The sequence below is a fragment of the Schistocerca serialis genome, chromosome 3, assembly GCF_023864345.2.
Source record: "Schistocerca serialis cubense isolate TAMUIC-IGC-003099 chromosome 3, iqSchSeri2.2, whole genome shotgun sequence".
NCBI lineage: Eukaryota > Metazoa > Arthropoda > Insecta > Orthoptera > Acrididae > Schistocerca > Schistocerca serialis.
Window position 1 is genome coordinate 564,929,924 of NC_064640.1, and position 576,716 is coordinate 565,506,639.

The window sequence follows — 576,716 nt, forward strand, 5'->3', positions numbered from 1 at the left end:
TGCTAAAATCAGGCACGCTCGCTCCCTTGTATGCAGCGATCTGACACCCACGACTCTATGGAAGAATCTCCGTAGCTTGGGGGTCGGAAAGGCAAAATCGGAAACTACTTTTCATGTGTCAGCTAACGAATTAAATAAATTCTTCTCTGCACCTCTGAATACCAGCACGGCTGATAATTACCGTCCACAAGAATCCCCAAACAGGATAACTAACAACGATAGCTTCCATCTAAAACATGTAACAACAAATACGGCAAGAAAAGCAATAATGAGAATCTCTTCTGATGCAACAGGCAACGACAGTATCGGTATAACCATGATTAAGAATGTTGCCGATATCTTAGTACCTGTCTTAACTGACATATTTAATTTTTCCCTCGTGAACGGAATATACCCCACAGCATGGAAAAGAAGCATAATTCGACCCATCCCTAAGATCGAAAACCCGCAACTGTCTAGTGATTACCGACCAATTAGCATACTGCCTGCTGTTTCCAAAGCACTCGAATATATTGTTCATGACCAAATCACTGAACACTTGCATGAATTCAGCCTATATGACAAATTTCAATCCGGTTTCCGTGAGCATCACAGCACAAACACTGCTCTAATTAAAGTAACTGATGACCTGAAATGTGCCATCGACAATCGAAAGGCAACGATATTGACGCTACTGGACTTCAGCAAAGCTTTTGACACTGTTAACTTTGACATATTGCTCAGAAAAATGCAACAGCTTAATTTCTCTGATAGTGCAATGAGATGGTTTGAAAGCTACTTAAAAGACAGACAACAATGTGTTGTCTGCGTAAATGAAAAATCTTCCTGGTAACATGTTTCCTCGGGAGTGCCACAAGGATCAGTCTTAGGACCACTTTTGTTTTCTTTATATGTCAACGATATTTCGTCGGTTCTGTCCTCCTGTAAATATCATTTCTATGCCGACGACCTCCAGCTCTACCTAAGCATCACACCTGAAGAAGTAAACACTGCAATCGCTCAGATGAATGATGATCTGTCTTCAGTAGTGACATGGGTGAAAAGCCTGGGGCTTAAACTATATGCAAAAAAGGCGCAAGTAATCTTAATAGCCCATCAGAAAATAATAAGTTCAGATTTCCGCGAACGGCTACCTCCTATTCTGCTCGACGGTATTCCAATACCATATCAGAAAACAGTGAAGAACGTGGGTGTAACTTTGGATGAGCATCTCAACTGGGCGGAGAATACAGTCGCAGTGTGCCGAAAGACGTCTGCTTGTCTCTATGCTCTCAAAAAGTTTCGGAACATATTTCCACAGGACTTGAAACGCCAGCTCGTGCAAGCACTCGTTCTACCGAACCTCCACTATTGTGATGTGATTCAACAAGGCACGAGTAGTGAAAACAAAAGACGGCTAGAGCTAACCATGAATGCCTGTGTGCGTTACACCTGCAACATTCGCCGATATGATCATGTTAGTGCTTCATACTCCGAGCTAGGGTGGCTGCGGCCGGACAAATTGCGTGACTACCACACTCTATGTCTACTTCACAGACTCCTCGTCGCGCAAGCACCCCAGTACCTTGCTTCAGAGATTAAAAACCTGTCATGCCATCATAATCGAAACACGAGGTCACTCTTATTTGGTATCCTAACTGTACCCACTCACAAAACAAAAACTTTTGCAAACTCCTTCTCAGTTGCCGCTGTCCGCCTCTGGAACAAACTGCCCCTTACCTTGCGCAAAATTCAATCTCCTGCTGCTTTTACGAAGAAGTTGAAGCATTTCCTACTATCATACTCATAACGTTCTCCATAAAATTAATGTACCAGGCCAATCCTCTCATCTGTCAAATAGCAAAGCTAGCGTCTCCTATCTTGCTCCTGAGAAGCCTTCCTCTTCATCTATCTCTATTAGCCAGGCAATCTTCTTTTCCTTTATATTTCCTTAATTACACTCCTGGAAATGGAAAAAAGAACACATTGACACCGGTGTGTCAGACCCACCATACTTGCTCCGGACACTGCGAGAGGGCTGTACAAGCAATGATCACACCCACGGCACAGCGGACACACCAGGAACCGCGGTGTTGGCCGTCGAATGGCGCTAGCTGCGCAGCATTTGTGCACCGCCGCCGTCAGTGTCAGCCAGTTTGCCGTGGCATACGGAGCTCCATCGCAGTCTTTAACACTGGTAGCATGCCGCAACAGCATGGACGTGAACCGTATGTGCAATTGACGGACTTTGAGCGAGGGCGTATAGTGGGCATGCGGGAGGCCGGGTGGACGTACCGCCGAATTGCTCAACACTTGGGATGTGAGGTCTCCACAGTACATCGATGTTGTCGCCAGTGGTCGGCGGAAGGTGCACGTGCCCGTCGACCTGGGACCGGACCGCAGCGACGCACGGATGCACGCCAAGACCGTAGGATCCTACGCAGTGCCGTAGGGGACCGCACCGCCACTTCCCAGCAAATTAGGGACACTGTTGCTCCTGGGGTATCGGCGAGGACCATTCCCAACCGTCTCCATGAAGCTGGGCTACGGTCCCGCACACCGTTAGGCCGTCTTCCGCTCACGCCCCAACATCGTGCAGCCCGTCTCCAGTGGTGTCGCGACAGGCGTGAATGGAGAGACGAATGGAGACGTGTCGTCTTCAGCGATGAGAGTCGCTTCTGCCTTGGTGCCAATGATGGTCGTATGCGTGTTTGGCGCCGTGCAGGTGAGCGCCACAATCAGGACTGCATACGACCGAGGCACACAGGGCCAACACCCGGCATCATGGTGTGGGGAGCGATCTCCTACACTGGCCGTACACCACTGGTGATCGTCGAGGGGACACTGAATAGTGCACGGTACATCCAAACCGTCATCGAACCCATCGTTCTACCATTCCTAGACCGGCAAGGGAACTTGCTGTTCCAACAGGACAATGCACGTCCGCATGTATCCCGTGCCACCCAACGTGCTCTAGAAGGTGTAAGTCAACTACCCTGGCCAGCAAGATCTCCGGATCTGTCCCCCATTGAGCATGTTTGGGACTGGATGAAGCGTCGTCTCACGCGGTCTGCACGTCCAGCACGAACGCTGGTCCAACTGAGGCGCCAGGTGGAAATGGCATGGCAAGCCGTTCCACAGGACTACATCCAGCATCTCTACGATCGTCTCCATGGGAGAATAGCAGCCTGCATTGCTGCGAAAGGTGGATATACACTGTACTAGTGCCGACATTGTGCATGCTCTGTTGCCTGTGTCTATGTGCCTGTGGTTCTGTCAGTGTGATCATGTGATGTATCTGACCCCAGGAATGTGTCAATAAAGTTTCCCCTTCCTGGGACAATGAATTCACGGTGTTCTTATTTCAATTTCCAGGAGTGTATTTATGACCGGACTTGTAATTCCTTTAATTTGTATACTTTCTTTGGGTCTACACCAAACCTGGCTTCGCCGCGCGGGATTAGCCGAGCGGTCTAGGCCGCTGCGGTCACGGACTGTGTAGCTGCTCGCGGCGGAGGTTCGAGTCCTCCCTCGGGCATGGGTGTGAGTGTTTGTCCTTAGGATAATTTAGGTTAAGGAGTGTGTAAGCTTAGGGACTGATGTCTATTCTTCTCCTCCCTTCACCATGAGTCTCCCTCATACTCCCTGCTGCCAGCACTCCTATCTAAAATTTGTCTCTTCAATAATGTCTAATTATAACAGTACTTATGATCTACGAATATAAACTCTAAATGTATGTATTTTTCCAGGTGTACCTTTCTAATTGTTTATTTCACTTTTTGTACTAGATGTAGTTTAACAGGCCTACTAAAACGTATGAATGTAAAATAAGTAGAATGCCTGGTTAGATGTAAGAGAGGGCCTGATGGCCCTAATCTTACCAAGTTAAATAAATCAATAAATAAATACTATGTTCTTGTTCTTGGCGCTTCGGTTGCGTTGCCACTGTCGAGCGGCTGACGCCCTTTATTAATTCATTATCACAACCACTCTCATACTGGAGAACTTCAGGAGCATGAGACAAATGGTTTTGACTGGTGGCTGCATAAGCGTTGACATGCCGGTGGTCTCACAGCTTCGCCGACAGGTATCCTGGCCACTCGGCGTTCTATACATTGCGAGTGGACACGACGCGCAGGTTCTTGGCTGCCCATCAAATATTACGAGAGCGCGATAACCGCGAACATTGACATACGACAGAATAAACTTCTGTAAATCTCGCAGTTGTCTGAATCCATACAGGACAGGGAACATGTGATCATGAGGCCACTTTCCTGTGCACGCATACGAACTTGCCAAGCTAAATACACTCCTGGAAATTGAAATAAGAACACCGTGAATTCATTGTCCCAGGAAGGGGAAACTTTATTGACACATTCCTGGGGTCAGATACATCACATGATCACACTGACAGAACCACAGGCACATAGACACAGGCAACAGAGCATGCACAATGTCGGCACTAGTACAGTGTATATCCACCTTTCGCAGCAATGCAGGCTGCTATTCTCCCATGGAGACGATCGTAGAGATGCTGGATGTAGTCCTGTGGAACGGCTTGCCATGCCATTTCCACCTGGCGCCTCAGTTGGACCAGCGTTCGTGCTGGACGTGCAGACCGCGTGAGACGACGCTTCATCCAGTCCCAAACATGCTCAATGGGGGACAGATCCGGAGATCTTGCTGGCCAGGGTAGTTGACTTACACCTTCTAGAGCACGTTGGGTGGCACGGGATACATGCGGACGTGCATTGTCCTGTTGGAACAGCAAGTTCCCTTGCCGGTCTAGGAATGGTAGAACGATGGGTTCGATGACGGTTTGGATGTACCGTGCACTATTCAGTGTCCCCTCGACGATCACCAGTGGTGTACGGCCAGTGTAGGAGATCGCTCCCCACACCATGATGCCGGGTGTTGGCCCTGTGTGCCTCGGTCGTATGCAGTCCTGATTGTGGCGCTCACCTGCACGGCGCCAAACACGCATACGACCATCATTGGCACCAAGGCCGAAGCGACTCTCATCGCTGAAGACGACACGTCTCCATTCGTCCCTCCATTCACGCCTGTCGCGACACCACTGGAGGCGGGCTGCACGATGTTGGGGCGTGAGCGGAAGACGGCCTAACGGTGTGCGGGACCGTAGCCCAGCTTCATGGAGACGGTTGCGAATGGTCGTCGCCGATACCCCAGGAGCAACAGTGTCCCTAATTTGCTGGGAAGTGGCGGTGCGGTCCCCTACGGCACTGCGTAGGATCCTACGGTCTTGGCGTGCATCCGTGCGTCGCTGCGGTTCGGTCCCAGGTCGACTGGCACGTGCACCTTCCGCCGACCACTGGCGACAACATCGATGTACTGTGGAGACCTCACGCCCCACGTGTTGAGCAATTCGGCGGTACGTCCACCCGGCCTCCCGCATGCCCACTATACACCCTCACTCAAAGTCCGTCAACTGCACATACGGTTCACGTCCACGCTGTCGCGGCATGCTACCAGTGTTAAAGACTGCGATGGAGCTCCGAATGCCACGGCAAACTGGCTGACACTGACGGCGGCGGTGCACAAATGCTGCGCAGCTAGCGCCATTCGACGGCCAACACCGCGGTTCCTGGTGTGTCCGCTGTGCCGTGCGTGTGATCATTGCTTGTACAGCCCTCTCGCAGTGTCCGGAGCAAGTATGGTGGGTCTGACACACCGGTGTCAATGTGTTCTTTTTTCCATTTCCAGGAGTGTAGAAGAAAGTCAGGCATAATGAACATAGGCAGAGGAATACGCACGTAAAATCAGGGATACCTGTCGGACCCAAACTGAAATGTCTGAGTACTAAATTTAGGAGCAACATCAGGCACACCACTGCCGTTATTTATGAAAAGCTACTTACAAGTATACAAGTATCTGTACGAGAAAACAGGCTGAGGCAATTCGACGAGAGTCAGAAAACTACCCTGGTAAATGTATATATAACATTCTAACTTCTTACGTTGCACAAGCTTTACCAAAAGAATTATGTCGTTGACAGAAATCTTTGTAAGCCAAGGCAACATTTTCAAAAATGGTTCAAATGGTTCTGAGCACTATGGGACTTAACTTCTGAGGTCATCAGTCCCATAGAACTTAGAACTACTTAAACCTAATTAACTTAACGACATCACACACATCCATGCCCGTGGCAGGATTCTAACCTGCGACCGTAGCGGTTGCGCGGTTCCTGACTGTAGCGCCTAGAACCGCTCGGTCAATCCGGCCGGCAACATTTTCAAAATGAAGTTCGATATACTAACACTTCCCATTACCAAAGGTGGATTGAACCTCACCTACATCAGTTACAAGTTACGAGCGTTGAACGTGTGTCGAATGCACAAGCAGCGAAAACAGTGGCTTAACGGCCCACTTGCTGAACGAAATTGTTCCTCTCAGCCTGCAGCCACCAACAGATGTGTAGCAGTACCGAGTGGTCTTTGTCATCCAAACACTTGTGGTTCAATACAGTTACATGTCATCGAGGGTCTCAAAACAACAGGTGACATATCTGATGGAGACCAAGAAAGGAAATATCACTGAAAGAAATATCGTAACTGTTGTATCTTGGGTGGACACAACAACAGTAATTCGCAGACTAGGAAGCAGGAGACGGACCGGGATAGCTGGGCGCCTTACAGAATATCAATAGACAGCGCTTTAACATTTACTTTTATTTTGAGAAGCAGTCATGTAGAACATAACAAGCATTTCCAATCTCTGAGTAAAATCTTTTGTCAACTCAACAGCAAACTATCTTTCTAGCTACGCTGGTTCTCGCAGATCTAACTAACTGTGCGTCGGCAGCCGCTATCCCTTGGAACTGATGTGTTGAACTGAGGACACGATCTGCGTTGTCCCCAAACGCTGCCGTCGGCGTCCTTTAATCCAAAGCCAGAGTGGGCCTTGGTGTAGTGTAGTCTTCCCTCAGAGGTGAAGTGTGGCGCTTGATTTATGATGACACCACAGTAACAATCACTGGCCTGCAGTTTCGAGAAAGATCCACGACCAGAACTTACCCTCCAAGGTGAAAGCAAAATGATACATTGTAGTCAATAGGAAAATACCAATTAATTCAAAACTGCATGCTATACATCCCGCAAATTCGCTTACGTGCACGTCATGCAACCTTCTTGACCAAGAAGAACACAGATCTGTGTGTGAAAGAGTCAAAGGCATTCGGCATATAGTCAAATAGAAATTATCGATCGTCTTCAGAACCACTCCCAACCGCTTCTGATCTTCTGATTCCAGATTCCGTGCCATATCCTGCAACGAAACAAAATACTGTTAACTAGCTAAAGGGACACACGATGCGTTACATATTGAAGGAACAAAACAACTCAGCTCCATCACCTCACACGCACCAAAAACTAAACAAAAATTTATGCATATTTCTTACGTAGAGTCATGACGCAAAATGCTTCAGAACATTGTTATAGAAAAATATTGATATGGATTTCATAGATTTCATTCTATAACGGTTACATATAACAGGCAAGAGACTTACTTAGATCCATTCAAGAGACAAAAAAAGAGATTAAATGGAATTCCTAGAAATAAGGACAGGACGAATTCGACATGAAGAATTAAAAAACATAAATACACTACTTTTTCATCTGACTTGTTTCATTTTTTTTCATAATAACAGAAATTTTACGTGCTGTTTTAAATTTTAACTTATAATCAGAGGTAAGATTTTACGTTCTCCTTAATAAAGACAAAAGACTTCACACTCAGTTTCTTTTAATATCATTAATTTAGCCATTATTAAGAGGAAGATTAATTTTCTTTGAGAATAATCAAGAAGGAGAATTTATTATCTTTATCTTAACAAGAAGAAAGCATAACCTGCACAAAACACTATAAAAATAAATAAAAATCAAAATTAGTTCCTTGCAAAAATGAAAACCACATACTTCAAAATAGAAACTTTTTAATGGAGGAGAAGCCAGGCCAATGAGGGCAATTTTGGCAGGCTCAATGACGGGCTAGAAGGGGAGAATAGAGGCACGGAAAGAGTTCGGTTGCTTGCGAAAGGTAGAAGTCCCGAGGACGAGTCTCAGTCTGGCACATAAATCAAGGGGGGAGGGGGAGGGGGGAGTATTTCCTGCCCGCCTTCTGAAAAGATGGTAATTTAGTCAGTTACTTTATATTTCAAAACTTGTGAAGAAATATTTATTGTTTTTAATTAAGTCTTCTAGTAAATTTCATTCATGTTTTAAATTTCTCAGTTAACTTTAACCCCAAATTTTCAGTCATTGTACTGCATGTCACTTCTCACAACGAATATCGCATTCAATATTTTCCGGTTCAAAACCCTACTTACACATTAATATCTATTTAAAATGTATATTGTTGGTAAAGGTCAATAACAGGTAACCAAATCTGTACTTTTTAAATTTTTCTTGCAGTGCTCATTAAGTACCCTCCTCGGTTGTAAACATTGTAATTGAACTGGTATTTTTAAGAGCGTGCGAAAAAAATATTTTCAGGTTCTGGACCTTACTTACACCTCAGTACCACTTTAAAAAGAACATTTTTAATTTAACTCAACAGCAATCAACGAATTTTTTTGAAAAAATTTTAAGGTTAGCATAAAGTACCCCGACCCCTTTTGTAAGGCGCGTTATGGAAAATACGTTGATAATATGCACACATTACACTTTGTTCAGTGCAGCAATTTTTAAGCATACTAAATGCATAGCAGTGTGTAACAGCAATGGAAATTCCTGGATGGAGCAATACATAAAATATGGGAAATGCAACCACACACATGCAATAGATTATTGCGTGAAGCACAGTAACTCATAACAGAAAGTTGCATTCACAATAGATTTCAAGCACTAGTTCTTTTCCCAGTAATAGTATCTCTATAGATAATCACACTCACTACCATACAGATACTATGGGAGTGTGCGTTTGGAGTCTGTGTGATTGAACACGTGTACTATTGCTGGAACAAGAGCTAGTGCTCGAAAGCCAGGATGAAGACTGTTTTGTCTTATGTGCTACTGTACTTCACACATCGATTTGCTGTAGTTGGATGGTTGCCTTTGCCATATTTTACGTATTAATACGCAGTAGCGTTTACTTAACCTGTTTTTGAGCACTTTTATATGTTTATTCCGTTTTAGGTGCTCATCTAACCATATTTCCAAAAATTTTGTATTTGGAGTTGATACTATCTACTGTTTGCCTAACTTCACAATTAAATTGGTTATTACATTATTCAGTATGTAGCTTAAATCCATACATAATTTCTTCCTCATTTACCAATAAACGATTATCCCCAAACAATTTACCTGCTTCTTCTGTTGTTTTTTCTACGGTACTTTTCATCCAAATCAGTGCCTACGGAGTATCGCCTCAGTTGTGCGACTGTATTCGTGATTTCCTGTTAGAAAGGTCACAGTTCGTAGTAATAGATGGAAAGTCATCGAGTAAAAACCAAGGAAGTGTTATAGGCCCTCTACTGTTCCTGATCTATATTAACGACATAGGAGACCATCTGAGTAGCCGTCTTAGATTGTTTGCAGATGACGCTGTCATTTATCGTCTTGTAAAGTCATCAGATGATGAAAACGACTTGCAAAATTATTTAGGTAAGATATCTGTATGGTGCGTAAAGTGGCAGTTGAGTCTGAATAAGGAAAAGTGTGAAGTTATTCACATGAGTGCTAAAAGAAATCAGCCAAATTTCGATTACGCGATAAGTCACACAAATCGGAAGGCTGTAAATTGAACTAAATACTTAGGGATTACAATTACAAATAACCTAAATTGGAATTATCAGATAGATAATATTGTGGGTAGAGCAAACCAAAGACTGCGATTCCTTGGCAGAACACTTAGAAGGTGCAACAGGTCTACTAAAGAGACTGCTTACACCACGCTTGTCCGCCCTATTCTGGAGTATTTCTGTGCGGTGTGGGATCCACATCGGGTGGGACTGACGGATGACATCGAAAAAGTACAAAGAAGGGCAGCTCGTTTTGTATTATCGCGAAATAGGGGATATAGTGTCACAGACATGATACGTGAATTGGAGTGGCAATCATTAAAACAAAGGCGTTTTTCGTTGCGACGGGAACTTCTCGTGAAATTTCAATCTCCAGTTTTCTCCTCCGATTGCAAAAACATTCTGCTGGCACCCACATAGGGAGAAATGATCATCACGATAAAATAAGAGAAATCAGGGCTCGCACAGAAAAATTTAAGTGCTCGTTTTTCCCGCGTGCCGTTCGAGAGTGGAACGGTAGAGAGACAGCTTGAAGGTGGTTCATTGAACCCTCTGCCAGGCACTTTATTATGAATAGCAGAGTAATCACGTAGATGTAGATTCTAAGATTAAAGCGCCACGTTGCAGAAGCCTCTTGCGGGAGTTAGGAGTTCTCACACTTACGTGTCAACGTATTTACTTCCTAACGGTATCTGATGTTAACAACAACAGCACGAACGGTGCAAATCACAGCCACAATACAAAAAGTAAAAATACCTTCCGTGTAGTATATGGATCTCTATCTACACTTCAGTATAAATGTTTTATATTCTGGTGTAAACTGCACACTGTAACGTTTTGCCAGTGGACACCAGCCAGGACATTGAAAATCCCCAGGCATTCAAAAACAAAGTAATGAAGAGGAAGGGAATTATTAATAACTCGTCCTACAGATTATCACAATATTTCTACTACAGGATGTTAATTCTGATTGACACTAGTGTCCATATTAAACAGGGTTTTAGCTTATCCAGTATGTAGACAACTATAGTGGTGTTTGAAATCAATAAAATTATATAACACTGGGTAGGAAGTTGCAGATGAAAACAGCAGTTGAGTAATTTAAGGAGAGAAACAGTGTTTTTTTTCAAAGTTGATGTTTCTTGTCTCCTACAATGTACAGTCGTGCTCAAAAGTATCCGAACGAACTGAAATACATTTCGCCTGATTCGCATGCAACCCACATAACGCAGCTGTCTAGCAGGTCCTCTAATCGCTCCTCGGTACAATCGTTTGACTATTGAAAATGGATCCAACAAGTCACCGCTAGAAAATATTGCTCTGCATCGCAATAACTCAAGATATAAAGTTATACCACGATACTACAAATATCAGGGAACACCTTGTCATAGATAAGACTCTTCTTAAGACTTGTAAGCTCACATTTATGAAAATAAATGACATACCTGAAATGTTACCACTCTCATTATTACGTCAGATAGGTAATGCCCGCAGTAAGTTCGTCGTATTCATGATTTCCTCTTCAAAGTAACATACCGTACTTATTATTTAAAACAAAGTGACATTAAAAATTTAAGTTATTCGCGAGCAGCTAGTTCAGAATATGTATGAACTTCAAATGACACGACGAACCGTCACGTTCTGCATATGGATTCAAACCCAGGTCATGTAGACTAAGCAAAGATTCCGTGACTGACGGAAACTAACAATCATTCCTGACTATGCATGCAGAAAGTGATATACCTCGATTTTAGACAGTTTCAGTTGGCAAATATCAACTTTAAATTACATAACGTAAACATTTTTTACGGACTGGAATTCCTACCCAGCATGTATTGTGCCTGTTAACGAACTACGAGAGATATTAAATATTGCTTCTTCACAAGTAACTTACTTGAAATGCCGTGAGGTAAAGCTTTGTGTTGGACAGGGATTCGAACCCAGAAACTAATCACATTGTTATCGAAGCACAATCAACTGTGCATATCGGATTTTCTCTGCAGTAGCTAGAGGTTTTAATCGAAATGACGAGACGAAACAATAATTTTTCCCTTCCCAGGACACCGACCCGACACTTATAGCTGTTATATTCTAGAGCAAACGAACGTTAAATATGGGTTTGTTACACCAGCAGCGACATGTGAGCAGGTTTGAACTAGAAATAATATGACAAAGAGTTCAGTGTTGACCGGGAATCGAACCCCACACATATCGTTGTTGACTGCACACAAAGAGACGCCAGCTACCGAATTTTTCTCCACCAGCGTCCTTGAATTTAAAGTGAACTTGCAAACAGTTGTGTGTCTCACTGGGAGTCAAAAACGTCAGATATCGTTAGTGCTGACAACGAATGGAAATACATTAAAAATCAAGATTATTATCCACCAGCAGACAGGTGTTCTCATGCCAGAGCATGACATTTTGTTCTTTTCAGGTTTAATAGACGGCCAGGCAGCAGATGCATTTCGAAACTTTTGTATTATGTATGGGTAGAGAGCATCGTGACAAAATACGTCAGAAAAGTATTTTCCACATGAGCTGTCGTGTGGTATTAGCATTTTACTCTTCTTCAAACCTTGTTTGACATCTTTAACTCAGAACAAGTTTTCTACATGCATGTAATCAATAAACTGCATATTCATTGTCAGACTGTTATAAAGATCATCAGAGACTACGAATATATCATTGATGATTAATTTCTCTCTCATGTTTACTATTGTTTTAACAACACTAAAAGAAACCTTACAAAAATTGTGCACTGTACTATAAGAAATGAAATGAAACTACCCACGATAACCTTACGATGAAAATCTGTTTTAATAAAACTGACAAGGGAACCTCCCCATCGCACCCCCCTCAGATTTAGTTATAAGTTGGCACAGTGGATAGGACTTGAAAAACTGAAAACAGATCAGTTGAGAAAACAGGAAGAAGTTGTGTGGAACTGTGAAAAAATTAGGAAATATACAAACTGAGTAGTTCATGGAAAGATAGGCAATGTCTAGGACACTGGGAACGCAGGAGCGCCGTGGTCTCGTGATAACGTGAGCAGCTGCGGAACGGAAGGTCCATGGTTCAAATTTTCCATCGAGTGAAAAGTTTAACTTTTTATTTTCAGTTTATGTGACAAACTCTTATGTTTTCATCACTTTTTTGGGAGTGATTATCACATCCACAAGAAAACCTAAATCGGGCAAGGTAGAAGAATCTTTTTACCCATTCGCCAAGTGTTCAAGTTAGGTGGGTCGACAACATATTCCCGTCATGTGACGCACATGCCGTCACCAGTGTCGTATAGAATATATCAGATGTGTTTTCCTGTGGAGGAATCGCTTGACCTATGACCTTGCGATCAAATGTTTTCGGTTCCAATTGGAGAGGCACGTCCTTTCGTCTACTAATCGCACGGTTTTGCGATGCGGTCGCAAAACACAGACACTAAACTTATTACAGTGAACAAAGACGTCAATGAACGAACGGACAGATAATAACTATGCAAAAATAAAGAAAATAAAATTTTCAGTTGAGGGAAGACTTGAACCAAGGACCTTTCGTTCAGCAGCTGCTCACGCCACCATGGGACCACGACGCTGCTGAGCTCAAATTGTCCATGATGTTGCTTATCCGACCCGTGGACTACTTAGTTTGTATATTTTGCTTATTTTTTCACAGTTCCACACAACTTCTTCCTGTTTTCTCAATTGATCTGTGTTCAGTTTATCAAGGCCTATCCACTGTGCCAACTTATAACTAAATCTGAGGGGGGTGCGATGGGGAGGTTCCCTTGTGAGTATCTGTACACAAGCGCCTATATCGGCACGAATTAGTAAAATACTACTCACTTAGATTTCGATTGGGCCTGTGTTTAATTAGTACGCTGTGTCATACTCAAGAGGTATGCAAATGTGGCATTTCATAATGAAGTTATGTATTCCTAGTAACCCAGGATTTACTTGTCAGCAGCGGAAAGAGTCTTTACCTGTTGTGTAGCATTGTAAGTTTTTCACCATTGCACTATGAGCCGAAAGTATTTTCTTCTCGTTTCCTTACCGATGTTTGATCTGACTGCTTGTAGATCTTTCACAGAAGGGATAAAAACGTTACTGTCAGCCAGACTGGAACCGCGAACCACAAAAGACACTTTTTTACGGGTTACAATGTAACCACAGAGCTAGGGAAAATGTATGTCGCTTTTGTTCCTCTTACGAGGGCAATAGGGACTAGAACTCGTAAACAGCTATTTAAAGGACGAGATTAGTTGCGATTTCCTCGTTCAACGACTTTCCTGGGTTCAAAACCGTAAATTTACATTAATTTGTTACACTTCAAGCGATAATAACTCAGATTATTCCATGGAAATATCAAGTGAACTTTGAGGCTTAATTCCATGCACAGCACGAAGTAACTGGTCGATCACAGAATTGCCAAACATACCATGCTCTGTTGCCAAATCTCAGTTACAGTACCAGGAGGAAGAAGACCAACCGACGTGAGCCTACAGCGGGCTGGGAAGTGACCATAGCTTGCGTCTCAAAGACGCAGCTCCTATGGCCTGGGTAGTAGCGTTCTCCTTCCCGCGCCCGGGCTCTCGGGTTCGATTCTCGGCGGGGTCAGGGATTTTCTCTGCCTCGTGATGACTGGGTGTTGTGTGATGTCCTTAGGTTAGTTAGGTTTAAGTAGTTCTACGTTCTAGGGGACTGATGACCATAGATGTTAAATCCCATAGTGCTCAGATCCATTTGAACCATTTCTATGGCCTGGAATACGTAAGGCGTCTGATTCTCATTTCTGGAACTAGGTTTAGGCACTGCAGAGTAGTTACTAATAAAACTCAAAACTGACTGCAAACTATGCATCATAAATCAGTAACTCTCATAGTTGTTTTTATTTTTCAAATGGTTCAAATGGCTCTGAGCACTATGGGACTTAACATCTGTGGCCATCAGTCCCCTAGAACTTAGAACTACTTAAACCTAACTAACCTAAGGACATCACACACATCCATGCCCGATGCAGGATTGGAACCTGCGAACGTAGCGGTCAAGCGGTTCCAGACTGAAGCGCCTAGAACCGCAAGGCCACACCGGCCGGCTTTTATTTTTCTTTCGTAAGTGTACTCATAACCAAGAAACTCATTCACAGACGTTTTCGTGTCTCACCAATAGTCGAAGACAACAAAAAAAAAGTGTGTGTGTGTGTGTGTGTGTGTGTGTGTGTGTGTGTGAGAGAGAGAGAGAGAGAGAGAGAGAGAGATAGAGAGAGAGAGAGAGGGAGAGAGAGGAGAGGGAGAGAGAGAGAGAAAGAGAGAGAGTGAGTGAGTGAGAGAGAGAGAGAGAGAGAGATAAAAATAAAAAGGAATGAGAGAGAGAGTAAAAAATTGTTCTAAAGAAATTGAATCATGGTATGAAAAGAAATCTTTCATTAAAATGACACGTTCCACATCATTTCAAAATGTTGTATTCATGATCTATGGAACAAGTATTAATCTAATCACATCTAATCTAATCTAATCGTATCGTATTGCTAAATAGCCATGAAGAGTCATGAATTACCGAAATTTTCGCCAATATCAGTAACCAAATCTAAACTTGAAAATAAAAGACGACAATTTTTGTAATAAACCAGGACTCCTATCAAGACCCTTTCGTCCCTGTTAACTAACCACGAAAGATGTCTGATATACCTCCATTCAGAAGTAACAAAGTGTGTATGCATTTAAAGATGAAGCGCATGATGTGAAGTTCTGTGATGGAGATACGAACCAAACACATAATAGGACTGTTAACTAAGTAAAATTAAATGTTACTTAACTTTGGAGGAGACCTACAGAAGATTGCAGTATTGGAAAAAGGAAGGAAATGATTGAACTATACTGTTCCAAGAGATTGAGATCCTTGAAAAAAGAGATTCGAATTCAAATCACAATCCAGCACCAAATTTTTCGTCTCTAGTTCAATCAAGTACAAGTAAACTAAGAGCTCTGTTCCTTCAAATGGCTAACAGTTCATCAAATAAAATAAAATTTTCTAATGTAACTAAGTTTACTGGCGACAATATTTCTGTTTACCACGACTTCCGCCTATGGCATTCACCAGCGTAAACCGGTCCTACCCAATTGCTAATGAAGGAACGTGATGTTTAATGCGGATTCTGGATTATAAAGTCTTTCTCTTGAGATTATCAGAGGTATAGAAAATCTGATTGTTCCTCTTACAAGTAAATGTCTGAACCCACGCATTGCACCTGTGATAGCTCGTTCCACCAGACCATTGTGCCCACATTTCCCAGCCCCAGGAGTGAATCGTAACGGATGATGTGCTTAGCTTACAATATTAGTCACGGTGGAAAAAATACGAGTCTATTAAATGGTTAAGTAGAAGTAAGCTTCTGACGCGAAGATTATGTTATTCTCATGTCAGTCGGATGGAAAGACTCTTCTAGGCATCATAGTCTCGATGTGAAGCAATTTTGAAATTTTCCATAATTCAGCAAATTTCTTAGTTCGAGAAAACCGACTGTGAAGTGTGAAGTTGCCGAATAATTTGATTGGTACCGTCATTATTACTATCATTTTCTTCATACCGCTGCTGGAACACATGTGCTTGAAGATCATTTATAGCCTTTTGGTCATTATTAAAGTAGTTGCCCAAGAACAGGTTCTTTCCCTGTCTACAGAATCCTTTTCATGTTAATATCAAACATCAGCAAATACTCGTAGATTACATTAAAACTAAAGTACACTACTGGCCATTAAAATTGCTGCACCAAGAAGAAATGTAGATGATAAACGGGTATTCATTGGACAAATATATTATACTAGAACTGACATGTGATTACATTTTCACGCAATTTGGGTGCATAGATCCTGAGAAATCAGTACCCAGAACAACCAGCTCTGGCCGTAATAACGGCCCTGATATGCCTGGGCATTGAGTCAGAGCTTGGATGAGGTGTACAGGTACAGCTGCCCATGCAGCCTCAACAAGATTCCACAGTTCATCAAGAGTAATGACTGGCGTATTGTGACGCTCCGGTAGCTCGGCCACCATTGACCAGACATCTTCAATTGGTGAGAGATCTGGAGAATATGCTGGCCAGGGCAGCAGTCGAACATTTTCTGTATCCAGAAAGGCCCGTACATGACCTGCAACATGCGGTCGTGCATTATCTTGCTGAAATGTAGAGTTTCGCAGGGATCGAATGAAGGGTAGAGCCACGGGTCGTAACACATCTGAAATATAACGTCCACTGTTCAAAGTGCCGTCAGTGCGAACAAGAGGTGACCGAGACGTGTAACCAATGGCACCCCATACCATCACGCCGGGTGATACGCCAGTATGGTGATGTCGAAACTACGCTTCCAATGTGCGTTCACCGCGATGTCGCCACACACGGACGCGACCATCATGATGCTGTAAACAGAACCTGGTTTCATCCGAAAAAAATGACGTTTTGCCATTCGTGCACCCAGGTTCGTAGTTGAGTACACCATCGCAGGCGCTCCCGTCTGTGATGCAACGTCCAGGGTAACCGCAGCCATGGTCTCCGAGCTGATAGTCCATGTTGCTGCAAACGTCGTCGAACTGTTCGTGCAGATGGTTGTTGTCTTGCAAACATGCCCATCTGTTGACTCAGGGATCGAGACGTGGTTGCACGATTCGTTACAGCCATGCGGATAAGATGCCTGTCATCTCGACTGCTAGTGATATGAGGCCGTTGGGATCCAGCACGGCGTTTCGTATTACCCTCCTGAACCCACCAATTCCATTGTCTGCTAACTGTCATTGGATCTCGACCAACCCGAGCAGCAATGTCGCGATACGATAAACCGCAATCGCGATAGGCTACAATCTGACCTTCATCGAAGTCGGAAACGTGATGGTACGCATTTCTCCTCCTTACACGAGGCATCACAACAGCGTTTCACCAGGCAACGCCGGTCAACTGCTGTTTGTGTAAGAGACATCGGTTGGAAACTTTCCTCATGCCAGCACGTTGTGGGTGTCACCACCGGCGCCAACCTTGTGCGAATGCTCTGAAAAGCTAATCATTTGCATGTCACAGTATCTTCTTCCTGTCGGTTAAATTTCGCATCTGTAGCACGTCGTCTTCGTGGTGTAGCAATTTTAATGGCCAGTAGTGTAATTGATGAAGACGTTATTTGATAACAAAAACGCGCTGCCTTTCTTTATTTACTTGCGCCTAAAAATGGCCGTCGAACACTACCAAACCAAAAGCCAAGGGATCTTACTTCCTTCCGATATACGTTGCTGTCAGTTCTTCCATATGATTTGGTCTACGTCACCTGTTTCAAGTTGTGTATAACAGAGAATGTTTTAGAAAATCAATTGTTTTCCTTTTCAATAAACAGAAAGATTTTCATTGTAAGCTATCCAAGTTCAAAGTTTTCGTAATGTTAGTTCAAATTTAATATTCGCTTCTATAATGTAGGAAAGTATTTCACAGTAGCAAAACTCGCATCCGACACATTGACCTTACACTTAGTAGCTGACCATAAATTCTAGCTCAGAGTGACACCAGTTTAAGTAACCTAATGTACCGAAGACTGTCTGCCAGTGCTCTTTCTCACCGTAAAATACGCAACTCACTCATTGGGCTCCGTAAGTACAGCGTAACAGTAATATCTGTGTGTATGCAATGCACACGGATTGTAGAATTTAGTGGTGCTCTCTCTTGCACTTCTGTATACAATATGCCTGACCTAAACTGTCCCTCTATCATTACAGGCCCTCGGCAGTGATACATCGTACTGACAACAGTAATGTGCTTATACTGACAACCTCACTGTTCGTTTTACCTTATTTTGTAATCATATAAATAAAACAACATGTCCTTCCAGTGGGAGACATTTCGTCCCCCTTTTCCTTCTATGAAATTTGCCAGTAAGCATTTTTGTCTCCCAACCAGCGAAATGCGGCAGAGTACGGCCGGTAAACGATTCACAAAACACGATTTAGTGCCGTTAAGACAATTTCTTTAAACATTGACGTAGCTGGTGTCGTTACTTCTGGTCAAACACGTACACATCTTACTGTTGATGAGTAATCAATTGATACTTAAGCTATATTCGTGAATGATAAAGAAGTACGGTAGGTGTGAGGTTCGATTGTCGCTCAGGCACAAATATTTGTATCCTTATTTTAGATTCAAACACATAGCAGCTGGTAAGAAAAACCGATAAGTAACATTTGATTTTACTTAGTTAACACTCCGATTACGCGTTGGGTGCGTAGCTCTGTCACAGAACTTCACATCATGCGCATCATCTGTAAGTGTATGCACACGTTGTTACTTCTGAATGGAGGTATATCAGACATCTTTCGTGGTTAGTTAACAGGGACGAAAGGCTCTTGATAAGAGTCCTGGTTTATTACAAAAACTGTCGTCCTTATAGCAATATGATTAGATTAGATTAGATTAATACTTGTTCCATAGATCACGAATAAAACATTTTGAAATCGCAACTAATCTCGGCCTTTAAATAGCTGTTTACGAGTTCTAGTCCCTATTGCCCTCGTAAGAGGTGCGAGGTGCCGGGGCTAGAAGTGTATTTAACACTAAATTCTTCTAGAATCCACATATGTAAATGATGCTCTAAGCCCCCCTATTCCCTCTCCGACTTTTGCTGTTGCACAAGGATAAAAAAAATACGCGAACTGACTCTAATCAACCCTGCCAGTGGAGTAGAAGAGTGTTTGGCACCTGCAATAATTTAATTTGATAAATAAGTTAAATAAACGAAGGTTTCATTAACATAGTGAGGAATGATAGGGTTGCTCTACCGATTAACAGAATGAAAGTTTTGTCCAAAATAACAATATAATTTATTAAGACTAAACACAAAATAATAAACAAAAACACTTGAAACCTTTACAATACATCAAATTGACTCAAATTGGATACTCAAACAAACGCTGTGAATGTGAAGTTGTTCCTAAACTAGACTGTGAGGATTATGACGAAGTGGTATGTGGAGCCAATTCCTTGCAACTCAAATCTTAAGAGAAAACACACAGCCAACCCAACATTAATTGCTGCTACTCAAGACAGAACAAAGTTAGGAAAAGACGAACAGGCGCGCTCTGCTGAGCTCTGATTATCACCTAGGAAAATCCCTATCTGCCGGTGCTGCTGCTGTGGACTTACATTACCAAACTGTCTTCTTAACTGCAAGAACACGATCTGGCGTACCGCAGGCGATGGCTGGTTGCTTCGATGTCCTCGACCGAAAAGCGAGAGCCGACTACCTAGAGCACCCGTACAGGCCGAACACACGACATTCCCGCCCCCACGACAGTGGCCGTGGTTAAACGTTCCAATCAGCAACTCGAAAACCGGCGGAAAATTCCACTCCATTGCCGGAGCACTACCATTCCACCAATGGAGATTCTTGGCGCCAATTTCTGCGCTGATTTTGCTACGTCACGGAGCTATGCCCTGAGCAAGCCAATCAAAGTTACTATTTTGCAGAAAGCGCGGGAATTTTCCCGACACAACTGCCTGGGTACACAAGTCATTCCCACGCCTCGCTGGTAGCCCGCCAGAAAGTGTTTTCGCTAAGATTCTGCGAAGTAACGGAACCTCTAGCCCAGCCGCTACTTCAGACCCCTCCGGGCGTGTCTTTAGACAATGTCGGCGTCTGCAAAGCATTCACTCGACTTCCTCACACCCGTCGGCTTAGCAGAGCCCGCCTGTCACCGGACCACCCGGGTGATGAGAGACGCTGCGTGGGAAGTCCGCGTGTGAAGGAATAGCAACTTTTCACCGCATGCAATTAGAGAGGAGAATCGTAAGATAGAAATATGAGAGGGGGCTCATGCCACCTCTCAGAGGAACAGAAGCGACATACATTTTCCCTAGCTCTGTAGTTACATTGTAACCTGTAAAATAGTGTCTGTTGTGGTTTGCGGTTCCAGTCTCGCTGACAGTAACGTTTTTATCCCTTCTGTGAAAGAGCTACAAGCAGTCAGATCAAACATCGATAAGGAAACGAGAAGAAAATACTTTCGGCTCATAGTGCAATGGTGAAAAACTTACAATGCTACACTACAGGTAAAGACTCTTTCCGCTGCTGACAAGTAAATTCTGGGTTACTAGGAATACATAACTTTATTATGAAATGCCACATTTGCATACCTCTTGAGTATGACACAGCGTACTAATTAAACACAGGCCCAATCGAAATCTAAGTGAGTAGTATTTTACTAATTCGTGCCGATATAGGCACGCTTGTGTACAGATACTCAGTTTTATTAAAACATACTTTCGTCGTAACGTTATCGTGGGTAGTTTCATTTCATTTCTTATAGTACAGTGCACAATTTTTGTAAGGTTTCTTTTAGTGTTGTTAAAACAATAGTAAACATGAGAGAGAAATTAATCATCAATGATATATTCGTATTCTCTGATGATCTTTATAACAGTCTGACAATGAATATGCAGTTTATTGATTACATGCATGTAGAAAACTTGTTCTGAGTTAAAGATGTCAAACAAGGTTTGAAGAAGAGTAAAATGCTAATACCACACGACAGCTCATGTGGAAAATACTTTTCTGACGTATTTTGTCACGATGCTCTCTACCCATACATAATACAAAAGTTTCGAAATGCATCTGCTGCCTGGCCGTCTATTAAACCTGGATAGAACAAAATGTCGCAGAAGTTAGCCCGTTTTCCACATGCGACTATTTTGGGTTGAGAAGTGAAGGGAATTGTTTTCAAAGTTCCATTAGATCGATAACTTCAGCACACAGCAGAATTACGTTTTAAAAAATGTAGCGTTGAATGTACTCGACCTCGCGACGTATCATGTACGGTGCGCGACAGTTACAATCTTGCTACTAGCTGCCACGTAGCTATGGTACCTCCAGAAGTCAATAACAAGGCCTCTAGGACCTCCACATTCCACAGTGTTCTGAAATAATGCATATGGCCGGATCTAGACTTTTGAGAGACAGACAGTTACAGCTTTTCTTTTGGGCTGCATGACTTTTTCAACAAACAGATGGCGAAATAGAGTAGCTCAAGTGGAAAGGAACACTTCCTCTTTAAATTTCTGCATCCTACACTGTTGGCAGTTCTGTGTTACGTGATTTTATTTCGGTGATTACAAAATAGAGTCGAATGTATGCACTGGGTAGCTGTGGCAGCTAGTTCATTGCGATTTGGTCAACCAAGTAAATGAATGTACTGAACATGCTGCAAACCACTATAGGGAGGCTGTGTGTCAGAATTCTGATGAAGTGTGGCGCAACGGTGTTCTTAGCAGAGGGTTTGGTAGTACGTTGCGTTGATAATAGGTTCATATGCTTATGGTCTCGGTTCGATTCCAACTTCTGCTGGTCATTTTTGACAGGGAGAGACAGATTCTATTCTCTTCTGGCCACGCGAAGTGAAGAAGGTATAATGGCATTGTGGTCTGAAATTCACATTAATAATGATATTCCTTCTCTACCACGAAAACGTTAGGTTGAACCACAATAAAGTCAAGTGTCGTGACACGCAGAAACTCTATCACTAGTAATACGTCCGCAGCTCGTGGTCGTACGGTAGCGTTCTCGCTTCCCGCGCCCGGGTTCCCGGGTTCGATTGCCGGCGGCGTCAGGGATTTTCTCTGCCTCTTGATGACTGGGTGTTGTGTGATCTCCTTAGGTTAGTTAGGTTTAAGTACTTCTAAGTTCTAGGGCACTGATGACTATAGCTGTTAAGTCCCATAGTGCTCAGAGCCATTTGAACCAGTACACTTTACTTCACTAGTTATTTATTTCTAGTTACGAAACAAAGGCTATGTAAGGTACAGGACGCTTATTCCATGTTTATTTGAGCTTCTGTATGTCTATAAAATTGGTTCTGAACTGGGAATGCAACTCAGACCGCCCTTAACGCGGAATTTGATCCCTTCGTGACAATACAGCTCGACTACTATTTGTTGTTTGTTCAAAACTGCAGATTCTTCAACATCTCTACATATTGCACGTGAATGGGTTCGAATCCTGACCAATCACTAAAGTTTTCAGTATGTATTATTAAGCTCTAGCATGAGAACACCTATCTGGTGGTGGATAATAATTTTGATTTTTAATTTCTTTCCATTCGAAGTCAGCACTAGCGATATCTGACGTTTTTGACTCCCAGTGAGACACACAACTATTCGCGAGTTCACTGTAAGTTCAAGGATGCTGGTGGAGAAAAATTCGGTAGCTGACGTCTCTTTGTGTGTATTCAACAACGATATGTGTGGAGTTCGATCCCAGTCAGCACTGAACTCTTCGTCATATTATTTCTAGTTCAAACCCATATTTAACGTTCGTTTGCTCTAGAATATAACAGCTATAAGTGTCGGCTCGGAGTCCTGGGAAGGGAAAAATTATTGTTTCGTCTCGTCATTTCAGTTAAAACATCTAGCTACTGCCGAGAAAATCCGATATGCACAGTTGATTGTGCTTCGATAACAATGTGATTAGGTTCTGGGTTCGAATCCCTGTCCAACACAAAGCTTTACCTCACAGCATTTCAAGTAAGTTACTTGTGAAGAAGCAATATTTAACAACTCTCGTAGTTCGTTAACAGGCACAATACATGCTGGGTAGGAATTCCCGTCCATTAAAAATGTTTACGTTATGTAATTTAAAGTTGATATTTGCCAACTGAAACTGTCTAAAATCGAGGTATATCACTTTCTGTATGCATAGTCAGGAATGACTGTTTGTTTCCGTTAGTCACGTAATCTTTGTTTAGTCTGCATTACCAGGGTTTGAATCCATATGCAGAACGTGACGGTTCGTCGTGTCATTTGAAGTTCATACATATTCTGAACTAGCTGCTCGTGAATAACCTAAATTTTTAATGTCTTTTTGTTTTAAATAGCAAGTAAGGTATGTTACTTTGAAGAGGAAATCATGAATACGACGAACTTACTACGTGCATTACCTACCTGACGTAATAATGAGAGTGGTAACATTTCAGGTATGTCACTTATTGTAATAAATGTGAGCTTACAAGCCTTAAGGACAGTCTTATCTGTGATATGGAGTTTCTTGATATTTGTAGTATCGTGGTATAACTTTACATCTTGAGTTGTTGCTATACAGAGCAGTGTTTTCTAGTGGTGATTTGTTGGAACCATTTTCAACTGTACCGAGGAAGCGATTAGAGGACCTGCTAGACAGCTGCGTTATGTGGGTTGCATGCGAATCGGGAGAAATGCATTTCAGGTCGTTCGGATACTTTTGAGCATGACTGTAGGTATATATAAAGTAATACAGAAGTAATCCCTATAATAAACAGTGTAAGTGTATTAACACTGGTCACGAACTGTTGATGATTACTTCTCAAAACCGACATCCATTGACTGTTCCTGGTGGCTAAAACGTAACTTGACTCATTACATATTCAGGAAGGGTTTCCTTCACATCGGTTTTACAGAACATGGCTGTTAACGAGGAAGCTGTATGTAGAGATTTATTATGGTTAAAAAAGGTGTTCAAAGAGAAGTTTCAGATCACAAAAGTAAAATTTTTGCAATTTATGGGATGGTGCAGTGCTTTTTTTGTGTAGATTTTTGTGTATTTGAAAGTTCTTCTCATACTGTGACAGTTGATACAAAATTTTATTATAATATGAATATACTACAGTGGTATTTTAGGTAGTTATAACTGTTTAAGAAAATATTAATAAGATTCAGTATTATCCACTATGGATGTGAGGTAGCGGTTGTTACGTTTATGAAATAAAATAGGTAGCACTCACTTGACACTCCTGACGCCCACAGCAGATCAGCAGAACGCAGTCTCGCACAGAGCGCAGTGTAAAATGGACAGCCATTGACAGAAGTCGTCAGTTTTAATGTAAGATGAGGTCCACAACCCAATGTGTTTTTATTCCATTTTATTTTATCAGTGTCGCAATTGTGTTGATAGGCTTTTTAGCATTTTAATCTCATGAGCTAAATTTTACAAACTGGTGATGAGAGCATTGTCTCTCCAAACATGTTGTTGATATGTTTGTAGGACAAAAATATGGTTGACTGTTACTATTACTGTTGTATTTATAAGATTTACGTGTTTAAATCCCATATGTTGTTCTAATTATACTTTTCTCAGGAATTAATGATCCTAGTATCAGTATCGAAATTTCCCAAAATATTACACCATAAGACACTGATGAATGAACGTAGTGTTTATGTACTGATTTATGTCTCCATGTTATTCCTGTTGCAAAAGCAACTAAAGTTTCCGTTTTAGAAATGTCACAGTAAGTAAAAGTTCTTGCAGAACGTAAGGCCTAACCATGCAAATATATAGTATACTGCTACGTTTACTGACTCCTTTAAAGGTGCTGTGTTACTACTAATGCAAGTTTTTAATAATACCCAATTTAAGGATATGCTTCTTTTGAAACATTCAGAGAACGCAGACTCTTGGAAGACCAGATAAGCATATCGCAAAATGTGATTTAAAATTTACTCTGTTAGCACATTTTTTATCTCAGCTGTAATTGTTATATCGTCTACAAAGAGAAATAATTTTGTCATCTGCTTGCAAATATTGTTGTTAATCACTCATTTATGGATAAACATGCTATGATTGCTACCTTTGCCAACAATTCTCTCCAAGTAGATGCTCTGTCTCTAATAAGCTTGAAATCAATGAAATGTCAAAAAACTTAACGTCCTCATCCCTAAGCTTTATATTTAATAGTGACCTTCTGCCTCTAATTACATGAAGTGCATTACTTTTTTGCACTAAGAAGTAAAAGATTCCAGTTTTGAAAAATTTTACAGTAAACATGGTCATCCTCAAGAAAATAATCCACCTTCCTTGATATTGACCTCAGTTCAAAGAGGGCTCGATCAGGATCTCTGTCCATTCAGACATATCATCAAGTAACAATACCTCCACTTCGACAGCTCCCACCTGTTCCCTACCTTCACAGACCGAAATTAATCGTCCCAACTTCATACATATACAAATCTCCTGTACCTTGCCTCTATAGTCCCTTACCTATTTCTCACATTCCACCATCTCGCCATAAAACAGTAATCCCCTCGTGATTCAGTACCATCCAGGGCTGGAGCAACTGAATAACATTATCTGCTAGGGTTTTGAGTACCTCTTACTGTACCCTGAAACAAAGAACATCCTATCCACTACCCTTCTCACCCCTCCCACAGCGATATTCCACCACCCACCGAACCTACACAATATCCTTGTCCATTCTTACTCCACCCCTGTACCCAGTCCCTTGCCTCACGGCTCATATCCCTACAATTAATCTAGATACAAGACCTGTCCATTACATCCTCCCACCAACATGTACTCCAGTCTACTCACAGGAATCACCTATCCCATCAAAGGTAGGGCTATGTGTGAAAGCAGTCATGTGATCTACAAACTAAGCTACTTCTACTGTGCTGCTTTCTGTGTGGGCATGACAACCAACAAGCTCTCTGTCCACCTGAATGGGCACCAAAAACCTGTGGCCAAGAGACTGCTGGACCACCCAGTTGCCATACATGTTGTCCAACACAACATCCTTCATTTCAAGGACTGCTTCACAGCCTGTGCCATCTGAATCCTTCCTACCCACACCATCTTCTTTGAATTCTCAGATGGATCTCTCCCTGTAATATATCCTAAATTACCTTCACCCACATGGCCTCAGCCTTTGCTACTTCCTGTCCTTCACCCACCTATCCCCTTCCTTGTCCTCACTCCAGCCTTACACAGCCTTCTATACCACCGATGCACCCACTAATCTTTCTTCCCTCCTCTACTTCTCTCTTTTCCCACTCCCTTACCTGCCCCCTCAAAACTCCTAACTGCTCCTATCATCTGTGCCCTGTCCTCACCAAGTCTCTGCATGCTCTATAAGCAGCACTACGCTTTGCCCCATCCCTACCTTGCTATCCCTCCCCTTTCCCTTCCCATCCTCTACCTTACACCCACCACGTACGCATTGCTCTTCCCATCAGGCGCAGTTGCTGTGCACAGTCCAGCCTCAGTGGCAAAAGACATTGGTCATGTGTGTGTGAATGATTTATGTATGTATGAGTGTGTGTGTGTGTGTGTGTGTTTTGTACTTTAGAAGCAGGCTTTTTGGCCACAAGCTTAAATGTATAGCAGTACTTTTGTTTTGCCTGTCTGTGACTCAACTTCTCCTCTGTATGATGAGTAATACTCTACCCTTTTTATACATTGTAGTTAAACGTATTATTTTGTAATATGATGGTCAAGTTCATATAATCATACACTTGGAATAAATCATAAAAATTCCCAAGTGTCACTCACTAAATAAGCTTACCAGAGGAAATATTAGTCACTCCCTTAAAAGAGGACACTTGTCGCTTTGGAGCCATATGGATTCTGTAGAATTGGTACCAGGCTGTCATGTGACCCTCCAGTACTGCTGTAAGTCTTGAAAATGAAATAATGCATGTGTGACAGTGAGTTGTATGTAATCAGAACCGTAAGATGGGTTGACGTGGAGATGTGGCAGATTGGTAGAAAAGAACTGCCATGTTTGTACACGCCTGCTACCACAACATGAGTTGCTCGATTTGTTAGTGTATTAGCATGGATGATCCGAATCTCTACAAGTAATGGAGTACCACTCATAGTTATGTAATATGGCATAATAACTGTGGTCGTAAAAAGATCTTAACCAACCTAGACTGGAGACAAGCATCATCCCTAGACAATAACAATCGGTTTCCAACCCAACTGGAGCTGCTACTTTCAGTGAATGCATGTCAGTCCCAACCAGTTGCCATGGAAACACTGTGAAGTACCTTGCAAGTGGCAATTTCTCACAGCTGCACGTCTTCAGTGGGCCAAACGGCACATCAATTAGACAGTAACTGACTGGAGATGTTTAGTGTCATCTGACAGTCACAATTTTACATCTTTTTCTAATGATGCAATGCATCAAGTACATTGATGGTCCAATGAAGTTCACAAACCGCAGTTTGGACTGGAGGTCCTGTTCTGATTTGAGGGTGCTTTTGTGTACCCTCATTTGGACTTATTCATTCAGGTCACTATGAATATTGACGAAGATGTTTATTTCAGAATTCTTGGTGGCAAGGGGTTGCTCTTTCATCTACATCGTCATGATAAGAATGTTGTGACATTCCAAATTTCAAGATGACAACAGCCATATTCACAGGACTACACACATTCATCCCCGGTTTTCTGAACACTCTAGCACCTTATCACATCTCAGCTGACCTGCTAAATCATCCAATCTTAACGCTATAGTAAATGTCAGGGATTATTTGGAACAGTGGTTGAAGCATGTCAGTGAACATCCCCAATATTTGGTAGCTCTGTGGGTTCTATTGATCAATGATGTGGTTGGTATGCTACAGTATCATAACTGACAATATCATGATGTCATAACTATAAAGGTCAAAATTTACAGTATTGCAATAGTTCTAATTGTGATTTGCATAACTTTTATGTATTACACGAAATCCTATATGTCATTTGGAATCACTAGTTATTCAGACGCCCATTAGTTGTGTTACCAATAGTGAATAAGGACTAACAATACACGCAAGACGGTTCCCATGTAAATATTGTTCCTATCCAACATCTTGATCAACTTGTACTCAGTTCACAGCCGACCATCCTAGGGGTAGGACCTGTGTAGTCTTCGAACTCTAATGGAGCAGCGAGTCCTGCTAGGAGGACTTTGCCACTGCAAGCCACAGTGCTGCCCTTCGAGTGAAGACTGATGGGCTCCTGTGGGCGACATTCACACAGGCCTTCTGAAGGAATAACAAGTGGAGCAAGATAGCAGTCAACAGTCGTTATCGTGGAGGAACATGCCACAATCGCCACCTGCCTTCAGTCCTGTTGATGTACTCCGATGCTGTGGATCCTAGTTCTGTCAGAGGCCATAGTGTGACCAAATCCAACATTGCACTCTCCATGCAGGGGCAGTGAGTGCTTACGAGGGTGCTGTCTACAATGTCAGTGAGAGGACTCTGTTAACCGATTGCCCTGAGCTGATAACAACAGAGGCATCACTGACAATACCGGCAGTGCTGCAGCCAATCTGTTGTGACGTCAGGGTGCTGAGTACATGCCCCCAGAAATGCAGCAGTCGAGATGGCGCACCAAGTGCAGATGTGAGTACATTCTAGTGTAGCTAGCGTCCTTTGGTTCACAGCCACTGTTGGTAGCCATGAAGGGTGGCACAGTGTATTTTGGAACAATAAATGCCTGTATGTCACTGATGTTTTATTAGTGCCCTTGGGAACAGAGCAGACCATCTCCTACCAAGCCATGGTTTACCCCCGTGCATAATAGTGTGAGACTGAGTTATGTGTTGGAATAGCGCTGATGGCAGGCATGTATGGGATGTCACTGTAATAATTCAGCGAAGCCGATGCAATGTTATGAGGCAAGTTACGTTGTTGAAACAGCAAACCCAGCAGTACTGCACAGATTAGTGCAACAAGGGCCAGGCAGATTTCCACACCAGCAGTGGCAGTGGTGTTTTAGGATACACGAATGGCAGTGTCGCATGTGCATAACAAGCACAACACAGCTGACTATAAGTACTGGACATTTTTGTAACAAAATTGTGCTTAGTCTTGTGTCCCTACCAGGATGATGGGGCTGTGCCAGATGAGGTCGCCATATGGACCTGTCAGTGTAAGTCAGCGGTTCAAAGCCACATCAGAGCAACAGCTCTATGCCCTAGGTCCCTCCCTGGACTTAGTGCCATGGCACAACTAGTCATCCAAAGTCAAAGCCAGCAGCACAGCCTACTCCTGTCCAGGAGGCAGTCGGCCACTGCTGATAAACACCAGCCATCTACCGCCATTGGAGGATGGGCATCTTATCATGGCAGGCATCCACCATCATGACACAGGTGGATGCCACCTGGGGCCATAGGAGATACAGCAGTGTCAAGTGCACATGCTACTGGCACAGTAACTGCATGACCGGCTTATGTAACAAGGCCAATGGTGCTTGCTGGGGACTGTGTCAGCACTGTGGGCATGAAGGCAGCCAGACCAACAGAATTCAGCCGCCAGCCACTCACTGACCAGGTGTATCGGACAGCACAGAAGCGCCAACAAAGTACTTGTTACATTTGCAGCTGGCATTCTCCAGAGACTCCTAGGGTCGGTCCCACCTCACCTTCATCACCCACTCACGCCATCCTGACCCATAGCTCCTCCTCTCTTCACCGGAAGATTTGTAGTTTGGTATCACAATTTTCGATGTCGTCTCACTCAGCACTGTGTCCGTACCATGACCTACAGTGTCAACAAGGTGTGGCACTTATGAACAATTTAGTTATGTTTTGGAGGGCGTATGTGAGGCACAACTGTAATATTAATTTAAAGGATACCTTGCGAAGGTCAAGGAGCCAACTGACTTGCCTGAGTTTCGGGGTAATTGTAGAGAACAGTGTTTGGGGTCTGTAAGATGTACGCAATGTAACTTACTTGGGCATACTGCATGATACATGGAGCCCATGCCTCTAACCTTTTACACATGCCGTCAATTTGGTCATATTGCAAGGCAGTATATAGTCTAGGTAGCTCATGATATGATGTAAATACTAATTCGGATGATTTTTTTAGAATTGTGAATTCTTGTTGTATTATTGTGTGTATTAGGTAGTAAGAGTATTGCAGTGGCAAATCCAGAGATGAAAGCTCTGCTAGACGTAGACAGATATTCTTAGAAAAATTTGCACGGCTAACAGCAGATAATACACAGCTACATGAGCAGTTGGCAACTAAGGACGAAGAGTTAGCATTGCTACAGGTATCACAGCATGGGTTGGATCCAGCTGCCACAGGATTAATTGTTCCCTTTTCTGAAAAATCCTCTGAGACCTGCGGTTGTTCTTAGGGGACCTTAAAACATCGGCAGAGATGGATGGTTGGACTGATAGTTGTTGCGTGCAGAAAAATTGTGACTATTGGGAGAAGCTAAAACGCACGTGAAGTGTACGAAAGCATTAAAGAATGCAGCAAGCTTTGAACACTTCGAGAAGAGGCTTCTGCAAAGGTATGGAAAATAGGGAATTGCGAGATATTTTCAGGAGCAGTTGAGCAGTTGGCATCCAGTCACAAAAACTGACAGTGGTTAGAAGAGTGGTGTGCTGACCCCATGTCCCTCCATATCCGCATCAAATGACTCAATAGGCTGAGGATGACAAGGCAGTCGGTCAGTATAATTTGGCCTTCCGAGACATGTTCAGATGGCGTTTACTTTTTGTTTTTAGCAGCTGACAGAACTGTGGAAGATTTCGTAGACATGATTAGGAAATATAATGAATACACATACGAGTTGGGCACAGTGAACAGTAAACACAGTGTTTTTCCAAGAATCTGAGCGGAGTGCAATTGCCGTCAGACATGTAAAAAATGGTGCGTACAGGTGCTCCAAAAGATCTGTGTTCTGCTCTTATGTTAGGGTATGAGACAGACGTGGGGTATCTGTTGCAAATATTTAGTGCTACGTTTGTGGACAAATGGGGCACTTTCAGAGGCAGTGTCGTTAGCCACAGGGAAATAGAGGAAATGATGGGTATCAACAGCAGAATTATGACAATGGACATAGGGGTGCACGAGAAGGTGGTAAGCAGTTGTTAAATGCAAGGGGGAACTAGATGTCCACCTAATGGTATTCCTGTTACAAATAAATGAAATGAATGTATATGCAGAGGTGGTGTGTGCAGTAATGGGTTTTGTAAAATATAAAGCGTTGAAGCTTTAGTGGGGCACAGGGGTCTATATCTCAGCTGCCAGTAGAGACTTTGTGAGCCAGAGGCAATGGAACCCACCATACTATACGTTACATGGGATCAGTAATAATGGTGTAAGGACGTTGGTGTCGGCAGATGTAGGCTTTCATATAGAGGCAGTTCGATTTTAGGAGCGTGTAGAGCTATTGCCACATGTTAAGGAGGGCTACATCATGATCCTGGGGTTAGACCTTTTGTACCAGCATTCTGCTAAAATTTGCCTTTGGCAGTGTACAGTAAACTTAGTGGAATGACCTTCCAGGTAGGGGAAGCTGTTGCCATTGTAGAACTGTCATATGGGGCATCTAGAGTATTGGACAAACCAGTGGAGCTGCATACAACTGCACTGAGGCTTGAAATGTGACTGTGTGCTAGGTGGTTCCAGGAAGTCGCTCTGGGTGAATGTGTAACCAGAACTACAGGTGGGTGTATTATTTGTTGTATGGCCTCTGGAAGACAATGATATATAGGATCCAGCAAGCTGTTTTATTAAGAGAAGTGTTGTGCACGTACTGTACCCAGCAAGTTGTTTTATTAACAGAAGTGTTGTCCACGTACAAGAGAGGTAAAGTGGGAGAGTGGTATCCATAAATGTAGACAATTTTGGTGTCAAGGAAGGAAAGTTAAGGAAGAGGGTGCTGATAGCGAGTTTGGACATTCCGGATGAGGATCAGTGTTGCACAAGTAATGTGAATTAAAACATCCGCAAGCTGCTATTAAGACTGCATTATGTAGGAAAGTGGAGCATCTAAAGGGAGTAGAGAGGGAATGCATGGAAGAATTTTTTTCATGGGGTCTGATGCCAGCAACGCCCATGACTCAGTACTGAATACTAACAGGGAACGAAGTAATCGTGCATCAAAGACATATCACGTGCCTAGGTATTTGCAGCTGATGATAGAAAATTTTATTAATCAGCAGTTAGCTGATCAGATAACGGAAGACAATAATAGTCCATGTGGTGGTGGATCCATGCTCAAATCAAGAATGTCTATGGATAATTCTAGACAATTTAGGTTCTGCTACGATTACCGTCGTCTGAACATCAAGACCATAACAGCTGCATACCCCTTCCTCAACGTTACTGAGTCCATCGATAACTTGGGACAATGATGGTAATTTCGACCATGGATTTGAGGATCACTCTTTGCAGAACGTGGATATGGTTGTTATGCTAAACCAGCACATGTGAAGAAATTAAGAACTAGTCCTCTTCATCCCCAGGCCAATGGTAGAACAGAATGGATACATAAAACTATTGTGAAAATGTTTAGTTACTATGTTTACACACATAATAGAGGCTGGGATACATATCCAAGGTATGAGGTGTCAGCACACATTTCAAGAGTACACTCTGTACTGGGTTATCCCCACATGAGGTGAGGTATAGTTGGAAAATGCCATAACTATTCGATTAGATAAGGCAAAGAAAGGTAAATCTGGGGAGTCAGTTCTTCATTTTACGAAAACAGTATGCGAAGAATGGGATCGAGTACAAAAATCGAATAAAGAGACGTTAGAGAAGGAGTCAGTGAAATGTACAAGTTTACTGCAGTAGAAACTAGGAAAAACGGTGGTGTTATCTGGTCCTTACACTCCGAAAGGGGCGACGAAGAAGTGCATAACATGGAATCAAGGACCCGATCAGGTGGTGGAGAGTACTTCATCAGTTAACATGACATTTCAGTTGCCAACAAGAAAGACGATAGTATATACTGGACTTCTATGACTTTTGAGAATAGCCTAGATTTGATTCCAGGAATTGCAAGGATGGAGGTGGGGATGTACATTAGGAGAAGGAATCAGAGGAAGAGACAAGAAGATGGAGTTGACCCTGTGCACAAAGTACCGCATTTGTTAAGTTCATAAAAAAGAAAGGTGTTTGTGAAGGATTTTTTTTGTTTGTATGTTTTCATATATAAAAGACTGTAGTGAATAAGTTATTTTAATGTAAAGATTTTATCCATTATTTTTGTTGTTTGTGAACGGGTCTTCTAGTGGCAGCAGTCGTCTTCTGAGGAGGGAGGAAAGGTGATATTTGCCCTTGACCTCAGGTTGCGATACGTCGAGTGCGAAAATGAAAGGAATGTGAGTCATACCAGTATTACGTTTTGTCACTTGGATGTGGTTGAAGCCATTGCAGAACGAAGACTGGAAGGCAAGAGGCAAGAGGATTTAATAGTTGCCAGCCTTTAGTGGTATTTAAAGCATGGGAAATGCGGAATGAGGTGAGGAGAGGGGAAGAAGCATTGGACAGACTTCGGCAAAGAGCCAAGGGCACGTGGTTACTCAACAAATCCTCAGGAAGTGTGATAAAATGCACTGATTCTACAAGCAACTACGAGAACAAATGGGACAGAGAGTGGAAGTTGCACCATACACACAGAGGAGGAGATGAATGGATGCTGGGGGGTAACATTTTGAAAACAGTGTTTGGAATGGCAGATGAGTGAGATATTAGAGAATTAACCGAAAGTACGGAATCAATAAAAAGAGATTTTGAAGTTTTCTTCTTCTTTCTTCGTTAGAAGTATGATGAGTACGATAAAGTGTTTTAGATGTTTGCTCAACTGCATTTCAGTTCTCTAATACTTTAATTAAGGATGCGATAAAGATTATATAAAATATCAGAGTACCGGTACATCTCCCCCTTGTAATAGACATATGTACGTATATATGCATCTGCAGCCTCCTTTCACTGTTTGTTTTTTCTTCTAATTTTTCTTTTTGCTCTTTTCGTGGTTTTTGTACTTCATGGCATTTACTTCTTTCCCATAAAAATCTCTATTCTTTAGTTACTCACTTATACATGGGTTCTTACTGATACAGGTCATAACACTCATTCATTTTAACTTTATCTAAAGTAATTTACGTCAATACATGTGCTATTTTCGTTAACTTCTTGTATTTGCCCTGTATTGACCCTATTGCTGTCATGAGTTATTAATAACATTTCCCTCCTTCTATTATGCACCAATTGTGGCATGTCCCCAACAGTTACCGGTTTCTTAAGGCAGTTAGCAGTTATGGTTTGCTGCTTCATTCCTTTTGACCATACCTACGTCCCATGGGACTTGTTGGCTCTAGCACCCTTTCGTTAGATTCCACAACATTAGGCCATATCTCACCTATGGATTGCTACAACAGTTTTATATTCTGGTCTGGAAAGGCGCACTGAAACTATCTACATTTTACTGACATGCTTGTTTCCTTATCTTTCTCCACAACTGTTTGTGATGATTCCCCAACGGTTTTGGTTTCTGAGTGACAGTATGCCTTTGCTTCTCGGCTTTCAATGGTCTACTTTTTTCTTGTTTTGAGCAGTCACGCTTGTACAATGCCCACCTTTCATATTTCCAGCTATGTCCCTTCTTATGAAAAAAAATGGTGGTATATATTGACGTGGTTTTGGTTTTAGTGGTCTTGTAGATTTTAGATTTGTATGGTTTCATATGTTTATATCAGTTTCAGTATGTCGTTTGACGTGGTGTGTTACTATTCTTATTGGCTCTATAATCTCCGATAGTTGACTGCATCTTTTCAGTCCCTCAGTTTTGTACCATAACCTCAAATATAACGTCATGTTTCATGTCGTGTACTCCCCATGTTTTTTAACAGAGTTTAAAGGCTCGTCACGTTGGGTATCCAAAGAGTTAGTCGAATTAGCATTTTTTCCTAGACAGCATTGCGATCTCTTTATCATTTTATGTGTCAGTGACATGAATCTCATGACTCTTGTTTAACATATTGATATTACAATGGTTTAATTATTATTAGTAGAGTCTAACATGGGTATCCTGTTTATACATGTTACTCTCAATCTGATATGGATGCACTTTTTCTGATCATTCCTTTTTAGGTTTATGTCAGTGTTCTGAGCATTCATTCACATATGGTAGTTCTATATCATGACCACTGTTGTTGGCTTGTGTACCCTGCTTTTTTTTAAAGATTGGTCTACAGAAAGTACAGGAGCTTGGGTTCCAGTGTATGGTTGTAGACTAATGTACAACATATTGGAAGCTTTACGCTGATGATCATTTCATTCATTGATAATTGCAATAGAGTTCTATTTTGAATTTGTGTTTGGCTGTTTATTGGAATACATTAACATAGTCTCCTGGTTATGACTCAGTACTTATGTTTGCAATGCTTTTATGTGTACTGTATATATGGGATACCACTTAAGAAATGATACATAATTGTAGAGTGTGGTTGTTGTACTTCTTGCTAGCAATTTTGCACACCAGGCATCTAACTACACATGGCATTGTTTTACTGGTCTTCAATATATGTGGGGAAATTTCTTCACACATATTTCTTAGTTGGTTATTAATGTCAGTCTTTTATACTGACTACAACTATACAGTTACTATTCATGATATAGGATTGATTTTTTAATGTTTTTAGTACTTTCTATTTTTTTACAAGTTCTGCATGTAACAAGTTAATGTTGCCTTGACCTAGTCACATGCTTGTGTTCATTCTTCGATGGTTGCTTCACTACATTTTTTGGAATTATGATACTAATGTTGTGAGTGCTTCCCTACTTACATTGTTTTGATGGTATGTGATAGGTGTTTGTTTTCACATGTCTACACTTTCATTAGTTAACGTGGTTATGTTGTTCAGATTACACACCTGTATCTCTCATGCCTTGATAATAGTCGACTTAGTGTTCTGGTATATTACTTGACATCCATATTATCATTTAACCACCTACTCATGAAGATAGCGACTGACATATTACACATTGTATACTGTACCCCAACACATGTTTTTGGTTTAGGGTTGACTGGCTGATATATTTGGGAAACATATTATTGCCATTCTCATTAAAGTCAGATTACTGTTGCCAGTAACAGAGAATAGAAATGTTAAACATTTTCTTACAACCCTAAAAGTGTAAGTATGCTAAAATGAGCATTCCTTAAATTTTTATAATAATTAGTCACAATCTTCTCAGCATGTATCCAGTACTACTTTGCACCCAGACACTTCGAGCTGCAGACACAGACGCAGGCCCCATATGGCAGTTAACCTGAATAGTGGTGAGACGTTGCTAATAAAGCAAGAATGAACAGTGTAGGTGCAAATTTTTTCAATATCATCGGATTTACACTTGTACTACTAAAATGAAGATATGATCAGAAGTCGAACCATCGCCTCATAGGCATTTATCTCACCAAGCTCGAATGCTAATCACTTGACCACTATTAACTCTCACCAAGCTCGAATGCTAATCACTTGACCACTATTAACTCTAATGTGCAGCACCCAATCACAGACACATCAGTTACATAATAGATGCGAAAACTTCTCTTGCGATTTCCTCGGAATTGCCAGAGTGGTGCATCTTATTTACTTGCACATTTTGCTGTTTTAATGACCTACTAAGGGTGTACAAAATTTGAAGTACATCCATGATCCCAACGTCGTGGTCTCCCATTGAAATGTATTGTAACCTGTCTTATTTAAATGTAAAAGAAACTGATTGCGAGTATATCTGCATGTCTGTATCACTGCAGGAGATAAGTGCATACATGCAGCAGTATTTGGCTCAACATCTTGGAAAATTTCAAATGTTACACATTCAGTAAACTGGCCACATGTTGTAGTATCTGCTGTCTGTCAGTAACATTGGCTCGACATTGGCAGTTTACCAATATCGTTATATTAGACTTTAGAGAGATGGTGTCCATCTGTATTAGGCATAAACTGATTTGCTGACAAAGAATTACCACCTCTATATATACAGTCTTAACTAAAATATTATTGTTTGTACCACACTCCACTGCTGAATTAAGTCATTTCCTAAACTATATATCCGCCTATGCTGTGGAATGGGAACCCCTTTACCTAATAATACTCCATTTCTCCTTACAGCACTATCATAGATTATTTTTAGATCACTAGTGTGGACAGACAAGATCCGTGCTTCAACATCAACATGCATGTTCAAAGTAGCAAACTGCATTGTCTCAGAATGATTCCAGACTGTGTCAAAATGTCCCATAAAATACAATCTAACACAATAAATTGTTTCCAAACTACAGCTTCGATCACCGCAGCTCTCAGTGCTCTCACCACTACATGAACATTCCTTGCTAGATGACAATTTGATGAGCTCCAACTGTGCAGCCACATCTCATATGTCACACAGCACTGAATCAGCTATGAATGTCAGAAGGCAACCACATGGCGAAATTAATACTATCCTGTTTGAAAGCGATAATTAGGTGCCGGCCGGAGTGGCCGTGCGGTTCTGGGCGCTACAGTCTGGAACCGAGCCACCGCTACGGTAGCAGGTTCGAATCCTGCCTCGGGCATGGATGTGTGTGATGTCTTTAGGTTAGTTAGGTTTAATTAGTTCTAAGTTCTAGGCGACTGATGACCTCAGAAGTTAAGTCGCATAGCGCTCAGAGCCATTTTTTTGATAATGAGGTTTCGGAATACCGGAATGATGTGTGAAAATGGTGAGAAACATGACATAAAATGCATGTAAGAAACATGTACTTTAACCCATATGGGGAATAACGATGTATCACTATGCATGTTGATTCAGAGGACACATACCACATGGCATAATGCTACTGGAACCCACAGCGATGGCGAACAATGTGGCTGTCGGTGTATCACTTACAGAATGAAATCATGTGAGCATTCAGCATTTTCTTGCGTGGTATCATTAGTAGTCGGTGTTAGCTACTGTGTGATGATGTTAACAATGAGTGGTGGACATGCTTACAGACAATGCACTGGCTCTTTGGAGGTCATTAAAAGTATGTCTGTCTTTATACAGGGTGCACATAAAGTCCAGGAACACTTTCAATTACTTATTGCACAAGAACTAAGCAGTGTACAGATGTCATACATATTGCATTTTGAAGAGAAACTCTGAAAGTTTTTTTTTTTTTTTTTTTTTTTTTTTTTTTGCAAACATTCGATATGCGATCCATGAGTGACTGGCAGATGTCAATACGGTAATCGAATTCTTGCCATACCTGTCCCAGCATGGCATCATCGACAGTGGCAGTTGCTTCCTGTACTCAAAAGTCACACAGTTTCAGATCTGGTGAACTGGAAGGACATTTCATGAAACAGCTGTCCCCTTCTGTAGCATGGCCAATCCATCGACGTGGCAGCTCCGTGTTCAAGTACCCATGAACTTCACAATGAAAGTGGGGTGGAGCCCCCATCCTGCTGAAAGATGAACAGAGAGTCCAATTGCATTTGAGGAATCAGCCATTGCTGCAACATGGCCAAGTAGGAATATGCATGACGGTGCTCTCGGCGAAGAAGAATGGCCCGTACGGTTTTCGACGTAATGCATAAAAAACATTTACCTTTGGGGAATCACGCTTAAATTCAGTGCATTTGTGTGGATGCTTTGTACCCCAGATTCGACAATTATGCCTGTTCACTTTCCCATTAGTGTGAAAAGTGGCTTCATCGCTAAAGATCAAGCGATCGACAATGCTATCCCCATCCTCATTCAATTGTTACAACAGCGAACAAAATTCAGAATGCTTGTCTTTGTTGTCGTCATTGAGCTTTTGCACTAGCTCCAATTTGAATGGTTTCATAGACAGCTTCTGCCACAGGACTTTCCACACTGTCATTGGAGCTATTTCGAGTTCACGGGATGCATGATGCACCGATTTCTTTGGACTCCTTATGAATGTCTCTTGTACGCGCTCCACATTCACTTTAATCACACTGGGACGTTTCTTCTCTTTGCCGGGCAGAAGAACCCGTCATAACGAATTTGTTGTGCCAGTGGTAAATAGCCTTCCTTGTTGGTGGCTTCTTAACTTACTTGGTTCTAAACATCCATTGAACAGCGGTGGCACACTTGTTTTTGTCGAACCCCAATACACGGATAGCACCTGAACTCGCCATGTTTGCGACTAGTGCTGATTATTCGCAAATTACCAAACTATGCTGGGGCGTTATACATGAACAAAAAGTTTCAGGGTTTCTCTTCAAAATAACATATGTATGATGAATGTACAATGTTTGGTTCTTATGCAGTAAATAATTGAATTTGTTCCCGGACTTCATGTACAGCCGCCCGGGTTAGCAGCGCGGTCTGCTGCAACTGGCCATGGTTCGCGTGGCTCCCCCTGTCAGAGGTTTGAGTCCTCCCTCTGGCATGGGTCTATGTGTTGACCCTAGAGTAAGTAAGTTTAAGTTAGATTAAGTAGTGTGATGACCACAGCAGTTTGATCCCTTAGGAACATACCACAAATAAAAAGCAAACCACTTTATGTACACCCTGTAGTTGTGGCATGCATTTCACCGATTGTAGTGTGTTTCGAGAGTTTCTTTGCTGATTTTAGGCTAATTTTAACAGTCACAACTACACACAACTTTTATATTCACGGAGAAGAGCTGCTATTTTTTCTTCTAAACGCACTTCTGCCCTTGTTTTCGCTTCTATGCCTTATGTGAAACTATCATCTTTATCTATTCTGCTTCCCAAGTATCAAAATGTGTATCTCTTGAAAATTCTATTCCCACTTGTGACATTTAGTTCTCCTCCAAGTCCACCTGCGACGCTTTTTCTTATTTAATCTATTTCCATTTTTTAAACTACACCTAGCACAAGTTACCTTATTAAAAACAAAAATTTTAGAAATGCAATTCCTGTTCACTTTTGGCTATGTACCACCACTACATTCTCAGCGTTGTGCTAATTTTCTGTTCCTAATAAAAATCAACAGTTCATTACTTCCATAACTCCCTCTGTGGGGGAAGGAAAATAAACGATTACTCTATGGAGAAAAACTCAACGCATGCACATTGTGCCGCAAAATACTTTTACACCACCAGTATCCTCTAGAGACTTCATTTACTTTTAGTTCATACACGCATAATGCAGTCTAATGAGACCAAAATCGCTTCCTTGCTTTCATGAGCTTCCTTACAACCTGCTAATTTTAATACTTTCATGACAATTTATACACGGCTATCGCAATTATGTACATTACTCAGTCTGGTATGTATGTGGGAAAATACACAGGTGTGTTTACTTTTCTTTTTCAATGAAACTGAAGTACAAGACCAAGTACTAGTATTTTAGTAGATACAGATCGAGAAAGTTGTAGCCTGACATGCTTCTTTGCACTCGATAAACGGTAGCCATTTACACAGTAGTAACGTCATGAACAGGAGGTAAATATTTTGCCATTCTCGTTTAAAGTCAAATTTCTGTAGCGAGTAAGAGTGAATACAAATGTTAAACATTTTCTCACGAGCCTAAAAGTGTAAGTATGCTGAAATGAGGAATTTTTACATCCTATAATAATTATCCATATTCTTCTCAGCATTTTTTGGTAGGCCTAATAGAAAATGAAATATATCTGATAGCTGCTGCAATTTGTAGTGTCATGACAAGTCCGAAATACGACGGCACTTTTATTTTGAATGTGCTTCTGCATTTCATTCACATAGCGCACAAAATCACAATAGTTTCACAGTGTCTATACAGGCTAGCCGCTTGATGGCAATGCAGTAGCAAACATGCAGAAAAACTGTGGCAGCTTCGTGACTCAACAATGAGTGAGAACGAGAATAATGTATTGCACTAGGACTATCTGGAATGTCATACTCATTTTAATTGCATCAATGTGTTGTGGTATCTTTAGTCGTTACAGTTGTTTATGAATAATCACTTTTGATTGTGTATCGATAGTTGTGCGGAATTACGCAGTTATAAGAAAATCATGGAAGTGCAGCCTAAAAGAAAGGTCTACATCTAGAGTTACCGAAAAGAGTAGGAAAAATACGCCGAGTTCAAGCATTGGTTGAAGCCTCTGCCAGCTTACGTGGCTAATGCCTGTTGTAGCTATTGCCAGTTCGAAATCTATGCAAAAATAATTACCAATTTGAAGGAACATTTGGAAACGAAAAACACAGAGCAAAATATGAACTAATTTCTCCAAATAAGCAACTGTCAGTTTTTGCAGTACCAGTGAAACCATGTAATTCTTTCGCAAGAACTGAGTATATGTTAGCTCTGTATTATACATTGCTCAACAGAGCTCAATATCTAACAACGATCACTTGACTGATGTTTGCAAGAAATGCTTTAAAGATTAGAAATTGACAAATGCAATGAAATGACATAGAACCAAATGCACGGAGTTAACAAACTATATTCTGATACCTCTTTTCAAGAAGCTTCTCTTAAGTAACAGATTATCAAAAACATAGTTTATTCGTCATTTTTTCCATTTTCCGTCTTTCCTTCGGTGTTTTAAATTCGTGGAGGTATGTTCCGTCTATGCAACTAACTGAAAGCAGTTTGTTTATTGCCATATGCGTTTTACTTCTTTTATTTGTGAAGCATCTTCAGTGGCCTGTAATACATGTTTCTTTTTATACATATAATAAATGTATTATGTGGTAATTACAATATGTTGCTACGTTACATTTTTTCATGTTTTTCTCTTATTTTGTAGTTGAGAATGAACTTTTATAACACAAATTTCGTGATTTGAAATTATTGTTCGGTGTTACTTACGATTTCCAGCGCTGTTAGGTCATGCGTGTGGTCTTGGAAATGCATTCATTAGTTTTCATGCTCCAGTTGGCCGATTTTCGGCATTCTTTCATCCACGTTTGATTCAGCACATCGTATACATCACTTGCACCTTCCATTTTGTGTTCAACATGTGTGTGTTTTGGGTATGTAGTGCTGCCAACAGTCGTTGTGTGTTTATCGGTTGTCTTTTGTGTGTGTGTGGCTATTTTCATATTTCCAACTTCGTAAATGTTCTTTATATCTAGTATCGAAGTTCCTACCAATCATCCCCAGAAATATTGATTTACTTTCTTGGCACTCTGGTGTACCTGCTCCTTGGTATTTATTTAGTTTGTCTGTTGTTTGTAAATGTGATTCGAGTGTGTTTCATATTCTATAATCTATGTGTTATCCCTGTTTCTTTAATATATTTGCTATTTTGAGTGTTGCTTTGTGTTTGTGTGTAAGTGTATAATTTTTTCTGTTAGTCATGTCATGAGTGTTACTGGTTTGTCTTTCCGAGTGTGCTGTAGTGTCTGTGGGGTTGTTTGGTGTTTGTGTTCTGTGCTTATTTTCCTTTTTTTTAGCTGTGTTTTAATTTTTTGGTTGAGGTTTTTTGCTATATGGTTGCTGTAACCATTGTTTGTTACTATGAGTAGTATTGTTTGTAATTCTTTTCATAGTTTTTTTGCTGAGTGGGATGTTATTTAATCTTTGTGACATGTGTCATAGGGCTGCTAATTTTTGATTTTGTGAATGCTTTAATGATGCACTTATAATTGTGTCTGTGGCTGTTGGCTTCATGAAGATGTCAAATGTGTATTTATTGTTGTCTCTCTTTATTGTTAGATCCAAGACATGTATTTGCTTTTGTGTTCCTTTTTCCATGGTGAACTGAATATTTTTATGTATGTTGTGTATGTCTGTATGTAGTTTATGAGTTTTCTCCATTGGTTCATGCACCATACAGATTATCATCCACATATCTGTACCAGTAAACAATTTTGTATCGTTTCTTTGTGATGACTGTATCAAAAATTGTGTGTCTTATGTGGTTGATGAATATGTTTGCCAGTATTCCTGATATTTAGGATCCCGTTTGAGGCCTATCTTCTTTCAAGTAAAATTCCTTTTCAAATTGAAAGTAATATTGTGGGTGTTTAACACTTTGTATTTTAGCATGGGTTAATGTGGTTAAAGGGGTTTTATGTACTTTATGGGATGCCATGTCTTGGACTAAGTAACTGAATCATGTGTTTTACTGAAATGTGTTAATATTTTGCTTTGTGCACTACTACCCACAAAAACAGTTAGGTGATATAGCAAGATTTTACTTATCTTATTACTCTTTCTCAAATGTACTAAATCCAATTCTAACCCAGGCCAGGAGTTAATGTTCTGCAGTAAGCTGATATATTACGTTTTTACGCAAGTAATTTGATTATCATAGAATTAAGTATTCTGTCATGTGGTTGATGCATTTTATATTTTGGTATTAGTTCCACTATGAAGCAACGAGACTAATATTTTCCAGACAACACTACAAATTTATTTGGGCGCCTGTAAACCATTAAAAGATCAGTGCTGATTCAGTTTGGCCAGCGTCTACTTTCTATGATACTGATTTTAGTACTGAAACAGTAAACTAATAATGGATTTTTTAGTCAACCTAACAAAAACCATAATATTTCTTTCTTCTTTTGTGAAGCTTTCTGGCATTATTTTAATTTACTTTATTTTAAGATTTGATTATATATTCTCCATTAACAGGAATCTCCTTAAAACCGCCTTTCTATATCTGTTATTTTCATCCTCGTCACTACCACTACTACTACTGTTATCTTCTTCGTAACCACTAGTGCCACTTTCCATCTTTCTTTTCGCTCCTTTCTCCGATACCTCCAGCTTGTCTTTCGCCTTTATCCCACAGACGCTTGAGTGTCGTTGGACACACCTGTAAATATGTCTTCCCCCCCGAAATCCAGCTTTTGTCCCTCTTCCGGCCAGCAGGTAGACGGAGCGCGCTCGGTCCTACAGGCGGCCACAATGGGACGGACCAGTTCCGGCGGCGGGCTCTTTGTGGCCCACGCGAACGCTCAGTCGCTAACGGCTCACTTCGACGAGTTCTGTGACCTGTTCTGCCAATCGCTGTTCCATATTGTCCTCGTCTCTGAAACTTGGTTGAAACCAAACATTTCTTCCGACGCTATCCGAATCACTGGTTACTCTCTCCTAAGGGCAGATCGTGAAACACGATGCGGGGGTGGTGTGGGTGCCTATGTTCGCTCTGATCTGAGACCTACTGTACTATGCACATCGGATGCAAAGGGCGAAGGAGAAGCAGAGTTCTTGTTTTTCGAAATAAATACATCAAATCAGAAACTGCTAACTGGAGTAATCTATAAACCTCCAAACGTCGGTGCTATGTCCTCCTTTCAGTCTGCCCTGTCCTCGCTCGTGACACTGTATGAACACATAATCATTATGGGCGACACACACATCGACTTACAGTTAAAATTTCCCTCTGCAGAAAAACTAAGGAGACTGTCCCACTCCAATGATATGAGTTTAACACCGCTGGACCCAACTCATTACACGCCACACAGCCATACACTCATAGATATAATAGCAACAAAGCGACCAGATAAAATAATTCGCGCCAATCAGACATCCGCTCCAGGACTCTCTGCTCATGACGTGATATTCTTAAATTACTCAGTGCATACTACCAAAGAAAAATCTCACCTGGTAACCTACAGAAACCTAAAAAATGTTAACCATGACGCTCTTCAAAAGGATTGCTCAGACATCCCTTGGCATGATATAAGCAATGAACCGACTTTAGACGGAAAAATTCGGGAATTATGTCGCAAAATTATTGCACTGTATGATAAACATGCTCCTCAACGCACTGTCAAGGTAAAAAGAGCTCCCGCTCCGTGGCTCACCACTGCATTACGCCAGTTAATGAATAAACATGATGCTGCACATAGGGCCTTCAAGCGTAACCCAACTCCCGAGGCGTACGAAGCTTATAGGAAACTCCGAAATAGAACCAAGCAAAGCGTGAGGAATGCCAAAATCAGACATGCCCGCTCTGTCGTATGCGGCATAACAAAACCTGCTGCACTGTGGAAAAAGCTGCGCAGTTTCGGTATAGGGAAGCGAAGATCCGACGCTGTTTATCAAGCATCTGCAGAAGAATTAAACGATTTCTTCTCAACAACTGTAAACTGCCACGCAGCGACAAATTACCTGCCCCAAGATATCAATCTTTCGAGAGACAAGTTTTTCCTAAAACATGTAACTACCGGCACAGTACACAAGGCAATTATGAGAATCTCTTCCGAGGCAGTAGGAAATGATGGAGTGAGCATTGGCATGATTAAGAACGTCGTAGACACTATTACTCCAGTTATCACAGACATCTTCAACCTGTCTCTTGTTAGTAGTACATATCCTACTGAGTGGAAGCAAAGTTTAATTCAACCTATACCCAAGACTGACAACCCTAAGTCGCCAGGTGACTACAGGCCGATCACCATACTGCCTGCAATATCTAAAGCCCTAGAATACATCGTCCATGAACAGCTGACGGATTACCTCAAAACTCATAACATCCACAACAAATATCAGTCAGGCTTTCGAAAGCACCATAGTACAGCAACTGCATTAATCAAAGTAACTGATGACATTAAACATGCTATGGACAGACGTGAAGCTACCATCCTAACACTGCTTGACTTTAGCAAGGCTTTTGATACAGTTGACTTTGATATATTACTAATTAAAATGAAGCAGCTGAATTTCGCAAACAGCGCAATACACTGGTTCGACAGCTACCTCAGAAACAGAAGTCAACAAGTCACTTGTGGGTCGGAAAAGTCATCATGGAAAAACGTGTGCTCCGGAGTTCCCCAAGGCTCCGTCCTTGGTCCATTACTCTTCTCACTGTACATTAATGATATTTCTTCAATGATTCACTCCTGCAACTACCATCTATATGCCGACGACATCCAACTGTACATAAGTGCAAGCCCCTAGAACATTGCTGACGCAGTAGCGAGTATGAACGCAGATCTTTGCTCTGTTTCTCGATGGGCACAGAACCTAGGTCTGAAACTAAACCCCAAGAAATCCCAGGTCATACTTATATCTCATCCAAAGTTAATCAGTCGGTACTTTCGCTAAACAGTCCCTCAAATACTCCTCAATGGTACCCAACTACCATACCAAAAAATAGTAAAAGACCTTGGAATACTCTTGGATGAACACCTAAACTGGGAAGAACAGACAGTCACAGCTTGCCGGAAATCGCTCTCCTCCCTACATGCAATTCAAAAATTTAGAAAAATATTTCCAACCCATGTTAAACAAAAATTAGTCCAAATACTAGTCTTGCCTAATCTTTACTACTGTGATGTAGTTCAACACGGCACAAATAGTGAAAATTCGAGATGCCTCGAGCGTTAGATACGTATGCAATATACGGTTGTATGATCATATCAGTCCTTCATACTCCCAGCTAGGTTGGATACGCCCACATAAGGCACGCGATCTCCACACAATGTGCTTACTTCATCGATTTCTTAGCCACTGGTGCCCCCAATACTTATCTTCTCACATTAAACACCTATCATCATTCCACAACCGCAATACCAGATCGGATACGTCTAGCATCTTGGCTGTACCTTTACATAACACAAAATCTTTCTCCGTGTCATTCTCCATCTCAGCCATACGACTATGGAACGCGCTCCTCTGTGATCTGCGTCTTATCCAGAACCACTTAACATTCAAGAGGGAACTCAAGACTTACATATTAGGGACGGTATAGCCACCATTGTTGTGCCCCTCTCATCTTTTTCTTTCTCCTCTCCATCATATCTTCGAATTTTACCATTCTATTTCTCTTCCTCTAACCTATCTACCTCTTCTATATCTCGTTCACCCCATTCTATCGTCTTATGTCTCTGCTTGATGAGAATAACTCACAAGCTGCAAGAATATAACGAGAAAATTCCCAACTAGCAATAGGACTGACATTCATAAAAGAAAAAAATATGTTTACTTTCATATACATAGTCATTACTATTATTATTACTCTTGATTGTTATAATTATTTTTTGATTGTTATACTTATCATTGTACTACTTTTATAATCCGTATTTTTTCTGTAACATTAATACTGTATAACATGTTATATGTCCTTAATGTTCTGTAGATACTGAAATTTGTTGAAGCTGAGTATGCCTGGTTAGGTGTAAGAGAGGGCCTGAAGGCCCTAATCTTGCCAGGTAAAATAAATGCATAAATAAATAAATATGGACAGTGACGATTTCAATTATTACAGGATCTATTGTAATCCTGCATACAACTCAAATTGTTAATATTTTACTATTTTCGTAACTCATGAAATCTGATTAAGCTGACTACATGTAAGTCCCCTCCCACTTACACTAAAAGAAAACAATTGTAACAGATCCCTCCCATTGCATTAAGGCCCTTACTAGGGCAAACCATCTTTCCAGGGAGTGACTGACGTCCTTTTGTAAATAATGTGAGCCACCACTCCTCTGGAAGGAGTAAGGAATGTGCATGGTGGCAGCCAGTCAAGGAATATTTTAGGGAATTGGTTTACAAATTTATTTCGAAGGCCCAGTGAAATCTTCACAAGTTTTCTCCCAGAGTAACTTCAGCTGTGTCTACGTGACACAAGTTGCCTGTCTTCAGAAATGAGGCAGTTTGTCCAGTTAAAGCTGCTGACAAGAGATGCCTTGAGCCCTCTACTGGAACTGCTAGAAAATTCAAGCCATCAGTTTTAGTCAATAGCGTGCTTGGGATACAGGTCATGTGTGTGGACTCTGGAGGTTTCTGCAGTGCAGAACACAGTTGCTTCTCTCTCTTGTGATCCCGACCTCGAGCAGAAAAGATGTCTTTCTTGGGAGTCAGAGCCTCTGGCTCTGCACTCCATGTCCAGGCACCAACGTAAATTAACATGAACCGTCTCTCCTTCTGTTGCTCACTTAATTAGTTGTTCCAACTCCTAGACTGGCCTAAACCTGGTAACTTTCGATCCTAGGCGAGCCCTTTGTATACAGTGTATTGAAATATGTTCTCTTTATCTTACCTAATTTCCTGTTATGTCATTTAACGGCTGCCCTGGATGCCCACTTACAAGTCCTGACCGCTCGACCTCCTGTACATGTCGCAAAAACCGTATGTACCAACCTTCTTCCCCATTTCCTGCCTATGTAAAAGAGAAAGAGCTCAAAAACAGCTTCATTGCTAAAACAGGTAACCACTACACAGAAAATCTGATTGCAGAAACAGAAAACATCCTGACAGAGGAAGAGAAACAAGGAAATAACACTAAAAATATTGGGCTAACACGAGAACTAGCGAAGAAACAAATAAATAACATAATCATCATGTCAAAGAAAGAGCAAAACAGGAAACTTCAAACAGAAAACAACACCAATAAGAAATTAAAAGGAAAACTAGAATCTAACAACATCATAGTCACAAGATCTGATGAAGGGAACAACACAGTACTCATCAATAAGGAACAATACATAAAAAATAATAAAGTTTTCATCTCCTCTAACAATATCACAAAACTGATATCTGATCCAACAGCACACTTCCAGACATAGATAAAAAAAACTACTTCAAAGACATCAGACAAGTACTCACAGACAAACAAAAATAACATGCCACACAGAAGAACCCAAAGGCACCAACACTCAGAAACCAACCCCTTATTCCACTGAGGCCTGTTATTGATTTCATGAACACACCATCTTACCATGTGTAAAAACACATGAACACAAACAAAATCATAATGCAACATTATGAAATGAAAAACAGCAGAACAGTGAAAAATAGAAATGAACTCAAAACTCAAAAAAAGACTTACACATTCCCCAAACATAATCACTCATCTCTTTCAACATAGAGAACAAGTACTCCTCAATATCCATTGCCGGCACAATAAAACTAACTGAAGAATACTTACTGACATTCACCAGCTACTTGCAGACAAAATTAATGAAATAACTAAAATCCTCAAAGCAGTCACACCCACAATGCTGTTGTTGTGGTCTTCAGTCGTGAGACTGGTTTGATGCAGCTCTCCATGCTACCCTATCCTGTGCAAGCTTCTTCATCTCCCAGTACTTACTGCAACCCACATCCTTCTGAATCTGCTTTTGTGCCACATACTCCTCTTCTCCCCAATTCTATTCAATACTTCATCATTGGTTATGTGGTCTACCCATCTAATCTTCAACATTCTTCTGTAGCACCACATTTCGAAAGCTTCTATTCTCTTCCTGTCCAAACTATTTATCGTCCACGTTTCACTTCTATACATGGCTACACTCCATACAAATACTTTCAGAAATGACTTCCTGACACTTAAATCTATACTCGATGTTAACAAATTTCTCTTCTTTAGAAACGATTTCCTCGCCATTGCCAGTCTACATTTTATATCCTCTCTACTTTGACCATCATTTTGCTCCCCAAATAGCAAAACTCCTTTACTACTTTAAGTGTCTCATTTCCTAATGTAATTCCCTCAGCATCACCCAACTTAATTCGACTACATTCCATTATCCTCGTTTTGCTTTTGTTGATGTTCATCTTATATCCTCCTTTCACAACACTGTCCATTCCGTTCAACTGCTCTTCCAAGTCCTTTGCTGTCTCTGATAGAATTACAATGTCATCGGCGAACATCAAAGTTTTTATTTCTTCTCCATGGATTTTAATACCTACTCCAAATTTTTCTTTTGTTTCCTTTACTGCTTGCTCAATATACAGATTAAATAACATTGGGGACAGGCTACAACCCTGCCTCACTCCCTTCCCAACCGCTGCTTCCCTTTCATGCCCCTTGACTCTTATAACTGCCATCTGGTTTCTGTACAAATTGTAAATAGCTTTTCGCTCCCTGTATTTTACCCCTGCCACCTTTAGAATCTGAAAGAGAGTATTCCAGTCAACATTGTCAAAAGCTTTCTCTAAGTCTACAAATGCTAGAAACGTAGGTTTGCCTTTCCTTAATCTTTCTTCTAAGATAAGTCGTAAGGTCAGTATTGCCTCACGTGTTCCAATATTTCTACGGAACCCAAACTGATCTTCCCCGAGGTCGGCTTCTACTAGTTTTTCCATTCATCTGTAAAGAATTCGCGTTAGTATTTTGCAGCTGTGACTTATTAAACTGATAGTTCGGTAATTTTCACGTCTGTCAGCACATGCTTTCTTTGAGATTGGAATTATTATATTCTTCTTGAAGTCTGAGGGTATTTCGCCTGTCTCATACAAACTTTTATTATACTGATAAAATACTGGAATTATAGATGAAGTTAGGGGATAGCAAAGGCTACACATCAAAATCCATGAACTTCTAATATTAACATCCTACCTCCATAATTTAAGATACCTTATATCACCTCGTACAGTAACAGTGCACATATAAACAACATGCTAATATCATGGTTTTGTTGCCATATTGCCTATTGTTTTTTAACATCTGTGATGTTCAAGTGGTTCAACAAAAAATTTTATAGACACATCAAAAAAAGTTTTGCATCATCCCGGTTTCCAGAACTCCTGAAGATAGATGTTGACTGTGGATATTGTATCACAGACACAGTGTCTTTGAATGTTCAGAGATGTCACTAAACCTGCCCAAAGATCTAAACAATCATGCATGAGCAGCACATATTAGATTGGGGGGGGGGGGGGGCGGGGGGGGGGCAGGGGGGGGGTGATAGGGTCCGACAGCCGATCAGCCGATCGAGTCATTCCACTAGGAAGGAGGTACATAGCTCGTGTTGTCTGTAGTTCAACCATGCCAGACAGTCAATACTGCGGTTCAATCACGTCCGCACTGTTACTTTGTGCCAGGAAGGGCTCTCAACAAGGGAAGTGACCAGGCGTCTCGGAGTGAACCAAAGCGATGTTGTTCAGACATGGAGGAGACACAGAGAGAGACAGGACCTGTCGATGACATGCCTTGCTCAGGCCGCCCCAGGGCTACCAGAGGAACCCTGACAGCAACGCCACCATGTTGAATAATGCTTTTTGTGCAGCCACAGGACGTCGTGTTACGACTCAGACTGTGCGCAGTAGGCTGCATGATGCACAAATTCACTCTCGATGTCTATGGCGAGGTCCACGTTTGCAACCACGACACCATGCAACGCAGTACAGATGGGCCCAACAACATGCCGAATGGACTGCTCAGGATTAGTATCACATTCTCTTCACCGATGAGTGTCGCATATGCCTTCAGCCAGACAATCATTGGAGATGTGATTGGAGGCAACCCAGTCAGGTTGAACGCCTTAGACCTACTGTCCAGCGAGTGCAGCGAGGTGGAGGTTCCCTGTTGTTTTCTGGTGGCACTATGTGGGGCTGACGTACGCTGCTGGTGGTTATGAAAGGCGCCATAACGGCTGTACAATACGTGAATGGCATCCTCCAAGCGATGGTGCAACCACACTGGCAACATATTGTCGAGGCGTTCATCTTCATGGATGACAATTCGCTCCCCATTGTGCACATCTTGAGAATGACTTCCTTCAGGATAACGACATCGTTCGACTAGAGTGGCCAGCATGTTCTCCAGACATGAATCCTGTCTAACATACCTGGGATAGATTGAAAAGGGCTGTTTATGGACGAAGTGACCCACCAACCACACTGAGGGATCTACGCCAAAACGTTGTTGAGTAGTGGGACAATCTGGACCAACAGTGCCTTGATGAACTTGTGGTTAGTATGCTATGATGAATACAGGCATGCATCAATGCAAGAGGACGTGCTACTAGGTATTATAGGTACCGGCGTGTACAGCAATCTGGGTCACCATCTCTGAAGGTCTCGATGTATGGTGGTACAACATACAATGTGTGTTTTTCATGAGCAATAAAAAGGGCGGAAATGATGTTTACGTTGATCTCTAGCCAAATTTTCTGTACAGGTTCTGGAACTCTCGGACCCAAGGTGATGCAAAACTTTTTTTGATGAGTGTATATTCATTTTCATCATGATTGGGTATGGTTTGCACACAATGGATGGCACAGTCAAACTTACTTCTGACATCTGGCACTATCTTCTTTTCTTCCATTTGCAACATAATGCTGTTTAAAGCTTTTAGAGAATTGAGTCTCTTTGAGTTACTTGAAGAAGCATCAACAAATAGATTACTGGCACTATTAATGATTAAACTGTAACTCGAATCATAATTTGTTGTGACAAAGGATGTGACACATGGCACTCCCCTATCAACTCTCAACACACAAAGATGCAGTTTGTTGTAGTCATTAATCACTGATCACTTATTAGCACTAATTTTTCTGGTCTCTAAAACTGAACCTGTACCATTTAAGCTTTTTAGTGCGTCCTGTGTGCGGTAGTTCTTATTGGATTCTACATCCTGAATGACTTTTTACAGGTTGCCTTCTTCTACATCATCGGTTTTACAAAAAATTGGATGGCGTGTTTGGAAATATGGTTGGCACGGCATCTTCTGTTAGTTCATGGAAACACTTTTAATTCAACTTTGTCCATAATTCTATCTACTCAAATTGTGTACAATTCGTCGAAATGTTTCATACATACAAGCGGTTGTTTTAGTGTAGAGAAATCTGTAGCGATGTGACGAAACCACACACTATGGCGATTTTCATCGGATGGCAGTGAAAATATTGCTGTCTTCTCAATTTCTGATTTGTAATTCGATCTACATCCAAATACAGTGCACTTGCATGGCATTTCGGTGTTTCACACAATCTATAAGCAAAATGAAATGAAATTAATGTACGATTTTGAAGTACCTGTCACATTTAATTTGTAGTGCTACAGTTTTCTAATAATAAAGTGTATTGTAACTGCTAAACTCTACACTAAACTTTGATTTTACATACCTTCTTGGTATAAGTATTTACTTCCAAGCACTTCGGTATAAAATCACGAAAAGCTGTTGAGCCTTGTGCACATTTGGACAGTCACTGTATTAGTAGTTTGCACAATACGATGTACTTATTTTAAAACTCGCACTCAAAGACATTAGACAGTGAAGTGAAATACACATGGTTGAGGTTATGCACACTCCTGGTTATTATACTTTCACATACACCTATTTCATTATTAAAAAAAAAATTATAGATATGTTAAATGATTTCAGTAGAACAAACGTGAGTGAATATAACTTACACTATAGAACTTCGCTCATACAAGACTCACAAACAAACATGCTCACCAGCTAACGCCAATAACGGAAAATGTAACATCAACACTGGCAGAAGTAATAGGAGCCACATATCCCTTTAACAGGATAAGAATTTAACCACCATGCCATCTGAAGAAGCAGTCAGCATTGGATAACTCATCAAATGGTCGTATACTGAGGAAGAGGAAAGCAGTATTTTCAACCCATCTGCATGATTTTTTTGCTGAACGACTATGAAAACCACAGTAAGATGAGTACAAGTGCAATATTCTTACATATTAATGTGCAGTCTCTTAAGAATAAACTTCATGAACTTCAGTATTGGCTGGAAAACTTAAACTGCATTTTGATTTCAATAAATGAACACTGGCTTAGCAATGACGAACTAAAATTGAATGTACCATATGGATGTGATTTGGCAACATGATGGTGTATCTGAACGTGTTAAAAATAGTGTGAACCTAATCTATGAAGTTATAAATGTAAGTGGGCTGTGCATAGAAGCAAAATTTGAGGCCGCAGCCATAACGTTGCCAAAACAGGAAATTATAATAGCTTCAGTATGCAGCCCCCGAAACACAATGCAGACCTATTTGTGGAGAAACTGATACTCTTGCTACTCAGATACAAAGACTACCAAATACTAATATTTGGTGATGTCAATATAACCATTAGGCTTAAGAACAGAAATGCTGATCACTTACAAAATACATTAGGGTCCCTTAACTTCAGTTGCATAAATGACAAACCCACAAGACAGGAAGCATGCCTAGATAACATAATACATAATTTTCATATAAACAAAACAGAGTTCGATGCAATCAAGCTAGGCATTTCAGATCATGAGGGACTATGGCTCAGATGAACTCTTATTAGTAAAGCAACTGAAACTTCCACAGACTGTAGAAAAATGAGACCAATTAATGAATCAAAGCTAAACATGTTGATAGGTAAATAGAATTTAATAAAATAGGATAAAATAATAACCATTGCAGGTACAAATGAATCAATGAAAAAATTTGTATAACTGTTAATATAAGGCACACAAGCAATCCACCCTGTGGCCCAAGAGGTTGGCGTCACGATAATGCTCCGGGACCTACCTTTCTCCTGGGCCTCGCATAGATTTGAGTCTTAAGCTAGGTTTGCACATGCAATGAAAGTGTCGCCACAGCTAGTGGCATACTGCTGTTGCATGTATGAACTCCCAGTTTTTAGTGGTGCAACTTAAGATACGCTACTTTTGTCACTCCGGAAAAGGTTCACCTCGGTTGTACTTTGTTGCGCAACTTTCCTACCACCACTGCTCCCTGGGAGCATTCTTTGGCAATTATCGTTGTGTAGTTGCTGCTGTACGCCATTCGATTTCAGTGTTTTTTTTTAATTTTATTTCTGAAAAAAATGAAAACAATGGTCGGCAGGTACACTTCCGTTACTATAAGAACAGCAACCCATGTTTGATTTTCTGCAGCAGTGTGTGTGTATGTGTGTGTGTGTGTGTGTGTGTGTATACAGTATTTTTAAACCAATGATGTATCCCACAGTCTTAAAAGATTTTTGAATGTTTGAAGAAACTTAATATGTTGAACCAAAAAAGCGAGTCATATTAATTTGGTAATATTTGAGACCAAGATTATAAAATCTTGGAAGAACGGGGTGTCTGCCAATGTTATTTTCATGCCAGCTCTTGCGTAGTTTGCCACTGCTGACAGCATTTTTATCTCTGAGTGTTGTTTCTTTTATAAACGTGTTTGTTTCCCCTGATTTATCCCTGTGCGAAATCTATTTTCAGATCCAATATTTTGGGTTTCGTCTTCCTTGTATTGAACTCTTTATCATAGTCCTAAGGCCATAATCTGAACTATGACCTTCATAATCGCCCATATGATTTCATGGTGAGTCTGGTCAGTTGCTTAGCTGGGTCAGTGTGGGGCAGTCAGTGTCTATCTGTCCTCCAGAGTGCTAGTATGTGTTAGGCCACCAGACTGCTCAAGTTTGTTCATGCAATGGTCATTGGCGGTTGGATCGATCGGTTGGTCGGTCGCACACTGAGACACAAGATGACTTGCCCGTCTTGAGTGTCGGCGTGTGTGAAGTCGCCATGTCAGTCCAGTGGGCTGCGCTGTATAGCGAGGGGTAGTGGCTTCACGGCTGACATGAGAGCGACAGGAGCCAACCCACAACATCGGCTTGGCTGGTGCGAGCTGCGACAGCGTGAGACGGGAGATGGGTGTGCCTTTCTGCGTCCGTTGAAGCAGCTGGCAGCAGACAGTTCGGGACAGTGTTTTGGGGGTGCTGCACCAGGTCTTCACCAGATATCGCAGTTTATTAGAAGTTAAGTGATTCGTGATATGTTGTTTTGTTTACTTGTTAAATTCTACTTGTTTTCTTGGTCAGTCTCTCGTCCCCAGCTTGCTCGTCTGTCTCCCATCATCATTTGTTAGGCAGTTAGTGTCCGCCTGTCTGTTTGTCGGTCTGCCGTACGTTAATAGCTGCCTCTGTCATATTTGTCGGATTCGGTGTTCGGCTTGAAGTGTAACGGCCGAATTCCTGAAATATGTTTTTATCTGCCTATCAACTTGAGAGGCGGTATATGTGTCATGTAGAGCATGTTTGGCCAACCTTGTATGTTTTATGTAAGACTGAATTTCATGTGTTATTATTTAAATGGTTATTTTAGTATATAAAGTTGACACCCTTCCACCATAAGAGTTTTTTTTAAAAATCAAGTTGCATCTTCGGTGGCAAGTTAATCTTTTAATGTTAGTGTTTTGTACCTTTTCCATCCCTCCTATGGGGTGCATAGTTTATGTGCTTGTGTGAGTTGTTAAAATTTTTAGTTTAAAGTAATCTGGTGTGTTGCAGATTTGCACCAGTGTAGTATTTCAGAGGTTGTTGTGAGCGGTCATGACTACGGCCGTGTCAAAAGGGAGTGGCAAGGTTCTCAGCCCGAAAGCCCATACAGTCAAAAAATTGTTCTTTCTGCCTCTGAATAAATTGTAACTTGATATTTAGATGGTGCTTTCTGATTATAATTTTAAATCTGTTTTTTTAAAAGGTTTTTAGGAATAAAATTTCCATTTGTTGGAAGAAATTTGATTTGTTTTCAACAGTTAGCCACTCGAAACTACTTCCATGCTCACATAGTGTGATTAACTGTGTTAATGTTCTTGATGAATTGCTAGTAAATAAAATAAATTTTTAAGAAAAAGTTTTGAAAGTAAATTCACAGTTCACCCTCTTTCCACACTGACCACCTCCAGAAACTTCCCCGTATCAACTTGGCCCAAAAGTGTCTCTCACACCTTTCCTTACCTCCCCCTCTCCCTCTCAGCCCCAACACTCTCGTCGTCTGCCAAACCTCAATGTCGTGATCACAAAGCTCAGCCCTGTGGTCGTGGAGGCAAAGGTGTTGCCAGAACTGAATGCCCATCCTGTCCTGGAAATCTGCTCAGCCTGATGCATCTATAACAGCTCTGGTCCTACCTTCCTGATGTGTGTGTTCACGGAGTCTGCCTCCTCCATTGATCACTTCCTCACTCAGGGGGGCCTGATTTTTAACTGTCATCACCCCATTGACCCCTCCCATTCCCTTCCACAATCCCACTTCTGCCAATGCTGTCTCCTCTACAATGACCACCTCACCCAAAACTGCAAAAATCCCCCCACCTGCCACCACTATAAAGCCTCTCACAGTGTCATAACCTTGACTATCTTCCTTTCTGCAACATCTGCAATGAACGCCATCCCACCTACTCCTCCAAATTCAAGGCCAAACCCTATTCCACCTGCCTTAATCTAACCGTTCCCATTCACCCATCAGACAGCCCATCCACCCCAATTCCCTTCACCCTCTCCCCATGGTCGAAGACATCATCCATTTCCTGACTATCATCCGCCAGAATATCCACCCCTTCCAACACCCCCACACTCTCCAGCAAATCTCTCTTGTTGCTCATTCCATCTTCCATTTGAATACCTATGCCACATGCTCCAACAACCAGGCCCATTTCACCTTCACCTGCATAGACACCCTCGTTCAAGCCTCTCTCCTCCACCCTCTGCTCCCTTCCCCCTTCCTCCCTCTACCACCAGCAATTACGACGACACATCTACAACCTCTTAACAGCACAGAGACACTGGGACTGACGCCAGACATGTACATGACTCAACTCTGCCCTCCCTGTCAACTCCTCCAAGTATTGGTCTGCCTTCCACCACCTTACTGGTTGCCATCACACTCCACATTACCCCTTCTACAAGTCAAGTGCCCCTTCCCTGACAACCTCAGTAAGGCAAGCCATTTTGATTCCCTCCTCTCCAAGTCTTCACCATTCCCGACGATCCACACTTTGATTACTCCCTCTTCCCTACAGTCCTTCAATGTTCTGATACCTCCCTCCCACCACTCACCCCCAGTTTCCAATACTGGGATCAGTTACCCCACTCAGATTTAAACACTCCCATTACAGGACACAACATCAAACTCGTATAACACTCCAAACACAACACTGCCCCTGGTCAGGATGGTGTCACCTACCACCATCTCAAAGAATCCCCCCCCCCCCTTCCTGGCTATCCTTGCTGCCTTATTTAACATCATATTCATCATCCTCTCCACCAGCTTTTACTGTGATCTGTGGAAGACTTTCTGGGTCCTGTAGTTTCCTAAACCCATCAAATCCCCCTCTGACACCTCTTCCTGTCGTCCCATCTGTCTCACCTCCATGTTCAGTGAAGTCTTTAAGTCCATCCCCTTCCAACATATTCAGCACCACCTTAACCAGCAGCACATCTTTTCCCTTATCCAGCGTGGCTCAACCGATGACCAACTCCTTAATCTTACCAAACTTTTTCCCCCCCCAACTTAACTCCTGCCATTCCACTATCTTTGTTTTCTCGACCAACATGCCTATGAGAGTGTCTGGCATCCCTGGCTCGTCTTTAACCTCCAGACCTATGCCCTTCCCATCAATCTCATTCATCTCATTGCTTCCTTCCTCTCCTGTCATCCCTCCTACTTCACTATCCACAATACCAACTCCTGTACACTCTATCCCACAGCAGGCATGCCCCAAGGCTCCATCTTTCCCCTCTCCTCTATCTCATGTATACTGCAGATATGCCCTAACCACCTCTGCTTGTTCACCTCCTCCAATTTAATGAACCACCTTCCTGCCCCTATATCCTAGCCTTCAACTGTACTGAAGTACCCTTCAAACCCAGCCTATTGCCATGTCTTTATCATTGTGTCCCGCCCTCTCTCCATCTCCATGCCCTCCACCTCTTTTACCAAGATACCTTCCAGCACCTACCCCTCCCAGATGATGAGCTTCACTCTGATATCTACCCCTCGTACCAACTCTAATCCCACCATACCCCCTCCACAGGCCTCCCTCTCCCCTCGTTTTTCCTTCCACTGAGCGGTGTTTTCTTCCCTGCTACACCCCCTCCTTTCCTGTGCAGCCCTTCTGCATCTCTACATTCCCTCCTGACTTTCAATCCCTCTTCCTTTCCCATCCCGCTCGTCTCCTGATCCTTGGTGTAACCCCTGGCACCCTTTCTTTTCATCCCACACTCTCCAGCCTCCCTCCACCGCTTCCCTCTCTTCTCCCCTCTTTTCTCTCCTCTCAGGCCACCCTTCCCTTGGCAAGTCCCTCCTGGCAGTTTTCCCTCTTCGGTGTGTGTGCTCTGTCTCATGCAGTGGTTTTAAAGTGTCGTCATTGTGGTATGTGTTAATACTGTGGGCAACTTTTAACTTGTGTGTGTGACTTCAATACATTTTACATGCTACACACATCGTCAACTGTGTTTTTTATCTTGATGTGGACTTTTTTAACTGTCCCACAGTGAACGTCTCTTTGCAAGTGTATTGTCTCCCCTTATTATCTTCTGACCTCCCCCTTTTTATCGCCTTTTATATGTATCATTTAATCTTTTTATTTACTGTAATGTCACTCAGCTGAAGAGCAGCAGATTGTGCTGCTGACAGCCCTCCCATGCCCAAATGGGGCAGAGGAATGAAATCACAACAAAGAAAATTACCTATGTGAGAACTGGTATGTCAGTCCTTAAACCAACTTTTGGAAGTCGTAGCTTCAGACCACAGTCATGGGCCCTATGTTTTGGATACACATTTGGTTGACTGTGCAAATATAAACCAGTCACCCATGTAATACTCACTAGGCAGAATGAGTTTGTAAAATTTAATTATAAACTGGAACTGCTTTTCATTATTTATACTGATACAGAATGCATATTGGAACCAGTCACTGGTTGTGGTCAAAGTATAGACTGATTTGTATTTTGATCAGATATCTTTACACAAACCATTCAGCGTCTCTTACTACAGACACAGCAGTTATAACTAGGAATCTTCCCAGTTTAAATTACACAGAGGAAGTGATTGCATGCAGTGGTTTAGTCAACAGCTCTTGCAATCCCTGAACCTGTGAATGGTGTTTTGTTACAATATAACCAATGATACTAAGCCCCAAGAAATAATTAGCATTTTTCTGTGCAAAAGTCAGTCACTTTTGTGAGAAACCTTTTGAGGAAGACAATGTGAAGCACCATTATTGTCATTTCCCTGGTGCACACCAATGTGCAGCACACCCCAGCAGCAATGTGCAGCACACCCCAGCAGCAATGTGAATTACAGACATCACTATACTGTGCCAATTGTGTTTCACAATTATGATGGTCATTTCTTGGTCATGGAACTATGTGGAGAAAAGGTATCAGAGGTGATAAAGAAATTAGCTTAAATCCAGGTCGTGTTTCACTAATGCATCAGGAGAAGAGATGCAACATAAATTTTTGATATATTGATCCACTAAACTTTCTGTTGTATTTCATTGAAGGGTGTGCATCTTACCTGAAACCAGGAGAACTCAAGAGAATAATAACATATTATCCCAATTATCGAGAGATCAATTTAGTTAACCAAAAGGACGTTTTTCTTTACAGATATGTAAGCACTGAATCGATTCTTCTGAAAGATCGCCTACCTTCATTCAAGAAGGGTCAGAATTTGCTAAAAGGCGAAACAATAACTGAGGCTGAATACCAGAGAGCCTGTAATGTATGTAACACATTCAAGTGCAAAACGGTCAGAGAATACTCTGATTTATGTTTAAAAATTGATGTGCTGTTCTTTGCTGACATCCTCGAAATCTTCCATGGTCTTTGTCTTAAGACAAATTGACTGAAACCTGCACATTACATTACCTCATCTGGTTTGGCAAAGTAACATCAGCTGAAAATTATTGAAGAGGACTTGTAGATAATAACCACTATCAAACAACTCCAGTTTGTAGGACCATCATGATGAAAACATTGATGAATTTTACGTCTACCTTTATATGAACAGCTTATACAGATAGGCGATATTGTAGTACCTTCCTGTGCCTAATTTTAAATGGCTTCTTTTAAAAAGCATCAAAAATTTTGATGTGGGAAAGGCAGCAGATGGTTCGAACACAGGATACATACTGGAAGTAGATCTTGAATACTTCGAAAGTATTCACCATTTACATTCAGCTATATCATTATTGCCAGAAAAAAATGTCATCACAACCAGAGAGTGAAAAATAAAAGAATTTTTTTTGACTTTGAATGACAAGAAAAATTGTGTCATTCATTACAGAAATTTGAAACAACAGTTGAAAAATATAGGTCTATTGGTTTTAAAACAAAATGTTTAATCTTATCATTTAGGCAAGTTCTGTGGATTAAGCCATACATAGTGAATAACACACAAAACTGCGTGTATGCATGAAATGAGTTTGAGTTAATTTTCTCCAAACTCATGAAAGATGCCATATTCAGCAAGGCCATGCAAAATATGAGAAATATGTAGGACATCAGACTTGCAACATCATGGAGAGCAAGTTTCGGGTGGCTGCATTAATTGCAAAATATAATTTCCAAAGGAGTGTAATTTTTAATGAAAATTTTGTCACCACTGAATTTTGCAGACTAGATGTAGTCTTCAACAAACCAATTGCAGTTGTAATGGGGTTCTTGGACATTTTGAAAACGCTCCATTTTGATTTACATTATGGATGTATACTAAACAAATTTCCGCCAAATTGTGTAAAACTCTGCTACATAACACTGATAGCCTTGTATACCACATCAAGATTACCAGTAGCTATGAGGATATCAGGTGTGTTGTGAATACAAGGTTCGAAACTTCAGGATTCCCAGAGAATAACAAAAACCATATTACACTGGTGAATAAAAAAGTGGTTGTTTTGTTGAAAGACAACTGAATTGTGAGCCTGTCACAGAATTTGTGGACCTGCATGCAAAAATGTATGTGCTTGAGACCCAGCCTGGGCTCATAATGTGCAGAGCAACAGATGCAAAACAGCCATCCGCAAATAAGCCCACCATTGACAATTACAAGCAGTGCGCCCTGGAGTCAGAAGTGAAAACAGCTGTGTAGGTTGTGATTCACTCGAAACATCATGTGTTTTGAGTGTTAAACAACTTAAGCTCTGTTTAACTGCTCAGGGTGATAAGGTAAATGACACTGGCCTGGAGATGTTACCACATACAAAAAATGATGATGATGATCGTAAATCATATAAATTATTGATTGGTTTTTATTGTAAAAATGTAAATAATGTAAATACTTTTATTGTAAAATGTAAATACTTGAAAAAATATATAAATAATGTAAATACTTATAAAATATATATTTAATGTAAATATTTGTAAAAAGTATAAATGATATAAATACTTGAAAAGTGATGATTGTGTATAAATAAATAGCTGTTTGATTTTTATTGTCAAAATGCAATTACTTAAAAAGTGTAGTGTGAATACTATAAAAATGTAAATAATGTAAATATTTGTATGAAAAACAAATTTGTCTGATAATAAATTCGATATGCAATGTACTTTTGTTTCTGAGTATTCCTTCCATATACCTCTACAGTCCATCTTCACACACCAGCGAGTGTCTACTGTCTCAGCTGTGCTGTGTCTTACCAGGATAGATGACACATGCTGGCAGCGACAAGCAAGGAGCTGAAATGACACTTAGTAATATGTGTATTGTGAGCTACTGACAAAAAAAAAAAGTTTGATACATGTAGCATTCATACTTTTCATAAAAAAGAAGTTATGAGATGATGTTCAATGATGAGACAGAGGTGGAAAGATGTGCACAAACACATTCATATGTGTGATGAGATTTAACGTGGAAATATTTCCATTTAAATGACAAGGCAGTTTTTGAAAAAATTCACAAGAATTGACTTCTGACAACATGGGTTTTTAACCAAGTAGCATACTTGATGTATGAAACACAGTGGTATGTGGGGCGGGGGGGACAGGGGGGGGGGGGGGGAAGGGGAGGGGGAGAGAGAGAGAGAGAGAGAGAGAGAGAGAGAGAGAGACGTGTGTGTGTGTGTGTGTGTGTGTGTGTGTGTGTGTGTGTGTGTGTGTGCATATCTTTGACTTTGGACTCATTTCAATATTATACCATAGTGTTTAGGTAAATAATGCATAACTTTGAGTTTGGTTCAAAAATGGCTCTGAGCACTATGCGACTTAACTTCTGAGGTCATCAGTGACCTAGAATTTAGAACTAATTAAACCTAACTGACCTAAGGACATCACACACATTCGTGCCCGAGGCAGGATTCGAACCTGCGACCGTAGCGGTCGCTCAGCTCCAGTCTGTAGCGCCTAGAACCGCACGGCCACTCTGGCCAGCTTGAGTTTGGTTTCACTTTAATATTAGGTCAGATGTATGTGACTGTTATAGAAATAGAGAATATCATTGACTTTAAAGTGAGTGTTACATAATTTTTTACTCCAGATCTGACACATCATTGTAATAATACTCTCAGATTGGTTGGAGACTGGAGAAGAGGGGAAGTATGCATTAGTTAAACGTAATTTTACACCAGTTTTACATATCATTTAAATACTACACTCAGATTAGTTGAAGATGTGGAGGAGAGGTTGAGGTAAGGGGGTATAGAGCACAAGTCTAAGTTGCAAAAACAGCATGAGTTTTACTGACATTTTGCCTTTTTGAGGCATCTTTAGAATTCGTATAGGAACTACAGGTAATACATCAGTCCTAAGACATCGAAATTTTGGTGTACACCTTTGGCGAAGGCATGGAGCTACACTTTGCCAATGGTGCACACCAAAATTTCGGCTACTTGTGACTAATGTGTTACCCGATTTCCTATAACAATTCTGAAGATGCCTCAAAAAGGCAAAATATGTCAATAAAGCTTAAGCTGTCTTTGCAACACAAACTGTTTTTTATACTGAAAATGTATCGCAGTTTCTGTCTATGGCCTTAGAGTGGGGGATTTACATACACAATTGGTTTCTTTCAATTATCTTAAATTTTTAATACTGCAGAATGATTGGCTGGAAGTAAAGAGGGGATAGGAGGTAGGTTTTCTTAATTCACTACTAGAACAATTGTGCTATTTCCTAACACTACACTCTGATTCGTAGGAAAGAGAAGAGATAGAAGGTGTGAAGCAAACAATTGGTCTTTTTCCATCATCTTGCATTTTTAATAGTTGTTTTTATTGGCTGGGGCTAAGGATGGGGAGACAGTGAGGGGGGAAAATGGGGAGACAGGTTTTAATTTTGCACTAACACAGTTGGACTGCTTTCTAATATGACTTGCTCTGTTTACATCATCTTGCATTTTTAATACTGTGTTTGACTGACTGGAGATCACTGGAGAGTACTTTTTCTTTTCTAAATTTTCAGCTGACACAGTTCACAATTGTGCTGTTTTCTTCATATTGATTTTCTTTCTAAGTACCTCTGCGCTGTGTCTGGTTGGAGATAGGGGAGGAGAGGACATTTTTTTTTAATTTCCCACCAACACAATTGGACTATTTCTGCCATCTTGGATTTCTTAATACTGTGTTATGATTGGCTGGAGATAAGGAGAGGGGAAGGGAGATGGAAAGGGGTATGGCTTTCCATTGATAAGCATGATGACATCATTAATAGGAATGCTGATGTCACTACCACTGCCCCTGCATATAGGCAACCCCAGTACAAAGGCAAAAATAGATCACGTACCATAGTACGTATCAACGCTAGTTGTTCCTTTAACTACACTCATGGACAGTTTTTCAAACAAAATTGTGTAATGCGCAGAAACCATCCAAATCAACTTTTGTAAAATGTTCTCTAAAGCAGTGTACAACACCATCTAGTAACATAGAAGTATGTTGGAACTGATTATTTTTGTGTTAACAAATAATGTATCAAATGTGATGAACTTGGAGTTTATTTGGCGCACAGTTATACACACAAACCTCAGAAAAATCAATTATGTACCACAGGAAAAACAAAGCTATTGGGTTACAAAGAAAATGCACACAGCAAAGATTCATGACAATCAAAGAAGATAAATTACTGAGTCTGTAACATATGCAACAAAAATAAATTTGTCTTTCTTTTGCACTTTTTTTTTTTTAATGGCATGGTTAATAAATGTATCTTCTGGTTGTTCGATGGAACGTGTTCCAGTAGAAATTCATTATCTTGTACTTATTATGCACAAAATGATAACATATATCAATATGGTCCACAGCTCGTGGTCTTGCGGTAGCATTCTCGCTTCCTGGGCATGGGGTCCCGGGTTCGATTCCCGGCGGGGTCAGGGATTTTCCTGCCTCGAGATAACTGGGTGTTGTTGTGTCGTCTTGATCATTATTATTCATCCCCATTATGGTCGGAGGAAGGCAATGGCAAACCACCTCTACTAGGACCTTGCCTAGTACAGCGGTGGGGGTCTCCGGCATTGTCCCCTGTATTCCTCAGCGTATGGGACCTCATAATCATCTCATATCAATATGCTCATTCGTCTGGTGAAACTCTTCATGTTTAATAAGTTTCACTGCACTTAAATTGTCATTATTCAACATTGTTTTTATGTTGTTGAACAAAGCCAAGTCATTATGCTATGCCAACATAGCGACGTTTTCACCTATGGTCTCAGTTATCATAATGTCTCTCAAAGGCTCATATCATTTATGCATGATTGACTGACATTTAATGAAAAGAGTGAAATATTTGTGATAAATCTCTCAATAGATGAGTGCAGATGCTAGGAGGGGTAGGAAGGGGGAGAGGAAGAAAAGGCAAGGACTGACTTCCAGAGCCCACTGCTGGAGATACATAAGGTCGGCCAGAAAAATTTGGTGTTGCTGACCAATTTCCAGCTGTAAGACACAGCAAGAACTATGGAGAGAACAAGATCATTTTATTCATCATGACCTACCGAGTTTTTGTCTGTAAAGAAGCTGGCAATATACATGGAGCAAATCACTTAATTAACAGAGACACAGGATTTCAGATCAGCAAACTATGGGAATCAGTGTTAGTAGCACTGAGTCACTGTCAGTCTCAGAGAAAAAAATCCAATGAGACAACACCAAAGGGGTCTCAAAGTCAAGGGAGCTAGACCAAGCATACAGAACCTGTGTGCATGCACAATCTGGCATCTGTGCCTTGAAGCCAAGCTTCTCACACCACACTCTGCTTCACTCTTTCTCCTCGCAGTAGAACTTCTCTAGTGACGTAGCATATAAACTGGCTCCCAATAGGCACATCTGCTGAACATAGAAGGCATCTGCGTCATTGAAATATTCTGCAGTTTCCATGACTGCATCCCACATTACAATATAGCTAATTCACAGGATAAAATTAAAATGATATAGTCAGTTGTGAAGAAAGTGTCTGGTCAGCAGCACAAGGTCGATGATATAAAGTCAGTTCGTAGTAAAAATATTTCTGTTATTGAGAAATCAGATATATGTGCAGTATTTAACAATCATTTTATGAGCATTGCTGGTGAATTAAATAAAAATTTACTTTCTAAAGGGAATCATATAACTCCCTTGGAAAATGCCTTTCTGAGACTGATGTCTGAAATACTCCTCTGTGATACTGACAAGGGGGAGATTGAGTCAGTAATTAAATTACTGAAGATTAAGGACTCTCATGGATATAATGGAGTGCCTAGCAGAATATTAAAGTACTGTGCTGCACATGTTAACCCTGTACTTAGCCATATTTGTAATTTTTCCTTTACGAATGTTCAGTTTCCTGAACGATTAAAGTACTCAGTAGTAAAGCTGCTTTATAAAAAGGGAGAAAGGGGTAATGTAGACAATTTTAGACCTATTTCTATGCCATGAGTGTTTGCTAAAGCTAATGAAAAGGCTGTTTATGTAAGGATAATTGATCATTTTATATCACATCATTTGCTATCAAATGTACAGTTTGGCTTTAGAAGTCATTTAACAACTGAAAATGCTATATTCTCTTTTCTCTGTGAGATACTGGATGGGTTAAACAAAAAGTTTCAAATGCTAGGCATGTTTTTTTTATTTAACTAAAGCGTTTGATTGTGTTGATCACAATATATTGCTCCAGAAGTTGGACCATTATGGAATACGGGGAGTAGCTCACAATTGGTTCACCTCTTACTTACTTCACAGTGTTGAGAATGGCTGTGATGTGGGGTCTGAGTGGTGTATCGTCAAATGGTGTGTGTGTGTGGGGGGGGGGGGGGGGGGGGGCAGGGATCAGCATTGTGGCCACTCCTGTTCCTTATTTATATAAATCTAACATATTTCCGTTTGCTGATAACACTAGCTTGGTAGTAAAGGATGTTGTGTGCAACAGTGGCTTGGTTTTGGACAGTGTAGTACATGGTTTGTAGAAAATAAACTAATGCTAAATCACAATAAGACTCAGTTTTTACAGTTTCTAACACATAATTCAACAAAACCCGACATCTTAATTTCACAAAATGGGGATATGATTAGTGAAACTGACAGTTCAGAATTCTAGGCATTCATATAGATAGCCAACTGTTGTGGAAAGCCCATGCTCAGGATCTTGTTCGAAGACTTAATGCTGCCATTTTTACTATTCAAACGGTATCTGAAGTAAGTGATCGTTCAACATGAAAATTCATCTGCTTTGCTTATTTTCATTTGCTTATGTTGCATGCTATTATATTTTGGGGTAACTCTTCCCATACTAAATATTTTTGGCTCAGAAACAGGTGGTTCAGGCAATAAGTGGTGTAAGTTCATGAAGCTCTTGTTGACCCCTGTTCACTAGTCTGGGTATTTTGACATTGACCTCTCAATATATATATTCTTTGCTGTCGTCTTACCGAGCGAGGTGGCATAGTGGTTAAACACTGGACTCGCATTCGGGAGGACGACGGTTCAATCCCGCGTCCAGCCATCCTGATTTAGGTTTTCCGTGATTTCCCTAAATCGCTACAGGCAAATGCCGGGATGGTTCCTTTGAAAGGGCACGACCGACTTCCTTCCCAGTCCTTCCCTAAACCGATGAGACCAATGACCTCGCTGTCTGGTCTCCTTCCCAAACAACCCAACCCCAACTGTCGTCTTGTTGACAATATCAGCTTATTCCCAAGAATTAGCAGTTTTCACTCAGTTAATACTTGGCAGAAATCCAACCTGTGTTTGGATCAGGCTTCCTTAACTCCTCTGCAGAAAAGTGTGCAGTATACTGCAGCATCCATTTTCAATAAGCTACCTCAAGAATTCAAAGATCTTAGCAGTAATCCACGTGCTTTTAAATCAAAACTGAAGATGGCTCACTCCTTCTATTCTGTTGAGGAGTTACTTGTAAAATTAAGCTGATTGTTGTGTTATATTGTTGACTGCATTTACTGAAACTTATGGCTTGACTTTTTTTGGGTTCATAAACATTTTATTTTTATCTGTTATTAATTTTATGTTGTAATTTCATGAACTGACATGTTCCATGACCTTGGAGATTTGTTCCTCAGTTTGATCCTACAGACCTTGACATGTAAATAAATAAAATAAATGCAAGAACTTTTCCAGCTATTAAGCTTTAATTTGGGCCTGTCTACTAGCGTCTTTGTAAGTCTCCCACTATGTATACTTGTCCGGGATAATATGACAGGAAAATGATGGTAAAGCTGATGTTCACAAGCAGCCTAGGAAAAAGTTCCAGTTTATTTGTTGTCAACATTACAAACAATGATATAGTCTATCATCAACAAAGGAGTTGCTGATGTGGGACTTCGTTAGGGTAATACAGTTTGTAAGCAAAGCACACTTTATCAAGACCACTAAATGCATATGTTCATATTCAGGAAGGGCACTGTTAACCAAGGTGTTGAGTGTTCTAAAGCCAACTTCTTTCATTATTATCATGTTTACAAAATGACTGGAAGAAAAAAAAGAGTTGAATATGAAGTTTATTGTTTGTTTAACCATTGAAAAACTGTGCAAGAGACACATTCTTACAAATCCCTTGGTGATAAATATTATGAATAGGATAATGGTCAATGATTGTACTGACAGAATCACTATATGGATTGCGATTGGTATCCACAAGATGTAGAAAACATATTTTAATAAATGCTTTAATGATCCTTGATATGTCTCACAACAACAGGGGAAACAAAGAGGATGCAGGAATAATAAAAAAAAAATAATAGAATTTAAACTGTATTTATATAATTACATATCACGTGTCTTACAGACAAATATTAAATAATTTTGTCTTTGTTAGTATAAATGATATTGCACTTTCAGATATTCAGGTATATAGTAAAAAATGCCAACCTGAGATGTCCATATTCCACATCTAAACAAAGTCCTGTATCAATATTTCATGTCTTCTTTATAAAAGGTTATCATACTATTTTGTGCACATATGTTCATAGGATACTAGTCGCATTAAGCAATTTTCATTCCTGAACATTGTGTATCAGATATTACAGTTCACGATGAGCAACTGACCAGATACTTTTGTGGTTTGTGAGGACAGTTCTGAATTCTTCACATTACCAAAGTTTTAAACACAATACAGAATACTGACAAATATAATAGGTACAAAGAAATCTTTAAAAAAATAACACTAAATATGACATTAATTTTGATGAACATCATGATGTAATCTCGATTGCAGTGTTATTGAAAATTGATTTACACAAGGTGTATAAAAGAAACTCAGATTCCATATAAGTTACTGTTCATCTGTCCATGGTAATTACAGGATGATAGCAAGTATTCTTCATCAGCCAAACACACACACACACACACACACACACACACACACACACACACACACACACACACACACACACACACACACACACAGATTTCTTATTTCTCTTTATGATTATGAAAATGTACATACTCTTAATACAACTGTACCTCCATGATATTTTTTTTTTTTTCAATTTACAAAAAAAGATTTATTATGTTATATTACACATCAAGATGAAATGCAAATCTAGGGTGTCTACAGACAATAAAATAATATACAAATGATGTCAACCTTACATACACACAACATATCTTTATGCAGAAGTGGTTTACAAAATTTATGTTGTAATTCATTCACACTTTGGTTCATCATTATTCAAAAGTATGTTTTATGAGAATACGCAATAGATCAGATAAAAATTATGATTTGCTTCCTTGTGAAATATGTACAAAACAAGCCTGAGTAGTATGAAGCAGTGTTCCACATTCTTCCCTCATTTCACATACATGAAATAAATACCATTACACTATCTAACAGTACTGGCTGTAATACATTGCACTGATTTGTTAAGTTGACTTTAAAGCAGCAATGTGCCACTTTTCCACCAAGGAACATGTTTTTAAAAACTTCTCTGATGTAGTGTAGGCAGAAAGGGAATGAAATAAAGATGTTTAAACATAACAGAAACAAAAAAATCTGCTTCTTTCTCTAATTTATGATAATGCTGGAGAAGAAAATGTGGACTACACCATAGGATCTCATGCCTGTAATGAATCTGCTGCTGCCGTCAGATAATAAATCAATTTCTGTACCTCATTTATTGTATTTTAATGTGTGGAAATATGTTCTGAAATATCAAGATTTGTTTTCTGGTTGCTGGCTTATTTATTTTTGTGAGGGGTCAGGTATTTAAATGTAGACTTTCTTAGGTTATACTGCTGAACAGCTCTCAAGTTTCCATTTAAGTGGCAAAACTGAAACTCTCTAACAATTCTGGCTAAAATATCAACTTCTAATTGAAAAGGTCTCTAGTTTCTGGCAATATGTTTATTTAGCTACACCCTAGTGATTTCACCACAAGGTCATGAGCATAACACTTATTGAAACATTACACAATTTCGTCACTGCCACCTGGCTGGACACCAGAGAGATTTACAATAAGAAATCAGTATTTTTGGCCAAAATTCTTATTATTTTTATTCCTGCAGCAGCAGGTCATCTAGATCAGTAACGAGCCATAGTTTACATTCAATTCTTTAACATCTTTTACTATCAATATTGAAGTAATTCTCTTAGACACTAGATGTTCCAATACACCAAAATAGTTGTAACACATTTATGTTTGTGTGAGACAAGTATATTGGTAGTAATCTCTTATCCTGTTTTTCTTTCTGCAAGAAGTGCTAGGTGCACTGGTTTAGACAATAGAGTATTTCTGGAGACACAAGTGTTTCTGAAGACATGAAAAGAAAAATAATGTAGAAAACATAACGCACCATAATATTTCTTATAACCGCAAAGTGTTTTGTTGAACAGTGCGTGTAGGATGGTGGTGATTGGGGTTCAAGGATTGAAGTGTTATACTATTACTAAATGTATTAGCGGTACTTGACTATAAAAGTGACTAGCCAACAGAGAGGTATGAGAAGAGTGAGAATTCAGTATCAGTTTCTTGCATTCTTTTTATCATTATTTTTATTATTATTGTAGTAGCAGAGTGATCTACATTGTTACTTAGAAAGATGTACTACACACTGTAAAAGATAAACTGAATGATAAAACATATTTAATTTTTTTGAGCCACAGAAAATGCCAAGTCATCGAGAGGCAATGAGCTTTGACAGACAGTTAGAAATTTTGTGCAAAATGACTTGTGCATATCTTTCAGGTGTGTGTGTGTGTGTGTGTGTGTGTGTGTGTGTGTGTTTTCTGATGTCAGTGCTGTTGCAAACACAAAAATGAATAGGTAGTGAATTTATAATTGGTGTTTGTTAACTAGGCTTTCATAGTTTCATGGTAAATAAAAAGAATTTTCATTCACCAACACTTGACATGCACATTATGTGCAAAAAATAATTCATAAGATGTCAATATTGTCAGTGTTTGGTGTAATAATAAAACAGAGGTTTACTGATGAAACACATTCATGATATATTACCAGAAAACTCCTTCCACTGATACTAAGCGCATGTTATAGGTTCTATGTAATTAACAGAAATGGTTTAAATGGCTCCTGCCATAGGGGATGTGCACCCAACCTGAATTGGGGCAAGGATAAAAGTTGCAATAAAACTATGTTTCCAGACAATTTTCATCTTATAAAAGAAAAATGAAACAAAAACCAAATGCAATTCATACCAAATCATATTATCAAGTCAGATCACAGAAACTAATAATATGTTGCACCAATAGGATATAAAGGGAAATAAAAAGCTAATCTCTTGCCTAAAATGAATTGGTATATCTATTTATCCATGAAAAAAATTGTATGTCAAAGTAATGTATAATGTATACTGAGTTAGGTTCTTTTCTCTGCATTCATCTGCTGACACAAAAATCAAAGTAGTTCCTCATAATTACTCATGTTTCCTAAAGTATAAGTGACTTGTTCTGTGTCAATATTGTTACAGTTCAATTATGTTACTTTGTACTGGGTAATAATTCTAAGATAACTATTTTTTATTGTTTCTCTCTCTCTCTCTCTCTCTCTCTCTCACACACACACACACACACACACACACACACACACACACACACACACACACACACGCATGAACACACACACACACACACACACACACACACACACACACAAGGAATAGTAACTGAGAAAATATTACAAAATAAATGGCGTACAGAGTAGAAGGGCAGAGACTAGGTCAAAATAATATAAATACCCGAATTTATTAATCCTTGTTGTTACAATAACAGTAATAATAATGTGCTGAAATGTTCTGATAATGAAGGAAACTTGACTATTAAAACAAATTCTGCTATCTATGGGGATCTTTTTAGTACTAAAAAGATTAACTACCCTAGTAAAATGTACACAGAATGTATTGCTTTTAATAATGTGACTCTTGCCATGTACATATACCAGACCAATTCATTGTAGGAATTTATTAACATCAACAGCATGCTTTGTGTTCATGGGTTATGCCTTTGGAAAACTAAAGCGGTGTAGATTCCTTTAATTTAATTAATTATTGATAAAATTGTTAACTCTGACTCCATCTAATTTGCATCTGTGTATTACAATGCATAATGCATTAGAAATCTAACACTGCATTATGTGTTGACTGCATAGGTGTGTGGCAAACAATTGATGCAAAACTGCTTACATTATGGCCCGTTGTATGAAAGGATATAGGGCCAAGGCACTGACTAGTCTGAAGTAGACATTTCCCCATTTATTGAAATATGCAAACATGAGAGTGATTCCTTAACAAATAAATCAAGCTCCATCTCAAAAGCTCACTGCATATACTGAACAAACCTTCCTGCAATGTGTTTTCAGTGCATTATGTCCATGAATTAGATTTTATAAACCAAAAAGGGGCTCATATGACAGCTTGAACAGTTGATTGGGCTTAATATTTTGGACTCTCAGGGAACATATTTCAGTGGACTTTAAACTCACTGGGTATTGACATCATCTGTGATCATGTATGTTGATTTCATGTAGTCAGATATTAAGAATTTAGCAAACACTAAACTCTTATGATATGCAGTAAAAGTGTTTCTTAGATAGATTCAGACAATTCAATAACCACGGAATTAAAAATATGTTAATAGTAACTTTCTCACCAACAAATCTGCTAATTACACTTGCAACAAAAATTAAGTTGATAGAAATCACAATAATGTTTAAAATTGAAAAATTAGACACACTGCACAAATTAATGCTCCAATATGGGTAGTTCAACACAAAAGTGAATAAATCTTTAAGAAATTTATGTAACACACATTTCTGTTATGGAATGCTCCTTGTATTATACAAAACTTTTGAAAAATCTCTCTGTTTCTGCATTGTACTTAGAGACACACTGATGCTTAACTTCCTTAGACATAACCACTGATGGTCAATTCAGTCAAATGTATAAGTACATTAATTTCTCCATGCAGATTATTATATCTTAAGAAAATAGACTTTACAGTAGTTATTCACAGTCAGTGTGGAGTGTCCATTGATTGTATATGAACCGCATCTTCTCGATACAGCAATCTAATGAAACCTTCTTGAACCGCTTTGCTTGAAAAGCAGGTACTAGGTGAATATCTTGTGTTCACACACTGTAACAGTCATAACGAATCTTCCATTCTTCTAAAGACTATTTCACAGCTGCAACAGGCACATAACAAAGTTTTGTCTCAATCGTTTAATTTATTTAAATCCCAGAGATGACATTATAAATTTGGACAAATTGATAAAGTCACTGTATTTATACATATACATATATTGTCTCAGGGATTAATCACTTGTCATTGTAAGGATAGGCGGACTTGTAAACATAGCAAGAGTAATTTTCTTTTGACCTTTTCTCTGCTTAAATGCACACAAATGGTGCCAGATGCTGCTGGAATACACATGCACAAACTGTTCTAAAAACAGTAGGTGCGAGTTCCAGGACAAATCCTTCCTTGTGCTTGAGCATCCGGACCATCAGGGGTCCGGACACCCAGCCCACGTCAGCCATAGTAATACTGGCTGTTTGTGGCACGGTTCAGGCTCCGTGGAATTCCACTGCTGCCTCCGAACCGCACAACTTCTGATACACTTGTAGGTGGTGTTCGACCTGGCACATTTGGAGCTTTGGTAGGAACAAGTCCGAGGACTGTGTCTGATCCAGAAACTGCTGTCTCCATTTCTGCTTCACTCAGGTCATCTGTAAAACCATTTGGTAATGTCTGTTCTGTTGGTGGAGCCGAAGGCTTTGGATTGCGCTGGCTTCTACGGCGTTGTAGCAGAAGCCGTCCTATTACCAGTCCCAGGAAGAGGACGAGCCCCGCCGTTACACTTAGGATAAGATACAGGTAGAACTTCTCCTGGTTTCCTGTAAAACAATGCATTTTTAACTAACTGTAATGCAATATATGAATAACAATTATTACTGCAGTAGAATATTTCACTTTTTTTACTGTATGCTGCTCAGTTTAAACAAAACTAAAACATGGAGAATATCTGTGAATATTACTTTATCTATTACAATATATGATTAAGTGATATATTTTAATGGATTGGTTTTATTTTGTATGTAAAATCAAACACCACTACTAAGTAAACATTATTTAACACATATTAAATATCATAAATGGATTCTTTGTCTACTTACTTTTATTTCTAAGAAAGCTATATTGAAGAGAAGTATGAATGACTTAGTATAACATTTGCATCTACCAACAATAGACAAACACTTAAAATAAGTTACAAGTGATTATTTTATCAATTACAGTACCCAAGAGACTTGCACCTCTCATCTTTTCTAATTCTTTTATTTTACTCACGTGAGATGAAATTGTATGCGTTAATCCATTCAGAAATGAAGCCAATCACATTCGTTTTGTCCTCAAGATTTACTGTGATGTTGCAGTTGGTATTTTCAAGGACTTTCTCATCCGAGACATCATCACCTTGCATATCTTTGGTGGTGATAGGGTCCACAGGGGCAGAGGGAGAATGGGAGAACTTTTTGCTTGTAATGTGGGGTTTTACATATGGACCATACTTTTGTATGTCTGTAATGAAAACAAATAATGCTGCCTTTATAAAACTGGCTTGTTCTTCCTCATCTAATCCCAGCTATATATGCAGTTAAATCATGTAAACTATTTTAACATTATTTATGAGTTACAGTTTAATAAATATTTTTTTTATTTTGCTAAATACTTTTCATAGTAACAGGTAAATGATACTACAAAAAGTTGCTTTGTTATTTACAACTCTCAGGGAAAGTGCAATATATGCATAGATGATACCATCCATATTGTGTTTGAAGGAAGCGTTTGTGAAGTGCAATAGTTCTGGTCAAAATTTGCTTTCACCAGATGGTCATCAAGCAATGACAGAAAGAAGAAACAAAGCCTTATTTACAGCAAACAGAACACAGGTGCAAATTTGTATTGAATGCTGTTTGTGGCATTCATGGTGCTGGATACATTTCAGTGAATACCACACCAATACACTACCTTATCCACACAGTAATTAACAGTGCTCCCAACTGTTGATATCTTTCCTAATCTAACTGCAGCTGTTACACAACAGAGAACACAAAATTTCATGCTATTAGCAAAGAAAGGTTAGTGAATCCTTGTTAGTATTTAATAAATGTTGCAGTTTATACAGCTGACAATTACTGAACTCTTTATTTAGAAATAAATCAACTGAGTAATTCCTTCATAAAAGAGAAACTTTCCCCTAATTTTTCAGCATAGTTATTCTGCACTGTATGGCTAACCAGCAAATGAATGACTGTACACAGAACATGTCATTATTGTAGCTCAGCTACTGACTTGCATTCTGCATCACATGTTCTCAGGTAATTCTATTTCAAATGGTGCAGTGTGCAATGACAGAAAAAGGTGGTGTTGCTGCTGGTGATGGTGCTGGTTGGAGTGAGGGGGTTGGGGGGGGGGGGGGGCGGAAAACTTTTGATGAAGCATAACAGTTCGTTTTCTGACTGTTAACATTGTAATTAATCTGTTTTTTGTGCTTCTAACCATCCTTCAAGAATATGTTATTTACCTAATATGATACTGATTACATGTTTGAAGCCAGCGGTATTGCTGTAGTGATAACACCGGTTCCCATCAGTTTATCGAATTTAAGGGCTGTTGAGCTTGGATAGCACTTGGATGGATCAGTGTCTGGGTCTGCTGAGTGCTGTTGGCAAGTGGGCTGTACTCAACCTTTGTGAGACCAACTGAGGAGCTACTTGACTCAGAAGTAGCAGCACCAGTCATGAAAACTGGCAACGGCGAGGAGAGCAGCGTGCTGACCAGATGCCCCTCTGTATCCGCATCCAGTGACAGCTAAGGTCTGAGATTGACACAGTGGCTGGTTGGTACTGTTGGGCCTTCAAGGCCTGTCTGGACAATGTTTGTTTGTTTTAATTACATTTTTAGTAATTTTTCCACAGCCTACAAGATCTTCTCTCTAGTTCATAGATGAGGATCGATGGTAGTTTTCTTTGTCTCTTTTTTCTTAAGAAGTTCTTGGGAAAAGCAGAAGAAACTAGCAATAGAGTATGCAAAATTTTCTTTCTAACTACAGCACACAGTTTTCAAATTAAGTCTACTAACTTTTGAGTTCTAATAATTATTTCTAACTAAAATTGCCACTTTTTTTTCCAATTTTCCACTTTAAAGTGAATCCAAATCTCAAAGTGTGTTCACTTCACCCATCAGTCTAACTGAATTTGATATCTCAAAAGATCTGCCACTGATTTGGAATGAAAACTTATTCAGCTGTTGACTAACTCTTGAACTGCCTGCCAAGGTCCTATAAGGCACACATCACCTCTCTGTTTCCCTTTAGTGTGAGACAGTGACTGATCAGAACTTCATATTGACGAACACTGTTTCATCCACATTGCATTAAGTTCAGTAAATGCTGATTCTTCTGTGGTGCAGAGCATATCACTCAAAAACATTGAGTTATCACTGTAATTGATCTTGCAGTAGTGAAAACACAGTGCTTTATAAAAAGAGTGAAGCAATAACAAGATATGGTGTCCATGTAACTTCATAGAAGTACAGATCATCGGCAGGTATGTAAATGCTTAGAGTTGCAGTTCTCAGTGACAGAGGTAATGGACACCAGAGTGTATTGATGTTCATGTTTAGTATTGTTACGAGGCCTGTTTAGGGTATATATACATTGCAAACAGCATCAGATGTTGAGTGATCACTGTGAAGGACACAGAAGCAGCACATACTCCTGTGAATCAGTGTTATCAGCAGCTAACAGAGTTTGAAAGGGGCCTCACTGTGGGTCTCCATTTGGCTGCATGGTGGAATCATGGAATATTCATATATGTAGGGCATGTATTGTTCACTAAACACATTCTACCCCTACACATCAGTGCCTGAGAACAAGTAATGGAGTCCGTGCAACATTCTGTGTCATCCTGCACCACTGGTCAGAGCCTAACAGTAGCTGGACTAGGGAATTACCATCCCATGCATTGCTGCCACACCACAACACAAATGGCTGCTTTTGGAGTGGTGCTGTGACTGGGATGTATGGGCTGTTGATGAATGCCATCACATTGTGTTCAGTGATGAACTGTGTTTCTGCTCTACCTCAGATAACCATCAAAAGTGAGTATGTCACTGACCTGGGGAGAAGTTCCAGTCCTCCAGTGTTTTTGAAAGGCACTGTGGTGTTACTCCTTTATGACTTCAGGTCATGACTGGTAGAGTTGAGGGAACTATAATCACTTATCAGTATGTCACAGACAGCCTGCATTGTCAAGTGTTAACCCACATGCAACAGCATCATGATAACATTTTTCAACAGGACAAGGATGGTCCACACATAGCATGTGTTTCTGTGAACTGTCTGCATGGTGTTGAGGTGCTTCCTTAGCCATTACGATGTCCAGTTCTGTACCCAATAAAATGTGTGGAACCATCTCATACCGATAAGGGGGCTCATATTGCCAAGTTCTTTAGAAATATGATTTGAGATTGTAATCACCACAGTGCATTACATGACTTCTAAACCTGTGAAGTTTCATTTTGTTTTTTCCTCCCCTTGTGGGTGGTCCACTTTTATGTCAAGCAGTGTATGTTGTAAGGGAAACTTCAACATCAAGAGTGAGAAACTATTTCATCAGAAGAGAGGTGGTGATTTGAAGCTTCTGATCACCAATCTATAACCCATTATACTGGATTTAATTCCGAACCTCTCAGCTGTGTCTCATGAAGTGAGGGCATGTTGGTTGGTTGGGTGAACAGACTAAACTACTGAGGTCATCAGTCCCGTGTTCCATAAACATGTCCATCTCCATTTGCCAGCCACACTACAGTGCACTGAAACCTCCAGCCTAAAAGCTTAGGCTAAAGGCCAGACACATCAGAAGACAAAGTTGAACAGACAATACAAGAGGAGGAGAAACAGTAAAAAAAGCAGGTATGGTGAGGGCTGGGAGATAAGGCCAGGCACCCACACTCAGTTTGAGGGATAAAAAACCCCTCTTGAATAAAACTTAAAACTAGAGTAGCTGTTGAGGCATTGTCACCTAACATAATAGGCAGTCCATCAAGAGATTGGGATAGTCCCACAGGATATGGGCTACTGTCAATTGGGAACCACAGTGGCACTGGGGTGGTTCTTTGTGATAAGAGGAGATGACAGTGAGTCAGCCAAGTATGACCGCTGCAGAGCCAGCAAAGGACACTGGAGTCCTAGCGAGTGGCTCACATGGATGACCTCCACACATTTGTTGTCTTCTTTATAGCACGTAATTTATTTGGTGTAGTTAGAGTGCACCATTTGGCATTCCAGATCCCAAAAACTTTAGAGAGTAAGGCCATTCGGAAATCAATTTCTGGAGTGTAAATCTCCAAAGTTGGTTTACCGGTAGCCTGTTTGGCCAGCCTGTATCAAGTTAATTTCCCAGGATTTCGACATGTCCTGTGGTCCTGATGAAGGACATCAAACATCCACAGTGTTTGAGGGCATAAACAGATCCCTGGATAGACATTAGTGAATGATGGTGAGGGTAGCACTAGTTGAGAGCTTGTAGGCTGCTTAAGGAGTCACTACAGATGAGGAAAGACTCACTGGTGCAGGAGCAGATATGCTCAAGAGCACGAGAGATGGCTACCAATTCTGCAGTGAAAACACTGCAGCCATCAGGCAAGGTACTCTGTTCAGTATGTCCAGCACGAGTGTAAGTGAAGCCAATGTGACCATCTACCATTGAGCCGTCACTGTACACTATCTGTGAGCCCCATAAATTGCTGAGAATAAGGAAAAATTGGCGGTGGAGAGCTTCAGGATGAGCTGAGTCTTTTGGTTCTTGTGATAGGTTCAGACAAAGCTGTGGCCAATGTAAGGACCGTGGGGGTGTGAGTGGATCCAGAGGAAAGGTGGTAGAGGGAAAAACTCAAGTTCGCAAAGAAGGAACCGAACATGGACTGCTATCATAATCCATAATCTGGGCCGCCATTGCGAGAGATGGATTACCCTGTTTGGGAAGAGGAGGCAGTAATTTGTTGGATGCTCAGGTGAACTACAGACATGAGTGACATAATTAACAAGCGGTTGTTGGTGCTGGTTCTGCAATGAAGGCACCTCAACCTTCATGAGTAGGCTGTTCACTTAGGGCTAGTTCAGAAAGCTCCTGTCAGAAGTTGAACCCTGCAGTGGTGTATTGGGTCCAGTATCCACAATGCTGAGGGCAATGCCAAACCGTTATCTGGGCTTCCATAATCAAGGCAGACTGTGTTACTCCTGCAGCAAAGAGTGTTAAAATGCTGTTAGCATTTTTGCTTAAGCTGATGAAGATGGGGAAGCCAAGTTAGCAAGGCATCGAAGACTAGTTACAAAAAGCGGTAAGTCTTCACTATGTTAAGTAGTAAGCAATCAAGGTAAAGTTCTGGATGTGGGTGGAGAGTATGAGGGGGTCAGAAGGGTATTATGCAAGTCTTCGCAGCTGAAAGTTGAAAGCCATGGGTGAGGGCCCATGAAAGCACCTTTTGTATGGCTTCCTGCAGGTGGCATTCAACAACACTGATACTAGAGGAGTAAAACTGAATGCAAACGTCATCAGCATATAGGGAAGGTGACAGCTGCTGCTAGACCATTAATGGCCACCAAAAAGAGAGGAACACTCAATACAGAGCCCTGCAGGACCCCATTCTCTTGGATATGGGCTCAACCATGGAAAGCACTGAATTAAACTTGGAAAGTACAGAGTGACAAAAAATTCTGTATGAAGATCGGGAGTTGGATCTGGAGACACCACTTGTGTAATGTAGTGAGGATTTGATGTCTGCATGTTGTGTCATAGGCCTGAATGCAAACATCATCAGCATATAGGGAAGGTGACAGCTGCTGCTAGACCATTAATGGCCACCAAAAAGAGAGGAACACTCAATACAGAGCCCTGCAGGACCCCATTCTCTTTGATATGGGCTCAACCATGGAAAGCACTGAATTAAACTTGGAAAGTACAGAGTGACAAAAAATTCTGTATGAAGATCGGGAGTTGGATCTTGAGACACCACTTGTGTAATGTAGTGAGGATGTGATGTCTGCATGTTGTGTCATAGGCCTTTTCTAAGTCAAAAAACATGGAAATAAGGTATTGACATTGGGCAAAGGCTGTACGGATAGCTGACTCTAGGTATACCAAATAATCTGTGGCGAAGTGACCAATGCTGAAACCACCAGAGACTCAAGGGGCCAACCAGCTACTAGCTCACCATGTGTTTGAGCAACTTACACAGAACATTGCTGAGTCTAATGGGGCAGTAGCTGCCCATCTCTAAGGGGTTCTTACTAGGTTTCAGCATTGGAACAATAATGCTTTTGCGCCGTTGTGATGGGAACTCACCCTTGCTCTAGATGCAGTTGAAGACTGTAAGGATTGATGCTGGTAATTCACTGAGAGATGTTTAAGCATTTGATAGTGAATATGGTCTGGCCCTGATGCTGAATCAGGACAAGGGGTAAGGGCACTAAGGGATTCCCACTCACTGAATGCAGCATTGTATGCTTCCATATGGCATGTAGTAAAAGATAATCACTTTTCTTCCACTCGCTATTTTAGGATACAAAAGGCAGTTTGATAATTCTCTGATGCAGAAGTTCCAGCATAATGTGCAGCCAAATGTTCAGTGATTGTGTCTGGGTTGGTACAGATAGCTCCATTCATGGAAATCCCAGGTACACCTGCAGGGGCGTGGAATCTCTAAAGGCATCTGATCTATGTCCAAATGTGAGAAGGAGAGGTATGTGATCCACTGGTTGAAACAAACTGTTCCAAGCACTCCTGCTTCTGTCTTTTTATTAGTTGGCAGGCCCCGGCACAGAGCTATTTAAAGGCAATGAGGTGCTTCATTGATGGGTGCTGCTTATGATGTTAGAGAGCCCACCTACAATCTCTAACCGCCTCAGTAATTTCTGGTAACCACCAAGGCACTGTCTTCGACTGGGGGTTACTGAGGAGGAGGGGAATGTCAAGACAGAAGCAGAAACAATGGTCGCAGTCATGTTTGGGATAACCACATCGATATTGCCATATGGTGGAGACCGAATAGTGGCAGCAGATAGGAAAGCATCTCAGTCAGCCGTGTTAAGAGCCCATCTGGGCAGGCGACCAGGAAAGTGATGCGGGGATTGGTACAGGAAGATTGGGAAATGGTCACTACCACACAGGTCATCAAGAACTCTCCAGTGAATAGATGGTAGAAAGCCAGGGCTACAGACTGAAAGCTCAATGGCTGAGTAGATGCCATGCGCCACACTGAAATGTGTGGGAGCACCAGTATTTAAAAGACAAAGATCGAGCTGTGTCAGTAGATTTTCGACATCTTTGCCATGGCCAGTGCTCATGGTCCCACACCACAGAGGGTTATAGGCACTGAAATGACCCAAAATTAGAAAAGGAGGGGCGGGAGGGTTGAGAAACCAGTGCAACCAATACATGTTGAGGTACTTTGCCATGTGGGGAAGACAGACATTGCAGACGGTAATACCTGCGTTGCCCTTGCCCTGACAGCCACAGCCTATAAAGTCGTTTGGAGGTACTTATGAGTTTCCATAGCTCGTACAGGTGGTGGAAAAAACTGCTGCAATTCCACTGGAGGAATAAGCTTTCAGTGTACTGGGAGGGCATGAATACATTGAGGAGGTATTTTATGCCCCAAGGTCACCTGCTGCCACCTGTTGAGGGCTTGTGGTCTCTGTGTCCACCAATTTTGAGGCTCCAGAGAGACCTAGGACCTCCACCTCATCCTCAGAACTGGAGCTTACAGGAAGTGTTTGTGTAGGAGCCACTGGGATCTCTTTTTCTTTATGATTTTCTTTTTCTTGCCCTCTCGCTCTATTTTGCTTTCTCTGGCTGGGAAGGCTTCTCTGAGTTTGTCTCAGCAACTGATGATGATTGCAAAGCCTTATGACCAGAAACTTGTGGACCTTTCAGCCACTCGCTGGTGTCCAGCTTCACAGCAGCAGAAACTTAGGAAGGCAGTGTCCCATGGGACCCCTTCCTTGCAAGAGGAGTTGGAGGAGGCAGTTGCTACTCCAGCTGAGGGGTGGAGACTGATGTCCCTGATGGCAGCAGGGGGGTGGGGGGGGGGCATTGCTCCTGAACTAGATGTTAGGGGAGTAACGGGAGGAGGAGTGCCTCCAACCATCAAGCTGGCTGGTGAAATCAAGCAGCCCTGAGGGCCCACTATACAATGCACAGCAGACAGGCTTGCTGTCACCAGAGAGGGTGACATCATCATAGTTAAAGCATAGGATGATATCATGTGCACAGAGTTTCGCTAGTCATATTTCTTTTTTGCCTCTGTGTAGGTCAGTCTGTCCAGTGTCTTATAATCCATGATATTCCTCTCTTTCTGAAAAAATGGAGCAGTCCAATGAACAGGGGGAATGGTGCTCTCTACAGTTGACACAAATGTGAGGAGGGGCACAAGGAACATTAATGCGTGACAGATGTCCGCATCCCCGACATGTGGGGCTGTCATTACAACAAGAAGACAAGTGCTCAAATTTGAAGCACCACATAGGGGGAGGAACATAGGGCTCAACATCACACTGGTATATCATCACCTTGACATTTTTAGGTGAAGAATCACCCTCATATGCCAAGAGGAAGGGACCGGTAGCAACCCTGTTATCCTTAGGCCTCCCTATAGACAAGCCTGACAAAGTGTAAACCTCTTTGCTGTAGGTTGGCATGCAAATTGTCATCGGACTGCAAGAGGGGATCTCTATAGAGTATAATCCCCTGGACCATGTTTAAGGTCTTATGAGGTATAATGGAAAGCAAGACATTACCCACCTTGTCACAGGTGAGCAATGCACATGACTGGGCAGGAAATGCTGTTTTTATCAGGATTGACCCATTCTGCAATTCTGTATTTAGGGACATTCCCACTGCTTCCCTGAACTTGTCCTCTAAGTGCTCTATGAAAAACAGAGGCTTTGTTGTTAAAAAGGATTCACGATCAGACCTTGCGCAAATAAGAATTGGGAAGAGTGTGTCTGTCATTGATCCTAACCCCTGTGTTTCTCCCATGGTGTAGCCAGGGAAGGGAACAATTTGGGGTCATATCTGTCAGCATTATACTGGCCTTCCCCTTGCTTAGAGACTGCTGGGGCCGTTTGATCACCAGCATCAAACAAATTCATCACCTTCATTGCAGGCGATCTGCCCTGAAGCCACCCACTCCGATCAGGGGCTCTCCCTATGGGCACCTCCCAGCTGCAGCAGAGACCACCTGGCAGGACGGCCATTGTTGGGAGTCCCCAGGTAGACAGGCATCTACTCCTTGGCATATGTGGGGAGCTAGCAGCTCAAGCATCAGCTGTGTGATTCCTGTTTTGTCAGGGGGCTACAACCAAGAGGGTACATGACGAACACCCCCCCCCCCCCCTCCCCTCTCCATGATGGAATGACTACTGTGCTGGATATTGGGTGCAAAAAGATCCATTTTTATTGTGGGTACGAGAGATGATGTGCCCAATGGATGTAACTTATGCACCCAGTAAGACGTCCTTGCCCAGAAGCATGGATTATGGGTGCAATTATATTTCTATTACAATAATAGGTGCAGAAGTTCTCAGTGCACGATGAATACATGATGCACCACATAAGGCATCCTTCCCCAAATGGCCTGCATTTCTGTAGAATTTGGAAAGATGGAGGTCAGACAATAAAAGGGGATCATAATTTATTAAATGGAAAAGGAGACTCCTTGTAGTTGCCTCTTACAACAGGCAGGAACACCTCAGTTCTATTCTAACTCCCAAACCCGCAGTGGTCGGGGGGGAGGGAGGGGGGTAAGGGGGCGGCATGTGAAACTACTACAGTATACACACACATCCATTACATTCACATAGACTCCACAAAGATATATACGACACAACTCTCATATATCCACAAGGAAAGAGCCAACAGTGCATGGATGATGAACACCCTTTCCATTCAGTGACTGAACCACCCTGTGGGATCTCCCAGCCAACAATGCTAAATGATATTTAATTTAATTTAAGCCAACATTTCACTAAGGTAGGAGTGCCAATTCTCAACATATTCTAATAGAAGACATTTTCTTCCTGAGTCACAATGACATACACAGACTGATAAAATTGCAACATCAAGAAGGAGTTGTGCGACATAAAGGAAAGTTGGTAGGTGTGTTTCTGCATCTGAAAGATGATGTCAATTTTGTATGAGTTACGTAAGAGTGGCAATGGTAGCACCACTATGAGGATGCAAATCAGGTTTGCTATAAATACAAGCTGTAATGGTCATGAGCATAAATTAACTTTGAGATTGAATGTGGTGAGTTGATGTGGGTCAAGAATGCCTTAAAGTGTCAGAGATGCCATTATTAACACCCCATTGAGTCTGAATGAGCTAGTGTAACAGGGCTACAAGAAGCTGGATGTTCCTACCGTGATATTGCAGAAAGACTTGGCATGAATGCAGTCATTACACATGTCTGCTGGCAGCAGTGGTCAAGAGAACATACAGTTGCAAGAAGAATGAGCTCCAGAAGACCATGTGGCACTACCTAGAGGGAAGACCACTGTGTTCGGCCTATGGGTCTGACACATCATACTGCAGCTGCATCAGCAATTTGAGCAGCAATTGGCACCACAGTGACACAATGAACTGTTACAAATTGGTTACTTCAAGGATAGCTCCAAGCCAGATACCCTGTATTGTGCATTCCAGTGACCCCAAACCACAGTCATTTGTGACTTCAGTGGTGTCCAGCAAGAGATCATTGGAGAGCAGGTTGGAGGTCAGTTATGTTTTCTGATGAGAGCTGGTTCTGCCTCGGTGGCAGTGATGGCCATGTGTTGGTTAGAAGGAGACCAGCTGCATGGCTGCAACCTGGAGTTATAGTCTGGGGTGCAATTTCATATGACAGCAGGAGCACTCATGTGATTATCCCATGCAAATTTGTACATCAGTTTGGAGATTTGACCTGTTGTGGTGTCATTCATGAACTGCATTCCAAGGGATGTTTTCAGTGGGATAATGCTGACCCACATACTGCTGTTATAACCCAATTTGCTTTACAGAGTGCTGACATGTTGTCTTGGCTTCCTTGATAATCAAATCTGTCTCCAAGCAAGCACATATGAGACACCATCAGATGATAACTCCAGTGTCATCCACAAACAGCATTAACTGTACCTGTATTAACTGACCAAGTGCAACAGACATGGAATTCCATCCCACATATACAACACAATGCATGTATGTTTGCATGCTTGCATTCAACATTCTGGCAGTTACACTGAGTGTTTCTTGATTAGCCTGAGTTGTAAGGGTCAGTTTGCCACATCTAACTCTCATGAGTCATATGTGGACACCATGGTCCAAAATTCAATAATTCATTTGGCCCCTGATGAGGAGTAGTATCGACATGCCCTTCAGCTTGATGGCCCTGTATTAGAGGAAGTTTTGAATACTGCACAGTCATTTGAAGTCTCCATTGTGGATCGCCAATTAGAGGCTTGGAGTGATGCCATGAATTTTGACAGTGTGCAGCCCAAGCCTAGTGCACTGGGGGAAGAGGAGCTAGCTGCAGTACACATGAGCCAACTGGGCTGACACTGGCAAACACATCTTGGCAGCAGGGACAGTGAATGCCATTTGCTTCATGCCCCTTTTGTTTCATAGAGCACGAGTGGGCAACTGGGCCTCTTGTTATAAATGTAAAAAATAAGGGTCACATAGCAGTGGTGTTTCAATCCTCAAGAGTCATTGCAGGAATCGATGAACATCAGCATTTGTATTATTTTGTCATTGTGTTTGCTGTTGTCTGCAGGCCAGAATAAACTTTTCATTGAACTGTGACTGATGGATGAGCCATTATGCTTACAAGTTGACATGAGAGCCACTGTGTCCCTACCCAGTATCCACAAATATGTTAGGGTCAGGTTTCTGGCACTGGTGCACATCAAGTATCGGTTAGTAAGCTGTAACAAACAGCAGATTCCTATTCTTGGACAATTCACAGCCGATATAGTTTACATGTCAGTTGTCCTTCCCATTACATACTTGGTGTTTAATGATGCAAGTACTGAGAACTTTTTTGGGTTAGGCACTTTTCCTACTTTTGGTTTTTCTATTATGAGTCTGGTGCATGTGGTGTCAGATCAAGTATTTCACCATGAACTGGATTCCTTGTGTTCTGAGTTTTTAGATCTGTTTGCCCAAGTGTTAGGTTCTGCAAAAAATTTTGCAACACACATCACTCTCAAACACTCCACCAACCTTGCTTTTTCTGGGTGCAGCTGGTGACAGCAGCTTTACATGACCAAATCAAGACAGAGCTCAATCACTCAATTTCCCTGGCAATGATCAGACTGATCTCCTCAACTGACAGAAAGCATGGGAAAATTGCAAGGCCCTACTTCTGACATTGCTGAGAGAAACACTTAAAATAGAAAACAGCACTCCTAGCTTTCTGAATGATATATTCCTTCTTGAAGGAGGAAAAATGGAATGAGTTGGGAAGATGGATTTGGGGAGAGTTGGGAAGAAGCCAGATTCTAAGCTAAACCACTGGTTATGAGGATGCCTGTGAAATACTGTTAAACATTCATGGAGTGATGTTCTGTTAGTTGCCTCTACTCATTACTAAGCATTCAGTAATATACATCCACTGTCAGCTACCACAGAGACATGGCAGAGTCAATCATGTGATTGAGTCATTGCTAGGCTACAACTGAAATCCCTTCCCTACAAGCGATAGTCATTCAGTATTGAATATTTCCAGTAATTTACCACCACGTTGTAGTTGTGTTAAGTCAGATATTGCCAAACTGTGATTAATTATGTACTTTTATCAGAATACAGTTAAAACCACCATTGTAGATTGCTACTCATGTAAATATATTAGACTCCAAGGAGTATATGTAAGTTCCTGGCCTATGTTTTTAAAGATTAATGAAAAATATGACCTGTTCACTGATCAACATCAAATTTTTACCAGCACATGTGTCCATCCAATGAATTCCAAAGAAAATATCTGAGGAATAAAAGTCAGTGATGTTACAAGGCATGCATTAGGGATTGGCACCTCTTACCACAATACAAAGATAATATTGTATAGAAATACAACAGTACATCTGTGAGTTTATATGAAAGTCTTAAGATTCAGACTGTGATTGTGTGGTGTGGCATTTCATCACATACAATTATCAGGTCTTATCTCCATGAAGACAGGGTTAACAATGTTTTTACTGAGAATACGCAATGTACCTTCACCCTTGCCATGTTACATGTCACTCATGTCCTGCAAAAATCTTATTTCAGCAAGATGGGGTTATATATCACACTTTATTGATTTTCATTACCATTCTAAAGCATCTTTCCTGGATCATATAACGCACAAGGGGGATATTGTTTGGCCTACAAGAGCCTCTTTCCTTCAAATGTGTTATTATTTACTTGGCGTTTATTTGACAACATAAGTTCACAACAGCTGTGCACTGTCCTGTATGACACTGAATGATTTAATGTCAGAAGAAGTCAACTAAATTCTGATATAAATCTGATAAAATTTTATAATTATATTAGAAAATAGTAATCCTAGTAAACTACTAAATGCTGCTCCTTCATAGAGGGGTTGATTGGGAAAGGCTGAAAATGGTCTGGTCATTTGGACACAAGATTGAGAAGGACTCATCGGTTGGGTGAGGGGATGTGGGGAAGCCTCTTCTTATCTTTCCTACAGATGGGGGCCATCTTCACCTAGGGTTCCCTTTTGCCAACCTCCCCCAACCAATTCCTCATTCTTCCCTGGGAGAGAACATGTAGAAATGCCAAAAGTTAGGATTGCAATTTTCTATTTTTTAGGGGTTATTTTAGCTCTAATCAGAAATTATGCTTCCTGAAGTAAGTACTAACCTTACATTCTGTCTCCTCATAATTTTAACTGTAGAAAACTGTGAATATTCCATTTGATGCAAATGACAAAATGTAATTTTCCAGCTTGCCCAAAAGATTCTGAGTTTGTGTTGTAGATACATACCATATTCATGTAACTGTACACGATATGGACCACACGTGTGTCACATTTGTAAGCATCACAAACTGCATGAGGTGTACTTCAATTTTGTACTTGTTTCGTGTTAGTATCAAATAACTGAATGGTATTTTCAAAATAATTTGTTTCACTGATAAGTAGTGCTCTCTGGAAAATCAGATTGAAAATCTGTTCTCAATCAACTGTGGTGATTATGATTCAAAGCTTTATGTCTTACATGATGAGTAATGCTAACATAAAAACTGTGGATTAGTCTCCCAGTTATTTCATCACCAGGAGAGGACTGCTTTAGCACTGCTTGTATGGAAACCTACAAATGTTGCCAATGCCAAATCTCTGTACACCTGCTCGTGTAACTGCCATTCATGTAAAGATGGACATAGAGTGAGTAAATTGAGAAGGAATTACAGAAAGTCAAATGGTCTGTTATTGGGCCCAGTGAAATACATCATAAAGGGGAACAGCATGAAATATTAAACTCTAAACTCAGGAAACATTGTGTACCATTCAGGAGAACCAAGTGGAAGAATAAATGGTGTGGGATTCCTAACAATAAGTAAGAAATAGAATGAATATCAAGTAGGATAACATGGATTGTTATAAAAAATATGAAAAAGATACAAGTTACTAATACTGCAACTGTATGCTCCTACTTCAAGCAGTTCTCATGAGAAAATAGAAGCATTTTATGAGGAGGTAAAGCATGTACATGATAATGAATGGGAGTGTTACTTTAAACTGATAATAGGGGATTTAAATGTTTAAATGCTAAAGTTGGTATAATAATAATAAAAAAACACACACACACACACACACACACAAGGACATGTGTCTGTAGGTTGCCATGGAATCGATGAGAGAAATGAGAGAGGCAGAATGCCTGTTCAGTTTGCTGAGGTGAATATTTTTGTCACCTTCAACATCTTTTTTAAGAAACGTCACAATAGAAAATGGTCATGAAAAAGCCCAGATCACAAAAACCTGAATGGAATAGATTTTATTTTGTAAATGAAAACAAAGTAAGCAAAGATGTTCAGAGTTTAAACCAGTTTCATACTAGTAACAAGCACAGGCTTGTATGAGTGAAAGTAGACATGGGGATCCAACAAGAAAGAAGGCAACTAATACTAGTGAAAAATGAAACTATCAAAATGAATAAATTAAGTGAGAAAAGGAGATTTCCAGAAAATTCTTTCAATGGGATCAGAACAGTCAACAGAATAAGAACTAGCACAAATGATCATGAAAACTGCAAAAGAAATAGGGGGATTAGTGACAGTTACTTAATAACCAGGGAGTTAAATGGTTGAAACGAAGGCCTTACTGTTAAAGAAATGAGAGATGAACATTAAAAACAACAGTTGACAAGACAGAGCATTCACAATTATCTAAGTGTATAATAAGGAAGGAAACAAGTGCTGATATAAAAAGATATAATGAAAATGCCATAACATTAGCACCAGAGAATAAAAAAACTACAAGAAAGTTAAAAAAAAGCTTATGATTGGCAAAAAAATGAAATATTAGCAACTGGTAGTGATAAAGGGCACATAGCATGTAAGGGTGGAATTCTAGAGCATACAGGGAACTGCAGAAAACTATATGAAAGAACTCATGAACTACTAAGAACGTTTTATGCAAAAGAATATGAACTCATGACCACTAGTAACACCTTATGCAAATGAGAATGATGAAGTCTTAGAAACCCTCCCGAAAAAAATAAGAAAAGGATGCCAAAGCAAGAGATTGTGATGGTCTGACAACTGAAATACTTAAGGTTAGTGGTGAAGAAACATAAAAAGACATCTGGCTAGAATCTTTACTTTCCATATAGAAAAAGGCAGCATCACTACCTCACAGAACATAGCAAAGATAATCCTTCTACATGAAATAGCAAGTATTCGTAATCTGAAGAACTGATGTCCCATAAGTTTACTCCCTGTTATCTATAAAGTTTTCACTAAAACCTTGACAGACCACAAATGCTATTGTGGAAAATGCACAATCCTTAGAACAAGATGGATTTCACAGTGTAGTACAGTTGAGCATACACACACCCATCACAAAGTAATTAGCAAGGCCAATGAATATGAAATGCCCCTATGCACAGCTTGTATAGATTTTTAAAAAACCTTTTAATTCTGTCAGTCACACTGCAGTTATACAGCAATTGCCTAGACAGTCTGTGGAAACAAAGTACACAAATAAATTATGTTACATCTATGATACCATATCTCAATGGATTTCTGTCAGCACTGAAAACACATGAGGGAATTTTCCACTGGAATGGGAGCAAAGGAGGGTGACCCTACACCCACAAAACTATTTATACCAGTCTTTGGAATCACTGTGTCCAAAATTATTCGGAAATGAGGGGAAATTAGAATAAATAGGAAAAGACTCACTAACTTGAGATGAGCAGTTGATACAGCAGTCCTGCAAAACAAATGATAGAATTGCTACCCTCTATAAGGATTTATCAGATAATTGTGAAAAACTGTCCTTAAGATAAATCTGTCCAAAACAAAAATTATGCACAAAAAGTGAGTAACTGCAAGGCAATAGTGAACAACAACTGTCTAAAAAATGTTAACAGACACGTTTATCTGGAACAATAGATTGATATCCGAGGGGACTAAAAACCTGAAATTGTCTGCCGTATCAACTAGGTCGGAAAGGTTATGGAACAAACAACTGTTATTAAACTTAATAAACCAAAAAACTTAAAAAAGTTTATTTTCAGACAGGGTGTTCTTCCTGTACTAACGTATGGCTGTGAAATTTAGATTTTAAATGAGTTTTCAAAAGATAACTTCATACAGCTCAGAGAGCTATGGCAAGATCATTCCTATGTCTCACTAAGAAAAATAAAAAATTAGTGAAAGTACAGGGTGATGCAGAAAAATGGGAACATTTCCACAATCCAATAAAATAAAAGTAGAAGTGATGAAGGAAAAAATTGCATTCACAGCAATTGAAACCTTACAACTTTGTCTTTTATGAAACATTGATGGCATTTATCATTTTTTAAAATTATGTCCCTTAGATGGCATCCACCTGTATGAATACATTTGCAAAATCTGCTGTTGAGATTCCTCATTGAACACTGTGAGATTTCAGCTGGGATACTGTGAATTGCATCCAGAATTCTGTGAACTCTCTCCCAGGACATGCCAACCACTGCTGCTTGTTTATGAATTGAACACCATGGGCTCCGTAAGACAGACTCACGTACAACATCAATGTTAGCTGGAGAATGCACACTGCTTGGTCAATCTGCTGGTTTCTTCTTTAGGGCAGATCCAGTCTCTTCAAAGTTATTAATCCAACAATTTATCAAGTGTTTTGACGGAATGGCATCATGATGTCCTAAATTATAAAAACATCGAAATTCCCTTTGTGCTGCTCCAAACTATCACTGGTTTTATAAAACACTTTTATGGCTAAAGCATGCTGTTGTCCATTCCACTGATACATGATTACTGAAATTGTGGACTGTTTACTAGCTAACTGTCATGAACCCGCAGTGCAGCCACCTGCACGTGGCTGCTACTATTCATTTCAAACATTCTCGTTATTCTGTGTCACCCTGTATAAGAGCAATAACAGAAATTCAGGACGTCATGGGAAATGTAAATGTTCTAAAATGGAAATGGGTAGGACATATTGCATGAAAAAATAATGGGATATGGACAAAGACAGTGGAGTCCTAGAGAAATATGAAGTCCACAACGCAGACCAACTAGCTGCTGGGATGAAGAACTAAAGAAAGTCATTGGCTTTGTTTGGTAGGGGATAACAGGTGACAGAGAGACATGGAGACAATAATTTAAATTGTGTTTGTTAGCTTAAAATTAAAGAGGCTACACCTTGTAATGGTTGAAGTAGCTGAACAATAAATAAATATTCCTCCATTCTATCATCTCTGAGTTGACACTGGCACAGTGGTTACTTATCTACTGCCTTTGTCCTTCATATCTCTCTGACAGCTTTCCTTCACCCTTCTCTCCATTCCTCTTCATACTTCATTAGTAATAGTGATCCTCAAACCCCTCCCCTTTCCCTAAATTACACAACTTTTTCCTATTTTGCCACACAGAAGAAAGATAGTTCCGAAAACTAAGAACCCTATGTTTCCATAAATTCAGGAGGTCTGTCAGTTATTGAGAAGATACTATCATATGTAATTATTTTTTACTGTATGCATATTAAAGCTACAACTATACTTTAAACTACTTCTCAACATAATTTCAGGAAACATTATGGAGTTCATCAGAACAGTGAATGAGCTTCTCTGTGTTGTTTTTATAGAACTTCTATGGTAGTGACCTCAATCATGACACCAAAGCATTTTAAAGGTTCTCATCATATGAAATACAGTGTGACATCAGTCATTTTGTGATTCTAGTGATGATATGGGGTGAAAATTGTGAAATCCACTGACATAAGTGACACTGACAAAGGGCACACTATTATGGCCTGGCACCTGAGTATGAGCACCTCAGAAATGGCAAAGCTATTCAGCTGTTCAAGTGCTACTGTCATATGCATCAACAGAAAGTCACTGAAGTTCGGGGAATTTTGAGTATGTAAAAAGGTGTTGGATGTTCATGTCTAATCACAGAATGTGGAGGTCTGAGGCTTGCTCACTCTGTAAATCTGGTTAGGCGACAATCTGTGGCAGATCTGATGACAGAGTGCTGGCACAAATGTTTTGGAGCACATTCTTCAGCACACGTTGCTAAACATGGGTCTCTGCTCCAGATGATCCTTGTGTGTTTCCATGTTGACTCAATTCAGGGAGCACACAATCATCAAGATTGCCCCATTTGTCAATGGAAACATGTTGCCTGGTCAGATGAATCATGTTTCTTGTTACATCTGATTGACGGTCATGTCCCGATACACCTTGACCCAAATGCTCAAAATGTGCAGTGCCAGTGACTTAAGCAGGTCAATATTATGCCAGGGTAGACATTTGTCTGGTCTTCTGTGGACACCAGGATAGCTATGGACTATGTGGACATTACTGGAGACCATTTGCATCCCTTCATGCTTGATGTCTTCCCTGACAGCTATATCATCTTCCAGCAGGATAACTGTCTGTGTCACAAGACCCAAATCATGCTACAGCAGCTGAGGGAGAATGATAGTAAACTCATTTTGATTCCTTGGCCATCAAATTTGACTGATCTGAAGCAAGAGCTATAGTCATTCTGTGGGTCTCATGGATGTAATAAGGAAATGTGGATGTCCCTGGGGTTGCTATCAGGTGCCTACTGCACACCTTGTAGGAACTCTGTGATCCATGCAGAGACACCTGGTGCCAGACACCTCTGGAAATCTGTCAAAAACTTACCAAATCCATGTCACTCAGAATCACTGCTGTATTGCACTCCAAAGGTAGACCAAGATGCTATTAAGCAGGTTATTTTACAGAGGACTTGATGGTGTTTGGAAAGGATAGATTAAATACAATGGGTGGCGGCGTGTTTGTTGTAGTGCATTGTCATCCATAAAAATGAAGCCACAGTTGAATGCACCCCTGAAATGACGCATATAGGGAAGAGGTACAATGTCACAATAATGTTGACTGGTGGTGTACCATGTTCAAAGATTAGGTCAGTATGCCAATGCAACATTATGCCTCCCCACACCAGAACACTTGAACCACTGAAACAATCATGTTCCAAAATAGTCCTGGATGCATTACATGTTTCACCCATGGCCATATAAGGGTACACCCAGAATTACTGCTCAGACTGAAGCTGCTCTCAGAGAAGAGCATGTGACCCCAGTCCTCATTGGTCCAGTCCATTTGCTCTTGGCACCAGCGAAAACAGTGCCACTGATGTACGGGTGTCAACAGAACACACTGTATTGGTTGTCTGGCTAACAGACCATCACCATGCAGTCACCATGCCACTGTGGAGCATGAGATTTTGTGCCTTGCAGTCCTGTTAAATGTGGTTGAAATTGCATCTGCTGTTTGATGTGGGTCCCTTCTTGCCTATTGCACAATGTAGTGATCACCTTCTGCTGTAGTTAATCATGGTCGACCATCTCTTCTCTTTGAGACAGCAGTACCTATGGTTTTAAATGCACCCTACGTGGAACAATGCTGTGAGCAATAGCAAACTCTTGGGCTACACTCATCACACTTCAGCCTTCTTCCAGTTTCCCAATGATTCTTCACTGTGTGAAGTCATCCAGATGTTGCCTGTGGGTCATGTTGTTATTAAGAACACCACCATGGTGCATTGTAAGTGCTCACACATTGACACACGTCTTTTACTGTCCACTCAACAGCCTTGTGTTCTAGGGCCAGCCCATTTGGCATTACAGTCATGCTGACCTCACACTATTTGATGTCCAGCCTTCTGCGCAGGACTGAAAAACCTCTGGCAACATATTCCCATACTATTCTTCATTTCTGCTGAGTTGTTAATATGTTATGTTACCTTATCGACCTGTTTCTTAAGTTTTGAAGCATAGTTTATAAGCTTTTGTGTCAGATTAAAACTGTGTATCAACCTGCAATGAAAACCCACATCTTTGTTATTCAAAGAGAAGTGATACATTGAATAATGTACCCAAGCCCATTTGTCAATTGATGGAGAGAACCTCCAATCTGCCCCTATGTCTCCCCTATCGAAGATGAAGAATGTAATCTACAACATGCATAAAAAAGATGCAAATATTAGAATCAGCTTTAAGGTTCTCCTGAGTTTTCATTCTGTGTATTAGTGTAAGATGTATCTTGAAGGAGGAAGTAATAAAGTACTGATGGTCAATGATAGGAAAGCTACAAGAGAAGAGATGGAAAATTACTGACATATAAGGAAAAGTCCAAACACTGAATGCAGCAAGAACATATTGAAAGTAGGCTAACATGATACTATTATTTTTCCAAGAAGAGAAGCTGACTTCAGGCTGACAAAAAGTTCTCTGAAACTATATGTCAAGAACACTACTGCATGGTCAGAGAAAATAGTTTCATAAATTTTGAACACTGCATGATTCCTCAGTTTAGTGGTAACTCTTAAAATCAGGAAATGAGAATCAAGAATTGGAATAGAGCCACTTGTAAGTGACAGTGATTAATGCAAAAGAAAAAACATGAAAACCATACAAAATAGATAAAATACTATGGCCTTAAAAAGAAATGTGGTAACAAATCAATAAATACCTTCTAGGAAAGTATTGTTACACAGATGCAATACACCAAAAACTCTAATGGTAGCTAGTATGTCAGAATCTAGTTACATATTACAACACATATGCCAATAAAATGTAGAATACTGAAATGCACTCTGAAACCAATGCATTATGGCATATGGCATGAGAACAATTGCTGTTATTTTTCATCATTATCAAACCATCATCTCACTATACTACAAAGAATTTAACTATAAGGACATTATAAACAAAAGAGATACTCCTTGATCCCCAGTTAGGTTAAGCGCTTCTTCTTTCTGGACTATGTATAAGATGTCTTTATTGCATACTGCAGTGATCTGAGACAAGCTCATTGTCTGGACTCCAATCAGTTTGGGAGATATTTTGAAAACAAGCTAGTGTTTACACCAAAGAACAATTTATGATAACAGTTACTCTCTTTCTATATGCATCGTTATCTGGCACTGATGGCAGCATTCCATGATAAGTTTGCTCATTGACATTTTTCATCACTGACATGGTGCATGGCCAATAAAAGTTACCAAATTTAATTATGACTCCAAAGCTTTTCTTAAATTGTAGCCTTTTCATCTCTATATATTCCTGAATTGTGCTGCCTCACAAATTTTGAGCCTGTACTAGAATACAAAGTTAGACATATCCCACCTTGTAGGCCGGCCGTGGTGGCCATGCGGTTCTAGGCGCTGTAGTCCGGAACCGCGCAACTGCTACGGTCGCAGGTTCGAATCCTGCCTCGGGCATGGATGTATTTGATGTCTTTAGGTTAGTTAGGTTTAAGTAGTTCTAAGTTCTAGGGGACTGATGACCTCAGATGTTAAGTCCCATAGCCATTTGAACCATATGAACGACCTTGTAGTTATACTCCAGAGAATTCTTTGATGGCTGATTTTCTTTATAGATCCAGTCTTGGGTATCATTGGTGTTCCCCATACCTTCCCTCAACATTTCCATTAGTCTGCCCCACATTCAATGTGCCACATTGGCAAATGCCACCTACAGAACACAAAGCCTTACAGCTCATTTATGACATCACTTGCTTTGGGCTACACCATTAGTGGCAACTTAATCTCCTGCATAAACATCACACTACCAGTGCTCTGGTGAATGATAAGTACTGGGCATTAGTTTTGCTACACTGATCTGTCTGATACAGATGGGGCTACTCATAACTGTAATTCTTGCCACTAAACTAAATTGCAAGTTGATTTTTTTGTCAAATATATTGAGTGAGACATAAAACAATGAACATCACTGCATGAGAGTTGTAGTTGTACTGATTTTTTTTATTGTCATAACCAAAATTAAAAATTTATGCCTTATACTTGTGAATAATTATCAAACTTCAATCAATATTTTTGAGCAAGTACAAAGCTGCACTAATATGAATTTTAATTGTCTAATTAAACAATTGTCAGCAATGTTGATACTAAAAACAGTGATTTAGAAAAAAAAACAATGGAAAGTCCAGGTTGGGATATCAACAATATTACGAAAATTATAAATTGCTACTTACCATACAGATGACATATGGAGTTACAGACAGGCATAACAAAAAGCTTGTTACACACTGAGCTTTTGGCCAAAGCCTTCTTGAGAAAGGGAATTAAAAACATGCACACACATTCACACAAGCAATCACACCTCATGCACATAACTGCTATTTCCAGCCACTCCACCCAGAATGTAACTGTATTGCTTGGAGTAGAAGCAGCAATGTGGAGCGAGGTGGGGAAGGAGAAGGGATACCAGCATATCAGCAACTACATGTAAGCCCACAAGAAAACAAATCCAAGAGAGTGCTGAAAGAAGTAAGCACTATTATTTGGTTACATCTGTGCCCATTTAGCTCACAGCAAATAGAAGATACTGGGAGTTTTTCAGGGGTGAAACAATTCTATCTGTACTCATGTGTGACTTATTTAATCTCACAATGGAAAATCCACAATTTAATCACAAGAATGTGCAAATGATAGACTGCTACTCACCAAACAGAGGAAGCATTGAGTCATATACAGTCATAATTAAAGACTGCTAACTTTTAGCTTTTGGACAAGAAAGTCCATCTTCAGAAGAAAATACACAAACCCCAGTCACACAAACCTAACTCTCACACACATGGCTACTGTCTAAAACCTCTCAGGCATGAGATGTATATTCCATGTGTTTGAAAAATGTTTTGTTTTGTGCTATTGCTGTTTATGTATTGTATTTTTTCAAAAGAGTGAGGTGTCTGCCATTACCAGCAACAACTACCCCAATACATATTTCTTATTGGTGACTGATGCATTTACATTGGAAGCTCCACTAGTGTCAAATGGCCAGTTTTGTACTTCCACATTCTGATGTGTTTGGTGTATATTGTCCCAAATATTATGATGATCTTTTCCAGATGAATCTCCTCAAATTGTTTTTAACAGTTCTGTCAGCTTAATTGGAAGATAACTGATGTCTGCATTTTAGTGCATCTTTCTGTACCAAACTGATAGTCTTTTAAGTTACATCAGTACTTCATGTTCTCACTACATATTCTACTTTGTTTTTGTGTTGTTCATGTATGTAGTGGTGTATCTTATTTGTGGTTTCTTTTATTCTCTTTTAGCTTATTTCTGTAACGTGCTGTTAGTGTGTGTGCATAGTTGTTTTGGTTGTTAACTTCATACTCGTACTTCTACTTTTTTCCCTTCAATGCTGGGAAACATGTGGAAAGGTCACTGCCTCCTATACAGTATTTGTATAGAATTCAAAACAATTGTTTCTTTATCATCTTATAATACTGGCACTAACTGCTGTTATTGTAACCTTGTCAGTTGGCTGTATGATTTGAAGTTGTCTTTCAAGAACTGTATTATCTTATCTGCAGCTATTCAATATTTCCTTTCAGCATCTTATGTTAGTAGTGTTGCTGCTTGTGGGGTGACAGAAATTCATGTGACATGTGAGTTGAATAGCAGTCTTTGCTATTTTGTCTTTATGTGGTTCTGGGTGAAACATGTTTGCAAATAGTTGGGCAACTGGTACAAGATAACTATTTGACTTACAAGATTGTCTGCTATATAGTTTTATTCAACACTCATGGTGTAAGATTCTCTTCTATTATTATTCCATTTTCACTTGTTTTCGTCCTCAGTATACTTTTGAATTTTATACAATTTTGGTAAACATTTTTGGAATACAGTGATCAATTAATTGTTATATTTAGATTAAAGTTCAGTCTTGATCACGTTATGTCTGTTTTAATGAGTAACCGGTTTCGGTTTTTTCTATAAAACCATCATCAGACCCATTGGCTCCCTTGGGTTGGTAGGTGGAGCTCTCCTTGCTGCTGTGCAGTCAGTTGAATAGCAGTCTTCTACAGTCAGTTGACTGCACAACAGCAAGGAGAGCTCCACCTACCAACCCAAGGGAGCCAATGGGTCTGATGATGGTTTTATAGAAAAAACCGAAACCAGTTACTCATTAAAACAGACATAACGTGATCAAGACTGAACTTTAATCTAAATATTTGAATTTTATGTTGGTCTGAATTCATCTAAATGTTGTTTCTGACAAGGAAAAACATGTTTCCTCTACATATTATGTAATGTTCCTAACCACAGTAAAACATAAATTCAAACTATGCTGAGAATTACTCATTCACCCCATGTGTCTTATATTGAGAGTTTACAAACAGCTAGTATGTATGTGAAAAGAAATTATTTGAAATAAAGTGGCTGGATTTGGGACTTTTACATTGTTAATGGAGTTTGGTTCTTCTACTTGTTTCCAAAAACATAATACCAAATGAGCGCTCCAGCTGTTTTCTTTATTCAAGGCAAGATGTTCATGGAATACACAGATATTGGTCGATAATTTAGTTGTCCTCAAAGTTTTAATAGCTGTGGTTTGTTGGTATTTGGTTCTGTTTTAGGATTTAGCAGCATGTTTTCCACTTCAGATTGTCTTGTGAACTTCAGTGGTATTATATTTAATATTTTCTATATATTTATCAAATAATTATTATGAAAAAGGTAGGGGGGGGGGGGGAGGAGGAATCTGCTCTGCCTGACACAGAGGATGCAGGGACAAGGTGGACAATGTGGCAGGACAAGGATGCCAGTGCAATGTTGGAAGGCTGGTGGGGAGAGACGGGGAGGGGGCGGGGGGATTGGGAGCAGAAAAGAAGAGGAGCACAGAAGGGGAAAAGTCTTCTGGGTGTGTTAGCAGAGGTAATAGGGCAGAAAGGATGGAAACTCTTCGGTGGAGGGTGTAGGCACAGTAGGTCACTGTTGCTTGAGGCTGGTATGATTTTGGGAGCATTGAATGTGTTGAAAGGATTATTCCCACTTGTGCAGTTTAGAAAAGCTGGCAGTGAAAGAGAGGATGTAGATGGCTTGGGTTGTGAAGCAGCCATTGATTCAAGCATGTTATTTTCAGCTGCATTTTGCACCACAGGATAGTCTACTTTGCTCTTGGCCACAGTTTTCTGTGGTCATTGATCCTGGGGGACAGCTGTTTCCTAGATGTAGCAATATAAAAAAATCTGCACAATAATTGCAGCAGAGCTGGTATATGTCATGGCTGCTTTAACGGGTGGCCCAGCCTCTGATGGGGTAGGATAAGCCTGTGACAAGACTGAGAAAGAAAGTGATGGGTCGTTGGACTAGGCAGGTCTTGCATCTAGGTCTTCCACAGGGATCATCCACGATGTTGTAGAGGCTGTAAGGGTGATGGAACACTACTTTAGGAGGAGTGGAAAGGATCTTGGGTAGGATGTCCCTAATTTTGGGGTTGATGATAGATAATTAAAACCCTGATGCAGGATGTGATTCAGTTGTTCCATTCTGTGGTGGTGTTGGGTGATGGAGGAGGCACTCATTTGTAGCTGGTTTTGGGGGCAGTAGGAGGCCTGGGGAAGTGTGAGGATATGGTATGAGAAATCTGTTTGTGGACTGGGTCTGGGGAAGAGTGTCTGTCTGTGGAGGCCTTTGTGAGATATTCAGCATGCTAGTCAAGAGAGTTCTTGTCATTATGGATACACCATCCCTAGTGGCTAGGCTGTATGGGATTTTTTTGGTATGAAACAGATGGCAGCTATAGAAATGCTGGTACTGTTGCTGGCTGGTGGAGTTAACGTGGACAGAAGTGTGAATAGATCCATCAGGAAGGAGGTGGTCAACATCCAGGAAGGTGGCACACTGGGATGAAGAGGACCAAGTGAAGCAGACAGGATAGAAAGTGTTGAGGTTGTGTGTTAGTGTCTTCACTCTGAGACCAGATCGTGGCAATATCATCAATGAACCACCATCATTGATGACATCTTCATGATCTGGAATCAGGGCCAAGACACTTGATTCTCATTCCTTCATAACCTCAACCCCTTCCCTCCCATCCCTCCTAAAGTGGTGTTCTGTAATGCTATAACCTCCACAACATTCTAGTCCATCCTTATGCCACTCCGAATCCCAACCCCTTTCCACAGGTATCATATGCCTGTGGAAGACCCAGATGCAAAACCTGCCGAATCCAACAACCCAGAATTTCCTATTTCAGTCCTGTCACAAGTTTATCCTACCACATCAGAGGCTGGACCACCTGTGAAAGCAGCCATGTCATATACCAGCTCTGCTGCAATTATTGTGCAGACTTTTTTTTATTTTGGTATGGCTAGGAAACAGCTGTCCCCCACAATTAATGATCATCAGAAAACTGTGGCCAAGAGCAAAGTAGACCATCCTGTGGTGAAACATGCAGCTGAAAAAAAAAAAAAAAGAAAAAAACATGCTTCATTTCAATGGTTGCTTCACAATCCAAGCCATCTACATCCTCTCTTTCACCATCAGCTATTCTAAACTGCACAAGTGGAAACTATCCTTGCAACACATTCAATGCTCCCAAAATCACACCAGCCTCAAGCAACAGTAACCTACCGTGCTCATACCCTCCATCAAACAGTTGCCATCCCCTCGGTCCTATCACCTCCTCCCATTTCACATACTCTAACTCTCATTGCATGCTGCTTCCTGTTAACACACCACCAGACTTTTCCCCTTCTTTGCTCCTCTTCTTTTCCACTCCTCATTCCCCCCCCCCCCCCTCCCCCCCCCTCCTGCAACCTCTTAACACTGTGACTGGCATCGTTGCCCTCCTACCACCTAGTCCTTGCATCCTCTGCCAGGCAGCATAAAGTGCCCCCCCCCCCTCCCCAACCACAGCCCAAAGCCTGCTTTCTTTCCATCTTTTCCACCCCACTCCAAATTTCTGCTTCAGCTTGATGCAGTACATTTGCATTTTTGATGGAGTGGACAGAGGTAGCTCACTTGTGGGAATGTGTATTTTCTTTTCCTTTCAGAAGAAGGCTTTGGCTAAAAGCTCACTGTGTAACAGCATCTTCATCGTGCCTGTCTGCAGTTCAACATGTCATCTTTATGGTGGGTAGCAATCTACCCTCTTCATAATAGTGATTTGATGACAATATACAAAATATTAAATATAATGCCATCGAAGTTCACAAGACAATGTGAAGTGAAATACATGCTGTTGAATCTTAAAACAGAACCAATTACCAACACATCACAGTTATTAAAACTCTGAGAACAACTAAAATATCTACAAACATCTGTGTAGTCCATGAACATCTTGCCTTTAATGAAGAAAACAGCTGGAGCACTGTTTTGGTATCATAATTTGGAAACACATAGAAGAACCAAACTCCATAAACAATGTAAAAATCTGAAATTCAGCCACTTCATTTCAAATAATTTCCCTCTTCACATACATACTGACTGTTCGTAAACTATCATTATCTGACACATGGGTAGAATGAGTAATTCTGAGCACAGTTTGAATTTATGTTTTACCCTGGTTAGGATCACTGCAAAGTTTTCACTGTCAGAAACAACATTTAAATGAATTCAAATCAACTTAAAATTCAAAAGCATATTGAAGAGGAAAGCAAGTCCAAAGGGAAGAATGATACAAGAGAATCTTACACCATGAATGTTGAAAAAACTATACAACAGACAATCTTGTACCACCTGGCCAACTATTGTCTAACACTTCTCACCCAACACTGCATCAAGACAAAATAGCAAAGACTGCTATTCAACTTAAACATCACATGAATATCAGTCATCCCACATGCACAAATACTACTAATGTATGCTGCTGAGAGCAAATACTGAATATCTGTAAATAAGAATATACAATTATTGAAAGATCACTTCACATCACACAACCAACTACCAAGTTTAGACTAACAGCAGTTATTGCCAATATTGAAAATAATAAAGAAACAATTGTTTTGAATTCTACACAAATACTGTATAGGAGGCAGTGGCCTTTCTACATGTTCTCCAGTATTGAAGAAAAAAAGGGGAAATAGGTATATCAACGCATTAGTTATCTCCAAAAGTTGACAACCAAAACAACTATGTGCACACGCAAACAGCACATTACAGAAATAAACTAAAAGAGGAAAAAAGAAACTACAAATAAGATGCATTACTACATACAAGAACAAAACTCAAGCAAAGTAGGATATGTACGAGGTGTGTGAGAAAAGTAATGAGACAGATTTTGTAGCTACGAAAGTTTTTATTTTTTTCAAGCAATACTGTCCCCTTCAAAGTAATTCCCTTTTGCACTTATACACTGGCAGAGTCATTGTTCCCAGTCTTGGTAGCAACACTGAAAGGCTTCAAATGGCAGGGCCTTTAACATGGTGGTGTCATTCTTTTGGGTGTTCTCCAGAGTCACAAAATGATGTCCTCCGAAGCCATTTTTCAATTTTAGAAAAGAAAAAAGTCACAAGGACTCAGATCAGTTGAATAGAGGGGCTGTGGAACAACAGTAATGTCTTTTGATGTTAAAAATGGAAGTGACTGTATAACATGGAGCTTTGTCATGCAGCATCCACCTGTCTGCAATGTATGGTCTCACTTGATTCAACCTTTTCCTGAGCCTTTCAAAAACATCTTTGTAAAATACTTGATTCACAGTTTGTCCTGGAGGAACGGTCTCACAAGAGCATGCACACATTCAATGTTTTCATTGGTTTTTGAAATTGATGGTCTCTCTGAGCAAGATTCATCTTCAGTGTGTACTTGGCCTGCAAAAGATTATTTGATATGGTGAAAAAGATGTGGTCTTGATAAGGTATGTTCCCCATATGGCTGTTTCAACTTTTCAAAGGTCATACTCTCGGATTCCCCAAGTTTAACAAAAAACTTGATGGCATAACTTTGCTCTAAATTCTGCTGTTCAATTTTTGTAACACACATCAAATATACAACTTCCCTGGTGGTGCTCTTAAAAATCACCTGATGGCTGCACGGAACTGAAACTTGGAGTGAGCATCTGGAAGCAATGGACACACTGTTCTGCATAAGTAGAATAACACAGTATTGCCAGATTGCTAGCAGTGTTGTCAGCTTCATTACTTTTTTTACACACCTCAGAGTGGAAAGATGAGGTATTAACATAACCTAAAAACTAGCAATTTCATAGATGCATGCACCAAAATTCAGACAAAGTATCTTCCAATTAAGCTATCACTACTGTTAGAAACAATCTGAGGAGATTTATCTTGAAATGGCCAGCAGAACATTTGACACAATAGACAAAGAACAAATCAGAGTGTAAAGTACAAAACTGGCCATTTGAGTACAAAACTGGCCATTTGACACTAGTAGAACTTTTAATTTAAGTACATCAGTCACAAGTTAGAAACATATACAGGAGTAATCATAGGTGGTAACAGCAGACACCTCACTCTTTTGGAAAACTACACTACATAAACAGCAATAGTAATCATAGCCGGTAATGGCAGACAAATCAGACTTCTGGAAAACTACAATGTGTGAACAGGAATAGCACAAAACCATAAATTTTTCATACATGCTGAACATATTTCTTTGCCTGAGTGCCCCTAGACAATGGCCATATGTGTGCAAGTCATGCTTGTCTGACTTTTTCGTCCAAAACCTAAAAGTTTAGCAGTCTTTTCATTGTGTATGTCTGTGACTCAACACCTCCTCTATGATGAGTAGCAGTCTATCCTTTTCATGTTGTTGTAGTTCCATCCTGGACTTTCTACTGTCAGATTAAATGAGTCACACGTGAGTACAGCTACAAACCGTCCCTAAAAAAAACTCTCAGTATAATCTGTTTACTGTGAGCTAAGTGGGCACAAATGTGACCAAATAAAAGTGTTAACTTCTAGTAGCACTCACTTGGATTTCTACTCTTACGGGATTACATGTAGTTATCAGTGTACGGAGCACCAGCAGAAATTAAAGAACTGGCTGGTAGGATTGTAGCAGCCTGTCTCATCGTGCAACAGGCATATTTGAGAAAATGAAGGAAAATTTTATCTGCCATTATATCGTATGCGTTGGGATTAGTGGTCCTCACTTTGAACAAATTCTGTGAGCTTTAGTTGTTACTATAGTTCAATTCTTTTATCTTGGCGGTTCGCGCATGCCCGTCCAGACGCGGGAGATTGCTGCATTGCCAGTTGCACACGACGCACGCGCCAAGAGAAGCAGCGCCATAGTATGGCATAGTTCGCAAGCTTACGTTTAGGGGGGAGAGCGCAGTTCATGAAGTAAAGCCACCATGGCCGCATTAAGCCTTTCGCTGCTACAGAGACGTGCTCCCCGCTTTCCGCGCTGTGCGCGATTTTGTCACTGCACTGCTCGCCTGTGCTGACACATGGTGTTCTGACTGCTTTGACACCCTTATCATTCGATTCCACAAAACCAAACGTGCCTGGTGTAAATAAAACTTTTGTTACAGTCGCGAAAGACGGAATATTTCTCAATATTACATACGACACCTATGTGGTACTTAAATTAAATGAGATACTGTTATACAGTAAATTTTATATGAAATTTAGGTATCTTGTCCACATTTCATTCTCAACATTGTGGCAACTAAAATCGACCATACGGAAAGTATACTGTATGGACTTTTACCTCTGCAAACTCTTAAAAATTTCGTGCAATGGTTTACTATATTTAATGTTGCAAAATAACTGCATTGAACATCGAAACAAAATTAATTCATTTAGGGGGGGGAAGGTATCAGTCAAGAAGATGTGCAAAAATCTAATTTTTGGGCCAAATAGTTTTTGTGAAATCGAATGATAAGTTTGTCGAAGCAGTGGGAACACCATGTGTCTGCACAGGCGAGCAGTGCAGTGATGACAAAATCGCGCACAGTGCGGAATGCGGGGAGCACGTGTATGCAGCAGCGAAAGGGATAATGAAGAGACAAAGCACTAGAAATTTCAAAAAATTGCATTGAAACAAATAAAATTCGTGAAGTAAGACACTTCGATATTGTTTTTAAATAAAGAAAATATTCAGCACCACACAAGGTTTGAACCCTTCACTTTCCACTTACTATCCCAACGCCTTAACCATTACGCTAACGCAGCTCATCACACAATTGAACTCCATGAGGACTCTAACAGGTCACGCAAAATACTGACAAACACTGTTGGTATGACTATGAATTACTCACACTTTGTCAAAGTACAATAGGAAATAAACAATTACTGCTGTTCTTTATTGCGAAAAAGCTGTTCGTGAGATTGATACAAACACCTTTCCCTGCTATCGCCTGAATCAGGAGTCTTATTGCTTGTTTGGTTTAATTAATTAATAGAATATGAAGCAATTGGTAGACACTCATCCGTGCTCTGCTCTGCAGTCGAGATCTGGCAACGTTGTTCTCTGTTCATTGGCTGACTGTGTTTTGTGACGTCAGATGCGCAGAACGAACCTAAACTCGGCCGCCAACATAAATGACACGCACTTTAGAAGATATAAGTTGTTTACATCAATAAAAATAAGTAATATTCACTTTTGACCACTCATTCCCTGTCAGAAGGCAATCATGTAGTAGCCTCTATCATCTACCTACTTTTCACCTAAAGATGTTACACATACATACAAAAGAATTATATTATTAGATTACAGTCAGTGTTCTCCTTTCTGCCACTGACACTAAGTTTTTGTAGTAAAATACTGGGATCTTGGTTACAGTGAATGTTACAGCAGTTCAAGAACACTGCAGTGGCCTTGCATGGTCGTATACAAAAAGTAAGAGGGATTACAGATATACCTCGGAAGAGAAAGTTCTTTCACAATATTTTTAAAAATTTATATATGTATAGGTAAGTTTCAGATCAGAAAATTGAAAGTACAATAAATTAGTATGAGTTGAAGCATTACAAAAAACTACATTATGAGGAAAATAGAAAGCCCCAAGCTTCTTTCCACTATAGGTTACTTCCACCACACACAACTGATGCTAAACAATATCTACAGAAATTCCAAATCTAGTTACACTGTTGATGACAAATGAAATATGTGGATTCTCATGCTAAAGTACTTCATGTTACATTACCTTTAACATTCAATTTTTTCTGTGAAAAATCATGTGTTAACCTTAGCATCTGCATATCTTTCTTGTGAACTATGTTAATGTAAAAGATGAAGGGCTGTACATTTAAAGTTATTAAATCACTTTCAGCTATAGAAAACTTTATGAATAAGCAACTTTGTAAGTCTCAGTAACTGTGTTTCCTATTTCTTTCTTTTTGAACAGGCTGCAACATGCAAAATCTACCTCTCACCCGTGAAAATATGTAATACATGCTTCTGACTATATGTACTTGGTGTATTTTAATACAAGGATGAATGACAAAAAGGAATGACAAAATATGTACACTGAAATACATTTTTAATTAGCAAGTAAAATGTTTGTAATAGCACCAATAAACAAGGAAAAATCATAATCACAATCAGTTCTCAGAAAAGTGTCTACATTCCCGCTATAACATTACAGATGGCACTGAAAATCCACAACTATGGGCTAAAGGGTACAGTCTGCTGTTTGAACTCTGTCTCATTAAACCTATTGCTCAAAAATACACAATAGCACATTTTCAATTCAAGACCAGCATCTCCAATTCATCAGAGCCTCTGATACTAAAGAAATGGCACAAAACACTCTTTGAAAGTTTTAAATCCATTCACACCCAACTTCCACCTGAAACTCTCCTTGTCACTAACAGTATGATCTTGCTCTACACTAACATTCCATGGTTTCTCAGCTGTAGAGCATTACTTGTCCCAACAGCTACCTGAACTTCTCCCTAAAACCTTGTTTATTACCTCCTTAGCCAACTTCATTCTTACCATTAAATACTCCACCTTTGATGGCCAGACCCAAAAACATAACGGAAGTGGGATGGCCGTGTCATACACCATCCTCCCACATGGAAGACACATATTTCAAGACACAGCAACTGCATTCCCCGGCTTGGCACAGGTTAATTGATGATAATTTTGTTCTCCAGACTTAGGGTGAAGAAATATTCCACTTTCTGTAGTAGCTTAACTCCTTTTCCCAACTCCAATACCCAGGATAATTTTCCAGATCCAAAGCCATCATCCCTGTTGTTGACCTACACTTCACTGAAGCCATTACCAAAACCTCAGTTTATGTAAAACCAACTGAAACGGAACAATACCTCCACTTTGACAGTTACCATTCCATTCCCTATAGCGCCAAATGTATGCACCACTGAATTCCTCATTACCAGCACCTACAACTTCTCCCAGGCTTTCCAACTCTGCAACTACCCCACAGAGCTTGTCCACTTGTAAATACCTTTGGCTGTTTCATCCTCTCACTCTCTGACAAATATAGCTCCAGACTCCAAGAAACACAGGAGCTTCTCCCTCACCTTCCAGTAACAGTCAAGCCTCAAATGCATCAATATATTTCTGCATTAAGGCTATAAATTTCTGAAGTCCACACTAAAATGAAATTACATCTTCCTACTCTCCCCAAATCTCCCATTTTCCACTTCTGTCATCATCCTAATCTGCATAAAATCCTCATCTAACTACTTGACATTCTCACACTATTATCACTACCTCTGAATTATTCCTGCTGTAAAGCCTTCCACTACTATTTAGTTCAACCCAGCCATGGATGGCATTTCATATGGGAATGACCACCAACAAACTGACTGAATGCATCAATGGACATTGAAGAACTGTCTGCAACAGCAACATCCTGTACCCAGTTGCAAAAGTGCCGGTTATTTGCAACACCACATGGCCTATTTGGATCCTTCCAGAACTTCAGAGCTGGGAATGTACCTCCAACATATCTCCACATCCCAACAGCCTAATGGACCTACCGTCAACTAATATAAAATCCCATCTCTCCTTTTTATTGTTATTATTTTTGTTACATTTTTGACATGTTTTATTTGTTTACATCATTATTTCCTTGGTTGCTTTTTACTTTTTCAGCTACATCCAGCTGCCTCTTCTATCTCTTTATCTGCTGTTTCTTTCTAAGCTTCCACAACTAAACCCACTTTCCTCCTTGAGGAACTAATAGTTCCAAAAGCTAGGAGAATATTCTGTTCTTTTGTATGTGTCTATTAGCAGTATTAAGACTTTCATCTATTGCAGGAAAATACTGACTATCCATTTGGTCTTGCAATTTTATGGTTTTCTCAATGTATTTTCTTTTTGATACTATCATGACATTTTCTGGCAGGTATTTTCAAAATGATGTGACAAGGTTAGTACCACAATCAAGTTGGTAGCTACATGACAGAAGTCAAAGTTTACATGACACTAAATGATTGTTTAGCATTGTAAACCACAAAAATATACTGCTTTTGATCTGCCTGCATAAATAGCACCATTTTTATTTTCCAGAAGCTGAGTGTCATTTTTATTTAATGATGGTTTCGCTTATTTGATTTTTACCTTCTAATGAAGGCCAGAGCATACAAACTTTTGGCAGGTTATCGACTAGAGCTAACACTCCGACAAACCACCTGCTACTACAAGGTTTCAGACCTGAAATCTAAGTTTGTTAAATTGCCACATGTATTAAATAAAGAAACAAGGTGGTGCCTCTGCCATATTAAATGCCAACCATACTAAATGTCACACAAAAATTTTTAGCATTTTACAGCCATCTACTCTCTACATGTACAAGGAATTTTGTACATTATCAATTTTTTGCACATGATGTTTGTTCAAAGAGGATATCAGGTACATAATTAATGCAGTTAAAAGATTAACTTTTACACGTAATGAAGTATTTGCTGTAAACAAACTGCAACAAAGAAACAAAAATTTTACCACAGTAAGAAGCACATAATAATGACACTACCTGCTTTGAATGACTTCTGTACACTTACATTTCTGTCATAGATAAATGACTCTGCAGTTGGAACCTAATGGGTTTGCATCTCATTACATGTATCTCTAAATATATATTTTTACATTATTACCCAGTACCATCAGTCTTGATAGATTGTCCCTCTGATGATCTACAAAATGTAGGAGAGAATATAGGGCTTATGATGATTTCACTGACAAAGGTATGCACTTCTAGCAGAACCATCTAGGTGAGTACAGCTGTATTTATTTGTCTTCCAAGCTGGGTCTTTATGTAGTACCTGAACTACATGGAAAGTTGATGCCATATCTATTGGATTTTTTGTTCATGCATGTGAAACGATTGGGAAAAAACAGTGGGAAGATAAATGAGACAATGATGTTAACTTTAGTGATTTAGTATTTAAAAAATATGCTTTGAGACATCCTCAGATTTGTGAGCAGAAAAATTAAAGAAAATGGCATAGGATATTTAAAAAGCATGGTAAAGATTAAGAAGCTCAATTTTGCTATGACTTCTTACAGTGAGTGTATCACCAGTCATTTCAAACCAGTAAGTAGTTGCTAACCCACAGCATTTAAGATAAGAAGCTCTTATCCATCTTACTTGTTTGTAATACTGGCCCTCAAAGATGAAGTAATTATTATTTAAAATGGAACTGTTTACAGTGAGTAGGGGGTAAGTCTTTAGTTTGCATTAAGATGAATTTAGGAACAAAAAATGCTAAACAGCAAAAGTGAAACATAGAAGATGGCATAAACAAGATTGTCTATAATGTGGTCAAGAACATAAGATGGGAACATCACTGGTACAAATATTAGGCACTTGAGAATGTTCACAATACTCTCCATCTTGGTGAATAATACTAGGCTCTGTAGTCACAAATGATTAACAGGAAAAAATATTATCCATAATTACACTTGTTAAACCACTTGGTCAGATATTAACAATTTCAAAATACATATCTCATTACCAAATGCTCTTAACATAGTCATTACAGTCACATATACAAAAAGCAGTCACCACATTTGACAGTGGAAAATTACATTCATATGAATAAATATGCCCAACAAGACATCCAAATAATAAGCATGTGCAATATTTATAGATATACAGTATGTGGTTGTAATGATGGTATCAAGAGATTTGAAAAAGAATTACCCACCTTGAAACTGATAATGGCTGAATAAAAATCTTCATAGGTACCGTATAGCTGTGGAAATATATTTTTTTCTGTTTATTCAAAAATGTTGTTTGTGTTCTAAGTTGAAGTTTGCAGATAATGAATTGCAGTCTTCAATAAATAAATATTGAATTATCTGCAATTGAGGCAATAACCAATGACCTTACTTCTGTCATGATGTCTTAGTTAATGTACACATAGATGTCAGGACTGTGAAGTCTCAGGTGGAGGTATGAGAGGATGTAGATTTAAATGTAAGGTTATGCATGCAATATTATGAGATGTCTTAGCAGTGGAGACACTGTGTTAGATACATATATTTTGTAAATGGTGTTGACAAGGAGGTGGTGCAGAGGCTTTTGACTCATACTTACCACAGCCATTGATAACAATGGGAGAATATTAAACATACTGAGTAAAAGATTCAAGGGAGCTAAGTTAGGTACATATATGTGGAGATTTTGATAAAGGACACAGATTTAATGCTGGGTGTTCTTATGTCAAGTTATACAAGTCAAGATGGTGATGGTGGTGCTGGTGGTAGTGTTTATAACAGATTGGAGTGGACTGTGTGGAATTGGAGAAGAAATACACTGCTTGATGTGAAAAGAGAAGCACCGAAAGGGCAGGAGAAAAAAGTGAAACTTCATTGGTTGACATGATATGTGATATTATTGCATTGATTGCAAAGCCAAATCAAGTCTATAAAGAACATGTCAGTATAAGCCCACTTAACAGTATGATGTTGAACCATCTCTTGCCTGGATGCATGCACTGATTCAGTTGGGAAGGGCACCATAATGCTGTTGTAACCTCTCCTGAGGCAAATTGGAAAACTGTTGTCACTAGTCTTTGACATCCTGCATACGGGCACTGGGACGGAATTGACGTTTGAACTGTTTCCACATATGTTCTATTGTGAAAAGATATTGTGCTCTTGCTGGCTACAGGAGTGCTTCAACATCATTCAGACAGTTCATAGAGGCATATGCCATGGATGGATGAATATTAATCTATTGAAAAATGGCAAAATGATACTTTCACATAGCTGTACCACATAAGTATGCAGGATGTCTGGGATGTGGCATCAGAGTTCCCTCATTCACTACAACCCATTATATTAAGTCGTACACGATGACTCACCACACCACAATGGTATGAGTAACAAAGCTATCTCTCTCCAAAACTTTGGAAGAATGAGACCTCTCTCCAGGTCACCACCCTGCTCATGACGATGGTTATCCAGTGTAGCACAAAACTGCAATTCATTGCTGAACACAATGCAATGCCACTCATCAGAAGTCTTTGTTTTCCAGTCAAAGCACCCCTTCAAATGCAGTTATCTGTGTTTTGACATTACCTACAGGCCACACGTGGGATGGTAATTCCCTAGTCTAGCTGCTGTTAGTCTCTGAATAATGCTGCGGGATATTACAGAATGTTGCTGGAGGTCCATTACTTGTAACTTCCTTGGAGATTAGAGCTGTGTGCCGGACTGAGACTCAAACTCAACACCATTGCCTTTTGTGGAAAAGTGCTCTACCAACTGAGCTACCCAAGCATGACTCATGACTCGCCCTCACAGCTTAACTTCTGCCAGTACCTCGTCTCCTACCTTACAAACTTCACAAAAGTTCTCCTGCAAAATTTGGAGGTCTGGAACTTCTGGAAGAAAGGATATTGTGGAGAAATGGCTTAGCTGCAGCCTGGGGGTTGTTTCCAGAATGAAATTTTCACTCTGTAGCAGAGTGTGTGCTGATATGAAACTTCCTGGTAGATTAAAACTGTGTGCCAGACAAAGACTTGAACTCGGGTCCTTTGCCTTTCAAGGGCAAATGCTCTACCAACTGAGCTAGTCCCACAAGTTTCACAGGAGAACTTCTGTGATGTTTGTAAGGTAGAGATAAAGGACTGGCAGAAGTAAAGCTATGAGAATGGTTTGTGAGTTGTGCTTGGGTAACTCAGTTGGTAGAGCACTTGCCCATGAAACACAATGGTCCTGATTTCGAGTCTTGTTCCGGCAGACAGTTTTACTCTACCAGGAAGTTTCATTCCAGTGCACCCTCCACTGAAGGGTGAAAATTTCATTCTGGAGTCCTTAGCCATGAGGAGTGGCCTCAGAGTTTGAGGTGCCACGTCACGGATTGCGCGGCCCCTCCCAGGCGCCATGTCACGGATTGCGCAGCCCCTCCCGCCGGAAGTTCAAGTCCTCCTTCGGGCATTGGTGTATGTGTTGTTCTTAGCATCAGTGAGTTTAAGTAGTGTGTCAGTGTAGGGACCTCAGCAGTTTGGTCCCTTAGGAATTCACACACATCTGGAGTCCTTTACTTGTTCTCAGATGGCAGGCACAGTGTGCTTCATGCACGATATGGTAATCCACCCTTTTGGTAGTCAGTCATGGTCAATCTGACCGTCATGATAATGAGTATACCTGCCTTCATGTTCCCATTCAGTCAAACATACAACAGTGGTCACACTTTTAGCGCCACAAGAATCTAGATACTGGATGATTTGACCAAATGAAGATCCCTAATGAGGCCCCTTTCCAACTCTGTCAGGTGCTGATAATGCTGTCTCTCGTGGGTGCATGGCATCTTCATGTCCTTTACAGCAATGAGTCAACACCTGTCAGTGTTTGTGAACTGTATACACCTTACCTGACCTCGTAAGAACACTAAACATGGACAATACTAATGCACTCCAGTGACCATTATATCTGTCACAGAGAACTGCAACTCTAATAATTTATAAACCTACTGATGGTGTTTATGCATATGAAGTTATATTGCAATCTGACCATGTGTTCTGGGTGCTTCACATTTTTAGTTGGGTAGCGTGTGATCTTAAAGGTATTGTGTGACATGGTTAGACAATTTCTGCTACTACTTTGTAGCCCATTGTTCACACCTACGTATAATGCTTTCAAAGATTGTTAGTCAGATCTGGTGAAAGGAATGTGTTGAAACATAAGGGTAAAATATATGTAAATTGAATAAGTATTAAAGCTAAACTGATGGAGAATCATGAAGATAAGTAGAAGAGTCTCTATGACTGGAATTAGAGAAAAAACTTACGTGGAAAAAGACTGCAACAGTGAAAATGACACTACAGCAGTTAGTTATTTTAGAACAATAACTAAATAAGACATTACATGTAGAGAAGATAGGATGTTAAACTTATCATGTCACTCATTTGGCATCTTCTCTTGTATCACTAGTGTGTGCAAAATCCTGCTATGCATATTGCACTTTTGTTATACACTTAGAATTAACATATGTTAGTCTCCATCTGGTCATTTCCTTTGCTAATTTTCTTTTCTGCAACTTTTCTCAATCCTTAAGGCCTCCCACATTATGGTTTTCCTGCTCTTAGCCTCTGTCTGTTTCATTATCTCCCTGTCTGCAATTTACTGTTTGTCACTTCTTTTCTATCTATTTTCTTCAGCCCTTTATTAATTTATTTTATCATTTACATGTTTTGATTTATGTCTCAATTTCTTCCCTGTCTGAAGTGTGTAATTTTGTTGTTGTAAAGTGCTAGACAGCTGCTTGGTACATCAAGTCATCAGTATTTCCCTTCAAGTTAAAGAAAACCTTTGAACTGGAACGTATTTTGACGCACATGTACATGAGTACAAATCTGTCAACTTAAAATTGTTTCTAAGGTATAAACTGGACAGTAGTGATGTAACAAAATTCACAATTCTTGAAGATAGTTTAGAACCTTGGCTCAAAGAAAGGTATTATCCTTCAACACATGCTGTTCAGTTACTGTTGACCATATATCTTATTCTGAGTATGGCAACACAGCATCTGTTGAGAAGGATAACGTATGACTTTTCTGTGTAGATTTCACACTAACCAGAATGATTGATGTTTCCATCATGTACTGGAGCATGAGGTGAGAGAGTTGTAGGGTCTCTAGCAGGTGCTGCACCTCCTGTTCCCCTGTCATTGAGCCCAGGACCTGCTCCTTGGACATTCGGAGATGGAGAAAAGGCACCTGTTTCGTCTGCAGTGTCATAGGCATCTAGGTCATCTTCGTGATCATCTGCTACTTCATCTGCCTGAGCTGCTTCCTCAATGGCTTCCATCAGAACTTTCCGGGGAACTAAAACAAACCATGCTTTAAGAAGGGGGTCAATGTTTAGTGCATAAAGATAATTGTAAAGATATAGTACCAGTGGCTCTTCCTAGAATTCCACATGACTGATGTACTGCAAAATTCACATAAAAATGCTCAATTAAGGGAAAAATTAGTCAATTAGATGTTTTAAGTATGAGCTCCTCTTTTGGATACACAGTAGCTAAAATGAGCCACATTACTGATGTTGAGTTGTTTTACAATGAAACTGTAACATACAAAATGTTTTTACAACATTCATGAAAGAAAGTATACTACATGGTATATTTTATGTCACCTACATAAAATAAATTTTATAAATTTCTTATGCAGTAAACACAATGCAATTCTAAATCATACATTTTAAACTTGAGTAGAACTGTAAAAGAAAAAGAAATACTTATCTTTCTTGTCATTTAAACTGCATTTGCCACCTAGAAACTATGAAAGTGAAAAATATTTCATTATAACTCTTAAAATTAAAATTCTCCTGCTATGTAATCCCAAATTCCTGGAACCCATAACACATATTGAAATTCCTGCCCTGCAGGAACTTGAGCAACATGCACAACACCACCTCAAAAAGGTGTCCATCCTGCTCACTTCCTACTCCCGCCTCGGAGTACCACTGTCCGCCCCTTCTACAACAACCTACAAACCTCCCCCATGTCCACTCATAGCTGAGAAATCCTGTCTTGCAGACCTACTACACTTACCCCACTCTCCAAAACTCCCTCCCACCAACACACAGAACTCAAAACCTAAGCAAACCCACAACACAGTCATGAACCTTTCCTCCAGAAGCCTTAGTCCCACAGAAATATCAGTCCTTTCCAAAGGCCTCACCTTTTGCCCCACTCCCAAATTCAACCATGCAGGACTAGTTAAAGACCTTCTCTCCTTCTCCCGGTCCCTACAGTGGAAACACTTTTTCACCACCAACCTGACCAATCAGACTCAACCAAAGACCAATATTGAACCTTGCTTAACTCAGTTCACTCCCCCATCCAACCGTGATCCACCCCCACTGCCTCCAAACCACCCCCAGTTAACTTTTCAGAATTTCTTATCCTCAAACCTTGCCTCACCCTCGTTCCCCAAAGCCCTCAACATGCATACTAACCTTACATCTGCAGAAAGAACCACAGTCCACCATCTAAAAACTGATCCTGATCTTATAATCCTACCTGCAGACAAAGGCTCCACCACCGTAGTTTTGAACCGCAAGGATTATGTGGCAGAAGGACTTCTTCAGCTGTCAGATATTTCCACCTACAAACCATGCCACAGTGATCCCATTCCAGCAATCCAGCAGGATCTCCAATCACTACTCAAATCCTTAGGCTCATCCCAGAACCTCTTCCCAGAGTCCATATCTCTACTTACCCCTACCACTCCCTGCACTCCCACCTTCTACATGTTTTCTAAAGTCCATAAACCCAACCACCCAGGATACCCCATTGTGGCCGATTACTGTGCCCCCACTGAGAGAATCTCTGCTCTCATAGACCAACTCCTGCAACCTATTACCTGGAACCTATCCTCCTATATAAAAGATACCAACCATTTCCTCGACCGTCTCTCCGCAGTTCCTTTCCCTCTGCCACATGGTGCCCTGCTCATCATTATTGATGCCACCTCCCTGTACACTAACATTCCTAATGCCCATGGCCTTACTGAAATTGAACACTACCTTTCCAGATGCCCTATGGATTCCAAACCAACAACCTCCTTCCTAGTCTCCAAGACCAACTATATCCTCACCCACAATTACTTCTCCTTTGAAGGCATCACCTACAAACAAATCTGCGGTATGGCTATGGGCACCCACATGCAACCATCCTATGCTAACCTATTCATGGGCCATCTAGAGGAATCCTTCCTAAAAACCCAGAATCCTAAACCCCTCACCTGGTTCAGATTCATTGATGACATCGTTGCTATCTGGATTGAAGGTGAGGACACCTTATTCACATTCCTCCAGAACCTCAACAACTTCTCCCCCATTTGCTTCACCTGGTCCTACTCAACCCAACTAGCCACCTTCCTAGATGCTGACCTCCATATCAGAGATGGCTACATCAGTACCTCCGTCCATATCAAACCTACTAACCACCAGCAATACCTCCACTTCGACAGCTGCCACCTGTTTCATACCAAGAAGTCCCTTCTGTACAGCCTAGCCACCCATTGTCATCGCATCTGCAGTGATGAGCAGTCCCTCTCTAAATATACCGAGGGTCTCACTGAAGCCTTCACTGACCGTAATATCCTACCATCCTTGTACAAAAACAAATCTCCCATGCCTTATCTTTCCAGTCTCCCACCACCTACCAAAGTCCCACAGTCTGGCCACAGAGGAGCATTCCCCTCGTAACTCAGTACCATCCAGGACTGGAGCAACTAAATTATATTCTCCGCCAGGGTTTTGATTACCTCTCGTCGTGCCCTGAAATGAGAAATGTCCTACCCACTATCCTTCCCACCCCTCCTACTGTGGCATTCCACCGTCCACCAAACCTACACAACATACTCGTACATCCTTACACAACCCCTGCTCCCAATCCCTTACCTCATGGCTCATACCCCTGTAATAGACCTAGATGCAATACCTGTCCGATACATCCTCCTATCACCATCTACTCCAGTCCGGTCACTAACATCACCTATCCCATCAAAGGCAGGGCTACCTTTGAAACCAGTCATGTGATTTACAAGCTAAACTGCAACCACTGGGCTGCATTCTATGTAGGCATGACAACTAACAAGCTGTCTGTCCGCATGAATGGCCACCGACAAACTGTGGCCAAAAAACAAGTGGACCACCCTGTAGCTGAACATGCTGCCAAACATGATACCCCTCATCTCAATGACTGCTTCACAGCCAGTGCCATATGGATCCTTCCCACCAACACCAGCTTTTCTGAATTGCACAGGTGGGAACTTTCACTGCAATACATCCTACATTCCCATAACCCTCCTGGCCTCAACCTTCGTTAGTCATTGTCCTCACCCATCCAGCCGCCACCCTGATCCCATTCCGGCACTACACAGCCATCATTTCACCTCCACACTCAGTCTTTTAATTTATTTTTATTTTTATTTCTCTCCTTTCTGATACTTACCACCTCCCCCCTCTGCACCTTCTCTCCTGCCCTCCGTCTAAAGTGCAACACTTCACTGTCTGCCACTCCAACCATACAATCCCTCCCGCTCCCTGCCCCAGCCACCTCCTTACCCCCACCCAGTCACCACTCCCATCATGCACTGGTGCTGCTGCTCGCAGTGTAGTTTCAGTTCTCCAAGACTGCAGACGTGTGTGCAAGTTGCACTTGCGTGAGTGTGTGTGTGCGTGTGTGTATGGGTGTCTACTGCTGAAAAAGCTATGATTGTGTGAATCTTTTTATTGTGCCTATCACGACTCAGCATCTCTGCTATATGGTGAGTAGCAACTTTCTTTCTCTCGTACTGTTACATTCCATCCTGGATTTTCCATTGTTTGATTTCATTATAACTGTTACATATCATTCTGTTTTAACATATCCCCTCCCTCCCTCCCTCAATGAAGACATATATTTGTGGAAATTTAAAAATAAATACATCTGCAGGTAACAGGTATGACATATTTGCACTGATATATGACAATAAAGGCAATGATTCAAAGTGACAGACTGTGAACAGAGTAAGAAACACACATCTACCAATGTGAAGAACTTGTGCATTTAACTGACTCTTAGTGAGCTTATAAACAAATTCTGGGCACACTGGATAAGGTGTGTCATAAATGTATGAATGTTGGTGCTAGTGGGCAACGGAAGATGCACATATTCATTGTCCTGGTTACAAATGGCAGCAGCATATGGTCATTTTGGACCACTGCATCACATGACCATTCTGATGTTAAAGGCAACTACATCACAAATTAGGGTCAATGCTGCACTCAGATTGCCTAGGAGCATCAGCAATTGTTTCCTGGAAGCTGGACTATGAGCAAAGGTGGCACCTGCTATGAATCTTCTCATACTTCATCAGCATTCAACCTCTCTCACAAGATACAATAAAAACAGAAACTGAAAGGTGACTGAAGTAGTTGTGTGGTAAGAGGTGAGAGCAGATATGGTGACATATAGGGCCACATATAGACATCATGGTTTGAAGCCAATAATGATAGTTTATCTCTGATGTCTGTTGAGGGAGCACTGCACTGTAAATCCAAAACTTAATTCAGGAAATTATGTTGCCATTTCAACAATGTGAGGGAGACATAGTCTTCCAGTAGGACAATATCCATGTGATTACTTCTTCTCCACTCTCCAAGACTACTCTGGGCAGCAAGGCCTCCAGACCTTCCCCCTCTGAGAATATTGGGTACGTGATAGAATAGAGCCTTGTTAGTCTGCAATATTGTGATTCCTTGACTAATTGCAACAACAAGGAACACTATCTCCTAAGATGACAAGTAGCAAGGAACACTATCTCCTAAGATGACATCCATTAGTACCATGACCATCCTTACATATGATTTCAGGGTTGCACTGTAGCTAGATGAGGCAATTCAAGATACTGAGAGTGTTTAATGCAATCATAAAGCCTCAAAAATGAGCATTGTATAAAAATCTAGGAATATACTGCAGCCCCATGTTATCAACCCTGTACGGACTCTGAAAACAAAACTACATGAAATACAGTGCACACAAGGAAATTTAAGCAATCATTCTCCCAGTGTCAATGGAATGGAAAGGAACCCTAACATGCATTACAATGGAAATTATCCTCGGCCATGCACTTCACAGTAGAGATTAGAAAGAGAATGAGTATGAGTCTAATGTTGAGGGCTGAGTAAATTAGAAATCAAGGCACCACTGTTAGGTCAGCACTATACTGGTTTACTTCCTCCCCACAATAGTAGTTAAAGTAGCAGTGATGGGGCGATATGGCCAATTGTCAGGATCAGATGACCTCAACTGAAGCTGTGTTTTGTGATACTGTCAAGGATATAAGATTAAAATTAAGTGATGTAGTGTATACAACAGAGAATGTGCTACAATAGAGGAAGAATGATGTCTGAAACACATTCAGTGCTATAATCAACAATTCAGACAAAAAACATACACATTTCATCCAATGCAAATAAGTGTTTGTATTCTTGTTTATTCCACATTCATTATGAGAAAATACATGTATGCAGTCAAGCAAAAACAAGGCACTGAGGAATATCACTGTCCTGTGGCCAAAAGGTGTGCTATTTGTGTATTCTTTTGATCATGGCAACTTGTGTTCATGGGATAATAGCAAGTCATGTAGCTTATCACTCATTTTTGTAAATTTATTTTAATAATTAATCATTATTCATCCTCAAGTCCTGCTTCTTGTACTGTTGACATAGACTTGATAACATGTCAAAGGTGTGTGTAAGTCAACATAATTGTTAGACATTCTATGAATAGAGATGCAATATTAAAATAAATTTACAACAGGCTTCAAAAAGGTTTTACACACACACACACACACACACACACACACACACACACACACACACACACACACAGAGCAGGAGGGAGAGACAGAGACACAGACAGAGAGAGAGAGACAGATACAGAATAATATTCACTGCCAACTGATCAGTCATTGTATTGATATATAACAACTGTTATGTGAACTCTCAGGTTTTCTTGGTGTGACTGATTAATGCCATGCTTCTGTGTGTTCTGCTGAGCTGTTGTTTCTGTTTTATGCACAATATTTTAATGACTGATCCATCCATTTGCTTGGAGGCCAGGTGTCAAATATAAATAATAGCAACACTCGCAGCACCAGAAGAAGATGGCTAGGTTGGTTGTCAAAATATTGTGCATAAAATGAAAACAACAATTTGGCAGAACACCTGGAAGCACGCTATTAATAAACATGCCCAAAGGTTGCATATGTTGTGGCAATGCAGCCAGTCCTCAGCTATACCTCCAAACTCATGTACTTCCTCTCCTTTTTATGCTGGTGTAGTCCACTTGCACCTGACAACTGACTCAAATGGCGAGTTTTCACTTAAATGGGCAGCAGTGGAGACTTGCAACTTGAGTCTCTGAGCTTACAGAGGCTGCAAGTTTTTAGATGACATCATAAAACTGACTGGCAAGTTTAAAGCAAGTATATAGAGCACATTTTTGATCTCTATTTCACAGTGGTTTGCAGAGTATGGCTGTAGATGTATATCTGTTCACTTGCGTATGTATACAGTGCGAAAACTGTATAGTATGTTAATGAAACACAATTTATATTGAGTTATTGCTTCAGGTTGAAAAAACTCATTCGAGGAACTATAAAAAGTGCAAATCTTTCTTATTAACAAGGAATTGCTTCACGCAGTGAGCCTACCACTATCTGAAATACTACACACATTGAAAGGCATGAATAGCTTCATGAGCTACCATTGTTTCAGTTTCAGAAATGTGATGACAATATAGCTCATATGACAATTATTCAGATGACAATGATCAAATTTCTTAAAAAATTTAACAATGCTTTCAATACCAAAGAAGGGAAAAGGTTAATTTCTAATATCCAAGAGGATAAAATCTGCCATTCATTTTATGATGGAGCGTATATAAAAGCACTTGTTTTTAACACATTCAAACAGTGAATATACTAGCAAATTCAAGCACAAATTGCATTGTATGAATGCATGGTCTCACAGCAATTTAAGCTAACAAAATTTTCGTGACCTTCTAGCAATGTCATGTTGTTCAATATCCATGAGCTACCAGACAAGTGCTCCTTTGTCATTCATCACTTGATGTGGGTGGCAGCTAGAGAAAATTTGGTTACAAAAATTTTGTGCAGTTTTCTCCAAGTTTTTCAAGGTGTGCAGTTATGAACCACATAAAGAATTCTGAGAGTAGTAATTGCAATCTGAAAAGCTTTCCTTGTACATCCACAAAGTAGAATGTAGTTATATATGTAAGTATTCCAGAGTTCATATTCTAACCATTAAGTGGTCAAACACTGTGGTGAGTGCAACATGCTTGAATTTGATAGCTACTTTACAACCTGTGCCATCTAGATCCCTCGACCCCTCCCTCCCAATACCAGCTTCTCTGAATTATATAAATGGGAACTGCCCTGACAAAACATCCTTCAATCCCATAATCCTTCTGCCCTAACTCTCAGCTACTCCCTACCCAACACCCACACCCACTCCCGCACCATGATCTTAGCTTCGCTCATCCTACACTCACACCCTCATCGCTGTAGTCTCCCTCTTCTACTGTCAATCGCCCCCTCCCCACACCATTATGCACTGTGTACAGCTCTTCCTGTTTGTGGCAAGAATGTGCTCACCAGTGTCATATTCCTATCCCCTTCAACTGCTGCTACTCCCTCCTAGTCATCGACCACCTTTCCCTAACTCTCCCTCCCACTTCCTGTTTTATTTCTCCCTTCTCTCATTCCATCTGTGCATGCATATGTATGTGCACTTTGTATATCTCTGAAGAAGGATCTGTCCGAAAGGTAGCAACATTCTCAGCTTCGTTTATGAGTCTATCAGTGTCTGAGCACCTCAGGTGTTCAGTGAGTTGTTACCTTTATTCCTTCCATTATTTATATTCCACCAAGGATTTTCCATTACCCTATTTACAATTGTCTTCTGTTAGTCATGAGATAAGAATATGTAATGATGTAAGACTTTCTGTTCCCTTTTCTCTTAGAAGTTAGAAGCTTGTGATATTTGGAACCTATGCTTGATACTCATGTCAGCCTCCAATTGAGGATGAACACTTTATCTATATACAATCTGTACTTGGCCAAAACCCTGTAAGTTCATGGCAGTGGGCACTTGTAAAACATTGATATATTTGTTACTACACTTAACATTCATGGATGGAGCATGAGAGGAGTGACTGTCAGAGTTTTCAATATTTCTATTTCATTTCAGTGAGTAAAGAAAACCCATTTTTAATAACATTATCCTTCTTCATGATTACTAAGTGTCACCCTTTAGCCCAATACTAGATGTATCCATGTACTTGAACAGCATTCATGACAACTAGCAGAAGATCTGACAGAGAACCTGAGAAAATTCTGGTCATATGTAAAATTGCTGAGGGGCTCTAAAGACTTCCATTCAATCCCTTGTTGACCAGTCTGGTGTGGCTATTGAAGATAGAAAAACAAAAGTCAAAGTTTTAAATTTCACATTCAAGAAACTGTTCACACAAGAAAACCATACAAACATACCATCATTTGACCATTGGACAGACTCCTGTATGGACGACATAGAAATAAGCATACCTGGCATAGAGAAGCAAGTTAAAGATTTGAAAACAAATAAATCACCAGGTCTGGATGGAGTTCCAGTTCGATTCTACAAAAAGTACTCTATGGCAGTGGCCCCTTACATAGCTTGCATTTATTGTGAATTTCTCACCCAGCACAAAGTCCCAAGCAACTGGAAAAAAATGCAAGTGACTCCAGTGTACAAGAAAGGTAAAAGAATGGACCCATAAAATTACAGACCAATATCCCTAGCTTCTGTTTGCTGCAGAATCCTTGATCACATTCTCAGTTTGAAAATAATAATCATTCTTGAGGCTAAGAAGCTTATGTTCACAAATTAGCATGGTTTTAGGAAGCATCACTCATGCAAAACTCAGCTTGCTTTTTTCTCACATGATATACTGAGAACTATGGATGAAGGGCAACAGGCAGACTCTGTATTTATAGATTTCTGGAAAGCAATTGGCATGGTGCCCCATTACAGGCTGTTAATGAAGGTACGAGAATACGGAATAAGTTCACATATATGTAAGAGGCTTGAAGACTTATTAAATAATAGAACCCAGTATGTTGTCCTTTGATGGCAAGTGCTTATCAGAGACAAGGGTAACATCAGGAGTGCCCCAGGGAAGTGTGACAAGACTGCTGTTCTTCTCCATGTACATAAATGATTTCGCAGACAGGGTGGACAGCCGTCTGTTGTTGTTTGCTGATGATGCCATGGTGTCGAAGTTGAGTGACTGTAGGAAGATACAAGACAACTTAGACAAAATTTTCAATTGGTGTGATGAATGGCAGCTAGCCCTAAATGTGGAAATTGTAAGTTAATACAGATGAGTAGGAACACAGTATTACTAAAGTGCGCATCATTTATGACGGTGGCTGAGTTTAGGTTCGTTCTGCGTGTCTGACGTCACAAAACACAGTCAGCCAATGAACAGAGAATGACGTTGCCAGAGCTCTACTGCAGTGCAGAGCACAGGCGAGTGTATTCAGTTTTAGAAATGGTCAGTCATAAATAAGGTAATTGAACAAAAGCAATGTCTTGATAGCAGACTTTCTTTTATAGAAAGTTTGGAGAAAGCATTCTTTATACCAATTGCTTCATATTCTATTAATTAAGTAAACGAAACAAGCAATAAGCCTCCTAATTCAGGCGATAGCAAGGAAAGGTGTTTGTATCATTCTCACTAACCACTTTTTCACAATAAAGAACAGCAGTAATTGTTATTTCCTATTGTACTTCGATGAAATGTGAGTAATTCATAGTCATACCAACAGTGTCTGTCGGTATTTTGCATGATATTTTAAAGTCCTCCGGGAGATACGTTGGATGACAAGCTGCGTTAGTGTAATGGTAAAAGTGTAGGGCTGCTGAATGAAAGATTCTGAGTTCAAACCTGGTTCGGTGCTTAATATTTTCTTTACTTAAAAACAATAACGAAGTCTCTTACTTCATGAATTTTATTCGTTTTAATGTAATTTTTTGAAATTTCTAGTGGCAACTAAAATCGACCGTATGGAAAGTATACGCTATGGACTTTTACCTCTGCAAACTCTTCAAAATTTCATGCAATGGTTTACTACATTTAATGCTGCACAATAACTGCATTGAACATCGAAACAAAATTAAGTCATTTATGGAGAGAAGGTATCAGTCACGAAGATGTGTAAAAATCAAATTTTTGGGCCAAATAGTTTCTTTGAAATCAAATGATTAAGTGTGTCAAAGCAGTCGAAACACCATGTGTCTGCACAGGCAAACAGTGCAGTGATGACAAAATCACGCACATCGTGGAATGTGGGGAGCACGTCTCTGTAGCAGCCAAAGGGTTAATGCAGCCATGGTGGCTTTGCTTCAGAAACTGCGCGCTCCCCCCTAAACGTAAGTTTGCCAACTATACTATGGCGCTGCTTCTCTTGGCGCGTCCAACTGGCAACGCAGCAATCTTCCACGTCTGGGTGGGCATGCGCGAACCGCCAAGATAAAAGAATTGAACTATAGTGAGCAGGTTGACACATTCAAGTCATGTAAATATCTGGGTGTAATGTTGCAAACCAATAAGAGGTGGGATGAGCAAGTGAAAACTGTGACAGGGAAGGCAAATGGTTGACTTTTAGGAAAGAGTGGTTCACCTGTAAAAGAATTGCATATAGGATGATGGTGAACCTATTCTTGAGTACTGCTTGAGTGTTTAGGATCTGTACCAGGTTGGATTAAAGGAAGACACTGAAACAATTCAGAGATTTTTTATTGGTACATTCAAACAAAACGCAAATGTTATGGAGATGCTTCAGGAACTCAAATGGGAATCCCTGGAGGGAAGGTAGCATTCCTTTTGGAAAACACTAATGAGAAAATTTAGAGAACTGGCATTTGAAGCTGACTGCCGGGTGATTCTGCTGCCACCAACATACATCATATGTAAGGACCACAAAGATAAGATATAAGAAATTAAGGCTATATGTAGGTGTACAGACAATCATTTTTCCGTCTATTTGCAATTGGAACAGGAGGGGAAATGACGAGTAGTGGTACAGGGTACCCTCTGCCATGCACCTTACGGTGTCTTATGGAGTATTTATGTAGATGTAGATGTAGAAATGAACCATACGAAAATTTTCCTTCAGGACCTGTAGCCTTCTTTAGGTATTTTGCAACATATGAGACTCAACATAAAATGTCAAATCAAAGAGTACTACTTCTCACATTTCATGAAGATCCAAACTTAAATTTATCTCCTTTTTGAAGATAGTTATGAATCATTGCACCATGTTGGTTTCTTGTCACAATCTGATGAAATATTAGAACATTTTTATCAGATAACACTTCTTCATCAAATGATTAGCATATAACCTGAACAACTGTACTTCAGTCACACTTACACCTGAACAAACCAAAAACTACATTTTGTTTATTACAAACATTTATTAAGTTTGAATATAAATGTTTCTCAACCATTGTGTTTTTTTATATTTTTTTGTTCATACTGTGTCCTGCAGTCTATAGATTATTGCATCAGATCACATTTGAAACAGAACTTTTTGAGATGTTGATATTTTTTGGTAACTTTCCTTTATTTTAAGGCACCTGTCTGAATGTTTTCATAAATCATAAATGTTTGTTATTCAGGAAATGTGGGTTCCATAATACTGGGGTTTTATCTGAATTTGATGTGGCAAATAAACCAAGAACATTTTTGCAAGGGCTCCATCGCAAAAGACTTCGTAGCCACATTCTGTAATTTGTATTGGTACCAAGTACAAAAGTTTTATAACATAAACAGTTGATTACATTTTTTGACAGTATACAATAACTATATAACAAAATTTTGAGAACTTTTTTGAAACACTCTGTTAGCTGTTTCCTCTGATAATTTATATATGTCATTCATGCAAGATTTATTCCAGAAAACTGAAACATGTGAATACTCATATTGCCTGTAATGCTCAGAAGAGTTACTGTGCAAAAACACTTTACTTTGCCCAGTTCCACAGCATCCTACAGTACAGAATTATATTACAGGGTAATATGACATCTAATTCAGTCATCATCTTAACTAAAAAAGAACTGTAAGAACAATGCAATATGATTGATAAACAGATTCTTGCAAATCCCTCTTTCAAAAGTCATCATTCCTTCCCCTTCCCTGTATGTATATACCAGAAATTTGTAAATTTGCTACAGTGAATTTTAAAAAAAATGAAAATTTTAATATCCCTGATTGTGATCACAAAGCAAAGGAAAAAGTTTCATATAAAGTCAGTAAGGACATTAGCTTTTAAACTTCCACGAGAAACAGTGTGATACAAATGCATGAAATAATTTCATCATTCTCACTTTATTTGCAAAACCCTAACATTTTTAGAACCCATGAAGTACAAGAGACTTGAAACAAGGCAGTGCAGGTACTGCAAGGACTAGAAACTATTTAATGGAAAAAATCAATTATGTTATTAAATATTACTGTTTCTGTATTTTATGTAAGAGTAAGAGCAAGTGTGTGTGTGTGTGTGTGTGTGTGTGTGTGTGTGTGTGTGTGTGTGTGTGTGTGTGTGTGTGTGTGTGTTTGGACACATGAACATTTGCACACATTCATACACAATATTTATACTGTATTCCACAAGCTGGAAAGACTTTTTGGATGAACAAATAACTAAATGAGCATATGCTTACATTACCTTCTCAGTACTTCACAAATCAATGTGGGGGGCAGGAATTTATTTATATTTCATTTGAAGCCAAAAAATCACAGTTCATCACTACTCAATATTACATACTTTTAATGTGTTATATTTTTCATTCCTTTTTTTCATACTAAATTCATCAGAGGCAGTTATAAAAGACAAAAGAAGCATTACAATATGTGATCATACTTACCACATGTATAAACAACTTTGAGATACATCCGTGAGTCACTTCTGCAGGGTTTACCAAATGTTTCAGAATCAGCAGGAAGTGTGCAACGTCGTTTTCCATGACACATTCTCATGACAATTTCTGTGGCATAGCTCACCAGGCATGCTGCAGTAAAGCAGATAAAATTCAAAATTAGAAGTTTTAGGCTATTGGGTGAAGCATTAAGGATAGAAATTATGTACTGGTATTTTGATTAAGGGTTGTGACATCAAGTTACATTTATCCTATATGTAGAAACTACCTTCACAGCAAGCAGAACACACATTATGCAGCTGGGTATTTCATAGACTGTTCAAAGGAAAAATCACAAAATCAAATCATTTTCTTTCCTCTATGTTTGTAGTACAAGTCATAAATTACTGAAGAGTATAATTTTCAGTTGTGAAACATTTAAATAATGTCAGAAACAAAAACCAGTAGATTTTAAGCATTCTTTACTTTCACAGCAAGTAAGAATTTCATTTGAAATATGCTACTCAAGAAGAAATATACAGTTTCACTGAAGGCCACACAACTTCTTTATTTTGATCACATCTTCTTTAAAAGTATTTTCTCAAAAAAATCTTAAACATGGCTGTAACTTCAGCAACTGTATGACATTAAACTTGGAGATGTTGAAAAAAATCAGCCAACCAATTGCAAATATAGGTTCACTGGAACCTTCAACCTAGGTTTCCACAATTTTAAAATTGCTTTCATCAGCAGGTGTAATGGACCTTGCTACATCACATGCTCATTAAGTACTTCGAATAACACCAAACAGCTTGTCACATGAGACACTCATCTTAAGTGGACCTGAATGTCATGAGGGCCCAAAAAATGATTCTTCAATAAAATTCTGTTTCTTTCTGATTCTAAAAATATGTACTTTACATATATTACCTCATTTTCATGTTTAAATCCTTTTTAAAGCAGATGCAGCATGTGAATGCCTAGCTGTCACGTTACTGCCAAACACAAAACTTTGCCTGCAATGCCTCAAACACAAAACTTTGCCTGCAATGTCTCATAATTTAATTTTGGCGCCATTATTTCCATAGCAACTCATTTACATAATATCCTTGAAGAACATATTGACTATACTACGAGCAGGGATTTATTGTGATTGATTTTTCTATTGATATATGTAGAATACTTATGATTAGTTATGTTTTTTCCACGTGTTTGTGTCATAAGCTTGTTGCTGTCACTAAGTATTTCAATCATTTTGCATCATAAAGTGCCAAAAATGAAGAAGTTTAATTGCAGTAATAAATTTTATGGTAATCAAAACAAGCGTGTTGTTGGAAATCATAAAAACTAAGAAATTGCTACACAGCAGCAAAGTGAGGTTACGCCTAAAAACTCACCAGGCAATTCTTCAAAACACAAGTTGAAACATCAAACCAAAAATGAAGATGATTCTGGTGTTGTAAATAGTGGAAATAATGGTTTTATTTCAATTAGTAAGTGCAAGCTTTTCAGAATTTCTTTTGACTGTTGCTACATGTCAATACTGCAATAGTGAAAAATCCTTTACTTTTAGTGAGGACATAACTAAAAGAAGAAGCCTATCCAGGAAAACTGTAGTGGACTGTCAAGTATGTAAAGTAACAAATGACATTGCCTGTAACATGCCTGAAATAAAGTGAAGTGAACATTCACCTTGATTATTACATGAAGTATATCGTGAAGGGATAAAAAGCAATGCAGATATTCTGTGGATTTCCTACTGCTACCTATCAAATTTGGGAGGTAGTATAAGTATTTGCATTATGCCCTAACAAATAAATGGTAGATATTTGTCAATTTACTGATATTGTTGCTGCACTGCACAGTTTCTGACAGAAAAGAGGTCATACATCACCAAATGGAGTTGTCACAGTTACCTCTGTAGATCAGTGGCAGCTATTCCTTGAGGACTCCAGGACAGAACCCTCCCAATAATATCAATAATGGCAAAAGTTGCAGCATGTATTAATCATGTAAGAAAAATTAACTCAATTTTGCACATACCACCAGTGCATGTATAGGAATGATCAGTGTTTTTAGAATGGGTTGACTACCAGCCCACGTAAGTGAATTATCAATGTTTTTAGAATGGTTCAACTGTCAGATCCTCAGCGAACCACCCTGGCAGTTTAAAGGCAGGGAACACACATGTGTTGGGTGGAGTTAGTGCATTATGTTAGGGCTGCTTAGAGCGATGCCCAAGAAATAATATTTTAACTGCTGGTGATAAAAAATCTTACTTTTGATAAAAAGTTGGAACTGGAAAGGTTAGGACCACAAAGCCCTGATTTAAACATATACAGATTCAAAATACATGCAAAAGCAAAAGTAGTTTTACCAGAAAATTTGCTCCTACTTTATACAAACAAGCAAACTGACAGTGTGGATGTGGAATAAGGAAGGGTTTCTTCTGTTACATGTGTCTGGTAATGCATGTTGCAAAACGTCCTTAGACCACAGATGGGGTATCAGACATTAAACATTTAGCTGACAAAGTTAAGAAACAAAAAATTGAGTGAACTACACATGAACAGTAGCATCAAGTTTTCTGTGCTTGGCAAAGTCAATATAAGGCGTCAGCTGGATACAGCTTACAGAATGAGGATTAAGAAGTTTAATGAAGATGTTTCTAAGAATCTTTACATCCTTAGCAAGTTGATCGACTGTATCAAATCCTGTGGGAAATTTGAACTTGCACTAATAGGACATGATGAAACAGATACCTCAGAGAATTCCGCTTTTTTTTAAGCTTTGGACGATCTACGTTGAAGGAATATATTGAAAAAACCAATAATTTTGTAGTTTTGGGGCTTTCTAAAACAATTCAGACTGAGGTGCTGGTCTCTAAATAAGGTGTTTGCCACCAGCTGATTTCCAAAGAAATATTTCAAGCAGATTACGTCACAATTGAAGTTGATGATATGACAGATTGTCCAACTTTGTCTCACCTTGTATCTATGAACTATTGTTCAATATCAATTAAAAGGGAAATATATGAAAAGTTCATAAATTTCACAACACCCAAAAATCATACAGCTGCAGGAATAAGTAGTGAAGTGTTCAATGAACCTGACAAATTAAACATTGATGACTCTCCAGAAAAACTGATAGCTCAGAGCTATGATGGAGCTTCAATTATGAGTGGTAAGCACAATGAGGTGCAGGAAAAAGTGAAAGCAGTGCATGAAAGAACAAAATTTGTACACTGTTATGCCTGACAAATCAACCTCATTGTAGAGTGCTGTGCAACACAACAAAAAGAACTTTCAATATTTTTAGAAATTTACGGGGATTCTCTATTTTCTTCTCAATTGAGGAAGATGATAGCAATGATTATTCAACGACTGCTAAAGCAGAATGAGGTTTTCACTCTGCAGCGGAGTGTGTGCTGATATGAAACTTCCTGGCAGATTAAAACTGTGTGCCGGACCGAGACTCGAACTCGGGACCTTGCCCGCGAAAGGCAAAGGTCCCGAGTTCGAGTCTTGGTCCAGCACACAGTTTTAATCTGCAAGGAAGTTTCATATCAGCGCGCACTCTGCTGCAGAGTGAAAACCTCGTTCTGTAAACATCCCCCAGGCTGTGGCTAAGCCATGTCTCTGCAATATCCTTTCTTTCAGGAGTGCTAGTTCTGCAGGGTTTGCAGGAGAGCTTCTGTAAAGTTTGGAAGGTAGGAGATGAGGTACTGGCAGAAGTAAAGCTGTGAGGAAGGGGCATGAGTCATGCTTGGGTAGCTCAGGTGGTAGAGCACTTGCCCACGAAAGGCAAAGCTCCCAAGTTCGAGTCTCGGTCGGGCACACAGTTTTAATCTGCCAGGAAGTTTCAACTGCTAAAGCAGTTGGGTTTTGGTAACTTCTTAACAATGACCAAGAGTTTCTCTTTTGGCTTCAGTTTTTCAATAAAATCCCATGAAATTTTGTTTAAGCAGCTGCAACATAGAAATGTAGATAACGGCAAAGCTTTCTGATTTCTAGTCAGTGATAAAACTCATGAGAAATTCTCTTGATCTTGATCAGCACTGCAAAGAGGGGAATGAAAATGAAGAGATCACCACCCAAAATGTTTCCATTTAGAACACTCCTGTAAAACTTGCAGAGGAAGTCTATGACCTTGTTATGACTAACACTGATGAACATTTCCCATTTAGCACCTTTGTCAGTAGCTATATTATTCCAATCCAGTTTGTTTCAAAAACACAAGCTGTTGTTCCCCAACACAGAATTTCAGACTAAAGTTAAATTATTTGACTTAAACGAAAATGAACTGTGGCAGGAAATTATAGCCATAAACATTAGAAATGATTTCCAAACAGCAAATGGAGCTTTAACAGTTATGAATGGTATCAGCAACAATAATTTAGAAAGTGATCCACCACAATCAGTGAAACTTTTATGGATGATTTTTAAAGTACCAATGACAACAGCAGAAAATGAGAGGTGTTCCTCCATGCTGAAAAGAATAAAGACTTTCACTAGAGACATTATAAAAGAAGAGGGAGTGAGTGCATTACCTATATGCTCTATAGAAAAAACACTTTTGAATGTGCAGAATTTTAATGAGCTTGAAATTGTCCACTTTGCTGAAGGGAAGGAGAAGAGAGACCTATTAATTAAGGTAAGAATGTCATTTTAATTGTACTCAGTAAATTACTGTCTTGCCTGCAGGAAAGTTCAAAAACCACATTCCTTTGTAAATTTTTATGCTTTGATACCAAAGTAAAAAATTGTGTTAAATGAAGATTTAAATTACGTCACTTGCTTATACACTAAATGCTGTATTTTCCACATTCAAGAAATGTTCTGAAGAGACAAAATGTTGCACGCCCCTCTTAACCCACAGTCCACCAGCCGTCACTGCTGTTGACAAAGGCAATGTCTGACAAAGCACTGTCAGGGTTGCTCCAGTAGGGTAAATGAACACAAATGTGACAAAAACTTTCATGTTTCAGTGATGGTATGGAAAGCAAGGGGGCAGTCTCTAGTTTTAGTAGATAAACTCCTACATGTGCTGTGTGATACACTTAATAGTTTGGTGATGGTGACTCTCAGAATGGTCTAGCCTTTGAAAAAAACATCAAAAATATGCTGGGCTATGAGATGAGAAAAGTAATTTGAGCAATTCTGTCTCCCAGAATATCCACTGATGAGTATCCACACCATGGCCTCTGCCCAAATGAAACACTTCATGCTAAAAGTATGACAGGTTTGAACAAATTGGTGAAAACATACATATGCATACCCCATTTACAGAAACTGTTCTGGTATAACTAAAACCAATATACAGAGATGCTTCAGATTCTTATCTTCTGTAAAAATGTTTACATGGAAAAACACAGAATCCAAATGAAAACTTCAAAAGTTGTATTTGGGAATACTTGCCAGAACCTGTTTTTGTTGGCATGGAAGTTTTCAGATTGGTGTAATGGATGCCATAATATGTTTTAATGATGGAGTAACAAGCAGATTAAAAAGCATGAGCAAATTAGGCATCAAAACTGGGGACAACATGAAAAGTGGGGTGCTGCGAGTGGACTGACAATGTGTCACTAAAGATGAAGAATCTGCTGAAAGCATGACAAAGGAGGCCAGAAAACAAAGAACAGGAAGAAAACTAAAGAAAATGAAAAGAGCGCTCAGAATCAGCAAGATTACCCAGCTGGAATGTTTTGACATGTTATCACTGAGAAGAAAATGACGTGCAAATATTTAGTTTCAATTTCCCGTGACCAATGTTTTTGCATACTTAGGTTCATTATCCCATCCAATGTTAAAGCTACAAAAACAAAATTTTGCAGGAATAATAAATTGTGCTTGCCTATACAGTGAACCATATTATACAACAATGTATTAAATATTTTAAGCTGGAGCATGTCATATGTCCTTAAATTATTAGGAGAAAAAATTGACTTCTAAGGAACATTTCTTTAAAAATACACAAAACAACAAATTGGTAAACATTCCTGGTTTATTGTTTCAACAAGTTAATAATTAAAAGAATAAAATTTGCTTTGACCTTTTATTTTGAATAGTATGGAAGTACAGTGTACCTAAAATAAAAATTACACATAATTCAGTACATAAATTAAAAATCAATATTCACTCCACTACATATTCCACAGTTTTTAAATTTTTTTGATATGGAGGTCTCAGTATACTACTTATTTGGTTAGAGTTTCATTACAATATCTAAATTTTTTGAGTTATTAAATATGGAGTTACAAACAAAGACTGCAGGCCACAATGTCCAGGTCTACAAGCCATGACTTAGGATTGCACCACTGTACTATTACTGGTGTGCAGATCAAATGTTAAGGGTAGTGTCCCAGTGACAAGAGCCTTTGTCAATGGGCCACTGCACTTAGCATTTGTTCTGCACACATGTAATACTACAGTGCTTCAATCCTAATTAATGGCTTGTAATTATTTGTGTTCTTCAGATGGATGTCTCATACGACAAGAGGTGTTTGACTTTATTCAGGGTATTTAATCAGCATGTGATGTAACAAGACCCATGACATCTTCTGAAGAAGATAATTTTAAAATTGTGGAAACCTAGATCATGGGTTCCAATAAACCTTTATTTGCAACTGGTTGGCTGACTTTTTTGACCTCTCCAAGTACTGTCTCTTCTTAAATTTATTGTCATTTTTCAAAATTTATGGAAGAATTCAAATCTATTTTATAATGGATTATGTTAGTAAAATAAGGAATCTCTCATGTAATATTAAGTTTTTCAACACATATTTTCATGCAATATTCTATTTTGTATAAAAAGAGAAAAAGTGAAAATCATTGCATGGATTCCCACAGTGAGGGGCACAATGAATGAAACAGAAACGAATGATAGCTATTACAATAACTGTCAACAGTTGTCCTCATTCTGGAAGGATGGAAGATTAAAGTCATCAACGGAGAGTGCAAGCTCAAACTGAAAAGAATATTGGTTGTGTCCTTTTCAGAAGAACCATCTCAGTATTTGCCTTAAGCAATTCATAAAAACAACAGAAAACTGCATTCCTCAAGTCTGGATGTGGATAGATATCTGGTTTTCCTAAATGTGCATTAAGGGCCCTGTCAACCTCAGAAGATATGCAACATGAAAACAAAGGTCTCATTTTCTTTAGTAATGTTAGAATGCTTCAAATAGATTCTCACAAACACACTGGGGTAGAATTTTTCTCAGATTTCAGATTGCCTGTCACATAATCCAGTGTGGCTGGTTTTGTTTCAGTCACAAAGTTCTTGTACCACAATCATTTGGCACAGATTCTTGTGTAAGATTCTGCAGACATTGGTGCAACGAAAGTGAAGCATTTAGAGATCTGTTGCAGCTAATCCCTAGAAACAAAACTGAATCAATGACAGAAATATTGCTGCATCTGTACAACTGAATCTCTCTCTCTCTCTCCCCCCCCCCCCCCCCCCCCCCGCCCTTCACTACTAGAATAGTATCTGTTCTGAACTGAAATAGCAGTGTTGCTTTCTGCAGATTTCATAAAGGCTTCAGGATGGATCCAGTAAAACACCAGTCTACATGGGAAGAAAGACTATATGGAAATTATTTTTGTGGTTTATATTGTGGTATATTGTTACATAGAGTCTGGAACAGATTGCCAGTTGTGAGATCATGGTCACTGACAAGAAATAATACTTCTTGTTAAAAGTATGTTTATTAAGTACGCACATAGAAATACATGTAGCTGAGCTGCTTGCCTCAGTATATAATGTTTCTATCCATACATAGGCTCACAGAAAATGTTGTAGTAAATTCCAGTATGTTACAAATAATTAAGTCCCATAACATTCGAGGAATCATGTATGTTAAGTGATAAATAATTGCAGAAGATGGGAATAGAATGGACAATCTATGCACTGCTGGCATGTGACTGCAGCTGCTACACCTTGGTGAACAACCCACAGCATGAGGTTGTATCATAGTTAATGCAAAAGTAGTTATTACTAGGCACAGATAATATTAATGCACAAAAGTAGTTAGTGTAAGCATTTCAACATCTACACTGAGGCCTCTGTAAGTAGTGTTGTTATGTAAAGCACACAGTACTATTGCTGTTCACAATAGCCAAATAAATCCAGTAGTTACTAGCTCACATTACTACATGTCATAATTCTGTGAGAAAATAAGGAGTGAAAGAAAGTAAAATAAGCTAAAACTTTTGTCTGTTGGTCAGCACAATCAGAGGAAATTATAAGTTCAAAACATCTTCTAGTCTAGTAAGTCAATTTATTTATTTACAAGAGCTATCATTTCCATTATCCTGTGCCGAGTGAAAATCTCATTCTGGAAACATCCCTCAGGCTGTGGCTAAGCCATGTCTCTGCAGTATCCCTTCTTTCAGGAGTGCTAGTTCTGCAAGGTTCACAGGAGAGCTTCTGTAAAATTTGGAAGGTAGGAGATGAGATACTGGCAGAAGTAAAGCTGTGGGACCGGGCGTGGGTCGTGCTTCGGTGGCTCAGATGGTAGAGCACTTGCCCGCGAAAGGCAAAGGTCCCGAGTTTGAGTCTCGGTCAGGCACACAGTTTTAATCTGCCAGGAAGTTTCAGATCACATCTTTTTTCTATGTTATAAAACTATTTTGCCTTATTCCTTAAATTGTGGATATTCTGGTAATTTTATTCTGCAGAGGTGTTAAAAACTTTAGTCACTTCAACCAACAAACTTTGCTTCTAGTCTCAGATCCTGTAGTCCAGCAACTATATATTAAATAATGCTGACCTATCATCGTACAAACTAATTAAATGCACAAATTCATCCTCAGCGCACTTCCTGGCAGCTTTCTTCATCTTTTTTTTCTTTTCTTTTTGCGGACACATTTACTGTCATTCACTTCACCATGCAAATCTGTTGTGGAAATAGTCTCATCTGTCCCAGCAACACTAGTACAACTTTGCAGAGCAATTAGTTGCAACACATATGTGATGCAATGGGTACCACACCACTCTTTCATCTGTATCAATGTAGCTTTGAGTCTGCTCAGTGACAGTTTCTTTTTGTTTGTTAATTCTATGAAGTTTTTATAAGTTCTTTGCTGTGTTGTGTTGCTTAAGTCTAGAACTTTTGAAATAGGCTGGCCACTCATGGCATCCATCACCTTCCATTGATTGTGGCAGTACTCATGTGTATCATGATATGTTGTGTGTTTTTGAAAATTTGTGAATGCCATGATAAATCATGCTATATCATCAATATTAAACCTGATGTGTGCTTTTTAGAAACTTTTGGTAACAGTATCCTTGTTCAAAAACAAGTCATCCGCTAATTTTTTCTCATGTACCATAATCATATACATGCTTATGGTACATGAGAAAGATACATACTGACATATGACTTGAAACTGCACAAGAGACTGTCTGTGAAAGACTCAGTATCAAGAGTGGCCACACATTTATAATTGGATCATCCTATCGACCACTAAGCTCACTCTTTAATGTAGCTGAAAACTTCAGAGAAAATCTTAGTTCATTAGTACGTAAGTTCCCCAATTATATGATAACCTTTGGATGAAATGTTAATCATCCAACAATCAGATGGGATAGTTACAGTTCTGTTAATAATAGGCATGACAACACATCCTACAAAGCCACTTAGAACAGACAGTTTGAAATCCCACTCACGATTTAAATATATTGGATCTAACACAGCAAACAGATCTGATCTCTTTGAGGATCTCCACATTAAAACTGGTAGCAGTGACCATGAGGCAGCTGTAGCAACAATGATTACCAAAGAAGAAAGGGCAACTAAAACATGTAGACAGATTTATATATTGAGCAAACTAGACAAAGAGGCAGTAATGTCATACATAATGAAAACTTTGGAACTTTCATCTCATGACAGGAACATGCAGCAGAGCTGTGGCTCAAGTTTAAAAGAATAGTTGATCATGTACTAGACAGATATGTACCTAGTAGAACAGTTTATAATGAATGGGAAGCTCCATGGTGTACTGTCACTGTAAAGAAACTTCTAAGGAAATAGACACTACAGCTCAACAGGTGTGCTGTGTGCAACTAGTGAAGTGATCAACAAATGAAATAGGTTGAACTAGTGATGAGGGTACATTATATGTGCGTAATATCTTTTGACGTTGTTATCTTTGGTTTGCTTGGGTGATTTTATTTGTGATACTTGCTGTATATGTTGTCCTCTTGTATGTAACTAGCATTGTGCTGTGTTAAATAAAGAATGCGTATCAAAGTGCTGTGACTCATTACCCCACATAGGTGTAAAACAAAGCATAGGGTTGTAGATAGGTAGATACCTAAAGAAATGAGCTTGTCTCTAAAGAGGGCAGTGCCTGAAGCCTTCAGTGACTACCGTAGCATAATATTATCAAACGATGTCTCACAAAACTTGAAGAAATTCTGTGTGTATGTAAGGCCTGTTGGTGGCACTGAAATCCAGACACTGTAACAACACAATTAAGTCAAGACATCAACACACACTTTCAACACATAAAGACACAGCACAGTTTTTGTTAACATTAATTTGAGCTCAGATGATAATTCACTGTGAGGTATTTCTGTGTATGCAACAGTGTCTGTGAATACAACAAGTAAGACATTCTGTTAGTAGCACAGGGAACTGTTTGCATAATTGTTGTCATTTTTCTGTCTTTTCAGACCAGTGATTGCTGATATTACTACTCATTTTTGTGATCCATTTTCTCAAAAGTTAAACAATACAGAACTGTGGAACGTTTAATAAAAAGCAACTGAAGTATGTAAAATATTTTAATATGTATGTAAGAGAACTGCACTGGTTAGGCACACATTTTAATTACTGTAATAGCATCAGGAATAGTCTGTGGCTGGTTGGAAACATGGTGAGTCAAGGGGGTTCACCTCCCTAGCAGCGATATAAGTTGGTTGAAGTGCAGTGGAATGGAAAAGTATTACCTAGATGAAAAGCATGACCTGTCATAATTTCAGAGGTGATATATTAACACAGGAAGAAGAAATTTACTGTCCTGGTTGATGAAGTATAAATAGGCCATAGAGATGCTTTAGGGGATGGCAATAATATGACATCCCTTAACACACAAGCTTGTTGATACAAACACTTTATTATATCTTTCCACACCACAGAGCAATATGAAATTCAGAACACCTTAGACCAACAAGAGAGAGAAAGAGAGCTTTGTAATAAAAAAAAAAAAAAAACATGAAAGACATAGATCACCTTAACGACATTCCTCAACTTTATCGATTATCAGCACATCTATCATGTCATCCCCCCGCCCTGCCTCACACACATTCTACAGAGCTATAGCTCAGCCACAACTGCCAACCATTACATATGCATTGATTACAATAATGAAAGTTCATCATTGCATTGATTGCTAAAAACCAGGTGCACCATGAACCCACAAAATCCTGCACATGATCACTATGCAGGATCACACCTGCACAGCTTGTGGAGCAGACTGTGTAGGCATAAGGATACATCTGAATGACCCTGACGTTCACGCATATGTCCCCACCATGGCCCGCACATTAGGATAGATCCGTCATCATCAGTATTAGTGGGCTTAAGATGATTCACCAATACTGTATCCCGTCTTCTGTTCCTATTGATAATTAATGTTGTGTCATTCCTTTCAATTGCTTGAAAGGGGCCAGCATACTGAGGAGCAAGTGGTGATTTGACTGTGTCACCTCTGACCCACACCAGACTACATGTAAAGAGATCTTTATTATAGAAGAAGGGTTGTTACCATGCCATACAGCATTCACAAGTTGGAGACAATGCATGTGCATTTGGAAGGTTCACAAAATATTGGTGTACTCACCAACTGATAAAGTGGGAGAATACATGGGGGAAATGAACCTGCCTGGTATTTTTAAAGTTTCACCATGCCCCAGTTGGGTGGTGGGACATTTAATTTGCTCCTTTCAAACAGTCTCACTATCATCAATGCGTGGCAATGGATAGATATCTTTATTCACAGTTTTATTCAGTCATCAGTAGAAACATCATGTGCCATCCTCCATCTTCACAGTGACCACATGGGAGAACCAAGGCCTTCCTGAATGTTCAGTGCTGTTATCTTACAGCATTCTCCACTTCCGTATTATTCATCATTCAGTCATTAACACATTATATGAATGCTGTAACTGTATTGAGGCTTTCTTGATGAGGTGGATGGAGAGTCTTCAGCAGATGTAGGACTAACTTCAAGTATGCCTCAAGAAACCATGTTGGGACCCTTGCTGTTCATGTTGTATATTAATGACCTAGCAGACAATGTTGCCACAATCTGTAGTGCATGCAGTGTGGTGTATTGGTTTGTGTCACTGGCTGGTGTGTCGTGAGTCATCCATTCAAACCCGACCATTAGCAGTTATTCTGGAATTTTCGAAGTTTGCATAAAGAGCCACACTCAGTTTCAGGAGTTCAATTATGTTCTGGCTGTACATATATAAACATGCTTTCAGTGTTATGTGTTGTATTTCACCGGCGATGCTGTTTTCAGATTTGCACTTGAGTGCAGTTACAACTTGGCATAGTTTGGTGGAGATTCTGAGTACTTCAAAATGTCTACACCACTGTAGTTCCCATTAGGCAACATAAATCGCATCACCTACATGAGCAGGAATTGGAATAAAAGCAGTACATTGTTCCCACAATCCGTATATTCAGGAGACCAATGGGTTCCAAGTCAGCAGTAAGTCAGCTGCAGATTGGAAGAATGATTAGAGTTTAACGTCTTGTCAACATGGAAGTCATAAGAGACAAAACATGAGCTTGGATTACAAAAGAATGGCGACAGAAATCAGCCATGCTCTTTTCAAAGGCACCATCCTGGCAGTTGCCTGGAGCAATTTTGGGAAAATATGGAAAGCCCAAATCTCGATGGTCAGACAGGGATTTGAACCATTATCCTCCCAAATGCAAGTCAGTGTCCTAACTTCTGCACCAGCTCACTCAGTAGTTGACCATCAGGCATCCACCAGTGTTTTCCAGAAATGCTGGTAAGGATCTGACAAAATGGCTGAAAGGATTCAACCGAGTCACCAAATACAATGGCTATCCACAAAGTACATTGTGTTTTGGAATTAAAAATAAATAAAGTATTGGAAATTTTTTTTATTATATACAGATGAAAGCCACACTTTAATACTACTTTTCTACATAGTTGCCATTTAAATTAAGGCACTTATTGTAGCGATGGACGAGCTCGGAAATTCCTTCGTCGTAAAATTCGGCCGCCTGCTCCTTCAACCACATGGTTACCTCTTCTTGAAGCTGTGCGTTGTCATCAAAACGCTGCATAGCCAACCACTTCTTCATTGCTGGGAATAAGTGGAAGTTGCTCAGTGCCAGGTTGGGACTGTATGGCAGATGAGGAAACAACTCCCACTTAAAAGATTTGAGAACTTCACGAGTGGCATTTGCCGTGTGGGCCCGGGTGTTGTCGTGAATCAGCAAGATCTTTGAGCCCAACTTTCCCCTGCGCTTGTTTTGTATTGCTCTTCTGAGGTTGTGCAGAGTTTGGCAATACCTTTGAGAGTTTATTGTAGTGCCTCTTTCCAGGAAATCCACAAAAATCGTATTTCTACCAGGTTACAGATTAATCACGTGGTTGAAGGCGCAGGTGGCCGAATTTTACGTCGAAGGAATTTCCAAGCTCATCCATCGCTATGATAAGTGCCTTAATTTAAATGGCAACTATGTAGGAAAGTAGTATTTAAGTGTGGCTTTCATCTGTATATAATAAAAAAAATTTCCAATACTTTATTTATTTTTAATTCCAAAACGTAATGTACTTTGTGGATAGCCTTCGTACAACAGGTTGAATAACATGATGTGTTTGGCAAATGTGTACTTTTTCTTGTACAGCAGTTTGAGGACAATGACGAGAAGCTAAATAGGTGGGATAAATCCAGGCTGAAGTGGAGAAAACATTTGACATCAATCAGCAACAAAAAAATCGAAGAATAGGTCACTATATAATAGGGAAATGTCACGGTTCTACATACAGAATGTTTTGACTATTCCACAATGTAAATGTGAATATGACAGAAGCTGACAAAACCTCACAACTTCATGAGAGGAGACATAGACGAAGTGTGTTAAACACTTTTGGTAATGGATGTCACACTAACTGAGGAATTCGTCGAGTGATGTCAATGATCTCAACCCCGTTACATGCTAGGTAGTGAGAGAAGAGTTATGACATTTTACAGCAAGCAGAACAATCAAACAGTCATGAATGTCAGCTTGAAATGTCAGGAGGTAATAAAAATGTTTCAGAAGATGTGTATTGATCTTTAGCCCCCACCTCCATCACTAGCAAACACGCCAGAAAAAATTTACTTCGGCAACTCGGGCTTATGCACAGTTACCAAATGACAAACCAGCACCTGACCAACACAGATATCACCACCTCTTCTGCCAAGTATAATACTCTGCAGAAGAACAAACATTTGGAGGATAGAAGATGAAATGCTTATATGTTTCCACTGTTGATGTCCCAGGCATGTTGAAGGCGAGTTCTCGACGATTATTACACTGCCAGATGTCAACCATCACAACAGTTCTGTTATGCCATTCTAATGTAGACAATTACAGTCGACCTGTGGGATGAAGCCCATCATTGTACCCTGGACAAGGATGCTCCACAAATCGCCATAGCCATTCCCCGTCACTGTAAAGAGGTACAAGCCACTCGCCTAGCCACTAACTTCAACAAAACTAAGCAAGGTGATCATCTATGGAGGTGAGGCATCACAGGTCAAAATCCTCCACAGTTGACAGTCATCAAGATGCTAGGAAATTTCATTGATGTAATCATCAACATCTGTCCTATCCAGGTACCAGTCAACTTCGGCTTCCTTTTCTGTAATATTGGATGATTATCATTGTCAGCTAACTATGTTCCATGATACAAAAATGATTGTGTTGAAAGTCAAAAATTGGAAAAACATCCAGCCAACAGGAGCATGTATTGTATGAAAGTACACAGCCCTTTGAACCTGTCATTTTAACAGAATTTAGTCATAACATTATTCTTAGATGGGAATTCTTGCAAGACTCACAAACAATCAAATACCATGGTAGATCAGAGCTCTAGACTCATAAACCTATTCCAAGAAGAACAAATAACAAAGACTGCTCTGGGGAACTGTTTGCCATTGAAGATGTCATTACACCCGCTGTCATCAATGAGATGAATTCCTGTCACCAGTCAAGACACTCAGTTAAACTGTGAAGCTTTTATCGATTGCAAAATCTTACTCAGGCACACAAAAGAAATCTATATGCCAGTGAAGACTGTTGGTAGGCAGAGAAAATTTTTGGATCACTACCTGTCCTGAGCAGCCATACCTCATCGCAGAGACAGTCAAACCACTCCAGCAAGGGCAGCTTAGTGTCACTGATGGTCAACCATGTTCTGCTACCACTACAGATAATGCAGGACAGAAGGCTACTATCGAAATGCAAACAGAATCTCGCCTGACTCAGGAAGCATCGGTGAGCAACAGTCATTCTGCATCAGTTTTTGGATGCTTTCAAATCCAAAGTGGAGAAAAGACAAACCAAACTGCCCATGGCAAAACATCATTTCAACACTGGGCATCATCCACCAATCAGCTAGCATTCATATAATTTGTTGCTGACCAAATGATGAATAATATGGAAGTGGAGAAGATGCTGTAAGATGACATCACTGAACGTTCAGGAAGTCCTTGGTCCCTGTGAAGACGAAGGATGGCACACGGCATTTCTACTGAAGACTAAACAAAATTATGAAGAAAGATGTCTATCCACTGCCACTCACTAACGACAATGAAACTGTTTGGAAGGAGCAAAGTATTTCTCAACTAAGGATGTGCAGAAGGCTACTTACTGGCAAATGGTGATAGCATCCATATCCTCCACATGAAACTCTACTGCAGACCTGAAGTGCAGGTCAGTGATGAGAAATTCAATGAACAGAAGAATCACTTGATAACTGCAAAGCATCAATAGGAGGGGTTATTTTCATTGCTCATCATAGTAAAGAGGAAGTGATGACATGAGCAGAACATGACATTCCATCAATGCTGTCTTACAGAGGACCATTGATGAGATCCAGATCCACAGTGCTGTAGGCAACTCCAATGAGAACTTCTGTTGTTTCTTGAGGGAAGGGCACAGTGCCACAAGCTGTGGTGCAGGCAGTGTGGGGTGGGTAGTGGTTAGTGCTCTAGCTCACCAGTTCAAACTCAACCACCAGCAATTATTTGTTATTTAGTATATATCATTTATGGAACATTCTGGAAATATCTTATGTTTATAATGTTTGTATGGTATGTAATATTTTATCTCTGTGTAAAAAACAGCATTCTGAAATATGTGGTGTTTGTATATATATCAGCACTCTCTGTCGAGGAGTTCAGTACTGTTCTGGCTATACGCTGATGTTCATGACGAATGTACTTTTGGTGCTACATGCTGTGTTTCATTAATGAACCTGCTTTTAAGATTTGGAGTTCAATGTGGTTATGTTGTGACAATATTAATAGTAACTTCAGGCTTTTTGTACACAATGCATTTATCAATAATTAGGTATTGTCTGGAAAAATCTGTGCAGATAATCAGTCAGATCGTGATATGATTTCAAAGTGCTACAACTTGATAACGTTCATTAAATGTTTAGAAGTGTGGGCCTACAGTTTTGCACTTTACAAAATTAAGGAACATAGCATCCTATGAATATAATATCGAAGAGTGGCAGCTAGAGTTAGTCAACTCATACAAATACCTTTATGTAACAGTTTGTGCAGATATGCAATGTGATACATATGCTCAGTCAAAGCAGGCAGCAGACTTCAGTTCATTGGTAAAATGATAGGCAAATGCTATCAGTCTAGAAAGGAAATTGGTTACAAAATATTCTTGTGATCCATCCTATAATATTGCTCTTATGTATGGAACCCATATCAAATAGGACTAACAGGTGGTATTGAACATATACAAAGAAGGGCAACAAAAATGGTGACACGTATGTCTGATGCATGGGAGAGTGTCAAGGTGATCCTGAAGACACTGAACTGACCTTTCCTTCAAGATAGATGCAAACAATTTCAAGGAAGCCTACTTAAAAAGTTTCTAAAATCAACTTTAAGTGATGAATGTAAAAATATGTTGCAATACCCTACGTATTGCTCCTATAGGGATTGTAATGACTAGATTATACTCATATAGTGCACACAGAGGTATTTAAGCAATAATATTTCATGCATTCCATATGTCAATGGAAAGGAAAGAAGACCTAACAACAGTTACAATGGGAAGTACCCTCTGCTATGCACTTTACAGTGATTTACAGAGTAAAGATATAGATTATTGTAAACAAGAACTTTTAAACACTATCTGAGATAGTAAAGGAAATTAAAAGAGAATAGCAAGATTTGTTTTCAAGATATAGAAGAGATATTTCCTGAAAATTTATTTACTTACCTATTTTCATTCAGTTATTTGGGTCTATACACTATCATTCTCACATTCTGATGAGAAGGTAGAAGACTCTTTTCTTTATGAAAAATTACAGAAACTGATACAGCAAATTACTGAGACAAGTGTATAATTGGGGACTTAATTGCAAATGAAGGTAAAAAACAAAGAACTATTCTTGAGTGGGAAATTTTGCCTATGATAGCAGAAATAACACACATCATACATCAGTCAATTGTGCCGAAAAGAATGATATGTTTTGTCCGTAAGACAATCTTCCAGAAGTAAAGAATTAGAAAATGAGCTTGGCAAGAAGATAAGGAAACTAAAATTGAAATCAGATATATTTATAAAGAAATACACAGGATATGACAACGAAAACTACTTCTGAATTGCAAATGGCCATGTGTCTGTTAGATGCAGAGTGAAAGTAGGTACAAAGCTAGAAAGAAACTGACTCGTCAGGCAGTAAGTCACAGATGTATGTTATAGGGATGTATTTAAAACAACAAGCTACATCAGGATAAATTAAATAATGGATATAGCTTCTCAGAAACTGAAGGCTATACAAACACAGACATTAGGGTCAATTTTTTAAGAAATGCAAGCAATAAAATATATTGCTGGTACAAAGGAAATCTCAGCTGCCTTCAGGGAGCTATTGAAAGGGAGGCAAGATTTTCAATTTAATGGTAATAGGAGCAGGATTGAATACAATGATTTACACAAAGCTATTCAGAAATGTCTTAAAGAGGTGTGAGAGGATAGAATGGAAATTTTGTAAGAGAAACAATAAAAGTATAAAAATACAAAACAGAAACTTATATTTAGCATACATCACAACTCACTCATTAAGATCGTAGAGCAACTAACAACAGACACAAAACTTCTCAAGAGTTAAAATTTTTTTTTTTTAAATGTATAGTTGAAGGGTTTTATCAGTAACACAGATAGCTATTAACATAAAAAATGGCATTCCTGACCTAATGTCACACAAGGTGTATGCAGCCATCCCAAGTATAAAGAAACTAAAGATATTGTCACAGAAGAAGCTAAGTAGCAGTCACCGTGGTGTAGTGGTTATGATACTAGACTGTTGCACCTGAACTGTAAAATTTTAATTTCTATATTCAATTTGAGTACATTCTAGAAGTATCCACAATTGTACTGGAATGTTCTGTAACTGTATTTATATCGTATGTGTTCTGGCCAGAGGCAGTTTGCTCCTTGCTCTTGAATGTGCAAGTGCTGAATAAACCTTTGTTAAGTGAAGTTAGTGTTCGCCATTCATCTAATTACACCTTCTTCTACATGACATTATTCTGGTGGAGATGCTGGGTATTGGAACTTGTGATAGTGCACATTATTGATGACACAGTGGTTCCCATCAGGCCACAACAGAGCCACAGTTTACGTGGCGAGAAACCCAAGTTGGAGCCATATTCAACATATCGCCATCTATCGGAGACAGAAGAAGAAGAAGAGGACATTAGACAGCAAGTGTGTGCCACCACACGAGACACGTTGTGTCAAATGAAGGTGTGTGGCCAGACCCAGAAAATGTGAGATCTATAACAGAATTTCCTATTCCTAAAAGTATTAGAGATGTGAGAAGCTTCCTCGGATTATGTTCTTATTACTGTCATTTTATCAAAGACTTTTGTATCAAAGTCAGGCCACTCCAAGAGTTGTTGAAAGCCAATGCTAAATTTATCTGGGGTGGTGCTCAACAAGGTTCTTTTGATGTGATATGAAATGCTCTGATGACTGACCTTGTACTTTGTCTCTATGACGAGAGAGCACATACAGAACTACACATGGATGCCAGTGGGTATGCAATCAGTACTGTTCTGGTGCAAATTTCAGATGGAAATGAGAAGGTTATAGCTTACACTTCTAGGACACTTACAAAAGCCAAGAGAAGCTACTCAACAACAGAAAGAGACTGTCTTGCTGTGATCTGAGCGATGTGCAGGTTTCTACAGTATCTTTACAGAAGGCCATTCACAGTTGTTACGGATCATCATTCACTTTTTTGGTTGACAAGTCTTAAGGATCCAACAGGACGACTTGCCAGGTGGGCACTACGTCTTCAAGAGTATGACATTGATACAGTGTACAAAAGTGGAAGGAAACACCAAGATACTGACTGTCTCTCAAGAAACCCTGTGCAAGACCATCAAGACTTTGATGAAGATAGTGACTGTCTCGCTGCACTCCAGGATCTCTTTGCTGAGCAGAAGAAGGACACCAAGATATCTCAAATTATGCTTGCCTTAAATTGGTCAGAGGATGTGAAAGGACAATTTAAGGTAGTTAATGGATTACTTTGCAAGAAAAACATTGATCCACTTGGGAAGAGGTGGCTACCAGTGATTCCTAAACACATGCGTTTAGATGTTTTACAGAAATTCCATGACATGCCTGAGGCCAGACATTTATGATTTATTAAGACATACAATAGGTTCTGCAACAGATTTTACTGGCCAGGTTTATTTAGGCATGTCCATCAGTATGTGATGCAGTGTCGAGAGTGCCAGAGGAGAAAGGCAGTTCCTCAGAAACCACCTGGCCGACTCATACCAATTCCACCAGCCAAAATGCCTTTCCAGGGTATTGGGATTCACCCCCTCAGACAATTTCCAATGTCTGCTAGTGGCAATAGATGGATTATTGTTCGCATTGATTATCTGACACGCTATGCCATTACAAAAGCCGTGAAAACAGCCGAAGGATTCGAGGTAGCGGAATTCATCGTGGAAGACATTGTATTAAAACACGGTACCCCAAGCTCATTAATTATGGATCGAGGGAATGTTTTTCAATCGAATCTTGTGACAGAGATAAACCGTTGGTGCAACATTACTCATCACATGACAACTGCCTACCATCCACAAACTAACGGGCTTACTGAACGCCTTAATAAGACCTTGGCCGACATGCTGTCAATGTTAGTCAATGTTGAGCAGTGCAACTGCAATGAGGTGCTACCTTTCGTGATGTTTTCCTACAACACCGCCAAACAAGACACTACAGAATTTTCGCTCTTTTTCCTGGTGCATGGTCGTGAGGCAACGATGACGACGATGATGGACACTGTGTTTCTGTTACATCCTGATGATGTGGACAATGACTACATCTGCCCCCCTCCCACCCCCCATCAAATTAGATCCTAACTCTTTGCATTGATCTGTGACGTAAGGGTGTTGGTGTGTGTGACGTCATGACAGCATGGAGTTTAGTTTATGAGTGTGTTGTGTTTGTAGATGTCATCTTGTTGTGGTTAGTGGTGTCCTCTGGTGGTGTGTGTATGGTCGATGTGTTATGTGGTGCATTTGGTTCATTTGGGTGTCAGTGCTTAAGGTGTGCATTTATTGGTCGTGACTGTTATAGAAGGACGGAAATTAGTTTCAGGGAGTTAAGAATTAAATTTCCACTGTGTCTATGTTATTGCGGTGTTATTTGATGTTGTTGGTTTGCTGTCTGTTGTGCAGTTAGTCATTTAATTCAGTTTGTTGCTTCTTTTGTTAGGTATGGATATGGCTTCTTAGTTTAATAGTGTGCGTCTGTGGGCTGAAATGAGGAAAGACATGTTGTCTGTCATTAAGTTTCTGCCATTTTTTGGGCTTGTGGTGGAGGTAGTCGGAACTTTTTTGTGGTAAGTAGTTGTTTTTTTGGGTCTATTGTTTGCGTGTTATGATGTTTTTGTGTTGTTGGGTCTGTGTTATTTAATGCATGTGTTGGTGGTTGATGTTTTGGTATCAGCACTTGTGGTTGATTTATGGATGTTAGAGGAAGTACTTGATTTCAATTTTTTGGTATTGTCAGTTGTATTTGAGCTATATAGGTCAAGGGATGAGTCCAATTCCAATTTTTGGTGTTTTTGGTGTTGGTTTTGTGGTATCAGTAGTTGCGGTGTGATTATAATTTTTGGGGTATTTGGTTTTTATTTTGTGGTATCGACAATTGCAGTTGAGCTATACAGGTGAAGGGAAGTAACCGACTCCTGTCGATATTAAAGTGTAGTGAAATTTGGGGATTTTCTGGTATTTACATGTCGTCATTTTGTGTGGTTCAGAATCGTGGTGTGTGTCTGTATGTGTTTATACTTAGTTTGCCCCCCCCCCCCCCCCCCCCCCAAAAAAAAAAAAAAAAAAAAAAAAATCCCAAGTTGGTCCCATTAGTTTGATTAAATTTTTGGAGGGAGATATGTTTGTTGGTTTTATATGTATTTTCATGTTTATGTAATGAAATCACAGGCACCATATTGGAGACATTTTCATGCTTCTCTAACAGTCACAACCGATAAATGCACACTTTAAGCAACAACACCCAACTGAACCTAATACACCACATAACACACGGACCATACACACACCACCAGAGGACACCACGACATCTACAAACACAACACACTCATAAATTAAACTCCACGTTGTCATGATGTCACACACCACAACGCCCTTACGTCACGGGTCAAAGCCAACAGGCGTGATCGGACGCCTCAATTGACCCTAGTTTACATTATATGTTATAAGCTGTACAAATGTAACAGCAGTTAGTTTAGATGAAACTGTTTTTAATTGTAAGTTACATTTTGTAATAAATTAGCAATGACGACCATTGTTAAATTTGTATATAAAGTACCGCAGTGAGGCTGCAAGGTGGTCAGTCAGTGAAGTCAGTCAAAGAGGTCAATTAGTCAGTGTATTTGTTTACCTCAAGAGTCTGTGCAGTTCAGTTGTCAACTAATGTCAATAAATAATTTTGTGAAGCTTGAAACTTTTGTGATGTTCTCATCAATCATCAATGAACCTCAGGCCATTTAAATTAAATTAAATTAAGCAATGTTTGAAAATATAAGATCATTACATTGGTGGAGCTGAGCTGTGTTAAATGGGTGATTGTTTCAGGCTATGTAAAAATGTGAATGCAAGACAACTTTTTCCTAGAGAATTCTTTGTGGTGACAGTTTATGGAAAGATTGAAAGAAAAAAAATCATTACCTGCTGTGGGAGGATTGCAAATCATCTGTTTTGGATATCAGTACCTGAAGATAATGGCCTAAATTCTCAGACTGCGCCACTGGAATTCAGGTGAGTAACTGTTCTTTAAATTCCTAATTTTAAATAGTGTTGTGTGACAAGAACACGAAAATGAATGAAGAGAAGCCTGTTGGCCGTGAATCTGTAGAATACTTTTTGGACCTAGGATAAAGTATCAGTGAACTATCGTCCAGCAGTTATCCAAGTGTAGATCCAAATTTTGGTGGAAATGGTTCCAGTGAAAATGTTGCCACAAGTACTCCTATTACACAGGGAAGAGTAGGCGGAGATAATTTGTTAATGTTATTAATGCAGCATATGAAAGAAGCAAAGGAACATATGGGACAGATTAGGCAGGATATTGGTCAGCAAAGTCACCATTTAAGTGAACAAATGGCGGAATTAATGACTACTGTTACAGAAAATACTAAGTAGATAAGAGTAATGCAGGAGGGTTCAGCAGCACTAAAAATTACTGTTGAGACAGGACAGAGTGACCTCAATACTCATGTAGGAGCAATAGAAGAACCAGTAGATGTATTAGAAACTAATTTCACACAAGAGTTGTCCAGAAACGAGGAGAGATTTGAAAAGCTAGATTAAGATGTAGAAGCAGAAAATTCTAAACTTAAAGTGGAGGTTGTTCACACTAGGAGAATTTTAGAAGTGCACAATTCACGCCAAAGTCATATTTCCCCCCCCTCTGTTCCACCCGCAGATCGTGCGAGGGAAAAACAACTGTCTGAACGCCTCAGTACGAGCTCTTATTTCCCCTATCTTTGAATGATGATCATGACGCGATTTGAAAGTTGGTGGTAATAATATATGCTCTACATTCTCGGTGAAGATTGGATTTCGGAATTTAGTGAGCAGCCCCTTCTGTTTAGAGCGTCATCTATCTGCAAGTGTGTCCCACTTCAAACATTCTATGAGATTTGTAATGCTCTTGCGATGGCTACATGTACCAATCACGAATCTTGCCACTCTTCTTTTGATTTTCTCAATGTCTTGAATCAGACTCAACTGGTAAGGGTCCCATACAGACGAACAATACTCTAAGACTGGACAAACTAACGTATTGTAAGCTATTTCCTTTGTTGATGGAATTCATCGCTTCAGGATTCTACCAATAAATCGCAATCTAGAGTTCGCCTTTATGGTGGTGTGTGTATGGTCCACGTGTTATGCAGTGTATTAGGTTCAGTTGGGTGTTGTTGCTTAAAGTGTGCATTTATCGGTTGTGTAATCTGATCATTCCGTTTGAGATCATCTCGAATAGTCACACCCAGATACTTCACTGATGTTACTGCTTCCAAAGACATGATCACTTATTTTATACTCATACATTAATGGGGATTTTCATCTTGTTATACGCAGTAGGTTACACTTACTAATATTGAGAGATAACTGTCGCTCATTGCACCACGCATTTATTTTCTGCAAATCCTCATTGATTTGTTCACAGCTTTCGTGTGATACTACTTTCCTGTAGACTACAGCATCATTGGCAAACAGTCTAAGGCTGCTGTCAATACCATCAACCAGATTGTTTATGTAAATCGTAAAAAAGCAGAGGACCTATTACGCTGCCCTGGCCTACACCTGAAGTTACTCTTGTTTCTGTTGAAGTTACCTCATTCAGGATGACATACTGCTCCTTGTCTGTTAGAAAACTTTCTATCCAACTGCATATGTCATTGAATAGACCGTAAGCACGCACTTTTTGTAGGAAGCAACAGTGCGGAACTGAGCTGAATGCCTTTCAAAAGTTAAGAAATATGGCATCAACCTGGGAGCCGATATCTAGAGCCTGTTGTATATCATGCACAAAGAGGGCCAGCTGTGTCTCGCATGACCGCTGTTTCCTAAAACCCTGCTGGTTTCTGCAGATGAGCTTCTCAGAGTCTAGGAAGGTCATTATGTCTGAACACAAAATATGTTCCATGATTATATACCAAATCGATGTCAGTGAAATTGGCCGGTAATTATGTGCATCTGATTTTCTACCCTTTTTATAGATTGCTGTGACCTGGGCCTTCTTCCCGCTCGGTGGAACTTTTGCCGTTCCAATGATCTCTGATAGATGACGGATAAGAATGGTGCTATATTTGTAGCATAGTCAACATAAAATCTTATGGGGTTACCGTCTGGGCCATATGCCTTTCTGCCATTTAAGGATCTTAACTGTTTTACAATCCCAGATACACTAAACACTATGTCAGCCATCCTTTCATTTGTTCGATAATTGAAAGGCGGAATGGTGCTGCAGTCGTCTATCGTAAATGAGTTTTTGAAAGCTAGGTTTAGAATTTTGGCCTTCTGTTTATCATCATCAGTTACATTACCCATACTGTCAGCAAGAGAACGTATTGAATTATTTGTAGTGTTCATAGATTTTAAGTACGACCAAAATTTTTTGGGGTTATTTTTAGAATCTGTAGATAAAATATTGCTTTCAAATTCGTTAAAAGAGTCTCTCATTGTCCTTCTGACAGCTGCTTTCATTTCACATAATTTCTGTTTGTCAGTGGGGCAGTGACTACGTTTAAAACGACTGTGCAAAATTTTCTGCTTTCTCAGTAACTTCCTAATATGTTTGTTGTACCAAGGTGGATCCTTTCCCTCCCCAATACTTTTGCTAGGCACATACTTCTCTAGTACATGATGGACAATACCTTTAAATTCTGACCAAAGATGCTCAATATCTTTGTGTCCCATGGTGAATGCTTCGAGCTGACTAAAGCCACAACGACTTTATGGTCACTAATACCTTCCTCTAGATTAACTTCCTCAAAAAGATCAGGTCTGTTTGTCACAAAGATATCTAATATGTTCCCATCTCGAGTTGGTTTTCTAACCAATTGCTCAAGGTTGTCTGTTGAGAGCACTGCCTAGAATAACTTCACACGAATCTTTGCTTCTGCCCCCTGTGATAAACGTGTAATTTTCCCAGTCAATGGATGCTAGATTAAAGTCTCCACCTATAACTAATGGATAATTTGGATATTTACTTCCTATGTACTCAAGACTTTCCCTGAAACGTTCTGCAATGTTTTGTTGCGGATGCTGGTGGTCTATAAAAACATCCTAATACAATGGTCAATCCTTGTCTGATTGACAGCTTTATCCAGACTATTTCACAGTCCAATGCAGTATCGGTCTCAACTGCATTTAAACAGCTTTTAACTGCAATGAACACACCACCTCCCATAGCATCAGTCTTATCCTTCCTAAACATTGTCCAATCAGAGTTCAAAATTTCACTGCTTTTTATGTCTGGTTTGAACCGGCTTTCAATACCTAATACAATATTGGCATTGCTACTGCTTATTTTGGAGATTAACTTGGGGATCTTGCTACAGACACTTCGACAATTTACTAACATGAGATCAAGCATATTTAAATCCTTTGGAATGACCTGTTTAGGCGAACTAACAATTTTTACAGTTGGCACACCCACATCAGTGTCATGAACTGGTAATTTTTCAGGCCAGAGGTTTGTTCCCCATGGGGAGGAACCTAATCTAAAAAAAAAACCATGTGCACGCCACAAGTACTGTGCTGCCCATGTAGCTGCTTCCTGTGTGTAGTGCACCCCTGATCTATCAAGGGGCATCCTACAACCTTCCACCCCATATCGTAGGTCGAGGGATCTACAACCATTTTCATCACAGAGTTGACATAGCCTCTGGTTTAGATTCTCCACTTGACCCCAAACCAGAGGACCCCGGTCCACCCTGAGTACAATGCTGCAGATCATCAGCTTGGCTTCCACTCCTTGAGAGATGGAAGCCGCCTTCATCAATTTAGCCAGCCGTCGAAAGGACCCAAGGATTTCCTCGGAACCCTGACGACAGGCATTGTTGGTGCCAACATGTGCAACAATCTGCAGCTGGCTGCACCTCACAAGCTCGATAGCTGCCAGAAGAGCCTCTTCCACATCCTGGACAACGCCCCCCGGCAAGCATACTGAGTGAACGTTGGACTTCTTCCCCGCCATAGCCACTATGTTCCTGAGGGGCTCCATGACCCGCCTAACATTGGAGCTCCCAATAACTAACAAACCGCTACCCCCACGTGCCTGTCCGGACCTTGCTGAAGGAGCAGCCACTATCCTGGCAGAATGTGCAGTCTGATCCAGCTCAGCCTCTCCCCCAGCATCAGATAGCACACTGAATCTATTTGCAAAGTGCATAGGATTTGGCAGGAGCCCTTATCATCAGATAAGGGACATGTGGACAGCCATCATGATTTAGATATGATGCTAGAAACTTTATGCGACACTTACAAGGGTTATAGTGAAAGTGACAGAGTAAAAAGGGCCATCAGGATTATTTGTGAAGAACTACATTCCAACTGGGAATGTAGAACCAATCAGCAGGCTTACAGTGAGATCAGTTCTGCGAAAAGTAGACAGTGTGTAAAAGAGGGACACGACATCAAGCAATCCTCTGATGTGGCCCTAAGTAAAATACAGACAAGAAAGAGAAATTGTGCAGGCAAAAAGCATATAAGTAATTGGACTTTAGAGAGATTGAGGATGAATTTTTGCATGAAGATGAGGGAAGCAGGAAGGAAAAAGTTTTAAGTTGCCCTTATATACATATAAAAGTTGCTAATTATGAGGGAGATTGACTCTTCGACATGGGTAGTCCTGTTTGTACAATTTAGAGACCAGATAAGACATAGTGCTGACTTTGAAGAATATCTTGTTATTGGAATCAAAATTTAAGGGAGTAACTGGTAGGCACAGCAAAGTTGTAAACAGGCAAGCCTTAATATCTTTCACTTTTAATGATGTACAGTATTACCAAAGATGTTTTGTAGTCTCTGACCTCAATGAAAATATTTTGTTCAGAATGAATTGGATACAAAAAGTACATGCAGATTTTGACTGGAATAACAAAAAGTTAAAGCTTACCAACCCAAAGACAGATGTAACATGTGTGACTGAACTAATCGTCTAAAATTGCCTAGAGAACAATTTTCAGATTAGAAGAGTGATTTGTGTAAATTAAAAGATTGACTTTAATAAGGAAGACAATGAACAGAATGCAGTGAAGACAAGTACGCTGAATTAGTGGCCACCAAACTAAAGGAAGCTGAGAGTCCAGATAAAGAACAGACAGATCAATTAGGTAGTTTGTTGTGGGAATACAAAAGTGTGTTTAGTGAGAAATCTGGGAAAGTTAAAAGCTATGAATGTAGACTTAATCTAAAACCTCACGAACAATGTTTTATCAGACCAAATGGAGTATCTATCTCAAAAAGAAAAGCTGTGGAGAAAGACTACAAAAGATGGAAGAGTGGGAAGTAATTGACAGGTGCAGTAGTTCATACAATAACCCATTGGTGGTAGTTTCCAAACATGATGGTGGAGTAAGACTTGTGCTCAATTCGAGACATTTAAACAAATACCTTGAGAGGGACACTGATCACCCTCAGAACATAGATGAGTTAGTGCATAAATTTGAACATATGAAGTGCATGTCTAGTTTAGACTTAACAGCAGGTTTCCATCAGGTACCATTGGAGATTCAGTCTAGGAAATATACTGCATTTTTGTATGGAGGAAGATGCTATTGTTATTGTGTTGTACCATTTGGTCTTGATGTATCAGTTGCATAATTTATCCAAGCATTAGATTTTGTTCTAGGAAAAGAGTTGTTAAGCAAACTAGTCCTTTATGTTGATGACATACCTGAAACAGGAAAGAGTTGGGAAGAATATAAACGTTTGTTGGGTGAAGTGTGTTATAGATTGAGAAAAGGAGGTATGTCATTAAAACTAGAGAAGTGCAAATTTGGGGTTAAATAACTCAAATTTTTAGACCATACCATCTCAGAAGAAGGACTCTTGCCTGATGAAGAAAAACTTGAAGCCATTGCAAAATTTCCTGTGCCCAAGACTAAGAAACAAATTGTTCTATGGAATTTGTGGCTACTACCATAAGTTTGTCAGCACTCAAGCTTTAAATGCACCATGTTTGAACAACTTGTTGAATAAGAACACCATTTGGATATGGAACAAGGGTTGTCAGGAGGCATTCGACAACATCAAGAAACAGATGTGCAATAGCAAAATGTTATACAGACCTGATCTTACAGAGCCATTTTGCATTATGATCGACAGTAGTGACTACGGACTGGGAGCTCATTTGTTCCAAGAAAAGATGGTAGAGTGATAGAGCATAGATCAATAGCTTTTGCCAGTAGAACTTTACAAAAACATGAGAAGTCATATACTGTCACCAACAAAGAATTGTTAGCAGTCTATTGGGCTTTAACCAAATTCAAGAATTAGTTATTAGGACATCAAGTAGGAATATACACAGACCATAAGGCTTTAATCTATATAGAAGAGTGTACTTTGCATCACAACAGAATAACCAGGTGGGCACTATTCCTTCAGCAGTTCAGTTATACAGTAAAGTATACAAAAGGTGAAGAAAATCTAATTGCTGATGCTCTATCAAGATTGCCAATGGGAGGAGAGGGTGAAAATAACAGTGATGAGTGTGAAAGGGAATTTTGGATTATGTATCTGAAAGGGGTGAAAGATGAGAATGAAATCAGAAAAATTTGTAATGACATCCGTAGATATCAGAACCATGATCCCAACTGGAAGTTAGTTAAAAGTTATCTGGGTAAGAGAGGATACAAGGAAGTAGAGCAGTAGTATAAAGTGCACAAGGGTATACTTTTCAAAAGATACAGTGCAGACAGTGATGCTTGGAGATCGTGTCACCGAGAGCAGTATATTGAAGTATTGATAAAGAATGTGCATGAGAGATTCGGACATTGGGGGCACAGAAATGTATCCAAAAGATCCAAGAAAATGTATACTTTTACAACATTGCAGGGGAGTGAGTAAGCAATTATCTACATGTGACAGGTGCCAGAGGGTAAAAGTTAGTAATCAAACCTGCAAAGGATATATGCAAAACATCTTGTCAAAAGAACAACTACAACTTGTAGCAGTTGATTTTTATGGATCACTGCCTAAGACTAAAGGAGGATTTTGTTATATATTTTTCATGGTGGATCTTTTTTCAAAATTCATCAAACAATATCCATTTAAGAAAGCAACAAGTAAGAACATTTTGAAAATTAGAAGAGACTATTTCACAAAGGTAGGAAAACCAAAGAGCATACTTTCTGGCAATGGAGCACAATTTACTTCTAAACTTTGGAAAGCATTTGTTGAGGATGAGAACATAAACCATATTCTGATATCTGCTTACCACCCGTCAAGCAATCCGGCTGAATGTTACATGAGAAAAATAGGGAGATTATTTAGAACTTATTGCAACAAAAATCATGTAAAATGAATAGAGTACATAGACAGCTTTGAAGATATACTGAACAGCTTACAGTATTCATCTACTGGGTTTTGCCCATATGAAATAATGTATCACAAGAAACCACCGAATCTGATCAATAAATTAATTGAATTCCCAGCATGTAAGGCTATGAGTCCACAGGAGAGAGAAGAAATAGTAAAGAAAGTAATGGGACAACAAGGCAAATTGAGGAAAAACAGACATGATAAGAAGTTTAAACCTACAAATTTTGAAATCGATGATCTAGTCCTGGTGAAGAAACATGAAAAATCCAATGCTATAAGCAATGAATTAAAAAATTCTTTGGCATCTATATTGGTCCATTCAAAATTCAGTCTATTCTACACCCAAATGCATACAGGTTAGTGCATCCAAAATCTGGAAGGTTATTTGGTTTACTTAACTAAAAAGCTATAAGCAAGTGTCAAACACCAAGAAAAAATAAGAAGATGCAAAAGCCCTCAGGAGGACACCACATCTGTGTGTCAAGTGTGTGGCAAGCACTAGGTCTCCGAGCTATGTAGTATTGTATTTTCTTCCTTTTGTTTTCGGATGCTACATTTTCTGCTCAACAATAAACGTGTAATGAAGTTATCTCTTACTGTAAATACTATCCATTCTCTGTAGTACAAGTTTTCTGTGTGTAAAATGAATATTGAGTGACATTATTTGAGGAATAATTTGAAAATGTAAACTGCGTACTAAATTTGGCGTTCTTACAGTAGTGTTTGACCAATAATTTATAATTATCTTGTAACTCTTAAGGTGTGTAAATAATGATTCTTTAAGCATTTCAGACAATAGCTACTACTATAACAGAAACATAAGCGAAAAGGACATTTTAAAACTAGTCCATAAGAAATGAGTTGTGTAAAACTTAGTGAGAAAGTTACGAGAGCTCTGTAGAGATGGGGATGATAATACACGACTGGCCATTAAAATTGCTACACCAAGAAGAAATGCAGATGATAAACGGATATTCATCGGACAAATATATTATACTAGAACTGACATGTGATTACATTTTCGCGCAATTTGGGTGCATAGATCCTGAGAAATCAGTACCCAGAACAACCACCTCTGGCTGTAATAACGGACTTGATACGCCTGGACATTGAGTCAATCAGAGCTTGGATGCTGTGTACAGGTACAGCTGCCCATGCAGCTTCAACACAATACCACAGTTCATCAATAGTAGTGACTGGCGTATTGTGATGAGCCAGTTGCTCGGCCACCATTGACCAGATGTTTTCAATTGGTGAGAGATCTGGAGAATGTGCTGGCCAGGGCAGCAGTTGAACATTTTCCGAATCCAGAAAGGCCCGTACAGGACCTGCAACATGCGGTCGTGCATTATCCTGCTGAAATGTAGGGGTTCGCAGGGATCGAATGAAGGGTAGAGCCACGGGTCATAACACATATGAAATGTAAAGTCCACTGTTCAAAGTGCCGTCAATGCAAACAAGAGGTGACCAAGACATGTAACCAATGGTACCCCACACCATCACGCCGGGTGATACGCCAGTATGGCGATGAAGAATACATGCTTCCAGTGTGCGTTCACCGCAATGTCGCCAAACATGGATGTGACCATCATGATGCTGTACACAGAACCCGGATTCATCCGAAAAAATGACGTTTTGTCATTTGTGTAACCAGGTTTGTCGTTGAGTACACCATCGCAGGCGCTCCTGTCTGTGATGCAGCGTCATGGGTATCTGCAGCCATGGTGTCTGAGCTGATAGTCCATGCTGCTGCAAACGTCATCGAACTGTTTGTGCAGATGGTTGTTGTCTTGCAAACGTCCCCATCTGTTGACTTAGGGATCGAGACATGGCTGCACGATCCGTTACAGCCATGTGGATAAGATGCCTGTCATCTCGACTGCTAGTGATGTGAGGCCGTTGGGATTCAGCACGGTGTTCCATATGACCCTCCTGAACCCAACGATTCCATATTGTGCTGACAGTCATTGGATCTCAACTAAGGCGAGCAGCAATGTCGCGATATGATAAACCGTAATCGCGATAGGCTACAATCTGACCTTTATCAAAGTCGGAAACATGATGGTACGCATTTCTCCTCCTTACACAAAGCATCACAACAATATTTCACCAGGCAATGCTGGTCAACTGCTGTTTGTGTATGTGAAATTGGTTGGAAACTGTCCTCATGTCAGCACGCTGTAGGTGTCGCCACTGGTGCCAACCTCGTGTGAATACTCTGAAAAGCTAATCATTTGCATATCACAGCATCTTCTTCCTGATGGTTAAATTTCACATCTGTAGCACGTCATCTTCATGGTGTAGCAATTTTAATGTCCAGTAGTGTATGTGCCAGGGGTCCAGATGGAATCTTAATTCAGTTTTACAAAGTGTACTGTATGGCACTGATTTCTTACCTAGCTTGCATTTATCAAAAAACTCTCATAAGCACAAAGTTCCAAGCAACTGCAAAAAAGTGCAGGTTATTCCTGTATGTAAGGAAGGCAAAAAAATGGACCCAAAAAAATACACACCAATATATCTAACATTGGTTTTCTGCAATCTTCAACATATTTTCAGTTTGAATATAATAAATTTTCTTGAGACTAAGAAGTATGCATCCATGAATCAGCATCGCTTGTGTGGTACTCAGTTTGCCATTTTCTCACATGATATACTAGGAACTATGGAAGGGCAACAGGCTGATTCTATATTTCTAGACTTCTGGAAAGCATTTGCCATGGTGCCCCACTGCTGACTGTTAATGAAGCTATTAGCATGTGGAATAGGTTGCCAGATATGTGAGTGGTTCAAAGATTTCTTAAGTAATAGAACCTAATAAGTTGTCCTTGATGGCAAGTGTTCATCGCCAAAAAGGGTACTGTCTGTCAGGAGTGCCCCAGGGAAGAATGATAGGACTGCTGACATTTTCATATACATAAAGGATCTTGAAGACAGGTTGGGCAGCAGTCTGCTGTTGTTTGCTGATGATGCTGTGGTTTATGGGAAGGAGCCAAGGTTTAGTGACTTTAGGAAGATACAAGATGACTTAGCCAAAATTTGTAGTTGGTGTGATGAAAGGCAGCTACCTCTAAATGTAGAAAAATGCAAGTTAATGTGGATGAGTAAGAAAAAACTGGTAATGTTTGGAGGTAGCATTATTAGTGTCCTACTTGACGAACTCAAATCATTTATATATCTGGGTGTAGCACTGCAAAGCAATATGAAATGGAATGGGCAGGTGTAGCTTACAGTAGGAGGGCAAATGGTTATCTTTGATTTATTTGGAGAATTTTGGGGAAGTGTGGTTCATTTATAAACAAGACCACATATAGGGCATTAGTGTGACCTATTGTTGAGAACTGCTCAAGTGTCTAGGATCCGCACTTGGGTGGATTAAAGGTAGACACCAAAGCAATTCAGAGGCAGGCTGCTAGATTTGTTACCGGTAAGTTGAAGCAACACCGAAGTATCATGCAAATACTTTGGGAACTGAAATGTGAATCCCCAAAAGGAAGGCAGCATTCTTTCTGAGGAACTCTTGTTAAGAAAATTTAGAGAACCAGCATTTAAAGCTGACTGGAGAGAGACTCTACTGCCACTAACATACATTTTGCAAAGGGCCATGAAGATATGATATGAGAAATTAGGGCTCATAGGGGTGGGGGGACTAAAGACACATGTTTTTCCTTCCCTCTATTTGTGAGTGGAACAGTATTGGAAATGACTAGCAGTGGGTCACTGAACCCTCTACTACACATAGTGCAGTCGTTTGTGGAGAATGTATGTAGATGTAGATGACACAACTGGATCCTTTCAGGAATGTGTACCTGAGGATCATGAGATTCATAAAGTTCACAATTCCAGCAGTTTTATAAGTACTGAGGGTAAGAAAAAACACCACTCACATATCTGGGAACATATTCCATATGCTCGTACCTTCATTAACAGTCTACAGTAGGGCACCGTGTTAAGCACTTTTCATAAATCTAGAAATATGGGAACTGCCTACTGCCCTCCATCCACAGTTCGAAGTATATCATGTGAGCAAAGGGAAAGCTGAATTTTGCATGAGAGATGGCTAGGGCAGTTCACTGTCACATTCAGGAAGACACTTTTTTGGCCAAAGGAGACTGCTGCAAATGAAACACTGTCACAAGGTTCTATTGTCATAAGAGTAGGGTCAAGTGAACTGTGGACAAAATCATTAAGATTCATTTCACATGATAAAGTACCAAATGGCACAGGGACGTGGGTTTTGGTGAGGAAATGCACAAGAAAGCATGACATTCCAAGAAGCTGTCAGTTTTAATATGCATATTAAAGTTAAGGGAACAAGTGGAATTACAGAGAAATATGTTGTGTGTGGTAGAGCCGTAGGCAGGTTTTGTATGAGCATAATTTTAAGGATCTGTTTTCTGAGGAGACATAAGGGTAATTTTCATTTCAAAGACAAGTTCCGGATGATGTACAATAAATGTGAATTGATAAACCATCTGATGAACAAGGAGAAGCGCCAAGCATGAGAAATTAAATGAGTGGACAAAGCTTATGTTACATAATTTGCTAAGGAATTTTCTGAGAAGAATTTTGGTAAATTTATTTTGCTTGTTTGTTAAGTGGCTATTCATAAGATTGATGTCTATGTGTGGAAATTACATAAGGTCATTGGACTAACCATAGAAAATACTGTCTCGGTTAAGGAACAGCCAATGAACCATGTAGTTTATGCTAAGAAATACAATAAGAGGAGGAAAATCTTTTATTTTTATGTCAGTTAATAAAACATGTGTTAAACATTTGTTGTCCAGATATGAAAACAGTTCACAAATCAGAGACCAGATTTCTTCAAAGGGGGAGGAATGTTGCACCATGACTCCACCAGGTGCAATGTACTTTCCTGCCATGCTCAGCAAAATGACATTCTACAGGGGAAAGCGAGCATCAGCTTAAAGTCCAAACACCATTTCACAAGAAGGTGTATTAAAAGTCAAAGAGTATTTATTCAAAATGCTGATGAAGCAGAAGAAACTTGCTAACTCCTCTAAAGGGTGAAACTGGACAATGTTACAGCTCCAGCTAGGGTCCTGCAGGAGCTGAAGAAACAAGAAAACCAGAACAAATGAAGTCTCACCACCCAATGGTGACACCCAGAAGCTAAGCCTGTTGTCCCTTCTGTGGAGGGGGTGCTGCTGTTGGGAAAGTATTGGTCAGCACACTGCTATAAATAATCCTCACATCAGACCCTCACTCTCAGATGATACTCACTGATATCCTCTGTACATAACCATTTCAGGATGTGTACATGATGCTGAATGCCAGTCTCCAACTGTTATCTTTGATTGGGAGACAACTGCTGTGCCAGTAGCTCTACATGTCCACTTGAGCTGGAGACAGTAGGCAGACAACATGGCTCCTTCACACCAATGGTTCACCTACTGGGGGGCTATGGATTGCCTGGCCTCACTATTGTTGTTGACCAGTACCTGCAGGCCCTCATTGTTGCTGATCACCATCCAGTGTGGGCATATGCTTTTTAACTTCAGCCGTGTCGAGTACACCATTATTCCCGGTGTATTACACAGCAATTATGAGTCAGTCAGGCTGCCAGGAGCTGCGCCCATCATACATCAACAACAGCAGGTGGCAATGTAGGCCTCTGGTGGTCATGTTGATGCAAGTGCCCATCACTGCTGGCGTGTGCTGTCTTCCAGGCAGGTGGTTGCTGGTGTCAGCACGTGGCACATGGGCAGCCAGCTATAGCATTAGGGGCAACAGCCTTCTGCCTGCAGCAGTACTGTCTCTGTATCAACTAATGTGATCAGGGATGTTTCACTAACAGTTTGCCTGGGATGTTTCACTAATAGTTTGCTGTGCAATTTCAGTCACCACCATCTCCACAACCCATGTACAAGTGAGGAAGTAGCACCTTTTCCTGACCTGTGAATAACCAGTTCCTCTGCCACTGTCAGGGCCAGCTCTTGGCCCTAACAGAATGAAGCAATGAGTATGAATTATCATTTTATCTGGGTTTCATTGTCTTTGAGAAAGCTTTTGACTCAATGATAACAAAATCTCTAAAAACAGTTTTGAGAAATAAGGCACTGATTCAACTTATCAGTACCACTATATAAGGACAAGGCATTTAACTTTGTTATCAAAAATCTAAAAAGTTTCTTACTGATTTACTTCAAATTTTTACACAATAATCTAATAAAAATTCAGACAGACAAAAGCTACATATTATTTTGAACAACACTGTACAGATTTTCTGTTAAAGCCAACTGCAAGAAAGAAAGTGATGTGCCATGCTATGCTGCTGAAATGTGCAGTATAGTTTTCTTTCTTGCAGCCAGTTTTAACCAGTATAACAGGGCACGTAAACAGCTAGACAGATTGTTTCTCCAATCTAGAGTATATTCATTCTCATTATATATAATTTTAAACTCACATTGTGAACACAACAATGTACTGTCTTGTTTTCTTCCTCACAGTCACTTAACACAAAACAAGACAGCTGTATTGATGGCTTGTCAGCTTATGATTAGATTATTACTAGGGAATCTGAATCATCCAAAACTTTGTCATCCTACCCATTTGCAGATTAAAACTGCGCAAAATACTGGCATTTAATCTACTATCCTCATAGATCCAGCAGCTGGAGAGGTCTCTCACATAGTGCCTATGCCAGTGATCCCAATTCTCTTCAAGTAACTTCAGTTCCAAATCGTGGTTTTGTTTGCAGTAATACTGAAAAATGCTTAAGGATGGCAAGAGGGGGGAAGAGCAGATGGACAGAAAGGGGGAGGAGAAGGAGGGCAAAATAGACTTGGATGTATCTACATCTACATCTACATCTACATCTACATGACTACTCTGCAATTCACATTTAAGTGCTTGGCAGAGGGTTCATCGAACCACAATCATACTATCTCTCTACCATTCCACTCCCGAACAGCGCGCGGGAAGAACGAACACCTAAACCTTTCCATTTGAGCTCTGATTTCTCTTATTTTATTTTGATGATGATTCCTACCTATGTAGGTTGGGCTCAACAAAATATTTTCGCATTCGGAAGAGAAAATTGGTGACTGAAATTTCGTAAATAGATCTCGCCGCGACGAAAAACGTCTTTACTGTAATGACTTCCATCCCAACTCGCATATCATATCTGCCACACTCTCTCCCCTATTACGTGATAATACAAAACGAGCTACCCTTTTTTGCACTCTTTCGATGTCCTCCGTCAATCCCACCTGGTAGGGATCCCACACCGCGCAGCAATATTCTAACAGAGGACAAACGAGTGTAGTGTAAGCTGTCTCTTTAGGGGGCTTGTTGCATCTTCTAAGTGTCCTGCCAAAGAAATGCAACCTTTGGCTCGCCTTACCCACAATATTATCTATGTGGTCTTTCCAACTGAAGTTGTTCGTAATTTTAACACCCAGGTACTTACAAGGGAACCTCCACATCGCACCCCCCTCAGATTTAGTTATAAGTTGGCACAGTGGATAGGCCTTGAAAAACTGAACACAGATCAATTGAGAAAACAGGAAGAAGTTGTGTAGAACTGTGAAAAAATAAGCAAAATATACAAACTGAGTAGTTCAAGGGAAGATAAGCAACAATAAGGACGATAGGAACGCAGGAGCGCCGTGGTCACAGTCGGCTCGCAGCCGTGCTAGCATGCGGAGCTGCTCCGCGCGCCGTCCGATGCTCTGCTCTCGGCGGTGTTTACTTCCGCGTCGCGGTGTTTGTGTCTATCGAGTCCAGTACTAACGTACTCCATGGCGCACTCGTACCGCCGTGCAACGATCAAAGTAACGTTTCAGGCCGAACATCCACGACCCAGAGCTTTCGAAGTCGAACAGTTCATACGTGAGGATCTACGTTTGAACCCCCAGGACGTAATCGGCATACATTTTTCCATCACTGGAAGTGTTGTCTACATCAAGATGTCGACGGAGGAAATTTGCAATGACATAATTCACCGTCATGCCACCGGACTGAAATTTAAACACTCTGATGGACATATGGGTGCTGTGACAGTCGCCCATGCTGGATTTGGTCTCCGGACATTGCGGGTGTTTGAGCTCCCGTTCGAGGTGCCTCAGGATGTGGTCATTGCCGCTTTCCAACCATATGGCACCATCTTGGGTCACGTCGTGGAGAAGTGGCAAACATTTACGACCTACCCCATATTAAATGGCGTCCGGCAAATAAAAATTGAGCTGACGAAACATGTCCCATCGTACCTGCTGATTGGCGGTGTGAGGGCCATCGTCATGTATGATGGACAGCCACGAATGTGCGCAGGATGTGACCAGGAGGGACATGTACGCTCCGAATGCTTACACCGCCGTTTAATACAGACGCCGTTACGTGAAGAGACCCAGGCTTCGACGGTCACGTCCTTACCCATCACCTACGCCAAGGTTGCACAGGACCCCGTCGTACCAATCTCGATTGCGCCAGCAGCATCGTCAACGCCACCCGCCGCAGCACAACACGCCGAGGACACAAGCACGGCGTCACCTCCAGTGCTCGCTTCAGGACTGTCTGGTTTGCAGACCGAAACCGATGTTCCTGTTGGAACCATGGACGTCGACCTCGGTGTCGTGTCGACGTCTGCCTTTGTCCAGATGGGTTCGGCGTCAGACGACGGGCGACCACATTCTGATTCAGAAGGCCACATCAGAAAACAGCGGTCGCCTCGCAAACACAGGAAACGATGACGAACGCCTTCCGATGACGCCCTTTCTCAGACGGCCCCACGAGATGTCGACCTGATGTCTGACGGTGATCTCCCATATTGCGTCCAGTCATGCAATATGGCAGCAACAGGCGCCCCTCCTGTGACGCCTACTCTCCCAGCCAGGGACGTGTCCTCGCCGTTGTCAACGAATGATGACGGCGGTCCCCCTGCCACTCATGTTGCGGAATCCACAACACCCGTTCCGGAAGTACGTGACCGTCACATGTCCACGTCGTCAGCTTCCTGGGCCGATGACATTGAAGAAGAAGCGGAACAGACTGCCAGCGTGTTTGCACAGGAGTCCACCTCGGCGACACTGGGGCTGGCGCCCCGCCAGTAATTATCACCACTGCGGGACCACCGGCGGGTTTCCACCTGTCGGCTACTTCTACCGCACGTTCTGCAAATACTGAGGATGGCCGCACACAGCAATATCATATCGCCACGATGAATCTTGCCACCATTCGTGCCCCCCATAAACTGCCCATGTTCGGAGACGCTATTTACTCTGCGGATGTAGATATAGCACTCTTACAAGAGGTGTTTGTGGCTGACTTCCTAGTTCCCACCGGATACAATGCCCATGTTTCCCCCGCATTCGATACCGGTAGCGGTGTCGCCATCCTGCTACGCGATGGACTCCCTGCAGAGGACATCATCTACCTCCCCACTGCGCAAGGTATAGCCCTCACACTGTTCGGCGTGCATATTATTAATATCTACGCTCCGTCCGGCACTGGCCGCCGTCATGACCGACAAACTTTTTTTGCCGAAAGCGTCACACCCCTCTTCATCGGTCCGCAGGACGATTTGGTACTCGGTGGGGATTTTAACTCGACACAAGAGCCCGCGGACCAACTCCCGCGACATTCCCCTTGTGCATCTCTCTCAGTGGTCATCAACCGTCTCTGACTTGTTGACACATGGAAGAAGCTCCACGGAATTCAACCGGGCTACACATTCTACACCTCTCATTTGTCAAGCCGCATAGATCGCGTCTGCGTTACCCGCTCCCTTGCTGATGGCACACGTCATGCGGAAGTCTGGCCCTTGGCCTTTTCAGACCATGATGCGTACCTCTGTGACGTTACTCTCGCCCGACAGCAAGTGTGGCATAGTCGTGGTCTGTGGAAACTCAATGTCGCTCACCTGACCTCCTCAGACTGTCGCCGTATGGTCGCAGAAGCGTGGGCACGCTGCCACCATCGTCGAGAAGCCTATGACTCCACCTTATCATGGTGGCTCTCCTGTGCAAAGCCAACCCTCAGGAAGACTCTGATGAGTTTTGGGAAGGAATTAAAGGCGTGGCAAACTAATACCCTGCACTTCTACTACACCATTCTACATGACTGTACGACGATGCCTTTCTCACCAGCCCGGCAGTCGATGGTCCATCGCACGAAGGTGCAGTTCTCCTTGATCATGCGGCGTAACTTGGAAGGCACTGTAGTCCGTTCTCGAGCTTCTAATCGAATCCCTCAAGAACGTCCATCGATGTACCACCTCCTTCAGGAAAGACAACGACGACGACAAGCTCTGATCCAAATCCTCACTGATGTGGAAGGGCACCGGCACGACACCCAACAAAGCATCGGTCGTGCTCTCCATGCTCATTTTGCTGGGCTATACGCAGCCGTACCGCATTCTGCAGCACTGACCACAGAAGTCGCTCAGCTTACTACGAACACTCTTCCGGAGGATCCAGTGTATGACCTCCAAGACGACGTAACCACAGATGAAGTGGTAGATGCTATCAAGGCAGGTTCCGATAACAGATCACCTGGACCTGACGGTATACCCATCGAATTTTATAAAAGTTTTCACTATTTGTTGGCTTCCACGTGGACGGCAATCGCACAAGAGCTGAAGTCACCGACGACAGTGGTCCCGAGCGCCTTTCTAGAAGGAATTATTATCCCCGTACATAAACTGCGCGGGTTTTCGAGGGTCCAGGACTATCGACCAATTACTTTGCTCAACAGCGACATGAAAATATTCACGCGGCTACTGGCATCGCGACTCAAGAAGGGCGCACGTTACGTCACCTCCTGCGACCAGACTTCCCGAGGAGGCGACAACAACATCCGTACGGCCCTTTGCCGTTACAGAGATATGATAGCATTAGCGCATCATCAGCGTCTCCCTGGCGCCTTGACTTCACTGGACTTTAGCCAGGCTTTCGACCGTGTTGACCACTTATATTTACGGACAGTTCTTCAGCATATGGGTTTTCCTGGCGGTATTGTTACAGTGGTTATGCGCCTGTTGAGTAGTGAAACCTCTAAAATCATGTACAATGGTCGTCTTACACCATCCCTGGTCATCGCACGATCTGTACGACAAGGATGCCCTCTTTCCACGATTTTGTATGCTTTCGCCTTGGAACCCCTGCTCCAGGGCATGCGCCAACGTTTGGAAGGCATGGCTGTGCAAGGCCACCGTTTTTGTTGCACAGCCTACGCAGACGACATAGTACTATATCTGCGCAGTGAAGATGAAGTACGAGCAGCACTGACATGGGTGGCGACTTACGGCGAAGCGTCGGGGAGCTGCCTCAACATGTCAAAATCCAAGGTCCTGCTCATTGGTGAGGGCTTGCCGGAGAGATGCGCTGCCCCCCTTAGTGTCGCCGCCACCATACGGTGTCTTGGACTTGATTTCACAGCAGACCTGCGCCGCTCAGCGACTATCAATGGTAGACCCTTGCACAGACAATCAGAGCAAATCTCGCAGATCACCGGCTACGAGCTCTCGACATTATCCAACGCGCGCACTATGTGAACATGTATCATGCTTCCCATATACCACACGTCGCTCAAGTACTACCAGTCCCAAATCTCCTGACGTGACGACTGTTGATGGCTTTTGGCTCCTTCGTCAGCTCGGGGATGTTATTCAAGGTGCAGTATGAATCCCTTGCACTGCCACGAGATCGTGGCGGGGTGGGACCAATCCACGTGCCGACTCGTGTCAAGGCACTATACGTCAGCTCCCAACTAAAACTTTGACATCGTTGCCCACAGAACCTTACTAGCCTCCTGCTTCACAACTTTGCACCAGCCTCCTTGTCCGCCCCAGTACTGGTATCGACCATTCCAACCCCCTTTTATTACATCCAACGATTTTTCCTGGAGTTCAGTTATATCTACCGGTCCTTACCACTTACACGTTTGTACCTCACGAAAACAGTCTCCGAATTGTTACAACAGTGCCGCCCGTCCAACCCCATCGAACGTAAGTATCCACAGTACGTGTGGCGACACATATGGAAGGCGATCCATGCGCGTTTTCTCGAATCAGACGTTCAATCAGCGTGGTACATCACCGTGAATGGCAAACAAGTTAACCGAGATCGTCTGCACCGCATCCATCTCGCCGATTCATCCCTCTGCACCCACTGTGGCGTGGATGACACGGATGTCCACCGGTTCCACTGTGGCACAGCGCTAGACGTCTGGACACTTGCGCTGCGAATTTTGGCGTTTCTTACTCGCCAGACACCGGCTCAGATCGACGTCCACATGCTTTTGTACCCCGATAAGACTTTCTACCCCTCCGCCAAAACTAACTCTGTGAATTGGATCTGTGGCCACACGATCCGCTATCTTTTTACTTCTGGCGACAAGTCTACGCTAGGATATTGGACTTATCTCAACGAACGACACTACGTCCTGATACACAACCCACGCTATAAACAATATTTTTTCCAATTTCTTACGGAGCACTTTCGATGACCCACCTAGTAGCTGGAACGTCCAAGCCCTGAGAAGCTGAAAACTGTATAAAACGAACCGAACTGAATAGATCTGCTACCCAGAACCCACGCCTACGCCATGAGAAGACACGTTTGGACGAGCTGGCATGCTGTAGGCGGATACACTTCAGGAGCTCCTGTAAGAACTGGACTTTAACTACAAGTCGCACAACGACTTAAAAATCTTTTCCTTATTTCTTCCTCATAGTTTGTTCTTAAAGGAAAAAGAAATTTGATTTTGGCTTTGAGAAACTTTTTTTTGTTCCAAAAGATTGCTTCTTCGCCAACAAGATGAAGGAGACTCATTTATGTTGACTGGAAGGAGAAACCAGTGTAATCGGAGTCTTTGTTTTCTTTTGAAAAAAAAAAAAACTTTTCCTTATTTATTCCTCACAATTTGTTCTTAAAGGAAAAAGAAATTTGAGTTTGGCTTTGAAAAAAAAAAAATGGTCTCGTGGTAACGTGAGCAGCTGCGGAACGAAAGGTCATAGGTTCAAATCTTCCATCAAGTGTAAATTTTAATTTTTTATTTTCAGTTTATGTGACAAACTCTTATGTTTTCATCACGTTTTTGGGAGTGATTATCACATCCACAAGAAAACCTAAATCGGGCAAGGTAGAAGAATCTTTTTACCCATTCGCCAAGTGTACAAGTTAGGTGGGTCGACAACATATTCCTGTCATGTGACGCACATGCCGTCACCAGTGTCATATAGAATATATCAGATGTGTTTTCCTGTGGAGGAATCGGTTGACCTATGTTTTCTGTTCCCATTGGAGAGGCACGTCCTTTCGTCTACTAATCGCACGGTTTTGCAGTGCGGTCGCAAAACACAGACACTAAACTTTTTACAGTGAACAGAGATGTCAATGAACGAACGGACAGATAATAACTATGCAAAAATAAAGAAAGTAAAATTTTCAGTCGAGGGAAGACTTGAAACAAGGATCTCCCGTTCAGCAGCTGCTCACGCTACCACGGGACCACGGCGCTTCTAAGCACACTTCGTCCATGATGTTGCTTATGTGGCCCATGGACTACTCAGTTCGTATATTTTGCTTATTTTTTCACAGTTCCACACAACTTCTTCCTGTTTTCTCAATTGATCTGTGTTCAGTTTATCAAGGCCTATCCACGGTGCCAACTTATAACTAAATCTGAGGGGGGTGTGATGTGGAGGTTCCCTAGTTAATTGAATTGACAGCCTTGAGAATTGTACTATTTATCAAGTAATCGAATTCCAATGGATTTATTTTGGAACTCATGCGGGTTACCTCACACTTTTCATTATTTAGCGTCAACTGCCACCTGCCACACCATACAGCAATCTTTTCTAAATCACTTTGCAACTGATACTGGTCTTCGGATGACCTTACTAGACGGTAAATTTCAGCATCATCTGCGAACAACCTAAGAGAAGTGCTCAGATTGTCAACCAGGTCATTTATATAGATCAGGAACAGCAGAGGTCCCAGGACGCTTCCCTGGGGAACACCTGATATCACTTCAGTTTTACTCGATGATTTGCCGTCTATTACTACGAACTGCGACCATCCTGACAGGAAATCACGAATCCGGTCGCGCAACTGAGATGATATCCCATAGGCCTGCAGCTTGATTAGAAGTCGCTTGTGAGGAACGGTGTCAAAAGCTTTCCGGAATTCTAGAAATACGGAATCAACTTGAGATCCCCTGTCGATAGCGGCCATTACTTCGTGCGAATAAAGAGCTAGCTGCGTTGCACAAGAATGATGTTTTCTGAAACCATGCTGATTGCGTATCAATAGATTGTTCCCTTCGAGGTGATTCATAATGTTTGAATACAGTATATGCTCCAACACCCTACTGCAAACCGACATTAATGATATAGGTCTGTAGTTAGATGGATTACTCCTACTACCCTTCTTAAACACTGATGTGACCTGCGCAATTTTCCAATCTGTAGGTACAGATCTATCAGTGAGTGAGCGGTTGTATATGATTGCTACGTAGGGAGCTATTGTATCAGCATAATCTGAAAGGAACCTAATCGGTATACAATCTGGACCTGAAGACTTGCCAGTATCAAGCGATTTGAGTTGCTTCACAACCCCTAAGGTATCTACTTCTAAGAAACTCATGCTAGCAGCTGTTTATGTTTCAAATTCTGGAATATTCCATTCGTCTTCCCTGGTGAAGGAATTTCGGAAAACTGTGTTCAATAACTCCGCTTTAGCGGCACAGTAGTCAGTAACAGTACCATCGGCACTGCGCAGCGAAGGTATTGACTGCGTCTTGCCGCTTGTGTACTTTACATACAACCAGAATTTCTTCGGATTTTCTACCAAATTTCGAGATAATGTTTCATTGTGGAACCTATTAAAGGCATCTCACATTGAAGTCCATGCCAAATTTCGCGCATCTGTAAATTTTAGCCAATCTTCGGGATTTCGCGTTCTGCTGAACTTCGCATGCTTTTTCCGTTGCCTCTGCAACAGCGTTCGGACCTGTTTTGTGTACCACGGGCGATCAGTTCCATTTCTTACCAATTTATGAGGTATGAATCTCTCAATTGTTGTTGCTACTATATCTTTGAATTTGAGCCACATCTCGTCTACATTTGCATAGTCAGTTTGGAAGGAATGGAGATTGTCTCTTAGGAAGGCTTCTAGTGACACTTTATCCGCTTTTTTAAATAAAATTATTTTGCGTTTGTTTCTGGTGGATTTGGAAGAAACGGTATTGAGCCTAGCTACAACGACCTTGTGATCACTAATCCCTGTAACAGTCATGATGCTCTCTATCAGCTCTGGATTGTTTGTGGCTAAGAGGTCAAGTGTGTTTTCGCCACCATTTACAATTCGCGTGGGTTCATGGACTAACTGCTCGAAATAATTTTCGGAGAAAGCATTTAGGACAATCTCGGAAGATGTTTTCTGCCTACCACCAGTTTTGAACAAGTATTTTTGCCAACATATCGAGGGAAGGTTGAAGACCCCACCAACTATGACCGAATGAGTGGGGTATTTATTTGTTACGAGACTCAAATTTTCTCTGAACTGTTCAGCAACTATATCATCGGAGTCTGGGGGTCGGTAGAAGGAGCCAATTATTAACTTAGTTCGGCTGTTAAGTATAACCTCCACCCATACCAATTTGCACGGAATATCTACTTCGACTTCACTACAAGATAAACCACTACTGACAGACACAAACACTCCACCACCAATTCTGTCTAATCTATCTTTCCTGACCACCGTCTGAGACTTCGTAAAAATTTCTGCAGAACTTATTTCCGGCTTTAGCCAGCTTTCTGTACCTATAACGATTTCAGCTTCTGTGCTTTCTATTAGCGCTTGAAGCTCAGGAACTTTCCCAGCACAACTACAACAATTTACAACTACAATTCCGACTGTTCCTTGATCCAAGCACGTCCTGTATTTGCCATGCACCCTTTGAGATTGCAGCCCACCCCGTAACTTCCCAAGGCCTTATAACCTATCCAATTCTAACACATAGTTAATAATTCTGAAGCATTGTCAGTTTCAGTAGTATTATTATACTGAAGAAGATACAAATCTGAGTTACAGCATTCATTAGTCTTTCATCATAATAGTGATAAATTCATAGTTGAGAGAGATGTCAGGCAAGAAAAACTTCACATTTACAAAACTCTTCATATCCATAGTGGAAATTTTCAGATCCTTAATCTGGGAAAATGAAGAAGGAATATGTGGTAATCGAGCATATATGAACTGCTTTTATTTTGGTTATGACACTAGTCTGTTTGCCTTAGTGAATGTAAAAACTTGGTAGAGTCAGTTTGAAAGAAGGCCTATAAATCAATCAGATTGACCAACATATGACACAAATGAAAATAGTAGAATGAAGTCTTATAACCAGTTGATAAGTTTTTGTATGAGGACATGCTCAAAAGTGATGCCTCTTAATTTTTATTCTGTTTTCAACATTAGTTGAAGTATTATATGTCACACATATTACTCAGTCAACTTTCCCATTTCGCTGATGCAAGCTGCAACCCTCTCCTGCTAAATAATATAATTACATTGGTTGAAGAGAAAAAGCATTCTGCAATCAAGTTTCACATTCAAAGAGCTCAACCACGCATAGAGAACCCTCTCCTTTAAAACCAGACCACACATGAGCTCTGCAATGTCTGCAGCAATTCAACACCTTGGGTACATTGTCACTGATGATCCTCCATACAGTCCCAACTTGGCCCCATCCAATTTTCATCTGTTTCCTAAACTTAAAGAAAACTTCTGAGGACTTCACTTTGATAGTGATTAAGTGGTGGGAGCAGAAGTGAGGCTGTGGCTCCATCAATAAAATCAAACATCCTACAGTGAAAATATCTACAAACTGATCTCTCATTGGGAGAAATGTGTTTGTTGCCAGGTGATAATGTTCAGAAATAAATATGTAGACATGATGAATAAATATGTAGACTATTAATAACATTTGCTTTATTTAAAAAGTTTTAAATGTTTTCACATAAAAACTTCTGAGGAATTACTTTTCAACATGCCCATATATTTAGAGCATTTGGAGGAAACTTGAGGATGGGCGGGAAAAGATGTAAACAACAGACCTAACACTGCCTGTTGAGGTTCTGCTAAAGTAAACAGATTTTTCAAACCAGAATGTCTTTTTCCAGTAGTGGATGTAAAACAACCAGTGATGTTATTGTTGTTGTTGGTGTTGATGATTGATGATAAGGGTGATGAATGTAAATAATGACTGAGTCTTTTTCTGGGTAGAACATCTTAACTGAGTATTAAAAAAGGCAGGAAGATTGGTGTTTAATGTCCCTTTGACAATGAGGACATTGGAGATGGAGCACAAGCTCAGATTGGTTAAGGACAGGAAAGGAAACTGGCTCAGCTCTTTCAAAGGAACTGTCCTGGACTTTGTTTTAGGTGATTTTGGCAAATCATCGAAAACCTAAATCTGGACGGTCAGATGTGGGTTTGAGCTGTTGTCCTCCTGAATGTGAATCCAATGTGCTGACCACTGTGCTGCCTCTCATATTTTAATTCCATCTTACATTGTCTTCTGTAAAGAACGCTCTAAAGGGGAAGTTACATATCACCCCAGAAAGAAAATACTGATGGAACTAAGTAAGGTAAGTTATCCTGATGATATACCCTATGAAAGACCATTTGTTGTAAGGACCTTAGAATTCTACTTAGCATACTTAATGTCTTATGCCATTATTGGCATCTCTGTTGCAAGAATGGAGTTTTACCTTTATGACAGAAGGAGAGGGCAATATTGCCAAACTTCTCCTTAGGAATCCTAAGCTCAGAATGGATTAATATAAGAGTCCTGTAAGGAGTCTCCTGTTTTTAATCTACATAAATGACCTTTCAGTGAATTTAAGGGAAACTGGACATCATGGTCTGTATTTTTTACTAGTGTTTTGAAACATAATAACACAAAACATTAATTGATATTGAAATGAAACTTTAACACTTTAACCAAATAGTTAGTTTATTTTAAACTCTGTGTGAAAAAAATTTAAATACTGTGGAATTCATAGTGGAGTGAAAATTGATTTTTATTTTGCATACTAAATTTTGTATAATTTTTATTTTAAGTAGATTGCACTTCTACACCATTCAAAGTGATAGGCCAAGACAAATTTTATTCTTTTAGTTATTAACTTGTTAAAAGAAGAAAGCCGGCCTACTTACCAAGTTCTTGTTTTGTGTATTTAAAAAAAATTAGAAGTAAATTCTTTCTCCTAATAATTTAAGAACATATGGCATGCTCAAGCTTAAAATATTTAATACATTGTTGAATGATCTGGTTCACTGTGTAGGCATACACTGTATTATTATTCACACAAAATTTTGTTTTTGTAACTTTCCAGATGAGATAATGGTACCTAAGTATGCGAAAATTCTGATTATGGAAAACTGAAATGAAAGATTTGCATGTCATTTTCTTCTCAATGATAACATGTAAAAACATTCCAGCTCCATAATCTTGTTGATTCTGAGTGTCCTTTCCATCTTCTTTGGGTTTTTCTCTTTTTCTGTTATTCTGGTCCATTTGTCATGCTTCCAGTAGCTTTTTCAGCTTCAGTGACATATGGCCTGTCCATTTTTCATGTCGTCCCTTGTTTTGATGCCTAGTCTGCTCATGGTTTTTAAACTGTTTGTTACTCCATCATTAAAACATTTTATGTCATTCATCACACCAATCTGAAAAGCTGACATGTTAACAAATACAGTTTCCAGCAAGCACCCCCAAATGCAACCACGGGCTTGAGCCCCGATTTCCCACTTTATGCAAGTCTTCACCACCTCAGCTATCTGGACACATTTCCCTTCCAATCCAAACTCTCAAGTTGTTGCACATGGCAGATGTAGCCATACTGTCTATTATCTTCATTGCTGGCAGCTTTATCTGATTCCTGCAAGGGGTTGGACATCGTATGCATCTGCACTGGAGTTATCATTACCGTCAAGGTGCATGTGTTTGGTGTCTGATCTGTTGGGCATGCACCCTCCTGGAATGTCAATTTTAGAATTTTTATTTATCCCAAAATTTGCACGCATATGTAGAAACAATCATCTGTGACTCAACTAGAAACTTGAGCATCACTAAATGCATTGGGAAACCTTGTGGCTTTGGCAAGTACTACATACTTTAAGTTTGGTTGGTTGTCATGCTGTTCACAGCAAATTGTACCATTTTCAAGTCATGGTGGCAGTTTTGGCTCTATTTTTCTATCATGATGGATGTGAATCTTTATAGAAATTTTGCAAAATGGGATCCCTAGCATTATCTCTGGTATGGGGTCCCTAGTGTTATCTCTGTCAACTGCTTGTACATCCTTTATCAAGGGACAATTCAACACCCATTACAAAATAACCATGTCTCCAACTACCTTTCCCTTTATACACAGTTTAATTACATTCATAGTATACCATCTGTCTATGGACAAAGGAGACCCATCTGGGCATGCTGAGACTACACTAACAGAAAAGTGATTAAAGTAGACTCTGAAGGGCACCACCATGCTTTACTGTGGGAGTATTGATGTATATTCATGCAGGCACTCAAATGAATCATTCAAAAAGAATATGTACAGTACCATATTTTGCATTAGAAGAGAGGAAGAAAGTGTGGAACTTCAAGGTCAAATAGATGATATTTGTAGATGTTGGAACACTTGCAAACTCTGTGTGGTGCAAAACAATGCAACTAGTTTAGACATAGAGTCCTGCAGTCAGTGTGGAAAGGCTTCACAATCATATGTCAAACTGTGGAGATGACAACCATCTTGGTCCAGGCCTAGGCTGCTAAGTTGGTTCTACTGGCCAATTTGAGGGTTGTTTTCAACAGTTTTTCACATTCATCTCATTGAATGTTGGTTCTGGGTTAACCTTTTCCCAAACATGCATGAAAGTATAGCTTTCAGAACACATTTGGTTCAGCTTTTATTATGCCAGTTAGCATTAAGAAATAGAAGAAATAAAAATAATGCATCAGTCCATTAGCATTATTAAATATTAAAATTTGAAGGAAGAAAAAAGCACTAAAGATGGTATCAAAGTTTTTTACTGTTTTCTATTTCTCCACTCTGATAAGAATGAAAATTAATGACTTTTTTGTGGGTTAGGTTATCTTTTTTGATATCTAATGGTATTTCATCAGACTTTTTTTCCATTTTCCATTTTTAATATCAGCCCAACATTATTGGTACTATCGCAGTAAAAATAGCTGTTGTCAACATTTTCTGTTAATTAACTCATTAGATATGATAGCTTTAATCATACTTGAAAATAATTTTGGATTGTTAAGTCATAATGGTGGCATCCATATTTAGATTAATAACATGAAAATGATGTACTTTGCATATGCTGGTGAAATATGCTTGCATTTATAGGTACCAAGGTAGTCTATCTTATGAAAATTGTTTAATAACTATTAAACATTTGAGATATAATAAGTTCCTTGTATTTCCTATCAAATTTAGTTGTTGCAGTACAGCAAATTTCTACACTTATAACATTACTCATCTAAATAATGACAATTTTATAATTGGATAGATAAAATAACTGCTCACCAATCAATGGCAGAACAGACACATAAAAGAAGGTTATAATTAGACAAGCTTTCAGAGCTCATTCTTCAGGCAGAAGGGTTGAAGGGGAAGGCAGACGAGTGAAGGAAAAGGACTAGAGAGATTTACGAAAAGGGGCAGATTTCAGGAAAGTCACCCAGAACTGTCGGTCAGGGGAGATTTACCAGATGGGGTGAGAAAGAAAAACTGATTGTTGAAGAAAGACTGATTGTTGGGGACTGCATGGAAAAGATCTGAAAACCTGAGAGTTTAAACGTGGAAGACAGGGCAACATCCAAGACCAGAGGTGATTGCTTAAACATCATACACAAGTTAATAAGAGTGAAAAGCTAAGTGCATTGCATGTAACAGAGGTAGGATGGGGGGGGTGGGATGGGGGGTGGGGGGGTAGCGGCAAAAATTAGACAGGTAAGAAAATGAAATGTGTAGAAAACTAAAATGGAGTGAAGAAAGGAGTAGTTACTGTGAAGTAAATTAAGGCCAGGTGGGTGGCAAGAACCAAGTATATGTTGTAGTGCTACTTCCAACCTGCGGAGTCCTGAAAACCCAGATGGCACTTGTAGTGAAACAAGTACCGAGGGCATGATTGTCAAGTTGTAGAGTGTGTTTTGCAACAGGATACTGCGTGTTGTCAGTATACACCCTCTGCCTAAGCCCATTCATCCTAAGTGACAATTTGGTGGTAGTCATGCAGATGGAAAAGGCCGAACAGTGTTTACACAACAGCTGGTATATGACGTATGTCGGTTCACAGGTGGCTCTCCCTTTGATAATAAATGGTTTGCCACTTAGGGGGCTAGTATAGGTGGTGGTAGGAGGGCGCACAGGGCAAGTCTTACAGTGCAGATGCTCACAGGGGTAGGAACCATATGGTATGGGGATTGGTGCAGAAGGAGCATAGGGTATAGCAAGAGTATTGTGGACATTAGGAGGGCAGTAAAAAGCTATTCTGGGTGTAGTGGGCAAAATCTCAGACAGAATGGATCTCATTTTAGGGTGTGATTTTAGGAAGTCAAGGCCTTGTCAAAGTAGCTGATTAATATATTCCAGACCAGGATAATACTGAGTAATCAGTGGTGTGCTCTGAAGATGTTTCTTGGAGGGATCAGCAATTCCAGGATTGGATGTGACGGCCTGGGAGATCTGCTTTTGAACTAGGCTAGTGTGGTAATTACTTCCAGTGAAGGCAGAGATGAGAATGATAGTGTATTGCTGTAAAGTGTCTGCATCTGAACAAATATGTTTGCCTTGAATGACAAGGCTGTATGGGAGGGAACATCTGACATGGAAAGGATGGCAACTGTCGAAAAAAGGATGGCAAACTAAGCAGTAATCTCTGTCTTGCATATTACCTTGTCTTCCACCTTTAAGCTCTCAGCTTTTCACATCTTGTATAGTGCAGTCCCCAAAAATCAGTATTTCCTTCTCATCCCATCTGGTAAGTCTGCCCTGATCTGCAGTTCTGGGTGACTTTCCTCAAATCTACCCCTTTTTCCCAGATCTCTCCAGTCTTTTTCCTTCGTACCTCTTCCTTCCCCTTCAATCATTCTGCCTGAAGAAGGAGCCACTGGCTCCAAAAGCTTGAGTAATTATAACCTTCTTTTATGTGTGTGGTCTGCTGCTGCTTGGTGAATAGATTTTTTATCTATCCAGTTATATTGTTTTGTCAAAAACTGATTGATTTCATTGTTATAATGACAATTTTAGAATGTTACTCCCTCTTTATTAAATTTCTGTAGACAAACATGCTTTCAATAGATACTGTTTTGCAGGGCAATACGAAAAAGTGAGTAGTACAAATACTGTGAAAAATAGGTAATCACAAATCTTGTAGAGGCCTCTTCAGTGATCTCGAAATTAACACTATCACTTTTCAGTACACTTAACTTTTAATGTGAATGGTAGATAACAATATTTTTAACTTATTTTGTGTGTGGTTAGTTTCTGTAGTCAAAAAGTCCAGCTGGAATATATAATTCAAGTGGAAACTGTTTCCATGCACTAAATACAGAAAGAAATTATTGCCAAAAGTCACCACTAAGGACACTTCAGACATATATAAATAAAATGAATATGATAGATCCTCAAAAAGCAGTTATAAGTTGCAGAGGCTCTGCCTATACAGAAAGAAAATAACAATTAATTTCATCAAATAAGATGGTGCCAACAGACAAAGAAGACAAAAATTAGATGATGTGTAATTTACATAGCCACAACACAAGACAAAAAATTGCACTGCCTGACAAAAAATTGAAACACCCAGAAGACATGGATGGATGTCAATGTAACTACATACATGTACATACCATTGGGTTGTATGTAAATAATTAGAGTTGCAATTCTGTGTGACCAGTAGGACAACCACCAAAATGCATTGGTGTTGTTCATCTTTAGTGTTGTTACCAGGCCTAATAGGGCATATGGTGGGCATGATCAGCATCACATGTTGAGCGATCATTGCATAGGGCATGGAGATGCTACATATTTGTGTGAGATGGCGTTACCAGTAATAGATTAAATTTGAAAGAGGTGCCATTGTCAGACTCCATATGGCCTGCCGGTTGAGTCATGCAATATTCACATTTGAAAGTGACAGTGGCCTGATGTTAGACTGCATGGAAACTTGAGGGGAGGCACACTCATTGTTATGGTTCCAGTTAATCCTATCTGATCACTACAAGGGAGTATCACAGTATTGTTCAACAAGCAAATTGTAAACCCTTCACATCTATGCCCACCATCTGAGAACAAGTAATAGACCTCCTGCAACATTATTTGTCATGTCGCACCATTGGTCAGAAACTAGAAGGAACTGCAGTAGGGAATTACCATCCCATGCATAGCATGCCATTAACACCACAACGCAGATGATTGCATTTGGAGTGATACTGTGCCAGAGAGGCATGAACTGCTGATGAATGGCATCACATTGTGTTTTGTGATGAACCACAGCTCTGCACTATCCCAGATGACCATGATTGGTGAGTATGGCAACGGCTTGTTGAGAGATCACATTCTTCCAACATTTTGGAGAGTACAGGGCTGTTACTCCTCACGTCATGGTGTGGGGAGCCACTGAGTGTGACTTCAGTTACAGCTGGTGATGACTGAGGAAACTCTGATGGCACAACAACATCCTTCATCCTCATTTGTTGCCTGTTAGATGATTGTATTGTGGTGTTATTTTTCAACAGAACAATGCTACTTCACATATGGCACATGTCTCTATGAACTGCCTCCATGATGTTCAAGTACTTATATGGCCAGCAAGATCCCCAGATCTGTCACCAACAGAATGTTTGTTGGATCATCTGGGATGTCAGCTCCATCCCAGTGCCAGTATACATGGTATCAAGAACTATTTACAAAAGTTGTGGGCCACCTTACCTCAGGAGAGAATACAACTGCTTTATGACACCATTCCCCACCAAATCCAGGAGAGAGGGTGGGGGAACATCATGCTGGTAAGTGGTATCATACTGCCAAATAATATGAATAAATTTTGTAACCAGTGAAATAACACCAAATACTCTTTCAACACAAGAAACTTCATTTTGTTTCCTCCTCCCCTTCTGGATTCTTCACTTTTTTGTCAGGCATCATATTTTTCATGTAGACTTTCTAGTGATTCATGGAAGCTTACTCTTAGGATGAGGTCTACAGAATAAGTTGGATGCATGGATGGATGGGTAAATAAATGAATGAGCAGAAATCACCACTCACTTTTATAGCCAAGTAATGAGTAGCAAACAGGCACTTACAAATATTTATAATGACTAAAAATGTAAATGTCATGTGACTAGGGCCTCCTGTCAGATAGACCATTCACTGGGTGGAAGTCTTTTGATTTGACGCCACTTTGGCGACTTGCACATCGATGGGGATGAGATGATGAAAACTTGAGCATGACTAAACAAGGAAAGGAAAAACTATCAATATTTAAAGATGAGTAATAAGGAAGATATGGGGACAAATCTTAAATAAAGGAGAAAGGAAGAAGAGAGAGAACAAGGAAGTCTACTTCTTGATGCGATGAACAACAATCCTACAGATACTGAACAGCAGAACAATCCAATGGGTGTGTCATGTAGCCTGTAAGCAAGAAGAAGGGCCCATGAAGAAGGCAACTGACGGGAAACCAAGTACCAGACACCCCACAGGACAACCAAGGCAGTGCTGGATGGATGACCTGGTGAAGAATCTGGCAGCCCTGGGACTGAAGACAGCTGGAGTAATCGAGCGCAAAACCAAAAGGAATGGAGGCAATTTGTGGAATCAGTGTGTGGTCTACAGGGTCTGTGACCACTGGATATGTGTGTGCATATACACATCAAGAGCTTTTGGTACACATAAAAGAAAATTTAAGATGCTTTCACATTGCTAAAGAACTTTTAATGTTATAGAATTGATACAAAAACTATAAAATATAAAATATACAGAAATATTGTATGCCTAATGTCAGTGAGGTGTACAGAAGAAAAATTGTACTGCATTAGATTAGCATCAAAATATGAAGTGGATGACATAATTTCAGTGGGTCAGCAAATTAGTCACACGTACAAAGCTCTGGAGAAGAAAATCATTGAGATGAGTCTTGGTTCAAATGTACCCCTACATTTACAAAATCTCTTGAATTCTGTATTTTGGTACTGTGAAAAAATTACTGAAAAGATATTATTTTTCCATGAATGGAACTCACTTTAATTAATTTACATAAAAAGTAATGAGAAGAAAAGTGAACCACAAGAAGGACAAGAATTTTAGTGAGTAAAACAAAAAAGGTCACTGGAAATACAGGACAAACAGATGTTACAAAATTTTGTGTAATTTGTTTAAAGAAACTTGAATACTCACTTTCCTCAGGGACACCCTGTGGCTGTGGACACTGTATACTTTCATATTCAGTGCGTCCAAAGCTTGCTGAGTAGACAGCAATTCGAGCATTTGGATTGCACTGCAGGTGCACTGTTTCACTTTGACATGCAACTTTGCTGCGAAACTCATCTGAAACAATAAATTGGTTTCAAAGTCACAGATATGAAAATGCTGTCAAAAAAGTTACAAAACTACACAAGAACGTTTAAACTGGAGATTTTTTCAATTTTCTCATGTGGCTCATAGCACAATGCAAGCCTTTATATTTGACACCTATTAGCTGGTTATCATATCTGTATTTTAATTGTAACTATTCCGTGCAATGAATGCTCATGTAACTGTAATGTCAAGTTTGTATTATTGTTGTTAGTCTTGATATAGTTGATAATGATATGGGGAGAGGGGTTGAAAAAAAATGCTATTAAATAGTTTAGTCGTCTTAAAAACACAAATATTGACATCTGATGGACAGATTATGCCCCCACTCCAGTATACATTGCAGATATGTTTGAAATTTAACCACGAACATTGGCACAAACTCTTATATTCAGGTATTTTATGCCCACACATCATCTCCCCTTGTCAGCTAATCCTGGTGATGAAAATATTTTCACCTCAAGGATTTCAGCTAATTTCCTCCACTGTAAATTATGTTACACCTTATCAACATTTGTCTTTTCATATTAAATGAAGGTCATTACAAGTCCAGTGCCCTATGATGACAATGAAAAAAGTGACCCGTATAAGTATACCAGGGCTGCAACAACACAATAAGCAATAAACAAAACATTTAAAAATATGTTTTGCAGTAAATGGTCTATGACTTAATGTAGAAAAAACACAGTCATTCAGTTCTGTACAAAACAATATGTATCATCATCACCAAAGATGCAACACACGGGAAATGAAATATATAAAACTGACTTTGTGAAATTCCTGCACGTCTGCACTGATTAAAACTTCTACTGGAAATCATGTACAGGATGTTTGGAAATTTCCATTCCAAACTTGTAAGACTTTTACTGGGGAGTGAGTAGATAATATTTTGAACTTAGAAGCCACAGAAATTGCGCATGTACTCCTTGATAGTTTCTCTTTGACGGAATGCAGTGTGTCCCCTTGCAATATGGGTGTGCAGTATCTCCTTGGAGCACCACAGTCACACCTGCTGCTGATGATGATATTTGGTTTGCGGAGTGGTTGTCAGCACCCATACGAAGTCCTGATTTTTACACAGTCCATTTTCTTTTCACAATCCAATCTAGTCACTCTCACAAATGAAGATGATGATGATGATGATGATGATGGTGATGATGATGATGAAATGATGAGGACAAAATAAACACCCAGTCCCTGGGCAGAGAAAATCCCCAACCTAGCCGGGAATCGAATCCAGGACCCTGTAATCCTCACCTGCTGATGGTGAAAGTACCCTTTCTTGAAGTTGTTGCATAACAGTGGCAAAAAGAGTATGTGATAGAATCAGACTTTGTGGAGATTGGTCTTGATAAAGGCAACGAGCAGCTTTTCCATTACCATGAGCTTCGCAATTCAGAAGAATCATGTCAGCGTATGCTACAAACGTGTACTCAACCATGTTGTTCTAACACTCACACACATGGGAATGAGACTTGAAGTGGGTCAGAGAAGTAGGTTCAATAAATGGTTCAAATGGCTCTGAGCACTATGGGACTTAACATCTGTGGGCATCAGTCCCCTAGAACTTAGAACTAATTAAACCTAACCATCCTAAGGACATCACACACATCCATGCCCGAGGCAGGATTTGAACCTGTGACCGTAGCGGTCACGCGGTTCCAGACTGACACGCCTAGAACCGCACTGTCACACCGGCTGGCTAGAGAGGTAGGAAAGACATCAAATGTCATCAGCCGATCCAACACATCAGCCCCCACCATGACTACCCTATTGCATAACTACCTAGCAAACATGTTTTCATACAGCTGTAGCACTGAAATGGTACATTTCTGGACATGTGCTCCGATTCAAAGCATTATGTGCTTACTATCTCTAAAAGTCCTAGAAGTTTAGAATGGGAATTTCTGTAAACCCTGTATTTAAGGCTTCTCAAATGCTTGAGTTCAGCAATATTTGTTCTAAGTGTAACTGTTGATTTTGGTGATGAAAGCATCAAAAAAATAAACTACTTTGCATACTTCAATTCTTTGCATGTACACATGTTTTCACAGAGAAAATATGTCTTACTTGTGAATCAACCAACATATACCACATCACTGCAAAGTGTTAGGAATATGATGCATGGAACACACAAAAATTTAAACTAAACTAAAACTTTTCAGTATATCCTAGAAATAAATTTCAATCAATATAGTCAAACAAACGTTGTTGAAAATATTGCACACTGTCCCTATGATTAACAGCAACAACAACAACAACCATTTGATATTCACTGCTGGATAAAGTTCTTCTCCAGATCTTTCAGTGTGATACAGTCTGCACATATATGAACTCATGTTGCTCCTGTGTTTTATAGTGTTGTTTACTATCCAGTTGTATTAGATTGCCATTTAGGTCTTATCTCTCAGACGTCAGCAAAGAACTTTCTTTATCCATCTACTGCACACATATCATTTTAATTGCAGTGATAATCACATCTTCCTCTCCATTCTGTTTCTTTGCTAATTTCAGTTTTCATGTCTATCCAAATAAATCCCAACACACATCTCTCCACTGCTCACTGAGAAACCCTCAGATTTTGAAAGTGCAGGTCTCACCAGCATATTCCATAATTATTAATACACATTGATTGTCAGTTTTTCTTTTTATAAACATTGGAAACATAGCTTTGAGTTCTTAAATAACATAAACTCCTTACTAGAGAAGTTTATTTGCCCAGATCACAGAAAATGTGTATACAGAATACTAGTTTCAGTGAGTTAAATTACCAACTTCAGATCTGAAAAAGTATTGCAAGCAAATTTTACAGTCTAATAATCATTATTCATTATGAATAAGAAATTCTAATACACATATTACATACCATGCACAGACATAGAACACTGTGTCATTCTATGTATTGCATGGTCATTTAGTCATGGACATATTTGGGAAAAACAGTAATATAAGTAAAAATTATTATGGAAAAATCCAACACGAAACATTTAAAATGTAACATGCCAGAGGTGAACATATTTTTTTGAAGATGCTCCAGTATAGCATTATACAATAAAACCATTATTGTGCCAAACACACACAGTTTATGACCAAATACATGTGGCTCCTAGGATACTGCCTGCTGTGATTGTGTTGAGAGTTGACCGCACACTGGCAGGTAGCAATTAAATGGGCTAAATAGTGTTTAGGGCTACCACCAGGTGACAGTAGTCTTTTACATGATAACTTAGAAACATAATAAATATATATTTTCATTGTATTGTATAATACATCAAAGGATGGCAATAATCTACTATTGTTGCCAGTGGTGTGGAAGTTGTAGGATCCTCTTAGCAGTGCCAGTTGTGTTGACAGTTCAAATACCACCGTCTATTGCCCGACGAATTTGTAGCAGTTCTGAGGTGAATGCCGTGAAGTGTTTCCTTCAGTTTAGAAATCGAGTTGAACTTATGAGGGCTTAAGTCAGGGTGTGCAGCAGGTGGTATAGCACTTAACAGCCCCATCAGTCAAACAAATCAGTAACAGCTTGCACTGTATGTGCTTGAGCATTGTGCTGCAAAATTAGGGTCAGGTCCTGCAGAAAATGTCATCACTTCTGTCTCTAAGCTGGTCATAGGTTGTGTTCCAAAAATGAACAGCATGGAGACAGAAGTGATGACACTTTCTGCAGGACCTGGCCATCATTTTGCAGGGCAATGCTCAAGCACATACAGTGCAAGCTGTTACTGCTTTGTTTGACTGATGGGGCTGCTAAGTGCTATGCTACCTACGGCATTCACCTGACTTAAGCCCTTGTAAGTTCAACTCGATTTCTAAACTGAAGGAAACACTTCACGGGATTTGCTTCAGAACTGCTACAAATTTGTCAGGCAATAGACCACGCCACTCGAACTGTCAACACAACTGGCACTGCTAAGAGTATCCTATGACTTCCACATCACTGGCAATGTGTTATACACAATGCTGGTGACTACTCTGAGGGTCAGTAAAACTTTGAAACACGTATCTACACTCCTGGAAATGGAAAAAAGAACACATTGACACCGGTGTGTCAGACCCACCATACTTGCTCCGGACACTGTGAGAGGGCTGTACAAGCAATGATCACACGCACGGCACAGCGGACACACCAGGAACCGCGGTGTTGGCCGTTGAATGGCGCTAGCTGCGCAGCATTTGTGCACCGCCGCCGTCAGTGTCAGCCAGTTTGCCGTGGCATACGGAGCTCCATCGCAGTCTTTAACACTGTTAGCATGCCGCGACAGCGTGGACGTGAACCGTATGCGCAGTTGACGGACTTTGAGCGAGGGCGTATAGTGGGCATGCGGGAGGCCGGGTGGACGTACCGCCGAATTGCTCAACATGTGGGGCGTGAGGTCTCCACAGTACATCGATGTTGTCGCCAGTGGTCGGCGGAAGGTGCACGTGCCCGTCGACCTGGGACCGGACCGCAGCGACGCACGGATGCACGCCAAGACCGTAGGATCTTACGCAGTGCCGTAGGGGACCGCATCGCCACTTCCCAGCAAATTAGGGACACTGTTGCTCCTGGGGTATCGGCGAGGACCATTCGCAACCGTCTCCATGAAGCTGGGCTACGGTCCCGCACACCGTTAGGCCGTCTTCCGCTCATGCCCCAACATCGTGCAGCCCGCCTCCAGTGGTGTCGCAACAGGCGTGAATGGAGGGACGAATGGAGACGTGTCGTCTTCAGCGATGAGAGTCGCTTCTGCCTTGGTGCCAATGATGGTCGTATGCGTGTTTGGCGCCGTGCAGGTGAGCGCCACAATCAGGACTGCATACGACCGAGGCACACAGGGCCAACACCCGGCATCATGGTGTGGGGAGCGATCTCCTACACTGGCCGTACACCACTGGTGATCGTCGAGGGGACACTGAATAGTGCACGGTACATCCAAACCGTCATCGAACCCATCGTTCTACCATTCCTAGACCGGCAAGGGAACTTGCTGTTCCAACAGGACAATGCACGTCCGCATGTATCCCGTGCCACCCAACATGCTCTAGAAGGTGTAAGTCAACTACCCTGGCCAGCAAGATCTCCGGATCTGTCCCCCATTGAGCATGTTTGGGACTGGATGAAGCGTCATCTCACGCGGTCTGCACGTTCAGCACGAACGCTGGTCCAACTGAGGCGCCAGGTGGAAATGGCATGGTAAGCCGTTCCACAGGACTACATCCAGCATCTCTACGATCGTCTCCATGGGAGAATAGCAGCCTGGATTGCTGCGAAAGGTGGATATACACTGTACTAGTGCCGACATTGTGCATGCTCTGTTGCCTGTGTCTATGTGCCTGTGGTTCTGTCAGTGTGATCATGTGATGTATCTGACCCCAGGAATGTGTCAATAAAGTTTCCCCTTCCTGGGACAATGAATTCACGGTGCTCTTATTTCAATTTCCAGGAGTGTATTTTGTATGAGCTGTAAATAAATAGCCGCCACTATTAAAATTCCAACCCTCCTACTAAGTAGTATGTAATGCATACCCCTCAGCTCCGATCTATTAAACCTAAATCATGTATCAGATGGTATTGTGCCCAACTTAGTACTAATGTTCTTTATTATTATTACATAGTTCTTTACATGTTGATATTATGACTTAGACTTGGTCCTGTATATTCCACATGATGGTTTGTAATATCACCTAGACCAGGTGCTCTTCGTGGTTTCCATACTGGGGAAGGCTGTGACATTTATCAAATGAAACTGCTACAGATAAGTCTGTCAGCAAAACCAAGATATCGGGGTGGGTGGGGGCAATATTACACTCTAGCCAACAAAAACTAACTTGAAGGCAAAATCTGTAAATAGCTTATTTGTACAACATCACATTTTCTAACAGTTTGTCACAACAAATCACACTAAAAGACATGTGTTGGAGAGATCTTTAATGTGGTGTTTATTAGGTTTGCCGTATGCTTAATGTCTATGGTGTTTGCATTCCTGAACTTTGGATTTATAATGTATTGTGTGCTCAAACCAAAGTGTTTATGAGTTTGCATGATGAAACAGAGAAATTCCCATGATGCCACGTGTCTTGTGCTGTGACTGGTTGAAATGAGCAATCTGATCAACCGCCACATTAATTTGCATACCATATTTTCCCTCGCAGGAGACACCACCTTACTGTAGCACTGTCTGTGTGGATGAAAGGGTTAGCATGTCCCAATGGCAGTGTAGCTGTTGGCATGGTCTCTGAAGCCAGCCAAGCCTCTGCGGAGGAACCAATCAGAGTGCCTCACAATTTCCCGTCCTTCCTATAGCCAGCCCGGATGTTTCATTTCCTTGATTAGTCAGGGTGGGATGGGGTGGGGTTGGGGACAGAGATAAAAGCCCTGGGAAGACAGTCTGTCTAGGGAATGGCAATGCAAAATATTTCCCAGTCCTCCAGCATAGTAGTTGAATTGTTGGGCTCGCTCCCCAGCATTTACAAAAAATTACTTCTTGCTCAACACCTCAGTCAAAAGTCTCAGAAAAATAAAAGGATTGGATCATCACAGAGGTGAAAAAAGGCTATGGGAAAGGACTCTGTTTATAGCAACATGGAATCGGTATAAAGAAGAGTATGCTACGAGTTCATGAGGTTGAAGGTAAACATGTGTGTCCTCAGTGAAATAAAGGTCAAGGGGAACGGAACCGAAAATATAGCAGATTGAGTCCATCTTTACAGTGGCATTAAAAAGGAGAAGGGGCCAAGAGAAGGATTTCAATAGCCAACCTTTTTTAAGAAGCACAGAAGAGAGATTAAATACTGGGAGAAAATTGATGTGAAGATAATAATTGTAGAAATCTCAAAATATGGCCAAAAACTGATCATTGTTGGGGCTTATGCACCTACAAATGATGCTGACAGTCAAAGATAAGTTTTATGAAGATTTAACAAGTGTGCCAGAGAACATAAGTGCCCACAAAGAAATAATTTTAATGGTAGATTTTAATGGAAAGGTAGGAGTGGCCACTGATAGTGAGGCAGTGGGAAGATATGGAGATGGCACAGTAAATGACAATGGAGAAAGGTTAGTGGATACATGTGTGAAACATTGTCATTGAAAATTTTACATGGTCTCTTTTCTCACAAGCAGACCCACAGGTATATACGGGAGAATCATTCCAGAAATATCAGAATAGTAATAGACTATATTATTAAAAATAAAAATTCCAACATAAGAACAAATGATGTTAGAGTCAACATGGGGGTGCAGAATGTTGCTCAGACCACTTCCGGTCAGGTGTAAAGGTGGCTGTAACATCCAAAGGCCAAAGAAAAATTAAAAAGGCAAATATTCCCACAAGTATAGTGGATACTATGAAACACAACTTCTAGATAGATTGAAACAAGAGCCTGTCAGTTTTCTTATAATTTATGATTGTCAAATAAGCTGAGGCACTTAGAAGAAGAAACAACAGAGCATATGTGCTGAGAAACTAAAAATGCATACATGAAGCATCATTTGAAGCAGTGGGGCAGCAAGAGGAAGAAAGAAAGTGGTACCAACAATAGTGGACACAAAGCAGTGAAGAAAAAGTGAACCTAATAAAGATGTTCTGTAATAATTGGTTGAGAACATGGGACGAACATGATACAAACTTGTATGTTAGAATGATTAGAGAAGTAATACATCTACATCTACATCTACATTGATACTCCGCAAGCCACCCAACGGTGTGTGGCGGAGGGCACTTTACGTGCCACTGTCATTACCTCCCTTTCCTGTTCCAGTTGCGTATGGTTCGCGGGAAGAACGACTGTCTGAAAGCCTCCGTGCGCGCTCTAATCTCTCTAATTTTACATTCGTGATCTCCTCGGGAGGTATAAGTAGGGGGAAGAAATATATTCGATACCTCATGCAGAAACGCACCCTCTCGAAACCTGGCGAGCAAGCTACACCGCGATGCAGAGCGCCTCTCTTGCAGAGTCTGCCACTTGAGTTTATTAAACATCTCCGTAACGCTATCACGGTTACCAAATAACCCGGTGACGAAACGCGCCACTCTTCTTTGGATCTTCTCTATCTCCTCCGTCAACCCGACCTGGTACGGATCCCACACTGATGAGCAATACTCAAGTATAGGTCGAACGAGTGTTTTGTAAGCCACCTCCTTTGTTGATGGACTACATTTTCTAAGCACTCTCCCAATGAATCTCAACCTGGTACCCGCCTTACCAACAATTAATTTTATATGATCATTCCACTTCAAATCGTTCCGCACGCATACTCCCAGATATTTTACAGACGTAACTGCTACCAGTGTTTGTTCCGATGTCATATAATCATACAATAAAGGATCCTTCTTTCTATGTATTCGCAATACATTACATTTGTCTATGTTAAGGGTCAGTTGCCACTCCCTGCACCAAGTGCCTATCCGCTGCAGATCTTCCTGCATTTCGCTACAATTTTCTAATGCTGCAACTTCTCTGTATACAACAGCATCATCCGCGAAAAGCCGCATGGAACTTCCGACACTATCTACTAGGTCATTTATATATATTGTGAAAAGCAATGGTCCCATAACACTCCCCTGTGGCACACCAGAGGTTACTTTAACGTCTGTAGACGTCTCTCCATTGATAACAACATGCTGTGTTCTGTTTGCTAAAAACTCTTCAATCCAGCCACACAGCTGGTCTGATATTCCGTAGGCTCTTACTTTGTTTATCAGGCGACAGTGCGGAACTGTATCGAACGCCTTCCGGAAGTCAAGAAAAATAGCATCTACCTGGGAGCCTGTATCTAATATTTTCTGGGTCTCATGAACAAATAAGGCGAGTTGGGGCTCACACGATCGCTGTTCCCGGAATCCATGTTGATTCCTACATAGTAGATTCTGGGTTTCCAGAAATGACATGATACGCGAGCAAAAAACATGTTCTAAAATTCTACAAGAGATCGACGTAAGAGATATAGGTCTATAGTTTTGCGCATCTGCTCGACGACCCTTCTTGAAGACTGGGACTATCTGTGCTATTTTCGAATCATTTGGAACCCTCCGTTCCTCTAGAGACTTGCGGTACACGGCTGTTAGATGGGGGGCAAGTTCTTTCGCGTACTCTGTGTAGAATCGAATTGGTATCCCGTCAGGTCCAGTGGACTTTCCTCTATTGAGTGATTCCAGTTGCTTTTCTATTCCTTGGACACTTATTTCGATGTCAGCCATTTTTTAGTTTGTGCGAGGATTTAGAGAAGGAACTGCAGTGCGGTCTTCCTCTGTGAAACAGCTTTGGAAAAAGGTGTTTAGTATTTCAGCTTTACGCGTGCCATCCTCTGTTTCAATGCCATCATCATCCCGTAGTGTCTGGATATGCTGTTTCGAGCCACTTACTGATTTAACGTAAGACCAGAACTTCCTAGGATTTTCTGTCAAGTCGGTACATAGAATTTTACTAAGGAATTCACTGAACGCTTCACGCATAGCCCTCCTTACGCTAACTTTGACATCGTTTAGCTTCTGTTTGTCTGAGAGGTTTTGGTTGCGTTTAAACTTGGAGTGGAGCTCTCTTTGCTTTCGCAGTAGTTTCCTAACTTTGTTGTTGTACCACGGTGGGTTTTTCCCGTCCCTCACAGTTTTACTCGGCACGTACCTGCCTAAAACGCATTTTACGATTGCCTTGAACTTTTTCCATAAACACTCAACATTGTCAGTGTCGGAACAGAAATTTTCGTTTTGATCTGTTAGGCAGTCGCCTTCTATTACTCTTGCTAAACAGATAAACCTTCCTCCCTTTTTTTATATTCCTATTAACTTCCATATTCAGGGATGCTGCAACGGCCTTATGATCACTGATTCCCTGTTCTGTACATACAGAGTCGAAAAGTTCGGGTCTGTTTGTTATCAGTAGGTCCAAGATGTTATCTCCACGAGTCGGTTCTCTGTTTAATTGCTCGAGGTAATTTTCGGATAGTGCACTCAGTATAATGTCACTCGATGCTCTGTCCCTACCACCCGTCCTAAACATCTGAGTGTCCCAGTCTATATCTGGTAAATTGAAATCTCCACCTAAGACTATAACATGCTGAGAAAATTTATGTGAAATGTATTCCAAATTTTCTCTCAGTTGTTCTGCCACTAATGCTGCTGAGTCGGGAGGTCGGTAAAAGGAGCCAATTATTAACCTAGCTCGGTTGTTGAGTGTAACCTCCACCCATAATAATTCACGGGAACTATCCACTTCTACTCCACTACAGGATAAACTACTACTAACAGCGACAAACACTCCACCACCGGTTGCATGCAATCTATCCTTTCTAAACACCATCTGTACCTTTGTAAAAATTTCGGCAGAATTTATCTCTGGCTTAAGCCAGCTTTCTGTACCTATAACGATTTCAGCTTCGGTGCTTTCTATCAGCGCTTGAAGATCTGGTACTTTACCAACGCAGCTTCGACAGTTGACAATTACAATACCGATTGCTGCTTGGTCCCCGCATGTCCTGACTTTGCCCCGCAGCCGTTGAGGCTGTTGCCCTTTCTGTACTTGCCCAAGGCCATCTAACCTAAAAAACCGCCCAGCCCACGCCACGCAACCCCTGCTACCCGTGTAGCCGCTTGTTGCGTGTAGTGGACTCCTGACCTATCCAGCGGAACCCGAAACCCCACCACCCTATGGCGCAAGTCGAGGAATCTGCAGCCCACACGGTCGCAGAACCGTCTCAGCCTCTGATTCAGACCCTCCACTCGGCTCTGTACCAAAGGTCCGCAGTCAGTCCTGTCGACGATGCTGCAGATGGTGAGCTCTGCTTTCATCCCGCTAGTGAGACTGGCAGTCTTCACCAAATCAGATAGCCGCCGGAAGCCAGAGAGGATTTCCTCCGATCCATAGCGACACACATCATTGGTGCCGACATGAGCGACCATCTGCAGATGGGTGCACCCTGTACCCTTCATGGCATCCGGAAGGATCCTTTCCACATCTGGAATGACTCCCCCCGGTATGCACACGGAGTGCACATTGGTTTTCTTCCCCTCTCTTGCTGCCATTTCCCTAAGGGGCCCCATTACGCGCCTGACGTTGGAGCTCCCAACTACCTGCAAAAGGAAAAATGAAACCTTGATGCATAAACATGAAGAAGTTGATCGATGCATTGGGGAGAGGGGGGAAGCGGGGGAGGGGTAGAAAGCGGTGGCAGCATGGAAAATGATTGCAGGGTTGAGGAAAGAAGTAAAAGAAAGAGCAAACCTGCTGATTATCAGCGTGGTAGAGTGGTAGAAGACTTTTAAAGGCCTGTTAACAACAGAAAGGACAGAGTACAAAGATATAAAGTGAGAGACATGGGGGAACCAGAAAGGTGTACAGATAGAGAAAATAAACTAAGAAAGATGTAAAGAAGGTGGCTACACGAATGGAAATAGGGAAATCATCAGGGTCTGGAAATATACCAATAGAATTAGTGAGGTATGGCCCTTAAGTATTCTGTATGAATATCTAACCAAGTTATTTAATAAATATACTAAGATAGTATCTGTTCTTTCACACATGGCCAAAAGAACAGATACCATCTTAGTGTATATATATATATATATATATATATATATATATATATATATATAGGGTGTTACAAAAAGGTATGGCCAAACTTTCAGGAAACATTCCTCACACACAAAGAAAACAGAACGTACCAGCGTGACTTCAAACACTTTGTTACAGGAAATGTTCAAAATGTTCTCCGTTAGCGAAGATACATGCATGCACCCTCCCTCACATGGAATCCTGATGCACTGATGCAGCCCTGGAGAATGGCGTATTCTATCACAGCCGTCCACAATACGAGCACGAAGAGTCTCTACATTTGGTACCGGGGTTGCATAGACAAGAGCTTTCAAATGCCCCCATAAATGAAAGTCAAGAGGGTTGAGGTCAGGAGAGCGTGGAGGCCATGGAATTGGTCTGCCTCTGCCAATCCATTGGTCACCGAATCTGTTGTTGAGAAGCGTACGAACACTTCGACTGAAATGTGCAGGAGCTCCATCGTGCATGAACCATATGTTGTGTTTGAAAGTTTGGCCGTCCCTTTTTGTAACATCCTGTATATCGGTAAGGCTCACGGGCCACTTGACCATCTTCTTCTTCTGTGCGAATGCACAAACAGTGCCCGAACTCTTATGGGAATCAGCAATGCGCCGCGAGTAATGAGTATAATGGGTGGGGGCACTATGACTGTAGTGCGGGACAATACGTTGAGAATGTGGGTTTCGCAGGAGGTGCACCAGAGATAAATCCCTGCAGTCGTGCTATCCTCTGTGTCCTCGGTGGCTCAGATGGATAGAGCCTCCGTCATGTAAGCAGGAGATCCCAGGTTCGAGTCCCGGTCGGGGCACACATTTTCATCTGTCCCCGTTGACGTATGTCAACACCTGTAAGCAGCTAAGGGTGTTCATTTCATTGTTATTTAATAAATGTATATGGGATGGGGAGGAAATTCCAGCAGAGTGAAACTTAGCATACACAAGCCCTATACATAAGAAAGGAACCGAGAATGTATGTAATAGTTATCATGGCATAAGTGTCACAAGCACTGTTAGGAGGCTGTATGGGAAGATTTTAAAATCAAGAATGGAGGAGTTCGTAAATGAAGTGCAGGAATAAAAGGGGCTTTAGAAGAGGCAGCTCATGTGTAGATAATATCTTTACCCTAACACAGATTGTGGAGAAGAGACTGGAAAGGAATATAAGCAGTCATTTGGATTTCATAGCTCTTGAGAAAGCATATGACAGTACCATTAAAGCTATTGTTCAAGGTGCTATGGTCAAGGGAACTGCCAAAACTTTATGTAAGAATTATCATAAACTTCCACAAGCCAGCAGAATATGTCATTAAAGTATGGAAAGAAATTTCTAGAGATGCCTTCAGAATAAATAAAGGACTGAAGCATGCTGTCTGTCTCCCACGCTTTTTTAAGATGTATGTGCAGAAGGCATTGGATCTGTAGCCATGGGGACTGAAGCTAGGAAGTAGTGTATGTACACACTTTTCTATGCTGATGATCAGGTTGTTGCACCAAATGATGATGAAGATATATCTTACTGACTCGGGAACTTGTTGGAGGAATATGAAAAGTGTGGTTTCAAAACTATGACTGTTTCTGGGCAGTGGATGGTCTCTGCAATACTTTAACTTCTGAGGGGACTTTATATTTCGAGAGGTCTAAATGTGCCACAGAAGAGGACTCTACCTTTTGTCACTTGATTTGCGGAACTGAGAATAGACAGACTGTGAGCTACTATTTTCGTATCATGTGTGATAACTTGTGAATCATCATGTTGAACTCTGAACTACTTAAAGTTGGTAAATGTTCCATGTGTTGTGATTACGAAATGGGGTTAGTTTTCGCTAGTCTTATGTGACTATTTAGTTTGGAGATTTAGCTACCATCCTTGTATAACTCTCAACGTAACTTTCCTGAATTTAATATCGGGATTTTCCGTCTGCATTTGAAATGAAAATCGCAGGACCACTTCCCATTTATTCGAGATGTCCTTTCCTGAATAAACATAATTCAACATAACTCTCTGTCGTCTACATCAATTACGGAAGTCAGAACACAATCCTTGTTATTAAATTAATCAGTTAACTTTTATTTTGTATTTCTGTGTATTTTATTCATTCGCAATTCTAGCCAACGTATAAACTATTTTACTGCAGATTACAGTTATAGTTTATTATTTGCAGCGAATTAGCTGCGAGGTATGAAAGAAGACGTGCGCAGCTCGCCCCTATGACTACATCACGCTTTTCGTTTTAAACTGAGCCATGTATAGCCAAAGTATCTAAGGTACGATCAATATCAGGTAAAGTAGCAACTGGTTTGCTCGTATGCGACGTGGCTAGGCAGAGCAACTACAAAGCAGTAACCATTAGGTACAGTCGCAATTAGTTGTCTTCAACTGTCCTGAATATAAAAAACCCCATAAACTGACTCTATGACTTTATTGGTAAGATGTACTACTTCCTTTCTGAGATATTCATTGCACAATATTTTAGTCTTATTGTAACTGATTTTTCGGGGATATCTCTAAAACTGCTCTATTAAGTTCTTCCACACGTTACTGAAGTTTATCTGCTATAGTAACAGACAGTACAATGTCATCAGGAGGCGACCGACCCAAACGTATTCCATTAGCATGCACTACTCCTTAGTTTCCCACGTTTAAGAATATGAAATCTTCTTCAGGGCTGCTGAGAATAGTTTTTGTGATATGGAAGCTCCTTGCCTCACTGCTCTTTCAATTCTTAAATTCTCATTATACTGTTGAAGTCTAATAAAAGCAGTAAGCACTGATACATACAGGGTGATTCAAAATTCCTGTTATAGGCTTCTAGGGACTGAAGAGGTGACTTAATAGATTTTGTAAAATTAATTTGAGAATCGTATCACTTTCATATCTCCCACTTCATGGTACGTTTACGCCATGACGTACGTGCAACAATTGGTTCTGCTAAGAAATTCATCAATGGAGCATAAAGAATTGGCCACCAATAAATCCTTTAGACTCTTCTAAAACTGAACTTTATTATTAGTTAAATTTTTATGGCTGCAGGCATTTTATTGAAAATGTGTATTGCTGAACAGTGGACACCTTTCTGAACCAAAGAAAGTGAATTTAAAACTTTGTGAAAGTTATTCTTATTTCTAGTATTGATTCTATAAACTGAGATGTTGCTTTCAAAAAAGATATATATTAAGCGCCAAATTTCATTAAGGAATAAATATATTTTGGGGAAGCAGTAGCTGGTATCCCCAGTTCCTTAAGCAACCCTCTGCAGGACGTTCTTGAATTCACACCACAACTAATTCGTATTGTACGTTTTTGCGCTTGGAAAACTTTAGCTTAGCTTTATGGGCTACCCCAGAAAATAATTCCGTTGGACATTATGGAACGAAAGCATGCATAGTATGCTAGCTTTCATTTTTATGTCTTGTATGCCTGACAAATTTGCATAACAAATAGATATTTATTTTGGCGCTTCAGCATTTCTGTTGTATGCTCCTTCCACTCTATAATGCAGATAGAAGTCGTTGACTGTTAATTTCTTCGGATTATAGCTTGATAATAAATTTAACTAGGAGGAGCATACCACAGAAATGCTGAAGCGCCAAAATAAATCTCTATTTGTTAAGCAAATGTTGTCACATATATATATATATATATATATATATATATATATATATATATATATATATATATATATATATATATATAGGCATATACTGGTAGGAAATCTTTTACAAATTTTGAAGCAGGCTGTTGTGGTCGAGCGGCTCTAGGCTCTTTAGTCAGCAACCGCGCTGCTGCTACGGTCGCAGGTTCGAATCCTGCCTCGGGCATGGATGTGTGTGATATCCTTAGGTTAGTTAGGTTTAAGTAGTTCTAAGTCTACGAGGCTGATGACCTCAGATGTTAAGTCCCATAGTGCTTAGAGCCATTTGAACAAGTTCTGAACTGCATATAGTATGTTTTTTCAACGTTTAGTTACAGAGAACTGTGCAAGGAACCATTTATTTATGTCCATGAAAATCTCATTAGCGGGCCTTTCTATTGACTGCAGTAAGTTCTTATTTGAAGAGTTTTCAGTGAAATCTACATTAAAACCACTTGTAACCACTAATTCTTTCTTTTTTGTTGTTAAATATGTCAATAGAGATTCAAAGCGATTTATGAACAGATTAAAATTACCTGCTTATACTCAGTATACCCTTAGTATTGCGAATAATTTATTATGACATTCTACTTCCGGTGCACATGCTTCCATATGCTGCCCTAGGCAAAATTTACGAATGTCTACATTACTAAATTTATGGCAATTCCTGATGAATGTAAGTACTCCTCCATCCCCCATTTCTGTCCTACAAAACCAAGAATGTAACAAAATTCTGTAACACTTAATGTATCTGTAGCAGCGGTACATTATGTTCAGAGAGGAGATTGTGTTAACTGGGTTGGATGACTCTAATTCATCAATTCAGATAATAGTTCATTAATTTTACTTCTTAGTCGTCGAATATTTTGATGCACTAAAGATAGTTGCACTTCATACTGACTGAAATAAAAATGGATGGAAATAAAATTTCTACTAATTGCTGAAAATTTTTAACCAACAGCTGTGTTTGCTGATCCGGTGTGCTAGAATTATGCTGTTTAGTTTCTTTCTCAGACTGAAGGTTCGTTTCAATCCTGACCTCTCTTAGAACTTGACTTCTTTCTGTCTTGCCTATCCTAAAAATGGTGCTGCTCCAACACCTATAACCACTTGTATTTTACCACTCGTGGCAGTGCCTGCCCCTCCCCCTCCCCGCCCCCCCCCCCCCTTCCCTTAAATTTCCTGGTATTAGCCTATTCAGTGTACCCTTCCCTTTTCTGTTGAGGTGTGGGCCATGTCTAGTACAATCCCACCTACTGACAGAATCAACGGGAACCCAACCAATATGTGCCCCCCAGCAGCCCCCTGTATGTCAATATTAGTAAGCACTCTTGTTGAAAGACTGTTTAAAGATTTTTTTGTCAAACAGAGACCAAGTGTATTTTTCATGTATGATCCTAAACAGTATTTGTCCTGTAAAAAAAGAGGTTACGGTACCGTTACCTTCTGTTATTTTAAATTTAGACTTCTTAAAACGTTATTTTAAGGCTTTTCTGAACATTTTAAAAGCGTGAATACAACATTTGTATTGATTAAAAATAAAGTTCTTCCATATCAGATTTCAGAACCTACAGTTCTGATTTCTTTTGATCAGAGCTATCGGTACGGGGTATGCTACAAATCAAGCACTGATCCTAAGTATGAAATATGAAGTACGAGATGCTATTGGTTCCACCCATTTTGGAGATGGCTATTATACGATTTTTTTTTTTTTTTTTAGGAACTTGTGGAGCAATTTTACAAGCTATTTTCACAGTAGTTATGAGTTCACTGCACGGCTTCACGTAATTTACTACCTAGAACTGTTTTAATTATTCTGTTTATTACATTATCTGCATTCTTCTTCATATCTATGGCCATTTGAACTTTAGCTTTCACTGCAACAGTGACTGCTAAAGCAGTAAATTTTCCACTGTGTTTAACGTTCTTTTGTTTTCTCTCTACACCATGCTCTTCCATCCAGAATCCAGTCTGTTCTATGTTTGTATGATAAATTGTCTGGATGTATTGCATAAGTGAAGTCGTGTTCCTTGCACGCAGCATGTAATGGATTGACTTCAACATTACCTCTGTTTGGCTGTTCCACTAACTTCGTTCCTGGCCCACAGTATGAGTAGTCAGGTATACGAAGTTCTATGGGTATTAAGGAGATCCACCCTGCTTCTTCTTCTTCTTCTTCTTCTTTCTCGCTTGAATTCCAGCTTACGAATTATTTAATAGAATGTAGACAATGCTCTTATGTATTAGTTGCTGCAAAGCAGAAGACCCTTAATGTGTTGGAATACGTGATTTAAGAAGCAAGTACTCTAACTTCCCGTCATTCCTACTACAGATGAAAGTGGGTCATACCCACAGTGGTCTCAAATTTAAGATCGGCGTTCTACGGATCAGAGCGTGGAATGTCAGATCCCTTAATGGGGCAGGTAAGTTAGAAAATTTAAAAAGGGTAATCGATAGGTTAAAGCTAGAAACAGTGCGAATTAGTGAAGTTCGGTGGCAGGAGGAACAAGACTTCTGGTCAGATGAATACAGGGCTATAAACACAAAATGAATTAGGGGCAAGGTTTAATAATGAATTAAAAAACAGGAGCGCAGTTAAGCTACTACGAACACCATAGTGAACGCATTATCGTGGCAACGATGGATACGAAGCCCACGCCTACTACAGTAGCGCAAGTTCATACGTCAACTACCTCCACAGGTGACGAAGAGACAGAGGAAATGTATTATGAGATCAAAGAAACTATTCAAATAGTGAAGGGAGACGAAAATTTTGTAGTTATGGGGGACTGGAATTCGATAGTAGGAAAAGCAGGGGTGGGAAAGTGGTAGGTGAATATGAAATAGGGGCAACGAATGAAAGAGGAAGCCACCTGGTAGAATTTTGCACAGAGCATAACTTAATCATAGCTAACACTTGGTTCAAGAATCATGAAAGAAGGTTGTGTACGTGGAAGAGGCCTTTAGACACTGGAAGGTTCCGGATAGATAATACAATGGCAAGACAGAGATTTAGGAACGAGGTTTTAAATTGTAAGACATTTCCAGGGGCGGATGTGGACTCTGACCACAATCTATTGGTTATGAACTGTAGATTAAAACTGAAGAAACTGCAAAAAGGTGGGAATTTAAGGAGATGGGACCTGGATAAACTGAAAGAACCAGAGGTTGTAGAAAGTTTCAGAGACAGCATTAGGGAACAATTGAAAAGAACGGGGGAAAGTAGTAAAGTAAAAGAAGAATGGGTAGCTTTGAAAGACGGAATAGTGAAGGCAGCAGAGGATCAAGTAGGTAAAAAGACGAGGTCTAGTAGAAATCTTGGGTAGCAGAAGAGATGTTGAATTTAATTGGTGAGAGGAAAAAATATAAAAATGCAGTAAGTGAAGCAGTCAAAAAGGAATACAAACGTTTCATAAGTGAGATAGACAGGAAGTGCAAAATCGCTAAGCAGCGAGGGCTAAAGGACAAATGTAAGGATGTAGAGGCATATATCATTAGGGATAAGATAGATACTGCCTACAGAAAAATTAAAGAGATCTTTGGAGAAAAGAGAACCACTGGTATGAATATCAAGAGCTCAGATGGAAAACTAGTTCTAAGCAAAGAAGGGAAGGCAGAAAGGTGGAAGGAATATGTAGAGGGTCTATACAAGTGCGATGTACTTGAGGGAAATATTATAGAAATAGAAGATGACTTAGATGAAGATGAAATGGGAGATATGATACTGCGTGAAGAGTTTGACGGAGCACTGAAAGACCTAAGACGAAACAAGGGCCTGGGAGCAATCAACAGTCAGTTAAAACTACTGATACCCTTGGGAGAGCCAATTCTGACAAAACTACACCATCTGCTGAGCCATGTGTATGAGACAGGCGACATACCCTCAGATTTCAAGAAGAATACAATAAGTCCAGTCCCAAAGAAAGGAAGTGTTGACAGATGTGGAGGTTACCGAACCACCAGTTTAATAAGTCACAACGGCAAAATACTAACACGAATTCTTTACAGACGAATGGAAAAACTGGTAGAAGCCGACCTCGGGGAAGATCAGTTTGAATTCTATAGAAATGTTGGAACACTTAAGGCAATACTGACACTACTACTTTTCTTAGAAGATAGATTAAGGAAAGGCAAACCTACGTTTCTAGCATTAATAGACTTAGAGAAAGCTTTTGACAATGTTGAGCGGAATACTCTCTTTCAAATTCTGAAGGTTGCAAGGTCAAACACAGGGAGCGAAAGGCTGTTTACAATTTGTACAGAAACCAGATGGCAGCTATAAGAGTCGAGGGGCACGAAAAGGAAGCAGTGATTGAGAAGGGCGTGAGACAGGGTCGTAGTCTATCTCCGATGTTATTCAATCTGTATATTGAGCAGGCAGTAAAGGAAACAAAAGGAAAATTTGGAGTAGGAATTAAAATCTATGGAGAGGAATAAAAACTTTGAGGTCTGCTGAAGGAGCAGTTGAACGGAATGGACAGTATCTTGAAAGGAGGATATAAGATGAACATCAACAAAAGCAAAATGAGGATAATGGAATGCAGTTGAATTAAATCAGGTGATGCTGAGGGGGATTAGATTAAGAAAGGAGCCACTTAAAGTAGTAGAAGAGTTTTGCTATTTGGGGAGCAAAATAAGTGATGATGGCCGAAGTAGAGAGGATATAAAATGTACACTGACAATGGCAAGGAAAGCGTTTCTGAAGAAGAGAAATTTGTTAACATCGACTTTAGATTTAAGTATCAGGAAGACTTTTCTGAAAGTATTTGTATGGAAGTGAAACATGGACGATGAATAGTTTAGACAAGAAGAGAATAGAGGCCTTCGAAATGAGGTGCTACAGAAAAATGCTGAAGATTATATGGATAGATCACGTAACTAACGAGGAGGTACTGAATAGAATTGGAGAGAAGAAGAATTTGTGTGCACAACTTGACTAGAAGAAGGGATCGGTTGGTAGGACACGTTCTGAGGCATCAAGGATCATAAATTTAGTATTGGAGGAAAGCGCGGAGGGTAAAAATCGTCGAATGAGACCAAGAGATGAATATATTAAACAGATTCAGAAGGATGTAGGCTGTGATTGTTATTCGGAGATGAAGAAGCTTGCACAGGATAGAGTAGTATGGAGAGCTGCATCAAACCAGTATTTGGACTAAAGACCTCAACAACATATATATATATTTCTTGTGGTAAGCAAGATCATATGAAGGCATAAATTTCCGTGGGTCGCCTTTATGGATGGACAACTTTTATCTAGAGTAGGCCAAATATATAGCAAAATTCCGAAACAATACTAATGTAATTATTCATTTCAGACAAGATGAACGTAATTTGAGGCCTGTATTCAGCGATAATGGTAATCCAGAAATGACATTTGATGCAGTCCTCCAAGTGTGTAAATGAGCGTGGAGTAAGAATGCGTATAATTTTCTGGTTATAAGCAAAGACAATGGTTTAAGTAATGTACACTACGAAATGTCTGTGGCGTGTATTTTTCTTGGGTATGTGGGATAACACTCTTTACTTCACGCCGTCACGTAATACTCTATGTGACAGAACCATCCTTCTGTTACACAACTATAAAACTATGCACAATGGAAATTTGACTATTGAATTAATAGTTTTGGCCCTAATGGTGAAACTGAAGTGGATACAATGTAATAGATTTTCAAATACCACACAAACAAATTTAAACACATTGTAGGTACTGATGTGTATTCAAATGATAAATGTCCATTGTGACTACACCGATATATTGACGAAAAGCACGAGGGTGAAATTCTATGAGCAAACATTAAAGAATACAAAAAGTGCTGTGGTGCAGTTCACAAAGTCAGGAATGAGTGAAGTCCCTACACCTCGGTTCACACTTAAGGGTGTGGATAACACTATCTAGCTATAATTCAGTACATTGACAGAAATTGTGAACAGAAAACTAGGCGTTAGTGGGCCATATCGTGGAGTTCCTTCGAAAAGCACAATCTGCCAAATCAACCAATGGTGGAGTGTGAGCAGTGTTTTTCGTCAATAGCATGTTATTTTAATATCAGGCACTGCCTCTCTCCGACAGATGGACAAAACTTTTTCTACTAGTCCTCTCTCTACTGTGGCATCGAAATCGAACAGGCAACCCCCCTGGTATGCACCTTGACATCACAGTCAACTCACCAATCAAGACGTGTATTCGCCATTCGTGTAGGAACACTGGTGCGAGTGCCTACGATTACCTCAAAAAATGCATCTGTTCTTAGAATTGCCTGTGCAGTGGATACCCGTCACTGCGACCAAAGCAAAATGTTTTCTTTCACAGGCCGCTAAGGCGTTCTCAGGAACGCCCATGGGAAACATTGTCAGGACTATCTGCCGAAGCTAAGGCACGGTCTCTTTTCCGCAGGGATTAATTACTAGCGCACTGTTCAGATGCGATCCAGCCATAGCTCAGGTGCTGGTCCGTGCACAGAAATTCCCCGTGCCCCATTAAACGAGCATCCCTGCTGGGACATAGGCAAACCCCCTGATGCTTAAGGCGTATCCCACACTGGTCCCTCTGAAAGTAGGATATCAGTGACTAAGACTCCTTGCCCGACGCTCCATATACCTGAGCTCAGTACTTTGCATTCTCTAAACTGCAAACAATAAAGTGGCTGTTGTGCTATCTACGTCAGCAGCCACAGCTGCCGCCAACAGCAGCCTTAGCTGTCACTGGGGAAGACGTGCTTCCAATATAAGCGCAATTCCTTCACCTCAAAGTACTGCATGCAGTATTACATTAGAACCAACATCATGCCTAATCGCTGTCAGTCCTCTATACTATTCATTAAGTTGGTCACTGTGCCTCCTCAACATGACACAAGTGCCCTAATCTGGTCATTGCATAGTTGTGATCAGTTAAGTGAAAGAAAGACGAACTCAAAGGACTAGCCACCTTTCAAAAATATCGTATTAATTCAATAAATATATTTGTATTTGAGACTATCTGCTACACGTGAGCTGTGGTATAAATTACTTGTAATCAGTTCAGATGTTGACTGAGCATTACAGCTGTCAACATGTCTCAATTCAATTGAAGAAAAGATTAGTCTTAAAAGTCAGGTGTTGAAATCCCTATGAAATATTCTCAGGAAATTGACATAGCTGAAAAAGGAGAAAGAGTAAGCTGAAGCATAGTCTCTACTGGAAAGAGTATTGAGCATTTAGACTCATTTCTCAGCTGCTAGAGGGATTGGAACAGCTATCCCAAAAGGAGAATTAAACAGACCGACACGAAAGAAACGAGGTGAATGAAAAGAAGGTGTTTATGAAAGCAGCAGAAGAAGAGAAGGAGACTAAAGACGAACAGGAAGATGGCCATGGAAATGAGGAAGAATGTCGATACAAAATTATGCCAGAGGCATAGTGTAAACTGGCAAACAACAGCTTTCACTAAACGAATAGACAAAACATATGACACTCTATACAGCATCTGATTTCATCCATTAGCAGAAATGTGGATAGCTGGAGATTCGGCGATAGATATTGATGGAAATGATTTAATAATATTCACAATGTAATGTAAAGGGGAATGAGAGGATTATATAGTCTACTGTTCAAAATTACACCTTAAAAGCAGTTACACAATACGAGATATTAAACATTATGGTAAAACTCTCAGCTCTACTAGTCCGTAGCTCGTGGTTGCTGCCTCTGGATCACTGGGTTCCGTGTTCGATTCCCGGCCGGTTTGGGGATTTTCTCTGCCCGGAGACTGGGAATTTGTTGTGTCCTCATCATTTCATCATCATCATTCGTGACAGTGGCTAGATTGGACTGTGTACAAAAATTGGACAGGGTAAAAATTGGGACTTCGTGCGGGCGCTGATGACCGCGCAATTGAGCGCCCGACGAACCAAAACATCATCATCACGTCATTAGCACTACTAATAATAATACTCGTAGATAAAACTATTTCTCCCTCATAAGTCATAAATATATCAATATCATTAAGTCTGTTTAAGGAGAAAGTGGTCGTGGATCATCATTAATAGAGAATGATAGATAATATTGGAATGGGAGAGAACGAAAATGTGCTTAAGTTGGAAGATAGTTTTCACCCAGTTGTCTGCACGTGTAACTTTCGTTCACTGGAATAATCAGAATCAGTTGGTAGACAGATTAATATTCTAGCTAGGTTCGGAAACAGTGGGCAATAATTCACATGATAATGAAATAATAGTTATTGAACAGGAGGTTGGTGAATAATCGATTACTGCTTGGTGAAGTTCACGATGGCTGTTGAAAGATCAGTGTATGAGAACATTCCATCGCAGAAAAGAAGTGTGTACAAAAATGACAGTTTCTGTCCAAAAAGTATCACACAGCGGAACTAACAGAGATATTACTATTAGGTACCTAAGAAAAGAGATTGTTGTGGCTCCTTGTTTAAATGCAAGAGTGGTTAATTGTCATTCGCAAGGTCATTGGTTTCAGTTCTGATCCAAATTCTTTTTCTGAAGTGAATGTGAAGATAATACTCTTGCTTAAGAGGAGGTGCTTTAAAGATTCTGTATACTTTGTTGCTTCTGAAGCACGTGATAAGTATGAATTTGCATGTCGTTACTTTAAGGGTAAATTATTCATATCGTCTACAGTTTGCCCACAAAAAGGAATGCAGTGCCGTTTCTATTTTATTAAGGCAGATACAGCAGTCAAAACTTGGCGATCTAGTGGAGATATCTCAAATATTTACTCAAACTGCAGCAAACTACTGTTTACAATAGATGATATCCTAAAGAATGTGGAAGATCATTATTAAATTCCTATGTTTGTACTGTGTATAATAGCATAAAATGTGCTATCATTTGTGTTACAAGTGAAAGTTCACTGTAATTTACTTTATGAAAACTTTTTGTAATAAAATTTATTTTTATAGTATTTTTTGGGTTTTTTTCTTTTTTTACCTCTGTACAATATTATAATGATGATGATGATGCAGATGTGGAAATAATGTTATGTGGCCACACGTGCCATGAAATTTAATGAGGAGGCAGAGGTGGAGAGAGAGAGAGAGAGAGAGAGAGAGAGAGAGAGAGAGGGAGAGGGGGAGAGGGGAGGGGAGGAGATTTACTGCGGAGTACAAATCATAGAGGTGTGTGTGTGTGTGTGTGTGTGTGTGTGTGTGTGTGTGTAGTTCAGAGGCAAATATCTTTGAACACAACACCATTGTATGCACGTATCTTTCAACATGGCATCAGTTTTACGGAAATACTGCATATCATCGAACTTTGCGCCATTTTTACACACTGCAAGTGATTGGCTGCCTCATATTAACACTAAATTGAGTTTGACTGGAGAGAGTGAACGGAGAAACGCATGGGGAAGGGGAGGAGATTTACTGCGGAGTACAAATCATAGAGGTGTGTGTGTGTGTGTGTGTGTGTGTGTGTGTATGCAGTTCAGAGGCAAATATCTTTGAACGCAACACCATTGTATGCACGTATCTTTCAACATGGCATCAGTTTTACGGAAATACTGCATATCTTCGAACTTTGCGCCATTTTTACACACTGCAAGTGATTGGCTGCCTCATATTAATACTAAATTGAGTTTGACTGGAGAGAGTGAACGGAGAAACGCATGGGGAAGGGGAGGAGATTTACTGCGGATTACAAATCATAGAGGTGTGTGTGTGAGTGTGTGTGTGAGTGTGTGAGTGTGTGTGTGTGTGTGTATGCAGTTCAGAGGCAAATATCTTTGAACGCAACACCATTGTATGCACGTATCTTTCAACATGGCATCAGTTTTACGGAAATACTGCATATCTTCGAACTTTGCGCCATTTTTGCACACTGCAAGTGATTGGCTGCCTCATATTAATACTAAATTGAGTTTGACTGGAGAGAGTGAACGGAGAAACGCATGGGGAAGGGGGCGGGTGAGGGTAGAGGATGGGGTACAAAGCACAGCTCGACTAGTGCCGCCATATTGTATTTTTAAATTTCTCGACACCAGTGCCATCTTGCAGTTTTAGAATTTCCCTCTACCTCGCTCTTGCGTTTTTAAATTTTCTGCCACCATCATCTTGCAGTTTTTAAATTTCCAGCCACTGCCATCTTGCACTTTTGAATTTTCCACCACCACCATCTTGGATTTTATGGAGAATGCAGCGCCGAAAAGCGACACAAACTTCAACTCTGGATCAGAACCCTTGTGGATCTACTACTAAAATGGAAACAGTTCATTTTTTTCTAAGTTAGAATGGCAGGACAAAAGCCCATGTATCCTACACCTATCTTCCCCACCAATTTATACTTCGAAATCTCATGTGAGACTACAGGTCTGAGTCTCGATGACGAAAGTTGCAATTGGTTCGCCGGCCGGTGTGGCCGAGTGGTTCTAGGCACTACAGTCTGGAACAGCGAGACCACTACAGTCGCAGGTTCGAATCCTGCCTCGGGCATGGATGTGTGTGATGTCCTTAGGTTAGTTAGGTTTAAGTAGTTTTAAGTTCTAGGGGACTGATGACCTCAGAAGTAAAGTCCCATAGTGCTCAGAGCCATTTGAACCATTTTCTATTGGTTCCATGTCAGCAGATAACGCACGATATTCCATTCGGTTGATTACTGGCACCTGGAATAAGAGTACACGATGTGGGCACGGTACCCGTGTGCTACATTGTCTTAAAAAATGAACTCATCACTGAAATATTGACTTTAAGGACTCGACAATGAGTTGGAGAATCAGTCAGCCTTCAAGTTGCCCTTGATAGTGAAGAGAAATGTCCAGCACTTATGCATGAGGTCAAAAATATGACTGGCCCACTTCCCTGTTGAGTAGTTTGGTCAGCATGCCTGAGATGTGCATTGAATCCTGGCCGCCTCCACACTCTTTTACGACGACCATCAGGTATCACAAATATTCCGCGCTTGTCGCTGAACAGCCGGCCGCGATGGTCTCGCGGTTCTAGGTGCGCAGTCCGGAACCGTGCGACTGCTACGGTCGCAGGTTCGAATCCTGCCTCGGGCATGGATGTGTGTGATGTCCTTAGGTTAGTTAGGTTTAAGTAGTTCTAAGTTCTAGGGGACTGATGACCACAGCAGTTGAGTCCCATAGTGCTCAGAGCCATTTGAACCATTTGTCGCTGAACAGAACTCGACGTCAATGATCCAGATTCCATTTCGGCTGTTCTCCCGCTTCCCTTCTTCCCGCTCCACAAAACTTGGGAATTCGTTCTACTGTTCTAAATACACGCCGAGACACCTGGGCTGACATAGTCCTCCCAGTTGCCTCTGAAAAAACAGCGCGCATTTCTTCTGTATTCTCCTCGACCTACCTCCGAGTCGTCATTTGTAGGCAGCATCACCAGTTAGTGCTATTGAGTGAGGGCAACCTCTACGACTCATCTCTTAAATGTGTTTTGTCTGACGATAGCGGCTGAATCTTCGAATGACGACGCCGTTTGGTGCAACGTTTCGCCGGGCAAGTTCCCGTGCTGACAACCCTTTCTGCTGTATAATACATCCGTGTTCTAGCTTGAAATTACCCTTCGAGACATTTTGAGAGCCTGATCAGTATACAAAAGCTGCATTATTCCATTCATGTTTTCAGACACAGCTCACTCTACTAAAGTCCGGCTCTGTGGTTGACAAGGGGAATCCACAACAGGTCTCTGTCTGACGTATTCGAAAATTCGTTGGTGAAAGAAGGCCGAAAATAAAGGAACACTTATTTTGTCTTTGGTGGCAATAATCAGTAGTTTCTGAGAAAACGACTGTAGAAGTTTTGATGCTACTGCATTAGTTCACACGCATGGTGATATACCAAGCGAGGTGGTAGCGTTGTGGCTAAGAGAATAGTTTCGAATTTTTGCGTTCCGCGTTCAAACTAATCTTACATTGTTATTTTTTTCTTCTTTTGCTGTCGTAGAAGTATGTGACACAATGATATCAAAATTTTGTGAGATCGAGAAATACAATGGGATTATGAGAAAAGAAATAAGTAATTCAGATCTTATTAGAATTAGATTTTATCATCACAAATGTAATATAAAGTTACGTAACTAATAGTAATTGAAAATAAGAAATATAAATTCTAGTATATCAGTTTTTGCTTTGATGTTTACTTTTATACTCAAAGGGAACAAGTGTAATCCCCAGGATGATAACCATCATCAACACATTCAAAGCATAAAAAGTCGAAGCTCCGCCAGCAACGTGCGAAGGCGCATACGGCACATTCACATTCTATAATGCGAATATCTTTAGGAAAAGCAACATCTTTAACGCTGCTAAATACCTCGCTATCTTGCAATAATTTCGCGAAAAACCAAGCATATCAAAGCACTTCCTCAATAGCTGGAGCCTGTAATAGATTACGGATACAGACGTATATCTTATAATTTTCTTCGCTTCAAACATTGTGATTTCCGTTTGCTCTGAGATGAGGATAGTACACTTCTGTAAAAGGCGAATGTAATTCTTCACCGGTCAGTAAAAGTATACGTGGAAGGTTTGACAGAGCGGCATCCACTTTGGAGAAATTTCTTTTAATGGACATGCCGATATTCCAATTTAATAGACAACCAGACCAATTTATAAGGTGGAATATCTTCCCACACCTCATGAGTCAATAACGTACAGAAACAGACCCATTTTTACGAAAGGACAAAAACTCTTTCCAAAATCTGACGATAGATTTCTTTATTTCAGCTGGCTCGCAGCTATTTCTGTAACATTCCTGCCTCAAGAAGATAACATTCTCTTGCTAGAGATGTGATACATTGCGTTTGATCAGTACTTATCCCGAAATCCGGGTTGAATGCAGGAATTATAGTGGAAGTTTGAAGTTGAAAGAATTTGCTGTTTCGAATAATTCATCAGTCGTAAGCTTGTCATTGGTGCTGATGTATTTGGTGACACGACTCTGCAGAACAGGCTATTTTGCTAAGTTAAAAATATGATTTTCGGAGTGCTGCTATTCTCATTGAGCATAACATTTAAATAGCATTTACGAACAATATTCTCACAAAATATCTGTTACCTTTATGTAATTAAAGCTTAAAAATCATTAAGTATAAAGCTATGGTCACTTGATCGATAACGCTCTGTTACTGGCTGATGATTTGGTGGCGTCACAGGCTAGAAGGAAGACGAAGCTATACTTGTGTTATACGAGCATTAGCTGAAGTTACGAGGTTTTTACGTACTTTTACTGCAAACAGTTTACCTTTTTAGTGATGCAAATCGCAATCACAGCTTTTAAGTAAGAATAGAAAGGAATTTTGTGAACGCTGATAATGGAAGCCTTGCGAAAGTTGATGCGATTATGCTCCACCCATTTAGAGCGGCGATATGTGCAACGACGGACATTATTTTCCCTGGCCTCTGTAACATCATTAAAGTCGCTCAAAACTGTGGAATTGTAGAACTTTTGGAAATGGGTCCGTATACTGTAACTAGATTGTCGACTGTCAGTCATTAGCTAAGACCCGAAGCACAACAAAATTATTCTTTACAGAACTTAGTACTGACTTCTTCTGCAGAAAGCACTCAGTCAAGATACTTCAGCCGTCAGGCATTCTGTAGCGTAACGGATATCGCTTTCGACGGCACTGAAAGAAGTCCTATGTTCGAATCCTGAAATGATCTTATAATTTTAAAGGTTTTATAAGAAATACGAAAGTAGCGTTAACAAGAACTGATTGCAGAAGTTGTTTCGACTGCGGGATGTATTATATATATGTATATAGCTTCACATTAGTCTTACTCTGAGAAACGGGCAGCAGAGGATAAATGCATTTACTTTGCCAACAAACAATTCACTGTTTTATAAAGCATTGCTAATAGTGAAGATATCGCCATACGTCCACAGTACAACTAGGCGCAGGACGATGATGATGTACGGAGAGATATATAGAGTGTACAACATGCACGTGACATAAACGTAAGGGCTGTGATGTTTGCTAGTGTAAACTACCGTCTGAATATGTTGAAAGTGAAAAAGTTTAAACAATAGGGATCATACGAAGACAGTATGAAAATAAAAACATTGTTTCTAATAAAGTAAAAAGTGTGTGGTCACATTAGCTAGAAAATATGTTTTTGAACGTGACGTGTGTGAACAACGAATGCAAATGTAAGCGCATGTAAACAGCAAGGAAAACACAATAATATTCTTTTTCTGATCGATGTGGTGACGTTTTGTAATTATGATTTGGTTTTCATATGAGAGGACTGTCGAGCCGTTTTACAAACAAGTAAAAATATTCTTTCGGGTTAGAGTCGAAACAGCGATCTATGGACATCGTCTTACAAAATTCGACGGTTTACCTCCCTAACAACTGAGCTACCGAATAATTGAGCTGTAATTAGATAAAACGACAATTTTAATTAGGAGTTTAATTTCGTTGAATGGCGCTATTCTACGCTGTAGTAGTGGAAGAGCATATCTCGGAGATAAGTTAATGTTAACTTCACAGTGCAACACATTTTTAATTAAGTTTGTGAATTTGTGCTTCGACATGGAGGTAGTTTTCTAGTACAGTGCAACCATATTTTACCCATCTTCTCATTCTCTGGAACACTCAAAAATTTTTCAGGAATTTTTTTATCGATGTATTTGTACAGTATGGTGCTACACACCATTTGTAATCCATTTTGCGAAACGTAAATACCAAAACGAAACATGACTGTGAATAGCCATTGTGACAGTAGGAGTAGCGACCTAGGCGTCACAGGCATCACATGACTCGAATGGAACGTTTTAGCGGGCGTTCAAATTATTTGAATTTCATTTCCGTTTTTATAAAAGACTGCTGAAATTCAAGAGGAAAAAAACATGTTAGGAGCATAAAATGACAGAATGAATCACTTAAGACAATTTCCAGAAAACAGTCAAAAACCATATTCTGTATTTCCCCTTGAATTAATCGCACCAGGTGTTCGAGGCTTTGAATTCAAAACTTTCCGGCAGCAATGAGGTTGATGGAGCCATTATTTGTTGCCAGAATGCTTGTATGGTAACCACGTGTACATTTTTTCTAACCTCAGTAAAACGATCGAACACCCACGAAACAATCATTTTGTATTTACGTCGAGTTGATCCTTCGCTTGTCACTTGGGTCTCCATGGCGATAGCTGTTTTGTAGTTGTGAGCTTGCACACCCGTACACTCCCCAGAAAAACTATTACTAACAGCTTTGGTTTGTCTTAAAGAACAACAAGGTGTAAACTAGTTAGTGGAAAGGCATCGTAATGTCTACACAACAGCCACACAAGTTTACATAAGACACCCATCATCAGTTTTTGGACAAAGTTTTGTGACCTTACATGAAAATGGAACCGCTTCTGTACATTACTGTCTCGTGAGATGGGCAAAGCTGCCCCTCCTTATACGATGAACTGGTCGCCGATGAGGTGTCGACGTGTCCATTAAAAGAAATTTCGCCAAAGTTAATACCGTTCTGTAAATCGTATGACATACACTGTTACTGATTGGTGAAGAAGTACATTCGCCCATTACAGACGTGCCCCAGTCTCATTGCACAGCAAGGAAAAATCATAATTAGAAGCGATGCAGTTAATAAAATACACGCCTGTATCCGTAATCAATCGCAAGCTTCAGCCCTGGAGAAAATGTTTTGATGTGCTTGGTGTGCCGCGAAATTATCGCCAAATCGCAAGGTATTTAGCAACCTTAGCCACGTCGTTTTTTCTAATAGTATCTAAACGAAAATAAATATGTGACTGTGGCACATGTGCCTTTCCACGTTAATCATGGTGCTCTGACTTCTATGTTCGAACATTTTTATGATATTATATGACCCTGGGGGAGACACTGGTTCTCTTTAAGCATAACAATACAAAAAGAAACAAAGAGAAAATTTATATACTGGAATTTATATGTTTCCATACGTGGTTATATAAGATTTGGGATGATAAAATGTATTTTTAACAAGATTTGAAAAGCTTATTTCTTTTCTCAATAGCTCCATTGTATTTCTCGATGTTAAAAAAAATATTGATCATGTCACTGATGTCACATACTTCCGTGACAACAAAAAACAAAAAACATACGATTGTATTTGAACAAGGAGCACGAAAATTCGAAATTGTGCTCTTAACCACTGCGCTAGCGACTCGCTTGGTTTAAGCTATGCGCACTAACTAAGTGATGAATTAGCGTCAGAACTTTGACTGTATTTTCGCAGAAATTATCGAATGTTGGCCCCCAGGGCAAAATAAATACCCTTTCTTTTCACCCTTCTTTTATTAAGTGAAGTTTCGACTGTGTCAGTGAGCAACCTATGATGGCTACCCCTTGTCAGTGGTGCCGGCAGTGCGTTCGGTCAAGGAACTCGCCACCTTCTACAGTAAAAAATAATAAAAATTCTGAACGATGGAATTTGAAGATGTGTTGCGACATCCGCACAGAACCAATCGCGATAAAACTTGGAAAAGTGCGAGTAGGACCCGCGCGCTGAGAGTTCCGTACAAACTTAATTATGTATATAGGTAGTTCATCTATAGGTTTTGATAAGAGAGACTGCGTGTATCAGAAAAGGTGACATAAACGGCCGTATCTTCTGATTGCTTTGACATAAAAGGTTAATTTTTTTACACCGCCAAGACAACGTAGACGTTAGTATTTGGCAAAAGTTTTAACTTGGTACGTCTTCCTGTTCCTGAGAAAAATAATTATGTACAAACGGCCTTATGTTTCGATCGCACTGACTCAGAAGCTTAAATTTTTTACACCGCCAATGGACCAGTTTTAATAGACGGACAGGCAGACAGACGGACGGACTGCGAAGTGATCCTATAAGGGTTCCATTTTTAGCGATTCTGGCACGGAACCGTATAAACGACGAAGAAACAGGTCGATAAAAAGAAAAAAAAGTGGTCAATGATTCAGGCCGATATGCGGGGGACCAGTGTCCGATTCCCGGTAATACCAGAGATTTTTCCTTGTTGGGAAGAGTGAACAGGGGTACATTCAGCCTCGTGATGTCAGTTAAGGAGCTACTTGAGTGACAAGCAGCGGCTCTAAAGTCAGGAAAGCCGACAACGGCCGGGAGAGCGGTGTGCCGACTCTATGCCTCTCCATGCCGCATCCGAACGACGCCATAGTCAGCGGATGGCAAGGTGGTTAATCGGTCCCGATTGACCCGTGTGGGTCACAACGCGGAACTTCCGTTTTCGCTATACTGAACTGCAAGGAGAATGCTTTCACATCGGGCACCCAGTATTCTCCTGTGGTCAAAGGACAAAGAGGTTTACGATCAAAAAAGTGAACCATGCCAGTCATGAGGATGGCGCAAAACTTTCTTTGGCAGTTTATTAATTATTAGCTGCGCAGGGTAGCCACGCGGTCTTGGGCACGTTGCGACGGTCCGCGCGGCTCCCCCCGTCGGAGGTTCGAGTCCTCTCTCGGGCATGGGTGTATGTGTTGTCCTGAGCGTAAGGTAGTTTAAGTTAGATTAAGTAGTGTGTCAGCCTAGGGGCCGATGACCTCAGCAGTTTGGTCCCATGGGAACTTACCACAAATTTCCAAATTAATTATTAAATCCCAGCGCTCTTTTACAATATGCATATCGCAATGCCGTCGCACCTTATAGGTCTGAGGCTCATTAATTATAGTTTGTCTCCTTCTGCTCAATTCATACTCTCCAAATATCACATGAGTGTCTCGCCGCTGCTGAAGCTGAACCCACCCAACTAAATCACAGTTACTCGGTTCTGCGACGGTAATTTCAAAGTGTTTTTAAGCATTTTGATGGAACCTGCGTCGGTATGCATGAGAGAATGTGCTGTTCAGCTACACCACCCAATAGCTATGCAGTGCTCGCAGTGGCGGTGCTGGTATGCAATATGTATCACAAACTTATCCTGCCATGGAGAGGGTCATCCGAAACATTTCCACTTCGTGCTCCTTTCGTCACCAGCCCGCTGAAATTACCAATCGATATACACAGTCAAGTCAGTGATACTGGGGGGGGGGGGGGGGGGGGGCGAACAGCGCGAAAATATGGCAGGAATTCTGGAATTCATATTTAACTGCACCATTCGAGCAAGCGCTACTGCCCAGCAGGTTTTAGCCTGCAAGAAAATAAAATCTTTTAATTCTCGTGTGGTTTGAAATACAGGGCGTCCCAGGAGGAATAGCCAGTATTCAGTGAAATGACAAGAAGCAAAAAACTTCGTATTGATGTACTCCCTATTCCGTATTATTTCCGTGCTAATACACATTTAATATACATTATTACTTATTTCCTGTATTATTCAATACATTATAAGGTTTACACATGTACAATTGTTACTGAACATTACAAAATGTGTTTTACAATGCGTCAGTTGAAAAATACCTTGCCTCGGGCATGGATGTGTTTGATGTCCTTAGGTTAGTTAGGTTTAAGTATTTCTAAGTTCTAGGGGACTGATGACCTCAGCAGTTAAGTTCCATAGTGGTCAGAGCCAAAAATACTTATTTTTAACACAGTCACCTCTAAGCATTATTTTACATGTCACATTATTGCTGTTGAAGAGTTGACAACAAATGTTCGGATATCCCACTCTCAGCTTCAGTGCATTTGTGCACTCTTGGGAGAACATGCTGTGTTGCTAGTCTGAGGCCTCTGCAGACCATTTGATTAGAGCAGGAGGGTCCACGATGCGACCGAGCAGTTCATCTCGCGTAATTAACTTTAGGTCGCATATTCACCTTTCGTTTGCACACTTCAGACTTCACCCAACCCCATAAACAAACATCTAACAGCACAATGTTTGGCTGTCTTGTCGGCTACTTAACTGTACTACAATGACCAATCAATCGATTAGGATTAAGTGCGGTTGCGATGTTCACTCACACGTCTGGTACTATGTGGAAGGGCTCCACCATGCTGGGAGGACACTACAGTCTGCGTGGCCAAATGAACGTCCTCATGATGTTCAGTAAACGGATTTTCCAAAAAATGTAAGTAACTCTGTCCCATCATTTATTGTTCTAAACTGACTGGACCTATCAACTTGTTAGCCATCAAGCCGCACCAGACACTGATCGAAAAACGAAGTTGGAAATTGCTTTCCACCGTAGCGTGTAAATTTTCCTGCGACCATCGACGATTATTACGTGTGTTGTTGATTCCATTCCATGTAAACGTGGCTTCATCACTGAGTAGTGTTAATGGAAGGAAATGACTATTGTCATTTAACCAGTGACAAAATTGAAGTCGTGTGCCCCTGTCGCCAACGTGAAGATTGTGGACACGCTGTATGTAAAACAGGTACAAGTTTTCCGCATGTAATGTTCGCTAGAAACGTGTTCATGGGACATTGATACGTATAAAAAGCTATATAGTGCTGTATAGTTGTAGGACTACGCTGTACCATTTCAACAATGTGTTGCTGTTCCCGCACAAGTTGTTGAACTACACGTTCAGGAGCAAAATGTGAACTTGGAAGAATGCCTGTTTAACTTGATGTGCTGTAAACTCTGGTAAACACTCTACCGTCAGGAATTCAACGTGTTTGAAATTGCAGTGCAGTGCAGTGCAGTGCAATAGCACTACTGTCGCAGAACCCGTGAACGTACACGATACCTGTATATTCTTCATTAGTGTAGAGGTGTGGCATTTTAGTCAGCGCGTGAAAAAAGTCACTTAACCGATGCCTCTCTCTGATACACAATTAATCTCTCACACTACTACACTCACAACATACCATGGGTTAAGCAGGTTAGCTTGATGGCAGAGAGACATCCCGAGCAAAGAAGATGATAGCAACAAGGTAGCCTGGCGTAGAATAAAACGTCGAGGAGGTTGGATGGGTAAGACACATACGTGTTGGTCACTAGCCCCAAAACTAATGTACGTTAAATACGTTCTGGCTCGGAAACCAATCGGAATGAGGCGTATGTCTATATGAAGACTTTTGCTTCTGCACAGTTTTTAGTTATCTCGGAAATCGTGATTTCTCGATAAAATATTAATTGGAGACTCAGACTCTGACCTGTGAGCCAGTCGTCTTAGAATTTAATAGTAACAGTAGTTTTATTTACCCGTAGATCTCTTTTACAGCGATATTGGACATGTCTTGGTAATACAATTTAAGAACAACAAAAATAAAGTAATTCACATATACAGACATTTGCAGACATACAGGTCTAGAATGACAAAGATGGGACAGGTAATCGACCGTAGCCTTGTAGTAGGAACCATACCTCCAGCCTTTGCCAGAAATGATTTAGGGAAACCACCGAAAACCTAAATCAAGGTGGCTAGATTATGATTTGAGGCTCCATCCTCCCGAATACAAGGCCACTGTTTAAAACAGTGTTACCTCATTCGGATTCCCCTACTGTACAATACGGTTTTACAAATGAGTTATTTAATAATGATAAAAGGATAATGCTACACTGTTCATTCATTTCTCTCTCCCACCACTGCACTCATTGCACACCCTATACACACATTGTTTCGTAACAGTACACACACTATCAGCTGATGTCAGGATCATTTTGTGCTCCGCAACTTCCCATTTGATAGCCTGAAAAACTTAGTCGGCATCCTTCTACAACGAGTGACATTTATCTCAGAAAGAGGATAAGGTGTTAATATTATACGCTGCAGAGCTTCGGAGTATAACGAGTGAGAGTTTAAGCTCAGAAAAAAGGTCTAAGTATTATATACTGCAGAGCTTTACAGTAAGTTCTTGTATAAAAGGAAAAAGAGAAAGACAAATGTAGCGTGGAAGTGTTATATGGAATGTTAGATGGTTGAATACCGTTGTTATTAATATTTGTGTCGCAATTTTTATCAAACCCCTACCCTATGTTATGTAAGTTATCTTTCATAGTATAGAATGTATGGAGTAACAGGTACTTTTTAACTGTCTTTTAAATAAGTTTGTTTTAGCGATTTCTTTAATCTTGTTTGGCAGTTTTTGTACAGATTTGTTCCTTGGTAGAAAATGCTGTTTTCAGTTTTACATTTATTCTTCCTTCGTAAATGCAAGTTCAGTCTACATTTTGGTTCAAATGGTCCAAATGGCTCTGAGCACTATGCGACGTAACTTCTGAGGTCATCAGTCGCCTAGAACTTAGAACTAATTAAACCTAACTAACCTAAGGAAATCACACACATCCATGCCTGAGGCAGGATTCGAACCTGCGACCGTAACGGTCGCTCGGCTCCAGACTGTAGCGCCTAGAACCGCATGGCCACTCCGACCGGCCGTCAACATTTTGTTCCATGGTAATGGATAGTGCTGTCTGTGCAGTTATTACCGATGTTACTTTTTGTGTACAACTGTTTGGTAAATGTATTCATACGGCGCAGTTAAAATCACCAATGTTTTGAACAGATCTTTACAATTAGCTCGACAACTATTGTTGGTCATTATTCTTATTGCCCTTTTCTGTAGTTTGCAAACTGTGTTCGTATCTAGTGCATCGGTTCCCCAGAAAAGAATGCCATAGCTAAGAACTGAGTACTAGCATGTAACTAAAAGACACTTGCTGTTACACACTGATCACTGAGCTCTAAGAGCATAACATGCTGATGACTTTCTGTTTGCAAGTTTCTCCAACTGAGATTCAATATTAATTCCTTAAAATTTTTCGTTTGTTATACAGTCTGCAGTGGTGCCATATACATTTAATTCAATAGCGTCATTTTATTTCTTCAAACTGATAGTCTTGACATTTGTTGTCCTTATGTTCAGTGTCACTTTACTGCTTATTGACCAAATGTAAACTTCCTTGGGAGTTTCATTTGCTTCTTCTGCAATGAGTTCTCCTGCTTTCTGAGTGACTATAATAATGCTGTCATCAAGAAAGACAATTTTTCCCCATGACTAAACTAGCACCGAGCGAGGTGGCGCAGTGGTAGCACACTGGACTCGCATTCGGGAGGACGATGGTTCAATCCCGCGTCCGGCAATCCTGATTTAGGTTTTCCGTGATTTCCCTAAATCGCTCCAGGCAAATGCTGGGATGGTTCCTTTCAAAGGGCACGGCCGACTTCCTTCCCTAATTCGATGAGACCGATGACCTCGCTGTTTGGTCTCTTCCCCCAAAACAACCCAACCCAACTAAACTAGTGGAAAGCCATTAATGTATAGCAGGAACAGTACTGGAACCAAAATGCTATTCTGAGGTAGCGGTGAGGAGACGGTCTGTTTGTTGGGGAGTGAGCAGCGGAAGACGGCTGACTGAAAGAACGTTTCTCCGCAGATGAATAATGTCTCAGTTTGATGAATGATTGTCGTCTCTATTAGAGAAACTGGTTTCTGCAGTAACCAGACGACGATTGTGAAAAAGTTTGGTGACGGCGGAGTCCACCGTGAGGAGACATCGTGTTGGATGTTTCTACCCTGTTTGGATGCGGAGAAATACTATTAATGCCCAAGAATACCGAATACAGGTGAGACCCTAAAACCACATATGCTGCTTTCCAGAGATACAATTATTACAAAATTCATCTTCCAATGCAATAATGCCCATCCGAGATCGATTTCTCACGGGTGAAGACACCACCCGTGAAGGCAACTGATCTGGGTCCTGTTTGCACTGAGCAGGGGAGACAAACTGCAGGCCATCACGATTTCCTGGTTATGAGGAATGTGCTCGAATGACAGTAGAGCTCTTGCATCACCTCGTAGGAGTACTTTTTGGGATATTCATACTCTCTGTTAACAGTTCTGTTTTTGTCATTTTCAAGTTCTGTTGCTTTTCTTAGGTATATCTTTCGTGTCTTCGGTCCTGTTGTAACTAGTATTTGTGGTGAGTCTTTTATACCAAATGGCTTGTGGTTATATTCTGCATCTACAACTATACTCTGCAAATTAGTATGAAGTGCAGTGGCAGAAGGTACTCCCCATTGTGTCAGGTATTAGGGCGTCTTCCCGTTCCACCACGTATGGAACGGGGGAAGAATGATTACTTAAATGTCACTTCGTAGTACATTCTCTGATTCCTCACTTAAATCTGGTTCTTGAAATTTCCTAAGTAGATTTCTACGGTATAGTATACGTCTATCCTTAAGCGTCGCCAGTTCAGTTTTTCCAATATCTCCGCGTTGATTACCCAAGGGTCAAATGAAGAACCTATTTTCGCTCGTTCAGTACCCTCCCGACTTCTGTATCTTCAACTCCATCTACATTTATCTGACTACTCTTCGATTCACAATTAAGTGCCTGGGAGAGGGTTCATCGAACCATCTTCAAGCCATTTCTCTACCATTCCACTCTCGAATAACGCACATGACATGGCATATTATGGCAGGGAGTCCCGTTCTGTGGAGTTCGCCAGTCTAGTGTAGGTCTTTTCATTTGACGCCTCTTCGGCGACTTTCGTCTCGAAGATTATAAAATTATGAAGAGTGCAACGCAACTCCCCGTCCCCGAGCAAAGAAAATCTCCGGCCCGTTCGGGAATCGACATGGCCCCCCGTACGGCATTCAGCCACGCTGGCCACTCAGCTATCGAGGAAAACCAACACTTAAATTTTTCCGTAAGAGCTCTTATTTCTCTGATTTTTATTACTACGATCATTTCTCCACATGTAGGTAAGCGCCAATAAAATATTTTCGCATCCGGAGGAGAAAGTTGATAACTGAAATTTCGTGAAAAGATTCTGCCGAAACGAAAATCGCTATTGTTTTAATGAATGTAAACCCCAACTCAGGGATAAGTTGAGACACACTCTCATGTCTCGATAGTGCTAAAGTTTTTTTTAAATCCATTGTGACGATATTATTGTTAGACCGATTTTTTGTAGTGCCCCAGTGATTATACGAGAGTCGCAGAGTGTGGTACGGACGGAGGAGGGTTTCAGAGGGGCAGTTCCTTCAGCAAGGTCGAGGACACGTTACCCACACTTGTTCAATCGACATTGTCTCGAAGAGTAATTGTCCTACCTTCAGACAAGCTCGCAACTTTGCGAAAGCCTCATTTACGGATCTGTGTGAACGCGATCACGAGAGGCGAACGTTGCTGCGCTCTCTGCTTTGTCCTGCCATCACTCGCTCAAACTTTGGCGTGGAGCTGCCCCGCACGCAGTTGTGCTTTGAACTTTGAACATTATTGAAAAGTGCCTGCTTGAAGTACGAGCTTAATAAACGCCACTGAAATTTTTATTCACACATTCGTCCGTGAAACACTGAGCTCGCTTCCTGTTCGCGAGAGCAACTACTTGCCTTTCCAGGCCTCTCTAACTTCCGCCAATGAATTATGCAGCGGCGTTTTGTGTTCCGCGCCTATAGGCTCCCAAAGAATTTATTCCATTCGTATGTACTTCAAGAACCGTTACACGATATTTATGGGATTATGGGTTATCAAGCTAAGCGCACAAATGAAAAACTTGGCTTAGCCACTTAAAATGAATTTTCAGAACTGATGAATGATGGTAGATGCTCTAATTTTGTATTGTTTCGTTCATACTGCCCTATTATTTCGCGTCTCAGTATAAAAAAGGAAGGAAAATTGGGGTTAACGTCCCGTCGACATCGAGGTCATTATAGACGTGTCAGTAAAAATGGTAGTTTCATGTACAAAATTGTTCTGGGAAACAATATTTATCTAGAAAACAATACTTCGTGCATATTACTAGGAGCCAATGTGGACGGTTCTTCAAGCTTCACCGGTGAATAAAATGATCCAACAGTTTTCAGTGATGCAACTGAAACATCATTATTTCTTCTTTTCGATGCTTCGGCTGCAACCCTGCAGTTAATGTCATAGCAAGTTTGTGATAGGTTTATACTTGGTATATTTCTTCCCTGAGATGGTAAGAACACGTGACTAAAGATATGCTACTTATTTATTGACTACTGTATTTTTCAACTGTTTATCTCGGATTACAAAACGGCTTGTGTTTAACACATATAATTTCAGAAACAATGCGTCCACAATTGTTTCAGTGTGTTAAATACTTCAGACAATTAAAATAGCAGAGATTATAATAAACAAAACAGATCAAACGAAAACGTGAGAATGAAGTAGTAACTAAGATTTTATTCAGAACACAAAAACTTCTCTGTTCATTGCCGCTTCAGTACCCAGTGTCTCCGTGCAGTTTCGTGGATTTAAATGTCCTCCGCCGCCGATGACTCTGTGAGACGCTACTGCGAAACGCCGGTACTTCACCAGAAGATGGCAGGTCAGAACATACTGACAAGCCGCGAGAAACTTCATTTGCATATAAAATTTGACTTATACTCTAAGGAAAAAATCGATGAAACAGAGCTTGATGTTGAAATTCCCGACGGTCATGGGGAGATTTGAGTTCTACCATATTATCGTTCGGTATCCTTTTCTGGGGTTACTCATCAGCCCAAGCAAAAGTTTTCAGAGTCCAGAAACGTGTAATACTAATTATTTGTGGTGTGAATTCAAGAATGTCCTACTACCGAGCGGGATGGTGCAGTCGTTAGCACACTGGACTCCCATTTGGGAGGACGGCGGTTCAAATTCGCGTCCGCCATCCTGATTTAGGTTTTTTGTGATTTCCCTAAACCGCTTCAGGCAAATGCCAGGATGATTCCTTTGAAAGGACACGGCCGACATCCTTCCCCATCCTTATCTAATTCGATGGGATCGATGACCTCGCTGTTGGTCCCCTCCCCCAAACCAACCAACCAACCAATGTCGTACTGAGCCCTGTTCAAGGACATGAGAATACTAACTGCCGATTTCCAATATATTTATTCCTAAATTAAATTTGTCGTAAATAACATATTTATTTTATTGAAATCAACAGCTCAGCCCATGCAATCAATGCTAGAAACAAGAACAGTTTTCGCAAAGATTTAGAGTCACTTACTTTGGTCCAGAAAGACCTCCATTATTCGGGAGTACACGTTTCTTTAGCTTACTAGTAGCCATAGAAAGTTTAACTACTACTGAATTTCAGTTTAAATGGAGACTAAAGGATTTATTGTAGGTCAACTGCTTCTACTCCATTCACGAATTTTTTAGTAGATCTGATTGATGTGTATATGTTTAATAATACAAAACAATGTGAGTTCATGTAAAATCCCACTTCTAAACATTTTCAATGCAGTAATGTGATCACAGTAAATAAGTGTTGCAAACTGATTTAATTTTTGATACGCCAGGCTACAACAGCCTAAATTTTCTTATACACCTCAATGTATGGTAAATTTACTTAATTTGTGGCAAGTTTGTTATTACCCCTGAAATGAAAATATGTTTAAGACTTTTTAGGCGTCATACACATCCATGAGGACCATTTCAACTGGGGACTGTGTGATGCACGTTAATATATCTGTCGTTTTCTTCTTTTTGTTGTTTGACATGTTCTAAATCCTTGGAGATCTCCTCACAGTACATCTATTGAACAAAAATACATATAAGTTAATCTAATGTATAATAATATAATCTGCTTAGGGGCCTATTTCCACTTCTAGTAGCAACTAGCAATCTACCGTACCTACCCTCCGCTGCCTATCATAAAGGCAAATGTTAAGGTGCGATCCGCTGCGTTGCGTGCGGCTGTTGACATCACTGTGGCCCCACCACAAGTACATAAAGAATTGTTGGAGGCAAAACACGACGAGCTGCGTACTCCTGTCTCGCTGCAAATACCACTCCACAAATTACGTCAACATTTCCATAGCCCACTCTTTCACAAACAATTAAATAGGACGTGATTATTTGCTCGGAGTTTATTTTTCAGATCGCTATGACGGCTAAAGGAGTATTCACCATACAACTGACTGTCATACTACTTCCCACAGCCCTTGATCCTCAAGTATTACATGAAATTGATGTTCTCGTACAATCTGTACTCTTTACTGGCTGTATAGTGGACAGTAGAAACAAGTAGATCTGGGAATCTGCCATTCTGAGTTCATATTCTTCTCCCTGTCGACGTCGGATTTTGAAGAGGTTCTCAGCGTAAAGACCGTGCCCAGTCAGCAGGTGATTCACACTTCAGTTGAATGATAAATCATGTAGTTGTAGGCTTTCCAGGATCTTTGAGAAGATTTCGTAAACACGTCGAACCTTAACAGACAAATCTCAGCTGCTTCGTTAGGTATGCAGCCGACAATGTCTTAACTTTACCGTCCATTTCGTCAGTAGATAACAGCTGCAAGTTTTTCAGCTTGTTCCTTCGCGTCAGCACGTAACGTCAACATACCTGACGGTATCAGTTTACATTTACCATTGCTCCATCAAAGAATTCATTATCGTTCGTATCCGCTAAAAGGGATACTATCCATATATCCCAAAGTGTCTGGCCACAGATCTATTCATACGGATACAATTTAGTAACATGTTCGTTTTCCATGTGATTTCCCACATTCCAATGTACTACTTTCCTTCAATGTCGACCATTATTGTAACTGCATATTTGAGAACTCAGTTAGTGTCTGATAGGAGACCATAATTAATGGCGTTGTTTATGGAACACCCGATCCTAAAACCAAACTGACACTGGCCGGGAAGTTCCATGTCTTTCTGAAACTAGTCACTCAGAAGGTACTCTTGAGCCCTAGCCAGCGTATTAACGATGCTAATAATCCTGTAGAACTTACAATCTGCTAAGTTCCTATCTTTGGACTTCTTGATCAAATCTTATTTTACGGTTTTGCAGCATTTCGGAACCATAAGCGATGTTAAAGAATCATTAAATAGTTACGTTAGAAAGAAGATATCTATGGTATTATTTGGTGCATTATCTCCGTGGAATAATGGTTTTCTAGAGATTTAAAACAGAAATGTCAATCAAAGGAACATAAACCAATGGAAATTATCAGGACGAAATATAACGATAGCACAGTTTGTATCTATGTTCATGGAAACGTTAAATCACAAGATACAGTGTCTATTAATTCAGACAGATACCGTCATTTCTCAGTTAAATCACGCGGATACACAAATAGGACAGACTAATTCTAAAATTTTTGAGATATGAAAAAGAAAGCCTGACTAAACGTTTGTGCGACATAATACGGAAACTGAAGAAGCGATAGTTGGTACACATTATAATTTTACATAGGAAATGTCTGGTGTAAAGGAAGGCCGGTAATATTTGCCAGCCTACTTAGTGCCGTATACAAAAGTACTGGCTTGGCAGTAACTGGAAGTAGAAAGATGCCTTATTCGAAATGGTGGGACGGCCATGTGATCGCATGTTTCCTAAAAATTACAGAGTGTATCAAATGGTATAAAACCGAAAAATGCGTTTTAAGATAAGGTGGCGAGAAACCGGAAGTCGCGCAATTATACAAAACGCAGAGGGACATAAAAAGAGTGGACACATCTACCCAATAAATCACAGGGATACATTTACAATTTCGCTTTTCAGGAGACAAGAATTGCACGGACAGAAGAACAAGCTATTTGATGCACGGTATAAAGTCAGACATACACAGTATGAATAAGGCAATGATTAGACGACGTTCCAAGTCGTAATAGATGTGATACTGGAAGATTTGCATTCTGTTTTGCATTAACAGAAAGTAGTGAGAAATGAGGAAAATGATAGAGAAATAGAGAAATGCAGCATTGGGGTGATAATTTGAAAGTGAGTGTGAATTTAACGATAAAACTTGAAATGAACGTAAGTGTAGGACATGCACTGCTCGAATTGGAGGTTTGCAGATACATATATAACGGCACAGACCTCAGCCAGGACCAGTGCTTTAGCTGGAACGTTAGCAACCGTTGTCAACGACCTGCCGATATAGGAAACCCAGCAGAAGTAGTTGTCGACATCATCCCCTCCTATAAGGCAACGCCCACGTCTGAGACCTGCCAGAAAGGTTCCATGCTAATCGTCGTGGAGGAACATGGCAGAGGTACATCGTCTGCATGACCCCCAGGACAGCCACCACCTCAAATGGTTCTGAGCACTATGGGACTTAACATCTGAGGTCATCAGTCCTCTCGAACTTAGAACTACTTAACTAACGTAAGGACATCACATACATCCATGTCCGAGGCAGGATTAGAACCGGCAACCGTAGCGGTCCCGCGGTTCCAGACTGAAGCGCTTGGAACCGCTCGGCCAAAATGGCCGGCCCGCAGCGTGGTCAAAGACACGAATGGAGGAAGATCGCCCACCTCTGTCCCGCTAGCTTCCGCCACCGCCTGAAGCAACGCAGCATCCAACGGTTCAGGGTTCATCTTCCAGGGCCCAACTGCCTACTGTCACATCACCAGGACACCCCCGGTAGGCCGGCCGGAGTGGCCGAGCGGTTCTAGGCGTTACAGTCTGGACCCGCGAGACCGCTGCGGTCGCAGTTTCGAATCCTGCCTCGGGCATGGATGTGTGTGATGTCCTTAGGTTAGTTAGGTTTAAGTAGTTCTAAGTTCTAGGGGACTGATGACCTAAGAAGTTAAGTCCCATAGTGCTCAGAGCCATTTGAACCAGTTGAACCCCCGGTAGCTGAGTGGTCTGCGTGACGGAATGCCAATCCTAAGGGCCCGAGTTCGATTCCCGGCTGGGTCGGAGATTTTCTCCGCTCGGCGACTGGGTGTTGTGTTGTCTTGAACCGTTTATGAAATACGAAGATTCTTACGACCTATTGATTCCCCATGCACAGGAAACTATTCCGGTGCGCCGCGAGCGACCCGCCCGCAGATGTTATAACCAAGATCTCAAGAATAAAAAGAAATATCATTCAGCTCTCAACTTCCACTACAATTCAGATATGTTGGCTACATTTCTTACGCAATAACGTATGGAATAAAGCGAACTATACGAAAAGTCTATGGAATGAAATTTGACCTATTCAAACTCTTTAAAAGATTCGTGCAGTTATTTACTTAGTGTTGTGCAGTACAATAATTATGAAGAATAACGAAAATAAATTCAGTCCTTCATCGAGTGAAGATGTCAACCTGTAAGATGCGGAAGAATCTACTTTTCTCCGAATAGTTTTTTTAAAAATCGGATGATAAGTATTTCACAGCAGCCGGCACGTCCGCTCGAGTGCTTTGCCGAGAATACGTGTACCTGTCGCTCTCACTGTCACGCGTGCTGCAGCGACGAAATTCAGACACGTTTGAATTCAGTAGTCGCAGGAACAAGCGGCGCCACGACGTCGTTCACCTAGGACACTTCCGTAACCATACCTGCTGTTGTGTTTTGTCATCTGAAACTGTCGCACGCTGTCGTAGGTCTAAAAGAATAAGAAAGCTACATTCACAGACGTTTTCTGCAGCCATCCACATCGTCCTTCAGTCTCTCACGCCATTGCACGAACCCAGGACAGCCAAGGTGGGTGCCGAACGCCTCCTAACAAACAAGAATACAGCTCCCGCCATCCAGTAGCGGTCATTGCACCCTCGCCCACTAATGTAGCTATATTTATGGTAGTAGGACTCACGGTGCTTGTAATGTATGAGAAACAAATGCCCTGATGATCCATACATATTATAAAAGTGTACGTGTGTGTGTGTGTGTGTGTGTGTGTGTATGTATGTATATGTGTATGCATGTATGTATATACAGGGGATAGGAAAAATAATGTGAACAGTGGTAGTAAATGGATGGTTGTGTTTGACGGTCAACAACGCAGGTAAAGCACGTGTCGTACTGGACTTCAAAAATGGCTCTGAGCACTATGGTACTTAACTGCTGTGGTCATCAGTCCCCTAGAACTTAGAACTACTTAAACCTAACAACCCTAAGGACATCACACACATCCATGCCCGAGGCAGGATTCGAACATGCGAACGTAGCGGCCGCGCGGTTCCAGACTGTAGCGCCTAGAACCGCTCGGCCACTCCGGCCGGCCGTGCTGGACTGTGCGAGTTCAGTACGGGCTAGGCATCAACGCAGCTTGTTTACGAGTAGTGTACACTTCGTGTTTGCATACACAGGCCGAGGTCGACATGCAATAAAAGACCTAACAGAGTTCCAAAGAGGACAAATTGTGGTGGCCCGATTAGTTGGAGGATCAGTAAACAAGACAGCCAACTTATTGAATGTTTCAAGAGCGACTGTTTCAACAGTCGTGACAGCCTACACAAAACATGGAAAAACTTCATCGTGTAAACGTGATATTGGGCGCAAATCAAAACTAAATGACAGAGATCGTCGTAGGCTAACACGAATTTTGTCAAAACAACATAGAACTACAGCGGCTAAAGTGATTGTAGAGCTCAATAGCCATCTTTAAGACCCTGTATCTATCGACGCTGTCCGCCGATAACTCCATAAAGTAAATATTCATGAACTAGCTGCTATACCGCAACCGTTAATGACAACAACCAACGCAAGGAAGCGTGTAAGTAGACTGTATAGGTTTTTTTATTGGTAACGCCACATAGCGCTCTGTATGAGAATCACTGGCTGTGCTGTGTGCAGTCTGTGTCTAGTTTGCATTGTTGTCTGCCATGGTAGTGTTGGGCAGTTGGCTGTTAACAGTGCGTAGCGCTGCGCAGTTGGAGGCGAGCCGCCAGCAGTGGTGGATGTGGGGAAGTGAGATGGCGGATTTTAGAGAATGGATAATCTGGAGATGTGTCCATCAGAGACAGTACATTTGTAAGACTGGATGTCATGAACTGCTATATATATTATGACTTTTGAACAATATTAAGGTAAACACATTGTTTTTTCTCTATCAAAATCTTTCATTTGCTAACTATGCCTATCAGTAGTTAGTGCCTTTAGTAGTTTGAATCTTTTATTTAGCTGGCAGCAGTGGAGCTCGCTGTATTGCAGTAGTTCGAGTAACGAAGATTTTTGTGAGGTAAGTGATTTGTGAAACGTATAGGTTAATGTTAGTCAGGGCCACTCTTTTGTAGGGATTTTTTAAAGTCAGATTGCGTTGCGCCAAAAATATTGTGTGTCAGTTTAAGCACAGTCACGTATAATTGTTCTAACGGGACGTTTCAAGTGTAAAACAAGATGTCAGGAACACAAAACCTGGACGACTGATCAGTGGTAACACGTCATATGGTCCGAGGCGTCAAAATTTTGTTTACTTCCAACATGGGTCCGGGTTTACGTCTCAAGAATGCCAAAAGAAGCCTACAATCCTGATTGCTTGAAACCAACGGTTAAGCGTGGAGGTGGAAGTGTGGTGCTGTGTAGCGCCGGCCGGAGTGGTCGTGCGGTTCTAGGCGCTACAGTCTGGAGCCGAGCGACCGCTACGATCGCAGGGTCGAATCCTGCCTCGGGCATGGATGTGTGTGATGTCCTTAGGTTAGTTAGGTTTAATTAGTTCCAAGTTCTAGGCGACTGATGACCTCAGAAGTTAAGTCGCGTAGTGCTCAGAGCCATTTGAAACATTTTGTGATGCTGTGGGTAGCCATATCATGGTATTCTGTTGGTCCCCTCATTACTCGCAAAGGTCATCTTATAGCCAACGACTACGTAAAAAATTCAGGTGATCAGGTGCACCCTGTGATTCAAATGTTGTTCCCCAAAAAATGGTTCAATTGGCTCTGAGCACTATGGGACTTAACAGCGGAGGTCATCAGTCTCCTAGAACTTAGAACTACTTAAACCTAACTAACCTAAGGACATCAGACACATCCATGCCCGAGGCAGGATTCGAACCTGCGACCTTAGCGGTCGCGCGGTTCCAGACTGTAGCGCCTAGAACCGCTCGGCCACTCAGGCCGGCAGTGCAGGTGTTCACATTATTTTGTCTATCCCCTGTATGTTCCACACCTCTTCCTAAACCTCTGGATCGATTTTAACCAAATAGGGTACACTTACTGTTTAAAAAGAACCACTGTGACGGTAAGAACGACCTACCTCTCAAAGGGTGATGGTGGAGGTGAAAAAGAAGCGTAGTTCACGTCGCACAAATAGCCGAGCCATATTCATTCATTACTTGAGGATGAGAGCATTTAGTGACTTGTAAAAAACTATAGAATAATTTCATACCTTTATGAGACTTTTTCTCTCTGACAGCCCACAAAACGATGAAAGAAAAAAAGTTTATTCCTTACTACAATTTCGCTTCCCATACAGTAAAACTGTCGCATCAGGTTCGAACGTTTAATTTATTACTTCTTTACTAACTGTATTGCAATACATTTTGCAGAGAGTATTCACATATACAACGGATGGACCTGAAAAACATATCAGTTGACGACAAGTAGTTCAGGAAATATTACATCATAAAAACTGAGGCGCTTGAAAAATTGCCATTTCTTGCATGACGCTTTAATTTATTACTCCTTTGCCACTAGCTCCAGCCGCACATATTTCGCAGACTGTGTCCATGTACACCACTGGGGGTATCTGCAAAATTGTATCATTGTACGGTACACAGTTCAGGAAATAGGATGTCATAAACATTGAGATACGTGAAAACGAAACTGCAGAGCGAAATTCGCTAGAGATACCTGTGAAACGCGTGTACAAATTTTTGTGCATAATGTTAAATATACAGGGTGAGTCACTAACTATTGCCGCCTAGAATAATACCGAAAGTATGATAGGTGTTGAAACGTTTGTGGGACAGAAGTTGCATGGGACAACGGGAGCCATAAGATGACGTTGGTTTTTTGTTGCTAGGTGGGGTGGCGTCAGAGATATGATGGTCAACTTGTTTTTCTTAAACGGGATGCTACAGTTTGGTACTTATTTTCTGATAACGGCTATCGAGACGAATCCAGTGATGTGGAACAGTAAGGTCTTTGAAGGTGAACGAAGATGGCATGAACGTCCATTAACAGAAGTTGTTAGAAGTGATGACCATTGGTATCAATGCAGTGCTGCACTCTTCTTATCATGGATTGAGTGGTATTCCTTATCACTTTGTTACTTACCGAAGCAAATGATCTGACAATTCTCTCTCGTATATCGTGCAAATAGTAAATATTCGCCGAATACGACGTATCCATCTAACGTGCAATTGACAAGTAAACACCATTAGACGGTTTCGCTATACAACACTAATAGGAACGGTAAGTCTAGTATCATCCCATCAAGCGAATGTGAATGATGTATTACTTCGAAGACCAAGTCGATATGCTTCTCATTTACGGAGTATGCCAACGAAATTCAGTGAGAGCTAGAGACTTATACGCCGAAAGATATCCTCAATGTACTCGCCCTACACGTCGTACATTTAAATACGTGTATGATAAATTGAGAACAACTGGATCTTTAACGCATCGGAAACATAGCCGGAAAAGAAAAGTTATTAACGAGGAAACGTAATTGGTACTCTTGCCACAGTGATTCGAGATCCTTGTGTTAGTTCGCTTCAAATCGCAAGGGAATCTAGCATGAGCCAGAATAGTGTTGTTCGTTTTCTGCACCGCCATAAATATCATCCTTACCACATCAGTCTCCACCAAGAATTAACTGGTACAGATTGTATGTGCCGCATTGAATTCTGCCGATGGGCTCAACTTCAGATTCAGAGTGATGACATTTATTAATTTGATTTTATTTACTGACGAGACTACAGTCACAAACCATGGAAATGTTAATTTGCATAACATGCGTTATTGGGCAATTGAAAATCCACGTTGGATTCGACAAGCTGCACACCAAATGGTTCAAATGGCTCTAAGCACAATTGGACTTAACATCTGAGGTCATCAGTCCCCTAGACTTAGAACTACTTAAACCTAACTAACCTAAGGAAATCACACACATCCATGCCCGAGGCAGGATTCGAACTTGCATCCGTAGCAACCGCGTGGTTCCGGTCTGAAGCGCCTGGAACCGCTCGCTGCACACCAAACATGGTGGCTGGTGAATGTATGGTGTGGGATTCTGGAGGACAGAATTATAGGCCCCTATTTCATCGAAGGAAATCTTTATGGTAGGATGTTCACCACATTCCTGCAAGAAACATTAGGTCTGTTATTGGAAGAAATACGTTTAGGAAATAGGATCAGACTGTGATATCAACACGATGGCTAGAAATTAGTTGCAGAGAGAATTCCCAAATCGTTGGATTGGACGCGGAGGAGATGTGTCGTGGCCGGCTCGTTCGCCAGACTTTGCGCCTCTGGATTTTTTATTATGGGGATTCGTTAAAGACATAGTTTATAAAGACGTTCGAGCTACACCTGCAGATATGCGAGAGAAAACTGTCAGAGCATGTGCTTCGATAAGTGCCAATGTGATAAGGAATACCACTCAGTCCATGATAAGAAGATTGCAGCACTGCATTGATACCAAGGGTCATCACTTCGAACACCTTCTGCAAATGGACGTTCATGGCGCCTTTGTGACCTTCGTTGAGCTTCAAAGACCTTGCTGTTACACACCATTGGATTCGTCTCGATAGTCGTTATGATAAAATAAGTACCAAACTATATCATCCCATTTAAAAAGACAAAGTTGACCTTCATGTCTCTGAAGCGACCCCACCTAGCAACAAAAAACCAACGTCATCTTATGGCCCCCGTTGTCCCATGCAACTTTGTCCCACAAACATTTCAGTTCCTATCATACTTTCGGATTTATTCTTGGTGACAATAGTTAGTGACTCACCCTGCATATGGAATATTTTAATATTTTGTGACATGTGCGTATATGGGCAAAGTCGTGAGTGAAAAGCTCTTTCTAATCCCTTGGATCGATTCCAACCATACTTGATACACATATTATCTAACATCTGGAAAGAAATACTGTGGGGGGGGGGGGGGGGGAGGGCTAGAACAAGCAACCTGCTATTGGGGTTGGGGTGTTGGGGTGATAGCATCGATAGAGAATGGGGAAGGAAGAGATGGACAGACAGAGAGGGGGAAACAGAGATGTGCACAGATATGGGGAAGGAGGAGACGGACAGAGAGAGGGGGGAGGAACAGATGAACAGAGAGAGAGTGAGGAAAGGAGATGGGCAGAGAGAGGTGCAGGAAGAGGTGGACAGAGAGTGGGAGGTGGAGGAGGTGGACAGAGACAGAGAGGAGTAGGAGATGGATAAAGAGAGGCGAAAGAAGGAGAAGGACAGGGGAGGGCGAAGGAGGAGATGGAGCAAGAGAATGAGAATAAATACAGACCCCTTAACGCCGGGTACTCATTTTAGTAAGATAATACCGCCTCCAGTCTGTGTCCGTATCCTCCTCCTCCTCTACCTGTCCATCTCCTCATCTCCCCGCTTCCCAGTCCATCTCCACTTCCCCTTTCCCCTGTCCACCGTCGCCTCTCCTTTCCCAGTACATTTCCTCCTTTCTCCTCCCTCTGTCCATCTCCTGCTCCCCTCTCTCTGCCCATATCCTCCTCTTTAACTTCTGTGTTCATTTCCTCGTCCACTCTCAGCCTATCCATCTCCTCTTCTCTTTCTCTATCCATCTCCTCCTTCCCCATCTCTGTCTGTCCATCTCTTCCTCTCCCTCCCCCCTCCCCCCTCCCCCCTTGTATCTTCACATTATCACACCCACCCCAATAGCAAGTTTGGTTGAAATCGATGCAGGTCTTTAGGAGGCATTTTTTGCCCACAGATTTGCCCACATATGTAAATTTAAGATGTTACACACATATTTGTACACGTATTTCACGGGTATCTCTGGCGAATGTCGATTGCAATTTCGTTTTCACGCAGCTCAATTTTCATGACGTCATATCTCCAGAACCATATGTCGTACTACAATATAATTTTGCAGGTACACCCAGTGGTATAATTATGCGGATACTGTCTGTGAAATGTATTGCGAATAGAGTTAACAGTAAAGAATTAATAAATTAAAATGTCATGCATGACGCGGCAGTTTTGCTGCATGAACATCGAAAATGTACTCATCGATAGACTCTTTTCCTCACTTCATTTTGTGGGAGGTGTCAGGGAGAAAATGTCTCGTAAAGGTTTGAAATTATGTGTAAAGTTTGTTGCAAGTCATTAAGTGCTCTCATTCTCTACCTATTTACCAATAATGAGCTAAGACACATTTTCATCTTCACCCCTTTGAGAGGGATTCTTTCCAGACAGTAACTGATTTGTGTACTAATTTTGGTTGATATTGATTCAGCGGTTTAGAAGATGTGGAACATAGATACGTACTGAAACTACCTCTTTAATTTTTTTAAAAATTAAACTCTGACCTATAGAATTTTGCCTAACAAAGACAACTCAGACATAACATATTCATTTATTATCCATAATATACAAGCCCAAAGCAATCTGACTGTTATACATTGACAACATGACTTCCAATAATTAACACAAAAGAATGGCCCTGAATTGCAAGAAATCCTAGCAATAATTGAAATCCAAATAATATGGAATTAAAGAAATATGAAACTACCTCCAACTCTGTTAATTGCCTAATCTAATTTAAATAACGAATCCCGATAGTGAAAACCCTATTCTTTTTCATAAGTCACTTACCTCACAGAAAATATTCATAATACGAACTACAGCAATTACAGCAAGTAGCAACAGCTAAATAAAAAGATTCGAACTACTATAGACTCTTACTGCTAGGAGGCATATTGTTAGCAAAAAGAAATATTTTGTTGAAGAGCAAACAATGTATTTAGGAAATTTTACCTTATTCATGTGACGTCCAGTTTCAAAACGTATACAGTTGTTAATAATTCCGCTGCCCAAACATTACCAATCATACATCCATCCTCATACATTTCTTTGTGTATTTGCTTACAAACACATCATTTCATCTCACTTTACAATGCATGTCCTACCAACGCAGAGTCTCCACTAAGAATATCATGCCCATACACTTCCCTATCCACTTGCTAACTGTTAGTCCGCCCCATTCTGCTCTCTCACGATGTCTAGTGACTACTGAGGTCGCTGATATGGAGTACCTGGCAGTAGGTGGCATCAAATGCACCTAATATGGAAAACGTATGTTTTGGGGGGTTAGCCGGCCGAAGTGGCCGTGCGGTTAAAGGCGCTGCAGTCTGGAACCGCAGGACCGCTACGGTCGCAGGTTCGAATCCTGCCCCGGGCATGGATGTTTGTGATGTCCTTAGGTTAGTTAGGTTTAACTAGTTCTAAGTTCTAGGGGACTAATGACCTCAGCAGTTGAGTCCCATAGTGCATTTGAACCATTTTTTGGGGGGTGTCTGGGTACTTTTGATCACATAGTGTATGTGGCATTAGATGTAAACGCACAGGTCATGTAATCCGCGTAAATAACGAGCCACTGACTTGCTTACGAGTGATGGTGCCCGACAACGACCCAGATAGGTTCCATATGATTTACACCAGGTGAATTTGGTCGCCGAGACATCAACGTGAATTCACTATAATTCTCCTCAAACCACTTTAACACGGTTCTGGCTCCGAGGCCGGACAGTTATACTACTGAAAGATGATATCACCGGCGGGGAAGACATCAAGCGTGAAGGGACGCAGGTGCTTCGCAGCTGTCAGTCTGTTTTCGATTACAACCACAGAACCCATGCAAGTGGTGGAGAATGTCTCCCATAGCAAAATACTGCTCCCACTAGCGAGCGTCCGTGACGCGCGGCACGTTTCGTACTCCTGGATGATGGCGTTTGTGGAGACGACCAGCGTTCTAGTGTAGCAAACATGTGATTCACTCGAAGAGCAAACATGTTTCCACTGACCGACTGTCGAATCATCCAGTGTCCACTGTAATCGTAACTGACGATGTCGGAACACGGAGGGGTGGTCTGCTGCGGATCTCCATGTCCAACAATGTACGATGAACGGTGTGCTCTGAAACGCAGGTGAGTGCACCAGCATTGTGCTCTTTCGGCAGAGGTGCCACAGATCGCCATCTATCCTACTTCACAGAGCCGACAAACCTCCGAACCCCTTGTGGCATAACTGCGTCAATGAAACCACTCCGCCGGCCGGTGTGGACGTGCGGTTCTAGGCTCTTCAGTCTGTAACCGCGTGACCGCTACGGTCAAAGGTTCGAATCCTGCCTCGGGCATGGGTGTGTGTGATGTCCTTAGGTTAGTTCGGTTTAAGTAGTTCTAAGTTCTAGGGGACTGATGACCACAGATGTTAAGTCCCATAGTGCTCAGAGCCATTTGAATCATTTGAAACCACTCCTTCCCTTGGAGCGTTGAGTTACACATATTTCGCGGGCGGAAACAATAATTCACAGTGCGATGAGCAACAGGATGACGTTCTTGACAACATCCGACATTGCTGACACCCTCCGAACGATTCAACCCTACTTTAAGGACAACGTGGGACTGCAGCCCCACTGAACGTGATGTGACCCCTTAGGAGTGTAGTGCGACGACAATTTTTGGTCAGGTATGCAGGGTAGAACCACTTTGGATAGTTCAAAACCCTTCGACGAAATTGAAATGTGGTCCGAAGCAGCAAAGGATGTTCACGCTTTTCCAGCCCTCCTATTTTGCGCCCTCCTGGGGCGTGATCACATTGGGAGGCAACATTGGCATGTGCGTGAATAAAACGGCAAAGAGTCCCTCTAGGACCCATCAGTTTGGCAATACCTTCGATGCCACCAATGCACCTTTGTTGAACACCTTAAAATTGTACCTGAAAGAGACTACAAACACTCATTCAGCTGCTCTAACACACGAGGTCAGGCAACTCTTTTGACACCCCTTAGGGCTGGGATACGCGTGAGAGTTTTTTGCTCGCAGACAGTTTGGTGTTCTCAGACGGTACTCGCAGAATTGTTTACACTAGAGGCGAATTTTCGCTGATGATTACTATCTGATAGTTCCTTGCGAGTTCTTTCTCTAAGTGTCTTGCTAGAGCATACGTTGGAAGCGTCAGAAGGGTGAGAGTGACTGTGAGAACAAAGAGATCACTCTCAGCAAGATTTTTCTGTCGTAGTTCTGCGCGTGAATGCGCAAAGAAAACACATAAGCGACGGTGTTCGTGTTGGATATGAAAGTGGATTAGGCGGCGGGATGATGATAGCGACGGAGAAGTAAGAAATATTTATCACAATTGGGCTCGAAGTTGCCAATCCAGATACTATTATGAGTAAGTTCATTAGTGTTAAACACACTTGTGACACTAATATATATATATATATATATATACACACTCCTGGAAATGGAAAAAAGAACACATTGACACCGGTGTGTCAGACCCACCATACTTGCTCCGGACACTGCGAGAGGGCTGTACAAGCAATGATCACACGCAAGGCACAGCGGACACACCAGGAACCGCGGTGTTGGCCGTCGAATGGCGCTAGCTGCGCAGCATTTGTGCACCGCTGCCGTCAGTGTCAGCCAGTTTGCCGTGGCATACGGAGCTCCATCGCAGTCTTTAACACTGGTAGCATGCCGCGACAGCGTGGACGTGAACCGTATGTGCAGTTGACGGACTTTGAGCGAGGGCGTATAGTGGGCATGCGGGAGGCCGGGTGGACGTACCGCCGAATTGCTCAACACGTGGTGTGTGAGGTCTCCACAGTACATCGATGTTGTCGCCAGTGGTCGGCGGAAGGTGCACGTGCCCGTCGACCTGGGACCGGACCGCAGCGACGCACGGATGCACGCCAAGACCGTAGGATCCTACGCAGTGCCGTAGGGGACCGCACCGCCACTTCCCAGCAAATTAGGGACACTGTTGCTCCTGGGGTATCGGCGAGGACCATTCGCAACCGTCTCCATGAAGCTGGGCTACGGTCCCGCACACCGTTAGGCCGTCATCCGCTCACGCCCCAACATCGTGCAGCCCGCCTCCAGTGGTGTCGCGACAGGCGTGAATGGAGGGACGAATGGAGACGTGTCGTCTTCAGCGATGAGAGTCGCTTCTGCCTTGGTGCCAATGATGGTCGTATGCGTGTTTGGCGCCGTGCAGGTGAGCGCCACAATCAGGACTGCATACGACCGAGGCACACAGGGCCAACACCCGGCATCATGGTGTGGGGAGCGATCTCCTACACTGGCCGTACACCACTTGTGATCGTCGAGGGGACACTGAATAGTGCACGGTACATCCAAACCGTCATCGAACCCATCGTTCTACCATTCCTAGACCGGCAAGGGAACTTGCTGTTCCAACAGGACAATGCACGTCTGCATGTATCCCGTGCCACCCAACGTGCTCTAGAAGGTGTAAGTCAACTACCCTGGCCAGCAAGATCTCCGGATCTGTCCCCCATTGAGCATGTTTAGGACTGGATGAAGCGTCGTCTCACGCGGTCTGCACGTCCAGCACGAACGCTGGTCCAGCTGAGGCGCCAGGTGGAAATGGCATGGCAAGCCGTTCCACAGGACTACATCCAGCATCTCTACGATCGTCTCCATGGGAGAATAGCAGCCTGCATTGCTGCGAAAGTTGGATATACACTGTACTAGTGCCGACATTGTGCATGCTCTATTGCCTGTGTCTATGTGCCTGTGGTTCTGTCAGTGTGATCATGTGATGTATCTGACCCCAGGAATGTGTCAATAAAGTTTCCCCTTCCTGGGACAATGAATTCACGGTGTTCTTATTTCAATTTCCAGGAGTATATATATATATATATATATATATATATATATATATATATATATATATATATATAATCATCATCATCAACTACGTTAATCTCTTTAAGATTTGGTAAAGTAAGAATTACGATGAAATAACATTACACTAATTTCATCTTGATACCCATAGACGTTCAAAAGCCAAATAGGATAAATGAAGCATTTCCGGACATAGGGACCTATATTTATTTGAACGCTTCTACTTGTATTAACTTTTGGAACCACTCGTAGATTTCTCAAGTTCTGTTTTCAACACCCAATATAATATAATCCATAAAAGAGAGCATCGCGAGTTCCTGCTGCTAAAAAGGCGAGTACACCGTTTGGTTACTAATATCTTTTCGAGTTTCAAACAGGAGAGAGGTCAGAAATGGATAGGCACTGTGAGTTCTGTGAGTAGATACGAGAGTGTGTGACCATTCGCTCCAAGCTGCTGGCAGTATTGGCTTCCGTCACACAACTTGAGGCTGCTGCGAAGGGGCATCACCGCGAGGGGTCGGACGCGGGGATGCTGTAGACGTCGAGTATGACCCACGTGTCCCCCGATCGATCCACTGCTGTGGCCGCCCCGGGTACTGCCTGCACTGAGATTGACCCCTCACCCGTGGTCGAGTGGGAGATCATTCCAAAGTCTAGCAGGCAGCGAAAGACCTTCCGTGGGGTCGATCGTAGGGCCTCCCCGAGTCGTTTGACGAACAGGTTTCGGGCGTTATCTGTGGCTGGTGAAGTCTCTGAGCCAGATGCTGTCGTCCACCCTGTTCCAGAGGACGCTTCTCGGTCCGCAAGGTCTGGGCATTCATAGAGGGTGGGTTTGCTGGTAGCTGGGAGTTGCAACGTTAGGCGCGTAGTGGGGCCTCTTAGGAACATGGCTGCCAAGGAGAGGAAGGAAGCCAGTGTGCACTCAGTGTGCATACCGGTGGGAGTCATTCCGGATGTGGAAAGGGTGCTTCCGAATGCCATGAAGAGTACAGGGTGCAGCCAACTGCAAGTAGTATCCCATGTCGGTACCAACGACGTGTGTCGCTTAGGATCGGAGGAGATTCTCTCTGGTTTCGGTCGGCTAACGGAAATAGTAAAGACTGCCAGTCTTGCTTGCGAGATCATGGCGGAGCTCACCATCTGCAGCATTGTAGACAGAACCGACTGTGGTTCTTTGGTGCAGAACCGAGTGGAGGGTCTGAATCAGAGGCTCAGGCGGCTCTGTCATTGGGTGGTGGGTTTCCAGGTTCCGCTTAATAGGTCAGGAGTCCACTACACACAGGAAGCGGCTACATGGATAGCGAGGGCTGTGTGGAAGGGACTGAGCGGTTTTTTATGTGAGAGGGTATCAGGAAACCACAGAAATGAGTCCGTCATAAAGGGGGACGGTAAAACACAATAAGGTAATTGTACAGGGTGTTTCAAAAATGACCGGTATATTTGAAACGGCAATAAAAACTAAACGAGCAGCGATAGAAATACACCGTTTGTTGCAATATGCTTGGGACAACAGTACATTTTCAGGCAGGCAAACTTTCGAAATTACAGTAGTTACAATTTTCAACAACAGATGGCGCTGCGGTCTGGGAAACTCTATAGTACGATATTTTCCATATATCCACCATGCGTAGCAATAATATGGCGTAGTCTCTGAATGAAATTACCCGAAACCTTTGACAACGTGTCTGGCGGAATGGCTTCACATGCAGATGAGATGTACTGCTTCAGCTGTTCAATTGTTTCTGGATTCTGGCGGTACACCTGGTCTTTCAAGTGTCCCCACAGAAAGAAGTCACAGGGGTTCATGTCTGGCGAATAGGGAGGCCAATCCACGCCGCCTCCTGTATGTTTCGGATAGCCCACAGCAATCACACGATCATCGAAATATTCATTCAGGAAATTAAAGACGTCGGCCGTGCGATGTGGCCGGGCACCATCTTGCATAAACCACGAGGTGTTCGCAGTGTCGTCTAAGGCAGTTTGTACCGCCACAAATTCACGAAGAATGTCCAGATAGCGTGATGCAGTAATCGTTTCGGATCTGAAAAATGGGCCAATGATTCCTTTGGAAGAAATGGCGGCCCAGACCAGTACTTTTTGAGGATGCAGGGACGATGGGACTGCAACATGGGGCTTTTCGGTTCCCCATATGCGCCAGTTCTGTTTATTGACGAAGCCGTCCAGGTAAAAATAAGCTTCGTCAGTAAGCCAAATGCAGCCCACATGCATATCGCCGTCATCAATCCTGTGCACTACATCGTTAGCGAATATCTCTCGTGCAGCAATGGTAGCGGCGCTGAGGGGTTGCCGCGTTTGAATTTTGTATGGATAGAGGTGTAAACTCTGGCGCATGAGACGATACGTGGACGTTGGCGTCATTTGGACTGCAGCTGCAACACGGCGAACGGAAACCCGAGGCTGCTGTTGGATCACCTGCTGCACTAGCTGCGCGTTGCCCTCTGTGGTTGCCATATGCGGTCGCCTTACCTTTCCAGCACGTTCATCCGTCACGTTCCCAGTCCGTTGAAATTTGTCGAACAGATCCTTTATTGTATCGCTTTTCGGTCCTTTGGTTACATTAAACCTCCGTTGAAAACTTCGTCTTGTTGCAACAACACTGTGTTCTAGGCGGTGGAGAAAGACGACGTACAGAATGGCGCACCCACAGACTGCGTTGTCTTCTATATCTTTCACATCACTTGCAGCGCCATCTGTTGTTTAAAATTGTAACTACTGTAATTTCGAAAGTTTGTCCGCCTGAAAATGTACTGTTGTCCCAAGCATATTGCAACAAACGGTGTATTTCTATCGCTGCTCGTTTAGTATTTATTGCCGTTTCAAATATACCGGTCATTTTTGAAACACACTGTAGAAACGATCGGTATTGTAGTTTTAAATTGTCGTAGCTGTGTTGGGAAAGAACCAGAGCTCCAAGCCCTAATAGAAAGCATTGAACCTAAATAGTTATAGGTACAGAAAGCTGGCTGCAGCCGGAAATAAGTTCAGCTGAATTGTTTTCAAACGATCTAACAGTGTTCAGAAAGGATAGATGAAATACAGTTGGCGGTGGAGTATTTATTGCTGTCAGAAGTAGTTTGTCTTGAAGTGAAATTGAAGTAGATAGTTCATGTGAAATAGTATGGGTAGAGGTTATACTTGACAATCGGACTAAACTATTATTGGATTGCTTTACCGAGCCCCCGACTCAGAAGATATAGTTGCTGAACAGTTCAAAGAAAACTTGAGTCTCATTTTAAACAGGTACCCCACTCATACAACTATAGTCAGTGGCGACTTCAATCTACGCTCCATATGCTGGAAAAATTATACGTTTAAAGCTGGCGGCAGGCATAAAGCGTCATCCGAAATTGTACTGAATGCTTTCTCAGAAAATTATTTTGAACAGTTAGTTCATGAGCCTACTCGAAGGGTAAATGGTTGCGAAATCATACTTGACCTTTTAACAACAAATAATCCTGGACAAATGGGGAGTATCATGAAGTATTAACGAATACAGGGATAAGCGACCACAAGGCAGTTGCTGCTAGGCTGAATACCGTAACGCCCACAACCATCAGAAAGAAACGCAAAGTACGTCTATTTAAAAAAAAAAAGCTAATAAAAATGCTCTTAACGCCTTTTTAAGAGATAGTCTCCACTCCTTCAGATCTGATCACGTAAGCGTAGGAAAGATGTGGAATGATTTCAGAGAGATAGTATCGACCACAATTGAGAGACACATACCACATAAATTAATAAGTGATGGTATTGATCCCCCATGGAACACAAAACGGGTCAGATCGCAGTTGCAGAAGCAACGAAAAAAGCATGCCAAATTTAAAAGAACACAAAATCCCCAAGATTGGTAATGTTTTGCAGATGTTCGTAATATAGCGCGTGCTTCAATACGAAATGTTTTTAATAATTTCCACAACGAAACTCTGTCTCGGAATACCTTCACTGCGCGATAACAACGGTGAAGTCACTATGACAGTGCCACCAAAACACAGTATTAAACACGGTTTCCCGAAACTCCTTCACCAAAGATGAAGAAGTAAATATTCCCGAATTATAATCAAGAACAACTGCGAAGATGACAAACATAGACGTAGATGTCCTCGTTGTAGCAAAGCAACTTAAATCACTTAATAAAGGCAAGGCTTCGGGTCCAGATTGTATACCAGTCAGGTTCCTTTCAGAGTGTGCAGACACAATAGCTCCATATCTAACAATTATATACAACCGCTCGCTCACTCATAGAAAGTTCCGTATCAAAAGACTATAAAATTGCTCAAGTCACACCAATACCCAAAAAGGGAAATAGGAGTAATCCGCTGAATTACAGGCCCATATCACTAACTTCGATTTGCAGTAGCGTTTTGGAACATATACTGTATTCTAACATTATGAAGCACTTCGAAGATAACGATTTACTGACACATAGTCAGCACGGCTTCAGGAAATATCGTTCCTGCGGAACACAACTAGATCTTTATACTCATGAAGTAATGAGTTCTATCGACAGGGGATGTCAAATTGACTTCATATTTTTTGATTTTCATAAGGATTTCGACACCGTTCTTCAGAAGCTTCTTCTAACCAAACTGAATGCCTGTGGAGTATTGCCTTAGTTGTGATTGCCTCAGTGGATTAGTGATTTCCCGTCAGAAAGGTCACAGTTCGTAGTTATAGACGGAAAGTCATCGAGTAAAACAGAAGAAATATCCGGCGTTCCCCATTGCCCTCTTAGATTATTTGCATATGATGCTGGCCTTTACCGTCTTGTAAAGTTATCAGATGACCAAAACAAATTTCAGAATGATTTAGATACCTGCGTGGTGCGAAAAGTGGCAATTGACCCTGAATAAAGAAAAGTGTGAAGTTATTCACATGAGTACTAAAAGAATCCGCTAAATTTCGATTACACGATATGTCACACAAATCTGAAGGCTGTAAATTCAGCTAAATACTTAGGGATTACAATTACAAATAACTTATGTTGGAACGATCACATAGATAATGTTTTGGGTATAGCAAACCAAAGACTGCGATTCATTGGCAGAACACTTAGAAGGTGCAACAGATCTATTAACGAGACTGCTTACACTTGTCCGCCTTATTCTGGAGTATTGCTGTGCGGTGTTTGGAATCCGTATGAGGTGGGACTGACGGATGATATTGAAAAGTTCACAGAAGGGCGGCTTGTTTTGTACTATCGCGAAATAGGGGAGATAGTGCCACAGACATGATACCTGAATTGGAGTGGCAATCATTAAAACAAAGGCGTTTTTCGTTGCGAAGGGATGTTCTCATGAAATTTCAATCACCAGTTTCCTCCTCTGATTACGAAAACATTCTGTTGGCACCCACCTACAGAGGGAGAAATGATCATCACGATAAAATAAGAGAAATCAGGGGTCGCACCGAAATATTTAAGTGCTCGATTTTCCCGCGCACCTTTAGAGAGTGGAACGGTAGAGAGACAGCTTGAAGGTGGTTCATTGAACCCTCTGCCAGGCACTTAATTGTCAATAGCAGAGTAATCACGTAGATGTAGGTGTAGATGTAGAAATACTATATCATATAAAATTATAGATACAGTTATAATACTTGAAGTTAAAAGGCAATATTCTGAATTCCAAAGCGATTACTTTCAAGCATAACTTCACTTGTTTCTCTATGTTAATGAATCCGTTATAAAACTACTTTGACTGAACCTTTGAATTGTGGATATTCTGATAGATTTCTTCTGTGGAGATGTTAAAAACCGTAGCCATATCAGGCAACAAAATTTACTTCTTATCTAAGTACCTTTAGTCCAGTAACTGTGCATCCCATAACGGTAGTCTTTCTTGTACAACTAATTAAATGCACAGTTTCGCCCTGAGTCCACTTCCTGGCAACTTTCTTCATCACTTTTATTGCCGACTCATCGCCGACTTTCATTCATTGTGCGTATCCATCGCGACAGTAGTCTCAACTGTCCCATCAATACCAGCGTATTGAGACAAAGCTCGTTTCAGGACAATTTTTTGGTTCTAGTTGCCTACATTTAGGGGCAAACCTATTGCTCTCCTCTGATTGACAGGCCTGTAACCTATTGTCTATTTAGAGGATTAAGACCTCTTGGGGATAATCCATTCTTCTGACTGACAGGTTATGACACCATGGGGATAATCCTTCCTTCTGAGTCCGCTACCCCTCCCACTCCTCCTCCTCCTCCCCCTCCACCTCCTCCTTCCCTTTCACTCAGGGAACTTCCCTCCCCAATACAAACACACTTTTGATATCAGTTTGGTTGACTAATTAAATCGGTCATTAATTAAATACACCCTCTAGGAAACCCCCCTGCCCTCCCAATCCCCTCTACCTCCCGGAAATTGGTGGGAAAAAGACTCAGTTGATTGGCCATTTGCCAGGAAATCAATCGCAGGGTATGGAATATTGTTTAAACAATTTAGAAAATGAACAAAATATTGTTTATTTAAACAATTTAAGTAATTCAAGGCAGTGTATGGAATATACACTCCTGGAAATGGAAAAAAGAACACATTGACACCGGTGTGTCAGACCCACCATACTTGCTCTGGACACTGCGAGAGGGCTGTACAAGCAATGATCACACGCACGGCACAGCGGACACACCAGGAACCGCGGTGTTGGCCGTCGAATGGCGCTAGCTGCGCAGCATTTGTGCACCGCCGCCGTCAGTGTCAGCCAGTTTGCCGTGGCATACGGAGCTCCATCGCAGTCTTTAACACTGGTAGTATGCCGCGACAGCGTGGACGTGAACCGTATGTGCAGTTGACGGACTTTGAGCGAGGGCGTATAGTGGGCATGCGGGAGGCCGGGTGGACGTACCACCGAATTGCTCAACACGTGGGGCGTGAGGTCTCCACAGTACGTCGATGTTGTCGCCAGTGGTCGGCGGAAGGTGCACGTGCCCGTCGACCTGGGACCGGACCGCAGCGACGCACGGATGCACGCCAAGACTGTAGGATCCTACGCAGTGCCGTAGGGGACCGCACCGCCACTTCCCAGCAAATTAGGGACACTGTTGCTCCTGGGGTATCGGCGAGGACCATTCGCAACCGTCTCCATGAAGCTGGGCTACGGTCCCGCACACCGTTAGGCCGTCTTCCACTCACGCCCCAACATCGTGCAGCCCGCCTCCAGTGGTGTCGCGACAGGCGTGAATGGAGGGACGAATGGAGACGTGTCGTCTTCAGCGATGAGAGTCGCTTCTGCCTTGGTGCCAATGATGGTCGTATGCGTGTTTGGCGCCGTGCAGGTGAGCGCCACAATCAGGACTGCATACGACCGAGGCACACAGGGCCAACACCCGGCATCATGGTGTGGGGAGCGATCTCCTACACTGGCCGTACACCACTGGTGATCGTCGTGGGGACACTGAATAGTGCACGGTACATCCAAACCGTCATCGAACCCATCGTTCTACCATTCCTAGACCGGCAAGGGAACTTGCTGTTCCAACAGGACAATGCACGTCTGCATGTATCCCGTGCCACCCAACGTGCTCTAGAAGGTGTAAGTCAACTACCCTGGCCAGCAAGATCTCCGGATCTGTCCCCCATTGATCATGTTTGGGACTGGATGAAGCGTCGTCTCACGCGGTCTGCACGTCCAGCACGAACGCTGGTCCAGCTGAGGCGCCAGGTGGAAATGGCATGGCAAGCCGTTCCACAGGACTACATCCAGCATCTCTACGATCGTCTCCATGGGAGAATAGCAGCCTGCATTGCTGCGAAAGTTGGATATACACTGTACTAGTGCCGACATTGTGCATGCTCTGTTGCCTGTGTCTATGTGCCTGTGGTTCTGTCAGTGTGATCATGTGATGTATCTGACCCCAGGAATGTGTTAATAAAGTTTCCCCTTCCTGGGACAATGAATTCACGGTGTTCTTCTTTCAATTTCCAGGAGTGTAGTTCATTCATTTAGTTAAAGAATTTGTCAGGACTTCGATTGCAGTGTATGGTATATTGTTTAAACAATTTAGACAACGTGTGAAATATTGTTTATTTAAACAATTTACTAAAGACGAGGTGGTGTTTGGAATATAGTTTATTTATTTAGTTAAAGAATTTTGTCAGTAAATTGAATGCAATGTATGGAAGACAGTTTAATCAAACTATTTACAGGATACAAGATAGTATATGGAATATAGTTTATTTAAAGAATTTGTAGGGTAATCGATCGCAGTAGGGAATATTTAAACAACAGCGGCGCTTTTTTATTCTGATCGCGTGTGGAAACGCTGAGTAGGCTTACTTTACACTTGATTCAGGAGTCATGGATGTTAAGGGTCTTATTATTTATTTTCCTCACTTTCGAAGCACACTGGTGTCTAAGCACAGATGGGAAAATCAGAATAATTACATGTCTAAAAGTTCATGACAGATATCGAAATCCTAAGTAACTTTCTGAGGACTGACAAATTACTATAATGTCAGCGGCAAACTATATTGTATAGATTGAAAAACATACTGCAGTCATATTCCCCTGACAGTAAACCCTGCAAAAGGGTCTACAGATCATGAATGGAGTGAAGTGCGGTATAGTAGCTGCCGTTTGGGGTCTCCTGCGCGTGTCTCTATCGTCAGGGCACCGCAACGAAGGTTAAAACCGACCGATGTCCTAGTTACAGATCACGTTATTACTCGTAAATACCACCGACCACATATCGGTCTCCTTTGATCTCACGGCCCCCAAACAAAGCATCAAGTGACGGCATTCTGTTGATCGAGAAATTCCAGATGCGTTTCCAGTCTCTGTCTCTCTCAAGAGGCCACAGTCTGATTGTCTGTGTGAACCAACATCCCGAAACATGCAGATAGAGGTTGCATCTCTGCTCAGAATACAGTGTTCCTATTCTCTAATGCTTGAGACAAAGGGAGAGATGATACAATTTCCATATCAAAATTAGAGTGAAATAAGCCACTTGCACTACCCTTTCAAGTTAATTGTTTAACAATTTACTGCAGTCAAATAGATCGCTTAGAACACTCACCTCCACCTTATGATGACCCTGCTGTGTAATAAAACATATTTTCAACGTTTGAGTATCACACACAAACTTCAAACAAATCAAGTAATGAAATTTCCACCACAACTAGATCGTAGCGCTAAATAAATCCGAGGTCTTGTACGCACCAGCGTTTGAGAGCACAAACACCTACCTTCTCCACAATGTTCCACTAAACATGTATGATGGGAAAAAAAATCCTACAGATCACACAAACTGGCGACCGCAAGGCGCGTGACGTTCGCCGTCTACAGCGTAGCCACCGTCCACTCTGGCGGGGAGAGAGACCCACACCCGGGCGCATGCGTGAACGCAATACAACTATCTGACACAATAAACTGATCACTCGGGAATTTGATGTCGCGATTGGGTTTTTAAAAGTACTGTAGAATACCCAAATTGGTTCTCTCTGCTTCATTCAGAGGGAGGGACGAAGGTGTGTGATGCAGTAGAGACAACAGCAAATACCACTGCCAGACAGAGCCCACTGTGATGTACTGAGAAGCACTAAACACGGCACACTTAAACCATGATGCAGTCCGTTACAATAAATTGTCATGGCTAGATGTCGTAGATAGCTGAAAACACTCGCACATCCTGTGCGCTCCTGTCTCGAGGAGCACTCGCAGCGAGCCCACCCCCATGTACACCGCCAGCGCCGTGTAGGGAGGTCGGTGAAATTTACCGCCGCGGCTGCAGCCGCAGTCGTGGACGGGCATGTATGCCAGAGTACACCACCCCATGGAGGGCATCCGGGGATGATTGCAGTGGTAGGAATTCGGATGTCATCAATACCTCTAGCGGAAACGTCCATCGTTCTGATTCTTCTCTCACGTAATACACACATGTCCGCTTCTGCCGTGCTCACCCAGCACATTGGCCACTTCGCCAGCTCTCGCTGCCACGGGAAAGATCGCACAGGTAGGTGCATTATTTGTACTCGTCAAGGGCAGGGCTAATCGGTTGCCAACTCCTCGAGGTTGCCCTTGTAGACAGCCGCGGTGCACTGCGAAACAAGCAGCTACAGCGTGGACGTATAGAGTAGTTCTAAACAATTCCACCCCGACATAGACCCACCAGATTAAAAAATCTACTTTACCCAATCCGAGGCAACAATATTGTTGGCTATACACCACGAATTTCTCACGCGAACTGTAGATTCCTCCAGTTTATACGAGCTATTTCCAAAGATAGAAGAAATCGGACAATACACGCGTTTTCACGTCGCTAAAGTATCGTTACTTGCTGTGAAAATTGTGCACAGGACTATGGTATGGGTTATATTTACTGTAAAAATACTTTTATCAAGTCTTTCACACAGATCTCATTCGGACTGTAGTACCTGTATGTACTCATAGTTTGGAAACGTATCGCAATGCTGTACCAAAATCCTCTCCCTTCTATCAGTTCCTGTATGATACGGAGTGTTCCTAATTTTCCCGATAAGAAACACCAGCGTAATTGTTCGTGCTGTCTCTTATACTGCCTTGTGTTGGAGGAGAAAGCTTCGTTTTGGTGCTGACCTTACACATCGTACACCATTGTCGGAGCTACGACAACAGGTTCCCATTTCCACAGAGGTCAAAATTCAGCTAAACCTGTTTCTTCACGGGTTGCAGAAGGTGGTGGATATAGCGCTCTCTGACTTCCGTTGGCCGGCCGCTGGTGGTCGAGCGGTTCTGGCGCTACAGTCTGGAACCGCGCGACCGCTACGGTCGCAGGTTCGATTCCTGCCTCGGGCATGGATGTGTGTGTTGTCCTTAGGTTAGTTAGGTTTAAGTAGTTCTAAGTTCTAGGGGACTTATGACCTCAGCAGTTGAGTCCCATAGTGCTCAGAGCCATTTGAACCATTTTTTTGACTTCCGTTTAGTTCAGACTTAAATTGGGGCGATCACTTAAATTGGGGCGATCACATGGACGAAGCTGCTGGGAGACCGGGGCAGAGACTGACGAACAGTTACAAGATGCAGGGGAATTATCTAAATCCACGTTGGAGTTTTGCTGTATCAGATAGGTTTGAAAAAGGTGACTCGTTTCGAGAGATGAGAGTGCCACGAATACTATTCCCCAATGGCTCTAATCATTAAAAGTAAGTATATGGTTGAATGGCGAGCCTTGATTCCAAATTGCTGACAGCATTTCTTCCAGAAAGCATCACAGTATCAGCTACTCTTGCGTGTGCCTGTAGAACCAAGACTACTTTTTATGCAGAATGACTGTAACATGATCGTTGTGTTCGTTTTTTTTTAATAGTGCGGTCCTTACGCGTAATGTAGAGTCCTTCTCTGTTCAGCTTCAAATGTCGGTTCTCAGTAGCGTGCATCGAAAAGAACATCGTCTTCCCTCCAGGGACTCCCATTTGAACCAGAGTGTGAGTGTAATCCGACTACTGATAAAGAAAAATTACTCGCCATGCGAAGTGACGTTCATGATCAATTTAATTAATTAGCCTATCAGTTTGTTATCAGTGACATGCTACCTGGTGGTTGTAGGCGATGACGAGGGCCCACGGATATGATTGTTCACTTGGTGTTTTTTTCGTTGCGGCGATATCTTTTAACGATATTTCCCTCGTCAACCTGTGCAGGGAGAGACAACCATCGTAATAAAATCAGATGTATTACCAAATTTATAAAGTGATATGTAGTATAAAACTTGTATTTATAGCTTCTCTGTGCTGTTATGTTAAGAGACATCGTATGTGGCGAGACATTTGGTTACCTTAAGAGAGAGTTCGAAAGTGAGCAGGCGTCCAATGACGGTGGTAGAGCTTAGCATTCCGTCATGAGCCAAAAATGAGTTTAATATTCTAGTCCTGTGATGCAGGACGCGATACATAGGGAAAGATATTTTTCTATTTGATGAAAGAATACTTAGAGGGAATTTAGTCCATATCATAGTACTGTACACGATTTTCACAACATGCATCCATACCTTAGCGCCGTGAAAACGCGTGTATTGTCCGATTTCTTCTATCTTTGAAAATAGCTCGTATAAACGAGTGGAATCTACATTTCGCGTGAGAAATTCGCCGTGTATTACCCAACAACAACGTTGCCTCGGATTGGGTAAAGTAGATTTTTTAAACTGGTAGGTCTATGAGAGAGTGGAATTGTTTAGAGCTGCTGTACACGTCCAAGCTGTAGCTGTTTGTTTCGCAGTGCACCGCGGCTGCCTGCAAGGGCGGACACGAGGGGTCGGTGTTGTGGATTGGCAAGAGAGCCAACCCACTATGAGAGGAAGCCGAAAGGCACGCGTTTTCGCTCACGCAGGCTGGCGTGAGGTCTGGAACAGGACAAGGAAGTTAGACTTTAGCAAAAGAAAGGACGTAGCTGTTGGAATACTTAACTTTAATCCGTAAATGGTGAACATCGCTCTTGACGGTACATGTTTTACAGCATCAATAGTAACCGGTAATGGCGCTTTGCTAGGTCGTAGCAAATGACGTAGGTGAAGGCTATGCTAACTATCGTCTCGGCAAATGAGAGCGCAATTTGTCAGTGAACCATCGCTAGCAAAGTCGGCTGTACAACTGGGGCGAGTACTAGGAAGTCTCTCTAGACCTGCCGTGTGGGGGCGCTCGGTCTGCAATCACTGATAGTGGCGACACGCGGGTCCGACGTATACTAACGGACCGCGGCCGATTTAAAGGCTACCACCTAGCTAGTGTGGTGTCTGGCGGTGACACCACAGTCGGCAACAGTAAGTAACTGATTCTTTGACATGTACAAAGAATGCACCTACCTGTGTGATAAGCACACAGCAGCGAGGGCTGGCGAAGTGACCAGTGTGCTGGGTGAGCGAGACAGAAGCGGACATGTGTGTGTTACGTGAGAGAAGATTCAAAATGATGGGCGTTGGCGCTGGAGGTATTGATAACATCCGAATTCCTGTCACTCCAATCATTCACGGACGCCCACCATTGCCAGGTGTGGTACGCTCTGGCATACATGCACGTCAACGACTGCGGCTGCAGCCGCGGTGGTAATTTTCACCGAGCTCTCTACACGGCGCTGGCGGTGTACGTGAGCGCGCTGCGTGTTGACCTCGGGCCAGGAGCTCACGGGGTGTGCGAGTGTTTTCAGGTATCTGTGACATCTAGTCATGGTATCTACTGCTACGGACTGGATAGTGGTTTAAGTGTGTTGTGTTTAGTGCTTCTCAATACATTGCAGTGCACCCTGTCTTTCAATGGTATTTGCAGTTGTGTCTATCCTTTCATGCACTAGAACGTTCATCATCCTCCTCCTTCCGAATGTGAGAACCAATTTAGGTTTTCTACAGTACTTTTAAGAACCTAACCGCGACAAAAAAAGTCCTAACTGATCAGTTTGTTGTTTCTGATAGTTATATTGTATGCACGCATGCATTCGGGTGTGGGTCCCTCTCCACAGCAGTGTGGAAGGCGGCTAACGCTGTAGACTGTGAATAACGCGTGCATCGCGATCGCTAGTTCGTGGGATCGGTAGGATATGTTTTTTTTTTTTTTTTATCAGACATGCTTAGTGGAACATTGTGGTGGCGGAGGGTGTTTGTGCTCTGAAACGTTGGTTCATACAAACCCCGGATACTCTAAGTGATCAAAAGTATCCGGACACCCCAAAACATACGTTTTTTGTATTAGGTGCAGTGTGCTGCCACCTACTGCCAGGTACTCCATATCAGCGACCTCAGTAGTCATTAGACATCGTGAGAGAGCAGAATTGGGCGCTCCGCAGAACTCACAGACTTCGAATGTGGTCAGGTGACTTGGTGTCACTTGTGTCATACGTCTGTACGCGAGAATTCCACACTCCTAAATATCGCTAGGTCCACTGTTTCTGATGTGATAGTGAAGTGGAAAAGTGAAGGGACACGTACAGCACAAAAGCGTACAGGTCGACTTCGTCTGTTGACTGACAGAGGCTGCCGACAGTTGAAGAGGGTCGTAATATGTAATAGGCAGACATCTATCCAGACCATCACACAGGAATTTCAAACTGCATCAGGATCCACTGCAAGTACTATGACAAGTAGCTGGGCGGTGAGAAAACCTAAATTCCATGGTCGAGCGGCTCCTCATAAGCCAGCATCACGCAGGTAAATACCAAACGACGCTTCGCTTGGTGTAAGGAGCGTAAACATTGGACGATTGAACAGTGGAAAAATGTTGTGTGGAGTGACGAATCACGGTACACAGTGTGGTGATTCGATGGCAGAGTGTCGATATGGCGAATGCCCGGTGAACGTCATCTGCCACCGTGTGTATTGCCAACATTAGAATTCGGAGGCGCCGGCCGTTGTGGCCGAGCGGTTCTAGGCGCTTCAGTCTGGAACCGCGCGACCGCTACGGTCACAGGTTCGAATCCTGCCTCGGGCATAGATGTGATGTCCTTAGGTTACCTAGGTTTAAGTAGTTCTAAGTCCTAGGGGACTGATGACCTCAGAAGTTAAGTCCCATAGTGCTCAGAGCCACGTCAACCATTTTCTTAGAATTCGGAGGCGGTGGTGTTACGGTGTGGTCGTGTTTTTCATGAAGAGGGCTTGTACCCCTTGTTTTGCGTGGCACTATCACAGCACAGGCCTACAATGATTTTTTAAGCACATTCTTGCTTCCCACTGTTGAAGAGCAATTCAGGGATGCCTATTCCATCTTTCAGCACGATCGAGCACCTGTTCATAATGCACGGCCAGTGGTGGAGTGATTACTCGATAATAACATCCCTGTAATGGACTGGCCTGCGCAGAGTCCTGACCTGAATCCTATAGAATATCTTTGGGATGTTTTGGAACGCCGATTTAATGCCAGGCCTCACCGACTGACATCGATACTTCTCCTCAGTGCAGCACTTTGTGAAGAATGGGCTTTCATTCCACAAGAAACCTCCCAGCAACTGATTGAACGTATGGCTGCGAGAGTGGAAGCTGTCATCAAGGGTAAGAGTGGGCTAACACCATACTGAAACCCAGCATTACCGATGGAGGGCGCCACGAACTTGTAAGTCATTTTCAGCCAGGTGTCCGAATACTTTTGATCACGTAGTGTATATTTAGCGCTATGATCTATTTGTGGTGAAAATTTCATTACTTGATTTGAATGATGTTTGTGTGTGATACTCAAACGTTGAAAATATGTTTTATTACACAGCAGGGTCATCGTAAGTTGGAGATGTGTGTTCTAAGTAATCTATTTGCCTGCTGTAAACTGTTAAATAATTAATTTGAAAGGGTAGTGCAAAGGCCTTATTTCACTCTATTTTTGATATCGAAATTGTATCAGCTCTCTTTTTGTCTCCAGCATTAGCCAATAGGAACACTGTATTCTGAGCAGAGATGCAACATCTGTCTGCATGTTTCGGAATGTTGGTTCATACAGACAATCAGAGAGTGGTCTCTTGTGAGAGACAGAGACAGAAAGCGCATCTGGAATTTCCCGATCAACAGAATGCCGCATCTTGATGCTTTGTTTGGGGGTTATGAGATCAAAGGAGGCCGATGTGTGGTGGTAGTCGGTGGTATTTAGTAACGTGATCTGTAACTAGGACATCGGGCGGTTTTAACCTTCGTTGCGGTGCCCTGACAATAGAGACACACACAGGAGACCCCAAACGGCAGCTAATATACCGCACTTCATTCTATTCATGATATGTAGACCACTTTTGCAGGGTTTAACTGTCAGTGCAGTATGACTGCTGTATGTTTCTTGATCTATACAAAACAGTTTGCCACTGAGATTATAGTAATTTATCAGTCTGCAGAAAGTGACGGTGGATATCGAAATATGTCCTGAACTTTTAGATATGTAATTATTCTGATTTTCCCATCTGTGCTTCGACACCAGCGTGCTTCGAATGTGAGGAAAATAAATAATAAGAGCCTTAGCATCCCTGACTCCTGAAGCAAGTATAGAGTAAGCCTACTCAGCGTTTCCAAGCGCGATCAGAATAAAAAAAGCGGCGTTATTGTTTAAATATTCCCTACTATGATCGATTTCCCGACAAATTCTTTAAATTAACCATATTCCATATACTATCTTGTATCATGTAAACTGTTTTGAATAAACTGTCTTCGATACACTGCAGTCAATTTACCGACGATAAATAAACTATATTTCAAACACCACCACGTATCGCTTAAATTTTAGGAATAATTAATATGCCACTCATTTTCTAAAATGTTAAAAAAATATTCCATAAACTGCAATCGAAGTCCTGACAAGTTATTTAACTAAATGAATTAATTATATTCCATACACCGCCTTGAATCCCATAAATTGTTTAAATAAACGTTTTTCCATACATTGTCTAAATTGTTTAAACGATATTCCATAGACTGCAATCGATTTCCTGCCAAATGGCCAATGAACTGAATCTTTTTTGGGCCAGTTTCCAGGAGGGGGTTTTCCGAGAGGGAGGATTTAATTAAATGATCGATTTAATTAATTAGTCAATCAAATGTGTGTTTGTATTAGCGAGGGGAGTTCCTTGAGGGATGAGGGAGGGGAAGGTGGAGGGGGAGGGAGAGGGGAAGGAGGAGGAAGGGGAGGGGTGGGGGAACAACAGGTTAATAACCTGTCAATCAAATGCAAGGATTATCTGCTTGGTGTCTTAACCTGTCAATCCAAAGGATGGATTATTCCCAGGTCGTCTTAATCCTCTTAGCAGAACAATAGCTTAAGGACCTGTCAATCAAAGGAGAACACTTGGTCTGTTCCTTAATGTAGGAAACCCACACTAACAAACTACCCTGAAACGAAGGTTGTCCCACTACATAACAGTACACGTTTATAGAGCGTCTCGTTAGAGATTGGTATGGCGCAGTTGGTAGCGTGCTAATCATTCATTCATGTTTCAAATTAACGTGGGATCGAGTCTCTTCTGTGATATTTTTAAAATTTTCGTTTGTTAATTCTATGTGATATGTCTATGATGTTTTTATGCTACTTTCTGTGTAATTGTTGGGTCCATTGCTTTCGAAATGGGCTAACTGCTAGTGCTGTTCGTTTAGGAAGTAAGACGGTCAATTTCTTTGCTAAGAAACATGCCATGGCTACATATAATGGCTCAAAACACGTAGTTTCCTGGGCACTTTTATTTCATGCGCACCTGAGTATGGAAAAATGTACTACCAAGATGTGATAGGGTACAAACTGTGAAATACTACACTAATCTGTGTTGCAATGTGACCACTCAGCACTCTCCGAGTTCTCTCAGCTCTCTCAACAATACCAGTATATTTCTTCATGTCTGAGAGCAATGGTGTGCAGGTTCCGAGAGTTGGAGATAACCATCTATGTTAGAGGTCTGGGCTTGCAGAGAGCAACTCTGTCGGCCACTGACGGCGAGCTGACTCTTGTCGCTTTTAACACGACGCATATTACTCACAAAAGCTCCTGAGAGTGAGCAACTGTCACATGTGCACCTAGCTGTCGGTGGGGTTGCCTGCCCTCAGGCGCTAGTGCAGAAGTGGAGCACCACTCAGCTGAATGGTTGTCGACGTCTCTGTACTGGTACATTTTTAAAGTGCTCAACAAACGTGCGGACAACAGTCTCGAACGTTGTTAAGGACGTCGTCCTGTTGCTGATCACACTATGAACTGTCGTTTTAAACCGCGAAATGTGTGGGAATCAACGTCCCATGAGAAGGGGTGGTTTCATTGATGTCCTTTGTGGCTTTTTCGTGTCAATTCGAAACGGCCATGTGGCTGAAATATTTTCCGCGGCCACCCTACGAAAACCGTGTGATTTCAACGTTGGATGTTGCGATTATGACCTTCATCGCAGAAGCGTCAAAAGAACGGATGAAATGTGGGTAGGAGGGGCTGTGATGACCTTCCCATCATAAGACGCGTCCCCAGAGGCGTTGTATAGATTTGTCGTGAAGTATGGTGCCAACGTGACACCATTAACCCATCTTACACCTCATATGAACTTCTGAGCGGTGGTCTTCGTTCGTACATGTCAACCCCCTGATGTTTGAAGTGTCGCCGATTCCGAAGGTGAAGTCGCTGTGCGCCACGCTTTTGCACCAACGCAGGGGAAGGTCACAAGCATATTTGAGATACTTTTTAAATTTCCGCTTCGCAAAGAAGACAATTACGGGGTTCCTAAAAAGTGATACTTCAATTTTTTGAGCAGGTCAGCGTGAATTACATTTTTTGGACATAGCATTTGTAAACGTGTGAGCTATCATTTGTAAACTTTAGAGTTTCTAGTGGTGTGGGCTATCACGTATAGAATTCAAACTATTTCTGATCGCTTACGCTCAAACTTTAACATGTTTCTAAGGGGTTCAATGAATTTGGATGAAGTGACGCTTGCTGAGAAATATTTCAGAGAATAATTTTCGGCTTTACTAACGCTGAACTAAGTTTCCGGAGAGGAAAGGAATATGTGGAAAACACTCATAAGGAGAAGGGACAGGGTGATAGGACATCTGCTAAGACATGAGGGAATGACTTCCATGGTACTAGAGGGAACTGTAGAGGGCAAAAACTGTAGAGGAAGACAGAGATTGGAATACATCAAGCAAATAATTGAGGACGTAGGTTGCAAGTGCTACTCTGAGATGAAGAGGTTGGCACAGGAAAGGAATTCGTGGCGGGCCGCATCAAACCAGTCAGTAGACTGTTGAAAAAAAAAAAAAAATGAACAGTCTGCAAATTTGAATTGAAGACATGTGCGGAAAAACGGGCTAAACCTCAAATGTAAAAACTAAGAGGTAAGTGTTGCCATCTGTTTCGGAGTACGGTAACTATCAAAACTGACGTTGGTCTCACCCCTAAATATCCCAGTGTGATATCATATTGCTATATTTAGGGGTGAGACCAATATGAATTTTGATAGTTCCCGTGCCCAGCAACAGATGGCAGCACTTATCTCTAAGCTTTTACATTTGAGTATTAGTCCGTTTTTCCGGGCATGTCTCCAATTCAAGCTTGAAACTCGTGAATTACTAACCACAGTTTGGGAACATTACCGACGCTCTTCTACGCCATTGAACTTCTGTGCACTAGACTTGAGCCCACTATTTAGCACTTACCAGCAGCAGTTCACAGTCTTATTTTGTGGAAAATACGAAAAGTAGTCATATAGTTTTAAAATTCACCTCGAGAATGTAAAATTACATAATTAGTTACTTTGTTTGCAAGTAAATGTCTGCTCTCCTGGTGTGTATTGAAATCATGGTTCCACAGTACCGTAACACGCCACTCGAGGAGCCAAACCAACATGGCGCGGCTAATTGATGGAGCGTCGTGCGGTAGTGTGTTTTCGGCAACAGCGAAAATGTCACAGCTGCGTCAGGTCCAACCAGACAGCTAAAGCAGTCATTTGGATTGGTGTGACACAGCGACAACATTTTCGCTGCTGCCGGAAAGGAAATTACGACACAGTACTCCACTCTACAAATGGGCTGCTTATTTTAACTCCCGTAGCGGCGTGCAACAGTACCGTGAAGCAGAGATTTCATTGTGTTCCAGAGCCTGAAATCAATAAAACATGAATTATGTAGCTTCGTGAAAATTAAAACTCTATGACTAACTCTCTTACCATCTCACTAAAGAATGATTCATCATGCGTAATCTACATACCACATTTCCACAGTTCCATTATAACTATGGCATCTGCACATGTAAAGTTTCAGGAACATACCGCAGCGTTGTGTGATCAGCCTTGACAGATTCTGGCTGGTTATAACTAAAAGTGCACCTGCTCACAGAGGTCCAATGTGGGCTGTAATTATCGTACGGCAGCGAAGCTCAGTAGAACTTAGTCTGAGAGTAGACTGGAATAGAAGAGAGAACCGATAGAGGTACTCAAGGTACCCTCCGCTACACACCGTCAGGTGGCTTGTGGAGTATGGATGTAGATGTAGATTCTGATGCGTTAATGGGGAACCGATTTACAATGGGAAAAAATCAGTTCAAATTTTGGTCACCAGGTGCAAACCTGGCGCTGTAAATGCAAGAAAGACGTATACAAATGTTTGCGTATTAGTATACGGGCGGAAAAGGCCAAAAAAATGAGAAAGGTATAATGTAAATATAATTAACCGCTGCTTACACAATTTGTTCAATATGTGCACCAGAGACGTTGACGAGTTGTTGTACAGCTCCAGATTTGCACCTGGAGTTCAAAACTGGAACTATTTTCTTCCAGTGTAAATCGGTTGTGCGTTAACACACTAGAATATGTACCTAGTTTCGCTGCCATACGATAATTGTAGCCCACATTCGACCTCTGTGAGTAGCTGCACTTTAATTATAACCACCTGGTAGTTAGCTGCAGTCGATACAGTGAACCTACAGTATTACCCTGGTGTCCTGGCAAGCTGACTGCACTAATTTTAGCCCAGGTCGGCACGTTCTACTTTAAAATGGCAAACCAAAAACATCATAAAAATCTAATACTTTTCCTGAATTCTATTTGGCGTCATGATTCACTGTCTGCTCTAAATTTGGAAAGATGTAAGTTAATGGAGGTGAGTGCGAAAAGGTATCCTGTCATATTAGAACACAATTTTACTTGCGTGATCCTTTTCACGGTCAACTAAATATCTAGGCGTTACGTTGCAAAGTGGCATAAAATAGGAAAGAGCACCGGAGATCGGTTACAGGGAAGGTGAACGGTCGACTTCGGTTTATTGGAAGGTTTATGGAAAGTGCAGCTCATCTATAAAGGAGACAGTGTACAGAAGATTTGTGTGTCAAAAGTGGCATAAAATAGGAAAGAGCACCGGAGGTCGGTTACAGGGAAGGTGAACGGTTGACTTCGGTTTATTGGAAGGTTTATTGAAAGTGCAGCTCATCTATAAAGGAGACAGTGTACAGAAGATTTGTGTGTCCATTCTCGGGTACTGTTCGAGTGTTTTGGATAAGCCTTGCGTAGGATTAAAGGAAGACATGGAAGCCATTCGCAGGCATGCAGTTAGATCTTTTACCGGCAGGTACAATGAACACGCGAGTAGTACGGAAATGTTCCGTGACCTCAAATGGGAATCCCTGGAGAGAAGAAAACGTTCTTTCTACAAAACACAGTTGAGAAGATTTAGAGAACCAGCATTTGGGACAGACTGCAGAACGAGTCTACTGCCACCAACGTATATCTCGTCTAAGAACTGTGAAAAAAATGTAAGCTTGTACGGAAGCATATAGACAGTTGTTCTTTCCTCGCTCCATCTGCGATTGGAAGAGGCAAGCGGATGAAAAGTTGTGGCAGAAAGTATCCTCCACCATCGTCGTAAGGCGTAAGGTGGCTTGCGGTGTTTGTATGTAGACGAATTCCAGACTTCCTGAACTATATCAGCAATATAAAGCAAAATCTAAATTGAGATTACCTCCAAGAAAAAGTCACAAAGTACCTGAGCATCCTAGATACTGCCAGGATCACAACGTGTTCATCTAGAAATAGAAAAATTAATTCTTTCTGTAGAGAACTGTTATATGTTCTGAAGAGACTAGTAGAAAGGTACAGGCCAGCTTTTACCCGTAATTTATTCGGCAGAAGCAAGAGAAACATCCCTGTTGTTACACTCCTTTTGCAATGACGGCTACGAAATCTTTAACAAAATGCCTTTGCGTTGTTTCGACCTCTGTTCACTTCACTGGCGCCCACGGCACTCCTACTCCTTCTTTAGAGTCTCTTCCGGCTTGGTGTTCGTGGTAAAGGCAATATTGTCCTAACTGTACCGCTCCCTTCCACCTACCTGACGCCCGTGCCTCTCACGCTGGTTCGCGCAAAGCTGTCGACAGCGCGCGTTTATAGAAACAGCACTTACCCTTACGCCCAGGGGCTGCAGTCCCGAGCGACGACGGAGAGACACGAAGAATTACGAGCTCCGTAGAGGTCACAGTCGGCACCTCAGCAGGCTGAATTCAGGCGGGTAGATGTGTTTGTTCTATTTGTTCTAAATATGACGTAACTACACTCTCAGGAGAAAAACTCCCTTAAAATAGTACTCAGGTCGTTTGACCTGTGTTCTACACCATTGTGTAGAACTGCTACCAGACGGTCATGTGACCTTTCACCGCTGACTTGAAGATATGACAATGAAGTGATGTGTACATGACACCTAGTTGCATGGAATCAGCGCAATAATAAGGGTCGACGTACAGGCTTGACAGAGTACTAGAAATGAGTTTTTGGTTTTGGCCATGACTATGCAGTAAATGATATTTCACGATCTGTTGGTGTATCATCGCAGATTCTCCAACGTGTCTACACGGAATGGTGTACCACACGGAGCCAAGTTACACCATGTAAGAACAGTGATGGTAAAAAGATTGTAACCGACATGTAGCAGATAAGAGTGTCAAACCGTGTGAATTGTATCTGATTTCAAACCAGACAGGAGATACTGCTGTCAGTGAATGCAGATCCATCTCAACTTACACTGAGGAAACACAACTCATGAGATAACTCATAATATCGTGTCGGACCTCCCTTTGCCTGGCGTAGTGCAGCAACTCGAAGCGGCATGGACTCCGCAAGTCGTTGGAAGCCCCCTGCAGAAATGCTGAGCCATGCTACCTCTACAGCCGTCCATAACTGCGAAAGTGTTGCCGGTGTAGGATTTTGAGCACGAAATGATCTCTCGATTTTGTCCCATGTCGGGCGATGTGGGTGGCCAAATCATTCACTCGAAACGTCCAGAATGTTCCTCAAACCAATCGCGAACAATTATGGTCCAGAGACACGGCGCATTGACATCCATAAAAATTCCTTCGTTGTTGTGGAACATGTAGTCCATGAATTCCTGCAAATGGTCCCCACTAGTCGAACATAACCATTTCCAGTCAATGATCGGGTCAGATGGACTAGAGGACCCAGTCCATTCCATGTAAACACAGCCCACACCATTATGGAGCCATCACCAGCTTGAACAGTACCTTATTGACAACTTGGGTCCATGGCTTTGTGCACTCTGCGCCACACTCGAACCCTACCATCAGCTCTTACAAATTGAAATCGGGACTCATCTGACCAGACTATGGTTTTCCAGTCGTCTACGGTCCAACCGATGTGGTCAGGGGCCCGGGAGAGGTGCTGCAGTCGATGTCATGCTGTTAGGTTAGGCATACCCGTCAGTCGTCAGCTGCCCGTTAACACCAAATTTCGCCACACTGTAGAAACTGATACGTTCATCGTACGCCCCATATTGATTTTTGTGGCTATTTCACGCAGTGTTCCTTGTTTGTTAGGCCTGGAACTCTATGCAAACGTAGCTGCTCTCTGTCGTTAAGTGAAGGCAGTCGGCCACTGCGTTGTCCGTGGCGAGAGGTAATACCTGAACTGGGGATTGAATTCTCTAATGATTTCCGAAATGGAATGTCCCATGTGTCCAACTCCAACTACCATTCTGCGTTCAAATTCTATTAATCCCAGTCGTGCAACCATTATCACGTCTGAATCCTTTTCATATGAATCACCTGAGTACAAACACAGCTCCGCTGATGCACTATCCTTTTACACTTTGTGTATGCGATACTACCGCCATCTGTATGTGTACATATCGCTGTCCCATTACTTTTGTCACTTCATTCTGTTTCCACGTCAGCACTGTGAAGGGAATTGGATAAAATCGACATTCGGCGTTGGCTACCTCAGAAAAGGGATTTTGTTCACAGCAGCACATAAAGATACACATCTTCGGTGGACCAAAGAACTCAGTAAATAGACAGTAGCTAAGTGGAGGCATGTAGTGTAGTGTGACGAGTCGTGATTGTAAGTAGGCTGTTTATGTGTTTGTATGTTGGCAGCACTATGTAGCGCTCTGCATTAATAACTCTGACAGCGCTGTGTGCACTCTGTTCAAAATGGTTCAAATGGCTCTGAGCACTATGCGACTTAACTTCTGAGGTCATCAGTCGCCTAGAACTTAGAACTAATTAAACCTAACTAACCTAAGGACATCACACACATCCATGCCCCAGGCAGGATTCGAACCTGCGACCGTAGCGGTCGCTCGGTTCCAGACTGTAGCGTCTAGAACCGCACGGCCACTTTGGCCGGCGTGCACTCTGTAAAACACACTCTATGACTGGTTGGACTCGCAGTTGGAGGTGAACAGCCAGCAGTGATGGAAGTTGGGTATGAGCAGACAGCAGTGATGGAGGTTAGAAGGTAATAATTAGCAGTGTTGGAGGTTTGCGGTATTAGCGCTAGCGGACGGTCTGAATGTGTATCCATCATGGAGATTTATTACTGACGATTGTCACTTGATTAAGGTAAAATCTGCCAAATACATTGTTTGCTCTGCAACAAAATTTTTCCTTTGCTAACCACATGCCTATTAGTAGTTAGAGCCTTCAATAGTTATAATCTTTCATTTAGCTGCCTCTATTGGGGTTTGCTGCGTTGCTGTAGTTGGTGTAATCAAGATTTTCTGTGAGGTAAGTGACTCATGAAATATATAGGATATTGTTAGGATTTCTTCTTATTCAGGGCCATTCTTTTGTATTAATTATTTGAAGTCAGATTATAATTTTTTTTTGAGCAGTCAGATTGCTTTGCGCTAGAATATTGTGGATCAGTGATGAAATGATAAATTCTAGCAAAGTGACACTTGCATTCAATTTCAGTCAGCAGCTTCAGCATTAAATTAAGAAGTTTCACCGTCTCAGATATTTCAGTCCAATTAAAAATTTAATAAAGAAGTTCCATGATTTTGCTCCTCTAAATGATGCAAACCGTTGGGTGCACTGACAGCTCTATGACTCGTTTAACCCGCCGAGTGGAGAGTGTTTTCCAGGACGGAGTTTTTTCTATGATTTTTGTGGACATTTTTCGTACCATTGCAACGGTCCACGCATCCAGGTTGCCTTTAACATGAAACACAATGTTTGTTACAACTTTCTGTTTGACGAAGTGTTGCCATTTCTCCAACAAATGGTTCAAATGGCTCTGAGCACTATGGGACTTAACATCTGTGGTCATCAGTCCCCTAGAACTTAGAACTACTTAAACCTAACTAACCTAAGGACATCACACACATCCATGCCCGAGGCAGGATTCGAACCTGCTACCGTAGCGGTCGCGCGATTCCAGACTGAAGCGCCTAGAACCGCTCTGCGGCAGTGTTAAACCGTATTAGTGTGTCGTCTCCTAGGATGACTAATTTTTAGTCTTTTGTGCTTACTACTTGCTATGCTACAATGGAAAACATTTTATTACGTAATTGGTAGTAATATTTATAGCATTCCGTCTGTTCAAGTCTGTTTTGTCACATTATTATTTTGCCCAGCCTTCATTTTCTCAAAAATTCAAGTAGGATTTTTTATTTTGTGATGTGACATAGCGTCAACTACTTCATCTCAATCTTACAATAAAAACACCAATATTTGTAGCTTCCCACTGGTGAAGCATTGTAAGTGGAATGAGCTGAGTAGTTTTCTTCTCTTTCGTTGGCTACACCCTGTGTTGTTTTCTCGTATATTTGCTCCTGCATGAGGGACTTCACGTTCTGGCTGTGAAATACAGCTAAGATCACTATAAACGACACTGTGTGCTATTCGAGAACTTTTATTTTCTTAAGTGTATAGATATCGCCAATAAACCCAAACGCTTCGGAAGCAATTGTGCCACTTTTTCTGTCAAGTTCACAGGATGTTGACTTGATTTGTGGGCCACTGAGCCATGAGAGTATTTCCTCTCTTTTGCTCGTTTCCCATAGATTCTCGCTGACTATGATTAATTTATCGCCATTTTCGGCAGTCACTGCGTGATGAAGACGACGGGCATTGATTCAGCACACTCTGTGTATGGGCTTGCCCATGTTCATCAACTTGCGGTGGAGTCGACGCATGAGCACAAATACCTGCTCACGCAAATGTTGCCACCTGGGACACATCAGTATGCAGCTGCATTCAATTTGATTGCCCTTTATGGAATGTACTTTCGTGACGTTTGAGGCAGATGGTGAATTCCAGCTACAACCCTTCTCAGTAATGGTCCTTGTTTATTATTACACTCTATTTATTCCAGGGAAAAACGTCTTTTTTCTGAGTTTTGCTTTCAGAAGCACTAAAGCCAGTAAAGTAATTTGTCTTTTGGAAGAGGCATAAGTGTGAGCCATTATCCTCGTGGACATGTTTCTGTTCACTGTACCATGCAGTCTGTTACCAAGCGCTCAGTGGATCAGAAACTCTGATGCACCAGAATCAGATTTTAAGTTTTCAACTACAGGAGTAACAATTTCATTTGCATTAACGTTTTTACCTATAACAATGTACTAGCGATCTTGTAGAGCTTGATTGTTTACCATGCCCTCTTATTTTAGTATTTATTTTTTCTACCAGGTTCTGCCTTTAAGTCATGCTCAGCAGAGACTCATTTTGGGTGCTTTTGTGGTAACTTTTCACACTTTAAGCTTCATTCACATTCGATATCAAAGGTGCAGAACGCAATGGAAAATGTCAAGTGAAGGTGTATTCACATTAAATAGAACAATGGCTCAAATGGCTCTGAGCACTATGGGACTCAACTGCTGTGGTCGTAAGTCCCCTAGAACTTAGAACTACTTAAACCTAACTAACCTAAGGACAGCACACAACACCCAGCCATCACGAGGCAGAGAAAATCCCTGACCCCGCCGGGAATCGAACCCGGGAACCCGGGCGTGGGAAGCGAGAACGCTACCGCACGACCACGAGATGCGGGCTAAATAGAACATCATCAAATCACTTTGCTTAGCCCAGCCAGTATGAAAGCATGGAAGTGAGGTTATGAGATATCACGTGTGGAAAAAAAGGAATATACTACCAGAAGTAAGGAAGCAGCAAAATGTCCTTGAAAAAGGTTTTATAGGAAATTTTCACACAGCTGCAAAGTGAAAGAATAGGAAAACTGACATTCAAACAGGTTAAAACATCGGCATTTATTTTTTAGAAGAACTATGTGCAAACAAACACATCAAACATAATCCAGGAGGCAATACTTAGAGCCTCATTAGCTTAGCCATTCTGTTTCTTTTTGTTTTAATGTATGAAATACGGTCAAACACAACTGTATTTTTCTTCTTAAATAGAGCTGACGTTTTCACTGTCAAAGGTTTTTTTAATGGTACTGTTTTACCTATAAATGTTCCTAATTGTTCATGAAATAGGTTTTTCTTTGTCCGTGTATTGTATGACCTGAATAATTTTTCACTTTCAGACATTAGTTCTCTTTTGTGAAAAAACACAGGTACGAAAAAAACAAGAAAGTGTATCTAAAACTAAGCGAACAATAAAAATAAAGACTAAGAAGACACAAAACCCCCTACTATAACACGATTAAGAACAGATTGACTTCCGATGTTAGTAGATCACCGCCAGTCTCCCTCTGCCAACGTCTACGTCGAAACTTTCTTCTCAAGAATCCTTGACGTAGAAGTCCCGTTCTGTTGGCGCTCTGTGTGAATGCTGCCCATTTGAAATTCATTGTGGAATGTTTTGACGTTTCGTTCTGTGGCCTCCAGTGTGAATCGACCTTTAAAGGGAGTTTCCAACAACTCTGAAGTGAAAATGTCCACTTGCGGTTTCCCAACATCGGTTTCTAAAAATTAGAAAAGTAATAATAGCACTTGATTTTTTAAATGTACTTGGAAATTCATTCCTGACATCATCCAACAGCCGCGCGGTGGTAGCAGCGCGGTCTGCGGCGCCTTGCCACGGTCCGCGCGGCTCCCCCTGTCGGAGGTTCGAGTCCTCCTTCGGGCATGGGTGTGCGTGTTGTCCTTAGCATAAGTTCGTTTAAGTTAGATTGAGTAGCCTAGGGACCGATGACCTCAGCAGTTTGGTCCTATAGGAACTTACCACCACCATCATGCAACACTAGTTAATGTCGTAAGCTTAAAATCATAGTTGTCGATGTCATGTGCTCGATCAACACAAACACAGTCATTGTTCCCGCACATCAGCCTTTACCTTTGCGTTTTAATCAACATCAACACCATATCTGTCCGTCTCAGCTCTGAGTAAGATTCGCTGTGTTGTGACAAATTTCAGTGTAACGTCATTCTTGCCCATTTAGCAAGCAGATTCGTTCTAGCTCGGCGTCAAGAACCGAGTATCACCTTACTTCGAGTGCAGCACAAAAACTGATTTTATTTGCGGCATGGGATCATCTAGCGGCACACAGCCGCGGATCACGGTTTGCGTTCTGTGGGTCAAGGGGTCACAGTTTCTTACTTTCTTCCCTCAACCCCTCTCCTCAAAGAGAATATACTGTCACGCCCTCTTTTAACGTATCAAAGTTGCCTAGGATTTAATAACAATAAAATGTGTAACATATTTTAATGTAACAATAATAATTATTTGCTAACATTAACGCTTAGCACAACGCTTTAGCACAACATACAAGATAGTGAATGTACACAGTATAAAATAAAAGTGTGAGCACAGATCTCTTCACTATGGCTATGCGAGAGTGCAAATCAGAGGAATACAGTTTCTTTCAGTTGGTTCTGCTTGCGGTCTGGAATATCAGGGTTTGTATTATTTTTTCCTTAGTGGAGGGCTTTTCCCTATTAGTCTCGTCTCGCTCAGCTTCCTGTGGTTTGCCGGTTGTAGACTCAAGTACTGTGTCGGATAGATGTTGACAACAGGTGTGGCTAGCCTGTGATCATATACAAATACATGACTCAATATTCTCTGCAGCCAGTCAGTTCAGAAGCAGTATCCATGTCGACAAGCCCTCGAGCGGTCAACGTGGGACGTGGCGCCCCCTTCCCCACCTTCGCTTGGATCTGCGCGTGGCCACATGACGTCGCGGCGTCGCTTCCTATCTGTTCGGCTCTTCCTGCTAGCGTTCGGTCTCTGTCGGCAGCACCTTGCATCAGCTGACGATAGAGCTGCGTTGCCAAACGCTCCGCCAGAGCGCAGGCAACGTTATGTAGTAACCTTGCGGGCAACGGGCAGCCCAGCAGATGGCGATCACATTTTTGTCTCCGTGCGGCTGCTACTGCCGCCACCATTGTCAGCCGCTTACGTGTAAGTGGTGTGGCAGCATTTCCTTCATGAGGTCACACACTAGATGCGTACTCTCCTTCCCCAAATTTTTTTACATTAATTTTTCGTTGTTATTGTACTGCAGTGTGCTTACCATAGAATTAGAAATGTTCTGCATAAGTTCTGTCGATGACCGAGCGCTGTCCGAACAGTTTGTGCCTATGTTTCCTTTTCAACAAATATATTAATTTTTTTTTTTAAATTTATTTATTTTGGCTTTGGATTGCAAGGACCATACAGCCAACAACGCTGATGCCAAAGAAACATAATCGCAAAAAAGCGAAATAGCACAAAGTTACGAAGTTAGCATACAAACACATTCTTAGAGTAAAAGAAAAGCTCAATTAGACAAACACCAGTCAGCCAGCGCCAGTGATGACAATGACAGAGCGAACACCGTACGATATACAATAAGTACAACAATAACTGAAGAACAAAATTGCAACTAACATCATATAAGAATATCAGAAATGTAGCATACAGAAAGCCGTCCTCAAAGTAAAAGAAAAATCCAAAATGACAAACACAATAGAACCAACAGTGTGCGCAAGAGCACCAGTAGAACAGTGACCTAAAATGCACACGAGAGCAATAATGAAAACTTTATGTACAACTGGACGTCTGTACGCAAATTTAGACACGAAATTACGCACACGATTACGAACCAGGCTGATGCCATGTGAAAAGAAATACCTCGGAAACTCATCAATTAAATTTGGATGCAGGTGACTTTATAACATTCTGTGGGCAAGTTATTCTTGTATTTATCAAACACTGGAGTAAAACATGAATACTGGTGGGGAGGGGGTAACCTCTCGCAACCAATTTCTTATACAAGTCTGATTGTGCAGTCGTGTACTTAGAACATGCCAATATAATGTGGTTAAGATACACTATTGCCGTCGTGTCCTTATCGTAGTGTACGAGCGTGATAATCTTCAACTGACATTGGCGCGCGGGGTAACCCTCGTGTCCTGGCATAATGCAGATGGTAGAAGTTACTTGACGTCTACGAAGATATACCGGTATGACCACCGGGTGGCCGCCTTTAGAGTGCTGAGAGACATGTCATTTACAGTTCCAAGGGTGATCGGCCGTCTTTCGTATCGTCGATGCGAGATCCGTGTAAGGGACTGACACTGGGCGTAACTGGCCTTCTGTAATACTCCTCTTGGCAAGGAGGTCAACAGTTTCATTATGAAGAAAGCCATGATGTCCTTCAATCCAGAGTAACTGGACGGCAACGCCCAAAGTCTGCGCGTCTCTGTTGGTCTGTTTATCAAACGTGGGATGCTGCAATTTCTGCAGCACACTTTGAGAGTCCCTAAATATCAGGACGAACTTGAATGTCCGGGTGCATGATGAATAGCTCCCCTGATGGCCAGTAGCTTCGCAGTGTAGATGGAAGATTCAGTTGGAAGCGCAGACATTTGGTAGGCGCCAGTAGAAGGATGTGTATCCCACACCCGCTTCAGATTTAGAGCCATCCGTATATATTTGAGCTTGTTGCGGCCATTGTATGCTGAGAAAACGCTCCAGAGCGCGAGAGATGTTCTCCGTTCAGAAATCGTACGGCAGGTATGCTGTTGGGGCTGGAGGGCAGAACAGACTAAACGAAAGGGAACTGATGACCTCAGATGTTAAGTCTCATAGTGTTCAGAGCCATTTGAACTAAACGAAAAACGAAAACAGAGGAGGACGAGTGGAAAGAGATGGCATCATTTCTCGAAGCTGCGAACTAAGAAAGGAGTTCTGTTCATTCGTCGTCTATGAGGTGCCTGGTGTGTGTCTCCAGACTCCAACCACCGACTTAAAAGAGGCACAATCAGATATTGAAGATCGACTGAGGAGAAAAATATCAGACAACATCTGCCGTCTTATAGAGAACGGCGTGACGGGTGCTTTCACTACCAAGGCGTTGGTGGGTGTTCATTTCATGATTTCAAGGACAGTCAACAAACATAAAACTACAGGGTGCAGAGCTGGCTTCAGGTCGAACGGAACCCGATTCACCATTTTTTTAAATGTATTGTTGTACTTCTACACAAGGTGACTATATGTTTTTCACTAACAGGTGCTGTGTAGTTCGATTCTTGACCCATTATCTGACCAACGCAATAAAAATCAGTCAAGACATTAAAACTATCATTTTTTTATTGGCTCCGTTTGAATAGTGAGGAATATCAGTGCTTGGATAAGTCAATAGTCAAATGTTGCCTAGTCTTTTGTATCATTTCCTAACAAGATAATCGTTAACTTGCTGAGCTGAGGGGCGTTCAACAAATAATGCAACGCATTTTTCTTCTCGGACAGTTTCGATTGAAAAAATGCGGAATTTGTTCTAGAAGATCATCGAATATTCCCCCTTCAGCTCCTATAGTTCCACGAAGTTCCGATAAGTGCCGGAGCTATATCTAGCCTTAAAAATCGCGCCTGTAACTGAGAGAGAGAGCTCTTGCAGTGAACAAAAGTAGTGATCGTTGGGCGAGGCGTTTGTCATCATCGCAACAATACTGCTCAAAAATAATCTCCTGTGTTTCGGTCGGCCGCACACAGTTGTGGCTCCTGCAATTTTGAAAGGTGGAGATGCCCTTATTAGATATGATACGATATTGCAGTGCCTGTGTTGTTAAGAAGAGCGATGCTATGTTCCTTCGGACATGCACGCATATTCGAAGGAATACTGCATCCTTCTTCTTAACAACAAAGGCACTGCAATATCGTATTTATACCAGGCAGCGACTTTTCGATTAAAATGTCCTCTCCTGTACGGGAATTGCATAATGTGTGTACGAGTACAGGTTGTAACAGAGGAACGACGACATACGGAAGTTTGGGTCTGGCTGTGAGTCGTGCATGGTCAGCTAAAGTGGTTAAGGTTGTAAGGTTTTGAGGTCAGAACAGCCGGCCGCTGTGGCCGAGCAGTTCTAGGCGCTTCAATCTGGAACCGCGCAACCGCTACGGTCGCAGGTTCGAATCCTGCCTCGGGCATGGATGTGTGAGATGTCAAATGGTTCAAATGGCTCTGAGCACTATGGGACTTAACATCTGAGGTCATCAGTCCCCTAGAACTTAGAACTACTTAAACCTAACTAACCTAAGGACATCACACACACATCCATGCCCAAGGCAGGATTCGAACCTGCGACCGTAGCGGTGGCGCGGTTCCGGACTGAAGCGCCTAGAACCGCTCGGTCACACTGGCCGGCGAGTGAGATGTCCTTAGGCTAGTTAAGTTTAAGCAGTTCTAAGTTCTAGGGGAATGATGACCTCAGATGTTAAGTACCATAGTGATCAGAGCCATTTGAACTAATTTTTTGCGGTCAGAACAACAATTGTGTAAGCAGTAAATATTTTTGGTTTAATGTTGCAATCTTATCACAGAAATACACGCATTTACACAGTTTACAATGTGACAATATTACGACAGTTGTCAAACGAACGCGTCTCGTTCTCAGGAAGTGAAATAATCCCAAACACAACAATGGTAAATTTTAACTAGAAGTTTCTTTACAAAAATATTCTTACAACTACGTCATGATGTTGGCCAGTATTGTGATAAATCATCAGATTCTGGTTCAAAGTTCGGTAATATTTAGGATGACAATCAAGTCTGCGGACGATGGTTAGTTTTGTGACAAGTTGAGCAAAAGGTTACCCAAGGTCGCTCGAGTGTACAGTGGACGCAAGCTGGTGAACCAACAAGTTTATGCCTCTGCTCGCGGTATTTACCTTAGCTGCGATGAGCTGTCGTCTGCATGGCTGCTCTCGTCCTCTGAAATTCCTATAAGAACTAATTAAATCTTTGCTCATTTTTCCAGCAGAAACTCTCCCTATGTTTCTCGTTGTGTGAGAAAATATGTACTCATTCCTAGTCTTGGAATATGGCGATATGCACGCGCATGTCTGGAGCAGCGTGCATATTAAAATGCCCTCTCTGTCCTCGCAAGGACAATTAACTAACTGGCTGGTTCGTTTCTCTACAGTTGGAACTCAACGACGCTACAGCTAATATCTAGCTGAATGTCAGCCACAGTGAACGCCGTGTTCACACAAATTTCTCCTCTGAATCGTACAGAGCGTTTTGCGCTCCATTCTGCACTTGACGCTAGTTCAGAGAAGAGTCTTCGAAAATTTCGCTCTTGTTTTTCTCGTGGCCAAACTGTCTCCCCACCTCGGTTCTTTCGAGTAGCTCCTCGATTCGCATCACGAGACTTACTCCCAGTCGGGAGATGAAGGGAAAATCGCTATCAGCGCCGGAAATTGAGCCGGGTCTTCGCATGGCAGTTAGACACACTCACCACTCGGCTACAGAGGAGGACTATCGTAATTCTTACTTTGATATTTTTCGAGACTTGCTCGTATAGGGATGAAAGGCGACGCGTATACATATTGCAAGCAGACGCTGGTGACTTCCTGGAGGGCTGTGGGGCTGGGGAGTAGAATGCACAGTGCCTGGAAATGAAGAGGACAACAGGTCCGATGTTTCAATATCCAAGCTTCTCAAGCACTAAGACTGCGCTCGCGCTATAGCATGGACGAAGAAAGTAAAACTAAATAGCCAATAATATAACTAAAATATATTTGTAACTGTGTGAGCTTTAATTAATTTCTGACCATGATGCTTGTTTCAGCTAGTGTTGTCTTTACTTTAATAAGAAAAAGTTAGTATGCATACTTGTCACTGTTTTAAGTTTATTTTCATTATGTTTATAATTGTAAAACGTAAATGAATATTCAGTTGAATTTTTAATGTAGATTAGTTTGGTTTTAAACACTTGGTTATTTAAAAAAATATTATCGAATGACATTATGAAGCACAGCACCCATTTGTCTATGTATGATCATATAAAGATGATAATATCATCCATCTGCAACACTTACAAACTGTAACGTGCACGTTCAGTACAGCAAAACTTACGATAGGACACATTTTATATCGAGCAGGGGAAGAATTGGTATGCTTGTGCAGCGTGCCTACATAAGTCATGGAGGCTATACAAATGCATATTTTATTTTTTCTTATGTTTGTTATAATACAATTGTTAAATGCAGTTCTTCTTTTATATCTGCTGTAACGAGATTGAAGATGGCTAACGCCAAAACCGGTTATAATAAAGTGATATGTGATTACTGATTGAACATAATTATAAAATTCCCATAATGTACTCACCCTTCCGTCTATGCAACATCATATTCTACCGCTTCTCTCCCAAACCTATTGCCGATATTGACGTTTAAAGTTTGACAACCGTATGTTCTACAAACCTGTACGTCATTCTTACGACTGGAAAATTTTAACGGCGCCTCAGACAACATACTGTTCAACATTCGAACACCCTTGCAAACTTTATAGTAATGTGTTGAAACGTGGTAGACATACATACTGTAGAGGCACACTGTAGCTGAACTGAACAGCATCGCAAAACAACACTTAAATAAATTATCCCAAACCTTCTGCATCTTCAAATTTTCGCTGCGCAATGACTGTTCCATTAAATCTCGAATGTGCAGCCGCATAAATTCAGCTCCTTCTTCTAATATTTCAGCTGTATATCTTTCAGCCGTCTTTAGAGTGAGCCGAAAGACTGTGGCGATCCTGCCCCCTCTCCTTCCTTTTTAAGCTCTCAGGCACCGCCACTGCGCATGCTATTACATATACACAGGCGTCAGAGATGTTGATCGGCAGCGAAGAGGCAGTGTGTATGAATTATATCTGTGGCTGCGCAGTCGATCCACGCTGGTATGTCGATTTATCACTCTGAGCTGCACTCTCGCGACGTTTTTGTAAGATTGTTACAGAATTCCGTGGCTTATGCAAGATGAAGTCACTATCTCTATTAATTAAATTTATTGCCATGCGAATTCTTTCATGGACTGTACGAATCGTCTGTCCGATTTATGAGAGGCCACATGCGCAGTGGATTTTGTAAACACCAGTCTTCTGAGGCATCAAATCATCTTTAACGGAACCCAACAGTGCTGCTGTCTTCGGCGGAGGACGAAAAATCACTTTTACTTTGTGTTTACTGAGCATCCGTCCTATTTTTGACGATAGTCTTCCTAGATATGGCAGGAAAACCATGGATTTACATTTAAAGAGAGTTTTTGAAGACAATGGGTGTTTTCCACAGGCGATACATCAGGTGCTACGAATGAAACCAAAGGCGGCCATAAGCAATGCAGAAGAAGACACACAATGATTTAAATCCATGGCTTTCCTGCCATATGTGGGAAGACTGTCGCCAAAAATAGGACGGATCCTCAGTAGGCACAAAGGAAAAGGGATTTTTCGTCCTTCACCGAAGGCAGCAGCACTGTTGCGTTCCGTTAAAGATAATTTGATGCTTCGGAAGGCTGGGGTTTACAAGATACCCTGCGAACGTGGCCTCTCGTACATTGGACAGGTGATTCATACAGTCCATGAATGATGTGCGGAATACCGCTCACACACTCGCCTCTTACAGCCAAATAAATCGGTTGTGGAAGAACACTGTACTCGTACTGATCATACTACGTTGTACGAAAACGTCGAAATTTTATTGCCTACGTCACACTTCTAAGATTCGATGGTGGAAGAGGCAATTTAAATTCACTTGACGACGAGTTTAATGAATCGAGATATTGACTTCAGGTTGGAAAGCCACGGAATCCGGCGCTTTCTGTAATAAAGATACAGAGATGACGCCGTAGTGCAGCTCAGAGTGATACAACGACATCCCAGCGTGGATCGACAGCGCAGCCACAGATGTAATTCAAGCACACTGTAATTCTTTGCCTCCAAACAACGTCTCTGGCGCCTGCGCATCTGAGATTGTATGCACAGTGGCGCGGTCCGCGAGTTTAAAAAGTCGGAGCGATTGCTGGAGCGTCAGTCATTCGGCTGTCTCTGAAGATGGCTGAACAATATACAGCCGAAATATTAGAAGAAGAAGCTGAATTTATGTTGCTGCACACCCGAAATTTAATGGAGCTATCACAAACCTTATTTATTTAGCTGTGCGATATTGGGATATTCTGGTTGTCTGACTATTTGGTTGTACCCTCGCACCAAAGGACATAGTGCCCTAAAAGAAACAAAGATTTTTATGCGAGCCTTGTTAAGAATGTGAAGTAAAAAATACCTGTCGGCAATACTGTGGTACTATAGCAAAAAAAAATATGTACATAAAATTCCTGTATCAACTAATTATACAGAAAACTGAATTAAATAAAGTGGAATTATGACGAATATATCCTTAATACTTTTGAAAATACTCTTAATTTTATGTCAACACCTTAATGTTTTCGGTGCTTTAAAGATTCTGTATCATTATGCGCTTCTAATCTACTTGAAAGCTGATACTTGAGGTTAGCCACGTTCCCAAAACCCAGGAAGTATGGCTGCAGCTGCAGTGTCCCTGAAAGCGAGCAATCCGCAGCACGAGCTACAAGTACTATTTGGATAAACCACTGATGACAGAATGCTTCAAAAACATTCATCGGATTTCACAAGACCGTATCTTGTAGATGAATCACGACTGACATTTGGTGTAAATTATTTTTACTTACGCACATGCTTAGAAATGTTTTATATCATTTTGGAAAGAAACATCCTATTTTACAAGAGTATATACTTTACATGAATGCTCATACAATCTTGAGATACCACTTCCAATTACAATTAAGATCAAAGATTATATATACCTTTCAAAAATGTTCTTTTGCCCTCCATCGAACGCACGACACACATTCAGACTGTAGTCGAACTCGTCCCACAGTTTTACGAGTCACCGCTTTCACTGCTGCTGCGATGATGCACTAAAGTCCACAAGTGGAGGCACATAGATGGAGTCTCTTATAAACCTCCACAAAAAATCATATACCCTGAAATCAAACGACGTCTGAGGCCTGCTGTGCAATGCAAGATCTGTACGCCCGTTATGGTAGACCTGTTTTTGACAAAGTTCATTATTAAAAGATGTCCTTACATACATGTGGCAGTGGTGGGATGCTCTGTCGTGTTGAAAAATAAAATTTTGGGCCTATTCTCACATTTGTGGAAAAAGTAAGGCAACGAGTGACAGAACGAGCCAACTGATCGTACCAGGGAGATCCCACCAACAGCCACATGAACCAGCGACTTAAACTGACTTTTACTTTCGATGTGTAAGTTAAAATTTATCCCAAGTTACTATCTTCAGTCATTCAGAAGATATAATCTTGTGTAACCGGACGAATCCTTTTGAAACACTCCCTTTTCTGTACTTCGTAGACTAGTAATTACATTTTCGCTTTCAGTTACGCTAAATGGAGCCGAAGGCTCGAACTTATAAAGTCACCAACAAAGTCCTCGTATTGGTTATTATACGGCGGCAAGGTGACAAGTCACGTCACCGAATATTTTATTCCGTTATTAATATCGGTTGAGGTATTACATGTGATGCATCTTACTCGGTAAACTTTCCCGCTTCGCTGACGCAAGCTGCAACCCTCTGCTGCTAGAAGGCTTCGAGTTATAGCGTGTAAAACGGCGGTGTGTGATATAACTATGTTGGTGCGTGAGAAATAGTGTGCTGTAAACCCTCAGAAAACTGTAAGCACGAATTGTAAGTGTTCGACCACGCGTGGAGGACCCTCTCCTTCAGCATGACAATGCCAAACCACACACGATCGCTGCGACATCTGCAACAATCCGACGCCTTTGATTCAGTGTCATCGACCATCCATCATACAGCCCGACTGGGCCACATCCGGTTTCATGGATTTCCAGAACTCAAAGAAGACTTTCAACGGCTTCACTTGTATAGTGATGAAGCGGTGCAAGCAGAGGTGAGGTTGTGGCTCCGTCAACAAAGTCAAACACTCTACAGTGACAGTATCAACAAACTGGTCTCTCGTTGGGAGAAATGTGTTCGTCGCCAGGGTGGCTGAGAAATAAATATGCAGACGTGAAGAACAGAGAGATGTAGAATGCCAGTAAAGCTTGTTTTATTTAAAAATCTGTAAGAGTTTTCATACAAAAAATTCGGAGACATTACTTTTCAGCACGCCATCGTATATGATTCCATATTTTTAGATTTCCAGAAGGCTTTCGACACCGTTCCTTATAAGCGTCTTCTAACCAAACTGCGTACCTACGGAGTACCGCCTCAGTTGAGCGACTGGATTCGTGATTTTCCGTCAGAAACGTCACAGTTCGTAGTAATAGACGGAAAGCCATCGAGTAAAACAGAAGTAATATCCGGCGTTCCCCAAGGAAGTGTTATAGGCCCTCTATTGTTCCTGATCTATATCAACGACATAGGAGACAATCTGAGCAGCCGTCTTAGATCATTTGCAGATGATGCTGTCATTTACCCTCTTGTAAAGTCATCAGATGATCAAAATGACCTACAAAATGATTTACATAAGATATCTGTATGGTGCGCAAAGTGGCAATTGACCCTGAATAAGGAAAAGTGTGAAGTTATTCACAAGAGTACTAAAGGAAATCAGCTAAATTTCGGTTACGCGATAAGTCACTTAAATCTGAAGGCTATAAATTCAACTAAATACTTAGGGATTACAATTACAAATAACCTAAATTGGAACGATCACATAGATACTATAGTGAGTAGAGCAAACCAAAGACTGCGATTCATTGGCAGAACACTTAGAAGGTGCAATAGGCCTACTAAAGAGACTGCTTACACCACGCTTGTCCGCCCTATTCTGGAGTATGGCTGTGCGGTGTGGGATCCGCATCAGGTGGGACAGTCGGATGACATCAAAAAAGTACAAAGAAGGGCAGCTCGTTTTGTATTTTCGGGGAATAGGGGAGATAGTGTCGCAGACATGATACGTGAATTGGAGTGGCAATCATGGATCTTCTCATGAAATTTCAATCACCAGTTTTCTTCGCCGATTGCGAAAACATTCTGTTGACACCCACCTACATAGGGAGGAATGATCATCACGATAAAATAAGAGAAATCAGGGCTCGTACAGAAAAATTTAAGTGCTCGGTTTTCCCGCGCGCCGTTCGAGAGTGGAACGGTAGAGAGACAGCTTGAAGGTGGTTCATTGAACCCTCTGCCAGGCAGTTTATTGTAAATAGCAGAGTAATCACTTAGATGTAGATGTAGATTATATTATAGCAATAACAGTCGCTCTCTAGACTTCGCCGTAACGTGCATAGATCCGTTCCGTGAGTCCAGGTATTGCCGCGCACAATCACACAGACCAGTTGTCGATACTCTTTTCAGTTTGGAATTCAACTATAATGTTAGCAGAAGCTTTAGAACAGTCTCACTAGACACTGAAATCTACAAACACCCTACACAAAGCATTTCTGTGGATTCTGTGAACGATATTATGATTAAATATGTAAAACTCCGAAAGTTTGCCTCATGATTTCCATAATGAAAAATCACTCGTGCACCAGGTAGCATCCACCGAAAATCTTCACAATAAATATTTGCGCAAAAATGTACGTTCTACATCTACATTCATATACTGAAAAGCACTGTGAAGTGGATGGCAGAGGATTAAATGGTTCTGGGCGCACTGTACGTAGACTGTCTTCCGAGAGTGATACATAGGGGCTGTAGTGTATTCCCACATCCATTTATTAGTGGTTACTGAAACTTCGTTAATAGGAATTCGAATTCGTGAAGGAGTTGACATTTATGTTGAAGTTAATGTATCGGACGGTAATTTTGTTGTCACCTCTGGTAGCCTTCTTTGAAACAGCTGTGATCTGTGCTTTCTTCTACTGGGCACAGTTTTTTGTTCTACGAATCTTCGGTATACTGTGAACAGAAGTGGGACAAATTCAGGTGCTAGTACAGAATCTGACAGAGATCCCGCCTGACACTGGAGCGTCGTTCAGTTTTAGCGACATCATCTGTTTCTCGTCATCACTGATACTGATATTTATAGGTCTCGTCTATCTAACGAAGAGAGATTTAAACTGGGGCATAATTTCTAAGTCGTCCTATTCAAGGGAACAGTTACAAATGCCCAGAATTTCTTTCAGTTTTAAGAAGATGCCTTCCAATAAGATTTTGTTGAGGAAATCTTTCTAGACTATACGAATTGCGCTTTTTACACCCCGATGCGTTTCATTTAGTATATTTGTAGCCGTACCAGTACGCCTTGTTTTGCACTCTCTTAGAAACTTCCTTACAGAGACCGTATATCACGAGATATGCGACCTATTCTCCTAGATACTAATCCATCCAGTGGGTGGCCACCTAATCTTTTAAACTTGAGCTACAGTTTTTCTACGTGTTCCTGACCAGAAGTAAATGTTGGCACGACGGCCACTTTATCTGGCTTAGTGAGTATGTAAATCATCCTACATGTTTCAGTAGCCTTTTGTACTTTAGAAATCATTGTTCTTACAGCCGTCTCATTGTCACCGATACCAGTTTCAGCGTGAATGTGCTCACAGAGGTCTGGTCTGTTTGTCGCCATTTGATCTAAAATATTTCTATCATGAGTGGCGCTCAAAACTCACTGTTATAAACAGTCTTGGGAGAAAACACGTAATGTCGTTCCACTGGATGTCTTGTCACACCCACTACTTACAAAAAGATTTAATTTAGCCGGTCCACTGTTGGTAATTAGTCTCCTCCAATTGTGATAGTACGATTGGGGAATATAAGTGTTAGCAAGCTGAGATTTTCTATAATGATTCAGTTATGTCTCGACGTGAGTCAGGTTATCTGCAGAAGGACCCACCCATAATACTGAATCTTGGTTAAACAATCCTGCATGCACCTTCAATTTCTGTCTCGGTGGATCTGAGTTTCCTGCCTATTGCGACGAATATACCCTATTGGTCAAAAGTTTTCAGTGGCACATAAAAAAGCTATATACTTCATTTGAATGTGCAAATCCATAGAACAAACTAAATAGACTAACAAAATTAAATTTTCTCTCTCTGTAATTGAGTTCAAATACAATACGTGATTTAGATTTTAGCCTTTTTAGAGCATCCAACCTTTCAATTGAGAACAGCTGCATAAAATCTTGGCATTCTGCATATAAGATTTTGTAGTGTTTTTACAGATATTGCAGTCCAACAGGTCTGTAAGTTATTCCACAGGCCTTCAACATTAGAAGACCTCTGTTTACAGACTTCTCTGTTAAGTTTATTCCATAAGAGTTCAATGGGCTTCAAGTCAGGTGACTGACTTGGCCAAATTGTATTCTTCAGTTCCCCACATTTCTCTTGTCTATTGACACGCTCTCTGTACAACTTAGAAGCATGACTGGGATCGTTGTCTTGCTGCAGAACAAACCCATGACTAAATAGTCTATTGGCAGATGGAACTGCGTTCTTTATCTGGATTCTGTGATATCCTTCCTTCGTTAATGTTCCATTAATTCTCAGTAGACCATCGATTTTATCACCCGAAAAACATTCCCACACCATAACCGACCCTCCACCATGATTCACTGTTGGTGTCACACACTATTCTTCATACGTTGTCAACAGGTCAGTAGTGGGACAAAGACTCTGCATTGTTACCAAATTTATACAAGATGGTGGCTCCAAGATGTTGGCAATAAATAAGGCAGCCTTATTGACGTATATGGCAGGAGGTTCAAATTTTGATGGGAAAATACGTCAATTGGGCTACCTTCACTAACTTAACTCCATACCCCCTCTTATCCTCCCCTCTCCCCACCCTCTCCCAAACTCTCATCCCCTCATTCTCACCTCCCCCAAATGTAAACTGGCGGGAAAGGACTCAGTGCTGGGCTGCTGGATAGGACGGACGTAAGGCTTTATTTTGTATGCATTGTGGTATACTGTTTATTTAAACTATTTGAGTTGTCACAGACAGTAGCTCTATCCAACGTGTTCAACTTGAGGTATGGAGTCCAACTGACCTAGTTTATAACACCACCACCAGAGAGCTCCGTTGCCCTTCCCCCTCTTCTCCCATCCCATGATATAATTGACGATAGCGGTACAGGGAAAAATGACGGAAAATTCGCTCCGTCTGGGCTGAGCTTCCCAAGAAAATGGACGTAATTGTTTACTATGTACTGTGTGTTCAATGGATGAGATGTCTGTACCGGAGAAGGAGATGTTTAATGGATATATTAGCTGTAATCATGCAGCTGAGGGCTCTGTCCATAGAAATCTGCACGATGCTTGGAAAGGAATAATATTTGGTGAATGTATGAAGAAGACAAATACGCTTTATCAAGTACTGAAGATGCAGCAAGACGGGGCTAAATCACTCTTCACAACTCATGCTGATAAATGTGTGTACTGTAACAGCAGATCATTAGGTAAAAGTCCAATCAGTCTTACGAACCACAAGAGGCAAGACATTCACCCTCTCCGGTGCAGACGCTCCCTGTCCCAGACTCTCCGTGCCCGCTGGAAGAAACCATGTGCCGGACTCGCAGCACCAGCCACCGACAATCACAGGGCGGCCACGTGCTAAGTCCTTCCCGTCCTGCTGGAAATTGCTGTGCCTTCTTTCTGGTGCACAGATCCCCTAATCATTGAAAATGGACTGGTTCAGGAGTTATTAAATCTGGTTGTTAAGGAATATGTAGAATATTGTCACATATGTAACATGTCATAGAAATTAAATATATCACTACACACACACACACACACACACACACACACACACACACACACACACACACACAGAGAGAGAGAGAGAGAGAGAGAGAGATAGAGAGAGATTTGAAGATAACGCAAGAGCATTTAAACAATTTTCGATGTAATTACACATTTTATTATGAGAAATACCACCACCACACATGAACACGGAACATCCTCCTCTGATTCGGACAAGCAGGATTCTGTCCCCCACCCCCCATTGTGGCTTTAGAGCATCTCCAGACCAGCAGCTGTAGGACACAGAAAATTCACCGAAAATTCGAACCATTTTCTCTTCTGTAGGAGAGTGCTTCAAATTGTGTTTTCCTTTTCTTTTTTTTTCATGATCTGTTGTGGGATTCGAAATATATCATGAACTCTTAGGTATGTAATTGTTCTGATTTCTCCGTCTGTATTGAGACACCAGTGCGAGTTTGGAAAAGTGAACAAAATAAAAAATAAAAGCTTTAACATCCCTGGCTCCAGCAGTAAATATAAACTAAGCCCACTGAGCCTTTCAGAAAAGTCATGAACACTGCAGCAGCTGTAGGACTCAGAAATTTCTCTCCCCCCCCCCCCCTTCTCTCTCTCTCTGGCTTTGCCTCCAAACAAGCAGCTAAAATTGGAAAAGTGGCGAGCGTCCTGTTTAGAGTTACAGAGATATTTATTTCGACTTCCAAATATCGTCGTTTTGGAGTGCAAAATCGGATATTGCAGTTGATATCGGTTTCGGGATCTATTTCCCAGAAAGTGTGTGAAGTGTCTCCGGGATGAAGACCAGGAGGTTTCACAACTGTGCCGCGATATTTTGGAGTCTGTTCAAGAGTGGCGGTATACGTCGCAAAACTGAAGCATACTGTTGTGCGATGTTTTTCTTTTGAAAGTGTATTTGGAGATATATACAATTGGATTTAGTAACTCCTGAAGCAGTCGTGCTCAAGGACACGTGAAGGATGTGGTATTCCTCACCAAAGTGCGCGAAGTGTCTCAGAGATGATTCACAAATTTGCTGCGTGTGGCCGGAATGATTGACATTTCTGGATTACGGCTGGAGCCACTCGAACTGGAGAGGCTGGGGTACAGGAATGCAGCTGACGTAACCGTGTCGCCCTCTACCTGGGTGAATAGCAAACCAATACTCAGTATATGTAGGGCAGCCTTCGTGATTGTGTGCGGTGTGAGTATTGTCTGTGGGAATTTGAGAAGATTCAATATGGGCGACTGTTTGCGCTGAACAACTATTCCCTCCCACTTCGACTCTCTGGTTGACTGCTTGTATTGCCATTCTACACATTTCCTGTCTTTGTTTGGTTGAGAGACGATCGATGTATGTTGAGTGCATCTACACGGTGAAAAACAAGTGGAAGAGACGTTTGCTGTTTCTCTAGACTTGAGAAACACCTTAGTTGAATCTGTAAAGTGCTAGGTTAATCTGGAATCTGTTATATCATTGAAATCGGTATTCGTTGAAAAACAAATAGAGTGGAACAGCTAGATTCCTCTATTTTCGAGTTTTCGTCTAACGATCTTTGCAGACAAGGTAAGCTTCTAGTTAATTAGTGGTTTGCAGCATATTCCATCTCACTGCACCTCGCTAAAGATCCGTGTTTCTAGAGATATAATTTCGACTCATTATCTTCGGAATTACACTGTGCAAGCGATCAGTACCATAGTGCTATGTGGCTGATCTCGAGAACTATCGCGTAAATGGTATGATATCCTGGCAAACCATTTGAAAATACATATGTTCTTGTAATCCCAGAGTCTGGAGATGCCTGTAGAAAGCATGGCAGCAAGCACACAGGTCGGGGCCGGAAACAGTAACGTGTTTGTGTTGGAGTAACCAGCCCAGGCTTTGCACATCAGTTCGGAGAGTGACTGCTGAATGTGGAGGGCGCTCTAATTGCGCATCAGGTCGGCGCGTGTAGGGGCAGTTGCCTCGTGACCATTGGCCACGGTGGATGACTGACCAACCTCGATGGAAATATCTAGTGCTCCAATTATATGTGATGCATGTGCTTATGTTTTTTGGGATCTGTCTGTCTTCACTGGATATGTACGAGTGTCTCGTAGTCAACAGCTGTATGCAGGATCTAGAATCGATGATTCTGTATGGCGCAGAATACGAATTATGTTTACTACACTGATATCGTATGGTGATACAATCGTTTGTGGTGATATAACCTGGTTGGAGGTCGGTTTCACGCCGAAAAATTCAAGCTTCCCTCGATGGTAGCAGACCAACGTTATTGAAGAAGTGTCTTTGCCAATAACTTCCGTATTTCATTACCTGCAGATCATTTTTGCATGGTTTAACTGTCAGTGCAATATGACTGCTATATGTTTTTTCGATCTGTACGAAATAGTTTTGCCGCTAAGAGTCTCATAATCTGTGCATATGAAGAAAGGGGTGGTTAGTGCTCTTACACTAGCAAAAGCAATTAGGCGGGTAAATGCAGTAAAAACCAATCAAAATGCTCCATTCACAGGAAGTTGCATGATATCAAAGAGTCACAAGACATCCTTTGTGCGGGGCATAGGAGCCTCTTCAGACTGGTTCGAACAAGACAGGCGGGTAAGGTATCTATGGAAAGTTCTGTGGCGTCTGAGGGTCAGAGACAAGTCCAAGGAGACCATCCTCCTCTGGCTCGGACAGGCGAGATGCTGTTCCCCACCCCCCGTTGCGGCTTTAGAGCATCTCCAGACCAGCAGCTGTTGGACATCGAAAATCCACCGAAAATGCGGGCCATTTTTCTCTTCTGTAGAACAGCGCTTCGAATTCTGTTGGTGTGTTTCTCTTATTCTCAGGATCTGTTGCGGGAATCGAAGTATATCATGAACTTTTAGATATTATGTAATTGTTCTGATTTTTCTGTCTGTGCTGAGACACCAGAGCGATCTTGTAAAAGTGTGGAAAATAAAAAAATAAGGGCTTTAACGTCCCTGACTCCAGCAGAAAATATAAACTAAGCCCTCTCAGCGTTCCAGAAATGTGATGAACACCACAGCAACTGTAGGACTCAGAAATTTCTCTCTCTCTCTCTCTCTCTCTCTCTGGGAGTGCCTCCAAGCAAGCAGTTAAAACTCATAAAGTGATGAGCGTCCTGTTTAGAGTTACAGAGATATTTCTTTCGGTTTCCAAATATCGTCGTTTTGGCGTGTAAAATCAGATATTGCAGCTGATATCGGTTTCGGGATCTATTTCCCACATAGCGTGTGAAGTGTCTCAGGGATGATGACTGGGAGATTTCACAAGTGTGCCGCGATCTTTTTAGAGACCATGTTCAAGTGTGGTGGTGGTTCAAATGGGTTCAAATGACTCTGAGCACTATGGGACTTAACTTCTGAGGTCATCAGTCCCCTAGAACTTAGAACTACTTAAACCTAACTAACCTAAGGACATTACATACATCCATGCCCGAGGCAGGATTCGAACCTGTGACCGTAGCGGTCGTGCGGTTCCAGACTGTAGCACCTAGAACCGCTCGGACACTCCGGCCGGCTGTGGTGGTGGTATTCCTCGGAATAAAATGTGTAATTACATCGCAAATTGTTTAAATATTCTTGCATCATCTTTAAAGCTATCTCTCTCTCCCTCTCTCTCTCTCTCTGTGCCGTGGAACATTTAGTTGCCATGACATGTTCAAGATATGTATGTCAAAATATTCTACACATTGCTTCAAAACCAGATTTGATAGCTCCTGAAGCAATTAGTGTTCAACAACAAGGGGCATATGTGCACCACAAAGAAGGTAAAGGCATAAATGTATTTCCGACAGGATAGGAAGTGCTTAGAGATTTTGGGGAAGGGAGTGTGTGCACTGGAGTGAGTGAACGTCTTGCCTCTTGAGGTTTGAAAGACTGACTGGACTTTTCCTAAATAATCTACAGTTGCAGTACACACACCCATCAGCATGAGTTGAGAAGTGCAACTTAGTTCCATCCTGCTGAGTCTTCATTATTTGATGAAGCTTATTCATCTTCTTCACACAGTCACCAAATATCATTGCTTTCTAAGCATCGTGGATGCGGCTATGGACACAGCCCTCAGCTGCATGATTACAGCTAATCTACCCATTAAACTTCTCCTTCTCCAGTACAGATATCTCATCCATTAATGACACAGCACACAGGAAAGAATTATGTCTATCTTCTTGGGAAGTTCTTCACAGACTGAGCGAATTTTTCGCCATTTTTCCCTGGACAGCCATCTTCGATTACATCATGGGATGGGAGAAGAGGGGGAAGGGCCAACAGAGCCCTCTGTTGGTGGTGTTATGCACTATGTCAGTTGGACTGCATACCACTAGGTCAACACACTGGTTGGAGCTACTGTCTATGACAACTCAAATTGTTTAAATAATAATGCATACAAAAGAAATACTACGTCCATCCTATCCAGCAGCCCAGCACTGACTGAGTCATTTTCCTGCCAATTTCCATTTGGGATAGGTGAGGGGAAGGGAAGCAGAAGGGTAGGAAAGGGGGCAGGAGCGGAGGATAGGGGAGGGGATATATAGGAGGGGGTGTAGTTAGGTTAGTGGAGGTAGCCCAACTGACCTATTTTTGCCCCAAAATTTGAACTTTCACCACGATGTCTGTATGAGATTGCCACACCTATGGCCACCATCTTGGATCCACTATCTTGAATAAATTTGCTAACAATGCAGAATGGGGTGACGCTCTCTTTGTCCCGCTACTGAAATCGAGCAACAAACATTCTACGATGGTTTCCAAATACTTAAAACTTAAATTCATTTGTGAATAACACCTTGAACCACTGCTGCACTCTCCAGTTTTTATGTTGCCGTCCCCACTGCTGTAGTTTCACCCTATTTTGTTTGCGTAATGAATTTTTTTTGCTGCTATACACCCCTTTGAACCTTGGTCACGGAAACGACATTGCACTGTTGAGACATAATTCGGAGCTGCTCACATTCTATTTACTTCCTCGCGAATTTCAGGTGCAGTACGAGTCCTCAACGTTGACCCTGTACACACATGAGCTGATCTTCTCGGTGATGTTAATTGGGCTCTTCCAGATCGCGACACACTTGCATTGGCACCAGTTTGCTTGAGCTACTGCAACGTACACAACACTGTTGATTGAACTACGCCGAGTTTTATTGCTTTTGTCTTACTAAAATAGCCCTCCTGATGCAGAGCTACAATTACAGCAAGTTTTTCAATTCTAATCTCCAGCTTCCGTCGCATTAGGAGGTAATAAGGTATGCACTTGATCAGGCAAACATACTGCTAGATGCATAAAAATATTCTGTAAATTAATGCGAACTGATTGCTAGACAGAAGTAATGACGCCTATTCGAACGGAATTGTCTTAGGTAAAAGCACGTCAGTTTTGTTGTGAAAATTCATCGGTATCCTTCTAGGCGAACAAACAGTCAAATACACAACAGAGAAGCTTAGTCTTTACATGTTAATATTTGTTTTATTATCATAATTCTGATATCATAGAATATTCAAAACGAAATACCTGTTTTAACTACAAATCCATAGTTTTGATAGGTGATTTTAAACGTTTGACCGCTAGTGTATCACCCCCTCTTCCTTTAGCCTATGATTTCAATGATATTCCAAAATTCCCACAATTGTCTATATCTGGTTTTAGTTATTTCTCTGCATGCAGTATTATGAGTGAAACTTCTTATGTGAAATCTACTCCTTTTTGCGTGTGCTTCAGACTCTGGCACTTTGTTGGGAATGCTTCGGTGGTTGATCAGTAGAATTTTAATACTCTCACCCGTTGGGGGGTGGGTATTTCTTTTGATCTTATACTAATACTCTGGGGTTTTCTGCAGCTATCATTATCTGGACTGGATGGAGAGCTCCGTAACCTAAAAAAAGGTCCTTTTGTGCACTCCTCACAGTTAGCTACCTGGGTGGTAGCCTTTGATGTGTAATGCATTCCTGAGCCGTGTAAGGGCGCCCTACAGTTCTAAACCAATGGCGCATGCCTATGATGTCACTGTGTAGCTTGTTGCAGAACCTTCGAAGTGTCTGGTTCAAGGTTTCTACTCGGCTCAAAAACAGGAGGCCACGATTAATTCTGAGGGCGAAGGTGCAGATTGTGAACTTCGTTGAAACTACGTGAGCAAGCTATTGTCAATAGTAACTCAATTGGTGGTAAAGATACAGTAATTTGGAAATAAGGAATGAATTAACAAGTGTGCTGTATGTGGAGAAGAGAACAAATGACACAGTGTTTGTCGACTGAGTTTTGCGAAGGTCTATGCGTTCCAGCTCAGAATTTCTAGTGAACTAGCAAATAAGTAATATCAAATAAGTTTGTTGCTGGCACCTTGCAGTTTTTGTAAATATTAAACAAAACATTGATCAGATTTATAGAGGAGGAATGTACTCCTAAAGTATCGAGAAACTTCTAGTTTGTTCGTTCCAGAATGAAAACGATAGGAGTTTAATATGATCGATGACGTTATTAGTTTATACTGATAAGCCAGAACATTATGACCATTGCCCACTGCAAGGTTGGATGCCTTCTCGTGGCGTTGCGGACACATGACGCAGTAAGAAAAGTTGCGCATCCAGCAGAGACGGATGGGGGATTACCCTAGCGAAGATAAACGCTGCAAATGGGCAAACGCATTGACATAAGCGACTTTGCCACAGGGCAGACTATTATTACGCAGAGCCTGCTAACGAGTATTACGAAAAGCGCGAAGCTGCTCGAATGTTCACATGCTACTGTCGTAAGCATCTGCAGAAAGTGGTAGAAGGGAAGTGAAACTACCACGAGGCGTTAAGTGGTTGGACATCCACGGTTCTTCGCAGGAGGTGGGATTTGGAGGCTTTCCTGCTCCGTAAAGTAGGATAGATGGCGATCTGTGGCATCTCTGGCGAAAGAGCACAATGCCGATGGAAGTACGTGTGTTTCGTAGCACACCATTCTGCGCACATTGTTGAACAAGTTGAACAAGTAGACGACCCCTGTGTGTACACATGGTGACCCGACGACATTGTCATTTAGAACTGTAATGGATTCAACATCATGGAGATAGGGCCGTGTACCACTGGTAACGTGTCGGCTCGTCGGATGAATCACGGTTTGCTACAAACTCCGTCATCCAGGCGAACGGGTACTCGAAACGTGCACCGCGCCACGGACTCAGCCTGGTGGGAGCAGTATTACGCTATGGGAAACATCCTCCCGCGCTTGCATGGTACCTGTGGTAGTAACAGAAGACACAAGGTCAGCTGCGGACCACCTGCGTGCCCTCACGCTTCATGTCATCCCTGACGACGATGTCTTCTTTCAGCAGCATAACTGTCCGTGTCTTGAAGCCAGAATCGTGCTATAGTGGTTCGAGGGGCATGATAGTGAAATCAAGTTAATGTCTTGGCCACCCAATTCGCCTGATGTGAATCTGATGGTTTCCGTCTGGGTCGTTATCGAGCGTCATCACCGCATACACGACCAGTTATTTACAGGAATTAGGTCACTTGTGCGTAGCCAGCTGGTGCCACATAGCTCCATAAATCTACCAACGAACTGCAAAATCGACGATATATTGCGTTACAAAGATGGCCCAACAAGCTATTAAGTAGGTGGTCATAATGTTTTGTCGCGTTTATGTAATGTAATTGGGTAGAGAAGATATTGGTGAAACGTATCAAACAAACATCACATTTTTAAATATACAAGATATTGGTAAAGAGTTGGAATTATTCATATCTAATTAAAAGTAATGTAGGATTTGTGAGTCCTTCTCCATGCAAATCACTTTATTTGCTTTAGTGAAACTAGTTTCAGCGAGTGTTTGTCATTGTCAGAGTTTTATTTATTTGTTTTTTATTTTTATTTTTTATTTTTTGTAATGCTGAGAAACAAAGAAAGTACAAAGACACTCTGCGAGATTAACTCCATTTTCGAGTGATTTGTTACTAATGGTGTACTGAAGTGCTTCATCTTTTTTTCCGGCGCATCATCATACTGTAGCATGATGTGTTACACGAAATCGCTGGTTAATAGAACCGTGCTACAAACTATTTTGGGGGAAACAAAGTGTTTTTCTACAGGGCGAATACGCAACTTCCACATCACACTCGGTAGAAAGGGAACAATCAAGGTAAGAGTAAGATTATGCAGCCATTAATCAAAAATTGTTGTAAAGCGTAGATGATGATGTAGAGCAACAGATCGTGAAACTATTTGCGAGAGATCGGTGACGTTGAGGAACGGAAGTTTGGGATGTAGGCTGCACAGCGCCGGTAGGCACGCCACTGGCGCCGGGATTACGCAGTCGTAAAACGTGTACGACAGCGCGCGTAAATTTCGATTTCATTTCAGACAAGATATCGGCGGCCGGGTGATGATCCTGTCTGCTTCTAATGGAAGGTTGTCCGGCGCACTCAGCCCCTTCCCCTCCGCCCTTCACCATCCGTTTTTATATTTTCTAAATCCGCGTGTGTTCTCTCGCGCTGGTCACCGAAAACGCATCTTTCTGTAGAGCCTTGTCCGTTACTATGTATTTGATGTTTGTTGTCTACAGAACATCGCAATAAACTGCCATGGAAAGGCACTCACGTGGCGTCCCGTGATATTACGTCTCTAAAACTGATATTGCTCGGGCAGCCTGAGAGCGCCTAGCCGTCACGGCCGCAGACGGCGTAAAAATCTACTGTATGTGGTGCGGGAGAGACGTTTATAACCTAAGCATGCCAGTACTTGGCGACCGCTAATGTGCGTTTCGACGAAAAAGAATTTTATATTCCAGGTTGGACTTCGTTTATGTAATGATGAATTTTCGTTAAGTTAAAACCTCACGTTGGTGGTTCTTTAAGGTTAACGTGTAAAACGTGATCTACTAAGTCCAGTCTACAATCTTTAGCAATGCGTAACATGCATTGTGAAACACCATATATATATATATATATATATATATATATATAGGGTGTTACAAAAAGATGCGGTCAAACTTTCAGGAAACATTCCTCACACACAAAGAAAGAAAATATGTTATGTGGACATGTGTCCGGAAACGCTTACTTTCCATGTTAGAGCTCATTTTATTACTTCTCTTCAAATCACATTAATCATGAAATGGAAACACACAGCAACAGAACGTACCAGCGTGACTTCAAACACTTTGTTACAGGAAATGTTCAAAATGTCCTCCGTTAGCGAGGATACATGCATCCACCCTGCGTCGCATGGAATCCCTGATGCGCTGATGCAGCCCTGGAGAATGGCGTGTTGTATCACAGCCGTCCACAATACGAGCACGAAGAGTCTCTACATTTGGTACCGGGGTTGCGTAGACAAGAGCTTTCAAATGCCCCCATAAATGAAAGTCAAGAGGGTTGAGTTCAGGAGAGCGTGGAGGCCATGGAATTGATCCGTCTCTACCAATCCATCGGTCACCGAATCTGTTGTTGAGAAGCGTACGAACATTTCGACTGAAATGTGCAGGAGCTCCATCGTGCATGAAACACATGTTGTGTCGTACTTGTAAAGGCACATGTTCTAGCAGCACAGGTAGAGTATCCCGTATGAAATCATGATAACCTGCTCCATTGAGCGTAGGTGGAAGAACATGGGGCCCAATCAAGACATCACCAACAATGCCTGCCAAAACGTTCACAGAAAATCTGTGTTGATGACGTGATTGTACAATTGCGTGCGGATTCAACATTACCTTCATTCAATTGGGCCAAATGGCTGTGAGTAGAGGAAGTACAGTATATACTGACGAAACTAAAATGAGCTCTAACATGGAAATTAAGCGTTTCCGGACGCATGTCCACGTAACATCTTTTCTTTATTTGTGTGTTAGGAATGTTTCCTGAAAGTTTGGCCGTACCTTTTTGTAACACCCTATATATATATATATAGGGGGTGGGGGTGTCTTCTGTAGGACAGAACCGCCTCTGACATCCGGAAACTCTTCCAGTACGGCCACTGTATCAACAACAGTGTGGTGGCAGTTCTTTCGATCATGTCCGACAGAGCAGACACAAAACGTATATACACTCCTGGAAATGGAAAAAAGAACACATTGACACCGGTGTGTCAGACCCACCATACTTGCTCCGGACATTGCGAGAGGGCTGTACAAGCAATGATCACACGCATGGCACAGCGGACACACCAGGAACCGCGGTGTTGGCCGTCGAATGGCGCTAGCTGCGCAGCATTTGTGCACCGCCGCCGTCAGTGTCAGCCAGTTTGCCGTGGCATACGGAGCTCCATTGCAGTCTTTAACACTGGTAGCATGTCGCGACAGCGTGGACGTGAACCGTATGTGCAGTTGACAGACTTTGAGCGAGGGCGTATAGTGGGCATGCGGGAGGCCGGGTGGACGTACCGCCGAATTGTTCAACACGTGGGGCGTGAGGTCTCCACAGTACATCGATGTTGTCGCCAGTGGTCGGCGGAAGGCGCACGTGCCCGTCGACCTCGGACCGGACCGCAGCGACGCACGGATGCACGCCAAGACCGTAGGATCCTATGCAGTGCCGTAGGGGACCGCACCGCCACTTCCCAGCAAATTAGGGACACTGTTGCTCCTGGGGTATCGGCGAGGACCATTCGCAACCGTGTCCATGAAGCTGGGCTACGGTCCCGCACACCGTTAGGCCGTCTTCCGCTCACGCCCCAACATCGTGCAGCCCGCCTCCAGTGGTGTCGCGACAGGCGTGAATGGAGGGACGAATGGAGACGTGTCGTCTTCAGCGATGAGAGTCGCTTCTGCCTTGGTGCCAATGATGGTCGTATGCGTGTTTGGCGCCGTGCAGGTGAGCGCCACAATCAGGACTGCATACGACCGAGGCACACAGGGCCAACACCCGGCATCATGGTGTGGGGAGCGATCTCCTACACTGGCCGTACACCACTGGTGATAGTCGAGGGGACACTGAATAGTGCACGGTACATCCAAACTGTCATCGAACCCATCGTTCTACCATTCCTAGACCGGCAAGGGAACTTGCTGTTCCAACAGGACAATGCACGTCCGCATGTATCCCGTGCCACCCAACGTGCTCTAGAAGGTGTAAGTCAACTACCCTGGCCAGCAAGATCTCCGGATCTGTCCCCCATTGATCATGTTTGGGACTGGATGAAGCGTCGTCTCACGCGGTCTGCACGTCCAGCACGAACGCTGGTCCAACTGAGGCGCCAGGTGGAAATGGCATGGCAAGCCGTTGCACAGGACTAAATCCAGCATCTCTACGATCGTCTCCATGGGAGAATAGCAGCCTGCATTGCTGCGAAAGGTGGATATACACTGTACTAGTGCCGACATTGTGCATGCTCTGTTGCCTGTGTCTATGTGCCTGTGGTTCTGTCAGTGTGATCATGTGATGTATCTGACCCCAGGAATGTGTCAATAAAGTTTCCCCTTCCTGGGACAATGAATTCACGGTGTTCTTATTTCAATTTCCAGGAGTGTAGTATATCCGCAGGCGTAACTGCTTCAGCAACTTCAGTGCGGATGCTCACCGGGGTCCGAGACTCTTGCGGGAATACAGGACTCGCTACGAACAAGTATTTGAGTGGACTGTGTGGACGCTCCTAGCGTGTGACGAAGATGAGAATTTGGGTGGGACGGAAGCGTGTCAGGTTTGTCATGGCGGTTAAGGCAACTGCTCGCGGTAAGTGGGATATCCGGGTTCGAGTCCCGATCCGTAACAAATTTTCAGCTTTCATCATTGATTTATTTCGATACCCGACTGCTGATGGTGTCGGTATTTCCTTCGAAATTTAATGGACTGGTGTTTATTATTTCATACGGATGAGGCATTTGCGATGAATCCAATAAATCAAGCGCTTACGTCCGCGCCATTGTAACACCATGACGACGTCTGAAGCGCCACGGACTGTCAGCACGACAACCACTGTTGCGGATTACGCTGAAACAGCAGCAGAGAGAGGACCGCCGTCAACTGTGTGCCAAATGACACCACCAGACACAAGAGTGGCACCCTTGTCATCGCAGTTTGGGCAGCAGCTGTTATTTTTATGACGCGTTTAGGCCGGTGGTTGTGCACTATTTTCAGTGTCTCTGTGACGATATGTTTCAACAAGATAACGCAAGACCGCATGTTGCCCGTTCCCTCCTGACCTACATCGATACAGAAGGTGTACGACGGTTTCTCTAGCCAGCACGTTCTCCAGACCTCTCATCCATTGAAAACACCTGGTCATGCGTTGCCGAGAATCTGACACACCCCCATTTTCCAGCCACTGCGATTGAAGAAATGTGGCACAGAGTTGGAGCAGCATGGAATGACGTGGCTGCATATGTTATATGAGCTTCGACATATTCGATGTCCAGCTGGGTTAGCGCCGTTGTCAGTGCCAATAACGGTAGCCCCGTGTACTAAATGATGCAACCTGAATACCTACAAATTTAATCATGTATTCTTCCACTGTACTGTATAAGCGCAATAACTAAAATTTCATTATTCTTAGTGTTGTAATTTTAAAGAGTAGCAGCGTAATTAGAGTTCATTGGAATGTTTTATTTGGTTAATGTGTTCTGCTTTGGAATATATAAAAATATTTTCGTCAACTTTGACAAAACAGATAATATATTTCCCTCACTACTATTGAAACAATAAAACGCTAGATACCAACTACAGTATGAAAGCTCCTGTGTCGCTTCCCAGGGTTTCAGTTATAGTTACTCATAGAGAAAAGTAGCACTGGCAGGCGAACATTGATGGGAGTGCTGTAGTGCATTTCATTTGTCTGGCGGCGATCGATCTTACAACGGCGCGTGCTGAGTGCGGTCGGGAGTTGTTAGGTGGCATCTACAGGAGGCAGGGGTTGCAAGAAAGCGGCTGCGGTTACGTGTTTGCGTCCCTGACTGGAGTGGTCCTCCAATATCAGCGGCAATTACTCTCAGTAAGCTTGTCTTGAACGACGTCCGAAGTGTAGTGAACTGTGTCTCATAAAGGCTACCGTCGAAGTCTTGCTCATGAAGAATAGTATTAAAGTGTCTCAACTAAGAGGATTTCTCCTGCAGTGTCCTGCAAAATTTTCGCCGGCCGAAGTGGCCGTGCGGTTAAAGGCGCTGCAGTCTGGAACCGCAAGACCGCTACGATCGCAGGTTCGAATCCTGCCTCGGGCGTGGATGTTTGTGATGTCCTTAGGTTCGTTCGGTTTAACTAGTTCTAAGTTCTAGGGGACTAATGACCTCAGCAGTTGAGTCCCATAGTGCTCAGAGCCATTTGAACCATTTGCAAAGTTTTCAATGGCTGTATCCATACCCTAAGTATTCCGCAAAGTTTTCAGTGGCTGTGACCATACATCTGACTGGCCATCCAGGTTCTTCGTAAAGCGATGGCACACGGTGGTCGTTGTATGATGACATTAAAAGTCCGGTTCTAGACTCTCGATGTCTCCTGGTTGTTAAGGAGCCCTGGGTCTAATGTCGGGTAGGTGTCCCGTTCGCCATTCATTAAATATGTTGCAGATAGCTCCTGACGACTAGCCCACATGTTTATGTTCGGCTGAGAGCCTCCCATCTGGACGTCGTTGCCCTATATGGCTGATACGTTACAACTCGGTAGCTAAGTAGGTGCTAGACTGCAAAATTCAATAAAGACAAAATTCAAGGTACCTTTTTCATTTGTTACAATGATTTTTTCTGTCACATATCGCTTCTCTCACTTCTGGCAATAATTTACACATGTGTGAAAAGTGATAATTGTTAGTGTGGTTCGGAGTCTACGTTAAAATGTAGGTCCCGCTGTAACTGGCCGTCCAAGACAGATGAAAGGTCGGAGAAGGGCGAGGGATACACCTCGAATAGAGTCGTCCTAATGAAGCTTTGAGTTTAGTATAGTTTTTTTTCTGCATGCTTTGACAGATAATGAAATTTGTAAATCTGAATGTCAAATGCCGTGATCTTTCACGAAGAACCACGGTGGCAATTCTCTGCTGAACTGAAAGAAGATAGAGTGAGCCAATATCTCAGCTGCTAGACAGTTCGTTTGACTTAAAGTGGTTCCTGCAAGCCGACCTACTACGTGTAAGTGCGCATCTGCCAAGTGGTCGTCATTCAAACGAAAGCGTATCGGATGGGATTTGCAGCGGGAAACCTGCTTTGCACAGCAATTCCTGAATCAAGGCTAAACTTTCTCTCTGTGTCCCTCCTGGCGTAATGTTCCTCGAATTTCTTCCACAGAAGGCAGCACATCGATATACAGTTGTTCTCATGGTGTTTCTGTGCAATGTGTGTGTCTGTGTGTGTGTGTGTGTGTGTGTGTGTGTGTGTGTCTGTGTGTGTGTGTGGACGGCTACAGGCTCTACAACAAACAAACATGAAGAGGAACGACAATATAGGCGCCGTTGTAGGAAAAACAAGTGGCAGCCTACGATTCATTAGTAGAAAACTGGAAGACTGCAGTTTGTAGACAAAAAGATTCGTACAAAACGGTTGTATGACCCATGTTTGACAACTCTTAAATATGTGGGACCAGTAACAGTTTGGACTAACAGGGAACATGGTGCGTATAAAAAGAAGGGTTATGCGAGTGGTCATAAACTTGACTGACTGACGCGAGAAGGTAACAGAAATGTTGAAAAGTCTTCGCAAACAGTGGAAAAAAGACGCCGTACATTTCACGAGGACTTGCCTAGAATACTGTAAGAACTGAAATTCATTGTGTAGTCCCAGACTCCAACATAGCTGTCCCGTACAAACTGCGCAGAAAAAGTCAGGCAGATAATAACTCGCACAGAGATGTTCAAGCGATCATTCCTCTCGCGCTCCATCCGTGGTTAGAACGGGAAGAAACCTTAATATATGGTGCAATGAATGTACCTTGTGTGGCATATCTCAGTGATTCGCAGAGAATAGATCTAGATACGGATGTAGATTAATGTCATCATTGTCTTTTGCAGGTGCAGTAGATAATATAATTAGGAACAAAAAGATGGAAAAACGACAGAACCACTCTTTTCGGAAAATCAAAACCATCGTAGTTCAAGCCTATGCGCTCATTCACGAAATGAGGGCAATGTAAAACATGATACGCTGCCTGAAGCACGTAGAAGCACGTAGAAGAGGAGGAGGAAACGAAATTTCATGGGTGGAGAGGATAGTGGTGTTATTTCCGTTATTACAAAATCGAGTCAGATTTATAAAGAACTTAGCTTATCGCTATGACGTTACGCCTCCTCTTGCCTGGGTGCATGCACTGATTCGATCGGGAATAGTGTCAAAAAGGCGTTGTATCTCCTTAGGCAAGTTGGGCCCTAAAATTTTGTAAATCAACATTGTTACCCTTGATACTGGCGCTGAGACAGAGTCGACTCCTGAGCTGAGTCCACACATATTCTGTCGGGACGGATTTGACGAGTTTGCTGGCCACGGAAGTACCTCAGCATCATGCAGATACTTCACAGAGACACGAGCCATGGGTGGGGGATCATTGTCCTGCTGAAAACTGGCACTACGATAGAGCCGCAGGTAACATATGAGGATGCAAGATGTCCGTGATGTACCGTTGCGCCGTCAGAGTTCCATCAATCAATACCAGCTGTGTCCTGAAGTCATACTGGATGGCTACCCATACCATGACGCCAGGAGTAACACCACTGTGCCTCTCCAGAACACTGCAACAATGGGATGTCTTCCCAGGTCGCCACCATATTCGCCGACGATGGTTATCAGGGGTATTGCAGGACCGCAGTCCGTCTTTGAACACAGTATGGTGCCATTCATCAGCAGTTCAAGCTTCCTGGAAATGGGACCTGTCCAAACGCAACCGTTTGTTGTGGCAACGGCAGCCTACAAGTGGTGGCGAGGATAATTTCTAAGTCCGGCTGCTGCTACTCACCGGGATGACACAGAATGCTCCAGGGAGTTGATTACTTATTCTCGGATGGCAGGCGAATACATGAAGGGGCTACGATGTGCTTGGTGCACACAACGGCGATTCTTTCTTGTGGTGGTAAAATGTGGTTGACTGGAACTTTGGCGATGAGTATGCCTGCCCTCATGTTCCCATGCAGTCCAGCATTGTGCCACTTTTACATCCGAATTCCCAAACAAATCTGGATATTGCCCGATTCGACCAGCCGGTCAAACTGAGACCCACAATGAGGCCGCTTTCAAATTCTGTCAGATGCTGACAGCGCTATCTCAAATGCGTACGCAGCATCTAAGTGTCCTCCACAGCGATCTCTCAACATCTGACTCCGTTCATGCTCCTTATATACCCTACCAGGTCTGATAACGACACTAAATACCGAAAACACTAATGAACTCTTGTGGCTGTTCTACCTGCCACAGAGAATCGGAGCTCTGTTCAGTTACATACACGCCTATGGTGTGCACGAGTGCGAAGTTATATTTATATTTAACCAAGTCTTCTGGGTGCTTCAATTTTTGTCAGGCAGTGTATATGCTCAGTGGGTCGGTAAAGAAGCGACATCCGTCGAAGAATGAAGCCCTATAGTATAGGTATTAAATGTAGCGTTAATTGGTAACAAACGTCAGTTATGACGCAGGAATAAACCACCGATAAATGCAGTAATATAGAACTACAGGTTGACCAACATATTCAGTGGGAGACTACCCTGACGAAAAAGATGCCGTGGTACCTATCGACCTACAGTACTGAAGAGTACTTTATCGCCACTTACGGCTTCGTTGTCTTGCTCAAATCTGGGTTGGCGTGAATGACGAACATTTAGCAAATATGAAGCCGTAAATGTTGTTTTAAAGAAATTGATGCTCTTCTGCATCAATCACTTCTTGTACTAAAGCTGATAGCAATTTGGTAAATACCTGTTGACTTCAAAATATGTAAAAAATTTGTAACAAACACTGCCAGTAAATTGTGCTCCACATTCATTAATAAAAACTGCTTCAAACTATAAAAATCAACAAGCAGAAACGCATTACGTGTGCAGTGTTTACAGAACTACCACTTATGACGTTTTCTCTACAAAAGTGGAACGTGTCTGGAGTAACAGTCTCTTAAACTGGAGTGCGGGAGACTGTTGCAATGGAGGACAGTGCACCTAGGAACACATGATGTTTTCTTGTCGATGTTTCAATCTAGTGACCGATTTTACGATCACGCGAAGGAACGAGCGATAGAGACTGGCATCAGCAGTTGTTTGTAAATATTAGCGCTATGCATATTTAAGTGCTGTATATTACATCAATGCTATAATGAGGATACTGTTAATTCTTCAATTACAGAGATCTGTAATGAGTATACTTCTGTATATTTTAAAAACAAGTTGTCTTGTGACAGCCAGAGCGACAGCAGCAGCGAGTACTGTTTGTATAAAGCGTTTATTTTGCATTTTGTTTACGACCTTCCACTAAGGAAGGGGTTCTATTTGTGTTTATCTGCTCTGCATAGTAACTAACAGTTCTTGATAAAACTTTACGTAGTTTTCGTGTTAGATTTCTTAGTGTTTTCTTGATCGTTTAGAACAGAAAGCGCCCTAAAACCGTCTTTTGTTTGTTTCGCGGCCGTTAGCCACTAGTCACCTGAATCAGCAGTTGTCTTGTAACAGCCAGAGCGACAGCACCAGCAGCAGCGAGTACTGTTTGTATAAAGCGTTTATTTTGCATTTTGTTTACGACCTTCCACTAAGGAAGGGATTCTATTTGTGTTTATCTGCTCTGCATAGTAACTAACAGTTCTTAATAAAACTTTACGTAGTTTTCGTGTTAGATTTCTTAGTGTTTTCTTGATCGTTTAGAACAGAAAGCGCCCTAAAACCGTCTTTTGTTTGTTTCGCGGCCGTTAGCCACTAGTCACCTGAATCAGCAGTTGTCTTGTGACAGCCAGAGCGACAGCAGCAGCGAGTACTGTTTGTATAAAGCGTTTATTTTGCATTTTGTTTACGACCTTCCACTAAGGAAGGGGTTCTATTTGTGTTTATCTGCTCTGCATAGTAACTAACAGTTCTTGATAAAACTTTACGTAGTTTTCGTGTTAGATTTCTTAGTGTTTTCTTGATCGTTTAGAACAGAAAGCGCCCTAAAACCGTCTTTTGTTTGTTTCGCGGCCGTTAGCCACTAGTCACCTGAATCAGCAGTTGTCTTGTAACAGCCAGAGCGACAGCACCAGCAGCAGCGAGTACTGTTTGTATAAAGCGTTTATTTTGCATTTTGTTTACGACCTTCCACTAAGGAAGGGGTTCTATTTGTGTTTATCTGCTCTGCATAGTAACTAACAGTTCTTGATAAAACTTTACGTAGTTTTCGTGTTAGATTTCTTAGTGTTTTCTTGATCGTTTAGAACAGAAAGCGCCCTAAAACCGTCTTTTGTTTATTTCGCGGCCGTTAGCCACTAGTCACTTGAATCAGCAGTTGTCTTGTGACAGCCAGAGCGACAGCACCAGCAGCAGCGAGTACTGTTTGTATAAAGCGTTTTTGTACTTATTTGCTGCGCTTAGCTTTTAAATAGTTTTTCTGGGAAAACCTAGCGTAGTTTTCGCGTCTCGTATTTCAGTGAGTGTTTCTTGATTATCAGAGTAGCTCATCAGAAGATTATCTTGGGAATTTGTCACCGTATAGAGTAGGGTAAACATAGTCATGTGTAGGGGCTGTGGTTGTTGTGAGCGGACGCAAGGAGAATTGGCCACTCTTCGGGGGCAGGTGGAGGCTTTGTCTGTTAGGCTCATCGAGCTCGAGGCGCAGGCGTCGGCTCGTAGTGGCGTTGGGGCAACTGTGGTGATACCTATGCCTACTTCGGTGGCCTTGGAATCACATGGAACCCCTGATGTCGCTGCGTCTTCCGGCAGTGAGCATCTTACCGGTCAGCCATCACTCCAGGGTGAATGGCGGACAGTGGTGGGCTCGCGCGTGCCTGGCCGAAAGGCGAAGGTGGGATCTGGCCGCGTGGCAGCTGCCTTACCCCTTTCCAACAGGTACGGGGTGCTTCCTAGTGGTGATGACATCGTTTCCGAGCCACCACAGGGTGCCTCGCCTGTTGGGCCAGTGGCCGATTCTCCGGCAAGGTCCCGACAGTCACAGAGGGCGGGCCTATTAGTTATAGGGAGCTCCAACGTTAGGCGGGTTATGGAGCCCCTCAGGAAAATAGCGGGTAGGTCGAGGAAGAATGCCAGTGTGCACTCGGTGTGCTTGCCGGGGGGTCTCGTCCGTAATGTGGAGGAGGCCCTTCCGGCAGCTATTGAACGCACTGGGTGTGACCGGCTGCAGATAGTAGCACATGTCGGAACGAATGACGCCTGCCGCTTGGGTTCTGAGGCCATCCTTGGCTCCTTCCGGCGGCTGGCTGATTTGGTGAAGACAACCAGCATCGCACGCGGAGTGCAAGCTGAGCTTAATATCTGCAGCATAGTGCCCAGAGTCGATCGCGGTCCTCTGGTTTGGAGCCGTGTGGAGGGTCTAAACCAGAGGCTCAGACGACTCTGCGACTATAATGGTTGCAAATTCATCGACCTCCGTTATTGGGTGGAGAACTGTAGGGCCCCCCTAGACAGGTCAGGCGTGCACTACACACCGGAAGCAGCTACTAGGGTAGCAGAGTACGTGTGGCGTGCACACGGGGGTTTTTTAGGTTAGAGGGACCCCCCCTTGGGCGAAACGATAAAATACCTGACGGCTTACCAGAGAGGACATTATCATCGTTGATAAAGAATGTCCGTCCTCAGAGACCAAAAACAGGAAAAGTTAACGTAATATTGGTAAACTGCAGGAGTATCCAGGGCAAGGTTCCTGAATTAGTATCTCTTATTGAAGGAAATAGTGCGCATATAGTATTAGGAACGGAAAGTTGGTTAAAACCGGAAGTTAACAGTAACGAAATCCTAGACACAGAATGGAATATATACCGCAAGGATAGGATAAACGCCAATGGTGGAGGAGTATTTATAGCAGTAAAGAATTCAATAATATCCAGTGAAGTTATTAGCGAATGCGAATGTGAAATAATCTGGGTTAAGTTAAGTATCAAAGGTGGGTCAGATATGATAGTCGGATGCTTCTATAGACCACCTGCATCAGCAACCGTAATAGTTGAGCGCCTCAGAGAGAACCTGCAGAACGTCGTGAAGAAGTTTCGTGATCATACTATTGTAATAGGGGGAGACTTCAATCTACCAGGTATAGAATGGGATAGTCACACAATCAGAACTGGAGCCAGGGACAGAGACTCTTGTGACATTATCCTGACTGCCTTGTCCGAGAATTACTTCGAGCAGATAGTTAGAGAACCAACTCGTGAAGCTAACGTTTTAGACCTCATAGCAACAAATAGACCGGAACTTTTCGACTCCGTGAATGTAGAAGAGGGTATCAGTGATCATAAGTCAGTGGTTGCATCAATGACTACAAGTGTAATAAGAAATGCGAAGAAAGGAAGGAAAATATATTTGCTTAACAAGAGTGATAGGGCACAAATCGCAGAATATCTGAGTGACCACCATCAAACGTTCATTTCTGAGGAAGAGGATGTGGAACAAAAATGGAAAAAATTCAGAAACATCGTCCAGTACGCCTTAGATAAGTTCGTACCGACTAAGGTCCAAAGCGAGGGGAAAGATCCACCGTGGTATAACAATCATGTACGAAAGGTACTACGGAAACAAAGAAAGCTTCATCATAGGTTTAAGAGTAGTCGAATCATAGCTGATAAGGAAAAGCTGAACGAAGCGAAAAAGAGCGTAAAGAGAGCAATGAGAGAAGCATTCAACGAATTCGAACATAAAACATTGGCAAACAATCTAAACAAGAACCCTAAAAAGTTTTGGTCATATGTAAAATCGGTAAGCGGATCTAAATCCCCTATTCAGTCACTCGTTGACCACGATGGAACCGAAACAGAGGACGACCGAAGAAAGGCAGAAATACTGAATTCAGTGTTCCGAAACTGTTTCACTGCGGAAAATCGTAACACGGTCCCTGACTTCAGCCGTCGCACGGACGCCAAAATGGAAAATATTGAAATAAACGATATCGGAATTGAAAAACAACTGCTATCACTTAGTAGCGGAAAAGCATCCGGACCAGACGAGATACCCTTAAGATTCTACAGTGATTATGCTAAAGAACTTGCCCCCTTTCTATCAGCAATTTATCGTAGATCGCTGGAAGAACGTAAAGTACCTAGCGACTGGAAGAAAGCGCAGGTCGTTCCCATTTTCAAGAAGGGTCATAAATCAGATGCGAATAATTATAGGCCTATTTCGCTTACGTCAATCTGTTGTAGAATAATGGAACATGTTTTGTGTTCTCGTATTATGACGTTCTTAGATAATACAAATCTCCTTCATCATAACCAACATGGATTCCGCAAACAGAGATCATGTGAAACTCAGCTCGCCCTATTTGCCCAAGAAATTCACAGTGCCGTAGACACTGGCGAGCAGATTGATGCCGTATTCCTGGACTTCAGGAAGGCATTTGATACGGTTCCGCACTTACGTTTAGTGAAAAAAATACGAGCTTACGGAATATCGGACCAGGTTTGTGATTGGATTCAGGATTTCCTAGAAGAAAGAACACAACATGTCATTCTTAACGGTTCAAAATCTGCAGATGTAGAGGTAATTTCGGGAGTACCGCAGGGAAGCGTGATAGGACCTTTATTGTTTACAATATACATAAATGACTTAGTTGACAACATCGGTAGCTCCGTGAGGCTATTTGCAGATGACACGGTTGTCTACAAGAAAGTAGCAACATCAGAAGACTCGTACGTACTCCAGGAGGACCTGCAGAGGATTAATGCATGGTGCGACAGCTGGCAGCTTTCCCTAAACGTAGATAAATGTAATATAATGCGCATACATAGGGGCAGAAATCCATTCCAGTACGATTATGCCATAGGTGGTAAATCATTGGAAGCGGTAACGACCGTAAAATACTTAGGAGTTACTATCCGGAGCGATCTGAAGTGGAATGATCACATAAAACAAATAGTGGGAAAAGCAGGCGCCAGGTTGAGATTCATAGGAAGAATTCTAAGAAAATGTGACTCATCGACGAAAGAAGTAGCTTACAAAACGCTTGTTCGTCCGATTCTTGAGTATTGCTCATCAGTATGGGACCCTTACCAGGTTGGATTAATAGAAGAGATAGACATGATCCAGCGAAAAGCAGCGCGATTCGTCATGGGGACATTTAGTCAGCGCGAGAGCGTTACGGAGATGCTGAACAAGCTCCAGTGGCGGACACTTCAAGAAAGGCGTTACGCAATACGGAGAGGTTTATTATCGAAATTACGAGAGAGCACATTCCGGGAAGAGATGGGCAACATATTACTACCGCCCACATATATCTCGCGTAATGATCACAACGAAAAGATCCGAGAAATTAGAGCAAATACGGAGACTTACAAGCAGTCGTTCTTTCCACGCACAATTCGTGAATGGAACAGGGAAGGGGGGATCAGATAGTGGTACAATAAGTACCCTCCGCCACACACCGTAAGGTGGCTCGCGGAGTATAGATGTAGATGTAGATAACTTATGGACGTTTAAACCGTACTTAGTGAGACGTTCACCATCCTGTACCTTGAAACAGAGGATCTTTTTATCATAGAACACGTGGTATTTAAAAATGAACTGCTTTTCTTTATTGTCTTAACATTTCCCCTGTCTCTAACACGAAAATTTGTGTCATCTGATAAAAACTTCTATTTCAGAACGTTAGCTTGCAATTAGTTTTTGGTAACACTCCTTCTTAATTTCATTTCACTTATTGAGTATTGGTGTGTGGTAGAATAATAATGTAACACAGTACTGACAAGATTTTCTCGATTGCAAGGCTTTTAAATTTGCACAGACTATTTGGTTCTCCGTACAGAGTGACAATTATTGACTGTATGAAATAAAATAGTCATAACTTCTTAACGGTTTGTGTTAGGACATTCAAACTGCACGCTTGACTGCGGGGCAGGATGGGACTTAGTATGCGCATGCGTACGCGATTTATTGTAGTCGGCCATTTGCACCTGAAAATATCGCGGTACACCGTGCCTGAGTCTATAGCGCTTGTGAAGGCCTATTATGCGAGCAAGAACAGCTCAATTGTGATTCGAAGGAAGTTTGCAACCGACTTCAAGCTGAAGACAACCGGTCCAAGTGTGCTAACAATTAACAATTTGATTCGCAAGTTGGAGAGAATGGATAGTGTTCGTGATGACAGTCACGGCAATGTCGCTCGTCCAAAAAATGGTGAAAACGCCTCAAAACATCGAGAAGACACACACTGTGTTTCAAACCAGTCCCAGGAAATCGATCAGACGAGATGCACAGCAGGTAGGAATCAACTGGGAGATATTGCGACAAATTGTTGTTGAAGACCTGCATCTCTTCCCACACAAAATTGAAACCCATCAGCCATTAATCCCCACGGCCATATAACAGTGGTTGTGTTTTGCCAACACTATAGTCCATAGGACTGAGGAACAGGACTTTGATGTGAATGTGGTTTGGTTTAGCGACCAAGTCCACTTTCATTTGGATGGGTTTGTCAATAAGCAAAATTGGCGCATTTGGGGGACTGAGAATCCGCATTTCGCGATCGAGAAGTCTCTTCACTTCACCGTCAATGGGTGACTGTGTGCTGTCCAATGTCCAGTCACGGAATAATCGTTGCGATATTCCTTGATGGCATAGTGACTACTGAACGGAAGGTGAAGGTTTTAGAAGATGATTTCATCCCCGTTATCCGAAGTGACCCTGATTTCAATAAGATGTGGTTCATACAAGACAGAGCTCGACACCATCAAAGCAGGTGAGTGTTTGATGTCCTGGAGTAGCGCTTTGGGGACGGCATTCTGGCTCTGGGATACCCAGAGGCCACTGGCATGAGCCTCTATTGGCCGACATATTCTTTGGATCTGAACACATGAAACTCCTTTTTGTGAGGCTATATTAAAGACAAAGCGTACATCAATAACCCCAGAACCACTGTTGAGCTGAAAACAGCCATTTACGAGGTCATCGATAGCATCGATGTTTCGACACTTCATCGGGTCATGCAGAATTTCGCTATTAGTCTGTGCCACATCTTCGCCAATGATAGCAGGCATATACACTCCTGGAAATTGAAATAAGAACACCGTGAATTCATTGTCCCAGGAAGGGGAAACTTTATTGACACATTCCTGGGGTCAGATACATCACATGATCACACTGACAGAACCACAGGCACATAGACACAGGCAACAGAACATGCACAATGTCGGCACTAGTACAGTGTATATCCACCTTTCGCAGCAATGCAGGCTGCTATTCTCCCATGGAGACGATCGTAGAGATGCTGGATTTAGTCCTGTGCAACGGCTTGCCATGCCATCTCCACCTGGCGCCTCAGTTGGATCAGCGTTCGTGCTGGACGTGCAGACCACGTGAGACGACGCTTCATCCAGTCCCAAACATGCTCATTGGGGGACAGATCCGGAGATCTTGCTGGCCGGGGTAGTTGACTTACACCTTCTAGAGCACGTTGGGTGGCACGGGATACATGCGGACGTGCATTGTCCTGTTGGAACAGCAAGTTACCTTGCCGGTCTAGAAATGGTAGAACGATGGGTTCGATGACAGTTTGGATGTACCGTGCACTATTCAGTGTCCCCTGGACGATCACCAGTGGTGTACAGCCAGTGTAGGAGATCGCTCCCCACACCATGATGCCGGGTGTTGGCCCTGTGTGCCTCGGTCGTATGCAGTCCTGATTGTGGCGCTCACCTGCACGGCGCCAAACACGCATACGACCATCATTGGCACCAAGGCAGAAGCGACTCTCATCGCTGAAGACGACACGTCTCCATTCGTCCCTCCATTCACGCCTGTCGCGACACCACTGGAGGCGGGCTGCACGATGTTGGGGCGTGAGCGGAAGACGGCCTAACGGTGTGCGGGACCGTAGCCCAGCTTCATGGAGACGGTTGCGAATGGTCCTCGCCGATACCCCAGGAGCAGCAGTGTCCCTAATTTGCTGGGAAGTGGCGGTGCGGTCCCCTACGGCACTGCGTAGGATCCTACGGTCTTGGCGTGCATCCGTGCGTCGCTGCGGTCCGGTCCCAGGTCGACGGGCACGTGCACCTTCCGCCGACCACTGGCGACAACATCGATGTACTGTATAGACCTCACGCCCCACGTGTTGAGCAATTCGGCGGTACGTCCACCCGGCCTCCCGCATGCCCACTATACGCCATCGCTCAAAGTCCGTCAACTGCACATACGGTTCACGTCCACGCTGTCGCGGCATGCTACCAGTGTTAAAGACTGCGATGGATCTCCGTATGCCACGGCAAACTGGCTGACACTGACGGCGGCGGTGCACAAATGCTGCGCAGCTAGCGCCATTCGACGGCCAACACCGCGGTTCCTGGTGTGTCCGCTGTGCCGTGCGTGTGATCATTGCTTGTACAGCCCTCTCGCAGTGTCCGGAGCAAGTATGGTGGGTCTGACACACCGGTGTCAATGTGTTCTTTTTTCCATTTCCAGAAGTGTAGATCTTGTCATAACCTAAATCTGAATATCTGTAGTGACGTTTACATATTGAATAAAGTGTGTGCACGCCGTAGTTCGTAAATAATTTTTTTTCGTATAGTTTTATCATTATCATTCTGTACATGATCATGTTGAACCTTAGAATAATTTTGTACATTTGGAAAAAGCTTCCTTTTCCAGTGAAATTTTTATAATTTCAGAAAAAACTGTAGAACACATAAAGTGAAGGCTTATATCATTTCAGAATAGAATAAGAAAGTATGTTTCACTTCTATTACAGGGCCAGCTAAAGACGAAAGTCTGAAAAGTGTTCAAAGGTACGCCACTCTCCCCTATGCTTAAAGGGGAAAAAAACCAAATGTGTTATGACTACTGTGGTAGGTGGCCATACAAACAAACATACATGAGGGAGAGTTGCACCACTCGTATTAAGATAGCTTACTCCACATATCCCCCTGCCCAAGAGGAGAAGGATGGCGATTCGGATCCCTGTCTGGTCATCCGGATGGGGTTTTCCGGGGTTTCCTTAAGCCACGTAATACGTTGACTGCCACGATGGCGCCTGTGACACAACAGAGCGGTACTTCATCCTTGTTATATGTTTTACTCAATTCTGAAAAAATCTAGTATGCCTGCAGATACGTCACGTCTCAGTGAAACATGTTAACGCGTCGTGAGGATGCCAACTGCTGCAGGATCGTTATCTCACAACGAGAATCAGAAAAAAACTAGCTGCAAACAATAGTTATTCTACACGCGAAAAGAAAGGGAACGATGACGTACACAATATACATGAAACTTATTGGCAGTTGCGAATATGGCCAACCATCAACTGTATAATGGAATGACAACAACGAAAATTTGTGCCGGACCGGGACTCAAGCCTGCATTTCCAGCTTACCGTGAGCGGTCGCCTCGCCATTTGGCTATCCGAACACGACTCACGGCCAGATCCAAACTTCCGTATGTCGTCAACCACGAGTCTACATTCTACACTCGGACATCCATTATGTACGTTCCCGTACAGGTCAGACATTGTACTTGAAAGTCGCTTGCCCGCTGACGGCAGACAAATACGATATTGCACTGTCTGGGTACACCGAACAGCATTGTACCGCAATTCGGAATAACACAGGTGCTGCAATATCGTATCTATCTGCTGACACCGGACAAGCGACTTTCAAGTAAAATGTCTCCCCTGCAGGGGAATATACATAATGGATGTACGTGTACAGGTTGTAGACACATGGTTGACGACATATGGAAGATCGAGTCTGGCCGTGAGGCATGCTTGGATAGTCAAAAGGTAAGGGGACCAATCGTGGTAAGCGCGATATCCGTGTTCGAGTCCCAGTCCAGCACAAACTTTCATTGTCATTATTCCATTAGAAAGCTGATGATTGTCGATTTCGCAACTGGCAGTACATTTAATGTTATTTCACAACGGCTGTAGTCGCCGCAATGATTGTTTCTTCGGACATGTGTGTATGTCCGAAGGAGCACTGCATCGTAATTCGAAATAACAAAGGCACTGCAATATCGTATATTTGCGAATAACAAGGTGAGCATAGATTAACAGAGTGTGACTACCTTCTTCAGCTTGGGATCTTCCATGAGCTTTGAAAATCTTAAAGTAACGCCCCTGGCAACTCTTCTGCACTTTCTTATTTTTGTTACCTTTTCTGGAGTAATTGTCAGGTAGTGTGGCCTTTCGTATTTCCCAGTACTACACCATGAGATTGTTGTCAAATTTTTTGGGACCTAGAGAACTTTGAAGAATATATTGTACCTTTATTTCCTGTACACCGGCATCAACTCAAGCAAGAAAGAGAAATTAATACACAGTGGTGCAAAAAATCTGCAGCAAGTAGAACTGTAAGAAACCAAAACTACGACCAACACTAAACTGCCGAGATACATTCATTCACAGTATATGTTTCACCAACAAGCGCCGGCCGCTGTGGCCGAGCGGTTCTAGGCGCTTCAGTACGGAACCGCGTTGCTGCTACGGTCGCAGGTTCGGATCCTGCCTCGGGCATGGATGTGTGTGATGTCCTTAGGTTAGTTAGGTTTAAGTAGTTCTAAGCCTAGGGAAATGATGACCTCAGATGTTAAGTCCCATAGTGCTTAGAGCCATTTTTTCACCAACAAGCCACAATGTATTACGAACACACCGTCCAAAGGTATACTGTACTAAACAGGGTGAAACTTGTAACGCGCGTAGATAGCCGTGGTTGTTAAAAGCACCAGCACGTGTGCCTGTAATGGATGAAATCCACCCAGCGGATTAACGACGAGGATCAATGTGCCAGAGAGCCTGGATGTGGTTTCTAGGCGCTTTCTCACATCCCAACAGGTGAATATCGGGCTAGTCCCTAGCCCTGTCTCAGCTACAAGATTCGCTAACATATAGAAAATTTTTGTTCCCTTTCACATGCATAGTACTATATGCAGACAGTTGGGTTACACGTATTCCGCAAGGGGAAGGCGACAGTAATGCCATCCAGCCACTCCTTAAATTAAAAATGCCAAATCTGTAAATAATCACGCCGACCCTGCGCCGATGCGAAAAAATCCCATAGACTGGGGGCACACGGCGCCAGGTGGGAACCTCTGCTGTTTCCACCTGCTGTCTCAGGGTAGTCAATGGGTTAAGGCAAATGCCAGGATGGATACAGCTGATTTTCTTCCCCTGTTCTTTTCCATTCCCAACATTGTGTTATCTCTCTACTTTCTTCGTCGTCGACGGAACTTTAAATCATAAATTACATTCTTGTGTGGAACTAATTACAATAAAGCTTTGCTCAAATGAAATGCACATTGGTTTCTCCTGTAATTCTCGACCTGTTTGACATTTCACATGACCCCTCTCTTTTGCACCTGAAAACTATGAGTTTTATTCCAAGACTATGGTTTGCAAAATGGCCGCCATGTCGATAACATATCCTCACACGATTTCCCACTGTTGGTGTCAGGAAGAGGAATCCAAGGGGAGGTTGTGACGACTGGAATCGCACTGCGAACCGTTAATGAAATATCCCTGTTAGTGAAACGTCGGTTCTCACTATGACACAGGGAAGGCAGGCGGGAGACTTCGATCCGTGCCAGATGCAGAAGCACTGCGTGACAATGGAAGCAATTGTCAGCCCCGAAGACAGCACGCGTTAGCAGTGACGTGCGCCAGCGTCAGCGAAGCTGTCGAAGGGTGATGCTACTCCGCCTCGGTAGCTGCACCATCAGCACAGCGGATCGCTAAGTAAATGGACCCGGGTTCGATTCCCGGCCGGATGGGAGATTTTCTCCTCTCGGGAATTGGTTGTTGTGTTGTCTTAAATTCATATTGTCATAAATGACAGTACACTAGTGACATGGCTGCATGGGCGGGGTCAGAATACAAATAAATTGTAAAACGAAATCCTGGTAGCCTGCCTGCCTCGTGGTTGCAGCATACCACCCAGTTAACGATGGTGTTCAACAGCTTTACGTAATTTATTTGTTTTCGCATCTGCATCCGGTTCATTTCCATCGGTTGCATCATGTGATCCTTCTTACAGAATAATTACCATTAAATCTACACTACTGGCCATTAAGATTGCTACACCAAGGGTATTCATTGGACAAATATATTATACTAGAACTGAAATGTGATTACATTTTCATGCGATTTGGGTTCATAGATCCTGAGAAATCAGTACCCAGAACAACCACCTCTGGCCGTAATAACGTCCTAGATACGCCTGGGAATTGAGTCAAACAGAGCTTGGATGGCGTGTACAGGTACAGCTGCCAAAGAAGCTTCAACACCACACTCCATCAAGAGTAGTGACTGGCGTATTGTGACGAGCGAGTTGCTGGGCCACCATTGACCAGACGTTTTCAATTCGTGAGAGATCTGGAGAATGTGCTGGCCAGGGCAGCAGCTGAACATTTTCTGTATCCAGAAAGGCCTGTACAGGACCTGCAACATGCGGTCGTGCATTATCCTGCTGAAATGTAGAGTTTCGCAGGGATCGAATGAAGGGTAGAGCCACGGGTCGTAACACATCTGAAATGTAACGTCCACTGATCAAAGTGCCGTCAATGCGAACAAGAAGTGACCGAGACGTGTAACCAATGGCACCCCATACCATCACGCTGGGTGATACGCCAGTATGGCGATGACGAATAGACGCTTCCGATGTGCGTTCACCGCGATGTCGCCAAACACGGATGCGACCATCATGATGCTGTAAACAGAACCTCGATTCATCGGAAAAAACCACATTTTGCCATTCGTGCACCCAGGTTCGTCGTTGAGTACACAATCGCAGGCGCTCATGTCTGTGATGCAGCGTCAAGGGTAACCGCAGCCGTGGTCTCCGAGCTGACAGTCCATGCTGCTGCATACGTCGTCGAACTGTTCGTGCAGATGATTGTTGTCTTGCAAACGTCCCCGTCTGTTGACTCAGGGGTCGAGACGTGGCTGCACGATCCGTTACAGCCATGCGGATAAGATGCCTGTCATCTCGACTGAGATCCAGCACGACATTCCGTATCACCCTCCTGAACCCACCGATTCCATATTCTGCTAACAGTCTTTGGATCTCGACCAACGCGAGCAGCAATGTCGCCATACGATAAACAGCAATCGCGATAGGCTACAATCCGACCTTTATCAAAGTCGGAAACGTGACGCTACGCATTTCTCCTCCTTACGCGAGGCATCACAACAAGGTTTCACCAGGCAACGCCGGTCAACTGCTGTTTGTGTATGAGAAATCGGTTGGAAACTTTCCTCATGTCAGCACGATGTAGGTGTCGCCACCGGCGCCAACGTTGTGTGAATCCTCTGAAAAGCTAATCATTTGCATATCACAGCATCTTCTTCCTGTCGGTTAAATTTCACGTCTGTATCACGTCGTCTTCGTGGTGTAGCAATTTTAATGACCAATAGTGTATAAAATGTTAGAACTGCCTTGGATATAATTACACTCAAATAACTATAATAGGCATATCGCAATACGTCGTTTATCTGCTGCGGATTTATCGTTGGTATCTTAGTAAGTAATACCATCACCATACTTAAATACTGCCAAACAATTATGATGAAATTTTTTAACATATTGACTGATGTTGAGAAACTGCAAAAAGGTGGGAATTTAAGGAGATGGGACCTGGATAAACTAGAAGAACCAGAGGTTGTACAGAGATTCAGGTAGAGCATAAGGGAGCAATTGACAGGAATGGGGGAAATAAATACAGTAGAAGAAGAATGGGTAGCTTTGAGGGATGAAGTAGTGAAGGCAGCAGAGGATCAAGTAGGTAAAAAGACGAGGGCTAGTAGAAATCCTTTCCCGAGGGCATGGAGCTTTACTGTATGATTACATGATGATGGCGTCCTCTTGGGTAAAATATTCCGGAGGTAAAATAGTCCCCCATTCGGATCTCCGGGCGGGGACTACTCAAGACGATGTCGTTATCAGGAGAAAGAAAACTGGCGTTCTACGGATCGGAGCGTGGAATGTCAGATCCCTTAATCGGGCAGGTAGGTTAGAAAATTTAAAAAGGGAAATGGATAGGTTGAAGTTAGATATAGTGGGAATTAGTGAAGTTCGGTGGCAGGAGGAACAAGACTTCTGGTCAGGTGACTACAGGGTTATAAACACAAAATCAAATAGGGGTAATGCAGGAGTAGGTTTAATAATGAATAGGAAAATAGGAATGCGGGTAAGCTACTACAAACAGCATAGTGAACGCATTATTGTGGCAAAGATAGATACGAAGCCCACACCTACTACAGTAGTACAAGTTTATATGCCAACTAGCTCTGCAGATGACGAAGAAATTGAAGAAATGTATGATGAAATAAAAGAAATTACTCAGATTGTGAAGGGAGACGAAAATTTAATAGTCATGGGTGACTGGAATTCGAGTGTAGGAAAAGGGAGAGAAGGAAACATAGTAGGTGAATATGGATTGGGGGACAGAAATGAAAGAGGAAGCCGCCTGGTAGAATTTTGCACAGAGCACAACATAATCATAACTAACACTTGGTCTAAGAATCATGAAAGAAGGTTGTATGCATGGAAGAACCCTGGAGATACTAAAAGGTATCAGATAGATTATATAATGGTAAGACAGAGATTTAGGAACCAGGTTTTAAATTGTAAGACATTTCCAGGGGCAGATGTGGACTCTGACCACAATCTATTGGTTATGACCTGTAGATTAAAACTGAAGAAACTGCAAAAAGGTGGGAATTTAAGGAGATGGGACCTGGATAAACTAAAAGAACCATAGGTTGTACAGAGATTCAGGGAGAGGATAAGGGAGCAATTGACAGGAATGAGGGAAATAAATACAGTAGAAGAAGAATGGGTAGCTTTGAGGGATGAAGTAGTGAAGGCAGCAGAGGATCAAGTAGGTAAAAAGACGAGGGCTAGTAGAAATCCTTGGGTAACAGAAGAAATATTGAATTTAATTGATGAAAGGAGAAAATATAAAAATGCAGTAAGTGAAACAGGCAAAAAGGAATACAAACGTCTCAAAAATGAGATCGACAGGAAGTGCAAAATAGCTAAGCGGGGATGGCTAGAGGACAAATGTAAGGATGTAGAGGCCTATCTCACTAGGGGTAAGATAGATACCGCCTACAGGAAAATTAAAGAGACCTTTGGAGATAACAGAACGACTTGTATGAATATCAAGAGCTCAGATGGAAACCCAGTTCTAAGCAAAGAAGGGAAAGCAGAAAGGTGGAAGGAGTATATAGAGGGTCTATACAAGGGCGATGTACTTGAGGACAATATTATGGAAATGGAAGAGGATGTAGATGAAGATGAAATGGGAGATATGATACTGCGTGAAGAGTTTGACAGAGCACTGAAAGACCTGAGTCGAAACAAGGCCCCCGGAGTAGACAATATTCCATTGGAACTACTGACGGCCGTGGGAGAGCCAGTCCTGACAAAACTCTACCATCTGGTGAGCAAGATGTATGAGACAGGCGAAATACCCTCAGACTTCAAGAAGAATATAATAATTCCAATCCCAAAGAAAGCAGGTGTTGACAGATGTGAAAATTACCGAACTATCAGCTTAATAAGTCACAGCTGCAAAATACTAACACGAATTCTTTACAGACGAATGGAAAAACTAGTAGAAGCCAACCTCGGGGAAGATCAGTTTGGATTCCGTAGAAACACTGGAACACGTGAGGCAATACTAACCTTATGACTTATCTTAGAAGAAAGATTAAGGAAAGGCAAACCTACGTTTTTAGGATTTGTAGACTTAGAGAAAGCTTTTGACAATGTTGACTGGAATACTCTCTTTCAAATTCTAAAGGTGGCAGGGGTAAAATACAGGGAGCGAAAGGCTATTTACAATTTGTACAGAAACCAGATGGCAGTTATAAGAGTCGAGGGACATGAAAGGGAAGCAGTGGTTGGGAAGGGAGTAAGACAGGGTTGTAGCCTCTCCCCGATGTTGTTCAATCTGTATATTGAGCAAGCAGTAAAGGAAACAAAAGAAAAATTCGGAGTAGGTATTAAAATTCATGGAGAAGAAATAAAAACTTTGAGGTTCGCCGATGACATTGTAATTCTGTCAGAGACAGCAAAGGACTTGGAAGAGCAGTTGAATGGAATGGACAGTGTCTTGAAAGGAGGATATAAGATGAACATCAACAAAAGCAAAACAAGGATAATGGAATGTAGTCTAATTAAGTCGGGTGATGCTGAGGGAATTAGATTAGGAAATGAGGCACTTAAAGTAGTAAAGGAGTTTTGCTATTTGGGGAGCAAAATAAGTGATGATGGTCGAAGTAGAGAGGATATAAAATGTAGGCTGGCAATGGCAAGGAAAGCGTTTCTGAAGAAGAGAAATTTGTTAACATCCAGTATAGATTTAAGTGTCAGGAAGTCATTTCTGAAAGTATTCGTATGGAGTGTAGCCATGTATGGAAGTGAAACATGGACGATAAATAGTTTGGACAAGAAGAGAATAGAAGCTTTCGAAATGTGGTGCTACAGAAGAATGCTGAAGATTAGATGGGTAGATCACATAACTAATGAGGAAGTATTGAATAGGATTGGGGAGAAGAGAAGTTTGTGGCACAACTTGACCAGAAGAAGGGATCGGTTGGTAGGACATGTTCTGAGGCATCAAGGGATCACCAATTTAGTATTGGAGGGCAGCGTGGAGGGTAAAAATCGTAGAGGGAGACCAAGAGATGAATACACTAAGCAGATTCAGAAGGATGTAAGTTGCAGTAGGTACTGGGAGATGAAAAAGCTTGCACAGGATAGAGTAGCATGGAGAGCTGCATCAAACCAGTCTCAGGACTGAAGACCACAACAACAACAACATTGACTGATCGGTTTCACGGTCGCAGGTATCTGGCCCATGGGAAGCCTCACACGACGACGTAGCCGTCGTCCTTTGCTCATCTTCCTTAGTCAAGATCCATATCGCCTTATCATGCGACGAATGCGGGTACGAGTGCTCAACCCATACACACGACGAATAAGGCGGGCACCACTACTCTTTCGTAGCACCCACCATGGCCGAAGTCTAACGTGTCTGCAGGACTATGTGGTGATTAGCAATGATGACGCCCGACAGGTACCAACGAACAGCAACACAGAGACCGGACAGCTCCTACCCCGGGCTCAAACATGCGACCCACCAGGGAGCTGGTCGCCAGCAGGAGAGTCACCCAACAGCTGACGCAACAGTGCGACGGCGCAAAATTGTCTGCACTAGTCCCTAGCTCAGGCAGATACCTTTAGCTACTGGAAGCGAGACCCTCGGAAGGTGAATGGATGCTTCATCTGGCACTGCAGTTGTTTTCACCTCGAAGTTAACAGCTCTGTTTGTAATCACGTAAACACACCAATACGATCGTGTACAGAGAACGTCGATGAGCATCTGAGAACGTCTGAGAGTGAGGGTCGGTTATTTTTTTTGAAAGGGAGGGGGGAGGGGGCGATTATTTATGAGAGTCTGCTGTCCAGTACTTCTCCAACATCAGCAGTCCTATTAAGGCGTGGCGCCCTTATATCGCTCCTGCCAGGAACCTGTGTATCGGGAAAACGACTCATGGGTGCACAGTGACAGATGGTCTAAAGCGGGTTCAGTCGAGTACGTACTTCTAATTTTCATCCACCAGAGTACAGTACCGGACAGAGACAGTCAAGAAACAGGACAAGAGTATGTTTTTGTGAATTGTTCTGTTTATTTCTTGAAGGCTTTTTTGCTTATTTATGTTTGTACAGTTTTGTATATATTTTTAGTAGGGTGAATTCTGCGTGAATGTGGTTTAAAGTAAACAAGTAAATCACTGTTATAGTGACAAACGCCGTACAACTAGCGTGAGAAATTTTTAAGACAGTGTGAATACAGACGACGGGGAATTTTGTAGCATAATGTGTTAAGTAAGTTTACGGCAAAAGGGAAACTAATTCGAGTGTAAATGAAAATAGTTAATAACGTAAAGTATAAATGTTAAATATTTAGTTTGGAAAAAAATTCATTTCGAAAGTGGGTTATTTGTTGATTGGTTAGTCATTGAAAAGCGGGGACTAACGCAGGAGAACAATATTTTTCCATTGGCTTTGAAGAAAACTGACTAATCAGAACGGAGTATTCCTCGCGCGTCTTTTCTCTTGGAGACAGACAGTGCTTACAGCAGTCTAAATTAGTCGGAGCCCACCCTTTCATTGGTACGGTTGTGTGCAGTATGAGCTCCGAAGGAAGTTACAGTTTGCCGGTTTTAGTTGTTCTACATGCCTCGAAAGTGCGTTAAAGTGAAGGCATATTTATTCCTGTGTGTTTCTGAGAAAGTACGGATTTTTTAAGTACTTTTATGTATGAGAAAAGACAGTAATTCCGAGTGGCGTATTGAGCAGATCGGTGACCAAAAACTTGAGTGCATTAGACACCGATAAAACGTAATAGTGTGGCGAGCATTTTCATTTAAAAACAATCCTTCTTTAGTAGCTGTTCAGATTTCGGGAAATACGCTACCATAAACTTGCTAACGTGAATGAAAGGGTTTGTGCATGACTGTGTTAGGATTAGCACGGGCTTGGCAGTGAACTTGTAATTCTAAACTTCAGAATTGGCAGTATTTCCACCGTTCATTCAAAAATAAGTCCTTTTCCCGATTTTTAGAATAGTTACGTTGTATGCAGCCTGGTGCGAGTCGCAGTACGGTAGGTTTCTGCTCGGCTTTCCTACCGGCGATCTGCTGCGACGAGTTCACTGGTAGGTGCAGATAAAAACCCAGAAAGGAGCCTCGCCCCTGCACTATTCCAAAAGGGACAACAGGCTATAATGGCTGGGTGTCGCCACTCGATGGCGATGATTCAATTTGTTCTGATCTTCTTGTTTAGTCAGCTCCTGCAGGAGCCTATCTGGAGCTGTAATATTGTCCAAATTCACCCTTCAGAGGCGCTGGCTCTCTTGTTCCGCCTTGTCAGCTTCCTGAAGGACATCAAGCTGACGCTCGCTTCCCTCTTTATGAGGTCGTTTTACTGAGCGTCGCAGGAGCAATTCATCGCACCAGACAGAATCGGGTGCAACATCTCTCTCTCTCTGGAATACTGCTTGAGTTTAAATTTCTGTTTATTTAATTGTTTTTATTTTAGAAAGGAACTGCTACCAGAGACTATGTTTCAATCGTATAAGGGGAGATCAAAAAGTTTCCGTTTGCGTATATGCCACGCAGCGCGATTCAGATATTGGCATATAAACACTGACATGTAGGCAAGTGATCCGTGTGGCATTCGTGTCTTGCAGACGTGTGTGTAGTAAACGTGGAAACGTGAGCTATGGCGACGTTATTACCAAATGCATCCAAACAGGACAAACGTGCTGTTATTCTTTTCTTGGCTGCCGCAGGACAGACAGCGATAGATACCCATCGGAGAATGAAAAATGTACATGGGGCAACATGTCTGTAGATAACTAGCATTGCACAATGATGCGTCAAGTTCCATCCTGGTCGCGATTAGACAAAAATCACTGGTCGGTCTGGGAGGCTGTCCCCGTCCATTACGGACATCACCACCCCCCGCCCCCCCCCCCCCCCCCCCATAGTCCTGATCACTGCCTATGCGATTATCACGCTTTTTAAGAAAAGCGCTGAAGGGTCGACGATTCCTGTCGGACGAGGATGTGCTACAGTCAGCGGGGTAGGGTAGGGCAGTGGTTAGCATACTGGAACCGCCTTCGGGAGGACGACGGTTAAAACTCGCATCCGGCCATCCTGGTTTAGGTTTGCCCTGATTTCCCTAAATTACGTAAGTCAAATGCCGGGATGGTTCCTTCGAAAAGGGCACGGCCAATTTCTTTCTCCATCCTTCCCTAATTCGTGCTTGCGCTCCGTCTCTAATGACCGAGTTGCCGACGGGACGTTAACCTCTAATCTCCATCTACACACAGTAGAACACGGTGTTTTACTAAACTCGTAACTTCAAACTGGTGCGACGGTGGTATGATTGCCTCAGCGTTGAAGGCGATTTTGCCTGATTGGTATACCGATTCTGGACTGCAGGGGCTTCGAACCGAAACTTTCTGATCGCCCCTTATACTCTGGTTTAAATCCACCAGATAGGTTTTGTCTGAAGAAAATTTTCAACTACTGATTTCTTTGTATGGTAAATGTTACTACACACCTCGTGCTGCATATCAAGTGTCGCGTATTGATGAATTCAGTGCAGTTTCGAGAGTTGTGAAAACCCTGAAATTCTAGGCACAGCGTTACTTACACGAGCAGCAAGTTGCGACCGAAATTCTTAGAAATGTGTGAGTTTTCTTGTATTCTCACATTAGAAATAATGGAAATCAAATTTGTTGCGCTAATGTTTCAGCGAGACCGTCGTCATATTTGAAATTAATTTCAGAGTGAGGTGGTGCAGTGGTGAGACAATGGAATAGCGTTTGGGATTACGGTGATTCAAATCCCCGTGCGATCGTCCATTTCAATTTTCGTCCGGTTACCCTAAAATCTCTGAAGGAAAATATCAGCATAATTCGTTTGAAAAGGACAAGACCAATTTCCCTCTCCTGTCCGATTGCGCGCTCTATCTCTAATGACCTTATAGTCAATGGTACGTTAAACCCCAATCTCTCTCCTTTTGAAATCAACAACGTCGGAAAACCTTTTTTTAAAAAAAGTTCACAAGCTAGGATTAGATTTAAGCTAAGAAAAACATTCAAACTTTTCATTTGTATCAAAGTCATTACATAGTGCTAGTTCAGGTAAAGGATGTGGCTTGCTTAAGGAATCACCCAGAAAATCATCAGAGATGAATTAAGACATCTTGGAAGGCTTAAAATCATGGTAGATGAGCGGAATTCTTCCCCATATATCCCGAATAGGAATCCAAAGTAACTGCTACGCCATCTCGTTCGGTGTATGTTATAAAAGAGTGAATAAAACGCGATTACCTTCATATGGTATTTATTCGGGTGTAGAGAACACAGTACTACATACATCTGCAGGAAGCCGGATGAAGCGGCTGGTTTGTCTCGAGCGTTGTATTGTCAGGACGGAAGCACACAAAGGGTGAGATGCGGTGTATGGACTTCAGACAAGAAGCATTACAGTGACGCCGAGCAGACTCTGCCAGAGCTGAAGTTATTTTCAAAAGGCCAGCACTGAGACGCGGAACGAAGGAGCTTGAATTTCTACTGTAGCAACTGCCTGTGGCACAACGAGGCGCGCTTTCCAGAGAGCGGCAGCAGCTAAGTTAATTCGAGTGTCAAAACACACCTCGGTGCTCCAGACAAAGAATCAACGAATCAGCGCTAAGCCGTACCCTATCCCTCGTTTTTCTTATTGCGCTCCAGTGCTCGTTAATATTCTTTGTCTTGTTGTGCACTTCACAGCCGCAGTATTTATTCCTTCAAACTTCCATAAAAAATTCTCCAGTAAGACGACGAAACATTACCTTTTACATTCCCTCATGATCACTAAATAGGTGACACAAAGTTTGTTTATAGTTTTCGTAGTCAATCCTTACAGACAATAAGTATCCATCGTGCTGTGCCATACTATTTGTTCCAGTTTTGTCACTTTTTGGTCCTATGAGGGTATGCCTGGCAAAGACAGATAGTGTTTTTCCCGCTCTTTCAAGTCATTGAACTTTCTTCAGCGAGTTGCCTTAACCCCTGAAGTGTCGTTCTGGAATGTCTGCAAAATACATCTACATCTACATTTATACTCCGCAAGCCACCCAACTGTGTGTGGCAGAGGGCACTTTACGTGCCACTGTCATTACCTCCCTTTTCTGTTCCAGTCGCGTATGGTTCGCGGGAAGAACGACTGTCTGAAAGCCTCCGTGCGAGCTCGAATCTCTCTAATTTTACATTCGTGATCTCCTCGGGAGGTATAAGTAGGGGGATGCAATATATTCGATACCTCATCCAGAAACGCACCCTCTCGAAACCTGGCGAGCAAGCTACCCCGCGATGCAGAGCGCCTCTCTTGCAGAGTCTGCCAATTGAGTTTGCTAAACATCTCCGTAACGCTATCACGCTTACCAAATAACCCTGTGACGAAACGCGCCGCTCTTCTTTGGATCTTCTCTATCTCCTCCGTCAACCCGATCTGGTACGGATCCCACACTGATGAGCAATACTCAAGTATAGGTCGAAAGAGTGTTTTGTAAGCCACCTCCTTTGTTGATGGACTACATTTTCTAAGGACTCTCTCAATGAATCTCAACCTGGCACCCGCCTTACCAACAATTAATTTTATATGATCATTCCACTTCAAATCGTTCCGCAAGCATGCTCCCAGATATTTTACAGAAGTAACGCAGATTCCCGGAAATTGCCACTGCACATGCATGTTTCTGCTCCTGTATTGCCGACTACGAGACGGGGTGGAATGCCGGTCGTGGAAAATTTGTTAATCGAATATTTCAAGGAGAATATCCTGGAGCAATCCCAATTAAAACCAACGTGTTTCTACCGTTACATGGATGACACATTCATCGTTTGGCCACATGGACGGGAAAGCTTACGTGAATTTCTTTATCTCCCCAACTCGCTCCACTCCAACATACAGCATGGAGCAGGATGGCGCCATAACTTTCTTCACGTGCTAGTGAAACGGTAACTAGTTGGCAAGCTGGGACATGTTGTGTACAGAAAAACTACATTAACTAACCTAAATCTGCATGCATCCAGTACGCATAACTCCAAACGTTAATGCGTTTTACACGCTTGCTCGCAGGATGCGATCCATCTGTGACCGAGACTGCTTTACAGCTCAGGTAAAGCACCTGGAGACCACATTCCGAAGAAGTGGTTACAGCACCAAGCAAATAAGGCGGGCGTTTAGAAAGCTTGTACCTAGAAAACAGCAGGAAAAAGGATCACAAATTACTAGCTTGCATCCCATATGTCGGCAATTCCTCCAGAAAAGGCGGCAGAACGTAGAACGACACGATGTTAAATGTGTATCTAGTCCACATCCTACGACTTTGACACTACTAGGATGAGTAAAGGATGATCTAAGCCTTCGAAAACCAGGGGTCTACCGGTTGCGCTGCAAATGCGGCAAAGCATACATCAGGGAAACTATACGCACTGTAGAACAAATGTGGCATGAACATAAACGCCACACTGAATCACCCCACTTCGACGAATCAGCCGTGGCCGACCTCAGTACCGTAACTGATAGTACTATGGATTACAACAAAACCCAGATACTTAGCCAATGTACCATCTTCTAGCATTGCTTTATGAAAGAGACCATTGAAATTAGGGCCCAACTTAGTCTAATTAACAAAGGTAACGGCCTACAACTGAGTCCTGCACTGGGCCTATAAGAAAAAAGAAAAGTCTTCTTGTACAGTGAGGTCCACAGCCGACAGCGACGGCGCTCACACTGGAGATCACAGTCAGGAAATGTAATTCATACACGAAGGAATTGGCTTTCATAGTGATTGCTCGACCGATTCTTGAGTACTGTTCATCAATCTGGGATCCTTACCAGATAGGACTGACAGAAGAGATGAGAGCCTACGAAGAAAGGCTTATTTCGTCATGGGATCGTTTAGTCGGCGCGCGAGCATTACAGAGATGCTCAACAAACTCCAGTGGCAGACGCCACAAGAGAGGCGTTGTGCATCACGCAGAGGTTCACAATTGAAATTTCCAGAGAGCGCTTTCCAGGGACAGTCGGACAACATAGTACTTGCTTCCTCGCGAAATGACCACGACAAGAAAATTCGAGAAATTAGAGCTAATACAGAGGCTTACCGACAATCATCCTTCCCAACAGGACCATTGACGAGCCGAACAGAGACGGGGAGGGGGGGGGGCCCTCAGTTAGTGGTAGCAGAAGTACCCTCCGTCACACACCGTTACGTGCCTTGCGGAGTATGATGTAAATGAGTTCGCAGCCGGGTGTCGCTACCCATACTACCGCCACCATCCAGCGCAGCAGCTGTACAGGCAACGGCAGGAGCTGTGTGTTGGAGGGGGTCACAGCTAACGTATTAAAGACGCAGAAAATAGCGGAGCAGGAGTCATCAGGAACAACCTGAAGATGACAACGAATCTGCCGAAGTATCGTGGATAACTTACGACGTGACCTAAGTGGACACACGAGAATTCTACAAGCAAGTTACATTCGGTTTATGTTATTGGCAACGTGTATCACCAGAACAAACACAAATTTTGGTTATACCAACGCTATACATGTGTCTAACTAATAAATATAATTCGTGTTCTAATGTAAGACTCATAGGCACTTCAACATTCGGATTCGCGCTGTTGTCTGGAAATTGCGTCTAGTCAGTGCATCCTGTTAGTACAACGATAACGAGTAACCTGGTCTACTCGCATAGCTTAATACGCATCATTTACTGTAATAGGAGAGTGCTCGGCGTGGATAGATTAACTTGCGATGTTAGTAGACGAGGCGAAAGTCTCCTGTTTCTGCGCGTGAGTAGTCTGCAGCATATTCAAGGTTTTAGAACTCCACATACGGGACAGTCAACTGATCATTGATGTGACTGACCCACTCGCGACGTATTTGGGGTTGATTTACACACAAGCACGTGACTCTCATCATCAACGAGTAGTCGGTTTTGATCACGGTGTCGCTTGTGTAAAACAGACTTAAGATCGAATCTTCATGAAGCATGAAAGACCATCGATCAGGTACAGCAGCCAGCGTGGGTGTGGATTTTAGGCATCTTTTCACACATAGAAACAATATAAAAATAGCCGAAGTGCGATGACACACAGAAGAAAGTTTACGCGAATGACAGACAGATGACGCTTGCTACTTCCCTCCCTTAGGAAAAATTGGAAATTTGTGGTAAGTTCTTATGGTACCAAACTGCTAAGGTCATCGGTCCCTAAGCTTACGCACTACTTAATCCAACTTAAATTAATTTACGCAAGGACAACAAACACACCCATGCCGGAGGGAGGACTCGAACCTCTGACGGGGGGACCTCCCTTAGGTTAATCGACGACTGTCGCATCTGACCACAAGCTTAAAAGACATCCACATCCACGCTCATGCTTCTCGTTCCAAACGCGTAAGGAGCGCTGGCAGAACGACTGCTTAAACGCTTCTGTACGTGCTGTAATTAATCTAATCTGGACTGAAACATATCTCTTGATTTTTCGCTTAATACAAGTTCTTCAAACCTTGTAAAAGGATTTTCGTACAATAACTGGAATTTGTTTTCAAGCGGCTGCCTATTTAGATTTTTCGATATTTCTTTGACGGTGTCCAGTGAGTCAAAGAAACCTACGACTATTCGTTCTGCCTCCAGAACATTTTCAATATCCCGCACTAGTCTCATTTGATATGTTCATAACTGTCACGTTGTTGGCCTGGATTGTCACAGATCAAACTGAATTTGACTACAGAGGCTATCAGTTTAGACACTTACGTTATTTTCGATGGCTTTGTTATCCGATGTCTGCGTCAGTACGTGACGGGAGAGAGCTTCTGCTCAAGGCTCCTTCAGGAGATCCACGTTCCAACGATTGAAAATGCCTTAAGTGTCGAAACCGGTATTGCTACTAAACAGTATGTGTGAGCGTTCACTGATAATCTTTTTAATTTGTTTTATACGCGTCCCACACACTTCAACAATATTCGAAGATGGGACGCAAAACTCATTTGTAAGCAGTTCCCTTTGTAGGCTGACTGCATTTCCCTGTAACCTGCCAATGAACCGAAGTCTGCCACTTGTATTACCCACGACTAAGCCTATGTGATCATTCAATTTCATACGTCCACAATTTATTACTCCCATATATTTGTATGAGTTGACTCATTCAATTTCATACGTCCACAATTTATTACTCCCATATATTTGTATGAGTTGACTGATTCTAATTGTGATCATTGCTGATGTTGTCATGTTTTCTCGTTTTTTTTGTTTTGTTTTGTGGAGTGCACAGTTTAGCATTTCTGAACATTTAAAATCAACTGCCAGTATTTGCACCCCTTTGAAATCTTACTGAGATCGGATATATATATATATATATATATATATATATATATATATATATATATATATATATATATATATATGTGTGTGTGTGTGTGTGTGTGTGCTCCTTTTTTCAGACAGTACTTCATAACAGATAACTGCATCATCTGTAAAAAGATGAAGTGATTATTAGTTGTACCTGGCAATTCATTAACACACAACATCAACAGGAAAAATACCAACAAACTTCCCTGTGTTCTCCCTACGAAGAAATCCTCAGTCCAGGCACAGATTTTGTTTGGACCTCCAAATAATCGTGCTTTTGTAAATAACCGTTGTTGTGTTTCCGAGTTAAAAGCTTTTTGGAAGTAAAGAAATACTGCACTGATAGTCTTGACCCATGTATTTCAGGATTTTCGAGATACATAATTATGTTTGAGCTCAGAATATACTCTAGGATTCTACAACAGGTGGACGTCAATGAGACTGGACGGTAGTTTTTTTGATTCTGCCACCCTGCTTGTTGACGAGTGTGACCTGTGTTTCCTTCCAATTACGATGACATAACGGGTGCTCGAGGAGTGCTGTGGTGAGTATCTTCAACAGGTGGTGAAACTGTGGTGTCACCGCCAGACACCACACTTGCTAGGTGGTAGCCTTTAAATCGGCCGCGGTCCGTTAGTATACGTCGGACCCGCGTGTCGCCATTGTCAGTGATTGCAGACCGAGCGACGCCACACGGCAGGTCTAGAGAGACGTCCTAGCACTCGCCCCAGTTGTACAGCAGACTTTGCTAGCGATGATATACTGACAATTACGCTCTCATTTGCCGAGACGATAGTTAGCATAGCCTTCAGCTACGTCATTTGCTACGACCTAGCAAGGCGCCATTACCAGTTTATATTGAGATTGTAATTATGTATCATCAAGAGCGATGTTCTCCAATTATGGATTAAAGTTAAGTATTCCAGAAGCTATGTACTATTTTTGGCTACTATAATTCCTTGTCATTTTCCAGACCTCACGCCAGCCTGCGTGAGTTTAAACGCGTGCATTTCGGCCTCCTCTAGCAACACGGTGTTGGCTCTTCTGCCAACACTTCAGATACCAAGGAGAAACGACGTCCAGACGTCGTGGGGTTGGGAGGCCACCCCTCACTACGAATGTCGAACGTCATAGGCTAGACGGACTGGTGAAACAGGACAGGCGATGAAGTATGGCGGAACTGATATCAGACGTTAATGCTGGGCAGAGCAAAAGTGTGTCTGAACACACAGTGCACCGAACACTCCAAACAATGGGCTTCCACAGCCGACGACCCACGCATGTGCGAATGTTGACAGCACGACATCGGCAGCTACGACTGAAATGGGCAGGCGACCATCGGTACTGGACGTTGGCGCAGTGGTTGAGGGTTGCATGGTCTGATGAATCCCAATACCTTCTTCATCATGCCGATGTGAGGGCGCCTATCTGTCGTCTTCCAGGGGAACAGTTCCTTGACACCTGTACTGTGGGACAGGGACTCCATGGGTCAAGTGGAGCTCGTGAAGGGCACAATGAGGGCCAAGGAGTATCGTAAACTGGTTGCAGAGCAAGTACACCTCTTCATGACGATCATATTTCGCGACGGAAGTGGCATTTCTCAACAAGATAATGCATCATGTCACAAGGCCAGGAGTGTAGTGGAGTAGTTTGACGAACACAAAGGCGATATCCAATTAATGCACTGGCGCCCAGCTCGCCAGATCTGAGCACGATCAAACACATCGTGATGTGGCATCGTCGTGTTCTGACTAATCAGTGAATGTACCCTATATTACTTGTGCTAATATCTATATTACTCATTTTTGGAGTCGTGCGATAAGTAAATTGAAGAGATACTTCTGCATCTTCCTTGGTAAGAACATTTGAAACTGAGTTCAGAATTTCTGCTTCTGCTTTGCAGTTACTGTGTCACCCATGAGCACCAGTATTTCTTTGGGTTTTGTAAGAGATCTTTCAATAAGATTCTGGTACCGTAATCATTGAATGCTTAACATACTGCCCTCTTCATAACCCAAAGCGTTTCATTTAGCATCTCTCTATGTATGGCGCTATGCTTTGTTTCACACATACAGTGACGGAAACAACCGCAACTCCAAGAAGGAGCTGTGCAATATAAGCGAAAGTTGGTAGGCCTGTTTCTATGTCTAAAAGATGATGTCTATTCAGATTTCGTGCCAGTCGCATAAAAGTGGCGCTAGTAGCACTGCTATGAGGATGCGAATCAGATTTGCATTAAATACACGCTGTAACTGTCATGAGTGTTACTTTCCTTTGAGATTGATTATGGTGAGTTGATGTTAGGCAAAAATGTCTTTAAGGCGACAAAGACGCCACTATCAACATGTCACTGAGTTTGAACGAAGTCGTGTATCAGGGCTACGAGAAATTGGACGTTCCTTCTGCGGTACTGCAGAAAGACGTGCCAGGAATGTAGCCACTCTACACGATTGCTTGCATTGGTGGTCACGATAATATGCGGTCGCAGGAAGACCAGGCTCCGGACGGCCACGTGGCACTACCGAGAGGGTAGCTCATCATGTTGAGTGTATGGCTCTGGCGCATAGTACTGCATCTGCAGTTGCACTTTGAGCAGCAATTGGCATCACAGTGACACAGCGAACTGTTACAAATCGGTTACTTCACGGATAGCTCGGAGCCAGACGCCCTGTAGCGTGCATTCCACTGACCCCAAACCCCGCTTTTGCAACTTCAGTGGTGTCAAGCCAGAGCTTATTGGAGGAGAAGGTGGAGGTCTGTTGTGTTTTCTGATGAAAGCTGGATCTACCTCGGTGCCAGTGATAGCCGTACGTTGGTTAGAAGGAGACCACTTGAGGGCATGCAACCAACTTGTCTGCGTGATAGACACACTGCACCGACACATGGCGTTACGGTCTCAGGAGCGATGTTTTTCTTACAGAAGGAGCACTCTCGTGGTTATCCTACGAACCATGACTGCAAATTTGTACGTCAATCTGGTGATTCGATCTATTGTGTTGCCATTCATGAACAGCTTTCCAGGGGGCGTTTGCAAACAGGATAACGCTCGCCCATGTACTGTTGCTGTAATCCAACATACACTACAGAGTGTCGAAATGATGCCTTGGCCTGCTCGATCACCAGCTCTGTCTCTAATCGAGCACATATGAGACATCATTGAACGAAATCTCCAGGGTCATCCACAACCAGCATTTACCGACCTGTATTGACCGACCAAGTGCAACAGGCATGAAAGTCCATCCCACAAACTGACGTCCTGCACCTCTACAACACAATGCATGCACGTTTGTCTGCCTGCATTCAACATTCTGGTGGTTTTCCTGGAATTAATGAACCATCATTTCACATTTTCAATGGGTTATATCGCACTTACGTTAACCTGTGATCTGGCAACGTTAATCACTTAAATACGTTACTTAGACAAATGTATTCCAAAAATTTCATTACGCTACATTAATTATTTTTTGGTGTTGTGATAGTTTTCTGTCAGCGTATTAGAAGTTTGTTTACAGTGACTGCATATCGCGGAAGATTTCTCCCATCATGAAATTCTCTGACACGTACTTATCTATCAGTGGATGGTGCACTGTTCTTTTAAACTTGAACTGCAGTTCTTCTACGTGTTCCTGCCTAGAAATAAATTATAGAGTTCCTCTCCGATATTTGATTCGACCGTAGTTTTCTTAACACTTAAATCTTCCTCTTGTTCTGGTTGTGCTTTGTACTTTAGTAATCATTTTTGCTACAACTGCCTATAGCACTAATACCAGCTTCAGTATGGATATCCTCAAAGGCATCAGGCCTGTTTGTTGCCATTAGGTCTAGAGTATTTCCATCGTGACTGGTCTTCTGAAGTATCTTCTAGGTAGTTTTCAGAGCATGCATTTAATATTGTTTCGTAGGATATCTTGTTACACCCACCACTTACAAAACTGTAATATTGTCAGTCGATTGCTGGATGGTAAGTCTCTTTCAGTGATTACAGTATCATTGGGAAATTGAAGTACTAGCCAGCTTAGGTTTTCTGTAAAGTGTGCAGCTACGTCTTGGATCAAATTATAAGTTTATGCCCACACCTCATATTTAGTCTCTTCCAAATAATCTCGTTTGGAGCTTTAATTTATATGCCGGTGGATGTGAGTTTCTCGTCTACGGTGACAAATACACCACCTCCATTTTCCATTAATCTACACTTTCTACACACAATTAGATTTACCCAAAAATCTCACTATTGTCAATTTCTGGTTTTAGGTAATTTTCTGTACCTGTTATTACATGAAATCTACTGATCATTAGGACTGCTTACATAAATATGCCATATCATGAAAATAATGAAACCCCTACAGCGGAATGAACGCTAGGAAAGACAGAGACAAATGAGAGACCTAGTTGGTCAGTGCGTGTGGTGGATAACTTAAAGTACGAGAAAAATATCAGCCAGAATAGCTCAGTACGGATGACTTTTATTTTACTTATGAATATACTTTACATGGGTATTTTGGGGGCTTGAGGCCACGTATTACGAGTAACAATTCATCTTTAGATATTATTTTTATATTTAATATTGCTCTGGGTACAATGCACAAGTATCACATTACAGTGTTTAATCACAGTAAGATATCATGGCCAAGTGCAAAATTTTCCTAAAGTTGTCTCCAGCCAATACCCAGTTAAACCAGGCCAGCGCGCCATGTAGCAGTCAGAATGACAAACAAGCAGAGAAGCAATACTGCATAAATATGGCACACCCCGGAAGCTGTTGCTTCATATCGCTCGAGCGAGAAGTACGAATCGTTAATTCAGCAACAAGACCTGTTCAGGAGGGATCATAACGTCATTTTGACAGCACAACATGATGCAGCAAGAAAGGGAAGATGTTCCATAAGACTGCTTACCTGACCACTGACATGGCGGAATATCACCCAACTGAAGCCCTGAAAACCACCGTTGTGACACAGAGGTGCAGACTAGAACGCTGATGAGCCCAGAAAAGGAAGACAAATGCGGCCAGACCTCTTTGACTTGATTTTGGCGCCCATGTCGTGCCTCCAGTGGAGAGGCGCTCCGCAACACTGCACTACCATCTGCATTCCGTGCAGAACTTCCTTAGTTTATTCGGGCACACCCCTTCGATTTCCCGAAGAGTGCAGCAGTAACATGCAGTCTATGAACTGGTGGTCGACATCACTGTACGAGCTGCGCATGCCGCACGCTGACTGCATGGCAGCGCGGTGTTGTGTGAGCTGCCACAATGGAGACAATGACCTTTATATCTACTGAGATGTACGAGTCAGCGCGTTCTACAAGGTGTACAACTTTGCTTCCGCCGTTTGCCGATAGGTGGTGACAACGGTAAGTAGAGGACGAAAGAAACAGATCACAGACGTCAGGCAGTTGGTTTGGACCTCGGTCAACATAACTTCATTCAAACATTAGTCGATTTGTGTCTGCTTCATAAAGTTATCCTTGATTGAAAATGTCAGTTTACGAGCCTAATCCTCGTCATTTGCGGAAGGTGTTACTGTTTTGTTTCACTATGAAGAAAATGGCGGCTGAGTCTCATCGAATGCTCTCAAGTACGTATGGTAAGGACGCTATTAGTGAAAGAACGTGTCGTGAGTTTTCAACGCTTCAAGAACGGTGATTTTAATGTCTTAGACCGGCATAGTGGTGGAAGAAAGAAAGAACGTTTTCGAAGATGCAGAACTGGAGACAGTGCAGAGTGAAGACTCACGTCAAACTCAAGGAGAAATGGCACGATTAGTGGGAGTGACACAGCAAGCCATTTCGAAACGTCTCAAGGCTGTGGGCATGATTCAGAAAGAAGGAACTTGGGTCCCGTGTTTGCTGTAACCAAGAGACGTCGAACGGCGGCTGTGTGTTTCTGAACATTTGCTTCAGAGGCAAAAACGGAAGGGATTTCTGCATCGCATTGTGACCGGGCAGGAAAAATGGTTTCATTACGATAACCCTAAACGCAAAAAATCATGGGGATATTCCGGCCTTGCTTCCACGTCGACGGCCAAACCGAATATTCACGGCTCCAAGATCATGCTCTGCATTTGGTGGGACCAGCTCGGCGTCGTGTACTAAGATGTGTTAAAACCAAGTGAAACAATCACAGGTGCTCGTTATCGGACGCAATTAATGCGTCTGAGCAGAGCATTAAAAGATAAACGGCCGCAATACAGCGAGAGGCACGAGAAAGTGATTTTGCAGCACGACAACGCTCGACCCCACGTTGTAAAAGAGGCCAAAACGTACTTGGAAACGTTAAAAGGGGAAGTCCTACCCCACCCGCCGTATTATTCACACATTGCTCCCTCTGACTATCACCTGTGTAGATCAATGGCGCACGGCCTGGCTGACCAACACTTCCGATCTCACGAAGAAGTCACAAACTGGTTAGATTCGTGGATCGCTTTGAAAGATGAACCATTTTTTCGACGCGGGATTCAAAAAATGGTTCAAATGGCTCTGAGCACTATGGGACTCAACTGCTGAGGTCATTAGTCCCCTAGAACTTAGAACTAGTTAAACCTAACTAACCTAAGGACATCACAAACATCCATGCCCGAGGCAGAATTTGAACCTGCGACCGTAGCGGTCTTGCGGTTCCAGACTGCAGCGCCTTTAACCGCACGGCCACTTCGGCCGGCGACGTGGGATTCGTACACTGCCCGAAAGATAGGAGAAAGTAGTGGCCAGCGATGGAAAATACTTTGAATGATTCATGTGTAATCAGTTTGTTTTATTAAAGCCTCAAATGTTGGGGAAAAACGGCGGTAGCAAAGTTGTACACCTTGTACTATATGTGTTTTGTTCGCGGGTTTCCTCACCATGGACGCTGAGAATATGACCCAATTTAAACACTTAAATAAATGTATGTCTTGCTAATGCTATTTCATTAGTACACAGAGCGCCAACTGACCTTCACCACTGTACTCAACGCTTTTCCATCCTGCAACCGTAAGGATCTCAGACCAGGCCCTTACAAACTGGGTCAGAAATGCTTAGGTCGGCTGGCCCCGCTGTAGTGGCACCCCGTTTGCAGCCTCGTCATCGTCGCCGTCCAGACTCCCAACCCAGTGTAATGCAGCACTGCGAGTGAGAATATTTCTGTTGGCGTTTCTAGTTTGTTTGTTGTGTGTCGCTATGTCGAGTCGTAGAGAGATTAATCTCACTCTCGAAGTGTCGATTGTTAAACTGCAAGAATCTGCAGGTTTATCATATTTTAAAGTAATTACCAGGAAATTTTATCGCCAGTGAGATACATTTTTTTTAATTTACCACGGAATGAGCTGGCGTGCACTAAATCAGTACCAGATGCATGTGACACTTGTAGGCAGTTTGGTCAACTGGCACAAGACAGTTCTGAATCACGTTGACCATCATCCGGCGTATACACTGATGTATTTCATTGTTGTGTGTAATATGAGAGTAATTTTTTCCTTTATCTCTGTTACTGTAACGGCAGTGGTAGAATATCAAAAATGATGGAAATACGTGCTGCTATTACAGGTGAAACTGTTACCGCTCTAACGAAGTGGGTAGAAACGTATAAGCAGGAAAATACAGACGTACATTTGTAGGATGAAACTTTACAAGTTGTAGTACGGCAATTATAATCGGGATCAGGGGAAGTAAAGGCAGTGTGGAGTGTACCCCTCCCTCTTCTTGATCTATTTTCCGGAAAAACAATGATGAATGTAACTGTGTTCATTAGATATGCATCAGCTACAGCGGAATTGTGCAATAGGGTGGATAAAACATGCTTACGTATAACTAACTTACAGTTAGGGGGCTGTATCATGTGGCGCACAGTGTGTTATTTCTGATCGCAACATCCACTGCTGCAATGACAGATGAGATAATGAGATGATGTGCTGGGCGACTGCTGTCTTTCAATGACACCCGACCTTCTCGAAATTGTTTATTCCACGCAAATACATGTGTGCGTGATGTACTGTATTCGCCGCACACAACAGCCATTCAGGCATGCAGTGCTGTCCTAACCCTGCTTCTGCGGTCAAAAACAGCACTACACCTCGCTGTCCCACTTTCCCGGGCTCCGTAGTGAAGCCGAACGCACACAAGACTCGTTGACTTCACATCGAGTACATTTAACAGGCAAAGGCACAGTGGTGAACTTCGAGCTGTTCCTGGCTGATCTCCAATAGCGTGGACACTTGTACACGCACAACTACATGCTTTACCAGAGACCAAGCCATTCTCGTTTTATAGTCTGTCTCGTTTTCATTTGCCTGCCACTTATTTCCCTGTAGTTTTTAGATGGAATGTGGACTGTGTACTGCCATCCCTATGATAGGAATGTTCACCGTAGGGATGAAAATGCGAAAGAAGCGAGCATGGCTGACTTGACTGACTGCTGGCTCTTGCAAACAGATTCTATAAAGAAACTGCTAGTAACCTCAAAAGGAGAATATTTGTAATGAAGAATGAGGAATGAACAAGGACAAAACAAAATTCAGCTCACCTTCTCATAATGTTTCAAGAAGATTGTGGGTATCAAACAAATATAACTGATGTATTGTTAATAAAATGTTAGTGAAACTGTAGTGAAAAAACGACTATTAGCTCTTAGAGAGTGGTTCTATTGTGTCTACACTGTTGTAGCGATCGCTGAACCAAACACTAAGTGAAACTAAGATAGAATTTTCCCAATTACAGTGACTCATTTTGATGACCTAGGCAAACAGGTGGACAGAAAGCCCCTGCAAGTCGACTGTAACTTAGTGATTGGAGAATATGTTCATAAAGTAGATCTTTCAACTTGTGATGAATTGCCTATTCTGTTTATATTAGAAGGAGATTGACTGATGCAAGAAGAGGGCTTTCAAAGAAGGCTACCAAAGGATATAAATTAGAGTTTTAGTATACTGGCGAAAAGAACGAAGGGGTATCTGAGGATAGGCAGGTTAACTGTTGCCACTGAATAGAACAAAACAAAAATAAAAAAGTGACGTCAAGTGACGTGTAAAGTTTATCAGATACAGGGGTGCCAAGAGGGCACAGAAGAAAGGCACTGTAATGCATCACATTGGTACCGAAACTCCAAGGGGCTGGAAAAAGAGAGAATTAGAAACAGCAGGCTTCATCAAAATAAACGTTGTGGGCTGGACTTAACGAGAAGCACGCGAGTTAGCCAGAGGTCACGCGATTTGCTCTTGAGCTAGACCTGGCGAGAGATTCAGCAGAATCTAAGTGGTAACGTGGGGGCGCAGGACGCTCGCAACTGGCTGCTCTCAATGTCCTTCGCAAGAGCTATCATTTACGGACTTCCCAGCAGAATATTTCCTATGATCACGGTTGCGACACCGTTGTGTGGTGGTGTGCGTACTGTTGGAAGAAAGAAACAGAAAATTTGTCGCCAGATGTTTCCTAGTGTTTCTGCAGGGGCATGGTATTTTGATCGGATGGAAAGCGAAGTGGGTTCAGCAAAGTCAGAGGGCAACGTAAAGTGAAGGCATTGCGTCTGAGTAACTGTCCAATTTTTTTACGATTTCTGATTCTCAAGTTTTGGTATTCATGACCTTCAATACAATTTGTTTCGGCTAATTGTAAATTTTCTGGCCACGAGGGTATCTGCGTGGTCTAGGGCGCCTTGTCACGGTTCGTGCGGCTTCCTCCGTCGGAGGTTCGAATCCTCTCTCGGGCATGGGTGTGTGTGATGTCCATAGCGTAAGTTAGTTTAAGTTAGATTAAGCAGTTCGTAGGCTTGGGGACCGATGACTTCAGCAGTTTGGTCCCATAAGACCTTCCACAAATTTCCATTTTTTAATTTTTCAGGTCGTTTTGTTATTGCCCGATGTGCCTCTTTCTGGATGATTTACCTCTATGTAGCCTCCATAAACCGCTTTAAGGAGCGCAGTGGAGGATATTTCTTGTATCACTGTCATAGCCTCCATCTCTTGAATAACAAGTCTCCGCATGATTTCGAATTTTTCTAATTTTACCATTATGATGTACGTGAGAGAAAGTAATATATTACTTGACTCTTCTTGGAACGTACACATTCCTCAATACACAAGGTCTCTCTTCCACCGCCTACCACTGTAGTTGACTGAGCATCTCCGTCATGTTCTCGTGATTACTAAATGAACCCATGACGAAACGCGGTGCCATTCTTTGGATTTTCTCTATCTCCTCTGTTGATGTTACACTGTTTGGCTCCTAGACTGAAGAAAAATTCTCAAGAAACAGTCAACTGAAGATTTCGGAGGCTACCTTTTTGGTGGGTGAGTTACGTGACCTCTGGATTTTCGGAGTGAATCTCTGTCTGAGACAGGCCATTCCTACAACTAGTTTTATGCGTTCATTACACTATAAATCGCTCCAGACGTATACCCCTAGATGTTTAACACTCGTGACTCTTTCCAGCAATTAATTAGCTATACCGCGAGGAGTGATTGCGCGGTTAGAGGCGTCATGTCACGAATCGCGCGGCCACTCTCGCAGGAGGTTCGAGTCCTCCCTCGGGCATGGGTGTGTGTGTTGTCCTTAGCGTAAGTTAGTTTAAGTAGTGTGTAAGTCTAGGGATCGATGACCTCAGCAGTTTGGTCCCTTAGAAATTCAAACACACTTGAACATTTTTAATTAGCTATAGTGTATAAGGAGGTTCGAGTCCTCCCTCGGGCATGGGTGTGTGTGTTGTCCTTAGCGTAAGTTAGTTTAAGTAATGTGTAAGTCTAGGGATCGATGACCTCAGCAGTTTGGTCCCTTAGAAATTCAAACACACTTACACACATTTTTAATTAGCTATAGTGTATAAGGAGGTTCGAGTCTTCCCTCGGGCATGGGTGTGTGTGTTGTCCTTAGCGTAAGTTAGTTTAAGTAGTGTGTAAGTCTAGGGATCGATGACCTCAGCAGTTTGGTCCCTTAGAAATTCAAACACACTTGAACATTTTTAAGTAGCTATAGTGTAATCGAAGAATAACGGGTGTTACCATCTACACTCCTGGAAATGGAAAAAAGAACACATTGACACCGGTGTGTCAGACCCACCATACTTGCTCCGGACACTGCGAGAGGGCTGTACAAGCAATGATCACACGCACGGCACAGCGGACACACCAGGAACCGCGGTGTTGGCCGTCGAATGGCGCTAGCTGCGCAGCATTTGTGCACCGCCGCCGTCAGTGTCAGCCAGTTTGCCGTGGCATACGGAGCTCCATCGCAATCTTTAACATTGGTAGCATGCCGCGACAGCGTGGACGTGAACCGTATGTGCAGTTGACGGACTTTGAGCGAGGGCGTATAGTGGGCATGGGGGAGGCCGGGTGGACGTACCGCCGAATTGCTCAACACGTGGGGCGTGAGGTCTCCACAGTACATCGATGTTGTCGCCAGTGGTCGGCGGAAGGTGCACGTGCCCGTCGACCTGGGACCGGACCGCAGCGACGCACGGATGCACGCCAAGACCGTAGGATCCTATGCAGTGCCGTAGGGGACCGCACCGCCACTTCCCAGCAAATTAGGGACACTGTTGCTCCTGGGGTATCGGCGAGGACCATTCGCAACCGTCTCCATGAAGCTGGGCTACGGTCCCGCACACCGTTAGGCCGTCTTCCGCTCACGCCCCAACATCGTGCAGCACGCCTCCAGTGGTGTCGCGACAGGCGTGAATGGAGGGACGAATGGAGACGTGTCGTCTTCAGCGATGAGAGTCGCTTCTGCCTTGGTACCAATGATGGTCGTATGCGTGTTTGGCGCCGTGCAGGTGAGCGCCACAATCAGGACTGCATACGACCGAGGCACACAGGGCCAACACCCGGCATCATGGTGTGGGGAGCGATCTCCTACACTGGCCGTACACCACTGGTGATCGTCGAGGGGACACTGAATAGTGCACGGTACATCCAAACCGTCATCGAACCCATCGTTCTACCATTCCTAGACCGGCAAGGGAACTTGCTGTTCCAACAGGACAATGCACGTCCACATGTATCCCGTGCCACCCAACGTGCTCTAGAAGGTGTAAGTCAACTACCCTGGCCAGCAAGATCTCCGGATCTGTCCCCCATTGACCATGTTTGGGACTGGATGAAGCGTCGTGTCACGCGGTCTGCACGTCCAGCACGAACGCTGGTCCAACTGAGGCGCCAGGTGGAAATGGCATGGCAAGCCGTTCCACAGGACTACATCCAGCATCTCTACGATCGTCTCCATGGGAGAATAGCAGCCTGCATTGCTGCGAAAGGTGGATATACATTGTACTAGTGCCGACATTGTGCATGCTCTGTTGCCTGTGTCTATGTGCCTGTGGTTCTGTCAGTGTGATCATGTGATGTATCTGACCCCAGGAATGTGTCAATAAAGTTTCCCCTTCCTGGGACAATGAATTCACGGTGTTCTTATTTCAATTTCCAGGAGTGTATTTACGTGCAGTACGTTACATTTGTTTACACTTAAGGGTAACTTCGAGTCCCTAAATCAAGCGTCTATAATCCACAGGTCTTCTTCCATTGCCTTACAGTTTTCTTTCTTTACGACTTCTCTATACGCAACAGCATCATTCGCATCATCGTAAAGATCACGACGCTATCCACATAATATATGTATATATCGTGACAAGTATCGGTCCGAGGAAAAGACGGGTAGTCATATAACTAAAGAGGAGGTACTGAACAGAACTCAGGAGACAAGAAATTTGTGGCACAACTTGACTAAAAGAAGGGATCAGTTGATAGGACACATTATGACATATCAAGGGATCACCAATTTAGTACTGCAAGGAAGAGTCGAAGGTAAAAATCGAAGAGGGAGGCCAAGAGTTGAATACAGGAAGCAGATTCAGAAAGATGTAGGTTGCAGTAGATACTCTGAGATGAAGAGGCCTGCATAGGATAGAGTAACGTGAGAGTTGTATCAGATCAGTCTTCAGACTGAAGACGACAACAGCAACAACGACATCACTCTTCGCGTACACCCTGCTTTCATATTTCATGATATGTCGCCGGTAAGAAAGAACACCGAGCCGTATGTTGTACGAAGTCTTCAATCCAGTCGCAAAGCTTCTCTGGTTTGCAGCAGGCTCATGTTTTATTCACTAGGCGAAAGTAGCGATTCACACTGAACGCCTCCCGAAAATCAAGGAACATACTAATAACAGTCTTCTCGATATCATGAATGAACTGAGTTTCATTGTAGAGTAGCCTGGGGAATGCATGCTGTTTTCTACAGATGAGACTTTCAGTCTAAGAAAATATAATTCGCGAGGTTAAACCCTGTTTTGTAATACCACAGCCTATGGTTATGCACAAATGTCCAACGAGCCGCCCAGGTCCAAACAGTCAGATCACATGCCTTGAGTCAGGAAGGGAAACTGTTTACTACTTGACCTTGCCATGGCAGTAGAGAGAATCCTTTTTTTTTTATTTTATGTGTCTAATTCCGTAGGACCAAATTGAGGAGCAAATCTGCAAGATCATGGAACGTATCAGTACAAGAAATTACAAAATAAAAGTAATAATAGATCATATAAAATGTTTATGAGCCCAAGAAAAAAGACAAGCCATAAGTTTAAGTAAACTCCATCAACAATATAACGTAGAAGGAGTGACCCATGAGGAAACTCTTCAGTTTCGATTTGAAACGCGTGGATTACTGCGAAGATTTTTGAATTATTGTGATAGCTTATTGAAAATGGATCCAGCAGTATACTGTACACCTTTCTCCACAAGAGTCAAGGAAGGGCGATGCAAATGCAGATTGCATTTCTGCCTAGTATTAGCTGAGTGAAAGCTGCTAATTCTCGGGGAATAAGCTGATATTGTTAACAAGAAACGACATTAAAGAATATATATATTGGTAGACCAATGTCAGAATACCCAGACAAGTGAACAGCTGTCGACAAGAGGTTTGCGAACTTATACCACTTTTTGCCCGAACTGCCCGTTTCGAGCCAAAAATATCTTTTGGCAATGGGAAGAGTTACACCTACAATAATACCATAGGGTATAAGCGAATGAAAATAAGCAAAGTAGACCAATTTTCATGTTGAACAATCACTTACTTCAGATACCGTTCGAATAGAAAAATGGCAGCATCAAGTCTTGGACCACGATTCTGAATGTGGTCTTTCCACGACAGTTTACTATCTATCTGAACGCCTCGAAATTTGAACTGTTCAGTTTCACTAATCAAACACATATTCCATGAAATTAAAACGTCGGGTTTTGATGAGTTGTGTGCTAGAAATTGTAAAAACTGAGTCTTATTGTAATTTAGCGTTAGTTTATTTTCTACAGGCCATGAACATATGTCATGAATTGCACTATTTGAAACAGAGTCAAGGTTGCACACAACATCCTTTACTACTGAGGTAGTATCATCAGCAAACAGAAATATTTTAGAATTACCTGTAATACTACAGGGCACATCATTTATATAAATAAGGAACAGGAGTGGCCCCAACACTGATCCCTGGGGCACTCCCCATTTGACTGTGCCCTACTCAGACCCCACATTGCAGCCATTCTTAACACTGTGAATAGTGACCTTTTGCTGTCTGTTGTTAAAGTAAGAGTTGAACCAACTGTGAGCTACTCCCTGTATTCCTTAATGGTCCAACTTCTGGAGCAATATTTTGTGATCAAAACAATCAAACGCCTTAGTTAAATAAAAAAAATATACGCCGAGCGTTCGAAACCTTTAATCCATCCAGTGCCTCACAGAGAAAAGAGAATATAGCATTTTCAGTTGTTAACCACTTCTAAAGCCGAACTGTACATGTGACAGCAAATTATATGATATAAAATGATCAATTACCCTTACATACACAGCCTTTTCGATAACTTTACCAAACACTGATGACATAGAAATAGGTCTAAAATTGTCTACATTATCTATTTCTCCCTTTTTATAAAGCGGCTTTACTACTGAGTTCTTTAAGCGTTCAGGAAACTGACCATTCTGAAAGGAAAAATTACAAGTATGGCCAAGTACAGGGCTAACGTATGCAGCACAGTACTTTAATATTCTGCTAGGCAGTTCATCACATCCATGAGAGTCTTAGTCTTCAGTGATATAGTTATTGACTCAATTTCCCCCCAAATCTGTATCACAGAGGAGTGTTTCAGACATCAACCTCGGAAAGGCATTTTCAAAGAGAATTATATAACTCCCCATAGAAACTAAATTTTTATTTAATTCGGCAGCAATGCTCAGAAAATGATTGTTAAATACTGTACATATATCTGATTTAGCAGTAACAGAAATATTTTTACTATAAACTGACTTTATATCATCGACCTTGTGCTGTTGACGAGACACTTCCTTCACAACTGACCATATGGTTTTAATTTTATCCTGTGAATTAGCTACTCGATTTGCGTACCACATACTATTTGCCTTCTAATAACATTTTAAGCACCTTACAATACTGTTTGTAATGGGCTACTGTAGCTTTTTTGTGACTTCTTCTAGCATTTTAATATAATTCCCATTTTGTTCTACATGAAATCTTTATCCCACTAGTCAGCCATCCAGGATGCTTTTTACTGCTAGTACCCTGTTTAGAACATTCTAATGAAAAGCAACTCTCAAAGGGCATGAGAAATGAGCTAAAGAAAATATTATCATTGCCATCTATGTTATCGGCATTATAAGCATCCTTCCACTCTTGTTCCTTAACAAGTTTTAAAAAACTCTCTATTGCCGTTGGATTAACTTTCCTTCATAGTTTGCAATTATATATAACATTTGTTTGAGTACAAAAGCCTTTTAGTGTTAAAATTTGTGCATCATGGTCTGAAAGACCAACCACCCTTTTACTAACAGAATGTCCATCTAGTAATGAAGAATGAATAAAAATATTGTCTATGGCTGTGCTACTGTTCCCCTGCGCCCAGGTTGGAAAAAACACAGTTTGCATCGGATCGTATGAGTTTAGGAGATCTACCAACATCCTTTTTCTCGCACAATCACATACAAAATTAATATTGAAGTCACCACATATAACTTATTTTTGGTACTTCCTATAAAGTGAACCAAGATCCCCTTCTAGCTTGAGCAGAAATGCTCTGAAGTCGCAGGTGCGAATCCTGCCGCGGGCATGGATGTATGTGATGTCCTTAGGTTAGTTAGGTTTAAGTAGTTCTAAGTCTAGGCTACTGATAACCTCAAATGTTAAGTCACATAGTGCTTAGAGCCATTTGAACCATTTTTGCTCTGAAGTCATAGTTGGGGGCCCTATAAACAACAACAATTAGAAGTTTAGTTTCAATAAATTCAACTACCCCTGCACAAAATTCAAATACCTGTTCAGTGCAGAGCAATGATACGTCTACGGACTCAAATGGAATACTGTTTTTTACGTACATGGTCACTCTTTCACTCCTCAAAGAACTCCTTGAAAAACAGCCAGATGATCTGTATCCTGGTGAGGAAGCCTCTGAACTGTCAAATTATTTAAGTGGTGCTCCGATATATCAATAATGTCAGAGTCAGCACTATAGGTAATTCGCCAACTTTACCTCCAATACCTCTTACATTCTGCTGAAATATGCCAATTCCTTCTGTACTTAGATACGTGACTTCCTCTGCAGGTCATTCCTTTGTTAGAGGGACTTCCCTTAAGAAGGTATACCTAATAGCTGACTGCAGTCTAAAAGAAATGCAGCTCTAACACCAACTACTACAAGAATTTTTCCATGGATAATCCTACCACCACCCACTACACCGTCAACTATAAGCTTTGCCAGCCTTCCCTTCCCATACCTATTGAGGTGCAGGCCATGTATAGTGAAACCTGATCTATTGATACACTCAACTGGCACTACTGCAATGTGAGCCATGCTCTCCGCCATCAGTGCCTTCGTCAACCCCAACCGAGTGAGGTGGCGCAGTGGTTAGCACACTGGACTCGCATTCGGGAGGACGACGGTTCAATCCCGCGTCCGGCCATCCTGATTTAGGTTTTCCGTGATTTCCCTAAATCGCTTCAGGCAAATGCCGGGATGGTTCCTTTGACAGGGAACGGCCGACTTCTTTCCCCATCCTTCCCTCATCCAAAGAGACCGATGACGTCGCTGGTTGGTCTCTTCCCCCAAACCAATCCAATGCAACCCAACCCCATGTCAACACGCCTAACAGCAGCATTAAGATGAGGCCGATCATGATGCTGAAACAGTTGCTCTAAGTGCACATTATTGCCACCAGTTTGAGTAGCTATCTTTACCAGATCACCACCTACATCATATTCTCCGTTCCTATCAAGACTATTCCCTGGTTGATTCGTCATCGTCGTATGCATCCAGTATCTGGGCTGATGGTATGGAGTACTACGGGTAAACAATACGATCACCTCTCATTTGTATACCCATTAATTTAGATATCAGTAGTTATATTTCTGATGTGTTAAGGCCGTTGATTGTGCACTATCTTCGAGGTCTTCGTAACGTTCTCTTTCAACAAGATACATTAAGGTGATGAAAGTCATGGGATAGCGATATGCACACACACGGATGGTGGTAACATTGCGTATAAAAGGGCAGTGCATTGGCGGAGCTGTCATTTGTACTCTGGCGATTTATGTGAAAAAGTTTCCAACGTGATTATGGCCGCACGATGGGAGTTAACAGTCTTTGAACGCGGAGTAGTAGTTGGAGCTAGACACATGGGACATTCTATGTCGTAAATCGTTAGGGAATTTAATATTCCACACCCCTCGCGTCAAGAGTGTGCAGAGAACACCAAATTTTAGTCATTACCTCTCACCACACACAATGTAGTAGACGACGGCCTTCACTTAACGACTGAGAGCAGCGACGTTTAAGTAGATTCGTCAGTGCTAACAGACAAGCAAAACTGCGTTAAGTAAGTGCAGAAATCAATGTAGGACGTCCGACGAACATATCCTTTATGACAGTGCGGCGAAATTTTGCGTTAAAAGGCTATGGCAGCAGACGACCGACGTCAGTGCCTTTGCAAACAACGCAACATTGTCTGCAGCGTCTCTCTTGGAGTCGTGACCATATCGGTCTTAACCTAGACGACTGGAAAACCATGACCTGGTCGGATAGTCCCGATTTCAATTGGTAAGAGCTGATGGTAGGGTTCGAGCGTAGCGCAGGCCCCACGAATGGACCCAAGTTGTCAGTAAGGCACTCTGCAAGCTGATGATGGCTCCATAATGGTGAGGGTTTTTGTTTACATGGAATGGACTGGGTCTTCTGGAGACAATTTTCATCCATTGATAGACATCATGTTCCCAAACAACGATGGAATTATTATGGATGACAATGCGTCATGTCACGAAGCCACCGTTATTCGCGATTGGTTTGAAGAACGTTCTGGACAGTTCGAGCGAATGGTTTGGACACCCAGATAGTCAGACACGAATCTCATGGAAAATTTATGGGACATAATCGAGGGGTCAGTTCGTGCACATAACCCTGCACTGTCCACACTTACGCAATTGTGGACGGCTGTAGAGGTAGAATGGCTCAATATTTCTACAGTGGACTTCCAAAGACTTGCTGAGTCCATGGCATGACGGGCTGCTGCATTTCACCGGCAAAAAGAGGTCCGACACGATAGTAGGAGGTATCTCATGACATTTGTCACCTTAGTGTAGTTCCGTCAGTAAAGGATTCTTAAGCAAAGGTATTGGTGTGCTTTTATGCAAAATAGGTCACACCTGTTATTATCTCTCAACAGAGTAGGCTGTAATGACTGCACAGATTGTATTGTCTAATAAGAAAATGTGATTTTCATAAAAATGTAACACAGTTCATAAAATAACAGCATGAGGTTTTGCCTGTCAAGCTGCATGCACTTGTCCTTGGGAGCAAATGGCACATGATCATAGCCATTTTCATAGATATATTGAAGACGGGTGCAAAATTGTGTATCCTGTACTGAATGTGTATCAAAGAACTCATATGTGGGCGAAATATCTTCAAAAAAATAACGAAATGTTACAAAATTGTGGATTTTATGTTTTGTATCGCTACATATTGGGAGCACATGTATTATATATCTCTGACAGTATGGTTTTAGCAATACCTAAACATTACTACGCTAGGTTGTTCAGACAGGCCGCAGGGATTAAAAAGCACAAAAACAATTTAACAGAAAAAACGAAGAACTGAAATCAGGCAAATTGTGGGCGTTAGTGCTAAATAAAACTAACAGCGCCTACTCTTCCCCACTACAAGCTTCCTAACTTACATCGGCGCGACTCTGCGATCTTAGGCAGCGTTTTGATGACGTCTCGAACCAACCATTGCGTGGATACACATAAAGAGTTAGGTTTGTAGAGCTACTTTGACACTCACTTGGTTTGTGAGTCGTTAAAACCTCTGACGATGTCTCCAGCATTGGAAGACGAAACGTCGGGCAGTGAATTATTCCTTGGACCACAGGTTTCCTTACAATTTGTTCGCATATGCACTGTGGAACAGTTTTTTCTTCTTTAACAGCATTTAATGATTTGTGATAGAAGAAGTACAGCGATGTCGAACAAATTACCATTTTTACGCTATTTTATATACTTTTATCAGGCAGATCATTATGACCACCGACCTACTAGCGATATAAACCCGTCCAGCTGATAGCAGCGTCACCTGGCGAGGAATGACACACGATCAGTGCTTGTCGTATCAGCGAGGATCCTATCCGTGGGTAGGATGGTGAAGGCGCTCTATCTATCTGCGTTTGATCGAGGGCAGACTGTGATGGCCCGGGGGTTCGGCACGAGCATTTCGGAAACTGCACGACTTGTTGGGCGTTCGAGAAGTGCTGTAGTGGGTGTCTTCAACACGTGGCGAAACCAACGTGAAACCATGTCCAGATGTCGTGGGGCTGGGCGGCCACCCGTCATTATACAGATGTCGGACGTCGTAGGCAGGCCAGACTGTTAAAACAGGACAGGCGAAAAACTGTGGCAGAACTAACATGAGACTTTAATTGTGGGCAGAATATAAGTGTGTCTGAACACACACTACATTGAACACTCCTAACGATGGGCCTCCGGCAGCCAACGACCCATCCAGCTACGACTGAAATGGGCTCGTGACCATCAGCACTGGACGATGGCGCAGTGGCAGAGGGTTGCGTGGTCTGATAAATTCCGATACCTTCTTCATCATGCCGATGGGAGGACGCGAATCCGTCGTCTTCCAGAGGAACACCCATTGACGCCTGCACTGAGGGATGGAGGCAAGCTGGGGAACTTTTACGTGGGCATCCACGGGTCTAGTGGAGTTCGTACAAGGCACAATGACGGCCAAGGAGTGTCGCACATTGGTTGCAGACGACGTACACCCCTTCATGACGATCATTTTTCTCAAAGGCTGTGGCATTTTTCAGCAAGATAATTCGCCATGTCACAAGGCCAGGAATGTTATGGAGTTGTTCGAGGAACACAGTGGCGAGTTCCAATTGACGTGCTGGATCCCCTGCTCGCCAGATCTGAACTCGATCTAATGGATCTGGGATGTGATTGAACGTGACGTCAGAACTCATCGCCCTCATCAGCGGAATATACGGGAATTAGGTGACTTGTGTTTGCAGAAGTGGTGCCAACTCTCTCTAGCGACCCACCAAGGCCCCATTGCTACCACGCTACGATTCGTCGCCGCTGTTACCCGTACCAAAGGTGGACATACCAGCTATTTGGAAGGTGGTCTTAATGTTCTGGCTGATCAGTGTACTCCTACTGAGCGTAAATCAAAACCAGTTTCTGATATGTCATACGGTTTCATTATTAAGTGTCGTGAATGTTGTAACTGAATGTTACAATTAATCCAGCCTAAACGTCCATGGTAACAGGAAAGTGGATTACTGCGATATTCTTTAAAGATGGCAGACTGCAAGCTATTTAGTATCAACTTGCTTGACAGGGTGGCGCTAGAACAGGAATGTAGCAACACAGTAAGAAATAGCCAATAACATTTATTAAGAGTGTGTTACAATACGATACTTAACTTTAGTGCAGTTGGGTGCGTGGCACTGGATGTCCTATACCCAATACAATGAACTTTAAATAACTTTGCTGTCTCTTGGCAGTCTAGGATATTGTCCTTATGACAGTATCTTTGACAGACGTAATTTTTGCAGACACTAGTGATTGTCCTGTTACTCCATAAATAGCGACTGATAAGTCGGAATTTTGTCTGCTCAACGAAACCCATAGAACTGTTCTGTGTAGCGTAACTGCAAGGCACTGAACTGAACTGTCTGACTGCAGGATCAGAACTGTGTGAGTGTCGGTGGCGCATCGTGTTTTGTGCCTGTCGGCGGAAGGATTTCCATCTCCGCCAGTACAAGGCGGAAGCAATGTAGTCCACGGTTGACAGCGTTTTATTTGGCGACAGGCAATACTGTCAGCGGAGGAGTGCGATGCGCAGAGGGACGTGGGATGGAAGCAGAGAGTGGTCAGAGTTTGTGAGTACCATCTGGTGGCTGCTGCACCTCGGAACTGAAAGGCATCAGGCAAGTGATTGTGTCCGTGTGGTGGCAGCCACTTATATTTGTTGTGTACCTAGAAGCCTGGTTCACAGCACTAAGTAATTACAAATTCTGATTATGTCAGTTTACATTAAGAGATTTTGCTTATGTCGTAGGTACATTTAATAACACCAGCTTGACAACTAGTCCTTCCACTATCATTACTGAAATAGTCTTTAGAGGACATACAGGGTATTTGTTTTAAACGGAGACAACCTAATGTCTCGAAAACCGTTAGAACACAAAGGTTTACATTTACACCGTAAATGAAATGTAGACGCAATTAATTGCGAAAACAGACAATTGAAATTTGTCGGTTACAGCGCCATCTACCACGGATGGGAAACGATGATTTGAGTAAACAGTACGTATTTTATGGCGTAGAATGAGAATATGCAATAAAAATAGGTTATAACATTTGGAAATACGAAGCTGACCCCGCCCACGCAGAGGGGTGGTTAGGAGGTGGCCAATTGTAGCATAGACAGACGTCCACTTTACTAACATTGACTCTGTAGCTAGAATATTTTTTTCGTACTATGCGTCGTTTTCGAATCATTCAGCTGTCTCGGGTTAAAGCAAACACTCTGTGTAGTGTCTGATTAGTTCAAAGTTTTACTGAAACATCATACATCCCTAATCCCATACTCCTGTGAAACACCTTCCTGCAAAGTACCAAATATAATGTCCCCTTTATCGTCTTCAGTGTCCACTAGCACTGGAGAACTATAACTTACATTACGTGAGAGTACTCACTGATCGCAGTCTCCCATGTCCCTTTCCCCTCTTTATTCTGCACTGCACGTATCCAGTAAACATAAAGTGGAACGTGGAGTAGGAGCATGTGCGGTGCGCGATGTATGAATTTAACGGAAATCACATAGATTTACAACTCCTCGCAGACGTATTCGAGCAACATAGTCATGGTACTGTTATCACGGGACGCAGCACTCAAAAGCATATGCAGCTTTTAACCAATGTCGACGTGTTGATGTTATTAGAATACTGGATTTTTTCAGATACGTTAAGGCAAATAATGACGACTGAGTGAATTGTTCGACGACAGCTACATCCCGTTTCCAGTTTGTATGAGATCCATTTTTATCCACTGGAGTCTCACCAAATGATACAGATTTTTAAGGAATGATTCTGGTGTAGGATATGTCTTGGCGTGTCCTAACAGTTTACCGCTACTAAGTTCTTTGCGTGTCTGATGTATACCGTTACTCTCTCCTTCCGAATATCCAAACATCTATGCTGGGAATGCAGAAAGTAAATTACACATGTAGTGTCACACTAAGATTATTGTGCAGCAAGAGTGACATGTTGTCATAAGAGAGTAGAGGTTCTGAGTTCCCTGCACACATGTTTCTGCTGTGGTACAGGTAACAGCTGAAATTGTGCGGTAACTGGAAATGTACTATAAAGTTGAAGTATGCGGTACAGTATGATTCTTGTGGGCAAAACGTCTAAATGCACACAGATTCACTGGGAATTTCTGGCAGTGTATAGATCAAATGCACTGTAGAGTCCAGCCTCAGTGAAATGATGCCTACAGTTGGATCAAAGCCACAGAGACGTGGGTAACGCTGATCGGGAAGGAAGAACATTGACATCGACCACAGGTGAGAATTTCCAGACAACTGAGGAACTGATACACAGCTATTGCAGATTTTCCAGCGATAAAAACGTTCACACAGCAGTTCTCGAATGACTCCGTGACCGTAGAGAGAATTTCTATCGTCGAGGAATTGAACGATTGGTGGAATGTTCCGGCAGTTATTTACAGAGGCTTAGTGACTATTCTGAAGAACTGTCATGTATCTATTTCACTTTTAGGTGTACTGCAGCATTCAGTAAAATTAACATAGATTTTGAAGTTCCCTCGTTATTGTATATGAAACTGAGTGTAGTGTGTTTATTATAGTGAAGACGATTACAGTTATGTGACGCCATTTCGGCATCTCCCACGTTTTGGCTCCACATTTTATATTTTACCGTTATCTTGTTTTACAGATAGTGTTTACGTCGTGTATTCGATTCAACTCCTTCATAATTTGATGCACAACTTGCTTTGAACAGAGTGTTTCGCCTTTCATCTGTTGTAAAGGTCAGACGAAGCTGATAGTTTGCCTATGACACACTTCAGTAGAGTGCCGTGGGTTGTCCAGGTATGTAGCTCAATTTTGTATGTTACAGTACACACTGACTTTCTGAGTGAGGTATCCATTATCTGTTAAACATAGCACTCTACCACATATGGTAGGAATGTTCTCACAGCTATTACATCAGCCTGTCAGCTGTAACAAATTCTAATGGTCACCTTGCGGAAGCTACTGTCCACCTTCTGTGTGTAGGTAGTATTATTCCTTAACTAGTGTTAACGTTAATTTCATGTAAGTGATATTGCCTCTGGCATCCCAACACTGTGTTTTGACAAGCTTCTCTTGAGCAAGTGGTAATTACTTATCTTATGAATTTATGTAACTCCTTACTTAATTACTAAAGAATGTCGATTCTGCACTTTTTTAATGCGCTTTCGGATGAAAATTGTCTTACGCTTGCAAAATCTCCTACTGTTTGTGGATGGTGTTATTATGTGCAGAACTCTTATTCATTGATGTGGTTGTATCATACATTCTAGGGCAAAAAAATAAAATAAAATAATAGAAAAATAAAAAAGACGCATCACGAAGGAATGGGACGGAAATCAGTAGCTGTGATGTACGTGTACAGACAAACAAATGATTACAATTTCAGGTAAAATCGATGATTTACTCAAGAGCAGGAGCTTCACAAATTTAGCGAGTCAATAAAGGTTGGCCCACCTCTGGTCCCTGTGCAAGCAATTACTCGGGTTGGAATTGACTGATGTAGTTATTGGATTTCCTCCTGAGGGACATAGTACCAAATTCCGTGCAGTTTGTGCGCTAGATATCAAAATCCATACCCGGTTGGAGGGCTTACTACAATGCTCAAAATGCTCTCAATTGGGGAGAGATCCGCCAATCTCGGTGGTCACGGCATGGTTTTTCAAGTACGAAGACAAGCAGCAGAAAATCTCGCCGTGTTCGTGTGGGCATTATCTTGCTGAAGTGTAAGCCAAAGATGGCTTCCCATGGAAGGCAACACAACGGAGCGTAGAATATCGTCGACGTCTCGTTGTGCTGTAAGAGTGCCGCGGATGACAACCAATGGGCTCCTGCTACGGAATGAAATGGCACCCCAAACCATCACGCCTGACTGTTGGGCAATGCGGTGGACGACGGTCAGGTTGGCATCCCACCGCTGTCCAGGACGTCCTAAGCCACGTCTTTGGTCTGGAATCTCATTAACTCGAGTAGAATTGTCATCAATGATGACTTCCACTTCGGGGGCCAGGCCAGACGTGTCTGGAAACGCTCCAGGCCCCAGTGGGATACCAATCTGACTGTCGCCCGCCATACCACCAGACAACCAAGAGTGATACTCTGGAGTGCCATTTTTTTTCATAGCAGGAGCCCTTGGGTTGTCATCCGTGGCACCCTTACAGCATAGCAGAAGGTTGAAGATATTCTACGCACCTTTTTGTTGCCCTTCATGGCCAGCCATCCTGGACTTATATTTCAGCAAGATAATCCCCGTCCGCACACGGCGAGAGTTTCTACTGTTTGTCTTCGTGCTTGCCGAACTCTAGCGTGGCCAGCAAGGTCGCCGGACCCGTCCCCAAATGAGAACATTTGGAACATTATGGGCGCTCTAACCAACTCGGGAGTTTCACGATCTAACGTGACAGTTTGATATAATTTGACACGATATCCTTCAGGAGGACATCCAACAATTCTTTAAATGAATGCCAAGCCGAATAACTGCTTGCATAAAGGCCAAAGGAGGACCAACGCATTATTGACTTGCTCAAACTGAGAAGTTCTTTCTCTTGAATAAATCATCCACTTTTCTAAAACTGTAATCTTTTTTCAGTACATGTACACCACATCTACGAATTTACGTCTCATTCTGATAATTCCTTAGTGGCTCGTCTTTTTTTTGTCCTAGATTGCATCAATCCACTGCACAGTAAAGCGACACACCTTAGGAATTCTGCTGTTTCTATTGTAAAGTTCCTGAGTAATCCGGTTATTTTCTCTGTATACTTTTTTCTATGTGCTCGTGCTACGTCATCAGCGCCGAGTGGATACCCATACATATTTGGAATACGTCCGCTGATGAAGGTTGTTATGATAGCTACTCGCATCAGTTACATTCTGCGATGCAGTTCTAGAGCTTATATGCTGATTATGATGACTGATGGTTTCATCGAAATTTATTAAGTGGTATAACGTAGCCATACCGTGAAGAACTGTTTTTTCACATCATTAAAGGGCTTGGTTACAGATGGTATGAAACTGGTGTAGTGATTGTCTCTCAGATATTAGGAATTCTTGTGTGTTTTCCTGTTACACTGTTTTTGGCAGGTACTTTATGGTGAGTAACTCTGTTGTGCTTTATTAGTTGTGCTCTGTTAAAACTTGTCAGATTCTTGCTATTCAAGGAGCTGTAAAGTGTTGTTAGGTGAACGTTGAAAATTTAGAAACAATAAAGAGTTATAAATCCATTAAGGAGTTCAGGGGGATTTGTAGTCCTATTCCTCTTGGAGTTACAGAAAAAACTATTTTCAGCTCAGTAGGTGAGATGTCTGCGTTTAGCAGGAAGGTTATTTCGTTCAGAATGTGTTCTAATATTCTGCTGCAAAACGGGACTACGATCAGCCCTCGTTTGATACGTGCTCCATTGCCTCGTATTTTCTTTAACAGCTTGATCTGAAAATGATTTAGCGAAATGAAATAGGTCAACACCATCTCACTCATGAAACATTATTTTATATATTCTTCGACGTACTATTGGTTATTCACAAAGCCCTTGTCGATATCGTCCATGAAATCCTGCTTTCGTTTCGTCATTGACAATAAAACCGTACGTGTTTCCTTGCCAAAAGTAGTTACAGATAGAATGAAATTAGCAAAAATACATCTCACTACGGACAGGGCTGTTGAATATTCCTTTTACATTACACGAGACTTGTTTAAAAGCAGCAAGGAAATTCGCATTATCTGGAATTAACTGTTTTGGAAGACGTGTGTACATTTGCGATAGAATGCATCTGTTTTGATATGTCTCCAGAAATAGGAATAGTTTCTTATTTGAGGCAGTCTGTGTTGTTCTTAGAAGAGTGTTCTTGACAATACATTAACTTTTTTTTCATAACGTATGACTTCTCGATGAGTGATCAGTATCAATACAATATCAGACTTTCCACGTTTCTAATAAATTTGGTAGTAATTCTTTATTATGCATCTCATTCGCAGCATCTTTCCGACATGACCAATCCTTCACAATAACTTCATGATGACTAAATTTTGTCCACTTCGTACTTATAGAAATGAAATGTAATCATACAACAGCAATGGTTTTTATAAGATGATAATAAAACTTAACCATTTTTATACAATTTTTTATGAATAAGAGGAATACATTTGTTATAAAGTTCAAGCTTAACAGCACGACACGCAAATAACTTCATATATGACTGCAGTTCTGAGGGAATATCTGACCGAAATATTGCTTGGAATATAAATGTCTTTTCCAGGGTACAGCAAACGTCGAAATGATTCACCACAATACCATCCACAGAATGCGAACTACCTGTTTGGCGAACTTTCTCAACAACATCACGAACAAGATTTTCAAAATAACTGTTTACATACAACTTCTAGTCCTTTCGTCCATCTAGTCCACACTGAATTGCACCACTGGTGAACATAGACTCCTAAATGTCTCTTCCTGGAAATGAGTGTACTGCATACTGTCCAAATTGCTAGCTACATGCACTGTCAGTAGTTCTCTCTATGGGACTTAACAGTGCATATTCTATAATTTTCCAATAACACATCTGGAACTTCTCTGCTGAAACATTGACACCATACATACAGAGTCACTACATATCTATGATAATGAATACAGTCAGAAGCAATGAATGAAATCTTGTGCCAAGGCAGGGATTCGAACACACGTCTCCTGTTCACTAGGCAAATGCACTAAAAACTGCACCACAGAGGCACTGCAGGTCATGGAGTTGCACAGGTTACCTTAACATGCCCCCTCCCTAATACAAACTCAAATTCACACATCAGCCCATCTTGATGTTCCCCTTCTTAACTCTTTTCAGTACTGCAAAGGCTCCCTAACACTGGAATAGCACATTAGCTCTCAACAAAGTGAGGATAACCCTGCCTGTAACTCAGGTGTAGGTTATATATTAACCAGCATATTTATACGTTACAGAGACATGTTACGTGTCATCTCTATCTATGATGATGAATACCAGCCAAAGCAATAAATTACAATTTGTAGCAAGGCCAGGATTTGAAGCTTGGTCTCCTGCTCAGTAGGCACACGTTTTAACCACTGCGACACACCGGCACCACAGCTAACACAGTTGTATCAAACGAGCTGACACATGTATTGGAGTTTGTATTAGGGAGCGAGACGTACTAGGTTAATCTGTGCAGCAGCGTTAAATGCAGTGCCAGGGCGGCGCAGTGGCTACACATCTGTCTAGTGAACAGTAGAACTGTGTTGGTATCCTGGTCTTGGCAAAAGTTTCAGTTCATCCCTTCGGCCTGTATTCATTATCATAGATAAAGCTGAGACTTCATACGTCTCTGGAATATATAATTCACCTTATCAATATATCACCTACACCTGCGGTAGAGGCAAGATAATGTCCATTTCGTTCAGCGCTAAGGTGCTACTCCAGTGTTAGAGAGTCTCTGCAATACTGACACTAGTTAAGAAGGGGAACATCAAGAAGGGCAGGGGCGTGAACTGGAGTTTGTATTAGGGAGGAAGACATACTAGGGTAATCCGTGCACTGATGTTAACCGCAGTGCCAGGGTGGCGCAGTGAGCTGGCACGGTAGCTCAACGTGTTCGGTCGGAGGGTCCGTAATAAAAAAAAAAAAACGGAGTAAATGGATAATCAATGAATCTGGACAAGTGTCATAGGACATCCGCCCCGAACAAATACAACGAACAATATCGAACAAAATGAGATTTTAAAAAAGTGAGCAGGAGACCTGCGTTCGACTCCTGACCTTGGTAAAAATTTTATTTCATTGTTTTGGCTTGTATTCATTATCATAGATGCAGTTGAGACTGACTATGTCTTTTGGAACATATAAGTTATCTGATTAATAAATCGCTACATAGCTGACAGCATTTGCGAACTGTTATATCAGGGATTCTCAATTATTACAACAGGCTTGTACTAGGATACTGCAAACCTGCCATTGAGAACGTGTTTTACATCATCAGCATTCAACTGGTATGGTGTGGTCAATAGCAGTATGCCTTGCAACTAGAAAATTCATTGTCTGAATGATCTGAATGTGCTTACTTAGATGCTACTGTACAGAAATATGGAGTAACTGAGGTAGTGTGAGAGAGGAGGAGGGGGGGTACAAAGCACAGGACATGAAGCACTGAGCTTCATCCAGGACCAGGAAGTCCAAGCAATTTCCATCAATATAAGGGCAGATGCCCGGGTGGGGGGGTTACACGTGGCTGGGATCCAAAGATATTTCATTATTATGTACCCCAACAGTAAGCATGCGGCACGTCACTCAGCCGCGCGGATTGGCCGAGTGGTTAGAAGCCCCATGTGACAGACTGCGCCCCCCCCCCCCCGCGCCCCCCGCCGGAGCTTCGAGTCCTCCCTAGGGCATGTGTGTGTGTGTGTGTGTGTGTGTTGTTCTTAGCATAAGTCAGTTTCAGGTTGTTTAAGAAGTGCGTAAGTCTAGGGACTGATGACCTCAGCAGTTTGGTCCCTTAGGAATTCACACACACACAGACGTCACTCACAGCATGATGTGGATCAACTGGATACATAAAAGTCACACCCAACTAATCATTACGCACCCTTACACTGACACATGTAATACAAAGAGCCATCATCCGGTGAATCGTTCTTCTTTTCAACGCAGGTGGGTGTGTGGTAAGAAAAGAAAGTATGTGATTCTTCTCTCCAGCTCAGGTAATTGCGTGGGAAAAACGAAAGTGTGCTTCTTCTTTTCAGCTCACGCTGATGTGCTTCACTCATGATACAGTCGTAGGTGTTAAAATAAAATTGTCCCAGAGCCCAGCCATTGGTTCCCCTACTCCCACAACAGCATAGCCAGACGGACTACTCCCTTCCATCCACCCACTGGCTGCTGCGAGCAGCCCAGAACAGTGCTTGTCACCTCAGCTGACAGCCATCCCTTATACCATATACCGTGTGGACAGATGCTGCCTGCTCCAGCACTTAAGCGCTGCTTCAGCTCTCATCCAGAAATTGTTTATAAATAATAATAATAATAATAATAATAGTGTGCCCAACTACAGCAGTCTGTAATAGTATTTGGTACACAGAGACAGGAACAAGGCAATTGTTGCGACATGGTGGGAGAGGGGAAGGTGGGGAAATGTATTTTTTAAGTAGTGCATGTGGGCTACCTCCAACATAGTAGTAGATATCAAATGCCCCACCATTTTAAACATTTTGGATTTATTTACACCACGATTTTAACTGGCCTATTTCCCTCATCTTTAATTTTTTAAGTAACACAAGTGGGCAATCTCAAACATAGAAGGTGATATAGAACGCTAAATCAGATTCCTGACATTTCTGACATCTTGAATTTTGTTCATGGCCATTTCAGCTGACCTTTTTTCCATCATTGTGAATTTTTTTCATGTAGGACAAGTGGGCTAGATTTGCGCGAAATATGGAAAACTGTATGGGGAAGGAGAAGGGGAGGGGGAGGAGGGAGGAGTCAGGAGGAGAGGAAAAGTTTACCTTTAGGGATGGTCTTTACTGATAACTTTGAGGGGGGAAGGTGAGGGGTGACATTGAGAGGTGACCTCGATGGGGGGAGGGGGGGAGGTAACATTGACGGATGACCTGGATGGGGAGTGGTAGTGGGTTCGACTAAGTTAGAAATAAGTTAGAAATACCAGTTTCATTGCTTGTGTCTCATCCAACATGCACCATAAATTCTCAGATGAGAGCAGAACAGTTCCAGTTCACAAAAGTCTTTCTCACCTTCCACATATCGGACTTGAATTTAAAAAGTCTGTGCAGAACCTAAATAGTAGCCACCAACCTACTTCTTCCAGCCCACGGTGATAACTGAAAACTGTTTATTATATAAGGACTGGAACATCCGATTGACCTAACCATAACACCTACACGTGCCTGTCAAGATAAATCCGGAGCCGGCTCAACCACATCAGAACCAGGTATGCAAGATGCAAAGCATCTCTTAATAAATTGGGCGCTGTATTCAGCCCAGAAGGTATTGTAGCGATATGGGAGAATTAGTAGAATGTATTACTAGTGAATGAGCAGTAGCAGGATTTCCAGGGGACTGGAACGACTCCATGACGCTGGATCATGGAGACTACAGGTAAATTATTTTGTTTTGAAGCACAGTGGTAAATTAGGAAGAAAATAGCTTGTGTGTTCGAAAACATCATATCGTCCACGTAGTGGGCTTAGAGCTCCGATGGAACTGGGATGATAATTACCACTCTGAATGTTCACTTGCCATAATTTTAAACTGCACTAGTTTAGGCCAGTTTCGTTACATGTTCTGTGGATCATATTTGTGACAATTCGGAATGACGTGGAACATGTCAGCAGGTTCACAAATATGATACATTTTCTCTTTGATAAGAAGCTTACGTGCTGATCATTTACGTAACTAGATTTTTGTTTTAATTTTAATCTACATCAAAATTTGATAAATGTAACCCACCCACACCCATACAGTACATTTAGATACTCATGTCTGGAGCAGAAGAAGTTGTGAAGTAGAAATTATTTTAATATGTTTTACAAAGTTTATCTGCCAACACCTTTACCCAAAGGAACGTAATCACATATTTTTATGGCTGAATACTTTGCTCCTTTCTGTGCAACGGTAAGGTTAAGATGTGCATAGTGGTAACTACCGTTCCTAGTGTTATATTTCTGAATGCTCCTAATACTTTCAAAAATGCCAAATTTTTTGTAAAAAAACTTCATAAGAGATTAAATATATTGGGAAACTATTGTTTGTAAGACTAATTTTTTATACAGATAACAACATGAAATTCGAGAATGGACGCAAAAAACTGTCCTTACAACACACTTCCGTACATTGAGTACTTTGTGGCTTCGTGCGGAATCGATCTGGAGTGCTGTGCAATGACATTTCAACAATATAAACAACTAGCGCCAAAACAACCAAAGACGACCAATCTCTTATGGATAGTTAATATTAATCACCAACAGGTGAGTAACATTAACTCTGTCGCTCTGTTGTTTGATCAGGGAAGGAGAAAGATTCGAAGCAGGTTTTAAGCAAAAGAACTCCTTATTTGCCAGGTCACTTGGTAATTTAATCTCTGCTGCTTCCGTAATAATATTATCCCAATGCCTAAACGGGCATTTCAGAAGTTCTGTGTTGTTATATTCCATGGGATGACCGATACCAAGGTAATGTGTGACGCTTAAACTCTAATCACTGGTCATCCATGACCCTGATAGCCTGACCAAAGTATGTCACAACCGCACGGTATACGGCAGATATCCGCCTTATATCTTGCATTGTACATAACTGAACGAAATGAAAAACCATTTACCGCAGTAAATCAATAAGGCTTTTGATTACTTTATAAATCTGTTAATATTTTCGTATTTTTGTGTTAGGTCTTATTTTTGTGGTTTATGCTTGTCATATGCTTCTATAGGTTTGTTACCTGTTAAACAATAAATAGCAGTGCTGAGTGTGTGAACGTCTTACAGCGAATTTTTCATTTTAAGAAAATTGATGGTGCAGTGAGCTTTGTTGAAATCACATTTGAGGCGTACTTACAGGGCCGGCACTTGTAATCGACGTGGACGTACTTGGGCGTCCCGGGGCAGGGATCTGTGCCGTAGGGCCGTCCGGTTGGCTGGAACTTGCACTGTCGCTTCTTCTGGCACGCCTCCACCACCGTCTGCAACAGAGAGTACTGCGCCCACTCACTCTAGACGCCTGCTCCTTTCCACATCTCGTGCATTATAAACTAAAATTTTAGCAAATGTCACATTCTGAGAGGATTAATCTTGTGCACATTGCACAAGAAATTGTCAATGTGTAGCTGCTGTTAGTACAAATCCCGCAGTGGCACAGGTTTCAATATTTCGTCAACTTACATAATATAGGCGGTAATTAATAGTGTTGTGCAAGTTATCGCATTAGAGTTTTCTCATACTGGCCATATTATTTAATTTAAAATGAAATTAATGTAATTAAAAATACAATGTGCATTTGCATGCAGCTTTAGTGAATTTCATGTTATTTGACTAATTACTAATTTTAATTAATTGTTAGGATAAACATACTTTACCGGGCGAGGTGGCGCAGTGGTTAGCACAGTGAACACGCTTTCGGGAGGACGACGGTTCAATCCCGCGTCTGGCCATCCTAATTTAGGCATTCCATGATTTCCTTGACTTGCTTCAGGCAAATGCCGGAAAAGTTCCTCTGAAAGGGCACGGCCGACTTCCTTTCCCAGCTTTTCCCTACTCCGATGAGACCGATGACCTCGCAGTATGGTCTTTTCCCTCTTCCCCCAAATCAACCACCCTCCCCAAACAAACGTATTTATAACTATCGGCAAGTAAATAAGGAAACGTATAGAGTTTTCCTAAAAATGTGTGACTGTCGTGATTTGCGAAATCCCTTATACATTCAGTCTGGTAAGGTACCTGGCACTACTTTGTACCTCGACGCTTCAAGCTACGGACACAGAGGCAGGCAACATTTAGCAGTTAACCTGCGTAGCGATGAGACGTTGCTAGTGTAGCAAGAACGAATAGTGTAGGTGCAATTTTTTTGAATATCACATAATTTACACTTGTACTAAAGAAATGAAGGTTTGAGCGTGAGTCGAACCGCTGCCTCATACGTTTTTGTCTAACGTAGCTCGAACGCTAACCACTTTTTGTTTTATCTCATTTTGTTCGTTAAATTTGTTTGGGGAGGATGTCCCATGACACCCGTTCAAGTGCATCGTTGATCCAGTCACTCAGTTTTTTTTTTATTAAAACGGGCAGCTCTTCCTCTGACCGAACACGCTGAGCTATCGCGCCGGTCACCACTTGACCACCATGAACTCTAGCATCCGGCACCGACGCACAAATGCATTACTTACGTAACAGACTCGTAAAACTTCTCCTGCGATTTTCTCGGAAATGCCAGAGTAATGCACCTCACTACTTGCGCATTAAGTTGTTTTAATGTCCTACTAAAGGCGTACAAAGTAAATCCGTGGTCCCAACGTCGTGTCCTCCCCTTGTAAGTAGCACCGACTTTCAGTGGCGTGGCGGAATGTGGCTCCACTGCATGTGTGCCTCTGAATCCTAGGTGTTCGTACTTGCAGTTGCGGTATACCTGTAGTACGTCACGAACTGTGGTATCACTTTCGATGCGCATGTGAACGCAAGTTTGTGTGCAGAAATACGAGGGTTACCCAGAAAGTAATGCACGGCATTTTCTTCCTTCAACAATTCGTTATTGAACATAGTGAGAATTACACACACGAAAGAGTGGTGCTTTATCTACACACCCCATTCCTCCATGTAATCTCCATGTCGTTCTATAGCCTTCCTGCAGCGCGAAACAAGGGCGTGTATGCCCTGTCGGTACCAATCTTTGTCCTGGTGGCGGAGCCAGTGCTTCACTGTGTGAACTTCCTCTGCTGGTTGACAGATGCAGCGCCAACTGCCGAGTCGTAATGCGTCTGTCCTCTTGGATGGCAATATCAACTCACTGCAATTGTCAGGTGTGAAAGCCGTGGATGGTTTCCCCGACCGCTGCAAACCGCGGAGCTCCGTCGAACCGGCTCTCAAATGGCTCTGAGTACTATGGGACTTAACTGCTGAGGTCATCAGTCGCCTAGAACTTAGAACTAATTAAACCTAACTAACCTAAGGACATCACACACATCCATGCCCGAGGCAGGATTCGAACCTGCGACCGTAGTGGTCGCTCGGTTCCAGACTGTAGAGCCTAGAACCGCACGGCCACTCCGGCTGGCCTTTGCACAAGCGTTTGTGAATATTTCCCACAGTTTCTTTCTCTGCACTGAGAAATTCAATGACGGCACTTTGCTTGTGACGTACAACACCTACAGAAGCCATTTTGAAACTGTCCTGCAGCTACGCTATCTGTCAGAAGTGACGGAAACTTAGCATGCTCACTCAGGAGACTTCAAATAATACATACGTAAAGTTTCGCATTCGTAGCATTGTTTTCAGCTGAGAAAAAAAATGCGGTGCATTACTTCCTGGGCAACCCTCGCAGCAATAGAGAAGGGGAGCCTGCAGACAGGCGCAGAACGTAACGCAGCTGAGGCGGCAGGCTGGTCCTGTGAGCAACCTCAGCGGGCAACGCGACTGGCTGCGCAAGCGACGAGCCGATTTGGCCCGGCTGGTTGTGCTCAGCCGGCGAGCAAATCGGGCTGGCTTTTCTACCGTACGGACCGGGGGTCGGGATAAGGGCTGAGACCTGCAAACGTCTGTCACGTACATCACAAAGGTGGGAGAGCCTACCGAAATTGCAAATCCCCCTCACAGTCAAAATTGTGTAAATAATATTGTGATTGACAGTGCTGTGGGATAATGGCACCTCATGTTTTGAAATCGACGAAATCACGTTAACTATTGGGCAAGGACTGGACTATCATCTGTAATCACCAATGAAATTCCGCGAAAAGTGAATGAAACACTTGGAGAGTGTCGATGATATACAGAGCTTTGTGGTTTCTAGGTGCCAAACACATTTTAAGATGATAATAAGAACCGCAGAATGTGGTCCTTTGGTCACTCGTTGGTAGTTCTTTTGGTTAATTTTCTTATGTCAGCTGTTCATTTCACGACTATATCCCTATAGTGATCGAAAATGTTGTATTATAGAAACTGGGGTATCTGTGGTTTGTGGGGGACAGGTAGATCTCTCACCGGCGCAAACAATGTAGATTTTAATTAAAATTACAACTGTGTATTTTTCGTCGTATACGTCTATTGTCTCGATCACCTGTTTGTCAATGTCTTCAACGTCGCATAGGAATTTTTCAGATTAGGAACTGAATAACTTGCACTATTATTTATTTCAGAACCCAGCGATGAACCTTCCCGCTTATCAATTTAGTTGCGGCTAAGTCGTCGTCTTCTTCACGAAACTGCGTGCTTATCAAAGTATGAACGCATTCAATGTTTTTCATCTGGATCTTCGTCCGGGAGGCGTTTGCCGAGCAGGTACTCTGCTGAAATTTTCAGGTCATCGATAGATTTTTTGTTTCCATTGTGGGCGAAACGACTGGTGTTTCGATTTTGCCGTCATTATTTCGCACGGCTTACCCCACAAATGGCACTTTAACTTGTTTTTAACATAGCTTTTCCACAGCACCTGTTTGTGCTCGCTAAGCAGTTATCGGTGTTGGACGTTAACGTTCCTGTATTGCGCCAGTCGGGTTGGATGACTACAGTGGGAGACCTCTAATGGTCTCTTCTAGCTCTCTTTGTACGCCGTCTGTCAGATCAGGTGGCCACAGTATACTCTTTAATGGTGTGATGGCAGCTTTTGGTGTACATTTGACTTGCGCGTGTTGAATTATTTCTTGCAGGCCTGTGTCCTTAGATCTATACTATCCTACACTTTGTTTACAAGATTCAATATTTCGCGTGGATTGTTCCAGTTTGCTGTGTTCAAAATATTTTTATTTACAAGAAGTGTGTTCTGATCAGTATCGTTTTGTCGTTTATTGTGAATGTAATATTGTGATAACTGTTGGTCAATCCGGAATCGACTATTTAACGTGAGATTATTTTTCGCCTTCCTATTAGTTGGTGTCATGTCTTTGTTAGTACCTGCACCGACTCTGATGCAATATATACTGAGTTTTTCCGCAGAGTTGGACATCTAAGTAGTTCCAGGATATCCAGGGCAAATTTTATCCAAGTCTTTTTGTTGTTATAAGGAAAAATCACTTTCTTGGATGCCAGTCACGGAATGGGGACATGAAACGGAACTTGTAATCCTCCTAGCGCAATAGACGCAGAAATTAAAAAAAGAATCAACAAGCTTAATTTGAAGTTATTTGTTTACTATTGAAGACTTACTTGGAGACAGATTTCAACACGTCGTTCTTAACAGAACAAAATCGGCCGATGTAAAGGTACTCTGCGCAGTACCCCAAGGAAATATGATAGGACCGTTATTATTTACAATGTATACAGGCTGTTCGGAAATTCCTGTTCCAAACTCTTAGGACTTGTAGAGGGGACTTAGTAGACAATATTTAGAACTGGAATCCATGTCTGGAAACGCATCGACTGAGTAGACAATATTTTGAATTAGGACCCATGTCTGAAAACGTACCGTTTCCTTGCTACAGCCGTTTGAAAACATATTTGCTAGGTAGTTATGCAACAGGGTAGTCGCGGCGTAGGGTGCTTACGTCGGACTGGATGACGTCATTTCACGTCTATCCTACCTCTCTGACCTGGTTCAAGCCTCATTCACGTGTCTGTGAGTGTTACAGAAACATGGTTGAGTACACATTTGTAGAATACACCGACGAGATCCCTCTTTATGGCGAAGCTCACGGTAATAGAAGAGATGTTCGGTGCCTTTATCAAGATCGTTATCGACAACGTATGAGTCCATGGCATGCCCTTTTACCCACAATTACGCAACGGCTTCCAGGAAGGGGTGCCTTCACCGTCAGCAGGCGTGACTATGGTGCTCAAGGAGACGCCGAACATACGAAGTGGAAGACGTCGTACTGCATCACTTGAAGAGAACCCGTCAACGAGTACACAAGCAATTACTTTGGTTATTAATAATGTACTGGGTCACGCCAAACAAATTACGTGTTAAAGTGGTCGCGTCACCAACATGTTTTCAAATGGTTGTAGCACGGAGACGGTACGTTTCCGGACATGGTTTCCCATTCAAAATACTATGTACCCACTCCGCTCTACAAGCTCTAGAAGTTTGTAACGGGAATTTCGAAACATCCTGTGTAAATGACCCTGTAGAAAGCGTCGGATGCTCTTTAAGAGTGGTCGCAGATGACGCGGTTGTCAATAAGATTGGTGCAGGCTCTGGCAGGGGAGCCTGAACGCAAATAAATGTAACATATTGCTCATAAATCTGAAGAGAAAACCACTACTGTGCTACTACACTACTGACGAGAAACTGCTAGAAACAGTATCTACCGTAAAATAACTAGGAGTAGCTATCCAGATCGATCTTATGTAGAATGACCGTATAAACCAAACAGTAGGAAAAGCAGAAAAGCAGATGCTAAAATGAGATACATAGAAAGAATCTTAAGGAAATATGACTCGTCCATGTGGGAAGTATCTTACAAGACGCTTGTTCGAACAATTCTTGTGTATAGTTCGTCAATATGGGATCCTCACCAGGTAGGACTGATAGAAGAGATAGAGAAGATCCAACGAAGAGCGGCGCGTTTCGTCATAGGATCGTTTAGTCGGCGCGAGAGCGTTACCATGATAACAAACTCCGTTGGTGAACGTTTCAAGAGTGGCGTTTCGCCCCACGGAAAAATGTACTGTTGAGATTTTGAGAGTGCACATTCCGTGAAGAGTAGGACAACGTGTTACTTCCTCCCACATACATCTCTCGTAGTGACCACGACGAAAAAATTCGAGAAATTAGACAATCATTCATCCCGAGTGCCATTCGCGAACGGAACAGGGTAGGGGGGATCAGTTAGTGGTACCAGTAGTACCCTCCGCCACACACCACGAGGTTTTCGTAGTATGACGTAAATGTAGAGGTAGAGCAACATTGCTTCAATGGCAATGCAGCTCCATTGCGAATCCAGTTCTCTCCTATCGGATGAGTTACATGCTGTTCGTTCACAGCTGGCAATCATCCTAACTGTTGTCAGGCGATTGGAAACTGCTTCGAATGGGTGTTATGGGAATGCTACTGATATACATCTACCAGAGTATTATCTACCAGAGTATTATCCTCTCTCAGTGGTGCTATCTGTCCTCTTTAGGAAATGTAGAACTTATTACCCCTCGTTGACTGGACTAGGGTTGGCATAAGAGTGGTAGGTCTAGCGGCTCTGTAAAGGAAAGGCTAAGCCCAGGGAGAATTCTGTGTACTTCAGCCATCCCACTAAGCAACAAGTTTGGGATGGTGTCTGTCACTCACATTGAAACTGAGGCAAAGCGACACGCTTCACTCGTTGGGAAGCATGCTGCTCCCTTTATAAGGGGGTGGAAAGCTCAAAAGAGTAAGCGGTCTGTAGTTCGAACGAACGGCAAATAATGGTACCTCTTATGGAAATGGCAACAAAAGAAACGAAGAATCACCTTGTGCCTTCAGTATGCATGCCTGCAGGCCTCATTCAACATGTTGATGAAGCTGTTGCGGCACCCATTGAGGGAACAGGGTGCGACCATCTCTGCCGAAAATTTGACAAGAATGATGCCTGACGACTGGTCTATGAGGCCATACTTAAATCATTTAGGGAATGAAAGAAAATGTTGATAAGACCAATTTTACTCACGGAATTTTAACAAAGCTCGCAACTGCTGAATTGTCCCCATAAGTGATTGTGGCTTGCTCGTTCGAAGTTGAGTGGAAGGACGAACGAGAGACTTTGATGGTTCTATAAAAACTAGGATGCTACTTTCTAGATTTGCATCATACAGTTGAGTACTGTGTCACTGTAACAGGTTTAGCATCTCTAAACACATGGATTTCTGGTTGATGTGACTTTCCATTCAGTCCAGACAACGATAGTTATAAGGGACCCCAAAGTATTCGTGTCAGAACTCTAGAAATACCTTCCATGGACGAGACTATTGAAATCCTACCAGTGTATTCGTAAGAAAGTGCCAGCATTCTTAAGAAGCAGTGGAGCGTACATCATGGTAGACGCAGAAAACTGACTAAAACCCGAAATTGAAAGTAGTGAGATTTTTGGGGTGTTTATAAATCGAAATGTGTCGAAAAGACAGGCCAAAGACACGTGAAGATGGTGTATTCATCGCAGTAGGCAAGAAATGCATAGCCAAAGAAGTTGAAATAGAAGTTGCATGCAACATTTTTTGCGCAAGACTCAGTATTATCGTTAGGCATAAATACGTTATTGGATCCTTCTACCTACCACCAGACTTACTACGAGACGTAATCGATAACTTAGGAAAAAAACACAACTTGTTAGTACACATGTTCCCCAGTCATACTGTTTTCCATGGGTAGACTTCGATCATCACCTAATCGATTAGGATAATTACAGATTTTTTAGCAGTGTGTGTGACTAGACCTTCTACGAAGCAATACCAAATGCATTATATGAAAACTACTGAGAACAGAAAGTTCAGATGTGTATTAAATATGTCGACAACAAATAGACCTGAACTCTTGGAGGATGTCTGCTTTGAAACTGATATCTGTGACCCCAAGGTAGTTGTAGCAACAATGATACCAAACTGAAAAGGAAAACTGAAGCATATAAAAAGATTTATAAATTTAGTAAACTAGGTAAAGATGAAGTTCTCTCATGTCCCAATGATGAACGTCAAACATTTACTTCTGTGCTGAGAAACACAGAAGAACTGAGGCTCCAGTTTAAAAGAATAGTTGACCATGCACTGGACTGACAGGCACCTATTACAACAGTTCATGATGGAAAAGACCTGTGTAACATACACTGTCTATAAGGAAACTTCTAAAGAAACAACGACTACGGCTCCATACTTGTATAATTTTGCTGTCAAAAGGTTAAGGTGCGAAGAATTCAATGATTATTTTCACAGAAAGTTATAGGAAGATCTCTCACTAAATCTAGAGAAGTTCGGGTAATACGTAAAGGCTGTCAATGCCAATAAATTTATTGTCTAGATATTCAATTATGGATGACAGGAACTGAAATTTAGGGTTGGAGACGCGGAAACGCTGAAATCAATAAAACTTAACATGGGCCCATAAACCACGAAATTCCTATCAGATTCTATACAGAACTGGCGGCTGAACTTGTCCCTCTTTTAACCACAACATACCGTAGATTCCTTGTAGAAAAATCTGTCACCGTAGTGTCCTCGTGGAAAAACTGTGCTCACCGGTTGGGAAAAAAGCACAGGTCACATCCATCTACAAGAATGGTAGCAAAGTGATCTACAAAACCACCGTCAAATGTAATTTACGTTCATATCTTGCAGAGTCTTAGAAAATATTCTGAGCTCAAACGTAACGAGGTGTCTCGAACAGAATGACCTCCTCGATGCCAACCAACATGGATTCCGGAAGTATGGGTTACGCGAAATCCAACTCCAGCTTTTCTCACATGACAACTTAAAAGCCACTTGTATACCCTGTTTGTCTTCATCTAGTGTTAATCCAGGTGAAAAGGTGAGGAGGTTTTCGAAGTGTTTGCGAGTTCTGTAAATGCTGTGGTACGTGGGTACCAGCCCAGTATTCATCTAGTCGGATGCGGGAAACCACCTGAATACCACATCCTCACTAGCCGGCGCAGCGGTCCAGATCATTAATCCGCCGGGAGGATTCGAACCGGGACCGGTGCGGTTCCAAGAATCTAAGCGGTGTGCTGAAGCGTGCGGCAATCCGGACCAATCACAAAGCGTATACCTGAAGTCCGAATACTGTGGCTATATTTTTGTGAGGATCCGCTTGCTCTTTTGGAATCGAAATATAATAGAGGCGAATGTTCGCTAGACATTTCCAAGACATCATTAATCGTTATATCTCTGTTTATAAACACAAAAATTACTTCGAATTTGCTGCTCGTAGGATATACCTTAAGTGTGACGGAGAGTGGGTAAGTTTAACATTTTTCAGGTATAGTTGCTGGACGCACAGCAAGTTTACTGTCATTTATCCCTCCCTATTCAAAGTTCGTCCATTACAAAGGAACTCTCTGTGGCATCGATATGTAGAATTTTCAACGTCGCTGTAAGAGCTGTGTTCGAAAGTAGCACTGTGAGGATCAGAGTCGGGCGCCCGTATTCAGTTCGTCCATGGCCTTGTGCAGTGTTCTGCACACGTTGCGTAAATCTACATCTACATCTACGTGATTACTCTGCTATTCACAATAAAGTGCCTGGCAGGGGGTTCAATGAACCACCTTCAAGCTGTCTCTCTACCGTTCCACTCTCGAACGGCGCGTGGGAAAACCGAGCACTTAAATTTTTCTGTACGAGCCCTGATTTCTCTTATTTAATCGTGATGATCATTTCTCCCTATGTAGGTGGGTGCCAATGGAATGTTTTCGCAATCGGAGGAGAAAACTGGCGATTGAAATTCCATGAGAAGATTCCGTCACAACGAAAAACGCCCTTGTTTTAATGATTGCCACTCAAATTCACGTATCATGTCTGTGGCACTATCTCCCCTACTTCGCGATAATACAAAACGAGCTGGCCTTCTTTGTACTTTTTCGATGTCATCCGTCTGTCCCATCTGATGCGGATCCCACACCACACAGCAATACTCCAGAATAGGGCGGACAAGCGTGGTGTAAGCAGTCTCTTTAGTAGACCTATTGCACCTTCTAAGTGTTCTGTGAATGAATCGCAGTCTGTGGTTGGCTCTACCCACAACAGTATCTATGTGATGGTTCCAGTTTAGGGTATTTGTAATTGTAGTCACTAAGTACTCAGTTGAATTTAAAGCCTTCAGATCTGTGTGACTTATTGCGTAATCGAAATTTAGCGGATAGACCTGACCTGCCAGGACATCTAATTCTTTGATATCTGGAGGCAGATTACTCGCTTTCAAGCTTAGTCTGTCTGCTGCCTTGGTTGTGAGGAAGGTGATTGATGGCCCCTTTTCACAGCCGACGCTGGTTGCATATCGGAGCAGGCCCGCATTTACGCACAGCCTAAAAGCTCGCAACACAAGAATTTAAATTTTAAATGATTTGGGTTTAATACTGTGGTGTGGGTCCTCTTATAAACGGAGAACCCGCGGACGTAATTATTTCGTATAGCCACATTCGGCTGAATTTTTCAGTGGATAACTGATTTCAATTAAATCAGCATTCACCTTTCAACCACGTGTTCCGCTGCGTCAAATCTCAGGCTTCGCACGGTCAAATGGGTGGTACTTCATTTGGCGAAATTGGTGAGATATTTAAAAGAATGGTTAATAGAATATCGGCAGTTTGAATCGAGTCAGATTTCGCGGAAGGCCTACTTCTGCTATATGTCATTCAACCCAAATTAGGGACCAATTTTTGCCTTCCTTTCACTAGATACGAATTCTTGAGCCTTTGAAGCTCGGCATATTCAGATAACCCTATTCGTTATCGAGATATTGCGGGTAACGCACAAAATGTCTTAAGATCCAAATCGTCTAGCATTTCTCTGATTTGCACTGTCAGCAACGTCATACGACCTCTGTAAGCATTTTAGCGGGAAACTGAGGTTCAAGGTAGGATTCTCCTCGAAGATCGTACATGAAAACTATTATTCTCAGTGAGCAAAATGAGAGTTCAGACGATCGGACGTAGACTGGGCAACGTTAAGAATAATCCTAGCGGCAGATCCTGCCACTACCAGTACCAAACCGGAGATCTACTTTTTCTTTCAAGACCAGCCCTCAGAATAATGTCAGTTAATATTCGAAGTATTTCATCTGTTAAAGAAGTTTTACTGTCAAACATCTGGAACAAACAACCTGAGATTTCCTGTTACTTCGAGAGACCCATAGTGGTACAAACAAACTAAAGGGGAAAAATGGAACGAATCTCATCATTAAAAGATCAGATACGACGTATGTTAGTGCAGTGTTTGCAAGGCCTCGTCTAAACTAATTTCAGTAGGTTCTACATCAGATAGCTACATAGAGATCCTGACAGTGGAGATTAAGTCATGTACAGTGTAATTCATATGTGAACCACCTAACACTAACTTAGCTTCAACGAACCATCTTGTTTCTAACCTCATTCAATAATGCTAGTAATATGACCCGGCTACTGCTCCTCCTGATCTCTCGGAGATAACCGGCACTGTAGTTCATGAACATGTAAGGAAATTGAAAAAAACGGAGAAGATCTGGAAGACTGAACTGAAAAGATGGGACTAGCGATAATCTGTGGCCCAAAGATGCCACCATTCTTTAACAGTGACAAATCATGTGGTGGATACAATCCATATAACATTTCTGCCAATGAACATCTTTCTCAGCAAGTAAAGAAGACTTGCAGAGCCACACCCACTCATCTAATATCGACCTCCTACTTGCTTTGTTGAAGCAGTTATGAAACAAGAGACTGTTCAGTTCAAAAGGCAATTTTACTTCAATAGAGCATGATGGGAGAATTTTACGCGAGAACGTGATATGGAGATCCAGTCACTAGAGACTTATTAAGAATTAAATTAGAACAAGTCATCTAACGTAAGTATACTCGAAGTTGATGCTGAAATAACTATATCTCAAGTCTTGACAAAGGGTCTAAGTCTCCCGTGGGGAGATACGAGTAACTATTTGACAATGAGCCATTCTCTGAGCAACCAACTTAAACAGGTGAAGACCTCCAACTTGCTGCATCCGTTTCCTGAATAAAAAGTGGGGTGACTTAGTATCAAATATGAATATGAAACAGAACAGCTGGAAGAGATGGAAATTATTTAAAACCCTCAACAATGACCCAGCTACTGCTCCTCCTGATCTCTCGAAGATAACAACTAGCCAAATTGCCCATCAGTTATTTTTGAATGGTAAGATTAAAGGAAGATCTGAAAAACTCTTGGGACATGTAGATGAGAAAAACCATCTGAGCACTCTTTTCAACTTAGAAGAACTAGAAGTTTTCAAGTCTATGAAGAACAATAAAGGTGAATGCCTATACCAACTATGAACATAAGAAATCAACATGTTTGGATCTCATACAGAGCAGTGCACATTAAAATTTAGGAACACCTGTATTTTAAAATTGCAGACGCCAAAGGTTTGGTTCAAAGTAAAGATAATGGCACTTATAAAGCCTGAGAAAGAGCCAACAGATCCTAAAAACTTCCGTCCAGCATTAATTATCTGCCATTTGTAAGATATTGGAAAGTCTGATATTCGGTTTGGAATCAGAGGGTGTTGGCAAAAACCTCATAAAAAAGCAGTCTCAAAGATCGGAGAGCGGCAATGACATACGACCTCCAACAGGATCATGCTTAATAAAGCTCTATGTCGTTCCAACCGACCTGCAGGCTCATGATAGATTTACCTTTTTTCTTGTTATGTTGTGAATAAATATTGTCAGAGTTTGTGAGGTGTGAATCGAAGGATACGAGGAGTATTGTCAAACGAAACTGCCGAAAATATTTAAGTATGTTTCCTGCTGAGTTATGACGAGTAGTGTGTTACAGAGCTCCGCTTTTAAGAATAGTGGAGAGTGCGCTATTAATAACTCGTCGCCGCTTTGTTTCTATGGCATACACACGATGGTTCTGCGACCCCAACCGGGTTTTCCGTTGGCTTTGTCGCGTGAAAAATGTGAAACTCTTTCTATTTTACCCCACTTCGGCTAACTTGCGCGTCGATGATGATGATAATGACGACCACACACACACACACACACACACACACACACACACACACACACACGCACGCACATCGTGCGCCGAGCGGATCGAATCCCCGACCAAACCGGCAATCGAACCCGGAGCCCCGCGATCGATAGTCAGCAACGATAACCACAAGACCATGATCTGTTGAAGCTTTGTCGGGTAATATATCTCAAAAATAAATATAATGTTCACACTCGAAACAAGGTGTAAGTGACGCCTTTATGAACTTAAATATTATATTTCGTTAATTGCAGTTGTGGTCTGCTTAATTTTTGGAGAAGTCGCACAGGTCAGTTTGGGCACTTCAGCACAGCTGTTACTCGACCTTTTTTTTTTTTTTTATGGTACTGTAAGTTACGCGCGATCCTCCTGTTCTTTAGAGGGACACGTCCGTTCCATTTACACAGCGCCAGGGTAATGAGGAAATTATTCAAATGCCAAGTTGTGCGGCGAGTAAAAATTTAAATAGCAGCGTGTGTGGGGGCGGGGCTTATACAAAGCACGTAACTATTTCTCTAAAGCAGTCACGTGCGGGCAAAACCTGGTGAGGGCAGACACTATGTAAATGAGGGCAGATCTCACAGACACCGCTGGCGCACTTCTCACGCTTAAATAAAGATCATTTATTCGAGCACACTCTGCTGTGCGAGCGTGGTATTTCAGTTGATCCGTATACGAAAAGCCTGGAGTGGCAAAGAGAATGCACACGTTCCCGTTAAGTAAGTGTGCGCACTGGGCTGCCCTCGTACCCAAATCCACTACTCGCTCCCAGTTGTGTCCCTGCCACACGTTTATGGTTTTTGTCCTCCATCCCTCCTCGATTTGCAGTAGAGTAACTAGCTTTCTTTTGCAGCTTCGTCGTTTTGGAACACGGCTTATCAATTTCTTTCACGTTTGAAAGCTACATACAAATAACACTATCTAATTTCTTTCTTGCCATTTAAATTTTTAGAAACGATAAATCTTTTATAGGGTTCCTTAACACTGCACTGCTTTGGATTGCAGAACTCAGAGTAACTTACAGTACCATAGAAAAGAAGAAGTCTGAGCAGCAGCTGTGCTCAAGTGTCCAAACATTATTTATTTCGTATTTATTAACCTATCGGATTAGGGCGTTCAGATCCTTTCTTACATCACTCTATAGTTTTATACACACATTTCTTCTCGCATCACTGCTAATTAAATAACCATATTAATTTCAATGTATTCTTGACATGCTGTCTGTTTGAATAGCACCCAACACAATCAGAAAAACATGTCTTTTAATCTATAATCGCAATTTCTTGCCTAAAGTAAAAAAAAAAAAAAAAAAAAAAAATACGACTGTAGGCTAAAAGACATATTTTTAACATGATACATAATAATTAACCGACTAAAAGTAATTTGAAACAATATTTGAATTTATCGAAAGCCATTCGATTGTGCTGACTAAGAATACTAAGGATTAATAGTGCTAATACGGGCCGCTACGGTCGCAGGTTCGAATCCTGCGTCGGGCATGGATGTGTGTGATGTTCTTAGGTTAGTTAGCTTTAAGTAGTCCTAAGTTCTAGGGGACAGATGACCTCAGAAGTTAAGTCTCATAGTGCTCAGAGCCATTTGAACCATTTTTTTGCTAATACGGACAATACTACTACTATTACTACTACTACTACTACTTTTGCTGATTACATTGAGAACAACAATGTTGAGTCGGGCACACGGATCGTTTACTAAGGAAAATACACTGGTTACACAGAACATTTGTGCAATACACGAAACCAAGTCCAGGCATAGGCGACTGTGGGCTGTAGGGGAGAATCCGGCCGGCACAGTAAATCGAGCCAAGTTCAAATGCATCGCCGTGGTCATCAGATAAATAACAGCCAGATTAGATGTTATAGCTAGACTGAATACCATAACATCCAAAACTATTAAAAATAAAAGCAAAATTCTATTTTAAAAAAAAGCAGATAAAAATTCGCTTGATGCCTTCCTAGGAGACTGTCTCCACTCCTTCCAATCTGAGTATGAAAGCGTAGAGCATATGTGGTTTAAGTTCAAAGAAATAGTATCGACGCCAATTGAGAGATATATACCAAATAAATTAATAACAGATGGTACAAATCCTCCACGGTACACAAAAAAGGTCAGAACACTGTTGCAGAAGCAACCAAAAAAAGCATGCCAAATTTAAAAAAACGCAGAATCGCCAAGTTCGGCGATTTTTTACAAAAGCTAGAAATTTAGCTCCAACTTTAATCCGAGATGCTTTTTGATAGTTTCCACAAGGAAAGTCTGTCTGTAAATCTGGCAAAAAACTCATAAAGATTCTGGTCGAATGTAAAGTACACCACTGGCAAGTCGCAATTAATACCTTCACCGCAGAAAACAATGGTGATGTTACTGATGACAGTGCCACTAAAGAAGAATTACTGAACACTGTATCCCGAAATTCCTTCATAAAAGAAGACGAAGTAAATATCTAAGAATTAGAATAAAGTACAACTGCCAACGTGAGTAACTTACAAGTGGATATACGCGGTGTCGTAAAGCAGCTTAAAACGTTTATGAGAAAGGCAAGCTCCTCTGTTCAGACTGTAAACCTGTCAGATTTCTTTCAGAGTATGCTGATACAGTAGCTCCATGCTTAGCAATCATATACAACCGCTTGCTCGTAGAACGATCCGTACTCAAAGACTGGAAAGTTGCACAAGTCACACCAATATCCAGGAAAGGAAATAGGAGTAATTCGCTAAATGAAAGACTCATATCACTAAGGTCTAATTTCAGTAGAATTCTCGAACACATATTGTGCTCGAACATTATGAAAAACCTCGAAGAAAACGATTTGTTGACAAATAGCCAACACGGATTCAGAAAATATCGTTCTTATTAAACACAACTAGCTCTTTGTTCTCACGAAGTAATGAGTGCTATCGACATGAGACGTCAAATTAATTCCATATTTTTAGATTTCCAGAAGGCTTTTGACACCGTTCCTGACAAGCGACTTCTATTTAAATTACTTGCCTGTGGAGAATCATCTCAGTTGTGCGACTAGATTCGTGACCTCCTGTCAGAAAGGTCACAGTTCGAAATCATTGACGGAAAGTCATAGAGTAAAACAGAATTAACATCTGGCGTTCCCAGAGGAAGTGTTATGGGCCCTATGTTGTTCCTGATCTATATTGGCGATTTAGGAGAAAATCTGAGCAACCCTCTTAGATTATTTGCAGATGATGCTGTCGTTTACCATCTTTTAAAGTCATCAAATGATCAAAAGAAATTGCAAAATGATTGAGGCAAGATATCTGTATGGTGGGAAAAGTGATAATTGATTAATTAATGAAAACTGTGAAGTATCCACATGAGTACCAAAAGGAATCCGCAAAATTTCAGTTACGCGATAAATCACACACATATAAAGACTGCAAACTCAACTAAATACTTAGGAATTACTATTACGAATAACTTAAATTGGAGCGACCACATAGATAATGTTGCCGGGAAAGCAAACCATACAGTGCAGTTTATTCGCAGAACACTTAGGAAATGTAACAGGTGTACTAAAGTGACTGCTTACACTAAGCTTACCCGCCCTCTCCTCCGGTACTGGAGTGCGGCGTGGAATCCGCATTCAGATAGGACCGACAGAGGACATCGAAAAATTTCCAAGAAGGGCAGCTTGTTTTGTGTTATCGCGAAATAAGGGAGAGGGTGCTACGAATAGGATTCAGAAATTGGGGTGGCAGTCATTAAAAAAAAAAAAAGGCGTTTGTCGCTGCGGCAGAACCTTCTCATGAAATTTCAATCACCGAATTTCTACTCAGAGTGTGAAAATATTTTGGCGGCGCCTACCTACACGTGGAGAAATTATCATCAAAATAAAATAAGAGAAATCGGAACTCGCACGGAAATATTTAAGCGTTCGTTTTTTCAGCGAGCTGTTTGAGAGTGAAAAGTCAGGGAAATAGTTTAAAGGTGGTTCGATGAACTCTCTGCGAGGCACTTAATTGTGAACTGCAGAGTAATCATGTATATGTAGATATAGATGTAGACCACAGCGTCTAAAGAATGATCGAGAACGATACGCAACTGGTCCTCCGATAGGCGTGTCGGCACCTTTATTCCAAGTCGAAAAAAAAAAAAAAAAAAAACGATTTGGCCCCACTTGATCCTACGAGGCGATTTCCTAGCTTGTAGCGCCGATCGCAGTGTGAACGCGGTGACTTGCTTACCGCTGGTGGTAGGACCACGAAAACGCGATCGCGTGTATCGATACCCGAATAGCTGATACAGCAGATAGTAACAGTACAAGATAAAAAATGTAGGTATGGCTCCACAAATTGAGATTTTATGATACAACAAGTTCTGAGGGAGAGAAATTCAGTTAAACTGCACCATTTAGCGGCTTTGGAAAACGTGGAAGGCAGGTGGGAAAGAAGAGAATTCAGTTGTAATTGTTGTTTTAGTATGTACAGAGTGTATCGGAAAGAATCATTCCGTTTGGCACGTCTATATTTCTGAAACTAGTGAACATATACAATGAATTTTGTTTTTTTGATGAACGGGAAACTCAAAAAGTTTTTTTTCATACCTTTCCAGAGGTGTTGAAGACGTCCACCTTGAGATGCACGGCATATGTCAATGCGGTATTCAAATTGTTCCTACACTGCAGCGAGCATATCTTCAGTTACAGCTTCCACAGCTGCTGTTCAAAAAATGGTTCAAATGGCTCTGAGCACTATGGGACTTAACTGCTGTTGTCATCAGTCCCCTAGAACTTAGAACTACTTAAACCTAACTAACCTAAGGACATCACACACATTCATGCACCAGATTGTTGCGCCTAGAACCGCTTGGCCACCCCGGCCGGCACAGCTGCTGTGTTATGCGATGTCTCAGTCCATTCATTGTTGTTGGTAACGGAGGAACATAAACAGAGTCTTTTACAAACTCCCACAAGATATAATCACATACAGTCAGGTCCGGTGACTTGGAGGCCAATAATGTATTGTTGTTGTTTGTTGTTGTGGTCTTCAGTCCTGAGACTGGTTTGATGCAGCTCTCCATGCTACCCTATCCTGTGCAAGCTTCTTCATCATTTATCCATACAGTAAAGCTGCATGCCCTCGGGAAAAATTACGGCCGTAGTTTCCCCTTGCTTTCAGCCGTTCGCAGTACCACCACAGCAAGGCCGTTTTGGTAATGAAAGGCTGAATCATTTGATCCAGTGCGACCGATCCATCGTTCAGTAATCCTTTCCTTTAAAATTTCCCGCGCTTCCATATGCCAGTGTGGCAGTGCCCCATCCTGTTGGTAAATGAAGTTGTTCGAATCAGGTTCCAACTGTGAGAAAAGAAAGTTCTCAAGTATGTCGAGATATGTGCTTCCTGTAGCTGTGTTTTCTGCAAATAAAAATGGATCACACACGTTTTCCCGCGAAACTGCACAACACACATTAAATTTTCGAGGCTCCCTCTCATGTTGTACAACTTCATGTGGTTGTTCCGTACACCATATTCTCACATAATGACGGTTCACCTTTCCATTTAAATGGGATGTTGCCTCGTCACTAAACACTAAGCGTGGAAGAAAACTGTCCTCCTCCATCTTACCAAGAACGAAATTACAGAACTCCACATGTTGTTGTTTGTCACCTTCAAGAAGAGCTTGCAGTATCTGAATTTCATATGGTTTCATGTGTAATCGTAGACGCAACTCACGTCAGACGAAAACCAGGGACATGTTAAGCTGTCGAGGTGCAAGGCGAACGCCGGTCGGCGCTTCAGTCTGGAACCGCGCGATCGCTACGGTCGCAGGTTCGAATCCTGCCTCGGGCATGGATGTGTGTGATGTCCTTAGGTTCGTTAGGTTTAAGTAGTTCTAAGTTCTAGGGGACTGATGACCTCAGATGTTAAGTCCCATAGTGCTCAGAGCCATTTGAACCATTTTGAAGGCGAACGGTTTCCTACGGGCACGTTGTGAAACTATGGCGTATGCTTTCGACGTCTGTGTCAGACTCTAGGGGAGGACCCGGCGATTTGCCTTTACACAAACAACTTATTTCTCAAAACTGTTCATGCTATCGTCTAATTCTGTGTGCTGTTGGAGGATACATATCAAAACTAGTACGAAAGTCACGCTGAACATTTATTACTGACCTGCACTACGGAAAACGTAGAACATAAAACACTTTCTGTTGTCCCGACACCATTTTTACTAGAACTGAAGTGGCCGCATATTGCTGCTAGCTAGAAGGAACCATGTAAAACTCGAGAGTATACTCTTTCCAACAGTACGTTATTTACGCGCTTATCTCAAATAGCAAAATAGTTATGATTTCTTTAAAATTGGATGATTCTTTTTGATACATACTGTATATCGATAGCGGTGTTAATTAGTTATCTGATACGGTGAGGGAGATAACTCCACAGTCGCGTTCCTTACATTGGAAAGGAGTTAGGGAAGGCGGATGAGTGATCATGAAGGACGAAGAGGAGACTCAGACAAGAGCGTTTAGGCCGATGAGTAATATGAGGAACTGAATAAGTCGATAAGAGACATAATGAATGGATCTTTTTTCGTTTGTCTACAGGTAGCAAGGATAGTTCTGCGCATGATGGCACAATATGATCCAAAAGCTGATCGTCACAGATATATCATACGCAGGCGCTCATCATCTCCAGCCACCGTTAGGTATCCAGCGAAGGACTTTGTGGGATGACATCATTGTAATCAATTGGGGATACAAGGGTTTGTACATATTTCTTTTTCGGGCCGAGAGGGTAGTGTGTTTAATATTTTTGAATAGCATGGAGTAATACTGATGCCATTTTACGTATTGTACCTATGTGCTCAACCTAGTTTAGTTTCTCGCCTATTATTACTGTTACACTCTTTGTTGCGAGAGAAAAATTTGTATTTGTTTCAATTAGGATTATAGATGGTAGGCATTTCAGAAGTTTGGATGGGTATCAGTAAACAGCGCAAGCTCTCCGTGATGCACGTAAGGCTTAGCAAGTATATGATTTAGAATGCTGCTTCTTGTATCGTAAGTGAGGTTAACATCCTTTTAAAACGTTAGACACGAAGTGAGTTAACAAACAGCCAACAAATATCTACTAGTAATGTTTACAGAAGACGCTTTGTTTTTTATTTTCATGTAATAGTTTCACATAGTAAAAAATGAGGATATACTAGTAAGTAGTAATAAGTGAAAAAATCAGTGATTTAAAATGTATAAACAATCCAGCAAGGAAAGAGTCTTTGTTTTTGTTTTATAAACATACTAATGATCATGGCTGTTTGTCTGGAGAGCAATTAAACTGTAATAAAGAAAAATCCTTTTTTTTAAAGTGATGATGATTCCCACTCAGAATAATAACACAGTCTCCTTATACAAACTGGGGGAAAAGATGGTGTTGATTCAGTTAGCGGATAGGAATCCCAATTTCCGGAGTACTGAAGCAAAAATCACATTACCATAAATTATAAAATTAGAATTAATTTGCAAGAAGCGATGTCTATAGCGAAAAGACTAGTGCATACAGAAAATGAAATTTTACATTCAATCATTCAAACATAAATTTGCTTTGCAAATATTATTATAAGGAAGTAGCTATACAATTTTTCAAAGATCCAGAAGAAACAGACCTGCTGCACTGAGATCTATTTAATGGGAGGAAAACTGCTGCCATCACCTACCACTGTTATCTGGACGAGATCTCCATGACACCTGGGCAACTAAACCGCAGAAAAAAGGAATATTCGAAACTCGCCCCGTGACAAAGTGTACAATTGACTCACCATTATTTTGTTACTGCGTTTTTAAAATGTTGCATCAGTGTACAATGTGTGGCTAATATCTGTCGGAGTCTAGCAAACTGATCGAGCTCCTCGTGGACACGTAATTTACTTATTAGTTTTGTCTCATACAGAAGTTACACCTAACATGTATGGTAAAAGCAGCAATAACGACAATGAGAAAGAGATCCACAGTACCCGGTTACAACGTTACTGATGAACATCTTGACCTCGTAACACCGTATAATTATTTAGGGGTAATATTAAAAGGCGATATGAAATGGGACAGTCGCGTAAAACCAGTATTAGGGAAGGTAAATGGGAGACTTAGATTTGCTGAACGGGTTCTGGGAAAGTGCAGTGCTTCTGTAAGGGTAACAGAATACAGGCTGCTAGTGCGACCAATTCTAGAGTATTGTTCAAGTGTTTCGAGTCCTTATAATTTAAGCATGACAAGAAACAAGGAACGGATTCAGAAACACGATGCTGGGATCAAAACAGCTCGGCTTAGCCCATACGAAAGTGTAACAGGAATGATAGGGAACTTACGTGGAAGAACAGCTACGTAGTGCTCACGAATTCCTATTCGGTGAATTTAGAGAACATGTATTCGAAGAAGACGAAGCGATCATTATGCTGCCGTCATCGAATATCTCGCGTAGGGATCGTGAGAATACGTCGAGAGTGATTAGGGCATGTGCAACGAAATATTAACAGTTAATTTTCCCTCGTTCAGGATGCTAAAGGAATAGGAAAAAATTGATAGTGTTGGTAGAATGTACCGTCCACCACCAACTAAATAGTAGCTTGCGCAGTTTGTATGTAGATTCTACACCGTAGGCTATTAAGCAAGGGCGCTAATAAACATTAATTCGGCGGCTCCACTTCGTTCATAACTGGATTTTCTACACAAGAGCAAACAGTAGTCATCTGACAGCTGAACAACAACATATATCCCCTGCCGTGTATAAACATGTGATACCGAGAGCTAATTAGAGCAATATGTTGTCGATACGATATTTTTTAATTAGCCTTTGACTGCTTAATGTAGCACACGGACATAAATTACACCTGGTTTCGTCCGTAATCGATTACTCCAGTCCACGCGCAAAACTCGTGAAAGTATAGCGACTAGACTTATTAAACTAACATTGCTGCCGATACACAAACATTTCAAAGATTAGTCCCGACATTTGCCTCAAGTAATTTAGGGACATCATGGAAAACGTAAATCTAGATGTTCAGACAGGATGCGGGCCGCAGCCTGAATGAGAGTGGAGTGTACACCGTCTGTGCTGTGGGTACACCGAACGTGGCCGTCGTTGCAGATCCACGGATCAGAAACATTTCAGGTTTCGTACAGTAATCCGAATGCGTGACCGAGCGAAGTGGTGCAGTGGTTAGCACACTGGACTCGCATTCGGGACGACGACGGTTCAAACCTATCTCCGGCCATCCTGTTTTAGGTTTTCCGTGATTTCCCTATATCGTTTCAGGAAAATGCCGGTACGGGAACGGTTCCCATGGAAGGGCACGGCCGGTTTCCTTCCCCATCCTTACCTAATCCGTGCTTGTGCTCTGTCTCTAATGACCTCGTTGTCGACGGGGCATTAACACTAATCTCCTCTCCTCCGAGTGTGTGCACAAGGCACATGCTTATGAAGACCATTCGAATCGTTACATCGCAATTTCAATGCATTAATGAATTTCTGGATAATTTTCTGCTTTATGTATTTTGTTAAAATGTTACTGCTAGATACACATGTATGTTGCTGGCCATTAAAACTACAAATCGCAAGGAGGCGGTCCGCAACAAACAAATTCACTTGAAGTGTACAAGATGCTTGGGTAAGCAAATTATTAGTATTTCAGTGCGATATCATGAAGTAGGTAACAGTAATACCGTCTATGTAAGGGTTATAAGTAAATATTACTAACAGGGATATCTTATTCAGAAATCGCGTTAGAATGGTGCCTGTTTGTGAGAAAGTTGTGTTGTGCCTCCTGTAAAAAGGAGAAACGTCTACCAGCACTTGTCTTAATGCTACAGCGGCAGAGTCAAGACCTGTCGAAACTGTGTTTTATCGTTGCTGTTCGCGTTGGTCTGGATACACGACTGTTATTGCAAATATCGTATCGATGGGTTCATGAAGGTATATAGAACGCCATGCAGGACCCCAGTGACGCCTCGCGACTACCTCATGAGAGGACAGACATTCCGTTCGTTCAGCCGTGCAAGATCGTATAGCCACGTTATGTACGTCGAGTCAGAAAATGGGCTTCTTTGTAACGTGACAAGTATCCACATAGACCTGTCAAGCATCGTGGCTATCCTTGACGCGCCAAAAGTGGGAAGAAGTGCCGACAGGAGTGCGCCCAACGACAGCACGTTATACTGGAGTTGTACCACAGCATCCTGTCAGACGAGTTCTGCTTTGTGAACAGCATCTCGTGGGATATACTCGAATGTGGAGGGTCCGAGTAGAACGCACATTTCCAGATTGCATTAGTCATCGTCATACAGGTCACGCATCTGACGTGAATAGAGGATCAGTGGGTATTCTGGGCAAAAACGCTGACATTAGCACTTTTTGACGCCAGTGTTCCTGTAGTTCTGATATGATCGCATCCAGCAACGTGCATTAAAGCCATGATATCATCGTTCCCAGGATTCTGACATGATCGCATCACTGCCCTGCGAAGGCCGTTTCCTGACCCCCCCCCCCTCCCTCTTGCCGCGCCCCAAGCGCCATCATCACTCCAGTGGCCCAGTGACCCCCTTGTCGACATCACTGCAAATTGAGTGCAAGCTCAACTGAGCAATTTTATAAACTACATTTGCTGTCTGTACTCTGTCCAGTATGAAGCGCCAGCATCATCATCATCAGCAGCAGCAGCAGCAGTGATGAGCAGAGAAGAAGAAGACAATTGGAAATTATTTGATTTTGTTACAACAATACGGTTATTAGTAGAAAAAATTCTTCTATTCTTTGCTTATTGGTGTGGCTGGACATACTGAAATGTACTTTTTGACTAACAATTATTTATTACAGGAATTAAACAAAGTACACTTGTTGCAGGGCGTGCTGTGCTGATAAATAATTGTTAAGAAAACAAATTCAATACTTTGCGCCCAGTCCGAGTTATTTATCATTGAAGTAAGCCAATAAGGCCGTTGTGCTTGCATATTCATGTGGCATACCAGAGACGGTATCGCCAAACGTGTGCTTCATTTGGTTTCCTACAACCGAATAAGAGGGTGATGCAAAAATTGGACATGGAATGGTAGTAAGGATTGAACCCAAGCCAAAGGCTGAGCAGTCTCATGCGCTGTCATCTACGCTATGTCCGCCCCCGGTAGCTGAGTGGCCAGCGCCACAGAATGTCAATCTTAAGGGCCCGGGTTCGATTCCCGGCTGGGTCGGAGTTTTTCTCTGCTCAGGGACTGGGTGTTGTGTTGTCATAATTATCATCATTTCATCCCCATCAATGCGCAAGTCGCCGAAGTGGCGTCAAATCGGAAGACTTGCATCCGGCAAACGGTCTACCCTACGGGAGGCCCTAGTCACATGAAAAAAAAAAAAATACGCTATGAGAACAACTGACACTAATTCCATCTGGCAGGCAGCTCGAATTTACACGCACAGCGACGTGATTGGCTAACTCTAATGCCACATAGTTCGGATAACGTATCGAACTTTCTTGAAACTTATTTCTGAGCAAAACCTCCCCTGGAAACCCTTACAAGCTTTTAAAACTGTTTCTGAGCACCATGTATTTCGTGCTCTGTATACCCCCAAATCGAGCTCCTTGTCCGGGCCTTGAAGGCCCAAGGGAGTCGACTGGGTACCGCGTCATCTCTGCCTTGCGACTTCATGTGGACGCGGTAGGGAGGGCAATGTGGTTAGCCCACAGCTCCCGCCGTTTTGCCGACTGTCCCCACCGTGGAGCCACTGTTTCTCATTTAAGTAACTACTTAAATGGCATCAAGAGGCTGGGTACACTCCGTACCAGTCCTTCCACCAGGGAAAAGTTCTTGGCAGTACCAAGAAAGCTGACTACTCACCTTCGAAGGCGCATTATACACCCACATCACCTACAAATATAATAATGCGTTCTCCCTGTTATACTGTATACACATATTAAGTGAAATTTCCTTATTTGTAACCCTTCCTTGTGTTGTAATTTTAATGACTGGCAATGTTATTTTTTAGGCTACAGTCCATTGGTGGATGATAGTATTTTGTACCTATATCAGGCACTGACTAATGTCTCTTATCATAATCTCGTGAGCCTACTGTGAAACAATAAGCTCCATACGTCTTCCTGGCGTGATCAGTTCTGATATGGATCAATAGCGGAAATGAGGATCGCATTCTTGATGTGAACATAAAATTTTATTACAACACCAACGAACTTCACGAGACATGTTTCACTGTAGTTAATTGTGTTGTGTAAAGACCGCGTGCACAACTAAAATAGAAAAATACAAACAAATAAAAATTAATCGTATTCACAATCAAAGTATAAAGGAACACGGTTGTGGTTGAAATGCTTCATATCAGCAAGTAGTCGACATTTTGGCCATCGACAGCAGTACACAAATGTAAACGCACATGTAGCGAACGACGAAGAATCTGAAGTCTTACGACAAGGTATCACACTTCGTTCCTGCGCGTCAAATGGCGTTATAGCAACCGTTCTGGAGATTATCTTTCAGCGTTCCGCACAGGACGAAATCTAGAGACGTATGGTCGAACGAGCGAGGAGACTACCCTGCCCAGTTCACAGGTTTGGAAATGTTTGATTTAACACTGCCTCGCCACCAAAGCACAACTGCATAGCGCAGGCGTCATGCTCGAAACAGATGTCGACAAGTATTTCCTCCAGAAGCAGCGGCAAAATCGTTCTGAGGAAATGTGAATCTGTTTCCTTTAATGTACTGTGGCGAGGTGGAAAAGTGTCCGCCGATTCACCGTAAGTGATATGGTAGCGTGTCTTACTGGAGCACCGAATACCTTAGTTCGATTACAGGTACTACCGAGGATTTTTACCTTGTTAGAGGACTGAAATGAGGTTCATTCAGATTCGTGAGACCTAATGAGGTGTTACTTGAGTGACTTGCATGACAGGCTGCGACTCCAAGGTTAATAATGCTGACAACGGTCAGGAGAATTGTTTGCTGACCATATAATGGGGTAGCGCTGTCTTTAGGGCCTGATTGTGGAGTTTAGATATTGTTATTGTTAGTTTAGTGGATTGTGAAGGTCACTTCATCAGTAAGTAGTACGTACTGTAGAAATTCATTGTCACTCCTTCAAGACCTTAAAGTCTGTTTCGGAGTCAAGTGATATGGATGATATCTTTGCTGTTGCACATGTGTTTATTCGTACAGTTCTGGAATACGGTACTGCAACATTCTCGCGTACCTGCGTAGGGGTTTCTTCCAAACATTGGCTTCTAAATCTCCGTCTATGCCGCTTTGAGGATTCCAGCCACCTAGCAACAGGAGCGTTTGTGAAGTTGTATTGTTTTCCTTCATACGTGCGTCCTGTTAGCGTAACTTGAACCATAAATTTCGACAGATGCTTCGTAATTTCTGCAAGATTCGCCGTTGATATGTACAGCGTCCAGTTTATACTGATTCGTAAATTTGAAAATGGGAAACCCAGACACAACACATGACAACAGATTGCGGGGACTACTACCAAGCAGCCTCACCAGAAGAGGAATGTTGTCTGTTGTTTGATACCCATGGGGCTATCCGTCAATTGCTCCATATGATACCCACCAAAATTGTTATTATTTCACCTGACGAAATATTAATCATCCCTTTAAGAGGGCACAATTGTCGCTTTGTAGCGTTGTAGATGGTGTCGAATTGGTACTAGGTGATAATGATGTCCTTCACCGCTGAAGTATACAGTTTTAGGAAAAAAAGCGACGCACCACGAAGGAATTATCGAAATGGGACGGAAATGGGTAGATGTGATACAAATCTACAGAAAAATAAATTATTACAGTTTCAGAAAAATTGGATCATTTATTCAATAGAAGAAGCTTCACAAATTGAGCACGTCAATAACGCGATGGTTCACCTCTGGCCCTTATTCAAGCGGTTGTGCTGCTTAGCATTGACAGACAGACTTGCTGGATGTTCTCCTAAGGGATATCATGCCAAATTCTGTTCAGTTGGTGCGTTTGATCGTCATAATTCCTAGCTGGTTGGAGAGTCCTGCCTATAACGCTCCAGATGTTCTCAACTGGGGAGAGATCCAACGACCTTCCTGGCCAAGGCAGGATTTGGCAAACACACAGACAATCAGTAGAAACTCTCGCCGTGTACGGGTGGGAATTTCCTTGCTGAAATGCAAGCCCAGGATGAAGGGTAACAAAACAGGTCACAGAATACCGTCGAGGTACCGCTATGCTGTAAGAGTGTCATGGATGATAACCGAAGGGGTCCTGCTATGAAATTAAATGGCATCCCAGACTACCAGTGCTCGTTGGCTGCGCATATGGTAGGCGACAGTCAGGTTGGTATCCCACGACTGTCAGAGGCGTCTCCAGACACGGCATCGGCGTGAAATCTCATTGACTGGAGCAGAAGTGTTTCAGTGTTGGGTCACATTTCTAACTGAGCCCCTATGACCTGGACAGTGGTGGGACACTAACCTGACTACCGCTAACCCTACGGCCTGGCAACCAGGAGTGATGGTATAGGGCACCATTTCATTTCATAGCAAACCCCTCTGGTTGTCATCCGTGGCACCCTTACACCACAGCGATACGTCGACAATATTCTACGCGCCTTTTTGTTGCCCTTCATGCCAAGCCATCTTGCGCTTACATTTCAGCAAGATAACGCTCCCCCGAACACAGTGAGAGTTTCTACTGCTTATCTTCGTGCTTGCCAAACCCTATCTTGGTTCTCTGCCTAGCTGAGAACCTTTCGTGAATTATGGGCAGGGCCCTCCAACAAGCTCACGATTTTGGCGATCTAAGGCGCCAAGTGGACAGAACTCGGCACGATAGCCGTCAGGAGGACATACAATAACTCTGTCAATCGATGCCAAGCCGAATAACTGCTTACACACGGACAAGTGGTGGACTAATACGTCATTGAAGTGTACAACTTGTGAATCTATTTCTCTTGAATTAATCATCCAATTTTTCTGAAGTTGTAATCACTTGCTTGTCTTTACATGTACATCACATCATCACATCTACCGAATTCCGCCCCATTCGGATGATTCCTCAGTGGTGCATAGATTTTTTTTGTTTTGTTTTTTTGTTTCTCAGAAAGTATCATGGCAGTGAAGTGGTGTGTTCGTGGTGATCGGTTGCGTGGATTGAGCACAGTAAGCGTTGGGTTGACACGGAGAAGTGACAGAATGGGAGAAAAGAGTGATTTTGTTTTGACGTGCCCTTAATCACACCGATTTGCTGTTTAATCAGCGCTAACTTTCCAACGTGTTGGAAAAGAATGCTGTAACACGGCGTAAGAATAGTCCTCCTCAAAGGAGCCCGACTGACAGTGACCAGAGACAAGTGCCATGCCGTTCTCAACGACTATCAGTTTCATACCAGACAGATTGTCAGTGATTGTAGGTCTGTCTTAATCAGTTTACAAAATGACATTGCGAATGAAATGGAATGGAAGGTACAGATCGAACTGTGTACTTCACAAAAGGCTGTGGATACTCCAGTGTTCCAAGATGACAACAACTACGTTCACAAGGCTGCACTCATACGTTCTGGGCTTGATGGACAGTCAAGAATCCCGCTACACATCGACTGTCAGTAAATCACCCGATATTAATCCCATAGAAAATATTTGGGACGATTTGGAGCAGCGAGTGAAACATAGCACTCAACATCCGCGTCATCTGGTAGCTCTACGGAATTTACTTATCGATCATTGGCTTCCAATGGATATTTTAAAGTTAAGGACACTATTCATCTTCGATTTGGGGTTATTTTCTAGTTGTTACACGGTGTTACCATGGTGTCTCCTGGTCTGTGTGTGTGTGTGTGTGTGTGTGTGTGTGTGTGTGTGTGTGTGTGTGTGTTTGTGTGGGAGGGGGGTGGGCGGGAGGGGTTTGTACAGATTTTTCCTCTAGTTTGTCATTTCCATTAACTATATCGTGACTTTTGTGTCTCACGTTTCATTCCATTTCTCTTCGCACGTACCTTCAGATACCTCTAAAAAAATTAGATTTCAGTTACAACGGAGTGTCTGATCCAGTTCCTTCGTGCGTATATGTGTTTTTAAGAGGCGCCTTATGGCAACGTACTTGCTCGCTCCCTGACATACTGTCATTTACCGAAAGCTCCACTGGAATATTTGCACCAGCTGCGTTAGCTTAGGATATCCAGTTTGGGTGGATCGCCTATACAAGGATATTAATCTGTGTGTGTTAGTCTCGACCTTTTTTATTGTAAAGTGTTTATCGTGTCGTATCAGTCTTCATTCTGAAATAGAGATACGTGTAGCCACGGAGCTGAGGTTATACTTCTAGCAATATCACTTCAGGATGGGACACTCGAAAATTACTTTCCACCGTGATCACTGCCGTTATGGATTTTCAAGCTATTTCAGACTAACCTGCCCAAAACAATTTTCAGTAAATTTTCAGAGATAAACGAGAAAAGCTTACCTTTAGAATGGAAATACATTACAGGTATACGGTGGGAGTAACGGGCTACAGAGCGACGTATCGCATTTAAACTTTGGGGGGCACGATAATTTAGCAAATTATCTGATTGCCGCTCATGAACGTGTTTAAGCTCGTCCAGATATCTACGGTTAATTAAATGAAATCGAAAAGGTATTATACGCACTGTGTGCGCGTCCAGTTAATTTCGTTTAGAACGTAATGTTTGTATCAGCTGCACATTTTAATGTTCGTTGCCATGCGAGGGCTTAAAAGCCACCAGCGTTATGTGTGTCCCACGGCACTGAGAAGAGAAGCACAGTAGGTAGCACCGTGTGTCATCAGGAGCAGCAATTTCGGCCAAAAGTAAAAATGAAATTGAAAATAGCGGACAAGAGAGTAATTAACACATTCAACAATGGAATTTCTAAGGCGTATCTCGCAATGGCACTAAAATTCCCGTTCAAATCTAAATTTCTTATGACAAAAATTGCCGATGTAGAATGATGCTTTTATGACTATATAAGTATTGTGATATCAGGGAAAGTTACAACACGTTGAAAGATTGGCCCGAATGAGTCCAAACTCGGATGATGCATAGAACAGCGTGTCCTCAATAGCGTGACTCTAGCTACGGAATAGGCAAACTAGTCAAACGTGAGACCAGTATTCCACGAATCAAGTCTGTCATACCATGAGACTCGTGCGTGTTATGCCGCCTTTATTACTTAAAAAAAGTAATTTCAATTTAAGAATTTTTGTAATTACGTGTTTTGATACTGAAGTGTGATAAATGTGTTACCGTGTTCCGATAATTTTTTCTGGCACAATATTAAGCAAATTTGATCCTGTTTATGATTGTGTTCCACTTTTTGACTACGTAAAATATTTCTAACGCAGATTACTCGTTTCTTTCCTTAGTGGAGAATAAGCTATATGAACCTTATTACAAATAATGTTGATCAGAGGATACCTTAAGCATGAAACAGTAAGCAACAAAATAAATAAATAATTAATTAACCTTTCGGTAGTTAACATTTCGAATCATGATTTTAATCTTAACTAAAACTGCAGAGTAAGGAACAACATAATTTTATATAAAAGCAGAAATTGTTTAACCCGCAGGGATACCATTCATTTATTCTTGCATTTTCAACTTGCAAAAAAGGCTGTGTGTGGAGTTTGAAGTCTCCTGTTCGTATAGGTAACTGTACGTTTCTAATTATACTGTAGCCGTTACAGCAGCAACTGGGATTAGCGACAATACTCCGAGCGATGTTTCTATTAAGACTAATGGCCACATGCACCTTGTATGTATCGGGTATACGTTAAATTTTCTTCTCCGGCAAGCCTTAGTTAAAAATAATTGTCTCAAAGCGAAGCTATACGCGAACACCGAACCTGCAAGAATGCCATTTTAATTGAAATAAACGAGACTTTACCTTACGCGAAAGCTAGAACGTAAATGGAAAAAGCTATCTCTGTGTGCACGTAATAATGATTAAGGGACGAGGTGGACAATATACGTGGAAGTAATGCTTGCGACGCTGTCAACATACGTTGCTCGTTGGAGTACGTTGTAAGGAGAAACGCTATACCGAAGAAAACAGCATTCTACGGCACAATAATACTAAAAATCGTTGTATAGCTTACCTAAATATTTTTGTATGGTTTTAGTTATCTGACGACCTCGAAATATGACCCATGAATAAAATTCCAAAAGGACACAAAAATTTGCGATTGGTATAAGTTGCTGTGAACCACATTTATTAACGTTAACAGTCGTTGTTGAAAACCAGGCAATACTGCTTGGATATGATATCTCATACAGTGATCTGTTAGGCGTTATCGCCTAGTATGCTACAGATATCTTTGTGTTTATCTCTTTTGAATGTCTCCAGTATTCTGAAAAGGTGTTAGAATACACAATTTTGTTACGTGATGGGCTTATGTGGACTATGAACGAATCCAATCCCCGTCCGGCCATCCAAGTTTATGTTCCCGTGGTTAAATCGAATGCACTGAGGCAAAGTTGAGCGTTGTCTCTTTCGAAAGGACACTGCTCATTTCGTTCCGCGGCCTTCCCCTATCGAAGTCTGTGCTACGCCTGTAAAGATCTTATCGTCACCGGACGTGAAACCCTAAACTTTCTTCCTTCAATTACGAAGAAAATCCGAAAATAATCAGCTAATTCATTATACTGATACGCTACGCAGCATCTGTGGAAGTGAACCAGAAGAGAAGACCGGACGTTGGTTCCCCCGAGTTGAGCCCGGGGAACGTCGAAAATGAGGAGAAATGAACAGGGAAGAGACACTACAAATATTTCTGTTTTTGTTGAAAAACACCATACTAGACAGAAGCCTTCACAATAGGAAAGAGAAATAGTGAAATATACAATTGCAAAGACGTAAGCTTAGGATGATTCGGCAGCAAACGATGTCAGGAGGAAGGCTAAATTTTCTGCCCGTTCAGGAAAGAGCTATCCCTGTGCAGCACGTACGCTCCAAGGAAGGGGTGATTCTATTTATGCCCACTGTGGTATCCTCTAAGATCTTTTCGCGTGGACTCAGAACGGGGGTGTGTCTGAAATGTTTTCCTCGGCCAATCATAAGAAAGCCGCGTGATTTCAACACTGGGCGTCGCGGTTCTGACCTCTATGGTTCAAATGGCTCTGAGCACTATGGCACTCAACATCTGAGGTCATCAGTCCACTAGAACGTAGAACTACTTAAACCTGACAACCTAAGGACATCACACACATCCATGCCCGAGGCAGGATTCGAACCTGCTACCGTAGCGGTCGCGCGGATCCAGACTGAAGTGCCTAGAACCGCTCGGCCACACCGGCCGGCTCTGACCTCTATGGCAGAGGCGCCAAAAGAAGGTGTGAAATGTGGATAATAGGGGGTGTAATGACCTTCCCATCGTGTAACGCCCTTACGTTGGTGTTGGATAGAATTTTGGTGAAATTTGGTGCCAATGTGATATCATTAATCCATCTTACACCTCTCTTGACTTCTGAGCTGTGACGTCTTTTTCACGTGTGTGGACACCTTGCTGTTTAAAGCGTCGCCGAGCTCTAGTATGGCGTCGTAGGGTGCCACTCTTTTCCATCATTACAGGGGAAGGTTGCAGGCCTTCTGCTTTGCAATGGGAGTCAATTATGAGTGTTCCAAAAAAGTGATAATTTAATTGCGTTGCGCAGTGTATGTGTCATACTACCCACTCAGCGGCGTGTTGCGGAGGGTACCTAGCGTACTACTATCAATTCCTCCTTTTTTTGGTACATCCGCGAATCGAGGAGGGTACTTGGCATACCACTACCAATTTCTCCATTTCCTGTTGCATCCGCGAATAGTATACAAGCTGTAGAACTTACAGTGAATGAAGATAATTAAAGTGCACCTGACGCTTCGGTTTGCACTACAAATGACAATCACAGATGGAGGTGGCCAGGACACTGCACTGCCTTTGCTGATTGTCCTCTCGTCACCGAACACTTCACGCACGCGAAACAAGGTTCTCAAGGTGGTGTGTGCTGTTGCTCCGTCTCACTGAAAACATTCACGGAGTAGTACATCTTCTGTAAGTTGATGCACATGTGGGTTAAACGAATTTAACATAATGGTTAGCATTACCTATTTGAAGAAAGAGTGCTGTTACGGTGCGGAGGCCAGATACTGCATGCCAGAGACCAATACTGAGATTATGCAACAACTCTCCAAAGTACTGATGCGGATTTTCTGATGCATAATGGTGCATGTCCTTGGAGTTCACGTATCCTAAGAGGCTGAACCAGGTCTCATCTGAAGAAACGAAAACCTGAGGATCCAAAAGCCCTGATCCCACTTCACATTAGCAGAAGTCAACACGCGAAATTTCGTCTGGATGCCTTAAGTAATGCACAACAGTAAACGTACTGGGAAATACATGCTGATCCTTCTCGATAATGTCTCTTAAATCCCACTTGTACAGACAAACGGCGCTTAGATGTCGTCAGACTTTATTCCAGACCTCCCTCCGCCTGAGCAATGTTTCCTGGTATTCGAACACTTTTCGGATAGTTAGGATTTTTATTCACTACAGAGCCCGTTTCGCGCCATTTTGCCACCAAGATTTGTATTACATATTTTGCTGGAGTATTTATCAATTCACCTCCAGCCTTTAACTCCTGCGCAAACAGTTACGCACATGTTTTCCACAAATTGTGCTTCGGAGAACAATCGACAATGAACATGCGCTGTATTATTTTGAGAACCATTTTGTGTTGCATTCAACTGGTAACTAAACGCCTCTGGTCCTCTCACCCACTCAAACATAATTACACAGTGAAGATATGGACACACAGAGAAGATATGGACATACAGACATGCGACAGCAACCGATTGGTGCATCTAAAGCACGGTTTCCAGCGTTTTCTGTGATCAGTTGTTCTCTTGTTCATTAACAAGGATCAGTTCCACGCTAGTCTTATAAATACTTTCCAAGCCCGTTTTATTTTGCTCACCCTCAGTTATCGTATACTTTTACTCATTTCAGTTTTCGCTATTAGGTATGATACATCGTGTGTGTTCATGGTGAGTTTACCTCCACGTGATTCGGTACAACTCCATAAATCATCAAAAATCGTAGCACGAGAACCACGACGACAAGCTGCCGAGCAACTGTATCGTACACGTGTTCGGAGAGTCACGTCAGTCGACCATGCAGAGCAGTGGAGCTGTGGTACCCGTATGAGTGCACATTCTCTTGGCAGCTGAAGTCGCCTGACGGAGGCTAAAACCTGTCTTATGTATCGAAAGCTGAGAATGTCCTCAGTATGTAAGAGTAGAGATTCCACAACGAGCCTGTTGTTGTCTCAATGTGTTGGCGATTTCTGGACAGTGGAATCCGAAACAAAGGCATGTATGCTAATATCCGCTTCGCAGCAGACGTTGTCAAACTGTCGATAAAGGAGGGACCGTGCAATCTGCACTGATAAGCCTAGACATTATGACCGCTGCCCACCGCGAGACTCAGAGCCGCCTGGTGGCGTGGCTGTGAGAAAAGCCTATAAGCGGAGCAGAGATGAAAGGGTAATCATTCTAGTGACGATATGGGTCACCCATGGGGAAACCAACAGACGTTGTTGACCTTGACAAAGGACAGACTGTTATGGCACGGCGCTTGGGAACGAACATATCAGAAGAGTCGAAGCTTGTTGGCTGTTCGCGTGCCACGGTCGTGATCATCTTGGAACGTGACTGAAGGACGAGGAAACCACGAGTCGGCACCAAGGTGTTGGAAGTCCAAAGATCATCATAGGACGCTCGCTAAAACACATCTATAGGTAGAGCACAACGCTGTGCAGCCACGAGTGTTTCAGATCGTAATATTCAGCGCACATTGTTAAACACAGGACTCGGCAGCAGATGGCCAGTACATGTTCCATGTTGATCCAGTGATACCAACGACATCGTCAATTACGGTTACAGTAGAAACAGAATCAACGAGATTGAATCTCGGATAAATGAAACATATCACTTGGTCCTACGGATCACTTTTTCTTTTCTTTTTTTAGGCCAGGGCAATGATCGTGTCGGGATACACCGCCATGCAGACCAATGGATGCTCGAAATATGTACTACGCCGCAAACGCATGTCGTCGGGCGGTAATATGCGATGGTGGGCATTCATCCGGGCATGCATGGGACCAGTGGTAGTAATCGGATCTCTTCATGCCTGATATCTTCCCTGACAGCGAAGTCATCTTCCAGCACTCCCAGAGGGATAAATGTCGATGTCACAAGGCCAGAATCGTGCTTGAGTTATTTGAAGAGCACAACAGTGATCTGTTGTTGATATCTTGGCTACCAAATTCATCAGACGTGATTCCAATGGAACACATCTGGCACGCTATCAGGCGTCAGTTCTGCGCTTTCAAACCTCTGGCCCGTAATTTACGAGAACTGCTTGAACCTTGCGTAGACGCCTAGTGCCTCATACCTCCGTAAACCTACTAAGATCTTGTGGAGCTCATGCAATGCAGAATCGCTGCTGATTTGTGTTCCAATGCTGGACCTACACGCTATCAATCAAGTGATCATAATGCTTTCGGTCATCGGTGAACATCGTTTGTTCATTAAGGCCATATGAAAGAGGAGGCAGTAACTCGCACTGCAAGTCACAATGCATGGTCAAATACCTGTTCTCTAGTTTGTATGACCCTCTCTTACTCGCTGATACCCCACACACATTACTACAGTTGCTGCATGCCTTGTGTGACTCGAAATACTATGTTGGTGGACAGTTTGTTGTACATTAAGTTACAGCATATAGCAGAAGTGAAGAACACACTTCAAGTTACGCCATATAATACCTGACAGTCATTTAGTACTTCCCAATATTCAGGTATCGAGGCTCTCGTGCATGCTTTCAGCACTAGTTCGCTACAGAGACTGTCTAAAGCTATACAAAAATTTCTGTTCATCTCATGTGAAGACCAATGACACTATTTCAAAACAGAGTTTTAGAGCAGTTTTCGAATCAAAGGGCTATAATTCAACATTTAAGATACACTCCTGGAAATGGAAAAAAGAACACATTGACACCGGTGTGTCAAACCCACCATACTTGCTCCGGACACTGCGAGAGGGCTGTACAAGCAATGATCACACGCACGGCACAGCGGACACACCAGGAACCGCGGTGTTGGCCGTCGAATGGCGCTAGCTGCGCAGCATTTGTGCACCGCCGCCGTCAGTGTCAGCCAGATTGCCGTGGCATACGGAGCTCCATCGCAGTCTTTAACACTGATAGCATGCCGCGACAGCGTGGACGTGAACCGTATGTGCAGTTGACGGACTTTGAGCGAGGGCGTATAGTGGGCATGCGGGAGGCCGGGTGGACGTACCGCCGAATTGCTCAACACGTGGGGCGTGAGGTCTCTACAGTACATCGATGTTGTCGCCAGTGGTCGGCGGAAGGTGCACGTGCCCGTCGACCTGGGACCGGACCGCAGCGACGCACGGATGCACGCCAAGACCGTAGGATCCTACACAGTGCCGTAGGGGACCGCACCGCCACTTCCCAGCAAATTAGGGACACTGTTGCTCCTGGGGTATCGGCGAGGACCATTCACAACCGTCTCCATGAAGCTGGGCTACGGTCCCGCACACCGTTAGGCCGTCTTCCGCTCACGCCCCAACATCGTGCAGCCCGCCTCCAGTGGTGTCGCGACAGGCGTGAATGGAGGGACGAATGGAGACGTGTCGTCTTCAGCGATGAGAGTCGCTTCTGCCTTGGTGCCAATGATGGTCGTATGCGTGTTTGGCGCCGTGCAGGTGAGCGCCACAATCAGGACTGCATACGACCGAGGCACACAGGGCCAACACCCGGCATCATGGTGTGCGGAGCGATCTCCTACACTGGCCGTACACCACTGGTGATCGTCGAGGGGACACTGAATAGTGCACGGTACATCCAAACCGTCATCGAACCCATCGTTCTACCATTCCTAGACCGACAAGGGAACTTGCTGTTCCAACAGGACAATGCACGTCCGCATGTATCCCGTGCCACCTACGTGCTCTAGAAGGTGTAAGTCAACTACCCTGGCCAGCAAGATCTCCGGATCTGTCCCCCATTGAGCATGTTTGGGACTGGATGAAGCGTCGTCTCACGCGGTCTGCACGTCCAGCACGAACGCTGGTCCAACTGAGGCGCCAGGTGGAAATGGCATGGCAAGCCGTTCCACAGGACTACATCCAGCATCTCTACGATCGTCTCCATGGGAGAATAGCAGCCTGCATTGCTGCGAAAGGTGGATATACACTGTACTAGTGCCGACATTGTGCATGCTCTGTTGCCTGTGTCTATGTGCCTGTGGTTCTTTCAGTGTGATCATGTGATGTATCTGACCCCAGGAATGTGTCAATAAAGTTTCCCCTTCCTGGGACAATGAATTCACGGTGTTCTTATTTCAATTTCCAGGAGTGTATTTTAATTATATAAAATTTTATTATGCAAATTAAGGTTTAAATAACTGATGAAATATAAAAATAAAAGAAACATCTTTTGGCACTTCTAGTTTTGAATTTTTTCTTTCTTTTTAACGGAAATAATTTGTAGTTTATGGTGGGTCATAATAAAAAAAATTACACAGAAAAATATAATATCATCTTATTATATCGTTAGCTTCACATTTGCTTTTACAGTTTATTATTCGCCTACAACAACTATTACAGCTATCAAGAAAGCTCTGTGTATTGCGCTACGATGCCAAGCGCAGCCCCGTCTCTAATGACCTCGATGTCGACGGGACGTTAAACCCGATCTTCCTGCCTTCCTTCTCTCCTTCTAGCCGCAGCCGGCAGAATGCTGTAGTAGGGCTGTTGACAATTTTTCGGGGATTTTTCCAATTGGTAATAGTAAATTTATAACAACGAAAAAATCAGTAAAATAAATTCCCATTAAAAAAAACTATTTTACTTTTTGCATTTCCCGTTAAATGCTCAGAGTGGTCGTGTGAACCTCCATGACAACACATACACGCTACGGACATTAATGCACCGCGTACGTTTCCCGCAACATTTCGTTAACGTTCAACAGGTCAAGAACTCGTGTCTTGCTGCAGAAAGTGGTATGGCACTTGTTTGATAAAATGAGATCTGGAAAATTTGATGGGAGGGAGCACGAGGTGAATGCTGACTTAATTAATGCCTTATTGTGTAAACTGAAGGTGGGTGGAGGAGAAAGGAAAGGAAAGGGAATATATTATTGATGTCAGCTGCATCGAGACTTTATGCGGAATCAGCGGTGACGAGTGAAAATGAGTGCCACACTGGGTCACGAACCCAGGACCTGCTGCTTACTTGGCAGTGACGTTAACCACTGCGCCATCCGCGCTGAAGGTGGTAGATTCATGACCCATCGAGGAGAATCAGTTATACGAATGCGTGGTGTTTGATCTTTCGAATATGTCCGAAAGAACAGACACCACGTATTCGTATAATTCCAACCAGCTGTCCACTGAAAAATAAGCCGAATACGCCCATAAAAGCAATTACTTCTGTGCTTTTGGGATTATAAGATGACCCGCACCACAATATTAAAACAAAGTAAAAAGATAAAGCCTATGGCGCAAGCCCTTGTCGGGACTCTCAGCCTGACTGCTGTTTAGGTGCAACCTTACTATTCACCGCGGCACAAGAGGATGGAGGGGTGACGGCCCCTTCCCTGTTGCCATCTTTTACCCACGCGGAAGATCCCCGCTACTCGTTTTGACAGCAGACTGAATGGACCTGGAGCCGTTCTGGAGGGTCCGGAAAGAGGAAAATCCTCCTGCTCTATCCAGGATTGAACCCGGAACCTCCAGGGCCGGAGTATAGTGCTCTGCCCCCTGGGCCAGCAGGGGCCACATTAAAATGAAGGCATTTTTAAATTTTATGTTTCTGTGGTGGGGGGCCCTGTGTGGTGGGGACCATAGACCTAGCCCAGATAGCCTGCGAGTAAATGGGGCGCTGTGAATATTTTAATATGGCAAAACATACTTTGTGAGCGCTAATTTGCCCCTTTTTAATGCCAAATAAATAAATTATATATATCTGTTGATTCATTTCACAGGTAATAGTCAAAGAAATCTCTCGATGTGGTGTCGGAAGTAATGAGCGCATGGAACTGGCGTTTATTGGCAGATCTTAGAAGGAGGGAGTCATTTTTCACCTTAAGATGTTTTTAGCATTGATTGGACACATAAGTCACAATATAACATGGCTATTTAAAAATTTATTTCATAGATATTTAATAAATTCCAAATACCGATTACATTATATCTCTCACTTAAAAAGCATTCAAAAGTACCTGAGCGATCAAGCTCAAATGAACACATGTTGTGCCGGCCAATGTGGTCGAGCGGTTCTAGGCGCTACAGTCTGGAACCGCGCGACCGCTACGGTGGCAGGTTCGAATCCTGCCTCGGGCATGGATGTGTGTGATGTCCTAAGGTTAGTAAGGTTTAAGTAGTTCTAAGTTCTAGGGGACCGATGACCTCAGATGTTAAGTCCCATAGTACTCAGAGCCATTTTTGAACACTTGTTGTCAACCTGCCACCGTGTATCCTTTGCCGTATGGTGTCATTTTAATAATTGTGTGGGGTTACCACAACATAATCCCGGCAGTACACTGCTTTCCTTACTTTTTTAACCGCTGCTACCATCCACTTAAAGTAGTAAAGGAGTTTTGCTATTTGGGGAGCAAAATAACTGAAGATGGTCGAAGTAGAGAGGATATAAAATGTAGACTGGCGATGGCAAGGAAAGCGTTTCTGAAGAAGAGAAATTTTTTAACATCGAATACAGATTTAAGTGTCAGGAAGTCGTTTCTGAAAGTATTTGTATGGAGTGTAGCCATGTATGGAAGTTAAAAATGGACGATAAATAGTTTGGACAAGAAGAGAATAGAAGCTTTCGAAATGTGGTGTTACAGAAGAATGCTGAAAATTAGATGGGTAGATCACATAACTAATGAGGAGGTATTGAACAGAATTGGGGAGAAGAGGAGTTTGTGGCACAACTTGACAAGAAGAAGGGACCGGTTGGTAGGACATGTTCTGAGGCGTCAAGGGATCACAAATTTAGCATTGGAGGGCAGCTAGGAGGGTAAAAATCGTAGAGGGAGACCAAGAGATGAATACACTAAGCAGATTCAGAAGTATGTAGGTTGCAGTAAGTACTGGGAGATGAAGAAGCTTGCACAGGATAGAATAGCATGGAGAGCTGCATCAAACCAGTCTCTGGACTGAAGACCACAACAACAACAACCATCCAAGTAGCCCCGCAGATGGCCTCACGACGCTCAGTGTTCTCAGAAATGGTCCTCAAACCAAGAAAAAATCCCTGAAAGTGCGGGAACAAAGTACATCTCATAAATGTTTGTACTAGTTAAAGTGTTCTTGTATCTCACCAATTTAGCCAAAACCTGCACTAAGCATTCCTTACCTACATTTGCAATTGGACTCGAAACTTCACCAGCGTGTTTAATATATTCAGTCTGCTTCCAGTTAAAATCCCTGTCCACCAATATTTAGCAATTTCTTGCAATTACATGTTCTTCTTTAGGTTTAGAAATATGGTTCGTCTGACCCTCCAAGACGCAGCTGTTGTCTCTATAACTGTAATGTCTCTTTTCCACAAATTTCAACCCAAAATCCCATTCATTAAATTATTTTAATAAGTAATCTGAATCTACGATGTGAATAGTTATGTTTATCACTACTTTATCTTGATAATATACTGGGAGAGTCAGCGAAGAAGTTCACGACATATATTTCCGGAACCGTTTAGGATACCGTGATTCGCCCAGATCATTTGTGAGAAAGTACTCACCAAACAACATATAGCCTCTTTTCTTATTTATATTAAATACAGAGATATCGGTACCAGCTTCTCGTTTTCAAATGGAACTACAGTAACTTCTCCTGCTATAGTGTCGTAGTTCTAAAAGAGGCGAATCCAACTCAGTTTCACTCTTCAATATCCGATTACTAGTTTCAGAGTAATTACAGTATTTATAACTTAGGATTTATCTGTTCTGAGCATGAAACCGGTTACTGTATTATGCATAAGTTCATGATTTCACACTCAAATTAGGAAATATGTGAAACGGATAACGAGGAAACAGAAAGTTGCAAAAATGGTTCAAATGGCTCTGAGCACTATGGGACTTAACATCTGGAGTCATCAGTCCCATAGAACTTAGAACTACTTAAACCTAACTAACTTAAGGACATCACACACATCCATACCCGAGACAGGATTCGAACATGCGACCGTAGCGGTCGCGCGGTTCCAGACTGAAGCGCCTAGAACCGCTCGGCCGCATCGGCCGGTCAGAAAGTTGCACCATCGTGATACAAGTATAGAAGGAGCACAGAGGAAATGTGTTTCTCGTTGTGTCTGTGGCGGTCACGTGCGTCGTGTGCTAGTTAGTTTGAAAAATGAACGTCATTCAAAAACCAAGAGAAAGTAGACATACTAATTCCTTACGGAGCATGCAGAAGGAACGCGAGGAGAACAGTTGTACGCACAAAGGGATGCACACAGATGGTGTCTTATAACAACGACATTTTAGCGAAAGGGCAAAAAATTGTTTTCGGAAGATCACTGGAATAATGCACAGAGGGTAAGGATCAAGCCAGCAACAAGCTGAGCGAACGAAATGGGTGATGTGGCAGCTGTTGCTCATAATGCACATGTTGACTTCATATAAATTATAGTGTCTCTGAAACAAGTCGCCCAGCGTAGTTACCATTTTGTGCACAAATAGCTTCCATTCGTGTCATGCTTCATTTCAGCAGCCATTTACCAGCGGGGTTGGAGAAGACGCACATAGCTCGATTCAGATGCGACGTCAGGGCAATAGATTCTTTATTTTAAGGATTTTTTAACCCATGAATTTACCTTTACTAATCAGGGAGACCTGAATGTAGAAAATATGTTTTCTTGGATCGTTTAGAATCTGCGTTCGTTGTTCAAGGTTGAACATCAGAGGCAGTAGAACGTGAACATTTGGTGGGGGTTGGTAGAGACTACATGATTAGTCCGTACTTCACTGAAGAAACCTTAACGGGTGAAAAATACGCACCATTATTTACCGAAGTGCTCTCCTAAAGGAAGTATCACTATAAGCGCCACTGGACTTTTTCTCTGGGGTAAACTCAACGATGAGGTCTTTACACATTTCCGACGACTCAGGAGAATTTAAAACACGCGCAATGACAACGAAGAAATGTCTTAAATCTGCCCGGAAGTCCTTACATCAGCGATTAAAAAGTGTATTGAAGTAGACTGTGGAAAATGAAATTTTAAGGAAGTGTTTATGGCAACATTCTTTTGTGATTTACTTTTTGTCACTATTGCTGGCGTAATTTTGTAACGTTAGTGTGTATCATGACGTCAAGCTATAACTTACCAATCTTTACACCTGAATTCTCTGTTTTACGAATCTATTCATTTTTAGACTTTGTAGCTTTCTTTCAAGGCTCTGGCAGAAACGAGAGTAGGGCTGTTACAGTAGTCAGCTGGTGACCATTCTTAGATGTCACGACTTTTGACTTCCTGTTGGTGTGGCAGCCGAACAGTATATAACCAAGTTTGATTAGCATCAGTTTTTAATCAAACTTAAATCCAGTATTCCGTTGACAGCAATCAGATTCATGTTAAAATCAGAAAAAGCCTAAATTCTAAATATTATAAGTTCTCCGAAACTGAAAGTCATATTTTGAAGAGTGAAACTCCGCTGGATTCGTCTCCTGTAGAGCTACGATACCAGCAGCAGAAATTACTAAAGTTCAGTTTGAAAAAGCGACTTTCATATCTATATATCTGCAACTAATATAGCTATTAAGAGAGACTACATGTCGCTTAGTGCCGACATTTTCACAATTCATGTGACTGAGAGCAGAACTGGGCTATCTTAAAGGCTTGAGGAGATATCTTAGATGATCAGCTTAGCTGGATCACGCTGTATTTTCTATACACCGACAAAAAAGAGCAAAGTAGGTGGAGCAGTGTTTAACGAGATCCTCATCCTGTGACACGGATTAAGGCAAATGACGTGATATTTTGTTTAAAAAGACATGTTCGATTACCTTCTCCGTCGTTTCCAGACCGAGTTTTTGCACTGTCTCTAATGATAATTCTGTCGAGATGACGTTATAGCATAATCTCCCATCTCGATTAAAAATAATGTTTGAAAAATTTAACTTGAGATAATGTCTCATAGTTCCACAGATCAGAAGACACAACGTATTGCGTGACATTATTCCGTGTGCACAGATTTGTAAAGAAAACGGAACAAATCTTCTGTTTCTTAATTAATTTAATCTTATAAAGGTTGTACACGATGATAGGAATTCCATAACGTAAGTGCATTTTGAACACATCACACGTTGATAAAATATACCCTCGATTAGCCGTAGCTCATAACACACATTTCACTAGAATTTGCTATAAAAAAAAAGAAAAAGTTTGATAATGAAAATGAGAAACGTTCTATGTGAATGTTGAAATTAAGGGAGTTTCGTGATACGAAATCACCTGTTCGTGCAGAGAACTGGCATCTGTCAATAACGAAGTGTAGTGAACTGGAAGGAAGCCGATATGTCTCAGATGCGAACAGGTGGCGTTCTGTCGTTAGCTAGCCTGCTGGAGTGGATCCGAGGAACAGTATGCTATGACGAGAAGGAAGTGTCCCAGAAAACAAGATTCATAGCATCCGGGCCCCACACCTGCAGCGTGCGGCCCTGCGACGCGCAGTGTCTGGCGCTCCTCTTTGTTGTGCTTCACTTCAGAGAGAAGAAGATGGAACGTTCTGTGTTCTCCTCTCTCGAAAAGGAATGCAGAAGAGATATACGCTGCACATAAAGCGACTGCTGTCATCCAGTCACACAATTGGTTCGGACGTCCTGCACGGCGAGGGCTAGCGGCTGCAGTACGTTATCAGGAGACGTGGCTATCGCGTAATATCCCCAAGGAAGATTAACGTATAAAACATTGTCGAGACTGGGTATTCAGGGATGTGTTATAAGCTAGGGTTTCAGAGGATGAAGCAGGAAATCGGACGTGGGATTTTCAAAGGAACTCACTCGAAGCGATTTTAAAGTAACTACGGATAATGTAAAGCTGGCGAATTTGAATTCCACACCTCACGCAAACGCAAGCGAGAACAGTGTCTCACTTCGCTCTTTGAATGATCACATCCTCATAAAACTCGTTCACAGCAATTACGAGGGGTTTTAATTAAAAATAAAGTTACGTAATTAATTTTTTGGTTGCAAGTATACGTCTGCAGTCCTAGTACACATTGCAATCTTCGCATCATAGCTTCGCAGCTCGCCGCTGGAGGCGGCTGAGCGAAATGAGGCAGCCCATATCCTCTTTATCAATAGTCGGCGCTATTTTGTTTTGCCTCCTCTAACGGCGTGATGTGTTGGGAATGCGGATGTCTACCTGCAAATAAACAATAATTACGTAGCGGAAACTGAACTTTATTACAACTCGTCGTAAGCTGGACATCATTGAGTGACAGTACTGCATTTGTGCTAAGTAATCGAGCAAATTGTAGAGTATTATATCGGGGAGTTATGTCGCTAGCTGTGGGGACTTCGCGTGTATTCTAAGTGAAAATAAAATTACTGTGGCTTCCAGCCTGCTGCAAGCGTTTCGATTTGAAGCTACTTTGATGGTTTGCGCATCAATATTTATTTCTTAATTCCAAACGATTCTTCCTTTCATACAACGAGAATGACCGAACCTCGTTTGAGAACGTCCCACCTCCGAAAAACATGATGTGGCCCGCAGCCTGAACGTTAGCAACTGCACCACGAATGCTGAATACTTCACTAACGAGTGAACTGAGAAGTCACTAATTTGCTTCTGAGCCCTATAAAGAAGGAAATAACATAGCTTCTAATTGTATTTTATAGGAGTGTACTATTTTCAACAATGTGAAAATTGTTCAACCACGATGCCGAACGTCTCTACACGTATTACTGCGCCTGGACGATGTTTCTGTCGGTTGATTAAGAATAATATAATGTGCTTGTTTTCCACTACAAAACACCGGATTGGCCCACTGTTGCTTGTCTCAATAATACAAGTGAACTTCGTGGTGTTTACGAGTTTTACTCTCTTCGATTTCGGGCGAATAAAGTCGATTTGTCACATAAGAGAGGTTTCAATTTTTCAACAAAATCCTCTGTTAACGTCGGGTATCCATATGAATAACAAAAGTAGAAAACACTCTTATAGTAATTTTGTTGTTGTTGATGTGGTCTTCAGTCCAAAGTCTGGTTTGATGCAGCTCTCCATGCTTATGCATCCCGTGCATGTTCAAATTGTTCAAATGGCTCTGAGCACTATGGGACTTAACATCTGTGGTCATCAGTCCCCTAGAACTTAGAACTACTTAAACCTAACTAACCTAAGGACATCACACACATCCATGCCCGAGGCAGGATTCGAACCTGCGACCGTAGTGGTCGCGTGGTTCCAGACTGAAGGGCCTAGTACCGCTCGGCCACACCAGCCTGCTAAATGTCATGAATTGTGATCATTACACAGTCGTGCGACATTTGCATTCAGTGGGGAGGTTCACAAATCACGTGTATGTGTACCGCATACTCTAAGCCAAAATCAGAAAAATCAGTAGTTGCCCAATTGTGCATCTTTGTTTGTTCGTGATCAGATGGTTTATGAACAGCACCAACCATTCCTGTGCTCTATCGTTGGGTGAGACTAAACAAAGCAGCATCTTCCCGTACAGAGACTTCCGCACATCCACAAAAGATAATGTTATGCCTCCGGTGGAACAGCGAATGTGTGATGTACTTCGAATTGCTTCCTAGAGGTGTAACCGTCACTGCTGACATTTATTGTCAACTACTGAGACGAGTCTTGCAGACGCAATCCAAAGACAACTAGGAAGCCTGCGTAAAGTGATGCTACTTCACGATAACGCCGCCCGCATTCTGGTAGACTGAAAGAAGAACGCTATACTGGAGTTGGGATGGGAAATCATTCCGCACCCGCCTTATTCACCTATCTTGCGCCTTCAGATTTTTAAATTTTACGCTCTCTATCGAACAGCTTTCAAGGAACTTCCTTTCCGGACGAAAATGCGTTCCGAATATGGCTCGACGAGTTCTTCGCATCAAAACCACGTTACTTCTACAGTCGCGGGGTCGGAAAGTTACTCCAGCGTCGGTAGACTGTTATAAATAGCGAAGGAGAATATATTATTGATGACTAAAGTCTCTGTTATGTGTATCTCCTATGTTTATAAAACTTATGGAGAAACGCAACAAATTTATGCACCATCCTAAACTAACAGTACTGATACCCATTGCTTTTAGCTGCTCGTAATACTAATTTAGCAAGGCCCTGTTGGCTGATTTTACAAGGCCACATCCTTCAATCATGCAGAATGTCGGACCTACAACTAGTGAAAAGTTTGCCGCCCCTTTTCAGGAGCGATATTTTAGTCTGACGTTTTCATTGATACTCCTTCGATGTGGCTTCACCTTCTGCGTGGCTATCTGCTGAGAGATCAAAACACGCACTGAATTGTGCATTTGGAACCGCGCGACCGCTACGGTCGCAGGTTCGAATCCTGCCTCGGGTATGGATGTGTGTGATGTCCTTAGGTTAGTTAGGTTTAAGTAGTTCTAAGTTCTAGGGGACTGATGACCTCAGAAGTTAAGTCCCATAGTGCTCAGAGCCATTTCTGAATTGTGCATTCAAGAAAACAGGCACTCGTATGAATAACTCACCTAAGCGTACATTCCGCCACCAGTACATCCATCTAAACACAGTAAGTTATGTACAGCTCGTTGCATCCACCCCTTAAACTGTAAACGTTTCTAACTCCCTAAATAAAATTGACAGAAATTTCATTTAAACTGATTTATACACAGTTTGCTGAAATTAATCAGCTATATGATATTAAAATTATATACTTCTAGTTAAAAAATTATAACTTGTTGCTGTAACTCTCTGGAAAATAACAAAATAACCTCTATTCGTGACTCTACGGGAAGCGTAACGTTTCTTTCGTTATTTCTTTTACTTATCATTTTGTAAGCTACAAAGAAAACTACCAGATCTGAAATACGTTGTGTACCGTTGAGGCACGCAAGCCACCTCACTGCGACAAGGTCAGTGGTTCGTGAGGAAAGAAATCTTGATTAGCCGAATTGAGTTTAAATGATGACGGTTTAATATCTTTTAACACTAAATAAACGTTCTTTGTGCATGCAGTTCTGTGCCCGACTGCCATGTACCTTCTCCTCTGAACAGACGCTTCTGGTGTTTCTTTTGGGAAGTTATTCAAAGTGTATAGAACTTTCTTGAACACACGAGCAGTATCAAAATAACAGTGACCATGATTGCTGTGTTAAAAAGTACTGCAAGCCGATGAGTTTCCCCATTCTCGAAAATACGGCATGAGAGGAATTAAAATTTGGGATTTCTGCTAACTGAGGTGCTTGCAGTGTAGCAAAGACGCATAAATATGGACGAATACATAAGGCTACGTCATCAATAGTGTAGTAAATCTACGCTGACGGAAAGTCTTGGAGAGGAACAGGTAGTCAGTTTCGCTACAATAACGTACTAGACGCACCCTTGAGGACTTCAGTTACCTGCTACAATGAAAGGATAGGAGGGCCTCGGTGTAAGATGAGCAAGTTGGAAGAACACTGCCTGTAGCAAACTCAGGTGGGGTCCATTTAGATAAGTGGAAGTTTTCTACGAAATGGTTTCTGTATATTTATGGCCCCATGGCCCGCGTCACGGATGGGCGAGAAATTTATGACTCTGTAAAATAAAATCATTTTATAGAATGTCACTGGAAAAGACTTTTAGAGGAATGTGTCGATAGCGAGAGTTGCTTGAGCAACGATATACACTGGAGAGCCAAAGAAACTGGTACACCCCCAAATATCGTTTAGGGCCCCCGCGAGGACACAGAAGTGCAACAACACGACATGGCGTGGACTCGACTAATGTCTGAAGTAGTGGGGGGAACTGAAGCCATGAATCCTGCAGGGCTCTCCATAAATCCGTAAGAGTACGAGAGGGTGGAGGTCCCTTCTGAACAGCACGTTGCAAGGCATCCCAGATATGCTCAATAATGTTCATGTCTGGGGAGTTTGGCGCCAGCGTAAGTGTTTAAAGTCACAAGAGTGTTCCTGGAGCCACTCTGTAGCAATTCTGGACGTGTGGGGTGTCGCAATGGCCTGCTTGAATTTCCCAAGTCCTTCGGAATGCACAGTGGACATGAATGGATGCAAGTGATCAGATAGGATGCTTACATACGCGTCACGTATCATCCCACATCACTCCAACTACACACGGCCCACACCATTACAGAGCCTCCAACAACTTCAACATGCAGGGTCCATGGATTCATGAGGTTGTCTCTAAACCCGCACACGTCTATGCACAATTTGAAACGAGACTCGTCCGACCAGGCAATATGTTTGCACTCATCAACAGCCCACTGTCGATGTTGACGGGAGCAGGCGAGGCGCAAAGCTTGATGTCGTGCAGTTATCAAGGGCACACGACTGAGCCTTCGGATCCGAAAGCCGATGTCGATGATGTTTCGTTGAATGGTTTGCACGCTGACACTTGCTGATGGCCAAGCATAGAAATTTGCAGAAGGGTTGCACTTCTGTCATGTTGAACGATTCTCTTCAGTCGTCGTTCGTCCCGTCCTTACAGCATATTTTTCCGGTCACAGCGATGTCGGAGATTTGATGTTTTACCGGATTCCTGATATTCACGGTACACTCGTGAAATGGTCGAGCGGGAAAATCCCCACTTAATCGCTACCTCTGAGATGCTGTGTTCCATCGCTAGTGTGCCGACTATAGCACAACGTTCGAACTCACTTGAATCTTGATAACCTGCCATTGTAGCAGCAGTAACGGATCTAACAACTGTGTCAGACACTTGTTGCCTCATATAGGCGTTTTCGACCGCAGTGCCGTATTCTGCCTTTTTACATATCTCTGTATTTGAATACGCATGCCTATACCAATTTCTTTGGCGTTTCAGTGTATATGGACTGGTGGTAATCCCGGAGCAGAGTTTGCTGGACCTTGGTGGAAAGGGTACAGGGTGGTTAGAGTCACACTTATTCGAAGACTTGGCATGAGAGTTGAGTCGTTAACACTGTTGCTACGCACGCAAGGTAGTCATTTCTCCATGATGCGATGCCACACACTCCCTGGAGACACTTGCTGACCCTGTCTGCCACTACTACCACCAAAAACTACTGCTTCCTTTTGGTGCCTGGTAAAATCAGAAGGGACTACGTAAGTATAAAGTTCCGAGTTCTGGCCCTAGACGGGCCAATCGGGCACGAACGATAGCCATCTCATCCTCTGCCAATGGTGTCACTGGATGTGGAATGGAGTGCTATATGGTTAGCACACCGCTCTGCCGGTCGTTGTCTGGTTTTTTGACGTCGGCCCCGCCACTAATCGCTCGAATAACTCCTTAGTTGTCATCAGAAGGCTGAGTCCTCCGACCACGGAAAAATCCTTTGAAGTAACGGGAATCTAACATGGGTCCCCAGCATAGCAGTCAGCCCATAGACCACTAAGCTGCGGAGGCACACAGCAAGTACCCAAAATGTCAAAAAATATAACCAAAGCCTGTAGAGAATTGATCATTATGGAAAAAGTACTCTTAGATTTCCTAATTCAAGGAACTGGGTTAAGAGTTCACTCATAATCACTCGAGCTATGGATGTCAGAAAGCCATTTGCACGTAGCCCATGAGACAGAAACATATTCACTCATGTCGCAAATAAAAGCTTTCATACGAAGACTAAGCTAAACTAAACTCCGCCCGAACAGGTCTCGGAAGACCCGACGGTACTGACCGACTGTCGTGCCATCCCCAGCCTGTAGGCGTCACTGGATACGGATATGGAGGGGCGTGTGGTCAGCAAACCGCTTTCCCGGCCGTTGTCAGTTTTCGTAACCAGAGCCGCTACTTCTCAATCAACCAAATAGTTCCTAAATATGCCTCACAAGGGCTGAGTGCATCCCGTGTGCCAACAGCACTCGCACTAGCCAACCCCAACAGCGCTGAACTTCAGTGATCTCACGGGAACCGGTGTTACCACTGCGCCAAGGCCATTGTCTTAATAAGAAGACTACAACACAAATTTATTTTACTGTTTGACAGATGGCATGCTCGCCTTATACGTTAATACACTCATGTTAAAAAAAATGGTTCAAATGGCTCCAAGCACTATGGGACTTAACATCTGAGCTCATCAGTCCCCTAGACTTAGAACTACTTAAACCTAACTTAACCTAAAGACATCAAACACATCCATGCCCATGGCAGGATTCGAACCTGCGACCGTAGCAGCAGTGCGGTTCCAGACTGAAGCGCCTAGAACCTCTCGACCACAGCGACCGACACACTCATGTTCAGAAAAAAACAGAACTTCTTCAACGACTAGAGATAGGACGTTCATATTCACAGGACATGTAAATTAGTATGTTCTGTACAAACGATTAGCAGTCGGTCCATGTCGGCCCGCGGATTCTAGATCAACATCGATATGCGGCGCAGCACCACCTGCCGGCAAAATGTGCCTGGGGCTCTCGTTGTTGCTATAAACCAAAAGTAATGGATGTGTGTGACTTGAGCAGACGTGCAGGATGCTCGAAGACGTATGCGTGAACCGCACCGTCAAATCAGTGAGTTTGAAAGACGGCACTTTATTGGCATGAGAGAATGTGACGCATCCATTCAGAAAACTGCTGCTCTTGTTGGACGATGTGTTTGGGCAGTGCAACGGGTTTGTGCAGAATGGTTCATGGAAGGCCGTAGAACACGTCAAGATAGATCAGGTCGCACCACCCAAACCACCCCTCGAGAAGATCGACACCTCATCCGAATGGAATTGCAGGACAGATCTGCGTCCTCCTAGGCTCTGGCGCAACAGTGAAACAGTATAACACATCTTGCACTATCAGGTGTGGCAGTCAGTCGCCGTTTATTACAGCAGTGGTTACGTGCGCGTCGTCCCCTTCTCCCCCTACCTTTGACTAATGTGCTGAAATATGCTAGACAGCAATGGTGTACGTCTCCGGGGACAGGAATGGCATCAGATAGTGTTTACGAACGAATCCAAGTTCTGATTGTTTGGGCATGATAGCCACATTTTGGTGAGCCGCAGGAAGTAGGAACACCATCACAGTGACTGTATTTGCACGAGCGCCAACTCAAGACCCTAGGTTGTGAGGTGTTATTCAGTACAACTACAAATCACAGCTGGTGCCTGTCCAGGGCGGTGCAACCACTGTGACCTATGTGAATGACATCCGGTGACCCGTAGCCATACCTTTTCTGAATAACACTTCAGACGCAATTTTTCACCAAGACAATCCACGACCATATGCTGCACGAATACGTACCTGTAGTTATCTGACCCTCCGCCACACACCGAACGGTGGCTTGCGGAGTGTGGATGTAGATGTAGATGTTCTTGCTGTCACAGGATGTCAACCTTTTGCCCTGGACCTCCAGATCACCAGACTTGTGGCCAGTCGAAAGTTTTTGGGATATGGTGAAACGACGGACGCTGCACTGTGACTCGATGACAACCACCACATATTAACTTTGGAACCAGATGAATACAGGATGGACATTTATTCCAAAAGACCCTATTCGCGCCTTGTACGCTACGATGCCATCACGTATGGAAGAAGTTGTCAATGCCCATGCCGGCCTTGTTGCCTCTTGGCAACAGGACACTTGCTGAGCCAAGGTCACTGGAATGGCGATCATTTCTGCAGAACGTACTAATGTACATGTCCTATGAATATGAACATCTTATCTGTAGTTATTTAAATTGTTTTCTTTTTCTGAATATAAGTGTTTTTGGGGAAACATTATGAGGGCGTCAGAAGGAAGCTTCTCCTTAAAAACAACAGGACGTGGAATTGTGCGCAGGCTCTATTACAGGAATGAAGATTACGGTTTAACACCCCGTCGACATCGAACTTGTGTTACAATTATGATGAGATGAGAGACACTTTATCACTTATGTGAGGTACTGTGCTGCGTGTGCAAAAAGGTGCCGATGAACAATACATAGCCTATGATGGCCACTTTACTTAGATTACCGCAACGAACCTACTGGGAATATGTAGCAGATACAATACACGCAAGCAATCAGTGTAGTGTACTAACTACTCCAATGTGCTGCAGGAATATGACGTCTCTAATAAAAACATAAAATTTATTTAGCCACAAGCCGAACGGATGTTACTGCTTTGTTAATACACCTGATTTTGATATATAGGCCTGCTTGTATGTTTTTCCGTGCCGTTTAGCAGCCGCACCAATCATATTTTTATTTTAATTCCGGTTACTACACTAGAGTGGACTTTTTAATTAATTAATTAATGTCAAATTATGGCATTACAGTATTTCTGTCGATGCGCCCATAAATGTGAAAAGGCGTTCCTCTGATGTTACGGGAGTGGCGCTGTGCTCGTAAAAAATCAAGAGGTGAGTGCAGTCGCCACGTGACAGAGTCCCTTTACTGATTCATACATTTAGATATTCGAAGGCAAATGTTAACAGACGCGGATATTACCGAACTATCAGTTTAGTAAGTCACGGCTATAAATATTGAGGTGAATTGCTTGCAGAAGAATGGGAAAAACTGGTAGAATAAGACTGCGAGGAAGATCAGTTTCGATTCAGTAGAAATATAAGAACACAGGCGATAATACTGACCCTACGACTTATCTTAGAAAATAGGATAAATGAAGGAAATCTTACATTTATAGCATTTGCAGATTTAGAGAAATGTTGTGAAGTTGCTGATTCGAATTCACTCTTTGACGTTCTGAAGGTGGCATGAATAAAATACGGGGAATGAAACGTACTTTGTACAGAAACGAGATTGCAGTTGCAATAGTCGAAGACAAGAAATACATGCAGTAAATGGGAAAAGAAGGAGATAGGGTGGTCGCCTATCCATAGTGTTAGTCAGTCTGTAAATTGACAGTAGTAAAAGAAACCAGGGAAAAATTTTGAAAACGAATTAAAATTCAGGACTAAGACGCAAAGACTGAGGTTTGCTAGTGACATCATCATTCTGTGAGAGACGGCAAACCGCTCTGAAGAGCATTTAAACGGGTAAGCTGGCCGGTGTGGCCGTACGATTCTAAGCGCTTCAGTTTGGAACCGCGTGACCGTTACGGTCGCAGGTCCGAATCCTGCCTCGGGCATGGATGTGTGTGATGTCCTTAGGTTAGTTAGGTTTAAGTAGTTCTAAGTTCTAGGGGACTGATGACCTCAGATGTTGAGTCCCATAGTGCTCAGAGCCATTTGAACCATTTAAACGGGTAAGAGCTTATAAGACGGACAAGGCCAACAGAATGTAGTCGAATTAAATTAAGCGATGCTAGGTAAATTATACAACGTAAGGAGACGATAAAAGTAGTAGATGAATTTTGCTAATTTGGCAGCAAAATAACTGATGACAGTGGAGGTAGAAAGAAAGTATAATAGAGACATGCAAAAACAAGAAAGGCGTTTCTGAAAGAGAGAAATTTGTTAATATCAAAATAAATAAATAAATATAAATTTTGGTTTGTTTGAATGGCCATCGATTGTAGTAATTGTTAAACACAATTTTGTTTCGCCTTAAGCACAGTGCATTTCATATCTTTTAAATAAAAACGAAACGAGGCTAGTGTAACACTCTCTCAAATTGCAGTAGGCTTAAGACAGAAAAAAACGAATAACTGTTTCTTATTTAAGTTTCAGTAAGTCTTTTGTGAACCTATTTGTCTGAAGTGTGGCTTCTTACGGAGGTGAAATGTGGTTCAAATGGTTCAAATGGCTCTGAGCACTATGGGACTCAACTGCTGAGGTCATTAGTCCCGTAGAACTTAGAACTAGTTAAACCTAACTAACCTAAGGACATCACAAACATCCATGCCCGAGGCAGAATTCGAATCTGCGACCGTAGCGGTCCTGCGGTTCCAGACTGCAGCGCCTTTAACCGCACGGCCACTTCGGCCGGCTAGGTGAAATGTGGAAGATAAACATTTCGACAAGAAGAAAATAGAAGTTTTCGAACTGTGGTGCTAGAGAATAATGCTGAAGACTAGGTGGCTACATCCGATACCTAATAAGACGTGTTGAGTCGGACTAATGAGGAAAGAATGTTCTGTCACAACTTGACTAAAATAAGGGATTGATTGACGGATATAGTCTTGAAAATTCAAGTAATTGTTAGCTTGGTAATGCAGGGAAGTAAAACAAGAAATGTCAAGGAAGACCAAACCTTTAGTAAAGTACACAGGTTCAAATCAATGTAGGATCCAATGGTTACACAGATATGAAAAGACTTGCACAAAACAGACTTGCATGGAGAGATGGAAACAGTCTCCAAACAGGTGAGAACAACAACAACGACGACGACGACGACGACGATGACAACATGGAAATAAAATGGAGATTGTCAGGACATGCAGCCAGGTGAAATGGATCAATAAACTGTTTGCTGAATTCTAAGACTGGGTCGGTGGAACGTACTAGAAAACATGCCAGGCAACGTGGATGTTTATGACTCAATACTATATTCCACGGGAAAGTTTGGAGGAGGTCTTTATCGAGCAGTGGGAGTTTATAACAAGGACACCCTGACTGTAGTGACTGATTCGGCGATCAACAATATCGAATCTTCATGCGTTTTTCAGCCTTTGCAGGAGGCGCAGCCCTTTCAAAGACTTCCTGCACGCAGTAACATGACGTACCATCCCTTTAGTTCCGAATGTCACCCGTGAAGAGCTTCAGAGAGCGCAGACACCACCTACCAGGTCGTTAATACACACCGTTTACAATAATAGTCGTTGAGATATTCCTGGCGCTATATTCACTTTTGACGATGTCTTCCTACAGAGAGCTACACGGTTAGTCCTGTTACACTAGTCGGACCGCGGACATGATTCGATATCCCTTAAGTTTTTTTTATTTTTTTTATTTTTATTTTTTTTAACTAGGCGACGGCGCGGAACTGTATGAAAAGCTTTCTGGAAATGAATCAACAAATACAATATCAACCTGGATTACTTTAAATACTTCCGGATCTAACAGTGAACGGGTCCAGTCTGCACTGCTGTCGGATTTCCAAAGATGTCATTAGTGTTGTCACTGATGATTTGTGCAATGTTGCCAGATTCCCTACTCCTACACCTATTACGTCGTAGTGGACATCGTCCAATTACCTTATGTATAAAAATCAAGAAATTGGAGGGAAATTTAAAAAATCCAAGATGGAAAACCTTGTCCAATTTCCTTAAAAATAAATTCCAAGATCGTGGACATATGCCTCAGAAAACAAGATGGCAGATGTGAGGATATGGGTGCACTCTATATGGTTGCTGTATTTCATATGGTTTAAGTTTAGAACCCAGTCCTAAGTATAAAATGGAGGAATATTCAAAAATCCACTTTCCATAAGTTTCAAACTGTGTTACTTCAAAGCTCACTGACACAGTTTACGTGTTTAAACAATTTCCCCCGCCCAAGTTACCCTGAGTTTGAAAATATGTAGTTCATTTGTGCTGTTCTGATCACATCTCCCAGGTTCACTGTCACCAGTGAAATATCATTAGTGAACAACTGTTCCGAATTAAACGGCATGCGACTTGAGAGGTTGTATGACAGCATAATTGAGCACGTGTCGGATTGCACAACATGGAGGTGACGATAATTAATGCCTTCCTAGAGTTCTTAGCCCCACATTTCTAAAGTAAAATTAGCCAGACAGTACTGCAGTGGTCCGCTGGAGACGCACATATAAGTGATGTGCACAGAGAAGAGGTTTTCTTCACAATATAAACGGAGCCACTTGACAAGGAACAGTTAATGTGACTCCACTGCAGTATGAAGTGTATTGTTCCACCTTTTGCACGCAATAAATTTTAGACTCTGTGTAAGACGGACTGTCCAAGTTTTTGGTAGCTTGAATGATACTGAAAGTGCGATTCTTGTACTGGTAGGCCGTTCTTCGCCTTCCTTGAGTGAAGTATATGCTGATGAAAATGTTTCCTGTTGAATCTGACCGATGAGAATACCAAAGACAGTGATACGTCCAGAATTTTTCACTGAACATAGACTCCATACTGTAATGCGAAGTAATTTCCAATAAGAGCTGTACTTTTTGTAGTCAGTGACCGGTTCCTTTGTGCTTACAAAGAGCGCTTGGTGGTGTACCTTATGAATCTCTGAAAATGTCAAGAGTGGTACGGACTTCTGAGGTTGAGTACCAGGAGGACCTGAGAGCTATGATGCTCAGTTTCATCATAAAGAAGATGGACACAGGTACTTTACACATAGGCCTAGCGAGAATATATCGGCGGGATTACCTTGCTTAAGACAGTGAAAGCATTGAGATGGAGATGTGCTATTCTTGATTTCGGCCACCCGACTACGGGCAAAGGCTTTTAAGCGCTGTAGATCACTTTGTAGCCAACCTACAGCAATCACTGAATAAGTGCAGACAGTCCCTTTCCTAAGATCGCAGTTTGTAGCTTGTTAGAAGTTGCGTGAATTTTTTGTATCTATAAGTGCCGCATATAGCTCTAGACATGACGGAGTAGCGCTTTTGACTGGTGGAAATTTTGCCTTGCTGCGCACGAGATGAACGACGAGAAGTGGCGCAGGATTGCATTCGAAGATGATTTATGGCGCCGTACGGTCATTCGGAAGCCTCGCAGAAGATGTGCAGTGCGTTAGTTGTCAGATACAGGTATCAGACGTATTCACAGGATTTATTAATCATTTCTGACTAACGCCAGTATGATTTCTTCTACACGGTCAATATCGATTTATACACTATTCAATGTTAGTTAACGTTTTGTCGCTAATGATCTCGATGTAGACTGTATGTTAAACAAGAATCACCATTTATATAAGCAGAAATCAATCTATTGTTTAGTGGTAGCATTACATTTTTACGTGATTTTTAAGCGACTGTAGCAACAAATTATAATGATCGACTCACCAACGAATTTTGTATCAAAATTATTGAATTTTACGTCCAAATCATAGAATTTTCCGTTGAAATCGACGAACTATGTGTTGGAATCTGTGAATTGTTTGTCGACCTCAGTGACTGTTGTGTCCATATCAGAGAATTTTATGTCAAAATCGGTTCTTTCAGACATGATAGTTTTTCACAGTACTGTATTCTCTGCAAGTGTTTTCACCTATACATAATTTCTGCACCCTACTTCCATTGAAATGCTGTTAATGTAGTGGATAGCAAGAGTACCATGAATGTCACTGCAGTGTGTTACGTACACCCTCTAAACCAATGTTGCATGATTCGGGCCTTGAAACACAGAGATATCCTTGAGGAAAACATGCATGACAGCTTGTGAACTTCAGAATGGAGGAAAGACATTGCTTGTAAGAGTGACTGCAATTGCTCAAAATGAAACAGTCGTACACTTGTATAGTGCTTATATAAAGCAAATTTCGTTGTATTTCACATGTAATGGCAGTGGTATTGTACAGCTTTACGTAGAAAACTCTTAAAACAGATTATTATCAATACCCAGTCAAAGGTTGACGTGATGAAAGCGAGCTACTTGGGAGAAACCGACGCACACACTCAACGTCATTTGAAGCTTGAAGTTAACAGAATGCTGCAGATATTGCAGTTAAGTTGCAACAATGAATAGAACACTTGTTCATCCTGGCGCCTCGCAACTATTGTCAAGCAAGTGGCTAGAGAAATGTTCTCTTAGCACTGACAGAATCTCAATATTTCTGCCACAGACTCAAATTCGCAACTAAGAAGTTGAAAGTAGCACATGTAATTACATAGGTTGGGTAAATAAAGAAGCGATATCAATAACATGTCAGTGCGTCTGCTAACATAATGATGGTTTCAAATATCCTTAATTTTGGATCTAAAAGACTTTGAATCACGGCAAAGAGGAGACAATCGCCGCAGATCTACTGGAGGCAATGTAGATACAGCGTCTAGTGTTACGGCTACATACATACAGGGACAAGATAAGACATGGAAACACCAAACACGCATTACCCTGCCCAGTACGGTATAGGAAACCCGCTGGCATTCTAAATAACTTCCAGTCGCCTCGGAATGCGTAAATACAACTCCTGTATGGTTTTCAAGGTAATCTTATATCATTCTTGCTGCAAAAAAAAGCGGCAAGTTCATATGACGGTGATAGCGATCACACAGCCATTCTTCCAAAGTATGCCACGAAGACAATAACATTGAGGTCTGGTGACTGTAGTGGCCAGGGGAGACGCGACAATAGTTCCTCAGGCTCACAAAACTAATTCTGGACGACGTGAGCTGTGTGAATAGAGGCCATGTCGTCTTGGAATACAGCATCACCATTGGGAAACAAACATTCTATCATGGGATGGACCTGATCACCCAGAATGGTCACGTAATCCACGGTAGCAATGCGACCTTGTAGAGTAATCATGGGGCCCATGCAGTACCATAATATTGGTGGCCAAATCATCACCAGATCCGACCATGTTTGACTGTTTGGACGTAAACTCGACCCAAAGTTAGAAACAGCAGGAAACAAGACTCATTCGACCAAATGTTCTTCCAATGCTTTACAGTCCACGTTTCATGGCTCTGGCTCACTTTTTCCTGTTATGAGCATTTTCTTCGCTGATTAGTGGTTTTAGAATTTCAGCCCACCCCGTAGTTCCCTGCTTATGGAGCTCCTTTCATATTGTTTTGTTGCAGACATAATTCACGAGGGTGACATTCAGTTCTGCAGTGATGTTCGCAGCTGTCTCATTTTTCGTCACAGTTGTCTTCAATGACTTTCTGTCACCATCACTCAACACACTCTGTCATCCGCGCTGTGTCTTTGGGGATGACGTGTTTTTGCTTTCCCTGTATCTGGTATAAATCTTCGAAACGGTGCCTCTTGAAACAGCAAACGCTTCTGTTACCTTGGTTACGGAAGCACCCACCATATTAGCACCAACAACTTTTCCCACACTCGAACGTAATGAGCTCCGATATAATACACTCACAACTACACAGAACGCTGTTCTGAGAACGACTTATACTTGCAACGTATTGAGGTGTTGTTGTTGGTCAAATACAACAGTGCAACCTGCAGACTTGGCCGGCAAGAGCATTTATGTTCAAGCATGCATATCTCGCGGTGCTTCGACACTTGTCCATACCTTGTAACCGCTGGCAAACTTCATGTGCTAAATGGAAGTGTAGGAAGTGTAAATAATTTTGTGAAAGGTTTGTTACGATTTTTTACGTGGCACTTTCATAATTCTACTATAACATGGCGATATACGAGAGCAATTTGCGATGTTCAGGACGTCTGGGAACGTGATGTGCTGATAGCAAAGGTACGTAAATGTAACCTCATCAGGATGTAGCGGGTTTTATTTCTGGAACCCATTCAGCTCAGATCAGAACAGGGACACATACCCAACCAGTAATGCAGCGTTATGGTAATGTAGACATGTGAATGTAAACTGGTCGGCATGCTGTTATAGGCCTATATCTTTTCCCCATAGTGTGTGTGTTCACAGTCGCCGCCGACCAGTTGAAACGCACACCAGTTTCTCTGGCTGAGTGACTACCATGGTTAATTCTGTCGTAAAGAATGTAGTAACACGGAAACACCCTTTAAGGAATGTGATGATGTCTCTGTAACGGTTGTGGGAACCGTTTATAGCCCACAAACATTCCATAGCTGTCAGATTTCAGATGTCCTACTGGTTTTCCCATGGCCGTTTTTATCTGACATAATTCCGTGTCCTAAGTTTAAAACTGGGTTGTCCCTGACTTCATGCAGTGAAACAGCTGTAGTCACTCACAAACAGCCTGCATGGTTCCATGACATATTGTATCCATATGTGACCAGTTCAAAATATCTGTTCAATTTCCGAGACGCTACAGTTGAATATCCTCAACGTTCGTCTGCAGTGCCGAGGTATACTAACCATGCGGTGCACTCAGCACACGTGTTCTGTATGCCATAGTGAAACGTTAATCATTTACAGTCATCAGTGTTCTGACACCTCAAGACAGAAAGAACTGTTGCCCACAGTCGATTGCAAGTATCAAGCCATTCCCCTCTCTCAATGCTCATGTTTCATTATCTATGTACGTAGCTTCTCATGGGTTTTATTTATCTCTCCTTGGTTCAAATGGCTCTGAGCACTCCGGCCGGCATACCGCCTTTCAGCTCGCATGTTCATTGATGTTATTTCCGCTGATGACAGTGATCCTGAGAGGTGTGATCAATCCTGGAAGTCCCTTCACGACTTCTTCAAGCATGTAATTAACCGGGATACCCTGAAAGTGATAGTATGGATATTACTGCCAGCTGTGAGAACTACATCTACTAACTTCCTCCTATTCTGCTCTCTGTTCGAAACACAATGCACTGATGTCAAAATGTTTCAAATGGCTCTAAGCACTATAGGACTTAACATCAGTCCCCTAGACTTAAAACTACCGAAACCTAACTACCCTAAGGACATCACACACATCCATGCCTGAGGCAGGATTCGAACCTGCAACCGTTGCATCAGCGCGGTTCCGGACTGAAGCACCTAGAACCGCTCGGCCAAACAGGTCGGCTCACTGATGTCCATTCTCCAACTTTTCCAGTTTACTTTGCAGTGTGAATGAACGATGGAAAATAGCAATTGATAAACCGAAATCTGATGAGAATTTCATGAACATTTGGTGGCATATACTTACAGAAACTTTCCTGGGGCTTGTATCACTCAGAATCGCCACTGTGTTGGCTGTAAAAAGCATAGCACTAAGCTGTTAAGCAGGTCTTCACTTGCATACTCTTTAAACAGAACCCTGCTTCGATGCGACTCCTGGCAAATTTCTATCACACCAAAAGCATACACACAAAAAACTCAATGATCGTTAAAGAATAATACTGTCATATATCAAAGTAGTTAATGGTAGTTGCAGTCCCTATGTGTGTACTGAATTGGAGTTTCATCGTCTTAGAGTTTGCGACCATTGCGTGTGGTGATCTACGCAGAAAAACGTTGCTGGGAACAGTAAGGGTGAAAGTTGGTCACGATGCTGGAAAGTTAATGTCACTTTCCTTGAAGTGCCTAAGGTGAGAAAGTGGTCAGAAAGCGTCCAATTCTGAAATTAGAGTGGGTTTAAGTTTATCATCGTGCACCCTTAGAGCATCTTATCTTTGATAAGGCACAATGGCTGTATCAGACAACAGCCTACTTGTATCTGTCCGCATTCCGAACTCAGTGAGATGACATTCCTCTAATTAGCGGTGCAAAATGGTTCAAATGGCTCTGAGCACTATGGGACTTAACATCTGAGGTCATCAGTCCCCTAGACTTAGAACTACTTAAACCTAACTACCCTAAGGACATCACACACATCCATGCCTGAGGCAGGATTCGAACCTGCAACCGTTGCATCAGCGCGGTTCCGGACTGAAGCGCCTAGAACCGCTCGGCCACAGCGACCGGCTTAGCGGTGCAACATACTGTATGGTGTCACAGGTAATCTGAGAGTCACGACACGTATCGCACATTGTGAAAGCAGCATGCTGCGTAGCCTAAACCCCTGTCGTGACACGGCCTGGGAATGTTGGTGGGGGCAGCTGGCTGGAGTGCCAGTTGCTCAGGGTCTCGGCACACACTGGGGGTCCTTGTAGCGGCGGCGGTTAGTGGTGCGGTTGATGCGTTTAGCCTACGCGGCAGGCAGCTGTCGGAACGCAGTCGAGTGGCCTAGGCCCGGCGCTCTTAGCCCGCGAGGCGCCCCGACCCCTTGTGAGATTTGCGACCGCGTAAGATGCCACCTAGTGTGTCCTGCATCTGTTTAAAGACCCAATTATTTCTATCCTATTACACTTGTCGGTAATTGTTTAAACGGCATAGGTTCCGCCATCTTGGATTATGCAGGGTGAACATTAACAAAACCGACAAACTGCAGGGACGGATTCCCAATTGGAAATGGAGGAAAAAAGGTCCAACGAGCATGTGTCCGGAAATGGGCAGTGTGCTGGCAACAAAAAATCGTCCCAGTATACAGTACAGAGCTGCATTGCATCCAAGGCACAACAGATGTTCAAACTGGCGTCCGTGGGATGCAGTGCACGCCTTTAGACGTCGCATTAAATATTGCTGCACTCTTTCGCACGTTCTGGCCTCTCTCCGAATTGTGTAACAGGTGTGGAACCAGGTCCTCCAAATCTAGTGTACGCACAGTCCGCTGCCTCCCTACACGTTCATCTGTCTGAAAGGATCCATGATAACACAAAAACCCAAAAAGGGCTCGAAATGTTGTCTGATTTGGTTGGTGTCTGTGAGAGTACTTCTTTGGCATAGCCGTGCTGCTTCTCGACTGTTTCCATCTGCTTGGCCGTACACAAACACCATCTCGGCTCTTTCCCGAGGTGAATGCCAGACCATTCTGCTGCTTGCAGCACGCTGCGTCCATCACACAGTCTGCAGCACACAAGGAACTGACGGTAGGTGGTCAGAGGAACTTTCAGGCGTCATCTACAGTGGCAACGATGCATTTCCGGACACAAGTTCGTAGGACCTTTTATTCTTGATTTCCAGTCAGGAAACCGTCCCTGCAGTATGTCGGTTTTGTTAATGCTCACCCTGTGTACTTAGCACAAGTTACCTGGCAATCATGCAGGCCGCACTTCCATCTCCAGGTGTGCTACCTAGGATCGCCATCTTGGATTCTGATAACACAGAGCTGGAAAAAATCCAATAGGACGGGTAGAATATGTCCGCCTTCTTGAATTTTATACTTAGAGCTATTGGAGTAGGTCCAACGGTGGGATCTTTTAATTTAACCCCAGTTTTTGAATTTCTCGCCATTATATACACACGGCAATTGGTCGATGTCCACTGTGACGTCATAGGAGTGGGAGAGAAGTGAAAAGGTGGGGAATCATGGAACATTGCATGGCTCATCGATAATGTTTGTCTCGTTATTGCGGACCACTTTCATGAATGACGTTATCCCAAAGGACAGATATCACGAGCTTCTCAGATATCTCAGTTTAGATAAAAAATCACCCTGAACTGAACCCCTGCCAACCAACAAATTCGCTCTTTTATCTGAAATTTGGGGAAACTTCAAGGAAGTCAATATTGGTGCCTACCGACCTGGAGACAACGTACCCATAGACGAGCAACCACTACCACTCCACTCAGTTTAACGTTCAACAAACCCAACAAATATGGCCTATAATTATGGATCGCTGCAGATGTAGCGACAAAGTGTGTAATTAGTGCTTTCCCGTGTCTCGGAAAAGAGGACACGATTAGATAGAAGCAGCTACCCGGAGAGTACGTCGTTCTGTGTCTCATGGAACCATTTCTAAATCCAGGAAGAAACATGATCACAGACAACTTATTGACACCTCTTCAACTTGCTAAGAAGACCAAAGGAACGAAAACGACATTAGTTGATATAATGAACAAGGTCCGTCTTGAAGTTCATCATGAAGAAGCAGCCAAATGCTGAAATACACTCCATCATCCACCAGACCGGCTGCACAAACTGTACCACGACTGTGTTCAAAGGAAAAAGAATAAAAATGTCGTTCCTTTGAGTATACTGCATGCCGAGGTAGCAATAAGCACATATGGAAAAAAGAAAGATGAAATTATAACATTCTACAATGCAAAAAAGTATGTGGTGGACGTGGTTGATCTAATGACCTGTAAATATACCACAAAGTTTCAAATAGGAGATGGCGGATGCATGTCTTCTACAACATCTTGGACATGACGGTAGTAAATGCATGTGTCATCTGAAAAATAATAACGCACAAGAGAATGGAAGGGAAGAAGTTTATACTTAAGCTGGCGAATGAACGAATAAAACGAGAGAGCAGGAAGAAGGACAGAGAAAAGAAGAGGATACGGGACCAAAATCAGCTAGAAAGCAGAAGAAGTGTCAAATCAGCCTCTGCAAAGAAAAGAGGAGCAGCGACAACTGTGTGAAGTACCACAGTGCCGTGTGCAGAAAATGTGCGCGTAAAACAGAAATCACTTGTGCTAAGTGTGTATAGCAGATTTGAATGATATGAGCAAGAAGTACAACAAATCTGTGTGTAGAATATATGTGAGTATAATGTATTAATGATCACTTTAAATAATTACTGTTATAACTTTCAAAAAGGTATTCAGAAAAATGAAGTACTTGTTTACGTCAAATATGAAAATATTTTATATGAAGTTTATATGAAAATATTTTCTATCGTTTTAGGAATGTCCGAAACTCCACCGTTCTATTTTTAAAGACAAGTTCATTCCCAACGGAATCACTGTTGTGTGGCAATAAATATGTTCATCATTAAGTAGAGTTACAGCCTTTTCATCTTCAGCCTCAAATTATCTGAAAACTTTATCAGGCAGGATGAGTGAATGCCCTATCATAGGAAATAAAAGTGTAATTTTATATTTTGTGCAATCTTCAGCCAGAGAATTTCAGTGATTTTTGTTTCTTCTGACCGCCGTCATCAGCAACGGGTTTCACATAATAATAGTAATTTATCCATCATTCTCATATGCTTGCAGTATGATTCAGCTTATCTTTTATGAGTATTTAGATCACACTGTAGTTTTTGCCTCATATCCGCATCTGTACTGGTCTGCTGCAATCTAAACGCGAGAGCGACAATCTGTGGCTGGAAAGTAAACTCCAATGTTATAATCTTCGTCAAAATGTTTCAAAAATAATTGTACATAAAGTGTAGATTTTCATATTGACACTCTTAATACTGTAACCAAACAGTTTCAACGCTTAGCTCGTTTTAGAGATACTAAGGAGTTATAGTAGAAATTCCATTTAAACACCTGAATAGATTCAGTAAATAGCTTGACAGCACCTGAGGACACATTACAACGTCTGCTATGCTCGACACGTAATGCCTGAAATTGTGCATAGATACTCCACGTGTAAATGAAGCACCTTGTAACAGAATTGCAAATATTAAGATACGAACACGTTACCACTTTCAATGGAAGTTTTGTATATATGCTGAAAATATAGAATTTAAACAAAATGTTCATGAAACCACGACGAAATGAGTTTTACAACAGTCAGGCCATTAAACTGATGTATTACTACAGAACATAACGAGCTGTGCATCTCATTTGCTATTGTGGACATACCGTGTTTTGCTGCTTTACAACCACTTGACATGACGTGTTTCGCAGCAGCTCCAATATTTCAATGTCGTTTCTTTTGCGGATAAAATGGAGTCGGCAGAATTCCAACACAAGATGAGAGAGTGATTCCGTTTCTCGAAAAGAAAGATGTTACAGATTTTGCAACTGGGTGATTGATTTGTGTATTGTACCATGCGAATCGTGAAGAAAATTTTAGGTATTTGTATCCTCCATGGTATCGCGGTTGTCACAAAAGTTAGTGTATTCGTTAACTGAGTCCACAAAGTCCTTCTGTTACAACAGGTACGCGCAGTTAACATCAGACGTGGGCGGCGTGCAGATATCGAGCGGAAGCAACGCCGTCCTGTAGCTGTGCGCGTTACCCCCACGAGTCGTATTTCACGAGGAGCTCACTGGTCAGCAGACAATTTAGAGCCGCGGTGAGCCGAAGTGGCCACGAGAGTGCCAGAAGCAGCGAGAACCTTAAAGTATTCGTCACAGGATGGAGAAATACTGCGCAAGCCGCAACAAGCACGCATAACTCCGCGCCGCGTCGACCACCGGATGAAACCGGGAGTGCGGCCAAGGCCCGGCTGGCCAGCTCACAGCAAATCCTGGCGCCATTCCTTCCTATTTTGTCCTCAGTGCTAACACTGCGTTGTGGGGTATCTTGCACGGCTTATAAATTCAACTTCAAGAATGTCTGCAGCTTAGAACGCGCGGTGCAGCTAAACGGAACTGCTTTCATTTACGAGTGTAGATTAAAAAGCGTTTTATTTATTTATTTAGTAACAGCGTTTGGACATCACCCATACAGCCAGACTACGAATGGGTTTCTTAACATTAAATGTGTAACAGCCTTAAAACGGTGAAATGAAACGTGATGCAAGTACTCGCACTATTGTAACAACAATTAACACTTACATTAATTTTATCTAAAATTAAGTACATGACCTAATAAAATTAAAATAAATTCATTAATATGAAAGGCGTGCTGATAACACGAAGCTTACTTATTCATTTACTACGGTACAATATATGAAACACTTTCCCTTTATTCTTATCTGTGCTTCTGCTATAAAACCCTATAGGAGTGTATGTACTTACACGTCTTCCATCGCGAAAAGAGTTTGTGTGGTGTCACCGCCAGACACCACACTTGCTAGGTGGTAGTTTTAAATCGGCCGCGGTCCATTAGTACATGTCGGACCCGCGTGTCGCCACTGTCAGTGATCGCAGACCGAGCGCCACCACAAGGCAGGTCTCGAGATACGGACTAGCACTCGCCCCAGTTGTACGGACGACTTTGCTAGCGACTACACGGACGAAGACTCGCTCATTTGCAGAGCAGCTAGTTAGAATAGCTTTCAGCTAAGTCCATGGCTACGACCTAGCAAGGCGCCATTAGCATTATATTGCATTTATCTAGAGAGAGTCTCACTTGTATCATCAAGAACGCTGTATACAAATGATGGATTAAAGTTAAGTATTCCAGCTGTTACGTACTTTTCTTTATAGCATTCATTACGTATCCTGTTTCAGCCCTCACGCCACCCTGCGTGAGTTAGCGCGTGCATCTTGGTCGCCTCTTTCTATTAGTGTACGTAGTGTTGGCAAGTCTGCCGACACTACACAAAAGTTTGAATGTTCGTTGGCAATGCATTGTTGGAGGACATCACACGCTTGAACAGTATCGTGATTTTTTGAAATATTCTATAGCAGCCGAAGAAATCATGGTTAACGTCTTTTTCACCGCCGCATTCACGTATAGAAGATAAGATCGTGTTGAGGTGGTAGAGATGCTGCCGGAATCTCTAGAGTTTAAATCGAAGGCGTACCATTGTCAATATAAAGTTTCTGCTGTACCTGCATCTTTGGTGCCAGGGTCGGGGAGATTAGATACTACTACGATGTATTTCATAAGACCGGTGTAAATTTGCATCCATCGTGCTCTTATTCTTATCCCTACGGTATGAAGGAGATCGTTAGGTGGCACTTTACCATATTTCACTAAACCATTGTACACACCTTCCACGGCCATAATGTCTACTTGTTCATTTCCCTTTATGCCGCTGCGAGCCTTCACCCACAACATAATGATAGTCATATTTAGGCGGGAAAGCTCTCTAACTATTTCTATTATGTGATACCCAATATAAGTTTTGGTTTTACAGATATCGTAGCCTTTTGACAGCATAAATGCTGAGGGTGGATCTGATAAAATAATGACTTTCTTCTTGAACTCTTTTTGCGTATTTCATTTTCTCTGGATTGGATTGCTGGCTATTACAGGTTAAGTCCATCTATACAATGTGTTTGGGAGGAAACGGGAGTACTCCAATTGGTGATAGTGGGAACCATTCTGCCATTCTGGAGAACCAAATCACTTAATCATTTGCTCTATTATTGCGGGATAAGGAAATATTAGCGCCATGATGTTTACCACGTTGGAATTTGAAAACGCAATTCATCCGTACAAAGATACGCTTTACACTTTCTGCCTTGTCACGTTTAAAAATGTAGCGGTGGTTTAATAGTTTTGTTTGTGTGGTGTGCAGTGATGACGAGAGTATTTACATGTGCAGAGTAGGTCCGTATGGTGTACGTCTACAGTTATTACAATAAAAAGGCGAGGGTTTCTCCTTGGGAATCCAGTAACGGTTTTCTGCACGAGAAACACCTCACAAAACATAACTTTACAGAATAGTCAACATACTACGTGAATATGATTTCGTTTTGCGGTGCCCGCATTGAGTGAGAAACACGGATGAGTCGAGATGGAAAACATTCTTAAGGCAATGGAATGTAACACAGTGAGTAGTGTGCAACAGTTTTTGAAAGTGCGGGTAGTCTAACCCGAGTCGGAATCAGGGGGTGTGTTCTTTCGCTCTGTCACGTAGATGTAAATGTCGTTGTGATACATTTAAAGGACTGAGTAAACAGAACCAGTAAAACACATGGTTACACACGGGAGAAGAAATTATCGTATATTCATAAAAGGCTTAAAAATTAGCGAAGCAAGATGATTAGTTACAATCACATGCTAAACATAATAGAAAACCCTGTGCGATCATCACAGTTAAATAACGATTCATATATTAATCAAACAATCAATTCAACTTGAAAAGAATAAATTGTAGCAGAGGCACATGCAAGTTAAATGCAGTAACTTGTGCTTACAGTATGACAGAAAGTTATTGACGAGCTAGTTTAGATTGCTACCAGATTAAAACAATATAATACAATCATATCCCAAATTTAAATTATCAACACTAGTATTTTAAACACTAATGTAAAATGCACCATGAATAAAAAAAGCAAATCCTTATATCCATCACAATATTCGAAGTTTAGCAAGCTAACTGAAGCATAAGGATAAAGGATTTATGACGGCGATTGCTAGTAGACAAAGTGATCAATCACAGAACAACGGACATAAACACATATCTTTTAGACATTAGTTATAAAGTTTTTACACGGAGTGGTTCACCATGATTCTCCGTTAACAGCGGAGGCTCGTTAAAAGAAAGGCGAAATGCACGATATAACAAATTAATCGCCAGTTTTGTTGATATTTGAATTTTTTTCTTTTTGTGAGTGTAATGCATGAAAGATGACTGACCGCCTTCGTGAATAAAATTAAAATACACTGGTGTGGAAAGCTTAAGGACGGAAGTAACTTTCTGATCATGTGTGACTGACATCTAATATAGGTCACTGAAACTTAGACCATACGCAGGAAGAACTGCTACAGTGTAGTGCAGAAGGGTAACAGAAATACGTAGTGAGATGAGCAGAAATGACACTTTTGTTGAAAGACAATAATTATACCTAATTCGCCGCAGTCCATCATGGTTTCTTGTACATTACAAACGTGCGGGACGTTGTACTTAATAGCGTATGTGATCTCCACGGGCATCATTATATGCTTCGCAATATACTCCCACTCTGGCACAAGACTGGTAAGGAGTTCTTGTGGCAGGGTGTCCAATTCCTTCAATGGCACGGTTGAAAAGTGTTGGAAGGCAGTCGGTGTATGTGGACGAACTGCAATATATCTCCCCAACGCATCCCACAAGTGCTCGATGAGCTCATGTGGAGAGAGGTGGAAACACGTAATGCACCCAGGAACATTGTCGCACATGATTGTTATGGTGCTCCAGATGGTACGGTGTGGAGAGGAAGAATGCTGCGTGAGTATACTGACCGCCCAATCTTTGAACGCGGCAGAATCACCGGTCAACATTATTGCACCACTGTACTTCTTCCCTACGTGCATTTAGCCATGACTACATTATTATGAATAACGATGCGCTACCACATCTTGTAAAGCAGCCGGAGAAGCTCTTGCAACGAGAGGATATTCGGCGAATGGACTGTCCCTCCCATTCCAACGACTTAAATCCCATCGTGCACGTGCTGACGACAGGACATGGCGACGTTAAAAATCCATATGAATAGATGCAGTACAGCTGTTGGTACTCCTCAAACAGGTGATACAACTATTCTCTGGCAGAGAATGTTTACATGGAATGAAATAATGAAATGGAATCTCTGCCATCTCCAATTGTCTTTCTCTGGCGAGACAGCCTTACAGTACACATTTTACGAGATAAGTCGTATATGATCGCCCTTCGTAAATACAGAGATTTAAGCGCGCGGAACTGCACAAACTCTCTCTTCCCCCCGCCCCCCCCCCCTACCTCCAGCGGTGTACATGCATTCCCACATCCGGTGATCCCGCAATCGCAGGTCGTCGACAGCATATACAGCTGGCCACGCCGAACAAAAATGGAAGTTTCCTGTCGGTTGGGGTTGTGTCGTCACCAGTCGCAGTTCGTCAGCGCCGCGTTCGAGTCAGTACGCCGTCGGGGCGTTGATCGTAGATGTGGTGGTGGTGATGGTTAGTGTTTAACGTCCCGTCGACAACGAGGTCATTAGAGACGGAGCGCAAGCTTGGGTTAGGCAAGGATTAGGAAGGAAATCGGCCGTGCCCTTTCAAAGGAACCATCCCGGCATTTGCCTGAAACGATTTAGGGAAATCACGGAAAACCTAAATCAGGATGGCTGGAGACGGGATTGAACCGTCGTCCTCCCGAATGCGAGTCCAGTGTGCTAACCACTGCGCCACCGCGCTCGGTGTTGACCGTAGAGTGTATGTATGAATCGTGTTATGAATGAAGTTATGGGGCCGCGCACGATTAGCCAAGCGGTCTCAGGCGCTGCAGTCATGGACTGTGCGGCTGGCCCTGGCGGAGGTTCGAGTCCTCCCTCGGGCATGGGTGTGTGTGTTTGTCCTTAGGATAATTTAGGTTAAGTAATGTGTAAGATTAGGGACTGATGACCTTAGCAGTTAAGTCCCATAAGATTTCACACGTTTTGAAGTTATGGAAAAGTAACTGGACTATGGCTACGAGTATCGATCACACCTTTACCCCCATAACCCTACGCCACCGCAACATGCCTTACCAGATCACTAACAAAATGGTTCCAGAATTGGCGTCCTCAGTGTTCTTTTACCCATCACTGTTCTCGAGGAGAGGAGAAAAAACCTACAGTCTTCCATTGGGTGGAGCAATGATTGGTATTATTAGCGGACTTTAGTTTATGGGCACTGTACGGGGAGCCTGCGCAAGATTGAAGCAGACACTATTTTTCTCCTTGGTGATGCAGCGGAGCGGGATCCAGAACTGAAAGTAGGACTGACAGATACTGGTTTTGTTTAGCGGTCATGCGAACGGCAATAACAGCAAGTTTTTATAACTGCAGTTACTGGATAATCAATCATGGCGGACACACGGCAAGGTGCGGATTTGCAGACTGTTATAGAGCAATTACTCTCAGGAATTCAGCAATTAAAAGCAGATGCAGAAGGTAGGTGGGATGTGGGTAGAGTAAATAGCAACCTTCGGAGTATAATCGATGACTGTACAATGGACTAACGGTAGTTAAGAACTTTTATTTTATGCCTACAGTTCCAGTCTTCCGCGGGAGATCAGTTGAGTATGTTCCCGTGTTTTCTCAGAAGGCTGGAAAATATAGCAAGTTGAGGATCGTGGAGTAACTTGGACAAAATAACTGTGGAAAAACTGCGAATCCAAGACTGCACTCGATTTCGTCACGTGTGATTCGACGTGCAGTCAAGTAGGTATCTACGGCGAATTTTAACAGACACCTGTGGAACGGTACAAGAGAAAAAACTCAGCAAGATTTTACAGGACCCAACTCAACAGCTTGTGTGTTTTGGACAGAGAATTCATCGAGTTTTTTGCGGATCGCATTAGAAAACTTAATGCTAACATATGAGAGCTTAGTGAGAACGTTTCACACAAAGAGGCGAAATTGTTTGAAGTAGAAAAAAGGGTATTAGATACGTTTTTGAAAGGGCTACAGGGTGAATTCGGCCGATCAGTAAGATCCTGCCTCGTCATGGATGTGTGTGTTGTCCTTAGGTTAATTAGATTTCAGTAGTTCTAAGTTCTAGGGTACTGATGACCTCAGATGTTAAGTTCCACAGTGGTCAGAGCGATTTGAACGTTTTTTTGTAAAAGTAACTGGATTATGGCTGTGAGTACTGATCACCTACTCGCGCTGATGACCGCACAGACTGCAACCGCTCGTTCTGGATCAGATCCCTTACAGCGAAAATATTTTGAATACACATGGTTTACGGAACACACAGAAGGCAGGTACAGAGTTTAAGTACATGCACTATGCAGGTCGCTAGACATTGTCTAAACACATCAGTAGCGGTACAATGCATCGTTTGGGTCAAATATGACACTGACCTTTTGTGACTGAACCTTGAGCTCGCTCTCGGCCTTGCTCCTTAGCCACAGTGCATCATTACATCTTTCCTTCCCTTCTCTTCTTGCACGTTAGTCATAAGCATACCGATTGAACGAACATTTATTTAAGAAGTCTTAGTGTTGCACACAGTGTGTGATGATACTATATGTAGTCGCAGTTTTGGTAACAGGTGTCATATTTATTTCATTAATTAATATTCTTAACACACAATTGGGTAAAATGCTGTATTTTTCACCAGTGGTATGGTAAATGTTCACTTGATATAATGTAAGCAGCTGAGTTAATTCTGTACACGTCCATAAAAGAGATGGAATGTTCCATTTGCCTGCGTGTGCACAAGTCAGTTGATTACTTCCCTGGAATTATTGCGCGTACTGGCTGGAACAGGCGAAACATTTCACGACTGGTTGCACGCGCGCGTTTGTGTGTGTGTGTGTGTGTGTGTGTGTGTGTGTGTGTGTGTGTGTGTGTGTGTGTGTGTGTGACACGATTTCCCGTCTGTCTCTCCCTGTGACTTCCTTTATGTATGTGAAAACAGCATGTCAAAATTTTACGAGAGATTTTATTTATCATAATTGATCCCTGATACAATTATAAACAGTATGTTACGTTTACATAATAATTGCAACTACATGGAAGAGTTTTTAATTTTTCGTAACTCAAAAATTACAATTCTACTATACTTATAAACAAAATGCTACATTTTCCTAACACATTTTCACCTCTGCTCTCATAGTGCAGAAGGCACATCTAGATGCTGACTTGCCCTGTCTTCTTTTCTTAGAAACTCATAACTATTCACTTTATTCTCGAGTATTAAATAATTATCGTCTTTTGATGACAATTCAAATTTACTTTGCTTTGTAGTGGAAACCGTATGCAGCTTGAATCTAAGTCCATAATGAACAGTCGACTTTCTATATTTGACATAAATTCTTGGTAATCATCAATGCTTAGTTCTTTAGTTGAAGATTTTTTCACAACTTTATCTCTGCGCATTACGTCTTATAATTCGGTTTCAATCACGTACACTTTTTTCTCCAGTGAGTTTTATAATAGTCATCTAATAATTCATCTTTCACCCATTTACGCACATCACTTATAGAAACATCATAAGTATTTGAGATCATTATATGATGTACAAAGTTATCTGTATTTATATAACACATTTTAGCCTTTTTCCCTCAAGTTTCTCCAATATAAATCCATAAGCGAAGTCTACGAGAAACATCTTTTAAATATCTGGAATAGCCATCCCTACAGTGATGCCCATAACGATGTTAAGTTTGCTTAGCACAATAGCACCTAGATTTTCCTTAAATACGACACTGCTCTTTCCATTATATCTTACAATCAAAGCTACAGCTGCGTATCTACATTCCTAACTTGTTAGTGGGGTAAAATCTGTGCAGCAAAATTTGGTTCAAGTGGAGACGATCTTTAAAGAATTACAGAGAAGCCTGTATAAGAGAAAGGAGAGGTTCGTTGAGATCGATAATGAAATTGAACACGCTTCAATTTAGGAAATGAAGAGCAGGACTCGTAGTAGGATCGGAAGTACTGCTTAATGCTGTCGTCAAGTAGCGTTAATTATCAGCTGTAAGTTCAACAAAATTTAATCTGATATTTAGAAGCATATTGAAAAAGGTCCCTCAAGGCAAAGAAGGTAACACACATGATGAATCAGTAACCAGATGGAATATGAGACGTCCAAATGGGAACACGTCTAGAAACGGCGTGGATCCTTTAAACTCAAATGTGCTTGCCTGTCAAAGTAAGAAATCAATAGGACGGAATTCTGAACTTCACATGCAACTGTCAGTATAGCAGACGATTCAACATTGTGTATAATAAATATCTAAAAATTAAGACAGAAATGAATCAAAATCTATCTCAGTTGTCTATATGCCGTGCGAGGATTGATATAAAATATTATCCATACACCACGTTTCTGTACAATGAATACTTCGTGCGTACAATTGCCCCCACAGAATAGGTTCCAGAGATTTTTTCTTCAATTTTTTTTCTTTTTTTTTTTTTGCGTGTTCTAGGGATCACATTCACGAAAACTCTCAACGGTGAGGGACGGGGCAGTAGGTTTACAAATAATATACATTTTCTCTGTGAAAACACGGATACGTACTGGCCACTTACACAACTGGTTTTTTTTGAAAATATTAATAACAAAGATTGATAAAAGTAACCCAGCCACATACGTACCATCTATTCAGAAATTCTGACGTGGATTAGGAGCTGTCAAGCCAAAATGATATCAATTTATTTAATAAGTTTCTTTGCTTCTTTCTGAGCATGAATAAAGTGAAGTTGTGGATAGAGGAGGCTGTTTTTGATCGTACTGCTATATTTGTGAATGCTACTGTTATTTTCAGATTGTGCCTGATTATTCAAAACAGACCTCGTGAGAGATTAATGTATTGTAAGGCTGTTGTTACAATGTGCAATTCTTTGTGAACAATTGTCTACATGCCGTACGCGGATTGGTATAAAACATTATCTTCACACTAGCTTTTTAAATTATTCCGTATTACATCAGTGAATTGAAGAATGTAAAGTAGGCTAATTTTCTGACGCTTTTATCATGAGAATCTGCAATTACACGCAGAACAAATGTTGCTGCATTCAAGCATTTTAGGAGATCATAATATGCGATTTATAATTCAACTTCTGACCAAAATGCACACCAAATAATCTTGAACAATCAGTTTTACATAGTTCATTCCTCCACTCTGTGTTGTTGATGATTGTAGGTCTTTCCTTGTACAGAATCGAATACTCTGTGTTTTTTCCAAGTTAAGTGGTAGACTTTTTACTGAGAACCAATCAATAATACACTCCTGGAAATTGAAATAAGAACACCGTGAATTCATTGTCCCAGGAAGGGGAAACTTTATTGACACATTCCTGGTGTCAGATACATCACATGATCACACTGACAGAACCACAGGCACATAGACACAGGCAACAGAGCATGCACAATGTCGGCACTAGTACAGTGTATATCCACCTTTCGCAGCAATGCAGGCTGCTATTCTCCCATGGAGACGATCGTAGAGATGCTGCATGTAGTCCTGTGGAACGGCTTGCCATGCCATTTCCACCTGGCGCCTCAGTTGGACCAGCGTTCGTGCTGGACATGCAGACCGCGTGAGACGACGCTTCATCCAGTCCCAAACATGCTCAATGGGGGACAGATCCGGAGATCTTGCTGGCCAGGGTAGTTGACTTACACATTCTAGAGCACGTTGGGTGGCATGGGATACATGCGGACGTGCATTGTCCTGTTGGAACAGCAAGTTCCCTTGCCGGTCTAGGAATGGTAGAACGATGGGTTCGATGACGGTTTGGATGTACCGTGCACTATTCAGTGTCCCCTCGACGATCACCAGTGGTGTACGGCCAGTGTAGGAGATCGCTCCCCACACCATGATGCTGGGTGTTGGCCCTGTGTGCCTCGGTCGTATGCAGTCCTGATTGTGGCGCTCACCTGCACGGCGCCAAACACGCATACGACCATCATTGGCACCAAGGCAGAAGCGACTCTCATTGCTGAAGACGACACGTCTCCATTCGTCCCTCCATTCACGCCTGTCGCGACACCACTGGAGGCGGGCTGCACGATGTTGGGGCGTGAGCGGAAGACGGCCTAACGGTGTGCGGGACCGTAGCCCAGCTTCATGGAGACGGTTGCGAATGGTCCTCGCCGATACCCCAGGAGCAACAGTGTCCCTAATTTGCTGGGAAGTGGCGGTGCGGTCCCCTACGGCACTGCGTAGGATCCTACGGTCTTGGCGTGCATCCGTGCGTCGCTGCGGTCCGGTCCCAGGTCGACGGGCACGTGCACCTTCCGCCGACCACTGGCGACAGCATCGATGTACTGTGGAGACCTCACGCCCCACGTGTTGAGCAATTCGGCGGTACGTCCACCCGGCCTCCCGCGTGCCCACTATACGCCCTCGCTCAAAGTCCGTCAACTGCACATACGGTTCACGTCCACGCTGTCGCGGCATGCTACCAGTGTTAAAGACTGCGATGGAGCTCCGTATGCCACGGCAAACTGGCTGACACTGACGGCGGCGGTGCACAAATGCTGCGCAGCTAGCGCCATTCGACGGCCAACACCGCGGTTCCTGGTGTGTCCGCTGTGCCGTGCGTGTGATCATTGCTTGTACAGCCCTCTCGCAGTGTCCGGAGCAAGTATGGTAGATCTGACACACCGGTGTCAATGTGTTCTTTTTTCCATTTCCAGGAGTGTACTTTTGAATATTTCATTTGTAATCCTTTCAGTTCTTGGGTTTCATTATGATGCTTAGACAAAAGCAAAGAGCACTGTTTCTGATTTATCACTGTATAACAGTTCATTTACATATAGAGCAGGAATAAGACTGGCACCAGAATTGAAGACTGTGGAGAGCTAGTAGTAATTTATACCTACTCAGTAGAAGAACTATCATCAAGGCTGCATGAGCTATTTAACATGACCATTTGCTTCCTATCAGTTAAATATGAAGCGAACCACTTACTCATGCTACCTCGAAACCCTTAAACTTCAAGTTCCTCCTTTGTGAGTTGCAGAGCCTTAGGCACATGAAATATTGTCAAGGCACGGCCGCTGAAATGATGTGGTATCAAAATTGTGGAATCAAAATTGTGACTAATTCAGAATTTGCAGGTATGTTCAACCACTCTGAATTATACGATTATTGACCATTCAACAAATTTGAGAAGAAAATTAGTGGTAAAACGGGTTATTAATATGTGTCCTACTACCTTTCTTAAAGAAATTCCATACTTTAGTCTGTCTAAAAAGATACCGTGTGGGTGTGATGCGCTGAATACATGGCTGAGTGCAGCACCTATGCCAGAAATACATACTTTTAATGCTGCCCTTGACATGCTGTCAACTCAGTGAGACATTTGACCAGCTGGCTGAAGGGTTCGTCCAACGACATCATAAGCAGAACAGTGCCAGGTTTTTGAGGGAAAAACTCATAGGATTCACGCAGAAGCACAACGGGTTTGTAGAGGCATTTTCTCACAGAACTCGTAAAGTGAACTCGCAGACTTACGTACTGAGGCACAATACAGAGGCAAAAAGAGTCCTCTTGTGTAAAGCAGAGAATAGTGCCTCGGACGTATTCGTAATGGGTTTTTCGGCGTGTGTGCCCCGTTGAGCGAGGATGGAAAATCTAGTGATTTGTTCACGGCTATCAGGATTGCCACGCAGCTGGAAGAGGTCGATATTGCAACTCAGAAACGGAGTGACCGTGGTTTCTTCTTCTCTTATAAGTGTTACACATGTGGACAGGCGAGCGACGTAATAAAGCAAAGTCGTCGCCGCGTGTTTTGACTGTGATAAGGTTGGTCATACGGCATGTGACTGCGAGAGTAGGAAGCAGAATAAATGTAATAAAAGGAAGCGTTCGTCAAATGTAGACGGGAGTCCCTCAACAGTCGAGCTCATTACCAATAACATGGTACAATGCAAGGGCATGTGGAGAGCTGGATTGTTGCTTCCGTGGCACAGTAAATAAAGAGAAACATAAATTCTTTGTGAACACGGGTGCACAAATGCTAGTTATTAGTCTGGAACTCTTGGGTAGGAAGATACTTCGGTCTCCACAATATAGGTTGCTTGATATGGGCAACAACGAGGTGGAGTCGTTGGGAATAACACAGTTCACATTTAGCATTGGGGCTAAGAGATTCAAGGAGCATTCGGAAGTGTTGCCACACATTTGTGAGGGGTACTGTGCAAGTCTCGGACTAGATTTTCTGGACAAACATAGCGCTGTAATTGATCTTTCGTGGTGTATGATCGAGCTTGGTGGAGCTTGGTTACCGCTAGGGCGGTAGTGGGGATATGGGGAGGAGGAGGGGGGTGGCGTAGCTGCTAGTGAAACAGTGTCGCAAGGTGCACTTCCCATGTAAATGTTGCCAGCTAAACTGTGAAAGTGCACTGAAGATTAATTCGCGGATTAGCATGCCAGCAGATACAGGAAAATTGATATGCGTCAGTGTTGGCACGGATTTACCAAGGGAATTGCTGTGCGTGGTGGAACCATTGGACTACAACGAGGAATTAGATAAGTTGCATTGTATGGTGAGCAGAAGCATAGTAGGCCTATGTGTTGCGGATGGAGAATTTATTGTTCCTGAGAATATGGGCAATTTTGGCGTAGACAAGATTAGTCCACTAAAGGGCCTAATTGTTGCAAGTTTGAATGTCTCAGAGTAAGACGATATTGACAGTTAGAGTGATGAATATTTGTCTTGTGTCTGAACCACTAGTACTCATACTGTACTGTGTTTTGGGAGTTTGCTTCTTGTTTTATACTAGGTAGGGAGTTTGCTTCTTGTTATATACTAGGTCGGTTAGGAGTTTGTTATTATTATATAGTTCGGTAGTGTTTTCCACATGCATTCGCGTTTTTCGAATGAGGGAGGGGAAATGGCGAGAAATTTCTTTCTCTCAGATGATGTGCCGGCACGGGTAGCTGGGAAAAATTTGATAATCTTGCTGATCGTACACCTCATCCAGAGGGGAAGAGGGACTGGATTGCAGAACCAGCCTCTTGATTCTGGAGTGATGTTCTCAAGAAAACTGGACATCTTGATAACAAATCATTGATACGTGCTTAGACTGTCTTTTAGTGAGTGGAAAATGAAAAACGAGACGTGCAGGTTGGAAGACATCTTTATGGAATTGCAGGAAGATGTGCAGAAAAAATTAATCCTGGCGGAAATTCAGGAAGCATACCGCGAATTACAACTCTCTTACAGGAAACTGAGCGAGCAATTGAAGATGGTGACCGATCTGGTGCCAAGAGCACTGGTTCGGAAAAACAGAGGATGGTTTATTGCAGATAGGGAACTGTTGAAAACGTGGCCCGGGCAGCGGTCGAACAGGATATCAAAAATTTGAACAACACAGTGCGGCAGGTGCAAGCCCTAACAGACACTACTAAGACCAAGGTAGAAAGGCATACCACCCAAGTGGTAAACATGGACCAGGCTGTACTTAATAACACAAGATTGATACGATAGTTAGCAACAGAGTTGACGCAGTATGTGTTAGGCCGTAAAGTCAAGCACCGACACGCCAGTCGAAAAGAGAGAGAAGAGGTGGCTGCGAGAAGACGTCAGCCAATCGCACACTGACCGACCCCTGTCCAGGACGACAAAGGACAGCAGCGGCCTCTATGTGAAGAGGACATAAGCGCCGCGACCGACTGGCGACTCTCCAGTTGACTAGTAGCTTCAAGACTACCCACTTGGATAGAAGCGTCAACTCAAGTTACTTTGCGTGTGGTGTCTATGTAACACAGACCTGGAATTGTATACACTGAAGAAGCTTATTTATTTCGTATGTCGCCCTTTGCTTGCGACACTTTTGTGTAACTGCCAAAGTTAAGTATTGTCATTTACTCTTTGTAATAAAACTCATTAATACGATTTGTTTGTATGTTTTTCTAGCGAACCTAGTAAGCAGTCTTCCTAGACACCGCATATTTGAGGACGAGGATGGAGACATAATAGTATGCACAACCAAGCACACTATAAATAGTGATCTTAAAATGATATATAATCAACTAATTATGCTGGATGGGCGAATAGCTGTGGTCTGATTGTTACGGGTTTAAATGTATTCGCAATTGCGAATATGGACAACCATCAGCTGTAGAATGGAATGACAGTGAAAATTTTCGAAACCGGATTTCCCGTTTATCGCGCAGTTGTTCGAGGCGGACGTCATGTGACACCTGTTATAGTTGATCGTTGAATATTTAACTCAATTTTTTTTATTACAGAGGGCAGCAGCTCTCTGACCGAATACGCTGAGCTACCTTGCCGGCGTGGCCAGTGTTATCTGGCTATCCGTGCACGATTCACGACCAGACCCAACTTTCCATATGTCGTCAAGCAAACCTGTACTCGTATATCCATTATGTAAATTCCCGTACAGTCAAGGTATTTTACTTGAAAGTCCCTTGCCCTGTGTCAGCGGATAAATACGATACTGCAGTGCCTGTGCTATTCCGAATTACGATAAAACATTACATTGCATCATACGTCGGAATAATGCAGGCACTGCAATATCGTGTTACGGGTTTTGTTGGGAAGTATAACTGATCCAAGACTGGAAGAAGCAACATGCCATACACGGGAAACTGACTTCCACACTATTACCACTGCAACAATTCCTAGCCGGACTAACGAGAGCACAAAAGGACGTTATAACAGTGTTACGGCGTGGAACGGAATCAACCGAAGGCAGTTTGGGGTTATTTTATCACCTGACAGTAGTTCAAGACAACACGTACGGCGCAAGGGCCTGCATGTGTCAATACATTTTCCAGTAGTAGGCTTGACTGTCCAGTACCAGTGTTTACCTGTGAAAACTTACCAATGAATTGGAGTGTAGTGGGAAACTTTGTTCGAGCACTAACGAGCGAATTGCTAATAGTCTTGGAATACAGAGGAGTTTATACTGTAATATCCTTGCAGTAGTTATGAGATAGACGGCAAGTATCATAGTCTGTTGAACCAGTGTGGTTCCGACTGACACACAGGTATGTGAGATGCAGTTGTTCTTGGTGAAATCTGAAACAACAGAGTGTCAAAGATAAGTCCTAACTCCCATCCATATTTTCCGAAAATTACAAGACATTGGATTTATTTGGTATTCATTCCAGAGGCTATAATTCTGAATTTTCGAGAGAAGAGGAAGCCGCAGAGTACGACTACAACGGAATTAATGAAGAGTGGTATCCTAAGACATGATACGCTTTGTGTCATAGCCAGGATAATGTTGCGCCTTCCAACCACGACTACAGGTATAAAAATGACAGAACAGACACACTTCTTGCTGCTACGGCCGCAGAAGACGTTGGAGATACTGCCGGTTCAGATCTTGATCTTTTTGAATAAACCCGGATATCCTTAACTCGAAAGACAAATTTAGAGGATCACAGAAGGGGCGGATTTCCGCAGAATAAACGTGGCAACACACCTAGCAGTAGCGAGACAAGCTGTGAAACCATGTTATGAATGTAAGCATTTCAGCTATCAGTACTGTAGCGATTCTGATCGCTCCTTGCGTAATTTGTATTTTTTGTAAGCGAAAGACCGAACGACACCCAGAATTACCTGTGCATCAGTTACCTGTTGCCTGGTTTAATAACATCACAGGAAGTAAAACTGAGCAACGAAGTCGCGTTATAGATCTATGCATTAGTAAATATAGGGTAAAGAGTCGTCTGGAAATTAGTATAATATACACTTAAGAGCCAAAGAAACTGGTATAGGCATGCGTATTCAAATACAGAGATATGCAAACAGGCTGCGCTGCGGTCGGCACCGCCTATATAAGACAACAAGTGTCTGGCGCAGTTGTTAAATCGGTTACTGCTGCTACATTGGCAGGTTATTGAGATTTAAGTGAGTCTGAACGTGGTGTTATAGTCGACGCACGAGCGATGGGATACAGCATCTCCGAGGTAGCGATAGAGTGGGGATTTTCCCGTACGACCATTTCACGAGTGTACCGTGAATATAAGGAATACGGTAAAGCATCAAATCTCCGATATCCCTGCGGCCGGAAAAAGATCCTGCAAGAACGGGACCAACGACGACTAAAGAGAGTCGTTCAACGTGACGGAAGTGTAACCCTTCCGCAAATTGCTGCAAATTTCTATGCTGGGCTATCAACAAGTGTCAGCGTGCGAACCATTCAACGAAACATCAACGATATGGGCTTTCGGAGCCGAAGGCCAATCGTGTAACCTTGATGACTGCACGACACAAAGCTTTACCCCTTGCCTGGACCCGTCAACACCGACATTGGACTGTTGGTGGCTGGAAACATGTCGCCTGGTCGGACGAGTCTCGTTTCAAATTGTATCGAGCGGATGGACGTGTACGGTTAAAGAGACAACCTCATGAATCCATGGAACCTGCATGTTAGCACGGGACTGTTCAAGCTGGTGGAGGCTCTTTAATGGTGTGGGGCGAGTGCAGTTGGAGTGATATGGGACCCCTGATACGTCTGGATACGACTGTGACAGGTAAGCATCCCGTTTTGTCACCTGCATCCATTCATGTCCACTGTGTATACCGACAAAGTTGGGCAATTCCAACAGGACAATGCGACACCCCGCACGTCCAGAATTGCTACAGGGGGCTCCAGGGACGCTCTTATGAATTTAAACTCTTTCGCTGGCCACCAAACTACCCAGACATGAACATTATTGAGCATATCTGGGATGCCTTGCAATGCACTGTTCAGAAGAGATTTCCATTCCCTCGTGCTATTATGGATTTATGGAGGTTTCATGATGTCAGTTCCCTCCAGCACTACTTCAGACATTAGTCGAGACCATGGCACATCGTGTTGTGGTACTTGTGCGTGCTCGTGCGGACCCTTCACGGTACTGGGCAGGTGTACCAGTTTCTTTGGCTTTTCAGTGTATGAAGGAATTTCATGTAAGGGATTGTGCTAAGTACAGTTAATTAGAGGGGATATATACCTAACGATGGGAGAATTAATTATGAAGATGTGAACATGTGTAACAGTTAGTAAGAGTGAGGATCTAAGTTCAAAAATTCGGGTCTAATTTTATAAATGATGGGGAAATATTGCACAGCAATGTAGTATTAGAGCGAAGAAGAAAATAATACATAAGAATTGTGAAGAATAAAATAAGACGTCATTGCAATGGAGGTGTAATGATATTCTGTTAACAGGGCAGGGTGGAGTAACTGCGCCTAAATGTTATGCAAGAGGGCCTTTCAGGCTGCAAATGTTGCATAAAAGAACACTCTGAAGCTAAAAATTAGTCCAACAGAGTACGGTGACGGGCCTGAAAAACTGGAGCACATTTGGTCACCTGTATGGGAGAATCACCTTACTGATCATACTGACCACTATATAACCCTCACCTTCCTCCCACTCAGGGCTGAGGGTCTGGTGATTCCGTCTGCATTGCTGATTTCTATGGACAGTCAGCTACGTTAGTCGCAGGATGACATACGATGAAGTGTTGCCATCCAGTCTGGAGTCTACAGCCATGCAAGGTATTCGACTTGGGAGCAGGGCGCCTGGTGCCGCCAGTTCTTGGCAGTGCGTGTACCGCCTTACCAGCTATACACTGGGACCGTTCCAAGGGCTGTTCTCCGTGTCTGCTGGGACGTCTGGTTTCTCACCATCACGACAACCGTCATCAGGGATATGCCGATTTGCAACTAGCGCTAAGGCCTCGGCGGATGTCTACAGTCACGCTACGCTGTGGGGAACGCCGGCCGCCGCTCCACCCTGCACGAGGCCAAGGAACTGACCTAGTGCAACACTAGGGGCCACGACCGTATATTTCACGACGGGCTCTAACACGCCACTCGGCACGTTCTTGAGACGTGTACGCAGCACAGGTGCTACCAGGCACACTGTAGAACACTCAGCAATAAATGGGTGTTAATTTAACACTGTCTCATTGACGTCTTGGGCATGACGGAGGTCCTCTCCACCACCTCTCCACTCGACTGTCCTGAACCCTTGTAGGGGGACACATCCAATGAATCCCTACACACCATCCACAAAAAAGCCCGGCATTGCATAAACATACTGCCGAGCGCAAGGTAGGAAGCTATACGTAATAATTTCATAATTAGAGAATTACGTTTACTCTTTACCATGCCCACCTCGGTGTGTATGTGGGAGGCAGTAACTGGTACTATGTAACAATGGAGTAAAGTGTGAGCATCACCACCGTCATCCACTTGGGGAAAACTGACCAACGATAAGTACTATTTTTCGTATTTTAAATTAGAGCCTGTATTTCCGGTGGCTTCAAAGAGAAATAGCTCTCCCTTTCTCTCACATTAGACGTCTGCCGTTTCACGAAACTCTAAGAGAGAAATGTACGTTACCAGGTACTAGGCGCCAAGCGCCGTGGCAATGAAAAAGAACCTAGTTAAAACAGTTTACAAAATTCCAAGCTCTGACTAAAAAGACACGTTTCTTCTTCAATTTTCCTGATGTACATCACTTAGCAATTACATTTCCTTTTTATTAAGAGCTTCACAGAAAGCTGTGTCCGCGATACGTAGAGCTGGAAATCTTGGCTGTATCTCGATACACGCGGAATGTTCATAACAGAAATTCGAAAATATAAAATTCGTGAATCATGCTTTCAGTGTGAATGATTTCTGCAGTTCTCTATATTGAGTTTTGTATGTTGTCAGAAAGTGAAGGCTGGCCGATAACAAAAAGGGTGCACCTGACGACTGGCAAATTATTAGCTGCATTACTTGAATCAAACGAACAAAATCGGATTTCCTAATTTGTTAACCCTGATAGAGACGAGCTTCAGACATGAAAAGTCCTCAAAAATCTGCTGTCAAAGCCTCCATTAGTATAATAGCTTCATCCCACGGGAACTCGGTAGAATCAACGCTGGCAAACGATATGTAACCCGATAATTGGGTAATAGCCAGCAAAAAATCCACCGACCTTAGTCTGAAGAGATTTTGTTATTATGGAAAATCGATATCTCCAGTTTCTCGTTCGGATGCTATGTCATATTATCGGTCTTCTCACTTGAATCCCCTCGATAAAGCCATTTACCACTCTCATTTTGGATAGCAAAACAGCTTCTCTCTTAGGACTTAAAAGCGGCCGATAAAAATTTTCAGCTTTCGTTAAACAAAATTTATTATTTGGAAATATGATTATGGCAGAAATTTTTCCTGATTTATTACTGAGTAATTCAACTGAATAGAGAAAAGAGCTTTTTCATTCTTTGATGTTTCCCCATAAGCGAGGAAAAGACAGAACATAAAGGATACATATAAATAAAAAGCGACAGCTTGGGAGGGAAGAAATCAATTCGAAAATGAATATGATACTAGAACGAGAGTAAATTTCTGTTCATTGAAGGTATGTTAATTAACGTATTATGCTGTATGAATTTTGTTTCTTTGCCGTTGGAAACTGTTGTGAACTGAGTGCTCGAAGTTTTTCAACATTTTTAATTTCAATGACATGCGATACACTGTGAGATGAAATGTCCAATGCGCTGTGATAATAATGGAAGCTCGGAGAGGCGCAGTCACATTAAGTCATCATAAAACATTGTACATAAATTCTTTAGCACATGAATCCTTTAGGTGCAGTCACATTGAGTCATCATAAAACATTGTACAGTACATAAATCCTTTAGCACCTACAAACGCCAGACATAATTAAAGAGGAAGAAATTCACGCAAAAAAGGAAAAAGGTGTCCTCAGTAATAAGAGAAATCTTACATTTTAGATCTGATAACAGTTTTATCCATTATGGACTGTGAATGCTAATGTGAACAAAATATTACAATATGCGTGCAAGTCACATCTATTTCTGTTTTATCCACGTCACGTTTCTAGGACTGTATCGTCGCACGGACTGCCGACCTTTGCTTAACTGTTCTTACTGAAGAGAACTCACCATTTCTTGTAGAAGAAATATTGTGTCTTGGACTAAGCATTTATAAATACGACATAGCGAATAGTTGTGCAAGTGTAAAGGGAACTTTTTATAAAACACTCTAATGCTGCACTCAGTCCATCCATTTTACTTCAGCAGGTTACTTGTGTTTAAAATCTGTTCATCTTTACTCTCGAGAGAATCTAGTGACGATATCTTCGAAGAATCTTGTGACATTATTTAACTAATGCCGAACAGCCTTTCGTATGAATACAAGGGGGGCAATGCTGAAACACACTCTTGATTATTGTCATACATATGACATATTTCTGTATTTTCAAGGCCAAGTAACATACATTCCAATGTAGAATATTTTCCATAGTACAGCTACAGTCAGTAGCACCAATTAATAAACTTTAGGCAAAGTTGGGCTCTAATTTCTGCACTTTTGTGAAAACATTGATTCAGAAGGTAATTAGTCAATAAATCCTTCATGAATGTCTGTCATGTTCTGAAACGTAAGGACTGGAAATTTAGCTCCTTACCTTGTACTTATAGGGATTTAAGAGCGAAGCCTAAGGAGCCAGATACTTTCACGATTTAAATAATTATGTTGTAGGATGTTTTGTTGTAGAGAGTTCTCTTTTTGAACAGCAGGCTGACGTGCTTCGCAGTTTCAATCGTTAGAAGCATTGTCTTCAAATTCGTGAGATGTCTGAGTCGATATCCAGGTTATGTCATACTGTTCCCTCAATTTTAATATTTGCTATCTGCATTTATACATGAGTACAACCATTTTCAGACTGTTTCTCTACCATTTCACTCTCGAACAGCAAGTAGCAAAGAAGGAAACCTAAATTCTTCCTTGCGTCTCTAATTTGTCTAATGTTATCATGGTGGTCATTTCCGCTTATGTAAGCGGAAGTCTACAAAATGTTTTTGCTTTCGAAGGAGAAAATCGGTAACTTTAATTTCGCGGAAACATCTCGCTGCATAGAACAACGGCCTTGTTTCAACAATTGCCACCGCTACTCTCTTATTATACCCATGACATTCTCTTCCCCACTTCGTGACGATGCAAAACGAGCTACCCTTCTTTAGATGTTTTTAATATCTTCCGTCAATAGTATTCGAAGATGGATGTACGGTAATTATATTCCAGAAGAGGACGAGACAAGCGTAGTGTAGGCACTTTCTTTAGCATATTTTTATTATTCATGGACAATTGCCACTTTTCGCAGCTTGAAGGTATCATGTTTAAATCATTTTGTAATTGATTATGAGCTCTGATGATTTTATCAAACGTAAACGATAACATTATCTGCAAACTATCTACGAGGGCTGCTCAGATTGTCTCCTAAATGGTTAGTATAGACTAATAACATCGGGGGGTCGATAATATCTTATTTTGAAACTACAGATACAGCTTCGGTTTAACTAGGTGACTTCCTACTAACTAGTACGAACTATAACGTTTCTGCCAGGAAATCAAGAACCCAGTCGCGGAGCTGAGACTATACTCCATAGACACGCAGTTTATTAGAAGCCGCTATTGAGCAACTGTCTCAGACGTGAAACTTCCTGGCAGATTAAAACTGTGTGCCGGACCGAGACTCGAACTCGAAACTCTCCCAGACTGTAGCTAAGCCATGTCTCCGCAATATCCTTTCTTCCAGGAGTGCTAGTTCTGCAAGGTTCGCAGGAGAGCTTCTGTGAAGTTTGGAAAGTAGGAGGCGAGGTACTAGCAGAAGTAAAACTTTGAGGACGGGACGTGAGTCGTGCTTGGAGAGCTCAGTTGGTAGAGCACTTTCCCGCGAAAGGCAAATGTCTCGAGTCCGAGTCTCTGTCCAGCATACAGTTTTAATCTGCCAGGAAGTTTCATATCAGCGCACACTCCGCTGCAGAGTGAAAATCTCATTCTGTCTCAGATGTCTTCTGGTAATATGGAAATATGGAATCAACTTGATATCTTCTACCGACAGCACTCAGCACTTCGTATCAATAAAGAGCCATCTGTGTTTCAGAAGAACGTATTTTCTGAAGCGATGCTGGTTAGTTCGTTATCTTCGAAGTGTTTCGTAATGTTGTAACACAGGGTAAAATATTTAAGATTCTGAACAGCAGAAGATCATATAGCACATCCAGATTTTTTTTTTTAATCTTCTGTTGAAATCTCTGCATTCCTATAAATACTATACAATGATCAAGTGTTAAGGGAAACTGTGCACTTATTCTCGCTCCTGGTTAATCGATTTTAATGTCAGCTGAGCAATAAGCGCTCCAGAAGCGGCGGATTGACCAGTGACAGTCATCACGTTATCCACAACGCTTCTGGGCATGCGCAGCCCGGAGGTGGTTGGTTACTGGAAAGCAGCAACAGGATGCGAGGTGCATCACACGCTTCACAGTTTGCGTGCATTTACCAAGTGGCGAGATTGCTAAATGAACTGTGAACGGAAGTTTACTATATAGTAGCGACATAGAAAGGATGAGAAAAGTACAAGAGAAAATAATTGTGACGCTTCCTTGGTTGATTCTGGTAGATAAACTGTACGCACTTAGCAAAGGTGGAAAATACGCCACTATTCGATTTGTAAACATGGAATGGGAATTAATTTGAATGTAACAGCTCGATGTATTCAATGAACCTACAATTCATCATATGCCTTATTTAATTTGTGCCACTGTAGTTATTCACTGAATAAATAGAGAGAGGCACATTACTTAAAACTTTATTTGATCATTGTTAAATTACACCACTGATGTAGTTTACACTCTGCAAATTTAACAGATTGCATATATTGATAAATTACACTGGATTCAGAAATTAATTTCGGTTTAAACGTAATTCATTTCACGGTGGACCTTGGCGCTCCCCGCATGGGCCTCCAGTGAACAGGTTTGTATTGACGTTGGGTATTCATCAAAGGAACTCGTAATATATTCTCAACAGCCCAACACCAAAAGTGTTTCGAATACACAAGCAACGTTTTGAATATGAATTGCTTTATAGAACAAAGAGTCGACAGGAACTTTTCCATCTTCTTTATAATCTGACCTTTCACATTCGAATGTGAAGGAAAATCAATGTCATGCAGCAACGTTTACAGGCTCTGATTACGACAGAATTCAGAATAAATTTCTCATCGAGAAGAAGATTTGAAGTACGAAATAGCAAATCAGGGAGTTTCCGAATACGTATTTCGAATGTTTCTTTGGTGACGATTCTAGATCAGTGGTCGCCATACTGCGAATCGTGAAGTATTATGCGGCCCCCGATTCTCAGACTTATTTTATAATAATATACATCTGGCATGTCGAATTCAAGAGCGTCAGTTAAAGTTAAAAACTTCTTAAGACTGTAGTTTCCCTGCTCTTTAACAAATAAAAATACTTACAGAAAAAGGAATATTTTAAGATGTGCTTAATTTTAATTGACGTTGTTGAATTCGGCCCTGAATAAGTAAGGTTTGCTGCCTGCCTCAGTGGTAGAGGGGAAAGTAACTTGGTCACTGCGGGGATTAGAGGATCTGATAGGGGAATGTTTTGTTGTTTTTCTTCCAACAGCGACAATTCAGAGGCGTGAGCTGCTCTTATCGATTAGGTGCAATGGTATAAATTTTTTAACAGAAGTAAGATGGATTTATGAATGCTCATTACTAAGACGGTCTTCTTAAAATGTGATACTTATTTGTAGCAAGGAACATTAAATTAATTAAGGGTGTCACAATACAGTGCAATATAATAAAATGAACTGAGGAAAGACGACATTCAAAACATTTGTGTCGGTGCCTCGTACTGCATTTATGCATTTAAATGTAAGCAGGTCTAGAACTACTGTTACTAATCAATTAATCATCCGCTCTCACAGACAACACAACAATACTTCGTTAGGCAATACAGTGCCAGAACTGTCGGGTCGCTGATGGTGGCAGCTATATGAAACAGAAAACGGTCGGCACGACGTGTTCAGTTTTGTGCCGACCGCCAATTTATCGTAACCTTGCCACAGCTACTGAAATCTATTCGCCGCTGCGAATATGGACAGCCATCAGCTATATAATGGAATGGTGATAATGAAAATTTGTGCCAGACCAGGACTCGAACCCGGATTTCCCGCATATCGCTAGCGGTCGCTTTACCAATAGGCTATCCGAGCACGACTCACGGCAGGCCCAAACCTGCACATTATATCGTCACCCACGTGTCTAGAAGCTGCATTCATACATTCATTATGAATATTACCGTACAGCGGAGACATTTTCGTCGCAGTCGCTTGCCTGGTATCGGCGGATAAATGTGACATCGCAGTGCCTGTGTTGTTAAGAAGAACTGTGGTGTCACCGCCAGACACCACACTTGCTAGGTGGTAGCTTAAATCGGCCGCGGTCCATTTAGTACATGTCGGACCCGCATGTCGCCACTGTGTGATCGCAGACCGAGCGCCACCACAAGGCAGGTCTCGAGATACGGGATAGCACTCGCCCAGTTGTACGACGACTTTGCTAGAGACTACACTGACGAAGCTTTTCTCTCATTTGCCGAGAGACTGTTAGAATAGCCTTCAGCTAAGTCCATGGCTACGACCTAGCAAGGCGCCATTAGCCTTACATAGTTTGATAGTGATCGTATGAAATGTCTCATCAAGAACGTTGTATTCACAACAAGGATAAATAAAAGTTAAGTATTCGAGGAGCTGCATACTTTTCTTATTAGCATTCAATACTTCTCCTGTTCCAGAATTCACGCCCGTCTGCGTTAGATAGCGTGCATTTCGGCCTCCTATATCTACAAGGTGTTGGCACATTTGCCAACACATCAAGAACGATGCAGTGAGGAATAACATGGGGAAAATAACATAATAATTTATGTCGGTTACCAATTAACAAAAATGTCAGTACACACGCGGCCCGTGGAGCCACCCCTCAGTGTTAATATTAGGTCCTGAGCAGAGTCCGAAGCTCGTAGTCGTGCGGTAGCGATCTCGCTTCCCGCGCCCGGGATTCCGGGTTCGATTCCCGGCGGGGTCAGGGATTTTCTCTGCCTCGTGATGATTGGGTGTTGTGTGATGTCCTTAGGTTAGTTAAGTTTAAGTAGTTCTAAGTTCTAGGGGACTGATGACCATAGATGTTAAGTCTCATAGTGCTCAGAGCCATTTGAACCAATCCTGAGCAGAAAAGTTTGACGACACATGTTCTACACTGTACTGTGGTGTGCACACTACATAATTCTGTAAACCAGATAAATTCAGTATATAAAGTCCGTGTACGTGCTTTTGAAATGGAGTTTCTGTTTTATATACAAAGAAAGTATGTTTTCTTTTGCAATGTGCCGTATAAGAGCTTGTGCCGAAACTGTTTTAGCGGCCGATGGAGCGGAAGAATCGGAGAGTGCCCGTCATATGAGAGCGGCACGGTCGCCTTCCGTCTGCCATACACAAAAAAAAAGAGCCCCGCGCAGTGCAGCTATCTCTGTCTAAACTGGTTGCCGTACACCAGCTCTGAAAGCGCGCCCGCCATAGATTGCCATGCTTCCTATCTTGCCCATCTATAACCTGGCGACCACAAAGTGTCAATAGAGTGCAAAAGAAAATACTATCAGATTCTGCGTCCGCATGAACCTATTACACTACTGTTTGTAAAAAGTGAAACACCAGAAGCGATGGTCTGCAGGGCGTGTAGAACAGCGGAACCATAATAAGTGATTTAAAAGGCGGGAAGGCGGCGTGCACTTACGCACCGCAGTGCCCTCTTTTGTGTGACCAGACGCGTCAGTGTTACGCAACGCTCAGTCATTGCGGAGCTGTGATGCGAAGCGGAAACGCGTAACAAAGTGCCTCGCTAACATCACACGGTGGAATATTGGCACGTGTGTGCATTCGAACGGCGCAGTACGATTGGCCTTTTGGGAAGCGGCTCTACAGCTCCGTGTCGTTGCGGCTCGTACAGAGCACCCTGCTTCAACACTGAGGTGTATTAGGAGCCAGAGGAGAGAAGAGGGCTGTACGCAGCGCCGACAGCGTACTGGACGACACAATGTGACCACAGCGCGAGGTGACCGCCGTCTTGTCCACTGGGACGTAACGGACAGAACAGGTTCGTGCACAAACGAGTGTAGTCATGTCAGCGTCGACGGTTCCACAGGACAGGTGGTACGCGTGTCATTACGTCGGCTTCCATTGACCAGAAGCCATCAACGTCGCAGACTGCAATGGCCACGTAAAGGCCGACACTGGCGTGCTGAGTGACAAAATGTAGTGGTTTCGGGCGATTTCCACTTCAGCTTGTCCTAGAGTTATGGCCGTACACGCGTTCGACACCACCGTGGCGATCGCAATCGGGCGGACTGTATTGTTTAAGCGGCATAGTGGACGAACGTCAAGTGTGATGGTTTGGGACGCCATTGCCTATAACACAGGATCTCACCTCCTATGTCTCTGAGAGCAATCTTAACAGCTACCGCTACGTCAGGGAGGTTTTACAGCACGAGGCACTGCCCCTTCTGCAACCAGTTTCACATGCCATATTTCAGAAGGGTAACGCTCGGTCACATGTGGCGAGGAATTTGCAAGCGTTCTTCGAAGAATGACAGGTACTACTGCTTTACTGGCCAGCACTTCTGCTTGTCATGTCGCCCATCGAACGTGTCTGGGATATGGTCGGTCAGTAGCTTGTCCATTCAGATCCTCTTGCAGCCACAACTGATGCTTTGTGGACGCGCCTCATCATCAGCATATTCAAGCACTCTTCGGTTCCCTGCCCCGATGTCTAGCGGCTCTGACTGCAGCAGGTGGTGGCGCTACTCCACAGTGAGTTTCCACAGTCACAGTAAGTGAACAGGTCTGTAGTACTAATCATTTTTGTTGTGTTATGTTCTTAATCACTGGTATAAATTTCATTGTGGTTACATCTCTCGGTCTTTGTGTTTCACTTTTTCCAAACAGTAGTGTACATCGTATGTTTATGACTCCTCAAGAAGAACAAGGTGAACTGTTTCAAGACTATTGAAAAAAACGTTGCGGTAATCCTACCGTATTAGTTCAAAAAATCTCGTGTGTGTCGGATGTTGCGAAACTTATCAGAAAACTGATTTTGCTTTACTTATGTTTCACTCATACATTCCGTTGTTGTAGAAAAGAACGCTTTGAGTTGCATCATAAATCAATAAACTAAGTACTATAATAGCCAAACCTCTAAAATTCGCGTAATTCGTCAAATACGGAGTTGTAAACAATGCACACGCCTCTTGAATGTAGATGACATTGTTTGCTCAGACATGCCGCTACTGCTAAATATTACGTATGAACAAAGCAAGTACTTATTAAGCACAAAATGATATTCAAATAAGCATCGGTACCTACATCTCAATATAATATGAAATGGATTTTTACATAATTTGTACCTAAAGGCACCTTGACTGCTAAAAGTTATGTTTCCACTCAGTGTTATAGGTTCGCTTAGGGCAGTGTGTTGTACTTGGAGGACAGTGTATCTAGGAACACATGATATTTCCTGGTCAGTGTTTAAATCTGGTTGCTGATAATACTTTTCATTAACCTGATTTCAGTTAATGATTATTGGTGTGTATGGAGTAATAATGTAACACGTAGGCTATAAAATGCAGTACTGACAAGGTTTTCTCGATTGCAACACTTTTAAATTTGAACAGAATATTTACTCCTTGGTAAACGACCGTGGTATGCCTTGAACAAAGTTTCCCTTTTGTAAGAAACCTTACTTTTCCAGAGTAATCTTTATAATTTCAGGAAAAGAGGACAGTGCACATAAAGTGAGTGCGATTATTTGAAAATAGATTAAGAAAATATATTGAAGTTCTGTTACAGGGCAGGTTAGAGGCGAAAGTCTTTGAAGTTTTCCAAGTTACAAAACTCTCCCCTACCGCAATAGCGACAATATATTTCCGTAAACAAGACATTAAATCTCAAGTTTTCAGAAAAGTTATCTGGACTTACGGAAGCTACATGTGGTCTGTTTTCACTACTCAAGGCGACAAGGTGACATATAATGAGCTTCGGAAATAGCGCTTCAAAAGATTGTCCGTCTCCAGTAGGACACGTACAGAAAATATACGTAGGAGACAAAGTATTTCAGTAGCACTAAATAGTCTGTTAATATTTGAAGGAGCAAATCCACGAGAGAGAGTGCCGCAATCTACTTTACGTGAAGGCAGCAATTATTTTGGTTACGTAGTCGTCTTCTAATGCACTATTCAATTTCAAACTGATATGAATATTCCCTGCTTCAGTCACTGTTATTGACCATTACATAACGTTATAATCTGCAATGGATAAATAATCCTTGATCAAGTACAGATCGATGGAAATGTGTAGCCTGACTATACAGTACGGCGAACGATACAGACGACAGGAAACGGCAGCTCTGTTCTCAAAGAAGAGAGATTTTTATCGGAAATTTATTTATTTTTGGCTTTGGGCAGCAAAGACCATACATCCAACAGTAGTTACAAAAGTGCTGTGTTAACATAATTGCAACATCCACAGTGGAACAATAAAAAGAGTTCGAGGTACAAACATAAATTCATAAGTTCGTTATATAAATTAAAAAACGTAAAATTACGACCCAGGATTCAATCAGGGCCCGTTCCAGAGGAGAATTAAATCCACAGCAACTTATAATTTGAAACTGGACAACGTTTACAAAGAGAATTTCTTAATGCAAAGGAAAAACACACACAGGCGTCTCAGTTATCTAAGCATGCTGGTTTCTTGGGAGGACATTATCTTAGAAGAGAGTTCCACATCCAATAGTATAGAGACCACCTGCACGGTGCTAGAAGAAAACAATGCTTTTACCTAGAAGACTCCGTGCCAGAGTCCGGGAGACGCTGTTATTACTCGTAATACTTGGACTCCATACATCGCGCAGGAAATAATAAACACGTGATCAACAGATTGTAGAATCTAAAACCCCGCCACTGTAGCAATATGGAGAGAGATTCTGGGAGTGGCGGCGATATTATTTGTGTGACCCGTAGTCGCACAAATACATTACATGGGGATGGTCATTACCCTCTACAGGAAGTATACCTGATTGGAAATTTGTGGTAAGTTTTTATGGAACCGAACTGTGAGGTCATCGGTCCCTAGGCTTACACACTATTTAATCTAACTTAAACTAATTTACGCTAAGGACAATTCACACACCCATGCCCGAGAGAGGACTCGAACATCCGCCGGGGGCAGCCGCGCGAACCGTGGCAGGGCGCCGCAGAACGCGCGGCTTCTGTACCTAATCAAGTGGGTGGATCGACAGTTAGTGTCTTGTTACCGAGTCCTCCGTATGCTGATTATGCAATACAACAACACCTTCCTTTGCGTACATGGACTCTTTGTGATTGCGTATTGTTATAAGGCGCGGTCAAATAAAAACGAGACATATAAAAAAAAAGTTAGTAAGCTATTTACTAATTCAAAAGTAAACGCCATAACTGTTAACACATTTGTCTCACTGTGACACATTTATCCACGTGGACACTTTGTAAAAATTGAAGCTCGCCATCATGTCCAACCCAGGAATATTGACGGATAGAATCACTTGTTGCGGGATAATGCCCGCCCACATGTTGATAAAATTGTTTCAACTAAGCTGCCGCAGTTTCTCTGGGAAGCCGTAACATATCTTCCATACAGTCCCGAGCTCGCCCCCATGCGATTTTGATACATCTGGAGCCATGAAGAAAGACATTCGTGGTCATCGATTTGCTTCGGACAGAGAGGGGCGCGCCTGGGTACAGTCATGCTTCCATAGGCATTGACCGTATTGCACCACAGTCAAATAATTATATTAACTACATGTAATGTATTCGTAGTGCCCGCTCCTTTGGACATGCATACATGTTCGAACGAACATTGTATAGTGATTCTGAACAATACAGGCACTGTAATATCGATATTATATTAACATTTATGGCGATTAGTTTTGAAATGATAAACAGTTTACTTATTTTTTTCCATCTGACTCGTTTTTATTTCTCTGCCCCTCATATTTATGACAACTGTTGCTTTCTTGATCGGTACTGATTGAGGCTCGCGTTACTTGAAGTCGTAGCGTTTGCTCCTCACAGCGTTTGCGATCGCCGACTTGGCGTCGATCTTGGGTTTCTATACTCTGTGTGGTTGGTGGCGGTGACCCGTTTAGTTTGTGTCAGGCTACTAATCAAATGGACAACATCTGATAAAAGAAGTGGCTAATTTTCTAGCAGGTGTGACAAGTCGGAATAAGGACGATTTCCATTTATGACGCTGTGCAGTGTGATGATTATCGCCACATACACACACAATAATAATCGTGCACAGATATAGCTAAAAATTCAATTGAAAGTGAAAAATGGCAAATGACTTAAAACATACTTTCCGGCAACTAACGAAGAATATATTATCCCCCTCTCCAGTCTGCTCTCTCTTTCGCCGGCCGGAGTGGCCGTGCGGTTCTAGGCGTTGCAGTCTGGAACCGAGCGACCGCTACAGTCGCAGGTTCGAATCCTGCCTCGGGCATGGCTGTGCATGATGTCCTTAGGTTAGTTAGGTTTAATTAGTTCTAAGTTCTAGTTCTAAGTTCTTAACATCTGATGACCTCAGATGTTAAGTCCCATAGTGCTCAGAACCATTTGAACGAGAGTACAATGACATATGTGTGGACACTTGACGCATCTTCCCCACCGTTTTGGTAAAAGGAAAGAAAAACCAGTTTGAGGTAACGAAAATTTATGGATATCGTACTCTGTTGGATTCGAACCCAAGAACTTCAGGATAAAGTGACTGATGTGAGGACACTTGAGCTATATCCACCATTTTCAATTTCTTTAGAGGTGGTGCAGAGATAAGAATGGGTGGCTGAAGGGCGGAGGGGGAGGGGGGGAGGGGCCGATGGTACGGTAAAGATCATCAGCGGGATCATCTGTTTTATCTCTCCCGTTCTCATACTACTTAGGAGACCGCAGAAAGGAGACAATTACGGGCAAAGGACGTTTCTGCTCAAAATAATTCTGCTAGTATCACACTTTGGCCTTAATTTGAGGAAGAGATTTATAAGAAAATACGTATTGAGCACAGCATTTCATGAAAGAGAATCATGAACTGTGGGAAAACCAGGAAAGATGAATATTTGAGATATGTTGCTACAGAAGGATATTGAAAATTTGGTGGATGATAACATAAGAAACGAAGAGCTTACCCAGAAACGGTGAGGAAAGAAATGTATGAAAACCAGACCATAAGAAAGGACAGGATGATATAACATTTGTAAGAAATCACGGAATAATTTGCGTGGTACGAGAGCGAGCTGTAGAGGGTAACAGCTGTAAGCGAAGACACGACGTGTAGTATATCCAACGAATAAATGAAGATATTGTGTGTAAATGCTACTTTGAACTGAAGAGGTTGGCACAGAAGAGGAATTTTTAGCAGATCGCATCAAAACAAACAGAAGACAGTTACGAAAAGAAATTTTTTCTGGACTCAAAAATATGCAGAGATCCATCCATCGTACTGAAAAACATACACTATTAACAATCAGTGCACCTCCTCGAAACTGTCTCAAGGACCTCCAAAAAAACCAAGCAGTTCATAGCAGGGTAGGAGAGTAGTCACATCCAAAACCAAACATCTAACTTTCCACGACACAAAACACATTTTACACTCCTGGAAATGGAAAAAAGAACATATTGACGCCGGTGTGTCAGACCCACCATACTTGCTCCGGACACTGCGAGAGGGCTGTACAAGCAATGATCACACGCACGGCACAGCGGACACACCAGGAACCGCGGTGTTGGCCGTCGAATGGCGCTAGCTGCGCAGCATTTGTGCACCGCCGCCGTCAGTGTCAGCCAGTTTGCCGTGGCATACGGAGCTCCATCGCAGTCTTTAACACTGGTAGCATGCCGCGACAGCGTGGACGTGAACCGTATGTGCAGTTGACGGACTTTGAGCGAGGGCGTATAGTGGGCATGCGGGAGGCCGGGTGGACGTACCGCCGAATTGCTCAACACGTGGGGCGTGAGGTCTCCACAGTACATCGATGTTGTCGCCAGTGGTCGGCGGAAGGTGCACGTGCCCGTCGACCTGGGACCGGACCGCAGCGACGCCCGGATGCACGCCAAGACCGTAGGATCTTACACAGTGCCGTAGGGGACCGCACCGCCACTTCCCAGCAAATTAGGGACACTGTTGCTCCTGGGGTATCGGCGAGGACCATTCGCAACCGTCTCCATGAAGCTGGGCTACGGTCCCGCACACCGTTAGGCCGTCTTCCGCTCACGCCCCAACATCGTGCAGCCCGCCTCCAGTGGTGTCGCGACAGGCGTGAATGGAGGGACGAATGGAGACGTGTCGTCTTCAGCGATGAGAGTCGCTTCTGCCTTGGTGCCAATGATGGTCGTATGCGTGTTTGGCGCCGTGCAGGTGAGCGCCACAATCAGGACTGCATTCGACCGAGGCACACAAGGCCAACACCCGGCATCATGGTGTGGGGAGCGATCTCCTACACTGGCCGTACACCACTGGTGATCGTCGAGGGGACACTGAATAGTGCACGGTACATCCAAACCGTCATCGAACCCATCGTTCTACCATTCCTAGACCGGCAAGGGAACTTGATGTTCCAACAGGACAATGCACGTCCGCATGTATCCCGTGCCACCCAACGTGCTCTAGAAGGTGTAAGTCAACTACCCTGGCCAGCAAGATCTCCGGATCTGTCCCCCTTTGAGCATGTTTGGGACTGGATGAAGCGTCGTCTCACGCGGTCTGCACGTCCAGCACGAACGCTGTTCCAACTGAGGCGCCAGGTGGAAATGGCATGGCAAGCCGTTCCACAGGACTACATCCAGCATCTCTACGATCGTCTCCATGGGAGAATAGCAGCCTGCATTGCTGCGAAAGGTGGATATACACTGTACTAGTGCCGACATTGTGCATGCTCTGTTGCCTGTGTCTATATGCCTTTGGTTCTGTCAGTGTGATCATGTGATGTATCTGACCCCAGGAATGTGTCAATAAAGTTTTCCCTTCCTGGGACAATGAATTCACGGTGTTCTTATTTCAATTTCCAGGAGTGTATTTATTTTAATCATAAGTATGTATGTTCGCCAGTCTCATCAATGTACTTCATCTAGCTAATAGTTCAAACATCTAACACAATGACGAGTTACTTGTGCATACACTAAATTGCAACACTAGATTACAGAGAAGGAAATAACCGTTCACAACTGCGTGCCCGCACAAGCGAAACGCAGTTGTGATTTCTTGTAAGCCTTCTGTACTGGAGGAATAATTTTATCAGTCACTGAGGTTAACAATTCCCAAACATCAGAAATATAACGGTCATTCATATCCAGTGGCAAATGCTCCAACCAAGGCGATGCTCCCACTGAGTGGTATACTGAAGAATTTCTGAGAGCGTACATTCCAAAAAGAATCTAGTAACAAATGGCATCGTAAAATATACAGAGCGTTTCGTTATGATATACTTACCTGTCGTAAGTAGATTTCTTCGAAAAAAAAAACACAGGGAAAAACATATGAGATTAAAAGCATCCGGACACACTTATGTTATGCGGAATTGACCACTAGCTGTTACGAGAGCCGGACGAGGCAGTATAAAAGGAGGTGGGATGTGTTGTGTTGTCAGTAGATAAGCAGTAACTGTAGACTGTGTAGGCCAGCAGAGTTCAATGAGTGCTGTTGTGACCGTTTTAGTAGCAGTCCTATGTGTCTGCAGACTGTTGTTGCTTCTTACATGCTCCTCACACTCCCATCAGCTGAAGGAACTATACTCACATCAGTTTAGTTACGCCATAGACATATGGATGGTAGTGTCTAATCGCGACATTGTTGTGATCGATGAGAGAAAACAGCTTGCTTTTAGCCATAACGAAAATTTGAAAACAGTTTGGAGTTTCAAACGGACTCTGTCACTGCCAAATTTTGTAATGATGGTAATTAAAAACCACATTGATCTTTCTGATAACACCACCTGCTTTATTGATTCAAATGTACATATGTGAACTTCACCACCTAAGAAATTAGATATCTAACAGGAACAAAATTATCTCCAATTTATTCCCTGTTACTGTAATTACAACGAATCGACTCGTTTCGGATCACGTCTACTCCGTCCGCACGAGATAAGCCTCCATGACGCACTGAAATTTCTTTCGCTAGTCACAATTGAGGCTGGAACACAAAATATTCTCCTCGCCAAATTAGGTAGCATGGGGAAGAGACTACGGTTGTGCTGTTACCTCCCAAGCCAATCATCGACATCGCCACTATCCATTCCGGTTAAATAAAAGTCAACATCATCGTTAGATTGAGTGCCACATCTAGTCACTCCGAACAGAGACTATTTTGGCTGCTGAGCGCTGCTGACATTCGCTCAGTGGTCCTAAATAAATATTTACAGATATCACAAAAATAGAGAAAGAAATTACTGTCACGTTATATTTTTGTTCTAGTTTATCAGAAACTGGTATTTCATCACATATTTGATTGACAGTCCGAATTTTTACTTTCCTATGAGACGGAGACGCCCATCTTTCAGCACTCGTAGTATCTACAGTTAATAGACGGTAATATGACAGCTACACTGTACCGCCAAAATACCGGTGACACTGGTCTTTGAAATTAAGTGCAGTTCTCATTTGTTGTATTAAACAAGGAAACAGGGTCTACAGTAATCTAAATGTACTTCTGCGTCTTCAGGTCCTGTATTACAATGACTCTTCAGTTCGTACACCCATTACAAAACAAACAGAATTGTTGGATACTTCTCGCCTTCCAGCATTCCTGTTGCATCTTTGCGTGGCTCTAAAAATGTCAGGAGTTCTTCTGCAGTATTTTTGTCATAACTAGTAAGGTTTTCAGAGACGCCCCTTCCCAGAAGCATTTCGGTGATTTTATCGTACTGCCTAACTACAGACTGTAGCATTCTAAACAAGCTCTTTTTCTTCATGAAACGGACAGTCTCTTTGGAAGCATGAATCATGGAAAAAACCACAGCAACCTCATTTATCAAACAATCGTCATCGAAAATGAGGTTCAGGATTGTGTTCAAAACATGTGTAACGCATTAATAACGCTGAAAGGCTGCAGTGCCTTGCATATATTACCGCCTCGGTCAGTGACAATTGAAATCGTATTAAAATGCTGGGAATTTAGTACTAACAATATGAATAACGTTTCCTCAATACACTTATCAATAAATTCGCCAGATTCTCAGGTTTTTTCTTCTCGGAAAAGAGAGTGGTCACCATCATCTTATTTTGCAGAACCTAATCTTGGTAAACAAAGTTTGCCGTAATAGATATGTTCCACATTTTCCTTTCTGTATCAGTCATTCATCCACTGTACATCAATATGCATTCACGCCTATTGCCTATATTATGCTGGGCATCATACTCTCCCATATATCATTGGCTTATCTTCCACTGTTTAGTGATACTGTCGTAAGGGGAGGCAAAATCTTGGAAGTGTCTACATGCACCAATTTTGTACCGACGTTTACATTCCCCATACACAAAGCGCGAAATCCAACACCTAATTTAATGTAAATGCATGACGAGCTCTGGCACACATCTCTATGCACATTTTCAATTACCGTAGCTTTCAATGGAACTGGTAATGCTTCACAACTTAGACTTTGTCGTGTTCGGCAGGCATGTGCCTTCAGATGTGTGATGGCGGCCCAGTAAGGAGAACATTGCACTTGCTACAGTACATGTAGCGGACATCCTTATCAGTCTCTATTGAAAATCTCTCCCAGACCACCGTCTCTCGTACTCAGGATATATTCTTTCGAATCAAATTTCTTCCGCACTACCCTTCATCTCCGGTTCACGCGCCGTGATCTTACAGCGGGCAACTGAGTGGCTCTCGGATAACTGTGGTAGAAGGCCGGGCAGTTGGTTCATGAGACGCTCTAAGGTCTTCCAGGAAGTCGAGTGGAGCTACACCCCTTGCCGAAAGTGGCTGTAACAACATCTAGCGGACTTAAGCGTAATTACGTACACCGACCAATTCGAGCGCGAGCGTGAACGTTAGATGCAGCAGACCTCTTAGACCAGTCATCAGATATCACCTCAGTAACAAATCCATTACGGGCATTTCAATGCCCAAGTCGACAGCTGATTATGTGACTGTGAAGTGAAAAGGAAAAGGAACAACCGCAGCTAAACCAAGACTGTAGACCTCATGTACTGGACAGGAACCATCGAGCTTTGTGAAGAGTCATTGTACAAAGTCGCATGAATTCAGCAAAAGGAATGACTGTGAGTACTAAGGTGTAATCCCTCCCATCCTCTGTCATGCCAGTCCCGCCTGGATATCCATCCCCCCAAATTCTATAAGTCCCTCCAAATCCTCGAGCACCATGCACTCCACCTCGCCTTCCGTATACGCCTCCCATCCCCCATGCTGATCCTCTATGACCTGATTCCTTTCCCCCATCTGCTCCTATTCTTCAAACATATCTGTATCCTCTACACCTCCCACTGCCTTGATCCCACTCATCTTCTGGTTGCTCCTCTCCTCTCCAACCCTCGCCCTCTGCTGCGCCTTCACCATTGTGTCCCCCCTACCCTCCACCTCTACACCCTTCATCTCCTTTCCCAAGGTGGCTTCCGTCGACTCCACCTCCCAGATGATGCCCTCTCTCCCTCCATTTATTCCTCCTATCAACTCTGATCATCACCTCCCTCTCTTCTTCTGTCCTTTTCTAGGGCTCCCTCTCCCCCCCCTTCCATCCTGTTTTTCCCCACCTACCCTCTCTTTGCCTCCCTTCTCTCCACCGAGTCCTCTTGCATTCCTCTGCCTTTCCCCACTCCCTCTCATGTCTGCCTTGTCACCCTTATGAATCCTCTCCCTCCGTCGGTTCCCCTCCTCCCCCCTTTCCTTTCCCTCATCTGTCCAGGTCCCCCCCCCCTCCCCGTCTGCCCTTGGTTGTGGTGTGTCATCTTTGTGCCAACTTTTTAGTGCAGTGTTTCAAGTGACTGTTAGGTGTTGTGCGTCTTTTCTGAAGTGCTGCGAACGGAAATCATACTGTCACTGGATGTGATTTTTGTATCTCTTGCGAACAGAAACCAGACTGGCCATGTTTTTTTAATTGTCTGTCTCCTACTTTACCTGTCTGCTTCCTGTGTATTTTATTAGTATCGCCAACCCTTTCTTTTACTTTTTAACTTCCACAATTTTTCACCATTTTACAATTTAAGTCACCGTTTTTATCGCTTTCTTTTATTGTTTATTATCTTCTTCTTATATTTTCCAAATTCTGTAGGCTGAAGAGCGGCGTACTAAGCTGCTGCCAGCCCGAATCGAAACTCAATAAAGAAAAAAAAAGTTCCAAGGTGCCACCAGCAGTCCAGCTAGCATAATGGCTGTGCGTAGGGAGTTAAAATGAATCGTGTACAATGGTCGATCACCTCCTCATAAGACACAATATACAATCTAAATTCATTTTCGAGCGCGTCGTAAGTTGCAGATGTGAAATATGTTATTCAGTGATGAAAGGGAAAACGATTGCGATGGATTAGTTACCTCAAATCCCGGTGTTACAGAGCTAACACCTCTTCATGCATTAAATATGGGTTCACATTCCGAGCGCTTTTTAACACAGGAATCGAAACAAGTTAAAATTGCGTGTTGAGAAGCAGGATTTTTTCTTTAAAAAAGCAATAATAAAGCTGTTTTGTAGTAAGTATGAAAGCCTGCTGTTAGCAGAGGATATACGTTTCTTTGTGGAAACAAGAATAGGTGACTACTTTGTAGTTAGACGGCCCACAACACTGTCGTACGTGTCATGCGAAGCCATGTGGCAAACTGTGCCACTTATTGCGGCATTCTGGTTCATGTTTCGGGCCGAAAGCGAAAGTTAGTCACCTATTACATGGTGGTAGGGTTTAGTGGATGAAAAAATGAACATGGTTTGCAGTATGAGCATTTAATTTGCTTTGTTTCGAATAGAAGTTTACATGGTCATAGTGTGGGCTCGAACTGTAAGCTCTCTTCATGAAAAATATTTAAAATTTGATACAATACCCTCATTTCAAGTTCTGGTCTTTGCGAAATGATAATGAATTTTTAAAATCTGTGTAACGTATTCTCCCAGATGACTAACAAAAACCAAATTTTATAGCTGTTTCTTCGTCAACCAGTTTTAGATTGAAGCAACGCTGTGTTCTTTTCATCATGCTTTCGAATACTTGTTGAAAGTATTCATTACTGTTTTCCTTTGTTGCAAATTGCATTTCCAATTTAGTGTCTTTATGAGGTCTACGTCGTTTCCGAATTTTTTTCTCCTGGTCGTTCTGAAACACAAAAAAGTTTTTAATGTTCACAATCTGAGGTAAGGGAATTCTAGCATTCGCGTGAACATTCAGCTGCACAGTAAGTAAGTAGACAGTTGGAGTAAGCCGGACTCAATTCAAGTTTCCTTCCTAATGTAGGAGTTGAGCAGTTTAGTTAGGGATGGATCTCATTATGAAGGTAAAACAGTGCGGGAAATTTAGCAGTTCAGTTCTAACAATAAACTAAACTTCGTCTGAACAGTCCTCGGAAGGCTCAATGGTATCGACCGATCGCCGTGTGACCCTCAACGGTAAGGCGACACTGGATGCGAACATGGCGAGGGGGGCGGGGGGGGGGCGGCATGTGGTCATCATACCACTCTTCCTGCCGTTGTCAGTTTTTGTGCTCGGAACCGCCACTTCTGAATCAATTAGCTCCTCAATTAGCCTCACAAGGGCTCAACGGTACCGACCGATCGTCATGTGATCCTCAGCCGAAAGGCATCACTGGATGCGAATATAGTGGGGGGAGGGGGGGTGGGGGGTAAAGCGGCATGTGGTCATCATACCGCTCTTCCTGCCGTTGTCTTCTGAATCAATGGCTCCTTAATTAGCCTCACAAGGGTTGAGTGCATCTTCCATGCCAGCAGCGCTCGGTAGACCCGGCTGGTCACTCATCCAAGTGCTAGCCAAGCCGGTGTCACCACTGCGAAAAGGCCGTTGGCAGTTCTAATAATAAGACACAAAAAATATTTATGTATAACAAAACAGGAGCGTGAAATTTCCCAACAATGCGTAACTACTAGTAAACCAGAGGCTAATTTCGAAGACGGCACCGCAGGGATCAAACATGACGTGTGACTATCGACTCTGTTACATGCCACTTACTGTGTTGATCGTTGCTTGTTAATATCCTGCAAAAATGCCAAATGCAATAATCCTTGAAGTGCTCAAGTGAATTAAAACCACTGACTCTAAAAATATATTTGGTGGTGAGGAGTGGTGGGTTGAGGGGTTGGGTAAGGTAAGAAACTGTGAGCTCATTTCCCGCTCCCGTCAGGATCCACCATAGATCCGTGCCTGAACATGTATTCCAGCTATAATAAAACTTCTAAGGCCTTCCAAGCGAGGTGGCGTGGTGGCAAGTCACTGTGGACACGTATTCGAGAGTATGTTGGATCAAATCCTGACCTGGCGATTCACATTTAGGTTTTTCTTGTTTCACCTAACTCGCTTAAGGCGAATGCCGTAATGATTCCTTTAGAAGGACACCGCCGATTTCCTTCTCATCTGTGGTTGTGTCCGTCTCTGATGGTCTTGCCACCGAAAGTACTTTAAAGCCTTCTCTTCCTTCCTTTTAAGGTATGTTACTGCAGAAAACATTTTAGAATTCCGTTGTCCTTCGTGCATATGCATATCTTTCGTGTTAAGATTTTATCTAATTCCGTGAACAGGTTCTGGACACTGCTTTACGCCAGATATCATGGGACTGAACTTTATCTCGGTCTGTTACGTTTTCTTGCGGCAGATGAAAGTAGAAGGTGCTCTCAATTTTGATTATGCTCCACTTGAGTGTACTTGGAGGTAAGAGTGGCTACGGTTAATAGGGCAATAATGGCAATCTTCGAGGCAGGCGCACTTAAGTGGGGGAGAGGTGAGTGTTTGCACAGCACGGCTCAATTCACGGCCGCCTCATGAATCAACGGGCGCACGAATTACGCAGCCGTGCGTCTGGGATCAAAGACAGGCCATCCATTGCCCCCGCCGACGCGAGCTGCGCACTTGTTCCACAGGCTGATTTATAGCGGATTCCGTTTCTGTTCCTGTCATCCCCTGGACGTTCCGTTCTATGCCGAAAGCCGAACCTGCGAAAAGAGCAGTTGTGTGACGTCTTTCTTGGTAGACGTGACATATCACCATCAGCATTCCCTGATTTACTCTCGAAAGAGTATCAATAGCTTCCGCGAGCGCATACTCTGCGGAAGAAAAAACAAGTCCTGGGCCTAGTCTGTCGCTACACGATTGTGTGACGGTTGTGATCAACATCTCAAGGAATCACCTACACGTTGTATTCCCTTTATTTCTTGGGTGGCTCAAGATTTCGAAACGAGATTATCGGCAAATGACAGTATACGTTATTTTGTTATATGTGTAATATATTAACTTTTCTATCAAACGAGATACTGAAGCATGAAGCAAATATGACTTTTTTTTTTTTGGGCGGAGCGACTACACTTTGCTAAAGATATTCAAAAGCTCTTGAAAAGACAAACGTCTGACAAAAGGATGCGAGAAAGGTGCTAAATCTGAAAAGCAAGTTAGTCGATATCTGCTATTGCGCTGTGAACACTGTCAAGTGTCAAGTGGACTTCTGACGTCAGGCTCCATCGTTGTATCAAATCTTTCTACTGTTTACTTGTTTCACAGAAGCTGTTCAATTACTCCTGAGTATGTACACACATTTGAAAAAGTTTTCTTAATCCCCTTCTAACACGCTATAAATTAGCAAATAGTATCATTTAGAGATATCATAACTGGTCTTATTTATATTCTGTATAAAGTAGCACCGAGAGGACATACGTTTTACCGTAGTGGTGTAGCCCTCTCTTCTTAGTGGATGTGATGACGGAGGCTGGCGTGAGGGACCCACCTGGTGGTCTTTAAACCGTAATAGCTGATTCCTGCCGCCCTTCAACTTAAAAACATTTCACGGATAATTTCGCAATAGATTTCACCACCAATATAGCCGAACGTTTTAACACTGTACTCGTTTTTTCAAGAGCTTGTAAGTGGCGTTAAAAACTGTTTCATTCCACTTGAAAAAAAAGAAAAAAATTGCTTGCTGCAATATATCGATTGATACTAGTGTATAACCCATACAACATAACTGCGTGACCTTCTGTCTACTATCATTTGCCGGAAACCTCGTTGGTAACGACCACAAACGCTGGAGCAGTACTTGGACTAGGTCGTACCTGTCTCTCGTATGTTTCCGTTCGAGGTGCCATGCACTTCTCGCAATATTCTTGACATATCTAGACATTCCATTCTCCTCTCCTACCATTTACTTCACGTGTTCATATCACTTGATAGTATCATGAGACCGATGTCAGAATGTCTCGATCTCGTACAGAGATTCGGAGTTTATTATGTTTAAACCACGATATTTATTCTTTCTTCGAGTATGCCGCAACTTGTTGCGTAGTAATGGCAGTAGAGCAGCATGTTTGACAGCGGAATAGTTTTTTTAAGGAGTTTTCAAATGTCCTTCATAAGTGAGTTTCTGCAATAGTGTACGGCAGTTAAAGAAGTCTTAGGCTTAGGTGCTTTGTCGCCAATGGAAATTCATACAAAGTTGGTGCAGTTAAAATTTGCTGCATTCTTTCTGTCAGAAACGCATTGAGTCAATCAAATACTCGACAACTACTCTGCGTGATAGCGTCACATTTATCACTTGACAGTATGGCAGAGTACGGACAACTTTCAAGACTTCTGGGTGGAATGAACATACCTGGTCAACTTTGTCTGCTTCTATGAAAAAACATCTTGTATGTAAAATCAAATTTTATACCTTCTCGGTATTATGCAAGTGTTTCCCACCATTTCTAACCCCTTTTTCTCTAACATATACACTCCTGGAAATGGAAAAAAGAACACATTGACACCGGTGTGTCAAACCCACTATACTTGCTCCGGACACTGCGAGAGGGCTGTACAAGCAATGATCACACGCACGGCACAGCGGACACACCAGGAACCGCGGTGTTGGCCGTCGAATGGCGCTAGCTGCGCAGCATTTGTGCACCGCCGCCGTCAGTGTCAGCCAGTTTGCCGTGGCATACGGAGCTCCATCGCAGTCTTTAACACTGGTAGCATGCCGCGATAGCGTGGACGTGAACCGTATGTGCAGTTGACGGACTTTGAGCGAGGGCGTATAGTGGGCATGCGGGAGGCCGGGTGGACGTACCGCCGAATTGCTCAACACGTGGGGCGTGAGGTCTCCACAGTACATCGATGTTGTCGCCAGTGGTCGGCGGAAGGTGCACGTGCCCGTCGACCTGGGACCGGACCGCAGCGACGCATGGATGCACGCCAAGACCGTAGGATCCTACACAGTGCCGTAGGGGACCGCACCGTCACTTCCCAGCAAATTAGGGACACTGTTGCTCCTGGGGTATCGGCGAGGACCATTCGCAACCGTCTCCATGAAGCTGGGCTACGGTCCCGCACACCGTTAGGCCGTCTTCCGCTCACGCCCCAACATCGTGCAGCCCGCCTCCAGTGGTGTCGCGACAGGCGTGAATGGAGGGACGAATGGAGACGTGTCGTCTTCAGCGATGAGAGTCGCTTCTGCCTTGGTGCCAATGATGGTCGTATGCGTGTTTGGCGCTGTGCAGGTGAGCGCCACAATCAGGACTGCATTCGACCGAGGCACACAGGGCCAACACCCGGCATCATGGTGTGGGGAGCGATCTCCTACACTGGCCGTACACCACTGGTGATCGTCGAGGGGACACTGAATAGTGCACGGTACATCCAAACCGTCATCGAACCCATCGTTCTACCATTCCTAGACCGGCAAGGGAACTTGATGTTCCAACAGGACAATGCACGTCCGCATGTATCCCGTGCCACCCAACGTGCTCTAGAATGTGTAAGTCAACTACCCTGGCCAGCAAGATCTCCGGATCTGTCCCCCATTGAGCATGTTTGGGACTGGATGAAGCGTCGTCTCACGCGGTCTGCACGTCCAGCACGAACGCTGGTCCAACTGAGGCGCCAGGTGGAAATGGCATGGCAAGCCGTTCCACAGGACCACATCCAGCATCTCTACGATCGTCTCCATGGGAGAATAGCAGCCTGCATTGTTGCGAAAGGTGGATATACACTGTACTAGTGCCGACATTGTGCATGCTCTGTTGCCTGTGTCTATATGCCTTTGGTTCTGTCAGTGTGATCATGTGATGTATCTGACCCCAGGAATGTGTCAATAAAGTTTTCCCTTCCTGGGACAATGAATTCACGGTGTTCTTATTTCAATTTCCAGGAGTGTATTAACAATAGAACTCCCGTTCACTAGTTGTGAGTTTGTTTTCTGAATTACATGGAAAACAGTTTTTAGTGCACTTTTGTGTTATAAGAGGACATCGTGGAGTCATGTATATGGGCCGCGTTGTACAGGGACCAAATTTTTGAGCTTGAGACATCGCGGCTACGGCATTTTTCTAGTCTGTTGCTATAAAAACAACATGATATTATGATATTACAACCCAGTTGTCCTGTATGTCCTGTATTTGAGTATACTGTCCGATACATCCTCCTTTCTTCTCCCGTCCCCGATAGTGGTAGGCACTAAAAAAAAAAAATTAAAAAAAATTAAGCTTACACTTTTATTTCAATAAATTATCACAACATCACAGTATCACAGTTATGTATTTCATATTTATTTCATTTGAAGACAACAATTGTGCATCTTAGGAGGCATCTGCATTAAGAATTACACGAGGCATACACTAGTATTAACACCTTAATATACTACTACAAAGCCACACAGATATACAGTAGTGCACTGAAACGCACTCCAAATTTTGAGAAACTACAAAGAAATCTGTGGCAATATTTACATTTCACTGAGTGTCATGAAAATCGCAGAAATCGTAAATACTCCAGCAGCACAACAGCAGTCAGATGTTCTTGACAAAGACAACGGAGTTTATCGACAAAAGTTGGAACTTTTATTCTAATTTAACGCGGCAAGAATACTGAGAGAGATTTATGGAGATAAAAATGTATTGATACACACGTTATCTGTATTTTTGACAGGCCGCGCGGCTAACCTCGTTGGAGGTTTCGAGTCCTCCCTCGGGCATGGGTGTGTGTGTTGTCCTTTGTGTAAGTTAATTTAAGTTAGATTAAGTAGCCTGTAAGCTTAGGGACCGATGACCTCAGCAGTTTGATCCCATAAGATCTTATCACAAATTTTTTTAGCCTCTTACACACACGAATTGAGTTCAGATTGTAAGTAGGCTGTTTAGGTTTTTTTATTGGTAACGCCACCTCTGTATGAAAATCACTGGCTGTGCTGTGCGCAGTCTGTGTCTAGTTTGCATTGTTGTCTGCCATTGTAGTGGTGGGCAGCGGCAGCTGGATGTGAACAGCGCTTAGCGTTGCGCAGTTGGAGGTGAGCCGCCAGCAGTGGTGGATGTGGGGAGAGAGATGGCGGAGATTTGTAATTTGTCATGAATTGCTATATATATATTATGACTATTAAGGTAAATACATTGTTTGTTCTCTATTAATATCTTTCATTTGCTAACTATCCCTGTCAGTAGTTAGTGCCTTCCGTAGTTTGAATCTTTTATTTAGCTGGCAGTAGTGGTGCTCGCTGTATTGCAGTAGCTCGAGTAACCAAGATTTTTGTGAGGTAAGTGATTTGTGAAACGTATAGGTTAATGTTAGTCAGGGCCCATTCTTTTGTAGGGATTATTGAAAGTCAGATTGCGTTGCGCTAACAAAATATTGTGTGTCAGTTTAAGGACACTCGTGTATAAATAGTTCAAAGGGGACGTTTCAAGATATATCTCGCCTCTTTAAAATATGCACAGATATGCGGACACGCACATGCAGACAAATGTATGCAACACACTCGTACACAAATGCACTATGCAACAATAATGTATCGCACACAAGCGGTACACCCACCTTCTTTATCCGGACACAGATTCCAGGCTGACTAGCAATAATTAAGTACTGATCGAATAAGGGTTTTGTAAACTGCCTCCTTTGTAGGTGGACCACACTTCCTGAGGATTCTTCTAACGTATTTGAGTCTGGCGTCTGCCTTACCTGCGCTTAGTCTTATGTGGTCAATCCACTTTAAACCGCTTTGTAAGCATGCCTCTAAATATTTTATAGATTAGACTGCTTTCACTGATATTTTGAAGCTTAACTACTAATAGGTACCGAGGAAACGTATTAGTATGTGGATCTTTTGACATTACATAGTATGACAAAGGCAGATCACACACCTTTACCAAAATCCAGTCGCTGATGTAGCACCATCCAGTGGCGTTAACGATGACTACACACTACAGCAATGTGCCACGCCTGTCACCAAAGCTGCGCTAAGGCTTCGTGCGTATGCCTTCTTAACGCTACTTTTGAACAACTGATGGCCGCATGTTCGTGATTAGTATCGCCTGCTCAGTGTCATAGTTTGTAAGCCGTAATTTGATGTATACTAGGATGGTGGAATATAGTTTTCTTGTAATAAACGAAGCAGACTCGCTTGGCGAGTAATAGTTTGCTAAGAAAAGTACGTTAGGTTTATCAATTTATTTTCCCAGGTAAAAAGTTTAAATCAGCTCGATAGTACTAGTAGAAACGTGCGTGAAGGTACATGCTTGGCATTATTTCGGTTGGTCAGGCTCTCTTAACTTTGTTGCCAGATACAAGTGTATGTGCGGCAGTACTTTCTGTTCTCTATTACTTTACGAAGACACGGCGCTTTAGGTTGTTGTACAAATCGTAGCGTTAATGTTTTGCATGTTCGTATTCCGGTTGCTATGGGTTTCTTTATCAATTGTCATTTTTCATTCGTAGTTCACTATTGCTATTTGAGTTTACATATTGTCATTTTGTCGTTTGGAGATAGTGAGTGGAGCTGTAGACACTAGAAAATTGAGTGCCAAGTGGAGAAATCGAAACATTTCAGACGTATTCTTCTGTTTGAGTTCAATAGAGGGGTGGCAGCAGCGGAGACAGCCAGAAACATTTGCGTTGCGCATGGGGATAATGTTGTTGGACTGAGCATGGCAAGAACATTGTTTTCTCGTTTTAAGGAGAATCGTTTTCACGTTAGTGACTTTCCACTTTCACGAACACATTCGCGGTTTGATGAAGGTCGTTTAAATACCTATTAATCCACAATGATCCACGTCAGTATACTCTAAAAATGGCAAATGTGATGAACTACAATCATTCCACCATGGTGTGACGTTTGTATGCAATGGGGAAGATCAAAAATCGAGTGTATGAGTCCCAATGCTCTAGACCAAAATCACAAAAACCAGAGGGCGATCATGTGTGCATCCCTGCTTGCTCGTCGTCAATTGGCTCGTGAACAGCGCTGAGCATTCCAATTCTGTATCGTTACTGGTGACAAGAAATAGTGTGTCTGCTAACACAATAAAAAGAAAGGAATGATTGAGTCCAAACAAAGGAGCAATTCTCCCCGTACGCAGACCTGTGCGCATCCACAAAAGATAACGTTATACCTCCGGTGGAACAGCGACGGTGTGGTGTACTACGAATTGTCCCCTAGAGGTGTAAACCATCACTGCTGACATTTATTGTCAACAACTGAGACGTCTTGCAATCCAAGGACAACGAACAGGAAGCCTGCGAGAAGTGAAGCTACTCCACGATAAGGCCCTCCTGCATTCTGCCAGACTGACAAAAAACACCGTACCGGAGTTGGGTCCGGAAGTCATTCCGCACCCACCTTATTCATCTGATTTTGCACCTTCAGATTTTCACAACTTCTACTCTCTACCGAATAAAATTCAATGAACTTCCTTGGCCGGCCGCGGTGGTCTAGCGGTTCAGGCGCTCAGTCCGGAACCGTGCGATTGCTACGGTCGCAGGTTCGAATCCTGCCTCGGGCATGGATGTGTGTGATATCCTTAGGTTAGTTAGGTTTAAGTAATTCTAAGTTCTAGGGGACTGATGACCACAAATGTTAAGTCCCATAGTGCTCAGAGCCATTTGAACCATTTTTTTGAACTTCCTTTCCAGATGAAAATGCGCTCCGAACATGACGAGTTCTTCGCTTCAAAACGACGTGATTTCTCTATTCGCGGAATCGAAAAATTACCCCAGAACTGGTACTGTTGTAAATAGTGAGAGAGAATATATTACTGATGACTAAAATCTCTGTTATGTTTATCTGTTGTGTTTATTGAACTTATGGAAAACTCTACGTACTTATGCACGAACCCAATAATTAAATTCTACAGGTAGGTTAGAAAATTTAAAAAGGGAAATGGATAGGTTGAAGTTAGATATAGTGGGAATTAGTGAAGTTCGGTGGCAGGAGGAACAAGACTTCTGGTCAGGTGACTACAGGGTTATAAACACTAAATCAAATAGGGGTAACGCAGGAGTAGGTTTAATAATGAATAGGAAAATAGGAATGCGGGTAAGCTACTACAAACAGCATAGTGAACGCATTATTGTGGCCAAGATAGATACGAAGCCCACACCTACTACAGTAGTTCAAGTTTATATGCCAACTAGCTCTGCAGATGACGAAGAAATTGAAGAAATGTATGATGAAATAAAAGAAATTATTCAGATAGTGAAGGGAGATGAAAATTTAATAGTCATGGGTGACTGGAATTCGAGTGTAGGAAAAGGGAGAGAAGGAAACATAGTAGGTGAATATGGATTGGGGGACAGAAATGAAAGAGGAAGCCGCCTGGTAGAATTTTGCACAGAGCACAACATAATCGTAACTAACACTTGGTTTAAGAATCATGAAAGAAGGTTGTATACATGGAAGAACCCTGGAGATACTAAAAGGTATCAGATAGATTATATAATGGTAAGACAGAGATTTAGGAACCAGGTTTTAAATTGTAAGACATTTCCAGGGGCAGATGTGGACTCTGACCACAATCTATTGGTTATGACCTGTAGATTAAAACTGAAGAAACTGCAAAAAGGTGGGAATTTAAGGAGATGGGACCTGGATAAACTAAAAGAACCAGAGGTTGTACAGAGATTCAGGGAGAGCATAAGGGAGCAATTGACAGGAATGGGGGAAATAAATACAGTAGAAGAAGAATGGGTAGCTTTGAGGGATGAAGTAGTGAAGGCAGCAGAGGATCAAGTAGGTAAAAAGATGAGGGCTAGTAGAAATCCTTGGGTAACAGAAGAAATATTGAATTTAATTGATGAAAGGAGAAAATATAAAAATGCAGTAAATGAAACAGGCAAAAAGGAATACAAACGTCTCAAAAATGAGATCGACAGGAAGTGCAAAATGGCTAAGCAGGGATGGCTAGAGGACAAATGTAAGGATGTAGAGGCCTATCTCACTAGGGGTAAGATAGATACCGCCTACAGGAAAATTAAAGAGACCTTTGGAGATAAGAGAACGACTTGTATGAATATCAAGAGCTCAGATGGAAACCCAGTTCTAAGCAAAGAAGGGAAAGCAGAAAGGTGGAAAGAGTATATAGAGGGTCTATACAAGGGCGATGTACTTGAGGACAATATTATGGAAATGGAAGAGGATGTAGATGAAGATGAAATGGGAGATATGATACTGCGTGAAGAGTTTGACAGAGCACTGAAAGACCTGAGTCGAAACAAGGCCCCCGGAGTAGACAATATTCCATTGGAACTACTGACGGCAGTGGGAGAGCCAGTCCTGACAAAACTCTACCATCTGGTGTGCAAGATGTATGAAACAGGCGAAATACCCTCAGACTTCAAGAAGAATATAATAATTCCAATCCCAAAGAAAGCAGGTGTTGACAGATGTGAAAATTACCGAACTATCAGCTTAATAAGTCACGGCTGCAAAATACTAACACGAATTCTTTACAGACGAATGGAAAAACTAGTAGAAGCCAACCTCGGGGAAGATCAGTTTGGATTCCGTAGAAACACTGGAACACGTGAGGCAATACTGACCTTACGACTTATCTTAGAAGAAAGATTAAGGAAAGGCAAACCTACGTTTCTAGCATTTGTAGACTTAGAGAAAGCTTTTGACAATGTTGACTGGAATACTCTCTTTCAAATTCTAAAGGTGGCAGGGGTAAAATACAGGGAGCGAAAGGCTATTTACAATTTGTACAGAAACCAGATGGCAGTTATAAGAGTCGAGGGACATGAAAGGGAAGCAGTGGTTGGGAAGGGAGTAAGACAGGGTTGTAGCCTCTCCCCGATGTTGTTCAATCTGTATATTGAGCAAGCAGTAAAGGAAACAAAAGAAAAATTCGGAGTAGGTATTAAAATTCATGGAGAAGAAATAAAAACTTTGAGGTTCGCCGATGACATTGTAATTCTGTCAGAGACAGCTAAGGACTTGGAAGAGCAGTTGAATGGAATGGACAGTGTCTTGAAAGGAGGATATAAGATGAACATCAACAAAAGCAAAACAAGGATAATGGAATGTAGTCTAATTAAGTCGGGTGATGCTGAGGGAATTAGATTAGGAAATGAGGCACTTAAAGTAGTAAAGGAGTTTTGCTATTTGGGGAGCAAAATAACTGATGATGGTCGAAGTAGAGAGGATATAAAAGGTAGGCTGGCAATGGCAAGGAAAGCGTTTCTGAAGAAGAGGAATTTGTTAACATCCAGTATTGATTTGAGTGTCAGGAAGTCATTTCTGAAAGTATTCGTATGGAGTGTAGCCATGTATGGAAGTGAAACATGGACGATAAATAGTTTGGACAAGAAGAGAATAGAAGCTTTTGAAATGTGGTGCTACAGAAGAATGCTCAAGATTAGATGGGTAGATCACATAACTAATGAGGAAGTATTGAATAGGATTGGGGAGAAGAGAAGTTTGTGGCACAACTTGACCAGAAGAAGGGATCGGTTGGTAGGACATGTTCTGAGGCATCAAGGGATCACCAATTTAGTGTTGGAGGGCAGCGTGGAGGGTAAAAATCGTAGAGGGAGACCAAGAGATGAATACACTAAGCAGATTCAGAAGGATGTAGGTTGCAGTAGGTACTGGGAGATGAAAAAGCTTGCACAGGATAGAGTAGCATGGAGAGCTGCATCAAACCAGTCTCAGGACTGAAGACCACAACAACAACAACAACTTCTTTTTAAGTGATAGTTCTATCCTTATTTGGCTCCCACAACAACTTCTTTTCTGGTTAGAGCACTCACCATCCCACATTCATTTGTGTAATGGAGCGAGCGCGTCGCGTGTGTAATCTGCAAGCACGAATAAGCATGTACGTGACGCAGACCTCCCGCTCACGGACTCGCAGCACTTAGGTAAGTGAATTTTGTTGCGGATTTGTTTATCACACTATCTGTGCACCGGCGAAAGTGAGCCAAAGTTACTTCTTCACTCGGCCTTACTACGTAACAGCGCTACACCACGGTGCAAAGTCTGACAGGAACTTACATTTAGAGTCTGTTTCGTTAAACAATTTGAATGACCAACATCCTGACGCACAATCGTCACCGATTTGCACTTTTTCTCGTTTTGAGCTTTGTTTTGTGCACTTTATCTATGCGTTTCATACTTAATTATGTTGGTGCCTCACAGACTAAACAGGCGCAGCGTCCCATTCAAAAGTCAGGTAGTTGCACTCCTGCATAATGGTTGCGCCATTTGTCGCTGAAGTAAAGGAAGCCCAAGTAATAACTCCGAAAGCAATACGAAAAATAATAAATGATCCTTCGCATTTTAAGACTGGTCTCGCCAAGAACAATATTAACTCGTGAAATCGAAGATGAACAGTTTTGTTATGAATTAGGTAGCCTGAAGTGGGAAATAAGGAGAACTACTACTTAAAACGATGATGCATAAAAGAATTTTATACGCTAACAGCAAACGTGATGAAAGGATGAACAAGGGAATACACTTATAAAAGAGGACATGGTATCCTGGGAAATCTTCGGAAAAGAGACAAACGAGGAGGAAACATTAAAAAGTTTTTTCATTTGTACTGGGGACCATTATTTTTACGAGCAATATCCGACACTAAAACAATTCCGTTGCAGGACCCATAGATAGGAAATAATGCGGATGCTACAGCCAGCACCCAAGACGTAAAACAGTACATAAAAACTAAGAACGAGAAAATAATTTACTAGATCCGTCAGGATCTGAACGCGCGGTCTATTACCTAGAAAGAGAGAAAACGGAAACAAATGTAGGTCGAATGAAGTTTGTTTAAATTGATTTCGAAGAGAAGATCATACAAAGAGGTACATTAGTTCTTTTCATCAATCAGTACTGAACAAACGGAGGAGGTGTTTTAATTTCGTAAATCAATTATGCAACACGCTTTAGAGGACAGAGATCGTATATTCGTCAATAAAAGTATATGAAACAGAAAATCGCCTTAAGGCCTCCTTGGGAAGAAACGAAATGCTTAACGAAGTGGTAATAATGACATTGGCATGATTACCACCAGATGCTAATGTAAACAACGAAGCGATAAGCTGACAGTGGGTCATCAAAGTGTCGCAGCTTGCTGTATTGGATTCCGTGGTGATCTGTCACAGCATTGTAAACCACAGATATTGCCGATTCCAGATCCCCCATGGAAAAGTGGCAATTACGTGACCCAGAACTGTTGCGTTTGAAGTCCATATAGGCCTTCGATTAACGCAAGGTAGCAAAGGAATGCTTGTTCCGAGCTGGTAGTATGCAGTGCTCTGTCATTAGCCATTGCCTAGAAAAAGCCTTTTGGTGATGGTTGGTGACACCCTTGCGCTAGTAACGCTGTTTTTTATGGCCAGTTGCATTTACTGTAAATCATCCTGATAGCGGTCGGTACTTTTATAGAATAAGTGGAACGTTTGATAGAGTCGAAAAAATAGCCTTGTCTTTTCTCCACTTTTTTCGTGTACATCAAGTACTGCTGCTTGCTGTCCAAAAGCCTGTGACGTTTTCTGCTGCTGCCTGGTATTTAAACCGTCGCAGAGCCACACACGTGACCCCGATTGCTGAGCGCTAGTCACAATTCAGTCGAACTAAAGGCTATCTTCTAAGATGATCAGAGATGTTTGGAACATGCTTGTGATGTAACCACTCCAGGACCTTTCTTAGTGTTGAAACACAGCCATCAGACTGTTCAGCGTCCGATTTGCTCTGCTGATCACACTTTTTGGTGGCTTCACTTCAGAACTGCTCCACCTGATATATGGATCCAGAGTGGAAAGTGGTCATTGGAATGAAGAGGTTTCTGAGATGAGTCTGCGAGAACTGGACAGCTGGATGGTAGGTCTATGGCAGCAGCAGTGTTGAAATGCGTGGAAATGTCCGTGATGAGAATACAAAGCTCTTGAGACATCATGGGGCCCTCTATAACTCGACGTCTGGAGCAAGTAGAGCATGCATCCCATAACACATTATAGGCGTTGATGTCTCTCAATGGGAGAAATCGTCGGGAAACATTTTCTACAGGTTCTTTGAGAACTTCGAAAAAAAATCTTCTTGTGGTGGTTAAGTGAAGTGAGCATCCAGTGAGCCTTTTTCGCCCACGAATGTGAAACACAGCTACGGTTTCCTTTGCCCTTTCCCTACTCACGTCATCCTTGCGGTGGAGAGTGTAGCTCCTTAGGAGAGAAGTTGAATATGTGTTTGTGGGACCAGAATCACTGTGGCCTTCCCTGCGTTAGGCGTTCCAGTTCTTCTACATGTATCCAGAGGCTGTTAACGTTCCACTGCAACATGGGACCAATTAGCGGTGATGTTTGTCTTTGTCTTTCCCCTTATCCTTCCATCGAGTTGGGGAACCTAAACAGAATGATGGGTTGAATGAGACGCTCGATGATTCCTTCTGACACTTAGTCCATGACGTCTGATGAGTTGTCATCTGACCCGTTACACAAAACGGTTGTTATCGGGGCAATGAACTGCAGTAACTACAAACTAATGGTAAAAATGCCCATAGACAGAGAAGGATGGCTACATCAACATGACGGTGCCTTTAGTTTCTGCTGATATCTTTTGGTGATGAAGGTGGGAATTTAACTGCGTACAAACACTATTACGTTTATTGTGGTTCTTCTTTCTGTAGGCTTACTTTGTTATGCGCTGTTCGTAACCAGAGGGTTCGTTAGAGCCTTGAAAAAGATAATGTCTTTTGTTGCTACTGTACTTCCACAAGCGCATATGGTTGTACATGTATTTTCTTTTTCAATAATTGTTTGCGTCTCTGTCAACATACTAATTCTTTGCGCTAGTTTCTTCACTGTTGCAGAAAATAACGTTGCCGAGGTAGACGGCTTTTGGGCCTTGAACATCTGTTTCGCTTCTATGTAAGTTACTAAATTTGTCACTTTCATTTCTTGTATCTTTTTCTCCAACAAAATGAGGCTACCTCGACTCCAGAAAACACGAGTTCCACCACAGTTACCACATGGCGATGGAGATGTACATGTGGTGCCAAGTTCATGGGTGGTTTTGTTACTGTTTCCACAAGGTCCCTGACCGTTAAGTGCTAGTGCGTCCGAAATTTTCCATTTTAAAACATCTTAAAGTGTTTGGTACCAACTACTGGCCTTTCAAAGGGAAAAAAAATGGAAATGAGCGTTTGGCGTCATTGGCCGGGAGGCCCCTTACGGGGCAGATCCGGCCGCGTTGGTGCAGCTCTTATTACATTCGACGCCAGATTGGGGAACCTGAGCGCCGGATGGGGATGAAATGATGATGAAGCCAACACAACACCCAGTCCCTGGGCAGAGAAAATCCCCGACCCAGGCGGGAATCGAACCCGGACTCGTAAGACGGCAATCTGTCACGATGACCAATCAGCTACCGGTGCGAACTTTTAAAGGGATAAAACCTGCTGTTATATAATCAGGAATAACAGGTGTATTAGAAGTCAAAATAAATGCGAATACCTTTTGTAGTTCCTCATCGACTTTTTCAAGATGTTACATACGTCAGTCACTCCAACTGCATTCCATTCTTTCTTCAGTTAATACCGTCACTGTTTGGTATTCACCGAGTCGTTTGGCTTTTTTCAGCAGGCTTACATGATGAGGGATAGCGATTTCCACGAGCAATACCCCATTTCGGAGGCGTTTCACCGACTTCGGCGTTTCTCCTAGCCCACTCGAAGATTTTTGCATACAGAAAATACCGTTTTCTCTCTTTACTATTTGAAACATATTTTGGCAGTTGACCTACGTTTTATAACTACTGTCGGATTTCACCATAGTTTATTCGCCTTCAGGATGTCTGAACTCACGACGTGCATTAATAGGTTGGTTGTTAAGACCGACAAACGGACCATCAAAACCACTGGGAGTATTTCTTTTCTTTTTTTGATATTGTAGTCTCAACGGGTGTCCACGAGGAACTAAATGTGTACATGCCAGCTTTGGAAGAAGGAAGGAAGGGATATTAGGATTTAACTCCAGTCGACATCGAGGTCATTAGGGACGGAATCCAAGCTCGGAACGTTTCAAGGATGGGGATGGAAATCGGCCGCGCTGTTCCAAAGGAACTATCCCAGCATTTGCCTGGAGTGATTTGGAAAAATTATGCAAAACGTAACCCAGAATGGCTGAACGCGGATTTGAACTTGCGTTCTCCAGTGTGCGAACAGCTCAGGAAGAGCCCGACGTAACTGAGCAAGCCGTATTCCACAAAGGGTGTCAGGCGTTTCAGAGTTTGCTCATTAACGACTGTCTCGCCTTACGATCACATACGCACATATGCACAGTCGTAGCTGAAGCAGGGGACAGACTTTGGCGTATTGGTAGGATACTGGGAAAATGCAGCCTACACAGCAGATTGCTTACAAAACACTCGTGCGACCCATCCTAGAAAATTGCTCAAGCGAGTGGGATCCATACCGGATAGAGTGTACACAAAGAAGGGCGGCACGGATGATCACAGGTGTGTTTGACCGACGGCAAAGACTCACGGAGATGCAAAACCTGAACTGGCATAAGTTTGATGACGGGCACAAACCACTCCTGCGAAAGCCTACTTAAAAAGTTTCAAGAAAAAGAATTAAGTGAAGAATCTAGGAATATACTACAACCCCCTACGTACCGCTCCCGTAGTGACCACAAACACAAGATCAGACTAATTACAGTTCGAGCCAAGGTATTTAAGCGCTCATGCAGCCGACGCTCCATATGCGAATGATACGGAAAGAAATTTCAGTACATGGTACAACATATTATTTGCATAGTACAGATGTGGACGTGGGTATAGATGTAGACGTCAACAGCTATCCACCCCATGGGCGCGTAACACACGTTGACGTAGACTTTTTTTATTTTATTTTATGTAAGGGAAATGCAGTGTCCTTACGATTCGCGTTGTTAAATCAAGATCCCCGCTCCATGTGATGCGGTACGTTCCACCGCCACTGCGCGCTGTGGCCGCTGCAGCGGAAACACATCTTATTAGAGCGATATATTGTGCAAGGTTTTCTGTGTAACGAAGACCAAGAATATCTCGCAAGGAAAAGTATAGCAGATGGTACGATGTGGAGATAAGACATCTTTGTAATTCGGTCTCAGGATACTGAGGCAGTTGAAGAGTGGACGCTTTCTTGCGTGAAGGTGTGGGGTCGAAAATCGAGCATGACGCAGAGTGAGAAAGACGTGCAGATTATGAAGGTTGTCACAAATCTACCGGTAGTGTCATACGGATAAGACTGTGGAGCTGACGGTGGGCAATCGAGAACTCTTCGCGAGGCAACTGCATATTGATGTGGGACATCTTGTGTATGGCACCTGGTAGTTTTCCTTTCGGATCTAACACAGTGAAAGTGTGTAAAGGGGGAATAAGGACTGGAAGAGGCGATCTGTCCTCAATAAAGCCATGAATCAGAGGTGAGAAAATGTATGTGTGAGAACGAATGGGTTACGTTTCACCCTAGATGAAAACGGGGAAGGTAGATTGTGAGTGAAGGAGATACATTCAGCTGGACAATCTAAAAACTGATTGATTGTATGTGCAAATAGATGTAAATCTGAATTGCGGTCATGGGTTCAACAGCGTGTGATATCACAAAGTTTTTAATGGCGAGCTGTAGGGCGTGCGAAGTCTTTTGCTGAGTACTGGTATTCTTGCTTTGGTCGGTCGTTGTTGGTGAGTCCGTCGAGAGGACTGTGCGGCTAAGCAGCCGTGTGAGTTACATACTTTCACCTTTCGTTGTACTTGTACCAGTTTAGTCAGCAAAAGTTACGTACTCTAACTTTTCACTGGACTTGCATTATGTAACTGTGTAATCGGTCACTAATTCCCTGTAACTTTACGAACTTCACTTTTGTTTAAGAGGTCTGAGGCAGCTGAAAACCATTACTATTTGCTGCAGATGATACGTATATTTGTGTGTATAATGAACTTTTAGCTTGTTTTCGCTGTGGTTCTTCCGCATAACGACCTTAAGTTTACGCCGCGGTAGACAGTGGGAAACTGCATTTTCGGACTACGAGCGTTTTCTGTTTATTTTTGTGAATTAATGTGCAGGTATATGAACTGTGCTCGTATGTGTGTCTACACTCTATACTCTACACGCACTAAATATTTTAATTATTGTTTAATTTTTTGTTTGGATCTGCGATTTATTTGACAGTGGCCGGGAGAGCGGTGTGCTGAGCACATGCTCCTCCATATCTGCATCCAACGACGGTTACCGTCTCAGGATGACACGGCAGTCGGTCGGTACCGTTGGGCCTTCCGACACCTGTTCGGGCGGAGTACAGTTTTAAATTTATTTGGGGTCACCGCTCACACATTTGTGAATATTATTGAATAAACATTTATTTAGTTTAAATTATAATCCTCTGGTATCGCCAGTATCATTAATCCTATGGGATTTATCCAGTCATTTCACTCATTTATATATCATTTGCTAACTTCGCCACCTACTCAACAGGGTTTCGGGATAAATTTCGTATTAAACGTATGGGCGTTAAAGAGACGTTGTATGACCGACCCCTATGATATCATAACGTGTGAAGCCAGCAAATTAGGTCGTGCATTGGCTACACCGATAGCGGCAATTAAAACCGCCGGTGCGCTCGTAAAGCGCAGAAAGCACGATGAGCAAAGATGGTCCATCAAGCTAAAATAATTGACGAAGTTGTAAACGCTGATGAAGCTATCCGCCGATGGATAGACGTTGGATCCCCTGAATACATTATATGAAAAATAAGGTCTACTGAAACATGGAAATGAGGATAGTTTTAGAGATGGAAAGATATACTTTTTGATATCATTAAAAAGCTCTTAAAAAGACGAGTACTATACAGTGAGACGACAGTAAAAATAGTGTTCATACTTTCGGAAAAATATCCCAGAAATGAGGTGAAACTGAAAATAAAGGCAGCCCGAAGACTTTTCGGTTGTATTCGTAGCGAGAGACTAGTGGGTTTTAGCGAAGGTCGGGTGCAGCCTAAATCCACTACTCTTTTTGTAAAGGTAGGGATAAGCGACAGGAAGTGCAAAATAGCTAAGCAGGGATGGCTAGAGGACAAATGTAAGGATGTAGAGGCGTATATCACTAGGGGTAAGATAGATACTGCCTACAGGAAAATTAAAGAGACCTTTGGAGAAAAGAGAACCACTTGCATGAATATTAAGAGCTCAGATGGAAACCCAGTTCTAAGCAAAGAAGGGAAAGCAGAAAGGTGGAAGGAGTATATAGAGAGTCTATACAAGGGCGATGTTCTTGAGGACAATAGTATGGAAATGGAAGAGGATGTAGGTGAAGGTGAAATGGGAGATATGATACTGCGTGAAGAGTTTGACAGAGCACTGGAAGACCTAAGTCAAAACAAGGCCCCGGCAGTAGACAACATTCCATTACAACTTCTGATAGCCTCGGGAGAGCCAGCCATGACAAATATCTACCATCTGGTGAGCAAGATGTATGAGACAAGCGAAATGCCCTAAGACTTCTAAAAGAATATAATAATTCCAATCCCGAAGAAAGCAGGGGTTGACAGATGTGAAAATTACCGAACTATCAGTTTAATAAGCCACGGCTGCAAAATACTAACACGAATTCTTTACAGACTAATGGAAAAACTGGTAGAAGGCGATCTCGGAGGAGATCAGTTTGGATTCCGTAGAAATATTGGAACACGTGAGGCAATACTGATCCTACAACTTATCTTAGAAAATAGATTAAGGGAAGGCAAACCTACGTTTCTAGCATTTGTAGACTTAGAGAAAGCTTTTGACAATGTTGACTGGAATACTCTGTTTCAAATTCTGAAGGTGGCAGGGGTAAAATACAGGGAGCGAAAGGCTATTTACAATTTGTACAGAAACCAGATGGCAGTTATAAGAGTCGAGGGGCATGGGAGGGAAGCAGCGGTTGGGAAGGGAGTGAGACAGGGTTGTAGCCTATCCCCGATGTTATTCAATCTGTATATTGAGCAAGCAGTAAAGGAAACAAAAGAAAAATTTGGAGTAGGAATTAAAATCCATGGAGAAGAAATTAAAACTTTGAGGTTCGCCGATGACATTGTAATTCTGTCAGAGACAGCAAAGGACCTGGAAGAGCAGCTGAACGGAATGGACAGTGTCTTGAAAGGAGGATATGAGATGAACATAAACAAAAGCAAAACGAGGATAATGGAATGTAGTCGAATTAAGTCGGGCGATGCTGAGGGAATTACATTAGCAAATGAGACACTTAAAGTAGTAAAGGAGTTTTGCTATTTGGGGAGCAAAATAACTGATGATGGTCGAAGTAGAGAGGATATAAAATGTCGACTGGCAATGGCAAGGAAAGCGTTTCGGAAGAAGAGAAATTTGTTAACATCGAATACAGATTTAAGTGTCAGGAAGTCGTTTCTGAAAGTATTTGTATGGAGTGTAGCCATGTATGGAAGTGAAACGTAGACGATAAATAGTTTAGATAAAAAGAGAATAGAAGCTTTCGAAATGTGGTGCCACAGAAGAATGCTGAAGGTTATATGGGTAGATCACATATCTAATGAGTAGGTATTGAATAGAATTGGAGGGAAGAGAAATTTGTGGCACAACTTGACTAGAAGAAAGGATCGGTTGGTAGGACATATTCTGAGGCATCAAGGGATCACCAGTTTAGTATTGGAGGGCAGTTCGGAGGGTAAAAATCGTAGAGGGAGACCAAGAGATGAATACACTAAACAGATTCAGCACGACGTAGGTTGCAGTAGGTACTGGGAGATGAAGAAGCTTGCACAGGATAGAGTAGCATGGAGAGCTGCATCAAACCAGTCTCTGGGCTGAAGACAACAACAACAACAGGGATAAGCGAGTACCGATTATTTCCTGTTTCGTGCTTTGGCGCTTGCATTAATTGTTGATTTACAATTTTGAGAAGTTGTACCCGGAAATGACAAACTGGCGATTTAAAGTGGAACGATCACATTAAATCAGCCGGAGGTAAGGGAGGTGTCAGATAGATTCACCGGAAAAATCCTCATGAAATGTAATCCATCCATAAAGGAAGTAGCTTACAAAACCTATGCTCGTCAAATGCTTGATTATTGCTCGTCAGTCTGGGATCCGTAGCTGATAAGACTGACAGAGGAAACAGAGCAGGCCCAATGAAAAGCAATGTGTTTTGTTACAAGTTCCTGCGGTAAGTACGAAGACGTCACCGAGATATTCAGCCAACTCCAGAGGAAGACGCCACAAGTGAAGCTTTATGCTAACATGTTAAAACTGTGAGGGAATGCTAAAATTACCAGAGAATAAGTTCCCAGAAGAGTTCAGAAAATGCTCCCTACTACTTATATCTCTCGAAAAGACCACGAAATTAAAATTAGAGAGGTTCGAACACCCACAGAGGCTCACCAGTTATCCCTGCAGCCCCTGGATCAGGAAGGGGGATACGTGACAGTGTACTCTAAATACCGCGGCCCCACCCCTCCGCCATACACAATTAGGTGGCTTTAGAAATACAGATAACGATGTACGCTGCTGACAAAAAAGTGAAGCGCCCAAAAGGAGATGAGGAAACTAAATGAAATGTCACGGTCTGAGGGGGTACGTGATGTTATTTCAGTGATTTCAATATCGAGTCAGATTTACAAAGAAACTGGCAATATGAGACCACTTATCAATACTACGTTAGCCCCCTCTGGATTAGATGCATGCACTGATTGCATCCTTTCCTGATGCAAGCTGGTCACAACTGTTGTAACAGGTCATTGTTCTCCTGGGTACTGGCACTGCAATGGAGGGAAAGTCCGAAATGGTCCCATACATAATCTATCTGGGACACATCTGAGGATCCTGTTGACCCAGGGGCTTCTTCAACATCACGCAGACAGTTCAGAGAGGCACGTGCCATGTGTGGACGAGCATCGATAATGTCGGATGAGAGGTACATATAAGGACGCCAGATGTCAGTGACGCACAATTGTGCTATACAAGTTTCCTTAATCTCTCCAGCCGTGAATTGAAGTACTGACAGCTCGCTGTCCTACGAGGCCAGAAGTAACAAAGCTATGTCAATCCAAAACATTGGAAGAATGAGACCTCTCTCCAGGTCACCGCCATACTCGCCGATTATGGTGATACAAAGCAGTGCACAACCATAATTCATCGCTAAACACAATGCTCAGTCCATAATTTCCAATCACGGAACCATTCCAGATGCAGTCGTTTGTATTGCACTGTTAACGGCAGCCTACGCATGTGGCCTTAATTCCCTGCACCAGCTACTGCTAACTTCCGACCAATTGGGCGGCATGTCACAGAATGTTACAGGGAGGCCGTTATTTGTTCTCGCATGGCAGGCACAGATGTTAAGGGAAACGATATTCTTGGTGCACAGTGCGGCGATGCTCCGTTATGGTGGTCAGACGAGGTCGATCGGAACGTTGACGACGAGTATGTCTGCTTTCACGTTCTCCCGCATTTTAACACTGTACCACTGTCACATCAAAATGCCCCACAAATCTGGATATTGAATGATTCGATCAGTCGGCCAAATGAAGACCAACAATAATCACCATTTCAAATTTTGTCAAGTGCTGATATCGCTTTCTCATACGAGTACGCAACATCACTATGACCTTCGCAATGATCACTCATTATCTGACACTGTTCAAGTCTTTTATATACCCTACCAAGCCTAGTAGCAACACTAAACACAAATAACACCAATGAACGCTGATGGCCATTCTACTGGTCACAAAGTGTTACAACTCCTGTCATTTACATACCCGCCCATGGGGTACACGTGAACGAAGTCTGAATAACATCCAACCATGTCTTCTTGGTGCTTCACCTTATATTCTTTTTGTCAGGCGATGTAGGTGTAGACTCTCCCACACGTCCATACGTCCTCGACTGCCAGCATGAAAAACAAACACGTGAAATCCGCTGCTACCTATGTATGACGGAATATATTGAATCAAGTCTATTTTAAAGACGCTACCACCATTCGCAACGTTGAAATGGTCATGTTATGCCACTGTTAATAAACTGCCGCATGCACATTTCCGAATCTTTCCAAACCTCATCACACAGCACCCTGAAATTTCAAACGGCTACTTCTCAATCCTTACGACTTGAACTTTAATGGGCATTCAAGTAAAGGCGACACAGATGGAAGGAAGTAAATAAACTGCTTATTATTTGAAAATTAATCGCCATAATTGTTAATACATTTATCCCATTGTGAGACAAGACGGTCAGCGCCTTCATGGAAAAATGTTTGCGCTTGCCTACGGAATCGGGATTGTAGCAAGAGGTGCACCTCTTCGTCTGAAGCAAATCGACGGCCACGAACGTCTTTCTTCGATGCTCCAAAAATCTGGAAATCGCATAGGGAGAGATCGGGACTGTATGAAGGATGTGTAAGTACTTCCCAGCGAAACTTCTGCAGTGTAGTCTAAACAATAGGCACACCAGCTGTGGACATGTCATGGTTAACATCTTCTTTGAATGCAAGGGACCGTTGTCCATTGACTTTCTGGAACATGGCGACAAAATTAACACATTGCAGTACGTGGTCAGTTTAAAAAAATTGAAGCGTGCCATCAAATCCAAACGCCCGCGAATGTTGACGGACAGCATCATTCTGATGCATGATAATGCCCGACCACAAGTTGCCAAGGTTGTTTCGAGAACGCCGCTGAGGTTTCACGCCTTATAAATCCTCCGTACAGTTCCTATCCCTCCCCATGCGATTTCCATATTTCTGGAGGACTGAAGAAAGACATTTGTCGTTGTCGATTTGCTTCGGACGGGAAGGTGCACGTCTTGATACAATCACGGTTTCGTAGGCAACCGCAAATACTTTTTCACGAAGGCACTGGATCGTCTTGTCTCACAATTGGATAAATGTATCAACATTTGTGGCGATTTCTTTTGAAATAAGTAACAGTTTACTTCCTTTTCTTCGATCTGTCTCGTTTTCATTTGACTGCCCTAATACTTCTTCAGCTCGTCACTATACGGTTGCATATGCAGCTACCGATAACTTGCACGTACTCCGCATTAGTAACGAAATAATATTGTAAACCTTCTAGCAGGTTACGCCATAAGCCTATCTTATGTAGAACCCACGCGTCAACGTCTTCAATCCGGGATCGGTCAGAAAATTCATATCGAAAATCTAATCTATGGGGGTGTCATTTGATGTTTATCTCCGTGTTGTTGAATCAGAGTACTTACAGCTACAGCAACTTCTCCACTACAAACTGTCTTTGTCGATGACTCACATGAGCTGCAGCTACCACGAGTTACCTCAAGGCATAAACACATCCAGCAAAGGATACTTCGATCAGGTGAGGACACATCCTCGACGACCTGTCGCACCTTAAAGTGCTACCAGCTTATTGCGTTGGTTCAAAATGGTTCAAATGGCTCTGAGCACTATGGGACTCAACATCTTAAGTCATAAGTCCCCTAGAACTTAGAACTACTTAAACCTAACTAAGCTAACGATATCACACACACCCATGCCCGAGGCAGGATTCGAACCTGCGACCGTAGCAGTCCCGCGGTTCCGGACTGCAGCGCCAGAACCGCACGGCCACCGCGGCCGGCTATTGCGTTGGACTTGGACTGAGACAGCCGTCGTGAGGTCAAGTTTCTGATAGGTTGTGTCTAAAAAACAGCAAGGCTGTGAGCCCATGCCTCCCAAGAAAAGCTCGACTCGTAGAAACATAAATCACGAAATTATTTTAATCGAAATATGTACCTATTAACATGTATTACGTGTTTAAACGCAATGAAATACTTAAGTAACTGTATTCACAGAACAGATTTTTCATCTTACACAGTATAGCACCTAACACCAACTGATGTATCGATCCTCGAGATTGGCTATAGACCATACGTGTCACTGAATAACGTAATTTTCTGTAATGTTTTTTCCCACTCTGCATAGAGAATTACCTCTTACACTTACTGTAACACCTTCTATTGACGCGTTGGTATTCCTGTCTGACATTCGCAGCTCACACTATTAATTCCTGTGCCAATCACCGATAAAAATATACCAGAAAAAAATTACGCCTATAAGGACAAGGTGCACGATTATCAGGCACATTTTTAGCAGGCAGCTATATCACAACTCTGGAATTGGTGGCACATCACAGTTACCAAATCATGATTCCATCCCCACCATCAACCCTCACAGTTGTGGTAAAACTTAGCAACCGTTGACGTGCTTCAACTCCAAAAACCCACAGTTGCTAACTGTTTGTGAGATCGTCACTAGCCGAGCAGTTACTCACGATGTACGTTTTATAAAATCGTTTCGTTTGCATACAGTGCTTCCTTACACACTACCTGCAGACGAACTACATCTGTCTCCAAGCTGTGTACGCCTGCGTGCTAACCAGTAGCGAACATAGTTTTAGAAGCTAGCTGTATTCCAACGAACAAGAGAATGGAATTTACAATGAATAATCAGCAACGAGTCACTTTTGATACAGTTTATTCATGAACGCTTTACCGGTGTCAATCTAACCCCTCGTTATTGTGTGATACACTTTTCGGCTATTTTCCATTAGACATACACAATAGGAGAAAACGGGATTTCGGAAGAGGTGACAAGAGGCAGTCTTCAAAGTGGAAAGAAAATTATGAATTTTAACGACGAGGTTTGTCGATAGTCTCAGGATGCGCTGCCTTGTAAACTTCTCACACGTAGGGCGTCAGCTGCAGCTATTCGCGCACGGACACTATTCAGCATTCCACTTCGTAGCCAAATGCCTGGAATATCAGAAATTCACGCGTGGATGTAGCACATCGGGTTCATTCTAGACGTCGCATACAGGGCACGGTGCTAACGGAATTGTTTCTTGTGATCGATACTTGGTATAAGTTCTCTACTCACAGATTAAATCACACTCAGGTCGTTAGCATTCAGACCAGCTGCCAGTCTCATCGTCTATCGCTCTATGCCTTTTCCTTTGGAGCCTCTGTCAGGCGGTAGAGGCAAATGAGCAAAAATCTGTCTGTCTTCCGGTCTCAGGCAAAGAGCGAGCAACCTTGTGCCTCTGGCGCACTGCGGACAATTTCATTTCTGTCTGCAAAATTGAATCCGTCTTTAATGACCTCACTGTCGACTGGACGTTGTACTCTAACAAAAGGAACGGAAAAACAGGCAAGGGGATCGACAGAAAGAGTAATTGTTGCATTTGATGAATTCCGTTCGCGAGGAAGTTGAAATATCTCGTCCTTTCCATGGAGACGATAATTTATTTTCATCATTCTTGATATTTGTAAGGGGTGTACCAAATAATACTATCATTGCGACCATTTCACGCACGATATGCGTAATCGATATGCTTTTTTTTTTAAATCTAAACACGCGCAGGAACTTAAAAATGAAATTAGATTGTACGACATTGAAGGAAATTATACTTAATACCCCAATGTGTACTTTTCCTACATGCAACAATGAATACTTTTCTATGAGAATGACATTAGAATTGATTAAAAACAGCAGAAATAATAAGTTTCTACCCATATAAAATTACCGCTGCAACATTAACTTGTTGAACCGGTAAATATTCTGCTTTGGTTTTGTTACGTGGAACGACAGAGCACATGAAGAGCAAATAAGTGGTGTAGGATGGTAGTCCAGCATTTAATAGTACCGTTCAACAAAGATGGATCACTCAATGTCAGCGAGTATGTCATCTTCTGAACACAGTGACTTCCAGCAATGTTATAGAACATTGTGTTTCAAACAAACAGGAACCACATGACTTCTGTCCAGATTATTGTGTTGAATGTTGAATGTTCTACGATAAAACTAAGAGGAGCCTCTGTCCAGCAGTTGATGACAAACGCTTGCTAAGAATGATGAAAAGAAGAAGATTGCTTGTGAGTACACATTGACTATACGAAAACGTCAAAGCACAGCTGTGTTTCACATGCTGTGTCATGTGCAACGAGCTTTGTAGAACATATTAGAAGTGCTTATAGCAGCTAATGGCCTTCATTTTGAACTTACTTAGCGAAACTGCACGACTGTGGCAGACATAGTTAGCATATTTTTGGTGGTTTCAATGAGATAGACCACACTCGTAGAGTGGAAAAACGATCATAAACAATTAAAGCAACTGTAAATGGTATCATCCTGGTGAACATTTGTGCTACATTTAATCGAACAAAAGGGGAGCTACACAAATCGTTGCACGGGAAATTCTAACTTGCTGTGCAATATTTTCTTGTAACAGTCTGTTACTAGAAGTGAATTTAACCGCGTACTGCAAATAGTTCATACCAGGTGAGAAATACAAATACACATACACTATGTGATCAATAGTATCCGGACGCCCCCAAACCATATGTTTGTCATATTAGGTGCATTGCGCTGCCACATACTGTCAGGCACTCCATATCAGCGATCTCAGTAGTAATTAGACATCGTGAGAGAGCAGAATGAACCGGCCAGTGTGGCCGAGCGGTTCTAGGCACTACAGTCTGGAACCGCTCGACCGCTACGGTCGCAGGTTCGAATCCTGCCTCGGGCATGGATGTGTGTGTTGTCCTTATGTTAGTTAGGTTTAAGTTGTTCTAAGTTCTAGCGGCTGATGACCTCAGACGTGAAGTCCCATAGTGCTCAGAGCCATTTGAACCACATAGTCCTGATCAGAAACCTATAGAACACCTTTGGGATGTCTTAGAATACCGACTTAGTGCCAGATGCCAGATCTCACCGACCGACATCGATACCTCTCCTCAGTGCAGCACTCCGTGAAGAATGGGCTCCCATTCCCAAAAAACCTTCCAGCACCTGACTGAACGTAAGCCTGCGAGAGTCGAAGCTGTCATCAAGGCCAAGGGTGGGCCAACACCATATTGAATTCCAGCATTACCCATTGAGGGTACCACGAACTTGTAAGTCATTTTCAGCCAGGTGTCCGGATACTTTGGAGCACATAGTGTATCTAACTCCTCTAAGGGTCATGCTAAGTAACCGAATTAAATCAAACTATGCTGAGGACACTAGATTAGGAAGTGAGACACTAAAAGATGGGATTGAGGACAAAGAATTAGGCATCCCTGGTGTTGAGCCGTAACTGAAAGAACTGAAAACAAATGATTCACCAGATCCAGATGGAATCCCAATTCGGTAATACAGAGAGTATTTTTCGGTGCCGGCCGGTATGGCCGTGCGGTTCTAGGCGCTTCAGTCTGGAACCGCGTGACCGCTACGGTCGCAGGTTCGAATCCTGCCTCGGGCATGGATGTGTGTGATGTCCTTAGGTTAGTTAGGTTTAAGTCGTTCTAAGTTCTATGGGACTGATGACCACAGATGTTAAGTCCCATAGTGCTCAGAGCCATTTATAGTATTCTTCGGCATTGGCATCTCTCGCTCAGTGTAAAGTCCAAGCGACTGGAACAGAGCGCAGCTGACTCCTGTACGTGGTAACTTAAGGTACTTTTGCAGTCTTTCGTTGTAAGCTTGTTGCGATGATTTTATCCAGTCTAGTGTTTTCAGTTTTTGGCAACAGATCCTACGAAACTCTTTTCTTGAGTTGCGCTACATCTGCGCTTAACCGTGGTCAGTGGACTGCACTGACAAAACAAGTTACTGTTGTGTGATACATCTCAGTGTAGAAGAATAGTGACTCGTTCCTTCGCAGCTGTAGATCTAGTTTAGAGCTGCAAGGAGCAAGTAATATAATTTTATTAATACATAGTCTACGTTATAAGATCTATAGTATTGCGTAGAAAACTTAGTTCATATATTTTGTAAAATATGTGAAGAAAAGGACCTTTGGAAGTCAACGCTTGCTGTTACGATACTCGGATGCCGTCTTGGGTCACTCAGATAGACGATTGTTGACGTTGTTCTTATATTCAGTTCTACGCCTTTCTGCAAGACGTCTATTGCAAATATTACTGGAGGTAAGTTTTTCACACACATAATTGTACACAAATTTGAATTTCAGCCAATGACTAAACTACATAATATACTTTTGCTAAATTACTTTCCCATGCAATAGGAGGATTATTTATTAAATTAACAAACATTTAAAACGCATTTTAAACTTTTTTGCTAACATATTTTACGTCGAAATTGTCAGGATTTAGTTCAACATGTCTTCTAAGAAAAATTCTACTGATAATCACGCAAAGAGTGTGAAATGAAAACCTAAGGAAATTAATAGAGTGAAAAGTGAAAAAGTGTACAGAAATTACGAAACTTAACTGCAGCTGGACGAGTAAGAGCGAAAATATGACTATATACAGGGTGAGGAAGCTAAGAATGTCCGCCCCAAATGCGTCCAGAATGAATATATATATAGAGGTGCGGTTCTCGACAAGTTCTAGTGGACAATATGGTGAATTTCATGACGTTCGCCATTAATTTTTACCGTCTATTGTCGCCGAACTACGGCAATGACTTGGCTTTTTTTTTTTTTTTAACGGAACTGTGTAGTTTATTAGTGTACTTTATTGTGGAATTTTAAAGAAGGTTCTAATAGGACTCCAACGAGAGAACAAGTATGCGACTTTATGAAGTCTTATCAAGATAACAGCGCCGCAAACCACTACCCTGCCGTCAGACGAGGATCCACAAACGACAGCCGTATTATACCATATGTAAGCAAATACCTAGCTCAGCTACGGTTCCTGTATTTATTATCACGGCTGTCATTACAAGTGCTCAAAATGTTGACCTTGAGCATCGATACACGCGATAAAGTGATTCTGGAGAAACAGCACTGCACGATGAATTTCATGTCTAGTTAACGGTAGCACAAGCCCGCGTTATAAGGCATTTCGTGCCTTTGGGAGATGTCGGTGTTACCTAATAGACGCCTTGTTTTAATTTTCACCACAGATAAAAGTATAGAAGTGTTAGTTTGGTGAATGTGCAAACCATGTTGCATTTCCTGAACGACCTTTCCAATGCTCTCCAAATGTTCTCCTGAGATAGTCTATCATTATATGAGCGGAATGGGAGGGACATCCGTCATGTTGGTACCACACTGACAAGTCCAGTGGGATGTCTTGCAAAAACTGTGGCAGTAGCATATCTTAGGAACTCGAGATACTTGAGTATATTGAAATTCCCAACATTGAAACAGGGACCAATGATGCGAGTCTTGAAAAACACGCACCAAACGCTGATAGACCAAGAGCGTTGCTTTTATCCACTGCTTTCAGCCAGCTTAGATTTTCAACTGACGCTTAGTTCATATTGCAGAGATTGATGCCTACTTGAGTGACTATTGTTGTGAACACTTCACTGTCTAAGCCGAGGTTTGATGCAATAGGGTGAATGAAACTTTTTATTGCAACGTTGCTTTACAGTTACTGCAAAATTACCTTACCTACTGCTGAATTACCTTCCCGTATATGCATCCAAATTATCTACAGTTATGCTCAGCGACACTTTGAAAATTGTGGCTCACGTATTTAGTTACTTAATAAAATTAACTGCAATTATTTTAATTATTTTGCTCTAGTAAAACAACACTTGTTGTTGAAAATACGGTAAAATTGACTTACTTTACCCTATAAGAAAATAAAGGACGGACGGGCAAAGTTACAGACCATTATTCTTAACATCGGTTTGCTGCAGAGTTCTTGAGCGTATTCTAAGTTCGAATATAACACATTTCATTGAGACATAAAACATTCTTTCTACAAATCAGCACTCATTTAGAAAGTCTCTCTCTTCTGCAACTCAGCTTACCTTTTCTCACACAATACCCTGAAAACCATGAATGCAGTGCAACCGGCAGATTCCATATTCCCAGATTTCCAGAAAGCGTCTGCCACAGTGCCCTAGTGCGGACAGTTAAATGATAGCATACAGAATAGATTCTAGGTATGTGAGTGGACGACGAGCGTTCATCAGAAAAGGGGTATCGTGAATAATGTCCCAGGGAAAGAATGATAGGTGCGCTCTTGTTTCCTGTCACCGTTGAGTGACTATTGGGGGATACAGGAAAACATACAGAATGTCTGTTTGGTGTGACTAATGGCAGGTTGCAAGAAATGCAGAAAAGTTTAACTAAAAAGATGAGAGGGCAAAAAGAATCCTGCAATGTTCAAATAGAGTGTTAGTGGTGTGCTGCTTCAGTCACAGCGATTAAATATCTAGGCATAACGTTCCAAAGTGATATGACGTGGACCGAGCACGTGATATCGCTAGTAGGGAAAGTGAATGCTCGACTTCGGTTCATTGGGATAATTCTAACAAATTGTAGCTCATCTATAAAGAAGCCCTACTATAGACCACTAGGACGACCCATTCTTGAGAACTGCTCGAGCGCTTGGGATTCCCACCAGGCCGGCTTAAAGCATGACATCGAAGCAGTTCAGAGGTGTGCTGCTAGACTAGTTACCGGGAGAGTCGACGGGTACTCTAGTATTATGGAAATGCTTGGTGAAATAAAATAAAAATTCCTGGAAGGAGACGACGTTCTTTCGCGGAACACTACTTTAACAATTTATAAAATCGGCATTTGCGGCTTACTGCAGAACGACTCTACTACCGCGAACTTAAATTTCGCGAAAAGACAGCGAAGACAATGAAGCGAAATTAGGACTGATACGGAAGGCCGTTTTACGTTTGCTCCGCTTAAGAGCGAATCAGGAAGGGAATGACTAGTAGTGGTAAGAGGTACCCCTGTGATACACCGTGTGGTGGTTTAGGCAATACGTATATAGATGTAGGCTTAGTAGATGAGTCATTATATTAGGGCATCTAAATGAGTGATGATGGTCGAGGTAGAGAGGATGTAAAATGCTGACTACCGATGGCAAGAAAACAGTTATTTAAAAAGAGAAATTTTCAATCGCTGAATAAAATTTTAAATATTAGGAAGTCATTTCCGGTAGTATTTGCCTGGAATGTAGCCTTGTACGGTAGTTAAACGAGGACGATAACCGGTTCAGACAGGAAGAGAACAGAAACTTTTGATATATTATGTGAACAAAAGTATCCGGACACCTGGCTGAAAATAACTTACATGTTCGTGGCGACCTCCATTAGTAATGCTGGAATTCAGTATGGAGGTGGCCCACACGTAGCCTTGATGATAGCTTCCACTCTCGCAGACATACGTTCAACCAGGTGCTGGAACGATTCTTGGGGAATGGCATCACATTCTTCACGGAATGCTGCACTGAGAAGAGGTATCGCTGTCGGTTGGTGAGGTCTGGCACGAAGTCGGCGTTCCAAAACATCCCAAAGGTGTTCTATAGGATTCAGGTCAGGACTCTGTGCAGGCCAGTCCATTACAGTTATGTTATTGTCGTGTAACCACTCCGCCACAGGCCGTGTATTATGAACAGGTGCTGTATCGTGTTGAAAGATGCAATCGGCATCCCCGAATTCCTCTTCAACAGTGGGAAGCAAGACGGTGCCTAAGACATCAATGAAGGCCTGTGCTGTGATAGTGCCACGCAAAACAACTAGGGGTGCGAGAACCCTTCATGAAAAACACGACACGCCATAACACCACCGCCTCCGAATTTTACTATAGGCACTACACAAGCTGGTAGACGACGTTCGCCGGCTATTCGCCATATCCACACCTTGCCAACGAATCAACACATTGTGTACCGCGATTCGTCACTCCACAAAACGTTTTTCCACGGTTCAATCGTCCAAAGTTTACGCTCGTTACACCAAGTGAGGCGTCGTTTGGCATTTACCGGCGTGATGTGTGGCTTATGAACAGCCGCTCGACCATAAAATCCAAGTTTTCTCCCCTCCTGCCTAACTGTCATAGTACTGGCAGTGGCTCCTGATGCAGTGTGGAATTCCTGTGTGACGGTCTGGATAGATGTCTGCCTGTTACACATTATGACCCTCTTCAACAGTCGGCGCTCTCTGTCAGTCAACAGACGAGGGTGGCCTGTACGCTATTGTGCTGCACGTGTCACTTCGCGTTTCCACTTCATTATCACATCGGAAACAGTGGACCTAGGGATGTTTAGGAGTGTGAAAATCTCGCGTACTGACGTATGACTCAAGTGACACCCAATCACCTGACCACGTTCGAAGTCCATGAGTTCCGCGGAGTGCCCCATTCTGCTCTCTCATGATGCCTAATAACTACTGACGTCGCTAATATGGAGTATGTGACAGTATGTGGCAGCACAATGCACCTAATATGAAAAACGTATGTTTCTGGGCGTGTCCGGATACTTTTGATCACATAGTGTATGTGATGCTACAAAAGAATGTTGAAAATTTCATCAGTAGATTGAAAAATTAGTGAAGAGGTACTGAATGCAACTGCAAAAAGAAATAAATGCCCCAACTTGAATAGAAGAAGGGAGCGGTTGATAGGGCACATCCTGAATCATAAAAGAATCGTTAATTTGCTAATTGGAGGAAGTGTCGACGGGAAAAATTGTAGAGGGAGTCCAAGTTCGAGTACAGTACGAAGGTTCAAAGGGATGTATGTTTCAGGAATTATCTGGAGCTGAAAGGTTTGCACATAGTAGATGCTTGGAGGGCGGAACAAATCCAGTCGTGGGACTGCAGACCACGACAGGAACATCACAGATAAGGCACCTAACGATCCGATACTGGAAATGTACATGATCTTTTACTCTGAGAGCCACCACGCGATTCGAGCAGACTCTCTATCTGTCATGCGATGGAATCAATGTTCTTGGGAAGAAAGAAGTATTAGCGTTTAACGTATTGCGGTGCAAAGATCATGAGAGGAGGATCCCAAATTCAGATTGAGGAAAAATAGGAAGGTAAATCGAGAATATCCATTTCAGGGTAACATCTCAGTTTACGCGTTTTTGGGAAACTATGGAAAATCTAAATCAGGCTGTGGGGACGACGAACTGAACCTATTACTCGCGAATGCAACTGTTGTGTCTTTACCACTGTATCACTTCGCTCTTTACGTTCCTTGAGAATCTCCCTCTATACGGCTTGTATGAACGTTCGCAAAATATCAGTAGAGTTTAGAGACCAACAATATCATTCTGAGATGTTCGCTGGGTGGCAGGCTAGGCGTACGTGCAAGACTGGGGTTCAGTGCCGCCCATGTTCTACGCTGAAGACTTGCACATTCCACTGGGAATCGCTTTGCTTAAGCGTTTATTGCGTTTCCAGAATGAATTTATGAATTTTAGCTCTGTTGCTGATATGCGACAACTGCAGATTTACTGGCAGATTAAAACTGTGTACCAGACTAGAAATCGAACTCGAAATCTTTACCTTTCGCGGGCAAATATTCTACTGATTGAACTATCCGGACTCTTTTCACGACCAAAGATTTCGATTTGGGGTCTGTGTTTGGTACACAGTTATAATCTGCCTGGAAGTTTTATTTTTTTGTATTATTCTTTGAGGTACCAGCATTGGAGTTCTTGAACCATATAATGTAACGATCGCTAATCAGATTGTCCTAAACACGTAGGAGTCAACATCCAATGACGTCCCTTACAGTTTTTTTTTTTTTTTGCTTTGAGAACCGACTTAGTGATACGCGTATCAGCTGTCCAAATGGCGCTGAAGCACTCCAGTTGCAGAGTTCTGGTGTTGAGCTGTGGCTGTGAACCAAGTTTTACCGTCCGTTACTGTCTTATGGGCAAATTGTTGGTCATTTCCTCTTTTTTTCACATCGCATTGGCGAAGACACACTCGTCGAGGTGCCGTGCCATCCAGCAGTTTGACACAAATATCACTGGGGTAGCAGTATGCCCTTACGAGCCGATTTGTAATGTTATAGCAAACTTATTTTCTGGAGACTGATTGTTCTGCTCTGTTAGAAATAACTCAGATGTTGACATCGCGCTCTTTGTGTTGCGCCGATCTTTCGGGTCACTCACGAACGAAAGCTACCGAGTCCGGGTGTACTCCATCTCTCTGGGGTCTTAACCTCTTACTAATGACATATTTACCTACACATCTTTTGAGTTAGGGTGCATTCAAGCCGTTTTACTGGCTATTACCAATTTACAACCGATAGTGTTTTTTACTGGACACCTGTGGCCACTACTTTCCCAGTATACCAATTCGCAACGGAAAGATCGCCACATGGAATTTATAACAGTATGTTTACACTTCGTGTATCACACCACCAAAATCTTTGTAATTCAATTCTTACAGTGACCAGTTCACTCTGCTTTTATTAGGACTGACGTACACGCTGACGTAATTACCTTACTGAAAGTCATTCTGTTTTCCGTCTTTTTGCGAACGAAATATTGTTCTTTAAGTTGGCCATCTGCAAAACACGATGTGTTTTGCGAAAAACGGTTTTTTATTTTTAAGAAATATTTAAATGTATCTCTCATGGCACAAAAAGTTACGTTGATGAACTTCCTCATTGCACAGTGCCGCCACGGCCAATATAAGATGAAGAACCCACTGAAGCATTTCAAAAGCGTTTGAACTAACTCGTATAAATATAACTGTATGTTTTTGGTGTTACTGAAGAAGCATTCGATCCAGAGAAGTCCTTTCTAAGTTAGTACGGAAAGAAAGTACTACAGACTTTTCGGTTTATTTACGGACTGGAACATGGGAAGAATAATGAAAAGGAATCATTTTACTTGGAAATATACCGTCTTTCTTCCGGCTGGAACATGAACGGAAACAATAACTGGAAGGGACAGGTAATTAATTTTTAAATTAGGGAACGAATCATCGCCAAACGCTATTTGCCCTTGGGCTCCGGTGACTGACCTTTATATTGCGGAACTTCTCTCATATTGCAGTGTGTTCTTAAGCAGCCTTTTAATATTGCGGCTATATTAAAAATACGCGTCTCTGGTACTAAAGCTGGAATACTGCACAAAGGGTTATCGAACTTTCATGTAATTCAGAACCACGAATGCACATTCCATCAAGTTTCAGAGCTCTAGATGAAATGCAAATACTTTTTCCTTCTTTCTTTACTCTTCACCTCTGTTTCTTCGAACTGCGAAGTTATCAGATCACACCACTCTTTAATACACTAAAGAAAAATTGATGGCTTAAACCACATAGAAAGAATTAAAACTATGTAATCTTCTTTATTGACTTCAGCATGTATAACCTTTATTTCGCTGAGGAGAAGCCAGATGAACTTGCTTTTGTGGATCTTCTGACGAGAAACGTTTTACCATTAATATTTAATACTATGAAATCTGTTTTTCTGAAAATAAATTCCCGAAATAAGAATAACTATGTGCATGGCCCTTCCATTTCGACTTTCTTAGATATTTGTTACTACAATAATCGCTTGGAAAAAACATAAAAGTAAAATGAAAATTAGAAGTAATAATTATAAATATAATTCTCACCTTCTGCTGCTTTTCTACTCAGCTGCTTAAGTCGTCGGTTCGATAACTGTGGCCTGAATCTAGCTATGGTATTCCCTCATTGGCGAAATCGTCAAACGCGATGACGTCGTGGTAGGTACATTGTACTCGTATTGCAAAGAAACGAGCTTCAAATCTCTATCCAACTATCCAGATCTAAATTCGCTATAGTGTCCTTAAATTACCTGGGGACAATAGCAGAAGATTCCGCGGAAAAGACAACGGCCAGGTTCCTGTCCTATTATCTTTCAGTCTGGCCTTGTGCTCTGTTTCCTGAAATATCATTCTTTTGTTATTTCGTAGAAATTTAATATTTGTGACAAAATTCTCCTGGTGACCTTGAAAAACAATACACAACTGTCTATGATGTGTCAGCTGTGGCGTGTGCCTAATTTGTCACTGCTAAGCTAGACAAGTCGATCGGCCGTAGATACTTCATGCAATCTGTGTGAAGCAGGGGCGAGTCACTAGTCCTATATAAAGAAGAAGAACGAGTATTTTTACCAACACTTATCACTGATATTACTGTAGAAGAACGAATCGTAGCACTCCTGATTGCATCGTCAACTCAGTAGGTTTTCTACCGTGAAACGACAATGGTCGATTTGAGTGCACTTATTTCTCGTAAACTAACTGCTTAAGGCTATACCCAGCAATTTCTGGAGTGATAAAAAACTTCGTCTTTGCGTCTGGTATGAAGTTTTCTGTAATATTAGTGATTAATGACATCTCTTCTACATATTTTATCGAAATAAATTTCGGAGTCCTCTACCTACTGGTTCTCCGTGATTTCTTGAATACATACATCACAGAAATCAATAACGTTCATTTAATTTGCTGTTTAAGAAGTGCACAGCGTATACAGGGTATTACAAAAAGGTACGGCCAAACTTTCAGGAAACATTCCTCACACACAAAGAAAGAAAATATGTTATGTAGACATGTGTCCGGAAACGCTTACTTTCCATGTTAGAGCTCATTTTATTACTTCTCTTCAAATCACATTAATCATGGAATGGAAACAGACAGCAACAGAACGTACCAGCGTGACTTCAAACACTTTGTTACAGGAAATGTTCAAAATGTCCTCCTTTAGCGAGGATACATGCATCCACACTCCGTCGCATGGAATCCCTGATGCGCTGATGCAGCCCTGGAGAATGGTGTATTGTATCACAGCCGTCCATAATACGAGCACGAAGAGTCTCTACATTTGGTACCGGAGTTGCGTGGACAAGAACTTTCAAATGCCCCCATAAATGAAATTCAAGAGGGTTGAGGTCAGGAGAGCATGGAGGCCATGGAATGGGTCGGCCTCTACCAATCCATCGGTCACCGAATCTGTTGTTGAGACGCGTACGAACACTTCGACTGAAATGTGCAGGAGCTCCATCGTCCATGAACCACATGTTGTGTCGTACTTGTAAAGGCACATGTTCTAGCAGCACAGGTAGAGTATCCCGTATGAAATCATGACGGTGAATCGAGGAAGTACAGTACATACTGACGAAACTAAAATGAGTTCTAACATGGAAATTAAGCGTTTCCGGACACATGTCCACATAACATCTTTTCTTTATTTGTGTGTGAGGAATGTATCCTGAAAGTTTGGCCTTACCTTTTTGTATATCTATCAGTAACTGTAAACTGACTCTCACACATATTAATAAAAGTTTTCAGCAGCATTTCTTTTAGACTCTTCTGAGTTTCATTTGATGTATATATCTTTTTCCTGTAATAATTGCTTACTCTTGCACAATTAAAGCTGACATTTTACAAAACGCTACCTGCTCTGCACACTGCTTAACTTTAAACACGTTCCCGTCCTTCATTTAATACAAGACTCACAGATTCTTTCTTGGCACTGAAAGCTGCTCGAGATTGTCCCTTCTTTGTGGTGGAAATGAATTACCTGTTCACTCTCTTACCAAGATAACTTCTTTCACTCAAATAACAGTTTCCTAAAACGAAAGCGATATTTTCTATCGTTTTTATGTGTCCACGACCTGTAGTGAAATCTCAAGATTACTCCCGTGAATGTTCAAGAAATTAACCATCGAATCACATAAATTTGATAGTTTCCGTTTCGTTCTACATTCTTGTTATTTCATCTTTAAAGCCTAAGAAGTACGAGGGTCGTTCAACAACTAATGCCCCTATCTTATGTTTCTTTCGCACGTGCACTAAGTTTCCAACACTTCCGACACATGACATAGCCGTGTCCACGTAAGAAAATCGATACAAGCAACGTACTGTAATTGAGTTCTTGGTCGCTGAAGAAGAAACTGTGATGAACAATTATTAACGTTTGTGTGCAGTGTATGGTACTGATGCAGTTGATACAGGTTCCTCTGGGGGATGAATAGACAGAGCTAAAGTGCCAGGGACTGCAGAAACTGAGCTCCATGATCGGCCACGTTCGGGACGTCCTGTCACAGCCACTGCTCCAGACATTGTGAATCGTGTGGATGCCATTTTTCGTGCACACCGACGCATCACAAATGGACATTCGCTCTACAGCTATCGAGAAGCATTGGAAGTGAGTTCCACGACAACTCACAACAGGCTACAAGGTTCAAAGAAAATCCATTTCGTCTTAACTGTTCGAGCAGTTTGAGCCCAATGGGAAGTCCTTTCTGTCACGTATTGTTACAGGTAACAAAATATGGATCCATCACTTTGAGCCAGAAGCAAAAAGGCAGTCACTGGAGTGTCACCAACTTCAATCACCAAAACAGAAGAAATTCAAGGCAGCTCCCTCTGGTGACAAAGTGATGATGAGAAGTTTTGGAGGAGCGATGGTGCCACTCTCTTGGATGTGTTCTCAAAAGGGCATGTAATTCAGAGGCACATATGTAGACTCTGAACAGAACTGTTTACGACGTTTTCAGTCTGATAAGAATCCAAAAGAAACCTTGCTCCAACACGAAAATGCATGCCCACACGCAAGTCTCAGAACCCGTGAATACACCGCCAGACTTGGTTGGACATCATTCCCTCAGCCTCGTAGACCAGACCGGGGGCCCTCGGACTTCCGGCTATTTGGTCACAGAAGGACTCTGTACCCTGGATACACTTTGAAGACGATGAGAGCATTAACATTTCTTTTAGCTGTTCAAACTCTTAAGAATAAATATATTCTGAGAAAAGAAAACTTTAGGGGTATTATTTTCTGGACGAAACTCGTATATCACGATTTAACATTATTGTACTAAGCAGTACTGTGGTCCACGTTTAAAAATTCTGTGAAAAGGGCTACGAAAAAGAAATACAAAAAACATTAACAAAGTTTGTTCACTGTTAACATTTATCGCAAATTAAAGCGATTGCTACGCTTCTTTCCGTGCAGCAAATCACTTTCATGAACAATAACAATGAACAGCTCAATTCGTAAATCTAGCAATGGAAGAGCTGTAGCGGACTTCTTTCACTACGATGGAATCGAGCTCATTTATCATTGTATCGATACTCCTGTGTCCGAGGTGTTTATAAACAGCGAAGCAGTCAAATCTTCGAACATCTATACACACCGAAAACGGAAGTAGGACAAAGCAATTCAGGGCCAAATTGCCTACAGATCCGTCGTGTCGCTAACATGGTTTTACTACACATCCCGTTACTAGGACCTAGAACTTTATGCAAAGACTTCATGGTCGTTCTGAATCTGGCACATTTCATAATAGGAAAGGGAAAGATGGTTCCCTAAACATGGAGATTCCAGTGGCCACGTTACTGTTGATTTTATGTAGTCAGTAACCCTTTAGTGCCGAAACCCGTCATATGACGAGGCATCGACATCCTACCCTCTCTGCAAGCCAGTCATGCGACAGACGAATGAAGGCGTGCACACTTTACGAGGACTGTCGTATGAAAGACTAATGAGGGCATGCTCCTTCTATGAGGGCCAACATATGACAGACGAATTTGCCCTCACGATGAATGACTTCATCCGTCATATGACGATCGAATGAATGTGTACGTTCTCGTGTAGGGTTCTCATTTGATGGACAAATGAAAGCGTGACCTCTCAGCGAAGGATTTCATATGATGGACCAGTAAATATGAGCTCTCTCTGTGAGGGCTGTCACCTAACGGACGAATGAAACGTACCCTCTCAAAGAGGACTATCACACGATGGACCTTGTCAATATGGCACATTACGATGGTCCACCATATGACGGCTCTCGTAAAGAGGATACGCTGTAACTAGTCCATCACATGGAATCCGTCATGGAGAGGAGACACTTTCATTTTAACGACATAAAACAGCCCCTCTATGAGGGAAGTCATATGACAAACAAAAGAAAGTGTGTCCTCTCGGTGAGGGCTGTCATATGATGGACAAATAAAAGTATGCTCTCCCTAGAGCCGTCACATAACAATCAGATGAAAGCGTGTTCTCTTCAAGAGGCCTGTCATATGACGAAAAAATGAGTGTGCCTTGCCTATAAAGGTTTTCGAATGACAAGGCAACTATAGCGTGTCCAAATAACGGCCGTCATATGATGTATGAATGAAATTGTGCTCCCTCTACGGGGACGTCATATAAAACACGAACGGAAATGTGCCCTCTCCAGGAGGTCTGTCATATGAGGGATCAACTAAAGGGTGCTCTCTCTATGAGAACCAATATGTGGTGACTGTGTTGCTATAGGCACAAATAAAGGTTTAACCTGACCAAAGCAGGGCCTCCATTGCACAGGAAGCAATATAATCAAGTTTTACAAAATATAGTGACTTGGAGCTTCTCAAATTCTACACATTTTACGATGCAGTTAGGTAAGCATTTGATAAATTAATATAATAATTTGGCTATATTAATATAATAATTGATACAAATAATAACATCAGTAATAAAAGTTGTAACGATACTAAACAGACATTAAAAGTAAAAATCTTGTATAAAATGTCAAATAATATCGATAGCACTTCTGAAACGTTGTTCCTATCGTCACATCATGAGGAATCGTAGCAGGAAACATGTATGAAGTGAAAGTGAAGATAAAGAGGCTGTTCCAGTAGATCACGAGGGGGCGAAAAAAAAAATGGTTCAAATGGCTCTGAGCACTATGGGACTTAACTTCTGAGGCCATCAGTCTCCTAGAACTTAGAACTACTTAAACCTAACTAACCTATGGACATCACACACATCCATGCCCAAGGCAAGATTCGTACCTGCGACCGTAGCGGTAGCGCGGTTCCAGACTGTAGGGCCTAGAACCGCTCGGCCACTTCGGCCGGCAAGGGGGGCGAGGAGACGAAAGGAAAGGAAGTGAGTATTAAATGAACTGTGGACGAGAACACTTGAGAGATACCTATAGTAATGGGTTCTGTATCCTAAAGCTGGAAATCTGTGGTAGTTTTGAGAAGGAAGGAAGATTAGGGTTAACTGTCCTGTGGACAACGAGGCGTAGCGCTAGTTTGGAATGCGGAGGGGTAAGGACGGAAATCATCCATGTCCTTTACACAGAAACCTTCTTGGCATTTACCTTAAGCAATTTATAGAAACCACGGAAAATGTAAACGTGGATGGTTGGCAGGGATCTGAACTGTAATTTTCCGAATGCGAGTCCAGTGTCTTAGCCCTACACCACCTCACTGGATAGAAATTTCTGTACTTATCGTTCCGAGTTTTAATTGCTGATATCGATTAAGCGTTGAAGAAATTGGTCGTGTTACATAGTGGCACACAGAGAATGTTGTTTCATTGAGAATGATTGATTCTGCTATGTTGTATACGTAGAAAATAGTTCAAATCTTTCTAAGCACTTTGGGACTTACCATCTGAGGTGATCAGTCCCCTTGACTTAGAACTACTTAAACCTAACTAACCTAAATACATCACACACATCCATGCCCGAGGCAGGATTCGAACCTGCGACCGTAGCAGCAGCGCGGTTCCGGACTGAAGCGCCTAGAACCGCTCGGCGACAGCGGCCGGCTTGTTCACGTAGAACTGTTAGATTACAGAAATCGGACGGCAAGTAAAAGCAGGGTGAGGTATTCTCTAAGTTTGTCTTCACGTGGCCAAGATGTGTAAGGTGGAGTAATTTAGGCGAAAAACGATAGTCATAAATAGACTGCACGATGGGGTTTAACACCAACTGCAACATCTTCAGCATCAGAAGAAACCCTTCTTTATATATCTTTGCAGAACGTAGAGAGACGATGGTGTCTTATTATAAATAATCTCAGTGGAGACGACTTACACTAATTTAGTCCGAATACCCATTTTGTAATTTTATCGAAGCAAATTGTACAATGTTTTTATTGGAATGCATTAACAATATAAATGAGTATGTATGTCTTACGAAAAATCTAACATACATCGGTAACTCTCCAAACTAATGCTGGGAGGTAAACCTGACAACCTTCTCTGCCTCGTGATGACTAGGTGTTGTGTGCTGTCCTTAGGTTAGTTAGGTTTAAGTAGTTCTAAGTTCTAGGGGACTGATGACCATAGCTGTTAAGTCCCATAGTGCTCAGAGCCAAACCTGACAACCATTTTGGGATAGAGATAATAACCACAAAAAAGATAAACCGCATGGAACATCTGTTCTTCGTATTCCTCCCACGCCCTGTATGAATGTGGCGACGGGCTGTCAATGGTTAAAAAAAGGTTTTGTTACAGCATGGGGAGGCATGCCTTTTAATTAACAACACAAACAAAAAAGCACACTGATTCAAAAAGCACAAGTTTGTAAACCGTGCAATTGCAAGTCAGTAATTGCGTGCTGCACCAATACGACCAGAATACAATTCACTAGCTAGTGTAGCAGTGGTCGCATTCCAAATATTAGCCGGCGGTACGACTAGTTACGTTAGTCATGAAGGCTAGGACAGATCCACTCGATGCTTGCGGTAGCTGTCGTTTAGATCACAATGAAGTCAGAGGAGACGGGCGACTGGGACCTAATCACTGCGTTGTGCGTCGCCTGTGATAGGGCTGCAATGACGTGGAGTGTGTTGTCTTGACTCTCTATGTCGGATGGAACAGCTATAAAATTTGAACGAGATTTTCAGTCCACACTTACACTCTAAAACCGTAAAGTACATTGCGTTGTATTCTTTCTTTGTGTCACAAATAAAGGTTTCTCCCCATTCCATTTACATATGGTAAATTTGAAATAGATATTAACAGTACATTAAAATACATGTGCTTTACAAACAAAAGTATAGATGCTTCGTTTCGAGATGTTATGGAGGTAGGAATCCCATTTTGTTAATGTATTTTACAATATATATTGGCCACGACATCTTGCTAGATGATTGTTGCAGTGTCTGTGTGTTTATGGGTTGCATTTTTTCATATGACTTGTCAAGCAAATGGCAGCACGACATCTCTTGCCGCAATTGTCACAAGTGTATCTGGCTGCTGAGGCAGGAGCAGTGCTTTTACTGCCTTAATCTGTCTAACAAGCCTTCATCATGCTTCGACATTCCAGATGATATATCATCACGCCACTCTGGTCTCATGCTAGCCCGTGCCTCCCATCTGTTTCTGTCGATTCCAAAGCTCTCCATATCTCGTTTACAGGAGTCCTTGAACCTCAATACAGGACGTCCTACAGCTCTTTTGGCTACAGATATCTCTCCAAGCATCACCTCACGTGGTAATCTGTCAGGATCCATACGGTGGACATGTCCCAGCCAGCGGAGTCGTCTCTGCTTCAAGATGGCTGAAATACTGTTGCAGTTAGTTTTAGACAGCACTGCTTCGTTGGTCACTCGGTCCTTCCACGTTACTCCGAGGATGGATCTCAGGCACTGCATGTGGAAAGCATTAAGGCGACGTTCTTGTTTGGCATAGGTAGTCCATGTTTCCGATGCATACAAAAAGATGCTGAGGACGCAAGTTTGACATACAAGAATTTTGGTGGTCAAAGAGAGTTTGTTGTTTCTCCAAACACGTGTAGAGAGTTTGCCAAAAGTTGTCGCAGCTCTTCTAATGCGAGCATCAATTTCCTTGTCAACAGACACGGTTTTATAGTAGATCCAAGATAGCAGAAGTTATCTACGACTTGCAGAGTAGTGCCATCTAGTGTAATATTCGGCTTTGTGTTAGTACCCTGAACCATAATTACGGTCTTACTGCTGTTTACACTCATCGAGAATAGGTGGCATGCGTGACTAAATCTTGATACTAGATCTTGCAGCTCTTTACAATAAAAGTAAATAAAAACTAATGCCACGCACTGAATTTGCCATTGTTACTGCATATGGTGGTGCGTGGTATTTGCGACGGTCAAGTATTTGGAATGCAAGAAACAAAGCGTTTTTCAGTGTTTGATGTTGATTCGGTTGGTGGAAGGTGAAAACTGGAACGGATTTTTTGTCGAAGAAGAAAGAGTGAGGGAACCACACTTTATTTACTGTATAATGATGTAGTCATTAGAAAAATGTAAAGTAAAAATAGAAAGAACTTACATAATTTTTATGTAAATAATTTAAAGATGTAAAGGAAACAATACTACAGACGGAATAATGCTGGCCATTAAAACTACAACATCAGAAGATTAGAAAATAACGAAATTTTACATTTTGTGCATATACAGTATGGTATGAAAAATACATGATTAAATTTGAAGATGATTTTGGGGTATACGCGACATTTAGGTCAAAGAGCTGTCAGCTCTGGTAGCATAATAACTGGCTCTAACCTGGCAGGCATAGAGTCCAACAGAGCTTGTGTGACAGATGGGGGTATACCATTCTGTCTTGCTTTAACTATATGCCAGAGTTCATAAATCGCGATGACTGGCGAGCGGTGGTGAGTCCAGTCTCTCGGAGCCAATGACCAGATGTTTTCAATGAGTGAGAGATTTGGAGATTGTGCTGGCCACGGTAAACGTCGAAAACCCTCTGAATAGAGGTAGGTCAGGACAGTATGGGCTACTTGCAGCCTTGCGTTTTCTTGTCGAAATGTAACGTCATAGAGATCTCGCCGATAGGGTACAGGCACCGGCCTTAACATCTCAGAAAGTACAGGTTGTTATCCAAATTACCGAAAAAGCGAACCAGAAGTGATCGTGAATTTTCTATTTTTAATTAAGGGTCACTAATTTATTAATTGTATTATGATTTAGTTCACTGTTAACTGATCTTAGTATAGAAGATTTTGTGATTGTTTTATTTTTATTTTTTATTTCATGCTTTAGCATCACGCCAGATGTTGGACCGTTTGACACTGAAGAATGCAATCTGTCAACTTTCGTTCTCCTCAGAGCCAGCACACACCTGTAAGTCCATAGCGTCGCTGTTAGTAAAACCGGGACTCGTATGAAAAGATAACGTAGTATGTAAGTATGCAATATTCCATGGCTGTTATCGTTTAAGGTAAAATCTTCTAGGCTGTCAGGCCGTGTCATGTTATACTTCAATTTCTTCCCCACCATCGACGTTTCGAAACCTCTGCTGAGACCTTCTTCAGGATCTTCTGGTATTCAGGGTTAGCTGAACGAACCAATGTTGCGTTCACTTATAAAAGGGGAGTTCTCTCGCGCATCTTCTGGAGAAATGCGGGTTATTTGATGAAATTCTTCCGGCTACTACTGGCGGGAATTCGTCACTGGATAGAAACCGAAACAGGTTTATGCTGAAGGAGCGACGTAGTGCTACTCCTGTGTGCAGTGTTGTCGTTGGGTGCAGAAATGTTGTCGCGTTTATGGAAGCCACGATAGTGGGCTTGCTGCAGACGAACCCCTTGCCTGTGTCGAGGTACATGACGTGGTTGTAGAACGGTCCAGTCTCCTCGTCGCCGGCGACGAGGAGACTGGGCCGTCCTCCGTGAGCTCAACCACAGGGAAACAAGGAAGTCATGCAGAGAAACCACGATATATTCGCCATCGATTCTGCACTCTAATATAATATCGATTATCAATTTTCTATTTTTAATCAAGGGTCACTAATTTATTAATTGTATTATGTTTTCGTTCACTGTTAACTGATCTTAGGATAGAAGATTTTGTCATTTTTTTTATTTTTATTTTTTGTTTCATACTTTTTATAATGGCATTCATAAAAGTTGTATGTCACCTAACCAGGCTAAGGGCTGTATTGTATATTATTTGTACTTTTTATGAATTTCTAGTACGAGCCTAATTTCACATATGGTATATCAGTATATGTTTTTAATGACAGACACCCGTTCACTCGTTTAGCTAAGGGGGAAAATTTTTAAACTAAAGACAATGCATATCGCATTTTAATCTTTACATTGGCAACACTGGTTTACTATGTACTTTGGATAAAGTGCCCTCTGCTGGCATTAGGTTTTTGTATAAATACTGGCGCAATCTGAGTATTAGCACGTACATGTTTAACTTGACGATGATTTATATCAGAATATTTTAACGGTATATGTTATATTTCATCATCACTAAGACTTGTATATATTTAATTGTTCAAATGGGTCTCAGTACTATGCGACTTGACTTCTGAGGTCATCAGTCCCCTAGAACTTAGAACTACTTAAACCTAACTAACCTAAGGATATCACACACATCCATGCCCGAGGCAGGATTCGACCCTGCGACCGTAGCGGTCGCGCGGTTCCAGACTGTAGCACCTAGAACCGCTCGGCCACTCCGGCCGGCGTATATATTTAATGTTAACTAATTGAACGTGGTCGCTTACACAATATTTATATTAACAACAGATCTGAAGATGGCGATAAGCCGAAACTGGTCATAAAGTGTAAAGAAATCTATGTGGTCACGACGGACTTGTGAAAATAAAAGAATTAGAATTTTGTCCAAGCCGTCTTGTATCTTCCAACAGGCACTCAACTTCGACATCTTTCCGTACACCACAGCATCGTCAGCAAATAACCGTAGATTGCTGCCCAGCCGGCCGGAGTGGCCGTGCGGTTGTAGGCGCTACAGTCTGGAACCGCGAGACCGCTACGTTCGCAGGTTCGAATCGTGCCTCGGGCTTGGATGTGTGTGATATCCTTAGGTTAGTTAGGTATAAGTAGTTCTACGTTCTAGGGGACTGATGACCTCAGAAGTTGAGTCCCATGGTGCTCAGAGGCATTGCTGCCCATTCTCTCCGCCAAATCATTTAGCTATGTAGAGAACAACAGCGGTCCTCTCACACTTCCTGACCAATGCGAGCACCAATATTGCGGACCGATGAACTGTCGTCTCGATAGGTACCGATCCTGCCGCTCTCGAATTCTGACACGCGCTGATTGAATTTCCTCCTTGTTACGTGGGGAATGATGCGATCTTCTCACAGACTGCCAACACACAAATGCTATTTATGAATGAGAAACTAGCTGTGTAATATTTCCTTATATGCAAAATTTAGATGTCGGTACGCCTCCCTGATTGATGTGGCTGTGCTCAAACGCGAATGATTTGCATATCCAAGCATATAGTACACCTCATGCTGATTTCACGTCTCTTACATGCCGCTTTCATGATGTTGCAGTTTTAGTGGCCTGAAATTAATTTTTTGTATTAAAGCGTCTTTCCTTTTATGCTTTAACTGCAAAAAGATATTTTACACATAGTTTTTTTGTTCTCTGTAGACTTCGCTGTCCACGTTCCGATTACGAGGGAATACGGAAAAGTAATGCCTCCGAATTTTTTATGTGGAAACTCTTAAGGATTTTTGAATAAAACAAACGTTATTAACATTATAGATCTTTATTCTTCATGCTAGAGGGCTCCAAATTGTAGAATCTAACACGACGCTGTGCAACGTAACTGTGTCGGTGCGTAAGAAGCATCTTAATGTAATGGATTTTCGAATTCTAAAACTTCGTCCACAAATGGAGTACCCTCTCGTTCGGCATGACAATGCCAGACCACACACGAGTGCTGCGATATTTGCGACGGTCCAACACCTAGGGTTCACTGTCATGGGTCATCCTCAATAGCGTCCCGACTTGGCCCCATCCGATTTCCATATGTTTCCAAAACTTAAAGAACACCTCTGAGGACTTCACTTTGATAGTGATGAGGCGGTGAAATCAGGGGTGAGGTTGTGTCTCCTTCGACGAAGTCAAATATTCAACAGTGACGGTATCTAGAAAATGGTTTCTCTTTGGGAGAAATGTGTTCGTCGCGAAGGTGACTATGTTGAGAAATAAGTATGTAGACAAGAAGAATGAAGATGTAGAATCTTTATGACGTTTGTTTTATTTAAGAAGATTTAAGAATTTTACATAAAAAATCAGGCGCATTACTTTTCATCACGCCCTCGTAGGTGCGTATTATCCATTGTCTCTGTGTATAAAACACCCTGCACAGTCTCTTTAGGATCTCCTCGGTTTGGTTGTCTGATGTTTTGTAAAGAAGAAGTTAACCAGTGTGCTAGCATGTTTCTACGGTCGCAGGTTCGAATCCTGCCTCGGGCATGGATGTGCGCGATGTCCTTAGGTTAGTTAGGTTTAAGTAGTTCTAAGTTCTAGGGAACTGATGACCACAGATGTTAAGTCCCATAGTGCTCAGAGCCATTTGAACCATTTGCTAGCGTGTTTACTGTGAGTCGATTACCGAAGTACAGAATTATGCTTGGAATAACGGAAACGCCTTTTGACGTATGCAGCACGCGAAACAGTTTAGGGTAAAGACGACCTGCCTAGTGCAGCAGAATACTGTTTCTCTGAGGGACGAGAATTAAAATAATGCAGCAGGTCTCCATTCATTTGATGAAAAACTGCTGCCTCATCGATTCAGCACAGCCTGTTTACTAAAGGTCAGAATTACCATAATGCAGATGGCTGCAGTAAGTTATGTACACAACTGAGTTTTCTGGTTTGACGTTACCTCATATTTGAATTGATGTACACTTTCCATTATCACCGGTTGCTTAATCGGAACGTTTTGTTGGGGTTCCATTAACATTTGCAAAGCAATAAGACGTAATTCACGTCAGCAAATTAGCTGGGAGTGTGTCCTGATGTTCTGAGCAACGTGATAAAGGATCTGCTGATACTAAGTTCAGATTATCAGTGAGTGATACCTATGCATCATTAATGATATAATAAATTCTGTAAAGGTGACTCACTTTATATGCAACGCTCTTAACAGACTTCCTTATTTTGCTAAACAGAACAAAATGAATGTTAAAGCATAGGCGCTTCATCTTAGCATTACTACATTTTGCAGCAAGGGTACTTTTAATTCTGTAACAACTAAAATTCATTCGATTAGTTTAAATCATTTTGATGTTAATTCGAGTCTGTAACCACTAGTGGAAGATACGGTTAGGGTTGCAGAGTGATAGTAAATTCTGTAAGAACTTGTAGGCACGTAGCGAAATTATGCAGCCAGAGTACCTGTATGTTACAGAATTCAATATTTTGTAGAATCCTGTCCACTGTCAAAATGTTTGTGTCTGATTTCTTCCCAGAAAATTATTGTTATAGTTTTTCACGTTAATGACTATGTGTCACATAAATGTCAGTAATTACAGTGAATTTAACCTAAAACAGGAACAATAGAGACCCATGAATTTTGTTTTCATTAAAATTGGACTTCCAGAAAGCTATAGCCTGTCTTAGAGTAATGCTAGATAGCATTACAATTGATTACTCAATTTTATTAAGGCTAAGATTTTCATCTTGCATTTTACTTTAGTATTCTTTCCAAAGTGAGTACATATTTTTTGAGAAGAAATTCTGGCATCCGTTGCTGATCATTTTTTTCCGCCATTCTATGTTCAGTACTCGCAAAAAGCATTACATTAGCTCTGTCCTACTCCACCGTGTACCGACATGTTCCTTCTACAGCGCGGTCATTAAGACGGAGCTCAAGCTTGGATTATGAAAGGACATGGAAGTAAATCAGCCGTGCCATTTTCAAAGGAATCTCGCGGCACTTGCCTGGAGCGTTTTATGGAAACCATGGAAAACCTAAATCTAGATGGCTGGACGGGGATTTGAACTGTCATCCTCCACAATGCGAGCCCAGTGTGGGAATCATTGTGCCACCTCCCTCGGTGATGGCAGTGATCAGTAACTTTACAACATAATGTATTGCATGTTACAGTGCTTTTTCTCACTGGCGAACATAAACAATAAAAAATAAGTACGAGGTAGCACTAGGTACACAAGAACACGCTCGTCATGTTAGTATATCGTCTTCTGCAATATGAGGTACTAGCCCTTTGATTTTTGTTACTTGTTCGATCTACCCATCTAACCTTCAACATTTTGATTACTCATTCTATCTAACCATCTAGTCTTCCGCATTCTTCTGAAACACCACATTTCAAGAACTTCTAATCTCTTCTTGTCTTAACTGCTTCTCGTCCACGTTTCATTTTCGTACAGGGCTACACTCGAGAGAAATACTATTAGAGAAAGGCTTCCTAGCGTTTAAATGGATATCAGTTATTTGTTTTTTGTCTATAGCGTTAGCAAATTTCCGTTTTTCAGAACCACTTTTATTGCCAGTTGTCTGTCTGCGTCTTACAGCCTTTCTATTTCGGCCTTCGTCAGTTATTTTGCCGCTCAAATAGCAAAACTAGCCTAGTGCTTTTAGTGTCTCATTTCCTAACCTGATTCCCTTAGCATCGCCTGATTTAATTCCACTGCGTTCTAGGACTCATGTTTTCCTTTGTTGATGTCCATATTATAAGCTCTTTCCAAGACACTATTTAGCCAAAGTATTTTATCTGATTTTCTTTGCTTTTTATTGGGTCAACGATAGGAACAGTTTGTCATAAACGTCTTTCTATTCTTTAGCAATAAGGTATAAGAATAAGGGAACAGGGGCATTGGGAGATTGCTGGTGTCAGGTGTGTTTGGCATTGCTTCTGATTTTCAGGGGAGACATTACATCTTCCACAGTAAAATATTCCTTGTGAATGTTCATGCTGTGACTGCTACAGATGTCGTGAAAGAGGCCTCGAGTTTAATGCAGGTGCTGCAGGTTTTGTTGTTGAGACTCCGAGGTTCTTCAGCCAGGAGAGGCGGAAACTGTGGGAGTGTTCTTGGTAGTAGGTGCATACACTCCTGAATTATACTGGCGTTGCTGAGGTGAGACATGTATAAAAAACGATTGTTGTGTTTGTGTGTGCGTGGCAGTTGGGGAGGAGAGGATGGTACGTTGTCGGAAAATTTAACGTGGGCAGCGATGACGCGACTGACAGACGAAAGATGAGATGGTAGCGACGGACAGGCGGTCGAGCTGGGGGGGGGGGGGGGGGGGATGAGGAGATGAATAATGAATGACTGATGGACGGATGACACAGTGACAACTGAGGAAGGCAAGTCGAACGGATGGACCACCTGAAGTAACGACAAGGCAACATGCAAAGAAGGGAGAAGACAGCTAATGGACGATAATGATGTCACGAAATCTTTGATGAGGAACTATAAACTAGCAGCGACCCTGGAAAAGACGTGGCAATTGTTGCAGACAACCGATGCGAGCTGCATTCAAATGGCTCTGAGCACTATGGGACTTAACATCTATGGTCATCAGTCCCCTAGAACTTAGAACTACTTAAACCTAACTAACATAAGGACATCACACAACACCCATTCATCACGAGTAAGAGAAACTGCATTCAAATGGTCAAATGTGTGTGGAATCTTATGGGACTTAACTACTAAGGTCATCAGTCCCTAAGTTTACACACTACTTAACCTAAATTATCCTAAGGACAAACACACATACTCATGCCCGAGGGAGGACTCGAACCTCCTCTGGGACCAGCCAGAGATGCATTCCCCAACTCCAACTTTCAGATATTCGGTTAAATATAGTGATGATCTTGTAGAGCCCACCCAGTTTTAGCGTTTCCGTTGTTTCCTAAATTACACGATGTTATTACCGCAACAGCTTCTTCGAAAAGGCCACGGCCAATTTCCTAGCCCTTTCTTGTCTTCTCGAAGATTTATTTACTGTTCTCTTCTCCTATCGGAGGCACGGACGAAAATAAGAAATGTGGGATGTTATAGACAAATACAAAACGGTGAAAGGCTCTAAAATAGTACCATAAAGTCCTGTTGACGGAAAAAGTGTGTCATAACCTTCAGCTTACATTTGAAAAGCAGGGATTCATCACTCACATTTCTCAGTCACGCAGGAAGCCTAAAGACAACGGCATCTATAATTACTGGGAAAGGAAATGTTAATAAATTTATATCAGTTGTCCAGCTATACTGTTCGCTGCAGTTCCATGTGAACGACTGGGTATTATTAACTACAAGTGCTACGCCTTATAGGACTGTTCTGTGTATGATGACCATGTAGATGAGAGTAGGATAAACTCATATCTTCCTTTCTTACAATTATTTCTTGCATTTGAAATTTACTAATTTCGAGTAGAAATCACTGGTGAAGAAGAAAAAATGAACAAGGATGAAAGTCCTGTCGGTGCAGTTTGTATGAAAAGTAGATTTTCACTATGGGACTTACCTAGATGCGATTGATTATGGTGATAAATGGCAGACCAGATATTCTGTGCATGATAGTAATTATTTATTACGCGAAATGCCAAAAATTAAAGAAAAAGAGGAATGCTGTAGCAAATTCGTAATTTAAATTTTTGTTCCGTAGTCTTGTATAATGATTTCAACGCGGTACAACACAATAATGAAAGGAAGGTGATATACTCTCGGCACTTTTTTATCAATTTCCTATCGTGTCCTTTTACTTGTTTCCAAAACGCTGCACACAAAACAGTCGAAACAACCCCGGAAGTTATGTGAAGCTAGTAAGGACACCAGTACATCATTACCTGATATATATGTGGAAGAACTAAAAAGTCACACACATACACGCATTTCATTCACAGATTTGGTGAGAAGGGTGAGTAATACCCTTGTTATTTTAGGCTTGTTAGAGCCCGTATGAGTCCCGAGACTGCAAGAGTCAGCGTTAAGCTGCTTTCGTGGTCAGCAAATTGGGACGTATTTTACTCGCTGCATCCGGGCTCTTTGCTCGGGCAACCTTGCCTTATCTCTGCAATGGGCCGTTTGTTAAAGGAAACTGCTGCGCCCGATCTTAATAGCTATAGAAGAGCAGCTGGTGCCGACGTTCAGTTTCTTGCCTCTGAGAGCAGATGCAGGGTCAGAAACCATCTGCGCGCGAGATGCCGCCCACAAGTGCTAGATGGATATGGTGACTGTAGGACGTAGTTAATTCAATTTGTAGATTTAACTTTGCAGTTCGACGAGTCAGTACACCGTGTGGAGAAATCACTCGCGTCGTCTCTATCAGTCGTGACTTCTCTTTTCATGTCAAACGTAGAGAATTTTGACAAATCATCAGCTTAGTATCCTCCATTTTGTATTTTTAAGCAAAGGAAGACTGCGTTAAAATCGAAATCCTGTAGAGGGAATTAATGGAATTCCTGCACCTGCCGACACATCAGCGGTAAGTACATTGTTTCCACATGCACGTGGATGAGGGATCGAACTACCGTGCCCGTACACACAGCGAAGCCGAACTTCTACGATAAAGCGTCGGACGTTGTTCATGGAGATTATCTGAGTATTTTCCTATACACGACCTGTGATCTCCAGTCAGTATTACAGAGTAGTAACGTAATTTTGATGTATTCTGTTTGTTAACACAGTTACCTTTGTTTCTGTGAAAACATCTTTACAACAGTGAGGAAGCCTATTGGTGATTACCAAAACGTAGAAGACAAAACACAGAATAATAGCGTTTATATGAAGACTGGAGATGCGGTAATACTGCTGTGGGAACAGCCACGCATAGCATCGTTGTGCCGCTCTTCCACTGCATCCAGTGAACCTATTCACGAGTTGCGTATCGGTCAACTCTTCATCAGTGAACTATCCATACGACTATGTATCACATTTATTGTGCAACTGACACCGTGAGAAAGACACAGCCGAGACAGAAGCATGCATGAGGGCGAAGACTAAAGTGGGCATTACTGTTGTAAATGTAACACCTTTATTTCTAAGCCGGGCACAAAGCGCATACCTTCGACATTTGCTCGGTCGTGTCCATATTTTCAGTGCAATTTATCCACACTACTATATAAATACAAGTTGTAGTTTGAAGTGCTTAGCTAAAATCTCAAAAAGTTGTTGACTGATTTACTTCAAATTTTTACGTGATACTCTAAGAAACGTTTGGACGTAAATTATATAAAAGATACACGTTTTAGCAAAAGCCGAGGCAAATTCTTGACCGATTTACTTTAGCTCTTTACTCGATATTCTAATAAACGTTCGAACAGACATAGGATACATAATTTTAAATATATAAAATGAATAAATATGTATAGAATCTATACTTTTATATGTAGTGATGTCGTGGTTTAACGATCGGACGGACGTAGACCACACACACACACACACACACACACACACACACACACACACGCACACACACACACACACACACACACACACACAAAGGTTGTTAACAAAAATCTCAAAAAGCTTTTAACTCTAATAAATGTGTATACGGACATAGCCCTTATATTTTAGTACATATTGTACATAGCTAAATATCTAATACATTAAGGGGAAACGTTATCAGCAAAAATCTCGAAAAGTTCTTGACCAGTATATTTTAAATGTTTATTCGATGCTCTAATAAACAGACTTTGACTGCGTATTTTTAAATATATATAATATATAAAGAGGAAATGTTATTAGCAAAAATCTGGAAAAGTTCTTGACTATTTTAATTCAAACTGTTACACGATAGTTGACTAATATTCACACGGACATAGGGCACATAAATTTTTAAACAACAATGTACAGATAGAAAATGCCGTGCTATGAAAATATTCAGTTCCGTTTTCTTTCTCGCAGTCAGTTGCCACTTAGGTATCAGGGTATTTAAACCATTAGGCAATCTGTTCCTTTCACACATATATTCTCTCTCTTTATGTATAATATTAAACAAAAATTCTATCCACACCAGAGTGCTGTTTTGTTTCTTCGTCGCATTCAGTTATAAAACAAAAGAGGAGTGTCGTATTTGTGTCTTATCGACTGATCATTACAATTCTACTATGGAACCTGAATCATCCAAAACTTTGCAGTCCAACCTGTCCCCAGATTACAACTATGAGAAATACTGTCACTGTAGTTACTGTCATCACAGATTCAGCAACTGGAGTGGTCTCTCCTGTACCCTATATATGAATGATCCCAACCGACTCGCCCATGCATTTTAAGTAACTTCTTTGCGCAGATGAGGTTTCGTTTGCAATAATAATAAACAAGGCTCAAGGTGAGAGAGAGAAGGGAAGAGGGGGTAGACAGAAAGAGGAAGTGAGAGAATATGGCTAGACAGAGGGGGAAGGAGGGAACAGACAGAGAGAGTGTTAAGGAGGAGATGGATAGGAATTTGGGGGTGGCGGGGGTGGGGGAGGAGGGAGGGAGGAGGATACGGATACCGAGAGCGGGAGGGGGACGAGGAGGAGAAGATGGACAAACAAAGGGGGCAAGAAGAACTGATGGATAAAGAGATGGAGAAGAGGAAATGGGCAGAGACATTAGGCGTATATACAGTTCCCACTCATAATTAGAAATTGCGAAACGTTACCGGATTCACTAGTACAACTACACAGATAAATGAGGGTAAGAAAACCAATGAAATGCCATAACTCTGCAACAAGTCACTGGAGAGTATGGGTCCCTTGTACAAACAAATTCGGAAAATATCAGTGAACAACCTCAGAAATTTTGTTGGCTGAGATCTGGTTCACACTTTAGAAATAGTATAGTTGGTGATTTGTGTTAACATCACAGAACTAAAAAATTACAACGTCTACGTAAAAGGAACGAGACTGCTCGCATCGCTAAAGAACTATTTTTCTTTGCGGATTTGTACACATTGACCTTGTATTATGCACTTACGCTGTCACGAGTTTCATCAGAATCGATCAGGTCACTGGCAGTGGACGAGATATTAGACTCCGCTGAAGGCAAAATGGTGTAGCTTCTGAGCAGCTTCACGGGAAACGGTATACAGAAGTGTTTTTGAGGAGTGGATGGAACGAATACAGACGTGTGTATAGGCTGAAGTAAGTGAACTTTAAAAGCAAACATCTCCTATACGCAGATGAGACAAAACATAATGACTATGGTCCACCGTAAGGTTGAATGCCACGTAGTGGCGTTGCGGGTACGTGACGAGGTAAGGAAAGTATGTATATAAGCGGAGCGGAGACGAAATGGGGAAGGGAGGGAAACAGTGGCTGTAGGCGACGAGAAGAAAGTTCTCTACTGTTGGCAATATTTCAAAGATACTCATAGCAGACTCAAGCACACTTCTCGGTATCAACAACTCTTCGAAAATTACGTGCGCAATGTCTTCATAAACCCTCCTCACAGTTGTCGTGTACCGGGCAGAAGACGACCCCCGTAGTGGACCTTGTCACAAAAGGACTTGGATATAGACTTACTACCAATCAACATCGTCCGCAGATGGGAAGCGAACGTGGAATGGCGTGTAGGGTTTGTTTTTCATAAATTTTTTTTATTTCCTTTGATTTCGTGGTCGTTATTTAAGCAATTTAATGGTAAGAGTTTCCATTCTCTTTCTTCTGGTTAAATGTTTTGAGGTCACTGATGTGTTAGAAGATAGACGCATGAAGTATATGTGATTTAAAACAAATATTTGATGTTGAGATGGTTCAAAATGGTTCAAATGGCTATGAGCACTATGTGACTCAACTGCTGAGGTCATTAGTCCCCTAGAACTTAGAACTAGTTAAACCTAACTAACCTAAGGACATCACAAACATCCATGCCCGAGGCAGGATTCGAACCTGCGACCGTAGCAGTCTTGCGGTTCCAGACTGCAGCGCCTTTAACCGCATGGCCACTTCGGCCGGCGATGTTGAGATGATTTATGTTATTTATTGACTCATGTGTTAGAAGATGGACGCATGAAGTATATATGATTTAAAACAAATATTTGATGTTGAGATGATTTATGTTATTTAATTTGTTTACAACGCTTTCTGACTAGCAAAAACAATTTATATTACAAATATATCCAAAATTATTGAGTTGAAGAACAAAGTAAATAAATGAATAAAATTAAAATAAAAAACATAAAAAATGTAAATAAAATCGGAGTGGGCGTTCAGGGGCGGGATGGGGGAGACATGGTGGTCAGGCCTCGTGTTTCGACCCCTGGCCACCCTGTCTCCACCAGCCTGAAGCTGACCGCTATTAAAAAATGTGGGCTGCTGGAAAAAAAAAATGAGGTTTGAGTCCGACTTGCTAAAGGCTGTGAGTTCAAAACCTGCAACTGTTTGAATTTTTGTCTTTAAAATTTATCGTAATAAGGAACTGCGGCGATTAAAAAAACAGGATCCTTATATCTACGATAGTTTGCATAAAGTCGAACTGCTCGTCACCATGCATAGTGCACTCCACATGGCAGCAGGGAACATAGAAATTTACAGTATACTAAGATTAGTGAATTGTATTACTGCGGTTTACATTGACGACAGTGACGTGGAATGACTTTTTGTTATTTTAATTTTGTTATTGACACCTCAGTAAGAGTGAAACCACATAGGCTACTATATCCATTTTATGTTGCCTGATGCTGATCTTCTCGATAAAAGCTAGCAGAAAATTAAAGTTGTTTTACCAGCATGTGTTGGTGCTACGTAAATATGTCTTTCTTTCAATATTTAAGATTTCTAGCTCACCACCTCTGGAAAATACACTACAAAATTAGGTAGCCTTTCGAGCACCATATCGCTTAAAATACAGAACTGCCAGTTTCCATAAGACAGTCAAAAACTTGACTTGAAAGAAGAAACCATTTGAGGAAGTAAGTAATGGTACTTAGATCTCTGTGCAAAGGAGAAATAACTAAAAATTCGAGCGTATGTAGAGAGATGTATTTATTATTTTTTTATACAATGCCCGACAAAAAAGTGAAGCCCATAGAAGGGGAGGAAAAAATGAAATCAAACTTACAGATTGAGAGGGCATGTAATGCTATGTCAATGCTTACAAAATCGCGTAAAATTTTTACCTAACTTGGCGGTATGAGCCCACTTATCAGTATGTCGTTACACCACCTCTGATTCGGTTGGGCAGAGTACGACAAAGCCGTTGTATCATCTCTTGAGACAAGCTGGCTCACAACTGTTGTAACTGGTCCTTGATATCCTGGATAGTGACGCTAGGCTGGAGTTGACGTCAGAGCTGTCGTCACACACGTTCTGTTGGGGACAGATCTAGAAGCTTGCTGGCGAAGAAAGTACCTCAAGATCGCGAAGACAATTTTTAGAGACACGTGTTATATGTGGACGAGCGCTGTCCTGTTAAAAACTTGCACGACGATATTTTTGCGTAAGAGGGAACATATGACGATGCAGGATATCTGTGCTATACCGTTGTGCCGTTAAATTTCCCGCAGTCGCCACCAGCCGAAGTTATACCCGGTAGCTCCCCAAACCATGACGCCATTAGGAGTAACACCGCTGTGCCTCTCCAAAAGGCCGGCCGCTGTGGCCGTGCGGTTCTAGACGCGTCAGTGTTTGGGACCGCGTGACCGCTACGGTCGTAGGTTCGAATCCTGCCTCGGCAGGATGTGTGTGATGTCCTTAGGTTAGTTAGGTTTAAGTAGTTCTAAGTTCTAGGGGACTGATGACCTCAGTAGTTAAGTCCCATAGTGCTCAGAGCCATTTGAACCATTTTGAACCTCTCCAAAACATTGGAAGAATGGGACTTCTCCCCAGTCGCAGCAATACTCGCCGACGGTGGGGCAATGCAGAATCGGGATTCATTACTGAATCGATGCGACGTCATTCATCAGCAGTCCATAATTGTAGACCACGGCACCATCCCAACCACAGCCTTTGTGTTGTGTTGTTAACAGCAGTTTACCATTTGGGATGGTAATTTCCTAGTCCGACTGCTTCTAATTTTCGATCAATGGTGCTAGGTGACACAGAATGTTACAGAGTCCATTACTTGTTCTCGAATGGTAGGCGCAGATGTAACGTTGTGAAGCGTTACTATGTGCAGTGTGTATAATACGAATATCCTCCGTTGTGGTGATCAGAAGTGGTAGACCGGAATCTTGACGTCTAGTATGCTTGCCCTCATGTTCCTATGCAGTTCAATATCGGGCCATTGTCACATCTGAATACCCAGACATCTGAATGTTGCACGATTCGACCAACCAGACAAATGGAGATCCCCAAAAAGGTCCCTTTCAAACTCTGTCAGACGCTGACATCGCTGTCTCACACGATTACGTGATAACTCCGTGTCCTTCACAGTGGTCACTCAACATCTGATGCTGCTCACACCGTTTATATACCCTACTATGCCTGGTAACAATACTAAGAACGAAGTACCCAAATGCGCTCTGGTTGTTGTTCTGTCCGTCTGTCTAGTCATTTACATAACCGCCGATGGTTGATACGAGTGCGAAGTCACGTGGACGTCCAACTATGGTCTGTGAGTGCTTCACTTTTTTCGTCAGGCAGATTATTTACCAATTTGCATCTGTAGAAACATTCCATTTAGAAAAATGAAATTATGGAGACTATAAGTCTTAGAACGACTTCCAGATACAAACGACGGCCATTAAACGCTACGATAGCTCAGTTCCACGAGAGCTATTTTGTTTCTGAATTTCTGGAGCTTTGAAGGTCCGGCACAACGTGCCCACCTTATCTTCCATAGCTAGACACTACCCTGGGAGTCACAGAAACCGCGTATCAGTATTCAAAAAGGGTAGCGTGCATATTTCATGCAGGCATCTGACAAAAAGGGAAGCAGCATATATCATCTCGCCTCGCCCTCTACGTTTCTTCGATTTTCAGAGCTATCAGGGGCGACCTTTCATGGTCGTTGTCGGTTGCGACGGAAATGTCCCTTCACGCTTCTAAAGCAAATTCAGCCTCCCCACGAAAAATGCTACGGGAAAACGGAGGAGAAACAGCCAGATACGACTTCTGAAACAGACAATAAATTTATCATATTTAGAGAGTAAGATTTAAAACTCAGGACGATTCGCTGTAAACAACGAATTAAAATGCCACAGAACGGCAACGGGACACGTTACACGTAAGGCAAGCGATCTTTATTTGCATTCAATGTCAGCTTGAATTTTCGGGGAAGAGAAACTGTGGGATATATTGCATGTAGATTATGCTTTTAAATATGTCTATTAAGAGTGATATTCATGGAAAGAAGATGCAATTCTGGTCCAAACAGTGAGCAGGTAAGCGATTCACCTCATTTTGTGGTGTACATATAATTTATCAATGAAATGGTGACTTCAGTACAACACACGAAAAAGAACCTGACATATATTTTATGTACAAGTGTTGAAAACCGTAGATTGAGCTGCATCGTAGACAGACATGGGCTAATACAGAGACTTGAAGGTGACGTCAGAGATTTTCTGTATAAAGGATACTATCTCAACTTACTCATAGCCAGTTAGTTTCCAAATTAAAATGACGTAGTAAAATTTGTATATTTAATTAAATTAATGTACTTTCATAGCCGACAGTTAAAGATTAAAATATCTGGGAAACATTGCTTCCAGCTTGACTTCGAAACAAACGCTGGTGAATACGAGTCTGCCATATCTCACAGCAATATCCGGATTAACTGAAGCGTTCATAGCCAAATCCGAATTAAATAAAGCGTTCGAAACCGCTTCGCCAACTCACAACCACACCGTCACCTTTCATCGTAATGTAGACATCGGGCTACACCACAGATGAGTGTTATCACAGACTACATTCCAGAAAATAATACAAATTCAAAAGAAATATTGTCAGTACACTGTTAGCTTTCTGTTTACGTACGTGTGACGTCATACGCCACTTTATCATTACGTTATGGGACGAAGCCAACATCTGGTATCGGTAGTTATTAGATACACTATTCCAAAAGCCTTACGCTAAGAGTAGTTTCGGCACTAACAAAAATACTTCAGAATAAAAATTTAATTAGTCTACAAATTTTCACGTGTTCCAGTCACTACTTCAGCAGTGGACAAACGTGCAGGAATCCTAAAATTTGATTTAATAGCTTCGTCGCGTGCTGTGGAGTTCCCATGATCAATAAGTAAGTAAAAGTTGCGCACTGCGACATGAAACATATGATGACTGTTGGAAGAAATTCATACCTCAGATGAAGGAACGGAATGTCAGAGCTTGACAACGCAAAAAATTGTAGCCGTATGAGAAAATATGTGAGGGACAATTAGTAAGCAAAGCAACACATTTTTTTCGGAAAGCAGGTTGGTTTCAGTCAGGATTCGGATCACCATATTATTCCCCACTCTTTTGGCTACAAAATCCTACTTTTCAACACAGTCTCCATTCACTGCGGCGGCCTTACGCCACCTGCATGCCCGCATAGTAACACTCTTCTGGTCAACGTCGGAACCAACGTCTTGCTGCATCAATAACCATACCCGTCCGCCTCCTTAGCTGGGTGCCAACGTGCTCACCTCCCATGCAAGCGGGCCCCGGTTCGATTCCCGGTCGGGTTGGAGATTTTCTCCGCTCGTTGACTGGGTGTTGTGTGTCCTCATCATCATTTCATCCTCATCCCGGTGCGCAAGTCGCCCAATGTGGCGTCGACTGAAATAAGACTTGCACTTGGCGGCCGAACTTCCCCGAATAGGGGCCTCCCGGCCAACGACGCCATGCGCTCATTATTTCATTTCAATAACCTCCCGATCATGCAGGTACTGCTTCCCACCGAGTGCACCCTTCATTGGGCCAGACAGGTGGAAGTCACAAGGTGCGCGATCCGGGGTGTGGGATGGATGAGGAAGAACAGTCCAATGAAGTTTTGTGAGCTCCTCTCGCGGACGCAGACTTGTGTGAGAACTTGCGATGTCAAGAAGAAGGAGAAGTTTGTTTGCATTGTTGTGGCGACGAATACGCTTAAGTTGTTTCTTCAATTTCATGAGGGTAGTGCAATACACTATGAAGTTGATCGTTACACCGTAATGCAGGATATCAAACAAAATAACCCCTTCAAAGTTCCTGAAGACCGACGACATTAATTTACCGGGTGAAGATGCGGCTTTGAACTTTTTCTTCGGGGGCGAGATGGTTTGGCGCCACTCCATCCACGAATTGCAGCTTTCTTTCCGGTTCGAAGTTATGAACCCATGCTTCGTCGCCCGTGATGTTCGACAAAAAATTTTCACTATCAGCCTTGCAAACGCGCAAGCAGTTCCGCACAGATAGTCCTTCATAGCCCTTTATGGTCTTCTGTTAGGCGGTGATGAACCCAGTGGGCGTACACCTCTGAGTACCCCAACTGGTGGACGAGTGTGGCAGCCCTACCAACAAAAGACGTCCAGTTTAGCGGCGAGGCTTTTGACTGTGATGGCCGGCATGTGGGAGATCGCACAGGTTTGCGCAACCTTAGTGCGATGATGACAGACGCCTCGTCCAACGAGTCGCCCTGCTTTTGTTCACTGCAAGGTCTCCGTTCACATTCCGCTAGCGCTTATAAATATCTGCGATGGTCTGGTTTTCCGCCAAAAGAAACTCAATGACGCATCTCTGTTATAGCGCCATTTTGAAGGGTACCTATAGTGCGTCCACCTATCGGAACTTCATGAAACTATAGCGGCTGAAGAGGGAATATTCCAAGCTGTCCCATAAAAAATTCCACATTTTTTCAACCGAAACTGACCGAGGAAAAAAATGTGTTGAATTACTTATTCAAAGCCTCTCGCACGTGTAGTGAACGGCGGCTAGATATAACTGCATAAAACCTTTACGTGAGTATCTGTTTTGGTGTAAAATGTCAAAAGAGGAATTCTAACAGAAACGATAGAGCAAGGAAATATTTTCTAAGATTCACAATTCGAGATGTTAAGAAAACTGTCAGGCAGCATAAGCCATACAACAAAATATAGGTTTGTAAATGTATAGGTGCTCTTGCGGTTCACAAACTAGTTAATCTGTTTATTTAACAAAAGTACCAGTAGTAAAACAATAGGTGGTTAAGAAACTTTTCAACTTTTGGTTGAATAAATCTGACACAACGTTAAAACTTGAGGACTGAGGTTTCCTGTAAGACAGTTTTGGGTCGTTCTTCATACAGCTTTGAAAGAAATCTTCACTTGCCAGTTTCTTTTCTCTGTTAAATCTGTGGTGCAGTTATAAATTTTCTGATAAATCGTAAGTTAACTTTTGAAACTGAATCTTACGTAGCTGCATTAATCTTGAATCTAAATGTCTCATGTGTGCTACAAGCATTTCGACATAATTTTATGCATGACGTTGGCTTGAGAATTCCCGACTGATTTTAGTCTCCTTTTTACAATAGTTCAAGGAGAATTAAAACGATAGGGTGCAGCTCTTTCGGTCGTTTCGCCTTGCAAAACACGTGAAATCGCTTGCTTAATTGCTGCCTCGGACCACTCCCCTAGACCCGAAAATCTAGGCTTCTTTTCGAACCTTGGCATCGTGACCAAAAACCAAACAAGAACATACTACTCGGTTTCGGCTTGGCGCATACTAGCCAACTGACACTGCACATTAAAACAAGGCAGAAACAGAAACAGGATTGAGTCTGCGGGATTTCATTATTACGAAACAATATACATCAAACGATTTAAATATTAGTAAGAATACGATGGTATTACTTTTTATCTTTAAAAGTGTAAAATAATGTTTACACCGTTCACCGTCTTCGACATGCAGAATGAAATAAAATATTCTTGTGACACAAACTCAACATCCGCGCGGGGTAGCCGTGTGGTCTTGGGCATCTTGTCACGGTTCGCGCGGCTCCCCCCGTCGGAGGTTCGAGTCCTCCCTCTGGCATGGGTGTTTGTGTTGTCCTTAGCGTAAGTTAGTTTAAGTTAGATTAAGTAGTGGGTAAGTCTAGGGACCGATGACCTCAGCAGTTTGGTCCCATAGTCCTTACCACAAATTTAACAAAAAAAAAAAGTCAACAGTTACTGTTAGTCAAGTTCTGCCAAGCGGCGGGGTGATGTCCGTGCTTTATTCCAATCACTGCACACGTCCACTGGTTTGCGGAAAACCCGATGAGCACCAAGTGGCCCATACTACCCGTCGGCCCTTCTTAATGCCGTTCCTCTACACATTCTTTAGTTTCGACAGTTATTTCAACCAAATGAGGAAAAATGTTGCATACTGGAAGTAGAAACAACAGAAAGTTTAACTACAATAGCAGGATGTAAATGATTCAATGCGACTTGAAGTGTTCTCTCAGATTTTATTGTAACTAAAATAGCTACAGTTACTTATTTACATAGTTCTAGATTCTAGATGGTAGTTTTACATTTAGGAATAGATGAACAAGGTAACGTGGGTGTATAACAGAAACAGTAAACAGTTACACTCACATGGGAGTTCAGTTCATAGAAAACCCACGAAATCATCTTACACTTCTGTGTTTAATCTGAATATATTTGTATGCATCTTTGTACTGTAACTTTGTTTTCTTTTATCAATAGATAAAATTCTATAAATACAAAAAATATCAATGAAAAATTGTAACAAAATACCAGAATTATGTAACGAGAAAGCTTCACACCTTACATTGCGAGTAATCATTGAATAAGTTTTCAATCCTCTAATATTCATTTGAGAAATGACAGAAGAATATGAAAATTCTAAATCTGTTTGGTGAGCCGTTTGGCGCCAAATGCAATCCAAAAGGAAAATACTTAATAGTGTAGCGGGACACGTTTAGGTACCCAAAATGGTAAAAAGTTGCCGACTTGGACCTCAATCCAGGTTGGAATAAATATACGAGTTATACAGTGTAGCCGATCACAGCATTATTGGTGATAATTTGTATTGGCACCAAGCCGTCGTACAGATTACCAACAAATTCGTTTCTCTGATGTAATGGTTTTGTCAAGACTTAATCTTTGCTATTCTAGGATGTACAGAGAGGCCACAGAAATTCAAAAACACAAAAATAACTTTAACACAAAAGGAGAAGGTTTGAAATAAGACAAGTTGTGGTTCTTAGTATTAAATAAATCTCCGTAACACACCACGGTGCGACTCGACTGGTGACGCCACGAACCGACCTATGCCTGTATACGTATAAACAGTGCGGCCTGCTGAGCTTTTTTCAGACAGTGACTGTTGTTATCGACTCTGGCGATGTCTCCATCGTTGGAAGATGGAAAGTTAGGTACAGAAAAATACCTTGGACGAAGACCTAATGCCAATTAAAAAGAAATCACCAGGATTAGAAAAAGATTTTGGCGTGAGGATTGGGCCTGGCTGGATTGTTGACACTGTCCAGTCACATTAATGTGAGCACCTATCAAAAGCCTGAATAACCACTTTTTGCAGCGTGGGTCGCTGCGAGACGTTCAAGACGAGAGAGCCAATGAGGTTCTGCAAGGTATCGACAGAGATGTGGAATCTTGCCGACTCCAGTGCTGTGACCAGCTGCATTAGGTTCGTCGGCTGAGGATCTACATCTACATGTTTACTCTGCAGTTCACATTTAAGTGCTTGGCAGAGGGTTCATTGAACCACAATCATACTATCTCTCTATCATTCCACTCCCGAACAGCGCGTGGGAAAAAGAACACCTAAACCTTTCTGTTCGAGCTCTGATTTCTCTTACTTTATTTTGATGATCATTCTTACCTATGTAGGTTGGGCTCAACAAAATATTTTCGCATTCGGAAGAGAAAGTTGGTGACCGAAATTTCGTAAATAGATCTCGCCGCGATGAAAAACGTCTTTGCTTTAATGACTTCCATACCATCTCGCGTATCATATCTGCCACACTCTCTCCCCTATTACGTGATAATACAAAACGAGCTGCCCTTTTTTGCACTCTTTCGGTGTCCTCCGTCAATCCCACCTGGTAAGGATCCCACACCGCGCAGCAATATTCTAACAGAGGACGAACGAGTGTAGCGTAAGCTGTCTCTTTAGTGGACTTGTTGCATCTTCTAAATGTCCTGCCAATGAAACGCAACCTTTGGCTCGCCTTCCCCACAATATTATCTATGTGGTCTTTCCAACTGAAGTTGTTCGTAATTTTAACACCCAGGTACTTAGTTGAATTGACAGCCATGATAATTGTACTATTTATCGAGTAATCGAATTCCAACGGATTTCTTTTGGAACTCATGTGGATCACCTCACACTTTTCGTCATTTAGCGTCAACTGCCACCTGCCACACCATACAGCAATCTTTTCTAAATCGCTTTGCAACTGATACTGGTCTTCGGATGACCTTACTAGACGGTAAATTACAGCATCATCTGCTAACAACCTAATAGAACTGCTCAGATTGTCACCCAGGTCATTTATATAGATCAGGAACAGCAGGGGTCCCAGGACGCTTCCCTGTGGAACACCTGCTTTCACTTCAGTTTTACTCGATGATTTGCAGTCTATCCATGGGGCGAACAGCTCGATCGAGGTGGTTTCACAGATTCTCTATTCGGTTTTAATCGAGGGAGTTTGGTGACCATTGTTCTGCTCGTGGATGCCCTCGTGCCGAGGAAAAACAAGCTGCATGTAGGGGAGGACTTGATCCCCAAGGTTAGATACATACTTTTGTTGATCAGAATGACGAGATCATTCAGGGAATGCTACGAATACATTCCTCAGGCCATAACGCTCCCTCCTCCGACCTAGGCCCATTGTTTTCAGATTATTCAATCCGTAAGCGCAACGGCCATCTGTCGATAGGGCACAGAACGAGATTCACCTGAAAACGCCACCATTTACTATTCAGTGGACGTCCAGTTGCGGTAATGATATGCAAATTCCATCCTTCGTCACCAATGAACAGCAATCAGGATGGGTGCACGAAGCAGGTGCCTGCTGCATAGGTCCGTACGCAACAACGTTCGCTGAACGGTCGTTGAGGAGTCTCTGTTGGTAGCCCCTTGCTTCATGTGGGCAGTCAGTTGGCAAACAGTTGCACGCCTATTCGCCGGTACATATCTTCGCAGCCGTCGTTCACCCCTGCCATTTGGGGCCCATGGTGCACCGCAGTTACCTCGGCGCCGGTTTTGAATAGTGCCATTTAGCCATGTTCGGTATGCGTTAATCACGGCGGCGCGCGACCAGTTTACCAACTTAGCCTCTTCGGAAATGCTTCCACCCTTGGACCGAAAACCCATTGTGATGTCAGATAAATCGCTCCGTTTCCACTTTACGACAAGTACTGTACAGTTTTTCGCGTCCCCACAGACACGCTTTTAATACCCTCCATTGCCAGTGCTGCCACCTGCCGTGTGTGAGTTTTCATTACACGTTCGGGTCGAACATAGGCGGTGGTCACATTAGTGTGACTGGACTGTGTATAATGAAAAAGGTTAGGTTAGTTTCTACAGTCGTAATATCACTGGTGAAATTGTGTTCCTTATTAATCTGGAGTATTTTATATAAATGTTAACATTTACAGAATATTCTTCTATCATAAGAAGAAGGTGGTATTCTACCGCGCACCCAATCTGCGTAGTGGTGACACCTGTCTCCGATACGCTTACCCAGCACATGCTACTCCAGGCCTGTCACAATATTATCCTGTCCTATGAGAAGCATGAACGAAACACGATGGAACAACGTTGACCCACATGGCCGTTGACGTGCTGGTGAATCACGTAAATAGAGTATCTCGAATATTTTATAAACGGCTCTAAGTATCGAAACGATGATGCCAGCAAATTTTAGTACATCGAGGGACAAGTAATTTACTGTATTGACTACACTTGTATCTTTTTTATTTACAGAGATAGTGAACCAACTACTAATTGTTAATGGACTTATATACCTTTTTCATGGAATTAGAAATCACGTGGAACGAGGTGGACAGTAATGCAACGTTTTTTAAGGTCTGCGTTAAAATTTTCGTAAAATAGCTGTGTAATTACTTAGAAACAAATTGTATGGTAGACAGTAAGACTCAGTCTCTCCTCTGACGAAGCAGTAAACATTGGTCATCAGTGCTCGGATCATTTCCAGGCAGACCATATTATAGGTGTGTGCGGAATTATCACTGGGCCTGAGACGCAGAGTTGATTACACTTTGGCGAACGGGGGCACGACGGAATACGAGGGATCAGATTGACTGCAGCTCTTACAAGATGGAGAGGATGTTAGTTGCGGTATTCTTTCCGAATGCGGCAGGCTTTACACAGAGGAGAGGTTGGTGGATTTTTACAGTGGGTAGAGAAGTGGCCGTTATAGACTAGGTAATTTCGTCAGCTTTAGGACTGAGAAAGGGATTCTGATGGTTCGACTTCTTGGTGGTGGTGGTGGTGGTAGACTACGGTTCCCTATGCTATAATATGATCTGCTGTGGCAAAAGAGTCAGTGGTGTGCCGGATGATGAGGATGGAAACAGTGTCGTAGTCAGTTTGGAGAGGTTTCGGATTCTGATATCAGGATAGGAGATTACTATGGATTCCGCCTCCTCTGACATCCCCCCTGATCACAACCATGGAGGCTGGAGGACGGCAACGCCAAATGTTCAAATGTGTGTGAATTCATAAGGGACCAAACTGCTTAGGTCATCGGTCCCTAGACTTACACACTACTTAAACTAACTTATGCTAAGAACAACACACACCCCCATGCCCGCGGGAGGACTCGAACTTCCAGCGGGAGGTGCCGGAACAGCAACGCCACTGAGGTTGTTAGACCTCTCAGGTGGAGGACTGTCGATAGACAAAGGATTATATGAAGCTGGTCAACATGGAAGTATAAGGTTGGCGGTATGGCTAAGGCAGTGACTTTTTTGGCTGTTATCTGGGATTTGTGGGGGGATCTCCTCACATCAAATGTTAGGGATTTTGGGTTTATGGATTCTGGGTGTGAGCTGGGTGGGCATGAACGATGGTGACAAGAAATTGGGTGGGGGGGGGGGGAGGGGGGAGATAGTGCATAGCATGTGATTAAGTTTGATATTTTTTCTTATATGAATCGGCTGACAGCTTCTGTATGGTGTTTGTGAATTTCTCTCGTCTTTCTCTAGGAGCGATGGAATGGAGAATGGAATAGTGATTCTGAGCCTGGAGGTTGTAGGATATGGGGTTGTGGGTTACATGTGGATGGGAGTTGGTCCTTCAGCAATACTTGCAATGGTGGTACAGTTGCTGGTTGTTGTTTGAGTGGCTGATGATCAAGTCACATGCCGTAAGCAAAAAGCTGTCGCGATTCGAATATTCATCAATTCGGATGCTCATTACATGCTCACTGATCTTGAAGTGTGTTCAAATTCCACGGCCCACAACGAGACAGTACATGCGCAGGTCCTGATAACACTATAAAACACTAATAAAAATGCGTAGGGGAGATTCTACAAGACTCAGGGTCTCATTAAAATTACATCATAATGATGCTATCGTTCTTATAGTGGACTAAGGGCTAAAAGCCGCTCCCCTCTTCACCCGTTTAAGCACCATAACTGAATTAACATCAAAGAAAAAAATGGGAGATGTAAGTCCACGTGGAATTCTCGAAGTACAACATGTGCAACAGATTAGTATGACAGAATATGCAATCACTGACTTTTGACAAAAGTGTTGTGTACAAATGTCCAGTATGTACTTATTAATATCAGCGTATTTGATGACGTGGTTTGTCACTGTATTTGAATTTTGACGCACAGAGTTCTTACCGTTTCTATTTATCATTATACTTATAAATTGCCTAAGTGCGAAATTCTACAAAAGTACAATAAATAAAGTAAATGTGACAGTTACGGATGGGATTAATCAGTTAAACAATTCAAAAGCAGTTCCTTGCATACTACTTTCACTGTTGGAATAACAGTTCGTTCGTCCCGGACATCAACAAAAACACAGAACATGGCGACTTTTTTAGGAATCGATAGCATGTCCGTCGCATTCGAAGTGAGCATCAACTCGTCGTGCGGAATGCGCCACACTGGTCAGACGTGACTTAAATGTTAACGCGTACCTTTCGCGATATCTGCTACCCTTTCGTTCAGTGGTCTGCACAGTTAATGCCACCGAGTCGAGATACGAGTTTATAATTTTGCAGCTTAGACCTAAATTACTCGAATACGGCACTGCGGTTGCGACACAGCTCGTCAGAAATCTCGGTATATAGCACTAAAGGCAACAGCTGCCGTCGTAACTGATCACTATACGTACAACCCAACAAGGCCTCCGTTATTTCGGGTTGTTGCAGACGCTAAGATTTGTCGCCTCGGAAGATCCAAGATGAAAGTGGTGCGTGAGGTTTGGTGATTTCTAATTACTACAGAAGAAGCAGACAATGTCTTCAAGGACAGGGCTTGGCAACCAGGAGAAGAGAAAAGGGTGCCGAGGGATTTGGTTTCCAAAATCACAGTATTATACTAAGAATATGCATAAGAGTGACTTGTCCTTTAATTACCTGAACACATGGCGGCTCTTCTCGCATAGAACTGGATTTTATGGGTAGAAAAAAGTTAACAAAAGTTATTTTGTGTACTGCACTTTTGGTAAGGAAAGTGACATCAGAGTCAAAATGGAATGTGCTTTGTATTAAGTCACACATTATACTGTAAATGAGTGTTGGCAACACGACGGATTCCGACATTACTGCCAAACAGAAATGCAAGCAAACGTTTAACCCTTTAATATCGAGCCTTGCTGACTATATAATTCACCCAGCATTTCCTTAAAAGCAATAAAGCAGTTTGTGCGTTTGTTGATACATTACATGCCAGTCGAGAAGCATTAGTTCGTGTTGCTACAATATGTGGTGCTTACGGGATATCAGGTACTTTGATCGACGATGAAACTGAAAATACGACAATATCTCCTGGCAAGTACGCAATGACAGCGTTATAATTATTACCCGCGACTTAGTCAGCAGAAGACTGCCACACAAGAAGAGAGTTGTGTCATCGACACCGAAAATATTTGCTCGGATATTACAAGGAAAACATCGCGCACTGCAGCGAAGAAAATGTCAGTTTCTCTTCCAAAAATTGGAAATTACCGGATTGGCGTATGACGGCGCTCTAAGCCTCTCTTTACAGCGGCTGGGACGGCCACTATGCCTGAGACGACTGTTGCTCACATCTAGTAATCCACGTACGATCCAAGTTTTGTGACCGCGAGTCAACACCGAAGAAGCAGGCTCAGACAGCCGCCTAGGCTGTAGTCCGTTCCTCCGACTAAGGTAGGTGACATATTAGTGTTATTCAACGGTTTTCAATGACAGTAGCCGCACTTAGGCATTGAAATGACTCTTGGTAACAGGGGAAAATTTGTGTTGGACCGCGATTCGAACTTGGAGCTCCCGCTTAAGGCGAGTGGTCGCCTTAACCGCCTCGGCTATCCAACCCAAATTCACAGCCTGCTACATACTACTAGCGTAGCGTCACCTACCCATGAACCCCTCCCTCGCCATTTCAGATTTCCACAAGAGAAGGGTCTTGGTGTGCATTAGCACTAAAGGAATGGCATCTGACATACGTACATGATTCTGTCCCCAAATATGGCTGACCAACCTCCTTGCTAAACGCGAGGGACTGAACCACGGGGTTAGGAGTTCGTACGTTTGTTCAAATGGCTCTGAGCACTATGGGACTTAACTGCTGAGGTCATCAGTCCCCTAGAACTTAGAACTACTTAAACCTAACTAACCTAAGGACATCACACACATCCATGCCCGAGGCAGGATTCGAACCTGCGACCGTAGCGGACACGCGGTTCCAAACTGAAGCGCTTAGAACCGCACGGCCACACCGGCCGGCCCGTTGTTTGTCATGGACGCCTAGAGATCAAAATGATCGACAGTCATATCCAAACAAGTGCCGCGCAGTTCCCTTGTATTCTTCTCAACTTATGTGCTGACGACGTTGGTGTACATGGAGTGTTTGAACTTGTCCTTCTTTTCATGTTGATAGAATGAACAGTGGGTGCAACCTGCATTGCCCCGTTAATGACTGGAGACAGCGCGCTCTCGAGTAAACTGCACTCAGAGTTCAGGTTTATTCCTCTATTACGCAGGTGGCTGTATATAGGTATAGGTATAGAATAGTCAGAAAGACGTTTCCGCTCAAAAGAACACAAACGATGGAACTTATTACGGTGGTGCAAAACTTTTTCATCAGGTAAGTTTTGTGCCTTAATGTATACCTGAGTATTTCAATGTAAACCAAATAACATAGGGTTTTCGTTATGACTTTGCGTTTGTTAGGAGGCAACTGCCCATATTCGTAATTATTAGGTCTACAACATTGTTTCCTCAATTTTTTTCGAAGTTCGAGCCTTTATTGTGAAAAACTTAAAAAATTCATCGCTGGCCCATCTTTCAGGCAGCATACGAATCCGCGGCGGAAGAAATGGGCATCCTTAGAGCAGATCCATGAATCGATCCAGTTTTGCATTCGTTCATATGACCGGAAGTGCTGGTCAACCAGGCCGTGTGCTACTGATCGAAAAAGGTGGTTGTCAGAGGGAGCAATGTCTGGAGAATGCGGTGGCTGGGGTAGGACTTTCCATTTCAATGTTCATAAGTATGTTTTCAAAGGTTTTGCGACTTGGAATCGAGCACTGTCATGTTGAAAAATCACCATTTTTTTACTGTCGCTGTACTGTGGCCGTCTGTGTTTCAGTGCTCGGCTCTAACGCACCAACTGCTTTCGATAACGATCTCCTGTGCTTTTTTCCATCAGTTTCAGTTGCTTCGAAAACCTCTCTTCGACCGTCATGCCGGCCTTAGACGTCAAAATCGCCGCTCTTGAAAGACTGAAACGATTGAAACCATTCTCTGCACGTTCTTTCATTAATAGTTGCCTCACCATAGGTCTTACCCAGCATGTTATGACATCAGCCGCAGATATCTTCACGTTAAGTTAGACTAAAACTTCCCGGCAAATGACGAGAACTAGTCTCATAAGTTGACGTATTCAATCGAGAATAACTTTATAATTCAATCACAAACAGTAATTTGATGGAACTATTTTTACAAATTCTTAAGCTTATCTGATGACACTTGCGACGTATCACCTGCACCAATACTTGCCGCCACTGCCATCTATTGCAAAACAGCGAAGTGAATTTGTAGACTTAATGTAATGTCCGGCATTCTCAAAAACTGGAGAAGTGTACCAGACAGTTGCTTGGAGGTGACACGAAAGACGGTTTTTTAGCATAAATTTCTTACGTGTTATTTTAAAGGCACTCTGTTGACTAGCATCTTAATCTCTATAGAAATAAACTGCCCACAAGAAAAGAGGGCAGATAGTGTTCAGATATAGTCAGCATAATGTCTCACGTGTTGCTTAAGCAAATGGGTTAATGTTGTCAGCGCTGTTATTAAAATGGCAGCTGTGGTATCGTTCGTCACAGACACCACGCCAGGAGTGTCTATTCGTAATTCTTAGGTGGGCAAGAAACGATCCTAGTATTGCGCGAGAGGGAGCCCACAGCAAACGCGGCCAGCAACCGACGGCCGCTCTTCGGACACAACCCTCTGGGCCAGCGCGGGCAGCGCCGCTATCGAAATCGGTATCATCAGCCCTTTCTCGGATGGTGATGACGCCTGCGAGTCTCTGTTAATGACTACAGTATTATAGATTCTGCTACAAACTACGACACTCAGAACTCCAATTTGGATTTGATTGCATTTGTGTTCAGCAACTCATTAAGTACAGGCCTTTTACTTAACTGTTGTTGTGACTCTCATTGTCTACCTTCGACCTTTAGAACCATCTCTACAGGGTACAACAGCAGCTATCTTTGTCTGTTGTCCTTAAATGTATAAGATGTGTTCCTAAAGTAGGGACTTATTTGTATTAAAAGTGTTAACGATGGAGCGAAAATTAGAAAATTTAGAGAGTATTTATCTTATGATTGCACAGATGCACTTACCTATAACTCTTGCCTCTTGCGAATCTAGCTTAACATTTACGTAAGCTACAGAGTCAATGGAGTAGAAATTATTATGTAACGCAGTAGATGATATTCAGCAATTATTTTCGAATAAGGTCCTGGGAAGTAATTTTGATTGCCCTTTTTTAAAATCTAGTAGCTGTTGCATTTCAGAATAAGATAACTACTCTTTGGTACTTCGAAATTTGTAAGGCAATAACGAAGCGAACGAATTGCTTTTACCAAAGTCGAACTGGAAAAATAATTTTGGTGTTATTGTGATTTCACAAAGGAAGGAAATACAGCGAGAATATTCACAGAATTGACGGTTGGATATTACAGATTTGTTCGAACTCATTTGACGAGGGCGGTATGAATAATAAACTTTTGGAACACGTCAAAAACCTACTACAGTCAGAGAAACGGTGGCAAGAATGCAAATCCTTGACCCTATGCAGTGAAGTAGGACGTGAACGCAGTCCTGTGCTTTTGTCTAGGGGTTTGGGTAGCATTCTGGCTGCGCTCGGCATCCCGATTATAACGCTCTTTGATAGGTCGTGGACCGTCAAAATTAAACAGCCAGCTCTCAGCCCCAAACGGCACTTTTGTTAATGGTCCGATAGGCAATGTGGACGGCTCCAAACACAAACTGTCGAATAAAAGAGCTCTATAGCTCTCTCAAGGGAAAGAATTTTACTTGTGTATTGGAGGAAAATGAAATACAAGAGAACCAACAAGTATTCGAACAGGATATGCCTTTTACTGCGGAAGAGAGGGAGAGGACTGGGAAACGGATAGTGTGTGTATGTGTGTGTGTGTGTGTGTGTGTGTGTGTGTGTGTGTGTGTGCGCGCGTGAGTGGGCGCGCGCGAGTGTGTGCGACAGAGAGAAAGAGAGAGAGAGAGAGAGAGAGAGAGAGAGAGAGAGAGAGTGTGTCTGTAAATGGATACAAAGAAACAAATGTGAAAATGTGATTCCTTGGCCACGCTTATTGGAGTTTACATAAGACTCCACGAACGTGATATCGTTAGAAAAAAGTATCAGTACACGTTACTAGATGGTCCCAAGTATCTGTCAGAATACCGCAAATTATCAATCCGAAAGATATGGTCATTAGATGGTCAAGTGAAGTGGACCATGTATTATCTCGGGAAAAATATGCCTATAGGTCACATATATGTATTTTCAGTGCGAACTTTAAAGAAACTACCTGTTGTAAATTCTTTGACATCAAGAAAGGGGCATGTGGCTGACACCATTGAAGATCAGGTACATGAAATACACTGAAGATCCAATGAAACTGGTACGTCTGCCTAATATCGTGTAGGGCCCCCGCGAACACGCAGAAGTGCCGCAACACGACGTGGCATGGACAAGACTAACGTCTGAAAAAGTGCTGGGGGAACTGACCCCATGAATCCTGCAGGGCTGTTCACAAATCCGTAACAGTACGAGGGAATGGAGCTCTCTTCTGAACAACACGTTGCAAGGCATTCCAGATAAGCTCAATAATGTTCATGTCTGAGGAACTTGGTGACCAGCGGAAGTGTTTAAACTCAGAAGAGTGTTCCTGGACCCCTCTGTAGCAGTTCTAGGCGTGTGGAGTGTCGCATTGTCCTGCTGCAATTGCCAAGTCCGTCGGAATACACAATGGACATGAATGGGAGCGGGTGATCAGACAGATGCTTACGTACGTGTCACCCTTCGGAGTCGTACCTAGACGTGTCACGGGTCCCATATCACTCCAATGCCACATAAAGCCAATTTTCTGCCACCAGCCAAAACAAGAGCTTTCATAGAGGCAGCGAAAGACGACCTGGGTCTAGAGAAAGCGGAGGTGTACCAAATTCTGTGTAAATGCGGAAAAAGTTCTAGTGGACAAACGATCTGCACAACTAAAGATTGATGTATAGAGCATGAGCGCCACTGCCGTTTACTGCAGCCCAACAAGTCTGCAGTAGCACAACACTACATACATAAATGAACATAACAGGGATTACCTGCAAACAAAAGTCCTGGATACAACCGATATTTTTTGGGACTACTCTTTCAGAGAATTTTAGGAAAGAGTGGTTCACATGTAAAGGAGACCGCATATAGAACGCTCGCGTGACCTATTCTTCAGTACTGCTCGAGTGTTTTGGATCCGTACCAGGTCGAACTGAAGGAAGACATCGAAGCAATTCAGAGGAGGGCTGCTAGATTTGTTAACGGCTGGTTCGAACAAAACTTAAGCGTTACGGAGATGATTTGGGAATTCAAATGAGAATCCCTGGAGGGAAGGCGGCGTTCTTTTCGGGAAACACTATTGAGAAAATTTAGAGAATCGGCATTTGAAGCTGACTGCCAAACGATTCTGCTCCCGCCAACATACATTGCGAGTAAGGGCCAGGAAAATAACATATGAGAAATTAGGGGTCATGGGAGGCGTACAGACAGTCGTTTTTCCCTCACTCTATTTGTGAGTGGAACAGGAGGGGAAAAGGCAAGTAGTGGCTTGCGAAGTATCTATGTATATGTAGATGTAGTCTGCAGCTCGTGGTCGTGCGGTAGCGTTCTCGCTTCCCGCGCCCGGGTTCCCGGGTTCGATTCCCGGCGGGGTCAGTGATTTTCTCTGCCTCGTGATGACTGGATGTTGTGTGATGTCCTTAGGTTAGTTAGGTTTAAGTAGTTCTAAGTTCTAGGGGACTGATGACCATAGCTGTTAAGTCCCATAGTGCTCAGAGCCATTTGAAACATTTTTTTCGTAGAAGCAACTGAAATTCGTGTGACTGAAAATTTAATCAACAGGAACACAGCTTCCAACTGAGCAAGACGTAGGAGCTAGTACTAAGCTCCATCAAAGCCAAACGTGATATGTGATGGCGAATTGCGACATGGACGGTGGGCGGAAGGCAGCTGAGACTCTTCCCTCCACGTTCGCAGCCTTATGCACTCCAAGCACTGAGCTAGGCGTGGAGGCGGCGAAGCCTAATCTGTGTCTGATGGTTTCCAATCTTGTGCTTGGATGGCAGTGTCATCTGCGTAGATGGCAACCATCAGAACTGTTGAGAGTTGGCTTGAGAAATGGCGTGTCAAGGTAAACGTCGACAAGTGCGAGGCGAAACAGCTGCACAAAGATTGAGGTTGTAGACAAATGACTCTACGCACAAGCCCAATACGTTTCCGTGAAAAAGCTACCTCAGAGTCTGGATGGATTGAAAACTTACATGGGGGACCACATGCAGCTCGTTGCCAACAAAGCACAGGCGAGACTAAGTCACCTATACCCTATGCTTAACAGGCAAAGCACACTAAATAGGAGGGTGTCGAGGTCCATATACATGACATCACTAGACTCTTGATGACACACGCAGCTCCAGTCTCGGAATACGCAGCTCCAATGCGTCTGCGCTGCCTGCAGCTCATAGAGAACAAGGATTTACGAACTATAAGCAATCCTCCGACATAGACACGCGCCTCGAATTTACGTAACAAATACAGCCTCTAGACTCTCGCAGAGGTATTCAAACAACTCACCACACGCCTGTACAAGAACTCAAGAATCTCGAACAACCTCTTCATCCTGAATCTGGGGAACTACGATCACAACCACAGATGAAAGTATAACCACCCAAAAACACTTTTCCTTAGGGAAAATTAAACAACGCTATATCGGCTAACCCCTGTATTACAGAAAATCTGACTGATACAGTCAGCTGTACTTACAGAGCCCACTAGACAGTTTAAACAGGGAAGCGGGACTCACACGACACAAGAAAAACCCAGACAACTTTACACAACGAGCGGCCAATTTCATAATTAAATTAAACACTGAGAGACGTCTTAGGATGTTACAGGTACGTCGAAGCAGCAGCTGGACCAGGAGATTTCGTATTTCGTCGGAGACAAGCTACAACGGCAATACCACTCTACTGATATTTCCTAAGACCCAATCATGAGCTGTCGCTGCTGGCACAAATCTACCAGTGTTTTTGTTTTTTGTTTTTTGTTTTTTTTTGTTTTTTTATTTTTAACATCTTATGGGATCAAGCTGCTTAGGTCATAGGTCCCTAAGCTTACACACTACTTAAACTAACTTACGCTATGGACAACACACACACCCATCCCCGAAGGAGGACTCGAACCTGGCCGGGGGGAGCCGCGCGGACCGTGACAAGACGCCCTCACTCCGCACGGCTACCCCGCGCGGCAAATCCACTTGCCGCAACACATTTTTCCCCTCCGCCCTTAAAACCGCTATCCTTCAATCGCTTTCTTTCAACACTCTCCAAGATAGGACAGTATCAATGGGCGACAGTGCCCCGACATTCGGACAACATCACAGACCCGCATCCTCTGACTCCTACATTTGAATACTATCAATTTTGCAGAGGTGAGAGTAGAACGTCTTATGATGATCACCACACTAGTGAGATCGTGGAGGGGCTCCACTATCGTAAAAAAGGAAAAAAAGGAGACACTTCATTCCATCAGCACCACCAAATGACGGCGGAACGGTTGTCCGCCGAAATAATGTGGACATTCGACGATGGGATCCAGCAGTACACGCGAGAGCGAGAACCGTGTAAGCATCACATACGCCGGGAAACCATCATCATAAAGTATTGTCACTCAATACGGGATCATTAATCTTAATATTGAGTAAAGTCCACAGATGTTAAGTCCCATAGTGCTCAGAACCATTTGAACCCCCCCCCCCCTTCCCGCCCCACACACACACACACACACGCGCGCGCGCGCTAGAGATACAGACCTCTTTCATGTCGTTATTCGCTGTTTCACGATGCGTTACTTCTAGATTTCTGCTCAGTTCATAAAAATTTTGAAGCATTATGAAAGTGTAACTACTTTGCTGCCATGACTGACTATTTGAAAAATAGTATCTCTTCAAGGCTGTATTAAAACTGAAGCAAACTGTAGGTTTTTTAGGGTATTCTTTTTTTTTTACTCTCTCGTAAATGTTTGAAATCCTTCTATCCAAGCTTAAAAAAATTAGCTATATCACTTAATTTGGTAGCGTAGGTAGTTGGGAAACAGCCCTGTGAACATATTTCTACTTATTAAGGAAATACACAACGAACGCTAGCTGATGCCATCAACAGAAAATACAAGTGAGTATTTTCTGCTGTGCGAAATTGTATTTTCATAAGTCTAACATTCAAATAATTAAGACACATTGGTGGAACAATTGAACTTTCCAAAACGTTGGTTTATTGGTTCAACTAAGGTGACAAGGCACGTGTAAATATAGTTTTAGTAAAATTCGCTTTCACCATTTTAATTGTGAAGTGTTTACCAAGAGGAACGGAACTGCAGGACAGCGCAGGAGTCAATCGGAACTAACGGCGACATTCTGAATTTTGCTTCTAAGTCCAGGTGAAAATAGTTACTGAACTTTATGTGTAGCTAACAGTATATGTAAATGCATGAATGTTTGCAGTTTTTCCCCGTTGGATTATCCGATTAGGAACAGAAAAAATTCATTTCGTGAATATATGAAAATTAGAATCAAGGAAAATACTGGAAAGAATACCGTTTTAATTGAAGCTTTTATTACAAATGAAAATAAAAAGATATGTAACGATCGTGAATATAAAGTATATAGTGCAGGTAAATCTAATTCTGAAAACAAAAAGCGTACTAAAAGAAATCTGCCATCTTAAGGGGAAAAAATCCAGGCCTTGTCAACACTAATTCATACATATTCCATAGTGCCTGTGAATTGTTCACTTCAACATATGTCAAATGGTTGTCTCCGCGATCTGAATGAAACTTAGGACTACGTGTTCGAATCTCCATGATCCGTACAAAAACTATTTTGGTAGGCCCGTAGAATTCCGGACGTATGAGATACAATTTCATGCGTCACTCTCTCCTTTCGTTAGGTGGGATCAAATCGGTGTTACTTCTAGATTTATTTTCAGTTAATGAAAAAAAGGATCATTGTGAGCCAGAGACATTTGTAATGGATATAACACTGTATTTTCAAGTCTTCTATCGCGTTAATACATAATCAAGGTCCACCTCTATCTGTCTGACAAGTCACATTACACCCCTTCCATTTCAAAATTACGAGTAGCATCCATGGTGGCTTCCAAAGCGGTCACCATGTTGCTAACACAGCCTCACACGCTATCCCTTCACCCATCTCAAACTGCACGGCTTTAAATTTTTGTTTATCCATCCGTTTTTATTTTAGTAGGGTAGTTCCAAACCCTATGGACTATAAAAAAAAAAAAAAAAACTGCCTCTGAGCACTATGCGACTAAACTTCTGAGGTCATCAGTCGCCTAGAACTTAGAACTAATTAAACCTAACTAACCTAAGGACATCACACACATCCATGCCCGAGGCAGGATTCGAACCTGCGACCGTAGCGGTCGCTCGGCTCCAGACTGTAGCGCCTAGAACCGCACGGCCACTCCGGCCGGCTATATGGACCATCCGCTACAATGCCGATCCACGTGAGTACGTACTTGACAACCAAAACATAGTTATTAGCAGTGTATCTTAAGTGCTAATGCACAAAATTTTGTTATTGCGCAGAATGGGCTAAGCTTCGTTGCGTAACATTATAAAACAGTCAAAGTATTATCAGATCCAAATCCATCCAGTCAGTGAAGCCCTCCGAGCGTAAATTTGTGCAGCAATATTTCACTGGAAACTGTAACTCGTAATGAATGGAAAGCACGAAACAGTACACTGAATCTAGTCGATAGGCCTTGGACTGGACCAGCGCACAGCGTGGCATCTTTCGTGTATTACGTCTTCTGTACAGGAGGCAGCACTTGTCCTGGCCTCAAATCCAGCTGCCAACACGTTGACTTGCCGTATCAGTCTCGGGTACTGGTCTCCTAACTCGGGGTCGAATTTGGTATGGCACAGACCGCTTGAAATTACGGGTCTTGGTTCTCAAGAATTGTATTCTGCAGGAACATCTTTCAAATTCCTCTCTAGCATTCCTCGTTTAGGTTTCCCTAGGTATCTTTGAAGTTAAACTCGTTCCTCCCTTTGTCGTCAACAAGACACAGTGTGAAATGGCTATGTTTTTGTTAGTGTGAGCAGGTACCCACTTATACATTTATAGTTACTACACTCTGTGTCGCTGTTATATAGTGGGTAAGTGCCAGACTACACATTTTAAGTACCGACGTTCAGTTCTTAGCTGGCTCTAACAGTTTGTCATTTACTCCTTACGTCTTTCTACTCTAGCGTTAACTTGTTGAGTTGAAAAATTCTAAGTGACGCCTTGCATCGGAGCTGAATTTAAATTGTAGGGTGATATACAGATTACATTCATTTATTTACTGCCGAACTAGTAATGGGGCACACATGCCCACCATCAACGACACCTTATATACTGATTACTTTACACATACCCAACCACTTGTCACCAACATTCATATAATTAGATAATTATATAGATTTTATTGCCAAAGGTCAAAGGAAGGCAAGAGCAAAATAAGAACTTCCTCAGTAACGCGCGTGGTGTTCAAACGGACCTTCAGATTGATGGCAGCTCTACCTTATGAAAATGGAGTTGTCTGGGTTTCTCTCTCTCTCTCTCTCTCTCTCTCTCTCTCTCTCTCTCTCTCTCTGTGTGTGTGTGTGTGTGTGTGTGTGTGTGTGTGTGTTCGTATTACCCAATCACACCTAAACTAGCTAACCAAATGAGTTGAAATTTTGCCTGAACATAGGCTTACTGACATACCGAAATGTTTCACCATTTCAACATGGCACCAGTTTATACGATGTATTTACAAGAAATTGCTGAATTTCTTTAGTGGCTAAACAACTGATTCTATCTCTTCCATATTTTCAGATGTTTAATAGCAAATTGATAACAAAACAGTCTTTCGAGACAACGTTTTAAAGAAGTTGCCATTTTCTTCAGATTTAATATGCAATTTCCCTAAAAAATTCATACCGATGTCTTAAATTTTTCAGTTGTGAGTAATGTTGTGCATAGAACTTCTATAATAACGATCACTTGCACTTTTCTATATTTTATAGATATCTTCGATAGCTCTGCTGCAGAACTGGAACTGATTTATTAAAGGAAAGCAACAATTATTATTATCACGCCTAAGCAATTACAAGAATAATGTTCTATTTGCGGATAAATGCATCAGAACTAGAATGATAACAGATATTACACTTCATAAGTGTGAGAGAAATTCCTCGCACGCTTTATAACTACCGCAAAGAGTCAGCGATTGGAAAGCCATTCCAACGTACCTCAGAAGCCATGGAGGAGCATCAGACGCCATTACAAGTTAATGCAAGTAGAGCAGCAGTCTGACGTGCTTCAGAAACCTGGAGGAGCATCAGGCGCGATTACAATTTAATGCAGTTACAATAGCGTCCCAAAGTTCGCCGTAAGCCATACAAAGGCTTACGTCCGTTTACGAGGTGCTTCCGCTAGACATTCGACTAATAGATTTTTGTTAAATTTTCTCACGTCGTTGAAGTTGTTTGTTTCGATTATCATATCAGTTTTAATTTTCAGGGGCACATTTTCCATCGAACTGTGTCCGTACTTGACTGTGGCACTCCAGGTCATTCTTTATAATAGAGGGCTTCAGAGAAGTAATTTTATGTATTTAACAGCGTTGTATTTATGTACAGTCCTAACATAGTCGATAACAGCCATTGGTTTCTTTCATTAAAAATATGCATGTATGCTGAATGTTCTTTGTAGCACCTAGTTGGAAGGCTGAATTTGTAAGTTTATCATGTGCTAATGAGAAACACAGTCATCATTAAACATATTCGTGAATACAATTTCTTCTGAGACATATCTTCTGATGTATGTGCTCACGTCATTGAAGTTGTTTGTTTAGGTAATCATATCACTTTTACTTTTCAGAGGCACATTTACCATCGATTTGTGTACGTGATTCCCGCATCCTCCTGCCGCTTCCCCTCCCGTCGACTGGCATCAAAACCTTTTGAAAATCTATATTTTGGTCAAAAATTAGGGTGAAAGAAATCACACCGAATAAAGAATTTGTTCTTCAGGAGACATCACACTAATACTGTGTAATACCGCCTTTAGCATCTCTCATGCACTCAGTTTGGCGCGGAAGAGAGTTCACGAATTTCTTCAGGTTGCAATATTCAGCTCAAGTCTCTCCTTAATCGCTAGATTTAGGGCAACCACTTTGCAGGGAGTTAACTGCTACGTGTAACCCGCTGTTCCAAATGATCTAGACATTTTTTGTGGAATGAATATCGGGTGATTCAGCAGGCTAGTCGGGGTGCTTAAAAATGGCTCTGAGCACTATGGGACTTAACATCTGAGGTCGTCAGTCCCCTAGAACTTAGAACTACTTAAACCTAAGTAACCTAAGGACATCACACACATCCATGCCAGAGGCAGGATTCGAACCTGCGACCGTAGCGGTGTCGCAGTTTTAGGCTGAAGCGCCTAGAACCGCTCGGCCACATCGGCCGGCCAGTCTGAGTGCGGCAGAGTCCTTGAGTGTTCGTCAAGCGGGAGACATATGCCTGCAGCTCTGTGAACATAGCTGTTGTTATTTTTGAAGACAGCAGCGAACACGGCATACTTGTCATGCTGCTGCAGAAAAAAGGAAAAATTTCCTCAACGACAATGTTGAAATAACCTGTCTGATTCATGTCCACGGTGTACTGAATGAGAGGGTTTAAGTCATGGTATAAAAATCTGCACCAAAACATCACTGAACCGGCCTGAACTACATCTACGACACACTACGGGTTAGGCTTCTCTCTGGGCCATAGTTTCTCTTTACGCCTTGCATAATTTGAAACAGGCAAAATAACGACTTGTCGGACACACTACACGTCTCCAGTCTACTACTGTACATTATTTGTCTAGCTTAACTCACAGAAAACCAGCAGCTTAAATGTGCCACAGCGAGTAATGGCCTTTTGCAAGTTACCTGACTCCAGATATCCACTGAATGGAATTCTAATCGCAATGTTTGCTCGAAAACTGGTTTACATGGACCTGCGTCTTATGATAGCAACAATTTCTCGCGGATTTGAAAATGATTTTTATTAACAGGGCATGACACTTGCCTCCGGTCGCTTTCGGTTGGGATCATTTTATGACCACTGTTCTTACGCCGTTTTACATACTTGCGGATACTTCTTCATTAAGACTGCACATTCCGCGTTGATGCACCAACAACTCAGGCATCATCATTCACGATGTGGTCACGGGCACGTCCAAACAAGACAGCTCCTTTCTGCCATGCTGTCACGTCGCCACGTCGACCCATATAATTTCATCCCTTCGCTGCCATGACTTACGTTAACAGTGGAGAACTACATGACCGCCTAGTACCATTTTTATACTCTCTGCAGCTCTCCAAAGCGACCAGTGACCTCTTTTCAGGAGGATGACTAATATTTTGTCCAGTGACCGTAATAAACGGTGGAATACTGGCACATTTGGAAGTTTTCAGCAGTTGATTCGCGAAGAAAACCAGCTAGTTCCCAATCTGAAGACTGCCTTGGCTTTCCTGTGACAACAACGTCTTTATCCGTGCATATCACCGACCGCCCAAAGAGCGAGAGTGGCGCTTCAAGCAGACGAGTAAATAAACGTCGCAGCAGATGACCGATTCGAAAACAGAGGCATTCTTTAGTGGGAACGTGACGACACGCAGGTAAGAGTGTCCGAAAATTTACTGTTACCATGACGCATTTTAGTACTTCAACATATCTTGGAAGAGACAAGACAGATACTAATCTGATATTCACATAGTAAACAAACAAATTGTAAATAAAAAGAAAGTTTTGGCAAGTATATTACAATACACTTCCAAGACGAAAAAAAAGACTCGCCGCGAATAAATTACCCGAATGGGACGGAGATCGGTAGATGTGGTGTACATGTGCAGGTAAATAAATGCTTACTATTTCAGAAAAATTGGATGATTTACTTGAGAGAAAGACGTATTCAGAAACTCAATAACGCGTTGGTCCATCCCCCACCTCTTATGGAAGCACGTAATGGGCTTGGTATTGATTGATTGTGTTGTCGGATGCCGTCCTGAGACATATAGTGACAAACTCTGTCCAATTGGCGCCTTAGATAGAGTTCCGAGCTGGTTGTAGGGCTCTGCCCATAATGCTCCTAGCGTTCTCAGTTGGGGAGAGATGCGGCGACCTTGCTAGCCAAGGCAGGGTTCGGAAGGCACGAAGACAAGCAGTAGAAACTGTCGCCGTGGGCGGATGGGCATTACCTTGCTCAAATGTAAGCTCAGGATGGTTTACCATGAATGTCAACTAAACGAGGCGTAAAATACTTTCAACGTACCGCTGTGCTGCAGTTGCCGCGGATGACTACCACAGGGGTCCCACTATGAAAAGAAGTGACACCCCAGACCATCACTCTTGGTTGTCGGACAGTATGGCGGGCGATAGTGAGGTTGGTAGCCCACCGCTGTCCCATCCGTCTTCGGACACGTCTTCGGCCTAAAGTCTTACTGATTGCAGTGGAACGGTCTTCAGTGATGGATCCCGTCTCGAACCAGCAGCCTACATTAACGATCTCCTTGGATGAAGACGGAAACTGCAGTAAAATCTACATCAGGTATTTGACTGAGGACGCTGTAGCCAATGAGGTTGGCTACCCTTTGTGCTGTAGGTGCAATCGGGGCGACGCTAGGTTCACCATCAGGTCAATCTGCTCCCTGCTCGCAGACGGCGTGATGACATTGAAAAGCAATTGACGGAGCATTTAGTCCTGTCTTGATCAAGATATATAATGTGCAAATCAATATTTAATGCTGTAACTCAGACAAAGCGATCAAGTACGTTTGCAAATATGTTCTCAAAGATAATGAATAAATCAGTATTTAATTCGGTGAAGGAGGCAGCTCCTGAGATCAGGTGGAGTTAAGTAATATTCTATCAACGATGCCATTACTTGGGTAATAACAAAATCGTTTGGCACATCGTCGCAATTTCCGTCCGTGCCAGATACTCCACAGCCATTTACTCTGACGAGTCAAAACACTATGACCACTTGCTTCATAGCGTATTGGTCCACCTTTAGAATAAATACAGCAGCGATTCTGTGTGGCATGGATTTGACAAGTCCTTGATAGGTTTCCGAAGGTATGTGGCACCAGATACTTACGCACAGGTCACGCAGTTCCCGTGAATTACGTGCGGGTGGCTTGTGGGCGCGGAACTGGTACCTGATGGCGTCCCAGATGTCTTCCATCGGGTTCAGATCAGGCGAAGTTGGTGGCTAAGACATCAACGTGAGTTCAATATTATGCTTCTCCAACCTATGTAGCACGATTCTGGTTTCGTAACACGGACAGTTATCTTGTAGGAAGACGTCATCTCTTCGGGGAAGACATCGAGCATGAAGGGATGTAGGTAGTTCGCGATAGTTATTACGGCTTCACTGATCCACGGTCCAGTATGGATGATCCCGTACCAACTGCAATCATAACTGACTACGTCGTCAGGTCTAAGTGGGAAAACGTATGGGTAGTCTGCTACGGAGCCATATATTTTCAACAACCGCCAAGCAGTGTGCTCCCATTCGTTTGTGTATATATCAGTGTAATACTTTGTCATTGTACTTGCAACAGATTGCCGCCTATCGTGCTGCACAAATTGGGCAAGTTCAGTAATGAGTTTTGGACATTCAACATCTTGTCACCTGTTCGTGATTTTGCCGTCCTTCTACACCTTTGCATACATGGCTATGATAGTAGCACGCGAACAGCCGATTCCCTATTCGTCTCTGCTCCGTTTACACAGGATGAAGCGAAATTCGCGCACTCGGGGTTCGCAGCGCGAATCCTCACATGCCAGCGATAGAAAAAATGTCTGTCAAAAAAAAAAAAAAACCCTTCGTCCGGCTAGTATATCCGGCAGAAAAAGGAAATTGAAGAGTGGCAATCTGGCAACACTGTAACCACATTTATGGTAACTACCTCTGTCAGCAGATTTTCTCATACTGTCAGCTGGTGCAGTGGATAGAGTTTGGATTAGCATGCAGTAGGTCGAGGGTTTAATCCTGGGTTGGGGCGCGTTTTTTTTCTTTATTTGCTAATTTCATTCTGACGTTTTATACTGTAATATACACCGTTTCTCAGGTCGCATGTATCCTAAATTTACAACATTTTTTAACGCTGAGCATAATAAATACGTGGTTAGACAGTAACGAAACAGACAGGCGAAAGACATGACATGTCATAGAACAGAAGAACTACAAAAACAATATCAATTTCGAAATGCTAAAGATGATACCACAGTACAATAACACAGGATCTACTTGTCATTTACACTACATGTAACATGAGCGCTCAGATGTTGCACATTAGCAACCAATGACAGTAAGAACGTCCATATTAATGACCGCATGACCTTCACAACAGAATGCGTTGTCCTCAGAAAAACAGATGCTCAAAGCGACCTCCCTGCACGTCCAAACATTGCGCATCCCGCCGGATCATACAGCTCTGCGTTCACAGTAACAAGAGCAGCATGAACATGCGCTACCAATTTTCCCATATTCGTCGGTGGAGTAGAGTATACATGCTCCTTCAGGTTGTAACGCCGGAAATGCATATCCTCCTATTTCCATCTATTGTACTATAATTTTTTTCCTTGTTTTGTTACCTCAAGATATGACATTTCTGTCTCTTTATATATTGTAATTGTAAATATATATATATTTATATTTATATTTATGCATTTACATCGATGTATAATTGGTTGTTTTGTAAGTATTATTTGTATTTTACGCTGGGTCTTGCCTAGGGAAAACTATGCTATCGAACGAATACATCGATAGGTCGTGTGAAGAACGAAAGTGTGTAGGATCTTTGGTAGTGTTAACGCTGTGGCGTGGAGAGAGGGCAGAAGGGGTCTGGCTGGAGTAGCGAGTGGAGCAGGTGTGTTGTGTGACGCTCCCGCGAGTTGCCGCGCTTTCGGGGTTTGGCAGCATGTAATTGCTCTCGACTCGCGATGATAGTTTCTGACATGGTGTCGCGGACGGGAAGCATTAGCTGGCGCACATCAAGAGCCCGTTTCGCCTGGTGACCGTGTCGAGAAGAAGGCGCGCCAACATCCAGCTTCTGCAACAGCGACGGCCGACAATGAGTGACTGTCGCCACCTCCTCGATCGACGGCTTCAAACCTTCAATCAACCAACAAGGAAGACTAAAAGCACGTAAAGTTTCAGAACTGTATGGCAGACCTCAGCTTTTCAAATTGTTCCATTTGCCTCGCAAAATTACAGCAACTTAGCATGAACCTTTGTTGCTCATTGTCCGAATTGCATTGCCAAGCAGGGTCCCTTCCTTTTCCGAAATGAACCCGAGTGTCGCTGAAATTCAAACGCCAGCATAATTCCATTTCACTGCTTTAATTTCAAAGTTCAATTTAAGTATTCATAGCTGGCTACAATAGTTAGATTACACAAGCACAAATTAAGAGTGCGAGTTTTGTTACCGTATTTTAGCTTACCTGCGACTGCAGCTCAGCTTGGTACGTACTAAATTTTACTATTGTTAATTGTTCAGAATCGTTTAATTCAAGTTCAAAGTTAAATCTCTTCTTTCTAAATTGCGTAGATTCAAGTAGCTTTAGAAATGATTGTTGAGGTAGTCCAAGACTAACTGTATTTCGATGTGCTTCAGAAAGAAAGCTCACAATGATACTGGTGCGGCCCATGCTCGTGCAGCACATTAATTACCGTGCGTTGTGAGACACGCAGCCGTCTTGCTACGCTACGTGTACTTCGCTGAGGATCTTGCTGTGACCTCCAGAATAGCTCCCTCAGTAGCCGGAGTACGGCGAGTCCGAGGGCGACCTCATTCACGCGATGGTGGAGGAAGAGAACCTGACTCCCGTAGGTGAAGCTCCAGACGACGAAACACATTTTTTTCTGGATGGCGTCGACGAGTATATATAGCAGCATATTCACGAGCGGCAACACCAGGCCGGTTATCAGATGCATCAAGCATCAAAAGCATATTCACATATTCATCGTTTGTGTATGTCATACGTCTGCCACACTGGTTTAGAGGTTTACAATGAGAAAATTCGATACGTGTATGCATGGACATTGGAGTCTGTCACGGGAGCGTTACTCTTCTCGCGACTAGTCCATGTCTGGTGGACAGCACATAAAGAATAAACGCGCCGTCATTCCTGTGCGCTGTTCCACCTAATGCGCATTACCCCTCTGACAGATTTTGTTCTGCATGATTCATCCCGATACTGCTAATTGTGAAATGTTCGGTTTCGAGTTACACTGTTACCCTAACTTTAATATATGTGATGTTTCCAAAATCCCATCGATAGAATAATAATAATAATCATCATCATCATAATCCATTGAGATACGTACTAAACAGCGTGCGGTTACCAGATTCAATGTTGAAAGGCATAATTATTGGGACCATGGTGCTAACACATAAAAATAGTAACCGAGTTTGGACATTATTCAAAAATGTTCAAATGTGTGTGAAATCTTGTGGGACTTAACTGTTAAGGTCATCAGTCCCTAAACTTACACACTACTTAACCTAAATTATCCTAAGGACAAACATACATCCTCATGCCCGAGGGTGACTCGAACCTCCGCCGGGGCCAGCCGCACAGTCCGTGACTGCAGCGCCTTAGACCGGGACATTATTCGCAAAGCACGTTTGCTAGTTCATCTGGGAACGTAAGGCCCTAACGGAATGTAATGGACCTGAACGAGGCAAGAATAATAGTTGGTACTAATCTGTGGGACGATTGGAGGAGGGTACAAAGAAAACAGGTTTTGCATCTAGTAGATGAAGTGGTGCGAATAAATACACGCCCACGACGTGGGTAGAGCTCCTTTCAAAGCTGATCAATTTTCCATTTCTACGATTGTAGTATGTAAGTGCAAATGTTTTCTGGAGGACCCGCTCAAGCGCTGTTGACGATTAAGATGTCAGCTTCTAGACCACCTGGACTTCATTTGCCAAATAAAAAACATATGCCTCAACCCAGGATCGGACCATTGACCTCCTGCATGCTAACCTAAAACACTATCCACTGTCCCAACTGTACAGCACCACTAATATGTCCTGACAGAGATAGTTACCATACATGTGGTTATAGTGTTGCCAGATTGCCACTCTTTCATGTCCTTTTTCTGCCGTATGTGCTCGCCGGACGAAATTTTGTGACAGATATTTTTTTGTCGCTGGCATGTGAGATGTCGCGCTGCGAAGCCCGAGTGCACGAATTTCGCTTCACCCTGTATACGTTCGTTACCTCGTCACGCCCCCACATCGGCATCAGGCAGCATGCAGTCTCATTGTGTACAGTGGTCTTAGTTTTACGTCACTTTGCAGCTCATCTTGAGAACTGTCATTACACTGAGGTGACAAAAGTCATGGGATATCTCGTAATATAGTGTCGGATCTTCTTTCGCCAGGCGTAGTGCAGCAGCTCGACGTGACATGGACTCAACAATCCGTTGGAAGTCACTTGCAGAAATATTGAGCCATGCTGCCTCTATAATATTGCTGGTGCAGGATCCTGTGTACGAACTGACCTCTTGATTACGTTCCGTAATTGTTCGATGGGATTCATGTCAGGTGATCTGGGTGGCAAAATCATTAGCTCGACTTGCTCAGAATGTTCTTCAAACCAATCTCGAACAATTGCTAACTAGTGGCATGACGCATTGTCATCCACAAAAATTCCATAGTTGTTTGGGAACATTAAGTCCATGAAGCCCTGCAAATGGTCTCTATGTAGCCGGGCATAACAGAAGACCCAGTCCTTTCCATGTAAGGACAGTCTACACCATTATGGAGCTACCACCAGCTTGCACAGTGTCTTGTTGACAACTTAAGTGTCTGGCTTCGTGTAGTCTGTGCCACGGTTGAACCCTACCATCAGCTCTTATCAAGTGAAGTCGGAACTTATCTGAGCAGGCCACCGGTTTCCAGTCGTTTAGGGTCCAACCGATATGGTCACGAGACCAGCAGAGGCGCTGCAGCTATAGCACTCGAGTTGGTCGTCTGCTGCCATAGCCCATTAACGCCAATTTCGCCGCACTGTCCTAACGGCTACGTTCGTTGTACGTCCCACAGTGATTTCTGCGATAATATTCAAGCAGTGTTGCTTGTCTGTCACCACTGACAATTCTATGCATACATCGCTGCTCTCGATCGTTAAGTGAAAAGCTGTCTGTGTCCGTAGTGAAAGGTAACGCCTGAAATGAGGTATTCTCGGCATACTGTTGATATTGAGGATCTAGCAATATTTAGTTTCCTAATGATTTCCGAAACTGAATATCCTATACGTCTATCTCCAATTACCATTCTGCGTTCAAAGTCTGTTAAATCCCGTCGTGCGGCTGTAATCATGTCGAAAACCTTTTCATGTGAATCACCTGAGTACAAATGACAGTCCCGCCAATGTGTTTCCCTTTGAGACCTTCTGTACGCGACCCTATCGCCATCTGTATATGTGTATATCGCTGTCCCATGTCTTTTGTCACCTCAGTGTATGATTATTTTTGTGAATGTAGTGCCAGTAGGGGATGGAAACTTATCCTCTTAATTAGGAATTTATTTGAAGGGGATTTGGGGGGGCAGTCCTAGTATACACCTTACGACCCTGGCCAGAAGTGTGGGTTTGCCACCTTGTTTTGCCGCACCAAGTACGGAAATTATCTGCACCATCTCCGCGACTGCCGCAGACAGCCCCCAGCTTGACACTGTATCCTTGGCTCTGACGCTACCACATTGCGTATTTGTGAAATGAGTTCTCTACGGCTGCCTCCGTTCGCCTCACCCTGATGGTGGGTAAATGTTTTGGCTTTATTTGCCAGCCTGAAGATGATGTGTTTGTTTTTCCAAATCCACACAACATGTGCTGAACGACAGACACGCAACATGCTGAATATTGTTCTCGCGTCCAACTAGGCTCAGTCAGAGGTTGGAAGTTTGTGTTGACTTACTTTTGACGTTAGCTATTTTCCCATAGTCACGAAGTGTAAACAATATTGGAAGGAGTCCTAGCTGGAAAGATTACTTTCCATTACTAGCAGAAGAAGGAACTGACTAACTAAATTCCCCTCATTTGACTGAAAATCCGATTATTCTGCCCGACAAGCCTGACTGCGGGAAGATCTGGCGGGCGAAGGGGACAAGTCATGGGTATTGTGGGGCTGAGTTGTTGCTTAATGGTGTTAATGGATCCTGATGCCGGAACTAATTCATGCATTAGGATCGACAACTTATTCTCGCACTATGGAAAATTTCCAAGAATTTTAAAGGCGTTCGTATTCGTGGGAATGGAATTCTGATTAGTTTTTCCGATTTTTAAGCTACTAGGTTGTGTTTGATGGAAGATATGGACGCAGTAAAGGTTAAGTAAAATAATAAACGGTATTTATTGCCATGGAAACTTAATTGCTTTGAATTTGGTGTGGATATTGACCTACAAAGCTTTGAAATGTTAACATGTTTTGCTATATGTAGATTGTGACAGAACTTACAAGACACCAGTGGACGGTGTGCGCTTCCCAGTCCAATAGTTGGATCTCGGAGTGTCTCTGAATACAGTCAGCTGACTATACTTCCTCTGTCATCGGTGTTTAAGACGTTGCATTTTACCATTTCTATTAGGCCTAGAGGGCCATAGCAGGACTAGCGCCCCTTATTAATTAAAGAGATAGACAAACGCTCTAAGAGTTAACTAAACTTAACAAACGAGATCTATTTCAAAATAAACTTCAAGAATTTTAAATCAGGTGTGACTCTTGACCCTTTGAAGTGTTAACCTGTTTTACCTTGGGGGCGATTTCGGCAAAACTTGCAGGGAAAGCCCGCCGGGGTGGCCGAGCGGTTCTAGGCGCTACAGTCTGGAACCGTGTGACCGCTACGGTCGCAGGGTCGAATCCTGCCTCGGGCATGGATGTGTGTGATGTCCTTAGGTTAGTTAGGTTTAAGTAGTTCTAAGTTCTAGGGGACTGATGACCTCAGATGTTAAGTCCCATAGTACTCAGAGCCAAACTTTTTTTTTTTTTTTTGGAGGAAATTTACTGACGGTTAGTGAGGCAGGTTTTCCAGTCCATTTCTTGGACATCGGGACCTTTCCGAATGCAGTCAGATTAGTACGACGTATTTGTTGCTAGTGTTTGAATAGTGGCATCTTAATACAGTACCACTGTTTAAAGCAAGAACGGAGACCCTGACTAAGGCTGTTTTACAAGCGTTAATGTGGCGTAACGTAAATAGGTCCGGCGGTAAAGGTCCCTTGTTAGTCAGTGTTGCAATTTCCTCTCGGCCGTACAGCGATATGAATGAGAGGATTCCGTCGGTGGACGCGTGTCACAGACCGTTGTGTGATGTTCAGCTTTCCCGGTGAATTAGCTCTTTGTTCTACTCTCCGATGCCCAGATGGATGCAGTCGTTTACGTAATACGTACAGGTATACGCTGTCGAAATAACGTGCTGCGTAAAAGACGTCACCCGACTGCACCCGAAAGCAGTAAAAGTATGTTGCCGCTATTACCGTTAGTAATGAATGATGCTGCAGTTAGCTCGTACCATTGCTTCGTCGAAGAAACGTTTCAAAAAGTATGGAAGGACGGAAAGAAGGTTAAAGTTTAATGTTCATGGACCGTTTCAAGTTCATTTGCATTATGTTGTTTATAATAATTTTACATTTTCAGATCAATATGAATCCATTACTTAATTTGAGATGTAAAAAGATTGTTACTAATGAAACACTGATTGAAGTAATACTAAGGAAAACAGAATATCATAAACTGTAATAGTAGCCATAGAAATAATTAGTTTGTCAATCGGTGTTGTCCACCATGCCCCATTTTCATCAGTAGTATCAAAAATCTGGGTGACATTGAAAGTTCTGCATAAAAAATACGAATTCGAAGTAAAAATGTTCCCAGTAAAATGGAAGAAGCCGTGGTTCTTACATCTGCTATTATAAATCCGCATGGCAACTTCCTTCAAATGCAAATTGATTTGTCGCGATGTTACGCCTGCAAGGTCGCCAACACATCATACGTCCCAGAGTCGCCGGATTGTCTGAGTGCCAGGTAACAACTTTTCGCCCAAAAGCAGATTTCCTGATTTTCGACGAGGCGGACGTAGCAGCGAGACCAGAGGTTGAGGATCCCGGGAAGCTGCTTGCTTCCGCAACACACGTGACCGGAAATAGATCCCAAAGCATCCTGCCGCCGGATAGCATTTAGGCCGGCGCAAGGCCGTCGATCGGCGGTTGACTCTGACCTAGAACTCCAGTGCGAACATGCAGCCCACGCCGACGCTATTACTGACAACGTCTTGGGTCGCCTGATGGATCTGTCTTCGAGGTTGTGGATGTCGTAAAACTTGGCTCAAATTAGTTTGTAGTGCATTGACGGTAGACTGTTCCAAGGGAACTTTAATTCCGTGTCCAGACGGAAGAACTTAAGCCTGTAAGTAGGCTGTTTCGGTTTTTATGTTGGTGACGCCACGTAGCGCCCTGTATTAAATTCGCTGACTGCTCTGTGTGATCTGTGGCTGGGTGGACTCATTGTTGGATCATTCTCTAGTGTAGTGTTGGGCAGTCGGATCTGAACAGCTCGTAGCGTTGGGCAGATGGAGGTGAGCCGCCAGCAGTGGTGGATGTGGGGAGAGAGATGCCAGAGTTTTGAGATGTTAATATGAGCGGACGATCTGGACGTGTGTCTATCAGGAAAAGGAAATTTGTCAAACTGGATGTCATATATATTATATGTTCTGGGTTGGCAAGAGAGCCAACCCGTTTTTGAGAGGACCTGAAAGGCACGCGTTTTAGCTCACGCAGGCTGGCGTGAGGTCTGGAACAGGTCAAGGAAATGAGACTAACAAAAAACGTACGTAGCTGCTGGAATACTTAACTTTAATCCATAACTGGTGAACATCGCTCTTGACGGTACGTTTTACAGCATCAACAGTAACTGGTAATGGCGCCTTGCTAGGTCGTAGAAAGTGACGTAGCTGAAGGCTATGCTAACTATCGTCTCGGCAAATGAGAGCGTATTTTGTCAGTGAACCATCGCTAGCAAAGTCGGCTGTACAACTGGGGCGAGTGTTAGGAAGCCTCTCTAGACCTGCCGTGTGGTGGCGCTCGGTCTGCAATCACTGCTAGTGGCGACACGCGGATCCGACGTATACTAACGGACCGCGGCCGATTTAAAGGCTGCCACCTAGCAAGTGTGGTGTCTGGCGGTGACACCACATTATAACTTTTGAACACTATTAAGGTAAATACATTGTTTGTTCTCTATCAAAATCTTTCATTTGCTATTTATATGCTTATCAGTAGTTAGTGCCTTCAGTAGTTAGAATCTTTTAATTAGCTGACAGTACTGGAGCTCGCGGTATTGCAGTAGTTTGAGTAACGAAGATTTTTGTGAGGTAAGTGATTCATGAAGGGTATATGTTATTGTTAGTTACGGCTATTCTTTTGTAGGGATTATTAAAAGTCAGACTGCGTTGCGCTAAAATATTGTGTGTCAGTTTAGAAGTGATCAGAATAAGTAAAGAGAAAATTGTCTGAGTACGTTCAGTTGTACTCAGCTGTTTCAGCATCAAATAACGCAGAAGTTTATTAGCACAGTCTTTCTTTACATCTAAAGGGGAATTTTCATATGTCGACACTTAGCCGAGGATACCTCAATGGAATCTTCTGATTTTTTCTTGTAGTTTGAGTAATTATTGTAGTTATTGTTTACTGCTACAGCGTAACTGTAGAGAGAATCTCCTTTGTAGTTGTTTTTCATTGGTACAGTAAAACAGTTGTGGCATACATGTAGATTTGCACAAAAAAAAATTCGCAGCCGTGCTTGCAATTAATTAGATATTATTTCAAGTGCTATGTCAATGTGTTTTCTTATTTTTGCTCTTCAAATTGTGCTTTTCTGTGTTATCGTGTGAAATACGTGATAACAATGGCGTGTGAAAAACTTAACTCTAGGCTCCAAAGTAAACTGAGAAACGATAGTGACGACGATCGTAGCTTATCAGCACTACCGTGTAATGAATTAACAGACATTCAAAGCAGTTATTTGGTAACTGTGCATAGGGAAATGGACCAGGTGAGAAATAATGGTGTAGACACTGAAACAGCTAGTGAAGAGGGTAGTACTGTCGATCGATCTGTCGGCAATAGCTCGCCTCAGAAATCCGAAATGACAGAACAAAATCTGGCGAATACTGTAGACTCAGATTTTGCATCATTACCCTTTTCTCAATCAAGTTTAGATACATTTTCTGCTTACCAAAACTCGAATGTTGCCGGTTCAAATGAACTACCGAATAACACTGAGGTATATGTTTCAGACACGAGTGCGTTGTTATTACAATTAATGCAACAAATGGGACAAAGGCTTCAAAAGTTAGACACAATGCATGAACAAACACGCGAAGGTTGAACTACTCAGTTACATAACATCGAATCTAAATGTCAAAAAGTCTGTAATGACTTAAATCTGTTGGAAACAGATTACTCATACCGATGGCACCATTATACACTATGTGATCAAAAGTATCCGGACAACCCCAAAAATATACGTTTTTCATGTTAGGTGCATCGTGCTGTCTCTTACAGCTGGGTACTTCATATCAGCAACCTCAGTAGTCATTAGACATCGTGAGAGAGCAGAATGGGGCGCTCCGTGGAACTCACGGACTTCGAACGTCATCAGGTGCTTGGCTGTCACTTGTGTCATACGTCTGCACGCGAGATTTCCACACTCACAAACATCTCTAGGTCCACTGTCTCCGATGTGATAGCGAAGTGGAAACGTGAAGGGACACGTACAGCACAAAAGCGTCCAGGCCGACCTCGTCTTTTGACTGACAGAGACCGTCGACAGTTGAGGGTCGTAATGTGTAATAGGCAGACATCTATTCAGATCATCACGCAGGAATTCCAAACTGCATCGGGATCCACTGCAAGTACTATGACACTTAGGTGGGAGGGGAGAAAACTTGGATTTCACGGGCGAGCGGCTGCTCACAGGCCACACATCACGCCGGTAAATGCCAAACGACGCCTCACTTGGTGTAAGGAGCGTAAACGTTGCACGACTGAACATGGAAAAACGTTGTGTGGAGTGAAGAATCACGGTACACAACGATGCGATCTGATGGCAGAGTGTGGGTATGGCGAATGCCCAGTGAACGTCATCTGCCAGCGTGTGCAGTGTTAACAGTAAAATTCGGAGGCAGTGGTGTTATGGTGTGGTCGTGTTTTTCATGGACGGCGCTTGCACCCGTTATTGTTTTGCGTGGCACTATCACAGCACAGGCCTACATTGATGTTTTAAGCACCTTCTTGCTGCCCACTGTTGAAGAGCAATGCGTGGATGCCGTTTGCATCTTTCAACACGATAGAGCACCTGTTCATAATGCACGGCCTGTGGCGGAGTGGTTACACGACAGTAACATCCCTGTAATGGACTGGCCTGGACAGAGTCCTGAACTGAATCCTATAGAACACCTTTGGCATGTTTTGGAACGCCGACTCCGTGCCAGGCCTCACCGACCGACATCGATACCTCTCCTTAGTGCAGCACTCCGTGAAGAATGGGCTGCCATTCCTAAAGAAACCGTCCAGCACCTAACTGAACGTATGCCTGTGAGAATGGAAGCTGTTGTCAAGGCTAAGGATGGGTCAACATCATATTGAATTCCAGCATTATCGATGGAGGGCGCCACGAACTTGTAAGTAATTTTCAGTCAGGTGTCCGGATACTTTTGATCACATAGTGTATTACTCGTAATATGCGTATAATGGGTCACATCAATTCGACCATCTGTCCTGTGAATCATTCGAGATCAGCAGAAATACATTCAGCCTCAAACACCACAGATGCATGGCCATGTTAGATGACTCATGGATATATACGCAGTCGATACGGGCACCCTGTGGCCTGTATCCTCATACTGGACCATCACTCGTTGAGGAAAATACCGATTCATAGGAAAATATCGCAGTAGGCCAGTTACGATTGGCACTGACCTCGGCAAAAGCTAGTTGATAGAGTCGATGATGATCGCTGTGCTTCTTCTCGATGGCGGCACGTTTGCTAAGTAATCTGGCCTCTGGGCGCCGAATTATGTCCACCGACCCAGGAAATGCAGTAGTATGTTTCAGTTGCATCCCGTTTGTAAACGGATTTTGCCGTGACGTGTTGACAGGTTCGTTACCCTGAACAGGTGTTGTTACACGCCAAAGTCCTGTTCCCACACGTCTACGGCATTCTCCAGTACCTGGATAACAGTTTATCCATCGTCGCGCAGAGCTGTAAGGAACGCCATATCGTGCCTCGGTCTCTGATGCCGTCAAATTCCTTTCCTCCTCAAGACCAATGACGCGGGCGCGAATAGTCTGTTGCCGATTAGACAGGGGCTTGAATAATATTACTCGACTGAAAGTATCGTGGTGCAGGTATTTGACCTAGCTCGTGTACCGTCATTGATTATTAGAGCGAATGGTAGACTCGGTGACCAAACTCGACAAACTACCAGTCCATTACCGTCTAATCTCGATAAATCTGTGTGAATAATTTTCACGTATTATTTCAAACGAGGGTAGTATATTTGATTTTCGACTCCAGGGACGTCATTATCATGCAGAAGTGACACTCACTGATTTTTAGCCAAAAGTCGGTCGCATCTTTAGTGGGAAATTCGCTGCATATCATCGAATCGTGTTTCATGTTATACAGTGGGTGACTACATAGACATAAAATTCTTAACCAGGAAAAGTCGTCTCTCATGGCTAAAAACAAAAGAACTTCACATAGATACGAGCATGAAATATTTTACCTATATAGCCTGTACGTTGTTTATTCACACAGCTACACTGACCATTTACGAACTTAGATCTACGAGGGTGTGCTGATAAGTAATGTCTCGAAATATTTTATTCTTTTCTCAAGACTGGTTGAGGTATTACATGTCATGCATATTTCGCGGTCGACTTTCCTGCTTCGGTGATGCAGGTTGCAACCCTCTGCCGCTAGAGAGCTCTGCATTGTAGCGTGTAACATGGCGGTGTGTAAAATAACTATGTCGGTATAATGGGAGACCCTCAGAAAGCTGAAAGCATGAATTTGAAGAGTCCGTCCACACATGGAACACCCTCTTCTTCAGTATGACAACGCCAGACGACATATGAGCACTGCGAGACCTGCAACAATCCGACGCCTTATGTTCAGTGTCATCGATCATCCTCCATACAGTCCCGACTTGGCCCCATCCGATTTTCATCTTTTTCCAAAACGTAAAGAACACCTTAGAAGACCTCATTTGATAGTGAGGAAGCGGTGAAAGCAGAGGTGAGGTTGTGGCTCCGTCAACAAAGCCACACACTCTACAGGGACGGTATCAACGAACTGGTCTCTCGTTGGGAGATATGTGTTCGGCACCAGGGTGACTATGTTGAGAGATAAATTTGTATACCTGAAGAATAGAGATACAAATTGTGAACAGAGTTTGTTTTATGTAGAAAACTTTAAAAGTTCTTACCTATACAATTCAGACGCTTTACATTTCAGCTCTCCCTCGTATTCAATTAACATGCACTATACCTGTAGATACTACCAGCACGTTCTATTTGCAAAAAAGATTTGGTCCTCTCTTGGAACAGATCTGAAATACTGGAAAAATCAGTTTCCTGTTATTTTGAATTAATATTTCCTCGTCTGCATGTTCGAAACGTAAATGGAAAAATAAGGCTCGTTGCATTCATTCACGTCAGTGCTGTACCGGACTTCAACTCTGGCTGCGATTTCCGCTGGGCATTTTTTTTTTGCTGTAAAGTGTACACATCGATTCTGTTTGTGGAACAAGAGCATTCAAGTAGCTGATCATGAAATAAGCAATGAACTGTTTTGGAATAAGAGGATTTGCTTGACTTCGAGCTGTTTTGATTTCTAGTTTAGTTTCAAGACTGCTGAAAGGCGATTCCATGTAATTAATTCGACGTCGCATTACACGTGGAAATTTTGAATGGGGAAAGGGAAACGAAACCCTTAATTATTCAACGATGTTCTGGCGAACGTCGGGACCTATTTAAAAATGCGTTCCGCGGCTGTGTGTCCCCCGGTATTTAATATTGGGGTTTCGTAATTAAGCCTGGCCAACTCTATATGTCTGTCCGTCACGCGAGAAATTAGCTCGCAGTGTTTACCTTTGCTTTCGCCTGCCTGCAACATTAACCAGCCATTTTCATTACGCAGCTATCTCCAAAAAACAGACATGCCTACTTTCGTTTAGTTAAAAAAAAGTAAGATATCACTCAACTGCAGTGACTGTGTCCGAATAAAACACGCTGAGTTGACTTTTGGTATTGTTACTGCATGACGGGGATTGGTGAAAGTTGCTGATGTAGACCGCAGGATCCGTCTCGAAATATTCTGAAGGACGCGTTTCATATTTTACTCAGGATGAAAGAAAGCGTGCTAAAGTTGATGGATTTCGTAAAATGATGTCAGAAGCGATTAATATTATAGAAATAACAGTGAATTCATTTCAGAGTAGTACAGTTTATTTGACATTCATTTCCCATCCTAAATCCCTCTGTTGCTTTTTTGTTGGCCGCTATTCGATATTTAATGATCCCTGCGCTCTACTGACGCATTGAACCGTTTAATTTTATGTATGCTACAAGAAAATGGCTAACTGGAAGAGCAGTCAATTGTGCATATCCGGAGTTCTGCCATAACATAAAATAACAAGTGTGTTGCAAGAATGAACGTAGCGTGTCGTCGATTGTTAATCGAGAGTGCGAAGTTACTTTTTGCCCTAGATAACCCATAACTGAAGAAGTAACATAATGACTCGCTGTATGCCCATTATTTACAATAATGAGTAACGGTAGATAATAACTACCGATATATTACGGTAGATAGTAATTTTATCATAAGAGCCAATTTTGTGGCGCATCTTCTGACGTAGCTGAATGCATGAACGAAAGCTTGTCAATTTTTGTAGGAGCGGCGGTGAAGTAGTGCAAAACTTCAGCCTGTAACGTGTTGAAATACACATAAATATTAAAACTGCATGTCAGAGATTATACTGCGTACCCTCAGAGAAAGAATTTGGCCGAGCAGTAGCTCATAGGTTGGCTCTCACCCAGCTGACATTGAAAGCTGAAATGCATTTTCGCCGCATATTAAATAATGTGGTAGTTCTCACAATGTAGCCAATAATGTTATTGACTACTATTGCCGTTCTTTTATTATTTTTTTCAAATTAATGGTATACACAGATATTTTACTCTCAGCTTCATACATCGCATGCTTGACCCTATATTTCTGGTCGTTTGATTCGATAGGGGCATAAAGAGAGATACCGCAGTTCCCAAGAATCGAACATACAATTACAGACATCACTACTTTGACTGAGTGAACCACAACTCTCCTTTCTATCGAGCCAAAGTGGCTGTCTGAATTCCAGTGACTGCAGAATTCTAATGGAGTTCACGAAATTTTGAGTGAAAAATACATTGTATAGGTTTCACAACGGAACTTCTGAAACATGAACAAACGTCAATGCACCTGTTAGGAGAAAAGAATACATTGCTGAGAAACTGTGACGGAACAGCCTATACCCATAGATGTTTAACTAATCCGTATTTAAACTTTGTAGCTGATAAAAGAAAAATCTTTCACAAGTTTTTCTGTTCTGTGTTACGAGTTTACTGACTGTTGTTCGCATAAATTCATACATAAAATACCATCCTGTATCATATTCCCAGTAGGTTCCACGGAACTGTTAACTGGCTGCTTTACCTGTGTGCCAAGTTGCTGTGGCCAGAGCTTACTTTACATTTCCGAAAATCTGGAAACATTTTGATGCATTTGTTCGAAGTTGTTCAAAAACCCAAGAACGTCAATTATGTGGCAATATGTATATGGTAGGAAATGGTATGGGGAAAGTTGATTGGCTCAATGACACAACTGTATCACCGTCGCGATAAGTTTATAATCAGTTTAAATGTGTTTGACCGCTTTGTTAGCTTGTTCGTTCATCGTCAAGTAATAAGTATAGTTTTGGTGAAATTGAAATGAAGAATCAGCGAAGTTACACAGTTGAATAAACACTATTAGCCATGTACACAATGTGAGCAGGCACCCTCCCTGCCCGCTATCCAAACATGGCTCCGCCAATACATACACAAATATGCTTGCCGTGACAACAATGAAAACGGCGAAACGCGGAGCTGCTGCTCGGCCACACTAACAGGAATTTTGATGTTATTCGTTACGAATTTACGAAACTAAATTATAAGTTCAGTGAACAAACAAGGATAGACGCATACGTTAAGTAAAAAGGCAGTGCCGTAAGTGAGAAGTAAAACTTCTCGAATGCTGGTATCTGGTCTCCGAGCTTTATGAGGTTATAGAATGTTATTGTTGTACTATAATTTCGGCTCCATACCATGCATTTCAAATTGGATAAGAAGTTAATTACATATAGAAGAAAAATACTGTTCAGTTTAAGTGTGTAATTTTATGCAATATGGTTAGTTACATTATGACCACAAGACGATGATAACATCGAATATGTATTTAAGAAGTCTGTAAACTGGGTCTTTTTTTTACGTCCATCAGAGTCTTACAGAACCAGCACTGTATTTTGGTACATATAAATGATTTCTGAAACAGTTGTGAAGTTAGTTATCGGTGCCGGACAGACTTTTGGCAGTGCATTTCGTCAATACATTGAACCGAATCAGATTGCACAAATATTCGAGGATCTATACTAGATGGTAAACCACGTACTGTCAGATTACAAATAGCTGTGGTGTAATGTGGCGTGATATTAGATTAACGGCTTCCTGTTCAATGCTATTTGAACTTCATTCCTGGAGCAGTTAGTCTCCTCTCAGCGCAGTGCCGAAAAAGGAATTTGCAACGTTGGAGGGGCGTGGAGTAGCAGGTGTGGGAAATCCTAATGGACAAAATGAACAGACTCGTAGGGAGCACGCGCACCCCGAGCCACTTGTTCAGAAAGAGAGGAACATCAGGATTTAACGTTCTGTCGGCGAAGAGGTCGTTAGTAACGGAACACATGCATCGATGAGGGAAGGTTGTCGAATGAAGAAACGCGCCATCCCAAAATTTGCCTTCAGCGGTTTAAAGAAATCACGGAAAACGTGAAATCTGGATGGCCGGACGCAGATCTGAACCACACCCAGCTTGCTCTATTAGATCACCAGATACAGAAAGTGGTGTATAGGTAAGTCCAGGATTCTGTCGCATTTCTACATCTGTATCTACTTGACTATTATGCAGTTAATACTCGAGTTTGGCGGAGGGCCCATAAAAAAAAAATAGCTCTGAGCACTATACGACTTAACTTCTGAGGTCATCAGTCGCCTAGAACTTAGAACTAATTAAACCTAACTAACCTAAGGACATCACACACATCCATGCCCAAGGCAGGATTCGAACCTGCGACCGTAGCGATCGCTCGGTTCCAGACTGTAGCGCTTAGAACCGCACGGCCACTCCGGCCGGCCCCATAAAACAGCTTTCAAGCTATTTCTCGACCGTTCTACGCTCAAACAGAACGTGAGAAAATTGAAGACCTACATTGTTCCATGGGAGCTTTGATTTCTCACGACGGTCATCTCTCCATATGCAGAAGGGAGGCAACAAAATGTTTTGGCATTCGGAGAAGAAAGTTGGTCATTATAGTTTTATGAAAATATCTTTTTGCAGCGAAAAGCGCCTTTGTTTTATGATTGCCACTCCAATTCTCTCATCATATCCGTAACACACTTTAATCTATTTCGTCTTCTTTTTCTTGGCATTATCCAGTTCTTAATAGGGTTGGCATGTTAACCTGTATCTGGCCATTTTATTGGTAGTGTGTGACCAGATGTTCTTCCTGTCGCCACCTCTTCTTGGAAATTGAGTACCCCTGGTACTCTAACATATTTTGTGATAATATAAAACGAGCTGTCTCTGAATGAACTAAGTTTACCGGGAGAAAAATTAAGTCACACCTAGGGATATCATTACAATCACAATTTATCACCGTGTCATTATGACACTCGCTGGATAACCGCTTGGATTCGGTTAGGGAGTGAGTGCATGAGGTTAAGTAGATATGTCGCGTCCAAGTTAAGCAACTCGCTAAAGATCTGATCGCGCAATTCCATCAAACTGCGGAGATGTTGATGCCGACGTTTTAGACGCTGTTCCAACATGTCCCACAGATTTCCCATGGGGTTCGAGCCAGGTGATTTTACAGGCCAATGGAGACGTAATAGAGTGAGGGAATATTTAGAAAACCAGCCAGTCACATATTATTCCAGCCCGATGAACGTTACCCTTATCATCTTGAAAAATGGGAGTGTGGCTCTGGCTCTGAGTACTATGGGACTTAACATCTGTGGTCATCAGTCCCCTAGGACTTAGAACTACTTAAACCTAACTAACCTAAGGACATCACACACATCCATGCCCGAAGCAGGATTCGAACCTGCGACCGTAGCGGTCATGCGGTTCCAGACTGAAGCGCCTAGAACCACTCGGCCACACCGGCCGGCAAAAATAGGAGTGTCAATGGTCTCTTGCGAGGTGACCGCCTCTGAATGCTCATAACATGCAGTCACCGTCGCAGTGTTCTCTCGCTAACATGTTGGGATGGACCTTCATTTACCGCTTGCAGCAATTCCTGTCGGGTTTGGAAGCCATTTTGATTCAGAAGCCGTGAAACAAGTTTCCGATTCCTCTAAGTAAGTATCTTTTCCCGATCACGATTCTGACGTCGTCTTTCGAGGTCACCTACGTTACATCACTGCGTTAAACAGTCCAGCGCGAAGCACCAACAAATACTGTAACTCCACACACTGTATGGCCATGGGCACGGCCAAACGCAACTGACATTTCTGCCACTCAGTCACGTCCTTGTTTACGTACAATGTCCACAAGGATAGAGGGTACTTATAAATGGTGGAAAAATCGAAATTTATTATGACTTTATTAAATTCTATAGTCTTTCCTGATTACATTGATATGTACATTATAGGGGTTCAAATGGAAAATGACCTATATATATCAAATTTTAAAGTTACGGTCATGTATGCCGCCACGCCCTCTTTATTTCTGTTACAGAAACCAGTATTATTTCGAAAATAACTGTGAACTTTCTGTTTTCAGCGATATTTTTAGAGACCTGAGTGACCCTGTTTTGCCTAGTAAATGTCTTCATGGGGGCACTCAGAATACATATGAAAGTTTCAACCATTGCATATGGGAAAGATAACCCAAGAATGTTTTTGTGGGACTAAATACATTAAAAGTTGGTGTACTAGATGCAGTGATATATTTCAGTGATGGGGTGATAGGAAGGTTGGAAGTACTGAGAAATTGAAGCGTAAAATATGGCTGTAATATGGAAGATAAATTGCCTGCGTGTGACAGACAACGGGTGTATGAAGCTGAAAGATTCGCTCTTTAAGTTACGAAAGAAGCAAGAAGTGCTAAAAAGAATGACAAGAGGAAGCTTGAAGGCGAAGAAATTCTGCAGGATAAAGACTATGGTTCAGGAATGTTCTGAGACACAGTTTAATTCGACTCATAACTTCATTCGCAATTTCCCGCAAGTTGTATTTTTCAGAATTTAGGTACAAATATTTCCTAAAGTTTATAAAGAATTGTTCTAATTATTTTTCTGTAACTTGCAGTAGTCCATACTTATGTAGTACTTAGACCTAAGCTTTATTGCAGAATCAACTAAATTATAAAAAATAATATTTCTATTAGGAAAAAATTATAAAAATTAAAATGTAAGATGTGATATTTTTTATCCTTGTAATATACATAACAGGTGGAATTAAATAGGTCTAGTACCTCAGCCCTCATGTCATACATATCTGGAAAAAATTTGGTCTCCTTCAAATGTATAACATTGGATTAAATGGTACCTTAATTTGAGGAAGCATTTTGGAAAAAAATTCTTTGTAATTTTTAATAACCCTAAGCAAGTACAAAATTATTCAAAATACATCTAAATTGTTTAGAAAGTGTGCTGCATTACCTGATAACAACAAAAAATCTGCAAAAGATATACATTATAAACAGTGCCTGAAAGAAATAGTTGTTGATTTTTACATAATATTGAGCCGGAAAAGTACCCTATATACTTAAAACATGAATGTCTCACTGAACGCCACTGCGTAAGCTCACGTAGAGGCAGTGCACGTACTGTTGAGTACGTGACACGATTGCTGCGCCATCTATGAGTGTGCACTGGAGTGACTAATTTTTTGTCCTATGAGCTGATTTTGATGTCAAGTCTGTCCAGTTAGGGTCCTGTAATGCTCTGTAATACTCTAGATGAAAGCGGAGAAGCGTAGTGTACGCTGTCTCCTCAGTAGATTTGTTGCACCTTCTAAGTGTTCTGCCAATAAAACATCTACATCTACATCTACATCCATACTCCGCAAGCCACCTGACGGTGTGTGGCGGAGGGTACCTTGAGTACCTCTATCGGTTCTCCCTTCTATTCCAGTCTCGTATTGTTCGTGGAAAGAAGGATTGTCGGTATGCCTCTGTGTGGGCTCTAATCTCTCTGATTTTATCCTCATGGTCTCTTCGCGAGATATACGTAGGAGGGAGCAATATACTGCTTGACTCTTCGGTGAAGGTATGTTCTCGAAACTTGGACAAAAGCCCGTACCGAGCTACTGAGCGTCTCCCCTGCAGAGTCTTCCACTGGAGTTTATCTATCATCTCCGTAACGCTTTCGCGATTACTAAATGATCCTGTAACGAAGCGCGCTGCTCTCCGTTGGATCTTCTCTATATATTCTATCCACCTTATCTGGTACGGATCCCACACTGCTGAGCAGTATTCAAGCAGTGGGCGAACAAGCGTACTGTAACCTACTTCCTTTGTTTTCGGATTGCATTTCCTTAGGATTCTTCCAATGAATCCCAGTCTGGCATCTGCTTTACCGACGATCAACATTATATGATCATTCCATTTTAAGTCACTCCTAATGCGTACTCCCAGATAATTTATGGTATTAACTGCTTCCAGTTGCTGACCTGCTATTTTGTAGCTAAATGATAAAGGATCTATCGTTCTTTGTATTCGCAGCACATTACACTTGTCTACATTGAGATTCAATTATCATTCCCTGCACCATGCGTCAATTCGCTGCAGATCCTCCTGCATTTCAGTACAATTTTCCATTGTTACAACCTCTCGATACACCACAGCATCATCCGCAAAAAGCCTCAGTGAACTTCCGATGTCATCCACAAGGTCATTTATGTATATTGTGAATAGCAACGGTCCTATGACACTCCCCTGCGGCACACCTGAAATCTCTCTTACTTCGGAAGACTTCTCTCCATTGAGAATGACATGCTGCGTCCTGTTATCTAGGAACTCTTCAATCCAATCACGCAATTGGTCTGATAATCCATATGCTCTTACTTTGTTCATTAAACGACTGTGGGGAACTGTATCGAACGCCTTGCGGAAGTCAGGAAACACGGCATCTACCTGTGAACCCGTGTCTATGGCCGTCTGAGTCTCGTGGACGAATAGCGCGAGCTGGGTTTCACATGACCGTCTTTTTCGAAACCCATGCTGATTCCTACAGAGTAGATTTCTAGTCTCCAGAAAAGTCATTATACTCGAACACAATACGTGTTCCAAAATTCTACAACTGATCGACGTTAGAGATATAGGTCTATAGTTCTGCACATCTGCTCGACGTCCCTTCTTGAAAACGGGGATGACCTGTGCCCTTTTCCAATCCTTTGGAACGCTACGCTCTTCTAGAGACCTACGGTACACCGCTGCAAGAAGGGGGGCAAGTTCCTTCGCGTACTCTGTGTAAAATTGAACTTGTATCCCATCAGGTCCAGAGGCCTTTCCTCTTTTGAGCGATTTTAATTGTTTCTCTATCCCTCTGTCGTCTATTTCGATATCTACCATTTTGTCATCTGTGCGACAATCTAGAGAAGGAACTACAGTGCAATCTTCCTCTGTGAAACAACTTTGGAAAAAGACATTTAGTATTTCGGCCTTTGGTCTGTCATCCTCTGTTTCAGTACCATTTTGGTCACAGAGTGTCTGGACATTTTGTTTTGTTCCACCTACCGCTTTGACATAAGACCAAAATTTCTTAGGATTTTCTGCCAAGTCAGTACATAGAACTTTACTTTCGAATTCATTGAACGCCTCTCGCATAGCCCTCCTCACACTACATTTCGCTTCGCGTAATTTTTGTTTGTCTGCAAGGCTTTGGCTATGTTTATGTTTGCTGTGAAGTTCCCTTTGCTTCCGCAGCAGTTTTCTAACTCGGTTGTTGTACCACGGTGGCTCTTTTCCATCTCTTACGATCTTGCTTGGCACATACTCATCTAACGCATTATGTACGACGGTTTTGAACTTTGTCCACTGATCCTCAACACTATCTGTACTTGAGACAAAACTTTTGTGTTGAGCCAACAGGTACTCTGAAATCTGCTTTTTGTCACTTTTTCTAAACAGAAAAATCTTCCTACCCTTTTTAATATTCCTATTTACGGCTGAAATCATCGATGCCGTAGCCGCTTTATGATCGCTGATTCCCTGTTCTGCGTTAACTTTTTCAAATAGTTCGGGTCTGTTTGTCACCAGAAGGTCTAATATGTTATCGCCACGAGTCGGTTCTCTGTTTAACTGCTCAAGGTAGTTTTCAGATAAAGCACTTAAAAAAAATTTCACTGGATTCGTTGTCCCTGCCACCCGTTATGAACGTCTGAGTCTCCCAGTCTATATCCGGCAAATTAAAATCTCCACCCAGAACTATAACATGGTGGGGAAATCTACTCGAAATATTTTCCAAATTATCCTTCAGGTGCTCAGCCACAACAGCTGCTGAGCCAGGGGGCCTATAGAGACATCCAGTTACCATGTCTGAGCCTGCTTTAACCGTGACCTTCACCCAAATCATTTCACATTTCGGATCTCCGTCAATTTCGTTCGATACTATTGCACTTCTTATCGCTATAAACACGCCTCCCCCTTCACTGTCCAGCCTGTCTCTGCGTTATACATTCCAATCTGAGTTTAGGATTTCATTACTGTTTACGTCTGGTTTCAGCCAACTTTCTGTCCCTAGTACTATATGAGCGTTGTGACCGTTTATTAATGAGAGCAGTTCTGGGATCTTTCTGTAGACGCTCCTGCAGTTTACTATTAGCACATTAATATTGTTATTCCCTGTTGCATTTTGCCTACTCCTACCTTGCTGCGTCTCAGGAGGCGTCTTGTCGGGCCTAGGGAGGGGATTCTCTAACCTAAAAAACCCCCATGTGCACTCCACACGTACTCCGCTACCCTTGTAGCCGCTTCCGGCGTGTAGTGCACGCCTGACCTATTCAGGGGGACCCTACATTTCTCCACCCGATAGCGGAGGTCGAGAAATTTGCACCCCAGATCTCCGCAGAATCGTCTGAGCCTCTGGTTTAAGCCTTCCACTCGGCTCCAAACCAGAGGACCGCGATCGGTTCTGGGAACGATACTACAAATAGTTAGCTCTGATTTCACCCCGCGAGCGAGGCTTTCCGCCTTCACCAATTCCGCCAACCGCCTGTACGAACTGAGGATGAACTCTGAACCCAGACGGCAGGAGTCATTGGTGCCGACATGAGCAACAGTTTGCAGTCGGGTGCACCCAGTGCTCTCCATCGCCGCCGGTAGGGCCTCCTCCACATCTCGGATGTCTTTGGTTCGCCTTCTCGACAACATTTTCTGTGTAGTGGTTACAATTTAAACTGTACGTAACTGCAACACCTAGATATTTAGTAGAATCGACAAATTTTAAATTTGAGTGGTTTATCCTATGAGCGAAACTTAATGATCGTTTTTAGTACTCAATTGGAGGACCTTAAAATTGTTATTTTTATGGTCAATTTATACTTTGCCCACTGTTCAGATTTCTTCTATAAATCATTTGTAAATTCAAATTGATATTCTGATAATTAAACTAGACGATAAACGAGAGCATCATTGAAACGTCCCCTTTTGAAAAATTATACATGACTGTGCTTAAACTGACACACAATATTTTTTAGCGCAACGCAATCTGACTTTCAAAAATCTCTGCAAAAGAATGGCCCTGACTAACATTAACCTATACGTTTCACAAATCACTTACCTCGCAAAAATCTTCGTTACTCGAACTACTGCAATATAGCGAGCGCCACTACTGCCAGCTAAATAAAAGATTCTAACTACTGAAGGCACTAACTACTGATAGGCATAGTTAGCAAATGAAAGATTTTGATAGAGAACAAATGATGTATTTACCTTAATAGTCATAATATATATAACAGTTCATGACATCCAGTCTTACAAATTTCAAAACTCCGCCATCTCTCTCCCCACATCCACCACTGCTGGCGGCTCACCTCCAACTGCCGAACGCTATGCGCTGTTAACATCCAGCTGCCCAACACTACAATGGCAGACAACAATGCAAACTAGCCACAGACTGCACACAGCACAGCCTGTGATTTTCATACAGAGCGCTACGTGGCGTTACCAATAAGAAAACCTAAACAGCTTCTTACATCATCTGCAAAAAATCTAAGATGACTGCTCCGATTGTCTCCTAATTCATATATCAGTAGAGGACCCGTAACACCTCCACGGGGAACTTCAAATATCACTTCGATTTCTCTAGATGACTTCTTACGAATTCAGTTTCACAGCCGAATTCAGTTTCACAGCTGAGACTATACTCCTTAGCCAGCAGTTTGATTAGTTGCCGTCTGTAAATCTAAAAATATCGAACCAACCTGAGATGATCTGTCGATAGCACTCATTGCTTCGTGTGAATAAAGGGCCAAATGTGTTTCACAAGGACGATATTTTCCGCCAGCTGGTTATGTGTCAACAGGTCATTTTATTCGACGTATTTCATAATGTTTATTCACTGCCCACGTTTCGAAATCGTACTAGACATCGATTTCAATGATACTGGTCTATCATTCAGCGGATTGCTTCTATCCCTTTTCTTGCGTATTGCAGTGACTTTTGCAACTTTCCGGTCTTCAGTTCCGGTTCTTTCGCCTAGCGAGCTGTTGTATATGTATGCAGGAAAGAAGATGCTTGATTACGGAATAGTGGAACAGGTATCGAGTTGGAATGAAGACTTTAAAGCAAACAAACCGCCATCATAAACGGAAAGCAATAAAAAGATCTTGCTTGAGGTGGTCCCTATGAGACAATATTGATGCTGAATCTTAATGTGGAGATATTATCGGAAACGAAATTAGCTTTCGGTGTAGCACAAAGATTGATAGGACCGCCATGTACAAAAATGCTAAACAGATAATGTTTTTATTTCTGAGGCAATTTGCAGGCGATATAGTTGTGCATCGTGAAGTCACGTCGTTGTAAAACTGTTACCGAGAGTTCCAGATGACGAGAACCTGCATACAACCGTCGGTTGAAAAAGATTAATCTGCCTAAACGAACGGAAATACGTGATCTGGTTTGACAACATGATAGGCGATCTTGTCACAACCACCACGCGGCCAGTTCCCATATTCGTCTTCCAGCCGGAGATAAGCGATTCTACCGCACTCCACAAGTCATCCTCGAGTGAGGACAAACCAGTCCGATGTTGTACGTCGGAAAACGCAGTGACAGTGGGGTTTACAGGGGATTCCAGCTACCCCGGAGCTGTCACAGCTTTTTCCGCAGGTGCTCCAACGCCGCTGCAGCGTAGGGCAGCAGTCTGAAGCCTGTCCTGCGGACCGTGACGAAAAGAGCATCTAGCTGTTTTTGGACAACAGTTAGTTCACTTTGTGTCGGTACACAATTACAGTTCTATATCGTTTTCTACTAAGTAACCCTATAAAAAATAAAAGAATAAATTACTAACCACATCAGTCAGAGACAAACTGTGAAAGTACGATTTCTCATATTTGTGCACACTGTTACAATATCGATTTCTTGCGACAGGGATATGTATTGTTACTAAATATATATGTTTGATGAAAATCGATTTATATTTTATGAAAAATTGAGGGTGGTCTTCAGTTCTGCATTATTAGTTTCCTCATTTAAAATGCAATATGGAATTTTTGCCAACTGTGTGTAACTTCTGTTTCCTCTGTGATGTCTCTTTTTCAGTTTTTTGAAGAATGAATGCGTTGGTGCTTATGTCTACTACAGAATTTCGATTTTCTCGTAGATGCATACTAAATGTGAAGAGATAGTTTTCACTTTATTTATATGTTTGTTGTGCATTGTAGTAAATTTTCGTCAGTTTGACCGAAGTAGAACATATCACAGTTACTGTATTTAATTTTATGTATTCCTGATTGGTCGAATGTTTTAGCTCTTCCTGTTCCGTGTACACTACTGGCCATTGAAATTGCTACACCACGAAGATGACGTGCTACAGATGCGAAAATTAACCGACAGGAATAAGATGCTGTCATATGCAAATGATTAGCTTTTCAGAGCATTCACACAAGGTTAGCGCCGGTGGCGACACCTACAACGTGCTGACATGAGGCTAGTTTCCAACCAATTTTTCATACACAAACAGCAGTTGACCGGCGTTGCCTGGTGAAACGTTGATGTGATGCCTCGTGTAAGGAGGAGAAATGCGTACCATCACGTTTCCGACTTTGATAAAGGTCGGATTGTAGCCTATCGCGATTGCGGTTTATCGTATCGGGACATTGCTGCTCGCGTCCAATGACTGTTAGCAGAATATGGAATCGGTGGGTTCAGGAGGGTAATACGGAATGCCGTGCTGGATCCCAACGGCCTCGTATCACTAGCAGTCGAGATGACAGGCATCTTATCCGCATGGCTGTAACGGATCGTGCAGCCGCGTCTCGATCCCTGAGTCAACAGATGGGGACGTTTGCAAGACAACAACCATCTGCACGAACAGTTCGACGACGTTTGCAGCAGCATGGACTATCAACTCGGAGAGCATGGCTGCAGTTACCCTAGACTTTGCATCACAGACAGGAGCGCCAGCGATTGTGTACTCAACGACGAACCTGGGTGCTCGAATGGCAAAACGTCATTTTTTCGGATGAATCCAGGTTCTGTTTACAGCATCATGATGGTCGCATCAGTGTTTGGCGACATCGCGGTGAACGCACATTGGAAGCGTGCATTAGTCATTGCCATACTGGTGTATCACTCTGCGTGATGGTATGGGGTGCCATTGGTTACGTGTCTCGGTCACGTCTTTTTCGCATTGACGGCACTTTGAACAGTGGATGTTATATTTGAGCTGTGTAGACCCGTGGCTCTACCCTTCATTCGATCCCTGCGAAACCCCACATTTCAGCAGGATAATGCACTACCGCATGTTACAGGTCCTGTACGGGCCTTTCTGGATACAGAAAATGTTCGACTGCTGCCCTGGCCAGCACATTCTCCAGATCTCTCACCAATTGAAAACGTCTGGTCAATGGTGGCCGAGCAACTGGCTCGTCACAATACACCAGTCATTACCCTTGATGAACTGTGGTATCGTGTTGAAGCTGCATGGGCAGTTGTACCTGTATACGACATTCTGTTTGACTCAATGCCCAGGAGTATCATGGCCGTTATTACGGCCAGAGGTGGTTGTTCTGGGTATTGATTTCTCAGAATCTATGCACCCAAATTGTGTGAAAGCGTAATCACATGTCAGTTCTAGTATAATACATTGGTCCAATGAATACCCGTTTAGCATCTACATTTCTTCTTGGTGTAGCAATTTTAGTGGCCAGTAGTGTATTATGTTCTCTCCTAGTTTATTCTCTGTGTGAAAGCTAATTTTAATGTTTGTATTACGAAATGTGTTACTTATTTTTTCAGTAATATTTCCCGTAAATGATAGGTACCGAATTTTTGTTTCTTCTCTTGGTAATGTTGTTTTGTTATTTTAATTTGCAAACTAGCCCTAACTTCCTTTCTGTAAATAAAACATAAAAAGGAATGCTGATGAATTATTATTACAACAGTATGCATTTCATTCAATTTTTTAAGGCTATAGAATAGCATACAGAAGAAATTTTTATTATTTGGAACTGTTGTAAAATAGAAATGAATCAGTTAACGCTAGTGCATATGGCGGCGTGAAATGAGATTACCAAATCACCTCACACTACGATGGCGGTCACAATAAATTTCAACTCTTACAACAAAATTAATATCACAACTAAAATAGATAAAACATCAGTATATTTCTTCACAAAAACAAGTAATTTAGGTTTATGGAAAAGGGCAACGACAATTCTTCTTCTCATATACCATACACGTAAGAGATAGACAAGGAGGTAATTGATTGTGCAGATCGCAAATGTAAATGCAAATGTAAGAGGGACTTAAAAAAGTAAGCTACACATTATTGTGGAAGGCCAAGTAACTTTTATTCACTGCTGTACTACGCTTCAATGACACTATTTTTTAAACTGTCACCAAGTCTCTGTAAACAACGGTCCGAACTTCCGGAGTCATTCGATAACAGCTGTGTGAGCGTCCTCATCGTTGGAAAATCTCTTTCCTCCGCAGATATTCTTTCAGCTTGCCGGCAGCATGGCCACTGTCGTCTGTGGTCGATCACCTTTATTCCGGATTAGCATCATCTGCGTCAGTGCTGCCTTGATAAAATTGTTGCCATTGTTTCACTACGGCTGGATGCTACACTACATTTGGTCCACCTACCGCCACAGTTTCACGATGAATCTGGGGGCAGTTTTTCTACTTTTGGGTACGTTTCCAGTCGCCGTGCCATTTCACTTCCACACAGTCATGCACCTGTTAGCCATACCGCAGCAGAACCGTGTCTGGCGGAAATTCATAACGTGTACTCTCTTCTAACAATACGCAACTCATGTTGCGGAAAATCTTAGCGTGGCATGATACGCAAAACTCACTTTTTGAAGTAGTTCGTACCACCCAACAGGATTCCCAACAGT

General features: G+C 42.2%; 1 protein-coding gene across 1 annotated transcript; it reads right to left on the reverse strand.

Annotated features, from left to right (window-relative positions):
- Positions 1-68,826: 68,826 nt before the first annotated feature.
- Positions 68,827-402,180, reverse strand: LOC126471020 (protein eva-1). Its single transcript, XM_050099080.1, has 8 exons — positions 402,136-402,180; positions 401,203-401,292; positions 357,937-358,075; positions 183,320-183,469; positions 127,997-128,140; positions 115,084-115,332; positions 74,889-75,119; positions 68,827-74,437 (listed from the first exon to the last, which is right to left on the reverse strand). The coding sequence occupies exons 1-8, from the start codon at positions 402,178-402,180 to the stop codon at positions 74,073-74,075; spliced, it is 1,413 nt and encodes a 470-aa protein (XP_049955037.1). The 3' UTR covers positions 68,827-74,072.
- Between the last annotated feature and the right edge of the window lie 174,536 nt (positions 402,181-576,716).

Bases quoted from the DNA above. Each gene is read 5' to 3' on its own strand.
- LOC126471020 (XM_050099080.1), bottom strand. From the start codon at position 402,180: ATGTCCAGCTTACGACGAGTTGTAATAAAGTTCAGTTTCCGCTAC. The intron at 128,141-183,319 runs GTGAGTATTCAA...GCTTTACTGCAG, and splicing joins ACAGGGTGTCCCTGAGGAAA to CATGCCTGGTGAGCTATGCC. The intron at 115,333-127,996 runs GTAAGTATGATC...GGTTTGTTTTAG, and splicing joins CAAAGTTGTTTATACATGTG to TTCCCCGGAAAGTTCTGATG.